The sequence below is a fragment of the Oryctolagus cuniculus genome, chromosome 19, assembly GCF_964237555.1.
Source record: "Oryctolagus cuniculus chromosome 19, mOryCun1.1, whole genome shotgun sequence".
Classification (NCBI taxonomy): domain Eukaryota; kingdom Metazoa; phylum Chordata; class Mammalia; order Lagomorpha; family Leporidae; genus Oryctolagus; species Oryctolagus cuniculus.
In genome coordinates, this window is record NC_091450.1 from 43657401 (window position 1) to 44169826 (window position 512426).

Consider the following 512426-nt stretch of genomic DNA (forward strand, 5'->3'; position numbering starts at 1 on the left):
ACTCACGGGTGGACTACAGGGGTGGGAAGAGCAGCAGGGGCCACGCAAGGAGGCCGTCCTGCCATCGGGGGTGTGGGAGGAGGAATGACAGATCATCACACAGGGACATCACCACCCTCACTTGTCCACAGGGGAGGAGTGACTACCAGGGTTCTACAGCTCAGAAGCAACAGAGCCTGGACCAGAACAGGATTTTTATTTATTTATTTATTTTTATAAGAATTATTTTATTTATTTGACAGGCAGAGTTATAGAGAGAGATAGAGACAGAGAGAGGTCTTCCATTCACTGGCTCACTCCCTAGATGGCTGCAATGGCCAAAGCTTTGCCGATTCGAAGCCAGGAGCTTCTTCTGGGTCTCCCATGCAGGTGCAGGGGCCCAAGGACTTGGGCATCTTCTATTGCTATCCCAGGCCACAGCAGAGAGCTGGATCAGAAGAGGAGCAGCTGGGACTTGAACCAGCACCCATATGGGATGCCAGCGCTTCAGGCCAGGGCGTTAACCCGCTGAGCCACAGCACTGGCCCCTATTTTTTGTTTAAAAAAAATTGTTGATGTATTTATTTATTTATTTGAAAGGCAGAGCATCGGAGAGAGAAGCAGAGACAGAGAGAGTGAAGTCTTCCATTCGCTGGTTCATTCTCCAAATGGCCACAATATCTGGGGCTGGGCCAGGCTGAAGCCAGGAGCCAGGAGCTTCATCCGGGTCTCCCAGGCGGGTACAGAGGCCCAAGCTCTTGGGCTATCGTCTACTACTTTCCCAGGTGCAGCAGCAGGGCGCTGGAGCAGAAGCAGAGCTGTCAGGACTGGAACTGGGGCTCTGATACAGAATGCCAGCAGCACAGGCAGCGGCTGAACCTGCTGTGCCACAGCGCTGGACCCCAGAAATGGGATTTAAAGACATTTTCGCAGCCCCGTCTGTTTTTCTGTTGCCTGAGACCCTCCCAGGGGGACAACCCCAGGACACCATGGCACCCAGTAAGTGTTAAACAACAATAACCATTGGCTTGGCCTGATGGGCTGCTGGCTGAGGTCGGTGGCAAGAAGTAGGCAAAACACAGGCAAAGGACAGGCTTAGGGCTTGAGTGTGGTTTGGGGTGGGATGGGTGCTGATCCGGGGGCCTTGGGCCGCCCTTGCGGGAGGACAGCAGCGAGGAGGTCCGGCTGGGTCTCGCTCGTCTGATCTAGCGGGGAGCCCATCCCTGGAGGCACCTGCACGAGATGGAGCAGCTGAGAGCCCCTCGGGATCAGGAGAGCTCTCAAGACCTCCCTGGTCCACGGGGCTCAGGTGTGGGCATGCAGAGGTGAGGGGGGCTGGGAACCGCAGACTCCCTGGGGGGCCCTGGCTGGGCCAGGAGGAGCCCCCTGGACACCTGCCACGCTCCCTGCCCAGCATGGAAGCCTGGAGGCCACCAGCTGCCCCCTGAGCCAGGGGGCTGCACTGGGGACCTGGAGCTCCTCACGCCTCCCCGCCCCCCACCCTGTGTCTTGGCTTTGTCATCTGTGAAATGGGGATGATGATACTTACCTACCTCATCGTCGAGTTATGAGAATTAATTAATGTTTATAAAGGCCGCGGAGCTACACAGATGAAAGGCCGCATGGAACTACAAAGTATCATTACGGTAATTACATTACACTATTATATCTCGGGCCAAGGCTTTTCCGCAGCCTCGCTTATTACTGGGAATGGGTGATGGGAGGCAGATAAAGCCCAATCTCTCCCGACCATCGCTCCAAACCAGCCCCGCTCCAGATCTCAACCCCGGGGAGATCCCATCAGCCCTGGGAGACGTGACAGGCGTCTCCAGCCCCACCATCCCCCCAGGGCCAGCCCATGAGAAAGACCGGCCTGTGGGTTTCTTCCTGGGAGTAGCACTTCTGGGGAGAGGGGTCTTCAAGGGTCTTCCTTGAGAGGCCGCACCCTATACACAGCCCAGTCTGACAAGTCTCTGCCTGGGGGAGCCCGATTACATTCACAGAGACGGGGGTCCCTGTCCCTGTGTCCAGAGTGGCCTCACAGGGCAAGTGCGCCGTGCATATGTGCGTGTGTGTGTGTGCGTGCGTGCGTATCAAGTCTCCAATGATCCTGGCGCTTGCCCACCCTCACCCCATTCCACAGCACCCCAATCTGACCGGGTAGGCGAAAGCGAGATCAGAAAGAAATATAATTACCTTTTTACGAGCTTATGACATGGCTGTACCCTTCCCGCCTGCCAGCTTGTCCAGTCACTCACAAATGATGATATATGTGCTATAAATTATATCATTATCGACCTATAATTACAGGCAACATCTATCTGAATCCCCCTGAAGGAGATTGAGGCTCCAAGATTACGTACCCTCGCCCCTCGGTCCCTTGGGAAAAAGCCCGCTGCGAGAGGGGAGGTTGCCGATTTCCAAATATCACAGACGCTCGCTTAAAACAACACAGACGCACCCCCTCCCACCTTCCAGCGTGCCCCGCACCCCCGGGCTCCTCCAGAGGCACCGGCTCACCCCACAGCATGCACAGAGCCCAAGAACTTGGCAGCAACAGATCTGGACAAGTGAGGGCAAACTCAGGGGAGGCACAGCCCAAGCGCCCTGGCTCAGGGAGCTACAAGGAAAAGCCCGGACGGCAGGATCCCCGGGCCTGGCGGGACTGGGAGACCCGTCTCCCCCTTCCCCCTGCCAGCGGCATCGGAGGACACCCTCCAGGGCCTCGAAGTCCTCAGAGCCAGCCTCACTCCACAAGAGCTCATCCTTGTGTCTGGCAGTGGTCTCACGGCACCCACAGCCCACACCGTCCTGCACACAGCCCACAGGGCTGCCCCCGGCTGGCAGACTGGCTGTGCGTGGCTGAGGCAGGCAGCTGCGGGTCCTGAACTCAGTTCTTTGGGGGGCCCCTGGGTCAGAGGGGGATCGTGAGTTGGGTGTGGGAGGTGGACAAGGGGCGCTCCTGCTAGGACACACTGCTACCCAGTGCTGGAGCCATGCCCTCCCCCTTTGATGGCTTCCTTGCAGCTCTGGGCCAGGCTGGGGGAGCAGAAACCCTGGCATCAGCGAGCAAGGCCCATGCACGGTCCAAAGAGCCCCCGGACGGGACCCAGGGCCTGGACAGAGGGAGGTTGGTGTAAGGTGGGATTCAAGGGGTCAGCAGGAAGTTTCCAGGTGGGTAAATGGGAGAAGGAGATTTTGAGCAGAGAGAAAGGTGGGGAGGGGTGGACAGGGAGGGTCTGTCCAGGCAGCAGGGAGCAAGCTGGCCAGGGGTGGGGGAAGAGGTGCAATCCACAGGCTAGGCCCCGCCCTATCCCCCCCCCCCCCCGCCACCTCCCACCATTCCTCATGCACCTTGCATTCAGAGACCCCAGGTGGATCCCCTGACACCCCCCACCCCCCACCGCTTTGCATTTCCTCCTGGGCCCACCAGGCATAGGAGGGCCTGAAGGTCCTCTATGGGGACACACCCATCCCATCCCCAACCAGCCCCAGTCCTGTCCACATGGCGGCGGCTCCCACAGCAGGCCCCGGGCCCCAGGATTCGCAAGGGGCTCAAAGCAGCCTGGAGGCTGCTCCATCTGGCTGGCAGGCAACCCCAACTGCAGCTCGTCCCCGAATCCCATCTTGTAAAAAATCATTTGCACATTTGAATTCAGAGTCCCTCGGAACAGTATAAACACCACCATCCCGAGGACCGTAAAAACCACGTTGAGCATTTATGGAAACTCAAACATGTGTAATAACATATGGCAGAGATCTCGCCCACTGCATCTTTTTAGCATTGCACGGATGCACGCGGCATCTGTGCTAAAAGCGTTTGAATGGAAGCCTCAGAAAAGAGTGGAACGAGGGGAGGGCTGTCGCCACGGCTGCCCCGGCGGGCTGGGCCACGGAGAAGCCCCCCAGGGTGGGGTGGCCGGGGCTGGGGGCTTCAGCTCAGAGGCAGGGGTCGGGGCTGGGCCTGGGCGCACGCTCAGCGCAGTGGGCGGATCCTCCCCTCCTGCCCACCTGACTTCCTCTCTGTCTTCCCTCACTTCCAGCGACAGCAAACTCTCCTCGCTCAAGCCATTCATTTGGAGCCCTGCAGCCCATGATGGAGCCTGGACAGTGTGTGTGTGTGTGTGTGTGTGTGTCCCAGACCAGGGGTCTCACCAGCTTCTACCTGGAACCGACAGCCCCGTGTCTCCTGTCCAGGCTCATCCAGGCTCACCCAGGTGGGTGCAGCCTCCCCCTACCCCCCAGCCCTCTCTGAAAGGGTCAAGATGCCTCTCCGTGGTTCTAGCGCAAGTAGGTCCTGCTCACCGGGCCCTGTGCCTCCTGCCAGGCCCCTTTTCCAGGGGAGGAAGGCCCAGCAAGAACGCAAGCACCTTACAAACCTGGACACCTGGGGCAGGTGCTTGGCACAGCCGGTCAGCTGCCGGTTACGGCGCCTGTATCCCACACCAGAGTACCCGGGTTTGATTCCCGGCTCCAGCTGCTGGTTCCCAGCTTCCTGCTAATGCACACCCTGCGAGGCAGTGATGATGGCGTGAGAGATCAGGACCCTGCTGCTCATCTGGGAAGCCAGGACTGAGCTCCTTGCTCCTGGCTTCAGCCCCCCAACCAGTGTGGCCATCTCAGGCGTGAACCGGTGGTTAGGAGCTCTCTCCCTCTGTCTCTCAGGTAAACAAAGCAATAAGTAGCTGAGCACGCCCTTGGTCTGCAGGTCACTGAGCATCCCCCAACACCTGGTTCAGCCTCCTTGGCAGTCGGGAGCACCAGCAGGCTGGTACGTGGGGCTCTAACCTGATTTCGCAGGCCAGCACGCCGTACGGAGCCATAGTCAGGAGTTAGCTAGTGGTCCCTCTGGCTTGCCTGGAAGGAGTGAGCCAGCCTTGCAAATAGCTACAGGCCCAGGGCCAGTAAAGTTGAGATGAGACAGTGAAACCGTGTGCTTTGTTAATCCAAAAATGCTTTTAAAAAATGTCTGGGGTGGGGGCATTTGGCAGAGCAGTGAAGACACGGTGGGGGGGTGGGGGGGGGACTGGCATTGTGGTGCCGGGGGTTGAGCTGCTGCGTGTGATGTCTGTATCCCACAGGGGCACGGTTCGAATCCTAGCTGTTCCACTTCTGATCCAGCCCACAGTGGATGAGCCTGGGAAAGCAATGAAAGATGACCCAAGTGCTTGGGCCTCTGCTACGCCCCTGGGAGACCTGGATGGAGTTCCTGGCTCCTGGCTTTGGCCTGGCTCAATGCTGTTTTTTTTTCTTTTTCTTTTTCTTATGGTAGTGGTTTAATTCCTAGAAACCCAGACAAGAGACTTGAGGTGTCCAGTCCTACAGGAACTAGCCATGTCTCCTATTCCTTTCCTCCCAGGAAAGGGTCTGCTCACCAACACGCCAGACACCGGAGGAAGCCCAATCTTTCTTCCCTTCGATTTTTATCAATTTGGCTGCTTATAAAATAGATTAGTGGCGCAGCAGGTTAAAGCCCCACCTGCAGTGCCGGCATCCCACATGGACGCCGGTTCAAGTCCCGGCTGCTCTACTTCTGATCCAGCTCTCTGCTATGGCCTGGGAAAGCAGCAGAATTTGGCCCAAGCACCCGGGACCCTGCACCCACGTGGGAGACCCAGAAGAAGCTCCTGGCTCCTGGCTTCGGATCAGCACAACTCTGGCCATTGTGGTCATTTGGGGAGTGAACCAGAGGATGGAAGACTTCTCTCTCTCTGGCTCTACCTCTCTGTAACTCTTTCAAATTTATTTAAATCTCTTTAAAATAAAGATTGGCAGTCCTGGCATAGCCTCCAGTTACACCTGCACATGAGCCAGAGGTGCCGTCCGAAGTGGTTGCAATAGCAGCTCCATGGTGCTCACAAGAGCCAGGGTCTCCGGCCTGGCAAAGGACAGAGTACACTGCCCAGCTTGCTCGTTCACTCTTTCCTCTCCTTCTGAAAATAGGACCAAAAAAAAAAAAAAAAAAAAAAAAAAAAAAAGCAGCCCAGACAAGCCTCCGCCAGCCGCCAGGAGATGAGCCGACACTCTTGTCACCATCCTGGGCTTGTGCCGCAAAGAGCCGGCGGCCCAGGGCTTGCGTTGGCGGAGCAAGTGGGGTCGCTGATCCGCCTTGCGACATCTTTGAGAATGCGCCGCTCCCTGCTCGGATTGCAGCCGCAAGGTGTGGAGAGGCCGGAGAGGCAGGCGGCTTTCCCAGAAGCACAGGCGCGGCACAGCCGGCTTCCGTTACCCGGTGTTTCTCACGCCTGCCAGCCGCAACGGAGCCCCCACACGTCCTGGGGGTTCTCCTCCAGCCTAGCCTGGTAGCCTCTGGCTGGAAAATCCTGACTTGGATGACCTTCCAGAATGTTCTGTGGCAGAGCCATGCAGAGGCCTAAAGACCCAGAGACAAATGCATGGGAAACGAAAGGACAGTCGAGGGTGGAAGAGGAGACTGCTAGGTGCCCCCTGGCATTTGGGGTCTTTGGGGGTGGCCTGAGGGGGGGACAGACACACAGGTGTCCAGTATGGGTTTGCCAGAGGGAGCAGTGTGGGGCAGAGGTACAGCCTGTGCCTCCTGGGGTCCCCAGGCTGGAAGGGGGTGCTGTAGGGCAGCCAGGAGGGCTGGAGGGTCTTCTTGCAATGTTTAGCCCACCAGCGGTCACGCCATGGACATGAAGGAAAAGGTCACTTTGAGGACCCACCCGCCACGGACGAGGTGACCTTGGGCTATTCTTCCGGGTCTCTGACCTTGGTCTCCTGCTATGAGAACTTGACCTCCCAGAGGCCAGGTAAGGGCCAAGTGGGACAATGCACGAGTCAGGAGCAGCCAGGGTGCGTGGACTTTGGGGCAGAGCAGGTTGGTGTCCACTGGGCTTCCCAGAGACCACCTTCCACTGGGATCTCTGTCACAGGATGGCCCTGAGACGTGCACGGGACAGAGCGCCCTTGCAGCACTCAGAGGACTCGGTGGTGGTCCACGCCGGCCGGCTCCTGGTCACCCCCTGTCCCTGGGTCCCTCCCTGAGCACGCAGGGACATCTGGTAACCCCATTGTCTGCTGTGTGCAAGGGAGAAAGTGTTAGACGTGAGGGCCAGATGGAGTTTGCCTAACGTGTCTGGTGTCTTCTTTGCTGCCTTTTCAACTCTTCTTGGGAATGTAGCAAAACAGCAGCTGTTCATCATTTCATGAATAAAGAACTATGTAAATTTCAGCGATGGAAATGTGTTGCATCTCTCGTGGGCAAAGCATGGTGCGCGCGCCCGCTCCGTCTCTATTTTCATCTCGCGTGCGGCTCCGGGTTTTTCTGAGCTGCGTTCCTTGGGCGACTGCTCACTTTGACAATCAGGCTCCGCGGAGAACACGCGGCTTCCCTTCCCGCCGGAGTTAAGACGCTGCCTCTGGGGCCAGCCCCCGGATTCCAAACTCGAGTTCCACGGCCTCTGAGTGGGACGTCGACGTCTGTGCTTCTTTTCACTGATCTGCGAAATGGGTATAAAGCTGCTTGTTGGGGTCTGGACACGATTTGGCTCCCCAAAGTCGTAGACTCAATCTAATTGTGGTGCCTGAGAGGTGAACTGAGTGTGTGTGGGGGGGTGTTTAGGTCTCTGGGGGGCTCACCCCCTGAAGATACTGCTTGCAGGGTTGGTTATATAAGCCACGGAACCCACGGGGAAGGGACCCAAGATGTGAAGTGCCAGGACCACGCGTGACTCAGATGGCTTGGAACAGGGAGTTTGAGACGGGCTGCAAGAGTCCCTGGCAGGCGGAGGGAGAGGCCTGGGGCTAATTAGTCAGGGTGCAGCATGCAGGTCCCGTGCGGGCTTTTGTGAGCAGGGGCATCCGCTGGGGACCTCGTGAGCCCAGCCCTCAGCTTTGTGTCCTTGGCACTGGCCCCAAGGCCAAGCGTACGACTTGGCTGGTTGTCGGCGTCTCTTCCAGCCCACGTTCCTGTGCTGCTGGGATCCCCTGGTTAGGTGGCAATGAACTTCATTGCCCAGATGGTCCTGGTGGGCTTGGGAGAAAGAGCAGGAGGAGGCTGGAGAGCCTCCCTCCAGGGGGCGTTCCCCCTCGGCCCCCTATGCTGGTTGCTTAGACAGATGCTTCTCTCTCTGTCTCTCTGTCAAGATTTGTTTATGTATTTGAAAGGCAGAGTTACAGAGAGAAGGAGACAGAAACAGAGAAAAAGGTCTTCCATCCCTTGGTTCACTCCCCAAATGGCCACAATGGCTACAGCTGGGCTGGTCCGAAGGCAGGAGCCAGGAGCTTCTTCCAGGTCTCCCACGTGGGTGCAGGGGCCCAAGGACTTGAGCCATCTTCTACTGCTTTCCCAGGCCATAGCAGGGAGCTGGATCAGAAGTGGAGCAACCGGGACTCGAACCAGCGGTCATACGGGATGCCGGCACTGCAGGTGGCTGCTTTACCTGCTGCGCCACAGTGCTGGCTCCGAATGCTTTAACAGAGGGACCCTGGCTGTTTCTGCCCCTCCTTGGTGAGGCCGCTTGGGACGTCTTGGGGTCAGACAGCATCCGAAAGCTCAACCCAAATGGCTCCCCTGGGGTGTGGCTGCAGCAATTGATTGATGTTGGAGACTCGGATGGAAGTTCTGTCCCCAGCAGAGGCGAGCAAGAGAGCAGGTTACGTTCGGGGGCCATTGTGCCCACGCTGTCCCAGCAATGGGATTTGTGAGCAAGACTTTGCTTCTGCCCCATTGTCCTTTGCTGCCTCCTACCCCCATCCACTAATGTCCACCCACACCAACACCCAGCTCCATCCCACTGAGTCACCCTACTCCTAAGGCATCCCTCCTCTGGCCAGGTACCCGGGCTGGCATGAGCAGCACAGGGGTTAACCAAGCACAAGGTCCATGCTACACCATGAAGACAAAACCGCCAGTACAGGGCTAATCAGGGAGGGTTTCCTGGAGGAGGTGAGGTGGACCTTAAATTGTGAAGATGAAGATCATTAGAGATAGGGCAGAGGTGAGGGTGGGAGAAGGGTCGTGGATACACATCCCAGAAAGATCTCCATAAACCCACCCAAGACACAGGAGGGAGACATCATGGGCAGGAACATCCAAGCACACAGCCCTTTTGGGAAACAGCCTGACTAAGGTCCGCAAGATTTGTTCCCACAGGCAGGTTCAGAAGAGCGTTATTTACAAGGGTCAAGCAGTGGCAACAACACAATGCCCGCGGCCGGTGAACAGGGACATGACACGGGAATATTACTCAGCTGTCAAAAAGGAACGGGGCAGTGACCATGCCACAGCACGGGTGAACCTTGAAACCACTGTGCTAACGTGAAAAGAGGCCATCACAAATACCCCTGGGCCACCAATAGCAAAATGTTCAGAATGGGAAGAGCCACAGAGACAGAAGGAAGACGCGCAGCTGTCAGGGACTGGGGAGTGACGGCCAATGGCACAGGGACTCCTGGTAGGGTGACAAATATGTTGTAGAACTAACCGAGGCGATGGCTGCCCAACATGCTGAGTGCATGTAGTGTGGTGGTCTCCCAGTATCCCAGGACCCCAGATAGCAAGAGCCGGGGCCAGCGTTGTGTGGCACAGGGCATTCAACCAGCACCTGCCTCACCAGCATCCAGTGTGAGCACAGGTGCAAGTCCCATCTGCTCCACTTCCAGTCCAGCTCCCTGCTAATGTGCCTGGGAGAGCTGCGGAAGGGGTTTGGTTTTGATCCCAGTTGGCCACCAACATCCCAGCAGTGAGGGCCGGAGGGTGTCCATCCCACAGGGTGGTGGGCGATGCCCTGGTCCTCCACGGTGCCACCGCTCCAAGGGACAGGCTGCAGCCTCGCCCCTCACCTGCCCCTGAGGGGTGGGACTGTGCCCTTGACCTCACAGCACAGAGAACAAGAGAGAAGCGAACATGGCTGGAGAAGACTACAATGTGGGCGTTCTTAGAAACACCTGCGTTATGGGACATTGCTAGCACGAGGATAAGGACTCTGATCCTTGAATTTGTTCCCTTTTAGAAATGTTGAAAAGCTGGCCGGCGCCGCGGCTCACTAGGCCAATCCTCCGCCTAGCGGCGCCGGCACACCGGGTTCTAGTCCCCCCAGGTCGGGGCGCCGGATTCTGTCCCGGTTGCCCCTCTTCCAGGCCAGCTCTCTGCTGTGGCCAGGGAGTGCAGTGGAGGATGGCCCAAGTGCTTGGGCCCTGCACCCCATGGGAGACCAGGAAAAGTACCTGGCTCCTGGCTCCTGCCATCGAATCAGCGCGGTGCACCGGCCGCAGTGCGCCGGCCGCGGCGGCCATTGGAGGGTGAACCAACGGCAAAGGAAGACCTTTCTCTCTGTCTCTCTCTCTCACTGTCCACTCTGCCTGTTAAAAAATAAAAAAATAAATAAATAAAAATTAAAAAAAAATGTTGAAAAGCTGGCACAGCAGTTAAGACGTCGCTTGGGACGCTTACATCTCATATCACAGTGCCCGGGTTCGAGTCCCAGTGCTGGTCTCCATTCCAGCTTCCTGCTAATGCACACCGTGGGAGGCAGCTGTGATGGCTCAAGTCCTAGGGCCCCTGCCACCCACGCAGGAGACCTGGATGGAGTTTCTGGCTCCTGGCTTCAGCCTGGCCTGATATTGGCTGCTGCAAACATTTGGGGAGTGAACCAGTGGATAGAAGGGCTCTCTTGGGTTTCTCTCTCTCTCTCTCTCTCTCTCTCTCTCTCTCTGTCTCTCTCTCTCTCTGCCTTTCATATACATTAAACTTGAAAAATTAATAAATAAAAATTGAGATAGACTCCACATAACATCAAACTCATTCCTCCTGGGTTTTAAATCTTTTTTCCCCCTCCCCTCTGCTTGGCTGTTTGAAGGCATTTGGGCCCGCGGCTCATCCGGGAAGCAGCGGCAGCAGCTCTGCAAGGAGAGAGAGGAAGATCACGGAGACTTTTTCAACCGGCTGGCGGGTGACAGCCCTCTGCCGCCTCTGCGCCTTTTCAAAGCCAACGCTCGACAGAGTCGGATGTGGCCCTGGCTGGCTGTGGGCGCAGTCGGGGAACGCGCTGGCGTGAGCTGCCGAGAGAGGAGCTCTCTGTCTGTGGCTTCTTTCAGCATGGAAGACAGGAAACTGACTCCAGGGGACTGTCGCAACCTTTTGAAAAAAAATACAAAAATAATACGTGATGTCCTGTCTCACCAACGAAAACAGATGAGCCCATCCAATAGCCTGAGTCACCTGAGAACTACAAGGGAATGCCACCTTCCGATACCCAGAGCGCCTATCTCTAAATCAAATTAAGCAGAAAAACACCTAAAAAAAAAAAAAAAAAAGCTTAAATAATTACGGAGGTGGGCCGAGTTTTTTTTGTGATCAAAACGGTTGATAAGGCTTGTATGAGGAGTGAAAAACATCTCACATAAAAATTTAATCGGAATGTTTTTGTTGTTAAAAATCTCATGTGAATCATGAATTATGACAAACATGACCGGGGAGAGCTGCGAGCAAGTCGATTCAAGTATCTCAGGCATCTAATGAGCTCACGCCCCAGGTCCGGCTTGGCTTCAGGTCCCGAGCGAGCTCGCCGAGGGCCCAGCGCTGCCTCCAGCCCCCACCGGCTCTCTCACATGGCCGGAGCCGCACGGGGCAGGGGGAGGCGTGCAGCCCATCGTGGGGATGCAGGGTTGAGGCTGCTGAGCTGCGAGTGTGGCCAGGGTGGCTAGGGTCCCTCCTCTATTCTTTTTATGATGATTAATTGATTAACTAATGAAGCCGGCATGTGCAGGATCCCTTCCCAAATGTCGGCAAACTGCTGGTGACTAGGTCACAGAGCAGCCAGGAGCTGGCATCTCCAATCCGGGTCCCGCAGGTGGGTGGCAGGAGCCAGGTCACTTGAGCCATCGCTGCTGTCTCTCGGGGTCTGCATCGACAGGAAGCTGGAGTCGGGAGCTGGGCACGGAAGCCAGGCACCCCAGAGGGGATACAGGTGTCTTACCTGCAAGGTCGATTGTCCATTCCTGCTCCTCTGTTCTTTAAAAGATTTGTTTATTTATTTGAGAGGCAGAGTTACAGAGAGAGAGAGAGGGAGAGAGGGAGATCTTCCATCCCCCGGTTCACTCCCCAGGTGGCCACACCAACAGCCCTCCAGCCGAACCAAAACCGGGAGCCAGGAGCTCCATCTGAGTCTCCCACGTGGGTGCAGGGGCCCAGGCACTTGGACCACCCTCTGCTGCCTTCCCAGGTGCATTAGCGGGGAGTTGGATCGGAAGTGGAGCAGCCAGGACTTGAACAGAGGAGGGTGGTGTTGGCTCCTATGGGAGGGTGGTGTTGCAGGTGGTGGCTTAATCCCCTACACCACAGCGCCAGCCCCCTCCTCTGTTCTTTTTTTTTTTTTTTCTTTTCTTTCTTTCTTTCTTTTTTTTTTTTTTTTTTTTTTTTTGACAGGCAGAGTGGACAGTGAGAGAGAGGGAGAGACAGAGAGAAAGGTCTTCCTTTGCCGTTGGTTCACCCTCCAATGGCCGCCACGGCTGGCGCGCTGCGGCCGGTGCATCGCGCTGATCCAAAGGCAGGAGCCAGGTGCTTCTCCTGGTCTCCCATGGGCTGAAGGGCCCAAGCACTTGGGCCATCCTCCACTGCACTCCCGGGCCATAGCAGAGGGGCAACCAGGACAGAATCCGGTGCCCCGACCGGGACTAGAACCCGGTGTGCCGGGATTAGCCTGTTGAGCCAGCCCCCCTCCTCTGTTCTTAAATACAAGCTGAGACCGGAAAACGAGCAGCCCGGAGGGCTCCACTAGGACCTCACTACCACCGAGCCCTGCTGCTGCTGGGGCCTGAGCCTGGCTCCCCCCTTCCTTCCTTCCTCCATCAAGCCTTTAGACAGCGTGTGCTATGTGCAGGGCCCGTAAGGGAAGAGCCGCCAGGAAGAGAAAGACGGGGTTTTTGCCCTCAAAGACCTCAGTCCCGTGGGAGAAGCTGCCTGGTCACCGAGATGTGGCGAGTTGGAATCTGGGATGACGTCCATGTGGCGTGCACCGAGCACCAGAGGAGGGCCTTGGCCTGGGCAGTCAGGGCAGCCTCGCGGACGAGGCTGGGACACCTGCCTGACTCCTGTGCGGGGCTTGCATTGATCCGCTTCCTGCTCCTGCAACGAAATCCCGGAGGCCGGGTTCTTTGTGAAGAAAACCAGGTTGGTCCAGCTCACGTTTCTGGAGGTCCCAGGGCAATGGCCCGGCATGAGCCTGGCTCTGGTGAGGGCCACCCTGGCCACATCGTCCTGCCGTGATGGACGAGAGACAGGAAGCCAGAGACAGGGCGGGAGCGTGTCGCCCTTTTACGAGCACATCAGCACGCTCTCAAGAGAACTCCCCCACCTGCAGCAGCTTCCCTTCCTCCTCCAGTACCAAACTGTCTTTCCCCTGGGCCCTCTTCCTAAAAATCCTGTCACCTGTCACGTGGCCACACTGGGGACCCTTGGAGGACAATGCACACCCAGACCATAGCAGGATGGTGAAACCTGGAGCTCTAACAAAGTCGCCCAGAGCCAGGTTAAGCACGGCAGATCTCAGCCTCAGGTCCCAGCTGCTCCACTTCCAATCCAGCTGCCACCCACGTGAGAGACCCGGATGGAGCTCCTGGCTCCTAGCTGCTGCCTGCCCCAGCCACTGCCATTGTGGGTGTTTTACGGAATGAACCAGCAGATGGAAGATATCTCTCTCTCTCTCTCTCTCTCTCTCTCTCTCTCTCTCTCTCTCTCCATCACTCTGCCTTTCAAATAAATACAACGAAGGAAGGAAAGATGGACAGATGGAAGGACGGAAGGACGGAAGGAAGGAAGGGAAAAGAAATTCCAGTGGAGCTCAGAATTGCTACATTTTTTCAGGAAGGAGCAGCTCCAGTTAGACTTGACCAAGTTCCATCCGCATCGCAAGGCTGAGCCTTGTTCCTAAACGCAATGGAGAAGCTGAAGTTGAAGGTCACCCGGCCGTTTTCCCGCTCCAGCCCTGGGTGTGCTAGGGTCTCAGCAACAGGCTCATCTTGGACAGTATCTTCCCCCACCATCACCCAGGCCAGAATCCGCCATCTCCCCGGGAGCCCCTCTCTCAAGACGAGCCCTTGGTCGCTGCACCTGCTGCAGGCGACAGGTCCCACTGTGCCGGGCTTGGAGCGCCGTGTCTGTGCAGCTTCCCGCTTCAAGCTCAGAGGCAGACCACCGAGAGCCCCTGCCCCAGGAGCTGCTGGAGGGCTGTTGAGTAGGGACAGCTGTTCATGCCTTCATTCATTCCGTGGGGGCCCAGACAGAGCCAGGCCCTGGAGGCAGCACAGAGAGGGAGGGAGAGGAGCAGGCCCCTGCATCTGTGCCCCGCCAGGGAGATTGGCAGAAAAGGCTGGCGAGACCTTCCAAGCCGGTATTAAGGGTACCGACAGGAGGGAAAACGAACCGACTCCTGACCAAATTCTGCTCCGCTGAGTCGCAAACATGTTTGCTTTGTTCATTGTCGCTCACTGAGGTACAAGGTCAATGTCTGTTTTTAAGATTCCTGCTGTATCCGCCTGGGGACCAGCAGGAAAGGAATCAAGGGGAGATGTGGAGCAGGTGCGAACAGGACTAAGGGGCGCCCCAGGTTGGCAGCCCAAGAAGCGGTTACCACCCCTAGGCCTGAAGGCACAGGCAGGGAAAGGTGTTTCTGGGGCACCAGGGACAGCTGGAGCCACAGCAGGGCGCTGGCCTGGGGAGAGGGTGGCCTGGACTTGGCCAGGCTGCGGGAGGAAGCGGCTCCTGCCCCAACTCCAGAGTCAGAGCAGGGAGGGAGCGGGGAAGCCAAGTCCCAGCCTGTGCTCCCCCCACCCTCCCTCCCAGGAGCCCAACTTCAGTGTGGCACAGGGAGCCCAGCCACATCCCTCCCCCAGGGCAGGAAAATAGAATGAAAAGAGAAGTTAATTTTGTGGCAAAAAGCAACTTTTTTTTTTTGAAATGCAAAGTAGGCGTTGTGGTACAGCAGGTTAGGCTGTTGCTCGAGACACCTGCTTCGGGTACCACAGTGCCTGGGATCGAGTCCTGCCTCTGCTTCCCACCCAGCTCCCTCTAATGTGCCTGGGAGGCAGCAGATGATGGCCCAGGTGCTTGGACCCCTGCCACCCACTGGCCCAGCCCTGGCTGTTGAAGATATTTGGGGAGTGAACCAGTGGATGGAAGTGTGTGTGTGTGTGTCTTTCTGTCTCTGTCACTCCACCTTATAAATCAATAAGCAAACCTTTTAAAAAAATTTTGAAAATTATTTTGGAGGGGCCGGCTTTGTGATGCAGCCAACTAAGCTGTTGCTTCCTATGCCCCTACCCCATATCAGAGTGCCAGTGGGAGTCCTGGCTGCTCCACTTTCAGTCCAGCTCCCTGCTAATGTGCCTGGGAAAGCAGTAGAAGATGGCCCTGGGCCGGTGCTGTGACATAGTGGGCAAAGCCACCTCCTGCAGTGGCAGCATCTCATATGGGTGCCAGTTCGAGTCCCAGCTGCTCCACTTCCAATCCAGCTCTCTGCTATAGCCTGGGAAAGCAGTAGAAGATGGCCCAAGTCCTTGGGCCCCTGCACCCACGTGGGAGGAATTCCAGAATCCTGGCTTCCACTGGCCCAGCCCTGGTCATTGTGGCCATCTGGGGAGTGAACCAGTAGATGGAAGATCTCCCTCTATCTCTCCCTCTCTCTGTCATTGTGCCTTTCAAATAAATAAAGTAAATCCTTGAAATTTTTTTTTAAATCCTTTATATCAGGAATCTTCAGCAACTTCATGGAAAAGTAGCATTATGAAAAAAGCTATGAAGAACTTTTCATACCCAAATAAATGTATCCTTTAAATTCCATTTTCTGCGAACTTTTAACAATTTCATTTCATTAATTTGAAAGGGAGAGAGACGGAGAACCAGACGGACAGACGGAGACATCTCCCATCCATTGGCTCACTCCCCAGAAGCCAGGGCTGGGGACTCCACTCGCTCTCCCATGTGGGTGGCAGGGACCCTGGTACTGGGGCCATCACCTGCTGCCTGCTCGGTTGCACCTTAGCAGGAAGCTGGATCAGAACATGGAGCCAGGACTGCAGCCAGACACCCTGATGTGAAATGCAGGTGTCGCAAGTGATATCTTAGCCAGTGAGCCAAAGGCTCACTCTTCTTTAAAAAAAAAGTTTTCTGTATTCCTTTATTTATAATGCCCACAACAAGCAGGGGCTGGACCAAACAGAAGCCAGAAACCTGGAATTCCATCAGGATCTCCCACCTGGGTAGCTGCCACCCATGCACTTGAGCCATCACCTGCTGCCTGCCAGGGTGCACTTGCACAGGAGAAGAGCTGGGATTTGAACCCAGGCACCGCTCCCAACGCCAGCCCCATCGCAGTCTGCTTACCAAGTGGGCGAGGGCGGGAGTGGTGCTGGTGGTGGCTCCTCTCCATCCTGTCCCTATCGATCCACCCGACAGATAGCTGCCAGGTGGCCCGTCCCTGTGTGCTGTGACTGCACAGACATAATGCGTGTGCATCTGGGTCTTAGCGAGAGATCACGGAGGCTGAGTAATGTTTGGACGGAGGGAAAAAAATGATTGCATTAAGCAATATGATCTTCAGCAATCGACAGCTGGTGATACGGGAGCTTTCCATCTTCTGTTTTGTCTCGGGCTGAGCAGCTAAGTCTGGTGTTTAGCTGTATTTTGTATTGATTTTCAGAATGACAAAGAGCATCTCCGGCGCTGTCAAACAAACATGCGATTTATGAAATGAAGTTACGCCTCGCTGCGATGAAGGCCCTCTTCCTCATCTATTATGGATATTTTGTTAGCGATTAGTCAGAAACTTTTGACGCTACGGAGTTTGCCAGTGAGAGCTTTCTTACCCACTGCCTTAAAGCAGAAGAAGTAGCATCCCCATAAACAAGTCAGGGGGATACGTGTGTAGGCAGAGAATGGCATGCAAAAAAAGAAAACATAATTTCCAAACATATGCAATTATGAAAAATAGAATAACAAAGTAGGCAGTGTTTCAAATTAAGTTCCTAAATGTACATTTCATTTAAGCTTCATAAAATATCACTTATATTGCGGTAATACCATTGAATTATTCAAAGTCCTATCTGAGTGGATTAATGATCTTGTAAAAGATGCTCGCCTCTATTCTGAATCTCCCTTGCACTCCGTAGTCCCTCGTTATGAAGACAATTCCTCATTCTAGAATGGATTCTCTGCTGTCCCTCAAATGCCTGCTGTTCACTCATTTTTAACGCTGTAAATTATTTACGTTCGAAGCTTGGATGCACTGAGCCAGACAGAGACCACATCACAGGCACGCTGCGTTAGGTTTTTCTCTCTCACCTCCTTTCTCTCTTCAGGCTCAGGCAAATTTTATTTATTGAGAGATATGGGGAGGATGGGGGAGAGAGAGAGAAAAACCATCCACTGGTTCACTCCCCAAATGCCTACAACAGCCAGAAGTGGGCCAGGCTGAAGCTGGGAGCCAGAAACTCCATCCCAGTCTCCCATGTGGGTGGCGGGAACCCAGGCACTTGAGCCGTTACCTGTTGCCTCCCAGGATGCACTTGGGCAGGAAGCTGGAATTGGGGTTGGAGCTGGGACTCAAACTCAGTCATTCAGATACGGGATGTGGGTGGTACCAGGTCCCAAACACCCGCCATACTGCACATCTGCCCTGGGCTTAGGTAAATTTTAGAGAAGCATCACTCATAAAGATTTACAGCCATGTCGGAAGGAGGAAAAACCAGTCCTCAACATGTACCTGGTACCTCACAGGCACCGGACATGCATTATCTTAATTACGCCTCACAACGAGTCCACGAGGCAAGTATTATTGCCCGCATTTCACAGATGGGAAAAGAGAGGCTTGAAGAGGTCACACAGCGGAAAGCCACTGAGCCTGGTCTGATGCTCCTCACTTTGTTTCACCCCTTCGCACTAAACATGGACTCTTCCCATCAATTCACATTGCTAAGGCAACTCGCAATCATTACCGACAGTAGGTCTATGTATATATTGTTCACATGAGATTCCATGGCATTGTGATTCGACTTCTGTCAGCCACCTTAAGTGACCCTAACCTACTGACAGCAATGGGGCTCGTCTTGCCTGGGACATACTTTGGGAGTTGTGAGATCTAAATTGATGGTCTGGGGTGAGCGTTGTGGCGCTGGGGGTTAAGCCACTGGGGACCCACGCATCCCATATCACAGTGCCTGAATTCCAGTCCCCACTCAGCTTCTGAGTCCAGCTTCCTGCTAATGTGCGCCCTGGGAGACAGCAGGTGATGGCTCAAGTACTTGGGTCCCTGCCACCTACGTGGGAGACCCCAGATTGAGTCCTGGGCTCCTGACTTTGGTCCAGCTGCAGCTGTTGCAGGCGTTTGCTGAGCGAATCAGAGGATGGAAGATCTCCGTGTGTCCCTCTCTGCTTTTCAAATAAATAAAAATCAGTCAATAAATCTTAAAAATAAATGGGTGGAAATTCAGTCTCACAGACAACCAGACGCGACGTGCTGGTGAAGTTTCTGTCTGTGTTTAAAACATGCCTGTTTGGTTTCTGCTGCCAGTTGTGGGTGCTTTTTTCTCCATGGTTCTTGCAGTCTTGGCCTCTGGACCTCAAACAGATCTTAGCTGCTCCTTGGGACAGCAGGTGGGTGGGAGGCTGTTCTTACTGGGACTGAAGCTGGAGAAGTCCTGGTGATTCACCCGACCACCACAGCTAGCAGGTGATGGGCGCCTGGGAACAGCGAGCCCACCACCAAGGTCATGGCAGGAGCCATGTGGGCCTGCGGGGCGGTGGGTAGGGAATGACCGACGGCCCCTCCCGGGCTGTGAACTCACAGACACAGTGAGGAGGGCGGCAGTGATGCCCAGCTCCCTAGCACGATTTATTCCAGCGCTTGGGAGACAGAGACCAGACCTTGACCCAGACATCCCAGGGGTGGACCAAAAGTCAAGTACAACCTAAGAATGCCTCCTCCAGACTGGGTCCCTGGCTCCAGGGACATCTCACCTGAGGACAAGGTGGCTTTGTTAACTTCAGCATCCTCTGAGAAGGCCCGCGGTCCCCTCCTGTCGCTGTCGGCGGATGGGGACGTGCCAGAGCGCCCAGTTAGAGAGAGACCGGGTGACCGAGACAGAGCAGTCCTGTGCACTGAGCTCCTGGCACAGTTTTCCTTAGCATTAACATCTTGCACGAGCACGGTACGCTTGTTCCGAAGAATGAGCCACTTGAGGCTTTGTTACTCACTCAAGGCTGCGGTCTGCGAGGTGGCTCAGCTCACTCGGAGCTGTGCCGTTTTGACAACCGCACGTGATGTCGCGTACCTGCTGCTACGGTGGCACCCCAAGCAGTTGATCCGTCTGACACAGCAGCGCTAGTGGATCCCACTCCTCAGGCCTTTTCTTTTAAGGGATGTATTAATTAATTAGCTTCTCAGGGTCACAGCAAATGCATGCTAATTGCTACAACGCGGTTTGCATCCATTCTCATGTATGAATACAAAGAGAACAGATGAAAAACAGGGAATGTTTCATTAAGTTCCGTGTCACCCTTGCTTGCTCTGGGACCTTGATTCACTGTGTGTCATTCCAGTTTTAGTGTGTGGGCTCCCCAGGGCTCCTCACCACCCTCAACTTCAGCAAAAGTGATATTCCAGGAACAAGAAAGTAAAACAAGTATTATGCTCCCCGTGGGCTGTGCACATGGTAGGACGTGGATCTGGGCAGCTGCATTAAGTGTTGTGATGGCCATGCAAAGAGCTGGTGCTGTGGCACAGCAGGTAAAGTCGCTGCCTGCAGCGCTGGCATCCCATATAGGCGCCGTTAGAATTCTGGCTGCTCCACTTCCGATCCAGCTTTCTGCTAATGTACCTGGGAAAGCAGCGGAGGATAGCTCAAGTGCTTGGGCCCCGACACCCACATGGGAGACCTGGATAAAGTTCCTGGTTCTGCCTGGCCCAGCCATCTGGGGAGTGAACCGGTAGACGGAAGATCTCTGTGTGTTTGCGTGTCTCTCCCCCTGTAATTCTGACTTTCAAAATGATCAAATGCTTGTTTTAAAGCAATGACAAAGGTCCAGAGACACGAGAGTGTGGGAGCTGTAGAAAGAGAGCGAGGCTGGCAAGGTGCCCATAGAAAGCAGTGGAGGGTGACCCAAGTGCTTGGGCTCCTGTCACCCATGTGGGTGACCCGGATTTGGGCCTGGTTCAGTACTGGTCGTTGTGGCCATTTGGGGGGTGTGAACCAGCAGATGAAAGATATTTTTCTCTCTCTTTCTCTGCCTCTCTGTGCCTTTGAAATAAGTAAATAAATAGGCAAATTTGCAAAACAAAAACAGAATTGTTCTGTTTAGCAAATAAGGAAGTGCACGGACAGAGTTTAAGATGGAGGACCCCGAAAAGAACATCTCCGAGCCAGGCTATGAATCCAGGCAGCCTGGCTCCAGGAACCCTGTCCTCAGCTTGTCTCAGGGGATCTGATTTTCCGCACAGCCCTGTGGGAAGGCTAAGCTATGGTTCCCATAGTAGCGGTGCGGACACGGCGATTCAGAGAGGCTCAGTAACCAGCTCAAAGCTGCCCAGCTCAGAAGCCACACACGGTGCCTGAGGTTTGCATGGGGGCCTGTCTGTGGGACGTCTGAGCCCGGGCCCCGCTGTGCCCCGAGGCGCCGAGAGGAGCCGTTCGGGCTGAGCCAGGGAGGACTTGGCTCACCTGTGGAGTCACCGCAGCTGTGGTTGCAGGGAGCGCCACTAAGCGAGGCAGGGGCAGGAAATTGGGTCTATTGTTTGAAACCAGAGGTGCAAACCGGTCCCTTACTTTGAAGTGCTAAGAACAGATTCCACAGGGAGTGGAAAGACATTGGATCCCTTGAGCCGACCGGGGCGGAGGGCAGGAGGGGCAGGGGCAGCCTGGGAGAAAGTGGGGCAGCATTTGTTTGAACAAAACACATCTTAAATAGATCAGGCTACAGCGGGCAACCACGGGGGCCGGAGGGTCCTTGTTTTTTTTTTTTTTTTTTTTTTTTCCCACCAAGGGAGCTCATTTATGGAAGGAAAACAGCCTTTCAAGGTTGGGGGTGGAAGTGAGCAGCAGCTTGACAGTAAAACGTAGACCAATTCCGAAAGAAAACAAAACCAAACCCCACCACCTGGTCTGACTCGGTTCGCAATAAAACGGTATCGGAGCTTGTGTAAACGAATCCTGCCTCCCACTCACGGGTCGGTATTAAGCGGAGGAAGCCGGGCGGCTAAGATACCGACTCGGAATTAGCCTGCAATTGCTTTCCTAAACTGCTGGCTGGGGACTCTGATAGGGAATCCATGACCCCACCCTCCCAGGCCCCGCTGCAGCGGCAGGGGATCGTTAATCAGATCCTTCCCCCAGACGGAGCAGGCAACCAGACTCCCCTCTGGTGGAGCAGCCAGAACTGTGGGCAGTTAGCAAGTAGATTCCCCATGGTGACTGGCCAAACGCGCCCTGCGCCAGCCGCTTAGCTTGCCAAGCATTCCGTCTTCCTGCACTTAAGGGGTACTCTGCGGCTCTCCCCCCGGGGTTGTCTCTCATTTGCAATCGATGTCTCACTCAAGACCAAGGTCAAGTTATCAATCTTTATTATAGATGCCCTGGGCCAGGGTGTCTGGAGCCTCCGCTGCCACAGAGAGATGTCTGGAGACGAAACCCCCGCCACCAAGGACGTCTGGCCAGCAGGCTGCTGCCAGGTAAGACAGAGGGATTCCTGAAGGGGTCAAAGGGCATCCAGGTGGCCTCTGACCAGGTGGAGGCCCAGATGTGACAGAGCGGAGCAGGTGCGTGTGTGTCTGAAGTGCATAGGAAACCTAGAATTGGGGTCGCCAGGGTACAAGTCACCTTGCAGGTGTCTCTCCACCTCGCTGAGCCTCAGTTTTCTTATACATAGAATGGGAATGATGCTTCCTGCCCTGCACACCTGCTGGGAGGATTCCAGATAAAAGCTATGTCAAGCTCAACAGACGCTAATTGTTGTTCTTAGGTGGTTTTGCAGGCTGAGGTGACTCTTCCGGGTTGGGACTTCTGATGGGGCCCCTGCAACCTCAGGAGGTCAGGAGGGAATGGTGCCGGCGTTCATGGCTCTGGCCCCAGGCCCCTGCCAGGGTTCCCATCAACATTTGATTTGAGAGACACCTGACCGCAGACATTTCCAAAGAATTCTAGGAGAGACACAGGCTGAATCTGAATGGGGCCGGATGCCTCGGACCCAGAAGCTACAAGGGCAAAACCTGTCCGTCACAGTGCCAGACCTGCTGAGCAGCTGGCCCTCGTGTGGCCTTGACCTCCATGAAGTATCACTTTCTTGTGCACATCAAATAACCTGCAGTGCCTTTCTAAGGTCTCTCCAGGTCAGGAGCTACGGTATTTTATGGGGTTTTAGAGCCACTCCTGCCACCTTGCCTTCACACCTGCTGGAGCACAAACACACTGGTCCACACACATGCGCACACACACACGTGCGTGTGCATACACACTCCACCACCACCGCTAGCAGTGATGCCGGCTTCGGGACCAGCTGCAGACTTGCATGAACCTGATTTCGCATTGCATTCGGGAAAGCACAAACACGAAACATCTCTCCTTTGTGAGGGGTTGAGGTCTCAGCTCTGATTTCTGCAATAAAAGGTCCTAGGGAAGCGAGCCTGGAAACTCAATGTTAGCCCCGTGGCCTTTGCCACGGTCAAACCTACGGAAGACACTTTTCATACTGGTAATAAGTGGTTATGTTGCCAAAAGCAGAGACGGCCAAAGGATTACAATGTTCCAAGGCACAAAGAATTAAGAATGTGTGTTGGGAAGTCCTGCCTTCTTACAACCCGCAACGACTTGCGGCCGGGTGGGAAGATGTGTGTGTGTGTGTGTGTGTGTGTGTGTGTGTGTGTGTAGTGCAGGGAGGGCAGGGTGGGGGGAGTCCTCTTGTTCCCTGGGGTTTCAAACCCCTTGATGAAGAAGCAACAGAGAACAGGGATGAGAAACCCAGCTCAGTCTCCAGATTTGGTGCACAGCAGGGTCTCCTGAAATGCTAGTCTGAGGCAGAAAGACATCAGTTGTCTCAGAAAGGCATTGGGAGGGGGCAGCTGAGGTCCCATCATTTAAAAGTGGCGGGGAAATGGAGCAGGTCCCTGGGAATTTGCCTGAGAAATCTCTTTCCATGAAACGACAGCTTTGTGGCCTACCCGGCCTCAGTCTACTTGTCTGTAAAATGGAACTAACACACCGGTGGGGATGCAGAGATGTGAAGTCAGAGTTTGTTGTGGGGGGTGGTGACGCAGTTGAATGCGATTGAGATTAAACAATAACACTTACTAGGCACTTGCTGTATGCAGGGAGAGCACTAAGCATTTTGTGTGGATGTTCATTTCTGTTCTGGAAACCAAGGTTCACAGAGGTTAGGTCAGAGACAGAAGGTCCAAGAGTTGTTTGACAGAAATTTCCTTTTAGCCTTGTTTTTTTTTTTTTTTTTTTTTTTTTTTTTAAGAGTTTATTTTTAAGGCAGCGTGACAGGGGGAATGGGAGTAGCAGGATCTTCTATCTCTTGGGTCACTCCCCAAATGCCCACAACAGCTAGGGTTGGGTCAGGCCTAAGCCAGGGAACTGGGAACTCCCGTCTGAGTCTCCCACATGGATGCTAGGGACTCAGCCACTTGAGCCATCGCTGCTGCCCACAGGGCGTGCCACGGCAGGGAGCTGGATCCGAAGAGGAGTAGCTGACACTCTGACCTGGGACGCAGGTGACCCAAGTGGCGACTAAACCCTCTGTGCCTCCACACCCGCCCTGTTTCTTGGGCAGAACTTGCCTCGTGGTTGTCTGCCTCAGCAGCAAACTCCCTCTGCTGATCCCTGCCCCTTCCATGCTGGCCAGGCCAACAAGGCCAGGGGCTTTTTTTTTCTTTTCTTTTTTTTTGACACACTGAGCTAGAAATGCCGCCCCCTCCCCATGGTATTGCCACATACCATGCAGGCTTGCAGCACGGGTGCACCTTGTCCCTGATTGCCCTCACAGACGGCAGCCAGCCTCTCGTGTCTCCTGCCCCCAGTCTTCAAGATGCCAGCCTGGGCCTATCTCCTGGGCACCCACCCAGCCTCTTGCCAGCTCAGTTTTGCCTCCTTGGGTGGCTTTAGAATGTTCTGTGTCGTGTCTACTTTTCCTGGCTCCAAATATCCTCCTCTTTTTTCTTCGCCCCTCACCCCCAAATTCTGTCCTGTCTGGGACCCTTTCATTTCTGGAATCTGTTGCTCCTCCAAACTGAAAGGAAAAAAAATGTCGGTGTAACGCACATGAGTGTGTCCTCTGTTTCTGCTCCGTGTGGAGTCTGACACAGAGCTTTGTCCAGCACATCGTGTTTCCTGATTGGACAATGACCTTTCCAGTATTACTGGTGACACCTTTATCTGTCCCCAAAAGACCTCTGGAAAGAACACCGGGACTTGGCCCAGCCGCAGCTTGGCACGTGGCTGAGTGTCCTGCAGCCGTCTCCGGCTTGACCATAACAACTTCGGTTTCTCTCCGGTGCCTTTGTGTATTCGACTCACTCCAATTAGCGCTAATAGGACAACACTTTGCACCTTTATAGGATCTTTCGTTGGACAGCTCCAAAGCATTTTACAAGAAAGTATTAATTATTCCCATTTTACAGGCAGGAAACCCGAGGCAAAGTCAAACAGTGACTCAGTGGCGAAATTAGGGCATGCTTTTCCTTGTTTTCAGTTGTCTGCTGGAATCACTCTTCCGTGCCACCCCTTCTAGGGTAAATTACTGTTCAAAGAAGAGACATATTGGGTTCTGCTCTAGCCTTATTTTAGATACCATTTGCTATTTGCATGCATTATAAAGTATCTGTGCTCACATGGAAAACATACACCGTACGGAAATGCTGTAGAAGTCACCCAGAAGCGTATTGTGCAGAGATACACACTGTGAGTGTTGGAGCCTGCTTTCTTTCGGCATTCTGTATGTAACAGAATAAGCTCGTTTTTGTGGTTAGCCTCATACCATATCCTGTTTTCTTCTTATCACATAACAAACATTTCTCCTTGTCACTCACTACAAATTCTACTGAACCTACTTTGTAACAGCAGCGTCACACTTTCCCATTTATTGAATATTATTGCACCTTGGTTTGCTCCATTTTGTTGTCTTTTTTTTTTTTTTTTTTTGGCTTCTTATCAGACACACCTCTGTGAGGAAAAGGCTTGCTTTTTTTTTTTCTTTAACGTATGTGCTTCTCAGATTGTATGCGTGTGTGTGTGTGTGCGTGCGAATATTTTCATAGAAATCAGTGTCTAAATTAGAGGCCCACAGAAACCAAATGTCCACCTCCTCTGAGCTTCTGCCCTGGTTGAAGCTCGCTACGTAACCCTCCAGAGACATCGTAACACAGACTCTGAAAATCTGACACGAGATCAGATATTTAGCATGAACGGGGCTACGAGAAAGGAAAAAAGTTTTCTACTCACTGCTAGAAATATCAGCTTCCCTCTTTTCCAGTAGAACCACGTTTCAAAAATCTTACAAACTGTTCTTACCTGGGGAAAAATAATATACACTCTGACAGCACTCATGACAAAAGAAAAATCTAATTACATTTCATGACAACAAATCTTATTCAACTCCAACTGTAGGAGCTGACAGAAACACAACCATCCATTGCTTGGTGCTGTGACTATATCTCAAATTGTTTTTTTTTTTTTTTTAAAGACCCCACACTGTAAGTCCTGGCACAGGGGAGGTACACTGGGAATACTGGGTGGCGAGTGGGTATTCTAAGAGTGATATTTATAATGAAAGCTCAACAGAGATAGAAAGCCCATGGCTCCTATCTCTCAGAAGGAAGGAGAAGGAATTAAAAGGTTTTCGCTATAGAACTTGAACTTTACATTAAGCAGGATAATAATAATAATATTTATATAGTGCTTTACATATTGCAAACCCTTCCAGGCTACTGAGTATGCACACAATTAATTTCTAGTGATTCAGCAGTGACATCAGCGGGAGTCACATAGGATGCATTTATGTCAATACCAGACAGGGAGCTATGTAATAGGACATTTACGTGGGCGTTTGATGACCAGGAGGAGGTGAAAAGGGAGACATGAGAGGTGCTATTTTAATAAACCCTAAATATCAAGAACATTTATATTAGTATGTAAGTTTGGTAGGGAGAGAGAGAGAGAGAGAGAGAGAGAGAGAGAGAGAGAGAGACTAGAGCCCCAGGTTCATGGCTGGGGGGCAGGGGGTGGGTCTGGAAGTTTGTGTGGTCCAGAGGCTGCAGGTGGGACAGGAGATTCCCGAAGTCATGAGTGCCGTCCATATAGTTGGATATGTGTTCAAAGGCGCCTGCATTTGGAAGACCAAGCTGTGAGCATTCATGTCTTGGGACAAGCAGAGGAGAAGAGAATCATTAGAGAGGCGCAGACAGATATACCTGGGTCAGCATCACCCACATGTGCTGTCCAGAAGTGGAAGGCGAGTGCACGTGGCGAGCCAGGAATGAAGGGGGCTTGGAGGCTGATCCGCGCTGTCACCAGAGACAGGCTGGGAGGGTGATGAATAGGAGTGGCTGCTATTTAGAAATCATTAGAGTTGCTTCTTACAAGTTTGGCAGGTTCTTGGTACAATTATATAACTACACATCCATTTGGCGTGTAGAGATGAATTATGTAGGGTGCGTGTAATTACATGTAGCAAAATGGGTACTTTTATTCCGTGGGTATTTACATAGCACAGTGAATAGTGTACTTAGAAATAATTAACATAAAGCATTATTCAAAAAACAAGACAATTAAGAGTAGTTTGGTTCCTTGAGCTCAAAAATAAATAAATAAATAAAAGAATCTAGAATCTTCCTTCACTTTATTCCTATACTCTGTGCCAAACGGTTCTGGAAGGTACTCGCCCCGGTTGCCCGAACACAAAAGGAAGAGTAATTTCCCTGTTATTCATAATCTCTTGATGTAAGGAAGAGATCTTTTCAAATCTAAAGTGGCTCAAAACTTCGGTCTGGCTTCATTCAGCTAGTCCTAAATTTAAGCCCAGTGTCCCTGAGTAAAGACCTGGATACAATTTGGAACTTCTGTTCTTGCAAAATTGAAATTCCCCATCTGACTTAGTAAACTGTGTTTCGTTTAAAGGTGTCAGCAGAATTCGTTTTTTTTTGCCTTGAGTCCAAATATCCACATCTTTGTCTTTGTGAATAAGCGATGATGGAAACCTTTAGCATTAGGTATTGCTTCCCCTGGGGGGTCTGAAATGTTTCTTGTTGGAAACTATTTGAAACTAGATCTAAATTCGGATCTAAAATGTATCCAGAAAATGCTACAATGAAACAAACTACACCTACATGTGGGCATAGTAATGAACTATGTCCTGTAGGTGGGATAGCATGTAACAAAATGAGTACTTTTATTCTCTGGGTGTTTGCATAGCACACAGCCAGAGTTTTACAAAGAATGTCCTGACATTTCCCTTGAAGCCAATCACACAGGTTACAAGATTTCCATATTTTTCACCTTCTTTATAGTGGGGTCAAAATTCTGGATTATTCCCTAACTTTTCCTGGAGATAGTTCGGAGGTGAAACTGAATTTTTTAAATTTTGGTGTCTATTTAAAATACGATATAAGGACCTAAAGACTCGCCTATGAAGGATACAGGGAGGGCATTTATTTATTTATTTATTAAATAAAGCCTTACAGCGTAGGGCATTTTCCGATTCTGGAGACATTCTTGGTGGTCGGTTCCTTTAAGGAGTCAGGTTTGTGTATCAGAAGAATGGCTACATTTGAATCTTTAGGAAATGACTCATTGGGTTTCATTTTCTTGGGGCTATCAAAGGAAGATCAATGTAGTAATAAGCTACACATTCGATAGTTTGGCGAATTTGCTAACTTTCCCCTTAGCGTCTTCAGTAAATAGAGTGTAGATGCCAAGAGAGAGGAGAACCCACCCATCTCAGCAGCAGGGGGAGGAGTAAGCTCTCCAAAGTACTTTACAGTTTTCTGTAAGTTACATTAGTACGATCACACCCCCAATGTGCCCCCTCTCCCTCTCTTTCTCTCTCTCTTTTTAGACAAAATAAAATGAGTGAGAAAAGAACATGAGCGATTCTGGCTCCTGTATTATTTCGTTGCCTTATTTGGTGCTAAGCTGTATCTCAGTTAAAGATACAAACAGCATCTCGGTGGACCGAGATTTTGGAAGCTCGTGGTGGCAGTGGTCCCCATATCTGAGGGGACCGTGAGCTTTCTTCCCCTAAAGGGAGAACCTGAAAGTCAAAAAGTGGCCGCACAAAGTGACCACACACCTTGGGGCTGTGCTCCATCCTAAGGAGACTCAGTTAACACAGTGTTTTGGGAGGCCGCGGTGATGACTGCTTTATCTTCGGAGGTGCCCGTGGGGATCTCTGTCCTAAAACCTTCCCATCTTCTCAGTGTTTAGCAGAGCACACAGAGCGTGGAGCCCCTCTCTCTGCGGATCAGTGGGCCCTCAAGCTTTGGCAATGCTGAGGCCGACCGTCGACGTGAAAAGAAGGAAAGAAAAGGAAATAGGATAGATGGGACTTGCTCCTAGTCTATGTACTTGCTCAAGAAGATGACAACGTAGCTTTAAAAGTTTTTTTTAAAAACAGATTACTTCACTCAGCATAATTTTTGATCAGCGATTTAGCTTGTGTGATTTTAACACGGTAATATTTTGTGTGGCTGGTAAACGCAGGCTCAACACGCCTCTCCCCCTGACTGTAGACGGCAAGACTTCTATAACCCAAAAGTTGGGTAGGAGTGATCTAAATTTTATTTAAAGAGACTTCAATCCGCAGGCCACTCGATGCAGGCTTTCTCTACATGGTTCTCTAGCATGTAAATAATATAAACATAACCAGAAATGTAACAAGAATATTTAATAGTCGTCAAACTTATTTTTAAAATATTGCCATGGATTCAAAACCCTGAATTCCAACCAGATGTACTTCTGGAGTATTACACAGGTCATATATATTTCACTTTTTTGGTTCAAACCCAGGGGATCGACACGATAATTAGATTGAAAACATCTGCACCAAATCCAAACCATTCCCCTGATTCTTCCCCACGGGAGGGAATTTTTTTTTCTTTTCTTTTTTTTTTTTTTTTCTTTCTTTTTTTAAAGCTCCTGCACATTTTGTCTAAGCACCTTCCGGGTAATTCCTAAGGGCTCGCCTGCCTGCCACCGCACGCATGCGAGCAGCTAGCAAACTGCCCCCAAGCGTGGGCTGGCGAGGCCAAGAAGCGGGATTGGAAGGCGTGGGGGCTCCGCCGCCGCTTCCCGCAGGGAGCCCGGCTCCGGGACAGGGCGTGGCCAGCGCGGGGCCTGGGGCGCGCGGGTGGCACGTGCGCCCGCGACCCGAGGACCCGAGTAGCCGGGGCGCCGCTGCCCTCTGCTGGGCGGCGCGGTCGGAGCTGCAGCGCGGCGGCCGGAGCCCCGCACCCAAGCGGCCCGCGGCCCCCGCACGCAGCGCGCAGAGTCTGGGGCTCCCACGCGCTCCCACCCACCTGCTCCCTGCGCCTGCTTGGAGTCAGGGGTGCTGGGAGTGGGGTCGAGGGGTGCGGGCGCAGAGTGAACCCCGCCCCCTCCGGAGCTCAGGGGCCTCCCCTGGAAGAAGCCCGCCGAGGCGAGATCTGGGGACGCGGCTGTTCCCCGCACGCTCCACGCATGGACGCTAAAACCCTCGATACTCGCCCGAAAAGCAGTTAGAGTTCCCACTTCCATGTTTTATTTTTGCATCGGGTGCAGAGTTTATTTACATATAATTTTCAAGATTAAGGAATTTGGGGATTTGTTTTAACTAATTACACGTTAAATGAAGTGCGGGAGAATTACACGTGTGTGTAATCAATTAAACACGACGATCGCAAAACGTGGGCTTTTTTTTTTTTTATTGGCCAGGTTTCTGGGAAGAAGGAAATCAAAAGGGAATTGGTTTTTTTTTTTTTTGGGGGGGGGAGGCTTAAACGCTGGGGTTTCTGTAAACTTGGGAGCACGCTTTCTGGGGCCAGGGAGCGAGCCCACACTTTCCCAGTCGGTGCGCGCACCGGAGCACAACCGGAGATAGAGTTTCTGGGGCTGCCCCGCCGCAGCGGTGCGGGGACCCTCGAGACCGCGAGCCTTGCCAAGACTTTTCCTGTCTTGGCCTAAACGGGAGCCGCGACCGCCGGGCTGGGGGGCGCAGGGACCCCCTGCAGCCCCGCCGCTGTCTCCCGGGGCGACGCCGCGACCGCGCGGCCCGGGTGCGGGGCACCAACGCGGGCAGCGACCAAGTAGGGGGACAAGGGCCGGTTCTCCCCGCAACCCCAATGCCCCAAGACTTAAAAATTTCCCGTCGCCTTAGCGGCGGAGTCCCCGCCGGGACGCCCGCGGCGAGCGCGCCCCTCGCACAGGGGCCCGGGCAGGTGGTCGCGGCGGCTCCGCGCGCTGCGGCCGGCGGGCCCCAAGTTGAGGGGGAGGGGGGGTCCCTGCGGCCGCCGCACCCCCGCGACCCCCGGCGCGCCTCAGGTGAGCGGGGCCCGGCGTCGCGCGGCCGCCCTCCAGCGCCCCCTCGGGGCCGGGTTCGCGCCCGCCCTCGCCGCCGCCGCCGCCGCCGCGGCCGGGGCTGGGGGCCCGGGAGGGGCGGGGGTCGCGGGCCGGGCACCCGCCCGCCGCGGGGGAGGGGGCGGGGGCCGCGCGCGCCGGGCCGACTGGCGGCCGCCGCGCCCTCGGGCTGCGACTCCGGCTCCGGCTCGGGCTCGCCATGGCTGCGGCGGCGGCGGCGGCGGCGGCGGCGCCGTGAGGAGGAGTCCGCGTCCTCCGTGGCGGCGGCGGCGGCCGGCTCCAGGCCGGGTTTTGGCGCCGCCCGCTTGCTGCCTCCTGGCGGCTCCTGAACTCCAGCCCCCTCTCTATCAGCCTCTCACTCCGTCTCAATATGTCTCAAGATGGCGGCCAATGTGGGATCGATGTTTCAATATTGGAAGCGCTTTGATTTACAGCAGCTGCAGGTCAGGCTTCTCCTCGCTCGGCCTCTCGCCCGGGGGTGGGGGCTGCGGGCGGTCGCGGCCTCCCCCGGGGTCCCCGGGCTGCCCGGCCGCCGGGGGGCCGCGGCGGCGGGGAGGAGGGGGGTGCCGGGGAGAGCGGGGCCGAGTCGGGGACAAGTCCCTCTCGCTCCCCGGCCCCCATTGATAACTCGCTTGATCAGAAATTGATCCTCTTTGTTCAATTCATCGATCAGCCCAAGATGGCGCCGGGAGCCGCCGCCGCCACCGCTGCCCCCGGTGTCTGCCCCCACCCGGGGCGCCCCCCCGGGCCCTGCGCGGCCGCCGCCAGCGCCACCGCCGCCGCCGCGGGACCGGGGAGGGGGCGGCCCCGGCGGCCTGCGGGGCGCGCGCGCGCGAGCGGGGCGCGGGCGGCGGGCGGCGGGCGCCGGGAGGGGGCTGCGGCCCGGCGGCGGCGGCGGCGGCGGCGGCGGCGCCCGCCCGCGCCCCGCGCCCCCGGCCCCGCCGTATTCCCGGGGAAAGTTTGCGGGGAGTTGCTGTGGGGGGTGAAGCGCCTGCCTCTCCAGGAGGAGCCGCCGCCGCCACTGCCGCCGGCGCGGCGGAGCTGGGGCTGGTGGCGCTGTGGTGCCGCCGGCTCGGGGGAGGGTCAGAGCGGCCACCGGCGGCGGCGGCGGCGGCGCGGCCCGGCTCCGGCCAGGCGGGCGGGCGGGCGCCCGCGCTCCCTGCCCCGGCCGGCCGGCCCGGGGGCCCGGCCGCCGCTCCCGGCTGTCAGCGGCCCCTGCCGCACCCCCGCGCCCGGCGTGGCTGGCCGCACGGACCCCGGGGTTTGTTTACGTCCGGGGGAGCACCCGGGGGCCACCCGCGGATCCCTCGGTCCGCCCGGCTCTTTTGTGTGCCTGCGCGAGTGGCGCGGACCTGCCCCTGCGCGACCAGGGGACCCCCGCGGGGGCGCTTCGGGGAAACTTGGCGCGGGGCAGCAGGGGCTTCCCGCACGCTGTGCGGCGGGGTCGCGGCGTCCGGGACCGCCCGGCGGGCGCGGGTGCCGGCGCGAGGAGCGGGGCTGCAACTTTCCCAGAGCGCAGGCCCCGCGCTGCGCCCCGGCGCGCCGGGTGCCGGGCGAGGGGCGCTTCCTCCCGGCCGCGGGTCCGGGTGGCGCTCACCGCCTGCCAGCCGGCTCCAACGGCCCTAGTGACCTCGGGGGTCCTGCCCTGTCCTGCAGGCGCAATGGAGCGCGTGGTGGGGCCGTTCCGTGGTGCCTCTTCGGCTCCGGTTCTCCAAAGCGAAGCCCCGGGGCCCCCGCTGGACTGTGGCGTGCCGGCTGGGGATGCGGGCGCTGAGCCCCAGGCGCCGCGCGAGGATTGTCCCCCGGCTTCGCCGCCGCCGCCGTGCCCGGGGGGCGCGTTCCTGCCTGTCACCCCCCAGCCAGAGGAGCGGCGCGCCCTCGGGGTTGGCCCCCCGAGTGCCAGCTCCGCGCCGGCCGTGCCTGGACTGCCCCGGGACTCTGCCGGGTGGATGTTGTGCGTAGCCGGAGCCAAGTTGAAGGTGAGCGGCGCGGGGGCCAGCGCCGAGGGCGGGGGTGGGGAAGGCGGGGGTCCCGCAGTGTCCCTGGGAGAGGGCTCCTGCGCGCCGCTGGGAGACAGACGTGCGTAAACTTGGCTGAACTTGGCTGGTGGCGGTGACCTTTGGGAGTAAAGCAGAGGCAGGCTCGCGTGGAGCGGAGCGGATTGACACGCACACGCGGAGGCCGGCAACTTTAATTGTTGGCGCCTGCTCCAGCCCCCGTGTCCACGTAAGAACGATAAGGCAGGCTCGTGGTCGTTGTGAAATTTCCTGGGATTTCTCGCTTAACGAGCAAGAAGACTATGTGAAATATGCATTTCCGATAAGACTGAAACTTAAAGGAGTCTGAGTATTTATTGAGTAAAATGGATTACTCCAAAGTGTCTATTGTGTAAATTAGATTCCGGACTGTAAAGAACACAGCTGAATGGCATTTTTGATAAATTGGTCTACCCTGTTTTAGTAAAAATAGCTCCCTTTTACCATAATTTAATTCCTGTGCTCACTGTAAAACCCGTTGTGGAGTTTTTAAGAGACAAACCTTGATTTTTTTTTTCTTTCTGCCCTCTGTGTCCCAAAATGTGACATCCTGGCTTCGTATCAATGAAGTTTTCTTTTTTAAGCGTCCTAGCAAGAAAGGCCTGGGAATTGGCTCGGTTTGCGGGGAGTTAACAGGTTTTTTCACAAACTCTGTAACACCCCACCGGGGTCTGCCTCTTCTTCAGGGAACCCTGAACTGTGGCTCTCAGATTTGATTCAAAGTTTCCCTGGGCATCTTATTTCAATGAACTTTATGTTGAGCTTGCAAAATAAATAAATAAATAAATAAATAAATAAGAAAAAACTCAGACAACACCCCCGAAGCAAAACGCGTTTATCCGAGCATCATTCTCCTCCTGGTCTGGCCTCCAGTGGTTTCTTGGGGCCGCTGCGTGGCGTGTTTGGAAACTTGAGTTGGGTGTGGAACGCCGGAGTTCAGGTTGAAGGCCGGTCGGGGCCCCCGGGAGGCCTTCCGGGTTGGTGTCTAGTTCAGTGTCCCCTCTGTTCCCCGCAGGCGGGCTGCCGTTTGAGTGAGAAGTCCTTAGTTTTCAGCTCTTCTCATTTTTCCAGCCCTCCTCGTGCTGGGATCGGGTTGCCCGCAGAGCCCCGCGTGGGCTGGGAAGAGGCTGAGTCTCGGCTCGACGGAGCCAGGTGAGAGAGCCAGCCCGGCGGCAACCTGGGGCTGCTGCGCCCGGGGTTTCTCTCCTGCTCCGCCCGCCGGTGCTGAGGCTGCTGCCGTCGGGGCGCCGGGTGCCCAGTTTCGTTCCCCTTTGCGTCCCGGTGGTCTGCGGTGTGGAAGCTGCAGCTGTGTGGCCTTGCCAGGACAAGTTGGACAAGTTTTTATCCTACCCCAGACGCGTGTACAGAACCAGGCTTCACCTACACCCCCCCCCCCAACTTTAAATAAGAACAACACCACTGTAGAAATTTAAACAAGCCCATGTTATTCTGCTCGTTGGTGAGACTTTGGACTCCTGGGGACGGGGCCTGCCCCCGCCTGGCTTCCTGCCCTAGCGTTATTTCTAGGAGAGGCGGTGGGGGGCGGAGGGGCACTTTCCCCTTGAAAGAGCCCCTGCAAAAGTGAACCTCAAAACCGGCGGCGGCTGGCTTCTTTGGCTTACTCCCACCCGGGGAGTGTGTGTGCTCGGCCGTCCGTTGTAATGAAAATATCCCATGTAGTACAAAATGAGTAAGCAAACTGGGCTGCCGCCTGCTCCCCTCTTTTCTTCTTCTTTAGTTATTCAATGTCAATGTCTTTGAGACTGGTGGTGGGAGGGGGTCCTTGTCAGTTGATTTTTTTGTTTTGTTTTGCCTGTGTGAAACTAGACCTCTTTAATGATGCAGGCAGTAGAAGGGGTGTTGAGTTAGTGCCACAGCTCCTAATGCAGTTGGCTCCCGGAGACCCCTGGCCTGTGTCTCCTGTTCTGTGTACGGTGGTCTGTCAGTTGTTAGCCAGCATGAGAAAGTTGGAAAGGGGGCAACCAGCCCAGTGCCCGCAGACATTACGGTCATTCTGATCCACCCAGCTAACCTTGCGAATGCTGGTGGCTGACCCCGCCGAGCCCCAGACCTGCCCCAGACCCTCCCGGTGTCCGTCTGGTGCGAGCCACAGACACGGTGCTTTGTGCTCTGTCCTCTGCCCCCCCCCCGGGGGGGGGGGCGCCAGTAGCAGTGAGCCATCAGAACTGTTTCCCAGGCCGTCCAGAGGTTCTACCTCCTGGAAGGGAAAAGGAGGTTAGGGTTAGGAAAACCCAGACTGTTCCAGCTCGTTGGTAAAGCCAAGGAAACCCGCCGTGCAGAGAAGGAAGGATGAGCGTGTTGGTGGAGAACAGGCACATGGTTTTTTAAAGGCGAAATTCATTGTATGAAGAAATCCTAGCGAGGGAGGCTAACTTCCTGCCCGGGCTGCGGCTCCCACGTGCGGCTCGCGTCAGTGTCGCATACTTACCAGGCAGGTGTATCTGACCGACGTTAGGAACGCCAGTTAGACGTTCCGGTGGAAGTCACGCTAACGTGCCGGACGTCGGGCCTTGTGGGGCTCGCCTAAACCCGATCTCGAATCACTTCCCGTCTCGCTGTCTGAAATGCTGCTCTCCCTCTGCACAGTCTGATTTCTATTAGTCCTTGTCAACAACAGACAGTTGCCTATCCAGACCTTCTGTTTTGTCTGAAGCTCTTCGTTATCAGAGAGTGAGTGAGTGAGTTTTGGTTTCAGCTGAAATTTCTCTGCCTCTGATTGTTTAAACCAGACCCTTAATCTTATTTTAACATATTTAAAATGTTCAAAAAACCCGGAAGAATTGTTTTGTATAAGTAGCAAGTGGATGTAGTTTAAACACTCAAGCAATTCTGGTATCTAATTGGAAACAGGTGGAATTCTTGGAATCCTGCGTCGAGCCTTACCACAGCGAAGCCCGGCGTGGCCGCTGGGCTCTGCACAGCTGTTTGCCCAGGGGCCCCAGGCCTCTCGGTGTGCCCGCCCCTGTTTACCTGGACGTGCCAGCCGTGCCTGCGAATGCCTCGGCACAGGGCAGAGGGCGTGTGCGCGGAGCACGGCGTGAGGCGGGAACTCTCCAAGGCAAAAATCAGCCGCGAGATTGACCTTCCATCTCCAAATGCCACTTCTCAGGGCCAGGAGTGCGTCTGTGATCCCTGAGTGGACAGACCTTTCACGGCCGGAGCGCTGGGGCGCACACGTTCTGTGGTGATAATGGCAGTGGCTTAGAATTCGGAGGGAAGTTAGTTTCTCGGAAACCTCTCCGTTTAAAAAGCGGGGCGTAGCTCCTACAGCACGCACACATACGTCGTGGGTATTAATGTCTTGGCCGGGGTGGGGGGGGGGAGACCTCAGTAAGAAACTAATGACGGGGCCCCTCCGAGTCGTCTGAGTCATTTTTCCCGTTCTGGTTTGTGAAGCGCGTTCCTGAAGACCAGGCGACAAGCCCGCTGGGAGCCTGTTTCGGTCTGTGTGTAGGTGTTGCAGCTTGGGGCTGCGGGGTGTACTGTGATGCTGTTCTAGTCTGGGTTATGACCGAAGAGATTCTTGCTATTTGAAGGGCAGAGTGACAGACAGAAGGAGACAGATCGGTCACCCTCAGGTTCACTCCCAAGTACCCACGGCAGCTGAAGCCGGAGCCTGCTGCTCCATCTGGTCTCCCACGAGGGTGACAATGACACAGTGCTTGGCTGCCTTCAAGGGTGCACATTAGCAGGGAGCTGGAACAGAAGCAGGGACAGGACTCAAACCCAGGCACTGTGGTATGGGGTGCAGGCATCCCACGGTGGGCAGGGTGACCGCTATGGCAAACGCCTGTGCTGGCCTAGAGATTTTTGAGAAAAAAAACCACAAGGACCCAGTTGAAAAGCAGAGGAGGGTGAACAAGTCCTTTTGAAAGACAGCTAATTTGTTGCAAAACCTCTCCTTTATAAAGCAAACAGTGCTGTGTTAAAAATGATGATCATTCTTGCTGTCACTGAATTCCGATGGGATGACGTGAGCGCACAAAATAAAGGTGGCCGGTTTCTTCCCTTTAATCCAAAGGCTCCTCCTGGTTGTAGGAGGCCCAGGGCAGTCGGCAGAATGTTCCCTGTTTATTAGAGTCCTGGACCATGAGGCGCCTGGCGCGTCCCGGGCATCTCCCCAGATCGGTTGGACTCCCCCATTCGCCCGCCCAGGGGTCTTCCCACGCGGAAGAGTAGGCAGACAGGAGACCGGAAGGGAGGGGGGGATGGGAGGCTTCCTCCTAGAGATTTGGTAAGGGGGGGGACAGAACAACTGGGGGGAAAAAATCGGCCAGGTGGGAGATTCGGGGCAGAGGAGTGAAACTGACCGGCATCGGCTTTGGCTTGTGAAAAGGAGTTGGCAGTGCTGGCAAAGGGGCTCACCTCTTGGGAAAACACAGGAGCCGCTGGGTCTGCCCACGCGTGAGGTCCTGGGTGCTCCTGACGGTTGATGCGGGAAGAAATTGCTGGGGGCCAGGCGGGTCGCTTGCTCCTGCCTCGCCCGCCCTTGGGTGCACTTGTGCAGGGTGCGCTCTGTCCATAGCTCTCTACTCTGACTGTGTTTATTTGATAAGTGAACGCAATCCACTTTTTTTTTTTTTTTTAAGTCTATGGTTGTTAGGTGTTTGGGCTTTGGTTAAAGGAAAAACAGATTGACAAATCAGCTCTTTCTTAAGTGGCGATTGCAAAATTGTGAGGAATAGGACGCCATTCTTACTGTCATTAAAAATTTACTTGGGTGTTGACAGCATCTTGCTGATTGTAAGCCGTTCAGATCTCGGCTGCCCACGCCGGCGCCGTGCGAACGAACGGCCTGTGGGACACAGCTGCCTTGGACTCCTCGGTATTCTGTTTTTAAGACCAGCAAGACCGCGAGCTCCCTCTGGATACCTTTGTTAAGTTGTTTCTCGGAGAGTTTATTGCTACACCCCTCTCCTGTTTTTTGGGGGGAGAAATCACTGTTTCGATAAAAGTCGTTTGAAGAGAGCTAACCAGATGACGCCAGAAGCCGCCAACACCAGCCAGGCCCATGGGCTGAGCGAGGGCCATGGCGGCAGCACCCTCGAGCCCGGGCAGCGCCAGCTAAGCCCCTTGCTGCCACCTCGGTCCCCCTCTCTCGGCTTGTGACAACTGTGTGTGTGTGTGTGTGTGTGTGTGTTTTTAAATGCGTATTTGTGGAGCTCCATCATTATTTTGAGATTCTTGGAAGAAAGATACTATGTAAATGAAAATTAAAAATAAAATTCTTGCCAGAGGGAATTGTATATTTAAGTTTTTTTTTTTTTTTTTTTTTTTTTTGGGGGAATAAGGGCTGGCAGAGACTTTTGTTCTGGGAGCGTTCTGTTGCTTTCGTGGCCATTTTTGCTTCGTCCTGAAAGGTGCGGCAGATAATGGTGCGACGCGCCGTTTATTTCTGTTTCTCACCGCGGTAGTCGATCCAGAACTTGAGCCTTGCAGTTCCTCGTCCAGTGAATGGTTTCTGTTTCACGTTGTGTCCCTCTGCCCTCGCCGAGAGTGTGGAGAGCAGCACACCGTGCACCGGCGTCTTGGCTGGAGGGGCTGCCTCCTCGCCCGGCAGAGGTGCCCCTCCTTGTACCGCTTCGAAACACAACCCAGGGAGCGCAGGGTCCCTGCTTTCAACCAGCAGCCAGGCGCGAGTCTGCTGGAATCCGTCTTTTTGCCTGCACCTGGGCCCGCCCCTTCCACAGTAACACGTGCTGTCACGTGGCCCGGCCAAGCAGGGGCCGAGTTCAAGTGTGGAGTCACGTTTCTGCTGGATCCCAGAGCCGGACAGGAAGCCCAGGCTGCCCCAGGACACCCCTTCCGGGTGACTGGGTCCACCACAAACCGTGCCCTGTCTGAGGGCCTCCCAGGACGGGAGAGGTGGCGGGGGACGCCCAGTCCCTCCGTCTGCCCTGGCGGCACGTCTGTCAGCGTTGTCGTGGGGTCGGGATGGGACGGACGTGAGCAGTGATGGTGGACGTAAGTGGTGGCAGGAGTTAAGACGTGGTTTGCCGTTGCTTCCCGTGGCTCTGTGTCGGCATGTAATTACGCAGTCATCCCAAGACCAGCCGAGGCTTTGATGAAGTCTCTCTGTGTGTGTGTATGTGTGTGTGTATGTGTGTGCACAGTCTGGGGGCTGCTGGCTGCATGGGGGAACCAGGGGTTTACTAACGCACACCAGCGGAGTAACTCACCTTCCCTTGTTTCAGAACTGTCCTTTCAAAACAGGTCGCCGTCTGTTGTACATGCGGCTGCCAGAGCTGCCTCCCCACACCATTGATTTTATCATGCGTCCTTCTCCCTAAATGCCGCCGCGGCTTGCTTTGGCACAGGCTGGAGACCGCATTCCTTAGGCCGGCAGACAGAGTTCCTGAGGGTTGTCTCCACCTTGCCCAGTCGTTGGGCCCAGCAAGAGCGACCCCAGAATCCTGCTCTTTGCCCCCTCCCCGCCTTCTGTCCACCTGAGAGCCAGGCCTGAGTCTGTGCGCTCCTCTCCTCCACCCCCATGCGCCAGCCTCCCCTTTGCGGAAGGTGGGACGTGGCAGCTTCCTGTGGGCAGGAGTAGGACATGACTGTGATGGCACCGAGGTGACCCCCACACTGGGCACCACAGCATCCAGCTACCCTGACCACGCAGGCCCCCGCCGCTGCCTACAGGGTGTTGCTATGCACCTGCCATTTGGCTTGGCCTCGGGGCGGGCAGTACCCATCACGATTCTTGGCACCTAGGAAGTAACTGCCGTCTGAAGCCGTGGGGCTGCGCCAGGGAGGCCGGTCTGGTGTGTTCTGTTTCAGGACTGGTTCAGCTAATTCCTTTAAGAATGCAAACTCAATCTTTTTAATGTTGTGCTGGGCAGGCAGGTTCTGTAAGGATGGCCGTGTTTGGGGAGCTCCTGATGGGTGCTCCGATAGGACAGGCGTTTCTTTTCCTATTTCTTTTGCTTCAGTCTGTCTGTGCGAAGTAACAGATGCCTTGATCGAAGCACAGCTTATTGTACCTGTGCCACATACAACATCAGGGAGAAAACCCACATTTAACAAAGTGGAATCGGGCAGAACAATTCTTGGGCTGAGATCAGTTCTCCAACTCTGCTCACGGCCTGAATGGAGGCAACACTTCCTCAAAGGGACCCAACAAACGCAAGAGAAAGCTGGTAGGGAGAAGCACACAGGTTTGGGAGTCGGCGCTGGAGTGAGACTCGTGTCTGCACCCCCAGGGCTGGCGTGTGGGTCTGGCGCGTGTCTGGGCACAGGCACATCTCGCTCTGGGCCAGACCCACTGCGGAGCGGCGGCCTTCACAGCCTGCATGCGCTCACTGCTTCTTCATTTGGTCCAAGAAAGTACCTGTGGTATTTTTGCAGCAGTGACGTCGCTGTCTGGCCACACAGGCATTTGCACAGATTTGGGGAAGTGAGGGCTGCCGTGGGGGGCTGGGAGAGCCAGGATACCCCAACGGGTATGGCTTTTTCAGGGCCGGGGTGGAGGGAGGGGAGCCACCCCAGGTAGGGGAGGAGGGGGTGCTCTTTTGGGGATATGTGGGATTTGGGGGACTGGTGGGAATCCCAGGGCTTGAGCCCCTCAGGGAACAGGCGGCACTGCAGGGAGGCAGGGCGGAAGTCTGGAGGAGGAGTTGAAACCCTGGAGGCTTGGACTGGCGCTTGGGGTTTGGCGTGGCTTTCGGCGCCGTGGGGTGAAGACCGGTGACAGGGGCGAGCAGGGAACACTTGGCACAGGTCTGGGTTCTGCGTGTCGGAACCAGTTTTACACCCACCGGGGACGAGATGGGAACTTTTAAAAAAAATTTATTTTTGGACACTGAGACTCATGTCCCCTGGGCGATGCGCAGGGCCAGGCGTTGGCTCTGCCTGTGGGTCTACACCATGTCGTCCACACACCAGCCCTGGGGGCAGGCAAGCCCTCTGCGCGGGCGGATTCCCGTGGAGCCCCATCCAGGCCACCACCGCAGGTGGCTGGCAAGTGACTCCAGACTCAGCTCCAATGAGAAGCGTTCTCCCCGACTGAGGCACGCTGCCACCAGCGCCTGTCTGATGGGCGGGTGCGGCTAGGGTGACAGCCTATGGGAGCCCTCCTCATCACCTTGCCCACCAGCTTGTCTGTTGGAGGAGTTTTGGGTATGTTAGGCAGTGAGAATGCCCAAAGGCAGGGCCCCGGGGCCCTGGGAGAGACCTGCCCTGTCCTGCAGCCATCCCCTCTGTGCTGGACTGGGGGGACAATTGCCCCTACGAGGACTTGAGTCCTTTGTAGGTGGTGATGTTTATATTCAACCCAGTGGTCAACCCCAGGTCCCCGCTCTCCAGGCCCCTGGGAGACACTGCAGTGACACTGGGTTCCCCGGCAGTGTCAGGACAAGCAGTCAGCACTCAGGATCACGTGATCAGCCACGCAGGATGGCGACACCAGGTGTGGGCTCAGCCAGGAGCTGACTTCACAGTGGTGGTGGTGGGGGGTGCATGTCCTGGGAGAAGCAGCCCGGTGACGGGGACGCTCCTTGGATCCTAACTTACTTTCTTCAGCGAGTTCGCATTGGAAAACTGAGCCATTAGGCGACTCTGGGATCAGATGAGGTTTTTGGTGACGATGCGTTTTATTCTCTTATGAAATTGTAAGTTGAAAGAGAAAATATGCAAAGGAGCGCTAGGGTCTTGGTAGTAGTGCAGCCCCGGTTTTCTTTGGGGCAGTTCGTTCCTTGTTTCTTGGCTGTTTCTCCATGGTGCCTGATGGAGGTCGGGATTCTGTTCACGCCCCGGGCAGAAGAAGGTCCCCTTGCTTCTGCCCTGCCTATCAGAGGGCTGCTGGACTCAGAGCTGTGAGGGGCTGGGTGTGTCTGGGGGTGGGTGGGCTCTGCCCTCTTACTCCAGTGAAAAGTGGGGAATCTGGGGGAGGGGGCAGTGCCCTGGGAACGGAGCGGGTGGCCCACAGCTGGAGAGGGGCAGCCAGCCCAGGGCTCAGCTTGGCATCTACGGGGGTCCATTGCGGAGCTCCTATGAAGGGCAGACCAAAGCCAGGAGGAGGCTAAGAAAGAATGGGGTGTGGCCATCATGGTCTTGGGGAGGGGGCTGGGGCTGCAAGAGAGGATGCGTGCACGCCGGGGCCCTACATTTCCGATGTAGGGATGCTGACCATCACGGAGGTGGGTAGGGGGCTGGACATTTCAGCCAGCCACCTGTGTGGTCAGAGACACTGGGGCTGGGCAGCAGCATCGGGGTGGGGGGTCAGTCTTCAGTGACCTGTTGAGCACCCAGGAGGCCCCTTGCAGACATCTATCTGCCTGGGACCGCCCCCAGGTTTATTAAAAACAAGCGGGGCGACAGAACAAGTGGATGCGACCCAGACGTGGGGGAGTCAGACTGAGTTTCTTTATTCACCCCTATTTGTTTTTTGTTGTAATCCTTTGTAATTCCCTGGTTTCATGATGTAATTCTAATGGAATTAAACTTGAACACTTCAAAATTATGTAATTAATTGCGTTCGGCTTCACTTACAATGACTAATTATAGGGAGACCTGGTGGCGAGTCAGGTACGTACTGGCAGGGACCCTGTGCCTGCCAGGACAGCTACTTCCCGTCGGACACGGCACCCGGCTGCCGTGTGGCCTGCCCAGTGTCCTCTGTTGCTGAACTCAACAGGAAGCAGTGTGTGGGGCAGGGCCAAGGGCGGCTACAGTAGCTAGGAGGCCTTGGACTTGGCTGTGGCGAGGGACCCCTGCTAGGAAGGTGAGTTGGGGAGGCTCCTGTGTTCCTGGGGATGGGAGGGAGGGGCACTCGAGTGAGCCTGCAGGGTTCAGGGGCTGGAAAGGCAGGGTGCTGAGAAGGGAAGGCATTAGAGAACCGCCCTGGGGTGTGGGAAAAGGGATGAAGGAAGTCGGGTTAAAACGAGGACCAGTGCAGTTGGCTGTCCAGGGAGCCGAGCCATCAGACCCTGAAACAGAGCCATGTGTCCGCAGACCTCTCAGAAGGTCTGCATCCTTTTTTGCAAGCAGGGTGGGTTTAGCTTGTGTTAGGAGGAGGAGGGTCTTGCTGGGGCACCTGGACCCCGGCAGGCTGTCTCCACTAAAGCCAGACATGTGGCGTGTCCCTGCTGTGGGAGCTGCCCTAGAATGGGATGTGCTGTCCCCACTCGGCCACCTGCTGACAGCCCTGCATTCCACATGCCAGGGTCCCCCCCCCCCGGGGGGGCGGTGCCCAGGGGTGCCATTCTCTGCCCAGTGTCCTGTTTCTGAGCGATGCCTCTTAGTGTTTGAAGGCTTAGGGCAACTTTGCAAGACACTGTTCTGAAAATCACAGCTAGAGAGGTATTTGTAATGCAGTCGCCTGAGGATTCTAGAGCGTGGAACATGTCCTCTGTTTCCCGTGTGGACCGGAGCCTTGTTTCACGATCAGAGCCCTGTGGATACAGACGCTTGGGTTGGGCCATTAGGATGCTGCTGTGCCTTATGGATTAAAAAAAAAAAAATTATTTATTTGCAGTTTCATTTGTTTATTTGAAAGGCAGAGAGAGAGAAAAATTGCCCATCTGCCGCTCACTCCCCAAATGCCAGCAACAGCTGGGGCTGAGTCAGGCCAAAGCCAGGAGTTGGGAACTTAATCCAGGTTCCCACACAGGCAGCAGGGACCCAGCTCCTTGAGTTGTCACCGGCCGCCTCCCAGGGTGTGCATTAGTGGGAAGCTGGGGTCGTGGGTGGAGCTGGGACTTGAATCCAGGTACGTCCGTGTGGGATGCTGCTGTCCCAGGCACTGTCTTCATTGCTGCCCCAAGTGCCCAGCCCAGTTTTTCCGCCATTTAAGGGACTTGAGAACTTTTGAGAGATTTTTGGTTTGGGCAGTGCCAAGGTGGTGGAGTGTTTTTGAGAAAAGAAATGCGTTTTGATCATTGTGCTTGCTGTGCAGGTGCAGAGTGGTTCCTTACACAGTCTCTCTGTTCTCTCTCTCTTAAGATTTCTTTAGTTATAAGAGTTCCGCAGAGAGAGGGAGAGACAGAAAGAGATCTCTGGCCACTGGGTCACTCCCCAGATAGCTGGGGCTGGGCCGGGCTGAAGCCAGGAGGCAGGAGCTTCACCTGGGTCTCCCACATGGGTGGCAGGGGCCATCGTCCTCTGCTTTTCCCAGGTGCGTTAGCAGGGAGCTGGATCGGAAGTGGAGCAGCCAGGACACAAACCAGTGCCCATATGAGATGCCGGTATCGCAGGTGGTGGCTTTACCCACTATGCCACAACACTGGTCCTGATTTTTTTGTTGTCGTTTTTAAGGCAAAATTCATGTAACAAAATTCGCCTTCCTGAAGTCCTGAGTGCTCTGATTTTTAGTGTATTCGGGTTGTGCAGTCACCAGCGTCTACTTCCTGTCTCTGGATTTGCCCGTGTTGGGCTCTCACGTCAAGATGGACTGCTCCGTGGCCCTTTGCAAGGGGCTTCTGCTGCACGGGCTTCGGTGTTGGGGTCACCCCTTCTCAGCCGGTGAGCAGCGGGGGGTTGTGCCGGTTTTGGGGACGGGGAGCCGACCGCCTTTGTGGGTGGATGGGTGTTTTCAGTGTTCTTGCGTGTGCTCAAGAGGGTCGTGCCAAGCAACGGGAGGTACAAATGTTTGACACCGTTTACTTTCTGGGTTCTTCTGTGTAACTGCTGCTTGCTCTCTGTGCTCCTGGTCACGTCCAGACGGGGGTCCCTTTCCACTCTTCCTGCCTGGTCCTCCCACTGACCCACTTCTTGGAGTGCTCATGTGGGGCAGTATTTCCCCCGGGACCCCTGCTGTGTACAAGTGGGCCTCGTGGAGGTGGCCCTGGTGCAGCTCTGAATGAGAGCCAACCTCCCCCTTCCTGGCCCACCAGCAAGGAACCTCACCTAAAGAAGTCTGGAGCCGGGGCCGGTTCGGGTGCGGTGAGCGGTCTCAGGGAATGGCTGGTGGCACTGCTGTGGCATGTGGTTCCGCCCTGGGCTGAGCTGCCGTGGTCTGCCTGTGGACATGTCCCTGCCATTGCTGTCTCAGCAAGACGTCCAGCCCACAACAAAGAGAAGGCAGGCACCTGAGGCTTGGGCGGCAGGAACAGTGTTCGGGAGCCAGGATGTCGCCACTGACACCCGGGTTCTGGGACGCGGCTCCCCGTGGCTGTGGTGGGGGGTGGCTCATAGGCAGTGGTTGGAGATGTGCCGGCCCTGAAAGGCGGATTTGGGAACGAGGAGGGAATGGGAGTTGTCAGCTTGGTCTAACAGCGAGCAGAGGCCCATTTGCCAAGCCAGATGCCCCCTACTAAAGCAGCAGTTGGAGTGGCTGATAGCCAGTTCCGGGGAATTAGAAGCTGGTGTGAGTGTGCGTGCAGTCGGCAGCCTCCCTGCGCTCCAGCAAAACACCGAGCCTCCTTCGGTCATGCTCCTGGCCCTCTCTCGGTGTCACTTCCGACAGGTGTGGCATCTCCCCCGCCTTGGGGGCTGTCCTCAGGTCAGCTCACTGTGATGCTGAAAGCTGAGAACACCTCACCAGGTGTCTTCCGGTGTTCAAGATGCCGGGATCCATCAGTCAAGTTGTGAGGATTTTTTTTTTTTTTTGACAGGCAGAGTGGACAGTGAGAGAGAGAGACAGAGAGAGAAAGGTCTTCCTTTTGCCGTTGGTTCACCCTCCAATGGCCGCCGCTGCAGCCGGCACACCGCGCTGATCCGATGGCAGGAGCCAGGAGCTTCTCCTGGTCTCCCATGGGGTGCAGGGCCCAAGCACCTGGGCCATCCTCCACTGCACTCCCTGGCCATAGCAGAGAGCTGGCCTGGAAGAGGGGCAACCGGGACAGAATCCGGCGCCCTGACCGGGACTAGAACCCGGTGTGCCGGCGCCGCAAGGTGGAGGATTAGCCTATTGAGCCACGGCGCCGGCTCAAGTTGTGAGGATTTTAACTGATTTCTATACCGCGGGCAAGAAGAACCAAATCCTGTTTGCTGCCTGCCTTGGGATTCCCGGGTGTGCGGAGCAGGCGTGCATGCGTGTGGTCACGCCTCTAGTTCACGGACACCAATCCCCTGTTCTAGGTCCACTTTTGATTAGCTGCTGCGTCCTCAAGAGAGCTGAACACGGCGTGGCCTGCTGGCGGCTGCAGTAGTTTTACATCAGGGCGTGGCCTGGGGCTGTGCACACTTTCTGAGATCCGTCCATGCTCTTCCCTCTAAGTTTCATTCGTTACTTGTGATGGCTGCATTGATTCCACCTTTTTTTTTTCCTTTAAATTATTATTATTTTTTAACGTATCTGAGAGTGGCATAGCTCCCTTCCACTGGTTCACTCTCCAGGTGTGTGCAACAGCCTGGGCTGGGGCCGGAGCCAGGAGCCAGGAACTCCATCCAGGTCTCCCACAGGGGTGGCAGGGACTCAATTAACCGAGCTGTCACTGGTCTCCCGGGGTGCCCAGTGGCCGGAAGCCAGCATCCGCAGCCGGAACTGGGACTCAAACTCGAGCACTGTGGTGGGAGCCATGGGCGTGCTGGCCACTCTTGCACCTTGAGTCCATCTTGAGAATCGTGCCAGCCTACACCAAAGGTCTCCATGTGAAAAGACAAAGCCACCTGCCTATGGAGGTGATAGCCTGTTTGGGCCCCTGTAATCCATGCTGTGGGCCAGGGGCTTAACCCCGAAGTTTGGAAGCCGGAAGTCCACCAGACAGGCGCTGGCTGATGTGGGTTCCAGTGAGGGCTGTCAGACTGGGTCACTGCGTGGCAGGGAGAGGGAGAGAGGGAGAAAGGGCAACCCAGCCTTGTGGTGTCTTTTCTCACAGAGTGCGGTAATTCCGCCATGAGGGCCGCCTCGTCCACCCCTATTACCCTCCGGAGGTTCTGTTTCGCAGGCGTGGTGTTGAGGGCTGGGGCTTCAACAGGATGGTTCAGGCCGCAGCACTGTGCCGGCTCCCCAGGCCTGGCCATACCCCAGTGCCACAGTGATCACTGGGTGTCTGGGAGCCTGCCTGCTTGCTGGGCCAGGGTAGGTGTCCCACCTGCACCACGCCCCTCCCCATCAGTGCTCTGCATTTGCATTTCCCATCAGCCCCTCTGTGGAGATTTTTTTTTTTTTGGTCATTCTAATGGTTTTGAAGTGGCGCTTCAGTGTTGTCATTTCTCTCTGGCCACCAGAAGGGCTTATTCATTCAATGGCCCCAGTTCGTCCTTGTCACCCCTCCACACATGCCCTTCCGTAAATTGCTTGGTCATCTACTTTGTCTCTTCTCTCTTCTGCAAGGGTAACTTTTCCCCCCAGTGGGTTCTTCACACGTGGGAGGCTTTGTGGATGTGCGCTGCTGCGCCTGCTCCGTGTCTGTCGTGTGTTTGTGGATCTGCCCGCGGTGGTCCTCAGGAGGAGCGCGTGGGTTTCACGCAGTCAGGATCTGTCCCTTTGACACCTCGTGCTCTGTGTCACTTTAATCTTGCTGGAGAGAGACCTCCCCGCTCAAGGTCACAAGGCTGTGCCTGCCTCCGTAGGCAGGTGGCTTTGTCTTTTCACACGGAGACCTTTGGTGTAGGCTGGCACGATTGGCCCCTGGCCGGCAGCAGCCCCCTGCCCCTCCCCCGCATCTCCGGCTTGGGAAGCCGCCTCTCTCGCACTCCAGGCCGGCAGGCCCCTGCCTTCTGTTCCGCTGCCCTGTGCGTTTTTCTGCACCGATCCCTCATGGCTCAAAGCGCTGGCCCTCTGCTGTGTCTTCCCTTTTGCTAGCAAGGATTTGTTCTCTTGCTTTAACTTTCACAGTATCTCAGCCATTTGGCTCCTTTATTCTTGCATGTGTATTTCTGTCAAGCCCCCCCCCCCCCCCACCACACACACTAAATTCTGCAGGGTTTTCACTGGCTTTAGACGAAATAGGCAGGTTACTTTGGCAAGAGTGCATCACTAAGCTGTCGCATCCTCGAGCAAGGATATTTTCCTGTACGTTTTGGCTTGCTTTCTCCACGAAGGTTTTGTGAGTTCTTTATTCGAATAATTCCTAGTGCTCTACAGTTTGTGCAGTTCTTGCACACCGTGTCTTTCTTTGAAATATTTTGTTTCTAATTAGTGACTTTGGTGTAGAGGAGAACAACTGTTTTTTGTTGATTGATTTTGAAACCGGCACGCTGACTTCCCATTTTTGCTGGGTAACAACTGGATTCTGTTGCCGTTTCTCTGGAGATAATGTCATTTACCAAACACTGACGGTTTGATTTGTTCCTTACCCTGGAGTAGCCCGGTTTGAAGCTCAGGACCTCACTTGCTTGGTGTTGGTGAGAGTGGCCTTCCTTGCTCTCCCGTGCCTGGAGGGACGGCGGCCTTTCCCCCTCCTCCCCTGGTTTTTAGAGAGTTTTTTTTCTCTTTCTTTTTTTATTTTTTTATTGTAAATAGTTGTTGACCTTTACAAAATATTTTTCCTTGAAATCTGTTCGTGTCTGTGCAGTTTTTTAATCCCTTGATCCATAACTGGGGTCCATTTTATTGCTAATCTGATATTGAATCAGCTGTAACTCTCTGGGATAAACCTTTCTTCCTCTTGCATTTAAGAAAAAAATCGTTGGGCTTAAAGCTTTCAAATGTTCTGTTAGGTCCAGTTGGGCTGTATTGTCTCCTCATCCTGTCTCGTAGACTGGGTTAGCACGGGAGGGCCCGAGCCAGGGTGAGCTGGGAGGCCTTGCCCGGGCATTTCACTGCCTTTGTTAGTGCTCTGTTTGGGTTTCCTCTTGCACCAGTTTCGGCTTCTTACAGCTTTAGGGAAGTGTGTCCGTTTCGTGTAGGTTTCTTTCCTCCCATCACTCTGCCTTCAGCTGTAGCCTTTTTCACTTATCTTTTTTTTTTTTTTTTCACTTTCATCTCTGGGAATTCTCTTCCTAACTTTTTTTTTGAATGATCGGCCCTTTTACTTGAATTCTTATTTTCTGAGAGAGGTTCTCAAAGCCGTAACGTTGCCTCTAAGTATTCCTTGATCTGTGTTCTACACGTTCCGATGTGTAATGCTTTCATTTTCACTCATTTGACAATTTCCTTTATAATCTCCTCCTTAACCCAAGGATTATTTAAGAGCTTATTTTTTTGGGAGAGGGTTCTTGATATTTTTCTGTAATGGCTTTTAAAATGTTATTGATGCCTATTTTTATGACACGGGCAGATAACAGGGTCCACATGGTCCTCATTTTGTGGACTATTTGAGGCCTTTTTGGTGCATTGCACATGCTGGATTTTGATGGATGTTCCATATGTGCTCAGAAAGTGCTTTTTTCAGAAGGAAAAACTTTGTACACATTTACAGTGTATTTACACAGTATATTAGGGTGTTGGTCTCTGTGTGGTGCATTCCTGTTACTCTATGCCTCTAAGCCTTGGTGGATTCCTTTCCCGAGTCGGTGACGACTGCTACATTCTATCGAGTTGCGGCTGCAAGGTTAGACGCCCCTCACGCTCTTTCTCTCGCCCTGATTTATCGTTTGCTTTTCTGGTGTAGAGAGAGCCTGCTTCTTCATCCTTTGTGATGTTTTTCACCTTCAGTCCTGTTTGGTTTCATTGTGAAGATTCTCCTTTTTTTTTTTTTTTTTTTTTTTTCCTTTTGCTTTTGGTTTCTGTTTCTCTGGTGCAGCTTTTTCTCTCTGTTGTCATTTCCAGTCTTCCTGTGTTCCGTGGCTGCACTCGAGTCCGTTTGCTGCAGGGTCTCCTTTTTTAAACCCAGGTTGAGTCTGTTTGCTTGCTTGTTTGTTTGTTTGTTTTAACTTATTTGTGAGGCAGAGAGAACTCAATAGAGTGCTCGCGTTCCCATCAGCTGGTGTACCTCCCCAGTGCCAGAGATAGCCAGGGCCAGGCCAAAGCCGGGAGCCAGGAACTCGGTCCAGGTCGTCCGTGTGGGTGGCAGGGAGCCAGCTACTTGGGCCATCAGCTGCTGCCTCCCAGGGTCTGCGTTAGCAGGAAGCCGGACTGGAAATGTGGAAAAGCTGGGACTTGGTCCAGACACTCTCATATGGCTCGTGGGTGTCCTGAGTGGCAGGCTCAACCCACGGCACCACACGCCCACCCATTTATTTTTAATTAATCTTATAATGCTTTTTTTGGGTCATATTTTCCTCTGCTGGGTTTTTAAAATTGTGCAATCCGTTTTATGCTTCTGGAAATCTAATTAGATTATTCTTGAAATTATCTTTATTTTTGAAAGTTTATTTTCATTTACTTGAAGGGCAGAGAGAAAGACAGAGATTGGGATATTCCATGCTCTGGTTCACTCCCCAGATGCCCACGACAGTCATGCCTGGATTCCTCCTGGGTCATCCAGGCTGCCTCCCCCGTAGCAGAACGCTGGATTGGATGTGCCGGGGGCCAGGATCTGAACCAGGCACTCTGGTACGGGGTGTGGGCATCCTATGCAGCGGCTTAACCCTCTTGAACCTGCCCCCTCTTGAACTTCTTAAGACCCATTTTTCCTATCAGTTTCTTTTTCTTTTCCTTTTTTTTTTTTTTTTAAGTCCAGAAGCCGTTCTTTCACTCATTTGTTTCAATTCCTGTCAGTTTCTAAAGCTTATCATTCAAGAAGCTTTGGTGAGCATCTCTTTCCCTCTTCCTCTGTTGGAATCTTGCAGCACCGGCCGGCCAGCAGTGTGGTCGGCAGACAGGTGACTCAGCACCACCTGGGCCTGAGCTGGAAACTCCAGCTGGGCGGGGGGGGCGGGGGGGGGGCGGGGGGGCGCTAGACTGCTGTGGAAGCCCCCAGGAGCGGAAGTTGCACACCGGTGCTGAAACCTCGCCCGTTTCTCTGTGTTCTGTGTGAGCCTCACAGGAGAGGTTCTGCGATGTTAGTGATTTAAAGAGATACACCCACCCAGCCCTCACGCGATGATCGCGTGTAAAGTTCATTGCCGCTTTCTTCTCGCGTGGAGAGTCCGTGCTGAGGACACGACAGCAGTGCCTCTCTGGCTTCTTGCAGGCGTCTGAGTTGTCTTTGTTCCTGAACTCACCCTGATGTATTTGCATGTGCCCTCCTCATCTTATTTTGCACTTGATGTAGCCTTTCCTCCCCCCCCCCCCTTTTTAGATTTATTTATTTATTTGAAAGGCAGAGCTACACAGAGAGGCAGGCAGAGAGAGATCGATCTTCCGTCTGCTGGTTCACTCCCCAAATGACTGCAACAGCAAGCTGTGCCAATCCAAAGCCAGGAGCCAGGAGCTGCTTCTGGGTCTCCCACATGGGGTGTGGGGGTCCAAGCATTTGGGCCATCCTCCACTGCTTTCCCAGGCCATTAGCAGGGAACTGGATCAGAGAGGAGCAGCCGGGACTCGAACCAGCGCCCATATGGCATGCCAGCACTGCACACAGAGGATTTTTCTTACTCCGCCACAGCACAGCCCCTGATGTATGCTTTCATTCTCATGTCTTTTAAATGTTTTTATGTACAGATGTTGGTCCTTCTACTTCTGTTCCTTGTAGTTCTTCATTTTAACTTTGTTCTTTAAAATTTTATTTACTGGGCCAGCACTGTGGCGTTATGGGCTAAGCCTCTGTCTGCAGTTTGAGTCCTAGCTGCTCCACTTCTGATCCAGTTCTCTGCTGTGGCCTGGGAAAGCAGTAGAAGATGGCCCAAGTGCTTGGGCCCCTGCACCCACGTGGGAGACCTGGAAGAGGCTCCTGGCTTTGGATCGGCCCTGCTCTGGCAGCTTTGGTCATTGGGGGAGTGAACCAGCGAATAGAAGACCTCTCTGTCTTTCCCTCTCTCTCTGTAACTCTTTTTTTTTTTTTTTAAGACATTTATGTATTTGAAAGTCTTGAGTTACACAGAGAGGAGAGAGAGAGGGAGAGAGAAAGAGGAGTCTTCCATCCACTGGTTTACTCCCCAATTGGCCACAACGGTTTGAGCTATGCCGATCTGAAGCCAGGAGCCAGGATCTTCTTCCGGGTCTCCCACGTGGGTGCAGGGGCCCAAGGACTTGAGCCATCCTCTACTGCTCTCCCAGGCCATAGCAGAGAGCTGGATCGGAAGTGAAGCAGCTGGGTCTCAAACCGGCACCTATATGGGGTGCTGGCGCTTCAGGCCAGGGCATTAACCTTCTGCGCCACACTGCCGGCCCCAACTCTGACTTTCAAATAAATAAATCTTAAAAGAACAAAAAAGCATCTACTCAGCTTATAGAAGGTGAGAGTATTTCTGAGGCTCTGCAGCCTTTCTGGAATGTTCTGTGGGCAGACAGAATTGAGCTCGGCCCTTTTGTGGCTCTTGTATTTGGAGGGCAGACTTTCAGCAGGAGACGTCTTCAACATGGAAGTCCTTGGAGACCCACGTGGGAGAGGGCTGTGCAGGTGGAGGATCAGATGATTCAAGTTGATTGGAAGTAATAATTATTGGAATTCTCACCTATTTTCTCAGCCCACGAGACCTCTGTAGGGACCAAATTAGGTTCCGAACTTATCCTGTTAGTGCAGAGCAAGGCTATGTTTATGGAATGCACCTAACTCTAAGGATGACAGCCATTTCTAGTAACTTCTCAAATGCACAGCAGAGAGAGGGCCAGCAGGTGTGCAGACGGAGGCCTGGGCAGGTGCTGCCGCCGCCTGAGCCGTGGGCCTCCCGCGTCGGGCTCCGAGCTCTGTCTCCTGGCCAGGGTCTCGGTGACTGTTCCAGCCAGGCGTCCTGGTACAGCCGGCCCTGACCTTTACCGGGGCGCAGGAGAGCGGCAGAGAGGCCCGTGTCTGGGCCCCCACCCCAGATGGGAATGGAACAGCACCATTGTCTGAGTTGCACACACATTTTCCTATCAAGCCTGCATTGACCCACCTTCTTGATACATTTTTACGGTAAAGCAATGGTATAGACTCTGGCTCAGGGAGGATTTTTCGGAAGCAAAGTCAGAGTTCACTGCCAAGAGCTCAGCGAGGGTTCCGGGTGTCCCTGCGGCACAGAGGGCACAGGCTGCACTCGCACCGGAAGGTTGCCTGTGGTTGGGAGGGGCTTGGGAGAGGAGGCCGTCGCCAGGCAGGGTGAACGCTGCTGTACCGGCCTCGTGGCCGAGAGTGGTCCAAGGAGCCAAAAACGGGAACTTGTGCGTCTGACTTCCCAGATGGATCTCATTTTAAAATAAAAGTGACCTAGAGGCAGGCAGTCATTGTTTTTCCCACGTTTTCTTTCAGATCTTTTTTTTTTTTTTTTTAATTAGAAGTGTGTTAGAAAAGAGCCAGCCCCCTGCCCGGCTTCTCCCCAGCCCCGTTCCTGCCCGCAGAGCAGCCCGTGTGGTCCTGTGTCTCCCTTTCTTTTTTGGCTCAGTTGATTTTTAATCATTCCATGTGTGCAAATAATACAAGTTGCAGTTTTCTGTGTGCAGCACCTGATGTATCCCTGAACTTAAACTGTGTGGAACCCATCAGGTAGGCGGGTTTCCTCGTGGCCACACCCCCTCCTGGCCCGGCTGCTCCCCAGCATGTCTCCCCTACTCGTCGTCTTGGGGGTTCCATCTGCACCTCCTTTGGACCGCCACCCTCACCTCACCCCCGGCCCTGTCTCCTGAACTCCCTGCCTCCTCCCTGGTTAGTTTCTCATTTTCTTTCCTGGTCTCCAGTAGCTTCCTGAATGCCCCCATCCGAGTTGGGGGGGGTACACGGTCTCCTCTTACGGGAGCGTTCTGAGCTGCTCTCTGCCTGCTGCCTGCACGGTGGTTGGTCTGGGTTTCCGTGAACCTGTGCCTCGGCGTGGCCCCGCGTCCTGGCCTCTGAGACTTGCTGACTCAGTCGCTGCCCGTCATGGACTGACCTGCTACTTTTCCTTTTGTTTTCACATCTTTTGGTGTTACTTTCTGCAGGAATATTTCCAGCTTCCAGTCGGTCTGAACTTCTAATTTATCCTGTCTTTTTTTTTTTTCCCTTAAAGACTTATTTATTTATTTGGGCACTATATTCCTCATCTGGGAGACCCAGAAGAAGCTCCTGGCTTCGGATCGGCCCAGCTCCAGCCGTTGTGCCCATTTGGGGAGTGAACCGGCAGATGGAAGACCTCTCTCGGTGTCTCTCCCTCTGTCTGTAACTCTGCCTCTCAAATAAATAAAATAAATCTTTAAAAAAAATGTATTGGCCCTCCCCAAGCCAAGGTCTGTGTGATGTCGGGTGCGTGACTGAGCGCTATGAAAACGGTATCACTCTGCATGTAGACCTGCAGAGCTCTGCTTTAAACTTAATTAATTAATTAATTTTTGAGGCAGAAAGGGAGAGAGAGATCTCCCATCTGCTGTTTCACTCCCCAAAATGACCGCAACAGCTGGGGCTGGGCCAGGCCGAAGCCAGGAGCCAGGAACTTCTTCAGGGTCTCCTACGTGAGTGGCGGAGGCCCAAGCACTTGGACCATCCCCCACTGCTTTCCCTGGGCCATTAGCAGGGAGCTGGATCAGAAGTGGAGCAGCCGGGACTCGGGCACGTGTGTGGGACGCTGGTGTCACAGGCGGCCCCAGAACCTGGTTTTTTGACTCCGGGTTCTCAGATCCCTCTGTGAGGCCCGCGTTCACCACCCCCTTTCTCCCGCTGGTTTGACGCTGCTCCTGTGCTCTCCCTTGGGCCCCACCCAGTAAGCCGGTTCCCCAAATGACCTTTCACCGTCTGCTCCCATGGGAGACTGAGGCCCCTGGGGGCTTGTCTGTGTGGTCAATCCCGTGTCTTCCTGGAGGAGACCCCCAGGGGCTGGGACCTGTGGCCCTTTTTTCTCATGGGCTGAGAGTTTATCCAGTGAGTGCCCCCGCAACCAGTGCTGGGTGGGATGGCTGGGGGCTGTTAGTCTGACCTCCTGTCTCCCAGGGTGCAGGCTGGAGAAGGGGCTGGGGACAGGAGCCGTTGTCCTCTGCCAGCAGATTGTGGCGTGGAGGGCGCCTTGCCCACCTGCCGGTCTGCAAGCCAAGCCTGTCACTCACGGCTGTCTTCCGGCTTGAGGAGGAGCAGCAGCTGCCTGCATCTGGGACAGCTTCCTGGCCTCCGAGCTCCAGGGGCCGTTCGCATGCGCGCTCCTCTCCCACCCTTTGGTCTTGTCCCTGAGGGAGCGGAGATGGCGCAAACGGCCCGTCTGCCACAGTAAACCAGAAGTCACGGTGCCTGAGCTTGTGTGCGGGGCCAGGCCGGCTGTGAGGACAGGGAACACAGTGGGTTGTTTTTTTTTTTTTTTTTTTAAGATTTTATTTATTTATTTGAGAGGTAGAGTGAGAGAGAGAGAGGGGTCTTCCATCTGCTGGTTCACTCCCCAGTTGGCCGCAATGGCCGGAGCTGTGCCAATCTGAACCCAGGAGCCAGGAGCTTCTTCCAGGTCTCCCACATGGGTGCAGGGACCCAAGGACTTAGGGCCATCTTCCACTGCTTTCCCAGGCCACAGCAGAGAGCTGGATCAGAAGTGGAGCAGCTGGTGCAGGGGAGGGGGGGGGTTTGGCTCCTGGCTTCTGGCTCCTGGCTCCTGGCTTCGGATTGGTGCAGCTCTCGCCATTGTGCCTAATTGGGGAGTGAACCAGCAGATGGAAGACCTCTCTCTCTCTCTCTCTGCCTCTCCTCTCTCTGTGTAACTCTGACTTTCAAATAAATAAATAAATCTTGAAAAAAATCATGACAAGTTTTCAAAAAGTATATAAAATATATATTAAAGAAAAAGGAAGTAGAGCAGCCGGGACATAAACAGGCGCCCATGTAGGATCCCGGAGCCGCAGGTGGAGGCTTGGCCCACGAAGTCACAGCGCCGGCCCCTCCAGCAGTTTGCCTTCTGAAATAGTGGTTTGGGAGCCCCCTGGCATGGCACAGGGTTGGCGCTTGCCTGGGGACTGTCCTCAGAGTGGCTTCCTGGGACACCAAGAAAGGCAGGCCAGTGAGCAGCGGGGCCTGTGGCTGTGCGGCCGCAGGGGCAGGAGGGCAGCAGCCGGGCCTGGGTTGGCTTCTGCCCCCGTCCTTCCACCCTTGGGTGTCCCTGGTCCCTCCTGCCCCCGTCCTTCCACCATTGGGTGTCCCTGGTCCCTCATCCGTAAGAGGTGCGACCGTCCTCACTGATGGGCAGGTGGGGCTGCCGGGGATGGAGGCGCCTCCCGGTACCTGCTCAGCGGACGGGGCTGTTGCGGCCGTCCCCTCCTTTGCTTGCTGGGCTAATGTATTTGAAAGGCGGAGTGACACACCCACCCAGAGAGCTGGCTCCCTCCCCAGGTGGCTGCAAGAGCCAGGAGCCAGGTTTCCCATGTGCGTAACAGGAACTCCAGCACTTGAGCCATCATCTGCTTCTCAGGTGCCTTAGCAGGGAGTTGGATCAGAAGCACAGTAGGCAGGACTGGAACCCACACTCTGATACGGGATGTGGGTATCAGAAGGGCTGGCTTAGCCTCCTGTGCCCTTGCGCCCGCCTGCCCGGTGAGGGCAGAGCTGGAGTCCGTGTGCGGCGTCGCACACAGCCAGCGTGTTCGTGTGTGCCTGGGCGTCTGCTCCTCTTCTAAGGCACCAGGATTCTGTCACGGGGTCCACCCTGAGGACCCCAGGCCCCGCCCTCTTAGCACCCCACAGTGGGGGTTGAATTTCACCATCAGTTTTTTTGGCATAAGCCACATTCAGACGGCAGCAGTGCGTGGGTCCCCCATGCTCAGGCGCGTGCACACACACACACTCCGAGCCCCTCTCAGCCTGCACTGTGACGCCCCGCTGTAGTGCGGTGCCATCCAACCCCTCCCCCTGCCCCCGCCAGTTCACGCCCTCCCCTCTTGTAATCTTCCCCCACACGCTGGCATCTCATTTCCTGTGTCGTGTGGGGGGTGGACCTTGTCCCTTGGAGCCTCAAGTTCACATGCTGGAAGCTTAACCCCCAATGCAGCAGTACTGAGAGGCGGGACCTTAGGCCAGGATCTGCCCTCGTGGGTGGACGCAGGCATGATTACGGGAGTGGGTCAGCACAGGCTGGGGTGGGTCCCCAGCCCGGCCCCCTCTTGCACGTCTGCCTTCTGTCATGCGATGATGACACAGCAGGAAGATGGGGGACCCTTGACCTGGGGCTTCGCAGCCTCTAGGACTGTAAAACATAAACCCCTGTCCTTCATAAATTACCCAAAGTCAGGTGTTCAAACAGCGTGAAGCCAACGCGACGAGACACCAGCCGAGGCCCTGCCTCCCTTCCTCCCCAGCCTATAGTCTCCCCCGTGGACCTTGCCACAGCCACTGAAGGCCACTCGTGGCCTGGGGCGAGGTGCCTGCTCACCTCTCACTGGTTGGTAAAGAAAAGGGGGCTTAGTCAAGGACAGGCGGGGTCGCACGTGAGGTTACAGATGGCCCAATGGGAGATTCTCCTGCAGTTGTGGTGTGTCTCCTCCGCCAGTTCTTCTCCCTGGCCTTAGTGGTTCTCCTGGGTTGAGGTTTTCTGTCTTTCACTGACGGCTCTAAAAGTGGACTTGATGAGGCCGGCATTGTGGCGCAGAAGGTGAAGCCACCGCCTGTGACGCCGGCATCCCACATGAGTGCTGGTTCGAGTCCCGGCTGCTGCACTTCCAGTCCCGCTCCTTGCTAATGCGCCTGGGGAAGTGGCGGAAGACGGCCCAGGCCCTTGGTTCCCTGCCGCCCAGGTGGGAGACCTGGATGGAATTCCTGGCTTTGGGCTTCTGCCTGGCCAAGCCTCGGCTGCTGTGGCCTTTGAGAAGTGAAGAGTGGACACAGCTCTTGCTAAATAAGCCAGCCCCTGGAAGAGTTTGCCTGTCTGTAACTCTGCCTCTCAAATAAATACATAAAAATTTATTTATTTATTTTCAAAGATTTATTTATTTATTTGAAAAGCAGAGTTACAGAGAGTCAGAGAGAAGTCTTCATCCGCTGGTCCATTCCCCAAATGGCCGCAACAGCTGGAGCTGTGCTGATCTGAAGCCAGGAGCTTCTTCCGGGTCTCCCACACGGGTGCAGAGGCCCAAGATCTTGGGCCGTCGTCTGCTTTCCCAGGCCAAAGCAGAGAGCTGGATCGGAAGTGGAGCAGCTGGGACTGGAACTTGCGTACTGCAGGTGGCGGCTTTACCCCCTACGCCACAGCACCAGCCCCAAATAAATAAATCTTTAAAAAGAAAAGAAAGTGCCCATCTTGAAGGTGGGTGGGTACAGTGAGGTGGACTTTGCCGAAAGAGGACTGGAGGAGATGCATGGGAAACCCTTTGGGGCGGCGTGCATCCCGGCCTGCGCAGACCCAGCCACGTAATCTGTTTCCTGCAGCCCAGAAGTGAGTGCTTCCTCCTGTGGTCAGGGACTCCGAAGCTGCCCCCCAGGCGAAGGTCAGCGTTTCCCCCGAGCTGGCGCCCTGGCGGCTTGAGCCGGCCTCCTGGGCTCTGTGGCGCGTGCGTGGAGCTCTCTCCCTCTCCCGTACTGCAGCCGCCCAGCCCGGCTCGGCTCAGGTTCCCGGTGCGCGCTGAACGAGGCTCTGCGGGTGCCCTCCAGCAGGTGGACTCTGTCCTCCTGTGAACCCCAGGGCCACCGAGGGCCTGCCCTCTATTCCTGCCTGGACCAGGTCCTCTGGGTCCTGTTTTGTGCTTCCTCCAGGTGCTGGATTATCTGAGCAGGAGCTGTGCTTGACTTTGAAGCCCTGGCCCCTCCCTCCGTGCCGCGCATAGCATAGGCGTAGCATTCAGGCGATGTCATATTTTTGAAATATCTGTAGAAATAGAAAGAAAAGTTCTCCCCCCCTCCCCCGCCCCCTTTCCCCGCCTGGACTCAAAATGCACAGCTGTCATGCAGTTTTCAACACAAGCCTTTCCCCGCACTGGCTGGGCTTTCTGTGCGGTGGGGACCATGATGAAACACAAGGACGGGTTCCCTCCGCATCAGCTGGTTTGAATTAAATCAAGCAGAGCAAGGTTTGCGCGAGGTGAAGCCAGACAGAGCACGGGACTTAAGCAGTGGGAGAAGAGAGTGCTGCACTCTGTCTTCCCAGGGAAGGGAGGACGGAGTGTGTGTGGCCCCGAGGGGAGGGTGGCGTCCCTCCCGGGCTGTCACCCCACCAGGCCGCCTCGGTGCAGGGCAGCCTGGCCCCCCCCTCCCCAGGCTCTGCAGAACGGCGGGGAGTTTTGTCTCGCAGAGAACTGCGTTCCGTGGCTCCTCTTGGCGACCTGCGGCGCTTAGCCTCGTGCTCACACAGCAGTGAGGACGCCCAGGCCAGCGAGCACGTGGTCCGAAGGTGAGGCCGGGTCGGCCCAGGCTGTGTCTCGTGCCCGTTGCTTCATGTTTGATGGTTGGAGCATGCAACCCCTCACCACCGACCCCGGGGGGAATGGATGTTGCAATCCAGTCAGACTGTGCTCAGCCCTCCCGGTGGACACCCACCCGTGCAAGGGAGTGGAAAACCACCAAAGTCTCCGCAAGACCCGCAGAACCAACGCCTGCCATGGCGAGGCTGTGGGGTCTTTAACACTGACGCCCCGGGTGGCGGTGGCGGTATTCTTGGTCACTGAGCCTCTCCGTACCAGCCAGGACGCGACCAGTCCTTGACGCTGGCCAGCTGTTAGGACAGCACAGGGGCCTCTGATCCGCTGAGTTGTCGTGAACTGTGGGGACTGTGGTGCCATGGAATGCACCTGCTGACACCGAGTTCCCCGGGCAGGCCTGGAGAACACAAACGGCTGATGTCCCTTGCCCACCGTGGGCAGCTGGCTTCTTTAGGCTGGCCAGGGCACCCCTGGCCTGGGTGCTGTCTGCATGGCCGGGAAGCAGCACCGTGATGCGTCCCGCGCGAGGCCCCGTCTGACGGGTGAGGGCCCAGGTGCCGCACATGTTGGAAGCAGAGCGCTTGCTGTGTTTCAGTTGTCACAGAGGCGTGAGGCTCAGCACCAGGACTCTGATCGAGGAGAAAATGCAGCCTTTTGATTCTTCAAGGTTCTAACAGAGCTGAAGTAGTGGTCACCAAGCAGATGGACAGCGAGGGACCTGGCCACACGCAGCCCTGCTTCTGGGAGCGTGAACGGCTGTTCCGTGTTCGGGGCTGACTTTGTTCCGTGTTGCTCGGGTTTGCCACCCACGGGTCTCAGCTCAGATGTCCCCTTGTCAAGGAGGCTGTCCCTGCCCACCCCCTCCTGGGCCCTCTCCGCCCCTCCCCTGCCTCTTTCTGCGTGTGTGACTCATCATCATGTGACCCACTATTTATAAAACCTGTCTCCTCCCACCCCAGCCCTGGCCGGAGGAGCCCTGGAAACAGGGACTTTGTTCTCGGCCCCTGCGGGGTGGCGTGGAGGCGCACTCAGCGGAGGGGTCCACGGTCGCTGGCCGGGGACTGGCTCTTTGACCACAAGCCTGGCTTCCTGTTCACGCATCACAAACACCAGTGCCCTGTGCTTGTTTTATGTGAAGGAATCCAGTAGCATTTGGCTTTCTAGAATGAAGTAGGTCAGATGGCTAATGATTGAAAATGGATTGGCGGCCCGAGGGTCTTGGAAAACCCAGGCTGGGCCCTTACTGTGAGAGCCGTGGGTGGAGAACCCGGGCCGCAGGCCCTGCTGAGCTGGGGTTTACAGGCACGCTGGGGGGGGGGGGGGTTGAAGGCAGCCCCCTCTCCACCTGAGCGGGGAGGGAGGGGGGTTTATGATTAACTCAGTGATGTCTTAAATGCCATTTCTGGAGGCTGAAAACATTAACTTTTCAAAAACGATTAAAAATTACCAATTGACCATATCCGGGGCTGAACCTGCGTGATTCAGCTCCTTTTAAAAATATCTTTTCTCAACAAATTGCTTCCTTCACATTTTAATTTGTTGATCATAAAGGAAGCTTGCCAAATATTAGCTGTTCTTTTCCATTTCCTACAGCTCCAAGCTTGCCTTATTTGGCGTATTTCAGCCGAGCTGTAAGGTCACTCCCTAGTTTTCTTCCCAAATAACTGTATTTATTACTGTCGAGTATTGGCGGGTTTGATCCAGCTGTCATCAGAACATTTGGCAATAGTGCCGTTTGCCAGGAAGCTGATTTAATGGTCCGATACTGACGCGGCTGTTCTCTCTGCTGACTGATCACTTGTTGAGTAGGCTGCTTCGTCGGGGGCCCGGTCCTGACGCTGGCCGCAGAGCCGCCTCCTTGCCCTGGGCGCCTTCTCCTTCGCTCCCTCTCTCTTCCGCTTCTTCCCTCCACCCCTCTTCCTTCTCCCTTCTTTCCTTTTTTAAAGATTTACTTATTTGAAGCCAGAGTCACCGAGAGAGATCTTCTATCCACTGGTTCACTCCCCAGAAGGCTGCAATGGCCAGCGCTGGCTAGGCCAAGGCCAAGAGCCAGGAGCTTCTCCCACGTGGGTGGCAGGGGTCCAAGCACTTGGGCCATCTTCAGCTGCTTTTCCCAGGCTTTTAGCAGAGAGCTGGATCAGAAGTTAAGCAGCTGGGACATGAACCAGCGCCCGTATGGGATGCCGGCGTCGCAGGCGGCGGCTTTACCCACTGCCCCGTGATGCTGGCCCCTTCCTTTCTTTTTATATTGGAAACCTATATTGGGATCAGAGACTCCTCGTGAAAAGGATAAAATGGCCAGTGTTTGGGGTTTTGTAAACTGTTTAAGAAATTGCCGGCGCCGCAGCTCACTAGGCTAATCCTCCGCCTTGCGGCGCCGGCACACCGGGTTCTAGTCCCGGTCGGGGCGCCAGATTCTGTCCCGGTTGCCCCTCTTCCAGGCCAGCTCTCTGCTGTGGCCAGGGAGTGCAGTGGAGGATGGCCCAAGTGCTTGGGCCCTGCACCCCATGGGAGACCAAGATAAGTACCTGGCTCCTGCCATCGGATCAGCGCGGTGTGCCGGCCGCAGTGCACTGGCCGTGGTGGCCATTGGAGGGTAAACCAACGGCAAAGGAAGACCTTTCTCTCTGTCTCTCTCTCTCACTGTCCACTCTGCCTATCAAAAAATTAAAAAAAAAAAAAAAAAAGAAATTGCTTACCTTAGAGGAGCTTTTCAGCGCCCAGTAAACCCCACGTGCCAGCCCCCAGCTTCATCAGCTTCCAGCCAGTCTGGTTTCATCTGTATTTGTGCTCCCCCGACCCCCTCTGGACTCATGAAGAGGATATCATATATACTCTTACATTTTAGTTATAGTCTTTAGATTATTTAATTAATTAGTTTTGAAAGGCATAGCGCTCTCTTCTGCAGATTCAACTCTAAATGCCAGCAGGAACCCAGGAGCGCCAGGAGCGGGCAATCTGTCCAACGCAAGTGTGGCTGCGCAGTGGGGGCTTTGAAGAAGAGGCGGGCTTAGGGCGGAGGAGGAAAGACAGGACAGGTCGCCTGTGGGTTTTAGGTAGTGAGGGTGTACACTTTGTTTTCTTTTTGTAAAAGTTTATTGTTTAAATTTATTTGAAAGGCAAAGAGAGAGCTTCCATCCGATGGTTCACTCCCCACATGTCCACAACAGCCAGGGCTGGGCCGGACCAAGGCCAGGAGCCATGTGGGTGGCAGGGACCTGAGTATTTGAGCTATCCTTGCTGCCTGCCAGAGTGCACGTGACCAGGGAGTGGAACTGGAAGCAGAACTGGGGTCTCCAACCCAGGGGCTCATGTGGGATGTGGGCATCCCAAGTAGCATCTTTTTTTTTTTTTTTTTTAAGATTTGTTTATTTATTTGAAAGAAAGAGTGACAGATCTTGTATCTACTGGTTCACTCCCCAAATGGCTGCAACAGCCAGGTCTGAGCCAGACTGAAGCCAGGGGCCAGGAACTCCATCCTGGTCTCCCATGTGGGTGGAAGAGGCCCACGTATTTGGGCCATGGACACCCACGGCTGTCGCAGGTGCATTAGCTGGAAGATGGATGGGAAGAGGAGCAGCCGGGACCCCAGCTTGCGCTGTGACACTGACGTGGGCCTTACCAGCGGCTGCGTCCCAGTGATAGTCCCCGGATGGCATCGCAACTGCCGAGGCAAATGCCTGCCCCCCCTGGTTTTAGATTTTAGGTTAACGTGTAGAAATCGCACGTTCTCAGGGCACGGTGCAACTGTTAAGCAGGTGCACAGTGTGAACCAGCATACCAGGCTGCCAGCGAAGGCTGAATGTACAGCATGTCGTCATATTTCCCGTAGGAATCTCCATACGGATCTCCGAAAACCGTGTCTCTCCCAAATAACGCCTCACAAACGCATCATCGCACCGCACACGCAACTGAACCCGTGAAGAATGCCGCTCCCCCCGGGGCCGCCCCCGCCTGCCGCTGTGTGTGGAGCCTGTTTCTTCATCTGTCAACCTAGGGTGTAGCGTGACTTCTCCCGCCTCTGGCTGTCTCGTGTCTGTGCACGCGTGTCTCTCGGTCACGCGGGCCACGGAAGGAGGAGGTGCCCGGGTGCCGGGTTCCGTGGCTGGCAGGGTGGGGCCCGGGGTTTTCTCTCCGGCCGCATCCGCCTCGCGTGCTCCTGTCCTGGCTCCCAGCATTGCCGCCCCTGCTTGTGGCTGTGGCTGCCTATGAAGAGCAGGGCTCGCTGAGTGAGGGTCTGTGTCCACATTTAGCCGCTAGCTGTTAAGAGGCAGTAACAGGTGTCACATTTGCAACCCGTTTTCACTCCAATCTTTTGGAACCAAAATGGTTCGCTCATTTGAATTTAACAAACTGCCTGCAGGCCCCAGATGCTGGGCTGCAGAGCTCCCTCTGGTGCTACCTGGAGGACCCCCGTAGCCCCCCCTCTTGCTGGGGTGGGCCGTGCCTGGTGCTGTAAGGGCAGGGGTGGCGTGGGGAGAACGAGTCCCGACCAGCCCCGGTTTGGTGGTGCCGGCGCTGCGGGGCCTTGAAGCGTGAGTGAGATTTTTCGCATGCCCGGGCCGGCTGGTAGTCTTGTGTCAATCACCCGTAATCCCACCAGCGAGAGTTAGGATCACCACCAAGGCAGTGATTCATTTCCTCTGGATTTCTCTCTCCGGCTGCCTGGGTTTGTGAAGTCTGTGCACACCGTCACCACCCGGAGACGCGGCTGCTGTGCGTCTGGCCCCCTGCCAGTCTCGTCTCGGTCCTGGGGCTTTGCAGCCACCGAGCAGGCAGGTCCAGCTAACGCTGGCCCTCGAGGGCCTTCCACTCTGGTGGGTTCCTGCACTGAATCGGATCCCGTCGTGGGCAAGGTTTCCGTTCCCGTCGCGTTCTGTTCACTTTACAAATGGCCCAAGGCCGCCGTAGACTCCCGTGCCTGCCCTTCCAGCCTCTGATCCGTTGCCCTTCAGCTTGACCGTGGGCAGCTGCTTCTGAAACGCGAGCCTCCCAGGCCAGGCCTGGCGCAGGCTCAGACGGTGCTCCGAGCAGGCGGTGCAGGGGGCGGGCTCGGACTTCCCCCTTCCCTGCCGCTCGCCTGCTGCGGGCTGGGTTTTTCCTCTTTTTGAGCAGTTAGTGGTGTTGACCTAATTCGCGACGAAGGACACATGTAGGCCTGATGCAGCGTGCTGCCCAGGCGTGCCCTGAAATTGCTGCTCCCCCCGGCGTGTGGCAGGGGCTGCTGTGTGGACTTCCTTCCCCACGCAGGTCCCCCGTGTATGTGTGGAGAAACGTCCCAGCTGAGGCTGAGCGCCCGGGGTGGACAAGGCCCGTTACTGTCAAGTTCATCTGCAGTGTTTGGGTGTAGATTTTTTTTTTTCACGTCAGCAGTTGAATTTTGGTCCTTTTTTCTCTTGTTGTTGTCGAAACCCTCCGGTCTACCCCGACACAGGCGTGTCATGAGCCCTCCTGTCACCGCTGCCAGCTCTAGTGGCTGTGCACTCCTGGCCACCCTGGCCCTGTCTCTGCTTTCTCGTTCCACGTCTCCACTTAATCTGGAAAAAGATTCCAGACGTCTTATTCTATTCTATTCATGAATATTTCGATGGATATTCCGTTATCGCATCTCCCCGAGTGACAGTCCCCTTAGCACCAGCCATGCCATCAGCGGGCCGAGTTCTCGGGGAAGTGCCTCCTGCTGGCTGCAGCTCCCGCGCCTCCGGTCTTGCACGTTGCCCCCCACTCCATGGACTGTTTCTGACTCTGAAGATGATCAAAATTAGGTTTTTTTTTTTAAGGTTTTATTTATTTAAGAGGTAACATGACAGAGAGGTCTTCCATCCACTGGTTCACTCCTCAAATGGCCACAGTGGCTACAGCTGGGCTGATCCGAAGGCAGGAGCTAGGAGCTTCTTCCGGGTCTCCCACGCAGGTGCAGGGGCCCAAGGACTTGGGCCATCTTCTACTGCTTTCCCAGGCCATAGCAGAGAGCTGGATCGGAAGTGGAGCAGCTGGGACTCGAACCGGCACCTGAATGAGATTCTGCTCTGCAGGCGGAAGCTTAGCCCACTACGCCACAGTGCCGGCCCCAGATTTAGTTTAGTGTTTTTTTTTTTTTTTTAACTTTGATGGGATCACTTCTGGGTGATGGTTCGTTTTCTGGCAGGAGGCACATGGTGTGTGGGGGGGGGGGGAGGGATGGCGTGCTGTTTTGTTTTACCTAAGTCTGGCCCGTCTCACAGTGTGTAGCTGAGTGTGGCCGTCGCCCGTCTCCAGAGCTCTTTTTCACCTGTGTAACCGCAACCCTGCACCTGCTGAACACCAGCTCCCCGCTCCCCGTCTCCAGCACTCTGCCTGCTGTGTCGCTGCTCTGGGCGCCCCCTGGCAGTGGCATCACAGCATGTGTGTCTGGGTCTCCCTGAGCATCACGTCCTCGGTCCCACGTATCCAGTGGTCCTTCCTGTGCAGGCTGGGCTGTAGCCTGTGCCTCCATAGGTGACAGTTTCCCACCCATTCTCCCCTCGGGGGACACTTAGGCTGGGCTGCCTCCCTGTCAGAGCTCTTGTGAACGGGACAGTGCATGTCTCTCAGTTCTGTGGAGTCCGGATCCGGAAAAGAGAAGGCTGGGTTGCATGGCAATTGTGGGGGGGGGGGGGTTTGACCCGCACCAGCAGGGGATCCCCGGCCTCATCCACATTTGTTATTTTCTGTTTGGAGGTAGACACCCTCATGGCGTGAGGTGGTGTCTCACTGTGGGTTCAATTTGCATTTCCCTGATAGGCAGCGGTTGTTTTTAATACTTGTTTACACTTTATGTTTCAACTGGAGGCACTTCAGAATGGGAATACCTTTCGTGAGCCACCTTAATTATTTCTAAAAGAGAGAGAGAGAGAAAGTACTGTCTCCCGTACAGTGCTCACCGGGTAGCTAATGTTTTGAAATACTTTGTATAATTCTCCAGATCGGGCCAGGCCTCTCGGTTTATCAGGAAGAAAATGAAACCCAGAGAGGATGAGGCTTTGCCCGTGACCTTCACCCTGGGAGCTGGGAGGGGAGCCGGCGGCCGGGGGTGGGGAGGCCAGGTGCACAAGGCCCAGGGTGTTTGGCTGCAGCTCCCACCAGCAGTCGCTCTCCTTACAGAGTGGTGATTCTTACTTGACAAGACACCCGGAGCAACTGTTTTTATTCTTTACGGTGGGTGTTCGTGCCCGTGACCTCCCGAGAACGTTTCTGGATGCGGAGGCCGCGCTAAACCCTCGTCTCTCTCAGCCAAAATGGCCTCGCTGCCCCTTGCTGAGTCCTCCCTTGTGTGACTCGATGCTGGTGATCGTGGATCGGTAATCCCGTGTGCTAATCCCATGTCAACTTGAGACGGCCAAGGGCGCGGGCGGGCAGGGAGGCAGTGTGTCCTGGTGGGGGCCGCTGGCACCTTCTCCGCGCTTGCGCGTGCTCTGTAAGCCAGGCTGCAGAAAGGTGTGGGTGTGGGTGTGTGCCACAGCCCCAGCGGGAGAGTCATCCACCCATTCCTCCACCTAATAGTTTGTTTGTTCCATCAGAGCCAGGGAATTCGAGCTGGAGAAACGACAGCCCCTGCCCTCATGGGACTTAGAATTTAGTTGGGTTAAGGAGAAGCAGCACTGGCTTTTCAGAGACCTTGGCAATGTGGGCGACCTTGACATCTGCCAAAGGAAGAGAGATTTAGAATGCTGTTTTTACAGTCTGCAGACAAAAGAATCCTATCCGACCCTTTATTGCAGACACGAGTACTTATTTCAAGGGCTCAAATTAAACTGGAGTAGATAAATGAGCAGGCATAGTTGTTTGCTGATCGTTCATGGTTGATGGAATGAACAACTCATTAAATTGCTGGTAACAAATGAAATCAGGGGAACCTCAATCCCTCTGCAGTCGCAACAACGCAAGCCATCAAAGGCTGAGTTAGAGGCGCATCTGCCCTGCCCTCGGAGCGGCTGATCGACTTGCCGGCTACAGAGCAGGCACCGCTGAGGCCTTTGGGGAAACTGCCGGGTGAGCCCGAGAGACCGCCGAGGTTCCCGGGAGGCGCACTTGAGCCCCCCGGGTTGGTTGGGTTTTCCGTGCCCCGGGTTGCCGCAGCGTTTTCCTTCCATGCGCCTCCGTGGGCCGCACCTGTGTGGTGGGGGTGACAGGGTCAGTGCCCCTTGCTGGGAGCAGCCTTCCCGAAGGCCAGCCGAGACTCGGGCAGCAGCCTTCTGCCTAGCCACGGGGCGCTCTCCATGCTCACGTTTTTGTTTGTTTGTTTTTAATTAAAGAGCTTCGTATGTTTAAATATACGTAGGAGTGAATATATTCCTGCATTTAAATGTGCATATAAATATATTTGTATATTTAAATCTTAATTAGCGTATTTGAGAGGCAGGGAGACACACAGCGAGTGCCCCTGTCTGCTGGTTCACTCCCCAGTTGCCTGCAGCAGCTGGGCCAGGCTGACGCCGGGAATCAGAAACTCAGTCCAGGTCTCGTGCATGGGTGGCAGGGGCCCAGCCACTGGGACCATTGCTGGCTGCTTCAGGGTGGGGTGGGGGTCTTCACCGTAAGGCTCAACACTGCCCACCCCCACGCTTGGATTAAATGGCCGATTGTTTATCAGCCTGGTGACCCAGTGGTGCGTCCCATGGCCAAAGCCACATGGGGTCCTGCCCTCCTGGTTGCCCACAGCACCGGGGATGAAGCCGTGTGGCATACTGGGGCTGTGGCAGGCATGGGAGTGACCCTGGCAGGATTCTAAGTGGGCAGTGTGCAGCTCCCGGCCCCTCCCCAGACACCCGGTGTGCGGTGGGGCAAGCACACCCCCAAAGCCACCGGGGCGTCAGTCAAAGCAGCGCTGAGCCCAGCTCCCCCCTCTCTCCCTGGGCCCTTCCTCGGAGCTCAGCCTTCAGAAATCGCTTTCGGCATCTGTGGCGACCACTTACTGCTGGCTCTCACTGTTAACGCCACGGGGAGGGGTCCAGAGGCCAGTCCTGCCGCACTTCCTTTGGCAGAGGTCACCCGGCCTCATTCCCCGGCAGCCCTTTGCAGAGCCTGCCCAGGCCACGGGGGAGCTGCCTCTTGTCCTCGGCCGCCCTGTCTGGACCTTGGCCTTGTCTCATGCGGGCGCCTCCCCTGGCTGCCATCTCCCGCGCAGGCTCGCATCTGCCTTGTCTCGGGTCTCTCCTCACCTCCCACCCCCCACCCTCCGGGTATCGGGAGGGCAGGGCTCTGAGGGCCTGGGGCAAGTGGTGAGGGTGCTGGTGGGGTGGCAGCTGGTGGCCGGGAGGAGCCCGGGCCGTGGCCGTGGCCAGGGGGGCAGTCGTGGTCTGGGGCGGAGGGGGCGGGAGCAGCAGTGTGGTAAGGATTGGGAGGTTCCGTCCTACCTGGGCCTGGCTCATGACAAGTGCTCAGCAAAATCATGGCCTGACCGTGCAGGGCTGGGGCAAGGTCAGGGCTGGCCACAGGCCTTCCTCGCGCATGGAACGAGCCCCTGGGGGTGGAATTGGAAGCGCAGAGGGCCGAGTGCCCTGCTTCTGAGCCTTGCAGGGAGCAGGGCAGACAGGGAGGCTGGGAGGGAGCTGGGATCTGTGTCCTCTGGCTCCTCCTCAGCCAGCCCTCCTGACCCCCTCCTGGGATGCCCATGGTTGGTCCTAGGCCCCCTCGGGCTTCCGGTATTGTTTATGTTCTTGTGCCCTGCTAGGTGCTGTTCCTGAGCCCAGGGGGCCTGGAATTTTGTTCTGGGGGGGGGGGGGAGTTGTGTTGCCTTCTTAGCACCCAGCTTGGTGTGGGGCATTCTGCCTTGGGGATCCCCGAGAATCCAGCCAGGGCTGTTTCTTAGCTGCCTCAGTAAACCTCAGGTCTGCAGATGAAAGGGTGCATCATGTCCAGGGACGTGTGCACTGCCAGGGAGCAGGGGGCTCTCCCCCGCCTTCCTCTGCCCCCCAGGGCTCCCCCCACGAGCGGCAGAGGGTGCCGCAAGATGTTTCCGCTTGCCATTTTTCCCCTTTTCACATTGGTTCCCATACAGCGGTGAGAATGGCATGCAGGTTTGCTTTTGCAAGCTGGGAATGAGTGATCTCACGGCGGACGCTCCTGAATCTGTGGATAAGTAAGAAAGGATGCTGCCGAGTCTCACACACATCTGTTTTCTCTTTTGTGGCTGTATTTATGTTTATTTGAAAGGTACGGTGACAGAGAGCCAGTGAGCGCGTGAGTGCGTGAGCGCTCCCATCTGCAGGTTCACCGCCCGAACGTGACACCCAGGGCTGGGCCAGGCTGAGGCCAGGAGACAGGAGCTCCGTCTGGGTCGCGCACATGGGTGGCCGGGCCCCGGGAACAGGTGGTGTTCCCCAGGCACACTAGCAGGGAGCTGGATCAGAAGCGGGACTCTAACAGGCACTCCCGTAGGGGATGGCGGATGCCCCAAGTGGCTGGCGGCTTAACCTGCTGAACTCCCCTCCCCCGTGGGGGGCTGCAGTGGGGCTGTGGAGCAGGAAGCGGTTGTTCCGGAAGTTTTCTTCTCTGAAACCAGGGGCAGCCGTCCCCTGTGCGCACCCACTCCTCTCCATACGCTCTACAAGGGGGCTGCAGAAAGATCACAGAGAAGGGAATTAAAGGATAAGTTTATTTCTGTGCGATTTTGAAATCCGTGTGTTTACAGGGTCTTTACAAAAAGTACATATTGTGGCAAAAAACTGCGTTGATTTCAACATTATTTTCGTACCAAGATAAACTTGGGTTTTAATTCCACTTTCCGCAAACGTTTTGAAGTCCCCTGGCGTGGTTCTCCTCAGTTATCTGCCCGAGACTTTTCAGAAGCCCCCAGACCCCCACATCTGCGGATATGCAAGTCCCTCGTGGAGCAGGGCGTTTGCGTCTGCCTTGTGCACATGCTATCCTGTACGTTCATCATCTCTGGATTACTTTTAATACCTGATACAATGAAAATGCTATGTAAGTAGTTGTTAATGTTGTTTAGGAAATAAGGGAGAGGGGAGAAGTCTGTACATGTGTAACACAGATCCTTTTTTGTTTTTTTTTTTTCCCTGACTATTCTCCATCTGCCCCCGGTGGAGTAATGTGGAATGCGGATCCGAGGGCCACCCGCGCTCTGTGATCTCCCTGTCCAGGCTTTGAGAAGATAGGCCCTGGCTCAGCTGAATTGGGTCCTGTAGCGAGGACTGAGAGATGGATTTTAAGTGGGGCGGGTTGGCAAGGTTGTCGGGCAACATGAGCTGTGCGTCTTGGTGGGCGAAGGGAGCAAAGGACCCCGGAACGCTCTGTGTCCTGGACGGAGGTGTTCTGCACACAGGGCTCATGTGCGGGGAGACACATGTGTGCGGGAACCCTCACTGCTGCATGTTCCCTAGGCGTTCACAGCCGGAAGGCACGCAGACGTGGCAGTGGGCTGTGTGGAGGGCAGAGCGCCGGCGGCACCTGCCGCCCAGCTGTGCGCAAGACCAAAGCAGAACAGGCCGGCTGCAGGGTGTGCGCCGTGCCACCCCCTCGAGGAGAGTATAACGCGCAGCACAAACAGACCGGTGTTTGGGGGCCAGGGTCAATGCCAGATTCTGGGAAGTTAATATGCAGGAGGAGGGCAGGAAGGGGAGACAGGTGCACCCGAGAGGGGCTGTGGGGACTTCAGCTGTGAGACACTTCTTCCCGCTAGACACAGCAAGGGTGGCACGTGCTAGCGTTTGATGAGAGCTGGGCGGTGGGCACATAGCCGTACACCCCTGTATGCGTGGAGTCTCGTTAGGAAAAACAAAGGGTTCTACACTCAGCACACATGTGCAGGGCGTAGGCTTGTTTCCCGTGCTAGCCGATGTTTTCCAACATGGCCGGTGTTCGACTCTCTCTTTCTCCCCAGGCCATACCCAAGGGTGCTTCGCCAAGGTCTTGGGACGTGGAATTAGAAGATACGTCTGTTTATTGTTATTTGAAGTCCTCACAGGGTTTTGGCGTAGCACGTAGCTTCCGTGAACTTCGAGAAGTCCCTCGTGGGACGAAGTCGTGGTGGCTTTAGCTGTGCTTAGCTGGCAGCGTCCGTTCTCGGCCCAGGTTCCAGACACTGGCGGGTGGGTGCCGCAGCGTGGGTTTCTCTGCATCTCGAGAACAGAGCTGGAAGATGGGTTTTCTCCTTGGGTCATGCCTTTCGGTAGAAAAAACAGCTCCTTGGAACCGGTTGGGTCCTCGGACGATTGCGGATGCCTTGTCTAAAAGCACGTGGTCATCTAAGTGCGGTCGCTGGCTGCACCGCGCCGGGCCTCCCGCAGTCGGGGCGGGAGTGAGATGGCGCCTCCCTCCCGAGCCCGCGGTGGGGGCCGTGGGCCGGCGGCGGGCCGATGCCCTGTGCTTCCCTGGCGGCTCTCTCTGAGGAAATGCCAGCTTACTACGTCCCGTTCATTAATCCTCGCCACTTCCTCCACGGCGACTGGAAGGCAGGTAGTATTAGCTGCGTCTCACTCCTAAAGCAGCCGAGACGGGGCTGCCTCTGAGCTCCCCCGGAGCCCCGGGACTTCTCCCTAAACTCCCCCGAGACCCAGGCGAGGAGGAAGGGAGTGTTTACCTGAGTCTCCTCCATGCCCAGCCCCGTCGGGAACGCCCAGACCTCCATCTCTCGGAATTCTGGGAGCAGTGGTCTCGGTGGTGTCGGCCTGGGTTTTCAGCGGGGGAAGATGAGTCACTGGCCCAGGTCCTCCAGCTGGTCAGCACGGCCTTGACCTTGGCCCTGCCTGACCTTGAGGTTCCTGCCCACCCCCCACTCCCCATTCCCCTGCCCCGCGCCAGCTCTGCTTGCAGGTTGGGACCCCTTGCTGGAGCAGAGCGAGGGCCAGAGGCGAAATCACAGACTCGGTCGAGGGGGCATGTCACCTGGTGTGTGCCACTGGGAACAGTTTTACCCAAGTGGACTTGTGCGATGGCCTCTGCCGACTCTGACCGTGCACTGGGCCTGGCCAGAGCCACAGGCTGCGGCCACTGTGGCCCAGCTGTTATAGTTTCTAGCAGTTCTGGCTGATGGCAGGGAAAAGTCAGACCGGGGACATAGGCTGTGGGAGGCCCAGTGTCTCTCCAGGGCTTGGCTGCCTTCTGTCCTTGCGGGTCAGGACGGTGAGACCACAGAAGGTGGCCGCGTCCAGGGTCGCGTTTCAGGTGCTGTACACCAGGTGCCATGCCTTTGGCGGGGTGCTGGGTTTGTGTGTGTGTGTGTGTGTGTTTCAAACCCCTGCTCGTTCCACAGGAGAAATGGGGCTGAGGGGCCTCGATTTCCGCTGCTTGGAATCCGACAATGGTTTTTCTTATTACAGGCAGAGCTCTTTATTAAGCCAGAACGCTGGGCTGGTAGACGTGGTGTTTAATTGCTGTTAGAATGCATTTCTGTCGCATTGCCCTATAATAAGCCAGAGAACTGCGTGTGCCAATCCCAGAAGGCAAGGGGAGGGAGGGAGAGGCCCTTCTGCTGCCCCGGCCCCCCCTTGGAGCCTGTGAGGTTCCGTTTGCTGTTTTGATTCCAGCGCCTGTTTACCACCTATACCTGTTAGGGAAAGGACCCCTGGTCTGCAGGCTGGGCGGCCCGGGATGGGGAGAGACGTGGCCCCCTCGCCCCGGGCCCACGCCCCCGTCTGCAGGAGCTCCGCTTTCCCTCTCTCTGGGCCACAGGCCTAACATTTTGCCTACTGGAGGAAAAGCAGCCGTGTATTTGTCTTTTTTTTTTAATCAAAAATAGAAATGACTATCTCTGGTTCTAGAAAGTAAGAAACGCTGGTGAACAATGAAGACATCGGGGAAGTAGAGTGAGGGAGATAAAACTCCACTTGTCCGTTCCTGTGCTTTCTCGTGGGCTTCTGAGGGTGTGGCGCTGGGTGGGTGGAGCCACACTGGACACGCTGTATCGTGACACTTCTGTCCCCTAGCCTGCAGTCGTTTGTTTATGAAAAGTCTTTCAATGGCAGCTAAGAGGAAGTGTCTTGCATGTATGCATGTGTGTCTGCACGCATGTACATGTGTCTGCATATATGTGTGTCGATGTATGTGTGTCGTAATGCGTGTATGGGTGCATGCATGTGCACGCGCCTGCATCTCTGTATATATGTGTCTGCATGCATGTATATATGTGTCTGCATGTGTGTATGCGTGGTGTGTCTGCATGTGTGCGTGTGTAGATCTGGACACACTATGTGCAAGCGACCATTACAGAGCGTTCCACTGTGTGGCCTCCCACGTTTTCATTAGGTTGAGCTGCTCTTTTTCACCTGGTCCTCACTCCGGTCCGCACCCCGTGCCGCTCCGCACCACCCTCAGGCGCGTGCCCTCGTCTTCCACCCCTGTCCTCCCTGTGATGGCCGCTGATGCCTGCCCCTCCCGCAGGGCCGAGTGAGCCGAGTGCACGTGTATTTAGGACTTTGGGGGCGTGCCCCTATGTTATTTCCCAGGAGATTTGGACTGATGCATAGTAACAGTTGACTGCATTTCTTGCATTGTAAGTGAAGAGACACAGGGAAGTCTCCTGCATCCCCTGCAACTGATTGTGTTTCATTCCAGAGTTCATTACCCAGAAACAAATGAGAGTATTTTGCTCCCCCTTTAAAAGCCCATCCCTAGCGTGGTGCGCGTGCATTCCTGCTCCTAGTGGTTTTATCTTTGAAAGCTAACAGTGTTTCTTCAGTTTTCCAGACCAGTGCGTGAAAGCCGGAAGCCGCCGTGGTGTGCGCGTGAAAGGCCGCACCTCGTCCTGGGATGTGGGTGTCGCAGTGCACGTCCTCATGTGATAGGTGTCTGGGTTGCCTGCGGTCTTTGCTTTTGCTAGCAATGGCCTTGAAGAAGTTGGTACAGAACAGCATTTCACACGGGCAGACAGAGTGGGGGAGCCCCTATGCATGTGACCCCCGTTGCTGACTTGCCCTTGTGTGTCCAGTTAGGGTACCCCCTTCATCCCTCCCCCTGCCCCACAAGCTCCCTGGTCCTGCAAGTGCCGTGCACATAAGGGGTGCCGAACCCCCAGCCCTGCCCTGCCCCTGCCCCTGCAGGCTGGTGCGTGAGCAAGTGCACAGCGAAGCCAGGAGTCAGACGAGGGAATGAGATTGGGGACTGTGGGGTGTGACAGCGGTGCTGTGTCCTCGTCCAGCACGGCGTGTGTGGCCAGAAGAGCAGCGGGCCCTTTCTGAGACTGACCTCACAGCCGGCAGGCCACCGCGTAGCTGGCTGGGATGTGAAGTGACTGTTTAGACAGGGAAGAGCTGGAGGAGCTGGGGCGGGCAGGGGCGGGGCCGAGGAGAGTGGCCACGCTGCCTTCAGACCTGGGAGGATTGGGTGCCCACCTGTTTTGTCCCTAACAATGTGACATCCAATGTGTCCTTTCCAATATGATGGGATTAAAAAAAAAAAAAAAAAAAACCCTCGGTGGCTAAAGAGGAAAGAAAGATGTTCCTCAGGTGGGAGGGGCCACCCGGGTTCTCTTTGGTGATACTTCACCCCAGCCCCGCCCTGTCTCTGGAGGTGCCGACCCCCAGGCTTACCTGAATATGGGATTGTTGCCTCGCACAGCCCTTGCGGTCTTCCCTGGAGGTCCGTGTCCCGGGCCAATCCCCTGAGCCCTCGAGGAGTGGGGTGGGGGGCAGGGTGAACGCTGGATGCAGAGCCCCCTGGCAGCGTTGGATGACCTTGACTGTCTGCACCTTTCAGACGGCTTCACATAAAAGTCCCCGTCATCCAATCTGCACCGTGTGAGACCGGATCCGCTCCGTAAAAATCACTTTGGAATTACAGTGGATTCCTTTCTCTTCTCTCTTTTATTGCTAGCTTCTAGCTCTTCACAGTGATCAGCTTTCTGCTTCATTTTCCCACGTAAATGCAGTAGCCGTTGGCGTGGCCAGGTTTCCTCCCTGTGGATGAAGTGGCTTTCCGTGTTGTGGGGCTTGCCGCCTCTCATCCCGGAGACCGGGCCCACCTGCTGTGGTCAGGGTCCTCTCAGCCCTCCTGGGAGGGGGAGGTGGCTGCTGTGCCGGGAGATGGAGTTCAGGGATCAGCACTGATTCGCCTGCAGGTCCTTCCCGGTGGTAGCCCACGTATCCAGCTGGGTAATCAGGTCACCATTCAGAGGCCAGCGTTGCTTCTGCCTGAGGCACAGAAGGGACTGGTGGGCTCCTGCTGTGATGTGTGGCCTTTGTGGGGGGGGTCCTGCTTTGGTCTTTCTCATCACTCTCTGACTAGGGGGCTTGGTGGGGACGAACAGGTGTCCTATGATTCTATGGAAGGAAGTTGGCTTTGCTGAGGGGGACAATGATGTGTGTTTGGTCCACGGGCCACACCGTGGCCAGAATTCTATAAAAATCCATAGGCAAAGCCTGGCTTTTTTTTTTTTTTAAGATTTATTTATTTTTATTTGAAGGGCAGATACAGAGAGAGATAGAGAGATCTTCCATCTGCTGATTCACTCCCTAAATGGCCGCAACAGAAGCTAGGAGCTTCTTCCTGGTCTCCAAGCACTTGGGTCATCTTCTGCTGCTTTCCCAGGTGCAGTATTAGGGAGCTGGATCGGAAGTGGAGCAGCCGGGACTCGAACCAGCACCCATGTGGGATGCTGCACTGCAGGCCTCGGCTTAACCTGCTACGCCACAGCGCCGGGGCCTGCAAAGGCTGGCTGTGACAAAAGGGAAGGGAGGCACAGCTCCGAGCGCAGGAGTGTCCCCAGCGTGTTATATAATGTGCTCTGTTGAAAGGAACATTTTGAACAACCTTAGGAAAAGGATTTTTTAAGAATTGCCTTCATAAAAATACTCCCGGGAGCCAGCCGGAGGGTCTGGAGTTCTGGCCGACTTGAGAGAGCTACGTTGTGTGGACGGGGCTGCCCTGGGGACGGCAGCCCCCGCGAGCCTGGAGGAGGCGGGCGTCCCAGCCAGAGTGGGCCGGGGGCTTTCCTCCTTATCACACGGCCCCCAGACCCCTCTCGCTGGCCTCATAAAGAAACAGATGGCATGCCAGGAATAGCTCCGAAATTGCATTGGCTCCTGGCTGTATAAAGAGAATCATAAAGATGTGAAAATCTCCCAGGAAAGGAAAATCATTCCCTCAATGAAGTATTGATGTGAAGGGAGCCTTTCAAAAGGCAAAAATGTTGAGCCCGGATCCAGGTTGCACCAGAAATTGTACTTCAACCCTTTCTGGCGAATTGTTAATTTGAAAGCAATAGAGTGAAATGCAGAGCAGATTATAAAAGCAGACCGAAGCGTGTTGACGCTTCCTGGGTCTTGGGGTCATGTGATACGCAGAGCCATAGCAGGGCAGGTTGCAGAGCGAGGACGGCATGGGCCCTGACCCATTAGGGATTGGAGAGGATCTAGCTGGCTGTGGTCCCCCCCCCCCACACCACCACCAGCTTCGGGACGCTGGGGATCCAGCAAAGCCTCCAGAAGCAGAAATATGGCCTTTAAAACCGGAGCCGCTGTCCCGTGTCCGGCTGCAGCCAGCGGATGTCTAGAAAGGGACCTCTGGTTGGTTTGAGAGGAGCCCCCCGGCCCCAGCCACTGATGTTCTGCATTACAGGTACCTACCTGCAGGAATAAACAATTCTTTAAACATCAGAAGAAGAAGGTGGGGGTAGGGGGTGGAGAAGGCAGCTTAAGATTTATCTGGGAAGGAAGTGGAGAGGTACAGTTGCTGGAGATCTCATTACTGTCTGTCTCGCTAACCGTAATTAAAAAATGCCTGAGTGATCTTAATAACACATGATGCAGCTGACAGGCACTAATTGCCCCGTATCAGGCCGAGGGAAGACGAACCCTGTCAAGGAAACCACAAGTCAGACGAGTTGATTCTCTCCGAGTCTGACACGCTCTTCCCATGTACGGACCAGTTTTTACTGGAGCCGTTCCAGAGCCCAGAGCGCCTCCACCTTCCTTGCCCGCCCGCCCGCCCGGCTTGCGAGCTGGGATCCTGGAGACAAAAATGTAAATATGTTTCTCGCTCTTATCTCGATCCTCTTAGAAGAAAAGAAATCGGCTCCCATTCAGCGCCGTCGCCCCGGTGGGCTTGTCAGCGAATTACACGGCGTTTGGGAATTGATTTTCTGACGCCACACATTTGTCAAGCCTTCGCTGCTGCGGGGGCCGGGATCTGACGGGACCTGTGGCCGCAGGGTCACGTGGTGGGTGTTTCGCCCGCTGAGAAAGGGGAACCAGCAACCGCCTCTTGTTGGGTCGGCCTGAGACCTGGAAGGTGGAGATCTTAGAGAAAGGAGGAGGGGTGGGATGAGGCTGACTCCACGGTCCCTGCACCTTTACAGGAGAGCTGAGCCGCGCGGTGGTGTTGAAACAGAACTGGAGGCCTGAATTGAATATGAAAATTCAGTTCCAAAAAGGGGCCCAGTGCTTCTAGACCCTGGGCAATGCGGTTATCAGAGAAGGAGCTACAGTGAAAATAGCACCCCCCACACCCCCACAGGCTGCACCTGTGTGCATTGCTCCGCTCGGCACCGGGAGGAAGCTACCTGCGGTTGGGGGTGGGGGAGGGCAGGGGCCGGGGGCTGCACCTTCTCTCTGCTGGGCAGGCGTTGAGGGGGGCACAGTGGCAGAGGTTACCAAGTCCAGACCAGCATTTGCCGCCTGCCCCACCCTGGAGTGGCAGCTGACCGGGGCCAGGGATTGGCTGTGAAGTGTGGCAGAGCTGGGCACCTCGCTGGCTGTGGGGCACGGTCTCAGAATCTGTGAACTTGGCAATGAGCTTGGCAAGAGGGGAGGCTGGGGCAGCCATACTCAGTGCAGTGCTGGGCTCTTCCTGTTACTACCCCACGGGAGGACCAGGAGGAGAGGGTCAAGTGGCCCAGTGCAGTGAGTCGTGCACTGTGAACTGTTTTTTTTTTTTTTTTTTTTAAGAGGAACTTATCTCCTGGCAAAAAGAGGCTGATAAGGCTGATAAATAAATAAATAGGCACAGCACATAAGTAAGTAAGCGCCGCTCGGTGAGTGAGGTAATAGTGGTGACCATTGCCAGCACTCCCTAACACCTGCTCAGGGTGAGCGGTGGGAAATGGAAATGGGTGATGATTATCAAATACTGTCCGCACGACCCAGCTGTGGAAATGAGACAGACACAGCACCCACAGGAATGAAGGCGGAGCGTGGTCACGGGTCCCCACCCACAGGCACAGCCTCAGGCAAGGCCTGGCACCCAGTAGGTGCTCAAGGTGTGGCAGCTGGTACTGCGCCTATCCCGGAGGACCCAGCACAGGAATCTGCCTGTGGATCCTTGCCCCGAGCCAGGCCCCTTTGGGATGGTGACTGGTGCCCCCCCGCCCCGTGACCTTGTCTCTCTCTCTCTCCCTGTCCTGCCCACCTTTCAGTGTCCTGGGATGGGGCATGCTCAGGCCCCTGAGACCCTGCCAGCTGTGCATCTCCGGGGTGGGGGCACCTCTGTCCTTGCTGTAGCCCTGAACGGTGTCCTGACCAGTGACAGGCCCACCCCAGCACCGCCGGCTCGGTGTGCACGTGGGGCTGCCTCTTCATAACTCGCCGAGTTACTCATCTAGGAGGGTGCTCATTACCCTGGTGATATTTTTTTTTTTTTTTTATAAAATCAAGTTATTTATATGGTGGGGTGAGTCTGCCACACAGTCTGGATACGGAATGTTGCCATCCTTCTCATCAGAGTCCTGCCAGCAATTTCTGTTTACAGTAAATCTATTGAGATGAAATAGCATAGGAGAGACATCGTCGGCTCGCCTGAGGTTTTTGTAATATATCCGTACAGATGAAAGTCGGCTTTAGTTCATAAAGCCGTTTCTGTTTGTTTGTTGTTCTTTGATTAGCCAACATTACAGTGCCACGGTGTGCCAGAGGCTGTTAGGAAACACCCAGGTGGAGACAGCACTTGGGCTGCGGGCATCCAGTACTGGAGAGCCTGGGCTCCAGTCCCCGCTCTGCTCTCTGTTCCGGCCTCCTGCTGATGTGCACCCAGGATGGCCCAAGCACAGAGTCCCTGCCACCCGCACACCTGGCTGGCGTTCCCAGCTTCTGGCTTGTAGGCTGCCTCAGCCCTGGCTTCGTGAGCATTTGGGGAATGAACCGGTGAATGCATGATCTGTCTGTCTGTCTTTCTGCCTTTCAAGTGAACTGACAGTTTAAAAAAAAAAAACCATGAGAGTGTGAAGGTGACGGGGTTCCTGGGCAGGGGTGTTGCATGCTCTCGTCTTATTGAGATGGATTCCCAGGAACACCAGGTGCCCCAGCTCCTTGTCTACACGGCTGCCTGCCGGCTGCTGTCTCTCCAGGAGCTGCTGCGGTGCCGTGGTCTCCCTGTCTACGGGGGTGCGTTCCAAGACCCCCTCCCCCGCCGCTCGTTGCCTGAAACTGCAGGTGGTACCAAGCCCTGTGTGCCTGTGTGCACACCTATGGGAAAGTTTTTATACTCTGTATTTATTTGACAAGCAGAGGGAGAGCACCAGCGCCTCCATTCAGTGATCCATTCCCCAAATGCAACGGCTGGGGCTGGGCAGGGCCAGAGCCAAGGGTCAGGAGCTCCATCCGGGTCTCCCTCGTGGGTGGCAGGGGCCGAAGCCCTTGCGCCGCCGTCTGCTGCTTTCCAAGCGAATTAACAGGAAGCTGTCCTGGAAGCAGAGATGGGACGCAGATGCCCCAAGAGGCGTCTCAACCTGCTGGCACAGTGCCTGCCGCGTGATAAAATTAGGAATTAGGCCCAGTAAGAGATCAGCAACAACTGGTCATGAACTGGAAACTCTGGGGTGCCCTGGAGCTAATGTCATAGCCGAGATGGTCACGGAGTGACTCGTGGACAGGTGGTGTCCACGGCATGGAGATCCTGGCGGGACAGCGTGCGGCTTACAACTTGCCAGTCGTTTGTTTCTGGAATGCTCCATTCTGTATTTTCAAACTTGACGCCCTTGATGGTAGTGGGTAACTGAAATCAAGGACGAGGGTGTCACTGCATTCATTTTAAAAAAAATATTTATTTATTTATTTTAAAGAGTTACAGAGAGAGGTAGAGACAGAGAGAGAGGTCTTCCATCCACTGGTTCACTCCCCAAATGGCCACAACGGCCAGAGCTGTGCTGATCCAAAGCCAGGAGCCAGGAGCTTCATCTGGTCTCCCACACGAGTGCAGGGGCCCAAGGACTCGGGCCATCTTCCACTGCTTTCCCAGGCCACAGCAGAGAGCTGGATTGGAAGTGGAGCAGCTGGGCCTCAAACTGGCAACCACATGAGATGCTGGAATTGTAGTCGGCAGCTTTATCCGCTACACCGCAGTGCGGGCCCTGGATTGCAGATATTTCTATTTAGTGGGGTTTTTTTCTTTGTGGACAGTCCAGTGTGCTACAGACTGAACTTCAGCGTAGAAAGTGCTCGCCCTTGACTGGCACCAGTGGATGCTTGCACAGTGACACGGCGGATGTTGGATGAACGGGGATTTGCTTTGAAAAGCTCGTCGGTGACTTGAAGCCATTTGCCCTTTGTATCCTGGAATTCCAGGCCCCAGCTCTGCCTGGTTTTGGTGCTGCTCCAGGCGCAGCGCTGACGGTCAGACTTGAGGCTGCCTTCCTGCCAGGTCTCCGTGTCTGGCTTCGCCCTCACGTTCTCGCCGGGTCCCAGGCTCTTTAAAGCACTCTTCCCTCCTCCTCTCCTCCCTTCTCCTCCCCTCCCCTCCCCTCCCCTCCCCACGTGTCCTCACCAGTGCCTGCTCCTGTGATTTGCATGTAGCAGAAATATTCGTGGAACTCAGTTATTCTTGCACGCGGCCAGCATTCTGAGGTCTGTTTCCTTTGCTAGAGACTGGGAAGGGTCTTCCGGTTCACTAAGGAGCATTTGGTAGCCTCAGGGCAGGGTTTTGTATCAGGAGGGGGCAGGAGGCCAGTGCCAGGGAGCCCCTCTGCAGTGAGTAGCGGGGCTGGACTTGACCTGCCTGCTATCGTGGTGCACCTGGGAGAGGCAGGTTCCTTCTGGGGGGTGGGGAGAGGGAAGAACCCAAGGTGGGGGCATCAGCCCAGGACACCCCAGGCCACAGGCCCTGGTTTATAAATGCCCAGCTTGGGGCTGTAAGGGCCTTCTGCCCCCAACCCCTTCCCCACCCTGCCAGCGCCTCAGTGCAGAGCCAGCTGTGTCTCCTCTTTGTGGCTCCTGAACTTATTGATAAATATTAGTGTCTGGGAGGAAACCCAGGCCCAGGGCCCAGGTTCTGTGGCTGGCCCCATGGTGAGCGGCCCACCGGTCCAGCACTCCACCTGCGCAGCCCAGCCCCAGAGTCCCCCTGCTCCTTGGGGGGAGTTGCTCAGGCCTCTCTGGATCTCCTGGTGGACCCCAAAGGCAACCCTGCAGCAGCTGCCCTCTAGGGGGCGCCCAGCAAAGTGCAGACTCTCACCTCCGCCCGTGGCAGTCACAGGAAGAGCCCACGGGCGACCGTGTCCGCAGAAGGCTCCGGCGCGGGGACTGGTGCCGGCCGCGCCTGTTCCGAGCTTCCTGTCCTTCTCAGCCTCAGTGCAGCCTCTCCGGAGCCGCATTGCTGTGTTGCCTCGAAGTACCTAGAGCAGTGCTGCAGGCCCCGCCTCCATGGAGTGCTGTGCAGTGACTCCCTGCCCCTGTGTTGCCATGCTGGCCTTGTGGCGCTGTGGGCGTGCTCGGCTGGCCTCGGTTTAGACTTTGAGAGCGTGATGCAGGGCAGTGCTGCTCCAGGAGAGGTCCGAGGAGGCTCACGTGTGGGGCAGCCCCGTCCGAGGAGGCTCACGTGTGGGGCAGCCCCACCCGACTCCACCTCTGCCACACACGGCTTTGTCCCAGGGAAGGAGCCAGCAAAGCAGCTGTGCCCAAGAATGCAAGTTCTGGGAACTGAGGCCTATGGAGGTCACTGTTGGGCATCCCTGGGAAAAAATATATTTATATATATTTATACATATATACATATGTATAATAGTTGAAAGGCAGAGAGATGCCCCAACCGCTGGGCCTGGGCCAAAGCTGGGAGCCAGGAACTACATCCAGGTCTCCCATGTGAGCGGCTGGGGCTCAGGCACCCGAACTCTGCTGGTGGGCCGATTTCTAGGAGGGACAGCTGCCGGGTAGGGTTTGGAGGTGCCGGCGCTGTTACCACCCCTCCTGCTGTGGGCAAAAGCGTTGTCCTCTTTTTATCCACACCGCTGTCCTCTTTCTCTAAATCGGGGGTTCGCAAGAACGGTGGATTGTGTCTATGCCACCAGCACCAGCGTGGGGGCCGAGACGCTGAGCCTGCCTTATTGCCCGGGTGGCGATGGGGCCCGTGGAGGAGCCGTGGGTGGAGGGACCACTCAGGGCGCTGGCGTCCTGCTTTGGGATCTGATCTCCGATGACGATTCTTGCGGCTGGCACACGGACTGAGACACCGCCGCCTGCAGCTGTGCCTGGTGACGACAGTGGCCTCTGTTTTGTTTGGAAGGGCATGGTTTCTTGGGCGGCTGTAGGTGCAGGTGCAGCTCAGCAGGCTTGGGACGCTCTGCCTGCCGAGGCCAGGAGAGCAAAGCCAAGACAGAGGTGAGTTCGGGGGTTTCCAGGAGAGGGGTTTGCTGAGGCCAGCAAGTTCTGTAGCATTCCCGAGAGCCTTCCTGGGGCCTCGTCCTGGGCTCTGGCTCACTGAATTCTATCACATCCTCACATTTCCTTACCAATAGCACCCCTGTGTGTGTCTCCCCGTGTAAGGACCAGCGCCTGGATTTCTTGTCTGCTGCGGTAACTTTAGTGCCTGAGTTGCACGTGTGTGTGAATGAATGAATGAATGAGTGAATGAATGAATGAGTGAGTGAGTGAACCCAGCTCTTCCTTTCCTTGCTCCCTGCATCTGGCGTGTAGGGGAGGTCATTATATCTTGTTGCATTTAAGCTCAGTTCACAGAGCTAAGACAGGAATCAACCTAAATGCCCGTCAACAGAAGACTGGATAAAGAAATGATGGGATATGTTCTCTGGAATACTACACAGCAATAAAAAATGAAATCCAGTCATTTGCAACAAAATGGAGGAATCTGGAAAACGTCCTACTGAGTGAAATAAGCCAGTCCCAGAGGGACAGATATCATATGTTCTCCCTGATCTGTGACAACTAACTGAGCACCTGAAAGGAAACCTATAAAAGTGAAATTGACATTATGAGAAGCAATGACTTGATCAACCCTTGTCCTAAGTGTTGAGGAACAGCTTACTGTTTTATTCTTTTTACTATTTTTTTTGTTCTACTTAATACCATTGGCTGAACTCTTTACTTAACACAGAATTATTCTTAGGTGTTTAAATCCAGTTGAAAATTGATCTTGAAAATAAGAGTGGGAATAAGAGAGGGAGGAGATGTATGTTCAACACACGCTCACTTGGATTTACCCCTAAGGGTAAAGCTAAAAATTTGCCATGAGACTCCAGATCCCATTAAGTTGGCAGGTACCAATGCCATCCTACTAATTAACGTGATCAGTTTAAGTGCATACCTGATCATAAAGATAGGAATAAGTGTCAAAAGGATCACATAAATAAGACCAAGTGTTTGCTAATAATAATAGAATAAATTAATAAGGAGAGAATGATCTAACACGGGAAGTAGGATACACCACAGATTCATAGAATAACAATGCCCTAAACAGCACTCTGGCCTCAGAATCAGCCCTTAAGGCACTTGGATCTGGCTAAAAAGCCCATGAGAGCATGGAAAGCCAAGACACTGTGGCAAAAATGACCTAAATGAAAGATCTCTGTGAGTGAGATCCTAGCGGAAAGAATGGGCCATCAAAGAAGGAGGTACCTTTCTCTGAAGGGAGGAGAGAACTTCCACTTTGATTATGGCCCTGTCTAAATAATGTTGAAGTTTGTGGACTCAAAAGGCTTCCATAGCCTTGGCAGCTCATGACAAGAGCCTTGAGTGATCACTGATGTCATAAATGAGAGTGTCAATTGTTAACAACAGGAGTCACTGTGCACTTGCTCCCCTTGTAGGACTCTGTCCTTAATGAGTTGTATTGTGAGAATAATTGTAAAGCTAGTCTTCAAACAGTACTTTATACTTTGTGTGTCTGTGTGGGTGCAAACTATTGAAATCTTTACTTAGTATTGAGTTCATCTTCTGTATATAAAGATAATTAAAAATGAATCTTAATGAAGAATGGGATCGGAGAGGGAGTAGCAAGTGGGATGAGTGTGGTAGTGGGAGGGCAGATATGGGGGGAAGAACCACTATAATCCAGAAGCTGTACCTATGAAAATTTATATTAAATAAAAGCTTTCTAAAAAAAAAAACCCAAAACTCCACATGATGTTGGATTCTGAACCCACTTATGTAGTTCTTACCTTTCTGATGAGTAAGGAAGTTACCATTGTGTGAAATTAGTGCCGGAGCTGATCTGTGATATTTGCTGTGGTGGCAGCCAGCCCTACCTGATGGACTGTAGTCAGAACACACAGCAGGTCTGGGAGTAGGGGAGAAGGTCGTCCCATGAACAACAGTCTCACTTATGGAATGTTAATTATCTGTAAACTGCAACAGTGTTTTTCATTTAAAAAAATTTGCTAGCAAAAAAAAAAAAAATATTGCTGCATTTAGTCAGTCTCCACAAAAGCCCCACAGTCTGGGTGCTTGGTGCAGAGGCCTAAGTCACCGCTTGGGGTGCCTGTACCCACGTCAGAGTGCCTGGGTCCCCGTCCCAGCTCCACTTCCCGTCCAGTTTCCTGCTAATGTGCACCCAGGGAGGCAGCGGATGATGACGCAAGTACCTGGTGCCCTGCCACCCACGGGGGAGACCTGGATGGAGTTCCAGCTCCTGGCCTAAGGCAGGCCCAGACCCGGAGCCAGCTGCTGCAGGTCTGGGGAGTGACCAGCCTTTGGAGCGCTCTCGCTCGCTCACTCTCTCTCTCTCGCAATTAAAAGGAACACCCCGCAAAGTTGGTACCCCCTTTATTTTGCAGGTGAGAAGGTGCTGAGAGGGAGACAGCGTCTTCCGAGGGGGTCTGCAGGGGGGCGCACCCTCCTCTTGTGCTTGCTGCCCCACTTTCTCTCCAGGTGCATGGTGGTCTCTGATTCCAGTGATTGGAGGTGCTCCGTTTTCTGGGAATCCCAGGGTCTCTGCTCTGTCGTCTTTGGGTGGGGATGGGGGCCTCCCTGAGGGTTGGGGAGGGAAGGGGCCGGTGGCAGGCACTGGCTGGAGGGAGAGTGCTGGGGGAAGCTGCAGAGCTAGAGCAGCGGGCCCTGCACGGGGGAGGGCAGGGGGCCTGGCGTGTCCTGGGCTGACCTGGCGGGGTTCAGAGAGCTGAAGAGTGGGGGCCGCTGAGGAGTCTGGGGGCTCCCAGCAGTAAGCACAGCCTGGCGCTGAGGGGTCAGGACAAAGGCAGGGCGGCTTTCCCAGGCCACATTCATCCCGGGGACCCAGATGCTTGTTTTGGGGGCACACTTGTAAAACAGGTACAAGGTTGGAGCCAGCCCAGCAGCTCTGTTCCACCCAGGGTACTTTCACGCCCTGCTGGGACACGAACCCACTTCCCTGTGTGCTGCATTGTGTGTGTTCTAACTGCAGCCCTAGCCTCTGTGCTTAATGCCTGGGACACCTTGACCTTGAACCCTCTGTGCCTGTGGCTGTCGCGTCTGCCGCTTCTCACTGCGCACTCGAACATGAGATCTTTGTTATTTCTGAAGTGTGGTTTGACATTGTTTAGGCTGTTGCTTGCTTCTTATTTTTAACTTTTCTTTTGTCACTTAAGTAGGATGTCTTAATTCTCGGTGTTAGATCATTCAGCAGAATCCTTTCTTTGGGGGGGGGGATGTGATTTTGGGTCGCGCCACGAGCACTTTGCTGGGGTAGCATCGTGTGTAGGGTCATTATGGATGCTGTCGCTCTGTTCTCAGATGTAGCTATGACAGCCCCCTACTTTCCTGAGACTGTGCTCAGCGTGGTCGAGAGGGAGAGAGACCCCAGACGCGGGCCCTGATGGAAGGTGCTTGAGACAGTGCCATTTGAATTTGAACTTGAGGTCGTGGGGTTCAGATACAGTAATCCTTTCTTTTCTCTCTTGTATGCAAATGAGTTTTAAGCCAAGAGGGGCAGTGTCTCCCTGGTTTCGGTAGGTCACGGGGTCACTGGGGTCCCTTTGGGTAATTTGTCATCTGTCTTCCTCCCTGTTGTGTGTTTTATCTCACATAGACTGGGAGCCCCTGAGGCCAGAGGCGGTGCCTGTTTGGGCTTTTTGTCCCCCAGGTCAAGTGCTTGTTGAATGACTCAGACCCCGGGAGCATCCTTGTGTTTGAACAGAAAACTTGTCTGCAGGCAGAGGCCTGCGGCTGGGAGCCATGTGCTGGTCACAGGTCCTTTTTTTTTTTTTTTTTTTTTTTCAAGATTTATTTATTTACTTGAAAGGCTGAGTTACAGAGAGGGAGAGCCAGAGAGAGGTCTTCCGTCTGCTGGTTCACTCCCCAAATGTCCAGAACAGCTGGGGCTGGGCCAGGCCGAAATCCGGAGCCAGGAGCTTCATCCGGGTCTCCCACATGGGTTCAGGGGTCCAAGCCCTTGGGCCATCTTCTGCTGCTTTCCCAGGTGCATTAGCGAGGAGCTGGATCAGAAGTGGAACAGCCGGGACTCAAGCCGGTGTCCATATGGGATGCCGGCGCCGCAGGTGGTGGCTTTACCCACTACGCCACAGCGCCGGCCCTGGTCACAGGCCTTTAAGTTGAGTTGTCCACATTGTTCGTTTCCCACCCGTGTGGTGAGGGGTGCGACACTATAGTGCATTTTCTGTAAGATGACACAAGCCGCCTTTAGTTGGCATGGGCTGTCTGAATCTGGAGAGAGATTGGCACACAGTGCTTCTGGCACCACTCCCATTATCTCCTGCTGGATCCGTTTTTCAGAACTTAGTGTGGGCTTCTCACCGCGCTGCTGTGGACATCCAGGACAGAAACGGCCGCTTCAACAAGAAAGTGGTGCAGCGGGCGGGGCAGGGCGGGGCGGGGGGGGGAGCCAGGCCCGACGTTTCTCACGTTCTCCACGGCCTGAGAGACTGCGTGGATTCGTCTCTCACAGGATGTGACTGTTTAATCGAAAAATGTTGATGAGAGGTCCTCTCCCCTCTCGTCAGTCTGTGGTCAATGCTTATACATCCGAGCTGAAGTCAGTTAACATTGGCGCCCCCCTTTGCCAAAAGCCTTTTTGCTTCCTTTTTCATTTGTACACAGAATCGTGTGATACTGCGTTGTTGACGCAGGTCCTGCAAGAGGATGAGGGAGAGCTAGCTGTATTTAATGTTGAGACTGTTAACGGGCCCACAGCTCTGTTGCATGAAAGGCATGGGCAGCCGGCTCCAGTGTTTATGGACAGAACTGAAACTGACAGGGAGAGCGTTCCCACCGGCCCCGTCTCCCGCCGCTGCTGCGGGCAGCCTGCTAAGGCGAACCGCAGGCCCGTGTGTGGGCCCACTTCTGTCCCTCGGAGGGGGTGGAGTCGGCTCTGTGTTCTGGGGACAGATTGTAGATTTCATAACCCACTGACAGCATGGCTGCTGGCGACGTGTTTTGCTCTCTGATAGGACAACCCTAACTTCCCCTTTCTTTGGGATCTCTTTTTAAGTTTTAAGCTGGAAAACCAAACCACGTGCAAAAGCGTTGCCTGGTGCCCGGGAAGTTCTGGGAGTACCTGTTCTGGGGTGGCGGCACCCAGGGGACAGGCGGGCGGCGCGGAGGGCTCGGGACGGGGTGGGGGTGGGGACATGTGACTTGGCCACAGGCTGTCCCCCTGCCTCGGGTGCTCGGCCTGTGCATCCTGTGAGCAGCCAGCATCCCCCGTGGGCTGAGGATTCACCAGAGGCCCTGACGGGGAGAAGTGGACCTACCCGGCCGCGCCCAGGTCTCCACCCAACTCGCGCTCTGGGGTCTGTGTCCGGCTGGCCATCGTGGTGGGTTTGGCACTATGTAAATGAGCAGGAGAGGCGAGTGAGTCTCCTGCAGGTCGTTTCTATGTAGATAATTTGCCATAAAAATTTATATTGCAGTCCTTAAAACCTTCGGAGATTTAGTCTGTCTCGGGAAAGGTGATTTATACAGTATTAAAACACTTTTTATGTTCCAGTCCTTTAGATTTAATGTTTATTGCCTATAAAAATGAAATCTTCTTGTGGATATTTAAAAGTTTGGGTACTGTGTGAAATATATATTCGCGTTAGGATCTGAAATGCTTCGGAGATGTTGTAAATAAGTGACAGGCTCCTTGTTCCCAACTCCACGCCGCTGCCGCCGTCCGGGCCGCGGCTCTGCCTCGAGTACCTGGAACGCTGCGGGGGTGCCTGTGTCTCGTTGCCATGGTGATACCACCAGGTAGGAGAACGTCTTAGGTGGGGATTGCGTCGGTTTTGCAAAATAAGTTGATTCCCAAGTAGGGAACGATTCTGGATCTTTGGGGAGTCACTCGAGGTACGAACGGAGTTTGATTCAGACGGGTAGAACCGCATGAGTTATTCCTCCTGGGCTGGGAAGCAGGGCGGGGCTTCGGCGGCGCCGGGTCTGGTGCAGAGCCGTGGCTGGGCCCCTGCGTGCAGCCCCTCTGGTGCACAGCGCATGCTTCAACGCTACCCTTGCCCCCAGTGCTTGCTGTGGGGTTGGGGGGGGTGCCATCTACGCCTTTGGGGGTCCTGAAAGATGTCTCTGGGACTGATTGCCCTGCGGCAGAGAGCCTGGTTTGACTGCTGCCCTCCAGCATGGTTTCCATACCTCTAAGGAAGTCCCTCCTGGACACTCTCCCTGCTCCAACAGCGGCTGGCCACCCAGGTGGCCTTGCTGCTGCTCCTGTCTCAGCTGGGTGCCGGGCAGCTTCCTGGAGGTGCCTGCAGAAATTAGGTGGGGAATGTTTTCGCTACAGAGTTGCAGCTGGCTTCTCTCTGAGGTCTCGCGTGGCCAGGCTGCCTCGGCCGAGGAGTAAGAGGCCTTGAGGTCTTGAGCTGCTGTGGCCAGTGCTTGTTTGTAGCAAGTGGCTGCAGGGTGACCGCCCCAGCCTCCTGGTGGCAGAAAGAACCGGCGAGCCCTGAGAGTGCGCTGCTGGCCGGGCCCTGCCCTCCAGAAGCTGTCACGAGGCCAGAATCAGGGACAAGGGGATGACAGGGGGCAGAACGTAAGGGCATGGGTTACCGGGGACTTTCTTGTATCACTAGGAAACCAAGCAGGCTGCTGTCAGCTGTCCCCGCCTCGGGCAGGCAGTGGGCAGGGCAGGTTGAGGTGGAGAAGTTTAGAAGGCAGCTAAGCAAGGAGCAGGTGCAGTGGGGACGGTGGCCCCCACAGTAGCTGTGTCAGCAGTGTGCAAGGTTTGTCTCTACTCTGGGGGTTGGGGGGGGGGTGCAGTCCCACCACAGTCAGCATTGCGTGGCTCTGCCCCCGACAGCTCTGCTCCCCGGGAGGCGTGGTGAACTCACCCGGGACCCTCCTCTGCCAGCTCCGGCTGCAGCCTCTGGAAGGGACAGAGCGGGCAGACTTGACAGTGGCAGTGCGTGGGGGCAGGCCGGCCCCACAGCCACAGCCACCAGTCTTTCGGGTCTAAAGCCATGGCTAAAATTAATTCCATTCTGAAACTTGACAAATTCTCAGTCATGGAATTAGCAGGTTGCAAATGAAAAAATCAGCTTGATTAAAAATAAATGTTGGTGCTGGGAATCGGGAGCCCGCGTGTCCCCAGCAAGGTCAACACCAACTTTTTCGTTGTAGAGGATTTGCGAGCCCTTTGAACTGGCAGGGGAGGTGCATGTTCGGGCCGGAAAGAGACTGAGGGATACCTTGTGATCTTCTGCACAGCCTCTGTGTCCTTGCCGGGTGAGGCCGGGGGGTCAGCCTGTCTGAAGAATAAAGTGACACCTGGCTGGCCCCCTGCGGGGCAGCCGCCTCTCGGCCAGCACGCCGCTGCCCAAGTCTCCCTAGGCCTTCCTCTGAGGTGTGTTTTGTTTGGTGTCCAGGGAGGTCTCGTACTCTTTCTGCCCACCCCTGCCCTCCTGGTGAAGTTGGGGCGCTCGGTGTGTTGGGTGAACCCCGTGAGGGCGAGGCGAGAACAGGGGCTGTGTGTTCAGTCTGCCGAACGCATGGATGTGTGAGATTCCCGACTGTGGAGGGTGAGTCCGGCTGTCTCCCTCTCCAGCCACGTGGGTGCTCGCCCAGCCTCAGTGGCCTGACGCCCAGCATGCGGCCCAGCTGGTTCCTTGTGGGCCTCCCCAAGCCTCTGTAGGCTTAGCCGTGGGAATGAGAAGCTGTGTGACGGAGCTTACTTCCAGCGTGGGGGGTCTTGAGGTTTTGCCCGTTGGTGTGTGTTTCTGCAAGCCCCCGAGTTCCAGGGCTGAGCGTACCGGAGCAAAAAAAATGCAGATCGCATCGGTAGCTTTTGTAAGAATCCAACAAAACCCAGCCTCCTTGTCCCTGCCTCTCTGCGGTAGCTGCACTTGCAAGAGGCTGGCTTCTCCCTCCCTCCAGCTCGCCTGGGACCGGCGGTAGCGGGGCCCCGGCCTTTCTGGCAGCCTGCGGGAGCCGGGGATCCAGCAGGCTGAGGTCACCCCAGAAAGGGCAGATGCACTTGGAGGGGCAGCCCGTTCCCCTGCTTTTAAACCGCAAGCGCCTTTTGATAAGCAGTAACGTTGGCAAGCAGAGTGATTGGAAACATGTGAGAGGTAACTGGATCTCTGCTGCAAGCAGTCCGCGTCCGAGACGTTTTCCCCAGCGTGCAAGTTGCTCTGTCAGAGCCTTAAACTAATAAAAACAAGGAAATTCCATGTTACGGCTGCCACTCGGCCTTTCCATTTTTACTCCACAAGTCAGATTTGACAGGTCAGCTGCCGACTGGCCCGGGGAGCCCCGCGGGCATTGACGGCTCGGGGACGGGAGCGCGCGCTGGCAGCCGCGGGGACGCCACTCCGTGCCAGGCTCGTAATTCCATTTTAGTAGATCCTATTTTCTCGTCCTGGGGCCGCTTCCTGTGTTTATTTTATTCCCTCAGGCTGGTTCAGGAGTCTCCGGGATTTCAGTACTCGTTTCTTTTCTGTGTCTTGATGTCCTTGCAGATTTTACTTAGTGGCTGCCTTCTTAGTAGGAGTTGAGGCTGGACGCCTCTGGTCCCCTTGACCCTGTCCTGTCCGTCCCGCCCCACCCTGAGCTGCAGTGGGCCTGCTTGTGGCCCCTCCTCCCTCTCGCCCCAGTGCTACCGCAGTGAGAGACCCAAGTCCACATTCAAGGCCTCTCCTTGGTGTCCCGTCCCCACCGCCTTCTTCCTGGGTCCACCCGCCCCATCTCCCTGGTGCCGGGGACCCCAGCATCTTGCCTTGGTTTATAAGCAGGCCGGGCAGCAGCCAGCTGAGGCCCTGCCCCTGCTCCTAGTTGGGGGGAGGGGGCGGGGCGTGCGTGCAGAGCGTTAGCAGGTGCCCTGGCATCCTCCCCTCCTGTGTCCCGGCAGACAGCCGCTGCCATGGCTGAAGGAGCGGATGCAGATGACCCCGGTGGCCGGGTCAGCGAAGAGGCCTGGGTGGGGGAGTGGGCACCGTGACTTCTTGTCGGATTGTCGCGGGGATTAAAAACAAGGGGTGCGAAGCACGAGTTGATGAACAGCCCTGCAGCTGCTTTCACTGCCTCTGCCCAATCTGTGCCTTCTAGAATCTTCTCTCCCTCTCAGACCCCACATGAAGCCCCTCCCACCTTTTTATTTCTTAAAATTTATTTGAAAGGCAGAATTACAGGAAGAGGGTGAGATAGAGGGATCTTCCATCTGTTGGTTTGCTCCCCAAATCGCCACTGCCAGGAGCCAAGAGCTTCTTCTGGGTCACCCATGTGGGTGCAGGGGCCCAGGCACTTGGGCCAACTTCCACTGCTTTCCCAGGCACTTTGGCAGGGAGCTGGATCGGAAATGCAGCAGCTGGGACTCGAACCGGCGCTCACAGGGGAGGCCGGCATTGTAGGCGGTGGCTCGACCCTCTGCGCCACAGCGCCGGCCCTCGTCCCATCCTTAAGGCTGCCTGTTTGCTACCTTTCCCGTGAGCAGCCTCCCGACAGGAGGTCGTCTCTCTCCACTCCGCTCCCAGCTGCCCTGGTACCGCTTCTGGAGGTTTCTACCTTACAGTTGTCAAGTTTGCTAGACTGGATGCGCTCGAACCCCAGCACTGCTGGGTGGCCCTTTTATTCCCTGCCTCCCTCCACCCCCACAGCGGGCCCAGAAGGGTCTCCCTCAGTTGCTCCAGAGCTGAGCGGGGCTGGGTGGGGAGAGGGCAGTGCTGGTGGCAGAGATGCCCCATGGGAGAGACGCCTGGGCCCCCACCGGCTGGGTGCAGCCGTCCCTGCAGGTGGACTGGCCCCTCCTCCCGGGTCCTCCCCATCCCACCCGGGCCACACAGCCCGAGGTTTCGCTCTTGGCTGCTCCGTGTGGTTTCCTAAGTCTCCTACAGGTGTGTGGAAGCCCGTTAGGCAGGCCGCTGAGGGCCGAGCTCCCAGTCAACCAGGAAGTCTTCTGTTTGAGCCCTTGGTAAAAATCTTGATAAATTAAGCCAGGAGCCAGGAGCTCTGTGCTGGTCTCCCCTGTGGGTGCAGGGGCCCAGGCATTTGAGCCATCTGCTGCTACTGCTTTCCCAGGTGCTTTAGCAGGGAGCTGGATCGAAGTGGAGCAGCCGGGACTTGAACCCGTTCTGTGATGCCAGAGCTGACATTGCAAGTGGTGGCTTAACCTGCTGAGCCACAGTGCCAGTCCCGATGGCTGAAGGTCTCAGTTGTCATTTCAGATCCACGCAGGTTTCTCTACACGGGCTCAGTCTAGCAGAGTCAGATGGTGGCGCTGGCAGGCTCCGCCCCCTCACACTCAGCTGCCCGTGGCTCCTGGCCTGTGATGGACACGGGCAGGGACACACCTGCCTGGCCCAGGCTGCCTCCCTGATGTCGTGTGGACAGCGTCCCGGCCTCCTGGGCCCTGCGTGGTCATGCTGAGACGTGGTGGGCTGGCAGATTCTCTCTGCCCCTCCTCTTCGTCCCTCGAGAAGCACCACAGAGATAAAATGCAGGGCACGGAGAAGATGCCATTCTTGGGCCCAAGCAAGCAAGGCTGGTGAGCAGGCTCGTGGAGGTCTGTGGTCGAGAACCCACGCTCAGAGTTAAGACAGGTGATGATGACTTGAACGTGGAGCAGCCACAGAGATCGGAACGTTTGTCATCAGCGTGGATCTCCTGCCTCCCCGAGGAGAGAGCCAGGGTGCAGAGGCGCCGTCCGTGCTGGGTCAGAGCCTGGAGCAAAGGGTGCTGGGACCTGAACTGGCCGCGGCCCTGGGCCAGATTCAGTATCCAAGCCCCACAGTGCGGCGGCAGGGGCGGTGGGCCTCCTGCTCCTTGGCGCATTTAGGCAGCAGCAGCAGCAGCAGCTCTTGGGCAGGTGTGGGTGGTAGTCGAGCTAAAGAACCCCTCCAGCCATCTTTAGAGGGTGCTGGACAGGGTGGAGAGCAGCTGACGGTTGGAGTCGCTGTCCGCCGCCCACAGGGACGGCCTGTGGGGCAGCTTTGGCCTCTGTGGCTGCCCCTCGAGGCTCCCATCACTCAAGGCGAGGCGCGTGGAGGAGGCGAATGGCCCCTTTAAAATCCCATCTCTGCTCTTGGCACCGGGCACCATCACACAGCCTGACCTGTTGGTGCCCAGCACCCAGGTTTCCTGGTAGCAGCCAGCAGTCCCGGTGCCAGGAGCGAGCGAAGGCATCGCCCGGGGCACTCACGTTCTCTGCCATACGAGAGCCGCGCTGCGGGGCCATCTGGCTGGCAGCAGCTCCCCGCCAACGGCAGGATGTCATCAGCCTCGCTCACTGAACACAGCTCAGAAGATCCTGAAGACGGACTGCAGAGAGAAAAAAGCTCCGAGCTGAGTCGGGGCCGCTGGGAGCGCCACCATGGACTTGCCCCGTGCGGTCGACAGGCGTCTGGGCTTGGCGTCTCTTAACTTTTGCTTACAAATTCCCAGCGAAAACATTGTGAGAGCTTTTTTAGAGTTTTATTTGCTAATTAAAATGTGAGAAGGTAATGCAGCCACAGGTAGGCCTTCTCAAGTGCGAGGCACAGCTGTGATTCACACACACACACACACACACACACACACACCCCAGAGCTGACAGTTTGAGAATGAGGTTACCAGCACTTGACCTGTGACTGTGATCGCGTTGCACTGTGGCCAGCCGTCTCTTACACACCCCAGCCCGTGGTGTGCAGAGAGGTGGGAGGGCTCGTCCTCCTTGACGGGGGTGAGAACTGCCGTCTCGCTGGCTGTCCTCCTACCCTGCGTGTCACGTAGCTTTCCGTCACGTCAGGCAGGTACGGCGCTCTGAGCACAGCGCGCTCAGGAGTCTGGAAGGGCCGTGCGGCCGCCACCTCTGTGATGCACCTGCCTGGGGCGGTCCAGCGTCCTGAGAAGCGGGGCTATGCAGAAGGGCGGCCTGATGTTGCAGTACCAGTAGCAGTGGTAGTAGTCACAGTCACAATGGTTATTATTAAGGGAAACCATAGGCAGCCAGCTTGCGCACTGAGCCCAGCTCGTGCTCCCGGGACCCCCAAAGCGTCTCTTTCCTGGCACACTCGCGCTGGGTGGTTTGTTTTGGTTCCCAGCCTGGGTCTGCGCTGGCAGATGTTTGTGGCTGGGGCAGCCCAAACAGAGAGCGGGAACGGAGCGAGCGAGCGAGCGAGAGGGAGCTGCAGAGCGGTGGATGGCTTTGCCGCCAGCACTTTCCCAGAGAAGCGGCGAGGAACCCTTGCCAGAGTGGCTGGTGCCCTAACAAATTGATTCCTGCCAAACAATAGAAACAAATATTTTCAACAGACAGAAATGTTGGCTCCTAAAGTGTTCAAATTAAAGGCTTATTTCTGAAACAAATACTTTGGGAGGAAAACATTTTTACCAGCGTAGATGAGATCAGAGTTAGTCCTTTTGGCAGGGGCGTAATTATTTTGAGATTAAAACACAACGGTTCCCCTGTCCCTGCCTCGTTTTTGGCTGATGGCCTGGCCCCCTGTTTCCTGCACAAAGGAAAGTGCTTTTGGCCTGGAGCGGAGGGAGGAGGCAGTGGCGTAGTTTCTCTCAAAAACCTTCAGCTCTGGGCCCACCCAAAGGGCCACCCTGGCACCATCTGCTCCAGCATGATGTGGCAAGGCTGGTCAGTTGCCTAAGCCTTGGTTTTCCCAGTCTGGGAAATGGGTTCATGGCAGCTGCTTCCCAACAGTTCCTGACATGACCTCGGGACTGGGGGTCATTCTGGGGCGGCACAGGCCACCAACATCTTCTGTGTGGCTGGGCTGGCCTCTGCACCGACACACAGAGTTGCCACTCAGGGCTGCGGGGCCCTGGAGGAGGGGGATTTAATTCACATTTCCTTAGCCAGTTGCTAGCAGTTGCCATCCTGCATGGTGGTTCTGGTTCATCGCCCTCGTTCCGTGTCCCGGGTCCGGCCAGTGAGAGGTCTCTGGAGTCCACGTTCCCCTGTCCCCAGCAGGGCGGTGCAGCCTCGGCCTGTCCTCCCTGAGGTCCGTTGCCTGTTCTGCAGCCAGAGTGGTGGGGGGACTAGATGAATGAATTTTTCCATGTCCACCTTCATGAGCATTTCTTATTTTAAAAAGTTTGTTTTGGGGCCAGCACTGTGGCATAGTGGGTTAAGTCGCTGCCTGCAGTACTGGCATCCCGTATGGGTGCTGGTTCAAGTCCCGGCTCCTCTACTTCCCATCCAGCTCTCTGCTGTGGCCTGGGAAAACAGTAGAAGATGGCCCAAGTCCTTGGGCCCCTGCACCCACATGGGAGACCCGGAAGAAGCTCCTGGCTCCTGGCTTCGGATAGGTGCAGCTCCAGCTGTTGCAGCCATTTTGGAGTGAACCAGCAGATGGAAGACCTCTCTCTGTCTGTAACTCTGCCTTTCATATAAATAAATCTTTTTTAAAAAATCTGTTTTACATTTTATTTACTTGCAAGGCATAGAGAGACAGACAGACATAGAGAAAGATACCTTCTTTCTAATGGTTTGCTCTCCAAAAGCCTATGATGGTCAGAACTGGCCAGGCTGAAGCCAGAAACCCATTCAGGGTCTTCCCTGTGAGTGGCAGGGACCCAGATACTTGAGACGTCACCTGCTGCCTCTGATGGTGTCCATGAGCAGGGGACTCAAATGTAGGCACTGTGATAGGGAAGTGGGTGACCCGAGTGGCATATTAGTGGCTGCACCGAGCACCTGCCCCCAGACATTCCCTGATTTTAACAAGTCCCTACTTGTCTGACAATACGTTGTCCCAAGTCTCAAAAGAACTGGAGCCATCAAGTCTGGGAGCCGCTCAGCACGGGCAGGTCACGTGCATGGGCACCTGTGCCTCCCCACCTGGGACCAGTTCAGACGCCCCCAGTGTTGCTTCTCACCCAGTGGATCCAAGGCCCCCGAGAGGGGTGGTGTCAACAGCAGGCCACAGCTCGCAGGCCCCTCCATACCCCGCAGCGAGGGCCCTACCGGGGAAGGTAGATGCTGGGGGGAGGGGATGTGGATACAGAGAGCAGAAACCGAGGGGCCCACCCAAGGCGGAGAGTCCCACTCGCACCCCAGAACACGACAGCACAGAATGTGAGAGAACCAGGCAAGCGCAGGTCATCGGACACCAAGGATCGCACTCCGGGTGGCGCGGCCGAGGGGCGGGTGCGGGGAGGCCGGGTTGCTGAGGGCTGGGGAAGAACCGTCGGGAGCCACGTGGGTCTGGAAGGCTGAGGCCGGTAGGCAGCATTTCAGCTGTTGTTGTTTGAGATTCAGCCAAAAAGAGAGCCGCGGAGACTGCGAGCTGGGAGCCCCAGATGGGTCCAGCATCAGGAATTTCACGTGGTGCTGCACACCTGTAGGGCCCAGTTCTCTCCATCGGGATTCAGGGGCCCTGGCCTGCACCTGCTCCGCCTTGTCTTTCAGTCTGTGTCCCAAGCCCCGTCACTCACGTCTGATGGCTCAGATGAGAGTCTCGCCAGTGTTCCCTGTAGCACAAGGCTCGTTGGATGCGTCGGGCATTCAAACCGAACTCTTGGTCTCCCGGTCGACACTGCTCCGTCCCCAGGAGCGGAGAAACAGGCCGTGTGGCAGCTTCGCTCCCTTGTCTTTCATTTTGCTAGTTGATGTGTCTGCATGTGAGTTTATTTTCTGAATGGGTAATGTGTCCACTTGGTCCAGAGTCAGAATTTAATGCACCCCCATGATGGTAAATCCTGCCCCCATTCTCCCTGTGTTGATTTGCAAGTCCCCGTGTTGGTTTCCTGGGGGCGGGGCCCACCACTCAGGAGTGCAGCCGTCCTCAGGGGGCCCGGGCTGGCCTCATGGGCTGATTCAGGTGTTTCCACTGGCATCTCTGAGACCAGGCATACCCGTCAAGTCCCCTCCAGAGCAAACAATTTAGTGTGGAGGCCAGATGTGTGATTCTGCTGCCTTGGGGGAGAGAGGAGGCGGGGAGGTACCCCTCACACCGCCGGGTGGGCAGCCGGGGAGGTGCCCCTCACACCGCCAGGTGGGGCAGGTGGAATGGCGAGAGGCAGGGGCTAGGTTTGTCGCCGCCGGCACTGGGACTTGATCTCCCCAGTTTTGGGTTCAGTGGCTGGCCTGGGTCACAGGTGTTACAGGTAAGGGTCAGGAGAGTTACTCGAGGCCGGGTCCCTGGGTGGGGGCTGTGGTCCTCTCCACAGCCCCCCAGTAGGGAGCAAAATCCAGACAAAGCCCAGTAAGAATCGTCGTAACTGGAAACGGGTTGGGTCACCCCCACCCCCACTCCCACCCCCACCCCGCACCAGGCTTCATCCCTGCGAAGCGTTCCCAGGGTGCTGCTCTTCTCCCGCTTTGGGACAAGCGTCAGGCCCAGGGAGCAGGGGTGACAGCCACGATGGGTCCCACTGGATCCCTGGGTGGCTTCCTGCGAGTCCTCATGAGGAGTGCTAGGTCAGGTGGCCTGCACCCCTCAGATGGGTGGGCAGCAGAGAGAGGGGTCTGTGTTCAGGCTGCGACAGCTGCAGTAGGAGTGCAGGGCGAGCTCAGAGAGGTGGACACGGACATGCATGTCCCCAACCCTGTTGGTGGGGACAGGGCAGGTAAGGAGAGGGCATTTAGGCGCAGATCTGAGGGCCCCTCAGACACACACACACACCCCTCCTGGCCTGTGGTTCACTGCCCAAATGCCCAGGAGCCTGAAAGCAACCCAGGTTCCGCATGGCTGGCAGGGACCCAGCCTCCCTGGGTCAGCATCCGCAGGAAGCTGGGATTGGGAGCAGAGCGAGCCCGGAGCCCGGCGTGGAACATGGGGATCCTGAGCGGCATCTTAGCCCCTGTGCCAAACGCCTCCCCACCCTGAAGCCTTTCTGTGCAGGGAATGGCAAGCCCAGGTGAGGGCTTTGGCGGGACGTAGCCGCTTCCTAGCGGGTCGTGTTGTATCGTGTCCTGGCCACCCCGCCGCGTGTCCTTGCAGAACTGTGTGGGACACTCCCTGTCTACACTGCATGCAGCACCCACAGCGCGGCTTCGAGTCATGCTTCTGTCCAGACCCAGCCGTTTCCTTTCACTCCTGGCCTTCTGTGGAATGCACACGCACACATTCACACATGCACACGCGTGCCTGTGCACACACCTGCTGGACCCGGGGGGCTGGGTCTCCTCCCATTGCTCCATCTTTGCCCCAGGTCTCCTGCTGCTGGGGTCCAGGGTGGGGGTGAGAAGCCGTGGCGTCCTGGGTGCGAATTATGGCAGCTGGCGCCCTAATGAGGTCTTTGAGCATTGCGACACCGAGTCAGAGGCTGTGAGCAGGAAATCCCGGGTCAGGATTCAGTGTCGACGGAGTGTTTGGTGGCACCGGGGCCGGACCTGGCCCTCAACCTGAAACTTTGCAGAGAAAACTTCAGTGTTGACTGTGGGCGTTCTGCCAGGCTCTCCCTGCTGCAGGAGGCCCCGTCTGCCCGGGGTGGTGCCTGGGAGAGAGCAGCGGGGGCTTCCTGCAGCACCCTTGGGGGGGGCGCCTGCTGGGAGTGAGGGGCTCCTGGGTCCTTAACAGCCCCGCAGAGCCTTGGACTCCTTAGAGGGGAAAATGAGTCTAAAAGGTCATGCTGGCTTCTCAGGGTGGGCTTTGCATTTGCATGTGCGAAAGGCATGGGGAGTGTAGACAGGGCAGGGTCCCCTCCCCAGCAGTGCCCCCACGTAAGGAACGTGACCCACATTGTGAGAGGGAGAAATGACATGCATTTCATATTGGTAAGTGAGTGTGCGTGTGTTTGGGGGGCGGGGCTGTGGGTTTGCAGGGGACATAATTCAGGGGGGTGGTCTTGACATTTCTAATTTTCTCAGGACCCCCCCCCGCCCCCCCTCCCCTGGCCTCTGCTCCCAAGTGGCACGTCCCTGTCCCTCCTGTTCCGCCCCAGCGACTGCTCTGCCGAGCGCAGTGCGTCAAACGTGAAGAGTGTTCTTGCTGGAAGTGCCCCCCCCCCCCCGGCGCTCCGCTGGCCTGGCGCCTTCCCCCGCCCATCTTTCGGGCCTGCCTCATCCCCTCTGCTGGACAGCGGGCGTCTGCAGACCAGGGGCGCTCGCGGTTCAGCTGCATCCCGGAGCTCCTGCCTGGGCTGAGGTCAAGTGTGTGGCTCTGTAGCGCTTCCCGTGCCGTGAACTTGAGTGCATTATCTTAATTACCTCCAGGGACGCGAGGTCGTGCGAACACAGCCACACAGGGCGCGCGGGGCTGGAGCCTGGATTCCGCTCCAGGGTTTTCAGTGAATGAAGGCTGTCGGGGGGTCTGCGAGGGGTGACAGGAGCAGGCTGCTGGGTGGGCTTGGGCCTCTGACCCCTTTCTAGCCACGGCACCTTTCTGTCCACCCGAGCGATTCTGTTGTTGGAAATGAGGCCTGCCCCGTGCACTGAGGCAGCCGTTAAACTTCTTCTGTGGGCTGTGCTGTGTGATGAGTTTGACAGGTAATCCCTGTGGAAGCACAGCTGAGGTCGCTCTGGACAGAGCTAGAGGGAGTGAGGCCGATGTGGTCGGCCCAGGCGTGGGGGTGCTGGGGCATGGGAAGGCGCCCGCCCTGCGGGGGTCTGGCTGTGTCTGCAGAGAGCATGCACTGGCCTGGGCATCCCATCCCACCGACCGGGGCAGGCAGGTGGGTGGGGGCCTGCAGGTGCCTCCCCAGTGTCACACAAACCGCGCCCTACACTTGAGAGGTGAGTGATGCCCTTCTCCTCCCCACGTCCTCAGGAGACTTGATTTATTTGAGAAAAGTTTTTCCCAGCAGTTTCTTTGAAATCAGCAACCAGTTCTTGGTGTCTCTGTCTCTCTCTCAAGGATTTATGTATTTGAAAGGCACAGTGACAGACAGAGAAAGTGATTGATGGATCTCCCATCTGCTGATTCACTTCCCAAATGCTCACGACAACTAGAGCTGGGCCAGGCCAGGCCAGCCAGGAGCCAGGAACTCCATTTGGGTCTCCCACGTGGGTGTCAGGGACCCACGTACTCGGGCCATGAGTCACTGCGTCCCGGGAGCATTGGCAGGACACTGGATTGGAAGTGGAGGCAGGATTCAAACCCATCACTCCATATGGCCCTAGGGTGTCCCGCGTGGCGGCTTCACCCGCTGCACCACATGGGCGTTTTTAACATTTGCTTCTTAATACATCGTTAATAGTTGTCTGAGAGGCTGAGAGCTGGCAGGTCTGAGGGGCCTTGCCCTTTGGGGACCTTTTAGAAGTAGAGAAAAAGCATGCCTGAAATTGTCACCAGGGAGGCAAACAGGACTCCGGCCCTCTGCAGCGCTGGGCAGTGCCCTGCCCAGCCCCATCATGGACGGGGTCTGTGTGTGCGTGGGGATGAGCTGGAGGTAGCCGGGGCCTCAGGAAGCTCTCCTGGGCGGGGCAGGTGGAGCGGCCTTGGTGGAATGAAGAGGTTCTCAGGGCCCGCTCTGGCTGGGCTGGGTGGTGTCCTGTGACCAGCGCCGCTGCCTCCCGCCCGCTCCTGCACCCCGAGATTGGCCAGTGCACAGCGCATTGTGCAAGCGGCAGCTGTTGTTTGCGCAGAGGGTGTGCACAGCTCACTTTTTAGCTTTTCTGGGTTTGTTAAACAGACAGAGTGTTCGTCTGCTGGTCCATTCCCCAGATACCCACAATGGCCAGGGCCAGATTTGGGCCTGGAGCCAGGAGCCGGGAACTCAATCCAGGTCTCCCAAGTGGGGGTCAGGAACCCAACTGAGCCGTCATGTACTTCCTCCCAGGATCTGCATTGTCAAGAAGCTGGAATTGGGTAGGATGCGGGCATTTCATCTTTTTAAGATGTATTTTATTTATTTGAAAGGCAAAGTTACAGAGAGAGAGGGAGGGAGAGACAAGAGAGAGGTTTTCCATCCGCTGGTTCCCTTCCCAAATGATCGCAATGGCCATGCGCCAGTAGCTTCATCCGGGTCTCCCACATGGGTGAAGGGCCCAAGCACTTGGGCCATCCTCTGCTGCTTTCCCAGGTGCGTTAGCAGGGAGCTGGATCGGAAGCAGAGCAGCTGGGACTTGAACTGGCACCCATATGGGGATGCCAGAGCTGCAGATGGTGGCTTTACCCGCTGTGCCACTGTAGCAGCCCCTCATTGGTGGGATTTTAAAAATTATTGCAGTTTTCCAGGTAAATAATTCACACACGTGGCTAAGTAGCCCAAAGATGCATACTGTGGATGCAGGTGCCCGTCCGCTGGTCTCTCCAAGGCCAAGCGCGGCCTCGTGCCTGCTCCGTGGCTTTCCCGAGATGCTCAGCGCCTGAAGCAGATGCACAGGTAGTCTCCTAACTGATGCTGGCATCATTGTACGCTTTGCTGTTGGTGCTGAAATTTATCTCGATGATCGTCCTGCCCCCCGAAGCACATGTGGAACCGTGTGTGTGTGCGTGTGTGCGTGTGTGTGTGTGTGTGTCTGCGAGTCGCCATGCCAGTGTGCTATTGCTGGACCCTGATATTCCTCCCAGGCTGGTCCCCCCCACCGTTGTGTATTTTTGGTGCCTTTCAGTGTGGGGCCCCTGTGTCCTCCTTTCTGCTGCGTCTCACCCCCACCCCACCCCACCCCCACTCACGTGCAAGCCCCTGGTTAATGCATCGCGATATTTGACACTTTGAGTATGGAGACTCGGCTGATAATCAGACAGTATCTGGCCCGTGTGTAATAGCTTCCTCCTCCCATTGCCGGGTCTGCAGCGCCGGAGAGAACGCCTTGGTCTCTCCGTGGGATTTGGTGTTTTTCTATCAAAGACCTTGAGCCTTCAATCTGACCAACCCCATCTGCGGTGGCGGCGGCTCAGCTCCTTCCTCCTGACTGTGCCAATCTGTTTCCGAGGTGGCGGGTGGCGCCGTGTGCCATTTGGAGACCCCCGTTGGTTTCTCAAGCCGACCTGCATATGTCCACGGGCCCCAGGTGCGTCCCCGCAGAGTCCCCGACTGCCAGCAGCCCGTGGCCTCAGGCACACTGGCTCTGCACCCCCCAGGCCACCTGTTCCAGCTCAGGGATCTCACAGCCCAAGGAGCAGACGTGGAGCCAAGGGAGACAGAGTGTCCTACAGACCCCACACTCTTCCTGCGCCCCACAATGCTTCCCCCATTCAACTGGAAGGTGGGAGTCGAGCCGGGGACCCCACGGTCACCCTTGGTCCCCCAGCACCTGGCACGTGTTCAGCTGGATGCCTGATGACCAGCTGCCCCCTGGCCAGGCAGGAGGGTCCTGGCCGACAACCACCATTGCTGTTTTTCTCTGAAGTCTGTGTCCGTGTGTGTGACAGCGATGAAACACAAACTTTTTTTTTTTTGCTTTTTTGTCATATTTCAATATTGGCTTTTTTCCGCCCTTCTTGAAGTCTCCTTTTATAACTTGTGCTGCCGCTGCTTAAATATAGACGCCTCAGCCCTCCTCCTCCCAGACTGTTTATGTTCCCTGGAGCTGCTCTTCTCCCGCGCGCCCGCCCCGCTCCCCACATGGCCCGCGTTGCTCTTTTTCCCTGCCTGCCTTCGCGCAAGGCTGGGCTGGGTTTCAAATGTGGTCTATCAGAATGTTGCGTGTTTCCCTCTTTGCTGCAGTAGCTTTGACATCTGTTCTTGAATTCCAGCCCACGTGCTTCTCTGGGGCTTGTTTGCCCGAGATGTGTTTTAATGCCAGAAAGACGAAAGGAGGACGTGTGAGAGTGTGGTGTGGCGCTATCGCTCCCCCCACCCACTCCGTCCCCTCCTTTTAAAAAAGTCAACAACCAACTAACCAACTCCCCCCTCCATAAGCGCACCAACTAACCATCCCACACCAACTAGCCAACCCCCCCAACCAACTAACCAACTCCTCCAACACCAACTAACCAACCCCCCACACCAACTAACTCCCCCCTCCACAAATGCACCAACTAATGAACTCCCCCACCAATTAACCAACTCCCCCCTCCACAAACACACCAACTAACCAACCCAACTCCCCCCCAACACCAACTAACCAACCCCCCACAAACCCACCAACTAACCAGCCCCCCACAAACACACCAATTAACCAACTCAACTTCCCCTCAACACCAACTAACCAACCCCCCCACACCAACTCCCTCCAACACACACCAGCTCCCCCCACACCAGCTAACCAACTCCCCCCACACCAACTAAATCCCCCCTCTACAAACCACACCAGCTAACCAACTCCCCCACCAATTAACCAACTCCCCCCTCCACAAACACACTAACTAACCAACCCAACTCCCCCCCACACCAACTAACCAACCCCCCCTACACCAACTCCCCCCAACACACACCAACTCCCCCCACACCAGCTAACCAATTCTCCCCATACACATGCCAACTAGCCAACCCACTCACCAACTAACCACTTCCCCCCACCAACTAACCAACCCCCCCCCCCCCCCCCACCTGCAGCTTCTTTGTTGACCGCACACTGAGTGAATGTTGCCCCTCGCGCGTCCTTCCTGGCCGCGGGCCACTCAGTGACACCAGCAAAGCAGCTCCCATCGGCTGGGAGCCTGTTGGGTTATCGCCACCGAAAGGGAAAGCAAGTGAAGTTTTCGGAGGTTGGGGGTGGAGCAGGGGTGGCGGTGGGGTCGGTCAACCGAGGGAGACCCCGCCATGCTTCCCGGGTGTCTGGGGTGCGCCTTCGTCGTCAGCTGTCCCCATCACCCATCCTCTGGTTGGTTCTGGCCCTTGCTCTGCTCACCTGCACCGTGGTGGTCCCCACCGTTGAGAGGAGACGGGGGGCAACCCCCCAGTCCCGGGCAGCCTGTGCCGCTGTGTCTTCAGGAACTGAAGCAGCTCTCAGCAGGAGGATGGGCCTTTTGGTGGCGCCAGCCACGTGTCCTGCTCCACTCTGGGCCCATCTGCTGCAGGCTGGCTTGGAGCAGAGCCTCCTGGCAAGGCGGCCTGGGACTGCCAGGGCAGCGCGCGGGGTCCCTGGTGCTCATTGTGGGGGAACAGAGCCCTCAGCCCCTGGCAGGCCACCTCTCCGTGGTCCCCAGAGCTCCAGGGCAGGCAGTAAAAGTGGCGTGGGACCCGCCGCCATGGCTAGGTGCCTTATTTCTGAAAAGCTGACAAGACAGTGGAATTTCTCGAAATTTGCCTGGGGAAAGGTCCGTGTTGCACACTAGTTCATGGTCCCGAGCGTGCTGTGCGCCTTGGAATGAGCTCACAATAAATATTTGTTGAATGAAAGCAAATCAAGTGTGAGCGCACAGGATGTCAGGCGCGCGCCGTCGGAAGACAGCCCAGCAGAAGGCGCGGCCGGACTGGAGCCCGGGGCGCTGTCCCCGACAGAAGCCCGGCAGCTCCAGCCAGGCATCATCTGGGCTCTGGCCTGGCTGGCTTCGGCAGGAGGAATGTGGCTGCGTTCTGTTGTCGGGGCAGAGCCCTTGGTGGCGCGTGTGACTGTGCACAACACAGCAAGATAAGCAAGTCTGATTTTCTCAAACCGGCGCCTGTGGGTGGGCGTGGGCCGGCGAGGGGTGACGCGGTGGACGTGGGATGAGCGATGCGTCCGGTGTCCTTGGCACCCACCCCCAGCCCCTCCGCTGCCCCTGAGCAGGTAGTCGGTAGAGCCGGGCGTGTCTCTCCCAGTGTTCTGGCCAGATACAAGTAGGAGGGCTTTTCTGGGACAAAGTGAGTTATGACCTTGCTTTCCCTTTTTCTTCTCTCAACAGAGAGAACTGGATGCCACCGCAACAGTTTTGGCCAATCGGCAAGATGAAAGCGAACAGTCGAGAAAACGGCTCATTGAGCAGAGCCGCGAGTTCAAGAAGAACACTCCAGAGGTGAGCAGGGCCGCCGCCGGGCTCGGTGCCCACTCTCGGTACTTGGTACTTGGGGCCGGTGCAGAGGACGAGGTGGGGGACTGAGGGAAAGCGCACGTGCATCCCAGCGGCCGGTGTTGAACAATCTGAGTGTGCCAGAGAGTGTCCAGGGGGGCGGGGGTGTCAGGCCCTCCCACCCACGTTGAGGGAGGCGGTGGGTGCCGGGGGCCCCCAGGCTGCTCGCTGTCCAGGGCTGGCGCTGGAGGTTGTGCAGCCACTGTGGGGGTGCTGAAGTGGCTCTCACCAGGTCTCTCGCACCCCCCCCATCCCAGCCCGAGCGGATCCCAGCCGCCTGCAGCTCTGGCCCTGGCCCCCCAGCCTGGAGGGGTCTTTCCGTTGGCTCTCGGCTCTTCCACGGAAGACCACCAGGCTGGGAGGAGAAGCCAGTCTCTGGGAGAGTTGAGACGCCCCTGGCTTGTACTGTATTATTTGTGCAAACGTGTGTGAGCTCGTGACCCCAGCGGAAGCTGCTAGGGGTGATTCTGGAACGTGAGCTGTTGTGTCTATTTCTAGAACAGATCTTGTGGGACTTCCCAACCTTAGCCCCACCGCCCAGGCTGCCCGCCTCGCGCCGCCGGGAACCTGGCTCTCCCGTGTTGTAGCCGGCCCAGGGCGTGGGTCATGGGGGCGCTGCTCTGTGGGTGCCCCCTGTTGGGAGTGAAGGGCCCAGGACAGAAGCTCCGCCTCCTCGTTCAGAGCAGGCCTTCCTGGAGGGACTGGCTCTGGCCTCTCCCGGGCTGTCTGCCTTGCCTCCTGTTCCCCAGGCTGACTCCCGGTGAGCCCTGCGGCACCATTCCAGTAGCCAGTGCTCACCTGCCACCCTGTTCCCTGCCAGCCACTGGCGCTGGCACTGCCCTGCAGGGCCGAGTGGCAGCTCCGAGGCTCGCGCTGAGCGCTGCTTCCGTTACTCAAAGAAGCCCGGCCTTCCGCTGTGTGGTTTCATCTCCTCCTAATACCAGCAAACAGAAGAGGCTCAGGGAGGAAGCAGCCTGGGTGGTGATGCTGTCTGGGTATTTCTCTGCCGAGCCCCAGCTGGAAGGGTAGAAGGTGCCATCCTGCCTGCTGCCGCCGGCCCAGGCCCTGTCAAGTGGCTGAGGTGATACCCACTTGGGCTTCTCCCCCTGCAACAAGGAGGGACCCCTGCAGTGAGAGAGCCCGGGGAGACATGGCCAGGGCACAGGCCGCAGCCCGGACAGCACCCTCGCATTGTCCCATCCTGGGACCGGCAGGGAAGTGGGGTAGTGGGGCTTTGTGGGCAGCCGAGGTGAGGCCCAGTTACTTCTGCGAGCAGCCAGAGGCGTCTGCTTGGAGTCTCGAAGCCACGTGAGACCAGCATGGTTGGGGGGTGCGTGGCTGAGCCATGGACCTCGGAGGTCTGCAGAGGAGGGGTCTGGGGGGCCTCTGAAAGCACAGGTGTGTGTGTGTGTGTGTGCTGTGACAGTGTGTGTGCGTGTATTCTGATAGTGTGTACATGTGTGTGTGCGTGTGTGCTCTGACTGTGTGTGCGTGTGTGTATGCGTGCGTGGGTGCCAAGTGGTGTGTGTGTGCTCTGACCGTGTGTGTGTGCGTGCGTGGGTGCTGAGTGGTGTGTGTGGAACCTCCGGCCAAGTGCCCCAGGGGATACTGTGCAGTCATCGTTTGTGGGGTCTCAGAGGAACCCCCAGATCTCTCCTTTCTGGCCACACCCCCAGATGGATTATCAGACACCCAAAGGTGGACATTGATGTTTGTAGAAATTGGAGGAATGCAAGCAAAGGTTGCTTGGAACTTTGTTCTGAGTTGTAAAAACAAACAAACAAACAAAAAAAAACAAAATGTGGCCTGCTGGCAGGAGAGGCCCCTCGGCCTGGGGACAGAGCCCGCATCCCTGTGGCTTCGGGCCAGTGCGTTGGGGCTGGTGCTGCGCCAGGTGTGTTGATTCCCAGCCTGTGTGTCTCGGGAAAAGGGCAGATGCCCTCCCAGCGTCTCGTGCACGTCCACCGTGGCTGACAATGCAGGTTCAGCTGGCAATGGGCGTAGTCTCCCGCGGGGGACCGGCGTTTCCCAGGGACCCCTGGAAGAAGCTCAAGTGCAGGGAGGGAGAGGCGCCGGGAAGGCCGTGCCGTGGGGGGCGGTGCCGCCTTGAAGAGGTTTGTTCAGGATCACTCTTGGAAGTTGCAGTTTTTTTATTTTTCTTAAGATTTATTTATTTATTTGAAAGGCGGAGTTACAGGGAGGCAGAGGCAGAGAGAGAGAGAGAGAGAGAGGTCTTCCATCCGCTGGTTCACTCCCCAGATGGCCACAACAGCTAGAGCTGCGCCAATCTGGAGCCAGGAGCTGCTTCCGGGTCTCCCACATGGGTGCAGGGGCCCAAGTTCTTGGGCCGCCTTCTACTGCTTTCCCAGGCCTTAGCAGAGAGCCAGATCGGAAGAGGAGCAGCTGGGTCTCGAACTGGTGCTCATATGGGATGTTGGCACTGCACGCTGTGGCTTTCCCCTCGACACCACAGTGCCGACCCCAGAAGTTGCAGCTTTATTTCACTGAATTAAAACATTTGTAGTCGTTTGATGTCCTTGCCTGTGCCTTTTTAGTCCCCAAATTGTTGTTAGTTTGAAGAAGATAGTAACTAGTGTACAAATAAGGTTTTATTTGCTTTTTCTTTGAGGCAGAAAAAGAGGGTCCCTTTTAAACAAAAGTATTTTTAACTGTTCTGACTCGGCAGCCCTCCCCCACTGAACACATAGCCCCCAGGTGAACATCGGAGGAGGTGGGGCGTACCCAGGGTGTGTTTTCCGTGTTGGTTGTCGTCGGTGACTTAACGGCCGTGTGTCTTTGGGCCAATTAGTTAACCTCCCAAAGTCTGTTTCGCCATCTACAAAACATGTGCTAATAGGACTCTCAGGGGTGCTGCACACACGTGTGCGTGCGAGTGGACATGCATGTGCACATGTGTGTGTGTGGCGGGCACTGCACCGGCCTGGCACCCGGGTGTGTTACTTGTGTTAACTCGGAATGCACGCTGCGAAGCACAGCAGGTGCACCCGAGTGCTACTCTGCAGCGCTAGCCCGGGGCCCTTTTAAAAAGCAAGAGCAAATAAAGGTAGTCGGAGCTTAAAGTGTTCCAAAAGTTGGTTTGTGCTAACAGTTAATCATTTTGCAAATATTTATGGAACACCTCCCAGGGGCCGGATGGTTTTGGCCCCGGGGATAGAATCCTATCCCTGTAGAAAGTTTCTTATCTCTCTCCCCGAGCAGGCGGAACCAAGTGAAACCGTGTTGAGCACTAGGATGGCACCGCCGGTGCACTCGGCCTCGGCTCACCCCCCCAGAAACACTCTTTGTGAGCCGTGAGAAGACTCCTTACGGACGCGTTCACCCCTATTACAAATAAGCAGCTGTGCTTTTTTTTTTTTTTTTTTTTTTTTTTTTTTTTTTTTTTTTTTTTGACAGGCAGAGTGGACAGTGAGAGAGAGACAGAGAGAGAAAGGTCTTCCTTTGCCGTTGGTTCACCCTCCAATGGCCGCCGCTGCAGCCGGCGCACCGCGCTGATCCTGGCAGGAGCCAGGAGCCAGGTGCTTTTCCTGGTCTCCCATGGGGTGCAGGGCCCAAGCACCTGGGCCATCCTCCACTGCACTCCCTGGCCATAGCAGAGAGCTGGCCTGGAAGAGGGGCAACCGGGACAGAATCCGGCGCCCCAACCGGGACTAGAACCCGGTGTGCCGGCGCCGCAAGGTGGAGGATTAGCCTATTGAGCCACGGCGCCGGCTGCAGCTGTGCTTTTGAACTGGATTCCTGGTCTTTAAAATCCCGATCAGCTACATTTAGGGCTCCCTCTCCCGAGAAAGGCACCTGTTTGCTGACGCTCAGCCGCGAGTCGCCGGCTCGGCGTGCCCTGCCAGCAACAGCACGAGGGGGTCCTCCTTCCCCCTCCTCCTCCTCCTGCCCTGGGTGGGAGGAGGTTCCAGAACCGCAGAGCGGGTGATGGATGAGAGCCAGGGCCTGCCTCCCAGGAGACAGGATGGAGGATGGATGGGGCCACTCATGGCATGATGAGGGGCTCTGCAGGCTGGCCCTGGGGGCGGGCGCCTGTGTGTCGGGGCGAGGTTGGGCTGGCCATGGGGTGACAGGCGGGAACGCCTGGGGGCAAGCGCCTTTTAGGCCAGGAACCTGGCGCCACACACCACAGGGGCTTCCTTTGCTTTCCCGTGTGCCTTTGCGCTCTGTTCCTTTGACCTGGGGCGCAGGGTGAACTCTGGATTGCCCACGAGCAATCGAAGGGCAGGTGAACCCCTGAGCACCTGTAAACACGGGTGGTTTCTGTCAGGGAGCCGGTGCAGGGTGGCTCTGGGCTTCCACTGTTGTACCCAGGACTGGCTCTCTTCTTGCTGTCCCATCCAGGCCAGCTTCACTGTGGTCCTCAGACCAAGGATGGCCTTGAGGATCCCACGGCTGCTTCTCAGCTGTGCTGAGCCTGTGGTCTTGAAGGACTGCTGGCCACACAAGCACCTGGGCCAAGCACAGCTGTGGCTCTGTGCTGTGGCAGCCCTTGAGGTGCCGTCATGGGGTTTGCCAACTTGCAGCCCCTGCCACGGGGAATTAGGTAGGCAGAGAGCGGCTGGCTGGGGTGCGGGCCGAGCACTGGGGTGACACTGGCTGACTCAGCCCTCCTGCCACATGGGCCTCGCTCCCGGGACTGCCGTCGGGGTGCGATGCCTGGCTCAGGCTACACGGCTACACGAGCAGCAAGCAGTGTCCGGCTTCCAGCTCCTTCCGTGCCGCCTGCTGCTCTCCAGGACGGGCAGAACCGGCCTATACAGGGGAGTGAGAGGGAGAGGCGCATTCCTGAGATGCAGCGGCGCTGTTGTAAATCCATCCTCCAGGCTCGCCCGGCCCAGGCTGCTTCCTGGGCGTCCGTCCGTCTGGAAGGCGTTTTGGATGATGTATGCCTCCTCCAGAATGGACCCTGGCGCTTCTGGGAGGGAGCGAGCTGCGGTTCTGGGGCACCGTCTGGTCATTTTTCTCCCCTGAGGAATTTCTGCCTAAACATTTCTCCGTCTCTGGAGTGGGACGCCCAGTGACGCCTGGTCCGCGCGGCCAGCAGTGCCCATCTGTGCGTCCCTCTGCCCTGCCGCAGAGCGTGTGTGACCACCCCCGGCTCCCGTCAGCAGCAGCAGCAGCAGAGCTGGGCTCTGGCCCTGAGTGTTGGGGGCCCAGCCCCTGGCGGTCCCCTCTCGCCATTCCCCCCAGGGAAGGCGGGCCTGGGTGGACACTGGTCACAGCTCCCACAGCCCTGGTGCCGGCGTCTGCAGGCCTGCTTTGTGACAGGGGACAGGGACACTCTGTCTGCTGCTGATGGCCCTGTGTGCGCGTGGGCTCTCGTTTGCTGAGTGTCAGCATTTTCATTCGCCCTCTCCTTTGGCCCTGGCGTGGTTTTCTTTTTTTTTTCTTTTTTTTTTTTCTTTCTTTTTTTTTTTTTGACAGGCAGAGTGGACAGTGAGAGAGAGAGACAGAGTGAAAGGTCTTCCTTTGCCGTTGGTTCACCCTCCAATGGCCGGCGCACCGCGCTGATCCGGTGGCAGGAGCCAGGAGCCAGGTGCTTTTCCTGGTCTCCCATGGGGTACAGGGCCCAAGCACTTGGGCCATCCTCCACTGCACTCCCTGGCCACAGCAGAGAGCTGGCCTGGAAGAGGGGCAACCGGGACAGAATCCGGCACCCCGACCGGGACTAGAACCCGGTGTGCCGGCGCCGCTAGGCGGAGGATTAGCCTAGTGAGCCGCGGCGCCAGCCGGTTTTCTGAGCCTGTGTCCTTGGCTAACAGCTGTAGGAACATCAGGCCTAGGAGTCCCCCGTGCGCCCCGCTCCAGGCTCCGGCAGCTGGGGCGTGGGGAGAGCATCTTCTCCCCCTTGATTACGGTGAGCTGTTTTCAAGGAAGGATGGGCTCCCATGGCCCAAGTGAGAAAGACAAAGGAAGGGACCCGTTTCTCGCTCCCGTGGGAGGCAGGGACAGCAGGGTGGGGCACTGATAGGTAGCAGTGGCCCTGGCCCAGGTGCACACCCCGTCACCGTGTCTGCAGCCTCAACATAGACACTGCGTGGGTGACTCAGCATGGAAAAAGAGTCAATAAAAATAAGTTGCAACTCCCGTGGACACGGCAGGCACACACGGCCCGAGAGATCACAGCTGGGGCTCCGGGGAGCGGGGCTGGGAGTCCTGGGCGGGGCAAGTGACTCAGGTGACCGCACCTGGGGACTGGTTGCGGATTCGGTGAGGCCGCATGGGCTATCCCTGATGATGGTTTTACAGCTCTGAGCCAGTGCGCGGAGGCCGCCAGCCGGGGACTCCGCTCGCTCCTCCACCAAGTCTCAGACCACAAAGGCCTGTGGGATGGGACACTTCCTTTGCCATTCCAGTGTCGCTTGCGCTCCAGTCCTCATGAGAGTCTAGAACTGTGGCTTGTGGAGGAGACAGCCCCCCCCCCCCCCAGGCATGGTTTCCCTGTGGCTGTGCAGGGCACACTGAGCTGGCTGAATGCATGACCCACGGCCCGTGTGGGCACAGGGTGACTTTTGGCAGAGTGGGCAGGCCAGAGCAGCCCAATGACACAGGCCTTTCCAGAAAGGCAGGGATGAGCAAGGGGGTCTCCAAGCTGACAGTCAGGGGGTCCGGGGGGTCATGCAGCGGGGGTACAAGCAGCGTCAGCACACAGCTGGGCTGGGGAGCTTGGAGCGCAGTTACTGTCCCGCTTGCAATGCACCAGGCGCTGCATCCCCGTGGACACTTGCTGCCGGGGCAGGAGGGGACACCCCCCCCCCCCCCCCCCCCCCGTGTTCACAGCTCCTGTGCGGGAGCCGCCTCCTCCCAGCCAGGGTCTGACGTGAATCACATCACGTAAGGTTGGCTTTGCACACAGGTCCTAAATACGGGTTCTTGGTTCTGGTTTTTGATGCTTCAGTTTTATTTTAACCTTTTTTTTTTTTTGGTGGCAAAATTATAAACAAAAGAATTTAAGGTGGGCATTTAGGCTAGAGAATTAAGACGCCCACATCTCCCACCAAAGAACCTGGATTCCATACCTGCCTCCAGCTCTCAACTACCATACGAGACCCAGATGGGATTCTTGGCTTCAGCCTGGCCCAGCCTCAGCTGTTGTGGGTATCTGGGGAGTGAACTAGCAAATGGGAGATTTCATTCTCTCTGCCTTTCAAATAAATGAAAGCGATTTTTTTTTTTTTTTAAAGGGGGGTTTAAGTGCACAACTCAGTGGAAGTTAGCAAATTAACAAAATTTTGCAACTCTCCCCACTGTCTTATTCCAGAACATTCTTATCCCCTAGAGAGAAAACCACACTGAGTAGCAGTCCCCCACCCCACCCCCACCATGCCCCTAGCCTCTGGCAGCCACTGTGTTTCTATGGGCCTGCCTGTTCCAGTCGTTTCCGGGGTGTGGAGTCGGGAGATCTGCAGCTGGCCTTCCACACAGAGCTCGCTGTTCTCAGCGTCCGTCCTGTGCCACCCCTGTCGGTGGCTGAGTAATATTACACAGCGCGGACCCGCTGGTTCACTTCCCAAAGTCCCACAATGGCTGGGGCAGGGCTGACTCTGGGAGGCAAGAGCCCAACCCAGGGCTCCCACGTGGGTGGCAGGGCCCCAGTCACTTGGCCATCACCTGCGGCCCTCCAGGGTGCACGTTAGCAGGGAACTGGAGTCCGGAGGGAGCAGAGACTTGAGCCCAGGGGATGTGGGCATCTTCAGTGGTGTCCTTTTTTTGACAGGCAGAGTTAGAGAGAGAGAGGGAGAGAGAGAGAAAGGTCTTCCTTCCGTTGGTTCACCCCCCAAATGGTTGCTACGGCAGGCGCGCTGTGCCGATCCGAAGCCAGGAACCAGGTGCTTCTTCCTGGTCTCCCATGCAGGTGCAGGGCCCAAGCACTTGGGCCATCCTCCATTGCCTTCCCGGGCCACAGCAGAGAGCTGGCCTGAAGAGGAGCAACCGGGACAGAATCCGGCGCCCCGACCGGGACTAGAACCCGGTGTGCCGGCGCCGCAGGTGGAGGATTAGCCTAGTGAGCCGCGGCACCAGCCCTCAGTGGTGTCTTAACACGGCTTCCAGATCTTAGACTTTACAAGGGTAAATTTGACAGTCAGTGAAGCTTCCACGAAGCTGTTGCTGTGTAAACATTGCTCTCGTAGGTTGTGGGATGGGATTTTACCTGGGCCATTCTCTCTTTCTCGGAGGAGGCTCCCCCGTGAGCGTTCCTTGTGCATTTCCCAGTGGCAGCCAGAAGCCACTGTTGGCGTACGGCAGAACCATAAAGCCCAGATGATCAGCTTGGACGTGCCATCATTCTAGAATCACCCACCATTAAATGATCATAAGACTTTAGCTAGAAAAAGGTTAAAAATTAGAAGCTAACTTTTAACTGTTACCAGTTAAACTCCTCAGGCCAGTGTATCAGCCCGAGAAGTTATTTTCTCAGTTGCTGGCTTCCTTAGAATCATGGCCGCCTTGAGTGTGCGTCGGGAATGCAAGTCAAACCTGATTGAGCCCCAAGTCAGGAGTGCCTGGTGGCCGCCATGTTCCCTGGCATTCCAGAGAGAACCTGCAGAGGGCGCCACGTGCGGTGGGAGGTCTGGGGAGCTGGGGGAGAGGGGAGAGGGGTGGGGGAGTGGGGGAGGTCACTTGGGCTTGGGTGCAGGAAGCGAGAGCCGGATCCCGGCTCCACTGCTCCGCAGCACGGGAGCCTTAGGACGGAAACAGCCTTAGTCCCTCTGTGCGGCCTCCATCGAGGGGCCTGGGAGGCAGAAAGCCAGGCCAGACTGGCAACGCAGTGGACGGCTGGGGCGCGCAGGGTCCCTGAGTGCTGTGAGACTGGGACCTTTACCCACGCGCAGGCCCTGTATCCCCTTCCTGCAACGCCAGGGACCACGCGTGCTTCAGATCGGGTTTCCCCTGTCTCTTGTGACTTTGCATGGACTCCACAGTCGAGCCTCCCTAACCGGAGAACCCGCGATCCTCCAAAGTCCCAAACTTCCTGAGCACACAGGGGCTGTAGGAGCGCTTGGATCTCCGGGCAGGGTGGCTGCCGGGAGGGGATGTGAATTCAGGTGTCTCCCGCATACAGTAGGCGCTCGGTAAATCCTCTGCTGGGTCCTTTGCAGAGGCCAGCGGCCGCCCAGCAAGGGTGCGGAGAGAAGCTTCCAGGTCGCAGAGCTTCTGCCCCAGCGGGAGCTGGCCGGGGGTGGCCCTTAACCAAGCCACACATAGGGGTGTTTCTGGCGGCGCCGAGAGCTGCAGCAGGATGATACGGCTGTGGTGGTCTCGGTGGTCTGCGGCAGCAGGTCAGAGAAGGGATGGACAGGGCCCCCGTGCACACCGCTCCCCGCAGCAGCGTCTGAAACAAGCCCTGACGGATGTGGGCAGCTGGTTGGGCAGTGAGGGCCCCCAGAAGCTGGCGTAGCTGGAGGCCTGGTCGTCTGGCGGCTCTTAACAGCACCGCCCTGGTCAGACCAGCGAGGCTGGGATGGGGTCTGGATACCGGGAAGTCGGGTCCGTGAGCTCTGGGCTTCCACAGAGACCTTGTTTTGTTTGCTGTCTTTGGTCCAGAAAACTGAAATCTTAGGTCATCAGCGGACAGTGAATCTCGAAGGTTCTTGAAGGTTCTCTGCCCACGTCACCAGCCGCCGTCAGAGCAGCGTGGGCCCTGGAGCCCCCGCGGGGCGGCCTCACTTGCCGAAGCGTCGGCAGGGCCGGCGTCCCCTCTCCTTCCTGTTCCCCGCCGCTTCCATCATGGGCCGGGCGGCTTCTAAAGGGCTATTTTAAGTCTCACAGACGGATCATCTGAGAGCGTGGGTTCACGTGCCATGGGGCTTTGGTGGAGACCTTGCTCCGTTACGTAGCCTCTCTCAGCCTCTGCTATAACATTTACTTAACTTTTATTTATTTGAAAGGCAGAGAGGGAGAGAGAGATTTCCCACCCCCGGTTCATTTCCCAAATGCCTGCAGCAGCCAGGGCTGGGTTAGGGTAAATCCAGGAGCCAAGAACTCCATCCGGGTCCCCCACGTGGGTGACGGGTACGCATGTACTCGAGCCAACACCTGCTGCCGCACAGGGGGCTGGGGCAGAAGCAGAGGTGGGACTCGATCCCCGGCACCCTGACCCGGGATGCTGGCATCCCAAGTGGAGGCTCGGCCCGCCGTGCCCCTGCGCCCACCCCCCAGCCTGTTTTCTCATCCCAGAGAGCAGGAGCGGCGAGAACGCCCTCGCAGTCAGCACCGGGCAGGCGGGCTGTTGTAGAATGCCCCACGTAGCCTTGGCAGGCAGTGCGGCAGGCTTAATAAATGACGTGCTGTGTGCGTGTTCCTAGAACCGACTCGTTTGAAAGGAGAAGCTGTGTTTGCAAGTGGATTTTGAAACTGTAACTGAAACGAACACTACACATTTGCAAACCAACACCCAAAGCCTAGGGCAGACCCTGGTTCCCACTGCGGCCTGGTAGATCCAGTAAAATAAAACGGCCGCCCTCTGCGGAATGGGCACAGCTGCTGCCGGGCTGTCCTTTGAGAGCGGCCCTGGCGTGTGTCTCTGGGCGGGAACCTCAGCTGACCAGCCGCTCTGCGGGGAAGGTTCCGAGGACTTGGGTACAGGGAAGAGCGCCGTCTCTTCTCGACAAAGGCCCTTGTTGAGTGCGGTTCCTAACGTAGACCATTCGAATGGGAAAGCCAAAAGCTTTGCTCGAAGCAGTGACCAGTTCTTTATTAATATTTGTCGAGTACTTAGCGAGAGCCAAGTGTTTGGCTGAGTGCGTCACAGCCATTTTCCTGCCTCTTGCCGGCCTCCGCAGAGCCAGGCGTCACTGGCGTCATCAATGCCACTTTGCAGAGTGTCAGGGAGACCCCCGAGAACGAGACCCCGGCCCCTGAGCACACTGTCTCTTTGAGGTTCCAGGAGTCATTTTTAAAAAAATATTTATTGATTTATTTGAAAGTCAGAGTTACACAGAGAGAGAAGGAGAAGCAGAGAGAGAGAGAGAAAGAGGTGACTTCCATCCACTGATTCACTCCCCAAATGGCCGCAACAGCTGGAGCTGTGCTGATCCAAAGCCAGGAGCCAGGAGCTTCTTCCAGGTCTCCCATGCAGGTGCAGGAACCCAAGGACTTGGGCCATCCTCCACTGCTTTCCCAGGCCACAGCAGAGAGCTGGATCAGAAGTGGAGCAGCCAGGACTCGAACCGGCATCCCTATGGGATGCCAGCACTGCAAGCGGTGGCTTTACCTGCTACGCCACAGTGCCAGCATCAGAAGTCTTTTTTTTTTTTTTTTTTGGTCAGGCAGAGTGGATAGTGAGAGAGAGAGACAGAGAGAAAGGTCTTCCTTTGCCCTTGGTTTACCCTCCAATGGCCGCCGCGGCCGGCGCACCGCGCTGATCCAAGGCAGGAGCCAGGTGCTTTTCCTGGTCTCCCATGGGGTGCAGGGCCCAAGCACTTGGGCCATCCTCCACTGCACTCCCTGGCCACAGCAGAGAGCTGGCCTGGAAGAGGGGCAACCGGGACAGAATCCGGCGCCCCGACCGGGACTAGAACCTGGGGTGCCGGCACCGCAAGGCGGAGGATTAGCCTAGTGAGCCGCGGCGCTGGAAGAAGTCATTTTTAAAAAAAGTTTATTTTTGTTTGATTTGAAAGGCAGGGAGTGTGCGCACATGCACATGCTAGAGAGAGAGGTCTCCCACCAGCTCCTGACAGCCCAAGTTAAAACTAGGAAGCAAGAACTCAATCAGCGTCTCCCATGGGTGGCAGGGACCCAAGTCTCCCAGCGTGTGCGTCAGCAGGAAGCTGGATCGGAAGCCAAAGACCAGATGCCAGGCATCCTGACGCGGGGTCCGGGTGTCCTAAGCAATGATAAACCCGCTGCATCATGGCGCCTGCGCCCAGAGGCTGCGTTCCCCTTCACTTAATTGTGACCAGTTGCTCTCATTCTCCTCTTAAATGTGTTGCTGTTTTAAAAGGCTCGGTTTCACGGGGCTGGGGTTGGGGGCGTGCCGTGTGTGTGTGTGTGTGTGTGTGTGGGACCGTGCCCAGCAGGGAGCAGTTTGTTCTTGGCTAAAATTCCACACTAGCCTGAGGATGTCGCTTAGGGGGTGTGCTGTAAACCACAAGGCAGGGGAGTCACGGGAGAGACCAGCGGCCATGCAGGGCCGGCTCCTGCGACCCTGCGACACTCCCTCCGAGTGCCGGTTTTCCCTGACCGTTGATTATGTGTCAATGGTGGCCCTTGTATTTTTTTTTGTTTTTAATTTATTCACTCATTTATTTGAAAGGCAGACTGACACAGCCTAGTGTTTTGTGTGTGTGTGTGTGTGTTTTGTAATCAGGATGAATTTTTTTGTAATATGAATTATTTCTGACAGATTAAAAAGTGGGGAGAGAGAAAGAGAGATCTTCCATGTGCTGGTTCCCTCCCCCAAATGGCTGCAACAGCCAAGCCTGGGCCAGGCCAAAGCCTGGAGCCAAGAACCCCAGGCAGGTCTCCCATGTGGGTGCAGGGGCCTAACCACCTGGCCCATTTTCAGCTGCTTTCCCAGGCTCATTAGCAGAGTGCTGGATCAGAAACGGAGTAGCCAAGACTTAAACTAGCGTCACGAGCAGTGGTTTAACTTGTTTTTTTTTTCCTCCCACAATGCTGATGCTAGCCCTTGATGTTGTATTTTGTTTTGTTTCATTTTTGTTTTCTAGAAGAATTTTAGTTATTTGAAAGGCAGCGTTGCGGAGAGAAAGGGGGAGTGAGACAGATCTTCCATCCTCTGGCTCACTCCCCCCAAATGGGCTATGCCAAGCTGAAGCCAGGAGCCAGGAGCTCCATCCGGGTCTCCCACATGGGTGGCAGGGACCCAAGTACTTGGGCCATCTTCTGCTGCTTTCCCAAAGGTACATTAGCAGGGAACTGGATCGGAAGTGGAGCAGCCAGGACTTGAACCAGCGCCCATATGGGATTTGGGTACTGCAGGCGGAGGCTTAACCTTGAATGCCCCACACAGGCCCCAAGGGCCCTGGTTTTGATGTGCAGGTGGCAGTTGCCTGAGAAGTTCACAAGGAGCATCATGGGCCCATGCTGCAGAGCTGGTCTTTGTCCCAGGAGGGCACTGGTGTCGTGGGTGCCGTGGACGAACGCTGAATTGGGCATCGGAACACTCAGATCCTAGTTCCGGCTCTGCTGCCAAGCCAGCCTGAGATCTGAGCAAGCTGCAGCACGTCACCGTGTTGTCTGCTCCCAGGAGCAGGTGCTGTCCAAGTCCCGTGTAGCCCCGACCCGCTCAGGCCTCTCTGCAGGGCCCCCTCCTTCCTGTCGGCCTTCCAGGGGGCCGGGTCTTAGGTGCAGCCCCCTCTCCTCAGTGGGCCTCCCCTCCTCCACCTCGTGGGGCTTCCTGTCCAGAATTCACTGATATGTTCACGGCCATCAGTCCTGCTCAGGAGGGCGGGCCCTGTCCCAGCAGCTGCCGCGTGACACTTCGCACGTCAAGCATTCCCAAAATGCCTTTGCCGACTAATGCCCTTGGTGTCCCTCTGAGATGGGCACAGCATTTGTCTGTGTGCAGCCCAGGTGGACGCCCCGGCCACAGGTACAGAGCTGGCTGGAGTCGGACTGCCTGCAGGTTTGTGCGGGAGGCAGCCCCTGGGAGGGTCGGTGACCTCCTGGTTGCTGCGCCAGAGCATCGTGGTTCACATGTACAGGTTCTCTTTCTACTCTGAAAACGTTCTCATCACAGGGAGCCAGCCTGCCCGCTCTCTGCCTAGAGCTGTTCGCTGGAGGGAGCGTCTGCCCAGCCGGGGCTGTGCCGGGACTCCTCCTCCTTCTCGCTGGGCCTCCCACAGGTGCACACCCGTGGCGAGGTACTTAGTTGATGCATAAAGCTATGTAACCAGGCTGCGGCTTTTTTTTTTTTTTTTCATAATATCAATTGTTTCTGGCAAAGTGTAGAAAATGAAATGGAAGTTCCCATGCCCATCATAAAGACTGAACACACGTTAGCGCTTTGTCCCGTGGCTTCTGGTGCCACGCCAGCCCTCCACGCCCAGGCATAAGCCACGTCCTCCATTGGAGTTGCCTTCTGGCCATGTCTGTACTGTCAGGTCTGGGTATAACGAGTGTTCTGTTCACACAGACGGCATCCAGCCTGCATTATCCTGCTCCCTATCTAACCGTCCTCTCGCACCCGACCTGTTCACCTGCCGTACCTCTCAGAGGCTCAGCCGCCTTGGCCAGCCCTATCCCCTGCTGTGACGCAGGTGGCTTCCTGATTGTCGGTGTCCCCCTTTCTCTCTGACTTGCGTCTCGGGGAGCACTCTCGGGCTTTCCTGGGCTGGACAACAGAAGCGGGACACTGGCCGTGGGGTGCAGGTGCCGCCCAGTTGTTGTCCCCACTGGCTGAACTGCTTTCCCCCAGCCCGGCTGCGTCCCACCCGCGGCCGGACACTCCCTGTTACCTGAGCCTTGCTCTTCCCTGCGTGTGAAGTTGCTACCCTGGCTCCTCTGTGTTTTCCCGATGTCCGCTTTTCGCAGCGTGATGGATGCCGGCAGTTGTGCCCGTTCCTCACCCAGGAGTCGGGAGCTCAGCCTTAACCTTCTGCGTCGGAATTCTCTGGAGCAGGCTCACGGCTATAGCGTCTCCTCCCAGGCCACGGCGGGGCCTGTCCTCGTGTTTATGGTGCCCCGTGTCACGGGGAAGATGTGGATTTTCTGTGCCCAGTGTGCCGTGAAGTTCATGGTTGCTGGCAGCGGGCTGCAGGGACTTTTCTTCCTAGGCTGCTGTTGTCGAAGCACCGCCAGTTTTGGTCTTGCTGCGTGTGTTGGTGGTGGCCGGATGGGCTCCGCTTTTGTCTGTTCCACCGAGAGCCGCTGTCCGTCCCAGATCCATTGACCTTTGCCCAGTAACTGGCCCGCAGCCGACCCCTGCCCAGTACTCCTTGGAGGTTACTCGGGGTTGCGAGGGTGGGGGAGGGGCCTGTGCCCTGGCCCTCCCACGTCGCCCGATGGACCTCACGTGGCCTGTTCTTCTTCCTTGTGGCTTTTGGAGTCATTTATTCAATCCCCCTCTGAAAGTTCTCTTTAAATGGAATTTTTAAATTTTTTTTTATTGGATTTGTGGATTTGGAGAGGCTTTACAAACTGGGGAGTGTTGACGGAATTATTGTAGACCCCGTTCTTAGGTGAATTTCATTCCCAGTGTGGCCCGAGGGAGCCATGAAACCTCTGTAGACCTGCCTTGCCCCCGTGCAGCGTGTGGATGCAAAATTGTCAAAACCTAAGGAAGGGCTGACCGTTGCCGTCTGGAGCCAGGCATAAAAATAAACCGCACTGTTATCCTAGGTGGCTCTGGTTAAGGTCAGGGGAGAGGTCGGCCCGGGCCTCCCAGCATTGGCAGTTTCCTGCAGAAGATTAAGTGCTGCTTCGTTTCTTGGCCCCGGCCATCAGTAGCTGGAAGCCATTACTGTCCATCGGCTGTTTGGCTCGTCTGAAATATGGGGCTGGTCCCAGCCTGCTTCCCCGGGGTCAGGTGTGTGCAGATAATTACAGTGCCAGGAGCCCCTATCATGTGCATGTGTGCGTACATGAGTGTGTATGCACACGTGTTGAGATTGGCCCGCTCTGGAGAGGAGCGCCAGTCACTTTGCACCTTAGCCTCGTAAAGCGTGCGTTCTTCATCAGCGCAGGGTTTACAGAGCCCGCTTGCTCGGCCGCCCTGGCCTGTGCTTTTGAACGTGACCGTGAGCGAGGCTGTCCACACTGTGCACGGTGGGTAAAGCGAACACAGATCCCTTCCGCCGATGGCGCTGGGGCGTTCATCAGCCAGGGCCAGGGCCAGGGCTGTGACCGGGACTCCTCGGGGAGGGCAACGGAGGAGGTGAAGGGGGGTCCGTGGTGTTTTGTCTACAGGTAAACAACCGTGAACAGTCATTTCATATACACATAAACGATTGCTTTGCCGCAGAAAAGCACGGGTTCCAACCGTGAAATGAGACAGGAAGAAGTGATGTGTACAAGCGGACACGGGCGGGAAGATTTAAGTGAAAACACACTCAGGCCGGAGGCTGACGGGTGAGCCCACAGCGTGCGTTTAGCTCTGTGCAAAAAGAGCGATTACGATGAGGGGATGTGATATTGAGATTTTCCTTCTCCTGAAGTCAGGTTTTTGTGATACACTTTTGTTCGAACCGACTCATTCACACTTGAAACTAGCTAAACCGCTCCGCCGTGGTATTAATTCTCCCGACTGTAAGTGTGGGAAATGGATCCATCGGCCATTCCTTGTGAGAACATGAACCCGTATCTTAGACCCAGAAGAGCCAAGAGTCGTTTTTATTTTAAAATTCTTTTTGCATTAACACATCCGCCGTGCTGAAGAATATATGGAAAATTGAAATAGCGCTCCTCTGCTGCCGTGTCTCCAGCGTGTCAATAAATCACGGTTTTTTTCCTTTTAAAATGTCTGGCCTTGTAATTTATGCTTGCATAACCCACCACTAAATTCATAGTAGGTGTTTTAGTTGGCAGGCCTGATTCCAGGGGTTCTGTGGAGCTTTTAAAAAAAAATACAGAGCCCCTGTTGGTGTTTATACTGAAGTGAGCATTTTCCTTTTTATTTTTTAATGATGAACTGGAATCGTCGGAGGGCATCAGGGCTGGCTGTTTACCGCTTTCTCTGGCACACGATACGGAGTGCGTGTTCTGCCCGCAACACTGGTCGGACGTTGCTCAGTGGGCCTCACGGTTTCCTTTTTTTTTTTTTTTTTTTAATTACAACTAGCAGCAGAAAATGATTGGGCTGCGGAGGTGACAGCATTGCGTGGGGACTTGGGAACCTCCGTGGGGTAGTTCTGGGATTCCTCGCCCGGGCTGGGAAGAGGTGAGCCCGGCCGTTCGTCGACTGCGCGCCGTGGCGCTGGGGCAGAAATAGAAATGCCCCGGGTTTGCTCGCATACTTGTGGCTTACCTCCGAGACTTTCTAATTTTTAACCAGACGTTTAAAAATAACCATTATGCCTTCTCGGCCCAAGTCAGAAAAACTCTCGGAACTTTACTTCGAAAGGAGTTTAAAATAAAACAAAACAAAAGGAAACGCAAGCTGTTTCTGTGTCCCATTGTGCAAGGTTGTTTTTCTTTTTTTTTTTTTTTAATGTAATTTTATGGCAGCTAAAAGGGCCGGAAGGACCTTGTAGGGCTCCCTGGAGGAAGCCAGCTCGGAGTGACGGCCCCTCCCTCTCCTCCTCCTCCTCTTCCTCGCCTCGCCCGCCCCAGCAGCTGCGTGAACAGCGATCGCAGCGTAAAATATGTATCTCAGCCCACGGAGGCCCCGCAGCCAATCAGAGCAGGAGCTGTTGCTTTCCCAAAGTGCCTTCCCAGCGCTATCAGGAAGCCTGCGGCCCCCTCCGTCGCCGCCTGCCCACAGCAGAATGCGTGGTATTGTTCAGAGGACAGTCAGTCGGTCAGTCGTGCCGGGAGCTTGGAGCAGCCCAGCCGTGTTGGGAGAACTGGATTGTGCACTCGAAGTTTGCAAATCTCTCTCTGACTCCCTCCCACCTGAGTTAGGGATCCTCTTGTTTTCGTTTTCCTGGGTTTTGAAGCCTGCTGACTAAGCGCCCCATTTTCGTGCTAACGTGATTTCCTTATCAGAGATGTAATCCTGGTTACATTGCCCTGATAACCTTCTACACCGGAGAGATAATTTTGTTTGGATTCGAAAGGGGCTGCTTGTGTTTCTGTACTTGTTTCCTAGAACCTTGGATGGGGGGAGGGGAGGGTTTCAAGAATCTACCCTACTTTTTCAAAAAGTCAGCTTGCAGCCCAGAACCTCTCATAACTGAAATAAATGATATTGCAGGGTTCAGGAGATGAGAAACACACACGAGGGCTTTGTCGGTCCCCGTCCCGTCCCCGCCCCGCCGTGGAGTTGTACCGTATCCCAGAGAACGCTTCCACCAGGGGCGGGCGCCGCGCCAGGAGCTGGGGGAACGGGAAAAGGAGGTGTTTATCGACCTGAAGACGCCGTCCAACTTTTATCATTAACTCCTTTCCAAAGTAAACTTTGGGGTTTGTTTCAAGTCAGTGCTGGCCAAGGCACAGTTGCATTTGCTGTGTTCTCTAGGAGCAGAGGGAAAACAGCATCTCCCTAGACGGGGCAGCAGGGAGGGCTGCAGAGTGCGGAGGGGCTCCCCCGGGCCGGCGGAACACGCGGGGCCCGGGACTGCGGCGCAGGAACTGAGGCCCGGCCCCCATTTGCTCTTTCCCGTCTGTCGTCCACCCCCGCAGCACTTGGCCCAGACTCCAGAGGGCAATGCCTCATGGGATATTTAGAGCAAGAGAGAGGGCCCTGAGGGGTGTGTAGGAGCCCAGACCTGCTGTGGCTCCTCCTAGGGCTGCATGGGCAGTCCATCGGGGCCCCTGCCGCAGGACAGGGCTGCGCCTTGGACTTGGGCACGTTTGGGAGTCGCGGGTGCCGGGTGTGCAGCAGGCCACCGTGTGGCTTACCCATTGACCAAGTGTCTCCCCCAGGCCCGCCATGGGCTGGGAGCCCTTCCAGTGCCTGAAGCTGCAGCAGTGCTGTGCCCAGTGCCTGTGCGGTGCAGCTGTGGGGCTGGGGACAAAGCGACAGTGAACACCCTTGACAGAGATGGACAGAAGTCACAGGGTACAGCCACTGAAGGAGCTGGTTTGAGGGCATAGATCTATCTCCCTACCCGGGAGGGGAGCCCCGAACTTGTGTCCAGGCAGGGTGGGGTGGGGGGTATAATCAGGTGCAAGGTGAAGGTCGCAGAGTTTGGGGGGTGGAGGGAGGGGCTGGGTCCCCCTGGCAGGCAGGTGTGGGCAGAGGTTAGGGTAGGTTCCAGGTGTGGCATGAGCGCTGCCGGAGACGCAGGACGACAACTTGGTGGCCAAGGGGGGTTGGGCAGGAGGCTTGGTGCAGGCCGTTCTCTGTGGACACTGAGGAAGTTGCCCGGGGACCACCTTGGGTGCCCCGTGGCCTCCTGGGCTTCCCGCCCCTTTTGATACCTGCCGTGGCCACGTGCTTCTGAGCTTACAGCCCCAGCTCTCATAGTCACCAGGAGAGCCCTTTGGTTTCCATTGTCACAGGGCCCACCCTGTGTCAGCATGAACCCAGCTTCGCTGGTCTTAACCATCTCCTGTCGCTGGGCGCAGCCCTGGATGGGGTCAGCTCTCGCCGGGGGATGGCCCGGCTCTCTCCTTTAGAACTGGCAGCAAATCCTAACCAGGGGGCACCTGGGGGCTCTCAGCGCCCGCCGGGTCTGAGACTTCTGCACTGCTCCCCCACAGGCCTGCCCTGGCGGCTCTCCCCCCCCCCCCCCGCCCACTCCAGAGACTCAGCGCTGGCTGCCCCATACAGGGTCCCTACAAGGTCAATGCTCAGGAGTGTGCTGCCTGACCTCCGAGGCCTGGGTGGGGTTTGACCACGGATGGGGCCAGTGCAGTCCTCTGGGTCCTGGAGGCGGACCTAAAGCGCCGCCCTGCCAGGTCTCGCCCGCCTCCAACCTGTGGTGACCGCGGCGTGCTCTCTGTCCCCCTGGTTCTGCGTTTTCTAGGGTGTCATCGAGCCTGGAGCCCTTGGGCCTGGCTTCTTTCATGGAGCCTCGTGTGCCTGTGGAACTCACTCGTGCGGTGCACGTGGTCGCTCAGCAGCAACTGTCGTGGCCGTTGTCGGTGCCCAGCGGCCAAGATGGCCGAGACCTGCCTGGCGCTGCTTGCGTGGGGGTTCCCGGCCCCACGCCTGACACTGCCTGGCTCCGTGATGGCCTGAGAGTGAGGGCGGGCCTCCTTGCTCCCGCCCTCGCTGGAAGGGGCCGGTGCCAATGCTCTGCGCCCTCGTGCCCGCCTCGTCGATGGAGGAGGAGGCTTCAGTGTTGGTGAACTGACCGATTTGAGAGTTGTCGGCAGGAGCCGACACGCACCACCGAGTCACGAGCCCCTGCTGGGCTGCAGGCGGCGGGGGTGGAAGGTTGTGGTCCGGGGAGGTGCCGCGAGCCGCAGATGCCTGGCTGCTTGGTTCCCGGGCTGCTGCGTGCCCCTTGGTGACTCCCTTACATCATCACGTAGTCCCCCACCCCTCCACGCTGCCGCTCAGTGCAGCAAGCTCTCACACAGTCCCAGCAACACCGCGGCTCCTCCCGGATCCTTGCGTGGCCACGTTGTCAACGAGTTGGCGTTTGTCGATCGCACACCGTGAGGCCTAGACCCTGCCTGGCCCACGGATGCCTCGGGAGGGTGATGGCAGCCCTGCCCTCTTTGCTGGCAGTAGCCCCCATTCTGCAGAAGACTCGGGCCCAGAGAGGGACAGTGGCTTGCCCAGAGTGACACAGCGATCGGTGAGAGGGGCCGGGACCCACCGGAAGGAAGAGTCGGCTTCCCTCCGTGGCATGTGGCTATAAATCTGAAAAGTCAGGAGAGGGTGGCGTGCAGGCTGCCTTGGGGCAGGTGGCTCTTCTAACGCTGGGGTTTGTTGTTGCCAATCTGACCTCGTTGCCATGGCAGCAGCCAGCAGGGCAGCTTGTTCCTATCAACCTGAGCCCTGGTGGAGCTTCAGCCCCTGACAGGCCCCTGGAGCCGGCCCAGTCGCTGGCTCGCGCTGCCGGGAGGGGACCCAGGAGCCCTGCCGCAGTCTCCCGGGCGGACGTTGCTCTGAGGGGAGTCGGTGAGAAGCTGCGCTTGCCCCAGCCCCCAGGAGTGGCTTTCCTCGCTGTTCTGAAAACAATTCTTATTTTCATTGTTTTCAGACTGATTTATTTGCAGGTCAGAGTTACAGAGAAGCGAGGGAGAGATGGAGAGATCTTTGATCTGTTGGTTCACTCCCTAGATGCCGCACAGCCAGGGCTGAGCCAGGCTGAAGCCAGGAGCCAGGAGCTCCCACATGGGTGCCGGGGCCCAAGCCTTGGGCTGTCCTCTGCTACTTTCCCAGGCGCATTAGCAGGGAGCTGGATCGGAAGTGGAGCAGCCGGGGCTCGAACTGGCACCACTGCAGGCAGCATGGGCCCATTGGGAAGAATCTTAAAGATGGATATAAAAGCAAAATCTAGCTTTTTTTTTTTTTTTTTTTTTGCACTGCGGGCAAACTCTGAAAAACTGAGTGTGACCATGACGTCTTATTTCTCAGAATTAGTTTCACGAACGCAACTGGGTTTTCTTCCTCGCTGAGCCTGCCCCGCGGCAGGTGCGGGCTGGTTAGCGTGGCCTGGGGAGTAGATCCGTCTCCTCTGTTGCTCTTTTAATGCTCGGCGTCTCTGAACTCGGTCTGCTTCGTTTCACGCTGGGATCGCAGCTCAGCAATGAAGCCTTTATCATACTGACTAGGCAGCAGATCCATTCTTTGAAGAATTCTGAGTTTTTAATTACCCCACTTAAGCTTTTGGACATATATATGGGTTCTGAGGGGCGTCTTGGGCTGCCGAATTCCAGAGTCCATTGCAAACCTTAAAAGAGCAGAACGTGCTCAGAACAGCTTGTTAAACCAGAGGAGGGGGAGGTCTCCCCGCCCCCTCGCTGCCCGCCCTCCGGCCCCCTTGTTTTCCAGTGGCGGGTGTGACTGCGGCACGAGTGGATGGCGTGCCAGTACACACTGTTTCCCAGGTCTGCCTGTGCATTGGTTTGGCCCGAAACTTCTACTCCAGTAGGTGGGGAAAATACTCGAATCCTCGAAGCACCACGCACCTACCTTTTTAGGGTATTGCAGGTTGAGCTGGAGGCTGGAGGGCGTCCAGAGAACTATGACTCAGGGAGAAAAAGGCTACTCCCAGAGCTGACGGGGTGGAGTGCCCCCCGGGCCGGGACAGGAAAATTCCCAGCAGGGAAACCGCCCGTCTGGGAGGCAGACACATCAGCCCCCCTGGGTTTGCTTTCACAGAATAAGTGAAACGGAACGAGCGTTCCAGGAGGCCCGGCTTGTGCAGGTGTGTCTCTGGATGCTGGATTCAGGATTATCTCAGGAGCTTCATCCCCGGAGCGTGTGGGCTCCACACCAAAGAGCTGGCGGCCTGAGGAAGGCGTTCTGGCGCCCACCCTCTGCCAGCTGGCTGTCTCCGGGCAGAAAGCGAGCAGTGCCTCTCCCTGCAGGCTGCACGTGCCCAGGTCTCCCTGCTCCCTGGCTGGTGTCGCTCCCTGGCCCGCTGCAGGGGCAGCTCCCGGGGGCGTCCTCCAGGCCTCAGCACCTGCTGGAGAGAGGGCAGCCTGAGCCTTGGGCTCCGCTCTTGGCTTCCTCGCTGTGGGCAGATCCTTTGCACCTCCATTCAACCCACATAGAACCTGGTGTTCCAGGAGTGGCTGTGTTTAGTCACCGAGGCCACATCTGCGTTTGCGTGGCTTTGTGCCCTGCACGAGGGGACCCCGCAGAGGCTGACCCTCCTCCCCTCTCCACAGGGACTCCCGAGTGGAAGGAGCATGGGCTGCTTGCCTCCAGCTCTGAGCGAGCAGGTGGCCGCCTCCCTGCCGCCTGCCCTGGCCTCCGCTCCTGGCTCTCGCGCGCGCTTTCAGCATCATGTGTGTGTGTGCAGGAGGAGCCAGGCTCAGGGCTCTGAGAGCCCAGGGGTCCTGCAGCCAGAGTTGAGGCAGCGGCAGTGTCTCTTTCAAGCAGGAGGTTTGCTTTTCCAGCTTGCTTTTGTTTCGGGGGTCGAGGGCACCTTGTGGCTTCCACCTTATGGAACGTGATTTTGGTCCCAGCCACCTAATGCACACAATACCTGCCACGCAGGCTGTCGGCAGCTGCCGGGTATCGAGCAGAGCAGTGACACGGGCGGTGCCGGCGGTGCTGCTGCACGCGTTCACACGCAGACAGACACGGTGGGGCAGAGCGTGTGCGTCCACACGAGGCACGCTTTGGCCTTTTCAAAATGCGGGACGGGTTCCCCCCTCGTTAGCAGGATAAAATGAGCTGAAGGAGCAAGGGTCACCCCGCATTCCGCCATCCCAAGATAATGCTGTTGCCCCTTGGCCACTCAGCTGTCACGGGAGAGTGCCCTGTCCCCAGCCTTCACAGTGGCTCCTTCCTGGAGGAGGTGGCTGTGGGCCGTGGCGCGGGGGAGCCTGCAGGGCCAGCGGGGAGGGCTCCGAAGCACTCCCACCGCCACCCAGCACGAGGAAGCCTGCTTTCCAGAGCGCGTGGCCTGGTTCTGACCAGCATCAGACACAGCCCTCGCTCCTGTGCTCCCGGGCCCAGCATTGGCCCTGCTCTCTCGCCACAGGTTCTGGGGCGGCTGGGCTGGGAGGGAGCGACTGTGCGGAGCTCAGACCTGCCTCTGCTCCGCACCGGTGCCCGTGGGCTGCCCACTGAGACCAGCAACCGGCTCCCTGGCCTCTCTCACTTCCCAGATGAGGCTTCTGGGGGCCTGCTCAGGGTCACAGCCTGTTACCCCCTCGGGCCTAGGCGCTGGGCCCTGAGTCTTGCTCACGAGCGCTGGCCGGCCCCGTCTTCCAGCAGTTCTGGTTTTGATTTGGTGCTCACTCCTCGTGGGTCCCGCTGACCTATGGGATGTGCCTTCACATCCCGGCCCACTGCCGAGTGCCCCGCCCTCTGCTCAGGTCCACCCCGCTAGTGTGAGAGACAAGTGCCTCTTTTCTGGAGCTGCTACAGTAGTTGGTTCTGGGCGAGAGTGGGTAAATTGGGCTCAGCCTGCTGCTTCCGATACCCAGAGTCAAGGCCAGAAGTCTCAGGAGCACGGAGAAGAGGCTGCCCCACAGTGCTGGGACCCCAGGTGCCATCCCCATGCCTACCCACTGTGTGTCTCCTGCCACGGTCTCCCAAGGCTGGCACGCCCCCGGGGCAGGTGCGTGAGTGTGCAGGGAGGGGGGCGTGTTGGTCATGCCCGTAGAAAGTGTGACACCGCTGAAACTTGTGGAATTTAGACTTTGTTGCCAGGAAAATAATAAAGCAGTCACTAATGCTTTTATTTCCGGTGTAAGTTTCCCTCAGTTATTCCCTTTATAAGTTGCGTCTAGGAGTTGATTTCCTGTTGGAATTGTACAAGGACCTCTGGACATGCCGCATTTAACAAGCGGCCGCTGCGGGCAGCACGTGGAGCCGAGGGGAGGAGTCGGGTTCGAGGTGGGGCCGGGCCCAGGGAGACGTGTGTGACCGAGGGGGCAGGAGCACGGTCTGCCCCCCGGAAGTTGTGTGGGGCGCTTGTCCCTTCTGTGCTGTCCACCCCGGGTCTGGGTGACAGGAAGCAAGGTGGCACTGCCAGCCTAGGCCGACAGCTTGGAGCAGGCGTGCACACGAGACACGGGCGTGCGTAAAGCACGTGTCCTGTGTGTTCCCCGATGGGCCTGGAGGGAGGTCGGGGAAGCTGTGGGGGTGAAGGGGGTGGTGTGTGTCCGAGGCCCCAGGGCAGCAGGCCGTGGGGGCGGAGCGGGTGACACCATCTTCTAGTGCCGTGAGGGCTCTGGGTGAGTGGGGGGGGGGGACCTCGGGCCCATCTTGAAGTGACAGGCGCATCCCGCGGAAGGGGAGGGGCTCCAGCCAGAAGGGCCTGGGAGCAGGTGGGGAGGGATGGGAGGCCGAGTGGGCAGGGCAAGGAGAGAGTGCCAGAGTGCGGGGCCAGCCGGGCCCGCAGCCCCTGCTCCCCGCTGCCGTCCAAGGCTGGCCTCTACGTCTCCCTCTTCCGGAGAAGGAAGCCGCGGGAGTGGGCTGGACCTTGGGAATCCACGTGCGATTCAGCGGGTTTCAGTGTGGGCGCTTCTCAAACCACTCTAGGCAGGGCCGAGGGACCCTAGTGGAGACCCCAGGGGTGGCGCCCCTGGCCCAGTCTCCCCCACAGGCTTGGTTGCTTCCCTATTGCTGGTGCAGGGTCCCCCACTCCCTAGAGAGGGGGCCTGTCGGGCATGGGGTGCGCTGGCCCCACGCAGCGGGTGACAGGCACACAGCCCTTTTCCCGGAAGAGCTCACAGGCTCTGAAGGAACCTAGAGGAAGCTTTGGTTTCCCGTGGCCCACCGGGGGGGAAGTCAGTGTCCCAGGCGGGGGAGAGCACGGGTTGGGACAGAACTGCGTACTTTGGTCCTGGACTTGGAGAGGACACTTTTAACGCAGGACATGAAAATGCCTTTGGTCGCAGACTCTGCGAACCTCTTGAGGCATCCTGCTGGCAGCGTGGGAAGTGGGGAGACGCCACTGACGCCACAGTGAGGGAAGTTAGCAAGGACACCTTCAGACGGCTGGCTCCGCCGGCCCCTCGCGGCGTGCTGTCTGTGTGTTCTCAGGGCCTCGCTCACGACATTAACTGGGATTCATTTCTGTTGCACCTGACCTGCAGCCAGAACCCTCGCGCTGGGCCCCTCCGCAGGGACCCGCGCTGGGCTTATCTCCACAACGCCGTGGAACGTTCCCTGTTCCCGCTCTGTTAACAGAGCTATAATTAACTCGCAGGACGCCAGGCAGCCAGATTCGGCCAGGCGCCAAGAAATCAGCCCCAATTACTACATTCGCGTTGTCAGTAATGCCCACTTCACAGCTTCTGCTAATTTGAAATGGCAAGTTCCAACTTTGCGTCGCGAAATCACCATTTCTGAACCGTTCCATTAACGTGGCACTATCTGTCTGTTATTCGGGCTCTGGAAACGTGGTATTAGGATGACCGTTAGTTGTGGCGCATTTTCTGAAATGATCCGTAGCCACAGCTCGGAAGTGGAGAAGGCGCCTGCACGGTGGCACGGCTGCTGAGGGAGCCACAGGTCCTGAGGGCGCGGTGGCCGGGGTTCCCGATGAAGAGGCCTGTCTGGCAGGCTGCCAGGGTTACAGGGGTCTGATTGCTGTATTAAAATGGACCTCTGTCCCTGCCCCTGTCTGGGGCCAGGCCGCTCATTCCCACTGCACCGTGAGAGCTAAGCGCGGCGTGGGGTGGGGGGGGCTCCTGGTCTGTGACTCCAGCCGTTTGTCCAGGGCCCATCTCTTCTCTGACCCCCAGGCTGCATGAGGTCCCCGGTTTCCCCGTCTCGTCCCCTGCTGTGTCCCTCCGCATGGGGCTTGCTGGCCTGGGAGGGCTGCACGATTTGTTCTGTCTCCCACAGAGCATCTTCGGGCCGGTCCAGGCGGCCAGGCCACCGGGAGCGTGTGTGTGCCGTCCAGAGTCCCCTCGGGCCACGCCCAGCTCAGAGCAGGAGTTCGGGAGCTTCTACAGCCACCTGAGGTCTGGGGAGGTTTTTATCCCTTGTTACACAGCAGATTGGAGATCTCGAAAAGCCGTGGCGCACGCTGCCCCGCAGACTGGGGGAGAAGGGTTGCTGGAGGGAGCCCTCGGGAGAAGCCCGGGGGGCGCTCTGGGGGGTCTGGGATGGGACCCGGGGGTGAGCTGCTTGTGGCAGGGTCTGGCGCCTCCAGTGCAGCTTCTCTGTGGAGTCTTGGCCTTTGCCTCCCCTGCCTGCGGCCCTGTGTTCCCTTCCACCCTTCCAGGGTGGGGGTGGGGAGCAGCAGCCAGCCCCAGGTAGATCCTGTTCCGGGCCTGCTCACATCCCTTCATCCTCCTCTTTATTTCCACATCCAGTCTGCATTTGTGTATTCTGAGAACGAAGAATGACACTGCCATTTTTAAGTGGACAAAAGACTGTTTTGTGATACACAAAAATCATGAAATTCAAGTTTGTTTCCATAGCTTTCATTTTTTAATTTTTGAAAAGATTTATTTATTTGAAGGTGTTACAGAGACAGCTTCCATTGGCTGGCTGCAATCAATGCCTGGGGCTGGGCCAGGCTGAAGCCAGGAGCCTCATCCAGGCTGGGCCACCCCCTGCTGCTTTGCCCAGGTGCATTATCAGGGAGCAGGAAGTGGAGCAGCCTGGACTTGAACCACGTCGCAGGTGGCGGTTTTACCTGCTACGCCGCAGCACTAGCCTATTTCCATAGTTTGTTTTTTTAAGGATTTATTTATTTGGGAGGCAGAGTATAACAGAGTGGGGGGGGGTGGAGAGGGAGAGAGAGAGAGCGAGAGAGCTCTTCTATCCGCTGGTTCACTCCCCAGTTGGCTACAATGGCAGGGGCTGAGCCAGGCTGAAGTCTGGAACTTCATCTGGGTCTCCCATGTGGGTGCTGGGGACCCAGCTATTTGGAACATTATCTACCGCTTTCTTGGGCAAATTAACCAGGAATGAGATCAGAGGAGGAGCCGCTGGGATTCGAACTGGCACTCGGATATTGGATGCTTGCATTGCTAGCCGTGGTTTAACCTGCCCCTTGGTTTTTCTTCTTTACGGTGATAAAATACACCTAACATAAAACCCTTTTGACCATTTTTTTATTGTGAAGGTCCCTCGCATTCAGTGCCTCACCACCATTCATCTCCAAGTCTTTTCCATTTTGAAACTATAAATAAAGCTTTATTTGAACACAGCCAAATTCACTGGCTCACCTGTTGGGCACAGCTGCTCTTGTGCTGCCACTATGGCAGAATTGAGAAACTGCAATCAAGACCATGTGGTCCACAAACCAAAAATACTCCCTCCACGACCCTTTCCTGCAAAACTTGTCCGGCCCCTGGCTTGGGCTGGGCGGCTGCGGCTTGGGCAGTTACCGTAGCAACCACCCAGCGGTCTCAGCCACTGCCAACCTCACTCCCTTCTGGTCTGGCTGCTACCAGCGTGGTTTCGCTAAGATGCACTTCTGATCGGTTAATGCCTGTGAATAAAATCGCAGGGCAACATCCCATAGGTCAATGTACTTCCTGGGAATACCCGTCCCAGAATATGGACACGTGCTGTTAAGGCTCTGAGAAGGCCGGGGAAAGAAACCTCTGCCACCCATCGATTTCTCCCCTGCCTCCTCAAACCCACTGACTCGAGCGGGTTCCTTCCTTCCTTTCCTTTCCTTTCCTTTCCTTTCCTTTCCTTTCCTTTCCTTTCCTTTCCTTTCCTTTCCTTTCCTTCCTTCCTTCCTTCCTTCCTTCCTTCCTTCCTTCCTTCCTTCCTTCCCCTCCCTCTCTCCCTTCCTTCCTTCCTTCCTTCCCCTCCCTCTCTCCCTTCCTTCCTTCCTTCCTTCCCCTCCCTCTCTCCCTTCCTTCCTTCCTTCCTTCCCCTCCCTCTCTCCCTTCCTCCCTTCCTTCCCCTCCCTCTCTCCCTCCCTCCCTTCGTTTCTTTCTTTCTTTCTTTCTTTCTTTCTTTCTTTCTTTCTTTCTTTCTTTCTTTCTTTCTTTCTTTCTTTCTCTCTCTCTCTCTCTCTTTCAGATTTATTTTATTTATTTGAAAGAGTTACAGAGAGAGGTAGAGACAGAAAAAGAGGGGTCTTCCATCCACTGGTTCACTCCCCAGATGGCCACAACACCTGGAGCTGTGCCGATCCGGAGCCAGGAGCTTCTTCCAGGTCTCCCACATGGGTGCAGGGGCCCAAGGACTTGGGCTATCTTCACTGCTATCCCAGGCCATAGCAGAGAGCTGGAGCGGAATTGGAGCAGCCGGGAATCGAACCGGTGCCACTATGGGATGCCGCTGCTTCAGGCTAGGGTTTCAACCTGCTGTGCCACAGCGCCGGCTGCAGGTTTTCTCTTCTTGTCCTTACCACCTGTTGCTACTCTACAGCAGAGGTTGGCAAACTTGGACTGCAGACGGACTGTGGGTCAACTCCCCGCTCCTCCGGCTGCAGGCCTGCAGGGACGCAGCTCCAGACCGGACGCGAGCAGTGGCCTTGGCCCATGGCAATGGTTCCCTGACTCCTGTCCTGGAAAGCAGAGGTTCTCAGGGTGTGGCCCCGCATCCACGGCAGCACCTGGGCAGATCCTCCGCACTGGAGACTCTGGGGGCTGCCGGCAGCCTGTGTGTAGCAGCCCCCTCACTTTGCTGGGCTCCACTCAGGAGTGTGTCCTGAGCCCCTAGCCCCTGTGCTGTGCAGCTGCTGTCCCCACCTAGGCAGGGCACACTGTGTCCTGCTGTGGCCACTGACTTGCCCCCTTGGCCATTTGTCTCATCCTGGTGTCCCCAGCGCACATTGGGCACCCCCAGAGCACTGACCGTGGGGTCCAGCGAATGAGTGGAGGACGCAGCCCAGGGCGCCGAGCAGGGGCGGGGCGGGGAAGTCGAGTCAGCCCGGGGTTCCTGATTCTCCACGGTTCTGGGAAGTGCTGGTTGGGGAGGCCTCCCCTTCATTTCCTCTTCTCCCCGCACTGACTCACTGATTGATTGATGTTTGGAAAGTGTGAGTCATCTTGTTAGAGAAGGAAAAGGAAATTTTATTCTCGGTCTCCCTCCCTTTCAAGTGAGCACCGAACACGAGCGGCTGGCATTGCGCTCGGAAGCGTTTACGTGCATCTCTGGTTTTCCTAATCGGTAACTTCTCGCAGACGGGGGTCCCTGCGTGTTTGACTTTGTGCCTTCCCCTTGGTGGCACGAGTGAGCTGGCGGCCCCAGCTCGCTCTGCCTCAGCCCAGGCGAGTGTGCAAACGATGGCCCGAGCTCCTTCTCGGAGCGGGAGGGACCGTCTCCACCTTCCAGAGTTTCAAAATGAGCACACGGGGCAGGGAGTAACGGCGTCTTAAGCCAGTTTGTTAAATGTGAAGGGATAAGATGTTCTAGGTTTACATCATGTACCAAATATAGATAAGGCCCGGATCAGCTGGACGCCAGGCCCGCGGCCCACGCTGGGGCCAGAGCTCTGTCGAGTCTGGGATGCCTGTTCTGTGTCACGGCCTCCGGGAGGGACCTGGACGCGTGGCCTTGGCTTTTAAGGCTCTCCTCCCGGGGAACCCAAAAAAAGGCATCCGTTCACAATTCTCCATGGCGCCGGATGTGCAGTGTTAGCGTTTGCCGCGTAACTCTCTCCGTGTCCGGCATGTCCTAGATGTTTTAGGTTCTTTGGGAAAACACCGCCAAGAAAGTGGGCGTCTTCGCAGCTGGCGACCTGACGCAGAGGCTGGCCGAGTGCCCGCCACGGCCGTGACTTTGTCCCCGCCGCCCTCGCTCGCCCGGCGCCACGCCCAGGGCCTCGGGCGCCTGCGCGGTCTTTCCTTGTGCGCCACAAAGCCCTGCACCGTCCCTGTTGGCCAGGCGCGGGGGCCGTGGCTCGGCTGGACTTCCCAATCCCTGCTGACGTCACGCCCAGGCCCGTCCCCTGTGCTGGCTGCTCAGCGGTGACCAGCTGTGTGCTCCTCGGCTGTCCCTGACGCCAGAACCGGGGCCGCACCAAGCGCAGGGCGTGCATCGCCTGGAAACACCCGGACACGGAAGCTGCTGAGCTGCGGGTTCGAGGGAGGAAAGGGAGCCGGGTGGGCTGCTTCTCACCGCCACCTCCTCTCCCCTCGCATTCCCTTCTCCCGTAGAGAGCTGCGGCCCGTGCTCACTGCACTGACCGCTTGCGATCAATTTTCTCATCCAGAGTTGTGGTGGCCCTGCCAGGCTGGCGGACCCGGTGCTGCCACAGTCCGAGTGCCCAGATTCCTGTGCTGATGGGGCGGGGGAGCTCGGGGGAGGCTGATGTCAGATGAGGCCGTGAGGGTGGGGCCTCGCGATTGCATCATTGGCTTCCCCGCACCTGCTCTCTCCGGCTGCGAGGCCTCCCGCCGCACCGTGGTGCAGCCGGCTGGTCCTCACCAGACGCCAGCACGCTGATGGTGGACTTTGCAGCCTCCGGAGCTGTGCTAAGTCAGTCTCTGTTCTTTACCAATTACCCAGTCTCAGGTGCTCTGTTAGAGCGGCAGGCAGTGGAGCAAGGCGCAGGCCTGCTGATAGACTTGAGGGAGATGAGCTTGGTCCGAGCCACTCAGCCAGTGAGTAACTGAGCTAGGGTCCCTGGGGGTCTCTGCTCAGACAGCAGCCGTGTCTCACCCGAACCACCACCTCCACGGCCGGCCTGGGGACTCCCAGGAAGTTCATGGCAGGGTCCCACTCCCGGTTCCAGCCCTCCCTGGACAGACCAGAAGTCCAAGACTGCATTCTGACCTCTGACCCTGACGCTGAGCCCCTGGCCCCTGCAGCAGGTGGGCCAGGGGTGGCGCCCACCTAGCGGCTTCTGTCCTCGCCCCAAAGGCAGTCTGACGCTTGCAAGGCCGTGAGTCCACAGTCAAGAAGAAAAGAGGGCCGCTCTGGAGGGGAGGACCTGCACTGTGGTCCCCCCGCGTCTCCGCAGCGAGGGACGGCCGCCCTGGCGTTGGGAGCAAGCGGCGCCCGCCGACGCCAGGCTGAGGTCATTTCCATTTCTGTGTCAGGACTGGCCCCGCACAGAGATAGACGGTTATATTTGTCACCAGCTCACTTATCAGCACACGCCACCAGACGCGCAGACTGTAACCCGACTCGACTCAAGAAAATTCATTGCACGACTGGGTGGTGAAGCAGGCCAGTGTGGAAGACATCAGGTGGATCACAGAACCAGCGTCCCCCTCAGAAACTGAGCCGTGGATGTCCTTCCCTCCGCAAGTCCACAGTCTGGCCCTGCGTTCCCACTGCTGAGGACCCGTCCTGAAACAAAATACAGTAAGATAAAGAATAAAAACTTGCCCAGAGCCTCCTGAACAAGAACTTTGATCGTAGGGATATTTATAATGCCAAGAAAATACTCGATACACAAAACCACAATAAGGTTTCACCTCACCCCCGTGAGGATGGCTCTCATACAGACATCAACAAACAACAAATGCTGGCGAGGATGTGGGGAAAGGTACCCTAACCCAGTGACCCACTGTCAGCGGGGATGTAACCTGGCGCAGCCACTGTGGAATATGGACCTACCGTATGCCCCAGCCATCCCACCCCTGGGAATTTACCCAAGGGAAAGGAAATCAGCCTATGAAGGCGTTATCTGCACCCAGGTTTATTGCAGCTCAGTTCACACGAGCTAAGATATGGAATCAACCCACATGCCCTTCAGCGGAAGCCTGGATAAACAAACTGTGGGGTATGTACCGCAAGTGGTCTTTAAAAAATGAAATCCACTCATTTGCAACAAAGTGGATGAATCTGGAAAACATCATACTCAGTGAAAGAAGCCAGTCCCAAAGGGACAAATACCACGTGTTCTCCCTGACCTGTGAGCACCTAAAAGGAAACCTGTAAACGTGAAATGAACACACTTGGAGATGCAGTGACTTTGAGCGGTGACTTTGAACAGCCCTTGTCTCCACTGTTGAGGAGCAGTTGTTTTTCCATACAATTTGCTGAACTCTTTACTTAGTATAGAGTTAATTGTATGTATAAAGTTAATTGAAAAATAGATCTTAGTAAAAAAGACGGAATAGGAGAGGGAGGAGGGAGAGGGGTGAGAGTGTGGGTGGGAAGAAGCACCTCGTTCCTGAGGTTGTATTCATGAAACGCATGATGCTTGCATGCCTTCAACAAAAGGTTTCTGGGGAAAAAAAGAAAGAAAATGCCCAATACAGAGAAAAAGTTCCATTTGTGTTAAACTCTCTTATTGAACTTATTACGTGACTGTCAGTATTTTCTAAGAGTATTGAATTCCGGGGCAGACGGTCACGACACAGCCTAAAGTCAGCATTCCAAGAGCGCCACCGTCCCGGTTTCATGAAATCACATACATGTTTCGTGAGCCTGTGAACACACGTGTGCATGGCAACATGGGTGCAGGTGCCCATGTGTTACAAGGGAGAAGAGAATTGAAGGTTGTAGGATGGATTACTTGGGGATAATGTGAGATTGATTTTTTAATTCTTTTTTTTTTAAATTTTCTCTGTTTTCCAGTGAGAATGTTACTTTCTAACTTGAACTAAGACACTGTTGAGTTTTGCAAAGCAGGAAAGAGTCTTTTATTTGAAAGATCCTAGGATTGATTCTTTCTGTGACTGGGTGACTCTTAGTAGGAAACGGCGACTTAGCCCTGCCCCCTATACCTCAGTGTCCACATCTGGGAAATGGGCCCACTCCAGACACACACACACACACACACACACACACACACCATCCAGAGCGAATGATGGGATTAGGTGAGCATGGATCCTAGTCCTTGATAGGGACAGTCACTGGCAGCAGGAGGGTGGAACAGCCTCCACTCACCCCAGCCCTGGGAGAGTCCACCTGGAGGTGGGGGTGGGAGGTGGGGCATGGACACCCCCATAGATGAGGCCCAGGTCTGAGTCAGAGTGGAGGCCTCAGGTCCCAGCAGCTTTGAGTTTGGGGATACTTAGGAGACGGCGCAATCTGGGGAGCGGGGCTGAATGAATGGAAGGGGCAGTGATGCCGAGGGGCTTCAATCTGCGGGAGAGGCCACCTGCGTCGACAAGGGGCAGGGCTGGTCCTCCCCAGTGCTCACCGGCTGAGGCCCTGGCCGCGCAGGGGGCAGGAGAGGGAGCGTAGCTGGGAGGGGATTCGCCCGCCGCCGCCCTACCTTCCTAGCTGGCTGTACCCTCCCCCTGCCTGCTCCCTGCTGGGATGGCCTGGAGTCCCTACCCTCACGCTCCCCAGGGCTGTGTTCTTCTGGTCACTCTGTGGCCGCGGGCTCGGGGAGAGCTCTGATCACCTCTGTGGAGCCTGGTGACGTGGAGGGCACAGCCTGTAATTTCTCCGTGCGCGTGTTTTTGTTGGTTTGTTTGTTCCCCTTTGACGAGAAATATATTCTTCTCTTTCTTGTATGCACCTGCTTGATTTGGGGAGGCTGCTGTATGCACCGCCTAATTACTGGGAAGCTGTCCCATTGAGGATGTCGCCGGGCGCGTGTTCCCGTCGGGGCCCGGTGCGACCCGTGGGCTCTCGTAGGCGTCCCGGGCAGTAACCGGATCAGTGTCGCCGTGCTTCCCAGAGAACAGGTCTTCTGTTTTAAGAAGACTTTAGTGTCATCCAGACACCTTCTCTTGCCTCCGGAGCCTTTCACTGGAGGGGGGGGGGGGGGAGCTGTGACTGGCTGCTGGCTGTCACAGGCCCCGCCTCCATGAGGTGGCCCTTGCCTCCTCGCCATGTTTACCCAGAGGTCCTTTCCAGCTTCATCCACTCTGGGCTCCATCTGTCTAGCTCATCGAGAGGTGTGCTGTGTTCGGTTCCCTCCTTCCAGGATGCACTGATAAGGTTTGCGTGTAGCGGCGGCTTGAAACCCAACTAGGCAGCTGGCCGTGAGATCCCCCTTCTTCCTGGGGAATGCTGCGGGAGCCGTGGCTTCCGGCGAAACCCGCGGCGAGCCATACTCCCTGCGCTCTTGACTTGCCAGTCGCTGGGCCGGGGCATTAGAAGGTGAGTCTGTCCCAGGCCTGTTGGTGGGAAGGGGCGGAGCCTCGCAGAGGGGGCGGGGTGTCAGGTGGAAGGGACTGGCCTGGGGGACCATGAGGAATGAGAGTCTGAGAGCTGCCCAGGACAGAGGCTGGCCCTCAGGGGAGCCACGCTGACCTGGAGAGAGGTCCCACTACCCACCCCCTGTCACTTGTGATGTGTGACCGTGGGAAAATTATGGAGCCTCCCTCCCATCCTTGGTCTGCTCACCTGCGCTCAGGGATGACGTGCTCCGAGCCCGCCACAGGTGTCCACGGGCGTCCCCTCGCCCCGCTGCTGTCACTCTGACGGTGAAACGCCGCTTGCCTGAGTGCTGGGGAAGCACCGCACCCCCGGCCCCTCGGAGCCCTGCATCGCGTGGTATTACCCTGTGCATTCAGACGCGCTCTTGGTGGCCGTGAGCGACTCAGGGTGTAGCTTGTGAGGGGCAGTCGGGAGCAACCATTCCCGGAAGCCTAACAAAACCATTACAAACTGTATCTGCAGAGAGGATCTCTGGTGCACCGGGCAGGCCTAAGTGAGACCAGCGACATAGGAAGTGGCGCGCGTGTCATCGCATTTACAGAGGAAATGCACAGAAAGACTGGGCAGGGCGCCGGGCCACGGTGTCCAGTGGGCACCTGGGAGTGAGCGCTCCTCCTCTTGCTTTATATAAACTCTGCTGCAGCGTGGAGGCCGCTTCAGAACGCCGCAGGTTCAGACATTCGGTGCATGTGCAGAATGGTCGCGGGAGCACACACCTGCCAGTCCGCGTTGCCATGGGCACAGGGCGAGCCTAGTGAGTATGAAAATGCCTCGTAAACATCTAACTAGCTAGGGATAGGAACCAAACTGGCACCACGATGACTTCATTTTGGTGCCAAGAAATCTGGCCAGGGTCTGACCTTGTGGCATAGCAGGTTAAACTGTTACCTGCAGTGCTGGCGTCCCACATGGGCACTGGTTTGAGTCCCGGCTGCTTCAGTTCCAACCCTGCTCCCTGCTGGTGTGCACCCGCGTGGGACCCCCAGGTGGAGCTCCTGGCTGAAGTGCGCCCTGCGAGGCAGCAGGTAACAGCTCAAGAACTTTGGCCCCTGCCACACTCAAGGGAGCCCCGGATGGAGCTCCTGGCTCCCGGCTTCAGCCTGGCGCAGCCCTGCTGTTGCAGCCATCTGGGGAGTGAACCAGCAGACGGAAGATTCTCTTGCTTGCTCGCTCTGCCTTTCCAATAAATATATATACCTTTTTAGTAAAAGCTGGAAACCCATGCATAGTCTCTTATAGTTCACATTTTCCATAAGTTTTTTTTTTTGATGAGCCTTCAAACTACTTTTGTAATCGGGAAAAATAAAGCAGCAGTAGCATCTCGCCGTTGGAGGTGGGGACTAACTGAGGAGCTGTAAAGACAGGTGTGTGATTCCGCCTTTATAATATATTCCTGCAGCTCACCTAACCTTAGATACCACCTTCCACCTGGCAGTGCACACGGGAACTGCACAGAAATTCTGTGAATGAAGCCCGAGCGCCCCTGAAGCCTCAGGTTGCTCTGCCCTTTTGGGGTCCCCTGCCTACACTTTTGATGATGAAGTTGGATCTCGGGTTCCGCTCCAGCCCCTGTGCGTTCATCTAAGGCCGCTGTTCAGTGGCCGGGGCGCCGTGCTGTGATCTCTCCCGTTCCGGCCCCTGGCTCGAGGGCCTGAGCGCACGCGCTGTGTGCCGTCGCGTGCCCGAGGGTGATGAAGTGTGCCGAGCATCCTCCCCCTGTGCCGTTACGGGCCTCACCCCCGCTCCCACTTTGCTGTACTTTATCAGTCTCGGGTTTCTAATCTGGCCACGGGATTTGCTGTTAACAGGCGGCTCTCATTTCTGCCTCTTTCCTGCCTCTTCTCTCTCCCTCCCCTTCCACTGTGGCTGGTGCCACCCGGGTCCTGGGGTCCTCCCTGCCTCCTCCACACCTCCCGATCCCTTTCCCCAGCACCGCTGCCACTTTGCACCTGGAAAGAACCCCCCCAAAGCCCTTGCCCCCCACTTCAGTGTTGGCACCCACCCTGGCGGCCCGTCCCTCTGCCTCTGACCCATCCTCCGCTCCCCGTTCCTCCTCATTTGCTGCTGATTGGGTGGGGAGCAGTCACGTGGGTCAGTTGCCCATCTGTGCATCCATCCCCACCGCAGGGCCTCTGTGAGGGTCAAGCTGATGGAGGCGCAGGTGGACGTGGTCCTGCCCCTGTGCCGGGCGCCACCATGCATGCCCGGGTGTGGACATCCATGTTCGTTCACTCTCACCTCTTCTCGTGCTCCGAGGTGATGGCCGCTGCTCAGTGGGGTGGAAAGCAGGGGCGGGGGCGTTTCACGGGGGAAGGGAGAAGGCAGGGGAGCGTGGACGAGGGGCAGGGTCCTGGTGCTGCCCGCTTCCCTGTCTGAAAGCGGACAGACAGCCGTGCTGTCTCTCCCCGTCACCACTGCTGACGTCTGCGCAGGCTCTTGACTCGATCCCTTTCACCTCCTTGGCGTCCCGTGAGGGAGGGTGGCTGTGCTGTCTCTGTTTCACCTACGGGGGAGCTGAAGCTGAAAGACGCAGGAGGAAACGACCGGGCAGCAGTGTGGACCTGGGCTTGGTCACCAGGGCCTGCCCAGCTCTGAACGTCCCGTTGAGTTCAGGGCACAGAAAACGGGCCTCAGGATGCTGGTTTGGGGACCCGCGAACTGCACGTGTCTTCCCCAGCACGTGCTGTCCTGAGCCCGCGGCGGGCACTGCAGGGTCATGGGTAAAGCGGGCAAGTCCGGGAGCTGGACCACCAGGTGTGCGTCTTGCACTGTCCTCCCCGGGTGGCCCTGGGCGAGCCACTTTAGCCTCTCTGTGTCCCCTCTTCTGGAGCCACCTCTTCCTAAGGCTGTTCACGAGGATGCGCAGGCGACTCTGGGGTTGGCATTGGCTATTGTTGGCGCTGTCCTGTTGTCTCTGTCGCTGGCTTAGGGGCAGAAGGAGGTAAAAACACACCCAGTTTCTGTGAGATGGGAAAGCAAGCCAGCCCCAGCCGGCTGCCCTTCAGGTGGAGTTTCTGGTTCCCTTTGTCCATCTTGCTCTTCCAGTCACGACAGCCCTGCCTGTGCCCTGGACCCCACCGTGCCCTGGACACCTGTGGGGAGCACTGCTCAGACTCAACTCAGAACCCGCGCCTCCTCACTACCCCAGGCAGCTGGGACGTTGTCGGGTTGGAGTGAGCAGGGGCCACAGCCAGCAGCCTGCCCGCAGACCCCACCTGGACAATGGTGCCCTGCAGGGCGGGGCGGTGGAGCCACAGGGGGGAGTGTGTGGCTGGGTTTGTCACACAGTCTCAGCAGCCAGACGGTCTCCAAGGGGGACACGAGGCCTTCCCTTCCCAGTGTGAGTGCGTGTGCAAATGTTTGTTTTCTGGGGTGCAAGGATGTGCACACGTGCGGGTGTGGGGGCTTAGCCCTCACCCCCTCTGGCTTTGCACCTTTTGTTCTGTGCTGAGCCTGACTCGGGAGCACCTGACGGTGAACCCGCTTCTAGGCACCGAGAAAGTCATTCCCATGTTTGCTCCCCACACACCCTCCTAGGGCAGCTCGTGGGGGTGCTGCTTACAGAAAAGCCCCCCGGGAGCCAAGCTGCAGCCCCTACCACGTCTCTCCAGCAGCCTGGGATACCCCCCGCCCCGGGCTCATCAGCGTGGGACTCCCATTCTGCCAGCGTGGGGCTCCCTGCCACATGGCGCCAGCGTGAGCCTCTCTGCAGGGTGGCTGTGGAGACCGTGGGACGTTGCGTCCCGGGACCTAGGGTCTCTGGCAGGAGACTCCGTCCGTGTCCCTCGAGCTGTTGAGAATACGCACGAGCCTACACTCGAAGGTGTACACAAAGCAGCTCATTCTTGGTGAGGCCGTGAAGGAGGGCCATCACTGACCTTCAGGAGCGGGGAGTTCGGAGAGGAAGAGGGTGTTCGAGGAGCTGAGCAGGGGACGGGCTGACTTGGCAGCGCCGGGTGAGGGCCCTGTTGCTGCGCGCCCAGCGGTTGTGCCGCAGCTGGAGAAGCGCCTGCGCACGTCAGCCTGTGACTGGTCCCCGAGACGAAGTGGAGGAGCCCAGGCTGATGTCTGTGTACCATTAGAAGCTGTGTGGACTCACTCTGCACACAGTGGCGGCTGCCCTGTGCCAGGAGCCAGGAGCTGGGGATCAGTCTCCACTCCCAAGGTGCCCACAGTGCTGGGTAGGGGGCCAGCCCTGGGAACGGATAAAGGCTCTTTTTTTTTTTTTTTTTCTTTTTTAAGGGCTATTTATTTTATTTGAAAGGCAGAGTTACAGAGAGGCAAAGGTAGAGAGAGAGAAAGAGGTCCTCCATCCACTGGTTCACTCCCCAGTTGTCCGCAATGGCCAGAGCTGCGCTGATCCAAAGCCAGGAGCCAGGAGCCTCTTCTGGGTCTCTCACGTGGGTGCAGGGGCCCAGGGACCTGGGCCATCTTCCACTGCTTTCCCAGGCCATAGCAGAGAGCTGGATCGGAAGTGGAGCATCCGGGACTTGAACCGGCCTCCATAGGGGATGCTGGCACTGCAGGTGGTGGCTTTACCTGGTGCACCACAGTGCTGGACCCGGATATAGGCTCTTAAAACAAGCATTTTTGTTTTTATTTTAATTTTAGCACAGTACAAATGAAGGCCATTGTCATTAACGGACCATGTAGCGGATGGGACTGAAGCTGGCAGCAGGAGGCTCTCCTCATCTGGAGGGGGTGTGTGAGCAGCGAGTGTGTGTGCTCCAACCCCTGACATAAGGGCCAGGTGTTAGGGGGGCCTTACCTGGAGGTCCTGGCCATGCTGACTGCGAGGTACGGTTTCCTCTCGCCCACCTGGAGCGGATCTGGGCCATCCAGCTCGCAGGAGGGCCTCCTTCTGCCCAGTGGCTCTGGCCCTCCCTCTGTACCAGTAGCTCCCGGGGGACACCAGCACAGCCAGCACAGCCGAGCAGGTGCATGGGGGCCAGGAGTGAGGGCCGTGGCAGGGTCCAGGTGCCTGAGTGGCTGGGAGGCGTGGAGCTGGGCCCACCGAGGGGCAAGACCATCTCGCCGCCGGGACCCGCGGTGACTTCCTTCAGCCGACGCTTGCTCCCTCCGGGAACTCAGCGTGGCCGACTTCCCGCCCCCTCCCTGAGGCCCTGCCCGGTTCCCAGCAGCTGGCCGTGGGTGTGTCCTACAGTGGGCGACTGCTCTCACGCCCGTTCCTGCGTCCCCTGAGAGGCTGTGTTTCCCCACTGGGTTTGGACCCTCTCGCCCTGTTCCCTTCTAGCATTTGCGGGTGTCAGGGGGACAAAGGAAGTGGCCTCGGGAGAGAGGTGAACCGCTTGTGCCGCTGGATCCCTGGGCCGTGGGACTAGATGGAGGGTGGGTGTTGCACCCCTTCATCGTTCCTGGTGCCCGGGAGGAGGAGAGAGGGGCAGGCAGGGATGAGTGTGGGTGTGGGGCAGGGGTGGAAGAGGAGTTTGTCTGAGATGATTGCGCAGAGGAGCAAGGCCCTGCCATCCCCCTGTGTGCAGGGCCCCTGCCTGGGTGGGACACGTTGCTAGGGGAGAGTTTGCGTGCACAGAAGAGACTAGAATGAGAGGGCCGCCCGGACGTGGGTCTGTAGGCGCTGTCGGCTCGACCACTGTCCTTGAGGTCGTCACCACGGTCGTCACGTATGCGCGAGGGGTCTGCTCTCTGCTCCACCGGCTGAGTGTCCGCAGTGCTGGACTGTGCGAGGTGGCCAGGGCCCCCGCGTCCTGCCTGCCGTCCCTCTGGGCGCCTCACGCTGCCCGGTGTCCCTGCCCCCGTGTTTCTGAGTCCCCTCGCAGGCACCTGAGCTGGGCTCCGTGGCTGCCCTGGCTGTGCAGGAGCCGAGGGCTGCACCCGCGGTGGGCGACCCCTCCTCGTGGGTGTCTTCCTCCTCCCGCAGCAGCGGCGTCACCGGCCTTGCAGGCTGCTGACTCCAGGGATCGTCCATGTGTCAGGAACCATTGCTTTTGCAACTTATCCCCCCTATTCATGGATAAAACGATGCACTATTGAGAAGTATTAATATTTTCCCAAAAATAATACAGCAAGGGGAGAGGGTAGACACAAAACAAGGCAGGCTGAGAACCGGTCATCGGTGTCAGTGGGTGAGGAGTGCCGGCGGCTGATTTTGCTGTGTGGTTTGCTTGTTGTTGTTTTCACTGTTCCCACGAAAACTCAGCTTTCTGGTGAGATGGGGAGGTCCGGTGGTTGCAGGTCCCTCGTGACCACGGGGGCGCTGGGCGGCTGGGTCAGGCCGCCCAGATGGCCACATCCCACGGGGCCCATGGAAGGATGCCCCACTCTGGGCCGGGCTTGATAAACCCACCCCAGCCCCAGCATGAGGGCCCTGGCTGCCTGTGGAGAGAGAGAGATTGTTTGCACTCTTGTTCCATTGAACAATTTGTGGCTGAGCTAAGTGTCTTTTTCAAAGGCCAATAAAACCGTAACAGCCTCCCGATCGCCACACGAGCGCTGATAGCTGACAACGTGGCTCCCGGCTCCAGTGGGAAAGATTCAGGACAGCAGGCTCTAGAAGCCTTTAAAAGCTTCTTGTTTGTGTAATGCTCCTGGAACGCAAATTCTTTTTGCAAATAATGGCCTGCAACTGCTTTAAAGAAATAAACTGGGCCTGCTCAGCCTGGGCACGTGTCTGTCAGCGGTGCAAAAACGCAACCGCACACTCTGTTAATTAAAACATGTCCCGGGAGCGGTGTGCACCCTGTCTCGGGGAAGGTGCGCAGAGCGTCCCCGGAAACCCAGAAACAGGCGCTCAGAAGTTGTCCTAGGCGGGCCGCTCCCTCTCCCTGGGTCTGTTTGCTCATCTGTAAGCTGAGGCCGCGTCTTCATGGGTCTCAGTGGCTCGGAGCGATGATCATGCCTGGGGGGTTATCCCTTGACTTTCCCCCCATCTCGCATAAACATCAACTGGGAGTGGATTCCCAGATCCGATGCACAAAGAGACCAAGGCTGGGGTCCAAGTTGGCCTCCTGGTCAACCTGGCCAGACCTTAGAGAGGTTTTTAAAGTGGCTGAGACTCCTGTGTGTGTGTGTGTGTGTGTGCGCGCGCGCACATACCTGTGTCGGGGGGTGAGGGTGCAGAAGAGCCTAGGATTCCTCAACCCTTTCCGGGGTACCCCTGCTGCCTGCTGGGGGTGGAGGGGAGTTAGGGAGAGGCGGCTGCCCTGTGGGGGCGACTCTGGAAGTGACCCCAGCTCCGCAGCTCATCGGCCATGTGGTTTTAGGCTGAGCACTTAGGGAGTGGACTCTGGTCCGCCCCAGCCAGCCCCATCGCCATGGTGGCTGTCCGCTGCCGGCCTTGGCCAGGTGTTTCACGCAGGGACCCCCAGACCCCCTTGGGCCTCCAGGAGAGAAGCTCTGAGTTTGGGTTAGGAAGCTCCAACCCCGTGACAGCCAGACCTGGCCAGGTGCCGCTTCCTGAAGTTCACCTCCTTGGACAGAGCCGCAGTCTTCCCGATCCAGAGCAGGGCCCTCGAGTCTTCGCGGCGTGCGGGTTCCTGGAACCTTGACTTTCTGCGGCTGAAAGGAACGGAGAGGCACCGCATAGCTCAGACGCGCGAGGCACCGACGAGAATAGTTGAAGCTGAATTTTAAGCCTCTTTTGGCCGGATCAAAGAAACCCAGGCTTCTAAAAATACCAAATTAGCTATTTAAGCATAGTTTCTATCTTTAGTGAGAATGTGTGCCGTGTGTGCTCCTGGAGCCCACTTAAATGAGTCCATTGAAATGAGCCCGCCCCATGAAAAACGAGGCCTCGGCCTCCCGTAATAACGAAGTCACTCTCCGCGCCCTTGACCCTGCCTGCTGCCGTGTGCGGCTTCCCTGGTGGGGACCGAGCCGCCTCCCTTTCCATCTGAATTCACCCTTGTCTTCTTGCTGGACTTGGTCGTGGTACGAGAGCGGTTGCATTTTTGAAACCCAAGATTTAAAAAAAAAAAAAAAATCCAGAACGCAGGCTGGAAGCCTCAGTCTGCACGTAGTGAATTAAAATGGATTTGCCTGCGCAGGGCCTAATCTGAAATATTTGTATTTTGTATTTGGGTTTCAAATGTGCTCCACGATGCTCATGCTCTCCGCAGCAGATCGGCCCTTCTAATTGCCGCGCCTGTGAAAATGCAAATGAGGCTCCCGGCTTGTCGAAAGTTGATTGACAGTTGCAGAAAGTGGCCCAGAATCCTGGGGAGACTGAGACCGAGACGAGCGGGGACATTCGCAGGGCGCGGTGGGCCCTCCTTTGAGCCCTTCCACTCCAGGTGCTGGGGAGACCCCACCCTCTGCACAGCATCTCAGACCTTCATCTTTCTGGTCCGACTTCTCTGGACCCCCAGAACCTGCTGTATGTGGTAGCCTCAGACCAGGGAAGTGACCAGTGCCTGCCCGGGAGGCCTGACCTGCCGTCACCGCTGCCCCGCACAGGGTCCAGCCAGTGACCGCAAGGCACAGAGCTGCGGATCTCCTGACTGGCCAGACCTGCCTGTCAGTGGATCCTGGAAGCGACACTCGGGTTTTAAGGCTCGTGTTTCGGGCAGCCTGGCTCACAGCTAGCATGTTCTGGTGCGTTGCCTGCACAGGCCCTGGAAGCCGCCAGAACACCTTGGAGTGCTCTGTCCCTGGTGCGGTGAGACCTGCAGGGTGCTTGCTCCTTGCAGCCTGAGCTTCCTCCCGGCCCCGTGCTGCCCCCTGCCCGCGGCCCCTGGGTTGGCCTTGACCCTCACCCCACGGCTCTCTAACCTCCATTGTACTCATCTCTCTGTCATGTCGGGAACCAGAGGGAAAGAGTTTTACTCTTTTGCTTTGACCGTTTAAGCCGAAGTCCAGTGTCAAGGCAGGCGGATACCCTTCACCAAGCATACGCTCGGTTAATTTGCACAAACCGAACGCCTCCCTATCACCAACACCCAGCCAGGCGGAGGGAGAGAGAGCCCCAAGGATGGATCTTGTAGGGCAGGCGCTTCGTCCACGGTGCCCCTTGCCCAGACCCTCATGGGAAACGTTGAGAGTGGGACCTAAAAGTGACGGTTGCCCAGACCCCACAAGGCCACGGCCACAGAGCTGTCTCCCAAGCCGCTGCTAAGTTTCGGTTTCTCCCTGTATCTGTAGACTGCTAGAAATTGAAAGACCGTGTGGATATTTGCAGAAGGTGTTACGAAATTTGCAGTGTTGCACGGTGATGCAGATGGAGGAGAGACGAGGAAGTGAGCGCTTTGAGTCCCCGCTCACAGGAAATTCTAGCGAGTAGGAAATGGAACTCAGGCGGCCCTGGGACACAGCACACGGCTGGGAGATGAAAGCCCACCGGATCGGCATCTAATTCTATCATCTAAATATAGACACACGTATATTACAGGTTGGCCGTGGCAGTCCAGAGAGCTTCATCCACTCTCCTGGGACTTTTCGATGGCAGAGGAGGGAGGGCTGGCTGGGCCCACGGCCGAGGAGGAGGAGCCTGGGCCGACTGGGGTGTCGCTGTTTATTCCTTGGCGTCCTGTAGACTCGACTTCAGTGCCATGGGCTTGATGCCAGGGGCCTCCCCTCTGCCCACTGGAGCTCCCGTACCACGGAGCTTGTCTTCTCCCCGGACGGCGAGCAGGACCCCTGGATGAGCTGCTCAGATGGGAGCTTCCGGGGGGGGGGGGGCATTTTACTGCGCAGACGTTCCCAGAGGAGACTGGAAGGAGGCGAAGGCGCCGTGAGGCCAGGGAACGGGTTCTGGGCTGGAAGAGCTGGGTCTGTGTGTCTGCCTGTCTGTCACCTCCGGCTCTCAAAAAAGTAAATAAATCAGCTTGAAAACAAGGTCGAGGCGAGCATTGTGCCACAGATCCAGCTGCTGCTTGGGTGCCCACAGCCCCGTGTCAGAGCGCCAGTGTGAGTCCTGGCTGTTCCGCTTCCGATCCAGCTCCCTGCTCACGTCCCTGGGAGGCAGCAGGTGACGGCTCAGATCCTTGGGTCCCTGCCACCCACACAGGAGACCAGGATGGAGCTCTTGGCTGGCCCAGATCTGGCTGTTGTAGCCATTTGAGAAGTAAGCCAGTGATGGACAGTGCCCCCCCCCCCCCGCCTTCAAATAAATAAATCTGAAACAGCAACAAAAACAGAACTGAGGCGGTCTCAAGACAGAACCTGTGAGGGCGAGGCCCGTCTGCTGGGCTCCGGTTTTTCCTCTCATCTGTGTGTTCATCTGGGAGCTGTGTTGAGCGCTCTGGGTGGGCTCCCAGCCAGCACTGGGCTGAGGCCACTGGACCCGCAGCGTCTTCCAGGCTGGGGAGGCAGCGGTGAATGAATACCTGCCCAGGGACAGGAGTCTGATCCAGGGGCTAAGATACCTCTTGAGACACCTGCATCCTATATGGAGGTGCCTGGGTTCGAATCCTGCCTCCTCCGCTTCTGATCCAGCTTCCTGTTAATGTGCATCCTAGGAGATAGCTCAAGTACTTGAGTCCCCACTGCCCATGCGGGAGAGCTGGATGGAGTTTTGGGCTTCCAGCTTTGATCTCAGCCAGTCCTGGCTGCTGAGGGCGTTTGGGGAGTGAACCAGCAGATGGAAGATCCCTCTCAATCTCTCTACCTTTCCAGTAAAGTGCTAATCTAAAAAGTCATTAAAAAAAGAGCCATGATCCTCAGGGCAGTGATGTGATGCAGCCGCCCCTGCCCGAGCTCTTGGAATAGGGGCCTTCACGTGAGCAGATTGCACGCTGCGCTCTGCACGCGGCAGATCGGCTCCCAGGCAGACCCCGGAGATGCTGGCCCATCCCCTCTCCAGACCCCCGGCCGGCTTGCAGTGGGGTTAACATTCCCGGTGCCAGCCAGTGCTCTCCGAAACTCCGTGACCCCCTGACCCGTGGCCGCGCAGGAACAGGGCTCCACGCGCTCCCAGGAGGCAGCCAGCTGGCCCCCGGGGTCCACCCGGAAGCCTGCACAGTCACCCTGGCACTCCTCTCTGAACACAACCTGTGCCTTTCACGTCTTGAACTCTGGGAGTTGGTTTCTCTTGAGCTACCCAGTTACAAACTGTGTCTTGAAGTGAGGGAGGAGCATCCGTCGGGAGTTCCTGATGTGTCAGGGCTGCGTGGAGCCGCCGATGAGGGGCGAGCTCTCCCAGGGAGGGGCTCTCAGTCGCTCTCCCTTACAGATACGTGTTTCTTAAAATTGCGGCTCAAAGGTTCCGGTGGTATTTAAGTTGCGGATGCAAATGTCAGGGACCGAAGTCTCCAGTCTTGACTGTGGCAAAACCAGGGAGGTCTCGCCTTGTCAGAGAAGCAGGCGAGAAAGCGGTCTGCTCTTTGCTGTCTCCACCAAGATGACCCAGAATGAGAAAAGCAGCAAGGGAGAGAAGGGAGAGCGAGCCGGAAGGCTGTGCAGGTACATCTCGGCCGGTACCCGCTACAGTTTCTCCCTGCCTGCATTTCCAGTGAAAACGTGTGACTCAGCTCTGGCCAAGCAGACGCCAATAAAAAGCAGTTTATCCTTGGAGCCCCGTGTACCTGTGAGCGCTGACAGCGGGAGAGGCTGGGTGTGCTCCCACAGGGGACCCTGCGAGCTCTAGGCCAGCAACCTGGAATTCAAGGCAGGTCACAGGGCCCTGAGTTTCTGCATTCGTACAACAGGGACAGCCTGGATCCCCTCCCCTGCATGGTGGCAGGGCACCTGCTGATCTGTGGCTCCCAGCTCCGCTGGGTGGCTGTGTGCTGCAGGCCCAGGGAAGGCACCTGTCGGTCCAGGTGCTCGTTCTCTTAGCCAGCGGCACTGTAGCCCCTCTCCCCAACCAGAGGGGACACGACCCCCGATAGGGGAAGCCAGGAGCCCTGCTAGAGGGGGGAGATGCTTTGTTGTTGACAGGCCGCAGCAAGCAGCCCGGCTGGGATGTGGGTGGGGGCGGGGGGCATTTGCCACGTGAGACCTTTCTTTGGGGTTGTTTTGAGAGGACCAACAAAACGTACCGGAGAATGTGTATTATGGGGGGAAAAAAAAACCTGCATGGATTTCAAACTTTGTAGAAGGTTTATTGATTGATTTGGACGACAGAATGACTGAGATCCTGCCTCTGCTGGTGCACACGGCAGCCAGGGCCGGGCCACACTGAAGCCAGGAGCTCCAGCTGGGTCTGCAGGTGGATGGGGAGGGATGTGGGCGGTCACCTGCTGCCTCCCAGGCGCGTTAGCAGGAAGCTGGATCAGAAGTGGAGCAGCGGGGACTCGAATGGGCACTGGCATATGGGGTGCAGGTCCCAAGCGGTGGCCTAACCTGCTATGCCACAGCACCTGCCCTGGCTTTCAAATTTTTTTTTTTTTTTTTTTTTGCGCTAAAATAAACTTACCTTTCATTGCACTTTCCCTGAACTGTTCCAAGTGCCATTATACTTGTCCTCACGTCATTATCCTTAGGGTGGCCACCTCTGTCTTAGAAATACAACCTTGAACAGAGAGGAAAAGCAAACAGTTACAGTCTGCTCCTGGGAGCCTTCCCAACGGGTACCTCTGGGAGGGCTGTGGGGCTCAGTCCTCCACTGTGCCCCTCACCCCATGATACCCTGGGCCGGTAAATGGTTCCTTATGTACCCATCGCCATCGTTCAAGTCCCGATCCGGGCCATGTACCGCCCTGCAGGGCTGCTGGGAGACGTCACTGTGGACGCCCCCGTCCAGCCCCCGGAACACACAGAGCACGGTCAGATCCCAAGTCCAAGGTGCAGTTTGTTCCCTGGAAGAGAAAGATCCCGCCTACAACAGTCTGCACCCTGCTGTCTCCTGGTGTCCCACAGGACTGGATCTGCAGGCCACGTCCTCCCCCTGCCTCTCGCCGCACTGTGGAGGGGGCATCCCTGGTGGGCTGGGCCCTGGCGAGCGGCCGGGAGGGGCTGCAGCCCAGGGCAAGGCGGTGCCGGTGAGCAGTGCTGGTGGTGCCTGGCACTCGCAGACCCTGCTCGTAAACCCAGCGCACGCTCTGTGCAGAAAAGAAAGTGGGCATGGAGAAATGCGTGTGAAGCGGAGGGCACTGCAAACAGTTTCGCAAGGTATTAAGAGCGCATTAATCTTAATTTTATTATATATTAAAGTTTTTAACTTTTCAAATAATGCCGTTTTCGTTGTTTTAAAACGTCTGAGAATTATAGAGCTATTCTGTGTGTGTGTCAGGCGAGGACTCCTGCCATTTATTGGGGCCCTGGTTTTATTTAATAGCCAGATGAATGGAACAGTTAATAAAAGAAATATTGCTTTATTCCCTGACATTTATGTCCTTGGTTTCCAATAAAGAATTGAAATTATGAATAGTTGATGGTTTAAATTGATGTTTTATGTTGAACGCTAGCTATAATTTGCCCTCTGAGGATTGTAATACTGAGAAACAGATGGTTTTTCACAGTAACAAATTGCTGTGTGTATACAGTCTATAGTCTTGGCTTTCAGAAACTTTTACCTTGCTTTCTGAGCCGCCCTGCCACTGGCAGGCTGGGAGGAGACGCGGCCTCTCTGGGGGAGGGGCTTCCTGCCAGGGGGAGACGCAGCCAGGCCCCAGGGGTTCAGTGGCCCTTAGAGAAAGGTTGAACCCGGGACAGCATGGCGGGGCCGGGCGGCGGACACAGCCGGTACCTGCACCGAGCTGGGGCCCAGAGGAGCCGTCTGTCCGAGGTCACGGTGGTGGCTGGGAGGCGGGGCCTGCAATTTTGCTGGGACCCGGGACCGGGCTGCAAACGTCACATCCGTCTAGAACAGGCAGCAAAATGTTGTTGGGTTTCGTAGGCGTCCTGCGGCAGAGAGGCCAAGAGCCAGGTGGCCGGGCGACCTTGGGGGATGTTTCCTGAACTCCTGGAGCTTTTTTTTCATCTGCGAAGTGTGAGAAACAGCAGCAGCCAGCTCCTTGCTCCCTGGGCACCGTGAGTGTGCCCAGGTACTGCTGGTGGCGCCCGGAGCGGGTGCCGGGCATGGCGCGCAGCAGAGCACAGGCATCCCTGGGTGTTGGAGGCACTTTGGCGAAACAGGGTTGCAAAATTCCCTTTTCCGGAACATTTAAAAGGAACAAGGCTTCCAGGGGCTGAGCTGGGAGCTGCCGCCCTGGCGAGCTTTTGGGGACACTTGCAGGTGGACATCGGTGGGCCTGTTCTGAAGGCACAACTGAGGCAGGGTGGTGACCGTGGAGGCGGAGCTGGTGCGGAGGACACTCTGGGTCTTGATATTTCTGCAAGACTCCTCGAGCGAGATCAGTGGTTCTGTCCTGTCTGAGAAGGTGCTGGGTGGCGTGGCGTTCCCTAGATCGCCACCCGAGAGCTTGTTTGCCTCGAATCCCAGAAAGAAGGCATGATCAAAGCCAGCTGCCGCTCCCCAGAGCAAGAAGCCGTTCATCCACGACTCCCTGCCAGCTCGCTGGCACCCTTTCCTGAGCCCTGTTAGGGGCCAGGCTCCCTGCTTTCTCTGAGTCTTCCCAAGGTGGTAAAGGACAAGGACCGTGTCCAGGCCCCTCGCCACGCTGCTGGGCACTGGGGCATTCCACGGAGTTCCTTGCTGCTGCCAGGCCCCCCGCTGTGCTAGGCCTCATCAGCCTCCGCGAGGGATCCTGGGATGAGCTCCCAGCGCCAGGAACCTGCCCTTGGCCTGGGCTCCGGCTCCCGCACAGCGCCAAGTGCCAGCTGTCTGTTGTTTGCAGATAATAGGAGGAGACTGCCGGGTCAGCGGGTTGGTGGGAGGAGGCTGGGTCTGGCTGTGGACCCCACAGAACAGCGTCTCTGGAGCATCTCTGCTTCGCCGCAGAGGCTGCGGGACCCCGGCGCTCCTTCTCCCAGCTGCCGGGGCCCTGTTTCCAAGCCCTGGAGTCTCCCTCTGGCTCCAAGGGCAAGCCAGCTCTGTGTGCCTGCGCCCCCGCTGACCTCCCTGGAATCCCAAGACTCTCTCCTGGCTCCTCCTGCTCCCAGCCTGACCCCTGCCACACCCCACTTCCTTCTTCACCACGGGTGGGGGAGCTCTGGTCTCTGCCATCTGGGTGAGGTTCCCGGGGGAACACTGGCCACCCGTGGGGCTGTCAGATTGTCTGTTCTCCAGGCACATTTCATGGAGTCCTGGTGCCCAGCACGTAGGCGGTGTCAGGAGTGTAGGACACGGGCGCGTGTGTTCTCAGGGAAGCCAGGATGGTGGTTGGAGCGGCGCCCCTCTTATCCTTGTGGTGACATTGCGAAGGTACAGCAGCAGGTGCATAGCGACCGTGGTCCAGTTTGGCTCAGGGGCTCGTGAGCCAGTGCTTATTGGCAAGCTACTGAGAGACTGCCTGACCTGCAGGTGGAAGAAGTGGCAACTCCAGGAGCCTGAGTCGTTCTGAACTCTGTCGTAGACCGCAGTCGTGTTTCAAGGGTACCGACTTCCTTTTGCATTTAGAAGAGACGTGTTTGACGGGTTGCCTCGTGGGCCCATCCATCCTGGTTCCTCTGTGTGGCAGCGCAGACGGGTGCCCTCTGAAAGCCCGCTGGCTCCTTGGTCTATTCCGGGTCTGTTTTCCACCCCAGTCACAGGGCAGGGTCTCCCCTGGCCACCAAGGACATGCCCTCGGGCCCTTGGTGATCGGAGGGCTGTGCCAGGTCTGGGGGGAGTGGCCAGTGAATGGCACCGCGTGGCCCGATGCTGTTCCTCAACACAGATGGGGAGCGAATGCTGCCGGTGCTCCGTGTCTGTGCGTCCTGCGTGGAGGCTCTGAACCACGCAGCGAAAGTGTTTGGGGAGAATACCACTTCAGCCCTGGGCAGGTAGGGTTTTTTCCTCGTTATTCTCTAAACAATACGGTACAACTGCTGGTTCCATCGCGTTAGGCCTTGTTGGTTGCCCACAGACAACTTACCCCGTCGAGGAGGACGTGTGTGGGTTCTAGGCAACCAGGGCCTCGAACCCGTGTGTTCCTGGAACTGATCCCTTGTGGATACCCAGGGACCATTCTACCCTGGAAATAAAGCCGAACGAACTGTAGACCAGAAATGCGTAGTTTAGAGAGGGCGACGTGTTGGGTCAGAAGCTATTTGCTGCCCTGGCCTCTGAAAATGGCCCCACTGGATTGCTCCCAGCTTGGATCCCCCCTCTTTCCAGGCTGGGGCGGGAGGTGGGAAGCCCACACAGCCCTGGAGCTCCGGGAAGGCGCCGCCTGTCCCGGCTGTGAGCGCGCCGAGTTCTGTTCGCGGTGGGTCAGGACATCCCTGAGCGCATCCATCCTCCTCCTCTCCACTTCCTGCCTGAGGTCTCCGCAGCTAGAGGTCCCCACCCCCACCGGCTGGAATTCAGGAGATGAGGCTCCGCCCCGCCGTCTGGTGGGAGCCCAGCCTGGTGAGGAGTTGCTTGCCTGGGTTCTCGTAGGAGTTTGGGGCCGAGCCGCGGGTGCTGACCTCAGGCCCCGTCCCCTCTAGCTCGTCCACCTGCTTGGTTTCCCCACTCCACAGGCTCCAAGGGCATGGGGGCAGGGGGTTTGTGCTCCCGTCAGCCCTGAGGTGGCCACACAGATGTGGACCTGCGCATGCGTTCTGTGGCTGTCAGCTGTACCAGGTGCCGCTTGGTGAAACACAGCAGTGATGTTGCCCCGCCCCAGTGGAGGTGAGACGGCCTGCGCAGTGGCTGCTGGGTGGAGGGAGCCGTGCCCGCACGGAGTCTCCCAGCCTCAGCCCTGCACGGTGCCTGCTCATCTTCACATGTCGTGTGGTCCAGGGCTGTTCCATAGAGAGCAAGCCTGTTGGGCCCGTAACCCGTGGTCTCCTCTTTGTAGAAGTTTCTGGAACTGAGAAACAGCCGAGTGATGCCCTTGGACGCCTCCCACTCAGGCAGTGTCGTCCCCGGCCCCCAGCGCCACCCCAGCCCACCGTGGCTGTGACACCCAGTCACAGTTTTACTTCATCAGAAACGGGTCCAAAAGGAAACACAGCTGAAATGTCAGCATTTGGGACGGAGCCTTGTGGGTCCCCTCCACCACCCGCACCACGCGGGTGGCATGTCAGAATGTTCTAGAAGGCCAGCAGAAGCATGCCCTAGAGACACGTGGGCTCACAGCACTCACATGCCCCCTGATGGACTTCAAGTGTTGCGCGCTGTGTGGTCAACCACGTTTTGCTGGAGTTCATTGCAGTGTTGCCCATTGAGATTTTTCATGCTACTGTTTGTGCTTCTTTCTAAAATCTTGATTGGTTCATGCAGACTTTGTATAACCTTGGCCAAGTGGCCAAGGTCACATCTTAAAGTTGTAGTTTGTACAGCCAGGTACTCGGAGCTGCTACCAAAGAGGGTCTGCTGGGAGGAGGCCTGGGTACCCACCCCAGCAGCCAGAGCTTCAGGCTACAGGGGAGGTGGGAGGGCCTGACCTCAAATGCTTGGAAGTCAGCGATGCACACTGCAACTGCACAGGGGATGGGACCAGCTGGTGATCTCTCCACGGATCCCTGAGGCCAGACAGCACCCAGCTTATGTGCCCAGCCCATTTCCGTGTGTCCAGTCTATGTCCATGTGTCCAGTCTATATCCATGTGTCCAGCCTATGTCCGTGTGCCCAGCCCATGTCCGTGGGTCCGGTCGTATCCACACGTCCAGAACCATGTCCATATGTCCAGCCCATGCCCATGTGTCTAGCTTGTGTCCACGTGTCCAGTCTGTGTCCATATGCCCAGCCCATGTCCATGCATCCAATCTGAGTCCACACGTCCAGAACCATGTCCATGTGTCCAGCCTGTGTCCATGTGTCCAGCAAGCGAGGCGCGGTTCGTGTTTGTAGGATGAAGGGAAGAGGTATTTCCCGCTTGGCGGTGCCACTCCTGGAAGGTGACGGTGACTTAGGCCTCACTTCGGCTTGGTTGTAGGGACAAACTGGACGGGAGCCGGCGGGGTCTGGCTGCCAGCTGTGCGTCCTCAGAGGCAGCCAGCTGCGGGTTGCAAATGCTTGGACAAAAAAAGAAGTTCCAGAGAGTTCCCAGAGGCCGAGCATGAGTGAGGCTGAATCCCAGCAGTGAAGGGGTGCGGCGGCACCACCATCAGGTAGCGCAGGTCAGCTGGAGACGACCCACAAGAGGCGCCTCCGTGGGGTTTGGTTTCCTTGTTGGGGGGAGATCCCAGGACGGCTGTAGCTCCACTTGTGACCGAGAATTCTCTCTCTCTCACACACACACACACACACACACGAAAATGCTTAGAGTCTTCAGGGCGGGGGCAGCCAGGACCCGGGAGCATAATTGGCCACTCCATGCACTTCAAGGCAGAAGCAAAGCGCCCCGCACACCCCTGCTGCCAGGCACATCCTCCACTTCCCCGCCGTGTGGCCGCGCAGGGTCCCCCACCTCTCGGAGTGGTCTGAACAGGGTTACCTCTGCCTCCTGACCCCCATCCCCCCATTCCGAGCTGGGTCCGCGTGCCTGTGCCCTGTCTCCCAGCCGCAGTGAGGAGCCTCTGGGCCTTGTCTGAATCACCTCTCGTCTGCTCATTGCCACAGCGCTTCTGGGAGCACTGCTGTGACCCGAGTACCCTTCCTTCTCCGTCCCGGTGGCCAGGCGGTTCCCTGAGCACCGGGTCCTCTTCCGCCCAGCTGCCACCTTTGCCTCGGAGACAGCCGGTCCAGACCTGGTCTCATAGGCTCCACCTGTCGGGCTTCCTGCCTGCCTTGTGGCTGCACTGCCCAAAGCCCGAGAATCAGCCATCTGAGCCCTCACCCTCCCGCCTCCGTCTCATGAACACATGGCCGTGCCTTGCCAGGAGTACCCTCTTAGGCCCGGGCTCGCTCGCTGCTAGGTCTCTGTCCTTACCATCCTGGCGGCCGCCTCCTTGCGCACCTCTCACAGTGACCCTAGACTGTCTGGTTCCCGCCCCCTGGCCACGCACACTCGCTCCCAGGCTGAGGTCCGCAGCCCCCTCTGTCGCTGCGGGGCGGTGGGGAGCCTGCGTGTGGCCTGAGTTTTGTTTCTGGAGGGCATCTCACACTTGGTGAATTGCCCCCAGCTGGCTCTGAGCCCCTCACCTTGGCCTTGGGCACGGACAGCCTGGGTGGCCGCCTGGGTACACCAGCGAGTCCAGCCTGGAGGTGGCAGTGCCAAGGCCATCGCTGGAGCTGACTCCAAATGCAAGGCTTCGATCGGGCCTCGGCCGCCTCGCTGGCATCCCCTTCCCTCCCTCCTGTTTATGACCCGTCAGCATCCCCTCGCTCGCCTTTCCTTCCTGCGGCCGCCCGTTCAAACCCTGTACCTCCTGCACTGTTCCGTCCCAGTCGCCTCCTTCAGGAATCACCTGCCATCTCCAGCAGCCAGGAACGCACCTGCTCGGCCCTGGCGTGCACCTCAGCCCTGCCCCGCCCTGCCCTGCCCCGCCCTGTGCTGGCTATCTGGGCTCTTGTCCTGTGCTCTTTGACCTCGGGTCAGCTCCTTTTTCCATGAGACTGCTTTGGGATGGCTCCAAGCATGGCCCTTGCCCACACCCAATCTGAACCTGCCTCGGCCCCTCCCGCCGACTGGTTGGGGACCAGGACCAAGTTCCCTCCTGTCTGCTCCCCAGAGGCAGTGATGGGGTCACTGTGAAGGTCCAAGCCTTAACTCATGGCCCACGGGGTGGTCCTGCGGAGCCGCTGGTGCCCTGGAGTGTTCGTGGACACCCCCACAGGTGTCAGTTCACGGATGCTTACGGCCAGCGGTTGCCTCCTTTCACAGCGGGGGCCAGACCTGAGGTTAGGAAGACGCTCAAGGCCACCAGTGAGCCTGTGCATGGCCAAGAGTGGCTCAGCACAGCTCAGGGCCTGGCGCCCACAGTTCCTGGGGTTCCCCTTCCCGGGACGAGGCTCTCAAGGGCTGTCTGCTTTTGGCTCCGAGCATCCCATGGTACCTGCCCCCCTCTCCCCGGCCTCACTCTTGCTGGCTGACTCCTGCCCCTGATCTGCCTGGATGCTGTCACCCAGCTCCGTCACTGTCCTTCCTTGGCGCCTTTAGCAGGAGCCCAGTACCCATCAAGGGACCCTCCGGCCCTGGAACCTGGACCTGACACAGAGCCAGGAGCTGCGCCAGAGGGAGCCCCGGTGAAGACGGCTCTGGGTGTGCACAGTGCAGACTGCGGAGCTGTATGCGGGCACAAGTGCACGTTCATGGGGAGCCCGTGGTGCAGCCCGCAGAGCCGTACCCCGACACCGAGATGAGACCTCCAGTTCTGTCCTGCCCCAGGCTCCTGTCCCAGCCATGGTTCACCATGACTGCTGGGAGTCTGCCAGCCACTCTCACGTTTTGGGGAGAATCAGGGGCTCCCTCCCCACTCAGGCTGCCGAAGAACCGGGAAGCAGGGAGCGAGGGGGGTTTTCGGCTTCCCCAGCTCCAGTCCTCCTGCAGGTGCGCCGGCACTGGTGAGAACGTTAGCCTTCGGCAGCCAAGAAAGCGGCCTGGGCCTCCAGTGCCCGAGTGGGCCAGGGCCACTGCCCAGGACGTGCGCAGCGTGCGGGCAGGAAGCCGCTGTCTCTGGAGCGTCAGCCGCCTGCTCTCTTCCTCCCTTTCTGAAGCGAGGGGTGTGGTTCTGTCAAGAGCTGGACAGGAGGCTGCTGACCTCCCAGGTCTATGGCTGTGCTTTGAAGTGCATTTCCTTCTGGGCCTGAGGCCGCGCCCCTGCAGGGCACCTCCCGCCGCGCTTCCCTCCTCAGCAGCCTGGCACAGGAAGGACCCATTAGCCTCCGACGGCCACCAGATCCTGCCTGGCCAGGCGTCACGGGCGGCTGCCGTCCCCGCGCCAGCTCGAGGCGAAGCGCCGTGACCGTGCAGGTGCGCGCCGGGCCTTGGAGTCCCGGTCCACTGCCTGGGTGCCTGTCCCTCCGAAGCTGCTCCTGCCGCTCCCCGTCTGGCCCCGCCCCTCGGGCCCAGCCTGCTGGCCACGTGGCTGGAAGCGTGGTCCTCCGGCCTTGATTCCCGGCGAGCGTGAGAAAATGACTCTGAAATCTCAATTCTCGGGCCAATACGCCAGCTCGCTCGAGCTCTGATTTATGTGGGCCTTGTCGCAAAAGCAAGGCTGCCACTGCTCCCCAGCACCCCGCGATCAGAGCGCTGGGGCACGGCTTCTCTGCGCTGAGGCCGGTGACGGATTGCCTGGGAAGCCCCCCTGACAGGGCCTGATGCGTTCGGCGGTGGCGTGGCCACTTGGAGCCCGATTGTTTCCAAGATTAGATTTTCCCCAGGCAGCCTGCACTGCCCTGGGAGTGGTCAGGCCGCGCGGCTGAAGATTACTCACGATGGCATTGGATTGGATCTGGTCTGGAAATGTATAGGGTGTGAAGTCGCAGGGCTTGGCGAGAAAATGAACTGCTTTGCCCCAGACTCCATCCGGGTTTTGTCAGCCTCGCATGTGTGCGTGTGTGTGCGCACATGTGCCTCTGTGTGTGTGTGTGTGCGTGTGTGCCTGTGTGTGCTAACAGCTCCTATTTTGAGCTGTTCGGGAAGGCAGCTGCCCTAAATCCAGACACATGTGTCTTAAGCCTGTTTCCCGATGTTAGCACTGAAATAGAAACCGGACTGTGTCTGCAACGCCTTTCACAGGCCGCTCATCCAGGAAACCACTTCCAACTGTTGGCCGAGCATGCGCCCTTGCCCGCCCTGGTTCAGCCCAGCCGCCTTCTTGCTCCAGGCTGTCCAACAGCTTCATTCCTGGAGAGCACCACGCAGCCTGCGTGTCCCCTGCCATTGAAAAACCTCCTCGTACAAGGAGCGCCCTGGGCCTGCCTGAGACTCCCCAACATAACCAGGCTGCGGGCAGGTGGAGACATGGGAAACCCGCACTAGCACGTTGCACACATCTGCTTTCCCCTTGTCACTGTGCTGGGCCTGTAGCAGCCCCCTGCAGTACGGCTGGTAGGGCGAGAGTTTGTTCTGGGCCATTGGCTGGTTCAAGGTCATTTAAGAGTGGCTGAGCCCAGGCCGTGCGGAGTGGGGCTGGGGAGGCCCACCGTACTCCTGGTAGCCACGGTTCATCCGGGCTGACTGGCAGCTCTCTGGGTTGGGTGGAACTGTGTGTCATTTTCTTGTTCCTTGTCTTTTAACTGAAAAGCAGGTGTTTATTTAGCTGGGAGTGGGGAACGGGGCGGGGGCGCAAATGTCTGTCTCCACCTTCAGGTTTGTTCAGTAAAATTTCTGTCCCAGGCAGCCTGGCTGGCTGGCTGGCCGGGAACCAGCGTTATAGACCTCAGTCAGCCATGGCCCTGCCCTGGGGGGCCGGCCCTCAGTGGGGGTCTCAGACCTGTGGACTGGGCGTCTGGGGTAATGGATGGAATCTGTGAACGGTGGGTAGGGGGCAGGGTTGAGCAGTGTGTTCTGCTAGGACTTACGGCAGGCTTCCCCGTGGTGGCAACCCAGCCGGGGAGGGTCCCAAACATCCCGGCTGCAATCAGAGGCCATGCGCCTGCAGGGCACACAGTAGGCACCCACTGTATGCACACTGCAGACATCACCCTTCCTCCTAGACAGGTCAGCACAGCTTGACTTGAAGCAGGATACCCTGGCCACTGGTGACTCAAGTAGTTGGGTTTCAGCCACCCATGTGGGAGATGTGGATTGAGTTCCTGGGGCCTGGCCTAGCCCCGCCACTGTGGGCACTTGGGGCGTGAACCAGAGGATGGGAGCTCTGTCCCTCTGTCTGTCTCTCTCAAGTACACAGCACCTGCATTGCGAGCGGCAGCAAGGAACTGGGGCTGGTCCCCTCCCTCTGTGGGGTGGGGTGGGCGCTTCTGCCCCATCGTGCGTTTCACCCCTTGCTTCCTCGCAGGGTTCGCCCCCCAGGGCTGTGTCTGAGGGATCAGGGCTTTCAGGTGGGGCGGCCCCCCTGGCTCCAGCAGTAAGAGCCGCATCTGGCCAAGGACACTGGCTGTTGGACCTGCCCTCCCCCGATTGCCCACACCTGAAAGGCCCAGAGCTCTACTTGGGTGTCTTCGTGAAAGGGAGAACCTGAGCTACCGCAGCCGGCTAACAGACCCCCGAGAGGGGGCCCTGGTCTGGCCCCCGCCTGCTGCACTGTCCCTGGCTGCCTCTGGCCGTGCGGGGGACCTAGGAGTAGGGGTAACTAGTTTGTGGGAATGTTCTCGTTGTTTTCTTGTAAACAGCCGGTATCACAGATCAGGGAGGTGACTTCTCAGCTGGCCAGATGACCCGAGGAGAGACCAAGCACCCGCTGGCCTTGACCCACGAGAGCACTGTGGCTGCACAGACTCGGAGGGAGCCCCAGACTCTATGAAGGGAGGGACTGTTGTGCGCAGACAGAGCCTGGCCCCTCCCTGAGGCCAGAGGCCGGGGCCTGGGTGCTGCCCGCTCTGCCCCTTCCCCGGGCCTTCCTGCCCTCCTGGGCCACTGTGGGCGTGGCAGGTGGTAAAGGCAGCAAGGTGCCCCTTCAGAAAACGGTCACGGTCTCTAATTTACGAGGACACGGGATACTCAGTGTCCCCCTGGGTTTCCCAGAATCCTCAGTCTGCTGTGTGTCACACGAGGTTTATTACTCTGGGTTTCCTTTTTTTAAAAAAAAAAAAAAAAAAAAGAAAGAAAAGAAAAGTAAAGGTGGTTCCATCCTTTGTGTCCCTTCACTCCTGTGTGGGTCGGTTGGAAAGTTTTGCCCAGTGACACGAGGTGGCCCCGGTGAGCTCCCCGCAACGGAGCACAACTTTTAGCACCAGCGAGGGCAGCTTCTTCCTCCAGCGTCGATGCTTTCTGTGAGACACGCAGGGAACTGCCCTGGAAGGAGGTGACCCTGACCTGGAGATGGGACTGGGCCGCGGGGGCCCGAGGAGGCTGCCCGGGTCGGCTCTTTGGCAGCTGAGCGGCCCCCTGTTCATGTAGACCGGGAGGGAATGTCGGGCCGCAGCATTTATGAGAAAGGAAAATAAATTTTGGTGATAAATCAGCTCATAAACAACGAGCGATAGCAATAAACCTTCATTCCCAACGTGTCTGGGGCTTGAGAAAGGTCTGTTCCCGTCCGCCATCTCATCGGCTCTTCCCAGCAGCCTTGTAGCCAGGTGGGGAACCGGGGGCCCTGGGCTGTGCCCCGCTGCGGTCCGCAGGTGCAGAGTGACGGGGCTCAGACCTGGGCCCTGGTATCCTGGCTCATTTCCAGCCAGCCCTCCCCCCGCCTCGCAGGCACACACAGCTCCGACGGGAGTGTGGGGCAGGTCAGGGTGGAGCAGGGGTCCACAGACCTTCTCCTAAAGGGGTGACACTGGGTGTCTCAGCCCTGGCCAGGCAGGCGGCGATAATGGGGCCCTGGGTAGCCACTTAGGTGACCATTTAAGAACGTAAAACCCCTTCTTGGCTCACTGTGGCAGCTGGACCGGGCTGGACCCTGCAGGGTGTGCCCCATCATGCGTCTCCTGCTGAGGGCTCCTACCAAAAGCTCCTGGGAGACAGTGGAGTGGCTCTGTGCCGCAGAGAACTTGGCGTCAGAAAGAACCCCAGGGAAACTCTGGTGGAGGCTCTTGGCAAACCTCACAGCGGTGGTGAGCATCGGCCCTGGCACTGTTGTCTCATCAAGCCTGACTGCTGTACGCGTGTGTACATGCGTGTGCATGTGGGTGTGCACGGGTGTGCGTGTGTCCCTGGCTCTGGAGCCCCTGGTCTGCCATCCTGTCTGCAGCTTGCTCATTCCTTCCAACAATTGGAGCTCTTTTTATCTGAACAGGGTTTACTTGAGACAGAGAGATCTCCCATCCTCTGGTTTGTTCCCCCAAATAGCCACAACAGCCAGATCTGGGCCAGGCGAAAGCCAGGAGCCTGGATCTTCACCCGGGTTTCCCTTGTGGGTGGCAGGGGCCCAGGTACTCGAGCCATCCCTTGCTGCCTTCCAGGGTGCCTTAGCAAGAAGCTGGAATCAGAAACAGAGCCAGGATTCGAACCCAGGCGTGCCAGGACAGGATATGGACACCTCTGGTTATGGCCGAATGTGCTGCACCTGCCCCCAGCAGAAGGCGCTCTCTCGGACCATTTGCAATGCCGCGCGCCTCGCTCCTTCCCCGTTCTGGGCTCCCCCCAAGCTCAACATGACCCACCCCCGAGGCTGGGAGAAGCAGGGCCGAGGCTGAGCTGGCCGGTTCCCGAGCGCTTCCTTCACCTGCGGAGCCGCCTCTGGATACAGCAGGAACTCAAGCAAGGCCCACGCCTGTGCCGCCGGCCTACTGCTTCTCGGGCGGGGCCGGTTTTCCTGCCCGTGGGGCTCCCTGCCGATTCTGGGTCCATGTCCTTTCTGCTCTGTCCTCGGCTGCTAGAGAGAGCCCGTGGTGCAGCCGTGACGTGTGCCCCCAGGAGGGTCGTGTTCTCTCCGGAATCCACTTCTGGACGCGCGTGGTGCGGCTTCCACTGGGCCCGTTCCTGCGGAAGAGGCGGCTCCACGGGTCCCAGGCGTTGCCCAAGGCTCTGATTTTAACGGAGCAGAGGGGCCCAGCGAGGACAGGTGTGGGGAGTGGGTGGTGCAGACGCAGCGGCCAGGGCAGCTGGGTTGGGGGCGCTCCGTGTTGGGGGAGAAGGTCGCGGGCATGGGATCTGTGGTCCCGAGCAGCAGACCAGGGAAAACCGAGCGTCTCCATCCTGTCGGCGTGCAGATGCGGAAAAGAGAGCTCTGTAGCGGTTGCCCGTTCTGTCCGTCAATCTCCTCCGTGCCGGCGCAGGTGCACACAGCGCCACAAGGGGCCTGGGGGCCTGGGGTTCTCGGTCACTCAGGTCAGCCTCGCCAGGCGTGTGCTCAGGGGTTCTGACAACTGAGAAAGAAGGGCGGCCCCAGGGGGCCTCGGGCAGTACCTGCTCCGCCAGGTCCAAGTCATTGACCCGAATTGGAGCCCTGGAAGGCGTGGCCTACCCGGCCCGCCGAGGCAGTTGAGATGGGCGGCTTAGAAGACAGCGTGGCGTGGCAGCAGTGGCGCCAGCCTCCCCTGGGCTTGTGTTTGCAGCCCAGTGGCCTCGGGCAAGACACGCACTGTCTCAGAGCCCCCGGGTTTCCCGTTCACACAGCGAAGAAAACTCCACGCTCCTGGAGGGCTCTGGGAAGCACCCACCAGACTTCTCAGTGCAGGCCCTGTCCTGGTGCCGGCCACAGCGCGTGGCCACTGGCACCCTGCGCGGTGCTGGGGCCTGAGAGGGCTGCAGGGGTTGCTTTGCCCAGACCACGGAGCCGGGCCTCCTTCTACAAACGCAACGCTTGGAGTGATCAGGGCGCAAGTCAGCTCTCGAACGCCGGCCCTCTGCGCCCACCCACCCGACCCTCGTCCTCTCTCCTCCGCCCGGGGGTGGCAGCCAGGCGGTCCCAGCGTCTTGAACTTCCACATCTCGAGCGTGTGTTTCTGTAGATTTTGAACTTTCTCAGTTGGGTAAAAGCTTTAGAATTACTGAGATTCCTTTTGTATTGCATAACGTTCTTGCCATTTAAAAGATTAGCAGGCGTAATTCCAGTGAGTCTCGGTGAATGGCGTGCCTCCCTTGGCTTAATCTCTCCCCGGGACATGTTGAAACACATGCAGACAGGCCTAATACACACCCGAAGGGTTACCCTGAGCAAGCGTTCAGGACAGTGAACCCCTGAAAAAGGGAGAAGTGGCCAGTGCTGGGGGTCCCTGGTCGACAAACGCCAGGTGCATCCCCAGGCCGGGGCAGCCGGGGGAGAAGGCGGCTCGGGTTGGGGTCTGCTCGAGGAACCCAGTGACGTCGTCACGCCCATTTTGTGGCCACAAGCAGTCGGAGGCCACTTTCGGAATTTCTGCTTGGGAAAAGTAGCTGAAACCAATTGGCTCCTGAAGGGCCAGTGTGGGACAGAGCTTGAGGGAACAGGGGTTGTTGGGGTCCGTGCTGGCCGCGTGGGAGCCAGCAGCAGCCCGGGAGCACCCAGTAAGTGCCAGGCCCTTACTAAGTGCCTGTGTCCTGGCCAAGGGGGAGCCTGCAGTGGGCCGGGGCTGGACCATCTAAACACTGCCTGTTACACAGAGACACCTGGCCGACCACATAGGGACAACCCGTAGAGGTTTAAGGGACTCTGCGTAGTAGGGTTGTAGGAAAGGGACAGAGTCATGGTCATTGTCACCATCATCACCGTCATCCATGCGTTCATCTAAAAGGATTTGCCGGATGCCTACAGTGTGCTAGACTAGACATTCCTCCACTCATCGGAGAGGAGCCTTGTAAGGTAGCATTTGTCCTGAAGGCAGACAAGACGAGGGTTCAGGAACCTGACTGGACACCGCTACGTATGGCAGAGCTAGGGTTCAAGTGCACGTGGCGCAGATTTTTCGGAAAGGCCGACTTGCAAGCGCGCTTGAAAGGGACCAGAGGCTGCCTGAACCGTGGGCAGCATTTCTGGAGTAGTCTGTATGTAGAGCACGGCTAAGGTACCTACCTGTTTCCCACTGAGCCAGACACAGGTGATGGTGTACGCATGTAGCTTGCAGTCCAGGTCTCGCACCTGGGCGTCGGGGACCCAGTGCCCAGTGACTTGAGCCATTGCCACTGCCTCCCATCGTGACGCTGTTTAACTGGAAGCTGGAGTCAGGAGCCAGAGATGCGCACTGACCCCAGATACCCCTGTGTGGGCCGTGGGCATCTTACCTGCCAAGGGAACTCTTGCGCACTGCTTAGCCCCTCGCGGGATTCCCCGGCAGTCGGCTTGTAGCAGCCTGAGAATGCATTTGATTATATCCCTTCACAAAATATATTGAAGACAGCCACCGCCACTGTTTTCCCTGCCAGTTCCTGAGTGTGACAAGGACAGTGCCGGAGAGAGGACTCTTGTTCAGGTGAAGTTCTTGGGGGCGCCCCGTGGCCCTGTGTCGTCCCACTGAGGGGCGGCAGGAATGTGGGCATCTGGGTGTACTGCCGTGTTGTGCTGTGTACGTGACGCCAGCGTGCCAGGAATCCCTGGGCCTGGGCTTGGGGATGTCGGTGCTGTCGCTGGGCCAGCCGTCCCCTGTGGCCAAACTGTGGAATCAGGAGACGTTTTGTAAGAAAGACAGGGAAGTATGAAAATCACCAAAGCCAAGGTTGAGATGGCTCGAGATAAAGAGATCTATATTTGCCATATATGGGCAGTGCTCCTACGAGCTGCTCTGTGACTCATCCCCGGGCCAGCCGCCCCAGCCCAGGGGTGCAGCGGCCCGGCCACGCTTCCCTCTCCAGTGGCTTCACGCCGCGGAAGCCGCACCGGGGATCCCAAGGAGCTCCCGGGACTGTGCCACGCAGAGGACGGCTCAGAGTGTCGAGCCGTCTGTTTTTACCAGCACTGCAGGCCCAGGTTTGCACACACGACGCATGCGCTTTTGGAAATGGAGGGGTCCGTGCCTTGTGGCTGTGGGACTCCGTCTCTCCTCCCCATCTCCGCCGAGCTCCCGCTGCCAGGAACCAGGTGGCCCCTGAGCCCCGCCAGCCGTGTGTTCCCTTCCCGTCCTGCAGCTTCTGTGCTGTGTCTGCTCCTTGCCGTCCAGGTGCCCGCCCCTCACCTGGACCAGGAGGGCACCCCGAGTTACCCGGGTTTTGAAATCGTCTAAGTGAGGAACTGAAACTCGGGAGATTGTTCTCTCGGGATATTCGGCTTTCCTTCCTGCCTTACGAAGGCGCTCTGCGTGGCCAGCTCCACCCGGACCCACAGGTTCCACGTCTGTGGATTCAGCCAGCTACAGAGCCAAACTGCGTGGGGGTGGGGTGGGGGAGCAGCTGTGCAGAGCACGTGCAAACTCTTCCTGGTCATTATTCCCTCAACAATGCGGTCTAACAAGTGTGTACCCAGCACTTACGTGGTGTTGGGTATTGTCAGTAATCTAGCGATTGTCTGAAGCGTAAGCGTGGGTGCCGTGCAAACACTGCACTGTTTGCTAGCAGGGACTTGAGCATCCGTGGATTTTGGTATCATTGGGGGGGTGGGTCCCTCATGGCTGCCGGGGATGACTGTACCCTCTGTGGAAGCAGTGTACCAGGTGGCTTTCTGACCTTGAGCCTGAACAGACTCGGCTCCTAGAACCCTCTGCTGTTCCTTGCCCAACACCCCAAGTCCCTGCTGGCTGAAATGACAGGGTGCTTCTTTGGTGCCCCCCAGATGGACTTTCTTGGGTGGAGTGAAGCTAGGGCACTGCCTCCTGCCCCTGGGGTGGGGAGCTGCCCACTTGCGGGGTCAAGGTCGCCCATCAGGAGACCCCCGAGTGTGGAGACAGTTTGCTTGCAAGGGCTCCCACCGTCACGTGTTTCTCAGAGGGGCTTTCCACCCGTGTGGTATCAAAGTAATTCGCTTTAGGAATTAAGAAATCGTGGTGTGCACTTACTATGCCAGTGGCTCTGCTGTCTCCCGGGGTTCACGTTAGCAGGAATCTGGAGTTAGGAGCCAGGGCTGGGCATCCAACCCAGGTCCTCCAAAGGGCCACACAGGCATCTGAACTACCGGGTTCAAAATGGCCCCTCCCGAGACCTGATTGTCCGTCTCGTGACTCTCCTGGCTGGACCTGAAGGGACCCACCACCCACTGGGGCCACCCCACCCTGTCAGTGTTACTGCAAGGTGATGTTTTCAGTCTTCAGACAGATCTGTGGCTGGCTCTCTCAGTATAAAAGTGCTAGTATTCATTATGGGAATTTGCATATTCTATAAAGCTTGTGGCATATATGTTGTAATAAATCACCCATACCCTTAGACATGAGCGTTAGCATGTTGCTAACATCTCATAAAATATTGCATATTTTAAAAGTTATGATTATGCCACGCATACTGCTTTTTTAGCATAGTTCTTCTCAACCAACTATATAGTGTTTATAGAAATGAAAATAATATCATATGTAGGTCTACTGGCAGGTTTCCCACCAACACCTATTGTACTTAAAATTCTCCCTGGGAAAGCAGTGGAAGATGACATAAGTGCTTGGGCCCCTGCACCTGCATGGGAGACCTGGAAAAAGCACCTGGCTCCCATTCTCTCTCTCTCTCTCTCTCTCTCTCTCTCTGCCTCTCTGCCTCTCTCTCTCTCTCTCTCTACCTCTCTACCTCTCTACCTCTCTACCTCTCTACCTCTCTACCTCTCTACCTCTCTGTCACTTTGCCTTTCAAATAAATAAATCTTAAAAAAAGAAAAAATTCTCCTCGGGAGAAACGTGAAGAACCTAGGGGGAGAAACGTGGGTAACCAGGTGTGCATTAACACGGACACCATCCGCGGTCTGAGGGCGGGGCACAGCCTAGAGCAGTGCCCACTGTCTGTGGCCGTTCCTGTGCCTGTGGGGTCTGTGGGCAGGGACTCCAAAGCTTGTCACCTTTCGGGAAGATCACTAGATCCCATCTTCATTTTCCTAAAGAACGTATTTGATGTTAAAAGTATACAGTTGGTTTCAAGACAAAGGAAAACGAAGCCGCACTTGGGCTCTCCCCGGGCCCCGGCCATCGGCACTTGGGGCATTCTTTGCCATCCTTTCCCAGTACACGGTGACGAAAGTGGCCAGATTTCAGAGTGCTTTGTTGTTGTTGTTTTAATATTTCCATCAGCTTTAGCAGTTGAGTGATCCGAAGTCCAGAACCCTCCATGAAATGCAAAGCAGTTTGCAGGCTGTCTGGGAGCTCGGAGGTTCTGGGTTACGAGTGCTCCGGCTGGGGGATGTTCAGCCAGCGCGTGGGGCTTACTCCCGGTGTGGCCCTGGGCTCCAGGTGTCCTCACGCTTTGCTGGTGGCGACTCCCTCTGCCCCCCCCCCCGGCCACCTCGGCACTCAGGGCGGCCTACCCTGCCGTCCCAGCCAGGCCAGCTCCGACTCCCAGGGCCCACGCACACTCCTTCCCCACAGCGTGCTGCTGTCTCTGCCTCTCTCACTCTGCCTTTCAAATGAACTCATTTACAAACTAAACGATGAGTTTATCTTGGGTCAAAACCATTTTGGATCCACACGTAGAGTTTTCTTAATGAGCTGTGAACATTCAGTCAGAAAATGTGCTGGAATAGTGACCTGAAACCAGACCCAGGGCAGGCCAGGCTGACCTGGAGAATTCGTGGCAGGAGCCTGAGCTTGGCTCCTCCCCATGCCCACCTCAGCCCTGCACAAAGGCCCCCCCATGGAGCAGCTGCCCCAGGGCCAGCCAGGCTGTGGGAGCCAGTGTTTCCCAGCCTCCCATGAGTGCGCTGGCTGTGCCATCCCCATGGCTTCCTGGGTGGCACACAGGTCCTCAGTGTGGACAGACGGCTTTGACCTCCAGACAAGAGTTCTCAGCCCCAAACTGAGACGCTACAGGGCAGCATCCCTCCCATGCACAGAGCCGGGGGCACGTGCACCGGTGTGCCCTGTCTGGAGGCTGACCGTGCTGCAGGTGAAAACTGGGGGATCGGCAAGGCGTCAGAGTGAGGACGCCATCGCGGGGTCCCGAGGCTTCTAGAAAGTTCTACCACACCTTGGTGAGAGAATGAGTACGAATAGCAAATGCGGTGTTGACCTCATTGGCTGGCTGAGCCCCTTCCCTGAGGACCCCTGGCGCTGTGGGCTCTGTGTGCTGCTGATCGTCGCCCGCAGTGTCAGCCCCTCCTTCAGGTCACGCCTCTGTGCCCCTGGGCACTGCCGGGGTCACCGGCCTCGGTGTTCACTTCAGCCCGCATTTGGGCAACACCAGTTCCACGAACCGGTTCATCCAGCTCGTCCCATACCCTCGCTCCTGCTCAGGACCTCGGGGGGGGGGGGGGGGGGGTCAACCTACTCTGCCCTCAGGGGGCTCCTGCCAGCCCTCACTGCCCACCCAGGCACCCCCGTGCTGCCCTGTCCCCCCCCCCCCCCCCGCCAGCCCTTCCCTGAGGCACATCCACAGGACGAGACTTCCTGCCAAGACGTAGAACTTGTTTGAAATGGAGCAAAGAGATGTAAATGGGAAGAAATTATAGCATGAGGGAGCTTAGCCCTTTCAAGCTAATCTTATTTAATAACGAAAAAACTCACACAGATGTGCGCTACATCGAGCCACAAAGGCAGCGTGGCAGGTTCTATATTGTGGTAATTATATGTTTGGGCTTTCATGCCTTCTTTCAACTGGGTTTCTATTTTTTTTTTTTTTTTTTAAGAAAATCAACCACTGTAGAAAAAGACTATTCATTTATTTCATTGCTGGATGGCCCATCCACTGTAAAAATAGGTCACGGACGGTAATCTAAATTGACTGCTGATAAATAATTAAAACTAATGGAATTTTCTCAAATCCGCGAACCAAAGTCTTTCAGAAATTGCCAGGACACACAGCCTGCTGTCGTGTGGGAGGATATTTTTTATTTAACACTCGGGTCTAAATGCCACTTGAAATTACCCTTTCCTCTTCCGAAGGCTGGGAAGAGCGCGTGCTCGTCTCCGGGAGTCACCCAAGCCCTGGTCTCTGTTGGTGGCCGCGGGGGATGAGATGGGACGGGAGGCTCTGGGGAAGCTGCTCTCCGTGTAGACCACAGCCAGGCCATCACTCCGAGTAGACTGTCTTATTAAAAAACAAAACAAAACAAAACAAAACAAAAAAAAGTAGGTGCGTGCCTTCGTTGGCGTGGTGGCGTCACAGCTGTCAGGTGACGTCCAGGCCACTCCGTCTGCATTTTCCTCCCCAGAGAGTTAGGATTCTCTCGCTGGTGCTGTGGGGACCTAATGTATGAATACAGCACACAGGTATGCATAAAACTTGTCGTTAGGAGCGGTGGCGGTTCAGGGAGAAAGTGTCGGGCAGGCGGGCCTGCGATGGGGGGCGTCCTCTTCGCTGTCACTGTCGGGGTGCTTCCAGACCCCGGAGGAGCAGGGAGGAACAGCAGCCGCGCGTCTTTGGGTGTGGTGTGTCTTCGGCACTGTGGCTTTAAATCGCGGAAGAGGCGTGGTTTTCTCGTTTTGATGGAAAATGTCAATGCTTTGTGCTACCTTTTATTTTTTTAAGATTCATTTTATTTATTTGTAAGTCAGAGTTAGAGAGTTAAAGAGTTAAAGAGGTAGAGAGGTAGAGAGAGAGAGAGAGAGAGAGAGGTCTTCCATCTGCTGGTTCAGTCCCCAAATGGCCAAAATGGCCAGAGCTGTGCTGATCTGAAGCCAGGAGCTTCTTCCAGGTCTCCCAGGTAGGTGCAGGGACTCAAGCACTTGGGCCATCCTCTGCTGCTTTCCTAGGCCACAACAGGGAGCTGGATTGGAAGTGGAGCAGCCGGGACTTGAACCAGCGCCCGTAGGGGATGGCGGCACTGCAGGCCGGGGCTTTAACCTCTGTGCCACAGCGCCAGCCCTGACTTTGTGCTGCCTTTCAGAGAAGTTGTAGTCTTGTCACACTGCTGTACTTATGTCTGACTTCATGGTAGATGGGCCACGTTTTCTTACCTTTAAAATGGTCCACTCCGTTTCTGAAATGAAGCATTTGCCTTTTTGGAAAACTTCTATTTAGAAATTTCTTGATTTGCGAAGGAAATGACTCCACTCAAGTTGCCCCTGCTGGCACCTGTCTAGTCTGCAATGTGAGCATTTACATTTTGTATTTTTTTTTGAAGATTTATTTATTTATTTGAAAGAGCTAGAAGGAGAGACAGACAAAGAGAGGTCTTCCATCCATTGGTTCAACTCCCGTATGGCTGCAACGGCCAGAGCTGTGCCAGGCCGAAGCCAGGTGCCAGGAGCTTAATCCGTGTCCCTCACGTGGGTGCAGGAGCCAAAGCACTTGGGTCATCCTCCGCTGCTTTCCCAGGCCGTTAGCAGGGAGCTGGATCAGAAGTGGAGCAGTCGGGACTGGAACCAGCGGCATCATGGGATGCCAGTGCTGCAGGCTGTGGCTTTCCCCACAACGCCTGCCCCTGTAGTTTGTGTTTTTAAAGATCTTTATTGCCCTGTGTCTGGGGGTGTGGCTGCCGTGATATTTCCAGTAGGTACTGTTAGAGTCCCGTTCCGTTTTCTAGAATCTTCTTCCAGCATCCACGGGGGTTTGTCGAAGGTCCCTCGCACAGCGTGAGTCATGGAAGGAGATGGCATTAGGGACACTGGTGAGGACTTAGAGCATCCAGAAGGGTAGGGGACAGTGGGCCCTGCACCAGCCCAGTGGCCGGAGGATGACAGGGCCGGGAGTGGCAAGGAAGGGCTGGGGGGTGGGGGTCTCCACTCTCCAGCCGTCCTCAGAGGTGAGACCCCGGCGCAGGGGACCCTGGCTCCTAGGCAGACTTGTTCCATGGGCAGAGCCAGGGACGTGGGGGCTGCTTGCCCTGACTGCGGCCGTCACCACCTTGGATCTCTGCTCTCTCCCTGTCTCTCTGAATTGCCCACCAACCAGCTGATCCCAGTGACAATGCTGTTCCCACCCTGCTCTGGTTGGTTCCCCAGCAGGATGCCTCAACAAGGCCCTTCCGGTGGCCGGGCGGTCCCCACAGGGCCAGGGCAGCCAGCACTGCAGGGGGGTCTCTTGCTGTGACAGGCGGGTGCACCCCGTGGCCTGAGCTTTGCAGTTGCACTGGATGAAGGTTGGAGGCTTAGCTCCAGGGCCGGGGTTGCAGCAAGCCAGTTGGTTCCTTACCCCCACCTCCCCTCCACTCCCCTCCCCTCCCCTCTCCACTCCCCTCCCTTCCCCTCTCCACTCCCCTCCCTTCCCCTCCTTACCTCCCCTCCCCTCCTCTCCTCCCCACCTCCCCTCCTCTCCCCTCCCTTCCCCCACCGTGTGTGTGTGTGTGTGTGTGTGTGTGTGTGTGTGTGTGATGGATCTGCTAAGGGCCTAGGATCCCTCCGGCTGAACCAGAGTGCTGAAAAGCATCTCTGTTCCAGACGTACACAACTCCTGCGCCTGTCGTCTTCCTTGGCCACCAGCACCTCTGTCCCACCCCACCCCCTCCACGCCCTCCCCAGTAGATCGCTTCAAGGCAGAGGTCTTTATTCCCCTAGGACTATACTATTCTGTATCTCTAGGAGGCAAAGCCCCTTTGAGAAAACAGAACTCTAGTACCTAAAATATAGGCCACACTATTTTAAAACAAAACAAAAAAAGACCTTGGCGCTGTCAACTCGGTCTCATTCCGTGGTGGGCCGTGTTTTATCAGTTAGGATACGCGGGCTTCTGCCTGCTTCCTCGCGGGCAGAGCGAGCAGCCTGAGTGGCAGACCCAGAAGCCACAGCGACGTTTTGCCCCGGGGGAGCTGCCAGGGGCAGACTCGCTGAGTCTCTACCCAGGACATTCCCCAGCCGTGGTTTTCTTGCTTTGGGCTTGGGAAGTGAGGGAGAGCCAGGGGTTAGCAGGCGCATTTGAAGATAACACTGCAGCCGCCAGTCCTGGGCGGGCAGGTGGGGGCAGGTGTCAGGTCACCACCCTCCACAGGCCTGAGCGAGCGCTCTCCGGAGTTGGGAACCCAGGTTGTCAAACACGTCCAAAGTGGAGACACGCCATGCCCTGGAGGTGGATCTGTGATTCCTGCTTGTTTTTTTTTTTTTTTTTCCCCATTCCTTCTAAACCCCTCAGCACCCAAAGGCAATGCAGAAAGTGTGTCCTGGACCATGGGAAGGCAGTGCCCTGGGCTGGGGCCTGAGGCCAGACGTGCCGCCTGAGGTTCCCACTCAGGCACCAGGGTCAGGGTGTTTCACTGTACCCCCCTGCAAAGACCACAGAGCTAAACCTTTGCACGGTGGCCCCGTTCGGCCTCCACCCCTTGTCACCAAAGACAAGGACGAGGTACCGACGACATGGCTGCCAGGCTTACGTGTCACCTGTACCAGTCCCAAGAAACGCACCTGCCTTCCTGTGGATAGAGAACAAAGTGGCATTTAGCACAGGCTTAGCGCAACAGCTGGAAAAACCCAGGCGATGCCTCTGAGATGCACTTGCTGTCCCTGGCCTGCCCGTGTCCACGCGTGTTGTCTGTGCTGTCAGCTCCTGGTCCTGCCAAGCAGGAGCAGCGACCTGGGAGCCGCCGTCTCCCTGCCGCAGAGGTGAGCACAGTGTGGGGGCTCGGCGGCCCCAGCTCTGAATCGGGGGCACACGGTGGCTCTGGGATGCACAGCCCCACCCGGGGAACAGGAGGTGCATCATGGGGGCAGGCATCCCAGGCCCCAGAGAGGGAACGGGGCTGCCCAGGGACGCCCTCAGGGGCCTTCAGTGGACAAGAAGTGGAGGTTCACACCGGGGGGCCCTGGGTGTGTGTTGCGACTCCCACAGGCCCCCACTGCATGGGGCAGCCGCACGCGGAGTAGCCATGCTGTGTTTCTGCCTCCATTCACTTTGAAATCAGAATGGTCTTGGCCGTGGCCTTTGACCGGAACATTCATCCCAGAGCATTTTGCTGTTCGGTTTTCGGATCCACGAAGCGTGTTGTGAGTGAGCCGCGTGGAGAATAACGCAAGTGCCTCCCCCTCCACGTAGAAACACCTCCCTGTCGGTGTCGCTTCCTCTGCTCGGGGAGGGCGGGTGGCCGGGAGCTGTGTGGCTCTTGCCAGCTTGGTTACAGCCCCGAAGACAGCACCGAGAAACCCAGGAACCGAACGGAGTGTGCAGCCCTGACTCAACTGTGTCATTTCTAACCAGGACTCAAATGCCCACCACATGCCCGTCCCGCTGGGGCTTTTGATGGGGCCCGGACCGCTCGTCTGCGGTGGGGAGAAGGGCTTACAGAGGCACATGGTCACCCTGGGTGGGTGCTGGGGCCCTGGAAACAGCCAAAGGCACTCTGTTCTAGAAAGCCCATCAATCACGCCCTGTCCTCACCGCGCGGCCGCAGACCGTCCCCGGGGTCAGCCGTGAGGATCCTGGGAGTACTCGCCTTAGCTCCGTGCAGAGGGGGCGGCACTTGCAGCCCACAGAGTTGCATAAGGAGTTTCTTAGGCTGCCAGAAACAAGATTAGAAGGAGTGATTTTTAGCTGGTGGCTTGGAGTGCATATGTCCCCATTGGTGTGTGATGGGTGTGAGTTTGTAGTGAATTTCTTTCCCTCTTCAGCTGTCCTCAGATACGAAGGGGATTCAGAACGTTTGTGGGAAAACGGGAAAAAATCCAAAGGACCATTGCTGTGGGTCTGTTAGGAGGCACAGAGATACAGAAACCACTCAGAAAACACGGCGGGCGGGCGGGCGGGGCGGTTAATGGAGTTTGTTTTATTTGTGAACATGGTGGCAAGGCATAGCTCCCCTGCCTTCTGGAACTCCTTGTATTTTTAACTCCCATGCATTTCAAAGCTGGTGTTCTTGTGAGGCTGGCCCAGTGCCCAGTGGGCAGGGCAGGGAGAGCCTAGTTTAGAGACCTGAGCTCCAGGGCACCTGGGCTTGGCCGCCTGAGCCCCTCCCCCAAGCTTCCTCCTCTTCCTCCCATCACTGTGGTCTCCAGGTCCTCCTCTCCCCGGTTTTCTCGTCCCATGATCTCATCCATTACCATGCCACACGTTTCCCCTCCGCCCTGACGCTGGCTGGCTGCCCCCGTGTGTCATCCCCACGCACACACCTGGCCAGGGCGACCGAGTCCTCTAGAGTCACCCTGCGGCGTGACCCTGTGGCTGTGCGGCCTTGGAGAGGCTCCCTTCCCTCCCTGAGCCTCGGCGTCCTGGGTGTGAGACGTGAGCATCCGTCCCTCAAGCTGGCAACGTCACTGTGAACGCACACCCCGCGCCCGGCCATGGTGGGCGCCCGGATGATGGGAACTACCATTGGCTCCTGCTGAGTTCCCTTCCCCAGGACACGCCCAGACCCTGGCTGCCTTCCTCCCCTCCTCCCCACCGATTGCTGGTTTCTCCACTGCGGCCCCTCACGGCTGGTCGGCTCCACGCCCCCGACAGCTCACCCCCTTATGGCTGGTTGGCTCCACACCCTCCACAGCTCACCCCCCTCGCCATTGGTCCCTTCCACACCCCCCACAGCTCACCCCCCCTCACCATTGGTCCCTTCCACACCCCCCACAGCTCATTCCCCTCGCCATTGGTCAGCTCTACACCCCCCACAGCTCACCCCCCTCACCATTGGTTGGCTCCATGTTCCCCATAACTCGGGCGCATTCACAGGTGCTCACCAGCGACTTAGCCAGTAACACCCCGCCCTCACCCTGCAGTAGCTTACTGCGTGAGCGGGTCCTGAAGCTCCGTCCCCTCTCACCCTGGATTCTTCCAGCTCTCGTCCTATTCAGCCCCCGAATCCCCTCTCCCAGGAGAGCTCAGGTTGGGGGTGCATCTCTTAGCTCTCAGCTGCCCGGGACAGTGGCCATCAGCCACGGTAGGCGATGGGCCACTTGACACGTGGTTTAAGTGTGAAATACACATCAGACCGTGAAGGTGTAATACCAGAAAAGACGGTGAAATACTCCTTTAGTTGTTGTATTGATTACACGTGAGAGGACGCTTTGGGTGTTTGGGGCTCAATGGAATTAAAGTGAATTTCGCCTGTTGTCCTTGCGCGTGTTCATACTACTGCTGGGAAATGTGGAATTCTCCCCCTGGCCGGCCTGGCCTCTTGGGTGGACAGAGCCCATCTTGGGTACCTCTGCGGGGGTGCTGGGGCCATGGTCCCCTCCCTTGCTCTTGTCGCTCTTCGACAGATGTTCACGCTCATTCTCCCGTTTATTCACTTGGGCATAAATTCCGTGTCTCCTGGTGTCCCGTGTGTCACCGGCCCTGTCATGGGCAAGACGGAGGCAGAGGCTCCCCAGGTGCAGCCCAAGATCATGCTGGCACTCTCGGCAGCCCTGGCAGGGCAGTGGTGTGGGTCAGGGTCCCTGCCGACCAGCCTCGCACCACACCTGCAGCCTGCCCTGCCTGGCCAGGGCGGCCCCAGGGCTGCCGTGGGGTGGGACTGGAAGGCAAGGCCTGAGGGGCCCCTCTGGGAAGAGGAATCTGGGGCCCGGTGTAGAACCTAGCCAGCCTCCATCAGGCAGCCTTCTGGCGCTGAGCCGGCTCTGGCGCTTGGCTGTCCTCGGTAAAAATCCCGGCCGCGGCTCTGCTGGATGCCGGGTGCAGAGGGCGACTGGAGTGCCCGTGCTGCACGGGACCTCGTGCCACGTGCTCCTGGCCGCTGTCGCCGCATCTCTAGAGCTCAGAGAAACAGCAGTAGCATGCCCCGGGCTTCCAGCAAAGCCATCCGATCCACCCTCAAAGGGCTCACGGACCACCGGGGGCTACCGGCTGTCAGGTGCAAGCCCACTGCTATGGGCACGGGCATGCTGCACAGGGGCCACCTGGGGCAGGGCAGGGGCTTGGCCTCGGGCTTGGCCACTGCTGCCAGCCAGGTCGGTCTGGAAGGAGCCACCATGTTCACCCAGGTCAGATGTGTCGTCAGGGGACTGTGCGCCTCTGGCTTCTCCACTCTCTCTGCTGCTCACCTGAGCACCTGCAGATAGCGAGAACCCAACCCAGAGAATACCGTGTGGCCACATGAATCAGGCATTTTCCAGCAAAGTTGGCCCTTTTGGAAAACAGACAACAAATAAACACCATCCATCATGTGGGGCTGTGGTTTGTAAGCAAAACAGCTGAGGATGGGGGAGAGGAGCGGAGTGGGCCTGCCCCACAGAGGGAATCGGGGGCTCCTCTGCCCTCCTCTGCCCCCCACTGGAGGCCCAGGCCGGCTGCACTCCCACCCTCCAGGCACACTCAGCCAACTGTCTCGTATTATTCCCGCATCCTTACCTGTGGTGACCAAGATCTGACACGGGGGTGCGGCTCATTGCTCGTGATGCAAACATGAGCTTTGGGGGTGCGGCAGTCAGCCGCCACTCAGGGATCCCGGGTGCAGTGCCTGGTTCAAGTCCCGCCTCATCTCCACTCCAGACTCCTGCCAGTGTGCACCCTGGGGATAGCAGATGGTGGCTCAAGTACTTGAGCCCCTGCCACCCACGCGGAAGACCCAGATGGAGTTCCAGGCTCTTGGCTTCAGCCTGGCGCAGCCCTGATGGCCTTAGCCCTTTGCCCTCAAATCCTCAAATTGTGCCGAGCATCAGGTTGTGCGGAACGCCTGCACCCTTCTTCTGACACTGCAGGGACGCGGCCAGCTTGCAGGATGCAGGAGGTTCTGGTGGAGGTGGAGGTGTGGACTGAGCACTGCCCCCGGACTGAGCAGGCCAGGTCCTGACTACCCAGAGAACCTCAGCACCGCAGAGGGGCAGAGACCACAGGGCCAACCCCGTGTCCTCCCTGGGATGCACGGGCTCCTGCTGCGTCTTCCTGCTGTGGATTCATTCTGAGAGGAGCAGCATGGTGGGGGCAAGAGGCGCAGAGTCACCACACAGACCCCGGGAGTCAGGTGAAAGCGGGCCAGAAGCGAGCAGCCCACAGACTCGTTTATTTCAGTTGCTGCAGCAGCTTATATAGCCAAGGCAGCCAATCCGGTCAAGGGGCAGTCTATGCCCTAACCAATCACAGCCTGTTGCCAGGCAGGCTCCATTGCCAGGTGGTTTCTGAAGCCATTCCTCCTTTTCCCAGGAACGTTTGTGAAAGTCTCCCCTTAGCCCAAGTCTCCCCTTAGCAGCACCCCAAAGTAACCGCTAAGACGCAGCCTGGTGGCCCCGCTCATTTCGGACGGAAGTCACCACGGAACCTTGCAGTGCGGTTTTCCGAGCAGCTGCCCCCACGCCAGCGCGGCCAGGACCGGGGACAGCTCTGCTGTCCCGAGCGCCGTGTTTCCGTTCCAGGCCGCAGGGACAGGAGAGGTGCCCGGCTCGCTTTGTATGCTAACTTGAAAGCCACTCTGAGGAAGCTTAACCGATGTTTCCCTTCTCTTTCCTCCCCAATGTCTGCCTCCCGGCCCGCCCCGCTCGCTCGCTCGCTCGCTCCAGGATCTGCGCAAGCAGGTAGCGCCGCTGCTGAAGAGCTTCCAGGGAGAGGTAAGCCTCCGTGTTTCTTTTCTCTGCCGAGCCCCCCAGCGGGTCACCGGGCTTGCACAGCGGCAGGGGTGCTAACCCGAGTGGAAGCCGCCCACCTGCACCAACCCTGTGTCCCGCACTTGGCATTGGGATTTACGTCCCGCCCGTCCTGGTGAAGGGGGCCGGGTTGGAATGCCAGGCGGTGCCGTGGGTGCAGAGGGACACGCCCCTGGGCTGCCCTCGCTACCGTGGGGTGCACGAACCTCCTGGGGGCAGTCTCTGTGTTCCCCGAGCTGGTCTGGGCTGCCGCCGCCATGAAGCCACCCACCCCACGTGGAACAGATGACTGGGGCCGTGGGGGTCGGGGAGGAATCCCAGGATCCCACGTGACTCCAGGCAAGAGTCACAGGAGGACATCGGGGCACAGTCTAAGGAAGTGTTTCTTGTAGATCCTTCCAGAAGAGGGCTGAGCTGTCTGGCAGAGGGGTGGGGTGTCCACCCTGGCTCCCTGCTAATGGGAGCAGTGTCCACAATGGGGAGCGGGGAGGGTTTTGGGGGTGGCACTCACGCCCCTTCCCAACGCTTTGTGTAGAGGTCCCGTGAGTTCCAGAAACCCGGGCGTGTGGGCTTGCTGGCTCTCACCTGCTTAGCCTCTCCTGTTGGAAAAGTGGGAATTGCGACAGCGCCAGGCCGTGATGAGCACAGGGAGCGAGAGTCAAAGAACTGTGCTGGCCTGTCCTTGGGAATGCGATGTTTTTCCAAGTGCACAAGTCACAGAGGACTCACAGAGTGTGGGGGAGGAGAGAGGCAGAAGGTTCAGCCTGGGGCAAGTGACCCAGGGTGGCACCTCCTGAGGACACAGGTCCCAGGGGTAGGGTTCCAGGGCCTGAGCTCCCAGGTCGGTGACTGGGGCTGACAGGTTCATGGCAGGCAGGTGACAGCAGAGGGTGAGGGGAGGAGGAGGTGGGACGAGAAGACATTTTATTTTTTTAAAGGTATATTTATTTAGAAAAAGTTGGAAGAAGGAAGAAAGAGATAATCTTCTCTCCACTGTTCAGTCTTCAGATGGCTGCAATGCCAGGGCTGGGCCAGGCCAAAGCCAGGAGCCAGGAGCTTCATCCGGGTCTCCGCGTGGGTACAGAGGCCCAACAAACGCTTTTGCCGTCTTCTGCTGCTTCCCAGGCCGTTAGGGTGTTGGAGTGGAAGTGGAGCAGCTGGGACAGGAGCTGGCACCCCTAGGGGCTGCCCACATCTCAGGCCACAGCGCCGGCCCCAAGGGTCCGGGACATTCGGGGGATCCCTGTAGAAAGAGGGATGCAGCTGTGGTTGGGGGTAAGGGCCGAGGCTTCTAGAAGGCAGGATAGTCTTGTCTCTGTTCAGTCTCCGGCCTCCACGCCCCCCCTCCCCCCCCACCCCCCCGCGCGCGCTCAGCCTGGGAAGACACAGGACACCCGCATCGCAGGTCTCCATGGCCGGCCTGGCCTTTTCCCCCGCCACGTTTGCTCTTCCGTGTTCCTTCTCCTGTCGGGCAGCTTTGGAAGGACCCCCTGGCGTGGGGTTCCTCCGGCCGAGAGCACCCAGTGCGCCTTGTCTTATGGGTGTCTGCTTCCCTCCCTTCCTGCAATGGTGCAGCGGGCGCCCTCACAGCCACGTGGGCCCCTCCCGCCCCTGTGCCGAGCATCCGGAAGTCGGCCGCAGAGAGCGGGGCATTGTATCCAAGACACACGCGTGAGGCTTAAGGAGATGTCAGCACTCCCCGTGTTCCTGCACCACCCCCAACACCACAGCCAGGGACATTAACATAATTCCAAATCAGATGTCCCCTCCCGAGCTGAGCCGGGACACGTGCGCCCGTGGCGTCCCTGTGACTAAACAAGGATCTTCAGAACATTCACGGAGAAAAACTGTACGGATTTCAATTCTTTGTACCAAAATAAAACTTCTTTCTAATTCAAGAGGCTGAGACAGACAGAGCGTGCGCCCATCCCCTGGTTCTTTCCCCCGAATGCCTGCAGTGCAGTGTGCGGGCCAAGCCGAAGCCAGGAGCCCTGAACTCATACCAGGTCTCCCACGTGGGTGGCAGGGGCCCCGGTACTTGAGCCCTCACCTGCTGCCCCCCAGGGTCTGCTGTCACTGGAAGCTGTGGATTGGAAGAGAGGCAGGACTCAAACACGAGCCCCCGGTGCAGGATCCGGGCACCCCAGTGGCGTCTGGGCAGCTGTGCCGACACCTGTTCCTGAGCTGAGGTTTCAGCTGCCTGGCCCGCTAGCTCCATCGTTCCCCCTCGTATCTTTGCGTGTGTTTAATGCTGACACGCTTTCTGGCCCTCCTCCCCACCTGTATTTTCCTTTTTCATTACATTGATTTTTTTTTCCTTGAAGAAGCCACACCAGCGATGGGTTCCTCCATCCTCTGGATGGGGGGGAATAGTAGATTGGGTTCTGGTTAACATTAAACTTGAGAAGCCAGAGAGACATGTGGGCTTCCCCATTTGCCTGCTTCGTAAAGGCTATTTAAAAGGCAGATACATTTTAGCACTGTTAATTAATATTTATGGAGCCTTTGCCAGTTGCCGAATTTTGTTGCGTGTATGCCGGGTGTACAACAGGGTAGGATGTATAGGGAGATAGTAGAGTGGTTACTGCAGTGGGGCAGGTCAGCGTGTCCATCCGCTCACATGGTTAGGCCCCGCCCCCCGGCGGGGGCAGCCGGAGCCTGCTCACTGAATTTACTGACCACAGTAAACCCCAGGTCCTACCTGAGGTCCCCAGACTTGGCCACCTGCGTGCCTGCTGCCTTGGGTCCCTTGTCCGCCCACACTGGTCTGTTTCCCCTAAGGGGTCTGCGCTGGGAAGTGAGCTGGTTTTCAGGGAAGGGGTGAACTCCTGCCTGTTTCTGAAAGGCGGAGAGGAGCCACGCGTGCAGGGAGCGGGGCCAGAGGGCAGTGTGTGCCGGCGCCCGCGAGGGGCCAGGCCTGCTCCCCGCGGTTACCCCAAGAGCCGCAGCCTCTGACCAGAGCTTCTCCTGCTGCGGCGGGGTCTGCCAGAGGGGGTTTATCCCCTGGATGGAGCCTGAGCCCGCCCTAAGGTTTCCTGAGGGAACGGGTGGAACTTGGACAGATTGCTTCCTTCTGCGAGGTCCCCGACAAGAGCCACAGGCGGGTCTCTGCCATCGAGGACTTCACCTTGGACTTGAGGGTCCCGCGGGAGCCTGCATGAGCAGCTCGTTGTGATGGTCTGGGAACACTGACCTGCGCGGGGTGGGACTCTCGCTCCAAGCTCAGCCCACTTCCTCTCTGTGGTCCGTGAGACGGCTTGCCTTTGGCGCCTTCTCCCGTGGCTCTCCACCATCACCCTCTCCATGCCAGCCACCCCCAGTCTCTGCCCTCCCTCGCCTGTCCCCAGGCCTCTGCTTCCCGAAACCCCTACTCTCTCCTCCCCCGTACCCAGTCCACTTCCTCTTGGCCTCTCCTCTGTCTAGCAAGGCCCCCTCCCCAAGAAATGAAAGGCTAGGCTCCCGACACCAACCGTGGTGCTTGTCACCACCTCCGGGGCCTCCTGTGACTCTGGCCACATCCCTCTCCGGTCCTAAGATGAGTGAAAGCAGCCCCTCACCCCGGGGTCCAGCCAGGTTCACCCTTGTGGTCCGAGGATCTGCTCAGCTCCTGAGTGCTTGGGCTTCCCAGATGGTTAGGACCCGTGAGGCGAGAGGCCCTGGCTGCTGCTGGTGAGGTGGGAGAGGTCCCGTACGGTGTGCTCAGGAGCCACTGAGCACCGTGTGAGCTGTCTTTGATGAAGAAGTGTTGGCCGGCGCCACGGCTCACTAGGCTAATCCTCCGCCTTGCGGCGCCGGCACACTGGGTTCTAGTCCCACTCGGGGCGCCGGATTCTGTCCCGGTTGCCCCTCTTCCAGGCCAGCTCTCTGCTGTGGCCAGGGAGTGCAGTGGAGGATGGCCCAAGTGCTTGGGCCCTGCACCCCATGGGGGACCAGGAGAAGCACCTGGCTCCTGCCATCGGATCAGCGCGGTGCGCCGGCCGCGGCGGCCATTGGAGGGTGAACCAACGGCAAAGGAAGACCTTTCTCTCTTCTCTGTCTCTCTCTCTCACTATCCACTCTGCCTGTCAAAAAAAAAAAAAAAAAAAAAAACCAGAAGTGTTGAAATGCCGTCATCACACAGATCATTTAGGGTTCTCCTTGTGAACCCACACGGAAATGGGCTTGCTCTACCCTACCCCCGGTGTGTCACCAGCCCAGCCAACCGCTCGGGACAGTGGGTTCATTCCATTTGGAAGATATCCAGCCCGACAGGAACTGAATCAGCTCAGCCCCTTGGGCGCAGCGGCCCTCACTGTCAGAGGAGCTGGGCTTGCAGCCATGGTCCCTGCTCCTTGCTTCTCTCCCTGAGAAGAGTCTTGGTCTGGGAGGTTGATGGGTGAGGGTCTGGCTTAGGCAGCCTCTTGGCGGTAGGAGACCTGGGGTCCATAAGCCCAGTGTCCTGCAGGAGGACGTGCCTCCTAAGAACCAACGTGAATGCTTTTCCTTGAGTGGGGACACCGAAGACGGGAAATCCATGCTTTCCAAAAATACAGCAGGATGCGCTCCAGTCGGAAGAAGGGCATAACAAGTGCAATCGATAATAAAAGCCCTCAGAAGAGAAACGAAGTCAGGGAGAGAAACAGCCTTCAACTTGGGTCTTTGCAAAGACAGCCACGATTGACAAGTCACTCCTCCAATGGAGACACCAGGGGGAGGGATAAGTGGGCGAGCATCCCGGCCAATGCCCAGGTGAGTGGAGGAGGATGGGAAGCCATTGTACGCCAGTCCGTATGAAAGCTTAGCCAGAATGGAGCAATTCTTAGAATACCATCAGCACAGCCGGTGGACGAGGGAGCATGAAGGCCGACCGGCCCCGGAGCTGTCAGATTCCCATGCGGCCCAGACGGTGTGCTGGGAGCGTTTGTCAGCTCTTGGCGGAAAAGGTCGTTCCGATCTTTTGCTAGACTTCTTCAGAAAAGAGGAAACACTTTTCTAACTCGTTTTCTGAAATTAGCATGACCTTCTACAAAACCAGACATGAGCGCTGCGAGAAAGGAAAATTGAAAAGCCAGCTCATTTATGAACAGAGACGCCCAAGTCCTTAAACAGATAGTATCGATAAGTTGAATCCATCAGTCATGGGCTACCCAATGGATGCTGTTTGGTTTAACATTCCAAGAGGTATTTAATCACTCACAGGCTAAAGAAGAAAAAATCCATTTCAGTGGAAAAATAGTTTGTCAAAATTCATTCATGATTTTCAAAACTGAGTAGAAGCAGAGGGAAACTAACCCGATAAAAGGTACTTAGCAAAAGCCCATGCCAATCATCAGACTCCGGGACGTGAAGATGACGTTTTGTTTACAGCCCACCGGGGCTCCCTTGACTTCACATCGTCGTATGAGTCTTAGCAGCAGTGAAGTACCGAGGACTGGCACCAAAGCAAGCCGTCAGCCTCAATGATTTCTCAAGCAACTAGAGACAAAATCCATGCACACGTCATCGCGTCACTCCCCATCAGCAGCAAATGCAAAGCATAGTTTTTCAGGAAGGACATCGGCGGCTGTAGCAACAGCCAAAGCAGGGACACCCACGGGCAGCACCGCTTTGATGAAGGGCAGGCTGGACGCGTGCCCGAGGTGCGGGGTATCTGGCAACAACAACGACGTCTCCGCTGTGTCCCCGCCCTCACCTGGTGATGCGTTTCTCAGAATGCATCCCTGCCCTGCATGACCTGTGGCCGCCCCGTGGGACTGTGGAGAAGGATCTTCATGCAGAGTTACGTGGAGAGAGACGGTACTCAGAGATAGAAGTTCCCACTTCCAGATGGATCACAGAGGCGGTCGCTGATTCCAGAATTTATACACATGCAAAAGTGGATGCCAGTAACAGTGAAGGTGGTATTGATCCACATTGAGATGGAGCCCGGAGACGGATAGCGACACCCGTGGGACCTAATAAAGCAACCAGAACTGGCCCGTCCCTGCGCCAAGGCTGCACCTACTGCACAGGGGGCTTGCTGATGGACGCGTGAGGCAAGGGAGCCTGCGGCGCGTGGTCCTTCAACAGCTGCTCAATCCATAAAGACATTTTTTAAGGTTTATTTTATCTGTTTGAAAGGCAGAGTTGCAGGGGTTGTGGGGAGAGAGATCTTCCGTCCGCTGGTTCACTCTCCAAATAGCTGCAATGGCTGGGACAGGGCCAGGCTGAAGCCAGGAGCCAGGAGCTTCATCCAGGTCTCCCACCTGGGCGCAGGGGCCCAAGCCTTTGGGCCAGCTTCCTCTGTTCTCCTAGACACATTAGCAGGGAGCTGGATCGAAGTGGAGCAGCCAGGACACAAACCAGCGCCGAAATGGGCTGCCAGTGTCTCGGGCGGCAGCTTTACCCACTACGCCACGACACTGGCCCCTCCCTGTGGATCCTTACCTCTACTCAAATGCAAGCAAAATTACAGGGAGAGACTTGAGCAGGTCTTCGAAGCATTTAGAAGGGAACATGAAGCCTGGTTATCCCTTTGTGTGAAATGGACCTGCCTCTCCCAGGATGCTTCCCGGCGTCTGCCCCATAAAGACCCAGACTCGGCTGAATGCTTTTCATGGGAAAGAGACGCCTCAGACGTCAGCGGGGCCTCTGGGGTTGGCAGTGCCCCTGCAGCCTTGGCCGGAAGCTCCACTACAGAGAGGGGGAGAGGGCCGCACCCCTCATTCACAAAGATCCCTGTGCACATGCATTGCCCGGGGGAAGAATACCCAGTAAGAAAATGAGCAGAAGTCGATAGACTGGTCAGTAGATGTATTCAAGAGGTGGCTCAAGCCCGATGGTGACCATTGAAATAAAACTAAAATAACTTGCATGCAAAGTATTCATCCCTGCTAGATTGGCCAAAGGTGCCAAGTCAGGCGGAGTGTGAATTGGTGTCAGGAATTTTGAAAGCAAATTCCGCATCGGCTGACAGACACCTAGGTGCCGCGACACAGCAGTTCTACAGCTAAGAGTGTTTCCTAATACACTCATTAGGCCCAGGAAGTAAGTTCTGGAACTTTAAAAATGGTCGACAAGGAGGAACAACCCAGGTGTCTGCTGAGAAAGGACAGGTGTAGGTGCTCCGCAGCCTTCACAGTGAAGACCCGAGCAAGGTGTGGACGTTCGCGTCATGGACCGTGACACGGCAGGGAAGCGGGTGAAGTTCAAGTCCGTGCAGCCCTGTGGGCTGGCCTGGTGCAGGTGCACATCCGTGGAGAAACCATGAGGCAAAGCAAGACAAGGGGACCAGGAGGTGCGGGGCACCAGGGCCTCGTCTGGGACTCGCGGAGGAGAGAGAGCCACAGCTCCTGTGCCGCGGCAGGGTTTGTGCCTGACGGCCCTGGAATGGAAGTCGGGCCAAGGAAACCGTGTGCGTTCATTTGACAAACGTTTTGCGTGGAACCTTCAGTAATGAAGATCCAAAGAGACACGGGAGAGCTGTACTCTGAGGCCAGTCTTGCAGAAGCGTCACCTGATGGGAGTGCGCGGGGGGCCCCTAGCAGGCCAGTTTACCCAGGGTCCTTCCCTGCGTCCCTCTGTGGCATCCCCCCTCCAGCTGTACACGGGTCACCTGTCACAGGAGGGCCTGGGGAGGAGCAAACAGGGAGAGGCTCACAGGGCCCTCCCACTGCTGCGGCTTCACAGGGGGCAGAGAGTGCCGAGCCCCGACGGCCGCAGAGCTGGTGCAGGCCCCGAGCTGCGTGCACCCAGCCCTCGGCCCGCCCCTTCCTCTCCCTGCTCCTCGCGTGTGCTCCGGAGCCCGCCTCCTGCTTTCCGGGAGCCACCACATATCAGCCTCTGCTACCTTCTGGATTGTTTGCTGCAGCGTCCCCTACAAGCTCGAGTGGGTTCCGTTCCACGAGAGTGGGCGGGGAGGGACTGCCGAGCCCCCCCCACCCCGTGCCGTCCCAGCCCTGGTTTCAGGAGCCCCACGTCCCCGCCAGGGACTCCTCCCTCTATAGGTTTGCTGCTCACGCCCTCCATGGCCCTGTGCCCCCTGGGGTTCCTCTCCCTGCTCCAGCTATTGACTCTGTCCCATGGACAGTGCCTTCTGCCTAGCAGATCTCCACGTCCAGCGTTCCCGCTGTCCCCGCTCCTGTACACAGAGTCCCGTGGAGCTGCACTGCGTGTCAGGTGGGCGTGTGTGGATCAGAGTGTGTCGGGTTGGCATGTGAGGGTCAGAGCATGTCGGGTTGGCGTGTGAGGGTCGGAGCGTGTCGGGTGGGCGTGTGAGGGTCGGAGCGTGTTGGGTGGGTTTGTGAGGGTCGGAGCGTGTCAGGTGGGCGTGTGAGGGTCGGAGCGTGTCGGGTGGGCGTGTGAGGGTCAGAGCGTGTCGGGTGGGCGTGTGCGGATCAGAGCGTGTCGGGTGGGCGTGTGAGGGTCAGAGCGTGTCGGGTTGGCGTGTGAGGGTCGGAGCGTGTCGGGTGGGTGCGTGAAGGTCGGAGCGTGTCGGGTGGGTGCGTGAGGGTCAGAGCGTGTCGGGTGGGCGTGTGCGGATCAGAGCGTGTCGGGTGGGCGTGTGAGGGTCGGAGCGTGTCAGGTGGGTGTGTGAGGGTCGGAGTGTCTCGGGTAGGCGTGAGAGGGTTGCAGTATTGTAGATTGTTGTATCACCTGGACATACTAAAGACCTAACTGAAAATCTGCCTCCTTCGTTCCCTTTAGGTGTAATTGACAAATACATGAGTTTATGTGTTTACTGTGTGTGACGTGAAGTTTTGGGATTTGCATTCGCTGTGAAGTGATTCCCAGTCAGGCCAGTTCACGTGTCTGTCCCCTCATATGGTTACCGTATGTGTGTGTGCGTGTGTGTGCGTGTGATGAGAAGTCTTAGGAGCGCTCTCTCAGCGAGTTTCATGTACCCATCATGGTCATTAGCTAAGTCATCACGCTGTGCCTTGATCCACGAAACGCACTCCTCCTACTTAGCTGAGGCTTTCACGCTCGGGCCAGGACTCCCCAGACCCGGCACGCGCCCTGCGGTCCTCTGCTTCCGTGACTCCGCCTTCTCCGGAGCGCGCGCTTGGGTGAGACCATGTGTGTTTGCCTTTCTGCGCCTGGCGCGTTTCACGTCGTCGTGCCCCTGCCTGCGTCCGTGCTGTCGCACACGGCAGGGTGGCCCTCTTGTTTTAGGCGGAGTAATACTCCGTCGTGTGCACACGGCGCCTGTTCTTCGCCCCTGCATTGTCGTCGGGCCTTGAGGTCACCCCAGGGTGTCGGCCATTGTGAACGACGAAGTGAACATGGGCGTGCACGCAGCTCCAGACAGTTCTGACGCCGTGTCCTTTGGGTCCGTACCCGGATGTGGCGTGGCCGGGTCCCTGGCGACTGTCATTTTTGCAGAACCTCCACACCATTCCACAGTGGCTCACCTACGTCCCCACCGATGGCCTGGGGCGATTTCCTCCTGCCCCCATCCTCGCCAGCGTTTCTCCTGTTCACAATAGCTGTCCCGACCAGTGTGGAAAGATCCCTCCTTGTCTTGAGTGGCTTTTTTCTCTGACAGAAGTTTGATCACTGTTTTTTGTTTTTGTTTTTTTTTTTTTTTTGAATGTATTTTATTTATTCAAAAGGCAGAGTTACAGAGAGAGGAGAGAGAGAGAGTGCAAGTGAACTTCTACCAACTGATTCATTCCCCAAAAGGCCGCAATGGTTGGGACTGGGCCAGGCTGACGCCGGGAGCCAGGAACTCCATCTGGGTCTCCCATGTGGGTAGCAGGGGCCCAAAGACTTGATCTATATTCTGCTGCCTCCCCAGGCACCTGAGCAGGGAGCTGGGTCAGAAATGGAACAGCTGGGACTTGAACTTGCGCTCATTTGCAATGCGGGTGTCGCAGGTAGTGGCATAACCCGTCGTGCCATAACGCTGGCCCCCAAGTATCATTGTGTACCTGTTGGCTGTTTGCATGTCTTCCTTTGAGAGATAGCCATTCAGAGCCTTAGCTAGTGGAAAAGAATTTTTTTAATTTTGTTTATTAGAGACAGAGAAAGACAAACAGAGATGGAGATCTCGTATCTACAGGTTTGCTTCCTAGATGCCCACAACAGCTGGAGGTGGGCCGGGCTGAAGCTGGGAGCCAGGAGCTCCACCCAGGTTTCCCACGGGGGCGTCAGAAACCCAGGCACCGCAGTATGGGACACAGGTGTCCCAAGAGGCGTCTCAACCACTGTGCCACACCCCCTTCGTTCCGTTCCTGAGTTACTTGATTTCTTGTTACTGAGTTGTTAACGTCTCCCCTCTTCAGAGGCTGCGGTCCCACCAGGTTTGTCACATCTGCAAGCCCATCGGAGTCGCCAGCTGCGTGCGTCTTCTTAGGGGAACTTTGCCCTCCCTCTCCCCTCCTCCGCAGCAGTGAGAATCTGCTGGGTTCGGCGCCCGAGACTCCACACTAGGTCCTGAGAGGTCTACACTCCCCTCCCAGGGCTGTCTGAGCCATCTGTGCCTTTGGGCCCTGGCAGCCCTAGAAGGCGACTGTGGAACGGACCAGGCACCTTGGGGACTGGCCGGCTCTGGCTGGGTGCACCTCAGAAGGCTGCACAGGACATGGCCTGCCTCCCTGACCCCTTCCCGCGGGACCCTTTGCTCCCCCAGCCCAGTGGTCACGGTGGTGACGGGGCTGCTGTGTTTTCATGATCTCCCAGCGAAATCCCAAGGCCTACTGGCTGCCGCGTCTTCCTGTAGGTTCGCCCCATGATGGCTCAATTAGGGGAGCAGTAGGACTGTGGTTCAATATCCAGGCCAGCGTCATAATTGAAAACACGTTTGCTGCTACAAAGCTGCAGCTGGTTTGGTTCTGCTCATGCAGAAAAGGATATAACCTTGCATAACATAGGAAATGAACGGTTGAGAGAGAAGCCAAATTCAATTTCAGTCAGATATGTTGAGGCTGAGTCCATGATCTATGGGAGCCAGGGCAGGGGCCGCGCGCATGTGGAAAGGCGCGCACTCAGCAGTCTATTAATCACGGCCGCCCGCCCGGCGCAGCGCCGCCACCGCCGCCGGGGGCCACCGCGCCCCGCGCGCTCCTCCACGGGGCTGGAGCGCGGCCAAGCCCTCCAGAAGTTAACCTCTTAAAGACCCGGAGCTGCTTTCTGTTGAATAAATGTAATTTTGTGGTCAGAAATAAATGCTTGTGATGTAGCAGGAGCTTTGAAAACAACGGCGAGCCAAAGCTATTACAAATTGCTCTGTGTTGGGAAGTCAACAGCAGACATCCAAATGCCGTGCGCACGCCAAATTGATTTCGGCCCAGAGCTCTGTAGCTATTCAATAAAAGTCCTATTAAACCATTGTATGTAATGAACAATCCCGAGCAAATCTAATATTTTCAGTGGATAATTATTTTTAACATCCTCTCGGTAACCGTCAGTGGATTTCTTGGCTGTCTATAATGCCACCCCCTCCTTCCCCGCCCCGGGCAGGACGGGCCTTCTGCCAGCCCCGGGGACCAGCATCAGATACCCAGCTGCCCGGATGGTGCCCTGAACACAGGGCTCTGGAGCTGGGGGCCCAATGGTGGCAGGCTGGCTTGGGGCCAGCCCTGCACCCGGGGAAGGGTGCACAGGGTTCCTGGTGTCTCCCGCTTGCTGGCACAGAGCAGGTGCCTGGGAAATGTTTGTGGAATTGACCTGGTTTGGTTGGACTGGAGAAGAGGCGATCCCAGGGGGCCCTAGAATACCTTAGGACGAAGCAGTGCCGGCGTGGTGGTCCGAGAGCCTGAGTCTCTTGGTCCCGCTGGTTGGAGGTGAGCAGTGAAGTCCCTTGATACGAGGGTGCTGGTGCCAGTCCCCAGGCACCCCAGGAGGCCCTGCACTGGCCCACTTCTCTCTCTTCCTTGGCACCTGGGGAAGGAAGCAGACGCTGATGGAGCCCCCTGGGGGAGCTGGCTGCAGCCAAGTGGGCTTCCCCTCGGCCACGCCACCGTCTTGTTTGTGGCAGTCACCCCACCATGCCACGCTGGATTGTGGCTCTGTGTCACTCTCCCCTTCTAGACATGAGCTTCCTGGGGACAGGGCCTGCGCATTCCTCCTTTCACTATTCGCTAGATCTGAACCAGACTGGCTTGTGATGGTGGGTAAGCCGGCGGAGACACGGCTCTCACGGAGTTCTTAGAGCTTGGCAGGTCTGTGTCACCACATGGCACAGTGCTGGGCACATAGTAGACGGTCAGTAAGTGATGGACAGTTGGGTGGGCAGATCGGTGGGGGGGAAGGGGAGGGATGCCCGTGTGCCTAAGGGATGGATGATGGGTGGGTAAGCACTGATGGCGGATGGATGAAAATGGATGAGTGGCTGGATGAGGAGGGATGGATTGGGGTGGGTGGGTGGATGAGGATGGATGAGGTTGGCCGGGCAGGGATGGATGAATGGGTGAGAATGGACGGTGGATAAGGATGGCTGGATAAGGACTGGTGATGGATGGGGGTAGATGAAGATGGATGGATGCAGATGGAAGAGTGGGTGGGTGAGGATGGGTCAGCCGATGGATGGGGTGGATGGGGGATGGGGGACGATAGATATGGATGGGTGGGTGAGGGTGGATGGATGGATGTGAGCGGTTGGGGTAATATATCTTAATGAGCATTACAAGTCGGATTTGTCTGGAAGAAGAAACTGATTCCTAATAGCTTTCCCCACCCTACTTCATACTAAAATCATCCAATTTGTAATACCCAGTCCTATAGTGTTGATTTGATTATCATAAAATTTAAATTACGAGGGCATTTTATTTCCTGCAGCTCTGCATCCTCTTGGAAAAACTCGATCTGGGTGTTAATTAGGTTTTGCTGGTTGTTCCATCGATTGAATGTACTAGTTCCTTTGGGACCGAACAAGTGGCCAAAAGGAGGGCGGTGTTCACAGGTGTGTGGCCCTGAGGATGGAGGGCAAGGATGCCCCTGGGGTACACAGGGAGCCCAGAGGTGTCCTGCTGCCTCTGTGTGGAACTCTGCCAGTCGTCTTCTGCGTGGCCTTCCCAGCCACAGAGCCCCATTTCCATGGGCGCCTGCAGGGTGCAGTGTGCGGCCCCCAACTCCAGGCTCTCGGCCCCACTCCCCTCCACCATGTCCTGGCCCAGTCCTGGAGTCTGTGGGTCCCTCAAGCCCCCTTCTGCTCAGCCAGAGGTCACCCCGTTGTCACTGCACTCTCGCCACCTCCAGCGAGCCTTCCCAGGGAGAAGGCGACTTGCAGGGTCACACGCTCGTGAGCCATCTGCACAGACAGGTTCTCGTGGGTGGGGCACCCAGGCCTCTGCACACGCCTGGTGCTCATTCTGCTCCCTCCCGTCTGGAAGGGGTGTGGACACTGCCGGCTGGAGTTTTTAAGGCATTTGGGCTGTGGGTCTGTTGGACCTGTGCCCCGCGTGTGTGAACTTGCTGAACGTTCTAAATTCTTGCCAGCGCCTAGTGGTGTCCCAGCTCATGGCCTGTTCTGCCCAGGGCTGCCCCTTGGCCCTTCTCGCCCAGGTCTCATACAAGCACCTCGAGAGGCAGGACTGGGGACAGCATTGGAAGGGCAGCCTGTCCCGTGGCTGGCAGAAGGTGGAGCTAGCGTGGAGAGCAAGTTCCTCTGAAAGCCCGCCAGTGGCAGGTGGCGCTTCGGCCGGGGGAAGGAGCAGGACGTCTCTTCCACTTCCCCTTGTCGTCTCGCTTCGTCTCCCCGGCAGCGCAGCCACGAGCACCTTTAGGCTGCCGTCTATAGGGACAAGACAGCGAGCCCAGACAGGTCACGAAACTTGACTGAAGCCACGGAGCTGGAACGTGGATCGCGCAGCCTGGGCTTCCTCCCCAAAGCTTGGAAGTGTCTCGAAACTGCTCCCAAAGCAGAGACGAGGGGGCTCCTGGGAGCTCCTGCTTGGTCCTCCAGTGGGACAAGCAGCGAGAAATGCATGGGTTCGCAGCAGGAGCTCGGCTTTCAGATCTCCACCCCTCGGACTTCTCCAGGCTGGGTGTTTGGGGACTTGGGGAGGGTACCTCTGGCCCAGGGACACGGAGCTGGCATCGTCCTGGGGCAGACGTCTGAGTGTGTGTTCCCTGCAAGCCAGCAGACCAGTGCCATTGCACTGTCCATCCGTCCTCCCACAGCTGCCGGCTGCCGCTCTGGGCCAGGGCCTCTTGGGGGCGCAGGATCAGACTTCTGGAGGTGCAGCCACTGCTCTCCCCTCCTCACCCTCTCTCTCCTGGCTTCTCACTGAGAGTTGCAGGAAAAAATGCAAAACGAGTCACGACTTTGGACGGGGTCTGGACATCGTCACTCGCTAGCGTGACTCTGAGTCCTTGCAGCTCTTCTGTGTCTCATGTGTATGGTGGGAAATCGGCCTGCAGTGTAGACACAGGTGTGCGTGCAGTGACGCACCGCGGGAGGGCACTTTGGTCAGCGGGGGCCTCACGTACAGCTGTGGTCCCAGAGGTTCCTGTCACCTGGTAATGTCGGAGCTGTCACGAGGTTATCCTGCGCGGTGTCGCGCGGGTCGTGATACTGATGCAAACACACCTGTGCTGTCAGTCATCTGAAAACGTGGTTGTGTAATGTACAACACTAAAGTGACTGCTAGGGGTCTGTGTATTAATATGCTTTATTTCATCACTCCTCACTGAAAAAGCATGAACCACGAACCACTTTTCTGTGTGGCACCGGCAGCAGCCTCGCCCGTCTCCTCTTAAGGCTCCTTACTCATTCATTGGAGAGCCAAAGCTTCCCTCTGCGGGTCCACTCCCCGAATGCCTACAGCAGCCGGGGCTGAGCCGAGCCAGAGGTGGACGCCAAGAGCTCAATGCAGGTTTCCGTGTGGCTGCCAGGAGCCCAGTAACTTGAGCTATCAGCGCGGCCTCCCACGGTCCACATGGGCCGGAATGAAACCCAGGCGCCCGCTCTGAGATGTGGGCGTCCGTCAGGAGGCCTTGTGGCGTGTTGGGTTGGTCTGTGGAACTTGCACAGCCGTGTTTCTCAGAATGTTGTCTGCTGGTGATCCGTGGCTGTATTCGAAGATCCGGGCATGAGAGCAGTGTCCGGCTGCACGTGGCTCTAGTTATTGGTTCTAGAACCCTCTAGATCCTTCGACCTCTCCAACAGTGGTGCTCCCCCAGGTTTCAGTCTCCCTCTCGTGGGCTCTCACCGTCCCCTTGTCCCAACCAGGTTCCCTGGGTAACCACCTCGGGGCTGATAGCCCCAAATCTTAGTCTCTGGCCGCACAGGCCTCCCTGGAGCTCCCATTTGGGGCATCTAACGAGCAGTAAACCCCACCTCCCCACACACGCTGTGACCTCTGATGGCTCTTGGGTGAGAACCAGGCGCCAGTCACCCTGATGGAACCTTGGGAGCAGCCCTGCCCACCATCGATCAGACCCCGTGCACTTCCTGCAGTGGTCTCCCTACCTCCTGTGGGGTCGCCGTCCCATCGGTCACTTTCTGGTTGACATCCTCAGCACGTGCCCCTCCCCCCACAGGCAGGCCCCGCCCCCTCCTGCTCCCCGCTCACCTCCTCCGCCCCAAGGCCCGGCAGAGCCCTGGACGGTTCCATTCCAGGGGATCTCAGTGTGTCTGCACAGCATTGTCTGCCTTGACACTCACCTTCAGTGTGCAAAACGGAGGACCCGGAGCCCGAATCGTGCTGTCCTACCCGGTGTGTAGTTTTTAGAAACAGAAGGCCGCCTGTGAGTGCAGGTGCTTGGACAGGCACGGGGTCGCGCTGGAGGAGGCACAAAAGCGCCGTGAGCTGGCCAGGCCGCTGGCGACGGCAGCACGAGTGCGAAGGAGACCGGCTTGTCGTCCTGTTCTTTGTGTTCCCCTTTCTTTTCACGAGTGGTATTTCATGCAGGCACAAAGCCAAGAAGGAAGCCACACCCCCATGAGCGGTCTCTCCCCGCGTGCCCCACCCCTGCCCGCTCTGCACAGGTCTTGCCGTGGGTCATGGGTGAGGTCATCACGCAGCGTGTGAACACCCTGGTGCTGGCTCCCTGCACGTAGGAACTTTTCAAGACTCATCTCCGTCGTCACGCGTGTCAGTTCCTCGCTCCTTTTATGGCTGAGTACTACTGCGCTGTGTTTTCTTTATCCACTCTCTGTTGATGGCCATTTGGCTTTGTTCTCATGTTTTTGACTATTAAGAATAATGCTGCTTTGAGCATTTATATACACATATTTGTGTAGGGAGGGAACTCTTCCATCTGCTGGTTCACTCCTCAGATGGTTGCAATGGCCAAAGGCCAGGCCAGACCGAAGCCAGGAGCTTCTTCCAGGTCTCCCATGTGGATGCAGGGGCTCAAGACCTCGGGCCATCCTTTGCTGCTTTCCCAGGTGCATTAGCAGGGAGCTAGATTGGAAGTGGAGCAGCCAGGACTCGAACCAGCACCCACATTGTATGCCAGCAATGCAAGCGGTGGCTTAACCCACTACGCCACAGCACCAGCCCCTATCTCTCTCTCTCTATTACATCAGTCATAGTGGCATGGAGTAGTATTTCCTTGTGGTTGTGATTTGCATTTTCCTAATGACTTTTGACCATGAATACTTTTTCATATGCTTATTGGCCATTTGTGACTTTTTTTAGAGAATATATATTCTGTGTATATTCTTTGGAAAAAATCAACTAAGATTCTTTGTCCTCTTGTAAATTGAGTTCATTGTCCATATGGATGAGTTGCAGACTTTTTTTTCCCATCCTATAGTTGTCTTTTCATTTTTTCCCATGCTGTCTTTTGAAGCACCAAGTTTTTAAATATGACGATATCCAACAAATGTGTTTCACTTTTAGATTTTTCTTTTGTTGTTTGTGCTTTGGGTGTTACATCTAAGAAACAAGAAAGTATTCCCAAATCCAAAGTCATGAAGATTCATATCTGCGTTTTCTTGTAAGAGTTTTATAGCTTTAGCACTTGCATTTTTATCTTTGATTCATTTTGAGCTACTTTTTGTAGATAGTGTGAGGTAGGGGCTCAGCTTTGTTCTTTCTGTCCCCACACCATCTGCGAGAAGACTGTGCTTCCCCACCGAAGGGTCTTTTTTTTTTTTTTTTTTTGACAGGCAGAGTTAGACAGTGAGAGAGAGAGAGACAGAGAGAGAGAAAGGTCTTCCTTTTCCGTTGGTTCACTCCCCAAATGGCCACTGCGCTGATCCGAAGCCAGGAGCCAGGTGCTTCTCCTGGTCCCCCATGCAGGTACAGGGCCCAAGCACTTGGGCCATCCTCCACTGCACTCCCAGGCCACAGCAGAGAGCTGGACTGGAAGAGGAGCAACCAGGACTAGAACCGGCGCCTATATGGGGTGCCAGCGCCACAGGCGGAGGATTAGCCTAGTGAGCCACGGCGCTGGCCCCCCAGCTGAAGGGTCTTGTCACTCTCGTCGGGCTTTCTGTCTGAGCCCTCGGGTCCTCTCCATGGACTGCGTCTATCCGTACGCCAGCACCACAGTCCAGTGACCCTAGCTGTGCTCCAAGCTTTGAATTGTGAGTCTTCCCTCTTCGTTTTTCTTTTCCCAGCTTGATTTGCCTGTTTGGGAATCCCTGTGCTTCCCTAGGAATCGTAGGATCAGTTTGTCCGCTTCTCCCGTGAGACCAGCCCTGGTTTGGGTAGGCGTCGCATGGACTCTGTAGGTGCACGCATGACTCTTCACTGTAATGATGCAAAGTCTTCCATCCACGAATGCTGGTTAAGTCTCCATCTGCTCTGGTTTCTTAGGGTTTGCAGGGTAGACGTTTTATGTGTCTTTGGCTAAAAGGATTGCCAAGTGTTTTTATTGTCTTTTTGATGTTTTCATAAATGGATCTCTTTCTTAATTTCATTTCCGATTGTTTATTGCTAGAAAGACAATTGAGTTTTGTAGATTGATCTCGTATCATGCAGCCCGCCAAACACAGTGTGTGTGTGTGTGTGTGTGTGTGTGTGTGTGTCTTACACTTTTAATTGTTTTTCCTACCCTACACATACATTCTCTGGTCTTCCCCACACCTCTGCTGTGATTCATCGGGGATGGGGGCTCGGGTTGGTGGGAGGAGAAGGGCCCCCCATGCCCTTGGAGTAGAATAGGAGGAGGAAGAACACGCACCGCCCAGCACGTCTGAGCCATGCTTTAAGTGACTTTATTGTCTTCGTGCAGGAATGAATGAAGCAGGAAGTGGGGCAGGCAGCCAGCACACACACACACACACATACACACACACCCAAAGAGCGCTGAGTGTTTACCTCTGGGTTCTGGCTTTGCCTGCTGGCAAGAGAACGCCACTAAGCCTTCTCCCCCGACAGCCGCTCAGGTGCGTGTTGACAACCAGACGTGAGACATGTGTGAGAGGGCTTCCCACCTGCAGAGGCGGGCGGGAGTGCTTGTCGCTGTGTCTTTGTTTCGTGGTGATGCTGGGCCCATCCTGCCGCAGCTCTCTTCCCTGTGGTCTCGGCCTCGCTCCCTCTCTCATTCTGCCTGGCACCATCTTCCCGGCTTCTCTTGCAGTGTGCAGAGAGCGAAGGAGGAATACTGTGTCACTTTCCATGCCCGCTGGCATTGTCTTCGTAAGCAAAACTGCCTGTCTGCGTGCTGTCCGGCGGGGAGCTCAACCTGGCTGAGCTCTGTGCTACGTGCACGTTGAGAAGCAAGCCAGGGGGGGGGGGGTCAGTGGGGCTCCCACCCCCAGTTCCAACCCCTCTGCTCTCTCCATCGCTCCGGAGGCAGTGGGAGTGTGGAGGGGGCCCCTCCGTGCTCCAGGCCCCTCCCACCGCCACGTGGAACCCCCAGGACTAGCATTAGTGTACTCCGGCTACTTTGGTCTTTTTCAGAGGATACATGTGTGTTCCTTTGATGAGCTCAGACCCAGTCCGTACGGCCTCTGTACGCGTCTGCTTTGGATGAACCTAGGTCATTCTCGGGTGATTTCTCAACTCTCTGTGGCTCTTCAAACTGTGCTGTGCTCTTTTTTCAAGAAAATGTTTGTTTATTTTTATTTATTTGAAAGAGAGAGAGATTTGCCACCTGCTGGTTTGCTCCCCAGATGTCTACCAGCAGCTGGGGCTGAGCCGGGCTGAAGCCAAGAGCCCTGGAACTGTCTGGGGCTCCCACATGGGTGGCAGGGACCCAGCTGCTCACACCTGCTGCCTTCCGGGCTGTGTGTCGGCAGGAAGCTGGGTGGGAAGCAGAGGAGCCGCCCCGATCCACACGCGGGCTTCGCAAACCACTGCCAAGTGCTGCCCCCGGGCTTTGCTCTTGAACAAAGTCTGCATCCAGACTCGGGGGGAGACAGCTGGTCTCTCATGCGCCTGGCCCTCTTGCCAATCTCTGCTGGATAGGAGTGCACACAGCACACCGGTCTGTGACTGGTCGGTGTCTGCTTCCCTGGGTGTCGGCGTCGGTGCTGGCGTGCTGTCCCTGGGGTGCCATTGCCACCAGGATACCTGGTGGAGGTGTCCTGGTCCCCCGGGATTTTCACCCTCTTAGCTTCCTGGTTGACTTGACAGTTAAAGGGGACAGACTGGTACAGTGTAGAGGGTGTCACCAGGAGGGGTGTTGACTGGGTATCCGGACACGTCACGGGCCTCCAGACTGTGACACGGGCCACTCACATGGAGGGACTTCCTGTCTCCGTATCCCCCAGCAGGCATGGACCGGAGCCAGCTGCAGCCCCAAGCCTGTCTGTCCATAGACCACGTGATCCAGTGCGCGGTGCTGGGTTAGGGGCCTGGTTGTGTGCAACTCACTCAGCTTCTGCTTGTGAGAAGGGGAGGCCGGCGCCGCGGTTCACTAGGCTAATCCTCCACCTTGCGGCGCCGGCACACCGGGTTCTAGTCCCGGTCAGGGCACCAGATTCTGTCCCGGTTGCCCTTCTTCCAGGGAAGCTCTCTGCTGTGGCCAGGGAGTGCAGTGGAGGATGGCCCAAGTGCTTGGGCCCTGCACCCCATGGGAGACCAGGAGGAGCACCTGGCTCCTGCCATCGGATCAGCGCGGTGCACCGGCCGCAGCGCACCGGCCGTGGCAGCCATTGGAAGGTGAACCAACGGCAAAAGGAAGACCTTTCTCTCTGTCTCTCTCTCTCACTTGTCTGCTTCCCATACCTGACTGCCCGGGATCAGGGCCTATTCACCCATGCCTCCAGCTCCCTGCTTATGCGCACCCTGGGAGGCAGCAGGTGACAGCTCAAGTACTGGGGGGCCCTGCCGCCCACGCAGGCGGCCCAGGTGGGGCTTCTGGCTTCTGGCTTCCCCCTGGCCCAGCCCAACCTTTGGAGAGTGAGCCAGCAAATAGGAGCTCTGTGTGCCCCTCTGTCACTCTCCGTCTCGCTGCCTCTCAGATAAGAAGTAAAACACTGGAGGCCTGGGGAGGTTAGTTCAGTGGTCCGGACAGGGCATCCGTCACCCATGCCATCCCCACAAGCCGTTGGGAGACTGGTGTCCTCCCCAGCTGTTGCTGACCCCAGGGCCCTGGTACAAGTCCACATCACAGTCTCCATCTGGACCTCACCCCTGGTGGGCCAGGATGCCCTGTGGTGTCCCACGTGTGGCGTGACCAGCCGGGCAGCCCCGCACTCCCATCATCCTTCCTTCCTCCTCGGGTTCCCAAAGCCTGCAGCAGCCCTCCCTTACCCATGGCCACGCATACCCCGAAAATAGGAAGTGGAAAATTCCAGAAATGAACAGTTCACAAGTTTTAAGTAAACTTGTTCCGGTACAAGTATACATAGTATTAAAAATTGTTCTACCTTATTAGTAGTTCTTTTTTTTTTTTTTTTTTTTTTTTTTTTTTTTTTTTTACAGGCAGAGTAGACAGAGAGAGAGAGAGAAAAGGTCTTCCTTTTGCCGTTGGTTCACCCTCCAATGGCCACTGCAGCCGGCGCACCGTGCCTATCCGAAGGCAGGAGCCAGGAGCCAGGTGCTTCTCCTGGTCTCCCATGGGGTGCAGGGCCCAAGTACTTGGGCCATCCTCCACTGCACTCCCTGGCCACAGCAGAGGGCTGGCCTGGAAGAGGGGCAACCGGGACAGAATCCGGTGCCCCGACCGGGACTAGAACCCGGTGTGCCGGTGCCGCAAGGCGGAGGATTAGCCTAGTGAGCCGCGGCGCCAGCCATTAGTAGTTCTTATTGTTAACAGTCTCTTACCGTGCTTCACATGTAAGCCCAGCTTTATCATAGCTACATACATCTGGGAAAAAGCACAGTGTGTCTATAGTGTTCTCTTGTCTTTGGGCATCCACTGCGGGCCGTGAGATGTATCCCCTGCATGGGAGGCCGGCCCCATTGTCCTTGTCGCTGTGAGCAGAATGTGTGGTGTGACTGCTGGTGGCAGGCACGCCATCCCCAGGTGAGGTTTTAGAGTTATAGCTGTGCCCACTGAAGACCCACGGAGTGGACGGCATGGCAGTCGCGGTGAAGCTCTGGTTCAGGCGTTGGCATGGCTTCCTTTATCATGCTTATGAAAAGCCCACGGGGACAGCATATTCTCCCCCCCACCCCCACCCCAGAGTCCCTTCTTCCCTTTCTACTCCGCCATCCACATGGCCCCACCGAGGTCTCCTTGTCCCAACCGCGGCGGTTTGCTCTGTTTTGTCTCGTGACTTCCCACTTCTTAGGCTAGGCTTATAATCTGGATGGTAGAATCTCTCTTGAAGCTTTTAATTATAGCAAACTGCCTTCCCTGCTCCGATCTCCCAACGTATTCAGTGTTGCAGAATTCCGGAGTAAGGCTGTGTGCGTGTGTTTTCATTCTATGTAAGAGGCAGAGTGATACATAGATCTCCGATCTACTAGTTCCTTCCCTACATGCAGCAGTCAGGGCCGGGCCAGGCCGGAGCCAGGAACCTGGAACTCAATCCAGGTCTCCCGTGTGAATGGCAGACACTCAACTGTTGAAGCCATCACTTGCTGCATCTGCCCTCCCCCCCCCACACACACACACAGAAGCAGGAGCAGGAATGGGGAGCAGAGCCACAGCTCAAACCCAGGCGCTCTGGTGTGGATGTGGGCGTCCAGCACCGGCCCCTGTTCAGAGTGAGCATGAAAAGATCCCTGACCTGTGCCGCCATCTTGGCCTGGTCTTTGTTCAGAAGACGCGTGCTGATTATCCTCCCTACGTGAGGCCCCTCGCTGGGTGCTGGAAACAGCGAGGAAGGGGCCACTGCGCTGGCCGGCAGCAGGCCCCACGGCGACAGGGAGGAAGCTGGAGTGGGGCAGTCGTGTTGGCACTGTGTGGCACGTGGGTAGAGGGACTTACTGCATGCCCAGGTGGCACAAGGCGACGCCAGTGCATGCAGGGAGAGCTGAGGTCTCCTGTGAGCAGGGCTGCACAGTGCGACTGGCAGAAGCATCCCTGGGCACACGTCGTGTCGCAGGGGAGCCAGCATGTAGCAGCATGGGTGGAATTGGGTGGCAGGTGCAGTTAGCAGGCTAAGCAGGACCGGATCATGGAGGAGCCCAAAGACCGGATCTGAGACGGGTGAAGAAATCATTAGGGCACGGTGGCCTCACAGCTCACCCCGACCCTGCGGACAGTGACCCAGGGCCATTGTGGACAGCACATGGCGTGGAGGGGGAGCAGGCGAGTCCACAGCGAAGACGTCCACGGGGCGCTGGTCTCAGTCACAGGCAGACTTCCCTCAAAGACAGGCTTCGTCAGCCACAGATGGACTTGTGTCAATCACAGGCACACTTCCATCAGTCACAGATGGACCTGTGTCAGTCACCGACAGGCTTCCGTCAGTCACAGGCAGACTTCCATCACAGGTGGCCTGGGGCTTGTCCCAGGTGTGGCAGCGCCCTGAGTTGTCGCACGCCTTCGTGGAGGCTTGCGCAGGAGATGGCCTTCCATGGCTGTCTGCCATGCTGTGATGGGTGCCTGAGCCTGCACCTCCCTCTGCACCTGCCACAGTCCATCCTCTCGGGCTCCTCCAAGGCGGCTGCGCTCCCTGTTCCCTCTCCTACCCAGGGAAGCCGGGCTCAAAGAGGCATAGACAGCGTCGCACGGGCCGTGACGGAGCCTGCCACCAGGGAAGTGGGGAAGCGCCACCTGGAGGGTGGTCTTGGAGCTGGAGTTTGGTGGCGGCGGGCAGAGGATGTGCCACCTTACAGGGCAGGTGGCCAGTGGCCGGGAGCAGAGACCCCCGCCCTGTGCGACCCGGCAACCCCACAGCCCAGTTCTGCTGCCCTCCAGTTAGGGGTCTCGGGATGCTGTGAACTTTGTTCTCCTGAGTTTTTACAGTGAGGGAAGCAGATGCTGGTGGTGTGAGAGTGAGAAGCCGCTATCTGGTTTGTGACGGTGACACATGACACTCTGAAGAGAGTGGGCGTCTTGAGCCGTGCAGTGGAAGCCCCTCGGGTCTGGGTGCGGGCAGGTGGCCTTGAGCACTTCCGGGTGGGGCGAGGGGGTTGGGGGGAGACCCCACACACACACACACACCCTGCAGCCGTTAGCCAAGGAGCTGCCTCAGATCCCAGCGCACGGCACACAACGCCCGCTACATAGAGAGCTCTTCACACATTAGGCATTTCGTAAAGATTTGAAACTGGATTCTTTGAGCATTTGCTCACTTCTGCAGGTGGCACTCCCGGCCCGGTGAGGTCAGTTTCGCACGCACGGTGACAGTGTACTGAACGCCCCCTTTGTGCAGGCCAGCGGCAGCCACAGTGCTCCGGCCCACGGCACTGTGGGCTCTCGGGGAACTCAGGACCTCACTCGGCAGGGCATCTTATCTGCAGTCCAGGGCGGCCCCGCGCTGGCAGACGGCTCTGGAGCCCCAAGGATCAGGGGAACATTCCAAGGAGGCGCCTTCCAGGCGGAGGGGAAATTGCCTGTGTGTTCAGGGAACGAACGGGGAGTCACCGGGCGTGGCTGTGGCAGGGGGCGTGGCGGGAGGCGGGCCCCATCACTTCTCCCGGGTGCTGCGCACCGAAGACAGAGTCCCCAGCTCGGGCTCGGGCAGCAGTGTCGCCTCTGGGTCCTGACTCCAGCGCTGTGGGGCTAAATCCTTACCCAGACCTCGTCTCAGACGCACAAGGCTCCTGCCGTTCTGCCAGGAGGTGCCGGCCCGAGCCGTGGTACCACTTCCAAAGCACGTGGCAGGCAGGCAGGTCTGGTGGGAGGTGGGCAGGAAGATGAGCACGACGTGGCCCCTCCCCCCACCCAGAACGGCAGGGCGGCAGACAAAAGGGCCCCCCCGGTTGGCTGTGGCCATGAACACCGGGCAGGAGGCCCTGGCACATGGTGCAGTCACGGTTAGGCGGGACTTCCTGTGCCATCGCTGGGCACTTTCCCCGCTCTGGCTGCTTGGTCGCCGGACTCCATGAGCGGCAGAACAGGCGGAGCTGGCATTGGAGCCAGCTGGGCCAGCTGGCAGTGCGGGGAGGTCGCGGGCATGGTCCCATCCGCTGGGGAGTGGTGATGGAGAAAGCCAGGCTATTGAGCAGACCACAGACTCGAGGGCCTGACCTTGACCTCAGACAGTGGACCCAGGGAAGGAGTCAAAAGAGCAAACGAACCGAGCTCGCATCAGAATGTCCAGGGTAGACAAACTCTTCCAACAGTTCGGAGGCTCTTGCGGGGGCACGGGGCCCTCACCGAGGGGAGACTCGGCCTCCACCGGGGCTGCGTGGCCTCCCCCCAAGGAACCTGGCTGTCATCTGCTCACTGTGCCTCTCAAGCCCGTCGCCCACCCTCATTCACTCCATGCTGGATTCGGACTTCCTGGCAGCTGTGCGGGTGGGGACAGAGGTCCATGGTCCCACAGGCCAAGTGGCTACACCAGTGGGCACGTTCTGTCCCACAGGTGCGGGCAGCATGCATCCCCCTGCGGCCATGCGGGAGAATCTGTTCCTGCTCCCTGGTTGTCCCTGGGCCCCTAGGCCCATGGACACGTCACACTGATCTGTCTTGGTCTCCACCCGGCTCTCTCCCTGTGCCCCTGTCTCTGTGTCCACACTTTCCCCTCTCAGATGTGTCAGATCCGGGCCGTACTGCTGAGCTGAACTGTCACCTGCAGACTGGCCCCCGATACAGTCTCTTCCACAGGCGGTGGGGGCGGGTCCTCAGCTGGCCGCAGAGGGTCCCAGCCCATCCCACGCCCCGTGAACACCCAGGCAGCAGAGAAAGATTCTTGCACCATGTTCACCCACGCAAAGCCTCCAGTTCCCTGACTTCCGGTGTAGAATCCGGAGTGCAGCCGTCAACACCCACAACTGGAGGACGTTCTCATCACCCCCAAGCCCACGTCTCCTCCCACCCAGCCCTAGACAGCCCCTCATCTGTGTTCTGTCTCCAGTTTGCCTGTCTGCCTACATTCCACTGGACTATAATTTTTTAATTAGAAAAAAAAAATTGAAGAGAAACACAGAGCAGACAGTATGATTTTCCCGGTGAATGGCAGATTTATGAGTTTAATTTACTTCCCCGCATTTTTTACGTTTTGCTGATTATACAGCAAGCATGACTTGGTAGCCATCAGGGGGTGGTCGCTTTAAAGGCGGAGATCTCGTTGTGTTAATAGTCCCCGTGGGCCACTCGGAATCCCCTCAGCACCTCACAGCCACATTCCGCGGGAGGGAAACGCGTCTGGGTTCCAAACGGGTGACCCCAGATTGGACACTGAGGGGCACAGCTCGTGAGAAGGTGGCAGTCGCATTGCACTGGTGGGCCTGGCCCCCAGGAGCGTGTGTCGCCCACCCCGCAGCCTCTAACCCTCCCCCGCCAGGTGACCCCTCTCAGGGCTTCCCACGAGTGCACTGGCTCAGGTGCGGGCCCTGTAATTAAACCACAGCCTTTGCCTCTTTAATAAGGCTGGAAACAGCATAGCTGCACGCGGGGACAGAGGAGTATATAATTTAGTGTCCTTTCCCGGGCCAGCGCGCAGGTGGTGCGTGTACAGTCTTGCCGGCTTCGGCGCGGAAGGCGTTCCGTGGTCTCGGCGCTTGCGTCACGTTAAGCTGAACACCCTGACAAGTTGGTGCCATGACCGGCAGCCCTGGGGATGGGTGTCTGGCATCACTGGGGGGGGGGGGTCCTGCACGCCACCTCACTTTGCCAGGTGGACATCTACACTGGGGCAGTTCCTGAGCTAGACCAGCCCTGACCAGGAAGTGTAGGCGCTGCCCTGTCTCACGTTAACTCGGGGTGCTCCCTTAGTACCCACGGCCGCTGCCCACCATGTTTGTCACCTAGACGAGGGCAATGACCTCTGTCCAGTACCCCACCCCTCCCGCCTCCGCAGTCCTGCACTGAGGGCCCCTTGGGACCTGTCCCTTCTCGCCCGTCAGCTTTGTCACCCGCAGCTCCCGCGTTATGGCCCTGTCCCCACCCCAGCAGACTCCTGCTGATCCCTTGCATCCTGCGGGGTGTTACAGCCTCACCCATGGGTCCTTAACCTGGATCCCATGGGCGGAACACAGACACGTGGGCATCATAAGCACATAACTGTGTGCCTGTGTCTATATCCTTGACGTTCATTAAAAAAAAAAAATTCTTTTTATGCATATATCTCAATGACTCAGGGGTTTTTGCTTTAATTACTTATTTGAGAGACAGAGCGAATGTCCATCTGCTGGTTCACTCCCCAAATGGCTACAACAGCAAGGGCTGGGTCAGGCTGAAGCCAGGAGCCGGGAGCTCCATCCGGGTCTCCCTTGAGGGTGGCAGGGGCCCAGTTCTTGAAGGTGCCTCGCAGGGTGCACTTTGGCAGGGAGCTCTGCCCTCCAGTGTAGGCTGTGGGCCTGGGCCCACGTGGGTTGTCTCCTCTGAGCTGCCCGGCCCAGCCCTCAGACATCTGCCGGGAGAAGCCAGCCTTCCGTGTGCCGTGGGCACGCACTGCACGTATAGATTTTTAAATTGCCTCTTGACCAATGTTGAGTCCCTTGTTTTTCTCTTTGACGCTTTCAGATTGATGCGCTGAGTAAGAGGAGCAAAGAAGCGGAGGCAGCCTTCCTGAATGTCTACAAGAGACTGATCGATGTTCCAGGTGAGGCTGGCTCTGCCCACCGCAGGGCACCGCGGCCGGCGAGCCGGCGGGCTTCCGGCTCCTCCTCGGCTTCCCTCAGGGGATTTTCCCCTTGGAAACCAGGCAGTTCTGGGAACACAAGCACTCCAAAACCCAGACTTGGGATGATGGAAGCTCGGTGCACTTGTTAGTCACATCTGCCTTCGTAAACACAGAAACCCAAACCTGAGGGCTGTGGTGTGAAATGCGCGTGTCCCTTGGAGAAGGTGTAGGGCGTGTGCAGGCGTGTGCGTGTGCGTGTGCGCGCACTCCTGTGTGCACTGTGCAGGGGCCTCCCGACTGCCTGTGCCACCTGCGGGACACCCGGATGCCCACGCCATCCAAGATGAGTGAGCTCTGCACAGCTCTCCCACTTAAGGGTCATGGCCAAAGGGTAACCGGCGGCAGCCCCACGAGCCGCAGCGAAGGGTGCGAGTTCTCTCTTCTTTTGCAAACAACCAAGGAGCTAGACTATGAATGCCGCTTGTTAAGAATTCCAAGACACAATAGCATCCAACGTCTTACTTTAGAAAAGGGACACGGAGCTCAAGGGGTCCCGAGCCCGCTTTGGTCGGTCGGTCCCCTGCTCCCAGTGAATAGAGGAGGTGATGGACAGGATCACGTGTGTGCCACGCCCCCCAGCCCCTGGAGCTGCCTGCTTGCTCTTAATTCCATGAGCGGGAGTCACGTGACGGGAGCCACCTGGACAGAGCAGCTCAGAAGCAGGTCTCCTGTGTACCTGGCCTGCTTTGTGATGCAGCCCAACAACTTGGCTGCCTGTTCCCCCCCCCTTGGAATGGGGGTTCCTGGGGCTCCACCACACGAGAAGCAGGACAGAAGACCTTGCCCGGGAGTGGGGGGACCCAGGGTCTCCTTGTTGTGAGATCCTGGTCCCATTGGTGTCCATCTGTACAATGGAGCAGGGTGGAGGAGCAGCCTCGCGCCGGGGAGTGGTTTCCTTGGTTCTCAGCTTTGGCTCCAGGCTCCCACTCCCAGCTGTGGGGTTTTCTATGAGAGTTTGTGCTTAGCTAGGAGTTCCCTGCACCCTGACTGGGGCTCCCAGGGAGGCTCCCTGGCTGCGGCTGGATCTGGCAGTGCCCAGGTGGCCCTGATCCTCAGTCGGTACCAGGTGGCACTGTCCCGTCAGCAAGGTGGAGTTCTGGTGATGCCCTGTCCACGCTGACTCAGAGACCTCGGCTCTGATGAACACGGCTTTCTCCTTCCAGAGAGCTCATCCTGTGAGTTTCCCTCGTGGGTTCCCCTGTTCCATCGCATTCCCCGGAGCGGGGTCCCAGCCTGGAGCAGCGGGGCAGCCAGAGACCCGGAGAGCCAAGAGCTGCTATCGCCCAGGGAACTAGCGCTCTCTTAATATTTTTTAATTATATTCTGAGACTTCTAAGCTTTTTTTTTAAAGATTTTATTTATTTGAAAGACAGAGTTACAGACAGTGAGAGGGAGAGACAGAGAGAGAGGTCCTCCATCCACTGGTTCACTCCCCAGGTGGCCACCATGGCCAGAGCTGCACCCATCTGAAGCCAGGAGCCAGGAGCTACTTCCAGGTCTCCCATGTGGGTGCAGGGGCCCAAGGACGTGGGCCATCCTCCACTGCTTTCCCAGGACATAGCAGAGAGCTGGATGGGAAGAGGAGCAGCCGGGACTAGAACTGGCACCCATATGGGATGCCAGCGCCACAGGCGGAGGATTAACCTACCGCGCCACGGCACCGGCCCCTGTGCTCTCTTATTTTTAAGACATTTTCTCCTAGAGACGTTTTGCAGTTGGGCAGCGGCTAAGCTGTTAATTTCTTCTGCACTTTCTTACTTTCCCGTGGGAGAGGAGGGGCCCGTTCTGCCCAGGCAGGATCTGTGCGATGGAACTGTGATGGGGCCGTGGGCGCGGGCGTCTTCCCTTGATAGCGTGCCGCAAGCCCCTGCCCTGTGGGCCGCGTTCTCCAGGAGGCTCCTTTTTGTCTCGGGGGAGTCCAGGCCCCGCTCTGAAGTTGTCACGGTGGGAGGCGCTAACACGTGATGCTGTCCACGGTGCTACAAGCCGGTGACAGGCTCCCTCAGCCCGTGCGGTGGCTCTGCGCGCTGCCGCCCAGGTCCTTCTCGCGGACGCTGCAGCCGGACAGAGCGCACGGGCTCCCGGAGACGCGGGGCTGGCGCTCGGAGCTCTGCGCGTCCACTGTAGTCATCCTGTGTCCGAGGCTCACGGGAAGGGCCTGGTCCGTGGTGGCGCCTTCCTGACGTCACCCAGCGTGCCGGGGGCGGGGCGGGGCGGGGGTGGAGGGGGTGCCCTCACTGGCTGTGCATTTCAGGCTCCAGACGGGGGGTGGCGGGAGGGGGCCAGAAACGCGTGTAGGGTGCGTGAAGTTCTTGTGGCAAGAGACGGCACCTCACATTCTCTCTCAAACACAATGGGACGGGTACTTCAGCTCTGTGCCGGGTGACTCAGCTCCGGGAGCCAGGGCCTGGCCCAGCCTGAGACCGGCACAGAAACCCGGCCCAGCAGGCCCCGGCCACGACCACTGCCTCAGTACTCTCTCGTGCGTCTTCTCGTTTGCCACCTGTTGGTCCCGCTGGAGTGAAGCTCCGTGCCCAGCACCTGGCGGGTCGTGGCCCTACCCCCTACCCCCACCGGGTCATCAGCAGCTGAGTCGTGGAGGTCACCTGGTGGCTCTTCCAGCTCCGTCTCCAGGTCACTTCTCACTCGCAGCCACCTCCGGCACCTGCCCGCCAGGACGGCCGGCATGTCTGAGGGAAGCCGTCCTCCAGCGAGTGGCATCGCTGCTCCCCCAGGGCACTTGGTCCCCAGCTCCTGGCTGTCCTGCCTCCAGAAAGCATCCCGGTCACGTCCATGTCTCTGCATCCCAGCCCCCACCCCAGCAGTTGAGGCCTGGTCTGCCAGCCCTCCGGCCACTCCTCCACGTGCAGGCAGCCAGCCCCGCCCCACCCCGCCCCATCCTGGCCACTTTATGCCTCTGGGTGAACTTGCAGACCCTCTGCTTCTGACTCAAGCCTGCCTTCAGCTACAGGTGCAGCCCCAGTGCCGTGCACATGTGTTCCTTTGGTCCCAGGCTTTGGTTGCTCCCACTGACAGCCCTGCCGCTGAGGGGCCCCCACAAGGGGAGACACCGGCCCTACGTGCGAGAGCAGAGTATGTCTCCGCCGCCCTGCAGCCGCCCTCCGAGCTCTCCTTTCACTTTGGTGTTGCCGTGAAGTTTCCCTGTCCGGGCAGACGTCTATGGTACCTGGCTTTGGGGCTGCGTGCACGTCTGAGCCCTTCAGTTGGGTGGCTGGCACTTGCTGTCGAGAACCTATGTTTGGGGTCATGGCTGTCCTGCGAGGGTCGCCAGCTTTGTCCAGCCTGGAGCATGGAGGTCTTCCCCCACCCCCACCCCCGAGCTGAGTCATCGCCGCTCCTGCTCCTGCATCTTCCACGCCCCACATTCCACACGCTATCATTTCTGCTGCCAGAGTCTCCTTCATGAAGTTGAAGACGCTGAACAAACACTGGAGCCCACGTAGTGGCGGCCGCTCGTGGGCCAGCGGAGTCCTATGAACAGTTAACCTCACTAAGACCCCGGATGTGCGGTCCCTCTCGCTCACTGCCAGGCCAGCCTCGTGCGGAGTCAGTTCTGACGGTATTTTCGGACTTGGTGTTGGAAGTACCTGCTTCATCCAAGCCACGCTGTTCTTCCAACCTGCTGGCCACTGTCTCCCTGCTACTGACTTGGTCGCACCTGGGTCCCCTCCTCTCCCGCCCTTCCTGTGTGTCAGGAACAGCGCCAGGTCTGGCGCTGTGGCGCAGCAGGGTAAACCTCCACCTGCAGTGCCGGCATCCCACATGGGCGCTGGTTCGAGTCCCAGCTACTCCACTTCCCATCCAGCTCCCTGCTAGTGCCTCTGGGAAAGCAGCAGAAGACGGCCCAAGCGCTTGGCCCCTGCCACCCACGTGGGAGACTTGGAAGAAGCTCCTGGCTCCTGGCTTTGCCTTGGCCATTGCGGCCATTTGGAGAGGGAAGCAGTAGATGGAAGACCTCTCTATCTCTCCTCCTCTCTCCTAACTCAGCCTTTCACACAAATAAAAAATCTTCTAGAAAAAGAAGAACAGTGCTGAGCTCTGGGGAGAAACCAGCGGCGAGGCCCCTGCCCTTGTGGACGCTACAGATTGCGCTGGGAATACGGGCACTAAGCAGCAATTACACGGATAATCACCGAATTTCAGAGGTGACGAGTGTGCGCCCGCACGTCTCAGTGGGGCCGGAAAACACGGAATAAGGAAGATTGAGCAGGCAGGAGGCGCCCGCCTGGCGACAGCCACTGGCTGCGGTTGGGAGAACCCAGAGAGCAGAGTGCGTGAGGGGCCTGGACAGGAGGGAGGCCGGCAGGTGGGAGAGCCGTAGGCCAGAGTGGCTCCCACAGCTGAAAAGGAGAGGCCTGGGAGTGGCCGCGAGCTGTGGCATCCGCACCATGACACCTGCAGGCATCCGGGGACACGGTCCGGGGTGACCAGGACACGCCGGGTCTAGTCCTGCAGCAGGGGCGTGCGGTCACCTCGTTGCACAGCGGCTCATGTGAAGGCTTCAGGAGTGGGGACACAGCTGCCCCATAGATGTGTGCATGCGAAAGGCCATCCCAGCTGCGGCGGGGACAGCAGATCGCAAAGGGGTCCAGAGGCTGTGGGGAGGGAGACGCCGGGATGCTTGGTTTCAGGAGCTCAGAGTGGAGCTGGAGAGAAATGAGCGGAGATGAGCTACAGGGAGGTGGAGCCGGCTTTGGTTGGACGGGGAGGCTGCGGGAGCCATCGAGAGCGGTGCCCTCCCGGAGCTCAGCTAATGCGGGCTTCGTCTTTCGGCCTGGAAGCCAGCCCTGGCTCTGTGCCCATCCCTGCTCACCATCGTGCTGGCTGGACGTGGCCTTTGGCTTCTCGTCCACCTTGCTGAGGTCAGAGGGCAGCCCGCCGCTTCGGTTCCCTGGGGCGGTTCCAGTTTGCCCCATGAATCCACCGGGCTCCCTCTGCCGTCTTTATTGTGGGCTGGTTTTACGCCGTGACATGTGCGTGATCCAGACGCAGGGGCGCTCCCAGGCTTGCACACGCCCCAGCTGCTTTCCCCTCGGTGCACCTGTGCTCACTCCGGCGGCCCGTGCACTTGAAAAAAACACAAAAGCCGGCACACCTGTCCTTGGTGTTTGTGTTTATGAATCTACTGATGCTGAGCTGCGTGAGGCCCGGACTGGGCACGGTCCCCAGATGGGCATTCCCTGCTAAGCCGGCCAGCGCCACGAGAAGTCTGCAACCCTCTTCCTGCTGCTTCTCCCCACCCCCGGCTCAAGATGTGCCGAGGTCAGGTTCACGCTCTCCCGCTGCCGGCACTTCCCGGCAGCCCACCGCACACACCGGGTCCTGTACTCTGCTGAACCCCACCCCCCACCCCGTGCCGGGGCTTGTTCAGTTCCTTTGAGAGAGTTTTCCACACTTGAATGGGTAGCGTGGGCGGCCTCCGCCCCTCACTGTAATGGTATGAGGAATAAATGTCTCTGCTTTGAAAGCGTGACCCTCTCCGACGGCTACAAGTGTTCCGGAATGATCTCTCCCAGGCTCTCGCATTGCTGGCATGTCACTGCGCTCCGAGCAGAATGGCGACGGCCCGCACACTCTGCCGGCCCTGGACCCGCGTGGGCGGCTCACTCCGGCCGCCTGCTGCTTCTCAGCGATTTTACAATGAGCCTGTCTTTGTTTGTGCCGTCGGCGGGGGAGGGGGCAGCAGCAGCAATCAGTAACGGCCGTCCGCTCGCTATCTAAGTTTCTGCAGAACTCTTAGGAATGTGTCCCAAATAAGAACTCCGTCATCGGAGCCTTTCTGGCCTCCTTAGAAACAAAACCCAACTGCGACCTTCCCCTTCCCCCACCACACCTTAGCAGTTGTATTTTTGGGTCCCTGACGGAGGAGCTGGACGCAGTGTTGGGAGAGCCAGGGCCTGGGCCCGCGCACTGCGGGGCGCGGCCGGCGGGAACATCTGTTTGCAAGGTGTCGCTGCTCCCTCGCCTCTCTCGGTAGCCCCCAGGTAAGAACCACATCTCCCTCCTCACTGAGATGTGGTTCAGCTCCTGCAGACGCAGGCCCTCCCACCACAAAAGCAGTGCCTGGAAGGGTTTATTTTAAGATTTAAATCTTGGGAAGCACATTACCAGTGACATAAAATATTCATTGACTCATGAAACGCAGCTGGAACTCCATGTTTCAGGACTGAATGTCTCGCTGCCTTTCCCTGGGAGAGGGGCCTGGGATGGCGAAAAGCCGAGGCGCCGGCGGGAAAGAGCCCGTCGAGGCCCCTGTATTGCCAGAGCCGGCTACAGAATGCCAGCGCTCCACGGGTGCCCCCGGCAGAGATGTCTGCTGAGAGCTGGGGAGACCATGCCTGGCGAGTGTCCCCCACAGGCCTGGCATTGCGGGTCTGGAAGCAGAGTGGGGCAGCATCATTTCAGAACCGCTGCGTCCTGCTTCTCCACAAACATAAAATCATAGCAGCCTGGGCTTTGCGTGCCCGGTACCTTAGAGGTTAGGACGCTACAATCAGGAAACGTCTTGTTTCTCTGTCTTTCTCTCCTGCTTGCCCCTCGCTCAGGATCCCATAGGAAGACCCCTCCTCCCCCAGGGAAACCTGACGAAACCTTGGGATTTTGTTAGGAGTGCCTCCATGTTTTCCATGCTAAGAGCGGAATGGGCGTAGCGCAGGCTACGGAAGCGTGGCCATCCCAGCCGGCTTCTTGGAGGATACTCCAGTCTGCGTGTTCCTGGGCTCCTGGCCTTGGCGCCCCAGACCTGGTGCCCACGGCCCCCTGCAGAGAATCCTGGTGATGTCACTGACCTGAGAGGGGCAGGGACCCCTCTACAAATCATTTGTGATACTGAAAATCAACTCTAGGGCATGTGAAACAGGACAGACAGACGGACAGGGGAAGGGGAGCTGCTGCCAGGGCATGCAAGCCGTGGGCTGTGCGCTGTGCTGCCTCCTGCTTGGCCGGTGGGTCCCTGGCCCGGAGCTGGTCCTGCTGGCAGCCGTGGGGACAAGGGACAGTCATGCGCTGCCCCAGCACTCAGGGAATTGGAAACTGGACTGGGAAGGCAGCTAGCAGATGGTCCCGGGGCCTGAGCCGACCGCTGTGCAGTGCGCCACAGGCTTGTAACCCCGGGGAATGGGCGAACGCAGCCGCATTGGCCTCCGAGCCCCCGGGCCCCGGATCAGCAGCGCTGCCCTGGTTTCCAGGGCTTTCCCTTGTGTTCCTGCCCATGCCCAGTCCCACCGCACGGCCGCGTGAGAACAGCCTGGGCGCGAGCTGGGGCCTCGTCCTCTGCGAGCCCGCGTGGCGAGGTGTGTCGCCTCGTCCCCCTTGCCGTGGCCGGGGTGGTCCTGGCACGCTGGGTATCCAGACGGCTTTTCATCAGTCGCTCATCAGCATGCTAATTGCTGTATGACTAATTATGCCCTGAATTCCAGTTGATTTTCTTAATGAGACAGCTGGGTTAATTATGTAATCGTGTGATTGCATTAGCCTGGAGTGCCCTGGCGAAAAGGAGCGTCTGCCACGCTGTGATGTCATTGCCGGAACGGTGCTCACAACGGCCGCATTCACCCGGGGACTGGCGGCAGGGGTCAGCCCCGCGCCCACAGAGCTCTCTGCGCAGACCCGGGCCTGCGGTCGGTGAAGTCAGGGCTTCCCAGGCCTTGCAGGAAGTGAAGACACAGCCCGCCACAAGCCCTCCCTGTGCCCCCTGGCCGAGCCCGAAGCCCACCTGCCACGGCTGTCCGTGGAGTCTGGGGTGAGCTTCGCTTCTTCCAGCCCTGCCTGCACCCCCACTGTGACCATTACCCGGGGCGAGACGGCACTTCCTGTGCAGCGGTGCAGGGATTCCAGAGAAATGCCCCTGGAGGGGCAGAGGGAGTGACAGCAAGGGGCACACAGCCACGCTGGCCCAGGCCCGCTGCTCCGGTGCCGCCCGCGTGTGTATGCTCTGATACCCTCTTTAGCCCGTGGGCCCCCACACACTTCCGATTTCCTGGGGAGACACAAAATACCTGGCCAAGTCCCCTCCTCACCTGTTCGCACTTTTCTCCCTGGCTGAGCCCTGGAGCTCCACCCCCCGGGGCCCTCCAGGGATGCTCCATGGCGTCCCCCGGCTCGGCAGCTGCGCAGGGTCTGCCCAGGCCAGCAATCTGGTCTCTTGCCCATGTACCCCAAGAGTAAGCACTTTTGAACTTATACCCCCGATACATTCAGATTTAATATTTATCCACATGCTAGGCATGTGTAATTATAGTAGTTTATGAAGTGCGTTGCCAATCTTAGCCCAAAAGTGGAATTAAAGGACGGGACGAAGAGTAGAAAGGAGTGAGTTTGTTAAAGTTTGCTTAGCGGTACGCAGGCATGATCGTGTGTGCAGGCCCCTCCCCCACCCCGTAAGCCTGGATTTCCAAAATTGTACACCAAAATAAGCATCGTTTTATGCCACTTCCCACAACACTTTAAAAAAAGAAAAAGGCTTATTTATTTATTTATTTATTTATTTTGAAAGGCAGAGATGGACAGAGAAATCTTCCATCTGCTGGTTTACTCTCTAAATGGCCACAACAGCCAGGGTTGGACCAGGCCAAAGCCAGGCTGGGAGCTTCTTCCGAGTCTCCCACATGGGTGCAGGGACCCAAGCACTCGGGCCGACTTCCGCTGCCTTCCCAGGTGCGTTAGCAGGGAGCTGGACCAGAAGGGAGGCAGCGGGGACTTGAACCTCCTCTCTGAGGTGGGGTGCCCGTGTCCCTGGCGGTGGCTTTGCCAGCCGCTTCCGCAGCACCCTGATGTAGGTGGGACCGTTCGCTGGATGTTGCTGTCATGTGTTTGGGGATCCATCCTTGTCCTGGTGTTGGGATCCTTTTCCTTCTCTTTGCAGGGTGTGTGGCTGCATAGCAGGTGGCTTATTCGCCCGCTGTGGGGGTGGGGCAGGGTGACCTGTTGGGATACCTGGGTTCAAGTCCCAGCTCCTGTTGATTCCGGCTTCCTGCTAACGTGCACTCCGGGAGGCAGCGGGTAATGGCTCGGTTCGTGGGGTCCCCGCCACGCGAGCGGCCGGCCCCAACTGAGTCCTGGGCTCCCAGCTTCCCGCTGGCCCAGCCCAGCTGTTGGCATTTTCTCTCCCTCGCTCCTCTGCCCAGCACATAAATAGCACACGTGAAAACTAAATCTTTTAAACCTACCATGGATGTTCAGAGAGAGTTGTTAGGTGGATACATTTCCATTGCGCTTGGGCACATACCTGGGAGTAAAGTGGCTGTGGCGTCAGTGGCTGAACCGGAAATGAACAGTGGCTGCGTCATCGCCTCCGCCCACAGGGAGCAGGAGCGTTCCGGGTGCTCCAGGTCCCCGCGTCATTTGACGTCGTCTAATTCTAGCTGTTCCAGCGGGCTGGTGATCTATCCCGTTGTGATTTGAACTTGCATTTCCCGATGACCAGTGATACTGAATGTTTTTTTTTTTTTCAAATGCCTCTTGGTCGTTCATAGATACTCATTTGCAAAGTGTTTTGATCTTCTGTCCATTTTAAAAATGACTTGTTTGTCTTATCTTTGTTATAAATGTTTTGTGCGTCCTACACACAAGTCCAATGAGATATATTCACTTCATATATTCTCTCCTAGCTGTCATTTGAAGAACTGAGTCCCCCCACCTCACTTCATTAAAATCCAAAGTTTGTTCCTTGTTTGGTTTCTTCTTTTGACTGAAATCATTGCCTTATCCTAAAATCTCCTGGTTTTTTGTTTGTTTGTTTGTTTGTTTTGATTTGTTTATTTTTTGGAGAAATATAGGGTTTTGTCCTTTCCCTGTGGGCTTGATACATTTTGATGTGATTTTGATGGATGGGGTGATGGATGGTGAAATTCACAGTACATCTGTGAGTTTTTCTCCAAATCAGTTTGCTAACTGGCTCTCCGCTGGGATGCTGGATTTCCCACGTCGGCTTTGATAACATGCATCCCTGATTTTCATCAGAGTTCAGCTGCATCTCTGGATGAATTTGAAGAAAGCGCACGCTGCTGCCGAGTCTCGCGGTCCGCGCGTGGTGTGCGGATCTAGGTCATCCTTGATTTTTCTCCACGGCGTCTCACAGCACAGTCTCCAGGCCTGGCACGCGCTTGCTTAGTTCAGCCCTAAGTGGGTCAGCGCTTTCGAATGCTACAGTAAATGATCCACTTGTTCTTTTCCAATTGTTACCTTTTATATAGAAAAGTAATAATGCTTATGTAATGTTATATCTGTGACCTTTTTGTCAAGATGTATTTTATTTATCTGCAAGGCAGAGACAGAGCGAGATCTTCTGGCTGCTGGTTCACTCCCCCAAATGGCCACAACAGCCAGGGATGGGCCGGGCTGAAGCCAGGAGCCTGGAGCTCCATCTGGCTCTCCCACGTGGGTGGCAGGGGGCCAAGCACGGGGTGTCGTCTGCTGCTTTTCCAGGCGCATCAGCAGGGAGCTGGCTCAGAGGTGGGGCAGCCGGGACTGGAACCAGTGCCCGTGTGGGATGCCAGCCCTCCGCACCGCAACACCAGCCCCCGTGTCCTTATATTCATCTTACTCACTCTGGAAGTCTCTCCTGTTCAGTCTGTGTGCTTGTAATTGTTGGAGTGTTGCTTGTGCTTTTGTGGTAGAAGGTCCCTCACAGGTTTCTCTTCCTTGCCTTTCTGCCCTCGCTGCCCGCAGTGTGGAGTAGAGCAGAGGCGCTCGCCTTGGTCCCGCGGCAGGGGTGGCATTGGCACTTGGCGCCGTGCAGTTTATCAGTGAGCCGCCGGTGTTGTAGTCCTTTCAGACTGAAAACAATTCCTCTGACCCCTACTTTGCTGAGTGTTTTTCTCATGAACAGGTATTGAACTTTGTCAGGTTTTTTTTCCCCCCTGCGTCTCTAGAAACGATCATACTGTTTTTCTCCTGTATTTTCTTTCTTTCTTTTTTTTTTTTTTTTGAAATATTTATTTTATTTATTTGAACCACAGAGTTACAGAGAGAGATAGAGACAGAGAGAGAGGTCTTCCATCCACTGGTTCACTCCCCAGATGGCCACAATGGCTAGAGCTGCGCCGATCTGAAGCCAGGAGCCAGGAGCTACGTCTGGGTCTCCCATGCAGGTGCAGGGGCCCAAGAACTTGGGCCATCCTCCACTGCTTTCCCAGGCCACAGCAGAGAGCTGGATCGGAAGAGGAGCAGCCGGGACTAGAACCGGCGCCCATATGGGATGCCGGCACTGCAGGCCAGGGCTTTACCTGCTGCACCACAGCGCCGGCCCCTCTCCTGTATTTTCTTAATCTGACGAGATAGTCTCATTTTCACGTGTTGAGCCTGTTTGAACGACTTGAACAAAGCTCAGCTTGGTTGTGACACCTTATGCTTTTTATATGTTGCTGAATTCGACTTGCTACCATCTTACTAAGGAGTTTTGCCTTTAAGTTCCTGGGGGATAGAGAGCTATGGGGTTAACCTCAAAGTCTTTAACAGATATAAGGCTATTCAAGTGTTTTGAAATTTTCTTCTGGAGTCGCTTTTGGTAATTGAGAAGTTTTTTCTGGAAAGAGCTTTGTCGTGGTCGGATTTAGGGGCAGTGCCGTGGCGCAGTGGGTTAGCCACCTCTCGGGCTGGCGGCATCCGTATCAGAGGGCCTGGTTTCAGCGCCAGCCCCTCCGCTTCCCATGCAGCTCCCTTCCTGCTCACGCACATCCTGCGAAGCCACAGGTGGCGGCTCAACTATTTGGCTGCCTGCCACTTCCTTGGGAGATCCAAACTGAGCTCCTGGCTCCTGGCTCCTGGCTTTGGCCTGTCTCAGCCCTGGGTGTTGCAGGCATCTGAGGAGTGAACTGGTCAGTGGAAGATAATGTGTGTCCCTCTGTCGCTCTGCCTTTCAAATAAATAAATACATCTTTTAAAAAAATGAATTACCGGGGCCAGCACTGTAACGTAGCGGGTAAAGACACCGCCTGCAGCGCCAGCATCCCATATGGGCGCTGGTTCCAGTCCGGCTGCTCTACTTCCGATCCAGCTCTCTGCTGTGGCCTGGGAAAGCGGTGGAAGATGACCCAGGTCCTTGGGCCCCTGCACCCACGTGGGAGACCTGGAAGAAGCCCCTGGCTTCTGGCTTCGGATCGGCACAACTCCAGCTGTTGCGGCCAGTAGGGGAGTGAACCAGCAGGTGGAAGACCACTCTCTGTCTCTGTCTCTCTCTCTCTCTCTCTACCTCTCCTTCTCTGTGTGTGTATAACTCTTCCTTTCCAATAAATAAATCTTTTTTAATAAAATGAATTACCAAGTTTGTGGATGTAACATTGTTCACAATACTTTACTGTCTTTCAAATGTCTTTCCTCCTTTCACTTCCTGGTCTTGGAACCTGTGGGTTATCATCTTGTTCCTTCTCGATCAGCCTGGCGGGAGCCTCAGACGTCGCGATGGTTTCTGCAGCACCAGCTTTTGTTTGCATCGGTTTTTCTCCGCATTCCTTATTCCCCTTTTTCTCGCTTTCTGGGTTTTTTATTAGCTAGCGTCTACTTACTCCCTTTGGCTTTAAATGGCCGCCTTTTCTCACGACTCAGAGTGGAAGCGCAGGATTCTGCCTTTAGTCCAGGCTTGCGTGGTCTCTGCTGTCAGAGACGCATCAGGACTCTGGGTGTCACCGTGTCTGTTCTGGGTGCCGACGCTGCGTGTGCGTCATGAGAGGACGTCTTTCAGCCGCTGTGGAGGGCAGTGTTTAGGAAAGTCAGGCCGCGTGATGGTGTCCTTGAGACCTTCCGTGTCCTTAATGATTTTGTGTCTAATTGTACCGTTCGTTAGTGCAACAGGAGTTCCAAACCCTTTAACCAGTGGTGTGGATTTCTTTTTCACTCCATCAGTCTCTGACTGGTGTGTTTTAAAGCTTTGTCTTGGGGGATACACACCTTTACCTTTAGGATTGTGAGGTTCGCAGTGATGTGGTTCTTTGAAGTTTATACAGTGTTTTCTATTTCTGATGATGTCTATTCTGCTGCGGTTCCCTTTGATTTTCCCTATCGTCACTCCAGCTTTTCTTTCAGTTAGTATTTTCTTGGAGTCAGTCAGTCTTTCTTTCTTTCTGTTTTTTTTTTTTTTTTGGTTTTTTTTGTTTTTGTTTTGTTTTGTTTTTGTTTTTTTGTTTTTTTTTAAAGATCTATTTTATTTATTCAACAGGCAGAGTTACAGAGAAAGGGAGAGACAGATCTTCTACCCTCTGGTTCACCCCAAATAGCCACAGCAGCTGGGGCTGGGCCAGACTGAAGCCAGGAGCTTCATCCGGGTCTCCTGTATGGGTGCAGGGGCCCAAGTGCTTGGGCCAGCCTCCACTGCCTTCCCAGGTGCATTAGCAGGGAGCTGGATCGGAAGTGGAGCAGCCGGGACTCGAACCAAGGCCCATATGGGATGCTGGCATTGTAGGCGGTGGCCTAACCTGCTACGCCACAGCACCAGGCCCTTGTCTATCTTTTTCTATCCCTACCTAGTCACTAGTAACTGCCCTGTGTATGTAAGCTGCACTTCTTATCAATCGGGGTGTCCCGGCAGTCTGCCTCTTGACTGGAACGTGTGATCACTGTAATTATGGGTAAAGCTGAGTGTAAATCTACCATCTTACTGCTTGTAAGTCAGTACACCACCTTGACTTTGTCCTGCATTTACCTCGCCTGTCTTCCTCCTGTTTTCCACGTGGTTATCTTTATTTTGCTCTGCTTCCCCATTGCCTTATCAGCTGTAGCTGTGTTTTACTTACCCGGTGCTCGCTCACCTCCGGCCCGGCGTCCACTCCCCACACCCTCCCTTCAGGGGCTGTCGCACTCTTCCCAGACCCCAGGAGCTGCACGGTGCACCCGGCTTCTCCCTGTTCTGCGCACCGGTTCCTCGTTCTGCTTCTCCCTGCGTTATAACCTGCGAGGCATTGTCGCCGTGTTTGATAGCTATCTTCTAAGGAAATTAAACTCGAGAAAATGGCATTCCTCTTACCCATGGACTCACCGTCCCCAGGTTGTAGATCCAGGCTTGCCACTGGCCCCGTGTTCCGTCAGTGTCCGGAGCTTCCTTGAACAACTTCTGTACCCTAGGTGTGCTGGCAATTAACTTTGCCAGCCTTTGTTTGGGAAGAAACTCTCCACCATGACCTCATTTCAAAGGGGAATTTGGGTATAAAACCGTCTGATGGTTTTGGTTTTGTGCATCCTCTCCCAGAATTCACTGCTCCTACAAGAAGAGTCCAGGCCTTCTTGTCTTTCTTCCCCAGGATTTGAAGAATCTCCCTTTCTCTGCCTTTTTAAGGTGCTTTGGTTCTTTCAGATTTATTTACTTATTTTGAAAGGCAGTTGGAGAGAGAGACAGAGATCTGCCATCCGCTGCTTCACTCCCCAGATGGCTGCAATGACCAGGGCTGGGCCAGGCCAAAGCCAAGAGCCCCATTCCCCTGATGGCTCCTCAGCACGGGGATTGGATCCAGGCTGCCCTGTGGCTCCCCACGGAGGCTCCGGAGTCCAGCGGGGTCCTTCGTTACAGCTCCTGCCTCCCTGCTCATTGTGTTCATCTTTTTCTTTAAATCCTTGAGCGTAGGCCTCTTCCCCCGAATGCTCCCCCTGCCCTTTGCACAGGGACCCCTCCCCGTGTCTGCCCCGGGCCACGTTCCCCTCCCTTCTGGGCCTCTGCCCTGGCTGAGCCCTCGTGGTATTACCCTCCACCCCCAGTCACCTCCTCGGGGAGGCCCTCCCCGGCCTACCCCGCTTCCTCCCTGTGGCACCAAGCCGCGCCGTGCCACGCCACATCACGCCACGCCCCGCCACACCCTGTTTCTTCTCCCGAAGGGCAGGACTGGAGAGGATTCCCTTTGGTTTGGATTTGCTGCCGACCGCGGCCCCTCAGCACCTCCCATGGTCCTGCGGCCGTCCGCTCCGCGTGGGGTGCCGGCGCTGAGCCCTCCCGTGGATCCGACAGTGTCTGCTCCCTTCCTGGCTGTCCTGTCAGCTCTGACACCCACACACGCTGACTGCCCCACAGTCTCCACGGGTCTAGACTGTGTGTGTCTGTTAGGGGAACTGGCCCAAGTGTCGCCTCTTCCTTAAATTAAAAAAAAAAAAAATCAAGCCAATGCAGTTTTCCCCAATTTCTCCCCCTGGGCGGTCCTGCACCCTTCTGATGGTCAGGGTGGCCTCTGTGTCTTGACCTTTGCCACGTTAGGGCTTTCCTGCGTGCGGAAGAACCTCGCTCACAGCTGGTGTCGGCCTGGTGCTGTCCCCACGCCTTCTCTGCTCCTAGACAGCTTCAGCACAAAGGCTGGGCGGGTGTGGTCGCATCCCATCCCAGCGGGCGGCCCCCCCCGGGGGGGGGGGGGAGCAGCAGGCCCAGCCGTATCGACTGGGTGTGCGGCGGGCTGCACCACGCAGGTCTGTGCCGGCGTGTTTGCGCAAGAACAGAATCACCCAGCCTCGTGTGACTGCCCGTTCTTTAGTTTCACTGTGGGGCCTACCCCAGGCCTTTCCCAGAGCAGAGAGCGGCTTAGGAAATGCTGGCCCGGGAAATTAGTACCCGAAGAGACAGTATAATTTAGCTGGCTGCTGATTCAGGAAGCAGAGTTGTTAATGAGAACTTTGCATACCTGTTTGCCCGCTCCCTGTCCCCGGGTGAGATGCCAGCGCCTGACACATCCCAGAGCAGCCACCCTCCGGCCCCAGGCTGCGCGGGCTGCAGCGAATGAGCTCATGTTACCGGCACTTAGGGAAAGGTGTTGGAGAAATACAAGTGAGGGTGGTGGTGGTGTTTGTTATAATTATCTTCTCTGCGCCCCATGTTGCAGAAGAAGCTAGACCTCAAAGAGTGTTTTAGGAATAAGCCATTAGATCATTGTAACACACTTCGCGAGGGGTGCACGGGGCCTGCTGGGTGGCATCGAGGAGGAGGAGGCCGGCAGGACAGGGCTTTGTTGGTGCTGGCTTGCACTTGGGCGTGTTCCCCTCTCCCCCACCCCCTGCCTCCTCCAGACAGTTCCCTCATGGAGCTGCTAAGGTCTGAGGCTTCTGGCGTTGGGAGGAAGACCTAACAATACCTGTGTGGGGCTGAAACGGCAGGCATTGCGAATCATTGCAAATCATTAACGAGACAGAGAGCTATGATTTCCCCAGATTAACATGCAAGTTGGGGTTTGGCCTGCCGGAACCCATTGTTTTGGTCTCCAGCTCAAACTTGCTGGAGTCATTATATTGTCATGCGGTAATTAGCTGTTCCTTTAATACAAGTAATAAAAATTAAGCCTAAGAGGTAGTTTAACAGTGTCTCCTGCATCTCCCAAAACAATCTTCAGATGCGGCAGGCACTGAGTCACTTGACTGGATTCGGGTTCGAGGCGCGATGCGTAGAGATGTCGGGAGGCTGAATCTGTCCTTTGTTCTCTTTTGCTGCCCGGGCATTCACCTGCAGTAGGGGTGAGTTAAATATCGGTGCCCGAGTGGTCGTCTGCAGTGCAGGGCTCGGCAACTCCGTCTCCACGTCTGGTTGCCACCCACTTGGTGGTGTGCATGCTGTATGTGTATGTCCCTGGGTTCCTCGCTGAATCGCAGGAGAGAAGCTGTCTTTTCCTTTTAGTCAAAGCAGATCTAGTGGATCCTGGCCTTTGAATAGGAATGGACTGGAAACACAGTTGATGGGAAAGTTAGAGAGCAGGGAGCTGACTGCTGGCTTGGTTCTTTAAAGATGGTGTTTGTGCCCAAAGTCGCTAGAACTTCCTACAGTGGCCGCGGCTCCCCGTCCGGCCTCCGTGTCAAGTTCACCTTGTAGATGCAGGTGGAGGAGGCAGGGGTCTCGCTGCCTGTCTCCTTCAGGCTGCCTGCTCTGCACGAGGCCCCGGAGGTGGGGGTGGGGAAGGTACCCTTGGAAGACCCCAAAGCTACAAACAAAGCAGCACCCAAGGGCAAGCGTTAGCCTCCCAAACACTCGCATCACAGCTGCAGCTGCCAGCTAACGCAGACCCCGGGGGTCTCTGGGTCCCTGCCACCCATGCGAGAGACCTGGACGGAGTTCCCAGCTCCCAGCTTCAGCCCCGGCTGCTGCGTGCATCTGGGGAGAGTCCACTCGTGCTCTCTCGCTCTCACTGTCTCTCTGCTTCTCAAATCTAAAAGGGAAAATTTGACGTGCAGCTGCATCTAGAATGTTCTGAGGAATTGAGCGTCTCGTGTTATTACTAGTCCTGCTTGCAAAGAACTATCTCCCCAGAATAGCTGTGGAGATCTAATTTAACATAAATATTGTAATGCGGAGTGAAATAATGCTGGCGAGCGGGCCATGATGAACTGTGTATACACAGGGGACGGAGCCCGTGTGCAGCCCCGGCACCCGGCTGTGCTGACGTCGCCCGCGACACAGCCCAGTTGTCTGCCTCTTGTAAACTCTGCGGAGACGTTGGCACCGCGACGAATTCCTGGCTCCTGGTTCGCTGGGGCAGGGGAGACCCAGCCCATGTTTCCCGGAACCCAGGGTGGTCTGAAAAATTAATGACTCTGGCATTTGAAACTGCAGTGAGCTCTTGGATATATACCCCTGTTGATCCGCCCCGCTCCGTGTTTAGCATTCCTCTGCGGGAGCCGAAAGGCCCGCGGCCGCCTCCCAAGTGATGCTGGCGCCCACACCGGAACACGGGGCCGGCGCGTCTCCAACCAAGCCCAGTGGACTTGGGGGTTCTCCCAGAGCTTCCCGAGGAAGCGCCCCACGGGTGCCCAGCAGGTGGCCTGGAACTGCCTCCTGGGTAGCACAAGGGACACTTGCCATCTCTCCGTCTTTGCTGAGCCGGCAGTAAAGCCGGCAGCCAAGAGTGCCCTAAGTTCTGTGTCTGCGATCTGACTCGAGGTTAGAACCCAGTTTCTTGTAAGTAAACCTGGCCGCAGATATCGCACGGAACTGGCCCGGACGCCGTCCTGCTCACGTGGCTCTGCTGTCTGTGTTCCAGTTGGCAGTGGGACGGCCAGAACCCTGGGCACGCCGGGGCATGCTGGGTCATAGCGGTGCCTCCGTAGGCTTCTCCGGTCTAGGGGTCAGCAGTTGCCCACCTCTTCCTGAAGAGCAGCCCTGTCCTGCAGTAGGGTGGCGTCTCGTAAGGCCCAGGGGTTCAGTTCCACCGCTCTGGCCGTGACCTTCCAGGTGAAGAATGGTCACTGGGAGCCAGCAGCCTCGTTCTGTGTTCTGTGCCCGCTCTCCAGGCGGGCCTCTCAGCTTCTCCAAGCTTGCCTGGCCACTGCTATGTCGGTCTCTCTCCCAGAATCACTGTCGGGGCTCAGATGAGAAACCGCTCTGGATTCTGGAATGTTCGCAAAGTGATCGGGGTCGTTCCCAACTTCATACGAGTTTTGGAAACTTTGAACTCGCAGGTGCCTTGCCCGCACAGAGCTCAGCCCCAGGTGTACAGCTGAGTGTGCTGGGGCTCCTTGCCTTGGTGCCGCCGCCGCAGAGTGTGTTCCCCTTCTTATCAGATCAAAGAATGAAAATCATTACAGCGTTGCGTCACCCGCACCAGAGCCACTGGCAGGTGCCAGCGAACCCCACGGCTCTGCCCACCCCATTTTCACGAGCTGAGGACGCTGGGGTGGGGGTCCTAAGTTTGCAGAGTGGCAAAGGAGCACCCCCATGCAGCCTGGGGGCTCCTGGGCCGGCGCCAGGACAAGGGGGGGGGGGGCGCGACCGCATCAGAGTGGAACGATTGATGTGTGCGTTCCTGTCGTGCAGATCCCGTGCCAGCTCTGGACCTCGGGCAGCAGCTCCAGCTCAAAGTACAGCGCCTGCACGATATTGAAACAGAGAACCAGAAGCTTAGGGAAACGCTGGAGGAATACAACAAGGAATTTGCCGAAGTGAAGAATCAAGGTTGGTGGGAAGCGCCTGCTTTGCTTCCCTCCCTCCCTCTCTCTCTCCCTCCTTCCCCCCCTCCCTCCCTCCTTTAACGGGCTTCCCTGTGCTGCTGGGACGAGCTGGGACCGCTCTCCGCCCGTCCCGGAGCTGGGATGGGACGAGACCCAGCGTGTCGTTAGAGACAGGTAATGAGGCTGCGCCCTGCTTCGGAAGTGAAACCTTTCCCGGCACAAGGGCCGCTCTGCCAGGACCGAGGGCGGCTCCCAAACGCCCCTCCTGTGTCATCAGGGGCCCCGGGCGACACCTGTCAGGAAGCCAGCCCCTGATCACAGGGTCCCACATGCCGTGGGGACAGGAAGGCGGCAGGACGCGTCCGTCCTCGCAGGCTGCGGGCTTCGGCCCCGCCTTTCCCTCGTCAGCCTCACCTGTTCACCGCGCAGCTCGGGAAAGAAAACCCGCCCTTGGTGTGGAGGCCCAGCCGGCCACAGGCTGGCCCTTGGCAAAGGCCCCTCTCCTGCCCCGAGAGAGCCCTCCGAGTCCCCGCGCCTGGGGGCTCCCGTGGCTCCAAAGCCCAGCAGCTGCACACCGTCCCCAGGTGTGTAGCCCTCCTCAGGCCTGCGGGGGAGGGGGAGGGGAGGCGAGGCAGCTTCCGTGCCCACCCAAACCCCGCCCCCCTCCACGGCGAGGGGTTTAATGGACGCCTAGGGCTTGGCAGCGAGATGGTTGAGGGAGACCTGTTCTGAAAGCACCCTTGGCCCTGAAACCATGGAGGAGGCCACTGCAGGAGGCAGGGTTGTCCCCGGCCATCAACATCTGGCTGTGAGCACTGCGGGGGGAGGGCCCCCAGGCTCAGGGTCCAGCCGGGCCCCACCCGCCCCTGGCCTCACAGAGAGAGTGCTGAGCCCTCCACCTGACCTGTGGAAGGCCAGCCCCTGGGCTCCCTCCCCCGGGGCCCCTCTGAGAGAAGGCTCTGCCCTGCCCCCCAGGACCATTGCACACATACACACATGCACACACACACATACACACACACACATACCCCGTACCTTTTTTTTTTTTTTCTTCCGCCTCAGTGGCCTCTGGTACCTGAACTGGATAGATGTGCTCCGGGCTCTCTGTTGAATTTGCCTTTGTTTTCTTAGAGGTGCAGCAGGTGGCCCCCTGGGGTCAACCTGTGCCAGGTTGTCCTTCCCTTCCCCCCATGTGGCCAGCGCCCCGACCACCAGGGCTGAGCGGCAGCCATGACGGAGTGTGGGGTGTTCTCTCCCACAGAGGCCTCTCCATCGAGCTTTCAAAACTGAAATCCAGGGGCCGGCACTGTGGCCCAGTGGGTTGAGCCACCACCTGTGTCAATGGCATCCCATCTGTATACCGGTTCAAGTCCCCGTTGCTCCTCTTCCAATCCAGCTCCCTGCTGATGCACCTGGGAAAGCAACGGAGGATGGCCCAGGTGTTGGGCCCCTGCCACCCACATGGGAGACCCGGATGGAGTTTCAGGCTCCTGGCTTTAGTCTGGCCCAGCCCCAGCTATTGGGCCATTTGGGGAGTGAACCAGTGGATGGAAGATTCTCGCTCTCTCTGTAATTCCGCCTTTCAAATAAATAATTTTTTTAATGAAAGCCATGGCCCTCTACAGAACAGAAGCTCTGGGGAGCCCAGGGGCCTGGCTTGAGTCCCTCTGTCACCCTGGCCGTGAGCTAAAAGCCTCTGTGTCCCGGGGCGCAGTGGGCCTGAGGGCGACTCCGCGTTCAGGAAACGCCCCGTCCTGGCCAGCCTCGCATCTGATTTTCTGGCCACAGGTTTGCCCGTCTCAGGAAGGATGCCCTTGTCCTCTCTTCCTCTCTCCAGCACCGACTCTCAGAATTGAGAGGGGTGGGGGAGGCACAGTTTTAGTCACCGCGGTAGCGTAGGCGGTTAGAAAGTTAGAGGGAGGAATTTCTGTATCATGAGCACACTCATCACGCCACACACACACACACACACACACACTCAGACAAGCGCTAAAAAGATAAGTGGAGGCCCTGGGCATCGCTAGTGAGGGTGAGCTCGTCCGTGCCCTTCTGCCATGTGGGGCACCTGCTGAGATGGCCAGGGGTGACCTGGACGCAGGCCTGGCACCAGCAGGCCAGCAGCTGCAGCATGATGAGCCCCCAGCTTGGGCTCAGCCTGCCCGAGAGCAGTACCCCATGCCCTCCCCAGAGACCTCGTGAACACGGAGCCCAAACACCCTGGGAGGGGCACGGGTGTGCCCATGGAGACCAGCCTCAGGGTCCGGCTGCCCAGAGCCCTGACCGTCCGGGAGGGGTCCCGCTCCTCCTCACCGCCGTCCTGGCAGCTGGGCTTAGGGTCTCGTGCAGGCGGAAGGCCCCAGTTCTGCCTCCGCACTTCCATCTGCCTCTCTCCATCCGAGGAGAGCACTCCGGGTTCCCCTAATGCGGGAGGCCAGTTTCTTAACTCTGCCAGGCCGCAGCTCCTGCATCTGTTGGAGCCACAGCCTTTGCCCATGCAGTTCGGGGCATGCAGCTCGCGCCGCAGTGCAGGTGGAGGGTCCCTGCTCTCGAGCGACCCCCTGGTCTGAGTCAGGCCCTGCTTCATCCATGGCATCCACACTGCTGTTCTGGGTTTGGACACTTGCCCGGGACCGTGCAGCGAGTGGGTGTCGGGGGAGCCACTGCCAAGAGCTGCATGGCCCTGGGCTTTGCCTGGACAGCCCTGCCTCCCTCCTGAGGGGCCCTGGGCCTCGGAGCACTGAGCGTCACAGGGTCCCCTTCAACACCCAGCTGCTGTCCGAGGCCCTGGCTCTCTTGCTGCAACCCTGGGCACTTGTAGGCTACACTCCAGGCCCTGAGCATCTCCCCCCAGGCCTTACTCATCCATCCGCTCCATACACCACAACCCACGTCCACATCCCCAGCCTGGGGGAGGCCACTCCCCACACCCACGCTCCGGGGCGGGTCCTTGCAGCCCGGGAGACACCTCGCGTCTCCAGGCATTGGGAAAGAGCCCCACCAAGATGGCTTCTTTCCACGAACCTCTGTGCGAGGGAGCACTTAAACCCACGCTCACGGTCGATGCCTCTTCACCAGTGAGAGCCCACCCCGCTCTTTTTTATTTTTATTTTTTTATTTATTTATTTTTTTTTTTTTTTTGAGTCATGCTGGAGAATCCATAGCCCTTCTTCCCAGCAAAACCCATCGATCCTCTCCAGCCCAAGCGTTGAAAGTTCAATTTAACATTTAGGGAGTAAGAGGTTCTCCAAAGGGACTCGCAGCCATTGATTTTGTGTCGGGCGTTGAAGAGCTGACGTTTTGAACGCAGCGGCCCCTCTGGCGGAGGGGAACCTCGCGCACGCAGCCACGGGGCCCCGCGCTTCTCAGACGCGGCTTCAGTTCTGTTTTTTGTTTGTTCCCCTTTCCGCAGAGGTTACGATCAAAGCACTCAAAGAGAAAATCCGAGACTACGAGCAGACCCTGAAGAACCAGGCCGAGGTCATCGCTCTGGAGAAAGAGCAGAAGTTACAAAATGATTTCGCAGAAAAGGAGAGGTGAGAGCATGCGCGGCGCGGCGCACGGCGGGCGTGGCGGCCGCCAGCAGGAACCCCCAGGGCCCGAGCGAGGCCGGCGGGGCCTTGGGAAGTGAAGGTGGCCCTTTGTTCTTTGTGTGTGAGATTCCCCAGAGGGAAGCGCCCGGGTCTCTTCCTGTTGCTGGGTGTGGTCAGGCGGGTGGTGAGCAGAGGGCGTCTCTCAGGGCCCTGCGGGTCCACACTGGTCCTGAAGCGTGCGTGGCGAGCGAGTGGCACCAGGGATGTGTCCCCGGGAAGCCCTGGGTGCCATCCGAGCTCCCTCCATCTTCATACCTAAGTTCTGATGGACAGCATCTCTCACACACACACACACACACACACACACCTACACACGCACGCACATGCACACACACGTGTGCCGAGTCTTGGGGATTGCCTTGGTTTGGTTTGGTTTGGTTTTGCTCCTTTCCATTACTCCACAGCGCCTCCTATAGCGAGGACTTGGCATATGGTGTTCCTAAGCTGAAAACCTGAAATCTGAAAAGCCCAGAACGTTTTCACTGCCATCATGATGCAGGCTCAATGGTTGGGTCCCTCCTGCCCATATGGGAGACCCAGATTACTGAGGTCCTGTGCTCCTGGCTCCTGGCTTCTGCCTGGCCCAGCCCTGGCTGTTGTAAGCATTTGGAGAGTGAACCAGTAGATGGAAGATCGATCTCTCTCTCTCTCTCTCTCTTCCTTCTCCGTCTCCCTCTCTCCCTCTCTCCCTCTCTCTCTCTCTTCCTCTCTTCCTCCCCCTGCCTTTCAAATAAAATAATGAGTGAAAAGTTTTGGATTTTTTCATTTTCAGATCAGGGTCGCCCAACCAGTAAAGTCTGTGCAAATGCCCTGGAGCGTGAGCCCCTGTGGTCCCAGGCCTCGCAGCCTGTGTCGGCAGAACATGTCCCTGCACCCTGGGGTTTGTGTGGGTTTGGGAATTCCCATGGCCTCCTTACCCAAAACTTTCCTCACAAGAAAGAGTTGATGCAATGCTTTGATGAAAGTCAGATTTCTTATATATTAAAAAAAAAAAATCTGTAAGGGCTGTTGAGTTTACCAGTTCCAATGTAAGTTGGATTTTTTTTTTTTTTAGAACTCTTTGGTTAAATTGAAATATAAAGACGTAACTGGGGCATGCCATGTATAGTTAATAGTAAGGTGCCTGGTTTGGTGCTGGATGGGATGGGGTTTTGCTGTGTTGTACTCAGCAGGCGGCCTTTGGAAAGAACAAAAATGGCACTGGCTACTCACCCAGTGCCCACCACATGTCCAGACTTTGCCAAGCCGAGCGCCCGTGACACAGCTGCCAGGCAGACTGACTGGGTTTACAGAGGGAGAGACCGGGCCATGGATGAGGTGCCCACTCAGCCCCCACAGATAATCAAGCCAGAGGTAGGACTGTGCAGCCCCACCTTGGGGGGCCATGGAGGAGACCCCTGCCCTGCCAATGTGGAGTGGGTCCCAAGTTACCACCTCTTGGGATCTAGCTCTGTATACCCAAAGAGGTTGCTCTCTGCATTGTTGCTGTGGATTCCTTCTGAGGGGAGGAGCGTGGTGGGGGCAAGAGGCGTGGAGTCACCACACAGACTCTGGGAGTCGGGTGAAAGCGGGCCAGAAGCGAGCAGCCGGCAGACTCGTTTATTTCAGTTGGTACAGCAGCTTATATAGCCAAGGCAGCCAATCCGGTCAAGGGGCGGTTTATGCCCTAACCAATCACAGCCTTTTGCCAGGCAGTTTCCAAAGCCATCCAATCACAGCCTGTTGCCAGGCAGGCTCCGTTGCCAGGTGGGTTCCAAAGCCATTCCTGAGTAACTGACCTCGCTTGCCAGTGGCCATCTTGGGGTGGCCTTCTCATTCCACCACACTGCATTACTGGCCGTGGGGAGCAGGGGTGCAAGCCGTGTTGGCTCTGCCGTGAGAAATGGGGATGTAAAAGGTGGGCCACCCCCGCGTGCTGCAGCATACAGCCTTGGAGATGCCCAGGGCCCAGAGAGGGCCCCACCTCCAGTGCGAGACACACAGAAGGAAGCTGCACGCCATGCTACGGCGCCTGCCCGGAGCACACCCACACCTTGCAGAAGTGTGGAAACCAGTTGATAAGCAAATCAAACTATGTAAGTTTTCATAATAGGAAAAAGAGTGAGATTACTGGAAGAATAGAAAACCGTTTGGAGGGGAGGATAAAGCTAGATTGTTCTTTGTATGAAGATACCGAGGTGAGTCTAGAATTCCACTATTAATAATTAAATCACATGCATACCGGAAGAGAGCTCGGTGCATATTTAATTCTTAATAGCGTGGGAGTGGGGAATCTTTCTAAGCATCCAAGGAAAATACTATTTAAAACTTCAAACAGGAGCCAACATTATGTCATAGCAAAGCCCCTGCTGTGGCCCCAGTATCCCATACAGGGGCTGCTTCATGTCCTGGCTGCTCCAGTTCCCGTCCAGCTCCCTGCTAATGGTCTCAGAAAGCAGTGGAAGATGGCCCAAGTGCTTAAGCCCCAGCCATCTATGTAGGAGACCCGGATGAAGCTCTTGGCTCCCAGCTTCGGCCTTGCCCAGCCCCAGCTGGTACAGACTTAGGGAGTGAACCAGCAAATGGAACAGTTCTGTCTCTCTCCTTCTCCCTCTCTGTTTTTCAACCCCGAACCCTATACCCTCAGTAGTGCTAAATTTCAAATAAAATAAATAAAAAAAATTTTTTTTGGACAGGCAGAGTGGATAGTGAGAGAGAGAGACAGAGAGAAAGGTCTTCCTTTGCCGTTGGTTCACCCTCCAATGGCCGCCACGGCCGGCGCACTGCGGCCGGCGCGCCGCGCTGATCGGAAGGCAGGAGTCAGGTGCTCCTCCTGGTCTCCCATGTGGTGCAGGGCCCAAGCACTTGGGCCATCCTCCACTGCACTCCCGGGCCACAGCAGAGAGCTGGCCTGGAAGAGGGGCAACTGGGACAGAATCCGGCGCCCCGACCGGGACTAGAACCCGGTGTGCCGGCGCCGCAAGGCGGAGGATTAGCCTTTTGAGCCTTGGCGCCGGCCCAAATAAACAAATCTTTAAAAAAAAAAAAAGCATAGCTTTGGGGCTGACATTGTAGCGCAGTGGGCGAAGCCGCCACCTGTGACGCTAGCATCCCGTATGGGTTCCAGTTCAAGTCCCGGCTGCTCTACCTCCAATCCAGCGCCCTGCAAATGTGCCTGGAGAAGCAGCAGAGGACGGCCCAGGTACTTGGTACTTGGTCCCCTGCCACCCACATGGGAGTCCAGGATGGAGTTCCAGGCTCCTGGCTTCAGCCTGGCCCAGCCCTGGCCATTGCAGCCATCTGGGGAGTGAACTGGCAGGTGGAAGATCTCTCTCCTCCAACCCCCTTTCCTTTTCCCCTCCCCTTCCCTCCTTCCCTTTCTCCCTCTGTAACTCTCTCAAGCAAATAAAAACAAAACCAGAAAAGCACTTTAAAGCAGAGTTTCATGGACAGGCATTTTGGTGCTATGAGTTAAGCCATCGCCTGCAAAACCCACATCCCACATCCCAGTGCTAGTTTGCTCTCCGGCTGCTCCACTTCCTGTCCGGCTCCCTGCTAATGCACCCTGGGAGGCAGGAGAGCATGGCTCAAGTGCTTGGGCCCCTGCACCCAATGTGTGAGACCCGGATGGAGGTCCCGGATCCTGATGGCATCCTGGCCCAGCCCGGGATGTTGCAAACATTTTAAATAAACACTTAAAAAAAAAATCAGACTCTTAATAACCTTTGACAATAAAACAAAATTTCAAGAGCATTCACAAACTGGGAAGAATATTTGCACCACCTAAAAACAAAAGGGCTGATTTTCTTTATATGCAGAGAGCTCTTTCAAATTACTAAGAAATCATCAATTCTACCCAAAAATGAGCAAAAGCGATTAGCATTTCACATAAAGAGAAATGTGCAGCTTTCCTCAGCGGTACGAAGTTAAGTCTGAGGGGCCGGTGTTGTGGCACAGCAGGTAAATCTGCTGCCTGTGATGCCAGCATCCCGTGTGGGCGCCAGTTCCAGTCCTAGCTGCTGTACTTCCAATCCAGCTCCCTCCTAATGCACCTGAGAAAGCAGTGTTAGATGAGCCAAGTCCTTGGGCCCCTGCACCCACCTGAGAGACCCAGATGAAGCTCCTGGCTTCAGGCTGGCCCATGGCTGGCCGTTGGGGGAATAAACCAGCAGATAGAAGTTTCTTTCTCTCTCTCTCTCTCTCTCTCTCTCTCTTCCTCCCTCCCCCCCGCCTCCCTCCCTCCCTCCCTATGAAATAAAGCTTTTTTTAAAAAGTTAGGTTTGATTTTATCCGGTGTCAGCAAGGTGAACATGCTGTCAGGAGTTTCAATTGGTGAGGGTTTCCACTGGGAAAGTTCTCGATACCTTACCATGCGTCGCTTTTGACAATACACATTTGCCAAGAACTTTTTGAAGACCCTTGGTTTGCACCAATTTCAAAAAACTGTGTAGTCCATTTTCCGCAAACTTTTTGAAGCAGCCACGTATGCCCGGAGTTGAGCATTTGAAATCTGGAGGTGAAAACACCCAGCAGGGTGCTGTGACCCCCTTGGCCCGGAAAGGAAGGAGCGGAGTAGGAGTTTGTGTTTGACCCTGATGTGCTACACTGTAGTACATCAGCTGCTAGTTTGTATCTCACTGGCCTGTTACATGCCGGCTTGCAGTATGTAAATGAATGCCCTTACTTGTAGAGCTGCACTCCAGAGCAGGAGGGAGCAATGCTGTTTGCCGACTGGGGACTTCACGTAGAGACCAGGGGGAGCATAAATCCGTGGGCCGCAGCGTGAGCGTCGAGAACGTCCCCGTTAGGGCTCGCGTGGCACCTGCACTGCACGGTAGCGCGGATGAGCAGCTGTCGCGTCTAGTTAGCGCAGCCTTGGTCCCAGCCCACCCCTTCCTCGCGTCAGCAGAATGGAAATGCCCCGGGCTTCGTGGGCTCGCTGCAGCAGACAATGGCTGTGTGATGGTGATGGTCGCTTTCTTTTTTAATATCTGCCATCTCATGAGCAAGATGGCTTTAGAATGAACTCCTCCTCCCCGTCTCCCCATGTCCGGCCCTGCAGGGTGCGCCCCTCAGATTCTGCAAAGTCAGAGTGAACAGTCCCACACCCCGCAGCGTATGCAGCCCCGGGAGCAACAGGCCAGCGTGTGCCCACCACTGGCTGTGCCTGGCAGCCGGGAGAGCCGCTGGGGGTGGCACAGAGGTTGCCCCTGTGTCTCTGCCCATCACCGAGATGACCAATTGGACCTCGTTGTCTTTCAGAAAGCTGCAGGAGACGCAGATGTCAACCACGTCGAAGCTGGAGGAAGCGGAACATAAAGTGCACACTCTGCAAACAGGTTTGCTGCTCTCTGTCCCGGCTGAGCCCTGTGGGAAGGCAGATGGAGCATTGCGGGGGCAGCTTCCCCACCCGGACGGGTCCCCTGGGCTACCCGCTGGCTGAGGCCTGGGCAGGACCCCCCCACCCCCCAGCCAACCCCGAGCTGACGTCATTAGTCCTGACATTGAGTTGTTAATGGGAGGTGGGAGGATCTGAATTCCATTTTCATCCCTCGTGCTCTTTTTCCAACAAACACTTCTAAATCACCAAACTGTCACAGGCTGACATTTCATTTGCAACAATAATAGGAAAAAAAAAAAAACCTTACTTCTCCCCTAAGTGAAGTGCAGGAGGACAGTAATAGCAAACCTTTAAAATTTAAAAGACACCCAAAAAGGTTATGCTGCAGTGGGTATGGCGTCTTCCAACTTTTTTTTTTTCCTCTGAAGAGGGAGCCGCAGCGGGCAAGTCAGTCAGAGCTGGGAGAGGCGCCCAGGGAGCTCCTAGTCCCCAGTGCAAACGCGGACTCTGGAGCGGAGGAAGCAGTGACAACACATTGCCCCAGAAAGTGACCAGGCCCACCTGCCGATGGGTGACAGCAAAGCAGCCCCGAGGGATGTGGGCCGGGGCCGGGAGCAGGCAGTCCCCAGCAGAGATGCCAGGCTCACACATGCGTGACAACGTGCCGGCTGTGCCCGGCCGCCAGGGAGAGGCCCGGGAAGTCAGTGGAAGGTGGTCTGGCCTCTCAGACTGTCAGGAAGTTCTTTTTTTTTTTTTTTTAATTTTTTTTTTTTTTGACAGGCAGAGTGGACAGTGAGAGAGAGAAACAGAGAGAAAGGTCTTCCTTTGCCGTTGGTTCACCCTCCAATGGCCACTGCGGCCGGCGCACCACGCCTATCCGAAGGCAGGAGCCAGGTGCTTCTCCTGGTCTCCCATGGGGTGCAGGGCCCAAGCACTTGGGCCATCCTCCACTGCACTCCCGGGCTACAGCAGAGAGCTGGCCTGGAAGAGGGGCAACTGGGACAGAATCCAGTGCCCCGACCGGGACTAGAACCCGGCGTGCCGGCGCCGCAAGGCGGAGGATTAGCCTGGTGAGCCGCGGCGCCGGCTGAGGAAGTTCTTAATACCCAGTGCCGGTGAGGGCACGGGAGGTGGTCAGGCACGCACGGAGTGGCCGATAGTGATGAGGGCCCCCGGGCAGCTGTGGGGCTTCAGCTCAGGGGTGTCCTGACACACAGGTGCCCACGCCACACTGCTAAGGGAATAGGGCAGGTGTCAGGCAGGGTGCCGCCGTCCCGTTTGTGGAAGGGAGAGGAGAACATGCGCACGTGTGTGCACACGGTCACGGGTCCCTCAGTAACAGGAGCACACCGCGAGAAGTGCCTTGCTAGGCAATTTCTCCCGTGTGCAGACTCGAACCTGGGTACAGCGGGCAGCCGCTCCACGTGGCCTCTTGATGCGGACGCTCGGGGGGCAAGGCTGCTGCTGGGCCGTGCAACTCGCTTTCCCCGTGGACGTCTTTGCTCCTGTCGGTAGGAGCGCACTGTAAATCCTGGCAGTCCACAGCCAGAGTCGTGATCACGGTCAAGTACACTCGTGGGCTGCCCGGGCCAGCAACGCCTTGGACGCCTGAGCAGTGTGTCACCCAGGGCGTCTGCAGGGTCACGAGGTGACAGGAGTCTGTCACACATGAGGCCCGGCACTCCACGAGGCGTGAGTGCGCGTGCAGCTGTGTGTGGGATTTTTTTAAATAACAAGATGTATTTAAGAGCCCCAGGTCTACACAGGAAGCTGCTCCCCAGGGTCCTGTCTTGGGAGGCGCAGAGAGGAAGGGACCTTGCACCTGGCGTCTCTGCCCCCTGTGCACGTCCCCGTGCTCCGTCTCCATTAGAGGACCCATGGCTCACATCACGGTGTCCTGCTCTCTGCATTTCAGCCCTGGAAAAAACTCGAACGGAATTATTTGACCTGAAAACCAAATACGATGAAGAAACCACTGCAAAGTAAGTCTCCATGCATCATCCCCCCACCCCCACCAGCCACGTGCGCTCGCTCGGGTCGCGCCGGGCATCGCCAAGAGGACTGGTTGTCGAGGGCCCTGGACGGCTGCAGGGCCCCCGAGCCGTTCCTGTGGGAGACTGCTCCCTCCGCTGCCGTGGAGTGGCTCAGTGCCCTGCCTCGGTCTGGGGCAGCTTGGGGAAGGACCAGCTTGCGGAGGAGGGGGCGTGGATGTGGTTACAGAGGTCGGTCTGCACGGGTCACTTCTCTGTTATGTTACCTGTGCCGGACCCCTGGGCAGGCCTGTGTCAGGATGGGCGCATTCCCCGCAGGTGTACTGATTTCATGTCAGGACACACACCCATTTGGACAGGGCTGGCTTCCTGCCCGGCTCCCATCAGCAGGAAGGGAGCATGACCCACCGCAGGCCCACCACAGAGGCAAGCATCACATTGCCACAAATCGGGAAAAGATGTAGAAGCGACCGAGGCCGCTCCTGGCCATGGCCGCCTCTGCCAACACCCAGGCAGGCGGCAGTGGGCGAGGGTCTGAACCACCGTGTCCTGTTCTGGAAGGCGCTCTGGCTTCTGTAGACACCAGCAGGGTGGGTCTCGGGCTGTCCAGCCCAGCACTGAAGGCTCTGTTGCACTCCCAGATGCCTCTGCGGGCACTGAGGGGCCTTCATGGTCGCACCCCCGCCCCCGGCTCCTGTGTCACCAGGGGTGCGGCACCTCAGCTCCCCTCTGCCCCCACACACTTGCCCTTGGGTTTGAGGGTACAGCTGGGTCAATTGACCCCAGGACAGTGCATGGGTGGGCTCTTGAAACCCCTATGCTGGCCAGCGCCGCGGCTCACTAGGCTAATCCTCCACTTGCGGCACCGGTACCCCGGGTTCTAGTCCCAGTTGGGGCACCAGATTATGTCCCGGTTGCTCCTCTTCCAGTCCAGCTCTCTGCCCAACCCTGGTGGTCGGAACTGGCTTAGATCGCGAACAGGAAACTCAGGCATCAGGACTAACATATCCCCGTCCGTCTGGGTGACTGCACCTGGCTCGCTGACGTGTCTCACCCCCGTGGAAACCTCCAGGTCACGGTGCTGCCCCTGCTGTGTAAAATGTGGCTTTGTGTGCATGGGGGGAGCTGGTGCCGGGGCAGGCTGGTGGCTGAAATTTCACCCTGAAAATCGGAGACCCTGGTGTTAGCTCCACGCCCCCGGGGGCCTCCCTGTCTGAACACGGCGTGGCTGTTGATGGAACAGTAAGCAAGCACCTGTCCCGGCCCCGCTCGGTAACCCACGGCCTGGGAGTCACTCACCCCCGGCAGTAACCACGCGGCCGGCACCTGCCAGGCCGAGAACTCGGCACCTGGACGCGGCCGCCTGGGCTCTCCCCTGCTAGCGCAGTGTCGCTGGGACATATATCTCTTGGCTTGATGGCACAAAGTGGGCGACTCTGAAGTGGTCGCATCTCAGTCTGACGCCTGCGGGCCTGCATCCCTTGTCTCCGTCTCTTTCCCGGCACAGTTTGGTGACAGTGTGCTGGCGCCCCGGGGCGCCCTCTCTCAGCCACGTGTCGTCTTGCTGGCTGACCTGAATCCTCGCAGCTTCGGTGGGCATACCCGATAGCTTTGCTTGTTTTCGCGAACTTTCTCTTTAGTAAGCCTCACTTCTTTCTAAAGGGCATGGGCACCTCTGGCATACCCATCATCACCCAAACGCGGCTTGATGGTGTACTTTGGAAAACACTTTGGTGAAGACGAGTGTGGGCGGAGGGGTCCCTGGAGAAGTTGTACTGAGACGTTAAAGCCAGAGCCACCGTGCGACCCAGCAGTCCCACTTCTGGGTACACAGTGGGGACCAGAAATATGCAGAGGGGACGTCTCTCCCCTGCTCACTGCCACACTGCTCACAGCCGCCACGGCAGGCAGACAGCCGGGGCGTCCGTCCGTGGCCGAGTGGATGAGAGTGTGGGTGGTGGACGCGGTGGGGCCGTCCGTCAGCCTGCGCCCTTTGCGACAACGTGGGTGGGCCTGGAGGCCGCTCTGCCGAGTGAAATAAGCCAGGCACGCAGCAAGGTGAGTACTGACTGCATAATCTCCCTGGTATTTGGAAATTTTAGCAAGTCAGACTCGAGCAGTAAAAAAAGCAGCACAGTGACGAGGAGGCGGGGGTGGGGGTGGAGAGGGGACAGGGGTGCAAAGTTTCGGGCAGGAGGAGGAAGTCTGCAGGGGAGGTCACCCCCAATCGTTGCAAAGTAACGACGAGTCTGTTTCTAGCAAGAGCTTGCCAGTTTAATCGGATCACTCGGTGTTGTGAGCGTTTATCGGAGTGTCGCTTTGTACCCCAGAAATGTATACAGTTATGATTGGCCAATTCAGGTGGTTTTTTTTGTTGTTGTTGTTGTTTTTTATAAAACACAAAAACGCAAAGCACCCTGGTGCGAGCAGCCCCAAAGCCCCTCCATGCCGTGCCTTCTAGCCCGTGGGTCACCGTTGTGAGCATTTCAAGAGGAAGGGGCCTTAAATATTTGTTGTTAGACAACAGGGAGGGGGCGGGGCACCGAGTAGAGGATGTGTTTGGGAGGCAGAAGAGAGACAGAGAGAGGTCTTCCATCTGCTGGTTCACTCCCCAAATGGCCACAACGACTGGAGCTGGGCCAGGCCGAAGCCAGGAACCAGCAGCTTCTTCCAGGTCTCCCACATGGGTGCAGGGGCCCAAGCACTTGGGCCATTTTCTTCTGCTTTCCCAGGCCATAGCAGAGAGCTGGATCGGAAGAGAAGTAGCTGGGACTCGAACCAGCGCCCGCACAGGATGCCGGTACTGCAGGCAGTGGCTTAGCCCACTGGGCCACAGCGCCGGCCTCTGGGGCGTGTTTCTTCAATGAGCTGGAGGGCATCAACATGGACATTAGTGGGCACACAGTGCCTGTCTCGCCAGGAGGGCTCACCTGCGTGAGCAGCCCGCAGCCGGGTTTGGCAAGAAGCGTGCAGGTGGAAGGTGGTGGGGCTGCGGCAAGCCCCGCTCGTGGTGAGCAGCCCGCGCCCTGCGTCAGCTGGGCCGGCGCGGGCTGCTGTGCCGGGGACCGCAGCAGCGAAGTTGTCCGTGTGTAGGCTTGAAGCGCCGCGTAATTAGCCTTTATGCGCGGAACAAGGCCCCATTGATGACTACAGCTGGTCTTTGTTTGGTCCTGTCATTGCGAGTGGGAGGTAAAAGTGTTGTTCTTCATGTTTATTAATGCAAGATTCCTGAGACAAATGGCGAGCACAGTTTCATATTTGCCGGAACACGGCGGGGGGAGGGGCCGCCCAAACAGTTGTTGTGTGAGAGGATTGCAGGGGTTCGCCTTAGAACCGCTTCTGGGTTAGATAAATGAGTGATGTCGGCGCGCCCTTCTGCTTGAAGGGTGTCCCTGTGCTCAGCTGTCGCGATCTTCCCTCTCCCTGAAGCCGATGGAGCCCTTTCGTCCCCTGATCCGCTTTCCCGCGGAGTAGAGCGAAGCAGGGTGGGTTTCAACAGTGAAACGGTTCCCTGAGATGACCTTGGAGGCCACCAGCGTCTCTGCCCTGAGCAGCGGCAGAGCCGCCCATGCCGCGGCCCCGCCCTCTCGGGCCTGCTCCCACAGCTGTTCGCGGGGTCACTTGCCCTTGGGTTTAGGTCAGTACCACTCGCCCCCACCCCCAACCCCCCGGCCAAGTGCTCTGGGCAAGAGTGTAGGAATTCCCATCTTCGCTGAAGTCCATGGCCACCTCTTTGCTCCGGCCGTCCTGCTCTGGCCGTCCGCTTCTGGGCTGGCAGAGGGGCTGTGGTTGGTGCACGCACGGTCAGCGTCTTAACATTCCTCGGAACGTGGGGGCCGAGGCTCTGCGCTTCGATGAAAGGAAATATTGAATTGCTCTGAAATGCTGCCTTTTTTATAGCTAATGTTAGTCTTCGGAGACTTTGCACCTCCCAAACCAACCCTGCCAGTAAAATTCATATTTCTTTGGGTTCCTCATGTTCTAACCTCCCTGGCCTATATGCCTTTTTCAAAGAACAACATTGTATACACACATGCCCATGTGGTACATTACAAAAGCAACTTTTATGGACAACTTCACTCGGGTTAAAATTTCCTTCTAAGTAAGGTCTGCAGCTCGCGTTTCACAGCTCGCGTTCCCCTCGCTAGCTCAGCTCGGGGATTTATTCGGGTTGTTTAGGGGAGGCTGCTTTCTGCGTCATGGGCATTGGGCACCTCACCTCCCAGCAGAGGAGCTAAGACAAGGCCCGTCGAGGTAAGGAAGCCGGCAGCTGAGTCACGGCGCTCCACGCGGCAGGTGCAGCCGGTGAGGGTGGATGGCGTGGGCACGGCCCCGCACGACTGCCTGCTGGGTTTTTGCGTGCCAGCTTGTGTGGCCATCCCAGCAGTCCTGGCGGCAGCATCCATGGTGCTCCTGGCGTCGATGGGAAGCCGAGCCGGGAAACACGGGGTCAGGCCCCACGCCTTGTCTCCTGAGCTCGCCCTCCAGAGCTCTCTGCTCTCTGCCGTGCTGGGACTCTGTCCTGGAGCAGACTTTGCCGTGTGAGGTGACTCGGAAGGGTTTCCCCCTCCTCTCTCCTGCCCCTGGAAGCCCCCATCAGAAGTGGGTATTTCAAAAAGTTCATGGAAGGGGCTACCACTGTGATGTGGCGGGTAAAGCTGCCCCCTGGGACATCGGCTTCACATATGCGAGTCCCAGCTGCCCCACTTCTGATCCAGCTCCCTGCTAAGGTACTGGGTGGGCAGCAGAGGGGGCCCCGGCCACCCACGTGGGAGACCTGGATGAAGCTCCTGGCTCCTGGCTTAGGTATGATGGTGCCTGGCACTGCATTCTCTCCTACCCTTTCCTTCTCTTTCTCATAACTCTTTCAAATAATTCTTTTAAAAAAAAATTAAAATTTAAAAATTCATGGAAACAATGACGATGAAAACAATGGGATGAATGAGACAACGGTGGCCAAAGCGTTTTGAAATCCACGCGGATTTTTTTCGGGACCCGCGCTTTCCGTGAGCTCTTTGAAGACCTCCCGCGTGCGCCCCCGCAGATCCGTTTCTCCTTCGCTGTTTTACAGGTCCACATAAAAGTCAGGAAGCCGGGCCAGGCGGAGCCCAGGTGTTGAGCCCCGAGAATCGTCAGGCCGATCACACTTTCCCAGGGTTGAATTGGAACAGCCCAACTTGAGTGTCCTGAAATATTCTCCCTGCTGTACCCAGAAGAATGTGGAATGTTCTAGTTCCTGTTCTTTTGATGAGTCATCAGTTTCCAGTACGGAGTTGCTGTAATTATCCTGGTTAGATTAATTTCCCTAAAAATAGAGAAGCAGCTACTTTTACGGTTTCCAGGGTGTGGGCTTGAATAAAGAACCCACTGTCCCTTCCCCACGTGGGAGCCCTAAATCAGCCGTGGAGGCAGAGCCCGATGGCGTCTGTTCCCCCTGGCCTATCTCGAAGAGAGCGTGGGTCTGGTCCAGTTCTCAGGATTTTCCACCCCCGTACAAGTATTTCTGCTTCACACCGAAAATTCAGTCCAGGGCCCGGGTGCACCCTCCAGAGGCTGTCCTTGGCATTTGCACCAAGAGCAGCTGCCCTGACCCACTCCGCACAGAACCTTGTCCCGGGCACAGGAAGGAGGGCAGAGCCTCGTGTTTCCAGATCCGGGTGGAAAGTCCTCCGTGGAGCCCGAGCTTCTCCCCCAGCCCGTGGACCCTCCACAGCAGGTCCAGGAGTGATGACGCATCGGTGAGAACCAGCAGCCTTGCCGCCCCTCCCTCCCAGCCTTTCTGGGACACCTGTCTTGCCCTGGCTGGTGTGGCAGCACTGGGACAGGGAGGCAGAGACGTGACATGCACACAGACGCACGTGCTGTGCCCAGACAGGTACGCGTGTGTATACCTAGGTACCAGGGGGCTCAGATTATTTGGGTACAGAAAATGTTTGGAGTCCATGCCTAATGGAGTCTTCAACAATAGGGGTAAAATGCAATTTTGAGAAATCTCCGTGTGGATTTCAAAAAGTTTTCTACTATAGTTCTTTGGAACTTCTGTTTTTAAGATTTATTTATTTATTTGAAAAAGTTACACCGAGAGAAAAGGAGAGGCAGAGAGAAAGAGAGAGGTCTTCCATCTACTGGTTCACTCCCCCAATTGGCCACAACAGCCAGAGCTGCGCCGATCTGAAGCCAGGGGCCAGGAGCTTCTTCTGGGTCTCCTAAACAGGTGCAGGGGCCCAAGGACTTGGGCCATCTTCTACTTTCCCAGGCCAGAGAGCTGGATCAGATGTGGAGCAGCCAGGTCTCAAACCGGTGCCCACATGGGATGCTGGCACTGCAGGCGGCGGCTTTACCCGCTATGCCACAGTGCTAGCCCCGGAACTTCTTTTAATTATTAAAATTTAGCAGATATAGAAGTTGTGTGTGTATGTGTGTATGTGTGTGTAGTCCCATATATATATGGATTGCTGCTATTCCTTGTGGGGTTTTTTCTAATTTTAAAAAATTCTAAGGCAGTATTTAAAAAAAAAATTTCATACCAAAGTACACTGACCATTTAACTCCATTTCTCTTTAAGGTTTATTTATTTATTTATTTGAAAGCCCAAGTGATAGAGAGAAGGAGGGACAGAGGTCTTTCATCTACTGGTTCACTCCCCAGATGGCCACAGTGGCCAGGGCTGAGCCAGGCAAAGGCAGGAGCCCAGAACTCCATTCGAGTCCCTCATGTGGGTGGGGGGCGGGAGCCTAATACTTGGGCCACCTTCGAGTGCCTACCCAAGCACATTAGCAAGAAGCTGGGTTGTAAGTGGAGCAGCCAGGACTCGAACCAGTGATCCAGTATGGATGCCAGGCATCACAAGTGGCAGCCTAGCCCACGGCACCACAAGGCTAGCCCCCTTAATTCCATTTTCCCACAAGCCCTTATCACGTGCCTTTGTGTGTCTGCAGTCACATTTATGATCACACGCAAGACTCCCATTCACCCAGCCTTACAAAAAACCATTATTCATAGGTGTGCACCAGGTTTGACTTTGACTAAAATCGTGCCTTATGTAGAAACACTCGGTGTTTTCCTGATTCTTTGTTAAGGTCAATCTTGGGAAAGCTGAAGAAATGGGTGAGGGGCAGCAGCAGTTATCGAAGGTGGCGGCACAGCTGGCCGTGTGTAGAACAGGCACACCTCCTGCTTCCCCGGGCGCGGGCTGGAGGCGGGTCCCGGGTGGGTCTCTGCGCCTGCCCAGTGTTATCGGACGCAGAGGACTCCAGCCACGTAGGTCACGTGACACAGCACATCCTCGCCTCAGAGATAGCGGAGAACCCAAAGGAGTCGCCGCCTACTGCCGGGGTCCCCTGAGGGCTTTGGGCGAGAGCTCTGGGGGTGGCACACAGAGAAACCCCCTTCCCACAAATCCTCCATGATCAGTGAAGACAGATTCCTTTTATGTGGCCTTTTCTTCTCTCTTTTTTTTTTTTTTAATTTGAGAAATAGAGACAGAAACACAGAGAGATTCTCCCCATCTGCTGGTTCACTCTCCAGAGGCCCACAGCGGCCGGAGCGAGGCCAGGTGCCAGGTCTCCCACACAGGTGGCCAGGGCCCAAGGACTTGCACCACGGCTGCTTTCTCCCAGGGTGCGCACTGGCAGGAAGCTGGATCGGGAGCCGGGGAGCCAGGACTGCTGTGGCGTGCAGAGCGCTGGGCCTCTCTGGAGCATTTAACAAATGCTGGATTCCTGCCATGGCCCGAGGCCTGTCTCCACTCGGAAAAGCCCCCTTGTTGGCCGCGCCGGAGCCTGGCGAATTGGAGTCTGGGTTTCCAGAACCACTCCGTGTTGCCGCAGTCCTCGGAGCCTGGATCGGAAAACCCCAACTGGCTGCCATCGGGCGCTGCTGATGCAGGGGCCGGAAGTTCCATGTTCAAACCGCCACGGAGCTGTGGGTGCCTGCCGAGCCGGGCCCGGGAAGAGCAGGTCTGATCGTGAATACCCAGGTTTGAAAGCGAGAACGAGCTGTGAAGTGCGCGGTCCGCTCCCAGCTGACTGTGACCCTGTGGGAAGACCCCGCGGAGCGGAGCTCTCGATCCATCTGGCATGGAGACTCCGTAGGAGCGGGGGCTCCCCGAGCCGGGCCGGTGTGAAGCCACCGCAGGGAGGTGCCAAGCAGCTGGGGCGGCGGCGGCGACAGCGGCAGGCACAGGCTTCCTGGAGGAGCAGCTGTGAGAATGATGAGAAGGTTCCTGCAGGAAAGCCGGAGCCAGCCCTGTAATTGAACTCATTGATTTCCTTCACGGCTTGTTGGCCCCTCCGCTGTCTTCCCTAGGTGCCGCTTGTTGAGGGATGGCTGCAATCGCCCGAAAGCCGGTGGGGTGTCTCAGCTCCCCCCCAGCCGGAGCCTGCAGCGGCCACCCCCCAGCCGGAGCCTGCAGGATGAATTTTTAATGCGGAACTTTACAGCCCTGTACGCGGCCCTCCGAGCTGCCAAGCTGCAGCAGATTTAATGCTCTGATGAACAGAGGACCCGGGCCGGCGGCGGCGACGTCAGCGAGAGTTAACCCCCACGTGACCACGCCGGTGCCCCTCTGGTTACCCTGCAGGTAGCCCTAAGGAGTTCGGAGACGGCACTAAGAATCGGTAGCATTTGGGATGCTATCAGAACAGCGTGGCGCACAGGAGCCCAGCGTATTCCCTCAAGGTCTTACTGGATATCTGTTGCCTTTTCCCTTACTCTTCTTGTAAGTTGGCCATCTTCTTGCTTCGATGCATTTCTCTGCGCGTTCCACCCTGAAAGAAAGCCTTGTGATCTGTGGGCTTGGCCAGACTGGAGAAATGACCAGAGACTTCCCCAGTTTCCACGGAGAGCAGAAATGGAACTGAAATCTGGAACAGGCCCTTAGCAGCGGGAAGGGGACCCGTCGTGTTGAGCGGCTGATTAGGTTTGTAGGCACACACCTGCTTCTGCACACTGCCGTGTTCTTGGAGTTTGCAAAATTAAGAAAAGTTACACTTAAAAGTCACTTCTGCATACGTCCTATGTCTTCCAGAATTTATACACGTGTAGTTGTATGTGTATACCTGCAGGTGTGTAGTGGACCTGGGCAGGTTGATACAGGTGTGTGTGTGTGTGTGTGTGTGTGTACACACATATCTACATGTATTCATATAAAGGGAACACCTCAAGTCGTTAATAATAATCACTCTTACTGGTACCCTGAGAAGTGACTATACAAAAAAATTGCTTGTTTTTAGATAAGAGAGGATGGGGTCTCCCATAACGTGGGAGAGTAATTGGCCCACAGGGCAGAGGATAACGGTCCACACCGAGCCCCATGCAAAATGAAGTCCAGATGTTCAAGATGTGGGAGTGGAGGGGAGGGGAAGTGCCGGGCGGCTCTTCATGGCAGTCGGCGGGGCAGGGCGTTTTAAAGCAGCGCCGAAAGTCGAAATCACAGATGGACGTTCAGATGGACGGACCGGCGAAAGCATTCACAGCGTATACAGCTGAGAGAGCCCTGACAAAGCGGTCAGAAGCCGGGGATGCCCCCCACTGCATGGACACAGTGCTTCCCGGCACGGCTCCCAAGGCGGCCGCTTGTCCTTCGTTGCCTCCCCTCCCCTCCCCTCCCCATGACTGCAAGTGTGTCTCCTTCTCATCCTTAGCTTCGCTGCTTCAGCGCCCTCCCCACTTGTCTCTCTGCTGCCAGTGTCTGTGGGACTGGTCCGCGCCCCATGTGTCTGCCTAAAGTTTTTTTCCAAAAGGAAACTGATCCAGGGCCAGGGTTGTGGCGCAGCTGGTTAAACTCTCTCTGTGGCCCTCTCTTCCCTCCAGAGAAAAATCCCAAGGGGTGGCAGGGGCACAGAGCACTTGGTGATCCAGCTCTGCCCACAACAAACTCCTCCCTGGGATTCCCCAGGCTCACCCACTCCTGTCCCTGAACTTACTGGCAGCTCTGGCCTTTCCCATTCCAGGGGTCCTGCACGTAGAGTCCTGGGAGATAATTTAGAGGTAGGGGGTCCCTGAATTTCAGCCTAGAAAAAAAATCCACCTATTTTTCCTAACGTAATGTGGCATTTCCTTCCATTGCAAATGAAGTCCGCGAGCAGGGTCCCTGCACCCCTGTGCCCTGGTTGCAGGTGGCGGCTACCGATCTCTTTGCATCACACTGTGGGGGCCGCAGGGGTCACAGGTGCAGCCTCAAACCGTCGGTGGTTCGTAGGCCCACTGTGAGACCCGTTACATCATCGCCACTGGAGTTCAGCTGGTTGCACCACCTCTAGTCGGTCTGCACGTTACAGTACCCACACTTGGAAACAGTCGTCCTCCTTGGTAAACTGACATGTTCAAAGTCCCATCTTGAGACTAGACTTCTGGAGAGGACCGTGGTGCGAGAAGGGCCAAGTGGCTTCAAGTTCAAGCAGCCCCGTGTCATTCTCGGCCCTGTCACAGTGCCCCCACCCGGCCTGGGCTACTGGTCACAGCTTGTCCCTGTGGTTTTCGTGAGAGCCACCTCTTCTGGGTGGGAGACAGTAGGGGCAAGAGCAGGTGTTTGTCAAGATCCCCGCAGCCGCGGAAGCCTCTGGTCCCTGCAGACGGAGCTCAGCCCCGGGCTGGGGGAGCCCGCCTCCTGCCAGCTCCCTGGACACCCAGGCGGCAGGCGGCCTCCCCCAGATCGCAGCATGGAGAGGTGCTTAGGGTTCAGCACCGAGCCCCGTAGGCCACAGATTGAAGGAAGCCCAGATCAGTAGAAACCCAGGGCTGATTTTGATGATAACACAAGGCCCAGGTGTGGTTTCAGTCCCCACTAAAGACCATTTTCTGTTTGTAAAAATGAGGGCGGGGCAGGCATTGTGACACAGGGGGTTGGGATGCCCTCATCCCATATCCCGGTGCCTGATGCACCCTGGGAGGCAGCAGGTGATGGGTCAAGTAGCTGAGCTCCTGCTACCCACAAGGGAGACCCAGGTGGAGTTCCTGGCCCTGGCTACAGCCTGGCCTCACCCTGCTGTGGGCATTTGGGAAGTGAACCAGCAGATGGAAGATCTAGCTCCTGTCTATCTAGCTGTCTCTCTCTCTTCTCCCCACCCGCCATGTCTGTCCGTCTAAAATAAGCTTTAAAAATAACAATGAGGGCTTGTCTACCCTCTGCCTCTCTGTTGGGTGCCCGTGGTGTACTGGAAGCTGTTCCAGGCCCAGGTGGCTCTGCAGTGTCTCCAGTTCTGTCCAAGGCTTCTGCTCTCTCTCCCAGGACACCAGCTCGCCTGCCGCGGCTGCACACTCGGCCTAGACCCTAGCAGTAGTGTGGTTTTCAGTGGCCCCCAGTGGCGGTGGGTGGAGGCTGCACACCTGGTCACTGCCAGCCCTGTGGAACATTCCCAGTGTGCCAAGCGCTCACCGAGCTCCAGAAGGGCTGGAGTTGGGTCAGCTGCCCCGTGTCACCCAGGCACTGGCTCTGAGCTTGTGCAAAGCTGGGACAGGCATGTGGCATGCCGGGTTAAGCTATAGCTTCAAACACCAGCATCCCAAATCCCAGTGCCTGGTTCAAGTCCTGGCTACCCTGCTTCCCCTCCGGCTTCCTGCTAACACACGCCCTAGGAAGCAGTGCTGATGGGTCCCTGCCACTCACATGGGAAACCGGGTTCGGTTCACAGCTCCCAGCTTCAGCCCCAGCCGTTGTGAGCATCTGGGGCTTGGAGCAGACAGCGTGAGCAGGGACAGCGGGACAGCAGTCTTGGGCTGCAGCCTTTGCTGCGTTTTGAATAGCGGACTCTGTGAGCAGGAAGTGGCCCTGGTGGCAGCAGGCCTGCCTCCTGGGGGCTGGCCACCCCACAGAACCTAGTGCAGACTCCCTCGCCCTACAGTTTCTCCTCTCTGGAGCTCAGACTCGCCCCTAAACGTGTGTATCTTTCAAGCAAATATGAGGGTTTCAGAAATTTGTGGAAAGCGAAATTGAAAGAAAATGCAAGGTCCAGGAGCTTCCTTGTTGATGCCTCTCATCCACCTGCAAACCCCGTGGAGAGGAGGTGCAGGTGCAGAAGCCAAATCCCACCTCTGCAGGCCAGGGAGTCCCCACCGTGAGCTCCCCTGGAGTCCATGGTGACAGGTGCTCCTCCGCCCTTGCCCAGGGCCCCGCCTACCACTGTTGGCCCTCATCACCAGGAGTCACTTCTCAGGCACCCCCACCCCAGGTCTGGCTCCTGCCTGAAAGCTGCCAGGCGTGCCGCTGTGGCACCTGGCTGTGTTCTGTGCTCTTAAAATGAAGCAGAACATCTGAGCTATGAGTTTTGCTCGGCCCAGCCTGTCCCGTGATGGAGAGCACACAAGTCCCACCCCTCCCCACACGTCAGAGACGTTAACTCCTAGCCACTGCAGCCTGGCCCTCCCAGGAAAGCATGGGGGCCTGAGGAACGTGGCTTGGCTGAGACCCTGGGTTCCAAATGCAGACGGTGAGGGGAAGCCGGGCCAGGTGGGACCCCAGCTCCACGCCTCCCGTCTGCTGGTTTGCTCTCTGCGTGTTTCCTTGTGGCCGGGGACCAGGGACTCGGCGGGAGTGAGTCATGGTTGTGTCCACATTCTGGCTGCCATGTGTTATTTTATCTGCCCATCAATGCCTCTGCTTTTCACTCGAGTTTTGAGTGACGTTCATTACCCGGCGAATTCTAATGGGATCTACCTTATAAAAATAAGGCAAGAATAAGATCCGTCCTGGCAGGTTTAGAGATTAATCATCCCTAACACGATTTTCATCCTAGAAATTGGCCTTGTCTCCCCAGTCGTTTTCTAATTTTTGCCTGAGTTATTGCCTGGAGTTTAGGATAGCATATGGGTTAGTAGAGGCATCTGTTTCATTGTTGTCTGTGCTAATTCCCAGTCTGCCCAGTGATGTTAATGACTCGTCTCCCAATATTTAACATTATTTCCATGAGTCTCTGGGTTTCTGTAGCTCCAATGTTCCATTCTAATAATTACTGTACTGGCTCCATAATGTCTGTTTTCTATTTTGATAACAACTGCTATTGTTTGGGTTTTTTTTTTTATTCTTTAGTATCTTGGTCACCTAGTGTTTTTATATGCATCTTGTCATTTTACCCAGCTTTATAAATTAACCTGGGAGATAAATTTATCCTTATATATATTTAATGCAACCACAAATAGATGTCACCGTTAGCTTTCTTTGCCACTAGCGTTTGGTAATTCGATTTTCCATAGATGGAATTTAGACGATGATATTTTAATTCCCATGTGTTTAATATTTATACTCCTCTTCTAGATGAGACAGATCTTTTATTCCGTTCTCCAGATATTTGTTACTAGTTTGGGGTTTATCACGTCCCTGTGCTGACCAGGAAGCAGGGTGCTTGGCTGAGCTCAGGCGCTCTCTGCGCGTTCACGGTGGTGGGCTCCTTGGGTCCTGCGTGCATGTGACCGTGGCACCCGGGAGCAGTGGATGTGTGCCCTCTGCGACGCCCAAGATGGCCAGTCCTCTCCCTTCCCTGTTGAGAGAAGGAGTGTCCCTGCTAACTCCCCACAGAGGATAAGGGAGGCCGATGGCCTCAGGTGTCCACCCCACCCCCGTGAACCCAACTGGGACCAGCTTTGCCTGTCCGTGTGCTCGGAAGCCCTGGACCATGTTCGAGTCTCCCGTCGGGAAAGCGAGTTTCAGGGCTGCCCGCGGTCTGTCGCTCTCCATTCGTGTTTATTTCTCACATCCTATAGAGGCTCTCGCTTGTCACCTAAGACAAGCCCGGGCTTGCTGTGTGTTTATTCCTTTGCCTCTTCCTGTTACCTCTCCCTGCCACCTTGGTATACCCGTGAGCACGGCCAAAAATTGGGCCTCAATTAGCCTCTTTGGAGAATTTAGTCTCCCTCTGCCATTTCACTCCAGGTTTGTTCCTACTGAGTTTTGTTAGATTTTTTTTTTTTCCTAATGCGTGTTTTATTTCTGCGGGTGAACTTGACCTGCCGGCTCCGTCTGCGTTCTCTAATCCACCGCATCTGTGTCACACACACCCTGATCAGCTCCCGGTGGTGTGCTGGCTGTGCCGCCCACCCAGCCTCGTGCGAGGGTCTTCTGAGACCCAGTGAGCCCCAGGCAAGCTGGGAGGAACCCCGGGTCTGAATGTTCTCCCCGCCCTCATGCTGTTATTACACGTCTAGCGCGACGGCAAATTACACCCGTTAGAGCCACTGCCCGGCGCGCGCCTGCGCATCCACAGGCAGTGGCTGTCTGGCCCAGGTGACCAGCTGGCGACAAGAAGCCTCCGCCACAAGCACACTCCATAGTTTCTGCACACACTTGAGGTGTGCCTGGTAGAGCCCAGGGGTGACCCACGCGGACAAGGACATCCTTGTCATCGCGTCTCTGTCCACTGTGTTAACCCCAGGGCCCTCCGGTAAGCTAAGCCCGGGAAGCACCCTGCCCTGGTGTTTGAAAAGCGACTGAATCCTGCTCCGTGTGCAGAACGAGGGATCGGAGGCAGGGCTAAGCCGCAGGAGGTGGCTTTAAGGCAAGACGTGGGGTCAGCAAAGGGGTCCGCCCCAGGAGCCGGCTCCGGAGCCTGGGGACGTGGATCCAGCAGCTCGGGGAGCCGGAGTGGCTGAGACGGTGCCTGCCAGGGACCTTTCTCAGACTCCGCTTTGTTCCGACAGCCCCGTCTCCTGTTGGCTCGGCTACAAGGGAAAACTTTATGTTTCAATTAACCTTTCTGGTGTTTTTTTTTCCCCCTCCAATGTCTTCAGTATCGTGAACTTCCTTTGTGGTATTTTAGTGATTAGACAGGATGGAGGGGGTTCTTAAAGATTCCTGGCCAAAGCCGATGATGTCAGGATGAAGGGCAGGGGCGGGCTTGGTGGGGCCGGCAAGTCTGCCCCGTCGGAATTGTTTATCTAACACTTCTCGGGTAGAAGAGGAACCGCTGAATTATTCATTCTCATGTTGCCCTAAAAAAGGCACTTAACACAGCCAACCTGCAGACTCTCGGTGCCGGCGAGAGGAAGAGGAAGATGCCGTCTTGCCTGCGAACGCGCTGCTGCCTGCCCAGTGCCACTTCCCAGCCCGGCCTGGCGGAGGAAACCGCGGCGGACTGAAGTGCAGGGAGGCGTGGACCCTACAGCGGGTGGCGCTGGGAGGGGCTGCCGGGCAAGTCTCAGGCTGCCCGCGTCAATAAACGGCGTTCGCAGACGATGGGACAGCCGGCCTTGGTTAAAATCTCTTAAAAATGTGCAACCCTGGAAACAACGGCCTGCCCTCCTGTCCCACCGACCCCGCTGTCTGTCCCTGCTCCCCAGAGTAGGCTGGCTGAGCCCAGGGGACAGGAGCCAGCCCCCTGTGTCTTTGTAGCTGCCTGGAGGCCTGGGCTCTGGTGGGCAGGCAGGGAGCACCGGGCACCTCCATCTCTTCCCTTCCCTCGACGGAGCAGCCGGCCAGGAGGGTCCCCATCCTGCCCATGGAGCGTGGGACTGGGCTGGCCCTTCAGGAATCGTGTTCTTCCTAGTCTGAGCTCACCGTCTTCTTCCACATCCTAGAACATGAGTATGTGTGAGTGTGCACGTGTGTGCACGCGTATGTGTATCAAGTTTTAAAGGCCCTCCCCCCTGCAGAGCGGGTGCTTCTCCTGCCGTGTGCAGCCCCGACAGGTGGCGTCTGAAGTTAGCAGAGTGTCCTCCCTGTGGCCCTGGACGCGCCGTCCTCCTGCTCCAGTGTCTTCCCGTCTCTCCAAACCATAGCAGCGGCTGGCTTGGCTAGACTTGATGACTAACAGGTGGGAAGGAGGGAGGGGCGAGAAGCTGCCTTGGTGGCCTTTGCTGGTGTCCTTGAACCCAGAGGGTTTTCCCAGATCCGCTTCTTTTATGTTGAATTCCGGTCACACATGGGAGGGCAGACTCTGCGGAGCGACCGCAGGCCCCTAGCTGGGCGCTGCCCCGCCTGGCATCTCCCGTCCTGGACTGGTCCCAGCTCACCTGCCCCCGCTCCTGTGTCGGGGTGGCTCCCCGCCGATCCTTGCGTTTCATCTCCAAATGCCTCAGCACGACCCCGCTGAGCGCCAGGACTGTGCTTTGTAAATACAGCCGCGACACCATTATCTCATCACACGGTGACTGTCGGGTGTGGATTTCCAGTAGCCCGCCTGTGCCCGGCCAACAGGACGGCCCCGATGACCGGGAGTGGCTCGCGTGCTGACGGCCTTGAATGGGGTCCGAGTGAGACCTGCGTGTTGCACTGGGCTGGTTGCCTCCAAGTCCCACTCCTCTTCTAGATCTTTCCCGCTCCCCACACTCGTGTCTTTCTCTTCTCCTGTGCAAGACTTCTCAGTGTCGCTTGCCCACAGGAGGTTCCCCCTCCCCAGATGGAGTTCCTCGGGCTCCTCTCTGGACTGGAAACCGTTGGCTTGGCCGCGAGCGTCCCGGGTCCTGGCGGTTGGTTCTGTCCGGAAGAGAAAGGCGCTGCCTTGCACCTGCCAGCTGTCCGTGGCCCTTTTCCCGCCGTCAGGGTTCTCAAGGCTCCCAGGGAGAGGCCGAGAGGCAGCCGTGGCTGTGTGGCACGCCGGTTACTCAAGGCTCGGGTGGGTCTCGGGCACAGAAGCAGAGTGACCTGGCCAGTGTCATGACCTGCTGCTCGGGGCCACCGCTGTGCCCGAGTGACAGTCACAGGGACCCACTGGGGTCGGACCAGCCTGCCCGCACTGTTGGCTTGCTGTGGCGCGTGGCTTCTTCATGGGTCCGCTCAGATTCGAATTGAGCTCCGCGGGGGTTTTATTCATTTCACAGGAACGAGTCTGAGCATGGGCGAAGAGCACTTTTCTTTTCTTCCCATTTGGGGCTGCTTTTCATTGATATGCTCCGTCATTTAAATTTAATATAATGATCATTTAAAAAACAAGCTATGGTTCCCTTCTGAGCAGGCAGAGCTGACCACTTAGCTGTCTCTCGGCACCCACCTCTGGCAGAAGTTAAAACCACTCTTTTCCTGGGAGGTCAAGCTGTGCCCCCACCCTCGTCAGGGAGGGGCTGGGGACCCTCCCTCCACTCCTGCCCACAGAGGTGGCCTAGCTTTGCCGGTCACCCAATTGAGGGTTGTCAAAAGCCCCCTCCTCCACTTCCCCATCCGCCGCCGTGTGCTCAGACCCCGCCTCATGCCCGGCACCAACTGCGGTGGGAAAAAAACGTAAGCAGTGGCCAGGTCGCCAGGCCCCTCCTCCAGTAGGCAGAGGGAAGCCTCGCCCCGAGCCTTGTGTGTTGTTCCCAAGGCTGCCATCGCCTGGTTTCTCACGGACCGTGAGAAGTGAACCGTTAGTGCGATAAGAGCACAGCAAGTAGAAGGCACAGAGCGGGGCTGTGGGGGCCTTGCCCAGGAGGGCCATGGGGCTGAGACCTGGTGGGGACAGAGGCCACCGTGGCTGCAGGGACCTGCAGCTGGGGACAAGCATGGCGGCGTCAGGACTCAAGACTGGGAGCGTGCTGTTGGCTGAGCTGCAGAAGGAGTGCGCGTGGCCTCAGTGCTCCTAGCAGATGATAGAGGAGCACGTGCAGGGGGCAGAGGCTGGGTCACAGGCAGGGGTGGGCAAAGGCGGTGCTGTGATCATCCGTGGGCATCCAGACCCCCTGCGGCACGCTGGGGCTCTGTGGTAGGGCAGACTGGCGGCTGGCGGGCTGGATTTGAACCTTGAGCCCCGTGAAGATACTGCTCAGGGCAACCCCGCCCAGCCCCTCCCCCAGAGGAGGAGGAGCTGGTGAGCAGCCCTCCCAGGGCCCAGTGAGGGCAGGGCACCCCGGGGGGCAGCCCGCAGGCCCAGTGTTCAGCAGGGGTGGGTCTCGGGTTTGCAGGCCGGCACCGCTCACTCTGTCCCCAAGAACAAGAAATTCTCCTAGGACGGAAGAAACCTGAAGGCCAATCTCATAGATAAATATTTATGACAAAATACTAAATAACACATTAGCTAAGGAACCCAGGAGCTGGTTCAGTGCATCCCGTGCCGCCGCCAGGCCGGACCGTGCAGGGACCTGCCCGCCTCATTCACCACGGGCAGGGCCAGCCCAGGGCCGTTTCTTTAGCTCTGGGAGTGCTTCCGAGGCACTTAATGGAATCAATACCCACCTCGTATGAAAAGTCTTAATAAAATAGGAGCAGTTGGGTATTTCATTAGCAAAATGAAAGCATAGTTAGTTCAAGCCAGAACCCAGCCACATGGTGAATGGCGAGACGTGAGACCCCTTAGCCTTCCGGTCAGGTCCCAGAGGGAGGCCCGTGGGTTGTCGTCATGTTGAAGCACGGTGCCATCACTCGAGAGAAAGAAAGAAGGGGTACGGAGCAGAGGGTGGGCATCTGGCCGGGGGGTGACACTGCCTGTCGGGATCCCGCACCCCACGTCAGAGGGCCTGGCTTGGAGTCCTGGCACGGCTCCCGACTCCAGCCTCCTGCCAGTGCACCCTGGGAGGCAGCAGCTGGGTGCTCAGGTACTGGGTCCCTGCCACCTGTGTGGGACCCGGATTGGGTGCTGGCGCCCAGCTGCAGTGCAGGTGCGCTTTCTCTCTCTCTCTCTCTCTCTCCCTCCCTCCCTCCCCACCCACCCTCTCAAATATTTTTAAGTAGGGTGGGGGCATTTGCAGATGAGGCTTGGGTGGCCAGGAACCCAGGAAGTGAGCAGGCTCCCGCCACACGTGGCACACCCTCCCTCCGCCCTGCTCTTCTCTGCCCAGAAAATTCATCTCCATCCTCTACTACACTGCCCCTCCTCATGTCCGGAGAGCCCACTGTCTCCCCTCCTGGGGGTCGCAGTACCAGAGTGCCATGTCCCGCCCAGCTCCCAGAATGGGCAGGGGTGCCCCCGTGCACTCCGCAGAAGGCAAATGCCAAAGGCCGTGGTGCCACTGCCAACCTGGGGCCCTGGGGGTATCCAGCAGGCCCGAGTGATCGGAGACTGCCCCCACGTCTCTCCCCCCTCCCCCGGCACGTGCTCGGCCCACGCCCCTCGACGAGGGACAGTGCCATGTGGAGCAGGACCCAGGACGCACCTTCTCTGCATCTAAGCTTGGCGCAGCGTGCGTGAGGCCGCAGTCCTGCCCTGACTCTGCCCGCGGGGAGTCTCTGTGCCCAGGTCAGCTTTTCCTGTGGGTTTGTCCCAGCCCTTGCCCAGCTCCGTGTTCATGTGTCCACGCGGGAGAGGCCACTCCCACATACGCTCCATCAGGGAGAGCCCAAGCCTGGCCTCCATCACCCCTCCACCCATCTGGTCCCTCTGAACCGAGCCCAGGGCACCCAGTCTGTCTCCTCCGTGCTGAGCGAGCCTGGCTGAGCTGCGGGTCATCCTGAAAGCCCACGGGTCAGCCCAGCACCCCAGCGGAGGGGGAGACTCCACTGAACACACTGGAGCATTTAAAAAGGTGTTTTGTGGGGTTTTTCATTTTTGTTTTTGAAAGGCAGAGAGAATGAGAGAACTTCCTTCCTCTGGTTCACTCCCCAGATGGCTGGGCCTCGTGGAAGCCAGGAGCCTAGAACTCCACCCTGGTCTCCCACATGGGTGGCAGGGGCCCAAGCACTCAGGCCATCATCCGCTGCCTTCCAGGGTGCGTCAGCAGGAAGCTGGAGGGGAAGTGGAGAAGCCAGGACTCGAATTGGTGCTCTGCTCTGGGACACGGAGGCCCAAGCAGCAGCCCCCCGACCCCGCCCCATGAAGGCCCTCGGATAAAGTGGGGGGCCTTTGCAGGTGACCTGCGCAGGTCTCCGTCTCCAGACACCGTGTGAACGCAGTGAAATCCTTGCTTGGGCTGGTTAGGGAACGATGACCGGGGAAAAACCGCACAGGCCGTGCACAGTTTTCCTTCTCCTACGACACTTCTCCCCTGGGGTTGGCTGAGCCCACAGGTGCAGAAGCTACAGAGACCGGGACCCGGTAAACTTTATTTCGGCCCCTAGTGTCCCTGTGGCCATTTTGGGTGTGGAGATACCGCCTGGCCTCGGTGCCTCGCGCTGGCCCTCGGCGAGCTCACGTGAAGGTGGCCAGAGCTTCTAGCGTGGGTATGACTTCCCTCCAGCCCACCCCTTCAGTTCCTTACAAAACGTGTGTGTGGCAGCCGGGGAAAGGCCCTGCAGGGCGGGGTCCCAGGGACCTGGTAGTGTGAGCTGCGTGTTCAGGGCCCGGCTGGGGACGATACGGTGTGGAGTCAGCGCAGAGCTTGGGGCCGCGCGGTTCATAGATCAGGGGAAGCTGTTTTGTCAGCTCATAAGAAGGTGAGAGAGCTGAGTTTTGATAATAAATCGTTCCGCTGAGCAAACAGTACGTGCAACTGTTACAGACTTGGGAGAATACATGATTTTAGACCTTTGTCGGGCTGTGGATACCCGAGCAGCCGCCGGCCCTTCCGAATGCAAAACACAAGCCAGCTTTGGAGCACCGGGAACCCCACTCGCGGACAGTGCAGGCCCCTGCCTTCCCTACTGCACTTTCAAGACAGCAGGGTTTCCGGCCGTGGTGCTAAGCCCTGGGCACTCTTGTTGGGTGGGGAGGCTCGTGGATTCGCAAGGCCCCCACTAGGGGGCACTCCAGGCGGACCCCACCACCTTGATCTTGACCTCAAATGCCAGTGTCTGCACTCCAGCCTTCCAAAGCCTCCCCCCACCTTCCCCACGTTAAAACCCCCAGCCGGTTGTAACTAGTTGTGGTTTCTTTGACCTTTTGTAAAGAGTGTCCCCTTAGAAAAACGAGCAAGAAACCTACACACTTTTAAGATAATAACCAAGGCTTCCCCTCACCCGCGGGACCCCTGGTTCCTTCCATTGTCCCCCTGGGCCCAGCTGCCACCGCGACACCTGGTGTCCAGTGACCCTGCCTTGCGACAGCACAGCCCAGTGCTGTGCTTGGCCTTTGAGAGCTTGGGAGCGGCGGAGACAAGAGCCGCTCTCTCTGGCGATGAAAGGTGAGCGCCGCCATTGTTATCACGGTCGGTATTTTGGTCGGTTGAGCGGTTGCCTAGGAACCGAAGGTAAACTGGCCGGTAGATGGGAAACTGGACACTCGTTCCAGCCTGTGTAGGTGGTGCCGATTCGTTGTGAGTGATGTGACGTGTTGTTCTGCACAGCGGGCGCCCGCGTGAACGGAAGGAATCCAGGTGGTTTCGAGGCGGCTGCAGCCCCCAGCCCTGGTCACCTGATGTCTTCCAGGCCTCTCGGAGCCCCTCTGTTCTCTCATGCTGGGGAGGGAGGAAGGCCGGGTCTGGCCCCTTGGTCACCAGGGACAGCAGGTGCCAGACCACCCCTCCTGCTGCTTCTGCCTGGGGATTCAGGCCCGCACCCTGGCCAGGGGGCTCTCCTGGTGTGAGGACAGCAGAGGAGAGACAGCAGCGAGGAGCCTAGGGGCCCGGGGTCACCCCATCCCCTCCCTGTCTTTCACTCAGCAAATGCGTGCCGCTGCCACTGGGTACCTGCCTTCCGTCCACGTCCAGGGCCGGAGGAGGACCGCCCCAATGAAAGACAGACTCCAAACTTGGCAGGGTGTGCAGCCCGGGGCCACGGAAGACAGACGCAGCCTTGAAAAACACCCACAGAGGCGAGGGAAGGTTCTAGCCAGACACCACCAAAACCAGCTCAGCCAGGGGAAATAGGAAGGGCGAGAAATCAAGTATCTAAGGAGCAAAATGGGAAAGATTCCAGTGTGGGTCTAACTAAAAGCACTGGTCACAGCGAGGGCAAGAGCCTTCTAGAAGGCAGCAGAAAGGCTAAGGAAAAGGCAGCGTGCCAAAGAAAGGTTGAGTGATGTGGAAGAAGACGAAAGAGAATGGGTCATCCAGCGCGGAGGAACACAGATGGAGACAGACTGGGCCGGAGGAGAGGAAGGCGGGAGGGCCCCTGAGGCCCAGACAGACTCCTCCTGAGTCCACGGCACTGGCCGGACAGGCAGGGGCTGGGGCCCGCGTCGAGGTTAAACCACCATGGGCGCAAGTTCCGGTCCCGGCTGCTCCACTTCCGATCCAGCTCCTTCCCAGTGCACCTGGGAAAGCAGCGCAAGATGACCCAAGTACTTCAACTCCCCGTGGGAGACCCAGATGAAGCTCCTGGCTCCTGGCTTTAGCCTGGCCCAGCTCTGGCCGTTGGAACCATGTGGGGAGTGAGCCAGCAGATGGAAGATCTCTGTATCTCTCTGTAACTCTGCCTTTCAAATAAATCTTTTTAAAAGAAAGAAAAAGGGGGTGGGGATTGCCTGTGTCTGTTCGTGGCCAGCCCTGAGAATTGGCAAACCAGCAGCATTCGGGGAATGAGTGCGTGAATGGAGCCGGGGGCGTGTGCCGTGGGTGTGCCATATGTGTGGGCTTTGTACACGTGACGGGTTTGGAAGCGTGTGGACCTCTGCTTGAGGCTCATGTCCCCTGCAGTCCAAGGTGGCAGTTTTCCGTGTTGACCCATGTCCCCTTTGTGTCACGTTTGCGACCCCGCACTCCTTGGTGATCCTGGCTTTTCCCCTCTGGAGCGTGTTAGATTAACTCGGCACACTCGTTTTTCTGTAAAACCCTGGAGGCTTGCATTTGAGGTGATTCGGAGAAATTTTCCATCACTTAAGCCGCCGCTGCCCGCCCACCCAGCAGGGGCCCAGGTTGGGTTATTTATCTTACCAGGACACTGCTTTCTTCACGAATCCGTCCTAAAAATAGCTTCGTTTAACCAGGCCATTGGACAGGCTGCTGGAGACCTTCTCAGAGCCGTGCTGGGTCTGAGCCGGGTACTGTTGCCGACAGATACAGTGAGCCGTGAACCTGAGCCCCGGGTGTCTGTTTCCCCATTCAGGCTGCTGGGAGTTGATAAGATTGCCCAGTCACAGGGTGCCGGGGAGGGCTGGAGAGGCCTGGAGCAGGAGACAGCGGGTCGGGGGGCGCAGGTGGCAGGGGGGACCGGGGAGCTGGTAGTCAGGCCTGCCTGCCTGCCAGCCAGCTCCAGCCTCGTGCCATGTCCCGGGACTAGAGGGCATGGGGCCATGGCGACCCACAGCACAGCCTTGAGAGAGCTTGCTGTGGAAGTCCCAGGAAACCCTAAACCCTCAGGGCCTGTGCCGCCCACGGAGTGGGGCCTCTGGGGGAGGGGAGGAGCTGGGAGATGGGGCTACCTGGGCTGCCCAGGTGCTGCTGCCACGCCAGACCTGGGCTGCTTGGGTGCCAGCCCATGGTAGTGGCCATGGAATGGGCAGTGGGCGGGGCTAGGAAGACAGGCGCCTGGGTGCAGCGAGGGGTGGGGCCGAATCCTGGACCTGTCCTGCAGGCAGTGGGCTGAGATTTGCCCGTTGCTTTGGGGACTGGCCACGCCCCTCAGTAGGAGGCTGGGCACTCCTGTCCAGCGAGCTGAGTGCTGGGACCAAGCATTTGCCTTCAGCTGACTCCAGGGAGTGCTTCCCCAGCTAAAGGGAAACCAGACGCCTCACGCCACCCCTAGGAGCAGGCCAGGCGAGAGCTTCGCGCTGGCCCACCGCCCCGTCTCCTCCTCCCCGGCTTCTCCCGTGCCCACTGCCTTCCGGGGGTTCCCCTAGTTCCGGCATGGTCTCTGTGGCCAGGCGCCTCTTCCTAACGGAGCCTTTCCCCAGCTAGGGCTCAGCCTGGCGAACTTCCTCAAATCCCAGCCCACCAGTAGCCCCCTCTGAGCCTCCCCTGACTGCCCCCCAAGTCCCTCTCTCTGAGCCCCTCCTCTTTATCCAGAACCTCTGCTTGGAGCTGCCTTTGACACACACTGTATTCTATCTGCTGTGGCTCCGTCTCCCCCATGAGCCGGGCGAGGTGGGGGTGGGGGGAGCTCTGGAGTTCTGTGCCTGACACCCGATTATCCAAAGAGCAAGGGCAGCCAGCAGGCACCGCCTGCCCATCCAAGCCCACCGCCTCCCAAGCGGCAGAGGCGACCCCTGGCAGGTCCCGCCTGCGCGTGAGGACCGGGGCCTCGCCCCTGCAGCCGTGGCCTCACCCCTGCAGCTGTGGCCGCTCCGCCAGGCTGTGGGCCGGAAGCCTGGGTGCTGCTCGCCCCCGGAGCCTGCCTCGTCACTCACTAACCCACTCTCTCCCTCTCGCCTCCCTAGGGCCGACGAGATCGAAATGATCATGACTGACCTTGAAAGAGCCAACCAGGTAGGATGTCCCGAGGCGCACACCCGCCCGCGCGCACCCCTCTGGCGCCCGGGAGGCTGCTCTAGCACTTGTCACCTGTACCTGTCAGTGCAGCACCTTGGCGGCGCTCGTGAGGAGCAGGGAACTACCAAGTCTTTGGCGCGGTCCCAACATCTCAGGCCTCCCATGGCGAACCCCCACTGTGAAGGCTTTTCTTGCTTTTGTATTTTGAAGTCCATCTCCTAACCATCCGTCTCGGCCCGAAGCACCTGCTACACTGGCGTGTATACCACACAGCTCTGTTCTAGAGAATTCTATCGCCCGCCACCCTCCAACCAGGTGCCACCACGTGCTCTGGCCAGGGCTGGCACTGACGACCCCTCCTGGCTGCAGCTTAGCTGTCAGAGATGCCTCAAGCTAATTGCCCAGGCTCGGGGGCTCCTCAGCCACCCCGACAACCCCTCCCTCCCCCCAGAGTTTCCCAGGACTGTGGGACATTTTGCCTCAGTGAGAGCCACTGGTGCTTTGAGAAGCATGAGGGCCCCCACCGTGTAATTCCGGGGTTTGCGGGAGACAACAGTCCACACTGCGAGGCCCACCACAGCCTGACCCGGTGTCTCCACTGGGTAGCCCAAGGCACAGGCAGGCATAGGGGCTTGCCCTGGGTCACCCAGGCACCCACAGCCATCCCAGCCATGAAAGTCCTGCCGTCCCACGAGAACCCACGGGAGGGTCCTGTCCACGTCGCTCTCCCAGCATGGCAGATGCCCGGGAAGAACACTCTTGGCTGTGGAGACAGCCCAGGTCTGAAACAGGAAAGTCGGGGGGAAGGACATGGAGCAGCGTGGGGGGTTCCGTAAGGAGCGCCGTGTGGGTGCCACGTTGGGTGCTCAGACGCCACAGAGACCCCGGGCCCGGCCCACCAGTGGAAGTGTGTGGATGCAGCCCCTGAGAACCCGTGCGTGGCACAAGTTGTTGTGGTCACCGAGCGGCGGTTCTGAGCTGCTTGGCCTCTGCCCAGATCTGTTCTGCGCTTTTGCATCGCATTGCTTAGACGTCCCCCACAGCCCCTCCCGCTGAGCTCGGCGCTGTTAGAATTTCCATTTCACAGCTGGGGAGACTGAGGTCAGAGCCAGGACTGGAAGCCGCGAAGTCTGGCTCCGGAACCGGTGCTCTTGACCACCACTCCCAGAACCAGGCCCAGAGCACCTGCTGGCCAGGCCCCCTTCACCCCCAGACGCCTCTCCTTGCTCTGAACGGCTGCTGCTGCTGCTGCTGCTGTGACCTTTGTCAGGGAACTAGCGGACTCCGGCCACTGTAACTGACTCGGTTTGCACAGCTCAGCATTGCAGAGGCCTGAAGTCAGGAGTCCCCACTGGAAGGAGCAAGCATCCTTTGTCCCATGACTGCCACTTGCACTTCTCAGATCCCCACCCACTCTCTGCCCCAAGGCCAGTCCTGGGTGGGCCTCCCCTTTGGCTGGCCCTGCGGGGCAGGCCCTGGTTGGTCAGGCCCATGGCCTGATCCCGTGACCGCCAAGGTCCCTGGAGGCACCACCCCTCCAAGGTCCCAGAGGCAGAGATGTGGGCGGAGCCAAGGCTCTTCTCTGGGTGCCCCAGGCCCTCCATTGGGTCTTCCTCCCGTGCGGCTCCAGGCAGGGCGCAGGGAAAGGTGCACTTGACCTACACCTGGCAGAGGTTAGATGATAAAGCAGTAGCTGGCGCTCCCAGCCAGGCCTGCTGTGAGGACCGGGGGGTGGGGGGAGATGTCTGAGAAGAGGGTGTTTCAGTAGGTAGCAGTTCCCAGGGGCACCCCTGGGTGAGGGAGGTTGTAGGGGTCCTGTGTAGGAAGTGGTGGTGTGGCTGGGTGGGAGGGGCAAGGGAGCCCCAGCCGGTGCCTGGGCTTGAGCTTTTGGAACGAAGGAGGTGGTGCCAGCGCGGAGTCCCTCCCGGCCCAGGAAATTCTGTTTGGTTCTGGAAGCCGCGCTGGAGGGAAGCCGCTCCCCCTGGGCACTCGGGGTCCACTCCGTGGCCAGGGCAGGGGCCCAGCACGGGGGAAAGGGAGTTTGGGGACTTGACACCAAGCTCAAGTCATTTCAGGAGCGTGCGGTGCCAGCAGATTAGAAGCGAGAAGGCCAGGGGTGAGACCTCGTGACTTGTGTGCCTGCAGCCCTCACGGGCCGGCCAGGGGCTGAGGTCTACTGCCTCTGGGCCTTCCCAGAGGACCAGGGCCAAGCGTGGGGCTGGCGGGAAGACACACGCGCAGCATCAGAAACTTCCCCGCCTGGCTGTCCTGCAGTGCCACATCGCAGGGAGCCCCCCACCCCGTCCCCAGAGCTATGCAAGCAGATGCCAGCCAGCCCTGGCCGGGAGTTAGGCGCAGAGGGGACAGAAAGAAGATTAAGCACGTTAGTCTGATGGGCCCCTTCTCACCTGAGGTTCAGAATTTCACGGAGACGTTGGTGAGCCCTGGGGACGACCCCGGCATAGGAAGGACCCCAGCCCTGCAGTGCTGGGTGCTCCCCGCGGGGGTGGGAGGGAAAGGAAGCGAAGGCCTGGCAGCCAGGAAGGTGACGCTGGCCTGGGCTTCACCTAGGAGGGGGCCTCCCCGGGGCAGGGGGCAGGAGGGCGCTGGTGGGCACAGAGGGGCACACAGCATTGCTTTTGCACTGGGTTTGTGGTCAGGACGCTCTGCTACGACCCGAAGCTCTGTTTCATGGCTGGCGCGCTTCTGTTCCTGTCGGGGAGGCGCAAGAGAGCCAGCAGCAGCTGGGGCTAAGCCGGGGCGTCCCTGGCACCTGTCGGCTAAACTTCGGGGCGTTTGCGTTGATCCTCACTGTCTGCATTGGTAGCAGTAAAGGTTAGAGCCTTGGTGACTTGGCCAGGAATAAAGCCTCCCACCAGGGTTTAGGGTCCTGTTGGAAAGGACGCCTGGGTTTGGGGTGGAGACTCCGGAGTTGGAATTCCAGGCCTGCCGTTTCCCACCCATCTCCCAGGGCCTCAGTTCCAGGCTGTGGAGTGAGGGTCATGACCCCTGCCAAGGACCCACCCACCACCCATAGCTGAGTCTGCGCCTTGCAGTGCGTAGGCCGCCGCCATCTGGCTTCCCGCAACCTTGGGTGCTCCATGTGCAGACGGGGCCCCCGGCCCAGGTCAGGACCTTGTGCAGGCAGAGGTGGGGAAATGTGCTGGCCTGGGTCTCCCGGAACCCTGTCTTGGCTGCACAGGCAGCACTCTGCGGCTCGTGGCCACACCCACACAGGGGACTCAGATACCTGGGGACCAAGAAGGGTGGGAGATTGGGCCAGAGACTGCGCCCACCCCCGAACCACCAGTAAGGCCAGGGAGAAGGTAAAGCCAGGTAAATCAGGTCAGGGAGGCCGGGCCCTGCCCTCCAGGGCGCACGGTGAGGATCCCCCATGCCTCAGCTTCGGTTCCAGGGGAGGAGAAAGGCACCTCCCTGGGGAGTTCCTGCCCCGTGCCCGCTGTGGAAGCTGCCTCTCCATCCTGCCCCAGGGGCCTGTGGCCCTGCCGGGGCTCCTCCGGTGCCCACTCCCGTCTGTCTCACCACCGCTGCTGCTTCGCGTTTTACGCGTCGAGTTGTTTGGACTTGAAGGTCTAGAACCCGCAATCACACCCGAGTGGGCATCACTCTGCTTTGCTGCCCTTCCTCGGGGGAGGACCAAGGCCAGGGCGTCTCTGGTCATCCCGCGGAGACAAGGGGACACAGGTCCGGCTGCCCTCCTCAGCCCCCCTGGAGACCCGAAGCTCCCGCAGGGATCGGCGCCACCGTGTGCTGGCTCGCCTCTGCGGGGAGGAATTCTTGCCGAGGTGGGCGTCGCTGGCTGCTTCCCACCTCTCCTGATTGCCTCTCAGAAAGTTTCCCCTTCTAAGGTGAGGGATGCAGGGTGAGCCCCGGTCAGCCTGCACAGGGGCTCGCTCGCTGGGTCAGCACGGGCTTCTGCCGTCTCCCCGTGCCCAGCCACCTCACGGTGTGGCTCAGGCCACCACGGGAGGGCAAGCAGTGCCCTCACCCGTCACAGGCAGCACTGGCTGTCGTGTCCCAGGAAAGGCCAGGTCAGTGAGAGAAATCGCCCCGAGAAGGCAAGGTGGGATCCTCCCGGGGTTGGGGGGCACTGCCCCCCGCGTGCCCTAGAGGAGCCTGGCTGTGCATCCGCCAGCTCTGCCCCTGCAGGCGTCAGGCCGGGGTGTCAGGGAGCTGCTGTGTGGCGAGGGCCACAGACCACGAAGCACCAGAGCAGCTGTGGCTGAATTGTGGTCGTGAGGAAGCCACAGGAACCTCGAAGCAGGTGACCCGCGCGGAGTTCACCCGGCCCATGGGCACCCCTCGCTCTGCCTCAGCTCTCAGCGCCACGCACTGATTCGTCCCAGCTGCACTCCACGCCTGCCCCCCCCCCACTCGCTCCTCTTGCTGCTCCGGGGCCTCTGTTTTCCATCCGAGCCACTCCAGCTCCTCGTTGGCACTGGGTGTTTTGGGGGGGCACTCAGGGATTAAATCCTGAATAAATACATAAACAGAGGGTGGCAGTGAAGTTACTAAATCGAGCCAAACACAAAAAGCCACCGAGGGGTAAGCAGCAGAGCAACCATGGCCGTGAACTTGGCGGCTGAACACAAGCGCAGAGACTATAGCCTGGGAGTGAAATCGTCAGGGGCAGACGCGTCTCCGATTCTTTTTTTTTTTTTTTTTTTTTTTTTTTTTGACAGGCAGAGTAGATAATGTGAGAGAGAAAGACAGAGAGAAAGGTCTTCCTTTGCCGTTGGTTCACCCTCCAATGGCCGCTGCGGCCAGCGCACTGCGGCCGGCGCACCGCGCTGATCCGATGGCAGGAGCCAGGTACTTATCCTGGTCTCCTGCGAGCCATCTGCCTTGGATGAGGCTGGGCCCTGCCCCCCAGAGAGCCCCACGGGCCCCCACACCCTCCAGCTGAAGGGTCAAGTTCGCTGGCCACTGCCAACGAAGCTTTTCCTTTCCCTGAGCAGGCGTTTGACCCAGCAGTTAAATCCCTGCTCAGGATGCAACGTCCCGTATCAGAGGGGCTGGGCCGAGTCTGACTGCTCCCAGCTCCGGCTTCCTGCCGACGCGCACCCTGGGAGGCAGCAGGTGGCGGCACAGGTGGGAGACCCAGGTGGAGTTTCTGGCTCCTGGCTTCAGCCAGGCCCAATCCTGCCACTGAAGGCTGGAGTTGGATGGGAGATTTCTCCCAGTCTCTCTACCTTTCAGAAAAAATGAAAATGCATAAGATTCAAAAAAAGAAGGAAACGTCTTTGGTAGTCGAAGAGACCAGGAAATCTGTCCAAGTGCTCCTTCCTCCTGGCAGAGCGGTGGGGATCTTAATGGCCCCCAGGTTCGGCTAACCAGCAAGGAGAGCAGACAGGTCAGGCGGGGGCGTGGCCAGCAGACAGACCTGGGCTGGCCCATCTGGACATAAACCAGGGCAGATCCTTGTCAATGGAGAGGGTATTTTCCTGCGGCCTGAGTCGTTGAGCCGTTAGTCTGGGCCAGAAACCGCCTTCCCTGAGAGCTGGCTGGAGGCCTGCGTAGAGCAGAGAGATTGGGAGGAGAGGGTCGGGCAGAGACACGCCTAGCCAGGCGCCCCCGGACGAGGGCCAGCGGCCAGCAGCCCCGCCCGGCAGACAGGGCTGCCCTTGGAACTGCGCCCGGCAGTGTGCAGGCAGCGCAGGTGCAGCCAGCCCCCTCCTCCTGCAGCCAGAAGGGTGGGCGCGTCCCAGCACTCCCACTTCCTGTTGCTCTGGGAGTTCTCTCCCGGCAGTCACACGCCTCAAAATAAGAAGTCACAAAACTGCACCCACTCTGCCAGGCTCTCCCTGTCCCGTCTTTTCTGCCCGGGGGAGCCCGGGTGGCACCTTGTGGTGCGCGTGCCCGGTGTCTACTCTCTACTGCTCCCAGTCGTGGCTGTAAAACCAGAACGAGCCCCTTAGCTGCTTCTGCAGGAGTCCTGTGTGCCACGGGCTTCCGCGGATGGGAGTCCTGGCGTGGTCTCTGAGAAGCGGTGCTGTTCCCATCTTCCCTGTGGGTGGTAGGTGACTCCTCTGTTCCCGGATGCCCCCTTGGGTCGGCACGGGAGTGACCATTCTCGCCGTCCACTGGCAAGTGCTGGTTTGCAGGAGGGAGAGTGGATTCCTCACAGGCAAAGGATGGGAAGGGTCCGCCCGCCTCTCCTGCCACCCCCAGCACTGCTGCAGTCTCCCCAGCCGCGCCCAGCCCAGCCGGCTGCAAATGCCAGCATGCGTGTCCAGGACATGGTCTGGCGAAGGGTTAAATATGTCAAAACAAGCCTGGCCCTTAGCGAAGGGGTGGCGTTGGCACAGTGCGTTTCTGGAAGCACTTGTGCGGAAAAGCAGCCGCAACATGGTGCCTGTCGTAGACAGCGAGCGGCCAGACTCTCTCATTCACTGTTTGCCCGTGAGAATCACTCCCAGGAGTAATCCCGCAATAAAATCTTCCTGGTCTATGAGAAGAGGAAAGAAATTGAATCAAAAGACTCTATTTCCACTCGTATTTATTCAGTCTGGGAAATCCAGTGGGCCGGAGCGTGAGTATCAGCAGGGGATTCGTTGCTCCTAGCGTTAAATTACTGTCATAATCGCTCAATTATTTCTTCCTTGTACTGTTTAAAATAAAAATCCATCACATTCTGTGTTTTTTTTTTCCCCTAGCATTTATTAGGTTGAGTGTTTAGGAAAATCAATTATCGTCAGTCAGGCATGAATTGATGAATGTTCTCGTAATAATTGTCAGTTGTGAAGCTGATCGCACTTTCTCTCTCGCCCCTCTGCATTTCTTCCAGAGGGCAGAGGTGGCGCAGAGAGAGGCGGAAACCCTGCGGGAGCAGCTCTCGTCGGCCAACCACTCTCTCCAACTGGCCTCGCAGATCCAGAAGGCGCCGGACGTGGTGGGTAGCCGCGGCCCCGCAGGACGCCAGCCCCGGCCTCCTGCGCCTCTCCCCTCTCCCCTCTCCCCTCCTCTCTTTCCACCGGTCCCGCCTGCTTGGCGGGGAGTGCGTGTCACAGTGTGGGGCTGGAACTTGTCAAAGTCTCAGGGAGCCACTCTGCCAGTCGTGCCCCGGCTCCACGGTCACCCTGACGTCCACCCGCCAGGCGCCGAGGTGGACGCAGGCGGCAAGAGAGGGAGTGTTTTCCCCAGCCGGCCGGGGCTGCCTGCCAGGCGTGGGCACAGGTCCCCGGGGGTGGCCCCTGAGTGACGCAGGGAAGGGGGTGGGGTGTTGTGCTCCTCCTGGGTCCCTCCAGGAGGAGGACCGGGACTTGGGACAGCCGCGGGGGCAGTGAAGAGCCAGGTGACAGCCGGAATCTTGCCTGAGGATGTTGTCCAGAAAGAGCCGGGCACAGCTCTCGTCTGAGAGTTCACAGAAGCGGCTCCAGGCCACAGCCCTCCCAGCCGGCCTGAGCAAGATGGCTTTGAACAGCTGATTCCCAGGCGCTTCTCCTCAACTCAGTGCCACCACAGGGAACAGTGTGGGGGCTGGGACCGTGGTGCAGGAAGCCAGGCCCCAGCGCTGCGGCCTCTCTGCGGGTGACCTGGACCAAGTGGCTCAGCTTCCCAAGTCTGTCGAAGCGGGGCCCTGGAGTTAGGAGCAGAGCGTGCAGCCCGAAGCCTCGGCAAAGCTCAGTGCTGCCACCTCTGCCTGGCACCTGGCCTGTTGCCCCACGGCTTCCAGGCCCGCAGCTCCGGGGAGCACTGGCAGGGGCAGGTGTCCTGGGGTTTCACAAAGACCCCAGGGGCCTTGCTGAAGGGGGACCCCAGGAGAACCACGGAGCACGGTCTCGTCGGGCAGACTTGCCACTGAGAGAGTTCATCTGTGAGCTTGACAGCTGTTATTCTACGGGATCCTTTCATGTGGATGAGAACGCAGAGGCTCCCGGAACCCAAACACCTGCCCCATGGCACAGGAGCCCACAGCTGGGCCAGACCCGAGTGGGCCTTACCAACCCCAGGCCAAGGCTTTGAAATTATTCCCCAGGAGTGAATCTAGAACAAAGTGTCGGTGGCTAGACCCACCCCCCCAACACACACTTTCTTTTATAAATTTCAAATGTAGATATTTATTTGTGAGACACAGATAGACCGATAGCTCCCATGCATTGGTTCAGTCCCCAAATGCCTGCGGCGGCTGGGGGCTGAAGCCAGGAGCAGGAACTCAACCCAGGGCTCCCGTGTGAGTGGCAGAGACCCAGTCGCTTGAGCCGTCACCACCGCCTCCCAGGGTCTGCCCTGGCGCGAAGCTGGGGTCGGGACTCTGAGCGAGGTATGACACCCAGGATGCGGGCACCTGCTGCCGTCTCAGCCGCCGGGTGAAATGCCTGCCCCAGGACCCCCTTTCAAGAGTGGGCTTTCGTCTTCTTCCTTCCACCTGAAACACGAGGGGATTGAAGTGTCTGAGGACGGAGAGGAAAGATGTCTACTTAAGGGGCCGTCACATCCTTCGCACTCAAGGACTCTGGTGCCTGGTTTTATCTGAAATGGCCCCTTGGCTCCAGTCCCGGCCCCTTGGCAGAGTGTAAGGTGGACAGGGCCGAGGCAGGAGGAAGCCCTCAAGACCGGGGTCAGTGGCTTCCCTGGACCCACGGAGGGAGCCTTGCATTTGCGCCTGCGCACACAGGGCCGCTGAGCACCGCATTTGGACTGAACAGAATTCTGGCACCATCCCGCGCTGCAGGAACCCAAACGCTAGAAGAGGAAATGAGTGTTTTCGCAGGTAGTGTGAGCGGTGGGTGCGAAGGCTGCCACGGCACTTCATCATCGCTCAAGTGCACTGTTTACCTGGCACCCGTTCAGTCTTCCCGAGCAGCCCCGGGACTCCCCTCGGCACGCATTCCTGCACGCCCGGGGAGTGTCAGACACGGGAGACCGGGCCAGCGGAAGAGCGGTGTGTTGGGCTTGGCTGGCGGAACCGGGCAGAGAGACAGCGCTGGGTGTCTCGGCGGCAGTGCTGCTTGTAGCCGGTGAACGGGCCCATGGAACTCCCGCCCTGAGCGTGTTTCATCACCACAGGCACTATGGGGGCGTTAGAGCGGCTTTACAGGTAAGGAAACTGAGGCTGGGGGCTGAGGCGCCTGCCCAGTGCCCCGCCTGGAGCCGGAACTGCGTCTGTCCTTGTCCTGCGGCCCAGCCACGCCCTGCTCCTCCTCTTGGGCGTCGTGGAGAAACTGAGGATGCGCCTGCAGACAGATGTGAGCCCAGAGCTCTGGGAACCACACGCGGCCACCTTCTTAGACCCAGAGAGGCTGTCACGTGGAAAACAGATGGAAACAGCCACGGACCCAGTCAGCTGGGTGGTGGCAGAAGCAGAGGTGACGACAGGGAAGAAGTGACACCAGGCCCCGTTCCCTCCCCTCACCGCCTCGCCCAGTGCCGTCCACAGAACCACCACGAGCAGCCCAGACCCCAGGCGCTGGCCTCTCGTTCAAGTGTAACAGGAAGATGGCTGCAGGAGGAGAGACGGTGACGCCGCGGGTCAGCCTCCAGGGTCTGGTGGCCCCGGGAGGACGCAGGGGTTGGTTGTGCAGCTCAGGGTGAAGTGCGCAGTCCCGTTGGAGCAAGGGAGGCGAGTGGGCAGAACTCGCCCTTGGTGACACCTGTTTTCTCGTCGCCTGTAGCCCTCGGTCCTTCTCCACATGTTTTACGCTCTGCTGAGCACGCCTCCCAGGGCCCCCAGGGCCCCCCACCCCACTGTGAGGAATGTGGGCCGCCCCTGCTGGGCTTGGGAGCCTGAGCCATGGGAATTTCCACCCGGGGACAGACTGGTGGGTCATCACCCCAGCCGCGGGGCCTGACCTTGACTCTGAGGCCGCAGGGTTGAGCCTTGGAGGGAGCCCGTCCTCTGGGGGTCCCCTGGGCCATGAGCCTGGGGCATTCCAGCGGCCATGTTCCAGGCTGGCCCCCCTCCTCCGTGCTCGCTCTGTCCTGTGGATGTCCCCTCGAGACTGCGCCCTCCTGCCAGCCTCCAGCCTCTGCACCGAGAGGTCCACTTCTGTCCCCCACTCCAGCCGCTCCCGCAGCCGTCGCTCATTCCCGGGCCCTTCCCTGTCGTGTCCTGGTGACAGGACAACCAGGAGCGCCCCGTGTTGGAAATGGGGGAGCCAGAGTTTGGGCTGAAGGGCATAGTGTGGCATTTGGTTCATGCAGGCAGCAGTGACACTGGCTGTGCGACAGGTGAGCGACGTGTGGCGCCGGGCTGAGCAGGGACAGCCCTCCCAGCCCTGGCTTCCCCCAGATCCCCCGGCCTCGGGGCCAGGGCCAGCGCTGACAGCTGCTGTTTCTAGATTTCTGACTCAAACCTTTTGTCTGTCTCCGCTGCGTTCACAAGCACCCGCCCGGGATGGAAGGTTGGCGGAGGAGTTAACTGGGTGATGGGGGTCAGCCTGGTCTCACAGTTCACTCCCGCCGTGTCCTCCTGTCCCCAGCTCCTGCCCCTGTGGCCACTCCAAGCCCAGGCACCTCCCCCTCCCTGCCCTCAGGAGCCGGCATCCCGCTCCCTGCAGGCTCTCCCTGCTCCCACCCGGAAATGGAGCCCTGCCCCCTGCCCCCTGCCCCCGGCGCCCCTCCACCTGCCCTGCCTCCTGCTCCTCACAGCCCGGAGGTCTGGGCTCCTGGCGCTGGGCCGGCCGGCGTCCTCCCTCGTGGTGCCGTCCCAGCTCCTGCAGGTGACGGACACTGAGTGTTTTGTCATTCCCAGTCTCACAGGTGACAGTGCTGTAAGACGGGAAATGCCTCCCAAGCGTGCAGCTGTCTTCAGAGTTTTGGAACCCTCGCCCTTGGTGCCCGTGCTGGGCTCCCCAGCCCCCGCCACGGTTCGTGATCAGGCCCCACACGCCAGGCAGAGCTGGGCTGGGCAGCGTGCGCCTTGTAACTGGGGTCACTGGGGTCACGTGCATGCCCCCAGAGCTTAGGAGGAGTGACCAGCTGATCGCACTGTGTCGCGGAAACAGAAAGAACAAAACGCTAACAGTCTTGGGGGGTCAGGGCCCTAATATCCCAGGCGGGAAATGGGAACAGTGTGACCGCTGTCCCTGGATCTGCAGGCCCCACAGTGGGCTGGCCTGGCTGCACACCTGGGCTGCCCCGTCTCCACCCGGCAGCAGCAGGACTGCGAGGCCACGTGTTTAAAGGAGGGGGTGGGGGTGAGGATGTGGCATCGACACTGCAGCGCAACCCCCACCCCCGGGTCTCTGCTGTCATCACAGGGCCCTCCAGGGAGCACTGGCTCCTCAGCCCTGTCAGTCAAGCCCAGAAGTGTTCCTGCCTCCGGAATGTCGGGGAGCTGTGATTACTTTTCAAACTTGAACTTGAACAAGGCGCGGCTTGAGTCCCTGGGAAGTGGAGTGGAATCACGGCTTCAACGTTCTCTGAGTCCCTTGTCTCGGTTTTACGTGTTTTCCATAATGAACGTTTTGGGGGGGAAAGACAAATGAGGGTTTTTTTTTAAGACAGATGTCTTAAGAATATCTGAGCAAAGGAACGAAAAAACCGAACGCCTCTTCCACCTCTTTTCTCTTTTTGGGAAACACTGATTCTGAGGATTTCACCATGGGGCTGGGGGGCCGCTGGGCACGAGCCCCAGTGACTTGGTGGCACTGATCTGCCAGGTCGCGGAGTCCAGAGGGCACGCACTCCCCCGGGGGCTCACCGTCCGCGTCCTGAAGTCCGCGTGGTTGCTGCCTCCATCGGCGCCCCCGCCCCGCGCGCACACACACCCAGAGCCAGGGCAGTTCTGTCATTTCTCTTCTCCTCCCCAGGAGCAGGCCATAGAGGTGCTGACGCGCTCCAGCTTGGAAGTTGAGTTGGCCGCCAAGGAGCGGGAGACGGCCCAGCTGGCAGAGGACGTGCAGCGACTCCAGGCCAGCCTCACCAAGCTGCGCGAGAACTCAGCCAGCCAGATCTCCCAGCTCGAGCAGCAACTGAGCGCCAAGAACAGCACACTCAAAGTAAGGGCGCGGGCGGGGGCCGGGCGCGCACGTCCCCTCCGCCCACCCTGAGCCCCAGAGCCCCGGGCGATTACGCGGATTTGGGGGTGCATGTCATGTATCTGCTCCCATCCTCCGGTTCACTCCCCAGATGTCCAGGCTGCCTGAAACTCTGGGCCAAAGCTGGGAGCCAGGAACTCAATCCAGGTCTCCCGTGTGGGTGTCAGGGACCCAGTCGCTCAGCCATCACCGCTGCCTCCCGCGGTCCTCGTTGGCAGGAAGCTGGAGTCGGGAGCCAGAGCTGGGCCTGACCCAGGTGCTCCCGTGTCAGAGGCGGGTGGTCTGCACACACCTGCCTGCGCCGCGCCCCGACCCCAGAGGAGAGCCCAGTGACCCCAGCGCTGAGGGATGTCCCTTTGTCCAGCACCTCATTCTCCGGCCTGTGCCGCAGCCGAGGGCTCCAGCCCCTCCCCTCCCCTCCCCTCCCCTCCCCTCCCCTCCCCTCCCCTCCCCTCCCCTCCCACGTGGAGCCGCCAAGCAGCGCAGTGTGCCTGTGCGCAGACCCCGCACCAGCGATTAGTCTTTCGGGCACGTGTCATCTGTCAACGCGAGTGCAGATGGGAAAACCGCACGGGGACCCTGGGTCAACTGCATGGGAACACTGGGTTCGTGGTTGTCCGAGCCAGGAGACCTAGGCCTGGTTCGTGAGGGGACAGGGCCAACGGAGGGTCCCCTGTGAGCCCCAGGGCACGCATACAAGGCCCCTTGCCCCTGCCCTCCGGCTGCTAGCTGAGCGCCCAAGTGGACAGATGAGCGAGCCATGGTGGGGTGTGTCCATCACCTGCTCAGCAAAGCACATCGAAGGAGCTGTGAAAATCTGAAGGGAACCGGCCGGCGCCGCGGCTCACTAGGCTAATCCTCCGCCTAGCGGCGCCGGCACACCAGGTTCTAGTCCCGGTCGGGGCGCCGGATTCTGTCCCGGTTGCCCCTCTTCCAGGCCAGCCCTCTGCTGTGGCCCGGGAGTGCAGTGGAGGATGGCCCAGGTGCTTGGGCCCTGCACCCCATGGGAGACCAGGAAAAGCACCTGGCTCCTGCCATCGGATCAGCGCGGTGCGCCGGCCGCAGCGCGCCGGCAGCGGCGGCCATTGGAGGGTGAACCAACGGCAAAGGAAGACCTTTCTCTCTGTCTCTCTCTCTCACTGTCCACTCTGCCTGTCAAAAAAAAAAAAAAATCTGAAGGGAACCACGGTGAAGGAAGCTTTTTATACCAAGTGATTCCAGAATTTAATTTGGCCCACTTTGATTTTAAAAAACCTGAAAAAAATTTTAATATTTACTTATTTATTTTGAAAACCAGAATTACAGAGAGAAAGGGAGATGTTCCGTCCTCTGATGCACTCCCCAGGTGGCTGCTATGGCCAGCATTGGGCCAAGCCAAAGCCAGGAGCCAGGAGCTTCATCTTGGTCTCCTGTGTGGGTTGCAGGGGCCCAAGCACTTGGGCCATCTTCCGCTGCTTTCCCAGGCCGTTAGCAGGGAGCTGCATCGGAAGCAGAGCAGCCAGGACTCGAACCTGCACCCATGTGAGCTGCCGGCATCACAGGTCGCAGCTTTACCTGCCACACCACAACACAGGCCCCAAATAGTTTTTTCATAATACATATTTTACATGAACTTTTGGAAGACCTCCTGCATATAGTCCCTTGAATTTTTGTTTATTTAAAGGTAGACCAACAGAAAGAGGACATCTTCCACTCACTGGTTCTCTCCCCAGATGGCCACTATGGCCAGCACTGGCCCAAGCTGAAGCCAGGAGCTTCATCTGGGTCTCCCATGTGGGTGGCAGGGGTCAAAGCACTTGGGCCATCCTCCGCTGCTTTCCCAGGCACGTTAGCAGGGAGCTGGATTGGAAGTGGAGCAGCCAGGACTTGGGCTGGCGCCCACATGAGATGCCAGAGTCACAGGTGGTGGCTTTACCCGCTGCGCCACGATGCCAACACCATGTTCTTCTTGACTCCTGGCTAAGTTTTAGCCAGCACTCGGTTTCCAGGAGGCCCGGCACGGACACAGCAGCCCCCTCGCGGCTCCCTTGCTGGCTTCCTCTCTGCCTCTCTGGAGTTCATCCACTCCCTGAGACGGTGCTGGGTGCCCAGGCCTCCGTGAGCAGAAGGCCCTGGGGAGCCTGGGGACCTGCTCACATCCTTCATCAGTTCCAGCAGGTGTTACCCTCCCACCAACTTGCCCGAGGAGTGCAGGAGTCATTTTTCCACTTGGAGATTTCCTCACACTGTAGCCGTTCCTGACCCTGATGAGGGCATTATTAGTGGCTAACGCCTTTCTGTTGGTCACAGCTATGGGGGCGTGGCTCACACACCCCGCGCACCTGCAGCTGCCAGAGACGGAGCCCGTGGGCCTGGCATTTGTGACTATAAAGCGGTTTCTTCCAGATCAGTTAAGGTTTTAATGTTTGCCTGCACCAAACAATGAAATGCAGTTTCACAAATTAATGTCCTTTACCCGTATCTGGGGGGAATTCTTTAATACAGCGTGCTTAATGAAACAATCCGGCACTGCTGTGCCCAAAATTATTGCTCCCTTATCTTCATCTGATCTCATAATCAAAACATGTCCTCTAGTAACGAGACCTCTCCGGTCCTAATTACCTTAACCCCTTGTCGCCGGGAGCCAAGGTCTCCCACGCCCATCCCACACACGGCAGGCGTGGACCTGCCCAGCCGTGCGCAGCCTCCCGGCCCGCGCCGAAAGAGGAAGAAGGTGACTTGAACGAGATACCATGGTGGGGCTTTTTCTGTTTTTTCCTTAGTGCCTGTGGCACCGCCTCAGATCTAAGTAGGAGCACAGTTACCAAGCAAGCATCCTATGAACGGGCCATGGATGGTTTTGCCATGAACCCTTGATCTCTGTGACGTCAGTGCATTTGATGACGGTGCCTTGGGGAAAGGGCACCTCCCATGGGGGGGGGGAATCCTGACCTTTCTCTCCAGAGTCAGATCTGCTGGCTTGCCACTCCCACTCTGAAATGCTCCCTCTTTTGGCCACCAAGGTCTCCCCACTGCGCTCAGTTCTCTGACCTGCCCTTGTGCAAGGACGGGCTCCCCGCTGCATGGTCCCCAGTCCCCCACGGCCAGCCGGGGTTCTGCTTCTCCGAGCCAGGTTCGCGGTGAGCGCTCGCTTCCGGTGCACCCTTTAAAACGCTGTCAGAGCAGGCTCCGGACCCCCACAGGTCCCCAGGCATAGCACCGCTTGTAGAGATAAGCCCCTATTCGTAATGAATGAAATAACCCGACTGCCATGACAAGGCTGCTGCTTTTGATAACTCGGCTCTGGTTTTCTGGCGGTGCAATTGGGCATCACCTGCACTGTACTCCCGGTCGCACAGAAAATGCAGCTGCCGGTAGCTTCCATTTAAGAACGGTGTTTCTAAGGCAGGCTAGCCCAGAGAGCACCAGGCTCCCAGGGGAGAAATTATGTTTTCCTGAAGATGCTTTGATGCTTTGAAGATCAGCGCTTCCTGCTGGGTGGCTGGGCACGGGTGTCAGCGTCGCCTGGGGGTCGTCTTCCAAACTGCGCGTGCTTCCACACATCACACCCCCTCTCCCCACCGCGGGAGGGGGCCGTGTCCCTCGGCACAGGGCAGGAAAACTGACAAACCCGCTGCTCTAGACTTATTCAGTGCCTCTTGCCCAGCCTCGTGGGTTACGTAAGCGCCCGCGCTAGCAGCGTGGTCTGAGCCTGCCGCCCCTCTCCCATTTACCCTGCACCAGGGCTCAGCTCAGCTCTCGCCTCCATACCCCACTCTGCACTCGCTGTGTGGGTGGGCGGGATGGTGGGCGTCCTCCGCGGAGCAGGTCTGCCCGGGTGTGTGCAGCCCCTGGGCCGGCACCTGAGTCCCCCTCCCCCCCTCGTGGGAGCCAGCAGGCAGGTGAGCAGGGAGCTTGGCCTGCCTGGCGCCAGCAAGCTATAACGACAAATGTCCCAGATCCCGGAGAGCCCAGGGCACAAGGCTGCCCCGGCACTGTCCTGGCTGGGTCCCGAAGGGGCTGTGAGCACCGATTGCAAGAGCGGAAGAGACTGGGGGAAGGCAAGCGTGGCCCTGGTGCAGAGGCAGAGGCCCTGGTGGACAGCCCCAGGGAGCCTTTTCCTGAGTACTCCTCCGGGTTGGAGCAGCCTCCGGCCAGCAGGGGGAGCTATGATGGGGTTGTTGTCAGTTCACAGCAGCCAGCTGGTGAGACTGGGAGGATGCCTGGCGACCGATTCTGCCCTGGTGGTTCGCACCCAGACGCATCCCAGTGTACGGTGCTCTTTGCTCACTGGGACGTGCAGTGTGCAAGTGGCCTGCATATAAGCCGTCTACCCTGTGCCCGGTCACACCAGGGTCACGGCACCTGCCATCAGAGGTGGCCTGTGGCACGCTGGCCAGTCAGAGCCAACCTCCTGAGCCTTTGCCATCCAGCTCATGGTCCGTGTTGGGGCCAGGACCCTGCGTTTAGGGAGAAGAGCCCCTCCAAAATGACCCTCGTTCTCCTCCCCCGTCTGGCCTTCCGAGACAGCAAACAGGAGGGTGGGTGCTGCCTCAACCTGGACCCCGAGATAACGCCCCTCAGGCTGGGAAGTCCACAGCCTGCGCCCCGGGGCCTCAGCAATGAGAGCCCGACTCTGTCCGCCTGCACAGCAGGTACCCTCGGTCCCCATGGCCTGTCCCAGGAGGTGCAGACTGGCCAAAGCTCTCTGTCTGTCCCACACACAGAGGCCCCTTTGCTGGTGGCCCGAGGGCACCGAGGACTTTCTGCTGGTGTTTTCGTAAGTTGACTGCCTGATTGCCGTATGCCTGATTACTTTTTTGAGACAGACAGAACTTTCATCTACCGACTGGTTCTTTCCCCCCCAAGCTCCTATAACAGCCAGAGCAGGGCCAGACCAAAGCCAGCAGCCAGGAACTCGGTCCAGGCCTCCCACATGGGTGGCAGGGACCCATCGATGGGGGCTGTCGCCTGGTGCCTCCCAGGGTCTGCATTAGCAGGAAATGGAGTCAGGAGCCCAAGCTGGATGTTGGGAGTTGAAGCCAGGCGCTCCAATGTGGACTGCAGGTCTTTTTGTAAAGACAGAGAGGGGAGAGAAAGGAGAGTCTTCCGTCTGCTGGTTCAATCCCCTAAAATGGCCACAACAGTCAGGGTTGGGCCAGGCTGAAGTCCCAAGCCAGGAACTCCTCCAGGTCTCCCATGCAGGTGGCCGGGGCCCAGGCACTTGGGCCGTCTTCCACTGCTTTCCCAGGCGCATCAGCAGGGGGCCGGATCGGAGGTGGAGCTGCCAGAACCCAGACCAGCACTCTGATATGGGATGCTGGTGTCTTAATTGGCAGCCTAACCTGCACTGTGACTCCAGCCCCGGATGCGAATGTCTTAACCACTAGAGCAGACACCTGCCCCTAAGACGTGGCGTTTAAATTAAATGTCTGTATTAACTTGGCCAAGATGTTAAGAGCTCCAAATAGGTCATCCTTGTCCTAGTTCAGACAGCAGCTGGGGGGCACCTGCTGGGCTCTCCTCCAGGGGTGGGTGGCAGCTCCCACCTGCCCACGCACGTCCCCACCACTGTCTTTAGAAACTCTCTATCAGTTCTGAATCTCCCCATTTCTCAGATGAGTGACGTGAGACCCCGTCAGGCTAAGCCCACCATCAAGTTCTCGGCCAGCCAGGCCAGGAGAGGGCTGGGAGCCAGGCCTCTAACACTTGGCCTTTTGTTATTTTGTTTGTTTTTTAAAGATTTATTTATTTATTTGAAAGTTACACAGAGAGAGGAGAGGCAGAGAGAGAGAGAGAACAAACCATCCAATGGTTCACTCCCCAACTGGCCACAATAGCTGGAGCGGGCTGATCCGAAGCCAGGAGCCAGGAGCTTCTTCCGGGTCTCCCACGCGGGTGCAGGGGCCCAAGGACTTGGGTCATCTTCTACTGCTTCCCCAGGCCATAGCAGAGAGCTGGATCAGAAGTGGAGGAGCTGGTACTCGAACCGGCGCCCATATGGGATGCCAGCGCTTCAGGCCAGGGCGTTAACCCGCTGTGCCACAGCACCGGCCTGGCCCCACACCTGGCCTTTTGTAACCTCTCTGGAGAAAGCCATCCATGGCCATCCTCTGCTTTGTGCAGCCTCACAGTGACTGCATTTTGCAAATGAGAAGTCTGTTAAGTTGCTCCAGGGTTCCCAGTTCTGAGTGACCAGTGGGGTCCGTGGGCTCAGGCCCTTGGCAGTGCCACACCAGGCTCTGAGGTCCTCCCCGTGTTGCTTTGCGCCCCAGCAGCGCGGGGCCTCTGCTTTGTGAGGGAGGCCTGTGCATTGGTGCTTCCTGCTGTCTGACCGCAGGGAGGAGAATGAGGTAAAGCCACTCTGGACGAGCGTCTCGTGAGAATCTTTCACAGGAAAGCCAAGTGCCTGCTCCCCCCACCTCCCCCGTTTGACTATGACCGAGAAAACATCATCCTATAGAAAGTTGGCAAGAGGTGAGATGGAGGACAAGTGCCACTCGCCTTCACAGAGCAGGCAGTCTGGGTTCACATAAGCCCTGAGGCCAGTGGGCCAGGCGGGCGTCTCTCCCCGAGACTCTAGAATGTTCTCAGCCGACTTGAAACTGTGGTCTCAGTTGCCCTGGTCAAGCAGAGCCCAGGAAGGCACCTGGGAAGCCCTTTGTCCCCTGTGGCTTGAAAGCATACTGGCTGCCAGGGCCTCCCCGGCTCTCTGTAGTCCACATTGGGCTGCCTCCTTTTCCCCAGGGGGCTCCCTGTGGGGGAAGTCAGAAGCAAACTGGTCCCTATAGCCTCCTAGCAGGAAGCCAGCCAGTCCTGGCAAGCCACGGGCAGGGCCACCTCACAGGTCCCCGGGGAGCCCCACGCTCAGCTGGGGCATCTCAGAGCGTCTTCGTGCTTTGGAAACGTGCCGGGTGGTGCCCCCAGGGCCCTCGGGGGTGGTCGGAGTTCCCTGTGCCTGCAGAAGCCCGAGGCCAGGCCTTCCTAGCAGGGAGGGCATCCAGGAACCGTACTCCTGGGACCCTGCCATCCAGGGGTGCCCGCCTGTGCGTTCTCTTTCCCTGATGCCCGGTAGCTGGGAGTCTCCACCACAAGGCGGTTGCGTCTCTGGTTCACAGGGCTCCCACCAAAGCAGTCTCAGGCCACCAGCCAGCTTGGCCAGCCAACATTTTTGTGCAAAACGGCACTCTGCTTTTGAAATGCCGAGAGATCTCCCCTTCCCTTCTGTGGGCTGCTCCGTGGTATTTCACACAGAATGGACAGTTCCTTATTCTGTTTGCCAGCGTGGAAAGTGTTTTCCTTCTGTGGTCATCTTGTTGGGTAGCCGTGTGTGTGTGTGTGTGTGTGTGTGTGTGTGTGTGTGTGTGTGTCTTGCCAGACCCGAGCTGATGGTGCTGGCCGCCGGGGGTGCCGGTGTGCTTGCCCTGTCCGGCACAGTGGGCTGCGTGCAGGGAGAGAAGTCAGCACAGTCCACCGCCCTGTGGTCACTCGCAGCCACTCACAAGGTTCCCGTCTGTTTGCAGCAACTGGAAGAAAAACTCAAAGGCCAGGCTGACTATGAAGAGGTGAAGAAAGAGCTGAAGTGAGTATGGAGCTGTCCACTGCCCTATGCACACCGGGGCTCCCGGGGCCACCTGCTGGCAAATGGGCCGGGGTCCTGGCTCGGCCGTGCCGTGGGCACTTGCACTCAGGCCTGTCGCAGAATGCTTGGGACTTTTTATGGAACTGTGCATTGAAAGTATCCCAGTGTGCACAGAGCCAGGGAAGCTGCCCCCTACCCAGATCATAAACTCTGAGCTCGGCGTCCAGCTGGCAGTCCCCCAACCCACAGCGGCCGCCGCCACCTCCTTCCAGCCCCGTCCTCCCGGATTGTCCCTGCAGTGCCAGCGCTCACATTCTCAGGCTTCCCGGGCCCAGCTCCCGGCCTGGCCCTCCCGCCTCCAGGCCCTGGTGTCTGCCTGGCTCCCCAGGCCCGCTGCCCCGCCCTGCACACGGCCGCCCTTGACCTTCTGCCTTGCCAGTCCCAGTCTCGGCTTGCCATTCCCCTCCATTCGAGGAAGCAGCTGCAGTGCACCAACGGGCCCTGCCAGCACCCGTACTCCAGCGCCTCTTCGTCATTCGCACCCACCCGGCTGTCTGCAGAGTGCCCCCTCTGGTCTCGGGCTCTGCCTCCCCCACCTCTACCTCTCCTCCCCTGCCATCCCCTGCGTCCCACAGCCACTCTCCCTGTCTAGTGAGATGAGCTCACCCCGCTCCCCATGCTCTTCCCTCGGACCCCTCCTCTGGCTCCCCTGGGGAGGGGGCTCCACTGTCCCCTCCGTGTTCTGCCCCTGCACAGGCTCAGCCCCCAGGCCTCCCTGAGCTCCGCTCACCCCCAGCCCACTGCCCACTCGGGGACGTTGGGTTCTACCCGATGGACCTGCGCCTGCCGCCCCGCCCAACCTCCCTTCCTTTTCCTGGTTTCCCTTCAAAGAGAAGAGGAAATTGGGTCTTTGGGTTTTGAGATTAAAGAACTGGCATGAAGGCCTGGGCCAGAACCCCTGCCCTGGGCCCTGGGCCTTGGTCCTGCCTTCCCCCTCCTCCCCCTCTTCCCCCTCCTCCCCCTCCTCCCCAGGAGCTGAGGCCAGGTCTGGCAAGCAGTGCGCAGCAGGGCCCATGGGGGTTTTGTCCTGTGAGGGCCTGCATCTCTCACGGCCGGACAAGGAGATGCATTTTTATCTATCCAGACACACTAAAGGACACCTCAAACAGGCGACAGACAGGGGAGCAAGCTCATGTCCCGAGCGGTATTGCCCGGTCCCCAACACACACCAGCGTGGCTCGGCTCACCCTCCTCCAGGCCCCTCCGTCCCTCTGTGTTCGTTCATGTCATAAGGCATGGTTCTGATCAGCATGGGGGGGGGGGGGGGACAAAGGATGGCCACCGACCTCCTGGGATGGCTCTTTCCACACGTCGTGGTGGCTGGACACTCCGGCCAAGCCACAAGAGCGCTGGGAAGGTCCACTTGGGGCCCCCGATTTATAAAGCTCCACGCTGCAGCCCCCTGCCTGGCTGCTCCCCGCGGGGACCCGGAAAGGAACGCTGGTGGTTCCTTACAGCCACACAGCCCCGCCTTCCCCCTCTCCTCCCGGTAGACTGACGGGAGGAAAGAGGTCACAGCCGAAGGAGCGAAGGAGTGGGGGAACAGCACTTTCTGGGGGGCGGGGCTCACTCCACTCCTGCCCTTGCTCAGGCCGTGGGAGACCTGAGTGCCTGGGACAGAGTAGAGAGCGTCCTCCCCTCCCCCCACCCAAGGCTGTGGGAGCCATCGAGGTGGGACGCTGCCCCGTGCCCGGCTCCCCTCGTCCCCAAGTGGGTGCCGGGGCGTGGGGAGCTCCCGTCTCCGTGGCTTCCTGGCCGCCCTTTCTCATCCCCCCAAGCTGTGCACACGCATCCCACTCGCAGCAGTGTTATGTCTGTGTTCAGCTCTACAGCTCGGCTCTGCGCAGAGCTGGTGCGAGTCCATATGGACTGATTTACATGCTGGCCAGGCAACTTTGCTAGCCAACTGCTCGCTGCATACCAGCTACTCCCGAGACATTGTCAGATCGCGCTGCTGCCAGGGGAGTCTGAGTTGTCAGCCCCTCAGTTCCCCGGAGAGCAGGAAGCCTTCATGTTCATGCTTCGCAGCATGGCTGGTGGCGAGGGGTCCAAGGGGGGAGTAACCACTGTGTCTTCCTCTTTCAGCATCCTCAAGTCCATGGAGTTTGCACCCTCGGAGGGAGCCGGGACCCAGGTACGCGTTCCATGCTGGCAGCCCTGGCGGGGGGGGGGGGGGGGGGGGTCTCTGCGCACGTTGAAAAACCCAGCGGGAGCAGAGCAGTGTGTCCCAAAGTGGCAGCTCGGTTCTGGTGGGAGCGGGAACAGCTTGGGCAGGTCCTGAGAAGGCACGGGGCAGGGTGACCAGTCACCGGCCAGCTGGTCACTGGTTGAAGGCATGTCACGGGGCGGTGGGGGCTGGTGGCGCAGCAGCCGGTCCCGGCGTCCACGTGGGGTGCCGACGTGAGACTGCCTGAGTTTGGGGACATGATAGAGAAGGTATGTGAGGAGTCAGAGAAGTTAAAAAAAAAAAACAGTTTCATCGGGCGCCTGAAAGCTTTGCAGCTGGAGCCCCAGTGTCAGACGGAAGGGCTGGGGGCGGGGCGCGGGCGGCAGGGCCCGCAGTGAACCCGGCTCTGCCCCGCGCAGGACTCGGCCAAGCCCCTGGAGGTGCTGCTACTGGAGAAGAACCGGTCGCTGCAGTCGGAGAACGCCGCCCTGCGCAGCTCCAACAGCGACCTCAGCGGTAGGTGCACAGGGGCCCGCGCGTGGGGCTCAGTTCGCTTCCGGGGGTCCGCGGCAGAGGAAGACGAACCGTGAGTGTGGGCAGATGCATGGCGGGAGCGTCGCCGTGACCGAGCGCCTTGACTAACGAGCGTCTGGTCCTCCTCCTCCTCCTCCTCCTCCTCCTCCTCCTCCTTCTCCTCCTCCTCACTGCTGCCCCCACCCGCCCGCCCTGCTGAAACCCGGCGACGAGATGTGTGCGCCGCAGCAAGTCTGCGGAGGTCGGTCGGCGAGCGAGGGGCGCGCGAGGGGCAGTGCAGCCGGCGCGCCCGCGGGCAGGCGGCGGCCGGAGGATGGTGTGGCTTTTCCGATCTTGTCCTAGTTGCGCGCAGACGGGCCAGGGGCAGGCTCCATGCCGCCTCCCGCTGGCTGTGTGTTTCCGGGGGCCCGCGTGCCCGACCTTAGCCTCTCCGTGCTCGTCCCGAAAGGGTGGCGTCACTCACTGACTGTGCTTCGGGGTTTGGCCGCTGATAAACCGCGGGCAGGTGTCTCGGGCTCTGATGATGTTGCCGTCTTAACACGTGCGCGCCTTCGATCGTGCGGACTCGGTGCGGTGCCTGCGCCTTGGGAGCAAGTGGTGGGAGAGAACGCACGAGTCCCAGAGTGTCAGTGTTTGCTGCTCCTTGGGCGGGGCCCGCCACCTGCCGACCCCCTCCTGTGTGTGTCACCGGCTCCTTGTCACTCACCCTAGGAGTTTGAGTCTTTGTCAAGGGGGATTCTCCAGGCTGCAACGTACAAGCAAGGTGCAAACATGAATGCATGTGGCTGGTGTAGGGGAGGCCTCGTTTGGCTGACTGAACAAATTCAATCGAAAAACAAACCAACACACCGCATTGGCCCTGGGACAATCCGCACTTTTTTTTTTTCGTCATTCCCTTCCGTGGGGCACACTTTGCATTTTGGTCTTGGTTTTTTTTCCCTTTGGAATCCCCCATAATGCATTCTGTTTGCCCTTCCTTGTAGGGTCAGCCAGGAGAAAAGGGAAAGACCAGACTGAGAGTCGGCGCCCGGGACCTTTGCCGGCCTCCCCTCCTTCCCAGTTGCCCCGCAACCCGGGGGAGCAGGCTTCCAATACTAACGGTACACACCAGTTCTCACCAGCGGGGTTAAGTCAAGACTTTTACAGCTCATCCCTGGCGAGCCCCAGCCTACCCCTGGCTTCGACAGGAAAGTTTGCACTAAACTCTCTCCTCCAGCGACAGCTAATGCAGTCCTTCTACTCCAAGGCCATGCAGGAAGCAGGAAGCACAAGCGTGATTTTCCCAACAGGTCCATACAGCACAAACTCCATACCTTCCCCAAGTCCGTTACAGCCAAGCCCAGACGTGAACGGCATGGCCCCGTCCCCCAGCCAGTCAGAAAGTGCTGGCAGCGCCTCCGAGGGCGAGGAGATAGACACTGCGGAAATCGCCCGGCAGGTCAAAGAGCAGCTCATCAAGCACAATATTGGACAGCGCATTTTCGGCCACTACGTCCTGGGACTGTCGCAGGGCTCCGTGAGCGAGATCCTGGCCCGGCCCAAGCCCTGGAACAAGCTGACCGTGCGCGGCAAGGAGCCATTCCACAAGATGAAGCAGTTCCTGTCGGACGAGCAGAACATCTTGGCTCTCCGTAGCATCCAAGGCAGACAGAGAGGTGAGGGGCGGCCGCGGCCCGGCGCCGGCGCGTGCGTGCGTGCGTGAGCGTGCGTGCGTGAGCGTGCGTGCGTGCGTGCGTGCGTGTGACGAGACATCTGCGCATCACATCAGATGACGGTTCTGTCCGGTGCCACCATGTCCAGAGTGAGCTAAGTGGTTAGGTGTGGGAGACCTGGCCTTGGAAACTGGCCCAGCACCTTGCACTTGGTAACCACGGCGTGTCTCGGACTGGAGGGAATTAACGTGGCGCACAACCTGCGTGCGGGCGCGGTTCGTGTCTGCGGATCCGATCAGCCCTGGGCGCTGGCCCCACGCTGCAGGGGGCCCTTGGGTGCCGTCCAGCCCCGTAGCCGCAGCGGCAGCAGCACCGGCTGGGCTCGGTCCTCGTGGGGGGAGAGCACAGCAGAGACAAGACCTCTCCTCTCGCCGCCCCACAGGAGGGGGGCGTGCCAGGGTCACCTCCCTAGCAGCCTTGGTGACTTCCTTAGCGGGAAAGTCGTAGCCAAACGGCCGTCCCTGCCCCACCTTCCATCCAAAGATAGACAGAAAGCCAGTCCCATCCATGACTTGAGGAGCTCCTTCCCTCTTTGAAATCGGCAGAGAGAGCCGTGATTTTTGTCGGACGCCCGTGGAGTTGAGAGCAGTGCCCGTGTGCCCCGGGAGCCCGGAGCGTCGGGGGCGGCGTCCGCTGCAACTGAGCGTCTCTGGGGAATTCCCTGTGCGTTCGTTCCAGCCTGGCGGGCGAGCTGCTTACAAACAGTGCCTTGTCCCATGACCCCCCCTGGGCCGCCACCGGGTCCCTCTCTGATTGCCTCCTGTAGGGGAGCCGCGGGCCCTCCAGGCCAATCGGCCAGGAGGAGCGTCTCAGGCAGCCCTGAGCCCTTCTTTAGCGACAGGTGGCTCAGGTCCATGTCACACAGCCCATGCCGTCAACACCACCGTCCCCTGATTGTTTTGTTCTTACCACACTTGTTTTTCAACAGAGAATCCAGGCCAGAGCCTGAACAGACTATTTCAGGAAGTACCGAAACGAAGAAATGGGTCTGAAGGTATGTCGCAGGCAGGCGTTTTTCCTTGCAATCAGTAGCCTAGGAAGCAGCATGTCCTGGAGCTGTGTAACTGGGTTAAAAACTGTGCAGTGTGGTTCTGGCCTGGAACCTGATGAAAAAACAGAGCTAGTAAGTATAAAACAAGGCACGGGTCCAGGGGCGCCCAGCCCCTTCCCCCTGAGCTGCCCGGCTCTCCTGACCGCGCAGCACGCCCGAGGTGTCCCCTTCCCAGCAGCCCCCCAGGCCCAAATCCTAAAGCCGTCCCGATCCTGACTACAGCACTTTGCCGGTTTTTCTCAGAAGCAGGTGAGGGCACACCGCTCGTTGCTCTGAGAAAAATCAGGTGGCCGAGTGAAAGCAGATACCACCGCTTCCTCGTTCTCCTAACAAACGTGTGAAAGTCCCCCCGCCCTCCCCCGTATGGAATCCATGCCCCCCCCCCCCCGCAGGGGCCACCGCCCGGCTCCGTGGCGGACTTGATCTAAGTGGCGTCATGTGGCAGATCTTATTTAGCAAGGCAGTGAGAAACTGAAACACCTGGATGGCTTCCAGCCCCCGGGCCGCCGTGGCTGCCGTGCATCCCCACGCACGTGTGGCTGATCTGTAAGGCTTGGTTACCACGTGGCTGTAAGAACGCGTTCCGGTTTTGAGGAATTCCTGCGGGCTTCTCTCCCTTGTTCGTAGATGTCTAAAAGACAGGAGGTGGCAACGGACCCGCACGTTTTAAGGGAAGCCTTGTGCCCCCTCCCCCCGTGCGGCTGAATGAGTGACAGATAAGGAGCCCCGGCTCTTCGCTTTGCTGCCCCTCCGGGTCCCCGGTCTGGGCGCCCGGCCTCCTGTGGGTGCACGGAGCCGGAGCAGTGCTTGGAGCTCCTCTTAAATGACTCCTGGAGATCAGTGCCTTTTAAGCGTCCGTGCCGTCTTCTGCCGGGTTGAGCGATTTGCCCTTCCCTGGTACGAAGTCACTGGGAGAAGCCAGCAGGAGGCCACACCCACCTCCTCCCTGCAGCCCCGACCCAGGGCTCTCGGCCACAGTGACGTCTGCTTGCGGTTCCTGGGCCAGGTTTGGATTTGAGGTCATCGCCGTGACTTCTCCCCGCAGGGAACATCACCACCCGGATCCGAGCCTCAGAGACTGGTTCCGACGAAGCCATCAAGTCCATCCTGGAACAGGCCAAGCGGGAGCTGCAGGTGCAGAAAACTGGTACGGCCGCCACCTCCTCCCCCGCTCCGTCGTCAGGGGCCGCGGCTGCCCAGCGGTCTTGTTTTCCGTAGAGGATGGGTTTATGGAGCGTCTGGGCCCAGGCAGAGAGCCTGGGTCTGTGTGATGCGTTGTTTCACTAATGGTCAGCAGTCCCTACCCTGGAATCCCCTGAACCTAAGTCAGCAAGCGCTATTCCCAAGCAGCCTTCTCCCAGTGTGCCCCGGGCCTTTGCTACCTGGTGGTCCTCCCCCTCAGCCCAATGAGACTGAAGAGAGACGAGTGGGACAAAAGTGCCCTGCGGCTGCTCGCAGGAGCCCCCCCGGGGCCCAGCAGGGCGGGCGTCTCCTGTGGGCGCAGAGCTGAGAGGAAGGGGTCATCGTCCCTCTGCCTGCACTGGCGGTCCCGGGAAAGGAGCTCCAGCCACCATCAGTCCGCTTTCCCAGCTTCAACACGGCGCCCACGCTGCCTCCCACCCGCAAAGCCCCGTCCCGGGACACCTGGCCCAGCGGCAGGCAGCCTGACTGCTGAGCCCGGGCACCACCCCGCTGGCTCACGCAGTGCGGGTGGGGCTGAGTCCTCCGGGCTGGGCGTCGCCGCCCTCCTGATGGTGCTCAGCTGAGCCCTTGTAACCCTGAGAGAGGCTGCTTGGGCCTGGTGTTCCTGATGGCAGCTCAGCCCCAGAGCTAAGACACTTGCTAGATGCTTTCAGCATAGGAAACCCCAGGCCCCCATCTCGTGGCCCAGCCCCATCTCGCGGCCCAGCCCCCCTTCCCAGGGTCCCGAGCAGTGGGACGTCATCCCTGTGGCGTCTCGAGCCTGGTGGACAATGGAGCCTCCAGACTGGTTGGTTCTTGCTGGCGCTGGCTAGAGGCGGGCACGGGCAGCCCCAGCAGGGACCGCCTGGGGCCGTCACTTCCTTCGCTGCCTGGTTCCTTCCTGGGGATGCCGTCGGGGCTTCATAAGCCAGGCAGAGCCCTCGAGAAGCCGCAAAGGCTGTGGCTCTTGTTTGGGGCATTTTTCAGCATCCTTTAATGTAGTTAAAAAAAGAAAAAAAAAAAAGCCCACTTCTCTGAACCCCCCCACCACCACCACCGAGGCGTGTGATGTGGGGGACGTGAGACAGAGCCAGGAAGGCGTGAGACCCCCGCAGTGTCCTGCACTCGCCCGGCCCCTCAGCCCAGCGCCAGAGACAGGGCCCGGGCCTCTTGTTGCTGTTTTTTGTTTTGCTTTTAAGATTGATTGATTGATTGATTTGAAAGTCAGAATTACACAAAGAGAGAGAGAGATCTTCCATCTACTGGTTCACTCCCCAAATGCCGGTAACAGCATAGGCTGGGCCAGGCCGAAACCAAAGGAGCCAGGAGCCTCCTCCAGGTCTCCCACCTGGGTGACAGGGGCCCAAGTACCCCGGGCCGTCTTCCACAGCCCTTCCCAGGCCACCAGCAGGGAGCTGGACCAGAAGTGGAGCAGCCAGGACACAAACCGGCACCCGCGTGGGATGCTGGCGCCCCAGCGCCTTTCCCGGCTGTTTTCTTTAACTGAAGAGTAGGAACTGCACACGTGTGTTGGGTACATGTGCACATCGTGTCTTGCGGTTATTCGTGGAGGTCAGGGTCTGAAGTCCTGGCAGACAGCCTGGAGGGCGTGTCCCAGCTGGTGTGTAACAGGCCCCCAGGCGGATAGCAGTCTCTGTCCTCACCGCTCAGCAAGACGCCTGGCGGGGAGGGGCGGGCTGCCGCCCTCCTTGCTGGCTGGGCAGGTGGGGTGAGGTCGCTCTGCGTGCCCGCCCGTCTCACCCCTGCGTTTGCCCCATGCAGCGGAGCCGGCCCCGTCATCCTCGGCGCCCAGCAGTGGGAGCTCAGACGACGCCATCCGCTCCATCCTGCAGCAAGCCCGCCGGGAGATGGAGGCCCAGCAGGCCGCCCTGGAGCCCCCCGTGAAGCCCACCCCGCTGCCACAGCCTGACCTCGCCCTGCTCACCCCCAAGCTGCTGTCTGCCTCGCCCATGGCGGCCGCGTCCAGCTACGCTCCTCTCGCCATCTCCCTGAAGAAGCCTCCGGCGGCCCCCGAGGCCGGCGCCTCGGCTCTGCCCAACCCCCCGGCCCTCAAGAAGGAGGCCCAGGAGGGCCCTGGGCTGGACCCCCAGGGAGCAGCGGACGCCGGCCAGGGGGTCCTGCGGCACATGAAGAGCGGGGCCTGGAAGGACCACTGGTGGGGCGCCGTGCAGCCCGAGCGCCGGACCCCCGCCTCCGCCGAGGACGTCAAGGCCGAGGAAGCTGGCGGCGGGGGCGGGAAGGAAAAGGCGGGCAGCAGCCAGCCACGGAGCGAGCGCTGCCACCCGCAGGGACCCCCGTCCTCGGAGTACTGGAAGGAGTGGCCCAGCGCCGAGTCCCCCTACTCACAGAGCTCGGAGCTGAGCGTGACCGGGGCCAGCCGCAGCGAGACGCCCCAGAACAGCCCCCTGCCTTCCTCCCCGCTCGTGCCCATGGCCAAGCCCGCCAAGCCCTCGGTGCCGCCGCTGACCCCCGAGCAGTATGAGATCTACATGTACCAGGAGGTGGACACCATCGAGCTCACCCGACAGGTGAAGGAGAAGCTGGCCAAGAACGGCATCTGTCAGCGGATCTTCGGGGAGAAGGTGAGGGGCCCGGGGGGAGCCGGGCCTTCCCCTCCGTCCTCACGACAAGGGCTATGGCCGCCACCCACTTAAAGCAAATTTCTTTTGAAGATTTGTTTAGGAGCTGGTGCTGTGGCATATCGGGTAAAGCCATCGCCTGTGATGCTGGCATCCCATATGGGCGCCGGTTCGAATCCCGGCTGCTCCACTTCCCGTCCAGCTCCCTGCTAATGTGCTTGGGAAAGCAATAGAAGATGGCCCCAGTGCTTGCACCCCTGCACCCACATGGGAGACCCAGAAGAAGCTCCTGGGTCCTGGCTTCAGACTGGCTCACTTCCAGCCATTGTGGCCATTTGGGGAGTGAACCAGCGGACGAGAAAGCTCTCTCTCTCCCTGTCTCTCACTGTAACTCTGCCTTTCAAATAAACTAGCCTTTTTACAAATTATTTATTTTGTTTGAAAGGCAGAGTTACAGAGGGAGATGGGGAAAGAGAAAGATCTTCCACTGGTTCCCTCCCCAAAAGGCTGCAACGGTCAGGACTGGGCCAGGCGGAAGTCAGGAGCCAAAGAGCTTCATCTGGGTCTCCCACATGGGTGCAGGGTCCAAGCACTCGGGCCGTCTTCCGCTGCTTTCCCAGGTGCATTCGCAGGGAGCTGGATCAGAAGTGGAGCAGCCAGGACACAGCCCAGTGCCCATTTTGGATGCCGGCATCGCAGGCGGTGGCTTAACCTGCCACTCCACAGGCCAACCCCTAAAAAAATGTTTTTAAGATTTATTTTTTTAATTATTTGAGAGGCAGAGTGACAGAAGTGGGATGAGAGAGAAAGAGAAGCCTTCTGTCTGCTGGTTCCCTCCCCAAATGGCTGCAGTATCCAGGGCTGGGCCCGGCCAGAGCCAGGAGCTTCTTCCAGGTCTCCCATGTGGATACAGGGGCCCAAGCACTTGGGCCATCTTCTGCTGCTTTCCCAAGGTCATCAGCAGGGAGCTGGATCAGAAGCAGAGCAGCTGGGACTCGAACACATAGTCTGCTAGGGAATCCGGCAGCACAGGGGGCCGCTTAACCCGCTGTGCCCCAACGCCGGCCCGCACCACCCAGCTCAGTCACCCCGAGATCCTCAAGTGTTGCTTTCTCCCAGACGTCCAGAGGGGCCACGGGGCAAGGGTGCCTGCTCCCTAGGTCCGTCTGCCGAGCCCCCTGCAGGCCAGGTTCTGGGCTGGGCCTCCCGTGCCAGTCCCTCCTCAGCTCTCTCAGGAGGGAAGATGGTGAAATTGTCACGCGATGGGAACCTGAGGTGTAGAGAGGTGAACATCTCGTCCCACGCTGGCAGGTGGCTAAGTCCAGCTCCGGCCTCCACGGCCAAGGACAGCTAAGAGGTGCCTGTCCAGGCTGTTTTGGCCACAGTAGACCCGATCCGATGGCCCAGGGGCAGCGAGTCCACAGAGCACTCAGCGTGGGGCAGGTGCTCCCTCCTCACGTGGCTCAGCCGGGGCGGGGTGAGGGGCTGCCCACGCCGTTCCTCCTTGGCCCAGGAAGTGCCAGCTGCAGACCCTCTGTGTTCCCAGCACTTGCCACGGTCTGGAGCGTGGGGATTTACCGTGCCCGTAGAGCCTAAGGTAAACACACGGCCCCAGCATCATTTTACAGTCAGACGTGCCGTTCTGATTGTGAGGGGCCACGTTCCACTCTGCCTTCCCGGCCGGCAGCACCGACTCATGCCCCCAGCGCAGGGTCGTCCGAATTTCACGCAAGGTAGTGAGGGAGTGGGGATGAGGAGGATGCAAGTCCTACAGCCCCTGGAAAATTTCTAGCTCAGCGTTGTAAAAATACCGCTTGAGAACATTTAAATAGACATTTGTGCTCCTGCCTTAAATGTAGCAGAGACTTAATAGCATTGAACTTGCTTGGCCCAGCAGTGTAGCTTATTCTGGAACTGAGAACTTTCCCGAAGAGTGATCGGAGGCAGCCCCTAAATATCCCCGGGCTGCATCTGCGCCCTGGGCGGTGTTTGTGCCCATACATATGCATGGCCATATGCGTGCGCCAGAGAGCGCGGCCATGTACGTGCAGCCTGTCACCGACGACAGCTCAGCGCCACTCCCAGCCTGGCTCCCCGCCCCCACCAGCTCACCTCTGGGCCCCAACCCCCGAGCAGGGCGTGATCAAAGGCCACGAACCTTTCTCAGCACCACCCTGGCTCATCCCGCATCCTGCCAGCGTCCACTGTTGCTGCCTCTCAGGTCCTGCGCCCAGCACCCCAGCCTTGCTTGGTGCCCCCGGGTAGAGAGCAGGGTGCTTCTCAGTACTTCCTCTTCCCCTGCAGGGTGGCAGCCGTGCAGCCTTGGCTGGTTCAAGACCTCCCTCTTCTCCCGAGCCTATCTCCCTGGGAGCTGGGAGCCGTGGCTGTAACCACGACTCACCCAAACCACCCCCCCCATACCAGGGCATCAGGCCCACCGGTGACTTTCCAAATCTTGTTCTGCCTCCTGCCATTCGTCACCACCCCCGGGCTGTGGCCCCTGCCCAGGAGTCAGCCCTCAGTGCCCCCCGTGGGCTGACATCCCCACCACACTGCCACCTGGCCGCGTGTGTCCCTGAAGCATCTTGTGGCATCATCCGGGTACCTGGGCACTGACGGCCGTGTGCTCCTGTTGTCACCGCAGGTGCTGGGCCTGTCCCAGGGCAGCGTCAGTGACATGCTGTCCCGGCCGAAGCCGTGGAGCAAGCTCACCCAGAAAGGCCGAGAACCCTTCATCCGTATGCAGCTCTGGCTGAACGGCGAACTGGGCCAGGGCGTCCTGCCTGTCCAGGGGCAGCAGCAGGGGCCAGGTGAGGGCAGCCCGGGTCCTGGAGGGGCGGGGACACAGGATGGTCCGCCCCCGAGGGGAGGGGTCTGACGCAGGGAGGGCGTCCTCCTGTCCAGGGGCAGCAGCAAGGGCCAGGTGAGGGCAGCCCGGGTCCTGGAGGGGCGGGGACACAGGATGGTCCACCCCCGGGGGGAGGGGCCGATGTAGGGAGGGGCAGAGGGAGGTGGCACCTGGGCTGCTGCTTAGGCCTGGAGGTAGACAGCTGCCCCTCCCCCGCGCCACCTGTTGCCATGGGACCCAGTGGTTTTTAGGAGAGAGGTTGTGCCTGGGCTAATTTTATAAGCAGCAGCAGCAAATGAGTTACCAATTAAGGAAATGCTGTTTATACATAAATATAGGTAAAAGTCAAGTGGCTAAATCAAGAAGTCAGGGAAGAAAGCAGCCAAAGGCACAGACGTGACAGACGTCGTGAGCCACGGCTTCTGCCTGCCCCCAGTGCCATGCAGGCCCGCACGCCCGTCCCCACCCTCCCCAGGGAGGCTGAGGGTCTGAGCCCATCGCTCCTGGCACTGCAGCCAGTTAGGAAGCCGGGAGCCCCGGGAGCCCCGGGCCTCGCTCGCACCTCTAACCCTGGCCTTTCTCCCATTTAGTCCTCCACCCGGTGCCGCCACTACAGGACCCCCTGCAGCAGGGCTGCGTGAGCTCAGGTAACTAGCCCGTCGCGTTGTTCCTGTGCGAAGCGTCACTGCCCTGTCCCCTCCCGATAGCGCCGTCACTTTGAGGGTGGTGTCCCCGGACCCTAGGGAAGCAGCCATCTCGGGCGGCCTTTGTCACTCGGCAACACGTCCCGAGACCCCTCGAGTTGTAGCGAGGCCCCCAGCAGGATCCCACAAGTGGACGGGCCCGTTCAGGTTAGCATCCTGTCAGGAGCACGGGCCTCATTCCCAGTTTGCGGCATTTTACGAGTCACGTGGCTACAAACGGTGATAAAGGGAAAGAGATAAGGATCCTGTGGGCGGAGCCGCCTCCGCCGTCCACTGCTCGCTCCGCTCCTCTGCGGGCCCGCTGGTGTGTCTGTCCAAGGCCGGGGGCGGAGTCGGAATCCATACTCCATGCCACAGAGGCTGCAGGTCTCACGCAGGGCAAGCCGCCGGCACCCGGCACCCGGCACCCTCCCAGCAGGTCATAGTCAGAGACTTGGCGAGTATCTCGTCCACCTGGGAGACCTTGTGCAGCCTTGGAGGGAGGGACCGGGGCAGAGCGGAGTGTGAGGAGGAGGGGTAGCAGGGGGGTCCACACGCCCCTGAGAGCCGCTCAGGGTGAGGCCCAGGGGAAGGCAGCTGGCTGGCAATGGCTCCTGGGAGCAGGTGGCAGAGGGTGAGGCTCAGGCCACCTGCTGTGGGCATGGAAGCCCTGGGTCTCAGGGGAGGTCTCCCGGGACTTGGTAGCCCTGCCCTGAGGACGTGTGGCCCTGGCGCCCGGCCATGGCTCCCACCACCTCCTCCTGCCTGCCCGCCTCTCCTCGGCCCACAGTTGTAATGGAGTCTTCCTCAGCCAGCTCCCGAGACAGCAGCACCCTGAGCTTTGTTCTCTCTAAGTGTACCTGTTGATGCCCCACTGATTCATGGGAAACAAAGCAAAGGAGGACCTTTTGGGGGGGGGGGGACTAGCTACTGTGCTGCGGTGGCTGTGGGGTCCCGAGCTCAGCGCAGGCCCCCTGAGACCGCTGTGTGGTACACGTGCCCTTGTTTGAGTCTGGCCAAGCTGGCTGTGGGTGTCTCTGGCTGCCTCCCCGGTTTTCTAGCTGCGAACCCCTATTCCTGAATTAAGCAAGCCATCGCTCTCGGGCCTGGCTGCGTGAGCGTCGGCCGTGCCTGCACGCGTCCTGGGAGAGAAGTGTTTTCCCTCCGACCCTAGCAGGCCATTGTCGTGATGCTTGAACCTCCCTCTGACGCTGTGTCCCGCGTGGAAGCAACGCGCGAGGCTCCCGCGAGGAGTGTGGTCGATGTTTGTCAGCTATCAGATGGCTTTAGAAAGTCACCCAAGGCTCTGTGGGTGGGACTGACCAGGGGTCTCCGTGAGACAGCGGTGCTGGGAGGGAGGTGGCTTGTGGGTCCCACGCTGCGGCCAGCGGCGGGGAAGCCACCAGCGGAAGCCCTCGTGGGGCGCAGGTCTCCTTCTCGGAAGGCTCTTTGTTGTCAGGAGTGGTTCTCTCTGCGAGGGAGTTGCTAAGAAGCACAGAGGCTGTGCCTGCAGCGTATGCGATTTAGCCTGGAAAAACAGAAATCTCTTAGAACGATGCGTGTTTGTGAACCCTTGGGGGCAGCGGCTATAGGGGAGCGGGCCTCTGTGCCCGAGACTTCCATGGGATTCTGATCCCCTCTTCTCTCCGTGGCTACCACGGAACCCTCCCAAGAGGCCCCAGGACACAGAATGAGGCTCTGACTTTGAGGCAGCACCGTTGGGTCTCTGCTGGGAGCTGCTGGGCCTGGCAGGACCAGGTGGCTACAGGCAGGTAATGCCAGCCCCAGCCTGGTTTGCCCCTGAACTTCCAGGAGAAATGCCCGGGCCCCCAGCCTCCCTCCCTGCGAGTCAGGACCTCACGAGACCCACCTGCTGTCCAGGGGGCCCATCCCAGCCCTGCAGGGAGAGCTGGCAAGGGCCTGACGGGGTGGCGGGCACTGTGCTGCCACCACGGACCTCGGGTGGTCTTGCTCACCCTGGCTGCCGGCCCCGGGAGCCCGCATGCCTCCTGCACAGCTCTGCTGCCTGCGGCACCTCTGTTTCATGTCAGACTTGCTAATGGGTTGTCCGCAAAGGGGAGAGAGAGACCCTACTGAGAGAGAGAAGTTACTGAGGCCTCTAGAAAGGGTGAGGTGAACAGTGCAGCCCCTGCCTGTGCTGTAAGTAACGTTTTTTAAAGGGAGGTTTTTAAAGGACAGATCTGTGGATCAGTGGCCCATTAAGGTGGGTAGCTACGTAGGTAGATTTTGGGGGGAGTGGGGGAGTCTTAGTTTCCTACAAATAGTTTTATGCTGGCTTCTTTCAAAGCCCCCCGTGTGTGGGGGCCCTGGGGGTGGCCCTCGGAGCCTGCGTCCTGGCTGGCACCCATTATCCTGACCTCGCCCTGCGCTACCCAGGGGAGGCAGGGAGCGCCAAGGTGACATTGGTTTTTTAAAGGGAGGTTTTTAAAGGACAGATCTGTGGATCAATGGCCCATTAAGGTAGGTAGCTACGTAGGTAGATTTTGGGGGGAGTGGGGGGAGTCTTAGTTTCCTACAAATAGTTTTATGCTGGCTTCTTTCAAAGCCCCCTGTGTGTGGGGGCCCTGGGGGTGGTTCTCAGAGCCTGTGTCCTGGCTGGCACCCATCATCCTGACCTCGCCCTGTGCTGCCCAGGGGAGGCAGGGAGCACCAAGGCAATGCTGGTTGGCAGGTTCCTTAAAGGGAAGCAGACAGGTGCCAAGGAGACAGGTGCGCAGACAGGTGCAGAAAGAGACCCCAGCAGCCACACCCGCACGGTGCCTCAAAGCCCATCTCGCAGCCACAGTTCCATGGGGTGATTCACCTTTTGGCCCCTGGGGACGGGAGGAGACAGGTGCAGGGGGAGGACAGAGGAGGAAGGAGGGGACCCCCCCCACACCGAGTCCCTTGTAATTTCAGGAACTCCTAGAGGAGAGCTGCCCCCGCCTCGTGTACTTTTATTTTTTTCCATTGTTTTAAGATTGTTTCAGTTGGTTTCATTTTTTTATTCAAAAGGCTGAGAGAGATCTTCCATCCCCAAATGCCCACAAAAACCAGGACCGGGCCAGGCCGAAGCCAGGAGCCCAGACTTCCATCCGGGTCTCCCACGTGGGTGGCAGGGACCCGGCACCTGAGCCCCCACCTGCTGCCTCACAGGGTGCGCGTTAGCAGGGAGCTGGGTCAGAAGTAGAGCGGCTGGGACTTGAACCCGTCACCCTGAGAGGCGGACATGCCAGGAAGGGGCTTACCTGCCGCGCCAGAGGCCTGCCCCTGTGAGGGACGTGCCTGTAGGGCCTGGCACCCCTGCAGCCCACGAGCTGCTCGGCCTCTGGCCTGCAAGCCAGCGTCTGCCCAGAGCGATTGCAAAGCTGAGCAGGCGAAGGCCGGCCACGCCTCCCACGAAGCAGAGAGGCCCCAGCCTTTGCCCAGCCTGAGTCAGGGGCTCTGCGTTCCATCTCCTCTGCCCACGGAGAATTTCACGGCTCCGGTCGCCGTCCCCGTCAGCGGGGGGGGGGGGGGGGGGTCCTCTCTCAGACAACAGCTGCTGCCGTCCGTCCCTCCCGTGGCAGGACTGGCCTGTGCCCTTCGCTCCCATGGAGCCCGTGCGGGTGTGGCTGGCCACAGCCCCTATCATGAATAGGCCAGTGTCCCTTTAAAAAAAAAAAAAAATTAAAGATTTAGTTATTTATTTGAAAGGCAGAGTGACAGAGAGGGGAGTGACAGAGATCTCCCATCTGCTGTTTTACTCCCCAAATGGCCACAGCAGCGAGGGCTGGGCCAGACTCAAGCCAGGAGCTCCATCTGGCCGTCCCACGGCGGGTGGCAGAGGCTCAAGCGCTTGGGCCGGTGGCTGCCTGCCCAGCACGTTAAAGGGAGGCTGGGCTGGAAGCAGGGCCGTGGGCACTCCATGGGGCCTGCACCCCACGCAACTCCCGCCAGGCCACCCGCACACCGTGGCCGGGGTGTGAGCGCGTGGACTCTGCAGTGAGGTTCTGGTGCAGGTCCCTCCCCTGGGTTCCGTGGCTAAAGGTCGGGGGGGGGCATTTGGATAGCTCGCAGGTCAGCACGAAGGAGGAGCTGCTGCACCCCCTTCCCCCCTCCAGAAATTTTCCTGGCGCCGGCGAGAAGCAAGCTCCCCACTCACCATCTCAGAACGGATTCAGGGTTTTCAGGGTTTTGGTTTTATAAGATTTATTTGTGAAAGGCAGGATTACAGAGAGGTAGAGGTAGAGAGAGAGAGAGAGGTCTTCCATCTGCTGGTTCACTCCCCAAATAGCCACAGTGGTCGGAGCTGGGCCAATCCAAAGCCAGGAGCGAGGAGCTTCTTCCGGGTCTCCCACACGGGTGCAGGGGCCCAAGGACTTGGGCCATCCTCCACTGCTTTCCCAGGCCACAGCTGAGAGCTGGATCAGAAGTGGAGCAGCCGGGACTCGAACCGGCATCCACATGGGATGCCGGCATGGCAGGTGGCGGCTTTACCCGCTACGCCACAGCGCCGGCCCCTGGATTCAGGTTCTTGAGAAGCAGAGTTCCCATCCACTGTTTTGCTCCCCAAATGCCCTCACAGCCAGGGCTAGACAAGGCCAAAGCCGGGGCCAAGACCCAGTTCAGGTCCCCCATGTGGGTGGCGTAGGCAGAACTCCATGGGCCGTTGGCCACTGCCTCCCAGGGTCTGCAGCCGCAGGAAGCTGGGGTCCAGCCAGGCCTCCAGTGCAGGGTGCTGGCGTCTCCGCTGCCGCCAAGCGCCCTTGCCTTAGCCTAGAGCTGACTTTGTCCTCTTCTTTTTCGTGGAAATGGATCAGTGGAAGCAACCGCTGGTTCTCTCCTAACCAAGTGATTTCTAACCCTCGTGAGGAGCTGAAAGGTTTGTTATGCAACTGGTTTGGGCATAGATGGACCTGAAGCAGAGGAGCCACGTGCAGGACCGGCTGTGGCTGGAAGGTGCCACTCACGGGCCCCGGCCCTGGCCGCCCCTGGCGTTCCCTCTTTCCTGGCCTTGGCCGGCCCTGGGGCGCTTTCATCAGGAGTAACGGTGCAAAGGAGCTCTCCACTCCGACATCCAGGAGAGACGAGTCTCCAGGCTCCGCCGCACCCTCCCTGCCTGGAGGCTGTCGCCTGGCCTGTGCGCGCGGCTGCAGGGCTGTGGGGAGCCCCGTGGCACTGAACAGGGCGGGGTCAGGAAGGAGGGCATCCCAGCCCAGGAGCTCCGGGGGCCGTGTGCAGAGGAGGCACCCGCTGTAGAAATCCAGCCTCGGGGCCTCCATCTCTACTCCGTCCCTGTGGTCACGGGAGGGCAGTAACGGGAGGAGGATTGTCTCGACTTCCGATTGAATCCTGCCCGTGTGCGCGGGAGAGCCTGGCGGAGGCCACAGCGCGGGGCTCCGTGGCTCTGAGAAGTCCTAGAAGGAAAAACGGGGTGTGAGTCGGTGGGCCTGGGACCCCCAGGCGCTGGGCCGCCAGCCTCAGGTGCAGCGCCGCCTCCCAGCGCGTGCCACAATGCTCCGCAGGTCCGAGTCAGTGACCGCGGGCTGCGGGAGATGCTCGGTGAACATGCACCTGCTCTCCGCGGAGGGATTCGGCTGTGCCGCAGCTGCCGGGCTGTGGAGGCCCTGGGGAAGACGAGCAGGGCGCGCCCCCCTGAAGCGTGAGGCTGGGGGCGGCCCCTGCGCCTCTGTGGGAAGGGGACGCTGCTTTCTGTACCCCCTGTCCCAGCCACTTCGAAACTTGTGGGGTTCGTGGTAGGGACTGGCCATGGGGTCCTGGAGCAGCCACCCCACAGTGCCAGCAAGGGCAGACAGCCATGCCAGTGGCCGTTAGCTTCCATAACAGCCCAGTCGCCCCTCTCGGGGGACACCGCACCTGCAGACCCCACGCAGCCCGCAGCCTGGCTGATGTTCTGTTTCAAAGTGGTGTCCAGAAGGTGCCCTCTGTAGGCTTCCAAGGCTGTGCAAGTGTCCTGGGGCCATGGGGGCCAGACACCTCCCTCCCCACTCTCCAGGAGGGGCTGCCCCTTGCAACTCGGCCACCAGGGCCGCTGTTCCTGGAGCAGGATTTGTCATTGACCTCACCAGAGAAAGGAGAGGAGTAGTGAGCAGGATTTTTTTAATTATTATTGAATATCTAGGTTTTTATTCAAAGCCTTTTTTTTGGTCACAAAATGTTAACTTTCTAAATGCTTATGCTTTAAGAAACCCATTGACCACCTCTATCTGCCAGGCACCTTCCCCAAGGCCCCGCCCCAGTCTGCGGCATTTCCCTCAGGATGGGCCGCACAGCTGGGTGTGTCTTCTGCACAGATGGGAGCAGGCGCTGCGCCCGCCCCTCTCGCTTAGGTGAAGAATTTCCTCCTGTTCACAGCTACGGGGAATTCCTGTATCTGGCGCCATCGTATTTCATCGGGCCAGTCACTATTGACAGACACGTCCATCGATTTGTAATAGCAAACCAGAAGAAGCAGCCCTGCGGTGACCCCCGGGGGCTGTGCGTCGGCAGCTCCTGCCCCTTCATGGTTGTGTGGCCTTGGGCAAGGGGCTCCACCCCCGTGTGCCTCCGTTTCTCCTGTGAAATGGGCAGAGTGAGGGACCCGCCTGCTGGCCCCTTGCAGGGCTTCGGCAGGTTCATGGGGGAAAGCTTTGAGAACCGCGGGGGCGGGGGCGGGGCGGGGGCGGGGCCAGGGCGGCGCTGGGGCGGGGCCAGGGCGGTGCTGGGGCGGGGCGGGCGCCTACTCTGCCAGCACCGCCTCGTCTGCGCTGTGCGTCTCCCGTGCTCGCGCACGATTGCGAGGACGGCCGGGCGCTTGCTGGCTCCTCCGGTAGAGGTGGCCAGACACCAGCGTGGCTGGTGGCAGCCCCTTGGTCCCCTGCAGGACCCACGCGCAGCTCTTGGTTCCAATTTTCGGCTCCTTGGAAACACCACTCTCTGTCTTTGCCATTTGCCTGTCCATGCTCCATTCCTTAAAGTCCACCTAAACCTTGACCTTCTGGCCTGAAACTTGGGGTCATAGCTCGTGTCACCCCCGCCATTTGGGGCAGGCCCTGGGGCGCCAGGCCGTCTGGAAAGAGGCTGTTTTCCTGCACCCCGTCCTGGCCCATGGCGCCCCTCTGGGAGAAGCTCCCACGGGGCCCCATTCTTTCTCTCTGCTGCGGGCTCTCTGCTGAAGACAGAGTTTCCAGTCCACTGGGCACTCGGTAGGAGAGGCAGAAGTGGGTCAGGGGAGTGCGTGAGGACTTGAGTTTCTAGGGGTGTCTGTGTGGGGAGGGGCTGAGCAGGTTAAGTGCCTGTCGGCCCCCTGCTAATTATAGAAAGGCCGGGGGGAGGTGGGGAGAGGGCCCGGGCACGGTGCTGGTGGCTTTCAGAAATGCAGACAGCTCCCTGCCTGCAAGCTAGGAAGAGCAGAGCCCAGTGGTGTCAGGGTTTCACCCCAGCTGAGGAGCAGGTGGATGAAGCCCGTGGGGTCCCGAGACCAGTGTCCTGGCTGCCCCAGAGGGGTCTGCAGGGGCCAGTGCCCGGCCTGGGCACCAGGGCCCCCAGAGTGGGGGAAGCGTTGGCCCCTGGGGAACTGTGCTCGCACAAGTCAAGGCCAAGGCCGTGCTTCAGAACAAGGAGTGAGAGGGGGTTCACATCATAAATGGGCAAATACCAGAAACCAGCACCTGCCAGAGAGAACAGGTGATCTTGGATGTCTCCGTCCTCCGGCTGCAGCCGGGGAGTTGAGTCGGTGAGGGGGAGGGGCTGTCAGCCCACCAGGGGCAGCATCCGACCCAAGTTTAGCAAGGTTGCTTCTCCGAAGCCCTTGCAGTTGCTGTTGAACTTGGAGGACATACACTGTGGCCTTGGGGCCTTCCCCTTGCTAGGGGCAGCCCTGCCCTGCCACTGCCTGGGTGAGCCCCTGCCAGGTCCCCACTGCCCTCTCCTGTGTTGAGGGGCCCGCCCGGGGGCTTCCGTAAGTGACTCATCTCGCTTTTGGGTTTTCTTTTAAACATGGCTTGAGCCTGAACTGGCAGATGTTGGGTTTGCCCTTTCTATAAGGGCCGACATCAGTGTGTCATTTGGCGCCTACATAAAGCAGCCAGACCGCCTCTGTACCAGCTTGGCAATTAGGAGGGACCGGCTAGTGGCGTCTGGTTTGAGAAGGAAACTTCTAGAAAAGCCCTCGCGGCAGCGTACCTCTGGAGCCTAATGGCCCAGGAGGGAGGGCAGGGTGGGCGCCCCTGGGGGGACACTCCTGCCTCACGACCAGACCTTCTCCTCCCCGAGGTGGGAGGAGAGGCGCAGCCCCCACAGACTCCGCCCCCCGGGAGCGCAGCAGCAGCAGGTACCCCGAGTTTTGCAGGAGAGAGAGACGGAGCGCCTGGGGCCGGGCGAGCAGGGGGACTCCCCAGGGGCAAGAGGAAGATGTTGTAATCAATTACCACATCATAACACTGATGTGTGATAATTACCGCGCGTTCTCCCGAGAGCCGCTCGTTCATGGTCCACCGCCTGATTAATATGCAAATAATAGGCTGATTGCTTGATGAATGCACAGAACGCGTCCGCTGATAACGTGAGCGCTGGAGCGGGAAGATGATAAATTACTTTTACTGACTGTCCTACATTAAGTACCCTTTCTCAACAATTTCATCACAAATTAAGTAAAGCAGTGCGGCGAGATGAAGAGGATGTGTAAGACCATGAACGCTGATGGCTTTTCCGACACCCTCGGGCGGCCAGGTCAGCAGACCACCTGCGTGGGGTTCACAACGCAGGCAGCGGCCGCCGCACCTGTGCGTACCACCGGCCGTGGTCAGCGCGGATCCTCTTGGGAATGTTTCGTTGCAGCCCAGACACCCTCGCCAGGCGGCATCTTTGAAAAGGGGGCAGGCACGGCCGGCGCCGCGGCTCACTAGGCTAATCCTCCGCCTTGCGGCGCCGGCACACCGGGTTCTAGTCCCCGTCGGGGTGCCAGATTCTGTCCCGGTTGCCCCTCTTCCAGGCCAGCTCTCTGCTGTGGCCCGGGAGTGCAGTGGATGATAGCCCAAGTGCTTGGGCCCTGCACCCCATGGGAGACCAGGAGAAGCACCTGGCTCCTGCCATTGGATCAGCGCAGTGCGCCGGCCGCAGCGCGCCAGCCATGGCGGCCATTGGAGGGTGAACCAACGGCAAAAGGAAGACCTTTCTCTCTCTCTCTCTCTCACTGTCTACTCTGCCTGTCAAAAAGGGGGGGGGGAGGGGAGGCACTGTGTCCTCTGCACAGATGGGACCTGCCGCCACGGGTGCCCAGGAGCGGCCGGAAGAGGAGGTTCAGAAAGACCACGGGGCTTAGGACCACCCTTGTAGCACTTGGGGCAGCGGGAGCTGCCTGCCAGCCAGGGACTTGGTGAGAAATGAGCGCGTTTGCCCAAAGCCGGAAGTGCACCCCCCGAGAAGGAGAGAGGATACGCGTGCACAGCCGCACATGCACACACGCACACGCACACCCGTGTGCACACAGCGAGCCTGCACACACACAGAGTGATTAATCTTTGATGACCGCAGGGCAGTTCGAGGGCTCGTCTTTCCCTGTGGTGTACGTACGCAGATGAGACACGCGGCTGCTCTCCACGCACGGGGCTGGGCTGCACGGCCGTGTTAAGTTCACACACACAGCCGGCTCAGTGATGAGGTCACTGAGCGTCACCTGAAAGTGACGTTTCTGAGTCCCTGTGGAGCCGTGGCTTGGTAACTGTGCAGAGACACTCACTGACATTGGAGGCTATGCTTGTTTGGGATTGGACCGTCCCAAAAGGGAGGCCTGCACAGGCCCTTGGGAGCTGCAGGGCCGTCCACACATTGGCACGGGTGAGGGCACATCACCAGGTATGGCAGTAGGGCAGTGTGCGGTGGCACAGTGAGGGCCAGGAAGAGCTCCCAAGAGTCCCCGAGCCCTGCTAACAGCCGTGCGTCTCGGTCCCAGCTCCGCACGTCCTCACATCCCACTCAGACTCAAAAGATGAAAGCGCGCCTTTTCGTGTCGGCCTCATCTTAGACACGTGACCGGACTCCGTCAAGGGCAAGTTCAGTGCCGCTGCCCCCCAGGAGGGAGGAGGTGTTGGGAAACCGCAGAGCGGGTAGTGCGGGAGTGGAACGCAGGAGGTGGAGTGAGCACAGCCCCGCCCCTTGGTATAGAGGAGCGTGGTCTCTCCCAAGAGAGGGCCCGCAGCTGGTGGGGACCACGCAGAGAACAGTGGGAGGGCACAGCCCCCGCAGGCACCGTGTCTGCGTCACAATCTGCCCGTCTCCAGGCAGCTGGGATGCGCTCCAAACTGGCGGTCACCCTGCCACGGCTTCTGAGCCTGCCCTGGGCGTCCTCATGAGCCACCAGGGCTCCTGCTGAGCCCAGGATGTGCCCCGGGCACCCAGAGACAGTGTATCCTTGCACTTGGCCACCAGGGCTCCGGAGGGCACTCCCTGCCCTCCCCGCCGATCTTTGCCAGGACATGGCCCCCACCCCGGGCCCCGCCTCTGCCCGCTCGTCTGCGTGCACAGTCACGTGGGATTCCCGGGCTCGGCCTGGGCTCCAAGCCCAAACTCTGGACATAATGAAACAGGGGTGCGTCAGCCCAGCCGCCAGTGAAATAATGTTTGGGTTCTTGTCAGAATGTCACGGAGTCGCCTGTCATTTTGTTTCAGCAACTTGCCCCCGTGAATGCACACCTCGCCTTATGGCACGCCAGCAGTAAAAATGTCACTTACAATAATTACTTTTTGGTGAAAATGCTCGCTGACTTCCTACCTTCAAGCTGTTTTTTACACAGTGGGGAGATAATAAGAAATGACTTTATCCTGACTGCTCAAATGCACACTAAATGGAATTGGGAGTTATTATTACTGCAATGGAGAGCTGGGTACGGAGCTGCAAACAGGCCTCAGATAAACGGCAGAGGGCTTTGCCACGGGAAATTATAGCCGGTGTGCGTTTTCGATTGGCTTCTCTTGGAAACTTAAAGCAGCCGTTATTTGCCTACTGCTTTTGGAATATAATATTTTTCATGATCCTTTTATAGTTCCTGTATGCCTCGTGGAACCCAGAGGGCCTGGAGCCACTGTCTCCTCGCTCTGTGTTCGCTAACCGCACTCCTCTATGCAAGATGTGACACCTTGCAAAGCAGAAATGCACCCCCCAGAGACGACATTTTAAATGCAGCACCTTCCCATTGCTGCCAAACTTGGGTGGGTGCACTGAGCGGCGCAGCTTTGGCAACACCCACGTCAGGCATCTCTCTGTGGTCCCAGATCTGCAGCCTGGGGTGTTTTGCCTGGTGCCAGGCAGAGTGTGTGACCCGGGTGCCTTCCAGACACGCCAGAGTGAACGGACAAGCCGAGCAAAGGCAGCAGGCGGTGGAGGTGTGCGCCGGGGGGATCCATCTGCGCGTGCGACCTGGACCACGCCGAGCTGCCTGGTTCCTCCCCCGGAGCGTGGGTTCCCGCTTTACCCGTGGCTGGCAGAGTCGGCCGGACGCCCTTGGCACCTGCTGCACTCATGGCTTCCTTCCCCAGTCCCAGGGCCGGGCTGGCTTTCTGTAACGTTTTCAAGTTTTGGGCCTTCTCCTCCGTGGGACGTAGAGAGCCTGCGTGCAGACGAGCAGACCCGTCCCTCTGCCTCTAAGGTCGCTGGGGCCTGGGGTGCGGCACTGCACTCCCGTGCAGGCTGCCCTTGGAACTTGAGCCAGCCGGGTCCTTGCCAGATGTGTCGCTCTGGGTACCGTATCTTTGTGGGAAGCAGCTGTGCCGCCTTCACCTCATGAGAGGCGTGTGAGCTATGACGGCCTCAGCCCAGTGCCTGCATACAGTAGGTGCACAATAGATGTCAGCTTGGATCGAGGCTGCTGTTGCGGGTGATGATAGAGCAGGGCTTCCCTGCCCCTCCCCCACAGCCCTCAGTCCGGATCTGCCTCCATCCGGGCTGCCCACCTGTACCCTGCCTTCTCACAGTGACCTTGCCGACGCCTGCTTGCTTTTTAACTGTTAGGTCCTTAACACAGAGAAAATTATGGAATAACATAATTATTGGTTGGGTACCCAGCACCAAACCATAGTCTTTTTTTAAAAAAAGATTTATTTATTTACTTGAAAGGCAGAGTTACAGAGGGGCAGAGGCAAAGATGGAAAGGGAGAAAGGGAGAAAGGGAGAGAGAGAGAGAGAGAGAAATCTCCACTGCTTTCCCAGGCCAGAGCAGAGAGCTGGATTGGAAGTGGAGCAGCCGGGACTCGAACCGGTGCCCATATGGGGATGCCGGCACTGCAGAAGGCAGCTTTACCCACTACGCCACAGCACCAGCCCCCAGCCACAGTCTTAACTTCTGGTCCTAATTCGAGCCTATATTTCTAGAAGAAATAAGACATGAGATGGAGTTGAAGCCCCCTCCCTAATTTCATTTCTCCTGGAAGTGATCTGCTGTGGACCGTGGATTTGCTGTTTATCACTCCTGTGTGGGTTTGTGTTGGGGTTTGGTTTTTGTTTTTGTTTTTCACTTTTATTTGAAAGGCATAGACACAGAGATTTTCCATCTGCTGATTCATTCCCCAACTGCCCATAACAGCCAGAGATGGGCCAGGCCAAAGGCAGGAGCTGGGAACTCCATCCAGTTCCCGGGCTGTCACCTGCTGCCTCCCGGGGCGCGCACTGGCAGGACCCTGGGTCAGAAGTGGAGCAGCCAGGGGGCCCCGGCGCTGCAGTACGGGGGGCAGGCATCCAAGTGACGACCTCGCCGCCACACCAAGGCCCGTGTGTCATCTCACAGCCTCCACACACGGTGCCTCGGGCGTGCGGGCTCTTCCGGGTCAGAGGTTATGTGTGCTGTGTTCCTGGGGGTTCCTCGTGATGCCCTCACACCCTCCCAGCTATTCGTGGCCCACGTGCTGAACGTGCTGCAATGTAGGTCCCTTGTCTCCTGGATGTGGACCCTGCCTCCGGTGTTTTGCCATTTCCCCAAGGCCTTGGGAACCACTGCCGGCCGCGGGGAGTCTACAGAGCAGAGGCGTCGCCGGCCGAGGGAAGCCCTGTTGGCACTGGGACTCAGACAGCAAAGGCAGCCAGGGCCATGGTCCTGGGCAGCCCAGCCCCTGGGGTTTTTCTCTCGCTGGGCGCAGTTTCATTCATCCCTCAACACCACCAGGTACCCCTTGCCCCTTCCCTGAATTCCAGAACAGTCTGCCTCCTTCCTCGCCTCACCTGCTCCTCTCAGCTTGACCGGCCACGCCCTAGACTCGCAGAGCTGTCGCTCGGATGGGACATCTCATCCCCTAACTGAGTCCCTGTCCCCTGCCATGTGCTCAGGGCCTCCACTGTCCCCAGCACGTACTCACCGCCCTTCACACAGGTCCCTGCCACTCTGTGGCAGAAGCTCCGATGAGGCAGGGCCATCTCCGACCAGTTCCCTGCTGGGCCCAGTAGATGAGGGAAGAAGTGAATGGGGTAGCATGCCGTCATTCATTCATTCCACCAGCACTTTTCCCCCAAAGTAAGTTCTTGCGGAAGTACAGTTCACATCCCGGAACATTGGCTCCTCACTCAGAGGATGCCATCCCGGGCATCCGAGCGGATGCAGCCGTCCGAGCTGGTCACCAGCGTCTCGGTCACGAGCCAGGCACTGTGGAGGGAGCTGCGATAAATCACTGGTTCAAACAAGGTTTGGCTCTCGTTGAATCTCCAATCGCAAGCCGGTGGTGCCGCGAGAGTGGATGCTTGCTTGATCCAGGGACAGTGTCCAGGAGCTGAGCCTGGTGGGAGGTCTTTAGGCCACGGGGGTGTCCTGAGAAGGGGCCCAGCTCACCGGTGGCCTTTCCTCCCCATGTACTCCACCGTGGCCCTGGCCGTGGCTGTCCTGACCTCAGACTGTGAACCTCCCAAACCGTGAGCCACAATAAACCTCCCGCGTCACTTCTCGCAGGCATCTTTTGTGTGATTTTTTTTTTTTTAAGATTTATTTTGTTTCAAAGGCAGAGTTAGAGAGAGGGCAGAGAGAGAAAGGTCTTCCATTTCCTGGTTCACTCCCCAAATGGCCACAACGGCTGGAACTGGGCTGATCCAAAGCCACGAGCCAGGAGTTTCCTCCAGGTCTCCCACGTGGGTGCAGGGGCCCAAGGACTTGGGCCATCTTCTACTGCTTTCCCAGGCCGTAGCAGAGAGCTGGATCGGAAGTGGAGCAGCCGGGACTTGAACCAGCGCCCATGTGGGATGCCGGCACTGCAGCCGCTTGTCTGTGTGATCTTAATCAGGGAACTGTTTGCTGATTTCCGGGAAATGAGAAGCAATGTGTGCCTCTCCGTGGACGTTTCTTGTTCTGTTGAGCTGCTGAGTCCAGGACCCTTCCTGGCCCCCTGTGAGGGGCCGTGGGCGACTGTCGGGGGGCGGGGGGGGAGCGGTCCTGCTGCCGGAGCTGAGGTGCTTCCTGGAGAGGGCCCTGGAGAGAGGCTCCTCTCTCGCCAAGCAGTGTTCCAGGCCCGTGGACTCAGGGCCTCCCCAGGGCTCCGTCAGCCTTCACATCTCTACGTGCACGGCTCCCCACCCAAGGCGGGCCCGGTTCTGCTCTCTGTGGCCTGTGACCACAGCGGCCCCTGCTGTGGCCTGAGCTTGGGGAAGCAGAGGGGAGCCAGCCCTAGGACCCCGTCACCGGGAGTCTCCCCAAGGGCCCAGGCCCACGCTCGCTTTGTCTGCAGCATGGCTAGGCGCCTTGGAGGTGCAAGGCTTCTCTGTGGCCACAATACACGCGAACAGATGCTGGGACAGAAGTGGTCGGCCGCCCGAGGGGTCTGCCTGCGCTGGGCCCCGGGACGAGGCGTGAGGTGTAGCGGCCGCTGCTCTGGCACCAGGTGGGTCGTCAGCCCGGCGGCCGTGAGCTCAACCTTGCTGTGGGTGAAAGGACACACACCCGCGAGGAAATGTGTTTATCACGCGGGGAACTCATGCCATCGCTGACAGTGTGCGGTGAGCAAGATGGATGATCTGCCAGGGCGGCCCTCGCACGGTGCGTCGGGGGACACGGGCCGTGCAGCGCGTACAGAACTGACGCTCGCTGGGTTTTGTATCCAGTTGTCTGGTGACCCCGGGGGCGAGCGGAAAAGAAATTCGATTTGTAGGATGCGTATCACCGCCAAGATTTATAAGGACCGTTTCTGCCTTTCACGCCCGGCGCATGCGCGTCTCGTCCGGCCCTCCGGGGTTGTCTCCTTAACCTGATTTGCCAGGTGGAGGACGCGGGTCGGTGCCACACGGTGGAACTTTGCACCGCCTAGGAGAATCGGCGGGTTCCCCGGTGACCCCCCCCCAGCTGTTTTACTTGGAGTTGGGCCTTTTGAGGGAACCTAACCCGGAACACTGCCTGTGTTTGTCCACCCTGCTGAGTTCAGAGAGAGTGGTTCACCTGGTGGATAGGGGGCGTCCGGCATGGATGCTTGGTTGCACGCTGATTAGGTTTTGTTTGGGGTTATGTGTATCCCACACAGGTGAGGGGTGTTTTAGGGTGCTGCTGTGTTCCTGGGGGACCTGTGAGGGCTGAGCAGGCAGCCAGGGAGAGACGACCTTGGCCAGTCAGGGGCCCCTCCTGCGTGGCAGCGGGGTGGGAACTGTGTCCGCCTTGGTGGGGGCAAGGAGACCGATGGCACCGAGGCACTGAGTCGGGCCAGAGGAGGATGTGTGCCCCGGGCAGCCCTGTGGACCGTTAGGAAGTGGCCCAAGTCTTTACTCCAGAGACCCCCAAACCGGACCCAAGCCTGTCCTGCGGGGTCTCGCAGGTGAGGGTAGCTGAGGCCAGAAGGGGTGGCTCAGCGTGGGACGCCACAGGTGCCACCCACGGGCACCTGCAGGGACCCAAGGCGAGGCCCACCTCCACAAAGGACGCCACGTGGCCCACCCAGCCGGATCGCTGTGGTGTAGACAGAAAAAGAGCTTGGCTTCCCAAGCCAGTGGGAGCAGCAAGCCCTGGGGTTGGCCTGCAGCTCTGTGGTGGAAGCGCAGGCCAGGCCCCCGCCCTTCTTGGGTGCCCGCCACCCGCGGGAGTTAGGCCACAGGGGAGCCTGTAGCAGCCTTGGGGGTGTGCAGGTGACACAGTGCTTAAGGCGCCTGCGCCCCACCTCTGAGTGTCTGGATGTGCACCCCAGCTTCCTGCCAACACACAGCAGGCAGCAGGCGGCGGCTCACAGGGGAGTCCTGGACCGAGTTCCAGGCTTCTGGCTTCAGCCTGGCCCAGCTGCTGTTGGTAGGCATTCGGGGCGTGAACAGTAGATGAGAGAGTCCCTCCCTCCCTCCCCCTCCCCCTACCACTACCACTCTCCCCCTCCCCCTCCCCCTCCCCCTCCCCCACTCAGAAAGCTTAAAAATAAACATTCTCGGACCCTCAGACCTGGAGGCCTGTGGTTCGAGGGTCTTGGTAACCATGGTGACTACGTCACGGGCAGCCCGCGTTAACAAGGCCCCATGCGTCGCGTGTGGTCTGGAGCACGTGGCCTGACGCAGGCCGCCCTAGGCCTTGCGCGTCCTGAGAATCACGGGGCTTCCCTAGCAGAAATCGCGACAGTGACAGCGCGTGTTGGGTAGGGCAGACGCTAAAAACTATCAGGGCTAGAATGCCCTGCTAGGAAGTCTTCGGGAGCCTTTCATTAAAAGCACTTATTTTTTTTTAATCCTGCCGGCGTTGTTTTTTATTTTACTACAGAAAATCAGAGGTCACCCTGGGTCAGGAAACCCCACAGCCGTTCGTTAAGATCCATGCCACGTGCCGCGTGCCGGTGCTGGTGCCGGTGCCGGGGGGGGTGTGTCCCCAGAGAAGGGCAGGGCCGTGCCGGGTGACCTCACCTGTGTTCAGTCCCGCTTCTCCCTCTGCTCTGCCTACAGAGAGCACCCCAAAGACCTCCGCCAGCTGCAGCCCTGCCCCCGAGTCCCCAATGAGCTCCAGCGAATCCGTGAAGAGCCTGACCGAGCTGGTCCAGCAGCCCTGCCCCGTCATCGACGCGAGCAAGGACGGCAAACCGCCCGAAGCCAGCGACCCCCCGGCCTCCGACTCCCAGCCCAGCACCCCGTTGCCTCTCCCCGGACACTCGGCCCTCAGCATCCAGGAGCTGGTGGCCATGTCCCCCGAGCTGGACACCTACGGCATCACCAAGAGGGTCAAGGAGGTGCTGACGGACAACAACCTAGGTAGGCCCGCAGCCGGGTGTGCCACTAGCAGGGCGCCTGGGGGCCAGCGCGGGTCACTCCCGCCCAGCACCGTCTGCCTGGCTCGTGCCCAGCAGAGCGCCGGATCCTTGCTGGGCCACAGAGCTGGGCCCAGTCCACCCGGCCTGCAGCCTCTGGGTGTCTGCGAGACTGGGTCCAGCTCCTGGCTCCCGCACGGCACCTGTGATGCGGGCAGGCACCTTGGACCCTCGGAGCCCCTCGGTAAAACCTGAGCGGTGGTGGCCTGCCTGGGACGGTGGGAGCCTCTGTTCTGAATACAGGGCCTGGCTGCTGGCCGTGGTCTCTGGTCACTGTGGTTCCTGCTGCCCGTGACCTCTGTTCCCCACGCCCATACACACACACACACACACGATACACGCACGACACACATGTACGTATGCCCACACATGCATACCTGTGCATACACATCACACACACAAACACATATGCACACGCGACTTACCCACCCACACACGCACACCTGCACACACATATCCATGCATGCACATGCACGCCTCACACACTCAGACATGCACATGTCTACACACCACACACACACCCACAAGTGCACATATACCCACACACATATCTGTGCATACACAGCACACACATGCACACACCTATCCATGCACACCTCACACACCCATACATATGTGCATATGCCTACACACCTCCATACATGCACACCGCACACATGCACACAGGTACACGTGCCCACACAGAGAGATACATACACATACACATGCATCACACCACACACACACCATGTACATGCCTGTACCCATGCATGTATGCCACACATGTGCCCATGCATGCAATACATGTCCACACACAGAGATACACATCCCATGAATACACACCACACACACCCATCATATACGCACACACACACAGCCATACATACACACACACACACACACACACACACACCGTGAGCACACCCGCCACGTGTGACCGGCACAAGCTGCAGCCTCCCAATGGAAGACAGGGCACAGAGGGGCACAGGTGACCCGCAGCCGCCCCCGGGGTCCTCTGGACCCTGTGTGGGATGGAAGCGTTTGTGGGTCGGCTTCTTGACGCGGTGCGGAGTTGGTGTCTGACCGCGTGGGGTCTGCAGCTGTCTCCAGGTCCTCAGACAGCCCCGAGTCCACGAACCCTGCAGAGCCCAGCTAGGAAGCCTGTGGAGTTCAGTGAAATCGGGGGTGAGCGTGCGCACTGCAGGGCAAGCCCCCACTTGCAACGCCAGCTTCCCAAATCAGCGCCGCTATGAGTCCCGACTGCTCCACTTCCAGTCCAGCTTCCTGCTGGTGTGCAAGTGCTGGGGCCCCTGCACCCATGTGGGGGACCAGGATGAGCTCCTGGCTCCTGGCTTCAGCCTGGCCCAGCCCTGCCTGTTGTAGCCATTTGGGGAGTGAACCAGCAGGTAGAAGCTCTCTCTGTGTCTCCCTCTCTCTCATCACTCTGCCTTTCAAATTAATAAATATCTTTTTTTAAAAATTAGGTAAAACTGACTTAAAAACAGCCAGAACCAAAAACCAGGAACAACTTGGGACATTTACAGGCTAAAATAAAAATTTGGAGAGCAGAGAAATTATGTGTTTACAAAGTCAGTACATGTATCTTTTTAAAAAATACTTTATTTATTTGAGAGGCAGAGTTAGTGAGAGGGAGAGACAGAGAGAGAGGTCTTCCACTACTGGTTCACTCCTCAAATGGCTGCAACAGCCGGAGCTGTGCAGGTCCAAAGCCAGGAGCCAGGAGCTTCTTCCAGGTCTCCCACGCAGGTGCAGAGGCCCAAGGACTTGGGCCCTCCTCCACTGCTCTCCCAAGAGGAGCAGGCGGGACTGGAACCAGTGCCCATGTGGGATGCTGGTGCCGCAGGCGGAGGATTAACCTACTGCATGCCACAGCGCCAGCCTCAGTAGCTTTATCTTTGCATGAAAGTGGTTGAAACCAAAAGTGAATTTTGCAAGTCCAAAGTTTCCACACGGTGAACTCTGGCTCAACAGCGCCGCTCATCTTCCCCCCCACCTTCCCCGACAGGGCCCCGTGTGCGGCCCTGAGTCGTGGCTGGGGTGCGCGGCCCTGAGTCGCGGCTGGGGTACGGGAGCCAGTGCTCCCTGGTCCCCTGCTGCCCCGGGGACGGGCTGGCCCCTGCCTGAGTTTCCGTGGGCCCAAATGCCGGCCTCTGGGAACCCCATCTCCACTCCCCATCACAGCCTCTGTCGCTCAAGTTCTCCACCAGGTCACGTGGACTGCGTGTGCACTGGCCCTCTTCCCCCAGGGTGGAGCCAACCTCCCTCCCTCCCTCCACAGCCCTACGGGCTCTGACCAGCCCCGCCTGAGCGCTGAGCTCTATCCCGAAAGGGCAGACCGCAGGGCAGGAGGCGGCTGGCCTTCAAACCCCGTGTTCCCCGCAGTGACCTGGGTCCAGTGTGTGGTTTTCATGCCAAGACCCTGCATCAGAGATGCAGGAGGCTCCTGCCCTCCCCGCACACCCCGCTGTGTGCCACTTAAACTGGGCCTGGCTGTGGGGTTCGGCAGGTGCTGAGAAGGGGCACGGGCTTACCATCCAGTTCAGCCGAAGCCTGGAGGTCTCTCTAAGAGAAGGGTCCCAGGGTGGGCGTTAGCAGGGAGCAAGAGTGCGGCTTGAAGTCGGGGCTGGGGAAGCGTTGCCATGCGGGCGAAGGGCTGGCCTCGGAGACGCCGGTGCCTGCCCGCGACCTTGACCTGCACTTGTCCATTCCAAACCCTGTGCTCAGACCGCCTCTCACTGGCTGTTTCCAGGTCAGCGCCTGTTTGGGGAGACCATCCTGGGACTCACCCAGGGCTCCGTGTCCGACCTCCTTGCCCGGCCGAAGCCCTGGCACAAGCTCAGCCTGAAGGGCCGGGAGCCTTTTGTGCGCATGCAGCTGTGGCTCAATGACCCCAACAACGTGGAGAAGCTGATGGACATGAAGCGGATGGAGAAGAAAGGTGAGCCCCTCGGCTGTGGCCGGGCGCAGCGGGCGAGGGGTCTGGGTGCCTAGGAGCACTGGGAAGGGTTGTCAGTGCTCGGTGCAGCAGCTGCACGCAAAGATTCGCTTCTCACTCAGGAGGGGGCAGCACTGCACTGGGCGGGTGTCGGTACAACCGCACCGTCAGTGGGGGCAGGCGTTTGCCCGGGGAAAGATGCCCGCGTCGTGCACCTGAGCACCTGAGTTCAGTGCCCGCCTCCAGCTTCCTGCTGATGCAGACCCTGAGCAGGTGATGGCTCGATTCATTGGGTTCCCGCCATCCGCAGGGGAGACCCCCACGGAGTTCAGCCCAGCCAGCTCAGCCATTGCAAGCATGTGGGGAGCAAACCAGCAAATGAAAATGCTCTCTCACTCTCTGCCTCTCAAATAAGTAAAATTTTTCTAAGATTAAAAATTAAAACAAATGTATTTTGTGGCTTTGAATCTCAGGTACACAGAGGCTCGGAGCCACCCCAAGGCCACCCGGGCAGGAGCGGGCAGCAGCGAGCCCCCTGGGGGTTGTTGTCAGGCCTGCAGGGTCCAGCTTTCCCAGAGGGACAGCCCCACAGCGCCCCTCAGGTGGTGGCTAGTATCGCAGGGGACGATGCCCCAAGGGGCAGGGCCTCGGGGGTGGCCATCTGCAGTATGGGCACAGGCCCTCCCTCGGGGCCCCCAGCCACCGTCCCTTCCCATGCTGTAAGCTCCCTGGGCCATGGAACCCCAAGCCCTTAGACACAAAGACAGGGCTGCGGCTGCTGGACCGGCCTTAAGCAGCTGTGACCACCGTCCTGGGCAGCTACCTTGACTGTAAGCAGCCGTCACAAGTGCCGGTGTGGCTCTGCCTGACACCGGCCAAGTGTCACAGGTCTCACCCTGTCAGGACAAGGCCACGGCTCCAAGAGGGCTCCAGCCTGGTGGGGCTGGGCCCTGTAACCGGACTTCCGCTGCCCATTTGCCTGGCACCCCACTGAGACCTCACCCAGCGAGAGAGAGCTCCACTCCTTGGCCGCGTGGGCTCCGGGCGCCCTCTTGTGTTACAAGGGAGTTACTGTTCCGGGGGCCCAGGTACACCCAGCATCCCCAGAGCGGTGCGGTCCCCGTGGCTCCCCTGCAGCTGGAGGCATGGTGGCTGCTGTCAGCTCCCGGGCACGCACCCCGGGTGGGGGCGCAAAAGACCCGCTGTGAACTTCTCTGGCCTGCTACTCTGTTCTTTCACCAGGCGGCCCTGCATCGGGCTGCCGGCACGGTCCCAAGCACACCACACACAGGCCCGCATGGTGCCTCTGCTGTCATGGGGCTCGTATCCCTGGTGGCTCCACACAGACCCCAACAGCCGGTGATCTCTGCCGGGCACCCACGACCTGGCGGCGGTGCTGCTGGCGCGTCTCATCCACGTGCTTCGGCTCCTGGCCGCTCAGAGCCACGCTAGGAGGCCCCGCAGGTCCTATTCCAGCCCAGCCGGCCGGGCAGATCAGCATGCAGACCCCCCTCGGGCCGTCCCCAGGCCTCAGTGCCACACCCTGCCCTGTGGCAGCCTGCCCGCCTCCCAGTCACCCCCTGTTCCTCAGGCACACAGCCCCTCCCCGGGAGGTGACCCTGCTGCCCCTCCCTGGAGGTCCCTTCCCAGCCCTGCCCACCGCCAGCCTCCTATGCACTCCGCTTTTCTCAAGCCCCCGGGTGCAGGATCCCTGCCTTCCTCCATGCCCACGAGAAAGCCCCAGTGGCCACAAGTTCTCTGACCTCAGCGCTTGGCCAAGCCGGGACCCATGCCCCAGCCACCTTCTCCCCCACCGCCTCCTCCCCGGCCCTGCTGGACAGTCTCCCAGTCTGACCAGGCTTGGTGCCACCTTCAAGTGGCGTCTCCAACTTGCGTGTGGTCCCAGCACTTCTCCCCACCACTGACACCGCTCATGCGACTCCCTCCCCAGCCCCTCCTCACTCTGCAAATCCCGAAACCTGGTCAGCGCACCCCTGGCTCCCTGCCCCCACTGTGCCCAGCGGTACCACCAGCTCACTCACTCTTTCTTTTCCTTTTTTTCTTTTTATTTATTTATTTATTTATTGAAGAGGTAGAGTTACAGAGAGGGAGAGGCAGAGAGGTCATATTCTTCCATCCTCTGGTTTACTCTCAAAATGGTTGCGGTGGCCAGAGCTGAGCTGATCCAAAGCCAGGAGCCAGGAGCTTCCTCCTGGTCTCCCCTGCAGGTGCAGGGGCCCAAGCACTTGAGCCATCTTCCGCGGCTGTCCCAGACCTTAATTACAAGGCTGGGTTGGAAGTGGAGCAGCCAGGACTTGAACCAGTGCCCATATGGGATGCTGATGCCACAGGCGGAGGCTTAGCCCACTATGCCACAGCACCGGCCCTCTACCAGCTCTTTCTGCTGAGCTGGAAACGCTGTCGCCCTCTTTCTAACCCCACTCCAGCTTGGATTTCCCTCTCCTTGTACAGTTAGCTTCTCAAACTGCCCTCGCTTCCTCCTCTCCTCTCCCCTCCCCATCCCGCCTCCCCAGCCCTGGCCCTGGGTCCTCACCCCTTCCTTCCTGCAGCATCGGGGATCCGACCACCCTCCTCCTCGAGGGCAACGCCCTGGCTTCCCTCCCCCCCCCCCCCCCAGCTCTGCACAGCCCTCGCGGCTGCTTCCCCGCGGGACCTTGGCATGTGGGAGCTGTCCAGGGCTCCCGCTTCGGCCACTCCCTCTCGTCCATCCCTGTCACTGACTGTAGCGTCTGTCCCAGTGGATCCCTAATTCTTTCTCTCCAACCCAGAGCTCCTTAAATGAAACCTTTTCACTTCTCCCCACGGCCCTCTGGGTCCACACTTTGGCCCCGCCCTACTCTCCTGTTCCGTGTCCTCCTGCCGGCGCCACCACCCACTGCATGCACGCACACACGCACGCACACACATTAACCACGCTGCTGCGTGCTCCCGTCTCTGCACACACTGTCCCTACTTCCTGCACTGTCCCCTGCCCTCCTCCACTTCTGGTCCTCCACCTGCGTCTCCCTGCTAACCCTTCTTTAAACATCCTCTCCTCCGGGCACGCCCCCGGCCCCTCCCACCCTGTGCGCCATCTCTCAGGATCCTATTCTGCGTTCCCCACAAAACAGCTCAGGTGTCAGGGTCAGGTGCGTCCGGGCGCGTGCGCCGAGGCCAGCGTGGCTCTCATGCAGCGGCTGGGAGACGCGGGCCTGGACCTGAGCGGGACGTCTTCCCCTCCCCCTCTGCAGCCTACATGAAGCGGCGGCACAGCTCGGTCAGCGACAGCCAGCCCTGTGAGCCGCCCTCGGTGGGCGTCGACTACAGCCAGGGCGCCAGCCCGCAGCCCCAGCACCAGCTGAAGAAGCCGCGCGTGGTGCTGGCGCCCGAGGAGAAGGAAGCGTTGAAGCGAGCCTACCAGCAAAAGCCATACCCGTCACCAAAAACCATCGAAGAGCTCGCCACCCAGCTCAACTTGAAAACCAGCACTGTCATTAACTGGTTCCACAACTACAGGTAGGCCCCGCCCCGCCCCGCCCCGCGCGGCCAGCCTGGCGCGTGCACGCGTATCCTGAGCGGTGGGTACGTGTCCCTCAGGGACTTCGTGCCGCCGTCTCGGGCTCTCTCGCGTGTCGTCCTCCATGTTAGCCTGACTCGCTTTGCAATGGAGCAGAGGCAGGGCTCCCGCAGGATCGGCCACCAGCCAGCGGACACAGCGCTGTGCACATCCCGCCAGCAAGCAAGCCAGCCTAAGAGGGGCTGGGTAGCCTACCAGGGCAGGTCCCGGCCCAGTGCTCTCCGGGAGGAAATGTCTAGAAGTCCACCACAGGCACGGAACTGTCCGCCCAATCCCTACCCGGGCCTCACCCAGAAAACCACGAATCCTGCACCCATGCCTTCAAGGCTGGCTCCCACCCCAGCAAGGCTTCCTCTAGGAACTGGGGCAGGTGCTCCTGGGCAGGCAGCGCCCCTGCACGTGTGGCTGACGCTGCTGGTGGACAGCTGGGAGGTGGCAGGCAGTGGGAGCGGACGCTCCAGGGCAGGCAGGAGCCCCAAGGGATGAGTGCCCTTGGACATTGAGAAGTTTCTCAGTGGGCCAGCAGGTAGAGCCACCACCTGCTGTGCCGGCATCCCATATGGGCAGAGGTTCGAGTCCCGGCTGCTCCACTTCCGATCCAGCTCTCTGCTATGGCCTGGGAAAGCAGTGGAAGATGGCCCTATTGCTTGGGCCCCTGCACCCCTGTGGGAGACCTGGATGAAGCTCCTGGCTGCTGGCTTCAGGCTGGCCCAGCTCCAGCCATTGAGGCCATTGGAGAATGACCTAGCGGTTGGAAGACCTCTCTCTCTCTGCCTCTCCTTCTCTCTCTCTCTAACTTTGCCTTTCAAATAAATAAATAAATCTTAAGAAAAAAGATCAGATGGGAGCCCCAAATCACACTTGATTGCTGATAGACGCTGAGTTCCAAGCCTGCAGCTTAGGGTGAGCTGAGTGCAAGCCTGCCCCAGAGCCCCCACGCCAGGCACCTGCTCCCGTGTGGCAGCACAGGCCCAGAGGGGGCCCGTATGCAGGCTGCTCCCATGAGGACAGAGACGGCCCAGGAGCTAAGCGTTGCTGCAGCTGTGTCCCAGTGACCCAGAGGCAGAGGGAGGCCATGGCCAGAGTCGTGGCACTCCCTCCACGTGGAAGGAGGAGAGGCCAGGTGTCCCGGGAAGGCCTCCCAGGGCCGTGGAGAGACCCCGAGGTGCACTGACCCACACAGGTTCAGGTCTCCTGCCAGTTAGGGCTGTCAAGGTGCGAGTGCTATCACACGGAGGCCACCGATCCCTGAGTCCCTGCCGGGGCGCCTGCAGCCCTCCAGTGGGGTTTGGCCAGGGCACGCTCTCTCTGGTGTCTCAGTTGCTGGCCAGCCCATCAAGTGGCAGCCACAGCTGATCATCGTGGAGATGGCTCTCTCTGCATTCCACACAGGCAAATTCATCCACCACCACCCCAGCAGAAAGGGGGCGGGGCAGCAGGGTGGCGCCACCTGCAGTGCCAGCGTCTCCTATGGGTATGGTTCCGGTCTGGCTGCTCCACTTCTCCTCCAGCCTGGGGAAGCAGTAGAGGACGGCCCAAGTGCTTGGGCCCCTGCACAAGACCTGGATAAAGCTCCCAACCTTGGCCTGGCCCAGCCCTGGCCATTACAGCCATTTGGGAAGTGAACCAGCAGATGGAAGACCTCTCTCTGTGTCTGTAACTCTGCCTTTCAAATAAATCAATACATCTTTAAAGAGAGAAGCAGGAAAGGAAAAGCAGCACTGGGACCTTGGCGCTGGGAACGGGCGCCCGGGGCCAGATCCAGAGTAAATACTGAGCAAAGCCTGCTTCCAAAACAGCCCGCCAGGGAGCCGCTGCCGGTGCCAGGGCCAGGGGCGGGGGCCCTGTGCAGGCGAGGGAGGAGGTGAGCAGGGGCCTGGCTGCAGGACAGGCTAGAGAGAAGGGGGTGAGGGGTGAGCGCCACACCGCTCAGAGTGGACCCCAAGCTCCGAGGACTGAACTCACCCAGCAGGGAAAGCATGGGAGCGCAGGCTGAGCCAGGGCTCCGGGCTCTGCTCCGTCCACGAGTCACTCAGTAGCACCGCCCCGCAGAGCTGGCTCGAAAGCCCCACCAGTCACTGGACCTGTACAGTTCCCAAAAGGGAAGGCGGCTTTTTCTACTGTTGTTGTTGTTGTTGTTAATTAATTTATTTATTTGAAATGCAGAGTTACAGAGAGACAGAGAGGTCTTCCATGCACTGGTTCCCTCCCCAAATGGCCAGAGCAGCCAGAGCCGGGCCAGGCTGGAGCCAGGAGCCGGGAGCTTCTTCTGGTCTTCCATGTGCAGGGGCTCAAGCACTTGGGCCATCTCCCACTGCTTTTCTCAGGTGCATTAGGAGGGAGCTGGTTGGGAGTCCATTTTTGTCCTCATTCAAAAAGCAAAGCTTTGCTTGCATTCATGCTAAAGGAATGAGAAGTAGCTCCGGCTGACCCTTTACCCAGCAGTGGGGCCAGGGAGGCCAGCACAGCACAGGATGCTGCACTCCTCCGCCCAGCTCTGGAGGTCATGACATCTGGGAGCCGTGCGTCCAGGCGCGCTCCTGGAGCCCCGTCTAGAGCAGAAAGCGCCCCTCCTGATGAAGGGGAGCCCCGTGCAAGCAGGACACGTGCAGCTCAGAGCCGAGTGCTTTCGAAGCTCCACCAGGCAGGGCGCAGCGCCAGGCTCTTGCGGGGACCCCAGGTGGGCCAGTGTGAGGCCCGGATCTCCGGCAGGAGGCACCCCCTTCCTCCCGCACCCTTTGCACCTCCTCCTCAATGCTTGCACCAGGTGTTCCACCGTTCAGAGGCACCTGCGTGGTAGGCACAGTCACTTCTTTTTGGTTTTTGGCTTTTTTTTTTTTTTTTTTTTTTTTTTTTAAGATTTATTTGAAAGGTAGAGTGACAGAATCAATCTTTATCCGCTGGTTCACTCCCCAAATGGCTACAACAGTCAGGCTTGGGCCTGATCAAAGCCAGGAGCCAGGAGCTTCATCCGGGTCTTCCACATGGGTGCAAGGCTCCCACAGGGGCCCAAGCACATGGGCCATCTTCCACTGCCTTCCCAGGCACATTATCAGGGAGTGGGACTGGAAGTGGAGCAGCCGGGACTCGAACCAGTGCTCTGATAGGGGATGCCGGGATCACAGGCAGCAGCTTAACCTGTTGCGCCACATTGCTGGCCCCCTGACTTCTTTTTTGGTGCCTACTTGGAGCCCTATATTATAGAAAAATCCGTGGGAAATGCAGCCCCTATGGGGAAAATGCCTAGGATTCAAAAGTGCACCAAAATAATTTTTTTTAAGATTATTTATTTGAAAGTCAGAGTTACACAGAGAGGAGAGGCAGAGAGAGAGAGAGAGAGGCAGAGAGAGAGAGAGAGAGAGAGAGGCAGAGAGAGAGAGAGAGAGGCAGAGAGAGAGAGAGAGAGAGAGAGAGAGAGAGGTCTTCCATCTGCTGGCTCACTTCCCAATAGGCCACAATGGCCGGAGCTGTGCTGATCCGAAGCCAGGAGCCAGGAGCTTCTTCCGGGTCTCCCACGCAAGTGCAGGGGCCCAAGGACTTGGGCTACCTTCTACTGCTTTCCCAGGGCATAGCAGAGAGCTGGATTGGAAGAGGAGCAGCCAGGACTAGAACCGGCGCCCATATGGGATGCTGGCGCTTCAGGCCAGGACATTAACCCTCTGGGCCACAGCGCCAGCCCCCGAAATAAACTTTTAACTCCATTTTCTGTAGACTCTGAGAAGCCCCCATGCACACTTTACACCTCCGTGAGGAAGTTACTGCTCCCTCCATTGTCCAACAAGAGCACCGACCCTCAGAGAGCTTCGCAGGTGGCACAGGTGGCACAGCGGCTCACCTGGCTCCAAAGAGCCCCCACCCTGTCTGGGACCTGGCTGAGCCCAGAATCTGAGCTGTCCGTCCAGCTTCCCACCTCCAGGCAGGGTGGGCGGCGGGGGCTTCCCCCATTGGCATTCGCACTGCCATGGGGCCCGGAAACCAGTGGAGCAGGGCTGTCCTCACAGCACAGGGCCCAGGAAGCTGCCCCCGCCCACCCCTGGGGACACAGCTGGGCTGGCTGTGCCAGCTCCCCCGAGAGCCGCTCTTCCAGCAGCCTTGGTTAGCAGGGGCTAACGCCTGGACAGACACCTGAGCCCTGCTCTGGGGGCACGGTGGGCCGGGGGCACTCCCCAGGGCTCCAGAGTGGGCAAGGCCAGGACCCTCCTGGGACTGCTGCCTTCTGCAGGGACCCCCACCCCCCCCACCCGCAGGCCTGCAGGAGCCTCATAATGGTCACAGGAAATAGAATCAAAAGATACAGTTTTGGTGCAAAAAAAAATACTTATGCATATATATTTTTTGTAATACATATCATGAATTTCTGGGTGCCGCCCATGCACAGATCTCAGTTTTTTTGCATCAGAACAAATTTTACTTTGAATTCCATTTTCGGTGACCTTCCCACAGGCCCCGCCCCTGTGTTCACTCTGCTGGTCACACGACCCTCCCCCGGTGTCCTTTCAGAGGAGGGGCCTCTCTGAGAACTAGAATTTGCCCCACGCGGGGCCACCTCGCCCGTGCATCCTCCCCGCGTCCGCGGGGCCACCTCGGGCCCGTGCGTCCTCCCCGAGTCTGCGCGTCCCCACGCGTGGCCACCTCGGCCCGTGCGTCCTCCCCGCGTCTGCGCGTCCCCTCGCAGGGCCACCTCGGACCCATGCATCCTCCCCGCGTCCACACGTCCCCTCGCGGGGCCACCTCGGGCCCGTGCATCCTCCCCGCGTCCGCGCGTCCCCTCGCGGGGCCACCTCGGGCCCGCGGCCCAGGCTGGCCAGGGGGGGCATGGCGCCAGCAGGGGGCGCTCCCGGGCCGGGCCTGGGCGCGTGGGGAATCCTCGGGCCCCGGGCTGGCGCCACGCAGACGGCCACGCGCATCCCTCCTCACGCGCGGCCCGCTTCTGTCTCGCAGGTCTCGGATCCGCAGAGAACTGTTCATCGAGGAGATCCAGGCCGGGAGCCAGGGCCAGGCGGGCGCCAGCGACTCGCCGTCGGCCCGAAGCGGCCGCGCCGCGCCCAGCTCGGAGGGCGACAGCTGCGACGGCGTGGAGGCCGCCGAGGGCCCGGGCGCCGCCGACGAGGAGCCGGGCGGCCCCGCGGCCGCCGCCAAGTCTCAGGGAGGGCCGGCCGAGGCGGCCGCGGCCCCGGCCGAGCGGGAGGAGGCGCCGCGGCCCGCGGAGAAGACGGAGCCGCCGCCCGCGGGGCCCGCGGGCCCGGACGACGCCCAGGACGCGGGCCGGCCCAGGCCGCCGCCCGAGGCCCCAGCGGACGGCCCGCGGCCCGTGCCAAACCCCGCCGCCGCGGCCGGGGAGGACGCCGCTACCTCAGCCGCGCGGCCCGCCGAGGGGAGTTCCGCGTTGCCAAGCACCAGCGCGCCGGCCGCCCGCAGGCCCAGCTCGCTGCAGAGCCTCTTCGGCCTCCCGGAGGCGGCGGGCGCCAGGGACTCGCGAGACAACCCCTTGAGGAAGAAGAAGGCCGCGAACTTGAACAGCATAATCCACCGCCTGGAGAAGGCCGCCAGCCGGGAGGAGCCCATCGAATGGGAGTTCTGAGGGCCGCCACGCGCCGGGCCGGCCCGGCCCAGCCCGCCCCGCCGAGCCCGCGCGAGAGGCCCGGCCGGGGCGGGGCCGGGGCGGGGCCTGGCGGCAGTGGGGCTGAGGCCGGGGCGGGGCCGGGGCGGAGCCGGGCGGCGGCGGGGCGGGCGCCGGCTCCCGCGGCCCGGACCGAGTTGCGCACTTCAGCGCCCTGCGGGCCACAGGGCAAAATCGCCATAGGCCAAGGTGCATATAGAAAACAGGAGCATTAAGCCCAATCTATGTCGTGTTTTCAAGGAAGAAAACGGAAATGTGTAGTCGAGCTTTTTTGTACCCTGAAGTGTTTTTTTATTGCCCTAAGTGATTTCCACAGGTTCTGGAATAACTCTTACAGCTTTGCCTTGTGCCCTCCTCGTGGTGTGGGCTAAAAAAAAAAAAAAAAATCAAACCCACATATGAAAAGGGGGCTTTTTATCCGCCATCTAATGGCTTCAGAGCGATAATACACTATTATCTTCTTAAACCAGGAAGGGGGGGAGGGGGTTTTTCAGAAAAAAAAATTTAAAAAAAGAAAGTTTTTGTAGCTGTTCAGTTGCCACTAAGAGATTGCACAGTCAAACCGACTCTAAACACACTAGTTTGGATTCCTAAATATTTTCAAGAAAAGAATCTTCTCCTTTGAAACTTTGAATTAAGATTAAAAAAAAAAAACACACATTTACTCCACCTATTTTTTAACAAAAGAGAAAAGTCACATCAGGAAACTCTGATTTTTGTGGTAGCTGAGGTAGTGTTTTCTTGGACGTGAATAGAATCCTGACACGTAGTGCACATTGATCCATAGCTTTAACTGACCCTGGGCTTTTCCGGCTGGGGTCTGTTTAATACACTCCATTCTAGGCCAAATCAGGACAGAAAAAAAGAAAAAAAAAAAAAAGAAAAAAAAAAGATCCGAATCTAGGTATTTTATAATCTGCTTTTTAACCTCTAACCACAGAGCACGCTGATCAGACCTCATATGGAGGTTTAGGAGACAAGTTAGAACTGTAGCATGTTCCTGTTCATCTTTGTTTAATTTATGCTGTCTGCGTCCGTGGTGGTGCGTCTGCACGTGTGCCAGCCTCAAGAGAAAGCAAGAAATGGGTGGGCCCCCGGGTGGCAGAAGGCACCTCCCCTCCTCTCGCCCCCCCTCCCTCCAGGGACGCAGCTCCCTGGGCCTGGGCAGCCCCCCCCCCCCCCGCGTACTCCCTCTGTCCCCCTTCTTCCCACCGAAAGCACTGATGGCCCTGTTGACCTCGTGGGAAGCTCCCTTCCCCTGGAGGAGAGCGCGCGGGGCGGCCTGGCTCCACTCCCACCCCCGCAGAGGCGGCCCAGACTCCCGGCGGCGCTCCTCAGGCCCGGGCGGGCCATTTGCCCTTCCTCCATTTTGCCTCTTGGGAAGTTGCTTTATGCACAGTTTAGGGCAGTCTAAGTACAAATCACAAGTCTAACTTGTCTCTGACTCCTCCTGTTGTCTATGTGTAGATGCGTGAGACTAGAGGCGGGTGCGAGTGTGCGTGAGCGTGCGTGTGTGCAATTTTATACGTCTGTGTATTTTCTTAAGTACCTGTGCACACATAGAGAGTGCATTACTGCCACGTTTTTTCAATAAGCTGTTTTATCAGTTATGGCTTCTACAAGTTGGCTAATTTACACTCCTTTATTGCCATATCTTTAAACTAACAATAGATGATTTCGGTATATATATATATTTTTTTTTGCTTATTTATAGGTGCTGTATTTTATTATCTGATTGTTAGGAAGGGATGAGAGGGGCAAATATTCTTTAGAGGGGTAGACTGCCGGCAGTATTGGGTATAATTTACAAGATGTAGTCGTCATACTGTATATTACTGATTGAAAACGTATTGTGTATCATTGAAACCTTTGTCTTAGGTCAACATCTTTGGATGACATTTTAATGGTGCATTCATTATTTCTTAAGTTTAATTAATATTACTTTTTTTTTGATTGGGGGGGGTGGGAGGGAGTTCCGGTTTTACAGGTATGCTCCCGCTGTTACACCTCTGTGTGCTTGTCGTTGATTAACTTGTAGGACTTTGACTGTAAGATGTGAAACCACATTTCTTGCATGACGTTTTTAGAAATTACGGATTTCCTTTACAGTCTAGTGAACCTGCAGCCGCAGCGTTTAGTGGACGCTTTCACAGATCTAGGAGTCACTACACGGAAAGACACTGCCCGTTGGTGGACGTGAGGTCTTCAGAAGGCTCTAGGAGGCTGGGAGGCAGGCCGTGTGGTCGTCTCTGGACGGCTGCGCGGTTCCGGAACTGGAAATCGGGTTCCGCGAGACGGGCGTTGGAGAGGGAGGCTTGGAAGGGGAAGCGGGTTGGACACCGGGCTGGACTCGGGTGCGAGTTAGGAAGTGTAGGTCCCTGGAGGGCGCGGTCTCTGCAGCTCTCTGTGTCCGGTTCAGTGGGAACTGGCTGGCGGGGGATTGTGGCGCGACCATTACCTGCCCCGGGTTCAGTGGGAAGAGCCTGAGAAGTGTGGATTTGTCCACCCCAGTGGCCAAGCAGTCCGACAGCCATTCGGCTCTTCTAAGCAATTTAGCCCTGTTCTCTTTCTTTTCTTCAATTTTAATTTTTAACCAGATTGTTGTTGATTTCCATTCTGTCTACTTTTTTTGGTCTTTTTTTTTTTACTTTTGGCCAGACTTACATCTGGGTGCTCGATACAATCAGTTGGTTAAATTTTGCTTGCAGTTCTGTGTTTATGTTTTTTTCTTATTATTTATTTTATTATTTTTTTTTGAAATTGAGATCCCCAACCTCACACTCTTTTGTGTTAGGCTATCACTGTCGTATTTCTATGAGCTGCCACTAAGTAACAGAAACTGGGGCAGGAGTGCACCCCCCTCCCCCTCCGTGCTGGCCCTGAACCCCGGGCGGGCGCCTGCAGGTTCACCTCTGGTCTCGAAAAGCAATATTCAAGTGCCTTGAATAGCGCCCCCTCCGCGTGGTTAACCCCACCCTCCCACACCCCACCCCGCTGGCTGGCCATCCAAGCAGTAGCTCCCCCAGGCAGCCCGCCCCCACCCCTCCTCCTCCTCCCCCGCCCTGCTCTGTCAGCTTCAAAAGCTGGACAGGGCCCTCCCCTGGGGAAAGCACCTCCACTCAGAACACTAACGCTTAGCCACGAGGCTCCGCTGTACCACGTGCGGCCGCCTCTCGGTGCTCACTAGAGGGGCCCCGGCCGTGGTCAGCCTCCCGACGCTCGGCTCCCGCCCAGGAAAGGAAACGTGGAAGCGTCCAGTTTCTGTCCCCTAGACCTCTCTCTAGAGAGGATTAGCACAGCCCTTGAGCCAGCGCCACACGCGGGGGCCTTGGACCGTGCGGCCCCGGGCCACAGTCACTTCCCTAGGTCCTTCCGAAGCACAAACGCCTCCCTCCCGGCTTCCTTCCTGTCGCCATCTCTGTTCTCACCTCCCTGTCCACCCCGGATGTTTAGGTCGGCTGGCCGTCAGGCCGGGCCTGGGGCTGAAGGCAACAGAGGTCGGGCACTGCAGCCCCCAGCCCAGGCTGACCAACCCTGTCTGCTCCCAGGGCCAGGCCCCAGCCAGCAGAGCGGGAGGCGGGATGTGTGCGCCGCAGAGGGAAGGCGCCAGGTGTGGCCGCCTGCCCTGAGAGCTGGGGACGGGCGTGAGCAGGTGGGCTTGCTTACAGGCAGGTGCCTTCCCGGCCTAGGTAGGCCCCGATGTCCATTCCTGCTGAGCGTGCGTCCTGTCGGTTGTGCGGCGGCCGTCTGTGACCTATGTGGACCTTCTATGCAACGCTGTCCATTGCTGAGAGCTGGCAGGGGAGCCAAGGGCAAGACGCGCCATCCGTGTGGGATCAGCACCAAGTCCAGGGAGGGGGTGATGACGGGCAAGACCCGGACCGAGCCTTGGCCTTAAACGCACCGGCAGGCGCCCCTCCACGGGGCCCGTGGGAGGCGAAGGCTGTGCGGGGCAGGCCCGAGAGGCGGCTCCTGTCCCTCACACTCCTTGCTCGCTCGTCCCCTTCTACCTCACTAACCTGTGCTCCCTGTGTGCTGTAGCGCCTCGTGGCGGGCGGGGGTGGGGGGCATCTCGGCCTGGTGGGTGGGTTTATCGTGTGGCTGGAACCAGTGGCGGCGGGGCTTCTGGGAGGCGCGTGGGGTTGGCTCTTGACTTGCACCTGTCCCTGAGGCTCTCGAAGCTGTGTGCCCCACGGCGGGGCGTGCGTGGTCTCGGGCCAGGGAGGCGCCGTCTTTGGTCCCGTGTTGTTTCCTGCCTTCCCTGCTCAGCTGTTCCTGTCCATCCCCACCCTGACCCTGGCCCTGGCCCTGGGCTGCCCTCCCCACTGCCCCAAACCCTGTGTCTGTCCTGTCTCCAGCACTGGCAGGGGTCCTAGTTTGATGTCACCACCAGCTCTCCCCTGCCAACACCAGCCGTCCCGAGGACGGGAAAGGGTCTCTGACCACATGACCCTTTCTTCCCAATAGCATGAACCTGCTTCTGCCCAGAGCCAAAGGACACCAGCCCCCAGGCTGCTGGCCGCCTGCGGGGGCACCGGCTCCCGTGCTCGGGGTAGAGATGGGGAGACGCAAGGGTCTGGCGTTATCCGGGGAACGCGGACGCGCTTCTGTGCTGTCTGGGGCAGGGAGGGGGGTGTCCCGACCACCAGGGCTGGGTGGAGGCTGACAGTTCCAGCTTCCTGTCTGGCTCGCACACCTGTGCGCTGAGAGTGATCTGCTTTGACAAAACTGCTCCCAGCCCCGTCCCGTTCTGCCTTTCTGTAGATGAAAATTTCCAGGGAAAAGGCAAGTCCCCAGTTACCGAGTTCCAAAAAGAGCCCAGCCTGTGAAACCCTTAGAGGTGGGGCGGAAGCCCCAGCCAGGACCCTCAGGGTCTGTCCCGGCGGACAGGGAGAGGGAACGGGGAGCCACGGGCTTGCGCACCCCACTCCCAGTCGGCGACAGAGAAGGGAATGCGCCTTCGTCCTGTCTGCTCCACTCCCAGGGCCTGTCCCTTCCCTCCCGGCACCCCCCAACCCCTCCACACACACACACGCACGCACACTCCCGCGCCCCAGATCCCAGGTCCCCGGCGTCAGTGGCATCTTGTTGAGTTTTGGTGTTTGGATGACATTTAGCTTTAACAAGACATTTTCCCAAAGCGCCCGGTCTCCCAAATGCTAACTTGAAAAGTTGGGCATTGTAGGTGTAGAATCCTGAGTCTTCAGGCGAGTGTGAGTGACAAACGCGAGGCTATGCAGACGTGTGCACTGCCCCCCCCCGGCCCCCCACGACCCTCACCTTCTCTAATGCCTTTGCGTTGCTTTCCGTGGGTCATTTGCGTTTGTTCAGAGACGTCCCGACGTCAAGGCTGCAGTACTGTAATTCCCGTAGTGTGTCTAGGCTTTCATTTCTCCCGCAGAATATGCTGTGTGTTTCATGTCAAGCTTTCTGTAATCAGAAAGAAAAAGGTGCCTTATACCCCAATGTCACGGCCGCACCCCTCTGGCAAGCACTCACAAGCACAGCGTGGACAGAAGCTCTGGGGGCCCCTCCCGGGGACAGGGACGGCATCCGGCACCACGCACCCAGGTGGCGCGGGGCTGAGGCCGTCAGTTCACGATTCCCGCCGCTCTCCCCTTTTCTCTTTGTTGTCCTTTTTTTTTTTTCCCCTCCCTCTGTGGTTTGCTTTAAACAGAAAGCACTTAAGTAGATGAGTGCGTGTGAGAGCTCTGTGCAATAGATGTCGTGCCCCTGGGTCTGTAAGCGCTAACGTGTTGCACACCAAATGACCCCCAAGGCAGCTTTGCAGCAGGCTGACAGGTCATGGATGAGGCCGTTGACGGGCCCGAGGGGGAACAGGCCTCCCTCACCCCCTCCAGCCTCCCAGCGCACCCCTGGCTGACCGCCGAGCCGGGGGGGCACGTGTGCAGGGCCCCCCGGGGCTCTGGCCCCAGCTGCTGGCCTGGGCGGGCCTGGGCGGGGAGCAGCTGAGAACCTTCCCGAGTGTCTATGAGACCTCGGCCACCCCTCCCTGCGCTTACCCTTGTCATGTGGAGACGGACTTTCTGCTACTGACCGGCCCGCGTGCGTGATCATGGGATGTTTCCTCGAAGGGGGGAGAAGAAAGAAGCGCTATCTGTCTAGCCTCTTCTATTTATTTTTGGGTTGATGGTCGAAGTCCCTATCAGGGCCATGTTGTGTCGTGACGTCGTCGTTATAAACGGTTTTTGCTGTCACTCCGGTGGTCGTTGCCCTCTGCCTCCGCCCTCCCCTCCCCCAGAGAACTGAAGAGTGTTGGGGGGGAGTGCCAGGGGGAGGGGCGCCCAGGGGTTCGCCCCCCCCCCCAGCAGAACAGGCTCCTGAGTGGCCTCCACGTGTCTAACGGTTAGGAACCAGAGTTCACGAACAAAAGCCCACCTGTGTGCGGAAGTGCCAGGCGGGGCCGGGGGGTGGGGGGTCGTGTGGTGGGGGCTGGAGGGGGGGCACGGAGGAAGCTCAGGTCCCCCGAAGCCTCCTAGAGCCTCTGTGACGCCTTCTAGGTTCAGGAAGTTGGGGCGTGCACCCCCCGGGGCCGCCATGTGTGGGTAGGTTTCTACAGCCCCGGTCGGTCGGGGTGTGGGGCTCCGAGGCTCCCGGAGCACGAGGGCGGCTGAGGCTGATGGCGGAGCTCTCGGCCCAGCAGGAGGAGGCCCACCCCAGTCCTTCTGGGCTCTGACCTTGACCTTGACCTTCTCTGAAATGGGGGGGAGGGGCCTGATTGTGTTCTGTTTCTTTGAAAGAAAGTCCTCCACTGAAGTCATGGCCTCCATCCCCCCCCACCCCACCCCCGCCTCAAGGATTTTTATTTTATTTTTCTATGATTAGTCTATGCATTTCTTCTCCACCCGCCCCCACCCGGTGTTCTGCCTGTCCTGTGGAGGAGACGGGCGTCTCATGTCCCACCCTCTGAGACCACCTCCCCCCCAACCTCAGAAAATGCTGTGCATTTCGGAGACGTGAGAATTCCTGAAAAAGATTCTTCAAGCATTTGAGAATAACTAAGAAGGGGGTGGGGAGCCACGCGGCCGCCCCCGCCCCGCCCCGCGCCCCGTCCTCCCGTGCAATAACTACTCAGCAAGCGGGGCCGCCGGCCCTCCCTAGACTACTAGCGGCACGAGAGGCGACAGCCCGGCTCAGCGCCCCGCGCCCCGCGCCCCGCGGCGTCTACACCCGAGCAGTATTTTCTGTCTTCTGTAGCGCGCTAAGTCTTACATGTTCTCAGAGCCCGTTGGTTAAGACTCAACACCGACCACAGGCCATCTTCCTTTACTTCTCACAGAGACTCCAATTGACCAAAAAGGAAAAAAAAAAAAAAAAAAGGAAAAAAAAGGGCGTCTCTTTTTTCCTTTTTTTTTTTTTTACATGAATAGCTTTGAGAAGCCTCAGCTGTGTGACCGCAACTCATCTCCGATAAGATTTTATTTCTTTGTTTTCCACACTGAGTCGAGTCGATCCGGCTGGCGTGGGGGGGGAGGGGTGTACCCGTCGGCGCTCTGGCATTGTCTCTCTGTCTTTGGTTAGCCATAGATGTTTGTTCTCAGCACTGTACAAGGTCCCTATGTGACACGGAGAAGCAATACCACTGAATGAAACTCACACCATGTATTACCCACTAGCACCCTAGGTGTGATCATTGAAGTAAATATCTTTTATACAAACACAAGCACGTGTGGGTTGTTTTTGTTCACAGTGGCCCGGCCCGAGGACAAGCAGCAAACACTGACCTCTGGGGTCTGGGGAGAGGAAGTCGGGGTGGCGTGGGCCGGGGGGGGGGGGGGGGGGGCTCTTGGAGAATTTGCTGGGGGGTGGGGCTGGCTGCGGGAACCTGGGGCGCCGGTTCTGTGTCCTGCTGCTGTCACCCTTGCTGTCAGTGCCCTTGAGCCGAGCTCTTGGCCCCCCTCGGTGGCCTCCACGTTCCCCCTCTGCGCCCCAGGGGACCCGGCACCTGTGTCGCTGGCTCACGGTGCTGAGAGGGGCCTGGCTGACCGGGTGCCTGGCCTGGCCGCGGCCCGTTCCGTGAGGTCTCGCTTTGCCGTGAAGGACGGCAAGCCAGGTCCTCCCCCGTCCCCTTGGTGGTGGCGGGTGAGCCAGAAGGGGACGGAGGGGCAGCGTCTTGTGGGTTTCTGGAATAATGGCTCCAGAGAGGGGAGCTGGCCAGTGCGCGGGGCTGGGGGCGGGGGCTGCAGAGCTGGCCGCGGGGCTGGGCTGGGGGCTTGTGGCTCTGGAGGGGTTGTCCCCTGAAGGTCTGTTGTGTCGGAAGGGACTCGCGTGGTTGGTTGGGAGCTGTCACTATGTTCTTTAAAAAGAAAAGTTTATTTGAAAGACAGAGAGAGGTCTTCATCAGCTGGTTCACTCCCCAAATGCCATGATGGGGGTGGGGGGGTGCTGGCAAGGGTGAAGCCAGGAGCCAGGAGCTTTTTCCGGGTCTCCCACGCGGGTGCAGGGGCCCAAGGACTTGGCCCATCCTCCACTGCCTTCCCAGGTGCATTAGCAGGCTGGATTGGAAGCAGAGTGGCTGGGACTCGAACCAGCACTCCGATATGGGATGCCGGCGTCACAGGTGACGTCTCAGCTGGTCGCCAGGGGAAGGGGGTGTTTCTGAAGGGGTCCAAGCACCAGCCTCTCAGGTGGGAGTAATCTCGATGGGACCCTAAAAGTTCCGCTGGTGCAGATAAGGTACATCAAACTCAGCTTAAGATTTACTGTATTTATTTGAAAGGCAGAATTAGAGAGAGAGAGAGAGGGATCTTCCATCTGCTGGTTCACTCCCCAGTTGGCTCCAAAGGCCAGGGCTGGGCCAGGCCAAAGCCAGGAACCTGGAACTCCATCCGGGTCTCCCATGTGGATGGCAGGGACCCCAGCACTTGGCCCGTCCTCCACTGCCGTCCCAGGCACATTAGCAGGGAGCTGGCTGGGAAGTGCAGCAGTGGGAACTGGCGCTCATATGGGATGTGGGCGTCTGGCGTTGGCTTGACCGGCGGCACCATGGCGCAGTCAGCCCTGCCCCTGGCCACCTCCCTTCCCGACAACCGCATGGGTCTGAGCAGAATCGGGCTTTGTCTGGCGTTCCGAGGAAGCGTGGTTACAGCCCTCCAGGGCGGCGTGAGGCATAGTGCACCTGGGAGCCCCAGCAAGTTCGTGGGAAGTAGAGAGAGATGATAACTTCATTTTGGCACAGAACCACTCTGAAACCCACACAGGGCCGCGCGGTGGTGCAGCAGCTGAAGCCGCTGCCTGAGACACCAGGATCCCATGGGGGCGCCCAGCCGAGTCCCAGCTGCTTGGCTCCCCACCCAGCTCCCAGCAGCCGATGGCTCAAGAGCTTGGGTCCCTGCACCCACATGGGAGACCCGGATAGAGGTCCAGGCTCCTGGCTTCAGCCTCTGCCACTGCAGCCACTGGGGAAGTGAACCAGCAGATAGAAGATCTCTCTCTCTCTCTCTCTCTCTGTAACTCTGCCTTTCAAAGAAAATATTTTTTTTTTTTTGACAGGCAGAGTGGACAGTGAGAGAGAGACAGAGAGAAAGGTCTTCCTTTGCCGTTGGTTCACCCTCCAATGGCCGCCACGGGTGGCGCGCTGTGGCCGGCACACCACGCTGATCCGATGGCAGGAGCCAGGTGCTTCTCCTGGTCTCCCATGGGGTGCAGGGCCCAAGCACTTGGGCCATCCTCCACTGCACTCCCTGGCCACAGCAGAGAGCTGGCCTGGAAGAGGGGCAACCGGGACAGAATCCGGCGCCCCGACCAGGACTAGAACCCGGAGTGCCGGCGCCGCAAGGCGGAGGATTAGCCTAGTGAGCCACGGCGCTGGCAAAATAAATAATTTTTAATAATCCACTTATTTAAGGACAGAAGAAATCCCTGCACAGTTTCTATGTCATATACATCGGCACCTGCGTTAGACCACGGGCGGTCCCCCCGCCCCCGTGCCTGTGTTTAAAAGGATGCCCAGTGGCTGCCCACTGACACGGGCCCAACCACCCAGTGTGGAGCCGCCCATCTCCACATGTGGGACCTTCGGGAAGGTCATGTGAAAGGCATATTACAAAAAGACGGTGCGCGGAGCTCAGACTTCTTTATTTGAAAGAGAGAAAGAAATGTTCCATCGCTAAATGCCTGCAACGGCCAGGTCCAGGCCAGGCTGAGGCCCAGAACCCAGAACAGCATCCTTGTGTCCCACAAGGGCAGCAGGGACCCTAGGACTGGGGCCACGATCCGCTGCCTTCCCAGGTGCATTAGCAGGAAGCTGGATCAGACTTGAACCAGCGACCCCGCCCTACATGGGATGCCAGTGTCAAAAATGGTGTCGAGGCTCAATAGGCTAATCCTCCGCCTGTGGCACCGGCACCCCGGGTTCTAATTCCAGTTGGGGCGCCGGTTCTGTCCCGGTTGCTCCTCTCCCAGTCCAGCTGTGGCCCGGGAGTGCAGTGGAGGATGGCCCAGGTCCTTGGGCCCTGCACCCGCATGGGAGACCAGGAGAAGCACCTGGCTCCTGGCACCGGCCGCAGCGGCCATTGCGGGGTGAACCAACAGAAAAGGAAGACCTTTCTCTCTCTCTCTCTCTCTCTCACTGTCCACTCTGCCTGTCAAAAAAAAAAAAAAAAAATGGTGGCGTAACCCACTGCCAGCCATGACGCCAGCTCATAATATGCTTCTTTGTACAAGATTTGTTTGTGTATTTGAAAGGCAGAGTTACAGAGAGGCAGAGGCAGAGAGGGGTGGGGAGAGAGAGACAGAGCGAGGTCTTCCATCCACTGGTTCACTCCCCAAAGGGCTGCAACAGCTGGAGCTGAACCAATCCGAGACCAGAAGCCAGGAGCTTCCTCCAGGTCTCCCACGTGGGTGCAGGGGCCCAGGCATTTGGGCCACTTCCACTGCTTTCCCAGGCCTTTAGCAGGGAGCTGGATCGGAAGTGGAGCAGCTGGGACTCGAACCAGCACCCATATGGATGCCAGCGCTGCAGGCTGGGGCTTTAACCCACTGTGCCACAGCATAGGCCCCGCCACACATCTTTTAATTTCATTTTTTTTCCATGAGATCCTTGAAGCCCCGTCATGGGGGTGGGGGCCCAGCCCGTGCCCAGCCCGTGCCCAGCCACCAGCAGGTGTCCCGACGTTCTGTCTTTGACAAGGAGTTCTGACTCGGGGCCTTGGTCGTTTCCAGCAGGGTGCTGTGTTAACAGCAGAGCTGCTTTGCTTGGTGCTGTGGGGGGCCCTGGGGAGTGAGGTCTGAGGACCCCACGCATCTCGGGGGTCGGGTTATGCCGCAACGCAGTCCCCGGCATCTTCTCCCAGCAGCTGCCGGCCTTGGTCGACCCTTCCCTGAAAGAACAAGTGGGTGTGTCTTCCTCGCGCTGGGGCAGGGCCATAAGAGGGTCACGAGACCCCTCTGGACCCATGCCACCCACGGGTGAGTTGCGGCTGCCAGCGAGAGGAGCTCATGGCTTCCTCTTGCGGTTGCGGGAGCCACTCTCTGCCATCAAGGGCATGGCTCTCGGGACCAGGTGCGTCGGCAGCCCGGCAGATGCGACCAGCAGCTGTTGAGGCCAGGCCCTGGTCTCTGGGGCTGCTGTATCCGGCAGATGCTGGCTAAGGCCCGCTCCGGGCCGGTGCTGTGCTCCAGACTCGGTGTCCAGAGGTCTCGATCACTCGGCAGCCCGGAGTGGAGACAGCGCAGGCTGTAGGACGGCAACTCAGGTCGTGGCCCATTGTCTGCACCGACATGGACAAGGGCCAGAGGGCTCTGCGGCGGTGGCCTTGAAACAGGAAGAGGCATTGACAGGCCAGGAGGACAGCAGGTGCACGGGGGACAGCAGGTGCACAAGGGCCAGGCGAAACCTGGGACCCACAAGCAGCTGTGCCGGGCAGGGTGGCGCCAGGGGCAGGAGGCTGGTGCCGCTGGGAGTGTCTGTCCCCAGCCATGTCTGTGGGGAGGGGCCGCAGTGGAGGAGGGCCGGCCCATGCCTCCGGGCAAGTGTGCGCTGGTTGGCATGGGTGCAGGGCGGCCCCCGGGGCCCTGCTGTTGGGGGGAGGGGGCTGCGGCCTTGCGGGGGTGCTGCCACAGCCTTGGGCACTGGAGTCATTGTGGGAGGAGCTACCAGTGGCATAGCCCCAATAACAGGCCTGGAAGGTGATCGGTGCAGTGGGAGAAAAGGCAAGGGGCCAGGATCGGAAGAGCCATAGAGAGGTTCCAGTTAGACCCTGGCATCTGAACAGTGTTGGCAGAGGGGAGGGAAGAGCGGCACGTGCAAAGGCCCTGTGCTTGTGTCGGGAAGCCAGCACGGGCGTGGGAGGCGAGGAGGTGGGCGGGACGAGGGAGAGGCAGAGCGCGTGGGCCTTGGCTTTTACTCTGAGCGACTCAGAAGCCGCTGAGCGCGCGAACAGAGGCTGGTCTAGTCTCCCTGAGACTCTGGGAGATGTTGCTGAATGGCCCACAGGGGGGCAGTGGTGAGAAGCGGCTGGATCCTGGGACTGTGCGTGGAGGAGAGAACCAGAAATGAACCTGAGAGACAGAGATTTTGGGAGCGCCCCACCCCAGGGTTCCACCTGTGCCGAATAAACGGGGCTGGACCCCAGCGGCAGGGAATGGAGCTAAGGCTTCCAAGTGCAGGCGCCCCCCAAGAGGGGGTGAACTGACTGCCTCCCCCCTGCAGGCCCCGCTGGCAGGTGCCGTCCAGGGCGGGCAGGCCCATGAGAGACCCTGGGCGCAGATCCTGGTGGGGAGGGGCCTGGGAGGTCAAGGGTCAAGGGCGGAGCTCAGCAGGTCCGGCGTGTGCGCTGGGGAGGGTTTGGGGAACTGGACCCTTGGCCGTGGGCTGCCTCCCCCAGGGGCTTTGCTGGAGGGGCCGTGGGACCCAGAGAAGGGGGGAGGGATGTGCAGGCATGCGTGTCACGTGTGTTCCCGTGCTGAGAGCAACACGCACCCGCACGCGTGGGGAGGAAGGAGGGGTGGCTGAGACACCCTCGCCCCTCCCCCGCCGCCACCTGCAGGCTCTGCCCGTGGGCTCTGGCCCTCGCTGGGTGGCCAGTCACCCCCAGACCCCTGCCCCAAGCAGGCTCATCCCCATCACGCCCCCTGCTGCTCCCAGGATCACCCCCACCCACCCGGCCAGCAGGGCCACAGTGGCCGTCGCCTTGCCCGGCCTCTCTGACCCCGAGGACTCCCCCTTACTCACTGACAGCCCCCCATCCCGGAGTGGCTGCCTGAACCCACTTCCTCACGTCTCCCCACTTCCGGCCGACGCTTCTTTAGGGTCTCAGCGGCGCCCGCTGCAATGTCACCCCGTGAGCTTCTGGTCGCGGTCAGCACAGCGCTGTCCCTGGGCTCCCTTGTCTGCTGCCGGCAGGGGCGTCTCCCCAGCCTGCATGTCCAGCCTCAGGCCCCCAGCCCCCTCCCGGCCCCCCTACAATTCCCACGGGCACCTGCACAGCCTGGCTCCACATATGGGACGACTACCCTCAAAGCCCAGGGCCAGGATGCAGGCCGAGTTCAGCTCATCCCTCCCTGGGTCTGTAACCCAGGTCCCTCACTCACCCAGCCAGACTCCAGGCCTCCGTCTCTCCCGTGCTGAGCGATGGTTGCCAAACAGAGCTCTGATCCCGCCCAGGATCCAGCTGGGTTGGTGTCCAGGCCCTGGCCCTCCCCATGCCTTTACTGCAGCCTCGCGCCCATGGCCTCCCTGCCTCCCCTCTGCTAGGGCTCTCGCTGCTGCCCAGGCACCCGGCCAGCCTCAGCCCTGCACCCCTCAGCCTCCCTGGGCCCCGGGGGCCTAGTAGAGACCACCCTGGGGCGGCCGCTGCCGGTAGTGCACGGGCCGACTGGCCGAGGAAGCGTCTCACCGCCGTGTGACCCGGCCCTTGGCTCCCTGTGCACCTGCTGTGTGCCGTGCCCCTGGGGAGAAGGGCTCATGCTGGCCGGGCATTGGTCGCCTCCCCTTGGCTCCCCCGCCACAGCCAGGTCCCCTCTGCTCCCCTGAGCCCGCTCTGGGACCCGGCACGGCTTGTGAATGGGCCGCTGTGTGTGGCCATTCCTGGGGACATGGAACCTGTCGCCCCAGCAGCCCAGGCCCTCGCCTCATTGAGGTGTCCTGGGGCCTGACGATCTCTCAGTCAGCAGCCAGACTCTCCCCTCAAGTCCATCCTCCAGCCGTGCGGGACGCGGGCCTGCCCTTCTCGCAGGCCCAGGGCAGGTGGCGGCCTCCATGACCTCATGGTCGCTTGGCCAGGGCAGACCCCTCCAGCCCTCTGGCCAAGCCTGGCCCTGCCCTGGGTCCAGCCTCTGCCCCCCAGGGTCCCTCACTTCCACCAACACCACCCAGGTGCAGAGAAGAGCCCCCCGGGGAAGCCTGAAGGAAAAACCTGCTCAGGGCAGGAGCAGGGAGGCTGGCGTGGGGACGGGCTTCCCTGCGGCTGGGGCTGGGGGACGCGCGCTCGGCTCTGGCCCCAGGCTGGGAAAGCTCAGTTATTCATCCATAAAACGGGGGTGTGGTTTCTTCCTGAGCCGACCGTTATGCACGGTGTAAAGGCTGGGCTCTGGCGGGCACCGTGGAGATAGAGCGGGTGGGGGCCAGGTGCGGAGCCCGGCCAGGGCCCAAGGGACAGCTGGGTGGCTGCCCGCAGCTTGGAGTCCCTGGGTATTTCTGAGGTCACAGTGCCCCCTGGCGGCTGTACAGTCTGCCTCCCCACCCCACCCCCGGCAAAGTACTGTGGCCTTGGTCACCCCGTCTGCAGCCCCCACAGCTCACCTTGCTCAAGGCGTGTGGTCATCATTTTACACATGGGGACCAGAGAGGGTGATCTGGGTGCCTGGAGTCACACAGCCAGGAGCAGAGCCAGACTTGACGCGGTGGCTGCTGAAGGCTCCGAGGGGCCTGAGCTTGGGGACCCTCCCCAGCATTTCTTCTCCCCCTGGGGTGAGAGCGTGGCCAGGCTCACCCCATCTCTCCCGCACCCCTGACCTGGGATCCTCCCTCTACCCAGGGGTCATGGCTCCCGCTCCCGGGCCAGGGCTGGGGTCTGCACATGCGGGCAGCAGCAAGTGGGGTGGGACCGAGGGTCTGGCCAGGCCCCCTCTGATGGGCACGTCTTGTTTGTTGCACCACAGGGCGCTGCGCGGAGCTGCAGAGCCACGTGACTGAGGCCGTGGCCACCGCCGTGGAGCAGAGGGAGCTGATTGCCCGGCTGGAGCAGGACCTGAGCACCATCCAGTCCATCCAGCGCCCAGACGCCGAGGTGAGCCCGCCCCTCCCGGGGACCCCTCCCCACCCCACCGCCCGCTGGGGACGCCAGGCCCCAGGGCAGAAGCCACAGGGCTCTCTGGAGCTGGCGCCGAGTGAGGCCAGGGTCGCGCACCCACGCCACAGCCAAGGACCACAGGACCCCCGGGTGCAGACGGCCGGAGCCGCACCTCGCCCCTCCCCCATTGGGCAGAAGAGCTACCGGGGCTGGGAGAGAAGCTAGGGCTGCCGAGGCCACAGGGCCGGGGCGGCCACCGAGTCGGCTGAGTGCCAGCCGGAGGAGCGACTCGGCGCCCGCCAGGCACCCAGCCCCTGCCCCGCTGAGGCCAGCCCCCCCACACCCCGTCTTGACAGCCACCCCCATCTCTGCCTCACACCCACAGGGTGCAGCTGAGCGTGGCCTAGAGAAGATTCCAGAACCCATCAAAGAGGCCACGGCTCTGTTCTATGGTGAGGAGGGGCCGACCGCCCAGGGGTGGGGAAGGGGGGCGGGAGAACAGGTCCCCAAAGAAGGTCAAGGCCCCCCCCACGCAGTGCAGCCACCTTAAAGCAGTAGGCAAGCCCCCCCTCCCCCCCGACACACACATGGCCCTCCGGACCAGGCCTGGTCACCCCACCCCCACCCCGCCTCCTTGGCCCTGCCAGTGACCTGGGTGCTGCAGTGTAGCAGGGAGGGGCGTGGCCTGTTCAGGTCCCCAGGCCGAACCGAGGCTGGTGGGGAGGACAGCATGGGGTGGGGGTGGGGTGTAGCACGGCCCCCCAGTGCCCGCAGCGTCCCTCACGGGCCAGGGGCCCAGGGGTCTCAGATCCAGGTGCAGAACACAGGGCCAGGCGCTCTTGGACCTGGCCCCTGACGGCGCAGGCGCAGGGGCTCCCCACCAGACGTCCGTTCTCAGCCATCCTGCTGCCCCGTGCACGTTGGCCAGGAGTCCCTGTGCCTCGTCCAACCCCAAGCCCCTGTCCTCTGACCCCAGGGCCCTCGGCAGCGGCCAGCAGCGCCCTCCCAGAGGGCCAGGTGGACTCGCTCCTTTCGATCATCTCCAGCCAGAGAGAGCGCTTCCGAGCCCGGAACCAGGAGCTGGAGGCGGTGAGAGCTTCCGCCCCCTGCACACAGCGGGAGGGAGGGGTGTGGAGGGGGGGGCAGAAAGACCCTAAGCCACAGTGGGACTCGATGTTCTCTGGGCCATTAGGGAGGGCTTCCTGGAGGAGGTTGTACTACGCTGGGCTTTGACAGAAAACTCAGATGCTCACGGTGGAAGGGCCGGGCCGGGCTTGCTCCTGGGCTGCAGGAGGCACTGGTAGGAAGGAAAACCCAGGGTGGCCAGGGAGTGCCCGGGGGCACGTGGCGGCCAGCGCAGGACAGGGAGAGAGAGAGAGAGGCCTTCTACCCGCTGGTTCACTCCCCCCGTGGCTGCAACAGCTGGAGCTGGGCCAATCTGAAGCCAGGAGCCCGGAGCTTCTTCTGGGTCTCCCACATGGGTGCAGGGGCCCAAGCACTTGGGCCATCTACTGCTTTCCCAGGCCTTAGCAGGGAGCTGGATCGGAAGTGGAGCAGTCGGGACTGAACTGGTGCCCCTATGGGATGCCGGTGTCGCAGGCGGTGTTTTACCCCACTGGGCCACAGTGCCGGCCCCTGCACGACATAAAGTTGACCCTGGGGCCGTGGTCACTGTGCAGCCATAGTAAGAACCCTGACTCTGCCAAGCAGCCAGCACCCCCGTCCGTCTCCAGACACCCAGCCCATTCTCCGGCTCGCTCCGCTCCTACCACCCTTCTGCTCCCTGTCAGACCACGCGTGTGTCCCCGGAACGGGCTGGAGTCCCTGGCACAGGGTCCCCCACATGGGAGTGCGTGCAGGCACCCCCACCCCACCCGAGCCTCTGACTGTGGCCTGGGACAGCTGGGCGGTGTCCACCCCCTGAGCCTGGCCGCTGTGTGTGTGACCACGGGGGCCAGAGGACCTGGGGGACTTTGCTTTTCCGGTTTGAAATCCAGATAGTGTTTGAGCAGAGAGAACACGGAGCTGGCGGCCCCCTCGCCCCTCACCTGGCAGCCGTGGAAACGGTGTGATGGCACTTATAGCAAGTGCCGGAAGTGGTCGATCCACAGGGACGGGGCGCGCGAGCCGGTTGCCAGGAGACAGAGGGACAGGGGAATGGGGAGTGACTGCTGACAGGTTTGGGGCTCCTCATCGGGGTGATAGAATGTTCTAGAATTAGACAGTGGGGACGACTGCATAACAGTGTAGGGACACTACGAATACCTGGACCGTGTGCCCGAACACGGCGGTCTTGATGCCTTGTGAGTTACCTTGCCACCCAAAACGAGACAGGAAGGACCCTCTGCCCGAGCAGAAGGGGGACCTCCCCCCCGGCAGGGGCAGCTTTCAGCAGAGCCCGGTAGGTCAAGGAGAAGGCCACGGGCAAAGCAGGAGTGCCAGGCAGGCGGGCGGCGCCTGGGCACCCAAACTCACACCCGCGCCCCGCAGGAGAGCCGCCTGGCCCAGCGCACCATCCACGCGCTGCAGGGCGAGCTGGACAGCCTGCGTGCCGACAACATCAAACTCTTCGAGAAGATCAAGTTCTTGCAGAGCTACCCCGGCCGGGTAAGGGCGCCCCGCACCCCTGCCCCGGCCCCTGTCTCAGCCCGGGGATGTACCAGGCATGGGGGGAGCAGGGAGCGGGGGCAGGGGCCATCCGACCACCCCTCCCCCACCAGCTGTCCCCCCCCTCCAGGCTGGGAGGAGCCCCCAGGGCCCAGCCCCGAGAGAGGCTCCTTCTTCACTCTGCCCCCTGGAGGTAGCAGGTGCAACAGGGGTCAGAGGGGGCGGCACACCCCAGGCCCACGAGCCTGAACTCGCCCCCGCCGTGGAAGAGGGGTGATCTGCCAGCCGACCCCAAGACCGGGGAGTGTCACCCCGAGGGTGCTGGGCTCTCGGGACAGGCCCTGGAATTCAGTATGTTTGGAACGGATGATCTTCGCTAACGCCAAACAGAATAGGGCCCGACGTCCAAAAACCCAGATAGAGAGCAGGGCAGGGCTGTCCACCGTCCCCTCCCTCGCGGCGGTCTTCTGTGTCTTGGCTCTTCTCAGCCCCACGCCTCCCAGAGACCACCGCATCCTGACCGAGGGGAGCTTAGTAGGGGCCTCCCCAGACCCCCAGCCCCACTGTGGCAGCTGCTCCGCGGCCACCAGAGGGCGCTCAGACTGCGAAGTAGAACCACTGCGCGGGGCGGCCTGGGGATGCCTGGCCGCTCGGGGGTCCCCCCGCAGCCTCCCCCACACTCCCAGGGAAGCCTCCCCTGCGCCCACCGCTCTGCCCCTGCCAGTCTCGTTCGTTCATTCCAGCGCCCACCGGGCCCTCAACACCCCCACTGTGCCCTGAGGCCAGGGAAGAGCAGTGGCCCTGGGCCGTGCCCCCAGGACGCCAGGCACCAGGCACAGTCCCGGCATGGGGAGGGTGGTGGGGGGCCTCCCCTCCCAGGCCTCCCTTCTGCCAGTGAGGGGGCCGAGGCTCGGCTGCGGGTCCCTGGGCCGGCAGGGCGCCGGTGACGCTGGCCCCGTCCTCTCTCCCCGCGCAGGGCGGCAGCAGCGACGACACGGAGCTGCGCTACTCCTCCCAGTACGAGGAGCGCCTGGACCCCTTCTCGTCCTTCAGCAAGCGGGTTCGTGCGCGCGGCCGCCCCTGCGCCTGCAGGCCTGCGGTCCCAGCCCCCGCCCCACCCCCCCACCCCCGCAGCCGCCCCACGCCCCTGCCCGCCTGCGGTCCCTCCCCCTCCCCGTGGCCGCCGCACACCCCCACACCCACCCCAGGGCCCTTCGTCACTGTCGCCCTCATTCAGGAGCGACAGAGGAAGTACCTGAGTCTCAGCCCTTGGGACAAGGCCACGCTCAGCATGGTGAGTGCCCCAGCGTACCCGCCCCCCCCCCGCCGTGTACCCGCCCCCCAGCCCCCAGTGTACCCGCCCCCCCAGCCACAGGCACCCTAGCCCCCAGCGTACCCGCCCTGCCCCCCCGAGCAGCAGGCACCCCAGCCCCCAGCATACCCGCCCCCCCAGCCGCAGGCACCCCAGCCCCCAGTGTACCCGCCACCCCCCAGCCACAGGCACCCCAGCCCTCCAGTCTACCCGCCTCCAGCCATAGGCACCCCAGCCCCCAGCATACCCGCGCCCCCCGGAGCCACAGGCACCCAGCCCTCCAGTGTACCCGAGCTGCAGGCACCCCAGCCCCCAGCATACCCGCCCCCCGAGCAGCAGGCACCCCCCAGGCCCTGCCAGGTGGGGCTGCGTGATCCCGGGCTGGGTCCTGGACTCCCGCTCTGCTCCCACCATCCATGGTAGATTCTGGAACAGTGCAGCGGAGGGGGGGCACCCCTGAGAATTCCTGCAGCCCGAGGCCCCACCCTGTACCCCACGCGCCCCCTTGCTTCCTCCCCAGGGCCGCGTGGTTCTCTCCAACAAGGTGGCCCGCACCATCGGCTTCTTCTACACACTCTTCCTGCACTGCCTAGTCTTCCTGGTGAGTGTCGACGTGGGTGGGCAGCCGGGACCCTGCCACTGTGGCCTCCCCGGCCTGGGCCGCTCCCCCGCCAGGCTGGGCCAGGCTCCGCCTCTGACCCCAGGGCTGGGACACCTGTCTGGCCCTGGGGCCAGAGGTAGGCAGCCGACAGTGTCCCTCCTCTGGACAGGTACTCTACAAGCTGGCGTGGAGTGAGAGCGTGGAGCGGGACTGTGCCGCCACCTGCGCCAAGAAGTGAGGATGCCCCCTGCCCCCGCCCCGCGCCCCAGAGCCCCCTGCAACCCCCCAGCTCCTCCAGCCCTCCTCCCCCGGCACCCGGCACGTCCCAGCAGAGGTCTGCCTGTCCCCAGGTTCGCCGACCACCTGCACAAGTTCCATGAAAACGACCACGGGGCGGCCGCTGGCGACCTGTGGCAGTGACAGCCGGGGCCTCGCCCCGCGACACCGATGGCTGCGTCCCCTACCCCTGCTCGCTCAGCGGCTACGGATGACTTAGGCTTCCCCAGAGAGTCCCCCAACTGCCCTGGTCCTCAACCCAGAGCTGCCAGAGGTCCCAGGTCCCTCCGGAGAGGAGGGCCTTGGAAGAACCTGTCAGTCACAGCAGGGCCCCAGCCCCGCCCCCCAGGCCCTTCCCCAGGCTGGGGAGCCGGCCAGGGCTCCAGCCACAGCCCGACCTCTAGCCCTGGTGGCAGGGATCTCCTGGCTGTGCCACCAACTGAGCCGCCACCCGGCCCGGCCACCGTTAGTCCAGTTCGGGCTACCTGCGCCCGGCTGCCTCTGGGCCCTGGCACCTCCTGGGGCTTCCCTCACAGCCCCTCTCCTGGAAAGCAGTGGGCGGGGCTGCCAGGCCAGCAGGCTTCACGTCCACCCCCAGCCTGCCTTTGTCACCAGCTCGCCCCGGACAGACAGACAGACAGACAGACGAGTCTCGGTCTGCTCACCCCACGCATCCCACCCCGGCAGAGGGCTGGACAGGTCCTGCTTCCTCCCCACCCCCCGCCCCAGACACGATGATTTCTGCTTTTTTCTATAGTAAAATGTTCTAGTTTCTAGATGAGGAAGACTCTCCGATCGGGCCCCTCGGCCACATGCCCCGCTCTCCAGGGCCCAGGACTGCCCGGCGTCCTGCTGGGCGCTGGGACCCCCACCCCACCCCCCACAGAGCTTCCTAAGTTAGATTTGCATTCGCGTGTTCAGCTTTGCACATTTGAAATAAACCACGGTTGCAGCCACACCGCGCCCTGTGATCTGACCCCTGCGGGGCATGGGAGGCCGCTGCGGGCCACGGCGTCACCCCTGCCGCTCGGGCTGCACCTGGGGGGCCGCTCTGTGGATGTGGGTATGGCCCTGCACCCAGGGCATCTCCCCCACCCCCCACCCTGGCCCCCAAGGATTCCATAAGTGCGTCCAGAAGGTTGCCAAAACCCAAATGCATCGAAACAGGAAGTCTGGGCTGGGTGTTGGCCCCAGGGGGCCGGGCTGCCTGTCCCCCAGGTAGGAGCACCTGGCTCCAATGCCCGGCTGTACCTCGGGTTCCTGAGTTCCTGGCTCCTGGCGTTGACCCCAGCCCAGTCCAGGCATTTGGGGAGTGAACCAGTGAATGTGACAATCTCTCTTTCTCTCTCTCTTTCTCTCTGTATCTGGTCTGTCTCTGAAAAAAAAAATTTTTTTAAAGAGGGGAAAGTCTTTTAGTTAAGTCTTTTAGTTAAAACCAGCTCCCCGGCTGTGGTCAGGCCAGGATGTGATCGGCTGGGTCCCTGGCAGCCCCTAGGGGGCGCTGCTTCCTCTTCGGCGGGCCCCTTCCCCACCCCCAGCCCTGCCCGCCAGCCCCCTCTGCCCTCTGTGGGCCAGCCTTGTGTGGGGACTCCCTTGAGGCGCAGGGCCAGGGCTTCCGGAGCCCATCCCCACTCCGGGGGTCCCCTCAGACCCAGGGGAGGAGCCTGCCTTCTTCCTGTGGCCCAGGTGTCCACGAGGCTGGCTCCACACCCAGCTCCCAGGCCAGAGCCCCCACCTGCTATGTCTGCCTCAGTATCTCCCTGAACAGTTCACAGCTTGTGTGCCCTGGGGCCTCTCTTTGGGGTCCCACCTCCAGCACCCCTCATCATCTGCCCCCGCAAAACCCAAAGCCCTCTGCCCTCGGGGTCCCAGGGTCAGTGTCCCCCCCTTGACCCTCAGGCCAGCTGCTCTGCGCCAGTCATGCCCCTCACACGACCCCTCACTTCCATGCCCCGTCCCGTGAGTTCCTCCTTGTGGGGCGGACACTGGGGCTCACTTCCTCCTCCTCTCGGCCCAGAGTTGCTGTCCCATCCAGGACAACCCGTCCGGGGACCTCCCTGCACACTCCGCCCACCGCCCCGCACCAGGTCAGGGCCCCACAGGCCAGGCTGTCTCCTCTCCCAGGAAGGTGGTGTCCACAGCCAGGCCACCAGAGGGGAAGCCTCCCTCCCTCCCACCCATTCCGCACACAGTCGAGGCCCCCACCCCTACCCTCCGCCTCCTGGCCTCATTCATAGGTGTCTTGGTTCCCAGCCAGGCCTCTATGCGCTCTGATCAATGGCTGGACCACGGCCGAAGCTTTCATTAAGTGTTCGCTGGCAGGGCAGGTCCTGCCCAGAGGTAGCTGGAGCAGGTGCCGCAGAGAAGGGGCCGGGGGCCAGGGCCTCGGTCAATGCCCGCCCAGCTTCAGCACCAGGGCTGGGGGCAGCAGGCAAAGGCTCCATGTCCAGGGCTCCCCCTTCCCATCCTTACAATGGGGAACCAAGACCCTTGGAAGGCCCTTGTCTGTCCTATTTCCTGGGAAATTAGAGATGCGAGATGGTTTTGGGAAGGGTTAAAAGGCGGGCTACAAAGGTCAGAGGTCACTCTGAGTGGGGGAGGGCAACAGATGGACAGGCACCCCCAGCTGACCACAGAAGGACCCCGAGTGGGGGCGGGGAGAAGCTGACCCAGCCACCTGTTAGATAGGCTGCCGGGGCTCCCCTGGGCTCTCCCCAAGGATCCCTCCTTCCACACCTCGGCCAGCCCTCTGGGACCCCTCCGAGGTCGGCCGGCCTCGCCTCTGCCCTAACCCAGCAGCAGCCCTGGAGCCAGGCAGGGACGGGGAAGCCAGGGCTGAGGTCCCCATCGCCGCGTGTGACCGCTGCCACCTCTCCCGGGGACGCCAGCGGCCCCATCACGGGGGTGGGGGGTGGAAAGGGAGTGGGAGACGTGTCTGGAGGTCGTTCCTGCCCTGCTGGCCCCCGGGCTGGAGACAGGGGGATTTATCAAAACCAGACGTCGGCTTCCCCGGTTGCGACATTAGGGCCTCCGGCTGACTCCCATTGTCCCCGTCTGGCTACCGCGGCAGTCGCCAGCCATCGAGGGGCGCTGCGAGGGCGTCCACCCCTCCTCCAACACCGGACACCACCAAAGGGTCTAGGGGACCACGCCGCGCGGGGGAGCAATCTGGCGCCGGGTCTGGGATCCGCCCCGCGACACGGCGACCCCAGCCTCCCGCTGCTCCGGCCCAGCTCCCAGGCCCTAAGGGCCCTAAGGCTGGGCGGTATCGGCTTCGCCACCGCCGGGAAGGAGCGAGCGCCCTCCGCGGGCGCTGCTCGGGCTCGGCGGAGGGCGGGGGGCGCGGCGGGGGCGGGGCCGGCGCGGCGCGGGGCGGAGCGCGCGGCGGGGGCGGGGCCGGCGCGCGCGCCTGCGGGCGGGGGGGCGCGGGGCTGGGTTCAGAGCGCGCGGGGCTCGGCCTCCGGGAGAACCGCGCGGGGGCCGCGAGCGGCGCACGAGCCTTCGAGGTTGTGGACCAGGGAGGAGGAGCCGCCGCCGCCGCCGCCGCCGCCGCAGCCAGCTCCCGCCGGGAGGGAGCCCAGCCCGGCCACGGGCCATGAGCCGCCGGGCCCCAGGAGCCCGGCCGCGGTCCGGGCAGCGCTCCACCGGCGCCCCGGCCCGCGCGGCCACCGCTGCGCGCCTGTAGGTACGGCCTGCGTGTCCCCGGCCCCCAGACTGGTCCCGAGGGCGTGCGCGCGTGTGCGCACGGCTGCTCCGGGGAGCGCGGCGGCACGAGCCCCTGTCCGCGCGTGGCGTCTTTGTGTGCGCGGGTGTCGGGGGGGGGGGCGGAGAAGGGCGCGCGACGGAGGGGATGCGCCCGGGGTGGGATCGGCTCTGCGACCCCCGAGCCGCCTGCGGAGCAGCTGCGCCCCCGCCCCCTCCAAGGGCCCAGGCTGGGCGGTGGGCGGAGGTGGGGGGGTTTGGCTCGGGGGGAGGGGGCGCCTGGGTCTCTGCCCTGGGTTGGGAGAGAGGGGAGGGTCAACCCAGACTGAGGTGAGGGCCACGGCTTGGCGTTGGGAGGGTCCCCATCCAGGCCACAGTCTCTGGGCCCGGCACGCCCTCCGCTCGGCCCAGGCCCCCTTTCTCACGGTCACCACCCGCGGCCCGCCCACCCTAGGCGCTCCTCGGCAGCCCCAGTTGGCGGGGAGGGTGGCCGAGGGTGCCCGGGAGGCCGGCGCCTTTAAGAAGGGGCGGGCTCGTGCGCTCCATTCAGGCCCCCGGGCCTCGGCCATTGAGGAACCTGCAGGCAGCGCGGGCCAGAACCGCGCCTGCTCACCGGGCCGAGCCCAGACCCAGGCAGGGATGCGCCGTGCTCCCAGCAACCCCCGACTTCGGGGAGAGAAGACGGCAGTGACCGGGGCCTCTCTGGAGCCAGGCAGGGCGGCCCGGGGACCGTGAACGCAAATAAGCCAGAATCCACATTCCCAGCGAGCTGGTGCAGACAGAACCTCAGGGTGGGCACAGACCTGGGCTGAACCCGGCCTCTGTGCCTGGGCCAACACTAGACTCCCTGGCAAAAGCGGGCGGTGCTGTCTGCCTGCCGGTTAAGACCTGGAAGAGGGTCGGCTCCAGCGCAGGCCCGGGAGTATGGGGTGAGTGGGCACTTGTTGGGGTGGGGGGACCAGACTCCCTAAGAGGCTTGGGCTGCCTTCAATAGATCCCCGCCCTCCTGGTCTTCCTGCTCCGACCAGAGAGCAGAAAGCTACAGGGCTGGAACCCCGCCCCTCCGGGAATGTGGGGAGGGGTCTCGATGGGGAGTGGTCTGGGGGAAGCCAGCTTTGCTAATTAGGCTGGGGTGGCAGCATTCATGGGGGTCTCTGAGGCAGTCTCCCCGCCAGCTGCTCCCTTCTACTCTGGTCCCCACCATGGGGCAGGGGTCCTCCATCCCCTGGCAGGGGTGGGCGGGGATTGGCCAGGGCTTCCTGGGTTGAACGGTGCTAGGTAGCCAAGGGTTCAAGTTTCTAAACCCCTCGTCCTCCATCATGTGGGTTTCCTAGGGAAGACTCCCAAACACGCACCCCCGGAGCTGGGGGCTTCGCCCTGGGGAGTGGGCAGTGTGTGCTCCACCCAGATGGAGCCTGGGCCTTCCAGGGCTGATAGTTGCAATTTGTTCCCTTCCTTCCTTCCTTCCTTCCTTCCTGAATTTACTTATTTATAATGAAAGAGTGATAGAGAGGGAGGGAGATCTTCCACCTGCTGGCTCACTCCCTACATGGCTGCAACGGCCAGGTCTGGGCCAGGCCAGAGCCAGGAGCTCCATCCATTGACGGGGACCCAAGTACCTGGGCCATCTTCTACTGCCTTCCCAGGCACATAGCAGGGCGCTGGACTGGAGGCGGAGCAGCCGGGACTGGGACCCGGCGCTCTGGCGCAATGCCCGCGTCCCGGTTGGCAGCTTACGATACTGCGCCGTGCTGGCCCCAAGCTTCCGGTTTTGAGTGACTGGGCCAGGTTAAGGGCGTCAGTGCAGTCCTAATCCTGTGGGTTGGGTACTATTTTTAAGATGTATTTGAAAGGCAGAGCTATAGAGAGAGAGGGAGAGACAGAGAGAGAGGGAGATCTTCCATCCACTGGTTCACTCCCAAAATGCCCACAGGAGCCAGGCACCTCATCCAGGTCTCCCACGTGGGTGCAGGGCCCCAAGCACCTGGGCCACCCCTCACTTGGGATGCATCCCAGGGGCATTAGCAGGGGGCTGGATCGGAAATGGAGCAGGCGGTACCCGAACTGTCACCCATAGGGGATGCCAGTGTCTCAGGTGGTGGCTTTACCAGATACACCACGACGCCGGCCCTGGGTACTATTTTTTTTTTAATTAGCTTATTTGAGGGGCACTGGGGGAGAGACAAAGTGAGGGAGCCCTCCCTCAATGGAGCCAGTAACTGAATCCCGGTCTCCCAAGTGGGTGCAGGGACCCAACTGTTGGAGGCATCACCACGGCCTCCCGGGGCCTGGGTCAGCAGGAACCTGGAGCGGGAGTCAGAGCCGGGCCTGCAGCCCAGGCCCTCCCCTGTGGGGCGAGGGGGACTTAACTCAGGGCCCAACGCCTGCCTTGGTTCTATTATTACCCCCATGTTACAGAGCGGCAAGCAAATTCGGGGAGGTGGAATGACTCGCCCACAGTCACTCAGCCGGCAATCCGGGCCTGCAGACCACGCCTGTGTGACAGGCGCCTGGGCCTCACCTCCTGCCAGGGTGTAGGGGCCACAGGTTGCCTGCATCCGGCCTCCTGACCGCCGTCCCCATGGGGTTCTGGTCCAGCCTTGGCGCCCGCGTCCCCACCCAGTTGTCACCGTCCACAGAGGGCCAAAGGAGCAGCCGCAGCTCTGGGGCCCGGGGAGGTTTCTCTTCCCCCCCTCACGTGGTTGGGTCGTTTTTATGGCTGTGACCTTTCCCCAGGGGACAGCAGGTGTGACCTCAGGTCGAGGTCACAGCCCACACCTGTCGGGGCAGAGTGAGCCGGGCACGGCTGCGTGGGAGTGTGGCGGCCTCGCTTGGCTCCGCCGGGGGAAGCAGGGCTTGGGTTTCGTTCTCTCTGGTGGCAGGCGTGACAAGCCTTGCTGTGTTGTGGACAGGCAGGGGGTGTGAGTGGGGGGGGCTGCTGGCTATTGGTGCAGAGGAGTGGGAGTAGGCGGGGCAGTGCCAGGGTGAGTGCTGACAGTGGGCGTGGCAGGATGAGGATGGACTTGAACTTGGAAGTGCTGAGTTGAGGTCCCTGGAGGGGGGGCCAGGCTGGGCACTCGGAGGACGGCGCGGGGACGCTTACTTAGCAGACACCTGCAGCGTCCACAGCTCTGGGGTCTCAGGAGGCTCTGATACATGCATGTCAGGAAAAAAGCCGGGGAGACAGAGGGGGTGCCGAGACGAGGCCCTTCACAGGGGGGAGAGGGGAGGAGGCTGCAAGGCTCAGGCCAAGGCTGGACAGGGGGCACCTCTGCTGTGTGACCCCAGGAGGGCAGGACGAAGTAGGCGACAGCTGGCTCAGGGCAGCCAGAGCAAGCCTGGCCTGCTGTCCACCTGCAGAGACCAGGAACTGTCCAGCGGCAGGTGCAGGACAGTGGGCCCTGGCTTAGCTGTGTCGGGGCCCCCACTTCCTGCTCGCTTGACCTCTGCTTCCTGCAGTGCCCCGCTCTGGGTGCCCCTGCTCCTGCACCCCGCCTCTCAGAGTGCCCCTGTGGGTACGAGTGGGCATATTCCTCCCAGAAGCAGGCACCAGGGCTCCTGCTGCGCCCTCCCAGGGGCCACTCCCCAGGAATCAGTCCCTGTAGGGAGTGGCGCCTGCCCGAGGGCAGGACGGACCTGGGACTCCCCAGTCTTGCTATAGCCCTGGAGCTGCCTGCACCATGCGTGCGTGACACAACGGGGCCCAGTGCGTGTGGGATGCTAGACTCTCTCCCTGGGCGCCAGGGAGTCCTCTCTGATGAGAGGCATGGCCCAATCCGATGTGGATTCTAGAAAGCTCACCTTGGCCGCTGGTGGTGGGGGGTGGGGGGGTGGCTGGCGGGTGCCGGGAGGAGCGGTGGGAGGAAGTGGGAACGGATGCGAGATATTTAGGAAGTAGAAGCAGCTTTGAGTTTTAAACAAACTCCGTCTGCTCTCACCCTCCCCTTGAACGAGGGAGGAAACCCAGGCCCCAGGGGGCCACGCACGGAGGGGGGCGTGTCACTCAGCAAGGAAGCAGGCAAGCTGGGATTCAGGGCCAGACAGCCCGGCTCCAAACCCCAGGCTTTTAACCCTTCTGCTGTCCCCACGACCACAAGTGGCCCTGGGGAGATGGTCAGGCTGCAGGGGTGGGGGAGGTGGGGGTGGCCACGGCTCAGAACCTGCCCACCCCAGAGCCAGGGGGCTCCACAGAAGGGCCCCACTCACACCCACTTCTGCCAGGGGCACGGGGCGAGTGGAGATGCCCTGAGTGGGAAAGAATCCAGCCGTATCGTCCCTCTGGCCGAAGCCCTGGTGCAGGGCCTGCCCCGGGTTGGGGGGACCACCTCTGGGGAGGTGAGGGGTGTCATCCCTGTGCGGGCCCCGCTGAGGCAGGGGGCCAGGGGCTGCAGCAAGAACAAGGAGCCAGGAGGCTTCTCAGTCAAGGGCCAGGCCTGGAGAGGCACGGAGGACCAGGGGTCTCAGTAGAGCCAGGTTGTGGCTCCTGTGTTGGGGCGAGGCCGGGGGCAGGGGGGGGCCTTGGGGGGGCCTCAGTTCCCCGCCGTGATTAGTTCCAGACCAGAGCCCCCCTCAGGCCCTGAGCCTCTGCCCCTTCCCGCCCTGGGTTGTCTGCCTGCTGGGTTGTCTGTGTGCAGTGCAGCGAGGACACAGGCCAGGGGGCTCCGGAGCGGGGCGGGGCGGGTACTGGGTGGGGTCTTCCCTGCAGCCGGCCCCGCCCCCCGCGCGTGCATCGATTGGCCACCGGCCCATTAGCGGGGGCGGCCGGGCGGCCTCATCAATATTTTAAGGAACGGCCGGGCCCTGGGGTCCGGAACTGCTCGCCGGCGGGGGCTGAGAACCGGCTGGTTTTTTTTTCTTCATTTTCCAATTGTCAGCGCTATTTTTACCGCCGGAAAGCCGGCCGCCCCCTTCCCCCCAGCCCAAGTCTGGACTGGCGGGTCTGGCTGAGCAGAGGGCGGGGGTCAGGAGAGGTGGTGGCCCCGCGCAAGGGGCCTCAACCGGGCTCCCTCCGCCCCCTGCCCCGCCCCTCCAAAGCCCCATCCCAGTGGAGATGGAAACAAAAACAAAAAAAAAACCGCACAGTTTTCCCTGGGGGAAAAGCCAGAGTGCCCAGCTGAGCCTGAAAAACCCAGGTGATGCATCCGGGCTGGCGGCCCTGCTCCTCATAGGTGACAGTCAGCCCCAGCCTTCAGCTGCAGGGCCGTGGGGGGGGGGTCCCGGAAGGGGGCGGGTGGGAGAGGGGGAGGGGGAGAAGGGAGAGGAAGGCAGTGCTGGCAGAGACCAGAAGGCCAGCGTTCCCTGGGAGAGAAATCCCCAGCCCAGCCCAGACGTGGGGGCAGCTGCGAGGTACCTGGTACCGCTCCTTTCACCACCCCAGGCAGGGCCCCTCCTTGACCCACATCTGAGTCAGGGGTGACCTGCAAATGACAGAGGTCACGCTGGCCCTGGCCATGCTGCCCGTGGGCTGGAATGGCGGAGAGTGCTGGCCCCTGGTTCCTTTCTTTATTGGGAAGGACGGAGAGACAGAGGCGTCCATCCCGTGTCCACTGGTTCACTCCACAAATGCCCGCAACAGGCAGGGCTGGGCCACCGCAAACCCAGGAGCCCGGAGCTCCTCTCTGACTCCCTCACCGGTGGCCAGGGCCCAAGCACCCAAGCCGTCCACCGCTGCCTCCGAGGGTGTGCTCTGGCAGGGAGCTGGGAGTGAGCAGAGCCCCGACTTAGCTTAACCGATCGTGAGTTTGAAGTGAGGCTCAGAGGCTGGGGGAGTGGTCAGCGTGGGGCCCTGCCCGTGGTCCCAGTGGTACAGGGGTGCACGGGCCGCTGGGTGAACGTGGCGCGCCGTGGGTTGAGCCGCAGCCCCAGCCTAGGAAACTTCTACCTCACCCTCCCCTACCCCCGCCCCCAGGTCAGCCCCGGCCTCAGCCTCAGCCTGCTCTTTCCACTGTCCCTGGAGGCCATGGTGGTGGCCGCAGTGGTGGCAGGTGTGTGCCCACGTCCACCCCCGGGGGAAAAGCAAATGCCACCGCTTGGGATGTGACTCAGGCCCGCCCCAGCCCTCAAGGAGAGCCCCTGCCAGCCGGAGAGGCGTGCATGGAAGCAGGATCCAGGGGCACCCGGAAGCGCCAAGTTTTCTAGTGAGACAGACAGGTGCGCGCTCAGAGGAGACCCTTGGGCCAGCCTGGTTTGGGGCAGGGAGGGTCATAGGGAAGGCTTCCTGCAAGAAACAACCCCCAGATAAGCTTTTTTCATTTTTATTTTATTTTTTTAAAGATATATTTATTTGAAAGGCAGAGTTAAAAAGAGGCAGAGAGAGAGGTCTTCCATCTGCTGGTTCAGTCCCCAAATGGCCGCAACAGCTGGAGCTGGACTAGTCAGGAGCTTCTGGGTCTCCGACGTGGGTGCAGGGGCCCCAGCACTTGGGCCATCTTCTACTGCTTTCCCAGGTGCATTAGCAGGGGGCTGAATCAGAAGTGGAGCATCCAGGATTTGAACCTGAGCCTGTAGGGGATGCCGGCACTGCGTGTGGCAGCTTTACCTGCTGCGCCACAGCGCCGGCCCCCGGATAAATTATCGAAGGGTGGATGGAGTTAGCCAGGTGCAGAAAGCAGGAGGAGAGGGAAGGAAGACAGGCCAGGGTGCCCCCGCCTCCATGGGCTCTGAACACAGCCACCAGCTCCCAATGTCCTGCTAAGTCCTGCTCCCCGGCCAGTACTCAGACCTGCAGCGCCTTCGTTCCCTTGTGCAAGCCGCACCTCCAGGAGGAAGCCTGCCTGGCTCCCTGCTACCCTCCTGCTCCACCACCCGTCTTCCCCCGACACACACACACCTCCCGGGGCTGCCTGAGGACAGGGGGAATCCCCATGGTGCCCTCCGGCCCAGAGGCCCCCGCCAGGATCTCACCGAAGTGGGGCAGCTATTTTTACCTGGCGTTTAATTACAGGGTTTGGATCCCAGGAGCTGGCAGGGCGGGGCATTCCGGGAAACCTGTGGCTCCTGGGAGGGCAGGGGAGGGCTCCGCAGGGCGGGGCCACGTTACACACACCCCCACTTTCCCTCCTTGGGTCCTCTGCACCCTGGCCTGGAGGGGCCACATGCTCACAGCAGACAAGGCCCCCAGGTGGTAGGGGTCACAGTGGCGCCGGCTGGGATCCTGCACCGGGACTGCTACCAGACGGCGGGCTCGGGACGGGAACTCCTCCTAAAGGTGGGAACAGGAGTGGAATTGGGGAGGTGGTAGACCGAGGCCCAGAGTCACCCAGACCCTGGTGAAAGCCCTGGTCCCAGCTTGTCACGCGACACCAAGCAGTGCGTCCTCGGGCCTGGTGGGTGGGCTCCGGTGCTGACAGCCGCAGCACGCCAGGTGTGCTGGACGCATCATTCGGTTCGTGGTTTGCTGAGCGCCTGCCGTGTGTCCAGCCCTGGGATACCGAGGCCTACAGGACTGGGGCAATCCCTGCATTGCCAAAAGGAAGGAGGTGGAGACGATGTGGGTAGGTGTGTCGGGTGGAGGAGGGGACAGAGGGGACAGCAGCCGCAGACGGAGCAGGGGGCTTGGTGGAGCCGTTGGGGAAAGCTATGGCACTCGATGATAATTGAGCAGAAATCTAAAAGAGGTGAGGGAGGGGGAGAGGCTTTCCAGGGCTGGAAAGACTGGGTCTCACGTGTGTGTGCAATGGCCAGGGGGCGGGTTCAGTTGAGGGACAGCGGTAAGTCCAGAGAGGTAGAGAGAGAGAGAGTGTGGCGCGCCTCGGTCTTTCGCTGAGTGTAATGGGAGCTCCTGCAGGCGTCTGAGCGGAGGTGGAACCCATGTGCCTCGTTTTGGGCATGATGACGTCTCCTGAGGCGCAGGTGGATGGTGTTAGGGCCCCGAGGGACCTTGGAAGCTGCTGCCCAAGTGGCTTCGGACAGCACGAGAGCTACGGCTGCAGGACGCCGGCCTGGACTGGGGGAGAGGGCTGGGCATGGGTTCTAGCATGTGACCTGCCCACCTTGCCTTGGGGCCCTCAGGAGGGGTCACTGGAGGTGCATGGGGACCCCTCTTGACATCTGTATTCCCTGCCCAGAAACGACCCCGCCCCCCAACCGCTGTTTGGGGGAGAGGTTGAGGAGTGCAGGGGCCGGCCTCCCGCCTCCCCATCTGCCCTTGGCTTCGTACGCGGGCCCTGCTCCAAGGGGCGGCCTGCCACGGCCCCCCAGTGCACACACGGGGCAGGTCAGCGGACACGCAAGTCACCCTGGCCCTCTTCTCGCCCGCAGCCGCAGGGGGCTGCGATGGGACGGGAGCCATGAATGGCGCCGGCCCCGGCCCGGCTCCGGTCCCGGACTGGCGGGAGTTCTGCGAGCTGCACGCCCAGGTGGCCGCCGTGGACTTCGCGCACAAGTTCTGCCGCTTCCTGCAGGAGCACCCAGCCTACGACACGCCCGACGCCGGCGCCTCCTTCTCCCGCCACTTCGCCGCCAACTTCCTGGACGCCTTCGGCGAGGAGGTGCGCCGTGTGCTGGTGGCCGGGCCGGCAGCGCGGGGCACGGCTGAGCGCACCGCCGCCATGGAGCCAGGGCCGGCGGGGACCCCGGCCATCAAGGCGGCCGCTCACGGCCACTCGCGCAGCTCCGAGGACGTCTCGACGCACGCGGCGGCCAAGGCGCGCGTCCGCAAGGGCTTCTCGCTGCGCAACATGAGCCTATGTGTGGTGGACGGCGTGCGCGACATGTGGCACCGGCGCGCGTCGCCGGAACCGGACGCCACCCCGCGCGCCGCTGCCGAGCCCCAGGCCGAGCCGCGCGACAAGTGGACGCGGCGCCTGCGGCTGTCGCGGACGCTGGCGGCCAAGGTAGAGCTGGTGGACATTCAGCGCGAGGGCGCGCTGCGCTTCATGGTGGCCGACGACGCGGCCGCGGGCCCCGGCGGCGCTGGCCAGTGGCAGAAGTGCCGCCTGCTGCTGCGTAGGGCCGTGGCCGGCGAGCGCTTCCGCCTCGAGTTCTTCGTGCCGCCCAAGGTGAGTGCAGCCGGAGCTGGGGCGGTGCCAGGCCCCGTCTGACCCACAGGCCCTGATGTCCGGTACCTGCCATTTCTCGGTGCGTGATGCGGAAGGAGACGCTGGCTGCGCCTGCGCACTGCGCATTCCCAGCGCTGCTCTGTTCTCGCCGCGCGCCAGGAGGGGTGTCTGCCTCCCTGCGGCCGTACCCAGCGCCCACCTGAGTGAGCTTTCTGGCCCTGACCAGGCCCTGACCTGCTTGCCTCTTGGGGGCGGAGGCAGCTTTGGGTCTCCTCTGGGGTTTGGAAAGGGGGCGTGAGTGCCCCCGGAGGTGCCTGCTTTCTTAGAGCCCCTGTGTATCCCAGCAAGGTGGGCGCGGGGTCCCCAAGCCTCCCAGATGGCAGAGACCCCCCCCACCGTGGTCCCCAGAAAGGAGCATGGAGTCGGGATTCCGCCCCCTCACTCCCAGGGCTGTCTCTGCACCTCTCCGCATGTTGGAGCAACTCTGGGTGCCCCCACCCCGGCATCGCTCCCGGAGAGGTGGCGTCCCAGCACTGGGTCCCTAAAGAGCCATCTCCCCAGTCCCAGGACCCCCAGCCTTCCCCCTCCCTGTCCCCATGGCTGTGGGCCAGGCGCTCTCTCGGGTCCCTGAGCGAAATCCACCGCTCAGCTCAGCTCCACTCCTGGCAAACAGGGAGACTGAGGCCCAGTGAGGGGTGGGGCTTAGCGGGGTCACCCAAAGGGCAAGGGCAGAGGCCCAGGGGGGCCTCCCGCCCCCAGCAGTGAGTGGCAGCCACAGCTGCCCGTCTGGAAATAGTGCAGCAGCTGGTGCCGGCTCCACCCTCTTCCGTGCTGCGGGGGTCCTCGGCCCCCTAGGGAAGGCATGTGGTCTGACTTCAGGCCCTCCTTTGCAAGTGGGGGTATTCAGGAGTGGGGCCCGTGGCTCAGTGGGGCGTGCATGATCTCCCACTTGTCCTCTGTTACTGTCGGAAAACTTCGGCCGCCGGGATTGTGCAGAGCGAAGAGGTTTATGTAGAGGCTGAACTTCGGGCAGAGGCTGAGGCTCTGGGCTGTCACAAGATGGCAGAGGGGGTGGCCTGGCCCTGCAAGAAGCAGGGTCCCAGGAGGACTTCGAAAATCCCTTCCTGGGACAGCGCCTCCCTCCCCGGGACCCACCCACCTTGGGCTAGGCCCCACCTCTTAAGGGGGCCAGAGCCTGTTGCACAGGAACCCCTGGGAAACAAACCACAGGACACAGTAAGGGCTCAGGTTGGGATTTCCAAACGTGTCCTCCCCCAGGACCCCAACATCCCCCACGGCCTGTGTGCCCGCCCACTGCCCAGATCTGCCCTCGCTCTTTGCAGCTACAGCCTTTGGAGCCGTCAGGGGCTTGGCGTCTGCAGGCTTCCTGCCCCGCCCACAGTGCGAGGCCAGCCCTGCTCCTGGGGAGCCGTCACAAGCCATTGCACTTCAGGGTGCAAATGTGGGGGGGGGGGAGCGCTGGGCCCCCACAAGCAGGAGCCAGGCGGCCTCAGTGTCCACCTGAGGGTGTGCACTCTGGAAGCATGGGTTGTGCCAGCAGAGGGGCCGCCTCCACCCGTCCGCAGGCCCCCCAGTCACCAGGCCCTGGGCCTGCGGGGCGGTGGAATTCCTGTCCACGTGTGGCCCTGCCCCTTCCTCCTTGGAAAGCCCCTGTCCTGGAGCCCGAGCCCAGCCCCGGGGGCCCTCGGAGGCTCAGCCAGGGGCGTGGGGGCAGAGCGGCCAGCTCACCTCGGTGAAAACCGCAGCCAGCTGGGGAACACTGGTCCCTCTGACCGTTCCTGGAGACAAAGCCCTGCCTTGTTCCTGAAAGTCTCCTCGTTTTATTTATTCATTCGTTTATTTTGGTAACAGACCCCGGGGAGAACGGGAATGTAGCACGCCCGTCTGTGGTGGGGGTCCCTGTTGGCAGGTGGGATGCTTGCTTTGGGCATGCGCACTGGGCCACAGTGCCACGTGTATTGGGGTGATGGGTCAAGGCCCCGAATTGTGACAACCACAGATGTGGGGGCAGCCTGGCGGGGGCCGCCCGCTCCGGGCTCAGGGCTGCGACACTCATGTGTGAGTCCCCGCTCTGTCTTGGACTTGCTGTGCGGCTGTTGGAAGGGGGCCCTTGGTTGCTCAGCGCGTCCTCCCTCAACGTCCCCATCTGGGAAGTGGGGATCACAGCACCCCAAGCCCTCAGCCGAGGGCCGCTCCGACCTGGGAGCTGGGGAGGGTGGGGAGATGAGAAAGGGGGGGTGGGGGGCAGCCCTCTCACGGCCCCTCCCGCCGCCCTCCCCAGGCCTCCAGGCCCAAGGTCAGCATCCCCCTGTCGGCCGTCCTGGAGGTCCGCACCACCATGCCCCTGGAGATGCCAGAAAAGGACAACACGTTCGTACTCAAGGTGAGCTGGCCCTGGCGGCCAGGGGCCCGTGAGGTCACCGCGGGGCAGGGCGGGGGGCAAGGCCAGGCCCCAGAGCCCACAGCAGGCAGCAGGGGTTCGGGGTGGGGTACCAGGACTCCAGGGCATATGTCCGGTGCACGGCTAGGACTCGAGCCGGGGGCCTCAGGCACTGCCTGCCATCTGGGCCCGTGTGCCCATTTCCTGCTGGGGCTGGGCGAAGCTCACCAGGGTTTCACTTCCCCCACTGGAGCCAACCCTCCCACGGGCAGGGGCAGGAGCTGGTGGCCGGCTGGCAGCAGTTATGCAAATACCCCCGCAGGCAGCGCACTGGAGTGTGGGAACCAGCCCCGCCCCCTGAGGACACAGAGGCTGGGTGGGTGGGGGGAGGCACACACACCCCTCTCCAGGAGTCTGGGGACAGCCCTGGGCCGGCCCGTGCTGGGGATGCAGAGGGCACAGCTCCCTGGCTGCCAGAGCTGTGCCAGTCCCTGTGCCTCCTGGGATGATTCAGAGGGTGTTTATGAGCCGCCGTCCCCTGGGAGGCCTGGGCCCGCCCACTCTACACTGCACGCGGCCCCCACCCTGCTCTCCAAGCTCCTGGCTGGGTTTCTGTCTGTGCCCGTCCCTGAGTGTTCGGTCACAAACTCACTCATCTCGCAAACATATGCCAACCTCAACCCCCGAGTCACCCCGGGCCTGGCACTGGGGACACAGCCCCTGCCCACCTGGTGGGCCCCCTGCTGCTGACTGCACTCAGAGCCCAGGGGCCACCGGAGCTTGCCTGCCAGCCCCACACTGGGACCCAGTTTCGCTTTACTGAGACAGAGAAGGAGAGATGTCCCACGCCCTGGTTCATTCCCCAAAGCCCGTGACAGCCACGACTGAGCCAGGGCTGCAGCCAGGAGCTGGGAGCTCCGTCCAGGTCTCCGGCGTGGGTGGCAGGAACCCAGCTACTGAGCCTCACTGCTGTCCCCCGGGCAGTTAGCAGGAAGCTGGGGTCAGGAGCCGGAGTCAGGAGTAAACCCTGCACTCAGGTGGGGGTCTTAGGTATGTGGTTGGCACCTTAGGAGCTGGGCCAGGCGCTGTCCCCAGTGACTGTGCTGTGACAGGGGCGCTTGAAGGTGGCCAAGAACACAGCTCGCAGCCCAGGTCTCTGAACCTCCATCTTGTTCTCTGCAACGGAGACCGTGAATCACCTCTCTTATGGGGCTGTTGGGAGGAGCTCGGATGACGAGCAAAGGTGCCAGTGCTATGGCCTAGTGGATAAGGCCACTGCCTGCAGTGCCGGCATCCCATATGGGCACCAGTTTGAGTCCCGGCTGCTCCACTTCCAATCCAGCCCTCTGCTATGGCCTGGGAAAGCAGTAGAAGATGGCCTAAGTCCTTGGGCCCCTGCACCCACACGGGTGACCCAGAAGAAGCTCCTGGGTCCCGGCCTCAGCCTGGCCCAGCCTTGGCACATCGCAGCCATCTGGGGAGGGAACCCTCTCTCCATAACTCTTTCAAACAAATCGATCTTAAGAGTGAGAGAGAGGCTGGCACCGAGGCTCACTAGGCTAATCCTCCGCCTGCGGCACCGGCACACCGGGTTCTAGTCCCGGTTGGGGCATCGGATTCTGTCCCGGTTGCTCCTCTTCCAGGCCAGCTCTCTGCTATGGCCAGGGAGTGCAGTGGAGGATGGCCCAAGTGCTTGGGCCCTGCACCCACATGGGAGACCAGGAGAAGCACCTGGCTCCTGGCTTCGGATCAGCGCGGTGCGCCGGCTGTAGTACGCCAGCTGCAGTGGCCATTGGGGGTGAACCAACGGCAAAGGAAGACCTTTCTCTCTGTCTTTCTCTCTCACTGTCCACTCTGCCTGTCAAAAAAAAAAATATATATATATATATATACATATATATATAAACCCTTAAAAAAAGAGAGCGAGCCGATGAGCAGGATCGGCTGGCCTCAGCAGGGATGTGGCCACAGTGGTAGAGTTCCAGGCCCTGAAGCAGGTGAGCCATCAGCCCAGGGCTGGCCCGTCCACCTCCCTGCTTGGCTCGAACCCCACCACCGGCTGCCGGGCCATGGGCCCAGCTTCTGGACTTCCCACCCTGCCCCCCACCTCCTCCAGGGCTGTGTGTCCCCTGGGAGAGCAGTGGGGCTGGATGCCACCCCCTGGGACTAGTCCAGGAGGGAGGGGCTGCAGCCCGGGGCCCTGGCCTGCATTTGGGGTGGTGCCTGAGAGCTGTGGGGGTGGGGAGCGGTGAGCCGTCTGGCCCCGGAGGCTGGGCGCTGACCGTGCTCAGGACCTGGCCGCCTCATCCCCAGGTAGAGAACGGAGCGGAGTACATCCTGGAGACCATCGACTCCCTGCAGAAGCACTCGTGGGTGGCGGACATCCAGGGCTGTGTGGACCCCGTGTGAGTGCCCATCCCCCACCCCACTCCCACCCCCAGGGGGGCCTCAGAACACTGAAAATGGGCCCAGCGCTGGGCTCCCGGAGGTCCTGCTGGTGGAAGTGTCAGCCCCGTCTGGAGGCCTAAATAAAGAACAGGGCTGAGCCAGCAAACAGTCAGGGAAGGGCAGAGCGGCAGGGCCTGGGGGTGGCGGGAGGGGGGAGGCTGGTGAGGAGGGGGGTTTTGGTGAGAGCCCAAGAAGAGGGGGGAGCCACGGCGGGTGATCGGCAGAGGGCAGCCCCGGTCAGCTGTGCACAGGCAGAGCAGCGGGGGGAGGGTGGGGGAGGAGGAGGAGGAGGATGAGGGACAGAGCCAGTCTTGGCAGCTGCTCTGCAGGCTAATGGGGTGAGCCAGGCCCCAGGGGAGGGGCTGCTGCTTCCTAATTAACAGCTTCAGTTAAGGGGACGCGGCCTGTCCCCGAAGTGCTGTAATCCTTCCCCTGCCCTGCCCCCACCCCACCACCTGCTCTGCACACCCTCTGCCTGGCCCCTGGGAACCGGGACCTCACTCTGCAGAATTCTGCAGCTGGCCGCTGTCCAAGTAGCCTCGCACGCCCCAGATGGGGAGACAAAGCCCTGGGCAGGGCCCACCACCACGCCCTCCCACCCCCTGAGGGTCTCCAGCCCCTGGGTTAGCAGGCAGGGGCCGTGCAGCCTCAGCGGCTCTGGTCCCCCTGGCCTGGTCCCTGCCACGGTGGCCACAGAGCCAGGCAAAGGTGGGACAGAGGCGGACCCCAGGGGAGCAGAGGGTAGGGCCGGCCGCCGCCTGGCTCCATAAGCAGCGCAGGGTCCCATGGCAGGACAAGCTTGTGCCTTGTGACCCATGCAGGGACAGCGAGGAAGACACAGAACTGGCCTGCGCTCGGGGAGGCTGTGTGGCCAGCCGCGTGGCCTCCTGCAGCTGTGAGCTCCTGACGGACGGTAGGTGGGCGTGGGGTCAGGCTGGGGTGGGGGAGGGGTCCAGCTCCAGGGCCTCACCTCTCACCTGCACTTCCCCAGCAGCGGACCTGCCCCGGCCCCCAGAGACAGCAGCACCTGCCGTGGTGACAGCACCGCACAGCCGAGCTCGAGATGGCTTGGCAGAGTCCCTGGGCCACGTCCCACTGGAGACGTTCCTGCAGACCCTGGAGCCTCCTGGCGGCGGCGGCGGTGACAGTGGTAACGCAGGTGCGGGGGCGCAGCCAGGGACCCCTGCCCCTCCTCCTCTCCTGGGTCCCACCCAGCCCCCAGGCTCCCTGCAATGCCCCTCTTCCCGCGCTGGGTCCATAGCTCTGGCTTTGCCACGGACATCCGGGCCCCTGGCCCTTCCTGCTGAACTTCAGTGGGGACGGGAGACTCGGTTTGGTCCCAGGTTGGTTGCTGCCTGGCAGAGCGACCCCAGGCTCCTTCCCTGTGCCTCAGTTTTAAAGTTTATTTATATGCTTAACCAGCGGGTTGGGTCAGCTCCTTGCCTTTGCATTTTACTTCTCTTTGCTCATGTGTGCCCGTGTCCCTGTCTCTCCCCACGCCCCGCCCCCCGCGCGCTCACACGGGCATCCCCCAGCAGGGGAGGAGGGAGCAGAGGCAGACCCCGAGGCCGAACCCCAGCTGGAGCTCTCCGACTACCCCTGGTTCCACGGGACGCTGTCTCGGGTGAAGGCCGCTCAGCTGGTGCTGGCGGGCGGGCCCCGGAGCCACGGCCTCTTCGTGATCCGCCAAAGCGAGACGCGGCCCGGGGAGTACGTCCTCACCTTCAACTTCCAGGGCAAGGCCAAGGCAAGTGTTGGGGGCGGGAGTTGGTCCTGGGCATAGGCGTGGCCGCGCTCCCCTGGGCCGGCTCCTCTGAGAAACCAGGCTGTTGAGTCCTTTGGCCCACTGTGCGCTGGAGAGCCCACTGCACTGGGGCTTCTGAGGGGCCCCACCCAGTGCCACCTGGAAGCAGGGCTGGGGTCCCCCAGGCCCTCCAAGTCCCATCATCTGGCTCAGCCGCCCCTCTCCCTGCCCAGGGCAGCCCACCAACCCCGCCTGGGCCCCTGCTGCGGGCTCAGACAAGGGAGGCCCACACAGGCCGAAGAGCCGGGCAGGAGAGGAGGGGCCGGGCTGGGCAGGAAGGGGTGCAGGAGCGCTGCTGAGGTGTGGACAGCCGGAGCGCAGGTCCAGACAGGACTCAGGGAAGGGAGCCGTGTGCTACAGCACAGAGGACCACAAGGGGTGGCGGTGTGGCCCACGAGGAAACGGAGGGCACCCCCAGGACCCTGCCCCTGGCCTGCCGCTGGCTAGGTCAGCTCCCCGCCCCGGGCTGGGGACCCCCCACTATGACCTACCCTCCTGCCAGGGGCCCCCTCCCCCAAGCAAAGCCGCTCTTTCCTGCTGTGGGTGCATGGGGAGCAGAACAGGGCTGAACCAGAGGCCCGTGGCTTCACGCCCTGAGCTGCCTGTCTCACATGGGCCCTGGAGAGGCCACCCTGCCAGGAACCAGATGTCCCCACTGCAGCCGACCTCGGCGAGCTGTCCGCTCCTGTGGCTCTGCGGAGATGGGGGACAGATGCCTGGCCTCCTGGGCTGGGGGCCTCACACATGGGTTCTCGTCCCAGCTCTGTGTTCTGGGGCTGTGGGGACGTCACTCCCCCCTCCATGAGCCTCACTTTTCCCACCTCTAACGTGGGGCAGTGAGCCCTGTGTTCTGAGGCCAGCCACTGACCACGCCTACCTGTGCCCGCAGCACCTGCGCCTGTCCCTGAACGGCCACGGCCAATGCCACGTGCAACACCTGTGGTTCCAGTCCGTGCTAGACATGCTCCGGCACTTCCACACCCACCCTATCCCGCTGGAGTCTGGGGGCTCCGCCGACATTACCTTGCGCAGCTACGTGCGGGCCCAGGGCCCCCCGGCACCCGGTAAGTCAACCCCGCATCCCCGCATCGGACCAAGGGGACTGTCAGGGCTGGGGGCAGAGCGGCAGCGCCACAGAGGCCAGGATCCCTGGCCTCGGGCCTGCGCCCTGCCGGGGGCCTGGGTCTGGGCGCTGACGCCCCGCGGCCTCCCATTGCAGAGCCGGGGCCCTCGCCCAGCGCCGCGCCCGCACCCACACCTGCACCCGCACCGCCTTCCTGCTGGGCCGAGCCCGGCGGCCCGCACTACTTCTCCAGCCTGGCCGCCTGCCCGCCCACCTCGCCCTCGGACGCGCCCGGCGGCGCCTCCCCGTCGTCCGCCGTGTCTGCGCCCGCACCCCCGCGCCCCGCCGAGGGCTCGCTCAGCGCGCGCAGCCGCAGCAACAGCGCCGAGCGCCTGCTGGAGGCGGCGGGCGGCGCGGCCGAGGAGCCCGCGGAGCCCGCGCCGGGCCGTGCGCGCGCCGTCGAGAACCAGTACTCGTTCTACTAAGCGCCGAGGCCCCGGGGCCGCCGCCGAGTGGGACAGCGAAGCTCTTCAGTGAAGACATGCCCATTATTAAAGAGCCTGTTTTAGGGACTGCACCTGCTCTCCCGTCTCATGCTTTCTGCTGCCCTCCACCCGGCTCGGCCCCAGGGCGCGAGGGCCGGGCGGTGTGGACAGGGGACCCCACGAGCTCTCTCTGCCTTGGCGTCCTGGGACATTGGGCAGTCCCCGAGCCGCAGGAGCTGCTCGGGTTTCTCAGAGGTGACCTGGGAGACCCTGGCTCCCCCACAGAGAGCCGCCCCCTGCGGGCTATCCCAGCATTCCAGCCACCTCCTTCTTGGCTGAGCCCAAGCCCACCTCCCCCTGCCCAAACTCCGCCTCCAACCTGGGGGGCCACAGACCCCCAGCGCCCCTCTGCCCAGGCATGAGCAGACAGCTAAGCCTGCCAGGACTGTTTGCTCGGTCCCTTGTCCATGAAGGGGAGCATTAGCACCCAGGGGTGATTCACAGCCAGTGCCCAGCGAGCGCCTGCTCGCTAGGCCTGCAGTGTCTCCGTCCATGGCGCAGGGCGCCTGCAGCCGGGCACTGCTCCTGCTGTGTGTCCCAGGTTAAGGTGAATTCAGGGAGAACAAGTGGACGGGGGCTCTGTGGGCGGGGCCGCCACCTCGTGCCTGTCACTCAAGAGCGGTGCTTCCGGAAAGCGCAGGCGCAGTGTGGCCCCTGGGGCTGTTCCGGCGGCCCGGACAGATGGCGGCAGCTGTCTCCCGAGCGGTTTCATTCGCGCCTCTACAGCCTTTTCAGATACCTGCTGTGTGCCAGGCCCGGCCCGTGGGGAGGCCGGCCAGGCGGGCAGGCAGCCCTGGCGGTAGAGGTGTTGGGGGTGGGGGGCAGCGCGAGGGTGGACAAGCCCAGCCAAGTGGAAAGAAAGGGCCTTGAATGTCAGACGCAGCCGTGTGGTTTGAAAGGGAAGGGATTGGGTCTGGCGCTGTGGCTCCTCTTGCAATGCCAGCATCCCATAAGAGCACCGGTTCCGGTCCCAGCTGCTCCACTTCGTTGCTAATGTGCCCGGGAAGGCGGCAGAAGATGGCCCAAGTGCTTGGACCCCTGCTGCCCCCGTGGGAGACCCAGCCAGAGTTCCAGGTCCCGGCCATTGCAGCCATTTGAGGGAGTGAACCAGCGGATGGAAGATCCCGATCTCTGTCTCTCTCTGCCTTTCAAGTAAATAAAGATAGAGGGTGCAGTGTTGTGGCATAGCAGGTAAAGCTGTGGCCTGCGATGCCGGCATCCCATTTAGGAGCCTGATTCCTGGCTGTTCTGCTTCTGACCCAGCTCCCTGCTAAGGCAGAGGAAGATGGCCCAAGTGCTTGAGCCCCTGCCAGCCAGGTGGGAGCCCGGAAGAAGCTCCCGGCTCCTGGCTTCAGCCCAGCCCAGTCCTGGCTGTTGTAGCCATCTGGGGAGGGAACCAGTGGGTGGAACACCTTTCTCTCTCTGAACTCTTTCAAATAAGTAAATAAATAAATTTTAAATGGAAAATATTAGGGAGCAGGCACAGTTAGAAACGGGACCATCCTGGGGCCAGAGTAGGGGGGATGGGTGTGGCCACAAGGGCCAGGGACTGGGCCAAGGCAGCAAAGGAGGAGAAAAGCCGCTGAAGGTGGAGGTGGGGAGGACAGGGGTGGCCAGCTGGCCCTGAGGGTCCCCTGGGGACAGCCCCACCCACAGCTCCACCCGGGGCTACCGGGGAAAGCAAGGCATCGGATGAGACATCTCGCCCAAGGAGCTCCCGCCCCAGGCCAGCACTTGGCTTGGGGGTCTCCCTGCCTGAGCCCCAGCAGGGTCACTGGGGCCACTTGAGGGCTCCAAGGCCGGGAGCGAAGTCATCCCAGGCCCGCCAAGGCCTTTGGGTAGGAGGCGGGGGTCTCTGCGCAGAAGCTCTGCGCCTGTTCCGTGTATCTGAGTCACCTGGAGGCAATCTGCGGCACCTGGCACAGACCATTGCCCGGGCATGCGCAGTGCAGATGCGGGGGTCCCGCTCCGTGCGGTATTTCCCACCCACGATCGGACGAACCTGCGGCTTGCGGGACCCACGGACACGGCCCCCGCCCATGTTCTCTGGGAGGGCCCGGTTCCCAAAGGCGCGTCCATGGGACTGCTATGGTGAGCCTGACAGTGACCTGGGCTCCCAGAGGGGGGGCTTTCCTCGCCTCGCAGCCCCCAGCCCCGTCAAGCAGGCAAAGGGTGTGCACCTGCCGGGCTTGCTCAGCGCGGGAACCCAGGTGCGTGTGCTGGGGTGTGTGGTGGGTGTGCGGTGGGTGGGCGGCGGGAGGCACGCACCAAAGCTGGCCCTCCAGAGGGGACCACCGGCGTGGGGCAGGGCTGGGGTCGCAGCAATGTGGGCAGCGCGTTCCCTCGGAAGTGACCTCTGGGGGGCGTTATTCACTTCCGGGGCAGAAGAAAACTGCAGGCCTGGGTGCAAAGTTAGTCTTGAATTCCATGCTCCCTAAGCCTTTAAAAAAAAAAAAATGCATCCGGCCAGCAACGCCAGCCCGGGGGGGGGGGGGGGGGGAGTGAGTTGCGGTCCTGCCCCTCCCCCTACAGGCCCTCGGGCCAGGGGGATCCCAATGTCTTATGCACAAGACCCCTTGGGCCTCAGCGCGATGTTTAAAATGCATGGCATCCAGTGCGTAGACTTGCAAAGGAAACCAATTACACTGAGATTCAGTCAAAATATTAAATATAATCAAAAAGTAATCAAAATATTTTTTAAAATCCGTGATGTGGTAATATGCACGCTTCTCCATTAACACTTTAAATAGCAAGCTCCAACGACAGCGCTCGTAAGGACTGTAATTTCCAGGGATGACTGTAAATGCTACTCGGAGTTCCACAACAGTGGGTGTGCCTGGGAGACAGCTCTGATTCCCCTCAATGGCAGAGCGACAGGTGTGGCTCAGGCTGCCAGAGAGGTCGATGACAGCAGGTGCAATTGTCCCCCCCCCCCCATTCAAGTTCAGGGGACTTCCTGCACTTTATCTGGGAACCTTCCCAGATCTCAGGCAAATAATGCACTCCAAAGAGTGGGGGGCAAGCTTGCAAGTATTAGAAATAAAATGTTCAGAACAGGACCGTGGTGGGATGGGAACTTGCCCACCCATCGTCAAAACTGCCCCCAGCTGCCTCCCAGCCCCAGCTCACCTCCTGGTTCTTTTTTTTTTTTTAATTGTTATTATTTTTTACATATGTGTTTTTATTTATTTGAAAAGCAGAATTATAAAGAGGCAAGGGAGAGAGAGAGAGAGAGAGAGATCTTCCATCTGCTGGTTTACTCTGCAAATGGCCACAACAGCCAGGCCTGGGCCAGGCTGAAGCCAGGAGCCAGGAGCTCCATCCGGGTCTCCCATGCAGGTGCAGGGGCCTCAGCACTGGGCCATCCCCTGCTGCTTTCCCAGGTGCCCAGTGTGGGGTGCCGCAAGTCCAGCCCCAAGGACCCGGATTTTAGGAGTGGGAGGAGGCTTGTGTGGTTCCGGGAAATGTTTTCTCACGGATCTGGTTCCGCTGTTCCAGGTGAGGATTCTATGCCCTGTGTAGATGGGTGCTTTATAACTGAACTTGGAGCTTTTACGTTGGACAAATGTGTTGTGGACTGAGATTAAAATCTGACTCTGGGCTGGGTATGGAGGAGCAGCAGGTTAACCAGCTGCTTGGGACCCCCGTGTCCCACACCAGAAGACTAGGGGTCAAGTCCCAGCTCTGCATCCCATCCAGCGTCCTGCTAACGCGCCCCCTGGGAGTCCCTGCCACTCATGTGGGAGACCCGGATGGAGTTCCCGGCTCCAGCCCTGGCCTAGCTCTAGCGGTGATGGGCACTGGGGGAGTGAATCAGCAGATGGAAGGCCCCCCCCCAAATGCTTTGCCTTTCAGATAAAAATAAATAAACATTAAAAAGGCAAAAAAAAAAAGGGGGGGGATGGTACAATTCCTTAAAAAAATGCTAAGTTAGTGCTCAGCTGCTTTAAAAGATACGGTCACATTCCTGGGGACAGAAAGTGGGCCAGAGGCCACTGGGGGGCGGGGGGAGCAGGCAGTTATTGCCTAACGCCCCAGACTTTCTAACGAGGGTGATGAAGAGGTTTTGGAAATAGATACGGTGATGGTGACACAACACCGTGAGTGCAATGAACACCATGTGGCCGGATGCTTGAAAGTGGATAAAAGGGCAGAGGTTCTTTTTTTTTTTAAAGATTTATTTTTATTTACTTGAAATACAGAGTTATAGACAGAGGGAAAGAGAGAGAGAGAGAGAGGTCTTCCATCTGCTAGTTCACTCTCCAAATGGCTGTAATGGCCGGAGCTGTACAGATCCAAAGCCAGGAGCCAGGAGCTTCTTCCGGGTCTCCCACATGGGTGCAGGGGACTTGCACCGTCTTCCACTGCTTTCCCAGGCCACAGCAGAGAGAGAGCTGGATTGGAAGTGGAGCAGCCGGGATTAGAACTGGCACCCATCTGGGATGCTGGCACTGCAAGCTGGGACTTTAACCCACTGTGCCACAGTGCTGATCCCAGTTCTATATATTTTAACACCCTCCACCCAGGCACAAAGCATTTTACACACACACCACATTGGCAAGAACAACAAAAAAACGAAAACGCTTCCACATCGTGGGTGGCCCAGAGTGAACCATGGAGAACTCTAGGCTGGGTGGGAGGGGTGTACATTGGGCTGATGAGTTTGAAGAGACTTCCAGCCTTATGCAATGATGTTAAAGACGCCCGTCGCTTTTCCCTGCGAATTCTGCCCCTAAGTATGACCCTAAAGAAGCTTGCAACATGCCCTGAAAGCTCCCAGGAGAATGTGCGCAGAGAGGACATTTCTGTTGCGAAAGTCTGGAAACAACCCTGGCGTCGAGCGGTCAGAGGAAGCACACGGACACGGAGGCACACTGGCGCGAGGGGGAAGTGAAAGGCCCACGGCAGAACTCCTGACCCAGGAGAAATCTTACAGACGGAAGGTCGAGCGAAAATGCAACTTGCAGAAGGGTGTGTCTAGGTTGTTCTATCGCATCAAGTTCAAAAACATTCACAACTGCACACGTCAGGGATGTTCGCATAAAGAACAAAACCGAGAAAGAGAAATGGACGCACAGGAAGTTTAGTGGCGTTTCGCTGGTGGGGACGGACGGGGCAGGTGCAGACGGGAAGACCCGGTACTGGCTGTTGGCCATCATCTACTTCTCAAAGTGAGTGCTAAGTATATGAGTGTCCAGGTGTCATTGTTTTCTTTCTTTTATTATTGCTTGAGAGGCAGAGAACAACAGACAGACAGGCAGATCAGCCATCCACTTGTTCATTCCCCAAACGCCCGCAGCATCGGGGCTGGGCGAGGGTCAGAGCAGGGAGCTGGGATTGCACCCAGGTCTTCCACGTGGACAGCAGGAAGCCAACTACTTGAGCCACCACTGCCACCTCCCCAAGTGCGTCAGCAGGAAGCAGGAATCGGAAGCAGAGTCAGGACTTGAATCCAGGACCCCTTGAGGTGGGGCTGGGGCTAGATCTTACCCAGCACCTTACCTGCTAGACCAAACACCCCTACCTTTTTCTTGTACCTCATTTTTGTGTTTCATGTATATTCTGTATGCATGGAATAGTTCATAATTTAAAGAAATTATTACACTGATTAAAAAAGCGAAAAGACAGAAAAGAAAATATTTGTAAATCATGGTAGCATCTAGCATCCAGAATATATCAATAACACTTAGAACTTAACAAGAAAAGACAAACAACTCAAATTTGAAAATGAATGCAGTATCCGAGAAGACCGTTCTCAAAAAAAAAAAAAAAAGGACAAATAGCCAATAAGGGGGTTGGCGCTATGACTCAGATCGCTAAGCCCCAACCTGCAATGCCGGCATCCCAAATCAGGGCGCCAGATCAAATCCCATCTGCTCTGCTTCTGGTCCAACTCCCTGCTAATCTGCTTGGGGAATCAGCAGAGGTCGGTCCAACCACCTGGGTCCCTGCCACCCATGTGGGAGGCCAGAATGGAGGGCCCAGCTCCTGGCTTCAGCCAGGCCCCGCTCTGGCTGTTGTGGCCATTTGTCTCTCCCTCTCTCTGTCCCTCTGCCTTTCAAAGAGATTATAAAGAAAATCCTTATTTTTAAAAAAGGCAAAACAATACCTGCATGGGAGACCTGGAGAAGCACGTGGCTCCTGCCATCGGATCAGCACAGTGCGCCGGCCGCAGCGCGCCAGCCATGGCGGCCATTGGAGGGTGAACCACCGGCAAAGGAAGATCTTTCTCTCTCTCTCTCTCTCTCTCACTGTCCACTCTGTCTGCCTGTCAAAAAAAAAAAAAAAAAAAAGGCAAAACAAAATGGCCAATAAGCCCCTGAGAAGATGCGCGAAGTCATTAGTGGTTGGAGAGATGCAAATCAAAACCACAATGAGATATCGCAGAAACATTATGCTCAACCAAAGACACCAGCTGCAGGTGGACGCGTGGTGCACAGAAGGACCCTTGCTACGTGCATGGTGCAGGGGGTGTCCCTGGAGGCACGGAGTCCCGCAGCAGCACCGCTCCTATCCCCCCATCTGCTTCCCGTTCCAGCCCCTGGCAGCTGCCAGTCCACTCTGGGTCTGCAAGTCGTGCGTGCGTGCACTTTGGATTCTCTTGGGTAGTAACTCTATAATTCACTTAATGTATTCATTTATTCGAAAAGCAGAGGGACACAGAGAGAGAGAGAGAGGAAGAGAAGAAAAAAAAACCTGCCATCTGCTGATTCACTCCCCAAATGGCCACAACAGCTGTAGCAGGGCCAGGCCAACACTGGGCGCCCAGAACTCCATCTAGGTCTTCACTGAGGGTGGCAGGGGCCCACATACATTGGCCACCATCTACTGCCTCCAAGGCACATTCGCAGGGAGCTGGACAGGAAGCAGTAAACCTTATTGCAAATGATTTAGGGGGCCAGAGCTGGGAGCTGGGATTGCAACCCAGGTCTCCCACGTGGACGGCAGGAAGTCAAATACTTGAGCCATCATCTGCTGCCTCCCAGTGTCTCCACTGGCAGGAGGCTGGACTTGGGAGCAGAGCCAGGACTCGAAGCCGGTACTCTGATGTGGGACGGGGGCATGTTTAGGCTGAAGGTAAATCCACAATCAATCTCTCTCTCTCTCTCTCTCTCTCTCTCTCTCTCACACACACACACACACACACACACATCAAAAAGCCCCACTAGTTCTTCTAAAAATGCAGTGGGAGATGTATGGAAGGCCTGAGACATCAAGACAGGGTAGTGGGGGCTGGTGTGGTGGCGCCATGAGTTTTAAGCCAATGCCTGCCATGCCACATCCCGTGTCAGAGCGCCGTTCTGAGCCCCGGCTGCTCCGGCTCCCTGCTGATGCACCTGGGAAAGCAGTGAGGATGGCCCAAGTGCTTGGGCCCCTGCACCCACGTGGGAGACCCGAGTGGAGCTCCTGCTCTTGGGTTCAGGCTGGCCCAGCCCTGGCTATTGAACTATCCGGGGATTGAACCAGAGAATGGTTCAATCTGTGTCACTCGCCCTTTCAAATAAATAAATAAATCTTAAGGGGGGGGGCAGCACTGTGGCACACTGGGTGAAGCCACCACCTGCAACACCGGCATCCCGTCTTTGCTTTGCCACCACTTTGACTCCCAGTTGCTCCACTTCTGAGCTGGCTCCCTGCTAATGTTCCTGAGAAAGCAGCCGAGGATGGCCCAAGTGTTGGAGCCCCTGCACCCACGTGGGAGACCCGAATGGAGCTCCTGGCTTCCACGTGGCCCAGCTCTAGCTATAGCAACCATTTGGGGAGTGAACCAGTGGGTTCTCTCTCCATCTCCCTCCCTTCCTCTCTCTCTCTCTGTAAGTCTGCCTTGCAAATAAATAAAATAATCATTTTAAAAAGTTTTTAAAAAAAATAAGGGACCAGCCGGCGCCGCAGCTCACTAGGCTAATCCTCCGCCTTGCAGCGCCGGCACACCGGGTTCTAGTCCCGGTTGCCCCTCTTCCAGGCCAGCTCTCTGCTGTGGCCAGGGAGTGCAGTGGAGGATGGCCCAAGTGCTTGGGCCCTGCACCCCATGGGAGACCAGGAGAAGCACCTGGCTCCTGGCTTCGGATCAGCGCGATGCACCAGCCGCAGCGTGCCGGCCATGGCGGCCATTGGAGGGTGAACCAACGGCAAAAAGGAAGACCTTTCTCTCTGTCTCTCTCACTGTCCACTTTGCCTGTCAATAATAATAATAATAATAATAATAAGGGACCATGAAGGCATAGCAATAGAAACATCCAAAGTGCAATTAAAAAAAAGAAAAAAGCTGAATAAAAATGACCAGACACACAAGGACAAGCATGATGTGAGTCGACTCACATGAGATACCCAGACTCAGCAAATGCCAACGACGTGCAGACAGAGAGCAGATTTCAAGTCACCAGGGCAGGGTGGTGGACGAAGCACGGGGCTGAGTCACCGCTGCTTCCTGGTCTCCGAGTCTCTGTTTGCAGCAGCTGGGGAGAACAGTGAGGCTGGCTGCACAACACGGAGAATTTACCGAAGACCCCTGGGCAGCACGCTCACCAACGGCTGAAATAGCGAACGTTTGGGATGTCTATTTGGCACAGTAAAAACAATTACCTAAGATAAGCTGTTTTTTTTAAAGAGTATTTATTTGTTTATTTATTTGAAAGGCAGAGCAACAGAGAAAGAGACAGTTGTGGGTTTTTTTTTTTGCTTGTTTAAGATTTACTTACAGGCCGGCGCCGCGGCTCACTAGGCTAATCCTCTGCCTGCAGCGCCGGCACCCCGGGTTCTAGTCTAGTTCTAGAGCCTACAAACCCTCTCCCGGCTGTGCAACCAGGAGAAGTGAAATCATACGTGCACACCATGAGTGCCCTTAGCAGTCTTGTTTGCAAAAGCCAGCAGCAGAACAGCCCCAGGGAGCATCTGCAGATAAGCATTGCTCTGGTCACTCCATGGAATGCAAGTCGCCGGTGAGAGGGACGGGCTGGTGACTTACACAACAGCCGGGATCAATCTCAAAACAACGATTCTGTGTGAAAACGGCCAGGCAGGAGGGCGCCGGCACACCGGGTTCTAGTCCCGGTCGGGGCGCCGGATTCTGTCCCAGTTGCCCCTCTTCCAGGCCAGCTCTCTGCTGTGGCCAGGGAGTGCAGTGGAGGATGGCCCAAGTGCTTGGGCCCTGCACCCCATGGGAGACCAGGATAAGTACCTGCCATCGGATCAGCGCGCTGCGCCGGCTGCAGTGGCCATTGGGGGGTGAACCAATGGAAAAGGGAAACCTTTCTCTCTCTGTCTCTCTCTCTCTCTCACTCTCACTGTCCACTCTGCCTGTCAAAAAGAAAGAAAGAAAGAAAGAAAGAAAGAAAGAAAGAAAGAAAGAAAGAAAGAAAGAAAGAAAGAAAGAAAGAAAACAGCCAGGCAACAAGAGGGCGCGTGCTGTACGAACCCAAAATTCTTCTTCAAAATTCTAGAAAACAAACAGAAAGTGGATCCGTGTTTGTCTGTGGATGGGGGTGGGAGGTGGAGGAGCAACGGGCAAGAGGGGTAAAGCTGCCGTCCATGACTCCGGCATCCCAGAAGGCACTGGTTCAAGTCCCAGCTGCTCCACTTCTGATCCAGCTCTCTGCTAAAGCCTGGAAAGGCAGCAGAAGATGTCCCAAGTTCTTGGGCCCCTGCACCCTCGTGGGAGACCCAGATGAAGTTCCAGGCTCCTGGCTTTGGCCTGGCCCAGCCTTATGGCCTGGCCATTTGGGGAGTGAACCAGCAAATGGAAGACCAATATCTCTCTTGCTATAACTATGCCTTACAAATAAGTAAAAAAAAAATTTTTTTTTGACAGAGTGGACAGTGAGAGAGAGAGAGACAGAGAGAAAGGTCTTCCTTTTCCGTTGGTTCACCCTCCAGTGGCCACTATGGCTGGCTCTGTGCTGATCCGAAGGCAGGAGCCAGGTGCTTCTCCTGGTCTCCCATGGGGTGCAGGGCCCAAGCACTTGGGCCATGCTCCACTGCACTCCCGGGCCACAGCAGAGAGCTGGCCTGGAAGAGGGGCAACCAGGACAGAATCCGGCGCCCTGACCAGGACTAGAACCCGGTGTGCCGGCGCCGCAGGTGGAGGATTACCCTATTGAGCTGCGGCGCTGGCCAATAAGTAAATCTTTAAAACCCTTCCCCCTTTGTATGTCTGTCTGTCTGTCTCTCTCTCTTTTCAGAACTCCATTCTGGTCTCCCACCTGAGTGATAGGATTTAGACCATCTTTATAATTCTAATTTTTTTTTTTTTGACAGGCAGAGTGGATAGTGAGAGAGAGAGACAGAGAGAAAGGTCTTCCTTTGCCATTGGTTCACCCTCCAATGGCTGCCATGGCTGGCGTGCTGCGGCCGGTGCACCACGCTGAGCCGAAGGCAGGAGCCAGGTGCTTCTGGTCTCCCATGGGGTGCAGGGCCCAAGCACTTGGGCCATCATCCTCCACTGCCTTCCTGGGCCACAGCAGAGAGCTGGCCTGGAAGAGGGGCAACCGGGACAGAATCCGGCACCCTGACCGGGACTAGAACCCGTGGTGCCGGTGCCACTAGGTGGAGGATTAGCCTAGTGAGCCGCGGCACCGGCCCTATAATTCTAATTTTTAATTTTTAAAAAGATTTAATTATTTATTTGGAAGTCAGAGTTAGAGAGAGAGAGAGAGAGAATATATTCCATACATTGGTTCCTTCCCCAGACGGCTGCGATATGCCAGGGCTGGGCCAGGCTGAAGCCAGGAGCTTCTTACGGGTCTCCCACACGGTTGAAGGGGCCCAAGGACTTGGGCCATCTTCCACTGCTTTGCCAGGCATAGCAGAGAGCTGGATTGGAAGTGGAGCAGCCGGGACACAAACTGGTGCCATATGGGATGCCGATGTCACAGGTGGCAGCTTTATCCATTGCGCCACAGCACTGGCCCAACTGGACCATCTTCCACTGCTTTCCCAGGCCATAGCAGGAAGCTGGATTGGAAGTGGAGCAGTAGGGACTCAAACTGGCGTTAATCTTAGCCCTCTGTGCCACAACCCTGGCCCCAAGAGGGAGGGCTTTACAAAGATTCCAGCAAACCTTCCAGGGCAGTGCCCATGTCCGTTTTCTTCACTGTAGCAAGTTTCACAGTCTGTGCAAGTTTCAAAATGTGTCAAATTATGTACTTTAAACATGCAATTTATTGTAGGTTAATTTTTGACTAAATTGTTTCATTTGCAAATTGGTTACAAAGTGAAATAGTAAAACAACTAAGGTATCAAGGGTATTCTTTTGCAATGGTCTTGGATAAGACCCAGTTTTGTTTTAGAAAATGAGAGGCTCTGGGGCCAGCGCTGTGACATAGCAGGTAAAGCCACTGCCTGCAATGCCGGCCGACATCGCGTAGGGACACCAGTTCAAGTCCCAGCTGCTCCTCTTCCCATCCAGCTCCCTGCTAATGTGCCCGGGAAAGCCCTGGAAGATGGCCCGAGTGCTTGGGCCCTTCTGTCCCTGTCATTTTGGCTTTCCCAGGATGTCTAGTCAACCGCGTTATCCAGGTAGAGCCTCTGAGATCTGGGTCCACTCACTGAGCACAGAGCTTTCAAGATCCATCCGTTTGGTCAAGCAGCCACAGTGCCTTCTGGGGCTGAGCAGGATTTGCCTGGTGGCTAGATGGCAGTCTGTCCATCATGATTTGATGGACATGTAGGCTGTTTCCAGCTTTTATGAGCTCATACGCATTTACAAACAGATCTTTGGTTTATTAAGATTTACTTATCTATTTGAAAGGCAGAGTTGCAAAGAGAGGGAGAGACAGAGAGAGAAATCTTCCATCTGCAGGTGCACTCCCCAAATGCCCACAACAGCCAGGACTGGTTCAGGACAAAGCCAGGAGCCTGGAACTGCATCCGGGTCTCCCTCGCGTGTGGCAGGGACCCGAGCCCTCGGGCACAGGGCACTGGGTCAGAAGCAGAGTGGCTGAGACTGGGACCAGCACCCATATGGGCTGCCGGCATTGCAGGCTGCAGTGTAATCCACTGAGTTACAACACCAGCCCCTTGGGCAAGCAGCTTAACCTCCCCGAGCCTGCATGGTTGTGCGCAAGACGCGCACTCACAAGATTCTCTTGCCACTGGGAAAAATGTTGGATGGAGGCCCAGCGACCAGGACTCTCAGTACAAGGGTGACCAGCCACCCCAGTTTGGTCCCAGGGCCGAGGGTTTCCCCAGGGTGCAGGACTTTCAGTGCTAATACTGGAAGTATCCGTTAGGGCCGGCGCTGTGGTACAATGGGGAAAGTGGCTCCCTGCAGTGCCAGCATCCCATATGGGCACTGGTTCGAGTCCTGGCTGCTCCACTTCCAATCCAGCTCTCTGCTATGGCCTGGGAAAGCAGTAGAAGATGGCCCAAGTCCTTGGGCCCCTGCACCCACATGGGAGACCTGGAAGAAGCTCCTGGATCCTGGTGAATGAACCAGCAGATGGAAGATTTCTCTCTCTCTCTCTCTCTCTCTCTCTCCCCCTCCCTCTCCCTCTCCCTCTCCCTCCCTCCCTCCCTCCCTCCTTTTTTCTCTGCAACTCTGCCTTTCAAATAAATAAATTGATCTTTAAAAAAAAAAAGTTGCTTGCCCAAGCCCAGTGTGCCAGGGCTCCCAGGGGCTGAACTTCGCGGTTTGGTGGAGCTGGGTAGGGCTTTGCTGCCCTCTAGTGGCAGCCAGGGCAGCACCGGGGGCATGAGTCCTCGAGTGGACCTCCATCCGTTGGTGGGAGGCGCACACTTTCCACCCAGGGGGCAGGACCTCAATCCAGCCTCCGCCCCAGGCAGGTGCCACATGAACAGCCCCCACTAGGCTCTGCTGGCAGCGTGGTGCCGTCCACCTGTGAGTCCTCTGAGCACTCGGGCCCTCGGAGACCCAGGGCCACGCCACTGGGTTTGGGTCTGTGGGACCCTGGCCACTCTGTCCTCTGGGCCTTGGTTGTGTCTCTGTGAAATCCAGATGATCGGTGAGGCGGCGGCGCTGGCCACACTCGGACACCGGGGCTGCTATCACCGGTTCCTTCCCACCCACGTCTTTGCGCTGCCCTGTTCATTGCCTTGTTCCGTTGACTTCTCTTCCATCCAGCTGCTTCCTGCCAGGCACAGCTCAGCGCCAGGCCCTGCCCTACAGACAGACGCTGCCCCCACCCTCCTGGCTCTGTAGCTCTTTGCCAGTCCGCTGTCTCGTGCTTTCTCTCCCGTATTGATCGAATGCTCATCCATGTCTCACACCCACCACGTGGCAATCTCACGGGCACACGCACCACTCTGTACATTGTTCCGTTCCTGTGTTCTCCCAGAATGTTCTGAGAGCATCCACTACACCAGACTGGGGGTAGACGCTGGGTTCTGGCCCAGCCCTGGGACCCACTGTGGTCACCATTGCGCCAGCATCAAGCCATAGAGAAGCAGCAGCCACAAGAAGGGAGCAATTTACTGCCTGACAGGTGGCAGGAGGGGGCAATCAGGCACGGCATCACAGAGGAGGTGGCATTTAAGATGCATTAAGAAGGCTATGTGGGGCTGGCACTGTGGCAGAGTAGGTTAAGCCTCTGCCTGCAGTGCTGGCATCCCATATGGGCACTGGTTCAAGCCCCGGCTCTTCCACTTTCTCCTCTTCCTCCTCCTTCTTTAAAAACTTATTTATTTATTTAAAAGGCAGAGCTACAGAGAAGGAGAGAGAAAGAGAGGGAGGGAGAGAGAGAGAGAGAGAGAGAGAAACATCTTCATCCTCTGGTTTATTTCCCAGATGGCTGCAATGGCCAGAGCTGAGCCAATCCAAAGCCAGGAGCCAGGAGCTTCTTCCTGGTCTCCCACGTGGGTGCAGGGGCCCAAGGACCTGGACCATCCTCTACTGCTTTCCCAGGCCATAGCAGAGAGCTGGATCAGAAGTGAAGCAGCTGGGACTCGAACCGGCACCCATATGGGATGCTGGAACTGCAGGCGACCGCCTGACCCACAGCACTGGCCCCTGCTCCACCTTCAATCCGGCTCCCTGCTGATGGCCTGCGAAAGCAGTGGAAGATGGCCCAAGTGCTTCAGCCCCTGCACCCACGTGGGAGACCCGGATAGAGTTCCTGGCTCCCAGCTTCTGATTGGCCCAGCTCCAACCGTTGAGGCCATTTGGGGAGTGAACCAGCAGATGGAAAACCTAGCTCTGTCTCTCCGTCTCTGTCTGTAACTCTACCTCTCAAATATTTTTTTTTTTTAAAGGCGGCTATGTGGGAACTCTCTTGCGAGGAAAAAGACCTTCCCAGTAACGAAGTCTTTGTAGAGTGTTTGGAGGCACCTGGCTGCTATGCAGCGCGCTTCTGTAATGACCCCGCCCAGGCCAGCAGGGGCACCCAGGGACCTCCACCAAGTCCTCACCCTTGACCCCTGGAAAGCCGCTCACCATCGGGCAGCCAGGAGCAGCCTTTAGAGAACCAACCCAGCACCCTGTGGGTGCTCTCGCCTTACCCAGCTGTCCCTCCACCCAGGGACTCCAAGGGAGAGAGACTCCGGGCTAAGCAGGCAGCCGCCTCCCCTGTCGGGCCCTTGGAGACCCAGAGCCACACCCCCAGGGCTGCGTGCATCAGGAAATGGTGGTGGAGCCTCCCTGGGGGCCAGACCTTGCCCGGACACTGGGGATGCAACAGTGCCGACGACAAAACTTCTGTCCTCAAGGGGGCGACAAAGGACCACCAAACCAACAGACACCTGCGCGGCCCACGAGGCGCGCACCTGCCGCTGGAACGGGTGTGTTCGCTAATTAGCAGAGCGAAGACCACGCTTGCCTGGGCCAGAGGGTGTCGGGAAGGGCTTATCGGAGGATTCAGACGAGAGCTGGGTGATTTTGGGGAAGGGTTCGAGTGGCTGTGCTGGCATTCTGGGTTAGACGCTGTCAGGAAGTGAGGCCTCTCCTGTGATTAGGTTTTATTTACCTATTTATTTGAAAGAGTTACAGACAGTGAGAGGGCGAGACAGAGAGATATGTCCGGTTCACTCTCCAAATGGCCACAACGGCTGGAGCCGCGTCGATCCGAAGCCAGGAGCCAGGAAAAAAAGCCAAGACCCCAGTTCAGAAGCCACCCATTGGGAAGAACCCTCCCTTCCCTGGAGGAGGGGCAGTTTGCCCCCACCCCACCCCCCGGGGGGGGCCCTCTACAGCTGATCGGACCAGGCCCACCCACACTGATTCGCTAAGCTCCTCTACCCAGCCGGCCGGGTTTAAATGTTGAGACCCCAGAACCACGCGTGGCCGGTGAGATCAACGTGTCCACCGACCACCACCCGACTGAGGGAGAGAAGCAACGGCCAAGGCTCGCGCCAGCCAGAGAGGGGGGACGCTCGGGCTTTCCCACGTCTAAATAGTGCGGCTCTGAATGAGCGGACACAGCAGTCCTGGGCTCTGCTCCTGAGGCCTGGGTGCCCAGGGCCCGGCCCGGCCAGGAGCCACGCCCACTCCACAGTCTCCGTTTGCTGGGGGCGGGGAAAGAGGCCACGCCCACGTTTGCACCGGCTCCTGCAAACGGGAGACGGGCCGGGCCGAGGAAGCCCCACAAAGGCCGGAGGCAAGAGCGGAAAGGGAGCAGGTGCTGGGAGCCATCCCGACGTCCACCACGACGGACATCAAGGGGACAGCAGAGGTCGGCTGCGGCCTGGCCACCCGGGCACGGAGGGTCTCACTTCCCCCCCTCCCCAGAGCCAGGGGCGTCTGACGGCAGGGAGTTGTTCGGAAACCGGAAATGAAGTCACGCAGCTCTGATCAACACAACCCACGCCGGCCCGGGACTCCGCAGGTTGCTTCCGCCCACCCACCCACCCACCCACCCACCCACCCTCCGCTCGGAGAGTGCGCATGCGTGGCCGGCGCGCCGTTCTGTCGTCATAAGTGCGCGCCGTCGCCGCTACTCCCCGCAGGAAGCGGGGGAGGGGGGAAACTGTCATGGCGAGCTCGGCCGCCTCCTCGGTGCGACCACCGAGGCCCAAGAAAGAGCCGCAGACGTTAGTTATCCCTAAGAATGCGGCGGAGGAGCAGAAGCTCAAGCTGGAGCGGCTCATGAAGAACCCGGTGAGACGGGGCGTTGGTTCCGGTCCGGCTCCTGGGGTCGGGGGAGGGGTCCATCTTCCCCGTCCCCAGGCTCGGGAACTCGGAGCCGCAACCTTTCTAGAACCGCTCTTGGGAAGGAGGAGCCCGCCCGGTGGGTAGTGAGCTTCGCCGCTCCGGGCAGCCTAGCCCTGGCGAGGCGGCGGGGCAGGAGCCTCCCCCGGGCCCGGGGCTGGTGGTGGGTTGCAGGCCAGCCCCTGCTCCCCGCGGTGCGCTTGAGGTTCCTCGGTTAGGATCGGAGGGCCCCCGGCAGGGCTGCGCTCACGGACGGTGTGCGGTTGAAACGTTGCAGGACAAAGCCGTTCCCATTCCAGAGAAGATGAGCGAGTGGGCGCCTCGACCTCCCCCGGAGTTCGTCCGAGATGTGATGGGTAAGGCGTGTGTGTGTGTGGCCCTAGCTTACAGGTTTTTAAAAATATGTCGTTATTTATTTGAAAGGCAGAGAGAGATTTTTCCATCCGCTGGTTCCCTCCCCATAGGGCTGCAACAGCCAGAGCCGGGCTGACCCACAGCCGGGAGCCGGGGGCGTCTATGAACCACGCTGTGCGCCTCTGGTTGGGGCCCGGAGTGGCTTCTTGCAGCGCTCACCTCCAGCGTCCCCGTGGCTGGGGTAGCGCGTGCTGGCCACGGCGGTTCATCTGGCGCTCTGCTCTCTCCTGGCTATAGGTTCGAGCGCCGGGGCCGGCAGCGGGGAGTTCCACGTGTACAGGCACCTGCGCCGCAGAGAGTACCAGCGACAGGACTACATGGACGCCATGGCCGAGAAGGTCGGTGCGCCCCGTGCCGGCGCTGGGAGACGAGTGGGCACAGCGGGTCGTGGCCTGTGGGAGCTCAGAATCCCTGCAGGTGCTCCCAGGAGGCCGGGAATGAGGGTGCCCCGGCACGGCACAGCCCCCACAAGCCCTGGCCGTTCCCTGTCCTCTCCTCTCGGCTGGTGTGAGGCGGGGTGCTGCCGTTGAGTCTGTTCTTGGAGAACTTGCGTTTTGTAGCCTTGGGGCTGATAGTTCTTCATGACAGGCGTCAAATACTTGAATATTTTAAGAGCTTGACTATTGCTTAAAGTTTAATTCTAAACACCGGAAACTTACTCAGCTGGAGGGGCCGGAACAGCTCTCCCACCCTCTTAAAGCCCTCGTGGGACATTGCGTTCAGTTCACTTTCTAGTGACTTTTGGAGTGCTTTAACCCCCGTGTCAGGTGAATTGAGTTGAGGCAAAACAACAGTATTAAACGCTGTGTAATGGTAGGCATGTTCAGGCGTGGACTGAAGTCTGCAGCCTCTGTCGAAATGCTCCCCCCAAAAAAATACTGGCTGACAGATGAGTGAAGGCATAGATAGGGGATATGATGCCGTAGCGAAACACTGACTGTAGAAGCGAGGCAGTGAGGTCTGTACTGTGTAATGCCTGTAGCTTCTCTGTATTTGACGTTCTCAAAATGAAACAGAAAATAAGCCAAGAGGCAGCCAGGATACAGAAAAAAATATGTAACAGCTTCCCGGAACGGCCAGAATTGAGTTGGGAGAACTCTGCTTGGGGACAGAACGGGGCCGTTGCTGTTTTTCACCCCGAGCCTGCTTGTCCTGCAGCCTCCCTCGGGCCAGGTGTGGTGGTTCTCCGGTGGCCCCTGCGGCGGGCTTGGCACCGGCAGGAGTGTGCTGTGTGTGTGCAGATGATCAGACACATCTTTTTTTTTTTTTTCCCCCCCACAGGCAGAGTGGACAGTGAGAGAGAGAGAGAGAAAGGTCTTCCTTTGCCATTGGTTCACCCTCCAATGGCTGCCGCTGCCGGCGCACCACACTGATCCAATGGCAGGAGCCAGGTGCTTCTCCTGGTCTCCCATGGGATGCAGGGCCCAAGTACTGGGGCCATCCTCCACTGCACTCCCTGGCCACAGCAGAGAGCTGGCCTGGAAGAGGGGCAACCGGGACTGGAACCCGGTGTGCCGGCGCCGCAAGGCAGAGGATTAGCCTAGTGAGCCGTGGCGCCGGCCAGATCAGACACATCTTAATTGTGAACTGCTTTGGGGGAGGGGCTGGAGCAGGTTGTCATCTAATGTATTTATGATTTAAACACGGCAAGTTAAACTTTTTGTGTACTTAATAAAGATCCAGAGGAAATCCACACAGAGGCAACACACAGGCTGTGAGGTTTGTTCCAGAAAGGTTAGGGAATCCTTGTCCGTTTCAGTGACTGGTAGGGCACAGCAGGGTATCAGGGTCTTTTTTTGTTTCTGTTTTTAAGATTTATTTGAAAGGCAGAAGGACAGTTCCAGAGAGAGCAGGGTCAAAGAGGGTCTGCTGGTCACTTCCCAGATGCCCACAGCAGCCAGGGCTGAGGCAGGCCAGCGCCAGGAGCCAGCAGCTCCATCTGGGGCCCCACCTGGAGCACGTGGGCCACGAGCTGCTCCCCGCCAGGTGTGTTATCAGGAAGCTGGACTGGAGGTGTGGTGTGGTGGGAGCTCACAGCAGGTGCTCTGCCCTGTGGGACATGGGCAGCCCAAGCAGCCGCCCGGCCCGCTGCCCCACAGCGCCCACCCCTAAGGGCAGCTTTATTTGGTGTGGAATGATTGGCACATTGGGAGATACAGGTTCAGTTTAGAAGCCAATCGAGGCCGACACCACGGCTCACTAGGCTAATCCTCCGCCTTGCGGCGCCAGCACACCGGGTTCTAGTCCCGGTCGGGGCACCGGATTCTGTCCCAGTTGCCCGTCTTCCAGGCCAGCTCTCTGCTGTGGCCCGGGAGTGCAGTGGAGGATGGCCCAAGTACTTGGGCCCTGCACCCCATGGGAGACCAGGAGAAGCACCTGGCTCCTGCCTTCAGATCAGCGCGGTGCGCCGGCCGCAGCGCGCCAGCCATGGCAGCCATTGGAGGAGGGTGAACCAACGGGAAAGGAAGACCTTTCTCTCTGTCTCTCTCTCTCACTGTCCACTCTGCCTGTCAAAAAAAAAAAAAAAAAAAAAAAGCCAATCGAGCAGTTCCACCAAGTGGAGGCAGGGCTGGGGCTTCTGTAACAGGAGGAGGGGCAGGGGGAGTGAGCCACTCAGCATCCTCGGAGATGAAGAGGTTGAGCCCGAAAACCGTGCAGACCAGGTGCTCGTGAACTTCGCCAGTCGCGGAAATGCGCAGCCAGGCCCGGTGCTGGTCCCGCCAGAGCTGCCTGGTTGCCTTTCTCCGCGCGGTGTCTGGCGGCCGCTCCCTGCAGGGCTCCAGGCCCCGCAGAGAGACTTTGGCTTTCCCTCTGAGCACTCTGCAGCCATCTGGACTTGACTGTGTCGTTGGCTTTCCTGTAGTCAAAGCTGATTGCCCGCCTGCCCCCAGGACTGGGCTCCTCTGGACCCTGCCTGTGTGCAGGCCCCCCAGCCCTGGCAGTGCCGACCACGGCTCTGTGCAGGCACCTCTTCCCTCCGTGATGGCGCCATGGAGCTTGCCGCCAGTGACTTTGTAGCAGTGGATGGGTTTATGGCTGACAGGTCCTTCTCTGTAGTTTGTCTCCATGAGTCTTCCTAGAGCCCTGGGGGAGACCACTTACGATGCCCCCCTCCCCCCTGGGGAAAGATGACGCCGAGCCTAGCACCAGAGAGCTGCCTGTGTGTGCCAGGCTGGATTTAGTAGCAAGTGTGTTGTTATGCTGCTTGGGTAACTGTTGCTCAGGTTGGGACTTCAGTCCCGTGGTCTGACTGTCCGGCGGTCCCTAGATGGTGTCCAGGCCCTGGTAGCACAGATGGGCAGTGCTGCCTGCGCCTCAGGACCCCGGCCGTGTGTGTGTGTGTGTGTGTGTGTGGTGCACCATGTAGCATCTCGGGGAGTTGAGTCCCTCACCCTTAGACAGCCCCACGTTGATGACCTGCCCTGGCCGGGTGTGCCTGTAGCACCCGCCTGTGTGCAGCCTCCTGTAGTCTCCCCACACCAGCGTGTGCCTGAAGGTTGATTTTTTTTTGCAGCAAAGATTGGATGCAGAGTTTCAGAAGAGATTGGAAAAGAATAAAATCGCTGCGGAGGAGCAGACAGCAAAGCGTCGGAAAAAGCGGTGAGAACCGTGGCGGGCGGGGGCGGGGCAGGCCAGCACAGGGGAAAGTGGGCGGCCAGTGAGCGAGCCAGTCCTCCGGGAGGGCCCCATCGCCCTGCAGAGCGCGGTGACCTGCCTGCAGCTGAGCAGCCCGCTGGGGGCTGCTGTCACTCCCAGCACCTGGGGCAGGTCCGGCTCCTGCAGAGCTCAGGGGCCAGGACTCTGGGGAGCACTCGGGCCTCTGTGCTGCCCTCACTTCTGTGGTTTTCAGAGTGACGGAAAAAGAGGGAGAGAGAATAAGAGACCTTTGATCCTCTGGTTCATTCCCCAGGCACCCACAGTGACCAGGGCTGGGCCAGGCCGAGATCAGGAGCCTGGAACCTGTCTCTGTCTTTCTCTCTCTGTAACTCTGCCTTTCAAATGAATCGATCTTTTAAAAAAGTGTTATAATTTTTTTATAAATTTTTAAGATTTATTTATTTGAAACTCAAAGTTACAGAGAGGCGCAGAGAGAGAGAGAGAGGTCTTCCATCCTTTGGCTTACTCTCCAAATGGCCAGGCTGATTCAGAGCAAGGAGCCAGGAGCCTCTTCCAGTTCTCCCACATGGGCACAGGGGCCCAAGGACCCGGGCCATCCTCCGCTGCTTCCTCAGCCGCATTAGCAGGGAGCTGGACCGGAAGCGGAGCAGCCAGAACCTGAACTGGCGTCCACATAGGATGCCGGCACTGCAGGCAGCGGCCCCACCTGCTATGCCACAGCACTGGCCCCTATAATGTATTTTTTTTAAAGATTTATTTATATGAAAGGCAGAGTTACAGAGGGAGGGAAGAAGGGAGAGACAGAGATCTTCCATCCACTACAACGGCTAGAGCTGGGGCAGTCAGGAGCCAGGAGCCTCCAGGTCTCCCATGTGGGTGCAGGGGCCCAAGCACCCAGGCCACCTTCAGCTGCTTCCCCAGGCGCATTAGCGGGGAGCTGGATCAGAAGTGGAGCAGCCAGGATTCAAACTTGCTCCCGTTACTCGCCACACCACATCTCCGGCCGGGCCCCGATGTTTGTTTTCTAGACTACAGTAAGGCAGTTAACCTGTGTGTGGTGCATTTGCAGCCAGAAGTTAAAAGAGAAGAAATTACTGGCAAAGAAGATGAAACTTGAACAGAAACAGCAGAAAGAAGGTGAGCAGTGGCTTCTTTCCTTGGGTGCAGCCTCGTGCCAGTGTCGACTGTGGTGGCTGAGCCTCGGGAACCGCTGGGGTTGAGGGCCGTGGGCGCTGGGCTGGCCCTGGGAGAGCTGGCCGCTCGTCTGTAGAAGTTAGGGCTTATCTAGCGGCAAGGGTGAGAAAGCCAAACCAGTCTAAGCAAAAAGACAGCTGTGGGCGCCCAGTGAGTTGGGGTGCACGCCCTTCAGGCAGGGCTGAGGGAGCCCAGGGACCACGGCCATTGGTGCTGGCTCCTGTCCGTCACCGCTCTCGCCTTTTAGTTGGGAGGGGCCTGCAGCCTGTGCTTTCCTGCCCACGAGGGAAGATGACAGGGCTGCCCAGTGCTCCTGCCACAAGCGGCCCTTTGGCTGATGGAATCGTTTGCTGGGTTGATCGGTGCTTTCGGCTCCACTTTAGCAGAGAGGAGCGTGTTTCCTTTATGTGGTGAGAAGTCTGGTGGCAGCCTGTGGCCCAGCAGCCCTGTGCTTCTCTTGGCTTTGCCCAGGGGTGTGAGATGGCTGCCACAGCTCCTGCCATCACACTACCCCTATGCAGGGCAGGCAGGAGGGGCTGGGGGTGGTCTTTTTGTACTGAAAAGCAGAGGGTCCCCCTGAAGCCTACGCAGATGTCACCTCGTAGACTAGGGCCTTTTGCCATCCCCAGCTGCCCTCAGGCTGGGTGAATAGCAGAGTTACCGTAACTTAAACCTGCTGTCTTCATCCCTGGGAGCCGGGTGTGTCGCCACCCAAGAGGGAATGGAGGTTCTGTTAACAAGGAGCAGTAACTGGGTCAGCATCCCACTGCCCATGCTGCAGTGCCGACCCAGGAAGCCCACAGGCTGAGAATGAGGGGGGGACGGGCCCCGCCCCCGCTGCAGAGGGGCGAGGGTCAGCTGTCCACCAGCTCCGAGTCCGCGGCTGTTCCCGGATTGACGGCTTGCTTCCTGAGCGGGCGACTGAGTTTCAGTCGTAGGGGAAATCAGGCTTTGACGATGAAATGTGCTTGGCGCCTTCCCGGAGCAGCTTCTCGTGGGTGGTGAAGGCACCAGGCGACACGTGGTGGATGCCTTGGCCGCTCCTCCCCTTTCCTAGGTGAAATCAAACTGCTAAAATGTGGCTGCTCCTCCGGTCTGCCATCAGTCACGCACACACGCCTCCCCACGCCTGCCCCTCCTGGGGACAGGCGTGCTTGGCCCACGGGGAGGACTGGGCGTAGAAGTTGGTCTCGTTCTGCCCAGGGACACTGTAGCTGGGGCTCCTTGTCCTAGGCTCTGGGCACCTTGGCCCTCCCTCTTGGGGGTCTGATTTTGCGGCTTCTTGATGTGACTGTTTGCATCTTGAGTGATTTTCTGGAGGAATTCTGTAAAGCCTTTGTTTTTATTTTTCCGTATGTTTTGTTCATTATATTTGCCAAACATATATCCTTCCATATGTTTTAAGAATAAATTTATAGGCAGGATGAGTTTGACCTTGAAAAACCTGTATTCTGGGGCAGGTGCTGTGGCATAACAGGTAAAGTTGCCATCTGTGGCACTGGTTTGAGTCCCAGCTGTTCTACTTCCAATCCAGCTCTCCGCTAATGCACCTGGGAAAGCAGAGGAAGATGGGCCAGGTCCTTGGGACCCTGCACCCACGTGGGAAACCCGGATGAAGCTCCTGGCTTCGGCCTGGCCCAGACCATGCCACTGCAGCTATCAAGTGGAGGATAGATCTCTCTCTCTCTCTCTCTCTCTCTCTCTCTCTGCATCTCCCTCTTTGTAATTGACTTTTTCAAAAAAAGAAAAGAAAGCCTGAATTCTTTATCAGGCATGGCCACTGTAGTCTGTGCTTGGTCAGCTTCGTTAGTGGTCAGTGCAGGCTGAGAGAGCGCCTAACCATTTTTAAGTTAGTTATTCATTAGAAAGGCTGAGAAAGAAAGAGAGAGATCTGTACCCTGGTTCATTCCCCAGGTGGCCACAATGGCTGAGGTTGAGCCAGACCAAGCCAGGAGCCCAGAACTCCATCTGGTCTCCCACATGGGTGGCAGGGCTCCATCTTGCGCTACTTTGCTGGGTGCATTAGAAGGAGCTGGCGGGGAAGCGGGGCAGCTGGGACTCAAACTGGCGCCCACATGGTGTGCTGGTGTCACAGGTGGCAGCCCGGCCCACTGCACCACGATGCCCAGCCACACATCTTGTTTTAAATGGAGCCGTCTGTGCTGTGTCCCCGTGCGGAGCCATACCGTGGGGCAGTTTTAGAGCAGGACTGCTGTCCTTCAGTCGCCAGGACATGAACCGTAGTCAGAGGCCGCAGCGGTCTTTCTAAAGCCTGAATGAAATAGACTAGAAAGTGTCAAAGCGTGGAGCACTGTTGTGTGAGATTCCCTTTAGCTTCCACGCGGGCTCTGGGCTGCGGTCAGACAGCTTTGAAGGTCATTGATTAGTCCCTGGCCCTGCTCTCGGGCTGAATTGAGAAGCTGGCACCGTAGCTGGCAGACCTCGGAGAGCGCGCGTGCCGCGTGCCAGCGGAGCAGAGTGGCATTGGGGACACCAGCGTCGGAGTGGCGATGCCGCTTGCCTCCTCTTCTCCATTTCCTCCCCGGTTTCCCAGCTCATGGAGCTTCTCGGCGTCCCAGGGGACTGTGTAGAGAGGCGTGCTGATGCTCAGCTGGGCCACAGCGTGGCTGCAGGGGCCTGCTGGGTTCTCTGTGGGCTCGGAGGTTGGTTTTTCTCCTGACACACAGTGGAGGGCAGTGGCTGGGGCGCTGTGCTGTTGTTGGAGAGGTCGAACCTGCTGTCTTCTGTGCTGGCCCGGCACTCCCTGAAGATGCCCTCAGGGCGGGATTCGCCTGTGACAATCCCGGAGGCACTCAGCCAGGTCTGTGACGGTTGAGCCTTGCATTCCCAGGATGGTGTATTGTGACACCCGGCACGGGCCTGCCTACCCCAGAGGTCCGGGGCCTCGGGTGGTCTGTTACAGGGTGCCTACGAGCAGGTTCCTGGCCTCGGCACTGTTTACTCTTGGGGCCACGTGAGTCTTTTTTTTCCCCCCAAGATTTATTTTTTATTTTATTTATTTTTAAAGATTTATTTATTTTAAAGATAGTTACAAGGAGAGAAAGAGAGAGCGGTATCTTCCATCTGCTGGTTCACTCCCCAAATGGCCACAGTGGTCAGGACTGGGCTGATCCGAAGCCAGGAGCTTCTTCCAGGTCTCCCACATGATGTGGGGGCCCGGGGACTTCCCTGCTCTCCCAGCACATCAGCAGGGAGCTGGGTCGGAAGTGGAGCAGCTGGGACTCCAACTGGGGCTCCTGGGCTGCCGGCTCTGCGGACAGCAGCTTACTCTGCAGCACCACAGCGCCGGCCCTGATTTGTTTATCTGAAAGACGACAGAGATTGTCTGTCCCTTGGTTCATTCCCCAGGTGGCAGCAACAGCTGGGGCTGGGCCAGGGGGCCAGGCGGAAGCCAGGAGCTCCATCTGGGGGTCTCGTGTGGGTGCCAGGGGCCAAAGCACTCGGACCATCCTCGGCAGCTTTCCCAGGTGCATGAGTGGGGAGCTGGCTCAGAAGTGGAGTAGCTGGGACTTAAACCAGCACCCATAGCAGTGGTTGCTGGCTTAACCACGACACCCGGCCCCTGAGCATACCGTGTTGGAAATCTATCCATACCTTGTGTGTCATCTGAGCAGGAAGGTACTACATGACCATTTTAAAATTTTGGGAGGGACGTTGAGGCACAGTGGGTTAAGCCACAGGTTAGGATGTCCACTTCCCGTATTGGAATGCCTGGGTTCGAGTCCCACCTCCTCTTTTTCTTTTCCTTTTTTTTTTTTTTTTTAAGATTTTATTTATTTGAGAGGTAGAGTTTCAGACAGTGAGAGGGAGAGACCGAGAGAGAGGTCTTCCTTCCATTGGTTCACTCCCCAAATGGCCACCACAGCCGGCACTGCACCGATCCGGAGCCGGGAGCTTCTTCCTGGTCTCCCATGCGGGGTGCAGGGGCGCAAGGACTTGGACAATCTTCTACTGCTTTCCCAGGCCACAGCAGAGAGCTGGATCGGAAGAGGAGCAGCCAGGACTCGAACCTCTGCCCATATGGGATGCTGGGCCGCAGGCAAAGGATTCACCTACTGTGCCACGACGCCAGCCCGTTTCTTTCTTTGTTTTTCAAGATTTATTTGTTTGAAAGAGTTAACAGAGAGAGAGAGGGAGACAGAGGCGAAGAGATCTTCAGTCCATTGGTTCACTCCCCAAAAGGCCACAACAGCTGGAGCTGGGCTGATCCAAAGCCAGGAACTCCTTCTGCGTCTCCAACGTGGGTGCAGGGGCCCAAGCACTTGGACCCTCTTCTGCTCTCCCAAGCCTTTAGCAGGGGCTGGATCAGAAGTGGAGCAGCTGAAATCCGAACCAGCACCCACATGGGGTGCCAGCACCACAGGTGGTGGCTTGACCCGCTGCGTCAGTGCTGGGCCCAGGGTCCTGGGTTTCAGAAGAAAGGAGTCCAGTGTGCGGCTCAGCCAGCAGGGCGGCCACCTGCTCCCCTCTGATCCCGCTCCCTGCTGTGGCCTGGGAATTCATCAGAGGATGAGCCAAGCACCTGGGCCCCTGCACCCACATGGGAGACTGGGAGGAAGCTCCTGGCCTCAGCCTTGGCCATTGCAACCATCTGGGGAGTGAACCAGTGAATGGAAGATCTCTCTCTGTGTCCCTTTCTCTAATTCTCTAACTTACAAATAAGTAGAATAAATCTCTATTTTTTAAAGATTTTATGAAGCAGAGTGACAGAGAGGGAAAGGTCTTCCATCTGCTGGTTCACTCCCCAAATGGCTATAACTGCTGGAGCTACACCAATCCAAAGACAGGAGCTTCTTCCAGGTCTCCCACGTGGGTGCAAGGACTCAAGTACTTGGGCCATCCTCCACTGCTTTTCCAGGCCATAGCAGAGAGCTGGATGGGAAGAGGAGCAGCCAGGACTCGAATTGGGGCCCATAAGGGATGCGGGTGCCATAGGAGGAGGCTTAGCCCACTGTGCCACCGTGCTGGCCCCTAGAATAAATCTTTAAAAAAAAAAAGTAGATCTCCGCTGGCATTCACTGATGCCCTTGTTCTATGAACTAAGATTGGCGAGGCCACCAGGCATGTGTGAGCGTTCTTGCTACAGTCTGTTTCTTCAGTGTGCTTAAATGTCTAACCTTATAGTGGTGATGACGTCAAATGAGGTAATAAACGAGTAGGATCTGAGCTTGGCGCAGCAACTTCTCAAAGGTTAGCTTCTCTTTAAAAAAAAAAAAGTGGCGCGTCATGGCGGAGCGGCAAAGCCGCCACCACACACGGACGCCAGGTAGTGTCCCGGCTGCTCCACTTGGGATCCAGCTCCCCGCTGAAGCGCCTGCCCCTGCCCCTGCCGCCCACATGGGAGACCCGAATAAAGTTCCCGGCTTTGGCCTGGCAGCCATCTGGGGAGTGAACCAGTGGATGGGAGGTCTGGTTCTCCTCTCTCTCTCTCTCTGACTCTGACTTTCAAACGAATGAATAATCTTGAACAACCAAGAAAAAGTAACATAAATAATATAAGGAAGTCGCAGGCAGAGCTTACCAGCATCAGAATAGATCTCTCTTCTCTGTGTTCTTGTCTCGTGTACCCACTGTGTGTGGTTACAGTTACGGCGTAGGCAGCTCTCTGCTTACTTTACCAGCATCACCAGTGTTTGCATTCCTGGTAGGTTTCGCAGTGACTGGATGACCCGCAGTGGACGTGCCGTGGTAGACGCAGAGCCGCCTTTACCCGGCATTGGGTGGATTCCGGTTTTGTCTTCGTGGGAGACATTAGTGACACGTCCCTCCGCCTTTTTAAGCGAATAGGTTAAGGCAGACTTCCGACAGCGGGAGTCGGCGGATTGCACCGCAGAAAGAACGCGTAGCCCTGGGAATCTGTCACCAGTTCCCCTCAGAGGGACAGGCCCAGTGTTAGCGCCAGCAGCAGTGTGCGCTCTGCGCTTCTGCCGCGTCCTTGCCAGTGCTGGCTTCGGAACGTTTCTCCACGGTTAGGAACGTGCGCACAGAGGCAGTCGGGTCTTTTCAGGGGCTGCCGACAGCCTCGCGGGAACAGCCTCCACTCTCCCCTCCCCTGCACGAACTCCTGTGCACCGCCCCAGAGCGCTTTTAGAGGAACAGGTCGCGGGCACACGCTGGTAGGTTAAGCCTCCGCCTGCAGTGCTGGCATCCCTTATGGGCTCCGGTTCCTGTCCCGGCTGCTCCGCTTTCGATCTGCCCAGCTCTGGCTGTTGGGGCTATTTGGGGAGTGACCAACAGATGAGAAGAACTCTCAATCTCTCTCGCCCCTTCTTGGTAACTTTGCGTATTTGAAAGACAGAGTTACAGAGAGAGGTCTTCCATCCACTGGTTCACTCCCCAGATGGCTGTAACAGCTGGAGCTGAGCCGATCCAGAGCCAGGAGCAGCTTCTGGGTCTCCCACACAGGTGCCAGGGCCCAAGCACTTGGGCCATCTTCCACTGCTTTCCCAGGCCACAGCAGAGAGCCAGATCAGAAGAGGAGCAGCTGGGACTAGAACCGGCGCCCATATGGGATGCCGGCACTTCAGGACAGGGCTTTAACCTGCTGCACCACAGCGCCGGCCCCAAAATAAATAAATCTTTAAACACACACACACATGCACGCACACACACAGATTGCAGTCACTCGTTCTGCTTACAGAGGAGCAGTAGTGAGCCTTGTTAAATGTTTATCGTGTGAGCCTAGTTCTAGAGCTTCCCACGTAGTCGCAGCATCATCCTCGCCGCAGTCCATGCGGTTGTCTGTGGAGGTGTCTCCGTTTTACAAACCAGAGGCCTTGGGCACAGAGTGGCAGTGGTGCCTGCAGAGGAAGTGGATGGCTGGCGGGGATCCGATCCCAGTTACCGCACTTAACTCCTGACGTGCCCTGGCACCCCTCCTGCCACCCTCTTCCCGTTCTGTCTCCAGCACCTGGCTTTGGCCGCTCCCTGCCACGTGCCCTCTGCTCTTTTGGGTTCCACCTCTGTCCTGCATCCTTGCCGTGCCCACTCCAGCCGGAGACTTTCTCTTGTCCGTGGTCCTGACCGCTCATCCGCCTGGAGAACTCTCCGCCCTTCACCTCCCTCTTGTTCTGCTTCCTCTTGTAAGTCTCTCCACCCACCTTGCCTGTAAATCTGTACGCCGTGGGTGTAGAACCTGCCTGATGACCCTGTGTGCTTCTAATCCCAGTTCCAGCTTGTTAAAATAAACTTTCTGTTGTAGAGTGATTTTAGACTTCCAGAAAAATGTTGCAGCGCCGATCTGGAGGCTTCTCGTGTGCTCGGCTACCGTGGGACCCTAGGCACTAATGAACAGCAGCAGTAGGACACTGGTCAGCTTGTGCTGCTTCCCTTGGTTTGTGCCTCAGGCCCGTTCCTGCCCCGCAGTCCAGGGCCTGTAACCCTGGTGCGGCTCGGGCTCCGTTTCTAGGACTTCACCTGGGTCAGGCGTTCTGCAGGATCCCCTGGTTGGGACCGGCCTGCTGTTTGGCCTTCTCTGGGATTGACTGGGGCTGTGTGTTTCGGGAGTAAGACCACAGAGGGGCAGTGTGGTCCTGGCCGCATCAGGAATGCACCCCGTCAGGTGATGTGCGCCATCGCTGCCGGCGAGGCGGTCAGTGTCTCCCCGTGGACACGTTCCATCCCCTTCCCTCGCTGGCCTGGCACGAAGCCGCTGCGTGCGGGGCCTGGGCAGCAGGCTCCCCACTGTTGAGACTTCTGCACGGGCGACCGTTTCTTCTCCAGTTGCTGTATCGTCTCTGCTCCAGTGCCAACTGCTCGGTGTCTCACTGGTACTGCAGTTCTGATCCAGTTCGCTCCCATCCTTCCAGCTCTGGCGACGGATGTTCTCTGCCGGTCCCTGTGTCCCTTTGACAAAGTCCCGTCGCTGTGGTGCCATTTCTTTCCTTTTTTTAAGCACTTCCTTGTTTTCTGGCACCGTAAGACACACCAGATCTCCTGCCTCCCACCTGGACCCAGCCGCTTGCGCAGGAAGTCCTGGCTCCTTTAATGGGAGGCTTGGTGTTGGAAACCAAGACCTGGGGGCTCCGTGTGCTCTTCGCTGCTGGGGCGTTGGTGTTCCGGGGCTCTCAACTGACAGCACCAACAGGTGCCGCCATCTGTGTCTCTGAGCCGAGCGCCGTGCCTGTATCTCCAACCTGCTACCATGAGGCTTGGCGTTTCCCACTCCAACCTGAGTGGCTTTGCGCCCGCCGTCCATTTCAAGTAGGCGGTGTCCAGTTCTGCGCACACGGACGTGCCCTGGGGAAGGGGCTGGAGCAGCTGGAGCACCGGGCAGTGAGCAGCGCCTGCAGCCTCACAGACCCCGCTCCTTTCCAGAATTCCCTTGCGCTCCACCGCGGCTGCATTGCTCTGCCACTCCTGCTTTCTGTCCTGGGACGCGGACGGCCTCAGTGACTTTGTCATTTTAACGATTAAGGTTTAATTTTTTATGCTATGGATTCCGTCAGATGCACGGTGTCACACATCCACCATTATAGTCACACAGCCCAAAGCACCCTCTGTGTCACCTGTTCTGCCGACCTCTGCCTGTCTCGGCCCTGGCCTCCTCTGCAGTGTCATGGGGTTGGATTACGTGTGCACAGCTTTCCAGACTGGCTTCTCACTTGGCAGAACCACCCGAGGTTCGCCCGTGTCTGCTACCTGGTTCTTGTTTGTTGCTGACTAGTCGTGCGTCGGATTTATCCGTTCACCTGGCTGAGGACATCCTGGGTGCGTCCAGGTTTGGGCATTATGAATAAAGCTGCAGCTGACATGGGTGAGCACGTAATTCCAGATGAATGAGCAGGTGCTCACGAGTGCGGTCGCTGACTTGTGTATGAAGTCAGTCTTGTTTCGCTCTCGGGGAAGCTGCCAGCCGCCGTGTCTGCGCTCCACCAGCAGCGAGTCAGCGCTTCTGCCGTGCCGTATCTGCCAGCGTTTGGTACTGTTGTGGTTTCTTAAAGAAATGGTGGCCGTTCTAATCTGTGTGTTGTAGTGTCTCCGTGTTTTAATTTGTGACTATTTTTTTTTTAATTCTTGCACCCCCAACATTAAGCATAGCGGCTAGCAAGTTATCCGTTTATTACTGTTCGTTTAGTTACTATGCTGGAAGAGTGAGCTGGTGAACTATTGCTGTCGAATGCCAGATGACTTGAACCCCTGCAGCTGGCTCACATCCCCTCTCGAAGACCGAGGCCTGCAGGCCCTGACGGCACGCCTCCCACACGTGCAGAGCCGCTGCCAGACGCTCTCAGCACAGGAACGCTCTGAGCCTCGCTCTAACCCCTGCCTCGTCGTCCGGGTTAGTCAGCGTAGTACTGCTTCCTTCAGACCAGAATCGGAGCTCAGGACCTCTGCCCTTATCCATCTGTGTTCAGGCCTGTGTGCGTGCACCGTGCGTTCATACCTGTGTGTGCGCACCATGTGTTCATACCTGTGTGTGTGCACCGTGTGTTCAGACCTGTGTGTATACACTGTGTGTTCACACCTGTGTCTATACACTGTGTGTGTATATACTGTGTTCATACCTCTGTGTGCACTGTGTGTTCACACCTGCACGCATGCACTGTACGTTCATACCTGTGTGTGTGCACCGTGCGTTCATACCTGTGTGTGCGTGCCGTGTGTTCATACCTGTGTGAGTGCACCGTGTGTTCAGACCAGTGTGTATACACTGTGTGTTCATACCTGTGTGTGTGCACCGTGCATTCATACCTGTGTGTGCGTGCCGTGTGTTCATACCTGTGTGAGTGCACCGTGTGTTCAGACCAGTGTATATACACTGTGTGTTCATACCTGTGTGTATACACTGTGTGTGTATATACTGTGTTCATACCTCTGTGTGCACTGTGTGTTCACACCTGCACGCGTGCACTGTACGTTCCTACCTGTGTGTGCGTGTACCGTGTGTTCAGACCTCTGTGCTGTGCGTTCATACCTGTGTGTGCGTGCTGTGTGTTCATACCTGTGTGAGTGCACTTGTGTTCATACCTGTGTGTGCACCGTGTAGTCATACCTGTGTGTGCTGTGTGTTCAAAGCTCTCTCTGTGTGCTGTGTGTTCAGACCTGTGTGCGTGCACTGTGTGTTCATACCTCTGTGCTGTGTGTTCATACCTGTGTGTGCACCATGTGTGCACCGTGTGTTCATGCCTGTGTGCGTGCACCGTGTGTTTATCTCTGTGTGCACTGTGTGTTCATACCTGTGTGTGTGCACTGTGTGTTCATACCTGTGTGAGTGCACCGTGTTTTCCTGCCTGCACGCATGCACCATGCGTTCATACCTGCGTGAACACAGTGAGGTTCTTAGGGCTGCGGTGGGCAGGCTATGACTTGGGTTGTGTTGTTTTTGTTTTTCTGAAGTGACACATAGAAGCATGCGTGTTTGCGGAATCAGTGTGGGGTCTCAGTGTGTGTATACAGCGGCAGTAGTCGCTCTGGGTAACTGGCTCCTCTGTCGCCTCATCCATGTGTCTTTTTGTGTGTGTTGGGACAGAATCCAGCTTTGGATAGATAGTCACCAGTTTCAGCCTTGAGCCCAAGTTCTAGAGTAGAGGCCCCAGGTCGTAGGTGGGGGGTGCACTACAGGTGTGGAGGACTTGACCCCCCTTCAGAGCGGAGACAGTGCCCAGGGCTGTGGACGGTGCTGCCACAGATTCCTCCTTGGTCTTTGACATCATCTCCTCCTCCGCGCACTCCTGGCTGCACGGCAGCCGCCTCTGGCCTGTGTTCTTGTGCAGTTGTCGCAGGCAAGGTAGGCAGGGCCCTGAGGGTTCTGACTGTCGAGTTTGTAGCCTGGGTCCTTGTCCGAGGAGGTGAGCGTGAGCCACAGAGAACTCAGGCCTTCAGGGTTTTATTTCCTTCCTCTCTGAAATGGTTGTATGACAGCGGTACTCACCTCAGACTCTTGTTAGAGTTCAGCAAGGTAATAAATACGTGGGAAGACAGCACAGGGCCTGGCACCCGGGGAGGGGTGCGGGGGGCTGAACAAATACTGACTCTGGGAACTCGCTCTGCTTGGCGTGAGGTGCAGGGGAGGAGGGCGCCGCGCGCTGAGGAGGCTGCACTCTCAGACGGCTCCGCTGGCCCTGAGCGCTCTTCTCCGTGTCTGGTCCTCGGGGGTGAAGGGGCGCAGCTGTGTGCGCCTGGGGGCCTCCTGCCTCCCACCTGGAAGCTGTCGTGGTGAGGGCCAAGCTGCAGGTGCAGTGTGGGCGTGAGTCCTGCACGGTGACCTTGCCTGGCCTTGGTGCGGAAGCCGCGGCACCCGCAGGTGCTGCCTGGTGACTGAGCTGGGGGCCTGCCTCACCCACTTCCCTGCTCCCATGGAGAAGGGGAGGAGGAGGAGGCGGAGTCAGGAACAAGTTGTCTCTGCTCTCCCTGCCAGTCTGGCGGTTGCGACAGGGAAAATTCTAGAAGCGCAGAGCTGCACGTGGGGTGTCGGGAGGAGGGGTGTCTGGGCCTCTGTCCGCAGGCTCGGGAGGCTGGCAGGCTTGTGGGCAGAGCCCTCGCCACACGTGGTTTCTGGAGGTCCTTCTGCCACTGCAGTGGGAACTTGAGGGATCAGCAGGAGCATCGAGGGGCCGGTGGGGAACGTCCACCAAGTCTGGACGTTGCGGGTGGTGGGAGGTACGTGGCACCTGGCGGCCCTCTGTGCCGACCGCGCTTCCGGGCAATGGTGTCGGGCGTGGTGGCTGTTGAGGACCGGCTGTCTGGGAAGAAGCAGTTTCCTCGTTCTCCACCCCCTCTCCTGTGGGTAAACGTGCCCTTGACTCTCCAAGAAATCTGTACGGCTGTAATCTGAATCTTGTGTGGTTACAGGAGCCGGTCAGGCCCAGGAGCCACGGTCCAGTAGCTCTGAGGCGGCGTCTGGAACAGAGGAGGAGGAAGAGGAAGACGAGCCCAGCTTCGTCATGGGGCGATGACAACACAGCTGTCTGGGGCCTGGCTCGTTCGTGCCCAGGGCTCAGCACACCCGGTACACCCAGCGGGGAGAGGAGGCCTCCCTCTCGGCCTCCCTCCTGAGGCCTCGGGAACCCTGCCCTGACCCCCGTCATCCGTGAGCTTTGAGCCACTGGGCCTGGGGCCATCTCCTGGACACTGGACAGTTCACAGTTCATCTGTGTCCCCGCAGGGGAGAGCGAGCGCCCAGCCCACTGCTGGCACGGCTCCCACAGTGGACAGCAGTGACTTGGGACTGGTACCCGGGAAGGGAACGCTGATGTAGTAAACCCTGGTTTTTGTTCAGACATGTGAAACGCTGATTACTGGGGCCGTGAGATGGGGCTTCAAGACTGGACAGGTCCTGTCCCGGGGGAGCCGGCCCCCGGCGCCTCCCACAGGGGGTCTGTGTCTGTCCTCAGCTCCCAGCACACACCCGTGCATCAGGCCGTGAGCCCAGACCTCGCTGGGCACTGCACCCCGAGAAGGGGGCCTGCTGTGTGATGAGAGCGGTTGTGGTGCGCGGAGACTAGAATAGGCGGGAGAGAGTGACCCAGAGTGCAGGGTGGGCGGTCCTGGCTGGGCTGGAGCGGGGTGTTGGCCGGGAGCTGCAGTTTGATCCTGAAGTCCAGGGGCCTCTAAGGTGGGTGGGGAGCTCGTGGACTGGAGCCTGTAGCGTCCTCCCTGGTCTCACAGGAGCCAGGGTCAGAGGGGAGGGCACTGGAAGCCACCCAAGCCCACCCCCACACCCTGGCGCCTCCAGAGTGCAGGACCTGTGCTGCTGCGGGGAGCATGGTGGTGACGGGGTGCTGCTGCGGGGAGCGTGGCGGTGACGGGGTCGGCCTGGCCCTCAGTGCCTGCGGGGAGGGGACGGGCGGCCTCCGGCTGCAGCCTGTGCTCCGTTTCTGGATGGTGTGCGTCCAGCTCCAAGTACCGCGATGGTTTGTGCCTTCCCTGGACTTTGACGGGATTTAAGGAAATAGTTTTGAGCGGAAGGAGCCCAAGAAGGGTTTTGCTTTCCGTGTGCGGTTTAGGTTCCCCTGCCCCACTCTGTCCGCGGACATCTGCGGTCAGCCCGGCCCTGGGGGTCCCGCCCGCAGGAACTGCTTTCCCAGGAGGCTGAGACAGGCGTCAGCCCTGTGAACTGGCACACACCCTGCCGTGCAGTTTGAAACGCGGGTTTCCCTCATCAGGGCTAGTTGGCTGCTCTAGCCGTCTTTTGTTTTTTCAGTTCTTCTGTTTCTGGACTGTTGGTTTCTTAGCCAGCCCCCAAAACGTGGGTCACGGTTCTTGCCGCAGCCTGGGGCGCGCAGGCGTTCTCTGGTGCTGGTGCTGGGGGCTGCTGGGGAGCCGGAGCTGGGATCCCTGGCGCTGTGTCAGACAGGACAGACCCCGCGTGACCCTTCCCACTGCTGCCAGTTCACTGGGCCATGGGCACGTGTGGGGCGAGTGGATGAGGAACCACCCGCGCCAGGCAGGACACCGGACTCGTGCTGGTTCCAGAAGACGATGTTCGGGCAGGACAAGCACCCTAGTAGCGGTTTCTGACCCCAGGTGGAGTGACTCAGCCTTTCTGTCGTCATTGAGAGGGCGGCGGGGGACACTTGGCGCTCCCCCACCCTCCCGCAGAAAGAGCCGCAATTAGGGGAGGATCGTGAGGTAATGCGCTGGCCGGGGCTCGTGGGTGGAGAGCAGTCTGGAACGGAACACGGAGGCGTCTGTAGCACACTCGGCCGTCCGGGACTCCTCGAGGGTACGGCCCTCGCACCCTAGGACTCGGAAGGAACACGGAGCTCACGTGTCTGGATCCTGACCGGACGAGGTAGGCCTGCCTTCCCCCTCGTCCTCACAGACGTGGCGTGCGTGCGCGTCAGGCCTAGTGGTTTGTATCGGTCCTCTGCCTCGGGGCAGACGTGGGGGCGGCAGGCACGGCACAGCAGGGAGGCCCCCGTGCGGCTGCGCTGCCCCGGAGCAGAGCGGCCTCCGCGTCTGGGCCCGCGTCCTCGCGCACACCCTGGGAGGCGGCCGGTGACGGCTCAGGTGCTTCCGTCCCTGGCTGGGGCTCCCGCCCCCTACCTGCCACCTGGGACAGCCCTGGGTATTGTGGGTACTGGGAGGAGTGGACGAGCAGGTAGGAGCTGTGTGTGTGTGTCTCACTGCCCTTCAGACTAAAGCAATCTGCCCTCAATTAGCTCTCCCATAGGGCCTGCCACACAAGCTGCTTGTTGTTTTTAAGATTTATTTGTTCTTTGAAAGTTACAGAGAGTGAGGGAGAGATACAGCGAGGTCTTCCACATCCACAGGTTCACTCCCCAAGTGGCCACAACGGCCAGGACTGAGCCAGGAGCTTCATTCAGGTCTCCCGTATGGGTACAGGAGCCCAAGCACCTGGGCCACCTACTGCTGCTTCCCCAGGCCGTCAGCAGAGAGCTGGATTGGAAGTAGAGCAGCCAGGACTTGAACTGGTGCCCGTATGGGGTGCTAGCCTCGCAGGAGGCAGCTTTACCCTCTACGCCACAACAGAGGCCCCTGCCAAACAAGGTTTCCAAACACGGAGTTCTGGGAACTTGCCAGGACACGCGGGTAGTAAGTGGCGGAGCTGGGGGTGCCGGGGGGTCTTGGGGGGTGCCGGGGCTGGGGGCTACAGCCCCTTCAGCGAGTCGCCCGGTGACGCGCATGTTCCAGGCTGAGGCGGGGTGAGGTGGTGCTCTGCTCTCCCCCTGGTAGAAAGCATCCTGGTGACAGGCTTCCGGTGTTCACTCATTGGGCGAGTTTGCCGATGCCCCGCCCCCACCCCGGCACAGCATTGGCCGTGCGTCTGGTGTCTGCCGTCTGGAGAAACCATGCTAGCTGGGCTCTGTCCAGGCCAAGTCACAGTGCTGCTGGCGGAACAAGTGTGGGACCAGGGTATGTATGATGAACTGTCGGAAAAACCATCGGAGGCCACAGGAGCCTGCGCCGTCCTTCCACGGCAGTGCGGTGTGGGTGTGTGGGACAGAGCTGTGTGAACAGTTAGCGTCAGGGAGCGCGGGAGCAGTGTCCCGCACTACAGCGCCAGCCCGAGTCCATGGCTTTAAATCCACCCTTACTGGGGCCCTCTCAGCTTGTGGCTTTGACTTCCGTTCAGTGCCCAGACTGTCCTGTCCCCCTGGATGTCCAATGGGAGCCTTAAACTTGGTATAAGGAAAACTTGGACTTCAGCCCCTAGGCATGTTCCTCCTCCATCTTCCCTCCTTGGGCACCGGGGCTGCCATCCGCACAGGTGCTGGAGCACACCGCTCCCCCAGCTGTCCACCAGCAGGTCCTGGACCTGCTCATTTGTGTGCCCCGGCCCACACTACCAGCATCCCCTGGGTGGATGCTATGGGGCCTCCGGCTCATGCCCGCCCCAGTTTGTTCTCCCCGCAGCAGCCAGAGTGACCCTCTGAAAACCACGTCTTGGCACCCCGGTGCCTGTCCTCAGTCTTGGGACAGAACAGCAGCTGCAGGGTGCTGCTTCCCTCCCTCGTGCCAGACCACCCTCACGCTTGCTCCCACTGGCACCCTCCAGCCCCATCCCTGGACCCCGGCCCCACCTCGGGCCACCACCTCTCCAGCCACAGTGTGGGTGTCGCTGCCTCCAGGGGAGCCTTCCCACTGCCCCTCAGCTCTGCCTGGTTCTGGTGCGCGGCGCCTGTCAGTCCTCCGAGCTGTCAGCCCCAGCCACACCAGCCCACAAGAGGTGGGGCTTCCTGAAAAGGCCTTTGTGGCCAGGACGTAAGAGCCGGGAGCTACGCTTGCAGGAGACGGCTGTGGCCCCTGTGGGGCGGCCTGCCTGAAACCCAGGTTCCTAAAGCAGCTGGTTTTTAACAACCCTCGTACCCGCAGCATGAGAAGTACCCTGACTATTTTACATTTACTTCCCTTTTTCCAACACCTGAGTTAGAGCTGGAATGTCGTGTCTGCTTTTGGAAATGATTGTAACTCGGCTGGTTCCTGGGGAGGAGAGCCTGCCTCCCTCTGCAGCCGTGGTGGGCGCCAGCAAGCCTTCTCCGACCCCTCTGGAAGTTCACATTTGTTTCCTCTTCCCCATACTTCAGTGAGCCGCCGTTACCATCGTTCAACACAGATTGCAGAGAGAGCGCGCTCTGGGAAGTTAACCTGGCTGCGGGGTTGAGTTCTGTGTGCACTGGGCACCACCTGCTAAGCCCAGAGGCCTGTGCTGGGGGCTGGGGACGATGGCGAGCAGGACACGCCGTGTAGGAGTGGCGAGGAGGGCTGCCAGCTGCCGGGGCCTCTGCACCACCCAGGGGACAGGGGTTCGACAGAGGCCGCAAGGACCCTGCTTGCCCCCTGCGGCTGGGAGAGCGGAGTGGAAGGGGACGGGTGGAGCAGACAGAGCAGAGGCCGTGCTGGCCTGAACTGGCATGGGGGCAGAGAGGCAGGGAGACCCAGAGATGCTGAGGCAGAATTCACCGGACTGGGGGGGGGGGGGGGGCGACACTGGATTGATGATGTCACCGGCTGAGTGGATGATGGGACGCTCCCTCAGGCAGGTGGCCCCAACGCCGGCGCTGACTGGTGGCTGACACCCTTGGGTTGAGCCGCAGAGCTGAAGAGGGAATGGGGGGTGCTGGATGGCAGTGAAGGCAGGAAGTGGAGACCAGCTGCAGGGGGTCAGGCCACCCACCCAGAAGGGTTGGGGGGAGGCCGGGAAATGGACGTTTGCATTGTGGGTTTTGCAGAGGGGCTGCTGTGGGTGATGACAAGACCTAGGTCATGGGAGTGAGTGGCCGAGGAGACCAGACGGGAGCCACAAGGCCCGGGAGGCCCCCGGCTGGCTCAGCAGGACTGGAGGGCTGCCCTCAGCGTGCACTACACAGGTTGGTCTGTTCAAAGGCCCGGTGGCCGTGGCCCTGGCCCTATAGGGGATGGAGCAAAGCAGCCGGCTAGGGAGGCAGCCCCCACCCAGCGCGGGCATCTGGACCGCAGCCTCCCTCCCTCTGTGTGACTCCCGCCCCGCTGTCGGTGTCTTGGCCGTTCCATCTCCGTTGGTCACCACGCAACACCCTCCTCTGTCTCAGGGGGAAAAGAAGCTGTTTAGTGTGTGTGGTTAGGAAGCCGGCTCTGACGCTGCGGCTGGCCTCTGTCGGGGCTTGTGGGATGGCTGGCGGGAGGGTGGAGCCGGCTCCGGCCTGCCCAGGAGCTCTGGGGAGACCTGAACCGAGCGAGCGATGACTCTCACCTGTGAGTCAGTGTCGCCAATGCAGAACAAAGCCTTCTCTTCCTGGCTCCCATCCACACCCGCCCAGGGCCTCCCCTGCCCCTGTGGGTGACCAGGAGGGGAGGCCGGCGGAGTCGGGCCCATCCCGGGTGAGAGGGTGCCATGCCCGCAGCAGCTCCCAACCGTCAGGAAACCTGGGCCGCTTGACAGGAGTGGAATTTTTCTTTGGCTTGGAGAAATGTGTCACGGTCCGGCACTGTTGTGACAGATGGAAAAATCCTATGTAGGGCACACAGCAGCCTGCCGGGCGCGCGGAGCGGGCGCCCAGGGCCCGTCTGGCACGGCACGGCGGCTGACATGAACCACGGCGCCTCTCAGTGAGATACTCGCGGGCACTTCCTGAAAAGAACGTTCCCCTTAGTATCTCCGCCCTAAGCCGCAGCAGAGGGGAAGGGCCGGGCTCCGCAGGGACCCTCCCGCGCCGTCTGCGGTCAGCCCCGCTGCACCCGTGGCCAGCCCCAGCCCTTTCCCCATCCTGACCTCCCCACGCCCTGGTCCACCCCGCCCTGCTCCCACACGGCCGAGAGCAGACGCCGGGCATCCTCCGGGGTGCATCCTCCGGGGTGACCCCACCCTCAAGCCAGCATCGGCCCCGCCAGTCTGACCCGCGCTCATGGGAGCCCAGGCCCCTGCCCGGTCCCCTGGCCTGCCTCGCCCCCGCCACGTCAGCGGGATTAGGTGTGAGGTGAGCATCCTGCGGAGATGCCCGTGGAGGCACACCCGCCACGCCCGCCCGCGGGACCCTCTCCCTGGGAACCGAGCGCCCCTCCCCGCCTGGAGGTCACGTGGTTGGCCGCGCCCGCAGGGCTGGTCACGTGACGGCGCGCGCCGTTGCCCTGGCAGCCGCTGCAGCGGCCCGGCCTGCGGGGGCGGGGGCGGGGGCGGGGGTGGGGCGGGACAGCCGGTGCAGGCGGGGCCCGGGGGGGGGGGGGACCCTGCGGGCCGAGCGGAAGGAGGGAGGGGGCCGCCACGCTCGGCGCCCCGGCCGCGAGGCCACACGGCCACGCCACGGCCGCCTGCCGGGAGCCCGGAGCCAGCGCAGGGCCGGGCGGGGCGGACGGCGGCGCAGCTCCGGTGAGTTCCGCGGAGGGTCCGCACCCAGCCCTGTGGCCAGGGGTCTGGGCGGGGAAGCGGGGCTGGAATTGGAGCATGGACGGACGCCCGGCTGAGCGGGAAACCGGGCTTTCTCGGGATGGGGCGGGTGGAAGAGAGGTGGGGGTCGGCCAGGTAGCCCCTGGCAGGGGATTCCGGGTAGGGTGCGTGCCCAGGTGGCGGCGGTGGCCAGGGCTTCCCCGGGGGTGAGGACAGGGATGTGGACAGACGCCTCCGGAGGCCCCCGCTTGACAGACACTCTGTGCCCCAGATGTGTAGAGGCAGCCGAGGCGAGCCGACCCCAAAGCCTGCCTGTGGAGACGCTTCCCGCAGGCCTGCGAGGATGCACGGGCCCTCGCCCTACAGGCCTGCGCTCCCCCCGGCAGCCGGCCCCAAGACCATGGGCCCCGAGCCCGTGGGCCCTGGCAGAGGCGGACAGAGCTGCAGTGTGGGGCCCCTGTCTGTGGAGGAAGTGGTTTCTCTGTTAGCGCCAGCAAGCCTGTCCTGAGACCCAGCCCCAGGCCGCCTGTCCCCCCAACACCACCACCCTGGGGGCCTCTGCAGGGCCTAGACCGCCCTGGCCCCTCCCTCTGGATCCCGCCCCCACGTCCCTCAGTTGAACTGTGGCCCCGTCGCAGCTCCTCCACTCCCTATCCACCCCTTCCTCCCGCGTGCCTGGCCCCACTGGCCCTGTCCTAATGCTGACTCGGCGCGGCTTCTGCACACATCTCCCTGTCCCGGCCGGCAGCCCCTACCCCTGGAGCTTGGTGGGACCTGTGCCCACAGCTGGACTTCCTGCCTGTCGGATCCCTGCACGTGGCCAGCACCTTGCCTTTGGGGGAGGTCCCGCTTTGCCAAGACTGTCTTCAGCGCCTCGGAGCGTGTCCCCTGTCCCCGAGCCGGTGGTGCCAGCTGCCCCCGGGCAGTGGCGTCCTCCAAGGTGGGATTCCGTCTTTGGTGCCTAAGTGCTGGGAGACAGACGCTCTGGTGGAGCAAAGTTTAGCCTCGGCTCACCCCGTGCTGTGTCTCCTGTCTTCATGAGACCTGTTACATGTAACACATTTCCAAACCGCACTGTTTTCCGATGTTCGGAGCTAACCAGCCCCAGGCCGGTGAGGGCGTTTCCCTGACGCCTCTCCAAGGGAGGTTCCAGTGACGAGGCACCCGGCTGCAGATGTGGGCGAGCAGCCGAGACCCAGGCACCCCGGGCAGGAGTAGGGCACACAGCTGTTCCCTGGAGGTGCCCCCTGGGCAGGAGGAGCCATGGCCTGTGGCCCGGCAGCGAGGGCAGACAGCTTCCCGAGAGAGCCGGCTCACTCCAGTCCCCACCTTGCTGTGGAATCCTCCCAGAGCTTGGCGCGAACGGATTAAGTCCGTGTCTCCCGATTGCTGACCCTACGCCCGGCACCCCTGCCCCCAGCACTTGGAAACGCCGTGTGTGGCTTTCTCCTGGGGACCACGTGGCGGAATATGGAAGTTAGCACCCAAGGCCGAGTGAGCCGCGAGGTGCCCGTGCCCTAGGAGCAGCCCTGCCGGGTGTGCGTGCGGGAGCCACAGGCGATCACCCATCGCCGCGTGGGTTTAAATTCTCAGATCTGCTCAGAGGAGCCCTTCCGACGTTCGGTCAGTGTCAACGTCCAGCCAGGCGCCCACCGCGATGGCCGCAGGGGTCTCCAGTCAGTTGGAGATCCCATTTCTCGTTGTCTGAAGGTTCCCGCCGTAGCTTGGACGTGGCTCAACTGGAGTTACGTAAGCCGAGTGGTTTCTTAGGGGAACCGTACGGATTAGCGTGCAGGCCGCACTCGCTCCTTGCAAGTTTTATTCCGCGGCTGCACCTGGGCGTCGAGAGCGGCTTACAGGTGCATTGTGTCGTCCGGGGGTTCCGCAGGAGGGGCTGTCCCCATTCTGGGGCGAGGGTGTAGGCAGTGGAGTCACATCCGGGTTCCCTACCCTCAGCCCCGGCTGAAGTGCCGCAGCTCCCCCCCCCCCCCCGACATTCGGAGGTGGCCCGGGTCAGGGGAGTCAGCAGTGCTTTTCGCCAGCCCTGGGTCCCTTCACCCCCCAGCCTTCTCCTGACTGGGGCTTGCGGAAGCAGCAGGAGGCAGATTCCAGGTCTTGGCCACGGTGGTGACTGGTGATGCCTGCCCGACCCTCCATGCCCCGGCTTGGGGACAGCCTCCGAGGGCAGGGCCTCACGCCGTCCCACCTTTGGGCCCCCAGCTCTGGCACAGGCTTGGGCCGTCCCCCCCGGGGGGGGAAGCAGGGTTCCTCAGGATGCTTGAACGTGTCCCCCTCCTTCCCCCAGCCCGGCTCCCACCATGAGCGCTGAGCTCAACGTGCCTGTGGACCCGTCCACCCCCGCCTGCTCGGAGCCCGGCCACAAGGGCATGGATTACCGGGACTGGGTCCGCCGCAGCTACCTGGAACTGGTCACCTCCAACCACCACTCGGTGCAGGCCCTGTCCTGGAGGAAGCTCTACCTGAGCAGAGCCAAGCTGAAGGCCTCCAGCAGGACCTCGGCCCTGCTCTCCGGCTTCGCCATGGTGAGTGCAGGTGCGGCGGGGCAGGTCGGCCCAGACCCAGTTCCTCTTAGAGGACGCCTCTGCGCCCCGAGGGCAGGTGGGGGCCTTTCTCTCAGGATCCCCAGCAGGGATGCCTAGAGCGGCCTCCCTCTCAGGCGCCACCCCGCAGTTTGGGAATCCGAGGGGTTAAGCAGGGACTGAGGGCTCCCCAGGGGTTAGCTGCTGCCCCCTGAGCTCCTGGCCCTGCCCCCGGCTCCCGCCTTCCCCCTGAGTCATCCCCAGGGCAGGAGTCGGTCTGGGCAGGGCCGCGTCTGCCATCTGCCGCCTGCCGCCTGTCTCGCCCCACCTCTGCTGTGTGCCGAGCTGCCGGCAGGCTGGGAGTGACCTGTGTCTGCAGCCCAGAGCCTCTCTCTCTCAAATGGTGGTGGAAGCTGGCAGGCTGTGTCTGAGGCCACGCCCCTGCGGCCGTGAGGACGGGCCACTGGCTCGCATGGTCAGGGAGGGCGAGACAGGGCGGGCCCGGAGGGCCACATGTTTGGGCATAGGTCGGAAGCTTAAAGCTAAGGCTCATTTAGGCCTGGCTTCTGTAAATGTCGTCACCAAAGTGTATCAACTCGTGGCTCACGACGGGCTCACCGCGATTTTCCTCCTGTGGTTTGCGTCACAGTAAGAACAGGAGTGGGCGTTCAGCCCAGCAGCTAAAGCACCAGTTGGGGTGCCGGGTCCCCGTGTCGGAGTGCGTGGGTGTTACCCGAGTGTGACCCCCAGCTGCGGCTCCGGCTCCGGCGTCCTGCGGCGCAGGCCCCGAGACACAGCCACTATGGCTCCGATGACAGCACTGTGCTGACCGCTCCTGGCTCTGGCCCTGCCCAGCCCTGGCTGTCGTGGGCTTCTGGGGAGCGAACCAGTGGCTCCCTCTGTCTCTCAGGTAGACAGAGGGTAAGAAGTTAAGCAGAACGTCCCTCCAGCCTGTGTGTGAGAAGTCTGGATGTCACTTAGAGTTGGCTTCCGGTGTGGACCGCAGAGAGTAGGGGTGCGCCAGCTGTGCCGGCCGGGGCCTGCTTGTGTTCTGACCTTGGAGAGGTGCGAGTATTTCAGGACCTGCTGCCACTGCCTGCCCCCCTGCGTGGGGCCCAGGTCTCAGCTGTAATCACAGCTGTCATTTTACACCCCGACCTGCCAGAGGCCGCCTTTCTAGACTTGAGGGTCCCTCCCCGTTTTTCTGCCACATTGAATTCAGGCTTCAAAACCACAAATTACTTTTTTTTTTTACTTTTTATTTATTTATGTTTATTTGACAGGTAGAGTTATAGAGAGAGACAGAGAGAAAGGTCTTCCTTCCGTTGGTTCACCCCCCAAATGGCCGCCACAGCTGGCGCTGCACCGATCCGAAGCGAGGAGCCAGGTGCTTCTCCTGGTCTCCCATGGGGTGCAGGGCCCAAGCACTTGGGCCGTCCTCCACTGCCTTCCCGGGCCACAGCAGAGAGCTGGCCTGGAAGAGGAGCAACGGGACAGAACCTGGTGCCCATATGGGATGCTGGCGCCGCAGGTGGAGGATTAGCCAAGTGAGCCGCAGCACCTGCCCCACTTTTTTTTTTTATTCGTTTATTTGAAAGGCAGAGTTACAGAGAGACAGAGGCAGAGAGAGGTCTTCCATCCACTGGTTCACTCCCCAAATGGCTGCAACAGTCAGAGCTGAGCCAATCCAAAGCCAGGAGCTTCTTCCGGGTCTCCCATGCAGGTGCAGGGACTCAAGCACTTGGGCCATCTCCCACTGCTTTCCCAGGCCATTAGCAGGGAGCTGGATCAGAATTGGAGCAGCCAGGACTCGAACCAGTGCCCACGTGGGATGCCAGCACTGCAGGCGGCAGTTTTATTCACTATGCCACAGCACCAGCCCCCAAAATCACAAATTAAGGTTGGAAAGCAGGCGCTGTGAATAGTGCTATAAACAGGGAGTGCGAATTCTGGAGACGAGAGGTTCCGGAGGCCCTGGCAACACTCAGAGGTATACAGTGGTGCTAGGTGAGCACGGTGAGCCAGACAGGCCGCGCTGGGCATCCCGAGGCAGCTGGGTGCCGGCCGTGCGCGCCCTGGCCGGGGCTGCACACCCCTGGTGATGACCCTTTCTTCTCCCCGCTTGGGGTGGGCCCTTGGCCCCAGCAGCTTGGAGAAGCCCCCAGCACCCTCGCCCTGTCTTCTGGAGGTCACTCCCCTGGGGAGGTGGGGAGGTCAGTGTCTCTGAGCCTAGGAGCTGAAGAGCCCACCCCAGGCCAGGTGGGGAAATACGCGACAAGCACAGGGCATCGGAACCGCAGCTGGGCCGGCGCTGTGGTGCAGCGGGTGGAGCCATTGCCTGCAGTGCCGGCATCCCATGTGGGTGCCGGTTCGAGTCCCGGCCGCTCCACTTCGCATCCAGCTCCCTGCTAATGCACCTGGGAAAGCAGTGGAAGATGGGCCCAAGTGCTTGGGCCCCTGCATCCACGTGGGAGACCAGGAAGAAGCTCCTGGCTCCTGCCTTTGGCCTGACCCAGCCCCAGCCATTGCAGCCATCCGGGAGTGAACCAGCAGATCGAAGATTCTCTCTCTGCAACTCTCCCTTTCAAATAAATAGAAAAAAAATCTTAAGAAACAGCTGCTGAGTGGGGGCAGGGCCGCGGCCAGAGGGACGCAGCCGGCTCGCCCCGCCGAGCCCCTCTACGTCAGGTCCCCCAGCTCCAACCCCAGAGCGGCTGCCCTGACCAGCGTGTGCCGGTGCCCGAGCCGGAGTTGGCGTCTGGGCGTTCATCCTTCCCTCGACAGATAAGCAGTGCCCGGAGCCCACCCCGGAAAACCTCTGTGTAAACAGTGAGGGGCAGCCCCTGGCCTCTCTCTCCTGGGGGCTCTGTCGGCCCTGTCTGCTCTGAGCAGTGGGCGGCAGCCCGGACAGGCCCACAAGGGCTCTGAGGAACAGCACCCCCTGGCCAGCGTAGGTACGTGTTTATCTGAGAGGCGGAGGGACAGAGAACAGAGACCTCAAATCCGCGGGTTCCCCCCCAGTGCTTGCAGCAAGCAGGGCGGGGCCCTGTATCCGGGCCTCCCGAGCGTTGGGCCATCGTCTGTTGCCTTCCCAGTTAGCGGGAGCAGCCGGGACTCAGACGAGCGCTGCGGTGCCGTGCCAGTGTCACAGCCGGCACCGAGCCCACTGCTCCGCGAGCCTGGCCCTGGCCGCCGAGCGGCTGTTGTGGCTCGGGCCCCAGGCCTGCCCTGACCTCTGACTTAGCACAGGCGAGGGGCGGGGCCGGGGCGCTCACGCTAAGAAGAAGTGGTTGCTGTAGGAGGTTGTGAAATCTTCCTTACAGACTTCTAAATTTTTTTTTTTTTCAAATAGAAGAGAGGCAGTGTGTTGTGTATTTTTTTAAAGTTTATTTTATTGATTTGAAAGGCAGAGAGAAGTCTGCCTTCCTCTCGTTCACTCCCTAAATGCCTGCAACAGCCACGGCTGGACCCTCCACAAGTAGCCGCAGCAGCCACAGTGCCACAGTGGGGTGGGGTGGGGGGCGGGCAGGGAGCCGAGGGGCCACCAGTGGGAGGCCACAGCCCGGAGCTCAGTCCAAGCCCCCCACGTGGGTGGCAGGGGCCCAGCACCCGAGCCATCCTCTGCCAGCTTCCAGAATGCACGTTGGCAGGAAGTGGGGCAGCGCTGGGCTTGAGCAGACACTGACAGGGGACGCAGGGGCCGAAGCAGCCTTTTAGCAGCTACGCCGGACACTTGCCGCCCTCTCACAGATTCTTAAAAAGCAGGGGTGGGGCCGGCATCCCATGTGGATGCTGGTTCGAGTCCCGGCTCCTCAACTTCCAATCCAGCTCCCTGCTAATGCACCTGGGAAAGCAGTAGAAGATGGCCCGAGTCCTGGGCCCCTGCACCCGCATGGGAGACCCAGAAGAAGCTCCTGGCTCCTGGCTTAGGCCCAGCCCTGGCCATTGTGGCCATTTAGGGAGTGAGCCAGTGGATGGAAGACCTCCCTCTGTTTCTCTCCCTCTAACTAACTCTGCCTTTCAAATAAATAAATCTTTAAAAAAAAATAGGAATGGCTCAAATATATTAAGCAAAACCAGTGTGTAGAAAAATCCCCTGGCTATACTTTCTTTAAAGAAAGGAAGGAAGAAAAATTTGAGGGTTAAAGAGAAAGAGAGCTTCTTCCACTGGTTTGCTCCCCAAGTGCCTGCAGCAGCCAGGGCTGGACCATGGGCAAAGCTGGGAGTCGGGGCTCCCAGAGGGGGGCAGGAACCCAAGTACTTGAGCCATCGCCACTGCCTCCCAGGGTCTGCAGTAGCAGGAAGCTGGAGCCGGGAGCCAGGGGCAGAAGTCAAGTCCGTGTGGCCATGGCCACCTGGCCCGGCCTCTCCCTCAGGCCTTCCTGCCCCTCCCTTGCCTGGCGTGTCCGGGAGGTGGGCCTAGTCTACACCCTTCCTGGGATGGGGCCACGGTGGGCCGGGAGGGTGCTGCTGGGAATGGACTTGGCCTGACCGGGGGGGGGGGGCTGGGAGGGGCGTGTTGCTCCCATTGGGGAGAAACCCTTTTGGGTCCGGCCCGCCTGTTGGCCACCTCCTGTCCCAGGGTAGGCTGGGGGCTTCACATTAAGAAGTATAAAACAAATGCTCACAGCCTGGTGGTCCCCACCCTGCACAGTGACCCCACAATTCTTTTTTTTAATTTATTTGAAAGAGTTACGGGGGGTGGGGAGGGAGAGAGGGAGGGAGGTCTTCCATCCACTGGTTCACTCCCCAATTGGCCGCAACGGCTAGAGCTGTGCTGATCTGGAGCCAGGAGCCAGGAGCCAGGAGCTTCCTCCCAGTCTTCCCATGCGGGTGCAGGGCCCAAGGACTTGGGCCATCCTCCACTGCCTTCCCAGGCCACAGCAGAGAGCTGGATGGGAAGTGGAGCAGCCGGGACTAGAACTGGTGCCCCTATGGGATGCGGACACTGCAGGCGGCAGCTTTACCTGCTACACCACAGCGCCGGCCTGAACCCACAGTTCTTTACTCCCCCTTCCTTTTCTCTGTTTAATTAATTAGTTAATTGATTAATTTGAAAGACACAGAGAGCTTCCATCCGCTGCTTCTTTCTCCAAATGGCCACAGCAGCCGGGGCTGGGCTGGCGCCAGGAGCTCGGAGCTCCATCCTGCTCTCCCATGATTCCACCCGGACTCCCCCCGGGCTCTCTCAGTGACTGTCCCCTTACCTGCTGGGACCCCTCCCACACCTCCCCTCTGGTCCCCGGCCCCAGCTGGGCGACACGCCCTGGGGTCTGGAGGATTCCGTCCAGGGTGCACCCGTGAGCCTCGGCCTCCGGGAGCCTCTGTGCGCCTCTTGCAAAGCCCACTCGTAGTGTTTGCCACACAGCCAGCGTCCGGCAGCTGAACCACCCGTCAGCCTGGCTCTGACGCCGGCAGTGGAGCCGTGTGCTGCGGGGGCCTCTGCCCTGGGTCGGCGCCAGTGGCCCAGCTACCCCCTCGCTCCTGTAGGGAAAGCACCCGGAGGGGAGACCCCCCCCCCGCGCCCTGGGCCTCTTTGCTCTGCTCTGTACTCTTTAGATTGTTCCTCGGTGGAATCCCAGGAAAGACAGGGACGTGTGTGATGTTTAAACGGTAAGGGGCCTGCACGGCGGAGCAGCAGGCCAGGCCGCAGCTGGCAAGCCGGGGTCCACGCGGGAGGGAGCACCAGCTGTGAGTGCCGTGGTCTCCGAGGGCCCAGAACCCGGGTGGCCCCGCCCCGCCCCTCTCTGTGGCTGGTGACTCCCCGGGACTCCGTGACTCGCAGGTGGCCATGGTGGAGGTGCAGCTGGAGACGCAGTACCAGTACCCGCGGCCGCTGCTCATCGCCTTCAGCGCCTGCACCACGGTGCTGGTGGCCGTGCACCTGTTCGCGCTGCTCATCAGCACCTGCATCCTGCCCAACGTGGAGGCGGTGAGCAACATCCACAACCTCAACTCCATCAGCGAGTCCCCGCACGAGCGCATGCACCCCTACATCGAGCTGGCCTGGGGCTTCTCCACCGTGCTGGGCATCCTGCTCTTCCTGGCCGAGGTGGTGCTGCTCTGCTGGATCAAGTTCCTGCCCGTGGACTCCAGGCGCCAGCCCGGCCCCCTGCCCGGCGCCGGCGGCCACACGGGCTGGCAGGCCGCCCTGGTGTCCACCATCATCATGGTGCCCGTGGGCCTCATCTTCGTGGTCTTCACCATCCACTTCTACCGCTCGCTGGTGCGCCACAAGACCGAGCGCCACAACCGCGAGATCGAGGAGCTGCACAAGCTCAAGGTGCAGCTGGACGGACACGAGCGCGGCCTGCAGGTGGTCTGAGGGAGGGCGTGGCCCCGCCGCCTGCAGGGGCGTCAGGGAGGGCGTGGCCCGCCGCCTGCAGGGGCGTCAGGGAGGGCGTGGCCCCGCTGCCTGCAGGGCGTGTCAGGGAGGGCGTGGCCTGAGGGTGGGCGTGGCCCCGCCGCCTGCAGGGGCGTCAGGGAGGGCGTGGCCCCGCCGCCTGCAGGGGGCCTGAGGGGGTGCGTGGCCCCGCGGCCTGCAGGGGCGTCAGGGAGGGCGCGGGCCCCGCCAGGTTGCGTGGACACTGCCGGACAGTTCAAGACCAAAGTTCCGCTCCTGTCTTAACGCTGCCATCGCCTCCATGGTCCCCTCAGGAAACGGGGGCTCTGGCTACGAGCTCGGGGGCAGAGACAGACCCGGCCCCCTGGCCCTGGCCCCGGGGCGCAGTGAAGAGCCCGGGTTGAGGAGGCTGTGCTGTCAGCCCTGCCCCAGGTAGGGTTCCAGGCAGCACCCCTTGGGCAGAGGCGTTTCGCAGACCTGGCGCCACTGGCCGGCGGGGGCGGGGAGACTCGGGCAGCGCCCTGAGTTCAGAGCAGGGGCTGTGGAGGGAGACCCGAGGTGGGCGGCGCGGCCGCCTGGCCGGGGGCAGCTGGCAGGGATCAGGGTTCCGGCACGGGCCGGCTCGGCCGAGGGTCGCGGCCTGGTGTTGGGGTCAGGAAGGGGTGTCTGGGCACCCACGGAGGCCAGCGGCCAGAGCGCTCTCTCCCTGCCAGCCCGGTGCCCTGGCTTTGTGCGGCCCCCCAAGCGGGGAAGGACCCCTGGTCCGTGGCCTCTGAGGCTGAGTTGCCACCCACAGGGAAGGGGACAGCCTGGGGAGGACTGGGGCAGTGGGGTCGGTGGGACCCCTCCCCCAGCTCTGCCTCGCTGTGCCTCTCGTGGACACGGGCCACCAGCACAGAGGTTCCCGCTGTCACTGCGCGGTGCGGGCTCTGGTTCTCACCAGGGCGTCTGGCAGGCCTGAGCACGCCCGTGTGTGGCAGCTGCCCCGACACTGCTGTTGAAACTCAGCTTGTCCCGGTCACCAGCGGCGACCCGGGCAGGCGGCCTTGTCTCTCGTTCTGTTGTTGATTTCTCTGTGCTCAGCTTGTGTCTGCGGGGTCTGGGATTGAGACCCCCCTGTGAGTGGGACATCCACCCGGAGCCCTGGCACGCATCTCGCAGCCCGGTCTCCCCACGGCCGCGTCCCCTGCAGCCCCCACCCCCCGTCTCTGCTCCCCTAGAGCCTTCCTGGCATCGCCCCACACCCAGCAGCGGCGGCTGCTACTCCTAGGCGGCCGCCTGGGCTCCAGCTCTGCAGCTGGGAGGGGCTGCGCCAGCCACCCTGTGCCGGCCTGGGGCAGTTACTTCTCCAGACCATAGGCAGAGCCCTCAGCCTGGCCTGGCCCCGTCGGGGTCGGCCCTGAGGGCTCAGCACGGTGCCACAGGGAGGGGAGATGCCACAGCCCCGGGTGACACTAACCGGTGATGCGCTTGGCGGTGTTCGCCCGGAGCATGCCCAGCGCCAGCCTTCTGGCTGCAAGGCACGGCGGGCAGCCTCTGGGGAACGTGACCGTGGGTGCGAGGAGCTGGTAGGGGCTCCTCGGGAGGGGCAGGAGCCACTCCTCAGGGCAGGGAACCACAGGCTGGCTGGCTGGTTCCCGGGGCTTAACCTGACTGTGCAGTGCGCTAAATGCAGGGCCTGGGTGGGCCCGCCCCAGTTCCCCTGGCGGGACGCGAGTGTTTCTCTTAGAAACCGCCAAGGGGGTCTGCTGGGGCCAACCATGGACCTGCGCCAGCTGTCTGCATGACATCCTGTAGCCCACGCGTGGTGTGCGTAGCCATTCTGTGTACGGGTTTTTCAAACAGTTGCCCTGGATTGAGCCGAATAAATCCGCGAAGCCGCTCGGCGCTCTTTCTGCTCTTGGTGGGGCACCACCACCGAGGGGGCACGTGTGCCCCAGGCCAGCGAGGGGCGGGCGCTTGGCTGGGACGCAGAGGCAGGGTGCTCAGCTCCCGTGCAGGGAGGGAGTGGTGGTGCAGCCCCGCCCACTGGGGCTCTCCCTTTCCCGAAACAGTGGGAGCAGTGGGCCGTCCATCTGACGGGGTCACTTGGAAGTCCCCAAGGCCTCCAGCAGAGGAGGTCCTCAGAGTCCCTGCGGGTCCCTGTGGCTTCAGGGCCAGTGCCCTGGCCGTCTGCGCAGGCCGCAGGGGCACACAGGGCCCTGCCTCAGCCCGGCGGCCCAGCAAGGAAGCAGTCACCCACTGAGGTGGACGCCCCCTCCTGTCCGGCACGTCAGCCTGGAGACCCCCAGGAGGCAGGTGACAAGCAGCTGGCGTCATGGAGAGTCTGTGGCAGTGCCGCGTGCTGCCATCCCCAGGGCCAGAGTGGCCTGGGCCAGCCCGCTGTCCCGCCCTCGAGCGAGATAGCACTTAGAGGAGGTTGCTGTTACAGGAGAGACACAGAAAACCCCAGCACCCCCTGGCTCCAGGGTAGCATCCACAGAGCCTTGAGTGGGGCCCTACAGGCCAAAGAGCCCCTCGTTGGGCCATTTAGACTTTTAAGCCCCCTCCCCAGCCTGTTGCTGGCCCACCCACGGGTGCCAAGACAGATCCAGGCGGGAGTAATCCCACAGCTGCCCCTCCCGTCCCAGAGCCAGGACCAGCCTGGGCTGCACCCCCGCCACTCGGATCCCAGCAGCAGGTGCCCAGGCTCCCGGCCAGCGTGGCCGAACAGCGTCAACCGAGCAGCCCCTGGAGCCTCCGGCAAATGCCGGCCTCCCCGCGGGCGCACTGCCGGGCTCCTGCCTTGTCTCCCGCACCTGCGGGCGTGCCGGGCGCAGTGCTGCCTGGAGTGAGCTGTGACCGTGGGAGACCACAGGGCCCTGGAGTCTGCCTGTCTTCGCGTCCCAGCTTCAGGGATGGACTGGGTCAGGGGGCACAGCATCACGGAACGACTCCCACCACGTGCTCTGCGGGCTGCCGAGGGGCCAGTGGGCCGACGTGTGGCAGCCGCGCAGTGACGCTGGGGGAGGGGGCTTCTGAGCCTTCCCCGCCCCTCCCCAGTGTGTGCTTCTCGCAGGCTCTGCCCTGGGGGTGGGGCTGCTCCAAAGCTCCCCTGGGTACCCTCTGAGGGGACCAGGGTGTAGCTTCCAGGCATCAGGTTCCCCTCTGGGTGCCCCAAGATGGACCTGCTTGGGGTTACCCTCAGGCTCCATCCGTGGGAGCCAGCCAGGCACAGCAGTCAGTCACTCAGCCCTGGAAACCCGGGCAGCCTTGCTGTGAGGCCACGCAGGACGCCCTGGACCACGCCGAGGCCCAGAATCTGGGCTGCAAAGACCAGGCCCTGCTCCCCCGGTGGCTCCCAAGTCTATTCCGTCTCACAAGCAGCGGGACAGAGGGCTGGCCACACCCCTCAGCCTCCAGGGACCACCCCGCACCTGACCGCAGCGCCCGGCCAGGTAGGCGCCCAGGGCCACAAAGGGAGCAGCCTCGAGGAATCCTGGGAGCTGAGTCTCTTGCTCACACAGGCTGGGCGGGGGAGCAGAGGGAGGACCAGGTTCGCAGCTCCCCCTGACCCGCGCGGCCCCCACCCCAGGGGGTCAAGCACGACCCAGACTGAGCCCAAGTCAGCAGCCGTCACCAACTGCAGTCCTCGCCCGCCCGCGCCCTCCAGCCCGTGCACCCCCGGGTCAGGGGAGTGGACAGCGAGGAAAACGTCTCACACGGAAGCAACGCTGCGTAAGCTCAGGTTACTCCACTTCTCCTGAACTGTGACAACCAAGCGACCCAGGCAGGGTGGCCACGGCGCAGGTGGGACGTGCCTGCCCCTCAGAACAGCCCCGGGCAGGCCTCATTGCCCACGGCACCCCGGGGTCTCATGTCGGCACTAGCCAGGGCCCTGCTGCCGGCCGGCCGAGGGCTGGCTCCCATCCTGGGGTGGGGGGCGGGGAGGGTTCAGTCTCCTGTCTCAGCGCTAGCCAGGGCCCTGCTGCCGTCCGACCGAGGGCGGGGTGGGGTTCACACCGGTCTCCCCTGAAAGGAGAGCGCGATGTTGAGGAGCTCCCGCCCCAGCTCCTGCTGCCGCCCCCCGGGGCGGAACTCGGCCGACAGCTCCCTGAAGGTGGCGCACACGCGCCGGGCCTCCACGTGCCTGCGGTGGATGGCGTGCTGCCACAGGTGCCGCGCGGCCCCGGTGAGCACCAGCAGGGAGCGGCGGGGTAAGGGCACGGCCACCTCCACCTCCTGGCACGGCACGGACCTGCTGGGGGCGATCAGGTTGTCCACCAGGGCCTCGGGGCCGGCGGCCGGCGCCGAGCAGAGCAGCAGGCTGCCGGGCGCCTCCCGGCTCATGGACAGCACGGTGGGGGACAGCAGGTTGAGGCTCACCAGCCGCTCGCCCCACAGCCAGGCGTCGTCCAGGTGGGGGTCGATGGCGGAGCCCCGCTCGGGGCAGTAGTCCAGGTTGCACTGCTCCACGGGCCGGAAGTCCTCCAGGCCGGGGTAGAGGCCCATTCTCCGCACCACCTCGCGGCTGAAGCTGGGGAGGCCTCGGAAGCCCGCAGTCTTCAGCTTCTGCTTCCGGAAGTTGACCTTGGGGCCGTAGTCCTGCGGGGGGAGGGCAGGGGGGAGGGGCAGGTGGCTGAGCCGGCAGAGGCGGCCGTCGAGGACCGAGTCCTGGGCATTCGGGCACGGGGACGCGGTGCAGAGCGCCTGGCCCCGGGAATGGGGCGTTCCCAGCGGGGGGAGGAGGCAGGCACAGGGCGAGCAGCCTGCGACCCCGGGCCATGGCGGAGCCCGGTGACCTCTGTGGGGCATAGCCCAGGGTGCTGGGGGCGGGCAGGACCCTGTGTTGCAGTGGGAGGGCCCTACCTCTGCCTCTAACTCTGCCTTTAAAATAAATGAATACATCTTTAAAAAAAAAAAAAAAAAAAAAAGATGACCAGAGCTGCCCGTGGCCCATTCCCAGCCACGGCACGGCCCGGTTCCCGAGGGCTGTGGCTTAGACAGCAGAGTGTGCGGGAGGGGTGACTGTCAGTACTGGCCCTGGAGGGCAGCCGAGGCAGGGTGGGGAGAAGGCGGGTAGGCGGGGCCTGAGCAGGGATGCTGTGGTCCCCGGCCAGGGAGTCACAGGAGAACAGGCAGGCACGTGTGCCGGGACGTGGGACGTGATGGGGGGAGGGGGCAGGCAGCCCACGGCAGCCACAGAAGTCTGAATGCCCGTCAGGAACCTGCCTCTCAGGAGTAGACCCAGCCCCCACCCAGCGACCCTGGCCGCCCACTCCCACAGCCCAGGGCTCGTGGTGCGAGACCTCCCCCGAGCAGCCCGGCGCACCTGCTTCCGGCGTCCGGACTGCGAGAGCTTCCAGGGGTCGCGGTCCATCAGCCGCACCATCTCGGCCTCTTCGTCCCGGGTCACGAAGTCCTCGATGAGCATCACCCCCGGGAAGGGGAAGGCCCAGCCCTCAAAGTCGGAGTCGGCGGCACCCACGGCCCAGCCCGTGTCCGAGCAGTAAAGGAACTCGTGTGTTCTCTGCAGGAGAGGGGGTGGGCGTCACAGGACCGCCACACGCTGAGGGAGTCCCCCTCCCCGGGGCGAGGTGCCCTGGGGTGGCTCCTTGCTCTTCCCCTGTCCGGAGCGGCCCTCCTTTTGACATCCATCTCCCAGAGGGGGCGCAGCAAGGTCAAGGAGCCAGCTCAGGGCCGCACACCCGGGAGCAGTCTGCAAACGCGCCGTTGCCTCGGGTGCGTGGACGGAAAAGGCCTGGGTGGGAGCCCCCGGCCCAGCCAGGTGACCCTGGGAGAGCAGCACAGGGCCGGAGGCCGGAGGGGAGGTGTCCCCCTCTGTGGTGGCCCAAGAGGCACCCAGCTGAGCTGTCACCGTCATCAGCCATCCGCGAGGGCCGTGACTGGCTGACCCCTCGTGCTGCGGTGCCCAGCCTCTCTGCCCATTGCGGTTGGGGGCTTGTCTCTGCCATCCTAATTGGGTCACCACCCCCTTCAGGTGTCCCGGATCTCGTGCACTGACGGCCCGCCCTCCCCGGCCCTGCATCTCATACTGCAGGCTCTCGGGGTCCTTGCTGACCCTGCCGCGGTCCCCCAGGGAGGGCTGGGCGACAGCAGTGCAGCGTTCCTGGGACACCCCCCCGCACCGGGGGTGCAGGGATCAGGATCCTGCCCCACCCCTTCATCTCCCCCCATCAGCTGGGCGTTCACTTGAGCCCAGCCTCTCCTCCCACACACCTCTCACCCCTGAGCTGTCGCTGGCTCCTCCTCTCCCACGATGCCCCCGCTCTGCCACCATCCCGGGGCCGCACCTGGCCCTGTCCCCTTCCAGGCCTCAGCGCCGCACCTCCCTTCCTGTCCTTGCCCTCTAGTCACTCTCCCAGGGCCCCCAGCCCCTCGCCACTGCCTCTTTTCTACCCTCGGCTTCACCCCGGCACAGCCGTCCTGCAGGTGAGAGCAGGGACACGGACCTGCGGGGGTCCCGGCCAGAGCCACCACCCAGGCTAGGACCCCATGGGCACCAGAAAGCGGGCTGGCCTCTGCGGCCCCTCCTCCTGCACTCCCGTCCCTGGGCTCCCACTAGAGTCCCTCGGACAGAACGCGCTACACCCGGGGTGGGGGTGGGTGCCCCGGACATCTCGCTCTCCTTGTCCCACAGCCCGAGTTGTAGCGGTGCCGCCTGCGTGGCCCCTAGCCCGGTACCGCAAACGCTCGCACCGTGGTGAGAGGCGTGGAACACGACGTGCGCCCTTGCAACACCTGTAACGCGGCTCCGTGGCCGCCTCTATCATCCTCCCAGACCCACTGCCTCCCCGCCTCCCCTCCCCTCCCCAGCCCCTGGAGACGCGTTTCTCCTCCGTCCCTGCGCAAGTGACTCCTCCCGAGTCGTCCCAAGGGACCGGCTCACTCCGCTCGGGGCGGGCGCTCAAGGCTCCCCACCCTGCAGCGCGGGTCAGCGGGTCTCCTCCGCGCAGGGCTCACGGACAACGCCGCGCCACTCACGTCTCTGCCGATGGATACCTAGGTCGCGTCTGCCCAGGTGTCCCCTCCACACCCTCCTTTCCCTTCTCCTGGGCGCGCGGAGCCAGAGCGGGGCAGCGGGCTCCGGCGATGGCCGTGGTCACTGCGCCGGCCTCGCAGCCTCCGCACCTCCTTCCCTGCCTGCCCGGGTGCGAGCTCACGTGACCCCTTCTCCCCTCCAAACCCCCGCAGTCCCTCTCCTGGGGCATCACCCCGCCGCCGCGCGCGCGCCCACCGCGGCCTCGCCCCCTGACGGACTGTCACCCCGGCCGCGGCGGGCCTCCCTTTCCCCTACGCAGAGCGGGTTTTGTGGGCGCGGTCCCTCGCTCAGCCCCTACCTGCGGGGAGAGCTGCCAGGGCGGGAACCCACCGCGCTGCCGCTCGCAGATCAGGCAGGTCCGGATGCCCTTGCAGCCACATTCCTTGAGCACCTCCGGGGCCTCGGCCGCCGCCGCCGCCATCGCGCCGTCCGGGCGGCCAGTGCGCAGGCGCCGGGCCGCGGGGGCCGCCGGGAGTCGTAGTCCGCGCGCGGGGCACGTGGTCCTGGCTTCCTTCCGTTCGCGGCCGCCTGCACCCGCGGGGCTCATTCGGCACCGCCTCCTGGGCTGCGCTGACCTCAGGCGTGGGCTTCGGACTGGGGAGCGCGGGTTCCGCGGGCTGCCGGGGCGGCGCGTCGGCGCCATGGGCCCCCTCACTGCGCGGCTGCTGCTGCAGCGCGGGCGACCCAAGAGTGACCGGCTGGGACGGATCCGGAGCCTGGAGTAAGAAGGGGGCCGGGGGCGAGGTCCCACGGGGTCGGTGGGCCGTTGGGAAGAGAGGCCGGCGGCCGTTAAGTCGCTCGCGCTCGGGAGGGGGCTCCGCGGCCGTTCCCGCCAAACGTCTCCTGCGGAGGAGATGCGCGCTGTCGCAGCCCCGAAGAGGGCGGGTTGCGGGTTGAGCCACCTGTTGAGCTCAAAGGGGCGCGGGGAAAGGCGTCCTGGGGGCGCCATGCAGGCCCGGGGGGCAGCTTCGCAGGCGGAAGGGCTCTCCCGGCACCCTGGCCCTGAGCCTCCCCGCCCTGCCCCCGCCGCAGCCTGTCCGGGCTGAAGCTGCACTCGGAGCACCTGGACCCCAAGCTGCTGGGCCGCCTGAAGCAGCTGCAGGAGCTGGACCTGTCCAACAACCAGCTGGACACGCTGCCGGCCAACCTGGGGCTGGCGCACCTGCGCGTCCTGCGCTGCGCCAACAACCAGCTGGCCGACGTCTCGGCCCTGTGCCAGTTCCCGCAGCTGGAGGAGCTCAGCCTGGAGGGCAACCCTTTCCTGACGGTCGGTGGACAGCCCCGCGGGGGAGGGCTCCGGGCCACGGGCCCCGGGCTTGGGCCGGCCGCCGCCTGAGCTGCGCTCGCCCTGCACCCCGCAGGTCAGCGACAACCTGAAAGTCTCCTTTCTCCTGCCCAACCTCCGGAAGGTGAACGGCAAGGATGCCTCCGCCAACTGCACGCAGGTGGAGAGCCTGAACCGCGAGCTGACCAGCAGGGTACGGGCCGGCAGCCACTGAGCAGCACCTGGGCGCGGCGGGAGGGGCCGGTGGCGGGCTCCGCCCTGAGCGCTCCTGCCCGCTGTGCCTGAGCCCCGCTGTGGTGGGGCCCCCTTTGTCCATGGAGGGGGGCCGTTCCTGGGGTCTGTGTTGACCAGGTTCCTGCACTCTGTAGATAAGAGGGGGCGGGGCAGGGGGTGGGGCTAGCCACCGGTGGTGCAGGGTTGACACCTGCGGGGTGTGAGGTCAGATAGGGGCTGGCCAGGGCTGGATCCCGTCCCTCCTCCCCCAGGTCACAGCTCACTGGGAGAAGTTCATGGAGGCGCTGGGCCCAGAAAAGGAGACCCAGAAGGCGCAGGCCGACTTTGTGAAGTCCGCGGTCAGAGACGTCCGCTACGGGCCCGAGTCCCTCAGCGAGTTCACCCAGTGGCGTGTAGGTGCTCACCCTGCCGCGCCGGGGCGCTGGCCTGCCCCGAGGGGCTGTGGGGGGGGGGGCGGCTGGACAGAGGAGCCGGCCCTATTGGCTGAATCCCTTTCCAAGTAGGAAGCATACGCCCCCTTGGAGCACGAGTCTGGGGGATGCTGGGGGACCCAGGACTGTGCCCAGCTTCCTGATGCCCCCCCCCAGGTGCGGATGATCTCCGAGGAGTTGGTGGCCTCTGGTGGGACACAGGTCCATGTGGCCAGTGTCCCCGATAAGCCCCCAGAAGCTGCAGCTGCCCACAAGCCCAAGGTGAGCGTGGCTGCGTGTGGCCCCCGGGGCTCCCAGGGCCTGCCGTGCCCCTTCTGCCTGAGTTGGCTCCCCCCGGGACCCTGGGCCATCCGCGGCTCCCACCCCATGGCGGGGCCGTGGTTCGGGCAGGAAGTCCCGGGGACTTCGGGCCCGTGGTCACCCAGGTCCTCTCCGCAGGCCAGGCTGGTGAAGCGGCCCGATGACACCCCACTCGGCCTCTCTGCCCCCAAGCGGGTGCGCGCCTCCCCGGCCGCCCGGAGGGAGGGCAGCCCTGGGGGCTCGGACAGCAGCCAGGTGAGCTGGGCGGTGGGCAGGGGTGGGGAGGTCAAGGGCTCGCACAGCCCCTGACGCGCTCTGCCCCCCAGGCTGCCCTGAAGCTGGAGCCGCTGCACTTCCTGCAGTGCCACAGCAAGAACAACAGCCCCAAGGACCTGGAGACCCAGCTGTGGGCCTGCGCCTTCGAGCCGGCCCCGGAGGAGGGTACGGCCGCCCGCGGGGGCGTGGCGGGGGCGGGGCCAAGACCTGGAGACCCAGCTGTGGGCCTGCGCCTTCGAGCCGGCCTCGGAGGAGGGTATGGCTGCCCGTGGGGGCGTGGCGGGGCCGGGGCCGGGGCCAGGGCCTGGAGACCCAGCTGTGGGCCTGCGCCTTCGAGCCGGCCCCGGAGGAGGGTACAGCTGCCCGCGGGGGCGGGGCCGGGGCCAGGGCCTGGAGACCTAGCGGTGGGCCTGCGCCTTCGAGCCGGCCCCGGAGGAGGGTACAGCCACAGGGCCCACGACATGAAGCTGCGGGTCCCACGGGAGCTGTTTTTATAAAAAGTCTTCATTATTTGAGGAAGGGGCCCCATCCACTGGTCCACTCCCTGCATGCCTACAACAGCCCCCGGCTGAGGCCAGAACCGGAGTGGGAGAAAGAGTGGCCCGGATACAGCCTGGCGCCCACATGGGAGGCCGGCGCCGCGGGTGGGGGCTCAGCCCTCTGCAGCACAGCACCTGCCCCAGGGGCCAGGGTGTACCACCAAGGGGGCCGCCTTGGATGGGAGGGGACAGTTTAGAAGGTGTCCTCCAGCCAGGCGGGAGCTCTCCAGTCCAGGTTTCCGCTCAGCTGAGCCCCTCAAAACAGGGGGCTCGGGGGCCACGTCGCAGACCGTGGCCACCTGCGGCGGGGAGGCTGTGTGCGTGATCGACTGCCAGACGGGCATCGTGCTCCACAAGTACAAGGCGCCTGGCGAGGTGGGTGCGGGCCCCTGCCTCCCTGCTCCCACACCGGGGAAGCAGACGCCGGTGTGCGGGGCGGTGCCCACAGCTGCTTCCTCCCCCCCGCCAGGAGTTCTTCTCGGTGGCCTGGACGACCCTGACGGTGGTCACACAAGCCGGCCACAAGAAGCGCTGGAACGTGCTGGCGGCTGCGGGCCTGCGGGGCCTGGTCCGGCTGCTGCACGTGCGCGCCGGCTTCTGCTGCGGAGCCATCCGGGCCCACAAGAAGGCCATCGCCACCCTCTGCTTCAGCCCGACTCGGGAGACCCACCTCTTCAGTAAGACCCGCCCTCTGCCGGGGCCCCCGCACCCCTCTCCTGCTGCCCTGGCGGGAAGACAGAACCTCAGGCCCCCCTCTGGGCTTCACGCCCACCTTTGCTGCTGCTCTGTGGCCTTGGATTTCCCAGCACCCGGGCCGCCCTGCTCCCCCGTCAGGGACCTGGGTGGTGACCCCCCAATGGGCGGGGCCCGAGCTGCCCTGGCGGCTGCGGTGTGGGCCCTGGGCTAGAGCAAGGAGGGACAGGGCTGGCCTCGGGCGCCCGGCCTCAGCCTGGGACGTGGCCAGCCAACGGGAGCAGGGCCACCTGTCCCTTTGCCCACCCCTCCTCAGCGGCCTCCTATGACAAGCGGATCATCCTCTGGGACATCGGGGTGCCCAACCACGACTACGAATTCCAGGCGAGGTGACGGCAGGGCAGGGCTGGGGCGGGGCAAGCTGGGCAGCAGGGCGGGGGCTAGCTGGGGCCAGCAGCTCCCATCTCCCCCCCCCCACAGCCAGCTGCTCACACTGGACGCCGCCTCCATCCCCCTGCGCCTCTGCCCCGTCCCCTCCTGCCCGGATGCCTATCTGCTGGCCGGCTGTGAGGGCGGCTGCTGCTGCTGGGACGTGCGGCTGGACCAGCCCCAGAAGAGGAGGTGAGGTGGGGCGGGCTCCCCGCGCCCCTGCCGCCTTCCCCTCGCCTGTGGCTGAGTGATGGAGCCCAGCCCGCTGCGCACCAGCTTGAGGCCCCTGGTGGTGGTGAGCAGGAGAGGCCCTGGGGCACATCTGCCCCTGCCGGGCACAGGCACTCGGGACAGGTGTGCCCCCCCCCATCAGCTACAGGGGACCCGCCCCAGGCCCCTTCAGAAGGGTGCTGGGTGGCATGTGGGGCAGGGAGGGGGAACAGCCTGTGGTGGGGACAGCTGGCAGCAGTGAGGCGGCATGGTGGCCTGGGCCACTGGGAGGACAGGGCAGGTGAGGGCTGGGGCGTGCAGCCCTGGGCCCAGGTCTGGGGGCGTCCGGCCCCTGGCTCTGGTGCACAGCCCTGCCTCCCCACCCCCAACACACACAGGGCGTGTGAGGTGGAGTTCGTGTTCTCTGAGGCGCCCGGGCGCAGAGTGGACGGGCTGGCCTTTGTGAACGAGGACGTCGTGGGTGAGTGCGGCCAGCCTGGGCCGATGGCTTCCCTCGGGGGCTAGGGTCTCGGGCTCAGCCTGGCACCCCCTGTTCTCCCGCAGCCTCCAAGGGGAACAGCCCAGGCACCATCTGCTTGTGGAGCTGGAGCCAGACGTGGGGCGGCAGGGGCAGCCGGTCCTCGGTGGCCGTGGTCGTCCTGGCCTGGCTGCAGTGGTCGTCCACCAACCTGGCCTACTTCTCCCTCAGCACCTGCCCAGGTGAGCACTTGCCCCCGGGAGCACCCCCCACCCCCGCTGCCCCACCTGAGCCTGCCTGTGCCTGCAGACGAGGCGACGGTGCTGTGTGGGGACGAGGAGGGCAACGTGTGGCTATACGACGTGAGGCAGCTCCTGCGCCAGCCGCCTGCGCAGCCGGCACCCACGCAGGCCCCCACGCAGGTGCGCGGGCTCCCCTGCCGGGCGGGGTGGGCTCCACGCGGGCGCCCTGCTCAGCCGGGTCTCCCCCACCAGGTCCTCAGATGGCCGCAGCCCTGGGCCTTGGGCCAGGCCGTGAGCAAGACCATGGTGAACACGGTGGTGGCCGACCCCACCTTCAGCTACCTCACGGCGCTGACGGACTCCAACATCGTGGCCATCTGGAGGAGCCGGCCGCACCCCGGCACCACGGACACCGCCTAAGTCACTGCGCCTGGGGGCTTTTTACGAGTATTTTTATTATTAAATTCCTCCATTGTAGACAGCTCGGTAGCCATGCGGGCCCCACCCTGCTCCTGGGATGCGACCCCAAGCCTCTAGAAGAGTGACAGGCCGTCCCCACAGTCCACGCGGTCCCAGGGGCCCGGGCAGCTCCTCCAGCCGCTACTCGATGCCCTCCTGCTTGTCCTTGATGGCCACCTGTGGGGAGGAAGAGGGCAGGTATTGGGCGGCCCCCGCCTGGCGCCCCACAGGAGAGCCGTCCCCACACCTGCTGCTGCTCCCAGTCTATGCTGTCCTAGACTCGGGCCCTGCCGTGGGCTGGTGTGACCCAGACAGATGCCTGGAAGCAGCCCTGAGGGGCAGCAGGCCGCCCCCGGCCTGGTAGGGCACACGTCCCAGGGACTGCTGGGGCCCCGCCTCACCCGGAAGCGCTCCTCCAGCAGCGAGAGCTCGCTGATGAGGTCGGTGATGGCGTTGGTGAAGGCCTCCTGCGGGCTGTAGTCGGGGGTGGTCTGCACGCGGATGATGATCTTGTGCTCCAGGGGGTGGGGGACTTTATAGCCAGCAAACAGCACCTGCGGGTCCTTGAGCAGCTGCCTGGGGCGGGAGAGAGGGCGCGCTGAGGGCTCCCAGGCGGCGCCTGTGCCAGCTGTGTGGCCCAGGGTGTTCCCCTACCGGGAAGACACTTGGAAGAGGAGGTGCCGTGCGTGCCCCGCAGCGTTAACACAGACACCGGCCCAAGCGGCGGCGGGAGAGGCCTGGGCCCTGGGCACGCGAGGACACACCATGGGCTCGCTCAGGGGGGGCACTGCCCAGACTCCTGCCCCCAGCCTCTGACACAAGCTGGGACGGGCCCGCCTTGCTGGCGCCACCTGCAGGGGAGGGGCGGTCACAGCCCTGGCTGCCTACTTGGCTGGGACACGGGGACCCTGGACAACCACACCGTGCCTCTGCCACCTCCCCTCGACGTGAGAGTCTGTCACAGGGGAGGAGGGGGGCCTGCTGGCCCGGGATAGACAAGGGGTGGGGTGCATGTAAGGGTCAGTGTCATCTGACGACCAGGGATGAGCCGCGTCACGGGCGGGGCCGAGAGGCTGCTAAGTGCCCTGCGGGGCAGCGCCAGGGCCTCGAACCCACGCGAGGGGCAGTGCCTGGGCTGCCACCGGAACAGGCAGCGCCCCCGAGCGGGTAGCCCTGAGGGCAAGGCCAGCCCGCGCGTGGGCCCCTGGCCGGGCACTTACGATTTAATGATGTTCCCGAGCGTGTGGTCCTCCTTGTTGATGGTGAACAGGCACGCGTTGGGGACCTTGGTGTCCTTGTTGATGGTGATCCTGGGAGGAGGCGGAGGTGAGGCTGGGGCAGGGCCTCCTGCCCCCCAGGGCACCCACGGCTCCCACCCCCTCTGCGGTGGGCTCCCAGCGGCGTGTCTGCCCCCCCCCCGACCCTGGCCACCCACCCCACAAGGCGCCTTCCAAAGCAGAATACTCAACCCCAGCACTACCTGTGCTTCAGCCCTGATGAAGCTCTCCTTGTAGGAGAAGGGTGTTTTTTTTGTTTGTTTTTGACAGAGTGGACAGTGAGAATTTTTGCCGTTGGTTCACCCCCCAGTGGCCGCTGTGGCCAGCGCACCACGCTGATCCAATGGCAGGAGCCAGGTACTTCTCCTGGCCTCCCATGGGGTGCAGGGCCCAAGCACTTGGCCCATCCTCCACTGCACTCCTGGGCCATAGCAGAGAGCTGGACTGGAAGAGGGACAACCGGGACAGAATCTGGTGCCCCGACCGGGACTAGAACCCGGTGTGCCGGCGCTGCAAGGCGGAGGATTAGCCTAGTGAGCTGCGCCAGCCGGAAAATATTTTTAAAACTGCTTTTTTAAACCTTTTTTTGGTCTGGTGTTGGGGCAGTGCTGCAGCATAGGAGGCTGAACCTCCACCCGCAGCACCGGCATCCCATACAGGCCCAAGTTCAGGTCCCAGCTGCTCCACTTCTAATCCAGCTCCCTGCTGTGGCCTGGGAAAGCCCTGGAAGATGGCCCAAGTGCTCGCTCTCTTTCCCTCTCTGTATTCTACCCCTCAAATGTTTTTAAATATGTGCTCAAGTAGGGGCCGGAGCTGTGGGTTAACGCTCTGGCCTGAAGCGCCAGCATCCCATTTGGGTGCTGGTTCGAGACCCGGCTACCCCACTTCCGATCCAGCTCTCTGCTATGGCCTGGGAAAGCAGTAGAAGATGGCCCGGTCCTTGGGCCCCTGCACCCGTATGGGAGACCCAGAAGAAGCTCCTGGCTCCTGGCTTCAGATCGGCGCAGCTCTGGCCATTGCAACCATCTGGGGCATAAACCATAGGATGGAAGACCCCTCTCCCTCCCTCCCTCTCTGTGTGACCCTGACTTTCAAATAAACGTTTTTAAAAATGTGCAAGTATTATGTGTCAATTAAAAATGTTAAGGGGCCAGCACCTGTAGTGTCAGCATCCCATATGGTTCGAGTCCCGGCTGCTCCACTTCCAATCCAGCTCTCTGCTATGGCCTGGGAAAGCAGTAGAAGGTGGCCCAAGTGCTTGGGCCCCTGCACCCACATGGGAGACCCGGAGGAAGCTCCTGGCTTCGGACTGGTGCGATTCTGGCCATTACAGCCAACTGGGGAGTGAACCAGCAGATGGAAGATCTCTCTCTGCCTCTCCTCTCTCAAGTAAATAAATAAATCTTTAAAAAAATAAAAATTTTAAAGCAGCGGAAGAGTCCATGGGAGCTGGTGCTGTGGTGCAGTGGGTTCAAGTCCCGGCTGCTCCACTTCCATCCAGCTCTCAGCTGGGGCATGGGAAAGCAGTGGAAGATGGCCCAAGTGCTAGCGCTCCTGCACCCGTGAGGCTCCTGGCTTCAGATCAGCCCAGCCCGGGCCATTGGGGCCATTTGGGGAGTGACCCAGCAGATGGAAGACCTCTCTCCCTCCCTCCCTCCCTCTCGGTCTTTCAAATTAAAAAGTCCATGGGAAAGGAAATACAAAAGGCGCTGTGTAGGCCGGCGCCGCGGCTCACTAGGCTAATCCTCCGCCTAGCAGCGCCGGCACACCGGGTTCTAGTCCCGGTTGGGGCGCCGGATTCTGTCCCGGTTGCCCCTCTTCCAGGCCAGCTCTCTGCTGTGGCCAGGGAGTGCAGTGGAGGATGGCCCAAGTGCTTGGGCCCTGCACCCCATGTGAGACCAGGAAAAGCACCTGGCTCCTGCCATCGGATCAGCGCGGTGCGCCGGCCGCAGCGCGCCGGCCGCGGCAGCCATTGGAGGGTGAACCAACGGCAAAGGAAGACCTTTCTCTCTGTCTCTCTCACTGTCCACTCTGCCTGTCAAAAAAAAAAAAAAAAAAGGCGCTGTGTAAACTAAAAACACGTTCATACCAGAAGCCACAGCGTGAGCACCTGTGATGGTAATGGGTGCTTCATAAACACGTTGCTGTGGCACAGGTAAAGCCACCTGCAGTGCCCGCATCCCACATGGGCGCCAGTTCGAGTCCCAGCTGCTCCACTTCCAATCCAACTCCCTGCTAATGCGCCTGGGAAAGCAGCGGAGGACGGCCCCAATGCTTGGGCTCCTGCACCCCCATGGGAGACCTGGAAGGAGCTCCTGGCTCCTGGCTTCAGATCGGCTCAGCTCCAGCTGTTGCGGCCACCTAGATAAGACCTAACTCTGCCTCTCAGATAAACTTAAAGAAAAAAAAAAAGGAGAAAGAAAGAGAGGCACAGAGAGGGACGCACACAGGTCTTCTCTCCGCTGGTTCACTCCACAGATGCCCGCCACAGCTGGGGCTAGGGAGACGCTGAAGCTAGGAGCCCACGAGAGAGCCAGGTCTCCCTGGGCCATCACCTGCGGCTTCCTGGGAGGTGGAGCAGCCAGGGCGGGAGCAGGCACTCCCCCCGCGCCACAGGCCCGCCCTGGGGGCTGCACGGCGCCCGGGGCGCCCGGGACCACCACGCCTGCTCCCCTGGTTGCTAGTCTGTGCCCAGGGAGGCTCGAGCGGCCGACAAGGGTCGCACCCCAGCCCCCGCACCCTAGGCTGCTCAGACTCGGAAGGCATTGCCCCCGCGAGAACCCACTTAACCTCTCCCTGTGCTTAACCACAGCGCGCGTGCAAGCAGCCCATTTTTCCAGGTGCGCACAGTGCGCCTCGGCCAGACCCAGCCCACACCACCGCCTCTTAGGATGACCAGGCGTTCCCGGAGCCAAGCCAGGGGCAGCTGATGGGACAAACAGGGCACACTCAGCGGCTACCACCTCTCATCACGAAGCCGCAGGCCCCAACCGCGCACCTGCGCCCTCGGCGCAGCCCCCGAACACCCTCCTCCTCGTTCAAGCTCCACCCGCGGCTGACCACGGAACGCACGCAATCCACGCCACAGCTTCCTAGACGCGCGCGAAACCCTCCCCAAGCGACTTCCCCACGAGCGAGACCCGCAACGCCTGCGCCCCTCGGTTTGGCCAAGCCACAAACACTCCTTCCCACGCGCAACCCCAAAGCCACGGTCCGCGCGCTCCCACGGGCGCCCGGCCAAGCCACGCGTCCGAGGACCACAGGGCGGGCAGGCGGGCGACCCGGGAGCCCGGCCCAGATGTGTGGCCGCCAGACCGCGGGCCCCGACAGGGCGGACCCGAGCTCCGGAGCCCTCGCGCAGGCCGCCGCGTGGAGGGAGGACGCGGGTGGCCGGCCGGACGCCACAGGGACGCCTGCCGGGGCCCCGCGGAACCACAGCACTCTGCAGCAGGACACTTTGCAAGTCCCCGCAAGTGCCGGCGTGCCCAGGGCACTGCCCCCCTGGGCGGACCCAGGCCGCTCGGACACTCGAACACTTCCGACCCCCGAGCCCGCAGGACACGCAGGAGCTGCGGGCCTCGGCCCGACCCTCCGCCGCCCCGCCGGGCTCCACTTACTTCTTCTCTCCCTCGAAGAGCAGAAACGACTCGAAGGCCGGAGGTGCGTTCATCCTGGCACCGCGGCCCGCCGGCGACTAAACGGCCGCCGCCACCGCCTCCAAACCCGACCGCGCGACTGCTTCCGGGTCACGCCGGCGGCGCCTACCGCGCCAGGACCGGCTCACTGCCCCCTAGCGGCGGGGAGGAGCTAGCGCAGGCGTGAGAAAAATTTTCCCCGATGCGCTCTGCGCGTGCGTCAGCCCGGAGGCCACGCCCCCGCCGCGCTCCACGCCTGGGCCAGGGGGCGCGGCTCTGGGGGTGCAGGCAGTCGGAGCGTTGCGCTGCCCGCTGGGTCCCGGCGAAGCGGGAAGCCGGAGCTACGCCTGTCTCCGCTGTCCATGCTTCTTGATCTCTTCTTTGGAAATGTGCCTTGGAATGCACCGCAGCAGGCCCCGGCACAGATACAGAGCCATGGGGTAGTAGGAGGCCGTGGCTGGGGGTCGAGGAAAGTCTTGTGGTCAGAGTGATAGGCGTGGACGGCCCCTCCAAGGCACCTGGCCAACAGCCACGAGGCCCTGGTCACCGGCGTCTTGTTGGCGGGGGCAGCTGGGTGAGCGCTGGGAGGAGCAAGTGCGACAGGTGTGACAGGGGGGTGGAGGGATACAGGTGCACCACCCCGCCTTGAGCTCCTGATTGGTGCCGAAGGCCCTCCCGGAGCTGTTCGGCCAACAGGGACTGGGGGCTCAGAGCAACCACAGGGACCCTGGTTGCAGCCTGGAGCCCCCACGGGAATCGCATCTCCCTGCGCGGGGGCGGAGGGGGGGACTTAGTACCTGGGAACTGCCGCTCTGCCCGGGGCCCGTGGGTAATGAGCCACGCCCTCTCGGCTCATCCTGAAGACTTTAGGACGCTGCCCTACGGAGACCTGGAGGTGACGCCTGGCCAGGGTCCAGAGCAGGGGATTCCCCCCCACCATCCTGGCCACCACCATGGACGGCTGCTCTCCTGGGGGAGTGCTGACCCCACTCGCCGGAGCGGCACACCCCCAGACTCTTCTGCAGGTCCATGTGGGGTGCCCCACGAGGGGATGGTGTGACCACAGCCTGGAATAGCTGGGCGAGGGGCACAACTACACAGTGGCCTGGGCCCCGGCATCCCGTATGGTCGCCGGCTCGTGTCCCGGCTGCTCCACTTCCAATCCAGCTCCCTGCTAATGCACCTGGGAAAGCAGTAGTAGATGGCCCAAGTGCTGGGGCCCCTGCACCCATGTGGGAGACCCGGATGAGGCTCCTGGGTCCTGGCTTCGTCCTGTTGCGGCCATCTGGGGCGTGAACCAGCAAATGCGCTCCGTCTCTCCTTCTAACTCCAACTTTCAAATAAATAAATCTTTATTTAAAAAAGAGAGATGCACATGGGCTAACAGGTGAGGAATGGATGGATGGATGGATGCACTGTGTTCTCCGTGCTGCTCTGGGAGGGAGGCTGAAGGCTGTGAGCACAGGGGGCGGGGTGGGGCAGGGAAAGGGGGTGTTGGGGTGAGGGAGCCGGCTGGCTGAGCCCCGCCGGGAGGCGCAAAGCCCCCACCCACCCTGCACTCGGGCTGACTGTACAGCAGGCAGTGGCCCTCTGCTGGTCATCGCGGGGTGGGCGCAGGGTGTAGCCTGGGCACCATGGGGTGAGGGACACCTGCTGTGTGACCCAGTGACGTCATCCTGCCCCAGGAGGCCGTGGGGGCTCCAGGTGGGCAGGGGGCAGGGCCTGGTGGGGGAGGAGGCGCTGGCAAAGCCCCAGAGGAACCGACCAAGGGCAGGCAGGCCAGCTCCCAGGATGTGGGCCATGGACTGGACTCCACTCTGGCTGACAGTGGGACCAGCGTGGGGACCCCTGGTGATGAGGGCACTAGACAAACCCCAGGGCTCAGGGATGGGCTGGGGCCGGTCGGGGGGGGGGGTGCTGAAGGCCCTGGGGGTGGTGCCTTGAGCTGAGTCACTGTGGACACAGCTGGTGCCCACCCTGGCAGCGGGAGCAGACATGGCCCAGCCAGCACGCTGGGCATCAGCCCGGGCAGGTGCCGCCTGCGTGTGCATGGTGGTGGGGAGGGGTGCTCCTGCATCTTGGGGCCGGGGGCTTGGGTGCAGACAGCAGCTGGAAGGCCCACGGGCCTCTGTGGCCTGTGAGGGGTAGGGGTGGGGCCCAGGAATGCAGTGGGGACAGCAGCCAGGTAGAGAAAGGAACCCCGATCCCAAGTGAGGGGGTGGCACCGTCCTTGGGCCAGCAACCTCGGGGTCCTCTCCCTGGACCCCCATCCCAAGAGCCCAGAGCCTCGTCTGTCACGGCAGGTTTATTGTCGGCAACAGAACACTGCGACCCTCAGCACAGGGCCAGGCAGTGAGGGGAGCGTGGGGCTGGGGGCTGGGAACCAGGGGGCACTCAGGTGGAGGCCTGGTCTCCGGGGTCTGGGAGAGCAGCCCACCTGGGCAGGGGTGGGGTGGGGACCCTCCAACGGTGGCTTTGGGCTGGACTTGCCCTTGGCAAGGCAGGGGGAGGGGTGTCCCTGGAGAGCCTGGCCCGGGGCGGCAAAGACCCAGACCCCCGGAGCCGTGAGGTCGGCCATGCTGTGCAAAGCCCCGCCGGCTCCCAACTTCCAGGGCTTCTCATCTCTGGCTCCTGCACGCCAGGGACCAGGCGGAGGGCCCGAGAACACGGCACCGGGCAGGACGGTGGGGCAGGCCACAGGTCTGCACTGCCAGCAGGCGGCTGGGCTCGGCGGGCGGGGTGCTGGCTGGGAGGGCGCCGTGGGCCTCGCGCAGGTCCTGCAGGATCCGCAGCAGCCGGGCCAGGGAGCCCTCAGGGGCTGCAAGCGGAGGGGCCATGAGGGCGGGCATGGCCTCTAGGTCTGAGGACCCCCGTCCACAAGGGGTGCGGGGCTTGGGCCGAGGGACCTACCTTCCCCAGGGCCAGTCAGCTCCCGACACTTCTCCCTGTGGGACAGGACAGAGTGAGGGCCAGCAGCCGCAACCCCCGCCCCCCGCACTCCGCCAGGGCTGCAGGTGACCCAGAGAGGCCGCGGGTAGCCCTGGGGGGCGGGGGTCGACCAGAAGGCCCCTTGCTAATGGGCTCAAACCCACAGCGATAGGAGCCAGTGGTATTTCAAGCACCGTTCCTAATGGGGTTCACACAGCAAGGATGCACGGCCGTGCCCAGCGGGGCTCCGGGCTCCTTGTCCAGGGTTTCTCCTGGCTCAGCCCTCGCTGTCTCCCTCATCTGCTCTGGGAGGGCTGTGCCCCTCTGTGCTGCCCTCCTGGCCCCAGGGGACCAGGCCCTGCAGCTTCCGGGACACCGAGTGGCCACCCTCCCTCCATGCTGCCCCCCTCCCCTGCGGCACCCTCCGCGAGACCCTGTCCAGCCTCACATCTGCCTTTCGCTTGTCCGGCATCTGCTGAGGGCCTGGGCCACGCACGCCAGGACCTGTGAGCAGCCCTGGCGTTCCAGAAGTGGGCACCAGCTCAGCGTGGTCAAGCGACAGGCAGGAAATGAGCAAACAGCTGAGGGGCACAGAAGCCGGGGAGGGCTGAGCAATGCGTCTCTGTCAAGTGCAAAAGGCCTGGGGTGGCACGGCCACCGTGCGGCGAGACAGCAGAGGGGTCTCTGCAGCAGGCTCGGCCCATGGGAGGAGGGAGGCCGGAGACGAGGCCGAGAGGCAGCCGGCCAGGGCACTGCCTCTGGGTTTCACACGTGTGGGAAGCCGCTGGGGTTCTATGCAAGGGAGGAAAATTATCTGTTAGGTTTTAGAAGCCGATCCAGGGAGGCTGAGTGGGGGCAGTGAGGAGGGAGCAGCTCCGGGGGTCGGAGCTGGGCCCACTGTGAAAGGGGACCGGCAGAGGGGCGGGGGCGGGGCGACCAGGTGGCGTGGGTTCCAACCTCAGCCACACAGGATCAACACAGCAACCCGAATCCTGCAGGGGTTATACGTGGAGGGGAGCTGGAACAGGGTCTCATGGACATGGCAGGGAGGGGAGGCGGGGGGCAGGTGGACGCAGCCCTTAGGTGGACAATGAGGTCACTAGACAAGGGGATGGGGGTGGGGGTGCAGTGCGCTAGGCCAGGCCATCAAGGAGAGGAGGCGATGGCAAAGCGACCAGGGCCGCACTCCCAGGGGAGCAGGTGCATCTGGTGGGGCGGAGGGAGAGCCAAAGCCTGTGCAGGGACCAGATGAGCCCTGGAGACTGGAGGAGGAACAAGGAAGCGCTCACTCAGTGCCAGCCCCGGGAGTGAGGGACCCCTGGCCTTAAACACCCCGGGGCCGAGCCCACCCAGAGGTGCACAGATGGAGCCCGGCCTCTTCCTTCTTGCTCTTTCTTTTCTTCCTGCCTTTTTCCTTTCCTTTCCTTCTAAGGTTTGTGTGTTTATTTAGCGCAAAGGGAGAGTTACAGAGAAAGATCTTCCATCTGCTGGTTCACTCCACAGACATCCGCAACAGCCAGGGCTGAGCCCAGCCATTAGCAGGAAGCTGGATTGGAAGTGGAGCAGCCAGGACTCGAACCGGTGCCCCTCTGGGGTGTTGCAGACGGAGGCTTTACCTGCTGTGCCACAGTGCTGACCCTGTGGCATCCTGTTTCTTAAAATTGTATTTAGCGGGAGCTGGGCGGTGGTGCGGTGGATAAAGCCACCACCTGCAGTGCCGGCATCTCATGTGGGACGGCCCAAGTGCTTGGGCCCCTGCCTCCCATGTGAGAGACCCAGATGGAGTACCAGGCTCCTGGTTTCAGCCTGGTCAAGCCCGGGCTGGAGTGGGCATTTGGGGAGTGAACCAGAACAACTCTCCATCCCTCTCCATTGTCACTCTGTCTTACAAAGAAGTAAATAAGTAAACCTTTGAAAACAAAGTTACTTTTTTAAAAGCCTCCTGTTTTTCTAAACTGGCTGGGGCTGGGGGCACTAGGGGGAGGCGGGCAGAGGGGCCGCAGTGGTCTCCACCCAGTGGGGGGGGGCCTGGATCCCAGCCGCAGCCCCCGGCCCCTCCCTCACCGTAGCGCAGGCTCCACGCCCAGCAGGTGCCGGTAGATGAGCTGAGCCTCCAGGTCGTGGTCCAGCGGGTCACTCCACTCCTGCAGGGTCACCCGCGACCGCGTCCTGTCGCAGCCCCCGTCTGGGCAGAGAGAGAGGGCAGAGTTAGGGGCGGGCACCAGGCGACCGCCACCAGCCACTTCCTGTGAGGGGCGAGGCCCCAGAGGCCCGGGCCTGCCCACTCTGTCCTGCTCCCCCCTCCCCGAGGCCGGCAGCTCCTCTCGGGTTCAGCTCCCAAACCATACAACCCACGACCTCGGAGCACAGGGGCCGTGCAGGACACCACGCGGGGAAGGCCACGTGACCTCTGGGAGGTCACGGTGTGTGGGGCGGGGGCCGCTGGGGCTCGGGCCCTGAAATGCCCCTGCCACTTGTCATCTGCCCCCTCCCAGCCACCCCCCCATCTCTTCTGTGAAGCTGAGGGACAGCCTCGCCCCTCAGGCCACGGGGAGCCCCCTTGCAAACAATGAGGGCATCGCTGGGATGGGCACAGCAGAGGCTGCAGCTCAGGGCCACCCACCAGCAAGGCCCTTGCAAGGGGCCACTGGGAGCCACCGAGCCCCGCCCACCACCCAGCAGCAAAGCCAGGGCTGTACTGGGGCAGCAGGATGGGGGGGGCGGGGCAGGCTGGCCTCTCCCACGCTGGGCCTGGCCTGGCCTGGCCCACAGGCCGAGGGCACAGGGTCTGAGTCCGCTCTGCAAAGCCTAAGGGAGGGAGGGAGTTGGAAAGTTCCAGATCTGGGACGGGTGGTGTGGTGCAGTGGTTAGCCACGGCCTGTGCCGCCGGCATCCCATATCCCAGTGCTGCCTGGAGTCCCGGCTGCTCTGCCTCCTATCCAGCTCCCTGCTAGTGCACCTGGGAAAGCAGCGGAAGATGGCCCAAGTGCATGGACCCCTGCACCTACGTGGGAGACCAGGATGGAGCTCCAGGCTCCTGGCTTCAGCCTGGCCCAGCCTTGGCCACTGGGGGCATTTGGGGAGTAAGCCAGTGGATGGAAGGTAATATATCTCTCTCTCTCTCCCTCTCTCTTGTCACTCTGCCTTTCAAATAAATATTTTTAAAGAGTGTGTGCTGTCTAACACGGCAGTCACTAGCCACGTGAGGCTAAAATCAAATAACATCGTGCAAATTTGAGGCCTAGTTCCTTGGCTGCCCCGGCCACATTTCAAGTGCCTGGCAGCCATATATGCCAGGGGCCGGGGTTCTGCACCCCTTCCAGCATCACCAAGAGTCCTTCTCGAAGCTTCTCCCTGCCTGCCCCCACCCCCCTTCCCTGGCCAGCTCCAGCAGCAGGCTGGCCCTTACGAACAGGATTCTGGGGGCAGGTGTCTAGCTTAGTGGGTACCAGAATAAGACGAGGGTTCCCTAGGGTCCCCGTCACATGAGCCTGGGAAGCCAGGAGACCGAGGGACCGTGACGAGCGTCCAGGCCCCCTCCGAGCTGTCACCACGTCACGTGGCACCTCCCAAGTCGCCCGGGCCCAGACCCTTTTTTGCCCAGAGACTCTCAGACGCTGGCTTCCCAGCCCAGGGCAGGGGCAGGGGGCGGGGCCCCACTCCCACCTGACTTGTCCCGCTGGTGGCAACAGCTCCACTTGTCCCCGCGGAAGACGCCGGGGTGGTAGGAGCCCAGCAGGCCCGGGTTGTTGAAGCTCACTTTCCGCAGCGCCGACAGCCACTGGTTCAGCTCATTCACACACTGGAGGGCACGCGTGGAGGCTGAACCACTCACAGGTCACCTCCTCCAGGAAGCCCTCCCTCCCCGGAGCTCCTACACCACACCCGAGGGCACAGGGCTGTTTGAGCAGAACACAGGCTGGATGTTGGCCCCCTCGGCCCCACCCCTGGGTGTTCCAGACCCGCCAGCAGGCCCTGCGCCTGGGAGCTCCTCTCTGCCAGCCAGGGACAGGCACTCCCAGGGTCCTGGGACCTCAGCCTTCCCATGAGTCCTTGCCCCAGACACGCCCCTGGCTCGCTGCCCCGCCCCGTCCCAACCCCCGCACTTTCCCCCTGGCACCCCACTTGACCCGTCTTCTCCCCTGGGACACAGGCCCCTCCAGGGGGGGCCCCTCACCGAGAAGCACCCAGCAGGGACACAACACACTAGAGCAGACAGATGGAACGAAGGACTTGGCATGCCAACCCGGAGAGGGGGCACTGGCGGGCCGCATCGCCACCTGCTCAGGTGTGCGGGAACAGCGTCCCAGAAATGGGTGTCCCGGGCAGGCTCCAAATCACAGGCTGGCCCCCGCCCGGGCACCCTGAGCCACACACACAGAGCTCCCCGCGGATGCCCCGGGGCAGCCACAGGCCCTGGCCTCCCGGGATGGACACGCACGCACACGCACGCACACACAGCCCCTGGCCGGGCCCGCACCTTGCACTGCAGGTAGGCGGTCTGGGGCCGGCCCGCGTCGTCCGTGTAGATGACCTGCATGACGTGGGAGCTGCCGAAGCTCTTCTCCTCCACCTTCTCGGCCGCCTGGATGTTGGCCAGCTTGACAAGGGCACTCTTCTGCGACAGGCAGGCAGCGGAAGAGAGGGTGAGAGGCCCAGCAGGGGTCACCCCACGTGCCCACTGCTGGGCTGCACGCAGCCTCTCCTGGGAGCCCGCTGTGTGAGTGACCGGCTCAGGCCCGAAGCCCAGGCCGCCCAGGCCTCCTGCCGGCCTACTGCCTAGCTGCCTTCCTCCCTGTGGCTGGCCACACAGCTGTTCCTCTGCTCCCAGGCCTGCTGCTGGCTGTGGACCAGACCCTGCGCCTCTGTCCTGTGTAGTCACAGAGTCCGAGCCATGCCGTGCCCTCCCGCCCACCACGACAGAGAGAGCCATGCATCCAAAATCGCCACTGCTGGTAGGGTTTGGTGCAGGGGATAAGACTATGCTTGGCCGGCGCCGCGGCTCACTAGGCTAATCCTCCGCCTAGCGGCGCCGGCACACCAGGTTCTAGTCCCAATCGGGGCGCCGGATTCTGTCCCGGTTGCCCCTCTTCCAGGCCAGCTCTCTGGCCAGGGAGTGCAGTGGAGGATGGCCCAAGTGCTTGGGCCCTGCACCCCATGGGAGACCAGGAGAAGCACCTGGCTCCTGCCATCGGATCAGCGCGGTGCGCCGGCCACAGCGCGCCAGCCACGGCGGCCACTGGAGGGTGAACCAACGGCAAAGGAAGACCTTTCTCTTTGTCTCTTTCTCTCACTGTCCACTCTGCCTGTCAAAAAATAAAAATAAATAAATAAATAAATCAAAAGGGGGCCGGTGCTATGGTGCAGCAGGCTAAGCTGCAGCCTGAGAGGCCAGCATCCCATATGGGCGTCGGTTCGAGTCCCAGCTGCTCCACTTCCGATCCAGCTCCCTGCTGGTGAACCGGGCAAAGCAGCGGGAGACGGCCCCCATGTGGCAGACACGGAAGGGGTTCCTGGCTCCTGGCTTCGGCCTGGCCCAGCCCCTGCCGCTGTGGCCGTCTGGGGGGGTGAACCGGTGGATGGGGACCTCCCTGTCTCGCATCCTCTCTCTATAACTGACTTTCATATAAAATCCTCAGTAACCATGAATGAAGTGATTTGATTCATTGGCCCCACGTCCCCAAGGGGCCCTCAATTTTTGAGCCCCTGCTCTCTCTGCTCAGGGAACGCCCACTCCCAGCCCACGGCCCCCACTGCTGCAGGGCCCAGGAGGGCAGGGGGCGGGGCCTGACACAGGACAGCAGGGCCAGCAAGCTCCTTCACCCGCCCCCAGCCTCTCTCACCTGCTGGGGGCTGGGCCAGGCACCCCGCACACCACCCCCCTAAGCCGGGAGACACAGCTGGGGCCAGGGGACACAGCTCTCCGCCGACTCCGCCCCTTCGTGGGAGGACGGAGCCCGAGGGAGGCCGGCCCAGGGCATGTCCTGCCTCTAGCTTGCCAGCATGGTGCCTGGTGCCGGGCCCTGGGTTTGGACCCCCAGAGACCACCTGGTCTAAGTCTCCACAGGCAGGGACCACCCACCCGAGTGGGCAGGCAGGGCCCACAGCGGGTGAGACACTTGCCCTGTGCACACACGGCTGGGCCGGGGCTGCAGCCCAGGCCTGGAAGCGAGCAGTGGGATGCCCGGGCCGGGGCCTGGCCACCTCCTCTGCCCCGGGGGCTTGGGTAAGGGGCGGGGGCAGTGGGGACTCCCACCTTGGAGCCGGGCGTCTTGGCGAAGCTGAGGGCCTCGGTGGTGAGGGAGAAGTAGAGCTTCTTGAAGCAGGAGCCCAGAGGGCCCTTGCCCTTGGCCCTGTGGATGAAGAGCGGCCCCTCCTTCACGGGCGGCGCTGGCAGGCTGAGAGACCGCTGCAGGTCCAGCTCTGCGGTGCGCAGGGAGGGGCCTGAGCTCAGGCAGGGGGCGGGGCTGGGGCGGGGCCAGAGCCAGGGGCGGGGCAAAGGGGAACTGAGACCGTGGCCAGGGACTGGGAGGGACAATGAGGGCAAGGCCCAAGGACAGGGCCAGAGATGGGGGCGGGCAAAGGGAAACTGGAGGCTGTGGGCGGGGACAAGGGCTCAGGGGGCGGGGCAAAGGGGAACTGGAGACTTGGGTGGAGGTGGGTGGGGCCAGGGCCCAGGGGCGGGGCAAAGGGAACTGGAGACTTGGGTGGAGATGGACAGGGAGAGAGGCTCAGGGGGCGGGGCAAGATAGAACTGGAGACTGGGTGGAAGTGGGTGGGGCCAGGGATCCAGGGGCGGAGCAAAGGGAACTGGAGACTGTGGGTGGAGGTGGGCGGGGCCAGGGGCAGAGCAAAGGGGAATTGGACTCTGTGGGCGGGGCCAGGGGCGAGGCCAAGGGGGACTGGAGGCCGCGCACAGCCGCGCTCACCCTCCTCCCCTTCCAGGTCCACCAGCCTGGTGATGAACTCCTTGAGCTGCGCCGCGCCCTGGCGCACCGTGGGCTGCAGAGGCTCCATCCACACCTCCTTGGCCCTGGACGCCAGCGTGTCCATGTTGCCCACGTTCTGAACGGCCTGGGCATGGGGGTGGGGGGGGTGGGGGGTTGACAGCAGGCAGGACCAAGGGTCACCGCAGCCCACTCCCCCGCAGCTGCTGGGATGGCGGCAGCGCTGGCAGAGGCCTTGTCCGCGGACCCGCCCCAGCCTCAGTGGGCATCGAGACCCGTCCCTCGGCTCGAGTGCCCACGCGAGACCACCGGGGCCGGGGTGGGGGCCCCTGCGCCGCCCCCGGCCAGGCCCCCCCACCTTGGCCAGCAGGAGCAGGGTGCGGCTGGTGCGGGCGTCCGGGTGCCGCTCCCGCAGGTGGAAGAGCTTGGGGGCCATGATGGCCGGAGAGAAGAAGCGCAGGCACAGGAAGCTGGTGACGGCGACGAACGGCGCGTTCTGGAGGGCAGAGCGGGGGTGGGGCTGGGTCCCGGGAGGGCCCTGGGCTCGCCGCCCCCGCCCCCAGCCCGGGGCCCCTCGGACCGCGCACCTCGTGCTGGGCGCCGGGGAAGCGCTCGCGCACGCGCAGGAAGAGCTGGCGGAAGGTGGCACGGACCACGGCGGGGCACGCGCGGACCGAGCGACAGATCGCGCTCAGCAGCGCCCCCAGGTGGGCACGCAGCGTCTGCGCACTCTGCTCCAGCACCTCGGCTTCCGTCTGCGCCCGGTGCAGCCCGGAGCACCTGCGAGAGCCGGGGCGGGTGGGCACCGAGGGTCGCGGGCAGCACGGCCACGGGGGACACAGAACGACACACACAGGTGGGCAGGGTGACGGCAGGTAAACCCAGACACCCCCCTCCCTCCCTCCCCGGGGTTCCCCCAGGCCTCACCCTACGTCTCTAACTTCCACCCTGCTGGGGTCCAGCTCCACGTACTTCTTCTCTTCAAACACCCTGTCAAGGACGGGGCCCAGCACGCCGTGCAGATACCGCATCCCCGCCACCTGGGGGCCACCGCGAGCCGCGTTGGTCCTGCCTCCCCCTCCCCACGCCCCCAGCCCCAGGGAACTGCCAGGGTGCAGCCAGGTGCGGGAGCAGGCAGCCCGGTGCACCGATTCCCCGTGAGCGCGCCAGTGGCATTCTTAGCCATACAGGGCCCCGGGGGCCGCAGGCAGACGGCATGGTTCTGTCCCAGCTCTGAAATGGAATGGAGACAACAGCCCGGGCGACCTCACCTTCAGAAAGGACTCCATGGACTTGGAGGCCAGAGAGTTGCTTCGAAACAGGGTGTTGGCCTCGCCTGCAAGAGGATGTCCCAGTGGGGGGGGGGGGGACGAGGACAGAGGGCCTGGGCTCCCACCCCGCTGTCCACCTCTGCCCATGGCTGCTTCCCCTGCCTCCCTATGAGTCCACCCCAACCACCGCCGCCGCCGCCACCGCCGGCTCCCTCCCAGGCCTCACTGGTGCGGACCAGCTCCAGCTGGAACAGCAGGTCCAGGAAGTCCTTGGCCAGCCCCTGCCCCAGGAAGAGCTTGAGCAGGTTGGTGGCCACGTCCTGGCGGCACTCGGTGGTCGTCGTCTCCTCGATGATGGGGATCAGCTGCCCGGGGCCCTGCAGGAGGCAGCGGGGAGTGGCAGGGCTGGGAGGCCCCCTCTCCGCAAGGAAGCCTGCAGAGCCCCAGGGGACCCGGGAGGGGGCGCTTTGCCGAGGAGTGGCTAGGTGCACGGCGTGGGGCCCTGACCAGTTCCTTCACATCCTGAGGACAGGGGACACAGGCCGCTGCCGCTGGACCCGCCCGCCTCCCCCAGGGCCCCCTCACCTGGGCACCCAGCGTCACCTCCTGGCACAGCAGCTGCACCAGAGGCTGGTAGCAGCTAGAGGGCAGCACCGTCTCGTCCCGCAGCCGCACCTCCAACTGCAAGGAGCCCAGGTTGCCCCTGGAACGGGCAGCCCGTGACCTCTCCACCAGGGACGCAGGCCACCCGCTGCCCGGGGTCGCTCCCCTCCGGGCCGGCCTCAAGTCTCCCCGAACCCACCCGCCACCTGCCCAGGCTGTGCCGGGCCGCTTCCTGCTCCCGCATTACATGGGAACGCCATCGGTCTTTAAGGCCTGACTCTCTGCCGCCTGTCTGCAAACCTTCCCACCCACAGTCTGCCCCAGAACAAGTCCCCCAGCGGATCCTGGTGCCACCTGCCAGGGACGCCAAGGCTCCGGCAAGCTAAGCACGTGGCCCGGTTAGACCTAACACCCCAGCTTCCTCTCTCTGATGGAACCTTAAACTTCTCTAAGCCCTCCTCCGCCCTCTGCATGGCACAGCAGCAGCCATCAAGATGGGTCCTGGGCTGGACGCACACCTGTCCACCTGGCCTGCACCTGCTTAAGGGCCCTGTGCAGGGAGACAGGGCTAAGGCGTCCTGGGGTGTAGGGTGCTCGGGCCAGATAGGGCTGTCAGGTTTAATGAAGGCACAGCACAGGACATCCAGCGAAAGTGGAATATTTCTAGGAAGTTTATGTTGGAAATCCCTACCCTAGCATACTCGTGTCAAGCCGAAGTCCAGTGTTAAGTGGCTGTCCTGTGTTAGCTAAGAGCAAGTCTGCTCCCAGAGGGTCCTGGGGAGGAGTCAGAGCTGTGTCTCAGGACACGACTCTGGGGACCTGAACCCTCATCTGGGAGGTCTGCAAGGAAGCCATTAAAGGGAAAGGGTTGAGGTTTTTTTTTTTTTTTCTTTCTAGAAACTTCCAGAAGGCAGAAAGCATTTCTGAGCTCAGAGGCCAGAGCTGTGAGGAAGGCGAGGAGCAGGCAAGTCTACAAACCCAGGGCTGGGTCCCCAGCCCTCTGCCCAGCCCCCTGAGGCCCCCAACCCCACTGCCCACGTGCGGGTACTCACTCATGCCGCCGCCGCTTGGCCTGGTCGGGCTGCAGGCGGAACCAGCCCTCCTCCAGCCGGGCTGCCCACAGCCTCTGCACGCTGACCACCACCTGGAGGGCAGGGCAGGCAGGGGCTGCATGGGAGGGGCACCTGCCAAGGGGCCCTGGTCCTGAGCGGTCCTCCCTGGGCCAGGTATGTGGCAGGTGCAGCCTGGGGGAGGGGCTGAGCTCACTTTGCCCAAGAAGTCGTTCCGGCTGACCAGGTCCCAGTCCCAGGCCTCCACGCACAGCGTCTCAGCCGCCCCCTCCTCAAGTTCAAACTCGAAGGTCTCGTTCCAGCGGGGGTAGCACGACTTCTTCACAATCTGGCCCAGGAAGGGGTGGGCAGGGCTAGGGCGGGGTCCTCTGCGTCCCCCACCCTCCAGCCCAGGACGGAGCCACCACCCTGGCTGTTTCCTGGAGGGGTGGGAAGTGGGGTGGGCAGCTGTGGGCTCTTGCCATCCCCCTCCCCTCCCGTCCAGCATGCAGCCACAAGGGCTGGGGCTCCCTGCCACCCCTCTGAAAGGCAGCGCCAATCTGACCTCCTAGGGGCTGGTGAGGGGGAGAGGCAGTGTCCCTGAGGGTCCTATCCCCTCACCCCGGCCCCTCACCGAGGTCTCCTGTGTCCGGCCGTTGTAGCGCACGCGGACAAAGGGGTCAGATGCACCATTCCTGTCCTTGGGGGCGAGGCCCCTGCGGGGTGGGGGGGGACATCGAGGGAGAGCCATCATTCTCTTGTCACCCAAGCACGCACCCCCCACCCCATCCCAGTCTAGCCTGCCCCTGGCTGCCAGCGTCCCCACAGCCGTCACCCCAGGGACCCCACGTGGCCACCTGGAGGAGGGAAACGTGGCTCCCCCAGACGGAGCAGCGGCCGGTCACCTGCCAGCTTCCTGCCCGGACCCTGCCCTGCGTGGGCCACTGTGGGCCCAGAGCCCTCGGGGAGAACAGGGCCAGCTGCCCCCTGCTTGCCGTAAACACCGCCCGCCTCTCCCACGCCGACCTCACGCTTGGGGGCGCAGGGTTGGGCGACTGGTTGAGTGCTGCTCGGGGCACCTGCTCTCTGTATCACAGTGCCTGCTTTTATGCCCCAGCGCCGCTCCTGACCCAGCTCCCTGCTGATGTGCCTGGGAGGAGCAGCTGAGGGCTCAAGTGCCCCCCACGTGGGAGCCCGTGGGTGAAGCTCCTGGCTCCTGGCTTTGGGCCCTGCCTGCGGTGGGCATCTGGGGAGGGAACCAGCACACAGGAGACCTGTGTCTCTCTCTGCCTTCCAAATAAAAAGAAAATAAAGTCAGATTTTCCCGAAGCTGGACGTGGAGAATCCTAGAATAGGAAGAAGATGTCCTTCCTCCATTTGTGGCAAACAGGGCTCCTGGTGTGTCTTTGCTGAGGCCCAAGGGGGGACAAGTCCCCTCCCTCTGCCCACAGCGCCCCTCTCTGCTGAGACTTGGGAAGCGGCTGCCTGGCCTGGCCTCCGTGTCCCCAGGAACGGAGCTCCTGGGAGGGCAGGGGTGGCCGGGAGGAACTTCTTGGATGTCCGTGGCTGGGGATGTGTCCCAGGGCTGGGCAGTGTGTGTGTGTGTGTGAGCCTCGTGCCCGCGGTGGGGGGAGGGGCCGGGGTGGCTGGAGGGAGCGCGGGACAGGACTGCCGAGCCCCAGGACCGCCTTCCTAAACCGCGCCCCCTCCTCGTTTGCCCAGTGGGCTTGGGGTGGGGGTGGTAGTGGGGGAAGGGGCTGGCCGGCCGGGGGTGCTCCCCGCTGGCTTGGGGCTTGGGTTCCGAGTGGGAAAGGAAGGCGATTCTCAGGGAGTATGTGTGACTCACACCCAGACCCAGACAGGATCCACAGCTAAAAATACCGCGGGGACAGGGGCGGGGGTGACCCTGGCACAGGTGACTCAGGCCCAGGGAGTCTTCTAAGCCACTGCCTCCCCGCGGTGGGGGGTGGGGGAATCCTGCCAGGTCACCACTCACACACACCCAGGTCACACTGGAGTTACACCGGGGAAGCTCAACGTTAGCCCTGGGGCATGGGGGCTGTGGACTCCCATCTGGGGCCCACGCACTTGGGTCGTGATGGCTGGAGTCCCATCCCATTACTGGAACCTCACCCCTCCCCCAAAGAGTCACCCCTTCAAGGCAGGAAAACCCCCCCCAGACTGTGTGTGCAAAGCCAGCATTGGAGGGAGCAGGCCCTGTCCCCGGGAGGTGGAGGTGGGGGGACAGGGGCCCGGGACCCCCCTGCCCACTGCCCAGCCCCCATCTCACCTGGCCTCCAGCACAGAGCACCGCAGCCGGGGGGCCCGGGGCCCCGGCACCACCTCCAGCCGCAGGTGGATCTCGCCCTGTACCTCCTCGTTGGGGTCCACCTCCGTCAGGTGGGCCCAGCCGCTGAAACCTGCGGGGCTGTGGCTTAGTGCGGCGGCAGAGGTGGGGGGGCTTCCCCTCCACACCCCTTCACCTTCCACCAGCCAGGTGCTACAGGGTCCCTCCCCACCCCCTCTCCCTGACCTGATCCCCTGTGACAGGCAGGAAATTGAGGCTCCTTAGCTGACCGGCAGCAACTGGCCCGCAGTTGCCCATGCCCTTGCTACGGGCCACGCTGTGCTCGGGGGTCCTGAGCCTGCCTCCCTGGGGGTCTGCCACCTCTGTCCTCAGTTCCCCTGCCTTAAAACAGGAAGAGAGGGGCTCTCGCTCCCCTGGGGCTGCTGGAGGAGAGTCAGGGGTCTCTGGACTCCGGAGGGGCTGGCTGGGCCTGCGGGCAGGAAAGGCCTTGGGCCTGGTGGGGCCAGGAGTCAGCAGGCTCGCAGACAGGAGCAGGAGTGCGCTGGGGGAAGCGGGGGAGCGGCCACAGAGCAGGTGGCAGAGCCTGCACTCAGGGGACACCTCGCCCTGGGGGAGGAGCCGTCCCGATCCGGGGGCAGCATGGGGGGTGCAGGAGATGCCGCCGGGGTTCTGTGCAGAGGGAAGGTGTCTGGGAGGGCGGGGGAGGGGGGCTCTTACCCTTAGGGTGGGAGGCCAGGGTGTCCCGCGTGAAGTACACCTTGCCGATTACATCATCTTGGCTGCAAGGTGGGGATGGAGTCAGAGCCAGGCAGGGCTGTGGTGCTGCCCCCTGTGGCCCGGCACCTGCTCCCACCAAGCTCAGGGCTCCCCAGAGCGGGCAGGGAGGACGACACCCCGGTCCCCGGCAGCGTAGCCCGAGCGAGCTGGACTCAGGATCCTGCCTGCTGGACACTTGGGGGCGTGTGATGTTTCTACCTGTGGACCAACACAGCTGCCCACACACATGCCAAGTGCTTGCCCCCTCTGGGGGCCCACTGCATAAGGCCCCGCCCCATGCACGCTCTCGCACACGCGTGATGGGCCACGTGCACACCCTCTCCCCAGCCCCCAGCTGCAGTGGCCCCCAGCGAAGAGCAGGGCACACCCACCTGAGGGCGTCCTCATCCATCACGTAGAAGGCCACGGTGTGGAAGGTGGGCGGCAGGTGCACCTGATACTCCTCACCCCAGAAGGGGCACAGGGTCTTCCACACAGTGGCTGTCCTGTAGGAGCAGACCCTCAGCAGCCGCCCGGGGCCACCCAGGGCCTGGGCTGGGACAAGGCGGTGGTGGGGAGGCTGTGTGACATGAGCCTGCCTTCCCCACATCTCCCCCCGCCCCAACCCCAGTACCAACATCCGGCTCCGCCATCTGATGCTGTGTCCTCCCATCCCAGACCCCACCACCCACCACCCGTCATGACTCCCGGACTGTCCTCAGTGCAGGGGGCACGGGCATCTCACACTGGGAGAGACTGAGACCACCACTGGGAAGCGTTGGGACCACAGCCGGGTCTCCCTGCTCCACCCAGCACGGGTCAAACCTAAGAAGACTGGGCGGGGGGCTGAGGCCCCCAAGCACCAGATGATGGCTTAGTCCCGGGAGGGTCATCTGAGCTCTGTGGCCCATTGCCCTGTCTGTGTGGACACAGTCAGAGCCCCCGTGTCCTGTCCCCTCTTGCGTCCGTGTTCTGGAGAGACTATGGACCAAGATGTAGGCCCTGCTTCAGCTGGGAGCCTGGTGGCCTTGGCTAGGGGTGGGCCATGGACACTCAGGTGGGCAGCACAGCACAGCAGCTTTGGCTAGGAACTTGGGGGCAGAGGCCTGGGTGAGGACGGGCGTAGGACAGGCCACGACCCAGAGCCAGGACCAGACCAGGGAGGAGGTGCCCGCGCTCTGAGGTCCAGGCCCGTGACCTTGGGCCCTCACCGCTGTGTGGGGGTTAATGATACAGTGCCCAGCTGTTGCACTGAGTTAAATGGGATGGGAAAGGCTCCAGGGACAGCTGCCATGACAACACCACCTGCCTCTCAGGGTTGTAAAGACGAGAAGGCGGGGCAGAAGCAGGGGGAAGGCAGGTGAGCTGCAGGTGCGCAGCCCCTGGCCCAGTGCCAGGTGAGGATGAGGTCTGGCTCTCTCACCCGCTGCCTCCAAGCCCTCGCCCACCCCCTGTGGGAGGCTCAGCCCCACTCAGCCCGCCCCCAGCCCCACTCAGCTCGCACCAGCCCCCTGCCAACCCCGGGGAGTGGGCGGTACCTGATGATGGCTTCGCTGTCCACCTTCACGATGCAGTAGGGGTCACTGCTGCCGGTGCTGCAACACACAAGTCAGGGGGCGTGGTCAGTGAGGGGGCGGGGCCTACCGGGCAGCTCCCGGCTGCCTGCCAGGGGCCCTCAGGGACCCGCCCCCCCGGGAAAGCCAGGAAGGCGCCCGCCGAGTCCATAACGGCCCTCAGCACCGGGCTGGGAGGGGACGGATCGGAAAGGGCAGGCACCGCACCAGGGCTACCCCTCCCTGGGCAAGGGCCAGGTTGGGGGCGCTGTTCACCGTTCCTCCTGGGAGGGAGCAGAGGCAAGGGTACTCCTCCCTCCGGCCCTCCCCCACCCACCCCGGGCAAGCTACACCTCTGCCCCTTGAGCCTTTCACCCCGGCCCCTCCTCTAGGAACCCTCTCCTGCCCCGGGGTGGTCTCCCCTGGAATCTGCCGCCATAAGCTGCCTCCTCCATCTGCCTACGAGTAACCTGAGGGTGGGGCCCACTTGTGCGTTGCCAGGGCCTCACCAGGGCTGTGGCACAAGACCGGAGACTCACGAGTGTTTACTGAGTGCGTGGACAGTCTGCCAGGAGCTCCTGGCCATCTGGGAAGGGCAGAGCGGGCGAGGCAAAGCCGGGGCGTGGGTCTCAGCTTGCAGGGTGGAGGGCGAGGGGGTCCTGGGGTGCAGGGGATCAGGCCCAGGTGGGTACTCTGTGGAAGCCAGCCTCTGGGACCGCCCTTCTGGCCTGCCTTCCCCAAAAGGAAGCGTCGCGGGGGGGCTGGGGAATTCCAAGTTCTGCTTCTCTTTTCAAATCGGGTTCTTCCAGCCAAGGAAGTCACAGGGCCGACCCAGGCAGACGCCGAGGGCTTCGTTTTCCAAGTCGGCACTGTCACACCCACTCCCGTGGTGGCTGCCCTGGAGCCCGGAGCCAGTCCCTCCCAGGGGCGCGCGGTGAATGTTCGCGCTGCCCAAGACCTCCCCCTGCCACCAATCCAGAGACCCTGTAGACACCCCAGCCTGCAGCCTACCAGCCCAAAGCCAGGGGGACCTCAGGACTCAAGCCACCAGGCCCCTGTGCAGCCCACGTGCAAGGCTGGGCTGCAGGACCCAGGATCCATGCGTGCATGTACTGGGGGTCTGCAAAAAGCTCCCCGGGGCTGGGGAGGGAGAACAGGGATTTGGCACAACTGTGAAGACGCTGCTTGGGGCATCCATATCTCCTATCAGAGTGCCCGGGTTCAAGTCCTGCCTCTGGCTCCTGACCCCCGCTTCCTGCCAATGCAGACCCTGGGAAGGCAGCAGGTGACGGCTCAGGTAGCCGGGTCCCTGCCCTCCATGGGGGAGAACCAGATGGTGTTCCCAGCTCCTGACTTCAGCCTGGCCCAGCCCTGGCTGTTGTGGGCATGTGGGGAGTGAACCAGTAGATGGAGAAACTCTTATCTCTGTCTTTCAAAATAAATAAACCATGTTGCATGTCAAGAGCCCACCTGGGCAGCTGGCAGAAGGGGCGGTGTCAGGACTGGGCTGATGCCAAGTTCAAGGCCCTGCGTGCCCCCATGGTCCCCGGTGAGCTCCTGGGGCCTGGCCCTGCCCGGCGCCCTCCTTCTCACAGCGGTCTGTGGCTGGGCTCCTGGTTCATTTCTCCTTCCCCAAGACGGCCGCGTGGGCCCAGGCTGGCCACCTCAGGGCCTCTATATTTAGGGCCTTGGCAGTTTACAGCTCTGGAGGAGAAAGGGTGAGGGCAAACCCTGAAATAGCCCTGGGCCCGTCCCCAGGGCCACGGGCCGTGGGAGCCCGTGGGTCACTGGTCACCGTGAGATTTGGCTGACCCAGGGACCCGGGGCCGGGGGCTGGTAGGAAGCAGCCCAGCGCGTGTGGGCAGGGGTGCAGGGGGTGCAGCAGCGCCTGCTACCCCGGAGGGGAATAAAAACTCAGTGCCGCTGCGTAGCGGGAAAAGCAGCCATCCGCAGCACCAGCATCCCATACGGGCGCTGGTTCGAGTCCTGGCTGCTCCACTTCTGATCCAGCTCTCTGCTATGGCCTGGGAAGGCAGTGGAGGATGGCCCAAGTGCTTGGGCCCCTGCACCCGCGTGGGAGACCAGGAGAAGCACCTGGCTCCTGGTTTCAGTCTGGCCCAGCCATGGCTGTTGTGGCCATTTGGGGAGTGAACCTGCAGATGGAAGACTTCTCTCTTCCTCTGCCTCTCCCTCCCTGTAACTCAGCCTTTCAAATAAAATAAATCACATGAGTGGACATGGCAGGGAGGCAGGCAGGGCAGGTAGTGAGCTCCCCGTCCTCAGAAGTGTGCAAGTCCCGGCTGGAGGAGATACTGCTCAGGAGCCGGGCTGGGGGGGGGGGCGGGCTCCCCACCACTCCTGCCTAGGAACCCGGGGAGGACGTCTGTGATCTCCACACCACTGCCGTGCCAGCTGCCAAACACAAGGCTCAGTGCCAGAGCCCTGGAGCCAGCCTGCCACCTCGGGCGGGTGGGGATCCTTGGCCTGTGTCTGCAGGGGACACAGCGGATTTGAATCCTGACCTCTCTGGCCACCTGCTGTGTGACCTTGTCTTCCTGGTGCCAAGTCTCCATTTCCCCATCAGCCTCACGCAGGCATGAGGTGGGAAGGTGCTCCACACCTCTCCAACTCCCAGCCGTGGCCCAGGTCCCTCAGGGCACCGGGACGCAACAGCTACTCCCGCGCGCGCGGGAGCCAGGAACCCGCTCAGGGTGCCAGGGAGAGCCCTGGGGAGGAAGAGAAGCCGGGGAGGAGCCTGGGAGATGAACAGATTGCAGATGGCAGGAGGCCGCTGGCTGTGCCAGGCAGGGGGCTGCGGAGGGCAGTGGCCCTCTAGCAGGGGCTGAGCTGGCCAGGTGGAGTAGGGGCTGGGCCGACACAGCTGGCAGTCAGCCCTGTGAGCTCCAGTCACCATGGGCAGGGGTGGAGAGGACACGTGAGTGGGGGACAGGACGAGGAGCGAGAGGCCGGAACCAGGGGGACTTGGAGGCCCCGTCCCTGTGCCCTGGGATGCTGAGAGCCTGGGCCAGCTGCTGCTCGGATGGGGAGGGAGGCGACAGACGGAGGGGCCGCTCCTCCGAGCAGCCACCAGCCAGAGGAGGCACCGATGACCTACTTACCAGTGTCTGTGTGTGTGTGTGTGTTGGGGGGGGTGCTTAGAGACAGGGCAGGGCCGAGACCCCTCTCAGAGCTCATCTGCCTTCCCACCCCACAGACCCCACCCCTGCTGCACAGAAACCCACCTTGAGATCCCCCCACCCCTCCCTGGCCATTCCCATGGCAACTGCGAAGCTCGGCCGGCCCAGGGGGCCTTGAACTGGAACTGCTCATGGCGCTGAGCACGCTGGGAAGCTCACAGGGTTCATTGTTCTTAAGAGAGATGCTCAGCCCCGCCCCCACTCCCTTCCTGGGCACCCGGGAGCCTGCAGAGGAGTCCAGTGTACTTTGGACCCCGGGCCACCTCCAGGCTCCTCTGCCTCCTGCCACACCACCACCCCCCCAGGCTGTCAGTTTCCCCCTCCCTCCCTCTACAGGGATTTCAACCCTCAGGTCACAAAAACAGAGCAAACTACCGACAGCTGCACAGGAAGACAGCGACAGAACCAAGCCGGAGAGCCGGGGAAGGGGCAGCTCATCTCTGCCACCCACTGAGGATTGTCCCCACCACCACCACATCTGGCCAGAGACCAGGAGAGCCCTGGATGTCAGCGCCTGTCAAGAGGCCAAAACTTCAAACCCTGCTCAGCTTCCTGGGATGAGCGCTTCCCCTCTCTGAACCTCGGCTTACCCATCTATAAAATGGGACAAGGATAATGGCCATGCAGGGGGTGGGGTTCAAGGATTTAAGGGGTGACTCAGGTAAAGCTGAGGGCACAAGCAACGGTGACCACCTGCCCATCCCGTCCCTGCAACCTGCACCCTGGCCCCCTGACCCTACCCCACTGCTGCAGCCATGCGCGCAGAAGCCCCGAGACAGCCCCTGGGCCCCAGAGCCTGGCCAGGGTCATGCCCCCAAGTACCAAGGGCTCTGGAATGGCTCAGGGAGACCCCCCTTTCTCTAAGGGGGCACCCCGCCCCCTGCAGCCACACCCAGCAGTTCACCTAGGACGTGTGAGCGCCAGTTCTGGTGCCTGAAGCCCCTTCCCCTCGGGGAAGCCCTCTCCCCACTCCCCAGCCCTCATGGGCACTCCTGCCCAGCTGTCACCCCCCAGCCCCGTCCTGTGCCCTCTTCCTCCTCCGCGGCCACCCCCGCCCCTCCCTCGCCTCTGCTCCACCCGTCGGCTGGCTGGTCTGGGGGACCCAGAAAAGGTCAGGCGCACAGAAGGGCGGCGCCCCCGCCCCTGCAAAGTTGGGGCTCCCACCCCCCGCCGCGCTCACATGTCCTTGGCGGGCAGGTTCTTCCCCTCCACGATGCGGATGGACAATGAGCTGCGCTTGGCCATCGCGGGTCCGGACCGCGGGGAAGCCCACGCCGAGGTCCTGGGAGGCAGGCGGCGGGCAGCGGGCCGGCGGGCGGGCGGGCGCCGGACTGGGCGCCTCGGGGGGGCGGGCGCGGGGGCGGGGCAGTCACTTCCACTCCATTCATCCCCGCCCCCGCCCCACGTGCCGGGGGGACGCTGAGCCCGCGTAGGCCAATCAGCGGCCGGAGGTTCCCGGGGCTGGGCGTGGCCATGCGGGGCCGCGGTGCTCATTGGCTGCCTGGGGCGGGAGAGGGGCGGGGCCTTCGCGGAGGCGCAGACACCGTGCGGGCGCGCGGGGCGCAGACCGGCGCCCCTGCAGGCCGGAGCCCCGGGCGCGGCGGCGCGGCGGGCGCGCAGGGGTGGGGATGGAGTCTTGCCTGCGAGAAGGCGCGCGAGGTGGAGGCGCGGACCCGCCGCGCGGGGACAGCCCGGGCCTCGCCAGTCTGTTGCGCGGGAATGAATGAATGAATGAATGAGCGGTTGCAGGAACGGGGCCGACAACGTGGTGTTTGGGTTGCAACCGCCCGGCTGCAGAGGGAGGAGGCAGGAGGTGCGGGGCGCGGAGGCGGGGCCGGAGCACCTGCTGGCGAGGATGTTAATGATCACCCCGGTTACTCACTCCTCCGACACCCCTCGCCATGGGAACCTGGGCTGCCTAAGGTTCTCCTGCTGGAAATGGAGAGTCACACAGGCGACCCCAAGTCTCCCCTCCACTACCCGGAGGTCAGAGTTCCAAGGCGCCCCCTTACCCTTGGGGCTGTTGTCCCAAGCGCGACTGCAGAGCCCAGTCTATGAACTGGTTCCATTTCAGCACCTGCCAACGCAGGTGTGTGGAGGGTGCCTGGCACAGGCTCCGGCTTCGGTGACGTTGTGTTTGCTTTCCCCATTTTGTTATTGCCATGCTACCACTACGTATACACCGCCCCGAATCCAAGAGAGACCGGAGACTCTCGACACTTAGAACAAAAAGCGGGTGAGCCAGACGCACGGGTCCCCCGAGGCATCTGCTCCCCTGAGGTCCCCGTGCACGGCTCTGGACACCGTCCCGGCCCATAATTCGTCATCACGTGTCTCTTCGTTTTCTTTTATAATAGGAGCTTACTGGTTTTTTTTTTCCCCTAAGATTCATCCATTCATTTGAAAGGCAAAGCCACAGAGAGGCAGTGGCAGAGAGAGAGAGAGAGGGCTTCCATCCCCTGGTTCACCCCAAACAGCTGCAACAGCCAGAGCTGCGCCAATCCGAAGCCAAGAGCTTCTTCCAGGTCTCCCATGTGGGTACAGGGGCCCAAGCACTTGGGCCATCCTCTACTGCTTTCCCAGGCCATAGCAGAGAGCTGAATCAGAAGTGGAGCAGCTGGGACTCGAACCAGAGCCCATATGGGATGCTGGCACTGCAGGTGGCGGCTTTACCTGCTACGTCACAGTGCCGGCCCTGAGCTTACTGTTTATCCTCACGGTTCCTTTATGCATCTTGGGGATCCATGCATTTCTTTTTTTTTATTTTTATTTATTTATTTTTGGACAGGCAGAGTGGACAGTGAGAGAGAGAGACAGAGAGAAAGGTCTTCCTTTGCCGTTGGTTCACCCTCCAATGGCCGCCGCAGCTGGCGCGCTGCGGCCGGCGCACCACGCTATAGGATCCATGCATTTCTATCCATAAAAAGCACCCCGACTTCCCTGTGTGGACATCATCTCCAAGACAGACCAGAGGCCCCCGTGGCTCTCAGACCTGGCACCTGGAAGAGGCAGGTGGGGACTGACTCCCGGGCCAGCAGGTACCTGTGTGCAGGGCGTCCATAGGGTGGGCTGAATTTCCTGCTTCCGGTGGGGCCAGCTCCCCAGTGCCTCCCCCAGCCCACCCGTGAGCAAGCTGTAATCCTTATGTGAGCAGTACACAGAGCTTCTCATGACTGCTGAGCCTGTCTCTCTCCCTCTGCACTCCCGGGTTTGGGGCCAGGCCACTTGGGAAGGGGAAAAGTTTTGGTGCCTTCTTGCTCGAGTGAGGGTTCATATCCCGGCTGCTCCACTTCCAATCCGGCTCCCTGCTAATGGCCTGGGAAACTAGGGACACATGGCCCAAGGGACTGAGCCCCTGTCACCCACATGGGAGACCCGGAAGAAGCTCCTGGCTCCTGGCCCAGTCTTGGCCATTAAAAGAAAATAATTTTTTTTTCCTATTTGAAAGGAAGAAGGAGAGAAAGAGACAGAGATGTCCCATCTGCTGGGTCAAATGCCCAAAACAGCTGGAGCTGGGCCAAGCCAAGGGAAGCCAGAAGCTAGAAGCTTCGTCTGGATCTCCCGTGTGAGGGCAAGGACTCAAGTGTTTCAGCCATCACCCACGGCCGGCCAGGGTGCACCTCAGCGGGAAGCTGGAACCGGGAGTGGAGCCAGGACTCAGACCCAGGCACTTGAAATCGGATGTCGTTGTCCCAAGCAGTGCCTTGAAAGACGCACCAGACGCCCACAGCCCGGCCATTTCTGAAGCCTGGTTGGTGAGTGGTGGTCGGCCAAGTCCATGGTTGGGGTCAGGCTGCAGGCTGTCCCTGACCCTAGCTGGGAGACCACAAGGCTGGCCCCGGGGAAGCTGCTGCTGGCCATGCCCCTCGCCCCACTCTGGGAAGCTCACTGACCCCAAGGGCAGCTCTGTCCCTCTGCAAACTCTTCCAGCCAGGAGCAAAGCCGGGAGCCCCATCTCACCCCCATGGAGCCTCCAGTATGGCCCTTGTGGCCTAAGCCATGACTCAGCGCCTTCAGCCCCGCCCGCTCTGCTCCCGAGCCAGGCTTCCCTCCCCCACCGTGAGTCCAGTACCCCGCTCCGACCTGTCACGTCCCCTGGGACAGCCCTTCCAAAGCGGACAGGAATGGACCGAACACGCCCTTCTGGGTGGGTGGTGGACCCTCAGTGAGGCCACCCATTGGCCGCCTACCTGTGTTGGCCCTCACCTCCTGCTCTGGCTAATTCAGAACTGGATGCCTTGGCTGGCTACCAAGTGTAAGCCAAAACCAAAAAACAAAAACCAAAAAAACAGGCTCAAAGGCGGCACATTGCTGGGGACAGTGCCCCACTCACATCGCTGACCTGGGCACAGCTGGGCACTCATCGCTCATTGGCTCAAGGCGGAGAGCCAGGGACAGCTGTGAGCACCTGTCAGGGGAGGGAGGGGACCTGGACAGAGGAGGATGAGAGTCCTTGTGCTGGGTGGTCCACAGAGTGACAGCGCTCATCTCGAACTTGCCCTCGTCACACCAGGCGAGTCTTCCGCGCCCACGAGAAGTCACCTGGGCTCCTGGTGCCCACACATTCTTGTGACAACCTGTGCGGTAGGTACCGTCACCCCCACTTCCCTGAGATCCCCGGGATGTGCCGGCCGTCCTGCTGCATGCCCGCTCCAGAAGGGAGGGTCGGCTGGGCGGCTGGGGGCTGCACCTGCCATGCTGCTGGCCCCACCCCTGCTGAGAAGTGAGGCCCCTCCCTCCACATGGCCCCTTGCCCCACGGCCTGCATGCACAGGGATGGAGCAGACCAGCGTCAGCCCAGGCTGCAGCCAGGGAGGGAGGCCGAGTCTTCAGCTCCTTCCCAGCAACGGGTCTCAGGGAGAGGGTGAGTCAGAGGGTGGGGCCGGGTGGGGGAGGGGAGCTCAAGCCTGGCTCCGCCCGTGGCGGGCTACAGAGGGGACCCCTTGACCGAGCGAGCCACAGCCCTCATCACTCATTCATTTGTTCACTCGGTCTCTGGCTCTTGACTCAGCATTTACGGAGCGCCTGCTGTATGTACAAGCAGATCGCTGTCCAACAGGAAGATGGGGGAGGGCTCGGCGTGGGGGAGGGGGGTGCATGGGACAGGAGACCCGGATGGTGTTCCAGGCTCCCGGCTTCAGCCTGGCCCAGCCCTGCCTATTGTAGCCATTTGGGGAGTGAACCAGCAGGTGGAAGATTCTCTCTCTCTCTCTCTCTCTCTCTCTCTCTCTCTGCTTCTCAAATAAATAAATCTTTAAAAATTATGTATTCGCCAGCGCCGCGGCTCACTAGGCTAATCCTCCGCCTAGTGGCGCCGGCACACCGGGTTCTAGTCCCGGTCGGGGCGCCGGATTCTGTCCCGGTTGCCCCTCTTCCAGGCCAGCTCTCTGCTGTGGCCAGGGAGTGCAGTGGAGGATGGCCCAGGTGCTTGGGCCCTGCACCCCATGGGAGACCAGGAAAAGCACCTGGCTCCTGGCTCCTGCCATCGGATCAGCGCGGTGCGCCGGCTGCAGCGCACCGGCCGCGGCGGCCATTGGAGGGTGAACCAACGGCAAAGGAAGACCTTTCTCTCTGTCTCTCTCACTGTCCACTCTGCCTGTCAAAAAATAAAAAAATAAAAAAAAATTATGTATTCACTTGAAAGTCAGAATTATAGAGAAAAAAGAGAGGCAGAGAGAGAGAGAGAGAGAGAGAGAGGTCTTCCATTCGCTGGTTCATTCCCCACATGGCCACAACAACCAGGGCTGGGCCAGGCTGAAGCCGGGAGTCAGGAGCTTCCTCCGAGTCTCCCACGTGGGTGCAGGGGCCCAAGCACTCGGGCCATCCTCTGCTGCTTTCCCAGGCGCATTAGTGGGGAGCTGGATCAGAAATGGAACAGCCAGGACTTGAACTGGCGACCACATGGAATGCCAATGCTACAGACAGCAGCTTAACCTGCTAAGCCACAGCATCGGCCCCCTGTAGAAACACGTGAGAAGAATTTTATAGCTGTTTTTGAAGCTATCTGGCTACAAGTCGCTCAGTTGATTTGCTGCTGGCCTCGGTTTCTGTACAAACATCACGTGTTCTTAGGAATCCCGGGAATTCTTCCAGAGCGAGACAATGAGGCTTCCAGATGGTTCTCATGTGCAGGGTCACGTTTGGAAACACCAAGGTCAGCAATGGACGAAGCTCACACGAGGACAGGAAGTCGACATTTACTGGTCTGAGTGTTGCAATGCCAGCGTTCTGGAACCAGTGCATTTCTGCCCCCTCAAGGATTTTTTATGCCCGTGGACATCTTGCCCACAAGGCCGACCGGGCCAACTGCCCCTGCCCCACCAGGCTCCGGCCGTGGCTCCCGGCACCTGACCCGGCTGGATGGGAAGAGGAGCAGCCGGGACACGATCCGGTGCCCATATGGTATGGGATGCCGGCGCCACAGGCAGCGGCTCAGCCCCCTATGCCACAGCGCCGGCCCCTCAAATCATGGTCTTCAAACAGAGGCCTGCAGTGGAGAGTGAGGGTCCCGGCTGCCCTACTCGGTGGCACCTGCTGTGTGACGGCGGCCCAGCGACTCTGCCTGGCCCAATCTCCTTGACTCCTCCATAAAAGGGGGCACAGGGGCCGGCACTGCGGCTCAACAGGCTAATCCTCCGCCTAGCGGCACCGGCACACTGGGTTCTAGTCCCAGTCGGGGTGCCAGATTCTGTCCTGGTTGCCCCTCTTCCAGGCCAGCTCTCTGCTATGGCCAGGGAGTGCAGTGGAGGATGGCCCAAGTGCTTGGGCCCTGCACCCCATGGGAGACCAGGAGAAGTACCTGGCCCCTGCCTTCGGATCAGCGCGGTACGCCGGCCGCGGTGGCCATTGGAGGGTGAACCAACGGCAAAGGAAGACCTTTCTCTCTGTCTCTCTCTCTCACTGTCCACTCTGCCTGTCAAAAAAATAAAATAAAATAAAAAATTAAAATTAAAAAAAAGGGGGGGGCACTGGTGGCTGTGGACAGAGGGCGCTGGTGAGCCCCTGGTCACCAGGCCACAGGTGGCCCCTTCTGGGCCAGAACTCCAGGGATGCCCTCGGGGCAGCAGGGCCCGGTGCCACAGCCCCCTTTCCTGGCCTGTGCAGGCCACGCCTCCATGCCCGGGACCTCGCCAAGGACTCCAGGAGTAGACGCCCGGGGCTCAGTCCACCCCCCAGGCAGGGAGCTGCAGTCATGGCTCCGGCCTCCCTGGAGGACAGACATGGAAGGAGAAAGCACCGGAAGCAGAGAGACAGGAAATCGGGAGAAAATATGAGGACAGGGGGACGGGGGTGGGGCAGGAGCCTGGCCCAGCTGGGAAGACTGCTTTTTGTTCCCTATCAGAGGTCTGCGTTCAAGTGCCGACTCCACCCCCAATCCCAGCCACCTGCTGAGTGATCCAGCAGATGCAAGTCCTCTCTCTCTCTCTCTGCCTTTCAAATAAAAATAAATAAATAAATAAAATCAAAATAAAAAAATCAAAATACAAGGACAGAGGGCTGCTCCTAGACCGCAGACCGAGGTGGGGCAGAGAGAAGAGAATCCCGCCCCCCAGCTCGCCCCCGGGGACCCTTGCGGGGGTGGGGTGGGAAGGCGCAGGGTGCAGGGCCCCCGGGCTTCAGCGGAGGTCAGGGTGGGCAGAAGCTGGTACAGGTTGGGGACAGGCGTCCCTCAGGTGCCCTGGGGGGCCGGGGATTCCAGTGGTCGGCAGAGAGTGGCCGCAGCCCTGAACACGAGATGACCTGCGTGGGCTTCCTCTTTCTTGGAGACCCCCAAGAGCTGCTCCCCTCAGTCCTGGGCCCTGCGGGTGCTTCCCCAAGTGGGAAACTGAGGCTGGCCAGACAAGGGACAGAAAACAGGAGTCCTGGGTGTCACCTGCCAGCCCACAACTGGGTCCAGCTCTTGGCCACAGTTTCTGACAGTAGCCAAGGGCACCTCCTTCCCCGAGCCTGGAGGTGCCCTGGGTGGGCTTCCTGGAAGAGGCAGCCCCCGGGGCTGGACTTGAAGGAGAAGGGCTGGCCTCTGGCACCCCAGGCAGGACCAGATTTGGGACAGGGCCAGTGCAGCTGCAGAACGTAAATCTGTCACAGTTGCTGGCGCCACAGCCTCGCCCGTGCCCCAGACAGGAGCCAGGAGCCTTGGGTGGAAGAGGGAGCTACAGCAGGGGGGGCGGGGAGGGGGATCCCGCCCACGCCATGCTCCTCTATGGGCCCCTCCCGGCGGCTGGGCACCCCCCACAGCCACCCCCTTCCTCTGCCCGCACAGTGCCCCGTGCAGGTTGGGGACCGGGGACCCTGGCCTCTAGCTGCAGCCCAAGCCTTCGCTGCCTCCCTGCAGGGGCCCCCACTTTGTCCCAGCATTGGCCTTCTCTGTGGCGGGCCTCGCCCCCACCTCCCCCACCCCCCCGTCTCTTCCTGCCCACAACTTTCTGGCACACTCTATAGACTCCTGATGAACAAACACAGGATCCCCTACGTGGCCCCACCTGAACAGCTAGCGCCTACCCCTGGGCCCCACCTCCCAGGTCCAGCCCAGGAGGCCCGCCCACGCCCCATCCCGGTCACCCCGCCCCCTGGCTGTATTCTCATTACCATGCGTCCATCTTCACAGGAGTGGAAGTATACAGTGGTCTTCCTTGATTGCTGTCACTCAATGTCAAGCATGCACTGAAAAATTCTAGAAAGTTCCAGACCAATTCTAGAAGGAGAGCCTCAATGGTGTGCCATTCCGAGCAGTGTGGTGAAACCCGGCGCCGGCCTCTCCGCCCAGGCCCTGGATGTGCACCCAGACTGTGTCAAGCGTCTCCACGCCGCATACGGCACCTGCCCGTTCATCGCTCATCAGACGGGCTGTTATTTATTGCAGAGTTAGAGAGACAGAGAGAGATCTTTCTTCCACTCACTGGTTCACTCCCCAAATGCCCCCAACCCAGCCGGGGCTGGGTCAGTCCGAAGCCAGGACATCCAGGTCTCCTCTACAGGTGCAGGGACCCAAGCACCTGGGTCATCTTCCACTGCTTTCCCAGGTGCAGGGAGCTGGACTGGAAGTGGAGCAGCCGGGACTCGAACCAGTGGCCCTGTGGGATGCCGGCATCGCAGGCAGGGGCTTAACTGTGGCTCTCAGAAGCAGATGAGGGGTCTCTACCATCTCCTTTCCTCCTGGCTTCTGTTCCTCGCACACACTGGAGGGAGAGCTGCCCCCTGGTGTGTGCCCACAGCTTGCTCGGTGTCTCTGTGTGTTCTTTGGGGCTGTGATGCCGGCGGCTGCTAGAACATTCCTGCCCGTGTCCTCTGCAGCCTGACCAGGCCTTTCTCCTAGGCAAACAGCCAGGAGTGGAACTTCTGGGTCCTGGCTGAATGTACATTTCCCTCCTGCCCCTCCTGTCTCTGTTCACCACCTCCCGCAGCCAACAGCGGATCCGCCTTCTCCCAGTTTCCCCAGGGAAGAACTGCCCCCCTGGCCCCACCCCTGCCCAGAGGGCCCTCCCAGCCAGCCTGAAGGGACCACTGGGGTAGCTAAGGAGCAGAGTAGCCTGGGTCGTGGCCCAGCTGGCGTCGTGGCCCAGCAGGTCAAACTGCTGCCTGCAACAAGTGCCCGGTTCGAGTCCCCGCTGCTCCACCTCCCATCCAGCTCCTTGCTAACGCACCTGGGAAAGCAGCAGAAGATGGCCCGAGTACTTGGGCCCCTGCCACCCACAGGGGAGACCTGGATGGAGTTTTGAGCTCCTGGCTTCAGCCTGGTACAGCCCCAGCCATTGCCATTATTTGGGGAGTGAACCAGCGGAAGCTCTCTCTCTCTCTCTCTCTCTCTCTCTCTCTCTCCCTCTCCCTCTCGCCCTCCCCCCCCCCTTTCTCCTGAGGGTGCACAGAGTTTTCTCCCCACAGGCTGACCACTCCCATCGCAGCATCTGGGGACAGTCTGCTGGGGCCCCTCCCCCTGCAGCCTGGCCACCTCCTTGCCCCGAGCACAGACATTGTGACCCAGGAGGAGGACAGAGAGCCGGGGTCAGGGGCTGCCAGAAAGATGGGGTGGGGGAGAGCAGCAGAGAACAATGTCCCCTCTCTGGGGACGCATCCGGCTCAGCCTCTGCTTGAGCTGGGGGCAGCCTAGAACCGGCCCGGTGGTCCCCAGGGCCCGGATGGGACTCGGGACACGTTCATCCATCGTCCCAGACTCAAACCCTTGGGGACAACCGAGACTCCATGGGCCACAGCCTCCCCCACGGCCCCCAGTGGGCGGGCAGGGTCTCCCACTCCATTCCACGCCTCTGACAGCGGCGGAGACCCCCTCTGGGAGTGGCTTGGTGGCCGTGCCGCACCCCGCCCTTGGCCCTGGGCCCAGACCCGGTTCCTCTTTTCCCAGAAGCCAGTCCCCCCAGCGCGGTTCCGTGCCTCGCCCTCATTAACCTCCAGAACCTTCCTGACAGACAGTGGGGAGGGAGTGCCCTGCCCCATCCTCTCGCAGAGGAAGCTGGGGGTGGGGGCGGGGCGAGGGAAGGGCCCCCCCCCGGGGGGGGGCTGCCTCTGGGGGTCAAGGTTCTGGGGGTGGGAAGTGGTATGGGTTGGACACCCCTGCCTCTGGGGTTCCTCCAGCCCTGGCGTCCCAGGCCCCCGGCTCCCGCCCCTCCCTTCCCAGAGACCCCCCCGCGAGACCCCCACCCCGCCTCCCCAGCCCAGCTCGGTCTGCATCCCTTGTGTCCCACCTCCCTGATGGCGCTGACTGTCCTCAGACTGACCATGGCGTTGTCCAGGGGGCTCCAGGTTCCCACGGTGAGGGGATGGGGAGTGGGTGCCCCCAGCTGAGATAAAGCATGGCGGGGGCGGCGGAGTCCCCACATCTGTCTCCCTCGGTCCCTTGGCCGCCTGGGAACAGGGGAGGGGGGAGGGACAGACCCATTTCTAAATCCACAGGGTTCAGAACAGTTCGGCTGGGGTCACAGGTGCGGGAGGGGGAGGAGGGTTGGGCTCCAGGCCAGGGGACTGGGGGAGGGGGTGAGGCACAGCCTGAAGGAGCCCCTGGGCCGTTGTCCTTGTAACTTGGGAGGAGCGGCCCCAGGGTGCGGGGAGCCAGAAACAGCCCGCACCCCAGCCTGGGCCCACTGAAGGGTCCTGGGTGCTCACCGGGACCGGCTGTCCTCCCTGGGAGGAGGGGCCCGCAGCTGGAGCCCCAAGACCGCCCCCATCTCAGGCCACACCCCTGCGAGTGTGTGTCCTGCAGGTGCCCCCCCAGGCTGTGTGCCCGGCTCCCAGGCTCCCAGCCTCCCCGGGCCGCCAGACTCCGCCGTGAGAGCCAGGTCCCAGGCCAAAGAATGGGAGCAAATGCACCCCTGTGCGGCCGAGGGGGTCCCAGCTGCGGGGCACAGCTGGGCATCGGAGGACGAAAGAGAGACCTCCACCCCTCCCTCTACCTGGGGTTTGGGAGGGAGGAGCTCTGAGTGGTTTCGGGGTTTCACACCTGCTCCTCTCCCTTCCCCTTCTGAGGGGACCCACATCCGGGGCAGGAGCCCAGGGAGCAGCCACGCTCCCCACCTGGGCGGCTGCCCCTCAGGAAGTCAGACCCAGTTCCCACGGCTGCTCAGAGTCAAAAATAGAGAAAAGAGGCCGGCGCCACAGCTCACTAGGCTAATCCTCCGCCTTGCGGCACTGGCACACCGGGTTCTAGTCCCAATCGGGGCGCCGGATTCTGTCCCGGTTGCCCCTCTTCCAGGCCAGCTCTCTGCTGTGGCCAGGGAGTACAGTGGAGGATGGCCCAAGTGCTTGGGCCCTGCACCCCATGGGAGACCAGGAGAAGCACCTGGCTCCTGCCATCGGATCAGCGTGGTGCGCCGGCCGCGTTGGCCTTTGGAGGGTGAACCAACGGCAAAGGAAGACCTTTCTCTCTGTCTCTCTCACTGTCCACTCTGCCTGTCAAAAAAATAAATAAATTTTTTTTTAAAAAAGAAAAATAGAGAAAAGAGATAGGAGGAAAATGGAGGGAGAGGGAGGGAGAGGGGGAGGGGAAGGGGGAGAGGGGGAGAGAGAGGGAGGGACAGAGAGGGAGAGAGAGAGAGAGAGGGAGGGAGGGAGAGGGGGAAAGAGGGAGGGAGAGAGAGAGAGGAAGGGAGAGAGGGAGAGAGGGAGGGAGGGAGAGAGTTAGAGAGGGAGGGAGGGAGGGAAGGGGGGAGAGGGGGAGGGGGGAGAGAGAGGGTGGGGGAGAAGGAGGGAGGGGGCGAGAGAGAGGGGAGAGAGAGGGAGGGAGGGAGAGAAAGAGGGAGGGGGAGGGAGAGAGAGGGAGGGAGGGGAGAGAGAGGGAGAGAGGGTGGGGGAGAAGGAGGGAGGGGGGAGGGAGAGAGAGGGGAGAGAGAGGGAGGGAGGGAGAGAAAGAGGGAGGGGGGAGGGAGAGAGAGGGAGGGAGGGGAGAGAGAGGGAGAGAGGGTGGGGGAGAAGGAGGGAGGGAGAGAAGGAGGGAGGGAGGGAGGCAGCAGGAAGGGTTCCATCTGCCCACCAGGCTGACGTCAGCAGGCCCGTGGCCCTGGGACTCACAGTCATGGTCACGGTCCTCAGGTCTGAGTCCCCTGTGTGATCCAGAGCACAGAGTGGGCTGCGGTCAGCGGGAGGGAGCCGAGGGCCCCCACCAGGCTTGTCCTCATCCTTCGAGGCCCAGCCGCGGGTCCCTGGCTGGCCTGGGCAGCCGGGACTACCTAACTCAGCACTGGCTGAGTGTTTGCCATGAGCGGGGAGGCACTGATGGCTCCGAGGCCAGAGCTGGCCAAGGGCTTCACCTTGGGCACCCTTTCCACGGGTGTGGAGGCCCAGGGCAGGCCGGGCAGGTGCAGGGCTGGACCAAGCTCCTGCCTTCCCACCCAGGGCACCAGCCTGCTGGTCAGAGCAGGCCAAGGACATAAGAGAGGCAGCTGGGGAGACAGGGGGGCCCCTGGCTGAGGCGGTGGCAGGATGAGCCCAGGGAGAGGGGAGCCAGTGACTCCCATGGACAAGATGCAGGCCCAGGGTGTGATCAGGCTCCCGTGACAAGGGATGGGGGTGTTGTGGGCTCGGCTGCGTGGGGGGCATGGGGGACCCACGCCACCTCCCAGTCCTGAAACCTGGAGGTCGGGTCCACCTAGGAGGGCTTCAGGGAGGAGGCGTCCTCAAAGATGAGGCAGGAAGAGGGTACAAGGGCCGTTCGGGGGGCCCTGACCTCTAAGACTCGGGGGGGCATCCCCTGCAGAGACCCTCCCCAAGCCTCAGGCAGCCCTGTGTCCAGGCGGGGCTCTGGGGCCATCTGTCCAGTCCTCCCTCCAGCAAGGAGACCAGGAGGGTGGAAGACAGCCAGGAGGCTGCTGCCCGTGGACCCCACTGCCCTGCCCTCCACGTGCGACAGGGACCCCAGGGGGACAGAGTGGCCGTTCATCTTCTGGCTTCTTCCAGTCATTCCTCCCTTTCAGGCAAACCTGCACCCACGGCCTCCGTTCACTGCTTCCGGGACCATCTCCAGGGGCGGCGGTGCCTGTCCTGGGTTCCCAACTCTCACCAGTGCCCCCAGTGCCGCCCACGCCTTTATCAATGCCATCTGTCACCTGCCAGGGTGTGGGGGAAGGGTGCTCACATCCAGGGCCTTAAGGCACTCAGCTCAACCTTTGCCTTGTACAAAAGGGGAGACCGAGACCCAAACAGAGAGGGTGAGCAACCTGCCCAGGGTCACCAGCCCCCGAGCTGGGACCCAGGGCTCTTGTGGAAGGCTGCAGAGAGCCCAGGGCTGACCACAGCAGGGCAAGGGGATCTGTGTCCCCCACCCCACCTCGCCCCGCCCCTGGTCGCTTGAGTGCTTCCTCCCAGGCAGGAGCCGGATGTGTAGGCTCCGGGTAATAAACCCATTAGCGCCCTGGACCCTTCCCAGAGCGGGCACCTGGGAGCCCAGCCAGCTCCTCCTCTCCTGACCCCAGCCTGCCTCACGGCACCATGTGGCTGCTCCTGCCCGGGCTCCTGCCACCATCCACCTGGCACAGGTGCCCTGCGCCCTCTCCCAGCCACACTCCCCCAGGGTGCGTCTGCTGGAACCTCAAGCATTCTCCCCGACACCCTCGGGGCTGGGGGGCTGTGCATGTGGTGCACGGGCTCCCTGGATCCGAAACTCAAAGCTCAGGTAGGGTGGGAAAGGGAGAGACAGGTGAGCAAGGAGCCGCTGCCCCAGCGCCCTAACCCACTGCACAGGTGCCAGGCGCCTCGCAGGGGAGGGAACCAGCCTGCTCCTCCGACCCTGTCCCCGGTCACCGCCCAGAACGAACCAGCAGGCGGGAACTGTCTCTTATAGGCCAGTTCTGAGCTGGGCTCTGTCTGAAGGTTGTTGTGTGCCTTACTTGCAATTCCAGGTTCTGCCACCAGGGGGCGAGTGGTGCCCGCATGGAGAGAGGGCGGGGTGAATGCACCTGCACCCCTATCCTACCTGGCTGCCCTCCCAGCAGGGAGGACGGGTCAGTAGCTCAGAACCCAGCAGCCCTGCAGCCTTGGGGGTCCCTTGCTCAGTGCACTGTCAGTCCAGCAGGAGGAGCAAGGCAAGGCTGGGCTGAGGGTGGCACTGGGGCCTGAGCACTGGCCCCTGACCAGGAGGGCGGCCAGCAGGACCGGTCAGCAGGATGGCGGTGATGACCACGGTGCCCGCACTCAGGGGCCCCAGGCAGCCTGGAGTGCCTGGGTGCCTCCAGACCAGCCATGTCCCCCTGGGCTGGGGGAGACAGGCTTCTGGCAGACCGAGGCTGACCTAGCCCCTGTCCCCATCTATCCCCAGTCTCAGGAGTCCCCCCACCGCCCCAGCCCCTAGGATTTGCCCAGTGTGTCCAGATCTCACTGACCACTCTCTTTCCGCCACGGGTCCCCCACGGGTTCCCATCACCAGGAACTTTACCCTGAGCAGGAGACCAAGTCCCCTGGGGTCCCGAAACCCTCAGGCCCTGGTGCCCAGGCCAGGCTGTCCCCTGGGTTCCCAGGTCCTGGGGGGAGCAGCTTGGGGCAGGGAGGGCGCAGAAGCTAAAGGGCACAGCCTTAGTAGGGCTGGGGCTGTGGCACAGCAGGTTAAGTCGCCACCTGTGACGCTGGCATTCCTTACCGGCATTAGTGCAAAGTCCCGGCTGCTCCACTTCTAACCCAGGTCCCTGCTGATGGCCCGGAGAAGCAGCGGAAGACGGCCCAGGTGCTTGGGGCCCTGGCACCCACATAGGAGACCCAGATGAAGCTCCTGGCTCCCAGCTCTGGCCTCACTCAGCCCTGGCCATTGTGGCCACTTGCTGATGCAAGATTCTCTCTGTGTCTTTCCCTCCCTCTCTCTCTGCAACTCTGCCTTTCAAATAAACAGAACAAACAGTGGGGGGGGGGGAGAGGGAGGGGGGGAGATGAGGGGGAGAGAAAGGCCTTAGAACCCAGCAGGAGGGGATCAGCTGTGTGACCTCAGGTGCACCCCTCACTCTCTGGGCCTCAGCGTCCCAATCTGGGAAATGGGCTGGGGTGCATTAGATCTCCATCATGGAACATGAGTGGGTCAAGCCCTTCGTGAGGGGAGACTGGGCCCAGGCTAGGAGGCCCCACCTGGGGGGTCACCTGTGTGGCCCAGATGGCCCACGGAGACCCCTACTCCAGCACAGTGGGAGAAATCACCTCTCTGGCCCCCACTCCCTGCCTCCCCTCTCACTGGCAGAGCTGGAGCCTGAGTAGAGCCGCTAACCTGGAGGGACCCGAGTCTGGCAGGGTGGGGCAGGGGGGTGGTTGAAGCCCCTGGTGGTCCGGGAGCAGCAGGTGCCCTTGCCCACCCAGAGGCCTTGGCGCTGGCTGCTGGCCTGACCGCCGGGGTAGCACACCCAGCTGGCCATCAGCGTGCGGTGGAAGCCTCTCTCGGGGACGCTGGCAGGTGCAGGGATGTCCTGTGTCCCTTGCTGGGGGGCTGAGGGGGGCACCATGGGTAAAATGGTGAGGGCCACAGGGCGGGCTCCACCCCCTTCCCACCAGGTCTGGCCGCCCTGCCCAGGCCAATTCCCCAGTGCACCTGCCCCAGACCACGCCCACCTGACCTCGCTCCTCCCAGCCTCACCTGGGGATGGGGGGAGGTGGGGACGAGGACCTGGTCTGGGGGCCAGAGGGGCCTTCGTGTCCAGCCTTGCTGCCCAGAGCTCAGACCCCACCCTCCCCCGACAGCACCTGCCACAGCGCCCCCAGCCCACCCCCACATGGAGAGGAGCAGGAAGGTGGGTGGGCTTGGTGCTGCCTCCTGCAGCCCCCCTTCCACTCCAAAAGCCCAGGCCAGGGGGCCAGGGGAGCGGGGGACGGGGCTTCATCCCTTGGCCCTCAGCAGGTGGCAGGTGCCTACTATTTGCTTAATGAGGGAGAGCAGTGGCACAGCCAGGGTGGGGGAGGGAGTGGGGGTGGGGTTGTGTCTCCACCTTCCCACCAGTTTGGGATGGGGGGGGCAGTCATTGGGTGGCAGCTGTTGAGCCAGGGGCTGAGTCCTGGCCCTGAGTCCCACCGGGGACGTCCCACCTGCCTCCTACAGAGGAGTGCTACAGCGATTGTGCACCCGGGTCAGCCACCCCCCTGGGGGACCTAGACTGGCCCAGCCCTGGGGCGAGCTGCAGGACGGGTGACCTGGGGGCTGTCTCCCCAGACCACCCAAACCCCAGCCCCCAACCCCCCCATCCGCAGGGGCCTCTGGAGTCAGCTGGGGAGGTGGGGTGTCGTCTTCCTGCCTGAGCCACAGGGGCACCCTTGCTCCGCCCCCACCCCACTCACCCAGTCCCGTCCCCGGCTAGACCTGGGGCAGCAGCAGCTGGAACCGTCAGTCCCTCTCGGAGCCCCACAGCCAGGCCCAGCTTCCGGGCTCGGCATTCGCACGGGGCTGGGGTTGGCTGCTTCCGGCCCCTCCCAGGTGCCCCTTCCTCCTAGGCAACCGGCTGGGGGCCCAGTCCGCAGGCCCAGGGAGGGGGTCTAGGGACAGCAACCCCCTTCTGTCACCAAGCCGAGCCCGGACACCCCCACCCCACTCCAGAGGGCCAGGGAGGGGCCGCCTGGGCCCCGCTGACCCTGTGAACTCTCTACGCCCTCCGAGCCCCAACTCTGTGATACGAAACTCCTTTTAGACAAGTACAATTTTTAAAAAGTTTTTTTTTTTTTTTTTTTAAATTTATTTGAAGGGCCGGCGCCGTGGCTCAATAGGCTAATCCTCCACCTTGCGGCGCCGGCACACCGGGTTCTAGTCCCGGTCGGGGCGACGGATTCTGTCCCAGTTGCCCCTCTTCCAGGCCAGCTCTCTGCTATGGCCAGGGAGTGCAGTGGAGGATGGCCCAGGTGCTTGGGCCCTGCACCCCATGGGAGACCAGGAAAAGCACCTGGATCCTGGCTCCTGCCATCGGATCAGCGCGGTGCGCCTGCTGCAGCGGTGGCCATTGGAGGGTGAACCAACGGCAAAGGAAGACCTTTCTCTCTGTCTCTCTCTCTCACTGTCCACTCTGCCTGTCAAAAAAAAAAAAATTTATTTGAAAAGGAGAGTTGCAGAGAGAGAGAGTGAGCGAGTGAGAGAGAGCTTCCATCCGCCGTTCACTCCTCAAATGACCCAACAACTCGGGTTGGACCAGGCTGGGTCTCTCACGTGGTTGGCAGGGGCCAGGTACCTGGGCCATCGGCAGGGAACTGGATACGAAGCAGGGGAGCCGGGACGGAATTGGCACTCCCATGTGGGACAGGGCACCGATCGGAGCGCTCCGACTAGTTGCTATAGAAATGTCTGTAACCATAGAAACGGGGAAGAACCAGAGAGCAGGCATCGGGCTCAAGTGCGTGTCCCACGGAGCTGAGATTCCTGGCACAACAGCGGGGACAGGGCGTAACCCACGTGCTGGGGTGGGGGCCGCTGATGCAAACACTCCGGCGGCACCACCAGGCTGTGGGGCGGGCGCTGTGGACGCCAGCATCCCGGAGTGAGGGGCTGGGGTCAGCTCCCTGCTGACACAGCTGGGAGGCTGCAGGTGACGGCTGAACGACCCTGGGCCCCTGCCACCCACTCGGGAGATCCAGGTGGAGTCCCGGCCCCAGCCATTGCAGGCAGTGACGGAAGATCTGTCTCTCTCTGTCTCTGTCACTCTGCCTTTCAAACAAGTAAAAAGTACAGGGTGCAGTTGTGCAGAGTAGAGAACACTGGACAGTGACGACAGGCGACTGTGTTACTGGCTTCTGGACGTACGATCTGCATTTTGCACCGTGGACCTTGGGTTCTATGACACTGTCCCCAGGGGCCTCGCTGGCTACAGAGGGGACATCCCCAGGCCCCCTTCCCCTGGGGACCAGCTGCACCCAGGCCTGGCCACCTGCTGAGCGTTCTGGACTCCTCTCCTTCCTCTGCCACCCCCAGCACACCCCCCCACACACGCATCATGGCAGGGCAGCTCCCCAGTGCCCTCGGCTCCTCCTCCTCCCCCCCTCAGCCCCACTAACTCCACCCTCCCTTCAAGACGTGGCTCAAGGAGGTAGCCACTTGGGACTCCCACATCCCATATCCGGCGGCCTGGGTTCAAGTTCTGCCTCCGTTTCCAATTCCGGCTTCCTGCTAATTTGCATACTGGGAGGCAGCTCAAATTGGTGGGTCCCCCGCCACCCACGTGGGAGACCCCGGATGAAACTCCTGGCTACCCCCTCCGCCCCCGCGTGACCCCTGGGGTCAGCAGGTTGCTCTGGGTTGCCCCGCCCCCTGGTCCTCCCGGCCACGCCTCTCACATGGACAGAGCAGTGAGCAGGGTCTCCGGGGGGTGGCTGACCAGGGCTGGGCTGGGGGGCTTTTAACCACGTCCCGGGGGTCGTGGGCTCCACCGCCCTGTGCACTCCCAGGGGCGGGCTCCACCTGCAGAAAGGCACCCGAGACACCTGGGCTTGGGGGGTCTGCGAGGGGCTGGGGTCGCGGGAGAGGTCTGCAGGCACCAGGGAGTCCTGGGCTCCCCCGAGACGCGGCCCCGGGTGCCGAGCGCATTCAGGGCCACAGGGAGGAGCCAGCCGATCCGCATTTATTCACGAGGGCCCGCGCCGGGCTCCTGAGGGAGCTGGGGACACTGGGTTCCGTCGCGGCGTGCGGCGGTGCAAGCCCGGGGGCCTCCGCTTCTCCAGGCCGGTGGTCCGCACCTCTGCAGGCCTGTGAATACGAGTGCGCTTGCGCGCGGACATCTGGCAGTGGTGCACCAGCGCCCCCGTGTGGCTGAGGCGGGAAGTACCGGCCTTGGGGACGAGCTGTGGTTTGCTGGTTTAGAGCGCGCATTCTTGCGGGTGATGGGGGCGGGGATGCCAGGGAGCCTGATGGGGCCCCAGGGCAGTGAGCTGTCCAGGGTCAGAAGTGGCTGTGCTGGAGGTCCCGTGTCTACCACTGCATACAGCAGGTGCTCAGGGGAGTGGATAAAGGCATGAGCCAGGGGTTTGTGCAAGAGGGTTGGAGGTGGGGATGGACTGATTCTCCCCTCTCCTGCCATGGCCCATCCCCACAAAGGGCCTGAGTCCATGGACAGTGGAGATGTCCCAGAAGCCCTCACCCCGCCCCAGCTGCCGACGGGCAGGACAGAGGGACAGAGCGGGCTCAGGCCGACGGTGCGCACAGACAGCCCCCTGCCCTCCGCAGGCCTCCTGGGATGAGCAAGCTTCCGGGCAGGGCACCCTGTCCACCTGCCTTCCCTATCAGGGAGCTCAGGCAGAAGAGAGGTAGGGACAGGGTGGGCCTGGCCACGGCGCTGCCCTGGGAGCATGCTGGGCACAGAGACCAGCTCAGGGGCTGAGGCTGGGGAGGGGGTCCGGGCCCGGCTCACAGCCCACGGGCAGAGTGGCAGCCTCGCTGGGCGGGATGTGATGGGTCGCGTAGCGCGTCTGTCTGAAGGAGCCAATCCGCAGCTGCTCAGGGGTCTCGCCCGGCCACCACAGGCTGGAGCTGGACGGGGAGAAGAGGGAGAGGCACCACGTCCCTGTTGCTGTGCCCCTGGGCAGCCGGACGCCTGCCTCCTCCAGGAAGCCGCCTTGACTATCCTGGCATCAAAGCCAGGCGGAGAAGGGCAGGGCCAAAGACAGACACCCCGGAACCTGCCCCGAGCGAATCCCATGGCCCAGCACCCGAGCCGCAGTGTGGACAGAGGGTGGGAGAGGGGCCCATGGTGGGGGGTGTTACCACTCACAAGCGCACGGTGGAGGCAGCCAGGAAGGCCAGCAGCAGGAGGCCGGCCAGGGTGCAAAGAATGGAGGTGATGACGATCATGCCACCGCTGCGCCGTCCCGGCCACGTGTCGATGGTGCCCGGGGCCTGCCCTACACACAGGGGCTGCTCGCAGGCCGCCGGTCCCCTGCCTCCCTCAGCCCCGTGTCCGCACAGCCCAGGGCTCCCAGCCCCCTACTCCCACCTCTGCATCCTGGCGCAGGGGGAGGGCCCAAGGGAGCACCCGACCCCCAGGGGCTACCTTGGCGCAGAGTGATGGGGTCCGACCACCTGGTCTCAGCCACCAGGGAGCCACCGGCGTCCATCAAGAGGAACTTCACTCTGGGGACAGGGATGCAGTGGGGGACGAGGGGTGAGACTCAGGGCAGCCGGGCCCAGAGGTGGAGGTGGGGCTGTGGCCAGGGGTGAGCGGGAGCCACGGACCCGGCTGCTGGCACCGAGGGGAGCTGGCTCTGGTGGCCGCTGGGGGCGGGGGTTAGGCTGGAGGCTACACCACTGGCAGGGTAGGTGAGAGGGCAGTAGGAGGCGGTGGCCAGGCGCTGTCCTGCTCCCCCCACGCTGGGGGCCAGCTCCAATCTGCAGACACCTGCCTCGCCCCCACTTGCCGCCGCTGCCCCACACCAAGGGTGCCAGGCTGCTTTCCCAGGCTGGGTTCAGCGCCAAGTTTAGCTTCTTGTTGGGATCCAGCCTGAAGCCACTTGGCTGAGCCGGTTCCCACCTCTGTCCCTCGGACCTCCTGCCCCTGCAGTGGAGGGGTGGGGAGCAGGGGTGAGGAAACCATGGCGGGGGGGGGGGAGGGGGAGGGGCAGACACTGGACTGCAGCCAGGAAGGGGTGGGGCCCTGAGCTCCCCGTCCTAGACACCCCTCCCCCCAGAGACAGCCCCAGTGCCAGAGCCCTCCAGGGGGGTGTGGGGTGGGCAGGGGCAGGACCCACCTGTAGGGCCCCGGGCCGGGGAGCGGGGCGTTGCAGTACAGCCGCTGCCGACAGCCGAAGTCATTCCCCACCCGCAGCAGGGCGACAGGGCCACCGCCCCCCGGGGGGTCCTCACAGGGCAGCTGGGCCAGCGACAGGGGCAACGTCATGTAGTGGCCGTGGGTATGCAGCTGTGGGGAGGCCGGGATCTCAGCCTGTGTCTGCGGGTTCCGGAAGTCCCTGGAGGCTGGAGGGCAGCGGGATGAACAGTGGGGTGTCGGGGAGAGACAGGCCTGGCTGTGTGGGTGGGGGGTCCCGACTCCACCCGGCCTCAGCGCCCTCCGGGGTAAAGCCCGCCTCTCCCCTCCCCCAGCCTCCATCCATGGAAGGGCCCGGCAGGTGTCCCCAGCCCCCCACTCCGCAGGGCACCATTGCTGAGGGCCACCACGAGCCAGACGGTGCCGGCCACTCCGGCGTGCCGGTCGAAGACGCAGCGCGGCTGCTCCAGCGAGAACGTGGTGGCCGTGACCTTCCCTTCCAAGTCCCAGGCGGTCATCTGCGGCGTGTAGGGGATCTGCTCTGTGGCCGTGGGGGTTGAGTAAGAGTGGTAGCAGGTGCAGATGGGCCCCCCGCCCCGGGCTCTGGACTGCTGCCCCACCCCCAGTCCTGGGACACCCCCCACCCCACTCACCCAGGCTGAGACACAGTAGCACCCAGCTCGGTCCCGCCAGGATCAGTAGCCACAGGCCAGGCCAGCTTCCCAGGAGCCTCATGACCGCCTGAAGCCTCAGGGGCTGCTCTGGCTGCCCCCGCCCCTCCCCGGACCTCGGGCCTGGACCAGCTGGTTAGTCAGGCTGCCCGGGAGGGGGAGGCCAGGGCATCAGCTCCTCCCTCCCCCGGGAGGAGGAGGAGGACTCAGCCGCTGGAACCTGAGGCTCAGGGCCTCATGCCTGAGATTCCTGCTCCTCTGGTGCCAGGAGCCTCCCCCTGGCGCCCCATCCCCACCCAGGGAGTGCAGTGGGAGCAGAGGGCAGAGCGGCCGCACCCTGCCTGCCCAGTCCTCGGGACGAACTTGCACCCTGACGGTGGTGACAAACCCTCCGCTCACGCTTGCTTCTTCCTTCTGCTTTTGTAGAGTTTTGGAGACGAAATTCACCTAGCACAGAACTCACAGCTCAGTGGACTTCAGTATGCATCAGCCACCACCCCCATCCTCGCCATCCACAGCCCCAAAGTAGGAGACGGAAAATTCCAGAAACGGATGTGCTTCGTTCTGAGTGCCACAGCGCAACCTTGGGCCACCCTGCTGTGTCCAGCTGGGGCGGGGGCGTGAGCCAGCTCTTGCCCAGCGTGTCCACTCTGTGGACACTGCCCTCCTGTGTGTCACCGGACTCTGCAGGGCTGAGCTTTCTGCTCTATTGCCAGCCACAGCCCGGGGTCTAATACGTAGGGAAAGTCATCGCATGTACGCACAGGAACACAGTCTCAGGCACTCAGAGGGCGGGGGGTCCGGGGAGGGTCCCGTCCTCTGCCAAGTTACTCCTTGTCCTGGGGACATCCTCTGTAGGTCACATGCGGCTTTTGGTGTCTGAATCCTCCCGTCCCGTTCAAGGCCGAGCAGCGTCCCACAGCGGGGACACGCCTCACTGGCCACTTCCTGCGGTTGGGCCACATTTTGGCCATGGTGGGTCCTGTCGCCGTGAACAGTGACCTACAAGCCTCTGGTGGGCACGCTTGCAGCCCCCGACACAAGGTCACCGGGGTCTGAGGGTCCAGCTGTGTGCGTCCTGTCCTTCGGCACCTGGGCCATCGCGGTGGGCTGGATTTGCGTGTCCCCGAAGGCTGACCCTGGCCACCTCCCTGTCTTACAGCAGCGTCCAAGTCCTTGTCACCCGCTGTTAGGCCTGCTGGCTTCTAGAGTCCCCGATGCTCTCACTCCGCGTCACCCATGCTGCCGGAGCTTCTCCCACCCCTGGCTCAGCCTCCCCGGGTGGGGGGAGCTGATGGGGGGCTGCACTGGGGGTCCCCAGGCTCGAGGTCTGGGGTCTCCACGGGGGCCCAGCTGCCCTGTCCTCCAGGCCACTCAGGGCCCTGGCCCAAACACCCGCGCTGGCCTGTGTGAGGCCTGGACGTCCTACAATTAGAAGGGGAAAACGAACTGCTCAATGGGAAAAAACACATGCATCTTCCTACCAGAGGTTGCAAAATAGAATTTATTGTATTTTCAATAGAGAAGGGGGCTCCCAGAGGCAAAGGTGCCCCTGGCCCCCAACAGGCAGGCAGCAGGGTCCTGTCCAGGGCAGCTGACCGTCCTAACAGGGTCACGGAGTCGGGACGTGCAGGACGTGGTCACCCAGCCTGGCCTGGCCACTGGCCCCGGCTCTGCCACCCGACGCAGCTGAGCCTCGGCCAGCACCGCCCGCCCCTCCAAGCCCCCACTTCTCGGCAGCACACTCGCTAGCATGGGACGGCCGAGAGGGGCACGGGCACGGGCCCTGTGCAAGGGCTGACACACAAGTTCCACCGAGAGAGAGGGCAGCCCGGGAGCGGCCGCTGTGGGCGTGCAGCGTGCAGGCTCGGGCCCCAGGGAGTGGCCCGCGTCCACGGCTCACGGGTGCTCCCGTCTGCTTCTCAGATGGGGGCTGAACGGGTGGCAGCTGAGACCCTGCTCCGATGCAGCGGGCACTTGGCCAGCCGCCAGTGGGGTTGGATCTCACACACACACACAGACACGCACACACACAGACACGAGACATGCACACGCGCGCGCGCACACACACACACACACACACACGCTCTCTGCTGACAATCATCTCAGGGCCTGCTGACTTTGGCTATCGGGCATTTATTGCAAACAAAATCTGAGGTAAAAGAAGCTGACCTGGAACCCATGCCCGTCCCCGGCTGGGCTGGGTGGTCTCTGCCCCCGGCGGCGCCAGGCCCCAGGCCCCATGGCCCAACACAGCCTCCGGAGGACAGAAGGACCCAGCGCACTGAGGTAGCTGCGGCATAAGCCCCACCAGCACAGCCTCGGGGCTGTCCGCTCCCCACACAGACCCCCGCCCAGAGGGGAGGGGGAGGGAGGCAGGGCCAGGCCGCAGTCTGGCTTCCCGGGGAGCACCCTTGTCCAACGTCCAGCCTCAGGAAGGCACCTTCCAGCCCGCCCGCCCGCCCGCCCGGGCAGCAGTGGGCGTCACTGCTGCTCCAGGCAGTCCTCGGTCACGCCCTGGGCAGCCAGCTCGGCCAGCACGTTGGGCAGGTAGTTGGGGTCGGGGTAGCCGTGGCCGGTCACGTTGCGGTCCATCTCGGTCTTGTGGTGGATCTCGTTCCACACCACCGTGTCAGTCTCGCCCGTGGTGCTGGACGTCCCGACCGTGAAGATGAGGCGCCTCTTCCAGGCCACTTTCAGGAGCTCCAGGACCTGCCGGGGACAGGGGGTGGGGCTGGGGCCCGGCGCTGGCAGGGGCCTCCACCATCACCCCACCTGGGCGCTAGACTCCGACAGCCAACCTGACAGCCCCACAGGCCCTCCCGCCTCGGCCACCAGCGCTGCCGTCCACTCGGGCTCCAGCCAGAACCCGGCACCCTCCCGGCCGAATCCTGGCCTCGCTGCTTCCGCCCCCGCAGCTGCAGGCCAGGCTCCTCCCGCCCTCTCCTAGGAGGACTCCCTGGCTGTCCTGGGGGCCTCGTCCCGCGAGTGGCCTGTGGCCATCCTGACTTCAAGGCTTGCTGGGGGCCAGTCTCTCCTGCTCACTTGAGCCCCAGTGAAGGCCGGGCCACCTCTCCTTGGTCCTGGCCCCAGCACAGGTGCCCAGAAGCAGTGGCAGAGAGCGCGTGGGGCCTTTTACCTTGCGGCCCTGGGCGTTGTCTGGAAGATAGCACTGGCGGGGGAAGCCTCTGGCGGTGAATGGCTTTCCAGGGTTGGGGTGCTCGGGGCCCTGCAGGGACACACAGACAGCAGGAGGGAAGTGCTCCAGGAAGGCCCAACTGGCCAGCCACAGGGGCTCATAGTACATGGTCAGACCTCCTAGGCCAGGGACCACTCAAGCTCCCACGTGACCAGATACAGCCCAGCCCTTCAAGACCCAGTGTGAATGCGGCCCCACCCACATCTGCCCTCCCTGGAACCCACGCCCCTAGGCCAGGCCTGAGTCTGTACCTTCCCCCTCCCCGTGGTACCAGGAACCCTGGAGACCACCCCCAATTCCTGGGCCTGGGCTTTTTTTTTTTTTTTTTTTTTTGAGCCCACCCATAACACCCATCAGGTGCCCCAAGAAATGGATGGAGGGGCCAGCTCCGTGGCACAGTAGGTTAATCCTCCGTCTGTGGCACTAGCATCCCATATGGGCACCAGTTCTAGTCCCGGCTGCCCCTCTTCCAATCCAGCTCTCTGCTATGGCACCCACATGGGATATCAGGAAGAAGCTCCTGGTTCCTGACTTCGGATGGGCACAGCTCTGGCTGTGGCAGCCATTTGGGGAGTGAACCAACGGAAGGAAGACTTTTCTGTCTCTCCCTCTCACTGTCTATAATTCTACCTCTCAAATAAATAAAATTAAAAAAAGAAAAAGAAATGGATGGAGCAGGGGCCCAGAGGCCAACTTGATGGACAGGCAGATGGGGTAAGGGGTGGAGCTACAGGGCCACACCCACATGACCCCTCCAGGGCGCTGTCAGGAGCATTCACTCTGAGCCCATGGAAGAGAAGGGAACCCCCACCCACACCCTGGAGGTGGGGGCAACCATGTGATTCAACAAAACCCGCCCCTGTCCACGGGCCGGTCCCCGCTGCCCCCAGTGTTCCCACCTGCTCCAGGCTTTGAAATCAGTCCTGGCTCAAAGCAGAACCTAAGTGCCAAACCTCCTGTCCCTGGGCCTCTGGGGCCTCGCGCTTGGATTCCTGACATCCAGCCCTGGCCCTGCCACTCCCATTCCTGCCTGGATCTGGCCACTGAGCTGGGCTCTCGGGAGCAAGGGTCCAGCCCTACTCCACAGCCCCTCCCCGCCGTGCTCGGGCACCCGGAGGGCTCCCCGGCTCGCCAAGCCCTCTGCTTGCCCTCTGCCGTGCTCAGGGCAGTGAAAACAACCCCCCTGGCTCAGGGAGGGGCTGAGTGCCACCTCTTTGCTGCCGCAGTCCCAGGACACAGCACAGGGGCTCCTGAGGTCCAGTCCTGGCCCTCCCTAGGCAGGCCTTCAGGGAGCTGGGCGTCCTGGCCCCGTCCGGGGCATGCTGGGAAAGGCGCGGGCCCTTACCTGGATGCCGTGAGCAATGCTGTAGACGATGAGTATCGTCCCGCAGTCCTCGTGGCCCGGGAGCGACACCTGGAACTTGAACACCTCCATCTTCCCCTGGGGCTGGGTCCCGGTCTTCTCTCCGTAGATGGCCTTGCAGGAAGGGCACTGCAAGCTCCCGTCCTGGAACGAGGAGAGGCCCAGACTGAGGGGGAGGGGCAGGAGCAGGCGGCCCTCAGCGCCTGGAGCCCCGGAACTCCTGAATGGAGGCGCAAACGCAGCACTTGATCGGATGCACGCTGGCCGCGCGGGGCGGATGGGGCACTGCAGAGAGGACCCGCCGCAGGAGTCTGCCCCGCCTTCGACACTGACGGGAAAAACCACCTCCAGAGAAGGCAGCTCTTGGCGTGTTTACAGCACAGTTATCGATGAAGATATTGTTCCGAGCAAGGAAGTGCTGGGCTGCATTAACATCCTCGGGTGCGGCCTCCTTCTCTTAAATGAGGTGGGGCTCTGGGGCCTGCTGGCCTTGAGCCCCGGGCCCCACTTCTCTGTTTCCCCTACTCATTCGGCTCCTCTGCGTCGGCCCCGTTCACCAAAGCAGTTCCGCCAGCCAGCAGGGCCAGAGTGGCCGCCGCGGGAACTGGTTCACACCCTCCTTCCATAAGGGTCCACTCCAGCTCAGCTCCACCACAGAGCAGCCAGGCCTCAGCGTGTGTCTGCGTGTGGGCTTGGAGCCCGGCTCTGCACCTCCCGGCAGGTGACCCTGGGCATGGCGAGGCTGTCCTGCTTCTAGGAGGGGCCAGAGCTCCCGGCCTAAGGCAGGGGCGAGCTCAGCTGAGCTTTCTTGAGGGCCACTCGGTCAGCCCGTATTGCCGCCCCCTGCCCGGCAGCTGCCCCTCACAGCAGCATGGGGGGGCGTCACCCCAGCCCGCCCCTGCCCCGGGCACCTTGTTCCCGTTGCAGTACATGGCCAGCAGGCACAGCAGGTGGAAGGCGTGGCTGCACTTGGCGAGGCGGCCGACGGCCACGGGCCCCATGGTCTTGCTGTCGGTCACGTCGCTGTACCCAGATGCCGCGGACAGCTTCTCCATGCAGATGATGCAGTCCTGGAGGGGACCAGACACAGGGCGCGCTCGCCAGTGCTCGGCCAGATGGCAGGCGGCGGAGAGGCCTCCACTGACTAAAGCCGGCCGCGTGTGCCACGGGCGAGTGACTGGCACGCAGGCCCTGGAAGGACTTGGCAGAAACACAGGCCTGAGGTGGCAGAGCGCGCGGTCGCGTGCCCAGGACGAGGCCCTGGGAGCCGGGGACTGTGTGGAGGACGGGACCAGGCACCTCCAGGGGGGCGCAGGGGGAACAGGGCACAGGAGACGGCCAGGCTCTGGGGCTCTGACTTGAGGGGTTTTAAATGGGGGCTCTCAGAGCTCAGACAGGAGCCCGGGGCAGGACAGGACAAGTGTGTGGGAAGTGGGAGTGCAGGGGGGCGAGGGGAGTGCAGGAGGCCGGCTCCAGGCCCAGATCCAAACCTGTACTGACCACACGACTCTTGGCCCTCCAACTGCAGGACAGAGGGGAGGTCCAGAACCCTGGGTTCTGCATGGAGCAGGCCAACTTCGACCTTCCCCACCCACCACCCCCAGGGCTAGGGCCCCCAAAACATGGCTGGGCACAGAGGTCCAGGTTCCACTGGGGGGCTGGGTGGACACAGCCTGCCTGTCCCCAGGACCCCCGACTCCCAGGTGATGCGGAAGGCCTTGGTCAGGACCACAGCTCGAGAGTGGCCAAGCCTGGCCACCCTGGGAACGCCTGGCCCCTCTGCAGTGCTAGATCAGGCACCTGGGCACGCGCCCCGCAGGCAGAGGGAGACCGGGGTCCTCCAGGGCTGGCGCCCGCCCGGCACGCACCTCATCGGGGGGCGACTTCAGCTCCTCCGTGTACTTTCTGATCACCTGCTCTGGCTCTGGCTTCGGGGTCCCCCCTGGAAGAGACAAGAACAAAAGTGGGGCCCCTGGGAGCAGGAACTGGAGAGGGCGAGGATGCCAGGAGGAGGAGGAAGTCCAAGCTGCGGGGAGGAAACGTCAGAAGGGCTCAGACAGAAGGCAGCGTGCAAGGCAGGACAGAACATTCTGGAGCCCTAAGCCTGCTCAGGCCGCCCACTGGAGGAGCAGCACGACCCCCTCGCTGAGCCGTGAGGGAGTGGGCTCTGGTGGAGCGGCTTCCTTCAACCTCCATTACTCCCGCAGGGGGACGGGGGCATGGGATGGGGGGGTTCGAGTAGGCATGGCTTCCTTCAACCTCCACTACTCTAACAGGGGCACGGGGGGCGGTTTCGAGTCGGCGTGTGCCTGGAGCCCAGCATGCGGTACTGTGCACGCTGTCACCACGGACCGCCTGTCTGGGAACATGGTGGGTCTCGCACACCCACAGGGCGGGGATGAACAGGAAGCGCACCCTGGCTGCCCTGCTCCTCACCTGCGGGCAGGTCTGTGACGCCAGGGGGGGCCTGCACCTGCGCGCAGGTCTGTGACGCCAGGGGGAGCCTGCACCTGCGGCAGGTTAGGCTGCTACTCAGGATGCTCCGGGGGGCCCGTGTGAACCCCTCTGCAGTCTGCTTCCTTCAGCTCCCTGCCGACGCCCGGGAAGACAGTGGATGATGCCCCAGTACTTGGGTCCCCGCCACCCACAGGGAACTCCTGGCTTTGCCTACCCCTGGCTACCGTGGACATTTGGGGAATGAGCTAATGGACAGGAAGCTCTCTCTCTGCCTCTCCTTGTCACTCTGCCTTTGGAAAATAATTACAAAAAAAAAAAAAAAAAAAAAAGACAGAAAGAAAGCAGTAACTGCCCCACCTAGTGGTGAGAGAATTGGCATAGCCCAGGCCTCCCCCAGGTGGCAGCAGCAAAATCACGAGTGGTGGCCACGCCCACACAGGGAGGCCACGCGTGGAGGCCACGGCAGCCCCACGGAAGGCACCCAGGCAGAGGCTCGTCATTTCCCACCGCGGTCCTCCTCTCAGACCAGAGTGGCTCGGGTTTGAACACAAGCTCCCAGCTGTCACCTGTGGCAGCCAACACTTGGAAGCCGGAGCCTCGGCGGCTGTGACCGCTGTGACCGGGGGGGGGGGGGGGGGGGGTGTTTCTGCAGAGAGCCCACAGCACACAGGCTGGCGTGGGGACGTCGGGCCACCCGCGTCTCCGTTCCCTGGTCTGAAAGGTGGATGCCCAGCTGCTGGCAAAGCTGACCTTGGATCAAAGGCAGGAGCTGCTGACCCAGACACCCCACCTCCTCTACACCCCGAGACGCTCTTAACCTGCACGGACTTGGAAGAGTTTGTGGAAAACAGAATTAAAAGATTAAGTTTATTTTGAAATTCATGCATACTGGAGGGGGAGGTCTTCAGAAAGTTCATGGAGAATGAGCTTTATGAAAACAGTCGCAGATTTCAGTTTTTTGCACCACAATACATTCACCTTTCAACTCCATTTTTCCATGAACTTTCTGAAATATCCTGCTACACATAACCATCCACACGCAGCCCCCTCCCACAGCCCTGCGCCCCCAGAGGCCTCCAGGACCACACTCTGCTCACTGGGCGAGAACGATCCCTGTCCGTGGGCACGCTGTGACTGCGGAAGGCTTGGCAAGCCCCTGCCCATCTACCAGGAGCAGCCCCGCCCACCTCCGTATCCCCTCCCCCCGCATGCGGTCGCTTCCTGAACTGCAAGGCTCTTTCCACAAGCTGCGTCCCTCCCAGGGGCCAGGCCAGAGGACCACCAGCCCCGGGAAGGCCCAGGGTCTGTCAAGAGCCAGGCGGAGATGGTCCCCACCTCCAAGGTCAAGTGTGAGTGTAGTGTGCAGAGCCCGAGCCTCGCCCCTGGCCTGGGGGTGGGGGTGGGGGTGGGGGTGGGACTACACCGGACTAGAGCAGCCAGCACTAGATCGTGCCAGGGCCCGATTCCTCTTCCTCACCAACACACTGAGGCAGCAGGTACAGCTCAGCAACAGAGAACCTGCATCAGACCCAGAGCAGGCCGAAATCTCACTAGTGCAGGACCCTCCACACAAACCCCAAAGCCGCCAGCACGCCCCCGGCTCTGCCACCCTTCTCCCTGGCTGCTCGACCCTCGGGGCCCCTCTCAGGTAGCCACACAGGTGGCCAGGCAGGGCAGCGGGCCAGGCTCACTGCCTGGTCACGGCCTCAGCCGATGGGACACAAGTCCCCTGGTCCTGACAAGGTCCCAGGTCTCACCCACACTTCAGTGTTCACTGGGGTCTCAACAATAGCCCTCTCGCTGCACCTGTGCCGGGAAGGATTCCCAGGGGCCACCCCTGCTGCTGACCAAGGACAGGCAGAAGGGCCGCGGAGGGCCCTGGAGGGGAGAGGAGAGCGATGGCGCAGGACAGTCAGAGGCAGCGAGGCTCGAGGCGGCTGGGCAGAGGCCAGAGAGCGCGTGCGAGCAGAACTACCTTTCACGGCCATTTTCCTCAATCTCTTAACTGAGCTGTGACTTTTAGAGGCCAGGCGGGAGGCGGGAGGGCTGGTGGGCTGGGGTGCGCGGCTAAGACACACAGGGAGTCCAATGGCTGACATCAGCACACTCGTCATGCCTACATGGGTGCGAGACCAGACATGCAGGGAGGAGACATGTTAGAAGGAGGCATTCGCCACGTGGCAACCACAAACCCTGCCGAGCCCCACGTGGCTCTGAACGGCCGTCAGGACCTGCACATCTCCCTAGGGCGTCTGACCTCTGCAGGCAGCCAGGGTCCGCCACGGCCGGTGGGACAGAGCTCCAGGCCTGGGAGCTGGTGCCCATGTCCCACAGGCCTCTGCGCAAGCAGCCGCCCAGCCCATGCCCAGAGCATGCAGGGGGACAGGCCCACTGCTTCAGGAGGGCAGAGGCCAGGGCGCCACCAGCAGCCTCAGCAATTCTGGGCGGCATCTCCCAGTGCCCAGCACGGGGAAGCAGAACAGGAGAGGCGACGTGGCAGGGCACAGCCGAGCTCTGAGGACAGGACAGGGGCTGGCTTCAAGGGCTGTCCTCCCCAGTGCCCCTGCTGTACCCTCGTGGCGCCCAGTCACCCTGCCCACGGGTGCTGCCTGCCTTCTGTGCCCATCCAGTCTATCCAGGTGCCACAGCCTTCAGGGACCTTGCTGGGGTGTGCACATGCGAATGCTGCCCCTCGGGCACCACAGTTAGGCGTCCCTGGTGCCTGTGACAGCCCTGTTGGAGCAGCAACGCTCCCAGACTGCAGCCTGCTTCCCTGGTGCCCGGGGGAGGTGGCAGAAGCAGGCAGCGGTGCTGATGGACAGAGAGATGGCCGCTCTCCCCAGAGCTCACTGTGCCCCATGCTGGGGGAGCTTGCCTGGCTGGGCCTCACCCCAGGCGGCCGTCTACACTCCCTGATGGCCCTAGGGTGCTCACCTGCAGACAGCCTGCTCCTGTCACATGCTCGGCCTACCTGGCTGTCAGTCCCACTGCTCAACTGCACCACCCCAGGGAAAGGCTCTCAGCCTTCCGGCCCCGGGGCTGGGCACAGTGGGGTATCTGGGCCTCCAGGAAATCCAGGGCCCCACTCCCTTCCAGGACAGGTCTGGGCAGACAGCACCACTCCCACCAGAGAGGATTCAGAGAGGGGAAAGGCGGCCAGGCAAGCGGCTGCGGCTTCTAGAAAAACAAAGGCGCTCAACCCGACCTAGGTGCCCGGCTGGGGCCGGCCGAGGCCAGCCACCAGCCTGGGTGGCCCAGCCGGTTGTGCCCAGGGCTCCGCGGCAGCCGCTCAGTAGGAAACTCGCTCAAGGGCTCGCCAGGAGACCGAGCCTCAGGCCGGGGCTCGGCTGCTGCCCTGCACCCCACCTGGGCCCATTCTCGGTCACCAACGATGCTGCCAACACCCCAGAGCTGTCCCTAGGCTCAAGTGCAGTTCCCTTGGGAACCCAAAGTCAGGTGGGCAGAACCTCAAGCAGGCACAGGTGGCAAGAGTGGGCGAGCAGAGACAGGTGCATTCCCCTGAAGCAAGCCCTGGGCCTCTGTCCTGACCTTGTCCCCCAGCAGCCCTCTGGCACTCCCTCTCCGCCCCACCTACAAGGACCACGGCCCCCTCACGCTCTGGCCGTTGAAATCACTCCTGTACCTGCTCTGGCTGACTGACGGCTGTCTGTCAGCATGGGTTGAGGATACGGCACTTCCAGGGCAGTGCCGGGCCCACGGGAAGCCCTCAGGTAGCCCGTGGAACAAAGCCGCCCACCGTCAGCCACCACCACTGCCTGCCCTGTCCCACACAGGCCCTGCCCCTGAGCTCAGGTCAGACAGAGGCCTCGCCACTGGGGCCTGGACAGGAAGCAGCCGGGCTCTGTAGCTCTGCCTTTCCGTGGCGAAGTCTGAGCCCCCCATGCCCAACACTGCACAGAAGCAGCACACAACGGGTGGGAGGAGCATCATGGTGCTACGCCTCCTCACCGTGAGGGCTGAGGGACACCCCTAGACTCCTGCACCCCTCAGATAACTGGACAACTCCAACAGCCACCATTGCCTGCTGTCCTTACCTGCCAGGGCCCCTAGAGAGCGAAGACCCCGTGCAGACTCATTTCCCAATCTGCCAACTCCGGGGGCAGCCCTGAGTACACTGGCCTTGGCTGGGACCTAACCCTGTCCTCAGCCCCTGGCCTCCCCGACCCCGTGTCCTCCCCATGTGACCCCTGCTTCCTCCCCTGCAGGGCAGGCGGTGGCCAGGTGACAGTCCCAGAACCAGGCTGCGCCCCACAAAGGAGACGGCTAGGTAAGGCCAAGCACCCCCAGTCCACAGCCTGGACACCTGCCTGTAAAACCCCGCCCCCGGCGCTCGACTCCTGGAGCCGTAAGCACAGCGCCCAGTGAGACCACAGGCTCCTCCTGCTCCCCGGGAACTGGCCAGGACCCCCTTTCCCCAGGGCCCTAAACACAGCTCCCGCCAACCTGAAACGCAGGGCAAGCAGCTGTCCTGGCCCAGCCAGGAACAAGTTCCTGTCTCCCCGATGAGAGCTAGACAGAGGTTTAAAAGCCCTGACTACGGGCTGCATCTGGCACAGCAGCCAGGACGCCCCTTGCGACGCCGGGCTGCACCCCTCACTGGGGTGCCTGTGTTGAAGTCCAGCTTCCACTTCTGATCCAGCTTCCCGCACATGTGTCCCCTCAGAGGACTTGGGTCCTGCCATCCGGGTGGGAGACCCAGAATGAACTCCTGGCTCCTGGCTTCATGAGCCTGTTGCACACCTTTGAGTATACCAGCAGACAGATCTGTCCATCTCTCTTTCAAGTACAAATGAATATACATAAAAATTAACAATCCCAGGGCTGGCGCCGGGGTGAAGCAGGTTAAAGCCCCAGCCTGCAGCACCAGCATTCCATATGGGCACTGGTTTGAGTCCTGGTTGCTCTACTTCCGTTTCAGCTCCCTGTTAATGCACCTGGGAAAGCAGCAGAAGATGGCCCAAGTGCTTGGGCCCCTCGGCCATGTGGGAGACCTGGAGGAAGCTCCTGGCACCTGGCTTCAGATTGGCTCAGCTCTAGCTGTTGCAGCCATTTGTAGAATAAACCAGTGGATGGAAGATCCGACTGTCGCTGCCTCTAACTCTTTCAAATAAATAAGTCCTTTAAAAAAAATTAAAAATCCCCAGATAGCCCAGGACTGCTCCAAGAGCCAGTGTGACAGGGACACTAAAGATCATCTGGATGGGGCCAGGAGCCGGCCCTCAGCCTCGGCAGCGGAGGAAAACCCAGGCCCACTGAGCTCCACTCAGGCGGCTACGGCATCTGTGTCAGTGCCTGGGTCGCACTCCTCTCCCTGCCAGGCTCTGCGCAGAGGCTGGTGAAGAGCCGGGCCCCGAGCGTAGCACCTGCTGCTGCACACACATGCACGCGTGGTAGCGGCTGACTCACTAGGGCACCCCAGGCCGCAGGGTGACCTGCGCTGGCAGGAACTGCCCGGCCAGCGCGTCCCGGCTCCGTGCACGGCCCCAGCAGGGGCGCTGGCGGCTGAGGTGAGTTCGGTGCTGCCTCCTGAGCTGGGCTCCCCTCCTGGGCTCCACCAGGGCAACTCCAGCCCTTGCCCTCCCCACAGCTGCCTTCTCTGGACTCCGGGCTGCTCCGTTTGTCCTTCTCTTCCGAGCGTCCTGCCCGTGGGCTCTGTGGGCTCCCGCCCTCCCACAGCGGGCAGAGGGCACCGTCCCCCGAGGCTGCCCACCTAAGATGACGGCCATGCACGGGCTGTCCAGGGCCAGCTCCACGGTCTATACCACAGCCACTGCCCATACACTGCTCCCTGGACTCAGACCAGAAACCCAAGGCTGAGCCTCAATTATCTCCTCAAACACAAAATGGGAATAAACCCGTCTCCGGGAGTCCCCTCGGGACGAGGGCACGAGCACATACAAGCGAGGCCCTGCGACGCCCATCACGGCGCCAGCCTGGCGGTGGGGCCCCACAGGCCTCTCTCTCCTACTTCCACTCTTCCCTGGGAACGTTTAAAGCTGAAGCCCCCTCCCCCCAGCCCCGAGGTGACCCTGGCTGTGCAGGAACTTTGGGGAGGGCGCCAGCACACAGAAGATTTCTCTCTCTGACTCTCCGCTGCCACTCATTCAAATACATTTTTAAAATCTTAAAAAAAAAGAAAAAAGATAAAAGAAGATGGACAGATAACAAAACCTCTATGGGGTGGGGAACTTCTCTCCCGACAAGGGCCATTTGTATATTTATATAAACACCACTCTTGGGCCATATGAAATTAGCAACTTAAAAATCAGCCTGCTGTAGACTTATTCCATTTTGAGTCCCGCCTGTGGTCACTTGGGCAGGCCCAGACCAAACGAATCCTGCAGGTCTTATAGGGCCCGGGGACGGGACGCGAGGTAACTACAGCCCCGGAGGGCCCCTTGATGGGAACGCTCAAGGCACTCAGGACAGGGAAGCGACTTCACCTGTGACTGAACTGCATGCAAAAGTAAGAACCGTGAGAAGGGCCCACCGCAGGGCGCCTGTCGTCCCGCCCAACTCCCCCAGAGACAAGATGGGCAGCCCAGGACTTGCCCACCTGCCGTCCCGAGGGCCCAGGCGTGACAAGGCACCCACCCCAGCCCGGGCCTCCCCACTGCGCCCTGTGCAGGGCACCTACCTGCGAGCGCCTGCTGGACCCGGCTGGGCTTCGGCATCTGCATGGGCACAGCGGCAGCGGCGCTCCCGGGGTTGCTCGAGGGGCCGCTGGGGAGGGAGGCGCTTGGGGAGAAAAGAGAACAAGCTGACGGGGTGGCACTGACTCAGCAGACCAGGGCAAGGGAGCAGCGAGCTAGGACCGGGGACTCGGCCGAGCGACGGCCCCCGCCCCCACCCACTTCTGCTTTGCCCAGCCGCCTCTGCGGGGCAGGGAGGCCCTGGGGTTGGTTTCCCTGGGCAAGTCAAACCCCAGAGACAGCCCTAACGCACTTGGAGCTCACAAGTTTCAGCACACCGAGGGCTCTGGGTGCGAGGAGACTCAGAGAAGGTGGCATCACCAGCACCAGGACCGACCCGTATCAGAGCCCCCGTGACGGGGCTCAGAGGAGGACACGGCTCCACCTCTGTGGGCTTCCAGCCAGAACTGCCCTACCCCAGGCCCATGGGGGGGACTGCACCGGGCACATCCAAACTAAGGGACACCGGACCAAGGCCCTCTTCAGAAGCGGCACGGTTCCCGAAGGCGAAGGCAGGCTGGGCGCCGCTGTTGTCCAGGGAGCGAAAGGAACACAGCTGCGTGCATGGGGGAGCCCTGGGCAGCATCCGAGAATAAAGTAGGGAGGGGAAAATTAACGAAAGCCTTTGGCGGAGGCCACTGCTGTGGTGTGGTGGGTAAAGCAGCGGTTCTAGTCCTGGCCGCTCCACTTTTTTTTGTTTTGTTCTTTAAAAGATTTCATTTATTTGAAAGGCAGAGTTAGAGAAAGGCCTTCCATTTGCTGGCTGAAGCCAGGAGCCAGGAGTTTCTTCCTGGTCTCCCATGGGGTGCAGGGCCCAAGCACTTGGGCCATCCTCCGCTGCACTCCCTGGCCACAGCAGAGAGCTGGATGGCGCTCACAGGGATGCCGGCATGGCAGGCCGTGATTTTAACCTAATGCCCCACAGCACTGTCCCCTGCTCCACTGCTAATCCAGCTTCCCGCTAACGGCCTGGGGAAAACAGCAGAACATGGCCCAAGCATTTGGGCCCCTGCCACCTACGTGGGAGACCTGGATGAAGCTCCCAGCTTTGGCCCGGCTCAGCCCCGGCCGTTGCCACCTTCTGGAGAGCGAGCCTACAAATGCAGATCTTTCTCTCTCCTCTTGTAACTTTCAGATAAATAAATCTTAAAAAAACAAACAAACAAAAAACCCCACAAGCCCGCAGTAAGCAGCGCTGTGGCAATGCTAACTTCCTGGTACTGACGACTGTGTCACAGCCACTGGAGACGTGAGCACCCGGCCAGGTGAGGGAGGCCAACACTGTGCGTCTAACTTTCCTGTAAATCGCAATGTAGCACAGCATCAAGGCTCTGGGTTTAAGTAAAGGTCCCACCTCCCACGTGACTATACTCAGCTGTAAAAACGTGGCCAGGCCAGCACTGTGGCGTAGCAGGTAAAGCCACCACCTGCAGTGCCAGCATCCTGTATGGGTGCCGGTTCTAGTCCCGGCTGCTCCACTTCCGATCCAACTCTCTGCTGTGTCCTGGAAAGCAGTAGAGGATGGTCCAAGTCCTTGGGCCCCTGTGGGAGACCTGAAGAAGCTCCTGGCTCCTGGTCAGCTCAGTTCCAGCCATTGTGGCCAACTGAGAAAAGAAGCAGGAAGACCTCTCTCTCCCTCTCCTTCTCTCTGTGTAACTCTTTCTTTTCTTTTTTTTTTTTTTTTTTTAAGATTTATTATTTTACTTGAAAGTCAGAGTTACACAGAGAGAAGAGAGGTCTTCCATCCACTGGTTCACTCCCCAAATGCCTGCAATGGCCGAAGCTGCACCCTTCCGAAGCCAGGAGCCAGGAGCTTCCTCCAGGTCTCCCATGCAGGTGCAGGGGCCCAAGGACTTGAGCCATCTTCTACTGCTTTCCCAGGCCATAGCAGAGAGCTGGGTTGGAAGCAGAACATCCCATCTGGGATGCCAACACTGTAGGCGGTGGCTTTACCCGCTACACCACAGCGCCGGCCCCAACTCTTTCAAATAAATAAATCTAAAAAAAAAAAAAAAAAAAACAAACACATCCAGGAAGGAGCCCTGCACTGCAAACAGGAGGCCAGAAGGCCCAGAGTGTGCCGGCTCTTCCAGCTCCACCCCCAGTCCCCAGCTCACCCGTCCACCCCTGCTCCCTCGGAAGCAACAGGAAGGGTGTGAAATCCTGGCTGGCACACTCCCTACACTGGCGCTCCCCTGGACAGGTCCAGGCCCAGCCTCTGAGAGGTGGCTTGTGTCCACCAGGCTACCCCGACAGTGGTCAGCACCCCAGCCCTGTGCGGGTGACACGATGCCTCCAGGGCTGCCCCACGCGGGGGACTGCAAGGACAAACCCTCATGCCCGCGGGAGCTGAGGCTGCAGGGCCTCCACAGGGTCCAGAGCACAGCAGGTGCTCCCAGACGTGCCGGGCCAAGAGCATTCTTTCATTTCCATTTCATGGCTGTTCTTCCCAAACTGCCCGTGTGGCGAGGACAGAAAAAGGGCAACCCCACGACGAGGACGGGAATGGACCCAGGGTGCCCTGAGAAGCAAGTGCGGGGCCGGAACCCGTGCACAAGCGTTCGAGTCATTGGGAGCGAGCCCCTCCCCCTTCCTGAGTCTATTTCAACTCTTCCCAGTCTTTAAAAAGGCTCATGAGGGTCTTTGTGGTTCTGAGGTTCACCACGTGAGGGCATTCAGGTCTCCCAGGAACACAGCTGGAGCCCTAACTAGGAGGCCAGAGAGCAGAAGCTGGTACATGGTGGGCGTGGCCCCACTGGGCGGGGGAGGGGAGATCCACGGTCCCTTTGAGAGATGGGTTCCCTGGCTGCCCCACAGCATGGAACTCATCTGGGGGGAAGCGCTAGTGCCAGGCTCCATCAGCAAGACCACGGCAAACAGCAGGACACCTCCCGTGGGCAGCTCACCTGCGCCTGGGGCCAGGAGCCCAGGTCTGCCCCAAAGCCTCCAAGTGTTGCCTCTCCTCAGGTCCCTCCCCTGCGTTTCCCGGCTAGGATCAGTGCAAGGACGCAGCGCCTCCCAGGACAGGTGCTCAAGGAGGACCTCAAAGGTCACCGACCCCCCCACCCCGACACTCCACCGGCTCAGTCCCGCAGAAGGCTCCCCAGTGTGGGGCGCCAACTGTCCCAACAGTGCCCTCTGAGAACTGCTGGGCTGCGCCTGGCATTCCTGCCTGAGACCAGCCGGAGGAGCTCCCACACGGAGCTGAGCACAGACCTGCGACCTGAGTCTCCTAGGCAGACAGGGGCGTCACATCCCCGGCTGGGGCAAAGCCTCGGGGCTGCACAGCAGGGCCCCCCACAGCCCTTGCATACGGGAAGGCAGGCTGGCGGCCAGCACTGCGCAAGGGAGCACAGGAGAGACTGGCGCCCTGCTGCGGCATGTGTGTGAGCAGCAACTGCTCCATCTAGGACATGGGGGGGGGGGGGCTCAGGGTGCCTGCATCCTGTATCGGAAGGTCTGGGTTCAAGTCCCAGGTCCGTTCCCAAGTCCAGCTTCCAGTCAGTCAACACCCTGGGAGGCAGTGATGGCTACACCGGGGCCCCGTCACCCTGGTGGGAGACCTAGACCCAGTTCCCAGAACCTCCTGGCTTCAGCCTGGTCCAGCCCCAACTGTTGGGAGCACCTGTGTCTACCTTTCAAATAATATGGAAAATTAATTAATTTATAAAACGTGAGGGCTAGAATGGTGGCATAGCAGGTAAGGCCTCTCCCATATGGGTGCTGATTCGTGTCCCGGCTGCTCCACCTCCAACACAGCCCCCTGCTAATGGCCCGGGAAAAGCAATGGGAGATGGCCCACACCGGGGACCAGGATGAAGCTCCTGGCTCCTGGCTTTGGCCTGGCTCAGCCCTGGCCGTCGTGGCCATCTGCGGAGTGAACCAGTGGATGGAAGAGCTCTCTCTGACTTCAATCAAATAAATCTTTTTGAAAATATAATTTATAAAAATGCGGGTGACTGCAAAAGGCCCCCAGTGCAACAGAGAGGCTCAATGTGAAAACCAACACAGCATCTGCGGCTTCCCAGGTCCCAGGGGAGCAGAAGGCACCAAAGGCACCTCGGGAAATGCTGAAACCACAGCAGCGGCAGAACCAACGGGAAAGTCAGGCTCTGCCCGGTCCTGCTCCCAAATCTCAGGAGGAGGATGCAGAGCCGTGGCCAGAGACCAGAGCTGACCTCAGGCCTACAGCAGGTCGGGAGCAAGGTCCCGCCCAGAACCCGTGACTCCAGCCGCAGCCCAGATGGCCTGGCCCGCCACGAGAGGAAGTGGGGGCCCCTGAGGGGCAAGGACGCAGCTGCAGGAGCTGGGAGCAGAGTGCCCAGGCCCGCGGGCCCTCACGGCACTGCAGTCACCAACCACCCTCCGTTACAGGAGACAAGGGCACGGCCCCCTGGGGAAAGCTTCGTGCCTCGCCTCATCAGGTGCTTAAAGCGACAAACTCAGCAGCTCAGTCACGGAGAACGGGGCTTCCCGGAGGATTAGCGCCTCACCCCAGGCTCCGAGGCAGCCAGTCTGAGCAAGAGCCCCCAAAGCGCCACAGAACACGTGGGCGCGATCAGACTCTCCACATCACTGCTGGAAGGGAACTTCCAGGGAACTTCCAGCGAACGGAGCTGGTTCCCCCCACAACACCACCCCGGCCAAGATGCCGCCTTCAGACCTGCCCTGGCCCCTCCCTGCTCTGTACCCGGGCAACTTCCACCCAGTGCTGCTGCCACTCACTTGGCTCGGGGCACCTAACCACAGCCCCTCGGGCCGACGAGGCGCCAAGTGTGCCAACTGTTTCCAGTTCCCCAGTGCCTGCTGGTTAGGAGGTCGGCTGCTGACAAAGCTTCTCTGACCCCATGACCCATCCGAAGAGGGGGGACCAGGCAGGGCCACAGCCCCGAGAGGTCAACGAGGGTGAATTACCACCCTCCCAGCGCCAGGAAGGCCGGAGGGGAGGCAGGCCCCTTTGAGGCTGTTTCAACCAACACTGCCGGCTGGCTGGCCTGCTTCCCTCCTGGCTCGCGGCACAGGGCAAGCAGCAACAAGTGTGACCCGCCCAGCTCCAAGGGGCAGGGGCCAGCCGCCTCATTCCTGGAACTTGCCTGGCCTGCACCAGCAGGGCCCTCGGGCTGGGGAGAGGAGAACCCAGAGAAAACAGCAGGGTGGAGACGCGAGAAGAGGGGAGGCCGGTGGGAGAAAGCAGCCAAGCCCCATTAACTCGCCTGACTCAGTCCCAGAACCCCAGCCCTAACGCTATCTAGAAATAGACCTCAAGATCAAGTGGGACGGACCAAGCAGGGAGACACGGAACGCGGGGCCCCAGCACTGCTGAGGAGACACCCACTCCATGGCAGGGGGGTCTCTGGAGCCCAGCCTGCTGCCCTCCCTGAACCCACCCGGGGTCCCGACTCCGGGAGGGGGATGCTCAGGCTCCTCCAAGGTCCAGCGCCCTCCTGTCTCCCACACTCCTGCTCACTCCACTCCAGTCAGCTCTCAGCTGCCAGGACTCCCCGGCGGCCCGACCTGGAGCCTGTCTCATGCCCGTTCTGCCACTGCCGGCTGTGTAGCCAAGTCCAGCAGCCTCCACGTGCCACAAGCTGACACAGCCTACCTCAGGGCCATGAAGGCGATCACTCTGCCCGCCACGTAACACACAGAGCCCATTCTGTGGGTCCTCTGAAAAAAAAAACACTGAACACCCAAGCAGCTGCCGAGGTGTCTGGCACTGTGGTGCAGCAGGTTAGGCCTGCCTACAACACCAGGATCTCACACGGGCACCTGTTCGAGTCCTGGCTGCTCCTGTGCCGATCCAGCTCCCTGCTAACGCGCCTGGGAGAGCAGCAGCAGATGTCCCAAGTGCTTGGGCCCTGCCGCCCAGGTGCAAGACCCGGGTGGGAGTTTCAGGCTCGGGCTTTGGCCCGGCCCAGCCCCAGCCCTTGCAGCCATTTGGGGAGTGAACCAGCAGAGACAAGATCTCTCCCCGCCTCCCCATAACTCTGCCCTTCAAACAAATCATTAAAAAAAAAAAAGTGTCTGTCACCGTGGGAAGTTGGGTGGGCGGGGTGTGGCAGCACGCCACTCACCGGCTGTCAGCCAGCCAGGAAGACTTTTCTCCCTGGGGAGCGGCGCGGCCGCAGGCCTGCACACTCCACTGGCCCCCGCCACATCACCCCTGGAGGAAACGGGCCCCACCCGGGCCCCCGCTCTGCATCCTCAGTGCTCTGCACAGTGAAGCGCGACGCAGCGCCAGCCAGCCCCACAGCACTCGCCTGCCCTCTGGACCGGACCCAGCCCAGGAGCCGCAGCTGCACCCCGGCCACCACCTGCGCCCACTCCCACACGCTCGCTTCTGTGCGCTCCTCACCCGGGGCTCCCAGCCCCCCGCACCTCTAGTGCCTGGCACAGGGCAGACTCGGAGAACGCCGAGTTACCCGACACGTGGCCTGGTACTGCACTACAGGTCTTCAACTCGGCTCTCATGAGTGAATACAAGCATGGACGGGTTTATCCAGCATGGTGACCACCAGGAATCAAGAACCACAGGCCAGCACCCTAGCACACACGCGGCGCGGGCCAACGAGCCAACACAGCAGCGAGTGAGGAGGGCAGGTGCTGAGGCTGCCGGAATCCAGGCGAGCCTCCCCAGCTAAGTCCCAAGAGAGCCCAGACAAGGCGCACAAGACCACCGACGGCACACAAGATACCTGGCTCCTCCGGACGTGGAGGCTCCCGGGGGCAGCAGCTGCGGTCCCAGGTGGGAGAGGCTGGAGCGGAAGAAGAGGGACTGGCTCCCCACGGCGGGAGCTGCTCCAGCCCAGGGGTTGGTGGTGTTCAGCCTGGGCGCAGACCTGGCTCCGGAGAGGGAGGGTTTGTTGTAGGGGGCAAAGGCCTGGTGGGCCCCAAAGACAAAAGCGGTCCTGTGGGGGGTCTGGGGCACAGGGTAGGCGGGGAGGTTGGTCACGGAGTGGCGGTAGCGGCCCGACACAGGGCCAGTCCCGCTGCCGTGGAGGCACTGGTGGCAAGAGCAGGCAGCTCCCGTGTGGCTCGGCACGGAAATGACGCTGGTCACCGGGTAGGGCAGCGCCACCTGGCGCCGCACGCGCCGGCAGAAGCTAGAGGTCTTGTTGGTTTGCGTGTGGGTGGCATAGTTGATGGTGTAGTTGTACCCCAGGGGAGCCAAGTCCACAAGCTGGGTGCCCCTGGCCACCTGCTGCTCCAGGTAGTCACAGACGCTGGCCTCATAGGCAATCCAGGAGCCGTCGTCACCCAGCCACTCCCAGACGATGCCTCGGCCGGGGGCCGAGTGCTGGGGGAACAGGTGCCTCCGCACAGACCGCATGGTGCCTGTTAGAAGAGGAAATGCGACACGTGAACGGCTCATCGGCTGGCCACCACCCCCACTCTCCCCCCACACCCGGCACAGGCACACCAGGCAGAGAAATTGGGGCCCCAGCAGATCAGGTGGCAGAGGGGGACCCACACTCCTTGGGGCGGGGAGAGATGCTGGAAGCACAGGTCAACCATGGCTCAGGCTTGAACAAGCTTTCAAAACAGTATTTCCAATCACAAACCCACAGATTCCCACGTTAAAAATTTCAAAAAGACAATCAGGCCGGCGCTGCGGCTCACTAGGCTAATCCTCCGCCTGCAGCGCCAGCACACCGGGTTCTAGTCCCGGTCGGGGCGCCGGATTCTGTCCCGGTTCCCCCTCTTCCAGGCCAGCTCTCTGCTGTGGCCCAGGAGGGCAGTGGAGGATGGCCCAAATGCTTGGGCCCTGCACCCCATGGGAGACCAGGAGAAGCACCTGGCTCCTGCCATCGGATCAGCGCGGTGCGCCGGCCACGGCGGCCATTGGAGAGTGAACCAAAGGCAAGGGAAGACCTCTCTCTCTCTCACTGTCCACTCTGCCTGTCAAAAAAATAAATAAATAAATAAAAATCAAATCACCCAACACGGAAGCCAAGGAGGCGGCAGGCGACACGCTGCGATGCCTCACTTCCTGTGGGGAGCAACCCGGACTGGACTGAGTTACTGGAATTAAGACTTATTCTATGCATCTGCTCTCCCACAATATGGCGCTGGGAGAGGAGAAAACAGCTTCTACACAGCTGCCTCCAGTTCAACCAATAAACAGCAGGACCTGCTCCTGATTGGAGGAGAGCAGCGTACTCGGCGTGTGGGTAGCAGAGTTGGGATTGGTGGAAGAGGACTATAAAGGAGGAGAGAGACAACATGCACCAGGAACATCTAAGGGGAACACCTGAGGAACATCTGAGCAGCCCCCGAGAGAGCCGGCCGGCGGTGTGCCGCTCCCCTGTGGAAGTGGGGAAAGTGGCAGGGGGAACCGCCCTTCCACGGAGGTGGAAGGGACGGTAGCCAACCCGGGAAGAACCAGCAGCAAACCCGGGGAGGGCCGAGCAGACGAAAGAACAGCGCAGGGTCCTGTGTCGTTCCTCCACGAAGACGGGGAGCGACAACTTCCCTTCTAGTCTCTCGTGCAGGTGTTCAGTAGCAGACAGGAGACGCACCCTGCTACACACACACGGGCACTTCCAAAAGTCCCAGGGAGCAGGGGCTGCAAGGGTAGGCTTATGGGGGAGGCCTTCTGGCACAAACGTGGCTGCACCCCATCCTGGAGGGCCTCGTTTCAGTCCCAGCTGTCTCTGATCCAGCCTCCTCCCAATGCATCCTGGGAGGCAGCCGATGACAGCTCAAGTGCTTGGGCCCCTGCCAGCCCCACGGGAGACCGGATGGAGTGAGTCTGGGACCCTGACTTCAGCCTAGACCAGCCCTGGCTGCTGTAGGAATGAACTGGCAGATGGAGATCTCTCTGCTGCTCTCCCTCTCAGGCAGATGAAAATAAGTAAACAGGCAAGACAGAGAGAACTTTATTTTGATTTGCAGATTTCTGAAATTCACTCACAGCTTTTCTGTGATACACATTCTCCATGACTTTTTTTCTAAAGTATCCCCCTATTGTGCCCTGAACATCGTCTGTGTCTCTAAAACATTCTGTTTAGCTCCTCACTACCACCTACACCGATGAACCACTCCCTCTGACGTCTCTGCAGCTCCCGGAAAACATCTTCTCTAACGTATTCACTTGGTTAACCAAGACCAAACCCAGGGCAGGAATCTGGTGTGGCTATTATTAAAGAACGCCGTTGGGGTGTCTACATCCCGTATCAGAACCAGAAATTTCACAACCAGAAATGTCTCCAGACATCCGCGGGTCAAAATCACTCCAACTGAGAACCAGTGGATAGGAGGAGAGGGGCAGCTCTGTGGCTGGTTCAAGTCCAGGCTACCCTACTTCCAACCCGGCTTCCTACTGATGTGCTCGGGAGGTAGCAGAAGATGGCCCAAGCACTTAGGTCACTGCCACCCACATGGAGAGCTGGATGGAGCTCCTGGCTCCCGGCTCCGGCCTGGCCCAGTCCTGGCTGTTGCTGCCAGCTGGGAAGTAACTCAGAGGATGGAAGACCTGTTTCTTGATGTCTCTTTCTCTGTTACCCTGCCTTTCAAATAAGAAAATCTTTTTTAAAAAAGATTAAAAATCAGAAAGGAGTGGATGTCATGGTGCAGCAGGTTAAGATGCCATGGGGGGTGCTGGCGCTGTGGAATAGCAGGTAAAGCTGCCGCCTGCAGTGCTGGCATCCCAGATAGGCGCTGGTTCGAATCCCAACTGCTCCACTTACGATCCAGCTCTCTGCTATGGCCTGGGAAAGCAGTGGAAGATGGCCCAAGTGCTTGGGCCCCTGCACCCACATGGGAGACCCGGAAGAAGCTCCTGGCTTCGGATCAGCACAGCTCCAGCCATTATGGCCAGCTGGGGCGTGAACCAGCAGATGGAAGACCTCTCTCTGTGTGTAACTCTGACTTTCAGATAAATAAATCTTAAAAAAAAAAAAAAAAAAAAAGATGCCACATGGGACCCACATCCCACACTGAAGTGCCTGCTTCCAGTGTCGTGCACTCTACGTAGCCAGCTTCCTAGTAATGCGCGTGACGAGAGGCCACAAGTGGTAGCCCAAGTGCCCAGGCCCCTGCTGCCCACGCGGCAGGAAGGCTGCCCGCTCCTGGTTTCTGCACGGCCCAGGCCCAGTTGTTGCTAGGAAGTGAATAGGTGGATGAAGATCTACCTTTCCCCTCTGCCGCTTGCCTTTAAAAGAGCCCCCAGTGACTGCAGGGCGAGGCAGGCGCTCCTGGTTTGGGAGACAACGGGAGGAGGGCTGGGAGCTCCCCTACTGCCTGAGGCCCATCTCAGCGGGCTGGGCAGCCGCTCCCACTCAGAGCACCCAGCTCCCTGCCACGTCCATCTCATGGCAAGGACAACGCAGTGCCTGGGTAACACACAACACCTCGCACGCGGGGCACCTGGGCCAGAGCACGTGCTCAGATGTGCAGCGGGGCAGAGGTGTCTTACCAGTGTCCTGGCGGAACTGGGTCCAGTTGGGAAGGTCGATGATGTAAGGGGCCAGCGAGGGGTCGGCCTGGCCCAGGGGGATGCTGTGGGCCAGGCTTCCCAGCCCAAAGCGTTGGCCCTTCTGCTGGACAAACTGCTGCTCGATGTAGCTGCAGACAGCGGCGCTGTAGGGGTGCCAGGAGCCCAGCCCGTCCTGCCATTCCCACACAGCCACTGCCACGGGGCTGGCGTACACTTGGGCCAGGGAAGGGCCTGGGGCCATGGCCATCTTCCCTCGGACTCCTCTGCTTGCCCAAACGGCTTCAGAGCGCTCTGGGATGGAATCTCGGGTTCATGGCCCAGCGCCTGGAGCAGACCTGGAAACCAGAGAGAAGAGCAGTTACCAATGCCCACCACGAGCTCTGCCCGAGTCGGGCTGGGGGCAGTCAGCCCATTCCGCAGCGGCTCTCCCCAGTACCTCGAGGGCACCAGGAACGGAGCACCTGCTCCTGCAGCTCTGCCCTGGCAGTCAGGAAGAATCCAGTCAGTCCCTCCTCCCAGCTCCGCACGTGCTCAGACGCGGCAGAGTGCGTGCCCCGCTAAGACTGAGGCCAGCTCCTCTCTCGCTACCACTGCCCTCCCTCTGACCCGATCACTCAGTCTATCCTCTTGAGCCGGACCTATTTCTCAGTCAACCCAAATCCTTGTGCGGTACAGCCACGATCACCCCTCATCCCTGTGTACCGAGCTGACGGTTTCCAACCCAGGTTTATCTGAGCAATGTGGATTAACACTCACTATGCTGCAGATAAAGAAACACTGGGTCTCACACAGGACCAGGGGGCTGTGGCAAAGCTGGCACTTGAAGCATGTTTCTCGTAGGTGGGGACGAAGACAGATTCTGGCTCCTCTGTGTCGCTGGCCACCCTGGAAGCATCCCCGAGCAGAAGGAAGCCCCAGGCAGACAGGAAAACTCCCACCCCGCCTCGGCCTCCCCACCCAGGCCTTACCGACTGGCTGTCTGCCATCTGCAGGGCCCCCTGGCCCCGAGACCTTTTCCTCGAGGCGCTCCACCCGCCTCCCCTGCAAATCCTGTGCACTCCTTGGGCCCAACCTGTGTCACTCAGAAAGCTTTCCCGGCCACCCACCCACATCCCTCTGCTGTGCCTCTGCTGCTGTCCCCTTCGGCTGCACTGCAGCAAGGCCACCTCCCCTGCACGGGCCCTGGCACTGAGACGCCGCACACTCCCTGTACACCTTCAAGCTCTCTAAGCTGGCTTCCTCCTCCTTGGAAAGCGGAGACACCAGCATTTACCCAAGTGCTCTTCACGGGACTGAGAGAGAGAGGTATGCATACAAAGCACCGGCACCCAGCAGCTGCTCCCGCTCGCTTCCACCCCTTTCCCCCAGTGCCCTCCCACCCACGTCTGGGGTAGGCTGACTGCGAGGGCAGCACTGAAGCCGCGGCACACATCCGAGAACACAGGCCGCGTCAGGCCCAGGAACACAGCTGTGCTGCCAGGCCTGTACTGAGCCGCCAAGGCCTCTGCTGAGAGCCCAGATCCTGCCGGGGAGGACTGGCCCCGGGCGCCCTCGGGCAGGCTGGCTGAGCTCACGGCCTGCAATCAGTCTGCCACCGCATCAAGGCACAAATCAGGAGGGTGGCAGAGCCGCCTGCTCCCGAGGAGGCCGGGGCCTCCGTATCATCGCCCACGGGCTGTGCCCCGGCATGTCCACACATCCCCAGGTGAGTCAACACACACAACTCCGCACACCCACAACGCCAGCTCAAGCTTTACGAGAAGGTGTGCAGCCCCCTCAGATGGGGGAACCTGCCACGTTCAGGCCTCTCCACAACAGGTCCCGTCCCCACTCACACCAAGCCCTCTAAACTCAGGACCTCAGGCCACCCCATGGGAATCCAGCAAGTTCTAGAACACTCTGAGCCCTCTCGCACCTCCCAGTCCCATGCTCCCCCCGTACAAGTCCCCGTCCTCGCAGCCGCCTGTGTCTCCACTCACCCAGCAGCACTGCCCTTGTGGGTTTCAGTCTGTTCCCCTGCTGGAGCAGGAACTGCCAAAGGCTGGCTCCAAGACAGAGCCGAGGTTTTCAACTGCCCAATATCCCAGGGGGTCTGAAACCCCAAAAGACAAAGGAAGGAGAAGCTTCTGTTGCAGGGGCACGGGGCCCAGAAACGCCCACGGTGTCCCACGGGAACCCAGCAATTAGGCCTGGTGCACCAGCCACGGCCCTCGCTCGGCTGCAGATCAAAAACCTAATTTGTTTCAGCTCCCAATGACAGGGGCTATTTGGGGAGCCCTCAATTATGAGAAGTATTATGATAATTGGCGGTGGAAAGGCTTCAATCTGGAGACAACCTGAACACCTTACAATGAGGGAATTCTTAAATAAATTATGGCACATCCTAATGATGGAATAGGAGTCAGTCTTAAAAAAAAAAAATGTTCAAACCAAACCAGTGTTGTGATGCCCTGGGTTGCGCCCTGCCTGAGACGCCGCCATTCCAGGGTGCTGGTTCAAGTCCCGATGCTCACTTCCAAACCAACTCCCTGCTGAAGTGCCTGGGAAAGCAGTGGAAGGTGGCCCAGCTGCTTGGGCCCACATGGGAGTCCCAGGCGGGAGTTCCTGGCTCCTGCAGCCATCTGAGATGTGAACTGGCAGATGGGAGATCTCTCTCTCTCTTCCCTCCCATTACTCTTTCAAATAAACAAAAACCTTTCAAAAAAAAAAAAAAAACACACACAAAAAACAAAAAACAACTGCGTTCCTAAGATAAGGCCCCCAGCAGGCTAAACACAAGAGCTAAAACCAAAGGCACACTGAGCACTCGGGGGTGGGAGTGCCATTGACCCAGCACCTACTGCGTGACCCACACCCTGCCTGGTGTTTTGCCATTCAGATCTCCCACCCTCAAAAGCAGGACTATCCGTTTTACAGACAAGGGAGCCGAGGCCCAAAGACACTAAGTATTCACAGGGGCCGGCAGCTCAAGCTGCTGTCTGGGACATCAGCATCTGAGATGGGTGCCGGTTTGTGTCCCAGCTGCTCTACTTCCAATCCAGGTATCTGCTGATGTGTCTGGGAAAACAGGAAAATGGCCCAACACTTGGGCTCCCGCCACCCCTGTGAGAGACCCAGATGAAGCTCCTGGCTTTGGCCTGACCCAGACCTGCCTGTTGCAGCCGTTTTGGGAGTGAACCAGTAGATGGAAGATCTGTCTCTCCTCTATAACTTAAAAAAAAAAAAAAAAAAAAAAACATAATAAATTAAATTTTAAAAAAATAAGTATTTACCTAAGACCAACAATCCAATCTGTCAAACCATGAAGTCCATGATGTTTCTACTTCAAACAATTTTAAAATTTTGTTATTGGGGCCAGCACTCTGGCACAGCAGGTTAAAAGCCCTGGCCTGAAGTGCCGGCATCCCACATGGGCACCAGTTCTAGTTCCGGCTGCTCCTCTTCCAACCCAGCTCTGCTGTGCCCTGGGAAAGCAGTAGAAGATGGCCCAAGGATCTGGCCCCTGCACCCACGTGGGAGACCTGGAAGAAGCTCCTGGCTCCTGGCTCCTGGCTTCAGATCGGCGCAGCTCCGGCTGTTAGGGCCATCTGGGGAGTGAACCAGCGGATGGAAGATCGCTCTCTGCCTCTACTGCTCTCTTTAACTCTTTCAAATAAATAAAATAAACCTTTGAAAAAATTTTGTTACTTATGTATGACTTATTCAAAAGGCAGAGAAAGAGACAGAGCTCTCCCAGCCACTGACTCACTCCTCAGTGCCCACAACAGCTGGGTCTGGGCCAGACCAAAGCCAGGAGCCTGGCACTCAGCCCAGATCCCCTCTGTGGGTGGCAGGGACCCAACCACCATCTAAGCCACCATCTGCTGCCCCCCAGGATCTGCACTAGCAGGAAGCCGGCTCAAAAGTGGAGCTGGGACATAGAACCAGGCACTGCGATACGGGATGCAGGGGCCCCAGCTGGCATCAGCTGCTGCCCCACAATGAACACCTTCAGAGGGCCGGGAAGAACGCTCAAATGCACTAGGGTTAGAACTGTGAGAGGCTTCCTCCTCGGCCCCTCCTGCAATGGTTATGCTAATTTTTCCAGGGAAAAGCCACCTATGGCTGCAGGTGCCTGCCAACTACGGTCGGCACCACGGTCCAGGCACAGCAGCGCCGCCGCCGTTCTGGCTGACAGCCACTGTCGCACATGAGAAAAAAGCCACAGGTGACCAGAGAACTCAGCACAACAGCCAAGCTGGCCCAGGAATCAGAGCGAGAACTCACCCCGCCAGGAGGCCGGCATCCCCCATCAGAGTGCCAGTTCCAGCCGCGGCTGCTCCACTTCCAACACAGCGCCCTGTCAATGTGCCTAGGAAAGCAGTGGAGGAAGGCCCGGGCACACGGGGCCCCATATCCACGTGAGAGACCTGGGTGCAGCTCCAGGCCTCGGCCTGGCCCAGCCACTTGGGGAAGGAACCAGAAGACGGAGGCCTCTCTACCTCTGCCTTTCAAAGCAATGAATGAGTGAATGCATGAATGCGCGCCTCAGAGTGGGGGAACCACAAAATGGACCCCTTGACGACTACTCCCTCTGGGAAGGAAGGCTGAGATGGATTTTTTTTTTTAATTATTTGCGACAGAAAACACTGCCATCCCCCGTTCACTCCCCAGATGCCTAGACAGCCGGGTGGGGCTGCAGCTGAAGCAGGGAGCTGGGACTCCATGCAGGTCCCCCGGGAGGCGGCAGGAGGCCGGATAACCTGCATCACTCGAGCCGCCACGGCCTCCCCCCACCAGGCAGGCTCTGCACGCGCAGGAAGCTGTGACTGTGACGCGGGTGCTGTGCCCCGGCACTCCAACGTGGGAAGCAGGCCCAGCGCCGACTCTGGGTGCGATTCTGGACACACAGGGGCTTGCGTGCCTGCTCTTTCTCCAGCGGCCCCCGAAGCTGCCTTGCAGGACAGGAGAGGCCCAAGTGAGACCAGGTGACTTCAAGGACCTCCTCCCAGCTCGGACTCCACCATCACGGGCGGAATGGTTTTCTCCATCCTCACACCTCATTCTTGGAGGTCTCCGAGAAGGTGGGCCTGCAAAGCCACAGCCCACCAGCCGACAGTGGGAGCCCAACTCCAAAGGCTTCTTGCAGCGCAGACCCTGTTGGGGAGCTTCTCCAAAGACAAGGAAAGGCCAGTCCTGGACATGAAGGTGTCACAGCGGCGTCTGCCGTCCCAGAAAGTTCTTAAAGAACTTGGGTTCAGATGCCCGCGTCCCGTCCTGGAGGGCCTCGCTTCAACTCCTGGCTTCAGCTCCGGACCCCGGCTTCCTGCCAGTGCTGACCTGGGAGGCAGCAGTGATGGCCCAAGGACCCGAGTTCCCGACACCCACGTGGGAGACCTGGATTAGGTTTCTGGGTCCTGGCTTTGGCCTTGACCCAGCCCTGGCCATTGCAGGAATTTGGGGAGTGAACCAGAGGACAGGAACACTCAGTTTCTCTAATACATAAATTAATTAAACCATTATAAAGTATAAAACTTTTGTCTATAAAATTAATAAAAGTAATTTAAATTTCAATCCTCCGCTGGCAACAGTAAATGGCGATGTCACAGAGCTGGGAAGGATAAAACCTTCCTGGAAAATAAATTGGTGATGTGAACCAACATTCTTATACAAAAATGCTCATTTCCTTTTTCCCAAGATTCTATTATAAGGAGATTATATGGGGCCAGTGCTGTGGCATAGTGGGTAAAGCAGCTGCCTGCAGTGCCGGCATCCCATATGGGCACGGGTTCGAGTCCCAGCTGCTCCACTTCTGATCCAGCTCTCTGCTGTGGCCTGGGAAAGCAGTGGAAGATGGCCTAAGTCCTTGGGCCCCTGCACCTGCATGGGAGACCCGGAAGAAGCTCCTGGCTCCTGGCTTTGGATCAGTGCAGCTTCGGCCATTGCAGCCATCTGGGGAGTGAACCAGTGGATGAAAGATTTCTCTCTCTCATTCTCTCCCCCACCCCCCACCTCTCAGTAACTCTGTTTTTCAAATAAATAAATTAGTCTTTTTAAAAAAAAAAAAAAAAAGGAGATTATACAAAAATTTCAACACAAAAATATTCATCATAGCACAACTCCTGCTATGTAAAAGACTCCTATTATGTACAAGACAAACACAGGAAAAGAACATGGGGAAAAAACTCAATAGAAATGTAATAGAATGTCAACAAGGCTGTCTTTCAAGGGAGAAACCACAGGAGGCCTTTTGTTCAGCTTCCTTATATATCTGAATTCTTCACATTTTCTAAAGCTACCGGGGTGGAGGGAGCTTCTTTAATACACCGAACACGTGGCGCCGGCGCTGCGGCACAGCCTGCTCAGCGGCTGCCTGGGAGGCCGGCTTCCCAGAGAGTGCCAGTTCGAGGCCTGGCTACTGCTTCCAGTCCAGCTCCCTAATGCGTCCTGGGAAGCAGCGGACAGTGGCTCAAGGTCTTGGGACCCTGGCTCCCATGCGGGAGTCCTGAATGGAATTCTGGGCTCCTGGTTTCAGCCTGGCCCAGCCCCTGCTGTCCTGGGCATTAGGGGAGAGAACCAGCAGATGGTGGTAGGTCTCTCTAATGCTCCAGGGTACAGGCCCCAGAAACATAAAATAGTGGGGAACCACCTCCTGCAGAACCAGGAACGTGCCACCTGGTCCGAGGGCAGAGCCCTGGCTCAAGGGGCCAAGATGACGGCATGGCGGAGGCAAGGGGCAGGAGCAGCCAGCGGCACAGCCATTGCCACACAGGGCTTGCTTGCTATGCTTGGAGGCACGGTCTTAAGAACCTTGTAGGTGTTCCTGTTTAACCCTGGGCTCCAGGGAGGCAGCTGCTTCCCTCACTTCACAGTGGACAGGGAAGTGAGACCAAAGGAGAAGCGACCTGCCCACGGACACCAGGGTCCACGGAAACCCAGGTCTGTTTCCAGAGTCCTCGTCCTCCACCAGAGCCGGAAGGGGTCCACCGATTCTGGACAAACCGGCCTGCAAATGCATCTTTGTGTTTCTGGTTTTGTTTTTTTTTTAACTGAGCCCATGTTTAAAAACTGCAATAGGCCGGTGCCGCGGCTCGCTAGGCTAATCTTCTGCCTTGCGGCGCCAGCACACCGGGTTCTAGTCCTGGACGGGGCACCGGATTCTGTCCCGGTTGCCCCTCTTCCAGGCCAGCTCTCTGCTATGGCCAGGGAGTGCAGTGGAGGATGGCCCAAGTGCTTGGGCCCTGCACCCCATGGGAGACCAGGAGAAGCACCTGGCTCCTGCCATCGGATCAGCATCAGTGCGGTGCGCAGGCCGCAGCGCGCCAGCCGCGGCAGCCATTGGAGGGTGAACCAACAGCAAAAGGAAGACCTTTCTCTCTGTCTCTCTCACTGTCCACTCTGCCTGTCAAAAAAAAAAAAAAAAAAAAAAAAGGGCCGGCGCCGTGGCTCAATAGGCTAATCCTCCACCTTGCGGCGCCGGCACACCAGGTTATAGTCCCGGTTGGGGCGCCGGATTCTGTCCCGGTTGCCCCTCTTCCAGGCCAGCTCTCTGCTGTGGCCAGGGAGTGCAGTGGAGGATGGCCCAGGTGCTTGGGCCCTGCACCCCATGGGAGACCAGGAAAAGCACCTGGATCCTGGCTCCTGCCATCGGATCAGCGCGGTGCGCCGGCTGCAGCGGCGGCCATTGGAGGGTGAACCAACGGCAAAGGAAGACCTTTCTCTCTCTGTCTCTCTCTCTCTCACTGTCCACTCTGCCTGTCAAAAATAAAAAAAAATAAATAAATAAAAAAAAAAACTGCAATAGCCACCATTTAAAAAAAAAATCCTGATTTGTAGATTCTCTTGAAAACCAGAAACATAGCAACATTTGCAGGCCTGACCTAAATCCATCACCCACCCGGCAAGGACCAGCTGAACCACAGTGGTGGCTGGGCCCGACATTCCATGGGTTCCCACGGTTACCGTGACTCCTGGGGAGGGGGCCAGCAAGCTCCTATAAGGGCCTGAAGTCTGTATTCAGTCGCTGAGGGCTCAACTCTGCCACTGCATGAGCATAGGAGACTGGTTGTACTCCAATAAAACCGGGAACAAAACAGCAGTGGGTGGGATCCAGCCCACAGGCCATGGCGTGCAGGTCCCCACCCTCCTGCCTCCCGCAGGCTCTGCTGTGGTTGAGAAATACCTTCTCTGAACCCGTCTCCTCGGGTGCCTCCCGGTCAGCCTGGCCAAGCGCCACGCCCTGTCCTCGCAGGCGCGTCAGCCCCTGCCCAGCCCGGCCCGGCATTCGGAACTTTCTCTGCCGCGGGTTATCAGACCCTGGCCTACCTTCTCCCTCCCCTACACTCCCCTTGGCCCTTGTATCTGCTCCCACGGCCTCAAGAAACTCCCACGCACATCACCGGAATGCGTCTTCACCCTGCCCTGCCTCAGCTCCGGGCATCAAGGAAATGATGGGATGTGCATTTGCCACCGTCGTAGCTACTACTGTTTTAGGTAGTAGCTGGGTTGCCAGGGCTGACGCCACACGGTGCGGCGAGTGGGTTAAGCCACCGCCTGAGACACCTGCACCCCACAGTGCCAGTTCCTGTTCCGACGGCTCTGTTTCCCATCCACCTCCCTCTCTTGTGCCTGGGAAGACAGAGAAGATGGCCAAGTACTTGGGATCCTGCCACCCACGCGGGAAACCTGGATGGAGTTCTGTGCTCCTGGCTCCAGCATGGCCCAGCCCCAGCTGCTGCGCACACTTGGGGTCCCTATCTCTATCACTCTATCTTTCAAGTAAGTAAATAGATTTAAAAAAAAAAAAAAAGGCTTTTTAAGATTTATTTTATTTATTTGAAAAGCAGAGTGACAGAGAGGGAGAGAGATCTTCCAAATGGCCACACCGGCTGGAAAAAGCTGGAAACCTGGAGCTCCACCAGGGTCTCCCACCTGGGCGCCGGGGCGTCCTCTGCTGCCTTCCCAGACATCAGCAGGGGCTGGACGGGAAGCAGTCTGGGGAAGCCGTCTCTCACACCAGCGCTCACGGGGCTGCCGGTGCCGCAGGGCAGCAGCTTAACCCACGGAACACTGACGAGCCTGTGTTAACCCCGTTCCCGGTTTACCAGACGCGCGCCCAAGAGCCCCGAATTCATCTCTGTCCTCTCGGCAGCCCAGCACAACCCCTGGCACACGGAAGTCAGCGGGTCCCACACCAGGCGGGGCTCCGGGCGGCTTCCTTCCTAGCCCGTGGCCTCGTTCCCCGCTGGCCTCCTAAGTGCCCACAACACACCCGAACCAAGCTCATCTTCCTCCCGAACGCTCCCTTCCCCTGCATTCCCTGGCCTGGGGAAACACCCGAGGTTCTGGCTCCTCTTCTCCCTCCTCCCCCCCAGCACAGAGGCTGCCATGGCCTCACTGCTGGAGCAGGGCTGGGAGCGCCTGCTGAGCCCCGATGCTCACTCCAGGGGCCTGCACCTCTGCTTCCCTGCAGCCCACCTCGGGCACAGGTGGGAGGAAGCCTCCTGAAGCAAGCGGGCGCTTCTCTATGCCGGAAGTCCACACTCCCCAGGGTTGACAATCGAAGCCCCCTCCCTCCCTCCCCCTCAACAACACAACACTTGCAGGCCTAGGTCCCCTCTCCAATCCCTCCTCCTCCACACCCATCCAGGTGTCCCCACCTACGCTTCCAGGGGCTCAATCTGAACACACCTGCACAACGCCTTGAGGACCCCAAGGGAAGGAAGCAGCCCCTTAACCCCCACTGCGGCCTGTGCGTCAGGGCCCCCCCACCGCATCTTATCCCTGCAAGTGGACGTCAAGCCACTGAGGGCCAAAGCCCTCACCTAGCCTCCCCCACCAGAGGCCGGCACGGTGTAAGGCGCCGGCCGTAAGGGGAGTCCAGTCCATGCCACGCTGCCCCGAGGATTCTGCTGAAACCTTGCCAATGCCACAGCCGTGGCGGGGCTGTCACAAAACACCCGGCGCTGGTGACCGGCGCTGGTGACCGACAAAGCCAACAGGTGGGTTTGGCTCGAGGTTCTGGTGGCTGGAGGGGCCGCGCGGCCAGTGGCAGCATCCTGGTGAGGGCCCTTCGGTTGCACCTGCAGAAAGGGAACCAGCCGCACAAAAGGGACAAAAAGGGACCGTGCACCCGGAGCTAGTGGCTTTACAGCCATCGGCCTTCAGGAACAGGAATCCTCTCCCAGGAGAGGCGCATGCACCCGCTCATCTCCTTCCCTTAGGTAGGCCTCAGCTCTGTGGGACGCCACCACCTCCACACCAGGGACCTCAAGCACACCAATGGTCAAGCCACAGCAAACCACAAGCCCTCCCGGCTCAGACCCTGCTTACTCCTGCCGCCTGCACCACCCCACACCGGGCCCCGCTCTGCCCTGGCTCCCCTGCCCGGCGCCTCTCCCCGTGTCCTCAGCAGAGGGTGGGGGGCTCTGCCCTGAGGTTCCCCCAGCTCAAGGACGCCTTGGAACAGCCTGTGCCGTCCACGAAGGCAGGGATACTATCTGCACCCCCCCCCCTCCGCGTGGTTTATGCAACACAGGACGTGAAAATTTCCAGTTCAAAAGCAGAAATCAGGACTTCCGTCCTCCACCCCAAAGCCTCCTGGGTCTGGCTCAGCAGGAGCGGCGCTTCGCAAGAGGGCTCGTGGATGTACCTGGGGCAGCCGGCACCCACGGCCCACTCCCACCCAGGGCCTCGCTTCCACTCTGGACACCCCCAGCTCCACCCTCCGCGGTGTCCATCTTCTCTGCCGGAACCCAGGCCGAGAAGGCAGCGAGGTGAAGCCCCCAGCGCTCACCTCTTCTGTCCAGAGGGCCGGCACTCTCCGTGCCCCTTCTTGACGCAGACACAGATCCTCAGGAGGAAGCACTGGCCCGAGTCCCCATCTCGGTACACAGACAACAAGAACCGGGAAAATCCGAGAGCCTTGCTGACTCAGCGGCACGAATTCCAAGGCACCTTTGCCAACAAGGAAGAGGGCGATCAGGTTTTCAATTGAGAAACAGCAGGGAGGGGAAGCGGGTGCACAGACGCTGTGGCCGTGGCCCGGGACTGGAAGTCACCCGATTTATTTTCCAACAGCCCGGGCAGGGCAGAAGGTGGCGGGACTCTTTTCCTCCCGCCCGCTCAAAGGCAAGGAGAGGATTTTAAAAACCCAAGCCCGCACACAGAAGAGGCCTGAAAAAGCCCGCAGGCTGCTTAGACATCCAGGAAGTCCACACAGGGTGACAATCTGACCAAGGTCACACAGCAAGCGACCAAGAGGGCCAGCTACCGGGTCAGCTTCCGAGAGCCCTGATTTTTGGCTACCCAAAACACCGGAGGGTCTGGGGGCGGCACGCGGAAATTTGAGTTTCGGGGGGGGGGGGGCGGAGCGGGGGGTCTACGCGGCCGGCACTTTGGGAAGTGGAACCGGTGCAGCTGGTTAGGGCGGGCGGCATGAAACCCCAGCTCCAGAGATGGGACGAGTGCCCCCCCAAGTCCTCTTCAACACCCCTCGCGCATCCCTGCAAGTGACCGGGGACCCCGCGAAACGGGAGCTCAGGCGAAGGTGGACCCCACTGTTAGACGGGGATGGGGGGGGGGGCAGGGGAAGCCGAGTGACGGGGCCAACTCCTCCCCAAGTCCAGCCCCCCTGGCCCGGCGAGTTCCTCCACCTGAGGGCGGACCCAGGAGAAAACCCACAGCCTCGCCCACCGCCTCCTCCAGGTCCTGGGGAAAGGGGTCTGCTCCTCCCGACCCAAACTCCTCCGCGCCCCTCCTCCCGCTGCGACCCCGCGCCCAGCGCCCAGCGCCGACCCGAGCCCCCAGCACCTCCAAATCCCCCTCGACTCCCGGCCTCAGGACCGGGGGCGCGCGAGCCACTCCTCCCAATCCCCCGGGACTCCGGGGCCTCCCTCACTCCCACGCCCGCCCCCTTCCGGCCCCAGCTCGGCTCGGTCTCCCTCCGCCGCCTCCCGCCCTCGGGACCCCCAACGCTGCCGACGAGCGGGAGGCCTGCCCGCTTCTCTCACCGGGGCTGAGAAGGGCGAGGGGACGAGGCGAGGACGCCGACGCGCCGGGACCGGAGCTCTGGCTCGGCCCGGGCAGGGTTCCGGCTGTGGCTCCCGACTCCTAGCGGGAGACACCAGCCAGAGTAAAACTCGGCGTCGCAGCTTCCGAGCGCCCCGCCGCGCATGCCCAGCGCGCGGGGCCTTCTGGGAAATGTAGTCCGGCCTGGGTCAGGGGGCGGGGCAGAAGGAGATGGGCGGAGCCTCTGGCGCACCTGCCCAGGTGAGTGTGGTTTTCTTTCATTCCCTCGTGGAGTTCCTGCTTCACTCGTTACGGGCTCACTTTTTAACTTCTATTTATTTTTTACCTGAAAAGCAGACACAGACGCCTTCCACCGGTTCACTCCTCAAATGGCAGCAACACCTAGGGCTGGGATGGCTAAAGCCAGAAGCCTAGAACTCAGTCCAGGTTTCCACGTGGGTGACAGGAACCAAGTACTCGAGGCATCGTCTGCTGATTCCCAGGGTGCACAGTAGCAGGGAGCTGGACTGGGACTCAGGCACTCCATTCTGATACCTAGATATGGGCGCCGCAGGTGGAGGATTAACCAAGTGAGCCACGGCGCTGGCCCCCTCAACTCATTTTAAATAGTTCTACTGTTGTAGGCGTGATGCCAGGGCCTGCTCTGCTGCATACTGAGGACTGAAAAGTACATCAGAGATGTGTTTTTCTCCTAGAAGAGCTTTGCATCTACCTAGGGAGACTGAAACATAAACACACAATTGAAATATAGTAGGTTAGGGCTGGGGCTGTGGCACAGTGGGTTAACGCCCAGGCCCGAAGCACCGGCATCCCATATGGGCACCGGTTTGAGACCAGGCTGCTAAACTTCTGATCCAGCTCTCTGCTGTGGCCTGGGAAAGCAGTGGAAGATGGCCCAAGTCCTTGGGCCCCTGTACCCACGTGGGAGACCCGAAAGAAGCTCCTGGCTTCGGATCGGCTCAGCTCTGGCCATTGCAGCCAATTGGGGAGTGAACCATTGGATGGAAGACCTCCCCCCCCCCCCCGCCTCTCCTCTGTCTGTAACTCTGACTTTCAAATAAATGAATAAATCTTTTAAAAAATATATAGTAGGGGGAATACAATGATTTTAAAAAATGGGGCAGGCGTGGTGGCACCGCAGGATAAGCCACTGCTTGGGATGCCTGAGCCCGTACCTGAAGGCTGAGTTAGAGTTGGCACCTCAACTTCCTGTTAATGCGGCAGCTCACCTGGGAAGCAGCCCGGGGGTTCACACTGCAAAGTCCTGCCCTGACCCTGACAACTTCCCAGGTGGTCTCAGCTCCCCACCTTGGAAAGCTCCCGGGAGAATCCTCTCTGCTCAGCACCAAATGGACTACCTGGCCTGATTAACATTAAGCAATAAAATCTTTCCTTTAGGCGGGCACCCTAGGGGAGGCGCCTCTGCTGGCGCCAGGTGGGCCCCCCGTCTGATCTCACTGAGTGGGGAAACCTTGGGCAGAATTTCACCTAATTCACTCAGCAACCCTTTGTCTTGGAGGAGGAGGGGGAGGAGGGGAAGGAGAACCAGCAGGAAGAACTGGACCCCTTTCCCCAGCCTGCATACAGAAAGCGCGCTTGGCTCTCAGCTCTCCGCGGAGCCACCCGCCTGGCCTGCCAGGTGCATTCTCTCCATGTAACCACGTAACCTTGCTGTCCCCAGTCTGAGTGACCGAGCACTCGCTCTCCGATTCTGTCCCACCTGTCCTGACGGATGCCCCACCCCAATAGACCTGGCTACCTTGCCGACTACTGTTCTGTCTCACGTCTGAATTCTTCCTTGCACGAAGACAGGAACCTTCTCCGCTAACACCCCCACTGTCACCACCCTCGTCGCCGCTATCCTGGCTGGGGAGGCCTACGGCTGAGTCCACGTTAGTGAGGACCGTGGCTGACACAGAAGCCCCCAGGGGCAGATCATGGGTGCCTTGCCCTTTCTCTGTTCCTGCGAACGTGCCCCCTGATGAATGGGCCCCATTTTTATAAGCTGACAAGACAGACTATTTTTATTTGCAGAAAAGAACGTTCTGGTTGTGATAAGAAGCAAAATAGGGCAGCAGCCAGAGAGAACGAATGGGGAGCCTGGACTTTGCCTTTTTTCAGAAGACAGGTCAGTACGTGGTGCCAGAGGCTGCAGCAGGAGGCCCCCAGGGAACCCCGGCACTACCCACCTACCCGCGGGAGCACAGGGCTTTCATATACATAGCAAAGGGCCAGAGTCAGAGGAACCGACCAGCAGGTGGCTAAGGGACTCAGGTAGCCTTAGAAAGAATGAGGCAGGCCAAGCTCTATTGTTAAGTAAAAAGGACCTTTCAGAATGGAGGGCAGAGCGGAATATGCGGCTGCCTGGATTTCTTAAATATTTGCATGTGATGCCCCAGGGAAGTGCCCCTCCCCATCGCTGCCACCCACAGGGGACACTAGAAGGAGTTCCAGGCCCAGTCCCCGCGCACACGCGCACACACACCCGCCAGTAGCTTTTTGGGGCGTGAACCAGAGTTATGGAGGATCTATCTCCGTCTAAAAATGAGTAAATCTTCAAGAAATAAAATAATTCCATGCAACACACAGGCTTACAGGCACAGGATGCGTTAGGAAAGGCGAGAGCGAGCGAGCCCCCTCCCCTACAGACGAGTGGTTTATATAGGGCAAAGTGGCAGGAAGGAGTTTGCTTGGGCTCCTTTCAAAGGTCTTGCGGGGTTCCTGTGTGAGCTGGGAGGGGTGTGGGCTGAGGCTGGACTCCAGGGCTGAGCTGCTGAGCCGGCGGGGCGAGAGCCTGGGAGGATCCGGAGAGCTCAGGCTGATGGCTGGGCTCCTCAGAGAGAAGTGGGGGCCTGCACGCTGCTATGTAGTGGAGAGGCCAACACGGGTCTAAGGCTATTTGTCCTCCCTCCCTCGGGAAGTGTCCAGGAGGAAACCCAGGGAGCCCTAGGAAGTCAGGGGCAGAACCGAATGGATTTTCACTTTTTTTTTGGACAGAGTTAGACAATGAAAGAGAGACAGAAAGGTCTTCCTTCCATTGGTTCACCCCCCAAACAGCCACCACAGCTGGCGCGCTGTGGCCCGTGCGCCGCGCCAATCTGAAGCCAGGAGCTTCCTCCTGGTCTCCCAGGCGGGTGCAGGGCCCAAGGACCTGGGCCATCCTCCACTGCCTTCCCGGGCCACAGCAGAGAGCTGGCCTGGAAGAGGAGCAACCAGGACAGAATCTGGCGCCCCACCGGGACTAGTGCTGGCGCCACAGGTGGAGGATTAGCCTAGTGAGCCGCAGTGCCGGCCGATTTTCACTTCTAAAGGTTTATTTATTTACATTTATTTGAAAGGCAGAGACAGAGAAAAAAAAAAAGTCCACCTGCTGGTTCGCTCCTCAAATGCCCACAATAGCCCAGGGCTAGGACACACACCCAGAGCCGGGAGCCCCATCCCAGTCCTCCCATATGAGGGACCAGAGCCCAAGGACTTGGCTGCCCCCCCAGGGTGCACATTGGCAGGCAGCTGGAGCAGGAAGCAGTGAAAGCACAGCTCCAAGACCTGAGTATCCCCCTCCCCGCGCCCCCCTTCTTAATCTCTGCACCGGAAACCGGCCCCAGCCAAAGTGTTTTAATCGGTTAGGTGTACGTTGATCAGCCCTTCCTCCCCGTCGGACAGCTTTGTGGAGTAGAAATGTTCCTGGTGAGGGTCCTTTGTCGCAAACCTAGAGGGAGGTGCCCTTTTCTGTCTCTTTCTGAATTGCCTGGGGTTTCAGCTGCTGCCTGCCCTTAGGGCCCGGTGTGCCCAGGAGCAGCTGGGAAGGACTGGCATAGCCCAGAAGAGATCCTGACCCCTGGCCAGAGGGAGGGGGCATGACCCAGGGAACTTGGATCAAAGGCAGTGCCCTCGGGTAAGAGAAGTAACCTACAACGTTCCAGAGCTGGATGGCTAGGTTGACAGCAATTAACTGCATGTTTTAAATCGGCTTGGAGAGAGGATTTGAATATTCCTAGCACAAAGGAAAGATGGGGCCGGCGCCACAGCTCACTAGACTAATCCTCCCTCTGCCTGTGGCGCCGGCACCCCGGGTTCTAGTTCCGGTCGGGGCGCCGGATTCTGTCCTGGTTGCTCCTCTTCCAGTCCAGCTCTCTGCTATGGCCCGGGAAGGCAGTGGAAGATGACCCAGGTGTTTGGGTCCTGCACCCGCATGGGAGACGGAGGAAGCACTTGGCTCCTGGCTTCAGATCGGCGTGCCGGCTGTAGCGGCCACTTGGGGGGTGAACCAATGGAGGGAAGACCTTTC

General features: G+C 59.7%; 10 protein-coding genes across 37 annotated transcripts; 5 read left to right on the forward strand and 5 right to left on the reverse strand.

The window, feature by feature from the left end:
* The first annotated feature begins 30766 nt into the window (after nt 1–30766).
* CUX1 (cut like homeobox 1) lies at nt 30767–343500 on the forward strand. 12 transcript variants are annotated; one of them, XM_051837958.2, is made up of 24 exons: nt 30767–30974; nt 104858–104968; nt 179839–179886; nt 206755–206833; nt 225639–225776; nt 229182–229305; nt 234604–234680; nt 236598–236664; nt 260700–260748; nt 267560–267664; nt 272532–272714; nt 280256–280314; nt 282460–282508; nt 282961–283057; nt 284059–284730; nt 285716–285781; nt 286884–286985; nt 288803–289623; nt 292265–292430; nt 293059–293115; nt 310004–310306; nt 313112–313300; nt 316549–316813; nt 321816–322524. In XM_051837958.2, the coding sequence occupies exons 1-24, from the start codon at nt 30912–30914 to the stop codon at nt 322453–322455; spliced, it is 4530 nt and encodes a 1509-aa protein (XP_051693918.2). In that variant the 5' UTR covers nt 30767–30911; the 3' UTR covers nt 322456–322524. The 12 variants fall into 12 exon arrangements, with proteins under 12 accessions (XP_051693918.2, XP_051693917.2, XP_051693923.2 ...); XM_051837957.2 differs by having other exon boundaries at nt 272526–272714; nt 321816–322523; XM_051837963.2 differs by having other exon boundaries at nt 284365–284730; nt 321816–322523.
* A 2473-nt stretch (nt 343501–345973) lies between these two features.
* SH2B2 (SH2B adaptor protein 2) lies at nt 345974–363538 on the forward strand. Of its 5 annotated transcripts, none has more exons than XM_051837951.2 (9): nt 345974–346229; nt 354506–355245; nt 357548–357649; nt 359960–360051; nt 360916–361007; nt 361086–361253; nt 361633–361841; nt 362788–362962; nt 363118–363538. In XM_051837951.2, the coding sequence occupies exons 2-9, from the start codon at nt 354535–354537 to the stop codon at nt 363444–363446; spliced, it is 1878 nt and encodes a 625-aa protein (XP_051693911.1). In that variant the 5' UTR covers nt 345974–346229; nt 354506–354534; the 3' UTR covers nt 363447–363538. The 5 variants fall into 5 exon arrangements, with proteins under 5 accessions (XP_051693911.1, XP_069920578.1, XP_051693910.1 ...); XM_070064477.1 differs by having other exon boundaries at nt 361089–361253; XM_051837950.2 differs by having other exon boundaries at nt 345974–346225.
* A 15438-nt stretch (nt 363539–378976) lies between these two features.
* PRKRIP1 (PRKR interacting protein 1) lies at nt 378977–397068 on the forward strand. 2 transcript variants are annotated; one of them, XM_008252938.4, is made up of 6 exons: nt 378977–379551; nt 379880–379958; nt 380254–380354; nt 383531–383616; nt 384704–384771; nt 396643–397068. In XM_008252938.4, exons 1-6 carry the CDS (start codon nt 379426–379428, stop codon nt 396744–396746), a joined length of 564 nt encoding a protein of 187 aa, XP_008251160.2. In that variant the 5' UTR covers nt 378977–379425; the 3' UTR covers nt 396747–397068. The 2 variants fall into 2 exon arrangements, with proteins under 2 accessions (XP_008251160.2, XP_017195588.1); XM_017340099.3 differs by lacking the exon at nt 384704–384771.
* Nucleotides 397069–402592: 5524 nt separating this feature from the next.
* Nucleotides 402593–412083, forward strand: ORAI2 (ORAI calcium release-activated calcium modulator 2). 2 transcript variants are annotated; one of them, XM_017340101.3, is made up of 3 exons: nt 402593–402710; nt 405423–405660; nt 411443–412083. In XM_017340101.3, exons 2-3 carry the CDS (start codon nt 405436–405438, stop codon nt 411980–411982), a joined length of 765 nt encoding a protein of 254 aa, XP_017195590.1. In that variant the 5' UTR covers nt 402593–402710; nt 405423–405435; the 3' UTR covers nt 411983–412083. The 2 variants fall into 2 exon arrangements, with proteins under 2 accessions (XP_017195590.1, XP_008251161.1); XM_008252939.4 differs by lacking the exon at nt 402593–402710 and adding an exon at nt 402967–403099 and having other exon boundaries at nt 411443–412082.
* Nucleotides 412084–415709: 3626 nt separating this feature from the next.
* Nucleotides 415710–419499, reverse strand: ALKBH4 (alkB homolog 4, lysine demethylase). The gene is made up of 3 exons (XM_070064479.1): nt 419341–419499; nt 417312–417509; nt 415710–416584 (listed from the first exon to the last, which is right to left on the reverse strand). Exons 1-3 carry the CDS (start codon nt 419461–419463, stop codon nt 415997–415999), a joined length of 909 nt encoding a protein of 302 aa, XP_069920580.1. The 5' UTR covers nt 419464–419499; the 3' UTR covers nt 415710–415996.
* Nucleotides 419500–419546: 47 nt separating this feature from the next.
* On the forward strand, nt 419547–424636 carry LRWD1 (leucine rich repeats and WD repeat domain containing 1). Of its 2 annotated transcripts, XM_002723986.5 has the most exons (15): nt 419548–419763; nt 420075–420309; nt 420404–420520; nt 420813–420953; nt 421149–421253; nt 421431–421547; nt 421619–421733; nt 422373–422482; nt 422577–422784; nt 423117–423189; nt 423281–423421; nt 423838–423920; nt 424004–424159; nt 424227–424339; nt 424412–424636. In XM_002723986.5, the coding sequence occupies exons 1-15, from the start codon at nt 419684–419686 to the stop codon at nt 424577–424579; spliced, it is 1962 nt and encodes a 653-aa protein (XP_002724032.4). In that variant the 5' UTR covers nt 419548–419683; the 3' UTR covers nt 424580–424636. The 2 variants fall into 2 exon arrangements, with proteins under 2 accessions (XP_051693907.2, XP_002724032.4); XM_051837947.2 differs by lacking the exon at nt 420813–420953 and having other exon boundaries at nt 419547–419763.
* On the reverse strand, nt 424595–429668 carry POLR2J (RNA polymerase II subunit J). Its single transcript, XM_002723983.5, has 4 exons — nt 429513–429668; nt 425839–425928; nt 425020–425194; nt 424595–424795 (listed from the first exon to the last, which is right to left on the reverse strand). The coding sequence occupies exons 1-4, from the start codon at nt 429563–429565 to the stop codon at nt 424760–424762; spliced, it is 354 nt and encodes a 117-aa protein (XP_002724029.1). The 5' UTR covers nt 429566–429668; the 3' UTR covers nt 424595–424759.
* Nucleotides 429669–431817: 2149 nt separating this feature from the next.
* LOC103346668 (ras GTPase-activating protein 4) lies at nt 431818–458901 on the reverse strand. Of its 4 annotated transcripts, none has more exons than XM_051837946.2 (21): nt 458732–458901; nt 446931–446987; nt 445785–445898; nt 445354–445415; nt 444619–444748; nt 442963–443044; nt 442546–442677; nt 442332–442423; nt 441262–441379; nt 440903–441053; nt 440677–440741; nt 440333–440445; nt 439993–440185; nt 439764–439901; nt 439388–439532; nt 438715–438881; nt 436939–437076; nt 436125–436260; nt 434523–434643; nt 432441–432475; nt 431818–432348 (listed from the first exon to the last, which is right to left on the reverse strand). In XM_051837946.2, the coding sequence occupies exons 1-21, from the start codon at nt 458740–458742 to the stop codon at nt 432149–432151; spliced, it is 2400 nt and encodes a 799-aa protein (XP_051693906.2). In that variant the 5' UTR covers nt 458743–458901; the 3' UTR covers nt 431818–432148. The 4 variants fall into 4 exon arrangements, 3 of the variants coding, with proteins under 3 accessions (XP_051693906.2, XP_051693904.2, XP_069920579.1); XM_051837944.2 differs by lacking the exon at nt 458732–458901 and adding an exon at nt 451323–451498; XM_070064478.1 differs by lacking the exon at nt 458732–458901 and adding an exon at nt 447485–447637.
* Nucleotides 458902–469136: 10235 nt separating this feature from the next.
* On the reverse strand, nt 469137–472138 carry LOC100355286 (uroplakin 3B). Of its 2 annotated transcripts, none has more exons than XM_008257977.4 (6): nt 471942–472138; nt 471680–471829; nt 471272–471497; nt 470578–470657; nt 470299–470428; nt 469137–470057 (listed from the first exon to the last, which is right to left on the reverse strand). In XM_008257977.4, exons 1-6 carry the CDS (start codon nt 472021–472023, stop codon nt 469898–469900), a joined length of 828 nt encoding a protein of 275 aa, XP_008256199.3. In that variant the 5' UTR covers nt 472024–472138; the 3' UTR covers nt 469137–469897. The 2 variants fall into 2 exon arrangements, with proteins under 2 accessions (XP_008256199.3, XP_069920583.1); XM_070064482.1 differs by having other exon boundaries at nt 471680–471824; nt 471942–472075.
* Nucleotides 472139–474075: 1937 nt separating this feature from the next.
* On the reverse strand, nt 474076–508286 carry DTX2 (deltex E3 ubiquitin ligase 2). Of its 6 annotated transcripts, none has more exons than XM_051847656.2 (11): nt 508120–508286; nt 506904–507064; nt 496109–496464; nt 492387–493026; nt 485637–485737; nt 480954–481094; nt 478390–478463; nt 477433–477591; nt 476504–476665; nt 475099–475188; nt 474076–474671 (listed from the first exon to the last, which is right to left on the reverse strand). In XM_051847656.2, exons 3-11 carry the CDS (start codon nt 496374–496376, stop codon nt 474444–474446), a joined length of 1863 nt encoding a protein of 620 aa, XP_051703616.2. In that variant the 5' UTR covers nt 496377–496464; nt 506904–507064; nt 508120–508286; the 3' UTR covers nt 474076–474443. The 6 variants fall into 6 exon arrangements, with proteins under 6 accessions (XP_051703616.2, XP_051703617.2, XP_051703619.2 ...); XM_051847657.2 differs by lacking the exon at nt 508120–508286 and adding an exon at nt 507920–508007; XM_051847659.2 differs by lacking the exon at nt 506904–507064.
* Nucleotides 508287–512426: the final 4140 nt, after the last annotated feature.

What these genes read in the sequence shown, in the direction of transcription:
- LRWD1 (XM_002723986.5), top strand. Translation starts at nt 419,684, where the DNA reads ATGGGCCCCCTCACTGCGCGGCTGCTGCTGCAGCGCGGGCGACCCAAG. An exon ending in AGTACAAGGCGCCTGGCGAG is followed by an intron (nt 422,483 to 422,576) that starts GTGGGTGCGGGC and finishes CCCCCCCGCCAG; the next exon opens with GAGTTCTTCTCGGTGGCCTG. An exon ending in TGTGAACGAGGACGTCGTGG is followed by an intron (nt 423,921 to 424,003) that starts GTGAGTGCGGCC and finishes GTTCTCCCGCAG; the next exon opens with CCTCCAAGGGGAACAGCCCA.
- ALKBH4 (XM_070064479.1), bottom strand. Translation starts at nt 419,463, where the DNA reads ATGGCGGCGGCGGCGGCCGAGGCCCCGGAGGTGCTCAAGGAATGTGGC. An exon ending in CCTGGCAGCTCTCCCCGCAG is followed by an intron (nt 417,510 to 419,340) that starts GTAGGGGCTGAG and finishes CCTCTCCTGCAG; the next exon opens with AGAACACACGAGTTCCTTTA. An exon ending in AGTCCGGACGCCGGAAGCAG is followed by an intron (nt 416,585 to 417,311) that starts GTGCGCCGGGCT and finishes CTCCCCCCGCAG; the next exon opens with GACTACGGCCCCAAGGTCAA.
- ORAI2 (XM_017340101.3), top strand. Translation starts at nt 405,436, where the DNA reads ATGAGCGCTGAGCTCAACGTGCCTGTGGACCCGTCCACCCCCGCCTGC. An exon ending in TGCTCTCCGGCTTCGCCATG is followed by an intron (nt 405,661 to 411,442) that starts GTGAGTGCAGGT and finishes CGTGACTCGCAG; the next exon opens with GTGGCCATGGTGGAGGTGCA.
- LOC103346668 (XM_051837944.2), bottom strand. Translation starts at nt 451,387, where the DNA reads ATGGCCAAGCGCAGCTCATTGTCCATCCGCATCGTGGAGGGGAAGAAC. An exon ending in GTGGAAGTTAGAGACGTAGG is followed by an intron (nt 440,186 to 440,332) that starts GTGAGGCCTGGG and finishes CGGCTCTCGCAG; the next exon opens with GTGCTCCGGGCTGCACCGGG. An exon ending in CCCTGCTCCTGCTGGCCAAG is followed by an intron (nt 439,533 to 439,763) that starts GTGGGGGGGCCT and finishes CCCCATGCCCAG; the next exon opens with GCCGTTCAGAACGTGGGCAA.
- LOC100355286 (XM_008257977.4), bottom strand. Translation starts at nt 472,023, where the DNA reads ATGAGGCTCCTGGGAAGCTGGCCTGGCCTGTGGCTACTGATCCTGGCG. An exon ending in GCTACTGTGTCTCAGCCTGG is followed by an intron (nt 471,830 to 471,941) that starts GTGAGTGGGGTG and finishes CCACGGCCACAG; the next exon opens with AGCAGATCCCCTACACGCCG. An exon ending in GCTGCCTCCACCGTGCGCTT is followed by an intron (nt 470,058 to 470,298) that starts GTGAGTGGTAAC and finishes CTCCCCGTCCAG; the next exon opens with CTCCAGCCTGTGGTGGCCGG.
- SH2B2 (XM_051837951.2), top strand. Translation starts at nt 354,535, where the DNA reads ATGAATGGCGCCGGCCCCGGCCCGGCTCCGGTCCCGGACTGGCGGGAG. An exon ending in CTGTGAGCTCCTGACGGACG is followed by an intron (nt 361,008 to 361,085) that starts GTAGGTGGGCGT and finishes GCACTTCCCCAG; the next exon opens with CAGCGGACCTGCCCCGGCCC. An exon ending in CCAGGGCCCCCCGGCACCCG is followed by an intron (nt 362,963 to 363,117) that starts GTAAGTCAACCC and finishes CTCCCATTGCAG; the next exon opens with AGCCGGGGCCCTCGCCCAGC.
- CUX1 (XM_051837952.2), top strand. Translation starts at nt 32,193, where the DNA reads ATGGAGCGCGTGGTGGGGCCGTTCCGTGGTGCCTCTTCGGCTCCGGTT. An exon ending in ACCTTGAAAGAGCCAACCAG is followed by an intron (nt 260,749 to 267,559) that starts GTAGGATGTCCC and finishes CATTTCTTCCAG; the next exon opens with AGGGCAGAGGTGGCGCAGAG. An exon ending in AACTGGTTCCACAACTACAG is followed by an intron (nt 316,814 to 321,815) that starts GTAGGCCCCGCC and finishes TCTGTCTCGCAG; the next exon opens with GTCTCGGATCCGCAGAGAAC.
- POLR2J (XM_002723983.5), bottom strand. Translation starts at nt 429,565, where the DNA reads ATGAACGCACCTCCGGCCTTCGAGTCGTTTCTGCTCTTCGAGGGAGAG. An exon ending in CTCTTCGAGGGAGAGAAGAA is followed by an intron (nt 425,929 to 429,512) that starts GTAAGTGGAGCC and finishes GCCTCCTCCCAG; the next exon opens with GATCACCATCAACAAGGACA. An exon ending in TGCTGGAGGAGCGCTTCCGG is followed by an intron (nt 424,796 to 425,019) that starts GTGAGGCGGGGC and finishes TCCTCCCCACAG; the next exon opens with GTGGCCATCAAGGACAAGCA.
- PRKRIP1 (XM_008252938.4), top strand. Translation starts at nt 379,426, where the DNA reads ATGGCGAGCTCGGCCGCCTCCTCGGTGCGACCACCGAGGCCCAAGAAA. An exon ending in GTTCGTCCGAGATGTGATGG is followed by an intron (nt 379,959 to 380,253) that starts GTAAGGCGTGTG and finishes TCCTGGCTATAG; the next exon opens with GTTCGAGCGCCGGGGCCGGC. An exon ending in ACAGAAACAGCAGAAAGAAG is followed by an intron (nt 384,772 to 396,642) that starts GTGAGCAGTGGC and finishes GTGTGGTTACAG; the next exon opens with GAGCCGGTCAGGCCCAGGAG.
- DTX2 (XM_051847659.2), bottom strand. Translation starts at nt 496,376, where the DNA reads ATGGCCATGGCCCCAGGCCCTTCCCTGGCCCAAGTGTACGCCAGCCCC. An exon ending in CCAGTTCCGCCAGGACACTG is followed by an intron (nt 493,027 to 496,108) that starts GTAAGACACCTC and finishes CTCTTCTAACAG; the next exon opens with GCACCATGCGGTCTGTGCGG. An exon ending in GCATTGCTCACGGCATCCAG is followed by an intron (nt 475,189 to 476,503) that starts GTAAGGGCCCGC and finishes GTGTCCCTGCAG; the next exon opens with GGCCCCGAGCACCCCAACCC.